The sequence below is a fragment of the Schistocerca piceifrons genome, chromosome 5 (genome assembly GCF_021461385.2).
Source record: "Schistocerca piceifrons isolate TAMUIC-IGC-003096 chromosome 5, iqSchPice1.1, whole genome shotgun sequence".
Taxonomy (NCBI): Eukaryota; Metazoa; Arthropoda; class Insecta; order Orthoptera; family Acrididae; genus Schistocerca; species Schistocerca piceifrons.
Window position 1 is genome coordinate 189,145,731 of NC_060142.1, and position 576,716 is coordinate 189,722,446.

The 576,716-nt window shown below is 40.6% G+C and overlaps 3 protein-coding genes across 5 annotated transcripts; 1 reads left to right on the forward strand and 2 right to left on the reverse strand.

Moving 5' to 3' along the window:
* Positions 1–4,066: 4,066 nt before the first annotated feature.
* On the reverse strand, positions 4,067–54,112 carry LOC124798184 (neuferricin). The gene is made up of 4 exons (XM_047261471.1): positions 53,508–54,112; positions 24,503–24,643; positions 24,238–24,424; positions 4,067–4,309 (listed from the first exon to the last, which is right to left on the reverse strand). The coding sequence occupies exons 1-4, from the start codon at positions 53,854–53,856 to the stop codon at positions 4,132–4,134; spliced, it is 855 nt and encodes a 284-aa protein (XP_047117427.1). The 5' UTR covers positions 53,857–54,112; the 3' UTR covers positions 4,067–4,131.
* A 26,318-nt stretch (positions 54,113–80,430) lies between these two features.
* On the forward strand, positions 80,431–396,445 carry LOC124797831 (focadhesin). Of its 3 annotated transcripts, none has more exons than XM_047260873.1 (19): positions 80,431–80,524; positions 91,385–91,488; positions 135,895–135,960; positions 136,035–136,189; positions 138,750–138,953; positions 139,027–139,204; positions 145,527–145,803; positions 169,592–170,142; positions 209,367–209,584; positions 217,593–217,796; positions 219,806–219,946; positions 238,581–238,726; positions 272,615–273,069; positions 307,978–308,104; positions 308,184–308,335; positions 327,904–328,109; positions 353,826–353,967; positions 361,015–361,191; positions 396,204–396,445. In XM_047260873.1, exons 2-19 carry the CDS (start codon positions 91,435–91,437, stop codon positions 396,366–396,368), a joined length of 3,618 nt encoding a protein of 1,205 aa, XP_047116829.1. In that variant the 5' UTR covers positions 80,431–80,524; positions 91,385–91,434; the 3' UTR covers positions 396,369–396,445. The 3 variants fall into 3 exon arrangements, with proteins under 3 accessions (XP_047116829.1, XP_047116830.1, XP_047116828.1); XM_047260874.1 differs by lacking the exon at positions 80,431–80,524 and adding an exon at positions 80,633–80,764; XM_047260872.1 differs by lacking the exon at positions 80,431–80,524 and adding an exon at positions 80,645–80,797.
* On the reverse strand, positions 396,361–421,611 carry LOC124797832 (protein C1orf43 homolog). Its single transcript, XM_047260875.1, has 4 exons — positions 420,928–421,611; positions 409,993–410,155; positions 397,273–397,492; positions 396,361–397,020 (listed from the first exon to the last, which is right to left on the reverse strand). The coding sequence occupies exons 1-4, from the start codon at positions 421,084–421,086 to the stop codon at positions 396,807–396,809; spliced, it is 756 nt and encodes a 251-aa protein (XP_047116831.1). The 5' UTR covers positions 421,087–421,611; the 3' UTR covers positions 396,361–396,806.
* Between the last annotated feature and the right edge of the window lie 155,105 nt (positions 421,612–576,716).

Consider the following 576,716-nt stretch of genomic DNA (forward strand, 5'->3'; position numbering starts at 1 on the left):
AGAGGCCAAACAAATGTGTAGTTCCTGAAGAGGAGCAGCAGCCTTTTCAGTAGTTGCAGGGGCAACAGTCTCGATGATTGAATGATCTGGCCTTGTAACACTAACCAAAATGGCCTTGCTGTGCTGGTACTACGAACGGCTGAAAGCAAGGGGAAACTACAGCCGTAATTTTTCCCAAGGGCTTGCAGCTTTACTGTATGGTTAAATGATGATGGCGTCCTCTTGGACAAAATATTTTGGAGGTAAAATAGTTCCCCATTTGGATCTCTGGGCAAGGACTACTCAGGAGGACGTCGTTGTCAAGAGATACAGAACAGACTGGTTTGGAGTGTGGACTGTTGGATACCTTAATCGGGCAGGTAGGTTAGAAAATTTAAAAAGAGAAATGGATAGGTTACAATTAGATATTGTGGGAATTAGTGAAGTTCAGTGGCAGGAGGAACAAGACTTCTGGTCAGGTGAATACAGTGTTATAAATAAAAAATCAAATAGGAGTAATGCAGGAGTAGGTTTAATAATGAGTAAAAAAATAGGAGTGCAGGTAAGCTACTATGAATGCATTATTGTAGCCAAGATAGACACGAAGCCCATGCCTACCATAGTAGTACAAGTTTATATGCCAACTAGCTCCTTTTATAGATGATGAAGAAGTTGAAGAAATGTAATACGCAATAAAAGGAATTATTCAGACAGTGAAGGCAGACGAAAATTTAATAGTCACGGGGGACTGGAATTCGACTGTAGGAAAAAGAAGAGAAGGAAAATTAGTAGGTGAATATGGAATGAGTGTAAGTTATGAAAGAGGAAGCTGCCTGGTAGAATTTTGCACAGCGCCATAGTTTATAGGTTATGAATTGTAGATTAAAACTGAAGAAATTGCTAAAAGGTGGATATGGGACCTGGATAAACTGAAAGAACCAGAGGTTGTAGAGAGTTTCAGAGAGAGCATTAGGGAATGACTGACAAGAATGGGTGAAAGAAATGCAGGAGAAGAAGAATGGGTAGCTTTGAGAGAGAAAATAGTGAAGGCAGAAGAGGATCAAGTAGGTAAAAAGATAAAGGCTGGTAGAAATCCTAGGGTAACAGAAGAGATATTGAATTTAATTGATGAAAAGAGAAAATATAAAAATGCAGTAAATGACTCGCACATTAAAGGAATAGGGACATCTCAAAAATGAGATCAACAGGAAGTGCAAAATGGCTCAGCAGGGATGGCGAGAGGACAAATGCATGGATGTAGAAGAATATGTCACTAGAGGTAAGATAGATGCTGCCTACAGGAAAATTAAAGAGACCTTTGGAGAAAAGTGAACCACCTGTATGAATATCAAGAGCTCAGATGGAAAACCAGTTCTATGCAAAGAAGGAAAAGCAGAAAGGTGGAAGGAGTATATAGAGGGTCTATACATGGGCGATGTACTTGAGGGCAATATTATGGAAATGGTAGAGGACGTAGATGAAGATGAAATGGGAGATACGATACTGCGTGAAGAATTTGACAGAGCACTGAAAGACCGAAGTCGAAACAAGGCCCCAGCAGTAGACAACATTCCTTTAGAACTACTGTTAGCTTTGGGAGAGCCAGCCATGACAAAACTCTACCATCTGGTGAGCAGTATGTATGAGACAGGTGAAATACACTCAAACTTCAAGAAGAATATAATAATTCCAATCCCAAAGAAAGTGAGTGTTGACAGGTGTGAAAACTACCAAACCATCAGTTTAATAAGTCACAGCTGCAAAATAATAAAGCAAATTCTTTACAGACGAATGGAAAAACTGGTGGAAACAGACCTCGGGGAAGACCTGTTTGGATTCCGTAGAAATTTTGGAAGGATTCCATAGAAATTTTGGAACATGCGATGCTATACTGACCCTACGACTTATCTTACAAGATACGTTAAGGAAAGGCAAACCTATGTTTCTAGTATTTGTAGATTTACAGAAAGCTTTTGAAAATGTTGACTGGAATACTCTCTTTCAAATTCTGAAGGTTGCAGGGTCAAATACATGGAGTGAAAGGCTATTTACAATTTGTACAGAAATCAGATGGCAGTTATATGAGTCGAGGGGCATGAAACAGAAGCAGTGGTTGGGAAGGGAGTGAGACAGGGTTGCAGCACTTCCCCGATGTTATTCAATCTGTATACTGAAGAAGCAGTAAAGGAAACAAAAGGAGAATTTGGAGTAGGAATTAATATCCATGGTGAAGAAATAAAAACTTTTAGGTTTGCCGATGACATTGTAATTCTGTCAGAGACAGCAAAGGACCTGGAAGAAGTGTTGAACAGAATGGACAGTGTCTTGAAAGTAGGATATAAGATGAATATCAACAAAAGAAAAATGAGGATAATAGAATGTAGTCAAATTAAATCAGGTGATGCTGAGGGAAATAGGTTAGGAAATGAGGCATTAGGTAGTAGATGAATTTTGATATGTGAGAATCAAAATAACTGATGATGGTCAAAGTAGAGAGGATATAAAATGTAGACTGGCTATGGCAAGGAAAGAGTTTCTGAAGAAGAGATATTTGTTATCATCAAGTACAGATTTAGGTGTCAGGAAGTCTTTTCTGAAAGTATTTGTATGGAATATAGCCATGTATGGAAGTGAAACAAGAACGATAAATAATTTAGACACGAAGAGAATAGAACCTTCGAAATGTGGTGCTACAGAAGAATGCTGAAGATTAGATGGGTCGATCTCATGTAACTAATGAGAAGGGCATGAATAGAATTGGGGAGAAGAGGAATTTGTTCCATAACCTGACTAAAAGAAAGGATCTGTTGGTAGGACCAGTTCTGAGGTATCAAGGGATCACCAATTTAGTATTGGAGGGAAGCGTGGGGGGTAAAAATCGTAGAGGGAGACCAAGAGATGAATACAGTAAGCAGATTCAGGAGGATGTAGGTTGCAGTAGTTACTTGGAGGTGAAGAAGCTCGCACAGGATAGAGTAGCATGGAGAGTTGCATCAAACCAGTCTCTGGACTGAGGATCACAACAACAACAACAAGTGCTCCTCATTTGCAAGTCAGTTAAATTAAAAACAGGACAAGACTGGTTAAAATCCACACACACACACACACACACACACACACACACACACACACACACACACCAGTAAAAAAATTTAAAACTTGCCTTTTCTTCCAACTGCAAACTGCAAGATGCATCTGTTGAGCTGAAATGGAAATAAAGAGTGCTGTGCTGGACTTCCTACTGTGGAAATTATACTATGATGGCAATGGCAAAGTGAAAAGCATTCACAGTATTTCATAATGATACATGATTACATTGACATAGTTGTCTTAAAAAGTTGGTTCTTCAAGTAGTGTTGCACATCTTTTCTATAAAAAGACACAGTATTTTACAATACTGTTAATGTATAAAATCCTGTTGTACAGCCACTCAAACAGTGAGCAGTCAAAGAGCTTGCTGGTTTCTAGTAACCAGACCATGTCATAGATGACTATTTTCTTAAAGGTTATTTCTGAGGCCACTCGTTAAGGAAAACTTATGTCACAACAGCGGCATGTCTGGTACTTCTGTTTTTAGTTTACAAACCAAAATAATTTCTCTCCACAAGTTGGGAAATCAACCTGCCTGTCTTTTTGTCATAAAAATTTTTTTAGGAGGTTTTCCTTTGACTTAGTTTGGAAGTCTCATAATGTACTGTACTAAATTCAGTAAAGACGGTGTGTAGTAACACAAGCCTCAGGCTGTACCTGCAGAGCTCATACATTAGTATAATCACCTGCGGATTTAAAATGGAGAGCCAACTGTTCACATAGCAAATAGTTCTTAAGACAATTAATTTTGAACTGATGCTAAGAAAATAATTTAATTTAAAATGTAAAAGTAATTAATTTTCTTATTGTTGTCGTTCCTAAAGGTAATACACCAATTTTGAACACTTTCACCACCATACTTGGAAAATAAATAGCTCTTCGCGGGCAAAAACAATCTATAGCTGCATTGTACTAGGACCCAGCTTTCCAAGTCCACTGACGGGCATAGTTGTAAATATCACAATAAAATATTTGGCCACTGAACTCCGTAAGAAAGTTCATCTAAAGGGATAGTTTATACAAAAACATGCTTGGAATGTTATTCATCACAAGTAACATACATCAACTCTTTATATGACAACTAGTGGCATGTGGATCACAGTCCTCATATTCTCGAATATTGCCTAACATTGGCAATGTTTCTGCCGCCTGCATATTTATGCAAGCACATCTGTAAGCCGAGGATCCAGGTTCATAAAACTGTCTTGGCGAACCAACCCAGTCCCTTTCAATGCCACCACTGGAACAAAAAGGGCAATATCATAACATTTTACAAATTGTCCTAGAACAAACTTAAATGATTACAAATGTGGTGAAACCAGAAGATCTGTAAAATAACCCTTAACTTTTCCAGTATTTGGAATCAAAGGCTTGGTGCTCTGTAGGAAATGGAAATAAAGGTGGAGAAGGCATTCAAGGATAACATGGAATGTGGCAGAACATCAGAAGCATTAAAGAAACGTACATGATGCCATGAACAGATTCCAGCTAAAGTGTATCACTTAATCTGCGGTCAGTTCAGTCATTCCTTTTATCACACTCCTCCAAAATAAAACAGGGTGACAGATCAAAGGAAAAGATACCCAAAAATAACAAACTTGGAGTCCCACAGGAACATATGAAATGTATTGCTTTCAATTAAACCACACAAAGTCTGCTCATTCATTACACAGCACTTCCAGCAAATTAATGGCTACAGTCTTCTTGGGTTCCTCCAGATGTATTGTCATTGTTGGGTTTGGAACTTTCCAAATTTGCCATTCTGTGCAGATATTATTATAGAAAAGAAGTCTCCAGGTATTCTAGTTGGTTGTTGAGACACACTGTCAGAAATGATGTGACTCCTGTTAAACTGTTCTGAGCACTCGCTTCCTCTGTGCCAGACAGTATATGTTGCCATGCAAATAAAAGTTGGTGTGCATCTTTTACCAGTTCACACTGTACCCGGCATTTCATCGGCTACCCTTTTAACTAGACTATGAAGAAAGCAGAGACCTTGATTCAGTTCGACTTGTGTGATGACAATCTCAGACATTTTAAATTGAAGTACCAAAGTAAACCTTTCAGCTTGTGTCTTTCATGTGACCATATAAGAAACATGTCACCAACGTAACAGGTGAAAGTGTCAGTTTCTCAGTATGTTTCCAGGGATGCTTCTTTGATGTGTTTCATACACATATTGGTCTCAACGGGTAGGGTGAACTGCTCATGGACACTCCATCAGTCAGTTCACAGTACATCTTGTCAAAAAGAAAATATGAAGAATTTCTGAGCAATGACAATCGAGGTTTCCTGTAGGGATGCTCTGGCATAAAGAAAAATTAAGCTTAAACTGACAAAGATCTTTCTGAGGCACTGCATAAATTTCATGGAATTATGAAAATGACTTTCACATTTCCCAGGCATTTAAGGTAATTACCTAATTGATATTCAGCCTTTATGCTCATAAATATGAACACAATTTTTTAGTTCAATGGACTTCACTCACACATTAATATTTTTGAGTGGTTCTGTGGAGCTACTGTTGCTATCATTGAGTAGCACTGGGCTTCACAGTTGCCAAGGACACAAAAGACGACTCTTTTAAACTGGTCCGAAACATACTGCACCATCCTCGTGTTTTGCATAATTTGTGTTCTTTCCCCTGGCAACATATTACTTAACACTCTTTTTGACCACATGAAACTGCTACATACAACCAACTGTGTAATGGAGGTCTAAGTAACCTGCATTCTCAGTGCAGTTCAGTAGAGTGCTGAGTTGATATACACCACAGTAACACCATTAAAACATTCAGTTATCCATTCGGGAGACACAAAACATGGAACATCTGCCTCATATTGATAGCCTGCAGTCAACATCAGCTTATGACCACTATCTATAACTAGTGTCTCTTGGGTACACTGGGAAGTGTGCAATACAAATGTCCATTGACTTTTGGAGACAGCTGGGTGGGCTATGTCAACCCAACAGAATGCAATTGTCTTCCCATGATCAATGTGGCCTCTGGGCATTCATTACAAACAACAGTACTAATGCCCCAGAAAAACTGTGCATGAAGAAAATGGAATGGAATCTGTATCAACGGCATTGAGTTCTCTTGACTAACAAGATGCTTGACGACTGTTGTAGAAAAGTGTGGCAGCAGCTAGATACCAATACACATCTCAGATGTATACTCCTACAGGATCATCAGACCGATGGGGTACTCTTGAGGGCAATTTCAGGGCTGTGCAGTATTGAGACACGATCCTACAATCTGCTGTTCAGTCCTACAGTACAGGGTTCATCCATCAAGACAATTATGCAGACGCAGACTTCATCAAACTTGTTGACACCTCCCTCCAGCAGGCAGGACTCAGCCAAGTGGAATTTTTTAAGTGTCTGTTCGTATGACTCAGACTATTCGTCCACGAGACTCAGAGGGCCATGGACATGGGTTCCCAGGTAGATGCCATGTTTCTTGACTTCTGCAGGGCATTTGATACAGTTCCCCACAGTCGTTTAATGAACAAAGTAAGAGCATATGGACTATCAGACCAATTATGTGATTGGATTGAAGAGTTCCTAGATAACAGAATGAAGCATGTCATTCTCAATGGAGAGAAGTCTTCCGAAGTAAGAGTGATTTCAGGTGTGCCACAGGGGACTGTCGTAGGACCGTTGCTATTCACAATATACATAAATGACCTTGTGGATAACATTGGAAGTTCACTGAGGCTTTTTGCGGATGATGCTGTAGTATATTGAGAGGTTGTAACAATGGAAAATTGTACTGAAATGCAGGAGGATCTGCAACGAATTGACACATGGTGCAGGGAATGGCAATTGTATCTCAATGTAGACAAGCGTAATGTACTGCAAATACATAGAAAGAAAGATTCTTTATCATTTAGCTACAATATAGCAGATCATCAACTGGAAGCAGTTAATTCCATAAAATATCTGGGAGTAGGCATTAGGAGTGATTTAAAATGCAATGACCATATAAAATTAATCATCGGTATAGCAGATGCCAGACTGAGATTCATTGGAAGAATCCTAAGGAAATGCAATCCGAAAACAAAGGAAGTAGGTTACAGCACACTTGTTCGCCCACTGCTTGAGTACTGCTCACCGGTGTGGGATCCGTACTAGATAGGGTTGATAGAAGAGATAGAGAAGATCCAACGGAGAGCAGTGCGCTTCATTACAGGATCATTTAGTAATCGCGAAAGCGTTACAGAGATGATAGATAAACTCCAGTGGAAGACTCTGCAAGAGAGACGCTCAGTAGCTCTGTACGGGCTTTTGTTGAAGTTTCAAGAACATACCTTCACCAAGGAGTCAAGCAGTATATTACTCCCTCCTACGTATATCTCGTGAAGAGACCATGAGGATAAAATCAGAGAGATTAGAGCCCACACAGAAGCATACCAACAATCTTTCTTTCCACAAACAATACAAGACTGGAATAGAAGTGAGGACCGATAGAGGTACTCAAGATACCCTCCACCACACACCATCAGGTGGCTTTCAGTGTGTAGATGTAGATGTAGAAGTGTGCTGGTTGTGGTGATAGATAATGTGAATCCTTACAATTACATAACATTCTGTCAGAAGTGGTAATAAATGTGTATTGTGAAGAAAATAGGATGTAGCAGAATAGCCTTGTCAAACTATGATTTGACCTGCGCAAAATTGCTTTACAAACACCTGAATTGGTATTCACCTCAACAATTATTACTTTTTAACACATTCAGAATCAGACAAAATTGGTCCATGAGAAACACCTAAAAATCAAATTCAAAATGGCGGCCTCTATTCAAAATAATTTTGTTAGTATAAAATTAAACGTTTTAATGTGTTATTTTAGTGGCTGTAATATTTGAGTAACATTTTCTCATTTCAGGTAAAGTTTACTAAATATGGCTGCTGCTTGACAGTACAGAGTGCACATAAAGTCTGGGAACACTTTCAATTATTTATTGCACTAGAACCAAACATTGTACAGATATCAAATATGCGTCATTTTGAACAGAAACCATGAAACTTCTTCTATTTTTTTTTTTTTTCCTCATGTATACTGCCAAGCGTAATTTGGTAATTTGCCACTAGTCAGCGCTAGTCGCAAACATGGCAAGTTCAGGTGCAGAGCGAGCTTTCTGTGTGTTGGAGTTCATGAAATGGCCTCCCCGATCACCAGATCTCACTCCGTGTAACTTTTTTCTGTGGGGACGCATTAAAGATCTGGTGTATGTACCGCCTTAACCACGTGAAGTAGCAGAGCTCTGGGAGGGAATATGGGAAGCGACTGCTACAGTCGACAATGCCATGCTGGAAAGGGTATGGCAAGAATTCGATTACCCTATTGACATCTGCCGGGTCACTCATGGTTCGCATATCGAATGTTTGTAACAAAAACTTTCAGAGTTTCTCTTCAAAATGCAATATGTTTGACATCTGCAAAACATTTAGTTCTTGTGCCATAAATAATTGAAAGTGTTCCCGGACTTTATGTACACCCCGTATTGTAGTATTTGCAAAAAAATATTTCAAAGGTGGTCAAGAGGCAGTCACACTAACGTTGCAGGCTGGCGATAGCATAAACGCAGCCAGTAAATACCAGGGAAGTGATGTCTTAATAAGTGCTGGAAACAGTGTGCATGTGTCATCTCGAAAAACTCACACTGGTAAGAAAAGCAGAGACATACTGAATAAACAACAATTGCCCAGTAATACCTACATGTATTTAAAAGACAAGTGTCCATTTAGCTGAAGGACCATTTTTTGCCCCAACTGACTGCTTGTTTTGTCGAACTAATGTGGATTTTTTTTTTCCCTTCAAAATACAAACTGAAATTAGATCAAGTTAAATTATGAATGTTCATATTTGCTGAACACTTCAAAAAATGCTGTGAGGAACTCTGTCATGAACAGTCTTATGTGATAAAATTACACACAGAATATTTTCTTTCAGATCTGCATGCTCCCAACTGCATCTACCACCATACATATTCTGCAAACTTTCATAGTGCGAAATATATTCATCTAGAATATGCATGTATCAAACATTTCTCAAAGAAGCAGAAACAAGGTTGCCCAATCAACAACAACAAGAAGTAAACTTGCTAAAGACATGCACTTACCTTGAACCTAATGACGAGGAGCAATTGTCCAGAGTCAGGCGCATAGTTTTTGCAATATCACTTATTTAATTGTTAAGGGATTTGTTCATATCTGTCTATTATGAAAAAAAATTATTTATACTTATCACTAAAAATTAAAATTATTTTTATGTTCTTTAAAAAAATCTGTTATTTAAATATAACTTCTATACCTACACTGACATTAAAGGCTTGTTTTTATTACCCAAAATATTACAAAATATCTTCAAACTAAGTAATCAATAGTTCAAAAAACAGGAAAGTTTTTAATCTGATTTTATGGTGCTTTCCCACAGTCCAAATTTTGACTTCAATCACATGAGAAGCAATTTTGCCCAGGTTTATGGTTCATATTTTCACAATATGGTTGGACTAGAAGCATTGTGGGCTCCAGTAGGCAAGAATAATACTTTGCTGTATAACACTTATATATTAATTTTAAGTTCTTGATAGGAGTCATTCCAGCTGGGGTAACTCATGGAGTGAATAGACACAGGAGGATAAATAATTTGGTATAAAACAATTTTTACTCGAAAGGGAAGTTTCATTACATCAGAGCAACAGGCATGACATGATAAATCTATGGAACATCAAGGTATTCATGGAGAAGAAATTCTACCAACAGGCTAGTATGATTTAAAATTCTGTTTCAGATGTACTGAGAAAGGTGTGTGAGTGAAAAATGGTAAGACAAAGGAAGGCTGTTTCTGGAATGTTGGTTTGGTATGACTGAAGAATAAGAAGAGGGTTCGGAATTGGTGTGAGAAGTGGTTCTTTTGGTATATAGGGAGGAATAAATTAGAATGTAAGGTGCAAATTATGACTTAGTGGCACTTGGAATCTTCAAACAATGGAGCTCAGGTTAGGAGTGGCAGGAACTACTACACACATCGAAAAAAGTTTTGCATCACCTTGGTTCTGAGAGTTCTGGAACCTGTACAGAAAATTGGAATAGAGATCAACATACACATCATTTCTGCCCTTTCTATTGCTCTTGAAAACCACACATTTCCTGTTGTACCACCATACAGCAAGACCTTCAGAGCTGGTGGTCCAGATTGCTGTACATGCCGGTACGTTTAGTACCCAGTAGCACGTCTTCTTGTATTGATGCATGCCTGTATTCGTCGTGGCATACTATCCACAAGTTCATCAAGGCACTCTTGATCCAGATTGTCCCACTCTTCAACAGTGATTCGGCGTAGATCCCTCAGAGTGGTTAGTGGGTCTCGTTGTCCATAAACAGCCCTTTTCAATCTATCCCAAGCATGTTCAATAGGGTTCATATCTGGAGAACATGCTGGCCACTCTAGTCGAGCGATGTCATTATCCTGAAGGAAGCACATTCACAAGATGTGCATCATGGGGGACGTGAATTGTCATCCATGAAGACGAATGCCTTGCCAATACGCTGGCGATATAGTTGCACTATTGGTCGCAGGATGGCGCTCATGTATCATGCAACCATTATGGCGCCTTCCATGACCACCTGGAGCATATGTCGGCCCCACATAACGCCACCCCAAAACAACAGGGAACCTCCACCTTGCTGCACTCACTTCACAGTGTGTCTAAGGCATCCAACTTGACCGAGTTGCCTCCAAACACGTCTCTGATGATTGTCTGGTTGAAGGCATATGCGACACTCATCGCTGAAGAGAACATGATGCCAATCCTGAGCGGTCCATTCTGCACATTGTTGGGCCCATCTATACTGTGCTGTATGGTGTCGTGGTTGCAAAGATGGACCTCACCATGGACTTCAGAAGGGAAATTGCGCATCATGCAGCCTACTGTGCACAGTTTGAGTCGTAACACGACCACTTGAGGCTGCACGAAAAGCATTATTCAACATGGTTGAATTGCTGTTAGGGTTCTTCTGAGCCATAATCCCTAGATAGCGGTCATTCACTGCAGTTGTAGCCCTTGGGTGGCCTTAGCGAGGCATGTCTCTCTGTATTTCCTCCAGGTCCGAACAATATTGCTTTGGTTCACTCTGAGACACCTGGACACTTCACTTGTTGAGAGCCCTTCCTGGCACAAAGTAACAATGCAGATGAGATCAAACCATGGTATTGACCATCTAGGCATGGTTGAACTAGAGACCATACGTGTCATGTACCTCCTTCCTGGTGGAATGGCTGGAACTGGTCAGCTGTCAGACACCCTCCATCTAAGAGGTGCTGCTCATGCATGGTTGTTTACATCTTTGGGACGGTTTAGTGACATCTATGAACAGTCAAAGGGACTGTGTCTGTTGATACAATACCCACAGTAAACGTCTATCTTCAGGAGTTCTGGGAACTGGGGTGATGCAAAACTTTTTTTTATGTGTGTATGAACCTAATAGTGAGAGATCAATAATAGGTGCACCCCATATCTAAAGAATTAAATATCTTACTTGCCCCAGGAGTGGTTGTGGATAAGTATGTGTGTTCTGTGAAGAGTCATAACAGAAGCTTGTTCCATGAGCGTAGTAATGTACCTGTAAATTACAGTAGATTGTAGGTGAATCCTTGAATAACCTTGTCTGATAGTTGCTGCTGATGTTTTTGTTGGTGTCTGCAGTCCGAAAACTGGTTTGATGCAACTCTCCACACTACTCTATTCTGTGCAGGCATCTTAATCTCCAAAAAATGACTGCAACTTATACCCATTTGAACCTGCTTACTGTATTCATCTCTTGGCCTACCTCTACAATTTTTACTCCCTACACTTCCCTTCATTACCAAGCTGACTATTCCTTCATGACTCTGGATGTGTCCTATAATGGATCCCTTCCTTTAGTCAAATTGTGCCATAAATTCCTTTTTTCTTCAATTCAATACACCACCTCCTCATTAGTTACTCAATATATCCATCCAATCTTCAGCATTCTTCACTAACATCACTCTTCAGACACTTTTATTTTCTTCTTTTATGAATTCTTTACCATCCACCTTTCACTTCAGTGCAAGACTATACTCTGCATAAATAGCTTCAGAAAAGACTTACTTAAATTTTCATTAGATGCTAACAAATCTCTATTTTGCAGAAATGCTTTTCATGCAATAATCAATCTCCATTTTGTATTTCGTCTACTTCGAAAATCGTCAGTTATTGTCCAAACAGCTTAACTCATCTACAACTTTTAATGTCTCGTTTCCTTTTAAAATTCCTTCAGTATCACCTGATCTAACTCTACTACACTCCATTACCCTTGTTTTACTTTTGCTGATATTCATACTATGAGCTCTTTTCAAGACACTTCCCATCAACTGCTCATCCAAGTCCTTTGCTGTCTCTTCAAAGATTTTATTTCTTCTAACTGAACTTTAATTCCTTCTTCAAAGTTCTTCTTGGTTGCCTTTACTACTTGCTCAATGTACAGACTGAATAATTAACAACAGGGATAGGCTACGACCCTGTCTCATTCCCTTCTTGACCATTGATTCCTTTTCATGTTAGGCGGTTGCAAATTTTGTAGAGAAGTTTGTAGGCTATATTTATGTTTATTATTATTACTACCTTCTTCTTCTTCTTCTTCTTCTTCTTCATCTTCTTCTTCTTAAAGGAAAGGTGGTTATAGTTTTGATGGAGAGACATTAAAAATTGGCAATGAATGACCAAAAGCATGGTTAGTACTGAATTACTGAGTTACAACTAGGCATGGATCTAACTGAACCATTCTACCAAACATATTTAAATAACTTAAAAAATATATGTAGTGCAATTAATGTCTGAAATAGGGACTAGTGATACAATGTTCAAGCAAGAGTGGAGGAGAATGCTGTTACAGTAGTGCATCTCCCACAGTGAGGGAATATTTTTGGCACTGTAAAAACAAACATCACATGCTTAAGCTTAGGGATGTTGTTGTTGTTGTGGTCTTAAGTCCAGATGCAGCTCTCCATGCTACTCTATGCTGTGCAAGCTTCTTCATCTCCCAGTACCTACCGCAACCTACATCCTTCTGAATCTGTTTAGTGTATTCATCTCTTGGTCTCCCTCTACGATTTTTACCCTCCATGCTGCCCTCAATACTAAATTGGTGATCCCTTGATGCCTCAGAATATGTCCTACCAACCGATCCCTTCCTCTAGTCAAGTTGTGCCACAAATTTCTCTTCTCCCCAATTCTATTCAATACCTCCTCATTAGTTATGTGATCTACCCATCTAACCTTCAGCATTCTTCTGTAGCATCACATTTCGAAAGCTTCTATTCTCTTTTTGTGTAAACTATTTATCGTCCACATTTCACTTCCACACATGGCTACACTCCATACAAATACTTTCAGCTTAGGGATAAGTGGAACATAATCACAAGTGCCTCCTGAATAGCCAATAATTTTGATAGCTAGCCTCTTATAACCGACAAGATTGGTGGAAGAAAGTGCTAACCTTCAAATTAATTTAATTGGATATCTATCCAATTACATTATATTGTCAAAAATTGATTATTTTCATTGTTATAATCTTCAAATTAATAATAATCAGTCTCATCATACATCTGCCATGGTATAAGCTGCACTGCATCCAGCTGACAAGTGGTTCCATTTGAAAAGTTAGAAAGCATTTGCTGTCTACATACATTGTTTTGCCTTACTATATTAATGTTCTTTTCTTTGGATGAAAACTGTGGCATGCCACAGGGTCACCATAGCAGTGACATCGAAATCTTGTAATTGAGTAAACAGATGGATGTAATCGTGATGCAGATCCTGTTTACACACCATGAAATTCATCTAATGTTGAAAATATTGTAAGTGTGGCTTAGCATTACATTGCCACCAGTCCAACCTCAAAAGGTCGATATACATAGCACTTGTTTACATTTCGGAGAATTCTTTAATGTTAGCAATATATAAATTTAATGTATTGTATACCAATGAATGCATGTACTGTTGTTACAGTCCCTGGTTCATTTTACCTTGTAACAATAAAAATAACCTGTAATGAATTTGTTTAAGGGTTAGCACTGTTCAGGCCCTAATGTTAAACACTGTGTGTTAGCACTATTTTTAATTCTGTTTTATTCTTTTACGAATGTTTGTGCATTTATTTTTAGGAAGGAATACAGTCTTGATTCACTGAAATAGAGGTAGATAGCAAATGAAAATTTCAGAGGGGTGAATGAAAAATGTCAAGTGAATGCAGACTTTTTAAGTATTTCACTCTAAAAAAAGAGACAGAGAGGCAATTCCCAGCAAGAAAATATGATGGACCACATTCTACTAATAGAGAGAGGGGGAAGAGAGAAAGGGGGGGGGGGGGAGAGGGGGAGAGGGAGAGAGGGAGGGGGAGAGAGAGAGAGAGAGAGAGAGAGAGAGAGAGAGAGAGAGAGAGAGAGAGTTATTTGCTACTATGCTGAAAACCTTCAAGTGAATAATGAAGAAAACTAAAACCTAAAATTGCTTTCGTAGTGCTGCAACTGCACTTAACAAAAACTCACATGGTTTCCTCCTGTGTTTTACTTTTGTGTTTTTTGCAACTCTTCACCATAAATTCATACCCATAACATCAATGCTAAAAATTCCCCAATTTTACATTTCTTCTTAGTAAAGTTTACCTCAAGTCTAAGTTCTTACTCAACATCTCACTTGACTTCATCCCATTTTCTTCCTATTGACATATGATTCGCACCACGAGTGGTGGCAGAATTAAGAGAATATTTTAGGCCATTGGGGAGAGGGGAGATGGGAGAGATAAAAAGCTGACATTACCCATGATTGGTGTTGCCAGCGCAACTTGCAACATTTCGCTTCACTGTGCAATTATGATACAACTACTGCTAGGTTGCAGCAGTAATGGAAAAACAAGACAGTTGACGCGATGTGTTCTGGACTGAGCCAATGCATGAAAAAAAATGAAATGAGCGTATGGCATCGTTGGCCGGGAGGCCTCTATTCGGGGAAGTTCGGCCGTCAAGTGCAAGTCTTATTTCATTCGATGCCACATTGGAAGGCTTGGCGCCAGTGATGAGGATGAAATGATGTTGAGGACAACACGATACCCAGCCCACGAGCGGAGAAAATCTCAAACCCAGCAAGGCATCGAACCCAGGCCCGCTTGCATGGGAGACAAGCATGTTACCACCCAGATAAGCAGGCGGACTTTTTGCATGTATTTCTGATTTACTGTATTCAGCAACAGTATCAATCGTCAATCTTTTAAATTCAGACACTGAGTCTTGAAAAATATGCTCGATCATAACTGGGGAAACGTTGCCCATTTCCGGCTAGTGAACTCTTACTGGTTTGTGACCTGTTAAGCCATACAATAGCCAGCGCAGCCACCACACCACACTAACACATATAAAATGAGCTCACCTACTGGATGTGTGGAGAGGGGGAGTGGCCCTTCAGTGATGGGCATGCAGATAGCGTGAAAGCATCTTGTGAAATGTTGAAAATACACTTTTCATGCAGGTGACATGCTATGACAGAGATATCACATGGAAATAGAACAAAGGTTTTGCAATAGCATATTTTAATGACTTTCGTGTTCAAATTTGACATGATACAGTTGCAACAACTACATACACTAACCATGTATGTAGTGTATATGCTTTACACCACACACAACACACACTGTAGAATGTAAACACTGGTAGCAGTGATAGGGGGCATGAATCGAAACTGTAGCACCTGAACTTCCTTTCAAATTTACATTTTACACAATGCACAGACATTCATGGAGCCCACTTCTAATAAGCTTGCAATGTCAATTGGGAAAGTAAACTTGTTTTTTCATTTCTCTGTTTCTCTCATCAAGCCTAAAATAACACTTCAATGGTGGTGAGCATATGAAGTGCAGCTCATGAGAAAAGCAGTAAACAATAACAGCAATGGGGACAAAGTATGTCATTAAGTAGATGTCTGCATTTATGCTTATGGTTTAACCATTTAGTTGCTCTGATGTTTTGGTTTGAACAACATATTCATCAATTTTTACTTTTTTCTGGGCGAGAACAAAGGACGATTGCTGAAAAACGTGTTTTGAAAATACAATTCGTAGCCATAGTATGTCAGAAAACAGCTCGATTACCTTGTACTCCGACCAAATTCAATTTTTTGATGGGTTTTTACTTGCTGTTATACATCTATGATTTTTTAAGAACTGATGAAAGTCATTACCACAAATTATTGTATAAACATTCTACTGCACATTTTATTTCCTTCCTTAGACAGGTTTTATAAAAATTATTGGAGAGGACTACAATTTTTAATTATACATGCCGATTACATGTGTTTTTGCTCGTGTATTGTGGGGTTTTAACATTTTCCTCAATTCTGCATTTTCATCAATTTTAAGTCTGGACCGCAAGAAAATGTAAAATAGGGGTTTCACTGTATTCTATTTTCTTATGTTTAGCTTCTCTAGTGTACTAATCTCTGATGTAAGATAGTAAAAATCACATATCTGCTCTCAAAACTTTTCTAGGTATTGTTTTTTTTTTTAAATTAAATGTCCTTCACCATATTGCTATGACGGATAAAAACTATAATGCAGTTGACACCCACACGTCGTTCACTACAACAGCCAATAACTCAGATGGCAAACATACAGTGGAATGTAAGTGGTTAAAAAGAAAGGGTGTTCAGTCAGGAAAAGGCGAACCATCGTAGGTTGGTGAATGAGCACAAAGTGGTGGAGGATCACCACATAACAAATGGTGACAGCTAAAATAACAGTGCCCAATATGCAGCCTAGCTAAAATTATCTCCTCATGGTGAGAGCACCGAGATGAGGTCGGCCAGGCAGCTGGGGAAGGTTTAATTCCCTGGAGCTTGTTCCCATGAAGGGATGACCAGTTGCGATGAAAAAATGACACCACCTGCTGACAGACAGTATCACAGAGGTCATCAGAAGGAATAGAAGTATAAGCGGGCTGAGGTAGGAGGACTGCAGCCTTGGCAGCAGCGTCGGCGGCCTTGTTTCCTGTCAGACCAATGTGACCAAGAATCAACATAAACATCACAGTGGCTCCATCAACAGTGAGCAACTGGAAGCTTTCTTGGCCCCATTGCATTAAGGGATGGACTGTGTTCATCACACAGAAGCTCTGAAGGGCAGTGAGAGAATCGAAGCCAATGACACAACTGAAATGCTTGTGTTAACGGATGTACTGTGCGGCCTGATACAGGGTAAAGAGCTCTGCTGCAGATACTGAGCAGTGTTCCGGAAGCCAATACCAAAAATGGTCAGTGCTAATGACGAAGGCATACCTGACATCACAGTCAGTCAGAGATCCATCAGTGTACACGAAGGTACTATCGCTAAGTTCTGTGCAAAGGTCAAGAAACTTAGAGTAGTTTCCTTAGGAAGTGACTGAAGTCAAAGGTAAACAGGGCTACTGCACAAAACCAAGGTGGAGATGGGTTCACACTCATTGGGAAAGTAGCCGGTAGTGTGAAGTTAAGCTGCCAGAGCAATAGCGAAGGTGACCCCCAAGAGGTAACAGAGAAGAGGGACATGCCCCATACTGGCGGTCAAAGGAGTCATTGAAGAAGGGAGCATAGGATGGGTGGCCAGGCATGGCAGACAAACATCACCTTGGTATGACAGGGGTAGTTCAGCAGCTTCTGCATACAGACACTTAACCAAGCTAGTGTAATAGGCACCACTGGCCAACAGTTTCCACGATTGTGGATTATAATTTAGATGGCGTAAGATTAACGGACATGCAGAAGCATAAACAAAACACCCACATTCTAGTTTCGAACGGACAAGGGATTGGTACAAACGTAGGAGGGTGCTCCAATTTGTTCCCCAGCAAGTACTGCTGAGGACGCACAGGATGATGAGGAACCGGGTATAGTGGACTGCCAGGTAAAGGAACAAGGTAGTTTCCTATCAAGCATGAGCCCCAGGGATTTTGTAGTTCCAGCTAGCAGAAGGGCGACACGCCCAAGATGTAAAGATGGTATAAGAAAGCCACTGTGCTGCCAGAAACTCATACAAATGGTTTTGTCAGTGGAAAAGCAAAAATCATTGTCAATGCACCACGAGTAAAGACGATCGAGACACTGCTGAGGACACCACTCAAGGAGACAAGTCCATGGGGAACTCCAATAGATTGCAAAATCATCAACGAAAAGGGAGTCAGAGATGCCCAATGGGAGACAGGCTATAATACGGTTGTTGGCAACAGATGCTCAGGACGGAGCCTGCAGGCACTCTGTTTTCCTGGCTGAAGGTGTCCCACGAGGCCAAACTCAAATGTACCTTGAAAACTGTCTTCTAAAAATTCCCAAAGGAAATGGGGCAGAAACCCCACTTGTAGAAAGTACGGAGGATACCAGTCGTCCAGCATGTATAGTAGGCTTTCTCCAAATAAAAAAACACAGCCACAGTCAGGGATTTCCACAGAAAACCATTCATGACATGGGTTGACAAAGTGACGAGATGGTCAGCTGCAGAATGGCATGCTTGAAATCCACACTATGCAGAGGTTGATAAATTGTGAGACTCCAGCCACTGTACCAGCCAGGCATGAATCATATGTTCCATCACCTTGCAAACAAAGCTGGGAGAGAAATGGGGCATTAGCTAGACGGAAGATGTTTATCCTTACCGGACTTAGGTATAGGTACAACAGTTGCTTCATGCCAGCACCTGGGATATGTGCCATCTGCCCAGATATGATTCTAAGTATGGAGGAGAAAGAGCTTGCCCACAAGAGAAAGGTGCTGCAACATCTGAATGTGAACATTTTCCGGCCCTGAGGTAGATTGTTGGTTGTTGGTTGTTTTTGGGGAAGGAGACCAGACAGCGAGGTCATCGGTCTCATCGGATTAGGGAAGGACGGGGAAGGAAGTCGGCCGTGCCCTTTGAAAGGAACCATCCCGGCATTTGCCTGGAGCGATTTAGGGAAATCACGGAAAACCTAAATCAGGATGGCCGGACGTGGGATTGAACCGTCGTCCTTCCGAATGCGAGTCCAGTGTCTAACCACTGCGCCACCTCGCTCGGTCCTGAGGCAGAAGATCAGGATTAAGTGAGAGCACGATCTAGCTCCCACATAGTAAAGGCAGCATTGTAGCATTCCCAATTCTGAAAGGAGCCTCCTCCACTGATTTCTGGTGTAGGCAGGGTGATAGTGGGTGGAGCTCAAAATCTCTGCAAAGTAGCGGCCCAAAGTGTTGGATATAGCAAAGGGGTCCACAATGACACCATCTGCTCCAGTCAGGCCAGAAACTGGGTAATGGACTTGGTCCCAGAGAGCTGTCAGGGGTTGGCCCACATGATAGAAGAAGGGGTGGAACTCTTAAAAGAACTAGTAAATAAAATCCAGCTAGCATTTTTGCTATACTGAATAATGTGACGACATTGCGCACACAACTATTTATAATGAATTAAGTTTGCCATCGTAGGAAGGCCGAAGTGGACCGGAAAGGAATTTCAAGGTGGTCACAAGGTTTCAATTACGTTTCCTGGAGGCAGAAAACATGTGAACACTGCAATTCCAAGAGCAGCTGCAATTCATCCTTGTTGGATCTAATGCCGTGAAATTCCATTGGAGGAGTCATGAGACGGAAATGGAACTAGGGAAAAAATGAAGGGTTGTCAACTCAGCAGCTGCCAAGTGCCAGCCTTTGAAGACTCACTGCTACAGGGTGCAGAGGCTGGAGATTCTTGCTCCATGATATCTACATAGGCTTCAGCATTCTCACTGGGTTGGTGTGTGGATTCCAGCGCAAAAAAAAAATTGTGGTGCGCACTGGTGAAATGGAGGTTGGCCAGGTGAGCGTATCACACGACAAGACCACTGAAGAGGATCTCCAAGTTGGCCAAGGAAAAGACCATTTGCCTTTGTTTGATTTCTTGGAACCTTTGCAGTTAGCAGATAAAGACTCAGATGTTTGTTGGCTGGAGGGACACAAAAAGTCTTTGGGGGAGCATTCCTCACGTGTTTTCTGGCCTCCCGGTTATGTAGCAGGTGATTTCGCTTCCAGAGGTGAAAATTTGGGGGCTTGTTGCACATCTGGAGCAGCAGCAGATGGCGATGCTACTGTGACACTGGGCAATTTTACAATTGTGGTGCTTAATTTGAGGTAGCAAGTCTGCATGGACATGTGCTTTGTGGAGTGAGGTGTAGCAAGAATTGTACTGTAAGTGCCAGATGGTAAAACACAGGGCTTTCAATTAGCCAATAACTTGTGAGACACATGGTAAGGCACTTTTTCCTTCACCCAGATCTCCTGGATGGTCCGTTCATCAAGATACAAGGGACATTCTCGAAATGAGGCAGCATGGTTGCCATTGCAACTGATACAGTGGGGATAAAGAGACGGACAATTGCCCTCATGAGCAACCCTACAGCATTTGGCTGTGGTTTGACATGACATTGGAGTGTGTTTGTAATGTCGACACTGGCACCAGCACATCGAGTTTGGAATGTATGGTCAGACCATGATGACCTCATAGCCTGCTTTGATCTCTGATGGAAACACTATTCTATCAAATGTGATAAAAAAGAATGCATGTAGGCACTAAGAATGCATCAATCTTGTTCATGATCCAATGGGCTGCAGTAACACCCTGATCAGAGAGGTAAGTTTGAATTTCTCCCTTGGTCAGACCATCAAGCAGCCTAGTGTACCTAACACCACATGCAAAATTCAGTGTTCAATGGGCCTCGACATGAACAGGATAGCCATGGAGAAATGAAGCTGCAAGCAATTGTTGTGCTTGAGAATCACAATTAGTCTCCAAAAGCAAAGTGTCGTAGCATAAACGAGAGCAAGATTTCACAGGGTCACCAACTGAATCGACACCTCTCTGAACAACAAACAGATTAACCGTAGCAAAGGACTGATATTCTTCAGTGCATGATACAGCGAGGAACTAAGGTGCAGCAGCTGGATAAGTCTTGGAATCTTTATCCTCATTCCATTTATGTTTAACAGAAGTAAATTTAGATGGTGATTGGCTCATTACGAGAAAATTCCCTGTGATTGCCAGCATCTCTGTTGGCGCATTCCTTCCAACTGCCCCCTCCTCCCTCCAACCCAGAGGGGGCTCACCTGTCACCTGCCTTAGGTGATAGTTCACTCCTCAGGTCACACCTCTTGAACTCCTGACAGAGGGACCAAATGGCAATTTGGGAAGGTAACAGCTCAAGCAATCACCCCTCCCTGGACCTTGCCTGTATCAGGGATACATGCAGAACCTACCTCTCAACCTCGGGCTGGGAATTACGTGTTACCCAGTAACCAGTTACGCATCAGATGCATTGGCTGGCCTTCAGGGTGCACAGGGCGGAAGAAAAAACAAAGAGGAACCTCACATTCTGAAGCGGAGAAAGGTTAGGAGATGGAGAACAAAGAAAAAAAGAAAGAAGAAACAGCAAAGGGATGTTATGATGTCAGGCTACTGAAAATTCAGAACACATTCCTGAAAATATTCCAGATATGTTCCCCAAGGGAGGAGAAAAAGAATAGCAGAAGGATAGACATGCAGCATGGAAGGAAAAAGATGCTGCAAAGGCTGGAGCCTGGTGGTAGCCAAGCACGAACTCACCACATAGTGGTGAGCCCCCTACGGGTTTTTTCTAGGTACTTTTTGATGAAGATAATGACCTACAATAGTGGGGACAATGTTACAAGTAAAGGATTTTGTGGGATTATTAACAATTTTTAGCCTGCATGGCACATCAAATATCTAAAAAATAATGTAATAATTTGCATAAAAAATTACGAAGAACTTGATTTTGATACATGATTCACAACTTTAACCAAACATATAACGCACAATAATGCAAAACTATGTCCTCATGGATTAGTACTTTCTTCAACCCTCCCCTTAAATTGTTCTCAGTTGATCTACTGTGGATATTGGTTATGAATGTTTAGTTCAATCCGGTAATCTGTTAATGTCCAAGGGGAAATTGATGTCACTTTGGATCTAAAGTTCCTTTCTTCTCTACAGATGCATAACACTGTTAGCTATGGCTTATGTTATTAGTAATGCAGTCATGTTTCTTCTGTACATGTATCAACTGTAGTTTTGATTTATATAAAACTGTATTGTAATGGTGAGTCAAGTTACACATTTTGGATGCACAACAACATCTACTGTAAAGTGATAATGAGTTTTATAGCGCCACATGTTTAGGCCGTAATTATAATATTTAAAGAGGCGAAAAACTGTTTCATATTACAATTAGTGTACCACATCATTAGTGTATCACATCTGATAAAAGCAGTCACTTCAGCCACTTCGTGACTGAAAAAGTTTACTTTGTAATGCACCACAAGGTGACAGCCAGATTGGCCTCTTGTGTTGAGTAAGATGTTAAATACTGACAAGATACTGTGTGTCCACAAGGTAAGTAAAAAACTTACCTCTTACCGCAATTACTCTAAGCATTGTTATTTTATAAATGTTTGTTCAATTCATTCTAATGCAAGTTCTTTGTCCCACAGATCTGATGATGCCGTTACAGAGAAATATATTGTATGGAACTATAATGAAAAGTTGCGACTAACAGAAGAGTATTTATTTATTTGATGATATCTTAGTAAGTTCAGAAGGAATCAGAAATTATTTTCTTTTATAAAGAGTAATTTCAGTTTTTTTAAAAAAAAGCATAGATTAAGTTCCTATAGTGATACAAGAGACTGGATATGAAGGAGCTCTGATACTGTCACACAAAAATTAATAAACACTTACTGTAGGAGTAAAATAAAACACTCTTTGTGGTGAAGTGCTATGGGAGAATGGTTAGAAGTTACAATTTTTATGCTATGAGACAGACAAATGATACTAAAGGAATATTCTTCTTAAGATAATGGTACAGTATAATGTTCAGGTACTACTGTGGTAGATGGTTACCTACAATGCAGCTAATTAATTATGATCAACATTATTTCTCCAATCAGTAATAATTTCCAAATTAATTAAAATTTGTGGTTGGCATAACTTATTCATTTACAGAGAACAGCACTTTTGCAGATTAATCTCACTAATTATTTAAAAGTACATATTTACAAAATGATTTGGCTGTTTATAAATAGTATGCCTCATAAATAGATGCCAAGTCCAGAGGCAGGTGATTATATTTCTAATGTTCATACATGAAGACTGCGATTTTTCTTATGTTTCATATTTCCCAGAAAACAGTCTGATGCTCAAGATCTAGTGAAGGCGTCCACCAGAAGAATAAATGCATTACAAACAAAAACTGTGAAAAATTATTGCACATGTTCCCAACCATATTCTTGTCTAGTAATCGACTTGGAATCAATGAGTAAACTTGCTGTGTAGAAAACAGGATTACTGATTTGGTAGCAAAGTAGTTTTTAACAACATGCCCCCCTTTACCATCAGTAGAATTTCTTTCAAAATTCAATTATTTATTTTTACTGGTCCTCTTTCTTGCATTTTTAAATGGCTTTTCCCTACTGTTGTCCCGTTTCCTCTCATATCTCATTTGAATTTTCATTCTACTTGTCTTTTCTCTTCCTCTTTAATCTTAGTCTGCTCCTTCTATCATTTGTGAGATGATAGCTCACATGAAGCTTACCAATGTACAATCTTTGATCTCCAACGCTACTTGGTACCTTATCTTTCACCTTTGTCCCACTCTATCTGGCACCTTCTCCTAAATCTTTGTCTCCCCTTGCCTCTACAACAGGTGTATACCTCTCAACCTGGAGTCTGCATGACCTCCTCACCAACACCACCACATTCCTTTCCAACCTACCTCCACTAATCCCTTGTTCCTCCCTAAAGGAAAAACATCTAAGAAGTTAAGTGCTGGCCATTCATTAAAATTTTAAGTTTTTCTGAATGGAATTTTCTGTTTGAAACATTAACCATGTTTCTGGATTGTCTTTGTTTCGTTCTGGTGTTTCCCATCATCTACTGACTAGACATAATTAAAAATATATTTTTTTCTTTAGAGAAGGTTGCCGCAAGTTGATGTTTTTTGCCATTATTTCATGAAATGAAATTCACTCTAGTTCAAATCACTGGAGAACAGTATGTGTGAATAAAATGTGTGAATCAGTAATCACCTATGTGCTCACAACTAACCTTCTTGTTGAGCACCAAACTCTACTTCCTGTATCATGACTCCATTCAACATTGCATGGAGGAAACATAAGCTTCAGTTTATTTGTATCAGCTTCTCTGGCTTTTGCTTGTTTGATCTTTTTCTGCACTTCACGTAAGTATGGTGTAGCTTTACCATCAGCATCATAATACCGCCCAAGGAGTTTACCTAAAAAAAAAGTGTGTTTAACAACACTAACTCCATGTAACACTGCTTACAAATTAAATATACTTATTCCTATCGCACCTTTGTACTTGTATTGTGTTTGATAAAATTTTGCCCAGTCTGATAAGCTTTTTAATTCTTCTGGTGACAAATCCAGTACTTCATCAATCAAACCACTTTCAGTGAACTCTCCAGTGACAAAGGCTCTAGATGCATCTCGTCCTGAAAGTAATTCAGAATTAAAATTTCATTGAACATTTGTGACACAGAAGTCATGTGACATTCACTCATTTGTTCATCACATTTTACTGACCTAGAGATTATTCTATCACAGCGTTGTTATTATTATTATTATTATTATTATTATTATCATCACATAACTACATTTTTATTTATCAAGAGTAACAATTATCAATGTGCTGTAAGAATAATGTCTGCTTCTGTAGCTAAATGGTCAGTATATCTGACTCACATGTGGAATACCCAGTTTCATTTCCTCGTACTACCAAGGATTCATCCTTGGTGGAAGGAATGGGATGGCCATTTTAATCATCTCGATCCTTTTATCAAATGTATCAGTACCACCAATCTCTCTGTGGAACACCAGATTATGATAACATTGCAACGCTTCCACTGCAACAAACACTGCTGCCAGGATTATGATGGTGGACCACAACAGTGCAGCTGCCCATCACCACCCCTCCGCCAAATTCTTCTGCAACTGGAAGCAGCTGTCATTTTTGCCATCACAGGTGACATCAGGGATGCCATTGTGTAGTATTGCATCAATGGCCAGTAACGCAGTTCCAGTACTAGCAGCTGCCATTGCCACACCACATCTTAGGACCTATGCAGCAGGGCACTTTTACTATCACTACTGTTGCAGCAAAAAAGGGCACTCTATGTCAAGATGCTGCTGGTCTATTAACAACAGTGCAGAATCTCTACTGTGTTGCCCAGGTTAGGTAGTGGGCACTGTATTGTTCACAGAATCTCAGTGCCCAGACCTTCACCAGTATACTCAGGAGGCAAATACACTTTTCTACTACAATCTCAGCTGCCCCTATCTCCAGCAATGTTATCTAACATTGGAGTGCTGTTGTACCATCATATGCAGTGGTGTATCCTGACAGTACCAACCACCACCAATGATACATGCTGGGAGTGTCGCTGCCACAAAGGAACTATAGAGGAGAGGGATCAGTTCAGAAAATTAAACTTGCACATCAAAAGAGAAATCTCTTCGGTTTAATTGTGCAGTCTTGTCACTGGTAGCACTACTACGAGCTGTGGTGGGGAGTATGGATTTCTTATAGTCAACAAACTTTGTTAGTCAGCTATTTCACTTATGTCTCAATAGTACACTACTGGCCATTCAAATTGCTACACCACGAAGATGGCATGCTACAGACGCGAAATTTAACAGACAGGTAGAAGAAGCTGCAATATGCAAATGATTAGCTTTTCAGAGCATTCACACAAGGTTTGCGCTGGTGGCGACACCTACAACGTGCTGACATGAGGAAAGTTTCCAACTGATTTCTCATACACAAACAGCAGTTGACCGGCATTGCCTGGTCAAATGTTGTTGTGATGCCTCGTGTATGGAGGAGAAATGTGTACCATCACATTTCCGACTTTGATAAAGGTCGGATTGTAGCCTATCGCGATTGCTGTTTATCGTATCGTGACGTTGGTGCTGGCGTTGGTCGAGATCCAATGACTGTTAGCAGAATATGGAATTGGTGGGTTCAGGAGTGTAATACGGAATGCCGTGCTGGATCCCAATGGCCTCGTATCACTAGCAGTCAAGATGACAGGCATCTTACCCGCTTGGCTGTGACGGATCGTGCAGCCACGTCTAGATCCCTGAGTCAACAGATGGGGACGTTTGCAAGACAACAACCATCTGCACAAACGGTTCGATGACGTTTGCAGTAGCATGGACTATCAGCTCGAAGACCATGGCTGCGGTTACTCTTGACGCTGCATCACAGACAGGAGCGCCTGCGATGGTGTACTCAACAACGAACCTGGGTGCACGAATAGTGAAACGTCATTTTTTCGGATTAATCCAGTTCCTGTTTACAGCACCATGATGGTCGCATCCATGTTTGGCGACATTGCCGTGAACGCACATTAAAAGCGTGTATTCGACATCGCCATATTGGCTTATCACCCGGCGTGATGGTATGGGGTGCCATTGGTTACACGTCTTAGTCACCTCTTGTTCGCATTGACGGCACTTTGAACAGGGGGAAGGATAGTGTAGTGGGGATGGCGTACAGTGAAGAGTTGCAGGTTAGATGGAGGGCAGGGGAGAGGTTGGGGGGGGGGGGGGGGGGGGGAAGTAGTGGAAAAGGAGAGAAATAAAAAGACTGTGTGTAGTGGTGCAATGACAACTGTGTACTGCTGGAATGGGAACAGGGAAGGAGGTGGATGTGTGAAAACAGTGACTAACGAAGGTTGAGGCCAGGAGGGTTACAGGAACGTAGGATGTATTGCAGGGAAAGTTTCCACCTGCAATTCAGAAGAACTGGTGTAATCAATGACTCTGACCCAGTGCTGTTTTCCTTTGATACTATTTTCTTTTGCATTACTATTCATATTCACTGATGACATCTTTGCTATCTGGATTGAAGGTGAGGATACCCTATCCACATTCCTCCAGAACCTCAACAACTTCTCCCCCATTTGCTCCACCTGGTCCTACTCAACCCAACAAGCCACCTTCCTAGATGTTGACCTCCACCTCAAAGATGACAACATCAGTACCTCCATCCATATCCAACCAACTAACCACCAGCAATACCTCCACTTCGACAGCTGCCACCCATTCCATACCATGAAGTTCCTTCCATACAGCCTAGTCACCCATGGTCATTGCATCTGCAGTGATGAGCAGTTCCTCTCAAAATATACCGAGGGTCTCACTGAAGCTTTCACTGAATGTAATAATCCTCCCAACCTTGTACAAAAACAAATCTCCCGTACCTTATCTTTCCAGTATCCCACCACCTCCCAAAGTCCCAACATCCAGCCACAGAGGAGCATTCCCCTCGTAACTCAGTACCACCTAGGACTGGAGCAACTGAATTACATTTCCGCCTGGGTTTCGATTACCTCTTGTCGTGCTCTGAAATGAGAAATGTCCTGCCCACTATCCTTCCCACCCCTCTTCCCACAGTTGTATTCCACCGTCCACCGAATCTACACAATATACTCGTCCATCCTTCCACAACCCCTGCTCCCAATCCCTTACTTCATGGTTCATACCCCTGTAATAACCTAGATGCAAGACCTGTCCCATACATCCTCCCACCACCACCTACTCCATTCCGGTCACTAACATCACTTATTCCATCACAGGTGGTGCTACCTGTGAAACCAGTCTTGTGATTTACAAGCTAAGCTGCAACCACTGTGCTGTATTCTATGTAGGCATGACAACCAACAAGCTATCTGTCCACATGAATGGCCACCGACAAACTGTGGCCAAGAAACAAGTGGACCACCCTGTTGCTTAACACGCTGCCAAACATGATATCCTTCATTTCAATGACTGCTTCACAGCCTGTGCCATATGGACCCTTCCTACTAACACCAGCTTTTCTGAACTGCACAAGTGGGAAATTTCCCTGCAATACATCCTACGTTCTCATAACCCTCCTGCCCTCAACCTTAGTCAGTCATTGTCCTCACCCATCCACCCCCTTCCCTGTTATCATTCCAGCACTACACATCTGTCATTCAACCACCACACCCAGTCTTTTTATTTCTCTCATTTTCCGCTACTTCTTCCCTCCTCCCTCCCAATCACTCCCCTGCCCTCCGTCCAGCCAGCAGCACTTCACTGTCCGCCACCCCCATCATACTATCCCTCCCCTTCCCCACCCCAACCTTCTCCTTACCCCTCCCCTCCCACCACCACTACTCTCATCATCCACTGGTGTGTGTGTGTGTGTGTGTGTGTATGTGTGCGTATTGTTGACAAAGACCTTAATGGCTGAAAGCTTTAATTGTGAGAGTCTTTTTGTTGTGCCTATCTGCGACTTAGCATCTCCGCTATATGGTGAGTAGCAACTTTCCTTCTCATAATATTGAAAAATTTCTCAGGTACAACATAAAACTGTTGCAATTCTAAGACATGCATTCCTCACCAACAGCTCGCATCATTTGCTTCTAAGTTCCACTTGTTTCAATGTTTTTGACTTTTTCTTTCTAGTTACACATGTTATAACTGTTGCTTTTTTTTCACACAAACTGTGGATGACGATGATGATGTAAACCTACAACTACTTGTATTTTACTTTTCTATCGCTCTCATTATATGGTGTGACATTACTCAAGGAATCGCCTCTTTGGTCACATAAGGTATTGCAGCGAAATCACAGAAAACACAGATCGAGAATATGAGACACTGATTTAATCACAATTCCACACAAACATGAGATCAGTGTCTTAAACACTGCATTAATTCATGTGAAACACAAGAAATGGGGCTGTAAGAGTGCATAGACATGGAAATGCACTATACAGGAGACAGTGGCGCAGAGCAATACCAACTGCATACACAATTATACTGGGACTCTTATTACCTGTGAGATGGGACACAGTTCCTATTTGGTTAATAAACACATCAAAAAAAGTTTTGCATCACCTTGGTTCCCAGAACTCCAGAAGATAGACGTTGACTGTGAATATTGCATCACAGTCCTTTTGACTGTTCAGAGATGTCACTAAATCCATCCAAATATATAAACAAACATGCATGAGCCACACCTATTAGACAGAGGGAGTTCGACAGCCAATCAGTTCCAGTCATTCCACCAGGAAGGAGGTACATGGCTCATGTTGTCTGTAGTAGACGGTCAATACCGCAATTCGATCACGTCCGAATTGTTACTTTGTGCCAGGAAGGGTTCTCAACAAGGGAAGTGTCCAGTCGTCTTGGAGTGAACCAAAGCAATGATGTTCAGATGTGGAGGAGATACAGAGAGACAGAAACTGTCAATGACATTCCTCGCTCAGGCCGCCCATGGGCTACTACTGTAGTGGATGACTGCTACCTACGGATTATGGCTCGGAGGAACCCCGATAGCAACACCACCATGTTGAATAATGCTTTTCATGCAGCCACAAGACATCTTTTTATGGCTCATACTGTGTGCAATAGGCTGCATGATGCGCAACTTCACTCCCGACATCCATGGCGAGGTCCAGCTTTGCAACCACGACAACATGCAGCATGGTCCAGATGGGCCCAACAACACGCCAAGTGGACCGCTCAGGACTGGCATCACATTCTCTTCGCCGATGAGTGTCACACATGCCTTCAACCAGACAATTGACAGATGCTTGTTTGTAGGCAACCCAGTCAGGCTGAATGCCTTAGACACACTGTCCAGCAAGGGCAGCAAGGTCGAGGTTCCCTGTTGTTTTGGGGTGGCATTATGTGGGTCAACGTATGCCGCTGGTGGTCATGGAAGGCACTGTAACGGCTGTATGATACGTGAATGCCATCCTCCGACTGATAGTGTAACCATATCGACAGGATATTGGCGAGGCATTCGTCTTCATGGATGACAATTCGCACCCCCATCGTGCACATATTGTGAATGACTTCCTCCAGGAGAACGACATTGCTCGACTAGAGTAGCCAGCATGTTCTCCAGGCATAAACCCAATCGAACATGCCTGGGATAGATTGAAAAGGGCTGTTTATGGATGACGTGACCCACCAACCACTCTGAGGGATGTATGCTGAATCACCACTGAGGAGTGGGACAATCTGGACCAACAGTGCCTTCTTGGACTCGTGGATAGTATGCCACAACGAATACAGGCATGCATCAGTGCAAGAGGACATGCTACTGGGTATTAGATGTACTGGTGCGTACAGAAATCTGGGCCACCATCTCTGAAGGTCTTGCTGTATGGTGGTACAATATGCAGTGGGTGGTTTTCATGAGGAATAAAAAGGGTGGAAATGATGTTTATATTTATCTCTATTCCAACTTTCTGTATAGGTTCCGGAACTCTCAGAACCGAAGTGATGCAAAACTTTTTTTGATGTGTGTAGTTGGAACACCTACCATGCTCATGCACAGAAAACATACGGTTTATCATCCTTAACTACAAGGTAGTTCTGAAACCATAATTTTTTGTACTGAAGAAAGTGCCCACTAGAATGTGCCTAGCGAGTCCAATGATTCCTGGTAAGTATCTTTTCCTTAAGAGTATTAATGGACAAATGCTGCACTATAGTATGTTTTCAACACTTAGGTGATGTAGGCAGCATTACAGGTATTACCATCCAGTGCCCCGCTTGTCATTTTCAGTGTCACCTTCCCCTACACTAGCATCATCATACTTCAATGACCTTGCTGCCCATCAGCAGACTGTCTCCAAACTTACAACCCATTCCTGGTCAACATGACCAACTATATCCTCACCCACAAGTCCTTCTCGTTTGAAGGTGTCACATACAAACAAGTATGTGGGACAACCATGGGCATCCACATGGCACCATCCTATTCTATCCTACTTGTGAGCTATTTAGAGGTATCCTTTTAGTCATCCAGAATCTCAAATCCCATCACCTGCTTCAGAGTCAATGATGACATCTTCATCCTCTGGAATAAAGGTGACACAGTTCTCCAGTACCTCAATACCTCTCCTCCCTATTGGCCTCATCTGGCCTCCTCAGCCCAACAAGCCACCTACCTTACTGTTGACCTCCACCTCACTGACGGCCACATCAGTACCTCTGTCCACATCAAACCTACCAACAACCAACAATAACTTCATTTCAACAGCTGCCATCCACTCCATATCCCAAGCCCTCCCATACAGCCTACCACTGGTGGCCATCATATCTGCAGTAAGAAGCAGTCATTCTCCAAATATGTCGAAGGTATCATTGAGGACGTCTTCACCTTGTCCACAAACAGATCCTCCACACCTTGTCTCCAGTCACCTACCATTCCCCACAAATGGCCCAAGGAGTGTCCCTCTCATGACTTAGTACCCTCAGGCCTGGAGGAACTGAATCGTGTTCCACACAGGGGTACTCCTACCTCTTGTCATGTCCTGAAATGAGACATGTTCTCCCCACCATTGCCACAATCGTATTCTGCTGCCCACACTACCTATTCAATATACTTGTCCATCACTATTTCATCCCTATTCCCAACTCCATGCCCGATGGCTCAATTCATGTAATAGACCTAGATACATGACCTGTGCCCTACAACCTCACTTCACTACCTAATTCAGTTGAGTCAAGGCATCTCCTACCACATCAAAGGCAGGGTTAACTGTGATAGCAGAGATGGTGTCTGTCAACTCAGCTGCAACCATTGAGCAGTACTATACATGAGCATGATGACTAACAAGCTGTCTATCCATTTGTGAGCAAGAGACAGTGCAACCACACAGCTGCCGAGCATGCCACAAATCACAGTGTGCTTGACTTCAGTGGCCGCTTCAAAGCCTATGCCATCTGGATTCTTCCCTCCAAAACCAGCTTTTCTAAGCTACACATGTGGGAATTCTTTCTACAACATAGCCTTCATTCCCATAACCCCTGGCCTCAGCTTTCACCAGGCCCTGTCCCCAGCTGCCTCCATGCCCTTTCCTGCTTCTACTCCAGCCTAACACACACCTGCTATTCCTCCCACCGCACCTGGATAGTCCTTTCACCTTCTCTGTTTTTTTCCTCTCCACCTTCTCCTCCCTCAACCAGCACAGCCATCCAACAATGCACCTAGCAACTCACGATCCTGTCCCCACCATATCACTGCACACTCCCACAAGCAGCACTACAGCATTTTCCCTCACACCTATTCTACTACCCCTCACCCTCCATATCTGACAATTGTTCTGTATCGCCACTACCCACACCAACTAAAATCACTGCTCACGACAGTCGGGCCTTAGTGCCCAGACACGTGGTGATCACGTGTGTGTGTGTGTGTGTGTGTGTGTGTGTGTGTGTGTGTGTGTGTGTGTGTGTGTGTGTTAATCTATTCTACTTCATACTGCAGAGATAAGCAACAACCGAATCCACTGACATCATGTTTCATAGTGGTTTCCACTATAAAGAATGTGACATGGCATATAAATTGGCATTGTTCACTGATTTGTTGCCACAGAAGTTGTCAGATGGATATGGACCAAGAAATGGAGAAAGAAACCATCAAGAGAGAGGCAGAGCTCAGTGCTGCAAGAGTGTCAATAAATTTCAAGTGGAAACATTGAAGTAACACACACAACTGATTAGAAGGACCTTCACGTGAATAACCATCGTTCCATGCAACAATAAGAAAATCAACTGCAAGCTACCATTGTCTTAGCTCATAAGAAAAATTTCTGTTGTTTGGGTAAATACTTCTCATGTGTGACAGAGTAGCATAAGAAGATAATTTAGACCTAAGATTCACGGATAACTGTTAAATCATTAATACTGATAAAGTCATCTTCTGTGATAATGATAAAGTTATTAAGACACCTGACAGTGGGTTCATTGCAACTGTACTAAAATTTTACACAAAAACTGTAATTTAAAATACCAAACTTTAAAAAAATAATACATTTTTCATTAGTTTCCTCATTCCAGGCCTCCCTTCTTGCACATAACTCTCTGGCTTAACATCGAGATAAGCCTGTGATAATGGCATTAAGTATTATATCGTCTTCTCACAGGAATGCTCAGCTACTTTATTATTAGCTTGTTCATTTCACTGTATTTCAACACAACCATCCACTAAGCAGAATGATTCATAAGGCCACCTCTGTAGTAGCAACAGATTTGTGATATTTCTCTATGCCTTTCCTCTGCTTGATATATCTACTGTAATGGAAGCAGATACACCCAGGAATTTCCATTATTGTTAACAGGCATTTGGGACGCAGGTGAGAAATTTCTTCCCTAAAAGACGGTCACATGTATAAATGCAGAAAGTATCGAAGAAAGCTGACATACAAGTTTTCTGAGTATCATCTCAGATCGTAATGAAAAAAACTTTACTCAAAAAACCTGAAAACCCAGAGAAGGGCCACTGAAATGGTGATTTCTCCAGTAAAGCTTCTTACATTATGACTTGGTATGATATTCACACACATGTGTGTGCTTCTTGGAGGACAAGCATTTGAAACCAGTTTGTTCCAGCCTCTCCCAGTAATCATCTCTTTCCTAGTAGTTGAGAGGCTGGAAGAAGATCTGAAAACAGAAAAGCTATACACAAATAAGGATAACTGAACTGGCCTACTTATGACAGATGCTATAGCCTACTGTTAAATGCAGTAACTTAAATAGTCACACATCTAACACTGCAATGAGAAACATCATTCTCTTTTTGAAAATGATAACACATTATTTAATCATTATTTAGGACACTGTCAGAAATTGGACCTTATAAAAATGGAAGAAAACAAAAACCTTCAAGCCCTATGCATTATGTGTGAGATTCTTATGGTTCCAAGTAGTTTCCCAGTCCTTATCAAGATTGGAAAAGACACCTACTTTTTATGAGACTCCAGTTATTAATGATAGATGAGTTTTTCCAGCCTCATGCTGAAACCAACTACCATAAGTACTCCCCTACATTCTAACACTCAGGCAAAGCAGCAGAAGACTGCTTACATCACGGTCTTTCCTGTGCAACTAGTTACAGAAACAATTTGATTACTACATGAAAATGTGCTGTCTTTCCCAATTTCAAGGAGTGAAACTAAAATGACATCACTCTTTGGAGTGGTAAATTGTTCATCATCCAATAAAAGGAAGAGAATAATTTCTCTTTGTCTTCCCATGATATATCAGCACAAGTGTTGTGTCACAAACCTCAGACTGGGTAAAAGATAGATTCCACTTAGAGGACAGTGTTAAGTTACATTATTGGTAAGAATAAATTCCCTACCTGATCTACTTCTCCCTGCTAAGATCATACTTTCTGCAGATGATAGAACTCACTAGCACAGGTGTATCAGAATGTTTAAGTCTTTTCTATGCCAGGTGTTCAAGTACTCCATATGAATTCTGAATAACATTCTGATCCAATGGCACAGGGAATTTGTATTGCAAGAGAGGATTTCCTCATTCTATTCCATCTTTCCAATGAGGTGAGAGTTTGCGACAGCATGGTAGAAGTGCTTGCAGAAGTGCTTGTTCGTTCCCTCAGACTGATATCAATTGATACAAGGATAATCCCAATGGATAGGTCCCCTGGGATGTACAGCTTGGCAGCCACTTGTATCTGAGTTTCCACTTGCAGTTACGGTCATGTGCAAAGTGTGCATAGCCTTTTTTTTCTTTTCTTTTTTTTTTAAAAAAATTCAAAGGGTGTTTAAAATCAGAATTCACTGTCACTTAAGGAATTGGGTAGACAGCCATTCCAGATCATTGATGTCAAAAATGATGACATGTATAGGGAGTTTATGGACAGCCACATTAAAATTAATGATGTTGAAAGAAGCAGGAGACAACCCATTTCTGGTTAGAGGTCACAAAGGCTGAATGAACCATTCATCAAGATTAGAGGATCACTCTTAGTGATCACTGCATTTTGATTCCTTCGGTTTCCTGGAGCAGAATTCATACGAATTAAGAAGAAAAATTAAAATATTGGTGGTTGTGCTGATGATGGGTTCCACTAATGCTCACACCAGATCACCAACAGTCATATGTTGGCTCTTATCTAGAATTACTTTGATGCTATGTAGATGAAGAGGACAACTTCTTCGATTTGATTGTTACAAGTGATGAAATTATGGCCTTCCATTCCACATCTGAGACTAATCATGTGAGTGGTAACATTTCTCTTCCTTCAAGCTTCAAAAATTCATACAAAGACAGTCTGCTCGCAAAGCCATAGAAACTGTGTTTTGAGACTGAAAGCATGTATTGTTAGTCAACTTCATGGCTCTTTGAAATGCAAAATATGCTGACTGAGACACCTAAAGAGCTCAGACAGACAATTCAGCACCAGAGAAAAAGAATGTTGAATAATTATTTAAGCCTTCTCTGCAAAAACATTCATCCCATCACCAGTCAAACCTGTCATTCTCTAGAAATATTTTGGGTGAAATAATACCCATCAATCCTAAAGTTGAAGTCGGGACTAGACATCCAGTGATTACCTTGTGTTTCCTAGGTTCATGGAATATTTGGCTGGAATGCACTTTAACAACAATGACAAGGTGAAAGATGAGGTCCAATGCTTCTCAACAACATAGTGATAAGCATGTATGATGTAGGCATACAAAAATCTGTCATTGCCTACAAAAATGCATCAACCAGAATGGGAAATACATGGCAAAAAGAAGACTGACCAAGCTTTGAAATAATGAGTCAACAATTGGAAATAATGTTTCTTTCTACTTCCTTGAAAATAGTCCTTATTTTTTGACTCATTCTCTCATGCTCTGTAAAGACTCATTCTTTCATGCTCTGTAAACGGATAATCTACTGACTTGTGATACAATCCATATGGCTTTTACTGACATTTATGCCTTCTGATCTCAATAATCTGTTACTCGTGTGATGGTGAAAAGGATGTTTTTATGCTTGGGACTACATTCTTTGACTTCTTTTTATCTGCCAGTGCTGAGGGATGTTAAAATCCTATTATTTTTTAATCATTTGGAAATGATGGGTTTTACAGTAAGGCCAACACTACAGGTGCACTTACAGGCACATATTTTTGCCACTTTCATCTTAACAAGCGAGTTGAGAAATCTGTTCTACACCACTATCTTAGCCAAAAATGTAAAGAAAGATGAACATGGGAAAATTTTACGTTTATACTATTAACATTCATGATACCTTCCAACTGCAATTCTTCCTTCCATTCCTGGATGTTTAAACTCATTGGTTCTAGATGCTTCAGTCTGGAACCGTGTGACTGCTACAGTCGCAGGTTCGAATCCTGCCTCGGGCATGCATGTGTGTGATGTCCTTAGGTTCGTTAGGTTTAAGGGGACTGATGACCTCAGAAGTTAAGTCGCATAGTGCTAAGAGCCATTTGAAGCATTTAAACTCATCCAATATTTACTTCTTTACTGAAATTAAGGGTGTTGTAAATCTAAGTTTAATATGGTAACCTCCAGAAAAGTTGGCTTGTAACAGCAATGCAATTATCTGGAAGCTAGATGTTTATACTAGAAGCTTCCTATTTTCCACATTATACTTTCCAAATGTGTCTGAATTAAAAATGGTGAAAACTTATCCAAAGCACTGTCTTCCAATTTCACAAAAAAAAACTCATTACCTAATATCTAAAGCATTAAGCATTTTGTTACAATTCACAGACCATTTCTGTGCTGTTGCTTGTGTTGGGTTATCAGAAGCCCTTTGCTTCTAGTAGGCTAGCTCAGGTTTGCAGTGTTCTGACTTAGCCAATATGCATTTCTGCAACTGCTAATGAGAATGTATTGATTGTTCAGTCACAGATATTAAACAGTTGTTGGGATGAGTGTAGCATTTGAAAACATCAGTATCTTCGTTATTGTTCCCAGAAGGCAGCTGGGTGGCAATAAAGTTAAACACATGTTAGTGTGCAACAAATAGAGCACTTGTTAGAATTCAGTTCTTGAATACTTGTTCAGGTTCACAGGATTCTTCATTAGCCAACATGTGCTTTTCCATACTGCTCATGAGAGTACAAAATTTACCCTGAGGTGGATATGCCATCAGGAAACAGTAACAGTATGCAGACATAATTTGAAACAGAAGCTCAGAACAACATCAGCATTTGGTTTATTCATTGAAAGCAGATTACAAACAGCATGAATAACAATTACACTGTCACATAAATTCAAACTCAACATTAAGTTTGAAAATATGATATATGCTGACTTACTTTCAAACAAAACTAATGTCTTTGTTCAGCAACGACAGTAGGTGTGGACGACAGCAACCATATTTCACAATATGCCTTTCACATTAACAATGCGATTTAAAACACATATTGATCAGGGTGATCTGTAGAAATGTATTGAATTAAAATAATGCAGTATCACACACAAAAAATCACATAAGCAGTAATCACAGAATTACATACAAAAACTGTAGGATACTAATCAGAGAAAATGACTGTTCATTGGATAGCATATTATTGCTAATTTATGAAGCACGCAAACAATGTGTCATTTCATTACTGGATATGATGTAACAAATTTATCACCTTTAGCAAAACCATGCATTACAGAATTCATTTCACACATATTGCCAAAGGAGGGCAGTATCAAGAATGTTTCCAGTAATGTCAATGGATTCTTCTACCCACACTTGGTAGCATAATTTCATATTTATCACTGAAAACCCCTGAACACTGAGTGACAGTCACAACAACCTGCCACAGTCCCGTTTCCTCCACTTGACAAAACTAAGGAAGACAGCTAAATCTGTTGGAAGCCCTGGAGACTAACTAATATCTGCAACAAAGATCAAATATAATATTAAATGATCAAACTCTGTTAACATTTCCCCTCTGCTAAACTTCAGCTAAGCCTCTCATTTCTCCATTTTTTCCCCCGCACTAATTGTTTCATTCAATTAATCCTTTTCGTCTCGTATATATTTAATTGTGATTGTCAAGGTATTACAAACTGTTATTTATTTTATTTTATTTTAATCATGTGTTCTTACTTCCATGTAATAAAGCACAAGTTTTCATACTCACTGATATACAGTTTACCTTATATATACCAACCACAGTGCAACTGTCAGAGATACCGTCTATCTCGTTTTTGCATCATTCCCATATGGAATGTATTAGGTGCACCCAGAAAGTAAATTTCCCAATGTTGTTTCCTTTAAAGTAGGCTTAGTCAGCCAGGAAAATTGCACATACACACACATCTACAACATGACAATCAAATGCCAGTCAGACAGGTCCCACCTAGTGCCAGTGCCGCAGCAATAGTGCCCCAAAACAGTGTGTCTTACTCATTCTCCCGCTGCCTATGAGGTTCGGGCATTGATAAGGTTCCCTAATGCACAAAACATGTCGAAAAATAGCTCAAACATTGCCGTACATGTTGTCAACAAAGTTTTTCATGTAACTACATTTTTAAAAAAATGTGGAAACTCACTTTCTGGATGCACCTCACATTTTTCAAAGTTATTCTCTAGTGTTCTGGTACACATGTATTTTTTATTGTTTTATTGTATCTATCATTGTAATTGAAATTTTGAGCATCTCTGCAGTCTTGCGTAATTCTAATTATTTATGAAGTACCGATTTATGACAGGTAAACATTTAAACTTTTGTGTACTAAATGATGAAGTGTTATCTGTTTTTGCACCATACACTCTGTGTGAATGATACATCAGCATACTATCATTTTTGGTGATGACAGCCAGTTATTGTCTGTAGGTAGCCCTTGTAAGCTAAAAACCATTGCATGATATCCATGAATACTGCAGAACACTGCATAAACTGAAAGGACCAGAGGTTGATGAGAGTTTCAAAGGAAGAAGTATTAGGCAGCATTTGACTAAAATAGGGGAAAGGAATACAAGAGATAATGAATGGTTAGCTCCAAGTTCAATTGGCCTTTTATAGGCTAAATTCATTAAAAAAACAGATCTGCAGAAGAAATATAGTCACAGTTCAAACAGACAATCATGCAATAAAATATTGCAGCTAGGATAAAGCCAAGCACATTAACATGTTCATGCCATTGCTGAGAATTGACTCCCCTGTAGGGTAGCAAACATACCCATACTTTTCTTCATCATTAGCACTGCTTTTCCTGTTTCTCACCACGGGGTGGCAGTTGTATTCGAATGCTCTAGGCTACTATTTTAATTACCGACCTTTTTTCTGAAAGTGACGTAAGCCCATTCTTTTAAAATAACCAGAGATCATATAAAATAATCTTACACTAAATTAATCACAAATTATACAAAATCTCATTTGTTGAGAAAGCTGTCTCGTTGAATGGTTGGACAAAATTGTGTTCACAGCTGTTAACTGCACCTACCTGATAGGTAATACATCATATGTTAATGTACTGTTGGTAGCATAATTGGTGGAGCCGAGTGTGAACCACTGGTGGTACATGCCACCTGATGGGAGGGCTAGTGTGAGCCCTGAGTGATACACACTGCCTGATAGGAGGATCTGGCATGAGCTACCGGTGGTACAAACCAGCATCATCATGTTAAAGAAAATGTATTTACTACCTTCCATCAAAACATGAGAAGCCTTACAAATAGAAAAGATGAACAACTCATATCCATTCAGGAATATGGAAAGGTAGATGGAATTTCTATCTGCTTCTTGTGCATATCAAAATATCACATGGAAATCTCTGAAATTGAATGGATTCATCTTGTTGGATCAAGCTTATGTTGCACTACTGCACAACCAATACAAAGGAAGGGGAAGGGAGGCTATATATGCAAAAAGTACAGTTGAGTCTCAGGCCCCTCAGACTAACCATTGTTGTGTTGAATAGCTTTATGAATGCTATGCCACAACAGTGGACCATGAAATACACAAGCTTGTAGTACAGAAGTTTATAGGCCGCTTCATAAAGCTGCTAGAAACAATTTTAATAAGGTTATACACAATTAACTCGAAAAGTATTTCATGGAGAAAACTCCCAGTCAGATGCAGGTTACTGTCACATGTGACCATCTTAATGAAGACCGAAGATTATGAGCAGAAGATCCAAACCCTATCAGATCCAACAACATACCGAAAACTAAGCGCAGGTCTAATGCAGCAGATCACATGGAATATGAATTGTTAAATCAAGGCATCTTCTCTCTCAGCAGACACATAGAGGAACCAGTGCAGTGCAGATACCCTACCACCTTGGCTGTACGGATTACCAAAGATCCATAAGTATAATATTCCATTACGACCAACTGTTAGCTCTCCTAGTTTAATGACACAAACTGGCGAAACTCTTGGCCTCTCTGCTCCAGCTGTTTGTGGGAAAGACTGACATAGACATAAAGCACTCAGAACATTTCATTGAGAAACTGATGAAACTATAAGTTGGACTAAGTGACATCCTGGTCAGCTTTGATGTTATTTCTTTGTTTACCAAAATGCTACTCCATGACTCTCTGGAGTACATTGGTTCCATTGTCTCGCAAGACAATGCCAAGCTCTTTAATGCATGTCTCACCAGGAGCTATATCATGTGGAATGGCTACTTCTACAAACAGTTGGAAGGCATTGCTATGGGTAGACCACTTATTCCAGTGGTGACCAACTTCTCCATGGCACATTTGAAGCACATGTGCTGGACTGGCACCTTGTAAACCTACAGTGTGGTACAGATACGTCAACAATATCTTTGTTGTGTGGAGCCATGGTGAGGAACAGCTTGGTGACTTCCTACAACCCGCGAATAGCTTCCATGCCAATGTAAAATTTACAATGGAGGTAGAAAATGACCAACAACTACTCTTTCTAGTTGTACTGGTCATTAGGTGTGGTGAAAACACAGGACTCTGCCTGTATTGGAAAGCAACACACACTGTCAGCCACCTGCGCAAACTGTCAAATCACCACCCGACCCAGAAAAGAGGCATGACAAATAAGATAAAAATGTAAGCAAGATGAATATGTGAGCCACAACACCTGAGACAAGACATGCAACACCCGGAAAGCATTCTAAGGAGCCATGTGTACACCACCAGTTACATATAAGAAGTGTCACAGAATCAAACACTCGGTAAAGTGACACATCGGAAAAAGAAATGTCAGGTATGGCCTTTCTGCTATACATTCCCAGAGTGATGGGCAGAATTGACCGTATACTGCACAAACAAAGCATAAAGACAACTGACAGAAGATCAAAGAGCGTCTGAGATCGGCAAAGGAAAAAAAGAAACCCACTTGAAATGTCAGGAATACACCACGTCATGTACATGCTGAAAAGTCTATGTTGGAATGACTGGACTATCAATCAACATCAGGATCACTGAACACAAGAGGCACTGCAGGTTGGGGCAGTTGGAGAAATCAAGCATGGTGGAGCACACACTGTGTAAGACCAACCACATAGTAAAACTCGCCAACATGGAAATTTTTGCAGTATAGAGGAGCTATCACTCCACTTGTTCAGATAAGCTATAGAAATACACAAACATGACAATAGCTTCAACAAGAAAGAAGGAAGTCTCAAGGCGAATGGATATTGGATTCCCATGCTGCAGCGAATTACCGTTGTAGGCAGCAAGGGGAGAACCATGGTAGAAATGACCAATAATCTCCGGCTACAAGCTCAACTTCAGTCCACTACCATCAATGGAAGGCGAATCTTTGACAATACCAGTTACTTGTGCTGGTGAAACTTCAGAAAAATCAAACAAACATCAGCCAAAGAATCCAATACAGAAGCCAACAGGCAGTTGTTCAACAAGTGGCTACGAAAGCCTTGACAGTGTTATAAATACCAAAATGACATGAAGACTAAAACTTTAGGCCTTTGAAATAAATCAGACCTCTTCTGTAGTATGAGTACTAACAAAGAAGAAGTGCACAGGAATGTAGGGGCACTGCACTCTATGGGAACAGGTGGTAGTTCTGGCAGAGCATTTTGAGGCACATTCCAATTGGGAAACCCACCAGAAGACAAATATTAGGTGGCCTACACCCCATGTATGAAAGAAGCATTGGATAATTCAGATGATAAGGAAATGTCATATGGCGACTGTGTAAGTGAGCAAGATTCGGTACCATCACAACTGGACAGGGAAGTTCCCAAAAAATGGTTCAAATGGCTCTGAGCACTATGGGACTTAACTTCTGAGGTCATCAGTCCCCTAGAACTTAGAACTACTTAAACCTAACTAACCTAAGGACATCACACACATCCATGCCCGAGGCAGGATTCGAACCTGCGACCGTAGCGGTCGCGCGGTTCCAGACTGTAGCGCCCAGAACCCCCCGGCCACCCTGGCCGGCGGGAAGTTCCCAACTAACTTCAGTGCGGAGACTGTGTACAGAACAAGTCTGGAAGATGCTACTGACCATCCTTACTCCACAGTGACGATGTACTGGTCTCAATGAATTCAAAGCCAAAGGTGCAACTGAGCAGTAACCCTGGTTGGATGTAAATCACCCCTCCTGGAAACTTTACCAATATGTGGACAACCCAACATAATCATTGGACTCCATTCTTTCAATCAGTTTACAGAATACACTTGTGAGGCCAACTGGTCTGTAGCTCTCGATGGGCATTGGGTTTTAGGGTGGTTTTTAGGATTGGGGTGGATCGCACTGTCTCTCTGTCATGACAGGAAAACAGCTTTTAGGGAAATACAATTTGTGACCCTGAGTAGATGGAATCTTAGGCACATTCATATGTGACATCATATGATAACAAACTGAATTAGTGCAGGGGGCAATATCATGATATATGTTAAGAACCAGAAGCAATTCCCAGTCAGTGGAAGGTTCATTACAAGACACAGGACTATGGCAGTGCAGCGGGAGGGGGAAGCAGGACAAGTTTCTAAATAACCTTTTATGCATTTAGAAGATAGCCAGGTAAGAAGAGGACGCTAACATTACCGCAAAGTGGGCAGCAAGGGGTTCAGGAAGAAGCGATGGTTCAGTAGGAGCACTCTCCGAAACGTTGCCAATCTTTGTTAACAAAGCAGACTATGGAACTCAGCCAACACCTGGGAAGAAGAAGTTAATGTTCTCAAGGAGAAGGCAGTGCTTCCAGCATTCCTTCTTACCACTTTTAATTAAGTAGCAAGCCTTTGCACAGAGACACAAAAATGGTGAGGGTGGTCTGCGAAGGATGTCACTTGAGATGTTGCCTGGGCCTTCAACAGTCTGGAATAGCAGTTGCAATGTCTTTGGTCCACTATGGTACCAGCTGCTGGTGAAGAGGCCCATAAAAAGGGCAGGGGGGCGGGGGTGGGGCAGAGTACCGGCATTGTGGGCGACTGCAGCAAAGGCATCTCTGATGACCTTGTTGATACGATTTCATGCAGAGGCAATGAAGGTGACTGCAGAGGTATACAATTGGTCCATTGGATGGTGACAAGGAAAACAGGGTCATCAGAAAGTGATTGCTATTGAAAGGATTACCATTTTTTTTTAAGCCAAGAAATTGTAAGAGCAACTAACAAAATAGTATTGTGGGTGGAACTAGTGGGTAGGGGTGCCACTGATATGAAATGAAACTTGGTCGATCAGAAGGCACTAACAGATGATGTGATACTCTCCCTTAAGGTTGGTATGCACTGAAATCATCAATCAGGAGAAAGATGGAGGGGAGTGATCATTTGCACTCGCATTACTATCACTTCTCATATGACATCATCCATGTGGACCCATGTATAGACCACTCTGCATGCTCTCTCAAGACCAGAACAGTTTTCACAGAAGGCACAGTAACCTCAGGGGGTTGGGGAATATATGGCACAGTTAAACTAAAAAATGGATCAGCTGATAGGGGACATCTTGAGGCATTTGCAACTATTAGATAATTTACTCCTCTCTTTCATGTCTATTTCCTTCATGTTTGTCTTCCTATCTCCACCTGAAGGTGGGGTCCTTTTTCCATCTGAATTCTGAATGATCTATCCCTCACCCCAAACTCCCCCAAATATTTCCTCTTTTCTGCACTGAAAAAGCTAATAGTACTGTATTTATTTGTATGTGTGTTTAATATCTATACTGTAAACCACTCCTCCTGAATTCAAGTTGTGGCCAACCAACCAGTCTCTCTGTTACTTAAAATATGAACAAGTGTCAAAAGTGCTGTGTCTGCAACTATTAGATAATTTACTCCTCTCTTTCATGTCTATTTCCTTCATGTTTGTCTTCCTATCTCCACCTGAAGGTGGGGTCCTTTTTCCATCTGAATTCTGAATGATCTATCCCTCACCCCAAACTCCCCCAAATATTTCCTCTTTTCTGCACTGAAATAGGAACCTGTTGTTCCAAAAGCTAATAGTACTGTATTTATTTGTATGTGTGTTTAATATCTATACTGTAAACCACTCCTCCTGAATTCAAGTTGTGGCCAACCAACCAGTCTCTCTGTTACTTAAAATATGAACAAGTGTCAAAAGTGCTGTGTCTGCCTGAACTCCACTGATGCTGGAGGAGGAAGCTATTTCTCTGGACTGGCAGGGGTAGCAGATCACAAAGGTGATGTCATGTGAACCATGAGAGTAAATGGCAGTGGTAGATCTGGAGTGAAAAAAAAATTGAGGTTGCGAGGTGAAAGCAGTAACTTTTGCATAATTGGCCATCATGTCACGAGAATGCAGGCATTTATAATTTTTCCTTGCCTCACTGTATAACTGACAGTCAATGATTTACAGTGTAGCATTTTCTTTGCTTTTTTACATACTGGACAAATCGGTGAATGTGGAGGATAGAGTTAAGGACACTTACACAAAAGAAGCTGTTCACAAGGATGACCCTCACGGAGTCATCATCCGCAGTTTCTGCACTTTGGCTCTTCTTGCAGTGGGATGACATACAGCCAAAGCATAAATGTCATGGGTGGCAGGGCAAAGTTTCATGTCACACCATAAATTTAACTTTTTCTGGAAGGACATTTCCCACATAGGCTAAGATGACTGCCCCTGTGTGGTCATCCTGGGAGCCTTTTTTGTATGTGCTAGACAAAACATACATTTCAATGTTCAAGATTAGCTCAATTCCTTGCACCATATTCAAAGATTTATATGGTACAGTAGTAACTGGTATGTCACCCACTCATTCACATGCCTGAAGAATGTGGAGCACAGGAAGCCTTGTACAATTTTCCCAATTAGTCAACTTCTCCAAATTTGTCTTCTATGTGCTCCACAAAAAACAATGGTTTAGTCACCACAGAAGTATCACTATCTATTCTAGTAAACACCAGGTATTGAGTAACTAGTTTTACTCCCAGATATCTGGCCTGTTCCTCTTCCCATGGGGTAGAAAGGGTGCAGAAAGCAGTAGATTGTAGCTGTCCATGTTGAAATATCTATATCTGTTTGTTACGAGGGCAGAGTCCGGAAGGCCATTGTGTAGGCTGAATTTGATAAGTTTCATGTGGAAAACTTACTACACTCATGGACTCTTCCCATGAGCACCATCCAGCCACAGCCAAGGTAACCCAGGAAGGTGGGCACCTACTCCTTGGCACATCAGGCATCTGAAGTGCGATCCCTGTGTCATCAAGGAGTTCAACAGAAAGAGTACATAACAGCCCCATCACATTGGATTGGCTACCACATTGGCTTTTGCGTGCATATATGAGTCAAAGCATTTATTGTGCATAGAGGTTTGTCAACATTGTACGCAGGAGGCACGCTATGTAAGGCATTCTTCCCCAGTCGGTCAACACCACAGAAAAAATTTTGAAAATGTAAGTCAAGCCCAAAAAAGAGACCAAAATTACTTCAGCTGAAAAATGGTGTAAGGCAAATAAATGAAGATGTTGATGAAAGAAGGCAGAACCTAGGGAAGCTGCCACGAGAGAAAGAAAGAGAAGTAAGGGTAGTTGAAGATGGAAGACTGCAGCATAAGAAAGAAAGAAAGTGCTTCAATTGCTTGGGGTCTTGTGCTTGTCACACACATACTCACAAAAGCATTGTGAGTCCCCTGAGTGGGGCAGAGGTGGTGTTGATGACACACTAGATTTTTTATCATTTAGATTGCTAGATTTATGCGTCTGCTAACTTTGATTGGTAAGTAGGGTTTTATTGCCTTTTATTGTAGCATGCATAGTATGTCTGTTTATGTGTATAATTCTTTATTTCTTGTATAACAAAATTTATGATTTTTTTAGTTGTGTTGTTCATTGTTGGTAATTATGTTCAACACTGATTGGTAGGTATTGTAGAGTTTGTTTTACCTACATTGATGAGGTTAGGTTTTCAATATTAGTTACATGGACGAGTTTTGGTTTTGTGGTTCTGTAGAATTCATTTTAGCTATACGAGCTCTGTTACAAAAATATTTGACCTTCAGCCAGGAAAAAAACTGGAATGCCTGGAGTGTTGGACACCTAATCACCCTCAAAGTAATTTATTTGGGACTCCACACACTTCTCCCAGTACAACCATTGTTGGAAGCATGCCGAAAAAGCCTCTTTCAGAATAGAGTTTAGCTCGGTTGTCATTGTTGCAATAATGTCCTCGCTTGTCTAAAATTGCATTCCTTTCAATGGCCTCTTGAGCTTGGGGAACATCCAGAAGTCACAGGGGGCTATATCAGCAGTGTAAACAGCCTGCTGAAGCACAGGGAACTGGTTTTTCACCAAAAAAGTCTGAATTATACGTGAGGAATGTGCTGGAGCATTATCGTAATGGAGGCACCAATTTCCTGTTGGCCACAAGTCGTCTCTTGTGTCGCACAGTGTCACATAGGTGACAGAAGACATCCCTGTAGCAATCTTTGGTGACTTTTTGACCCTATGGTGTGCAGTCAGCATCATTTTGACATTGCTGTGCACTTGGCGGGCCTTCTTTGGTCTTGGTAACGACGAATGCTTTCCCTGTGATGCCTGAGATTTGGTTTCCAGGTCATGCTCGTATACCCAGGATTTGTCGTCAGTAATTATGATGTTCACAAAGTCGGGGCCACTTTTTGTGGAGTCCAGCAAGTCCTGCGAGACGTCAATACTAAGTTTCTTTTGCTCTGCCGTCAACAGCTTCGGCACAAATTGTGCTGACACTCTCTTCATGGTTTAAACTTTGGTCACAATGGAATGTGCCGAAAAAGTTGTGATGCCCACCTCTTCCACAATTTCTCTGATAGTTACACGACTGTCCCGCATCACCACAACAATCTCATCGGCAATGACCTGGTCATTTTGGTATGTTGGTGGCAGACCAGAGCATGGTTCGCTCTCCATCAATATGAAGCTGTCTTTAATTCAGCTGTATCACTCCTTAATCTGTGTGGTGTCCATAGCATCGTCACCGAAAGCCGTCTGAATCTTCCGAATGATTTCCACCTGGTTGTTGGCCAGTTTCTGGCAAAATTTGATGCAGTAGTGCTGCACCAGTCATTCCATCATTCCCCTAGCGATGAAGAACCAATGAGCATTACACACTACATCACTCAACTGTTGCTTGCCAGTATTGGTGCTATCAACAGGCAGGAAAAAATTTATGCATTCACATGACTGCTTAAGGTCGACTCATGCAAGCACTATAGATTAAAATCCATCAGGTGTTCGCGAAAGAAAGAGGTCGGATACTTTTCTAACAAATGTCATATAGATAGAGGGAAATTTTAGATGCTGGAATTTTTTAATTGTGTGTGGTTTTGCAATATTGAGGATTCTGTTTGAACTATACAGGTTGAGTGAAATGTCTGATTTTTTCCTCCATTTATCTAATGACCATATGCATGGGATCATAGATGGTGGGCAGCGAGTGCTCCATTGCCTCACAAATCAAATGCTGTGCTGTCTGTGTACTACCAAAGTATGAAATTTAAAATAAATGTAAATAAATTTTTATACTCACCCATGTCATGCAAAGAGATACTGGAACCTGTCATTATTTTTCATGAATTTCTGAACTCTATTCAGGAAATTCATGACATGATGTAATTGTCTTGTAGGAATTGAAATAACTGACTTGCAGATATTATCCTTAAGATCCTGCAACATGTGCGAGTTTGTTGCATGCACTTTACCCTTTTTCAAATGGAAATTGCATCAGGTTAACTCTGTCATAGAACACATCATGAATTGCATGCAAAGAAACATTGGTCACATGAGTCCTTGCCAAATACTGTTGAATAAATGCAAAGGTTAGGTCTCTCTCATTCAATTAATTAACTAAAAAGTGATTGCAAAATGTTTTGCACATATCTTTCACTGTTCAACAGTGTTATCAAAACAAATTGAGCTTCTTATTCTGTAACCACTAACTGTACATCACACTCCTATTTTCTGATCATGAAGGGGTTCCTCTTGAAACAGTATAGGTCAATTGGTGCTCCAACATCAACAGTTTTGGGAATTAACATGCCTGTGTAAATAGAACCAAACATCATCTGAAAACAGAATTAGGAAAGGATCCATTTTATCATGAAGCACTTGTTGCAAAATCTATTTGCAAAACCTAGCCCTGTGTGTGGGATCACCAGCTTTAAGTTCTTGCATTGCTCTTACTTTATAGGTTCTCAGCCCAGGTAACTCAGCAGCTCTTTATACAGAGGTACAAGAAATTTGCAATGCTCCTTCTCATGAACACTTAGCATTTCATGAAATTTTATTCACCAATTTGTGAATTGCATCAAGACTCAGAATTTGTACATCTGGAAACTTCTGTTCAATTTCTGGACAATACATATGGGCTCTGTATGCACGTACAAATCACAAATAAACACTCATTTTCAAATAGAATAATCTGGTTTTACCATTGTTGTACTCACAGACTTAACTGTTACACTCATGATGTCTATTTCACTGTTCGAATAATACTGGCCAAAAAGGTGCATAGTATGCTATTAACAGGGAGACATGGGGCTCTTACGACTGGCCTGCATGGCTCCAGCAGTTGGCAAACACAACTCTGCACGTGCAGTCATCAGATAAATGGAATATCCTGTATTGTGGTTTTGTTGATTACTAAGGATTTTGTGTACTTGATTTTAGTGTTAATATTGTTTTGATATTTCTTCATTATTGAGACTACAGTAGGCCTATATTTATTCTGCCTCTGTCCAAAACCACCTAATTCCACATTGTCCTATTAGTTTCATGTTATTTCTACAATTAAATATTTTTTGTATTATTTATGTCTATACCTGTGTGTGATGAGTGACGTCATGGTCACCAAATTGTAGAAGCTTGCAATTGGGGTGTCCACAATCTTGATGGCTTCAGGGGTCAAGATTGACAGTTGATACCCATTCTTCAAGTTTGCCAAATATCATTAAATCTGGAAGCCGGTGTTTTCTTTATTCTTGTGGGTCTTCAACTCTTCTGCAATGTGGTCTGAAGTTTCTTTTATACTGCGTGCTGTTTATAAATGCAGATGTTGGTTGCTGGAAGCTGCATCTCATGCTTAGTGCACTGCTGTTGTGCTTAGTTCTCATAGAAACTCTCACACTATTTTATTTATTTTTGATTACTCCGTGTTCCTTCCACTGTGATTGCTACAATACAATTTTGAAACTTGTCTTTTTCATTTACCCTCAGTAGTTCACGTGCAGTCAATTATATGTGAAATGTATTCCAGCTGAACACTCAATATTAATAAAAACATCAATTTCTGAGACTCTCATACTGCGCCTTCTTTTTGAATGTTGTCATGCAGAAGTTAACATGCGGTTTCTTTTCAAACACTTCCCTTAATTTTCATGTTGTACTATTTGCTTCATTGTGGTAGACATTTTTGACCCTCCCACCACTGTGTGCAGCAGCAAGATGATGGACGAGAAAAAAGTTCCACGATTCACTAGCTTATTTTCAACATTTAAATCCAGTTAACTAATTGGAGGAAGCTTGGAAATAATGGGACCTTTGAAGGACCAGACAAAAATGCCATCTAACAACAAGGGTCACGCAAATGACAATGACACATAACGCAATATGTTTCATCCTGGCTGGAGCTACCCTTAGCCTGGCGTCTGAAAGAATTTTCTTGTGTGCTGTTTCTTCCAACCTAACCCTCTCTTGCACTGCAAGAAGTGTTACATTCCGAACTAGTGAAAGAGATCTGCTTCCAGCTGGTAAATGGTAATATTCTGTGTTATAATTCAGCCACTTTCATGTTAAGGTAAACTTTTGTGTTCCAAGTTGTAACATACTGGTAAAAAAAATTAATTTCCCTTTACAGACTTTCAGAACACACTCCTTACACCAAAACAAAAAAAGAGGCTAGTAAATGTCGGCTCTAAAATGCATAACTTATGAGCTCTGAGATAGATTAGGTGTGTTTCACAGTAGCAAAGATGAGTAAGAGCTCATTCTTAAAAGTGTGCTACTAGAGCCTATGTTGACGTTTTGGTCCCTACTACCTACTCCCAAAATATGGAAAGCAAGGAGCTTGCAGTAGAAGAGATGTGTTTCACAGTATCAAAGATGTAATAAGTCATGAATGATATCAGCAACAGCATGAAACTATTACCAAAACAAAAACCAGTAAACTAAAAGGACTCCTATGATAAGGTTTTGTGTGAGATTATCAGTAATCCTAATTGTTACGATGAAGAATATTCTGGCTTCACTAATCCACAACAATACTACTTATCTTACCTCCCAACTTAACCCAGACCTTGCACTATGCTACAGATCAGTTTCTCACCATACCTCCCTCCATTGAGAAAAAAATTACCGATGGTGACACAAGTGGTCAAAACTGAACAACAGTATCGTTACTTTCAATATATCTAGTTAGGTCTAGTATACTGCAAACTATTCACCCCTGACCCCCTCCCTCACCCATGGACTGACATCTTCACTTGACCTGTTATCCTTATGACATCTCCACATACAGTCGTCCCTGGTCCGAGACGACGGAACTTTAGTAAGCCTCATTTCTTCATGACACACTGAACACTGCACGACTTCATCCAAAAATCCGAATAGTTGACGAAATTTTATTAAAGACAACGCACTGTCCCCAACCATCGCCGACAACCGAAAACTGTTGACCTTGTCATTCCAAAGACATAAACATCGCAGTTTACCAAAATTCACACACAACGAACAGAAAAAAACTACAATAATGTTGACATAACAAAACCAAAATCGTTAACTCACTGAAAAATATTCCGCTGAAAGCACAGTCACTACTGATACCACACACATGAAATGCTACCATGCAAATGAACCCCATACGCCACATAACACGCTACCCATAACACACCACCAGAGAGAACCACCAACCGCAACAATATGCCACCTATAAGCACACCACACACGCAAAGTAAACCAAAAACATCGCCTAACACACAACAAATAAACATACCACCAGAGAGCACCACCGATCACATCAAAATGACACCTACCAACACGCCACTCTCACAAACTAAATTCTGCGCCATCGTGATGTCACAGACCACAACAGCCTTACGTCACGGGTCAACGCCGACGGGTGGAATTGAACGCTTCCGCTGACCCAGATCTTTTCTTCATGGTCTTAATAAAAAGGGTGTAGAACTGGAGGACCAGGAGCCAAAAAATATATTTTTTTCCCTGAAAGCCAGTTTTTAGAATTTTCTAAGCAACATTCAGGATATAGGGCGCAGAAGGTTTTCTTGTGTTCCTGTAACTTTCTCAAACAACTCAAACAAGCCTCTGATTATTAACATTGCTATCATCTAATCCTATGGTCAATTTCATCTGATAGTTCCTCTTGACATGGACTTCACATCTCACCAGTAATCCAGTAACAACCGTAGGGCCTAATTAAGAGTTTTGTGAGCAATCTCCTTTTACAGACAAACTGCAGTTCTGCGTATGCTACCAATTGGCTGACCCTGCCTTTCACTTTAGTAAACTTGTGCAGATTATCATTTCAGTTCTTATGGGTAGTGGCACATAGGCTAGTTATACAACTGGAATAGTACAGCATGTCTTACAACAGTTGTGAATTACCTGTGCAGTTGGAGGTAGGCCTAGCTACCTTTTTACATTTCGTAAGGTTTCAAAACTTAATATTTGTGCACTTGCCAGTTTTGGCACACATGTGATATTTTGCCAAGTAAAAACTTGCTATTTTTCCTACTATTTGTTATCAGGAAATACTTCCTCATAACTAACCTCATAACTAACCACATAACTGCTAAAGGTCTGAGAATTTTCATACAACACAGACAATAAAGTGATTTTGTGCCGTCTATTACAGCAACTTTAACATAAAGAATTAAAAGTAGTCTCAAATGTTTAGACAGACACTCATTTCTCTTTGTTAATACACAAGAATACAAATATTTAAGAAAATTAGGCCTATGCTGGTTGTTGTTTTTGCTATAAAGTTGTGTTCAAAGATCTTAGAGGAATTTTAAAAAAGAAGAGTGCACATGTATACGTAAAGTATCTTCTCCCAAACCCCTAGATTGGTTTCAAACAAGTTTAGCACAGAAACTGTAGGCCTCAGAGGATCAGCACTGTAGGGTTTAAAACCTCCTAGCTCCAATAGCAGAGATATGGGCAAAACCAAGTTTTTCCAAACCCCTGGCAAAGGCTGCCTTGCCTGACCAGCATGCTGTGTGGGAACATCATCGGCCTGCCAATCAACTTGCTTTGCAGGGCAACCTACAAGTAAGGAGCTTCAACATGTATGCTGCCCAATACGACATGTTGAATTGTAGTATCACAGCCTGCTTTATCAACCAGCTTAAATGGCGGGCTGTACATCAGAGGCAAAATAAATTATTTTCATGTCCCTGATGTGCAGCCTGCCCTGCGACAAGCATATTGTGGGAATAGTATCGGCCTACTTTATTGAAATGTATTGCAGGGACTACATGTGTTGATGAGCATGGCTGGGAACAGGTTGAGAAAGGCAGAGGAGGGGACAGACAGAGCAGAGGGGAGGCTGAAATGAACGAAGAGAGGAGAGAGGGGGGGAGGGGAATGCATGAGGAGATGGAAGGTGTAGAGGGGCAGAGGGCAGGTGGAAAAGGAAACAGAGAGGGTTATCAACAGAGGATACAGGGAGAAGATATGATCAGAGCAAGGGAGTGGAGGAAATGAAGAGACTGAGAGAGGGGGGGTGGAGATACAGAGAAGAGGTGGTTGGACAATGTTGCAGGGCAGATGGAGGGTGAGGCAGAGGCAGAAGGTGGTTTAATGGTAGGAGAAGGTGTACTGAAGATATGTGTCTAACACATATGTGGATGATGCCGCAGGGTAAAGACTAGTGATACAATAATATTAAACAAAAACCAATGCTAGCAAAATTGCTATTTTATAACATTAACATATTACATTTTTGCCATCACAGCCGCACAGGCAATGTAATACAGCTGTTGGTATATTACATTGTTGATAATCACAAAAATACTTAGGGTAAGACTAGTGCTGTAGCGTGTTTGTACATCGATACAAGAAACTGCAATATTGATCTTACTGCTGCCCTTACCTTCTCGTCACCGACTGGAATAATTACACATTGAACATTTACCTGTGAAAAAGTGATAGTCTGCACCGGCCTTATAATGCTTGTTCTCTTTTCCTACATCATAAACTTTGCCCATAATTGATAAATATAAACCACGTTCACCATTAAATTTCTTCAGATCCTCAAGAGTAAATACCGTCGTAGATTTCTGATTGTTTTTGACGCCTAAATCTTCTTGACTCCTAACACTTCCAAACCAAGTTAGTAACACATTATGAACACTTATCATGACGCTATTCAAATAAGGCGAAAACTTGAAAACACTGACTAATGTAGATAAATGGTACTCGTGTAAATAAAATGCAACTGCAGTGATTAAGAAGGAAACTAGAAACACATTTTTCGCGTTCATTATCAGACACTAAGATAGGCACTGTTTTCACTACACACGCAATACTAATTGTGTTCTGGACAATTCTTATTATTAATAACCAATAAAAGTCAAAGGTTTGCTTCTTTCTTGATCAACTCTCTATACGTATGTTACTGGACATCAATTATGTTACCGGCTAACGCAAACACAAACACCACGGCCCACGCACATGCCTCAAGTCAATATGCAACAAAAGTCAAAACACAGGATACAATCGACCGATCGATAATTTCGAATGTTGACAGATTATATCGATCAAAAATACAACACTTTTTTAGTTGTTTGAGACGCCAGCCGTTCGTTCGCGCGAATGAGGTTAAAGAAAATTATGTAATGAAAGCCTATGTTAAACCAACTAGTTCCACATCATTACGAAATGCTGTATTCATGATCTATGGATCAAGTATTAATGTAATGTAATGTGCAGTGAACATGCTTATTCCTACCACTGGAAACCGATACCATTCCCATTCATCTAAAAAGGAATTTATATCTCATGCCAGAGACAACGAAAACTTATATACACATCCTCCAACCACCGTGTTTGGAGGCCAATAACGGTCGATTCATAATTAAAAAGGGAAGAAACGGAACTTCACGACAAAACATTACACATTTTTTTAAAGAAAAGAAAAAAAGAGTAATCACGATTTGACTGGGTATTACCATATCCATCTTCTGTACTATCTACAATTAGGCTTTTATGGCATTATCAAATACAATGCTAAAAGTTGTGAGATCATTATTATGTCATATCTGTTAAGGCAGTCCAAGACAGATAAACAAAATTAGAACATGTCTTGAAGAAGTACCTGCCAAAGGTAGACATTCTTTGACAGTTACATCTTAAAGACATGTATTGGTCTTGTATATCTATTTTGGACTGCCGTAACAGGTATGACAATAATGATTTAATAACGTTTAGCATTGTACTTGACAATGGCATAAAAGAAGAAATATAGATATTACAAAAGAGTAATTAAGTAATACACAAGCAAATGGCAGTTTACTCTTTTAAAGAAGATTGACAGTAGTTCAACACCATCGAAAACTTTTTACATTCCACAATACATTGTGGCGGCATTCACACAGACCATCAACTGACTGTCTCGTCACGTCAAGGTTTCACGGATAAGAAAGTTTTACAGTATCGTTTTCCTCTAACATCGGAAGTTAATCTATTTTCGCAGAGCTCACTGATGTTACAGTACTGCATTATCTGCTTCCAAATCTTCTTAGTCTTCATTTCATTATTGAGTTTCCTATTTGCGTCAACGCCAATTCACAGTAACCATCAATACACTGTCACGTCATGTTATATTCACACTGCCCATCACGACAAGTCAACCAATGTCGCATGATCTCAAATCCCATTGCTGTCCCCAACTGTTTTTTTTTTTTTTTTTTTTGCGGGACTTGTACCAGGCTCAAATGATTTTCAGCTTTCAGGGGCAGCTTTTATATTAGAGAATGGAGACAGAAGTGTGCAACGAAAAATGTCTTTATGTCATACAGAATGGGAATTTCACACGCTCTACAAGGAGCTTGAGGAAAAGGAATTTGCATTTTATAAATATTAGAAACTATATGCACATCTTCTGAAAATTTGGTTTATTTAAAGTTAATTTTAATTGCCAATCCAATAGAAATTTTTGTGTAAAGAGAATATCGCCCCCAGTACCTTTCCCTTAAACATTTATTTTTGCATCTTGTATTCGGCTTTAAAGCTTGTCTTAGTTACATAATGACATAAATAATCTTATTACAGGTTTGAATCACGGTCTCTCAAATTATATTTCTACTGTCGCCGGACAAGAAAACATCAGACTTTGATATTTAATAGATACAGGTTGCTGGTCTGATAGGGCACATATTATGATATGAGACCTATAATAAAATGATAGTTAATGGCCATTATGTTTCATCAATTATCTTCACACTGATTGCTCGAAATATTACTACGCAAATGCAAATTGTTAATGACAGAAGCTATTAGGTTCGGTATACTGCCATTTTGAATAAAACACCAATACTTATGATGACCTATTTTATCAACTAAATAGTTGTACAGCGTCTGGTAGATTACGCTAGGACGTTCCTCTCCAGACTCTAAGGGACAGAACAGAAGAGTAATAAATAAAAGTTTTTGTCTTCTGTTTTAATAAATAAAAACTATCTGAGAAGTTCTCTCCTATGCCTAAATAAATTAATTCTTTGCAGCTATTCGGCGTATTTGTTCCTTACGTAATTTTTCTTTTCCCTTAAAAGATCTATTACACAGTCCATTAAATATTGACACTGAGTGCCAAACTACAGTTGAACTATTTACTTTTAAGGTTTGTTTACAATATTCTTCAAAAACATACATTTACCAGTTCTCTTTTATCTTTATATACAATAATAAAATTTAATTCTCACGCCACACTTGTTGGTGAATTATTGTAGTCTCAGTGCAAGCTGAATACGTCACAGCTGACATCACACAACATTAATATTTCAAAAGTCTCTGATATGTGCAGTAGCTCCTTGTATGCCACTCTTGTGCAACGGCTTAATACTTGTCACAAGTGGTTAACTATTTGGCTTCTTACATCGAAATCAACAGAAAGGGAAATCATGCATCTTTATATATATATATATATCAAATTGACGATTTTTTAAATATATTTGGAGACTGTACATGATATGCAGTGTCCACTCAGTGCCCAGGAAAACTTATAATCGTTCAAATGTTAGTGGTCTGAAGTTACCTGTTTATTCAATGTCATTGTTAAAAGAGTCTTTGCTATAATTCATGTCTATATCATACTTTACATATAACATTTGATTTTTTTGATGCTCTTTTCTTGCCAAATAACACATACACACAGCAATACCCAACTGGTGCTCTTCGTGGGGGCAATTCGTTTGGGAACAAGCGCCATAACACACCCTTTCTTTCCAGAACCATGAGGAAGAGTGACAGAATTTCTGCATCAATCACTGTTTTGGATGCTGTACTTGGCAGGTGGGTTGTTGTCATGTTTCCGAGAACATTTCGCATTTAAAATTCCTCATTACTTCTCACACTCATTTACATTTGTTTTTGCTACTTGCAGTAGCCTCAGTCACATTTCACTGTACACTATGCTGAATTTCAGTCTTTGAATTTACCAAAGTTTATGGTGCCTTAAAACATTCCTGTCATCATTAATACGATTTTGTTCGTTCTTTTAAAAGTTTTCTGTCTAACTACTTTTGATTTAGCGTGGCTTACCCGGTCTGGTTTGTGAATATTTACGAAATTTCCGTCACTAGGCATGTTGATTGTTCATTACCATTGGGGTTAACTCTGGAGTCATTGTCACTGAGTTGTTCAGTGTCCAAGTCAGATTCGGTTTGTGTCTGTTGTCTCAAATTTTTCTTTTTTGCTAATTGTTTACGTGTTACCAACATGCTACACGTAATCTATAGTGGGAGAAAAATCTTTAAGCTCGTTTGAGAATGAATTCATAAAATTAATTCCGTATAGCAACAATGTTGGCTTAACTGAGCAAGAATTGCAATAAATGATGAAATAATTAACATTAATGGCTGCTTGCCATTTTACATTGCACATGACACAATTCGCCTATTTTGTGGAATGGTACGAATGTATTGTTGCAATAAACTGTATGATAAAAATAATTTGGAATCCGTTACCTTATGCCAAAATGACTGCTATGGTCACAGAAAATTTTCACAAAGCTAGGAAGCAAGAAACAATTACTCAAAGTGCCTGTATAAGTGTGCTAATGTAAAAATGCGGTGTCTTACCATGGGCCCAAGTATACAGTGTAGATTCCAGGTTTCACCAACAATTTCAGTGGTTCATCTTTTTGTTTGGTCTTTTTAAATATTCAATGGCAATGGCTCCCCATTATCCATGCAACAAAGAAAAACAATGTAGCAAATACAATAAAAGGTCCAGTCCCGAAGTCTCCAGTTTGATTTATTGTGAGTTGTCTTGTCTCGTTTGTGAATATCAACCAACAGACAAATAATAATAGATACTGATAACAGTGTGTGATCAGAGTATGTTAATACAAACTTTGGGTGCTTGACAATGGCTTTTGGCGTAAGGTCCATTTATTGCAAGTTTGACCGTGAGTGATTTTTCTGAAAATATTTCTTTATCAGACTTCATAGACTGAATAATTCCAAAGTGTTGGTTCGTGCTGGACCATTCATAGAATTTGTAACATGGAACTTTAAGCCATGGAAATTTGAACAATAGCTTACAAGATAAATGAAACACAAGGTTAAATATGTCACTGTATTCACAAAATATTACATTAAATTAAATTACACAGACACTTACATTAATTCTGATGTTGTGTGTAACTATGAATACGCCTAGTGAGATTGTGTCTTGAGAAAATAGAATAATGCCGATGTACCAAATAACTATCTGCAGCGATGGCAAATATACGTCCTATCTGTTCAGCTTCATGAACAAAAAAGGTGGCATCTTCTCAGCAAGACAGCTGAACTGCATAATTATTCTAATGTTTCAGCAGTTGCGTGCCACAATCTATACAACCACTTTACTAATTAATATTTTAAATAATTCTTTATTTATATCTGTACTTATATTTACGTTTTTGCAAAATATCCACCCCCATTCTGCAAATGTGTCTTTAAATACAGCTGTCATTCTAAACATTCTGCTGTGCATTTATTCATTCAGCAGTTATATCTTTCTTTTATGTCACCATAGGAATTCTGAAATTACTGCTGAAACCTGACAGAAAGGATTAGGCCCAGCACAAGCTATGCAACAACCCATGAGCTCAAGTGCATATCTATGAGTTAAAAACTACAGTTAAAGTAGAAATTAAAACTGCTCTGAATCACGCTACAAGGTACAGCACTTGATGTGTTTGTGGACCCTAATCCATTTTCCAATGATGAGTAATGATTTCGTTCATCTACATCATTTGTCTGCTTACTTTGACATTTTCCATTATATTCTGAAAGTATGTGGTTTCATTGTGTGTTTTGAAACGTAGTTCGTTTCTTGGAATGATTTCCATTTGTGTTAGGTTCATATATGCTCAGTCTTCTGTCATTACTGTTGCATGGAAAATTCATTGCCATAATCTTCATTATGCAGCATAATAAATTAAATAAATAATTTATCAAATGGAGATAATTTAAATCATCATAAAGTTTTCCTCGTCATCTGTTCTTTCATCATATCTGCTGATCTGAAATAAAATACCTTAAACGATTTTCTGTATTTGTAAGCTGTAGACACAGTGAAGTGCTTTATATTCCTGGTTTGAGCTTTCTCTTACTGACTTTGTTTATGCTTTAGTAAAAAACTTACCTAAATCTCTTTGATGGTATAATCCAACTGTTTTGTTTTTTCTAGGATTTTGTAACAGGCATGACCCAGCATTTGGATTGTGAACAATGATGTATGGACCTTCATAAAGAGGCACCCACTTAGGTTTATGTCGCTTCAATGCACAAGATTTTGGGTGAGTACTAAAAGCACTTGCATGCCTATTATAAGTTCCTGAGTTCGTTTTATAGTTTTGTAAAATTCGTCTTTTCTAATTCTGGCGTTATTTACTATGGTAATTAATACATCTCATATCCTGTTGTCATAGTATTCCAGTTGACCAGGAATCTTCAGAAGGGGACCACGCCATTCGTTACTTTCCTTTACGTTTAACATAATTTCTATAGGTGTATAATTAGAGTCATATATTGGCAAATTATTGTAAACGCCCCCAAAAAGAGATAAATAGTTCACACACTCGAAATGATTCCCTGAAATGTACATTGTCATAAAACGGCTTAATTACTGGAACACCCTTTCACACGGATTGGATTGAGGGCTAAATCTTGAGATACGAATAATTTTGATGTCATTATATTTCAAAAACTTCCTCCAGTTATAGCCTGTGTAATAAGATGCATTGTCCAAAAGGTTGGCGACAGGTTTGCCAACACTAGGTACATAATGTCCACTTAGCCGTTTAATGATTTGTTGGCTGTCACGCATTATGTGGCATATAGTTTCACATATTTTGAGAAAAGGTCATACAGAGTGAGTTCATACTTGACTCCACCTCTGCTTCTAAGATAAGGCCCACTTATGTTTGTCGCTACAATTGCCTTAGGTTTATTGGGAATAATTGAATGCAATTCCACTGTACAACCTAGACTCTCATGCATTGCCTTTTGACAAATAGTACATGTTGTGATAAGTTTGTGAATTCTCATCCACATGTTCGTGCAATAACAGTAAGTGTTTCCCTTCTGCAGTAGTTTTGTATTTTATGATGTGGTACCATACCCACAAAACTTTTATGTCTACTGACTCTGGCTGCAGAAGCTATGCAATTATAGTAAGTGTTCAGTTTCTGCATACATTTCTTTGTGCCATAGTGTCCCCAAGTAAAAGGTGTATGCCAGATTAGATTTACTTGTGATTCTTGTGGAATACAGATGCATCATTGATTACTGTCTGAATGTCGACACTAAAATAAGATGCCCTGATATAGTTTATAATGTTTTCCAATAGGATGGTCATGGTTGCTTGCTGTGGTCGATTTTACTTTGCTCCATCTATTGTCAACCCTCTGCAGTGTTGACATACTCCTACATAAGTCTAGACAATATTGATGGTAGTGTTTGTCCTGCAGCAACATGAGGCGATAATCGTTCATATGTTCCATATCATCTACATCATGAGATAGTCCCTGAGGTTCACGTGACAATGCGTCTACAATTATGTTATTTTTACCTTTAATGTATACTATTTCGAATGAGTAGTTCTGCAAAGTCATTGCCTATCACAATGATCGTGGATGTACGAGTTTGCGTGTCATTAAAAAGCTTAACACTTGTTGGTTAGTGTATACCTTCACAAGTCTTCCAAAAATACAATAGTTAGATTTCTTAAAAGACCAAGTCATTCCCAATGTTTTCACCTCTGTGGCTGAATAAGTACGTTCTCACTCACTTAGAATTCGATTAGCAAAACCAATAATTTTCGCCTCTTGGTTGTCCTCAGTTTCTATTACCTTAAAAAGACTGATCTAAGACTGTGCGTGATGCATGACTTGCAATACACAAATCTTCATTAAGATCAGAATGACAAAATATTTGAGTTTACCAATGCTTCCTTTATTCTGTTAAAATATCATGTACATTGTTCCATTCAAATCCAAGCATGATTCCTCTTTAAAAGAGCCAGCAAGTGTTTGGCATGAAGCGCCTACAAATGGCACTAAACCCAGGAAAGATTTTAATTGTTTTCTGGTATGTAGTTAAGGAAAATTCTTAATTGCATCTAATTTACTAGGATTTGGTCTACTGCCTTCAGAACTGATTGTGTGTCCCAAGCACTTAATCTCATTTTGCACAAACTTTGACTTCTGTATATTTGCTGCAACAGCTTCTTGTGCGAATTTACATTTGTTTTCTAAAGCATAAACGTTATATTCCCATGTCTGTGTGGCTATAAGGATGTCATCAACGTACAACGTTACCTTTTCCAGTAATTCTGTGCTAGATTTGAGTCTACAGCAGTAATAAAAACACCTGAACTTACAATTAGTCCGAATGGTAATACTCAAGATTGGTAACTGTGGCCACGAAAAATAAAAGCAGTATACTTCCTTGACTCTTTGCTCAGTGTTACTTGCCAAAACGGATTTTCTAAATCCGTGGTTGATAAGTACTGTAACCCTAAAAATTTCTGCAATTGTCCTTCGAGATTTTCCGGTTTTTTGTGAACTGGCATGATGATTTTGTTGATCGCATGTGCAGCCAGAACTAAGCATATATTTATGTTTGATTTGATTAAAGTTAATAATGGACTGCAGTAAAGAGATATTGATGGTACTATGGTATTCCACTTAAGCATTTGCTTTACTTCTTCACACACCACAGGCTGCTTAGACAGACGAATCTTATATGTTTTATAGCCAAAGATTTCGTGAGGATTAACTTCCACTTTATGTATATATATATACAGGGTGAGTCACCTAACATTACCGCTGGATATATTTCGTAAACCACATCAAATACTGACGAACCGATTCCACAGACCGAACGTGCGGAGGGGCTAGTGTAATTGTTTAATACAAACCATACAAAAATGCACGGAAGTATGTTTTTTAACACAAACCTACGTTTTTTTAAATGGAACCACGTTAGCACATCTGAACATATAAACAAATACGTAATCAGTGCCGTTTGTTGCATTGTAAAATTTTAATTACATCCGGAGATATTGTAACCTAAAGTTCACGCTTGAAACCTCCGACGTTCAGTTGCGTGTTGTAACAAACACGGGCCACGGTCGGCGAGCAGCATCTGCAGGGACATGTTTACGATGACGACCGTGTTTACGAGTGTGGCTGTAGTGAACTGTTGTGGTTTGGTCTAGCTGTCGCAGTGTCCGCATGTAGTGCTTGCTGCTATTATTATTCTGCATTCATTTCCGCACGCAGACCAATGTAGTACACCGTGTTACCAGACGTCTGTGATAGTGTAGTGTTGTAGGAACTGTGGCCATGGTGTATTCGAACTCTGAAAAGGCGGAGATGATACTCATCTATGGCGAGTGTCGACGAAATGCAGCTGAAGCCTGCAGGGTGTATGCAGAACGGTACCCGGACAGAGACCGTCCAACGTGCCGCACATTGCAAAACATCTACCGCCAACTGTATGCAACAGGTATGGTTGTGCATGCAAACGGGTCTGTAACAGGCCCGTTACAGGAGAAGCGTGTGCAGTTGGTGTGTTAGCTGCTGTTGCCATGAACTCACACATGAGTACACTGGACATTGCAAGAGACGGTGGACTGAGTCAAAGTAGTGTCATGCGCATACTGCATCGTCACCGCTTTCACCCGTTTCATGTGTCGCTACATCAGCAATTACATGGTGATGGCTTTAATCATCGAGTGCAATTCTGTCAATGGGCATTAACAGAGAATGCGTTGCAGTTCTATCTGTTTACCGATGAAGCGGGTTTCACAAACGACGGGGCAGTGAATCAACGGAACATGCATTACTGGTCCGTGGACAATCCTCACTGGCTCAGACAGGTAGAGCGACAGCGACCGTGGACTGTAAATGTATGGTGCCGAATCATTGGCGACCACCTCATTGGTCCTCACTTCATTGCAGGGGCCCAAACAGCTGCAACATACATCGCGTTTCTACAGAATAATCTGCCAACGTTGCTCGAAAATGTCTCACTGAAAACGCGTCGACATATGTGGTATCAGCATGATGGTGCACCTGCACATTTCACAATTAACACTAGGCTGACCCTTGACAGGATGTTCTACGGGCGTTTCATAGCAGTTATGCTCTGCCTTGTTCAACTGCCTTGAAGCGTAGTCTACCAGAAGTTCTTGACTTTCTGCCAGGTGTCGCTAAACACAGCCGACTGCCTCATTTGAAGCATCGCACAAATGGATGAACTCTTCCTCGAAATTCGAAAAAACCAGTACTGGATCTGAAACTAATATTTCTTTCCATTTTTCAAATGCTTCCTGGCTTTCCTGTGACCATTGGAATTTCGTCCCCTTCTTCATTAGCTTATTTAAGGGTCCAACTATTCTCACAAACTCTTTCACGAAACGTCTATAATAATTACAGACGTAAATGGGCGACTGTACCTGCTTAGTTGTTTGTGGTATCGGATAATTTTGAACTGCGCTTGTAAGATGAGGCTCAGTCTGTACACAACGCCCACTGATCACATGCCCCAGATAGTTTACTTGAGTTTGCACGAGATGACACTTGTCCAAACTTAACGCCAAACGTGCCGATCGTAAACTACTAAAGACATCCTCCAAACATCTCACATGCCCTGGTAGATCCTTTGAATAGACAATTACGCCATCGAGATAGACTAAACAAGTTTTTGGCTTTAATTCTCACAGTACCCAATTAATAACCGCTGCTAAGCTGCCGGTGTGTTCTTAAGTCCAAATGGCAAGCGTTTGCAAATGAAAAAGTCCTGTTGCGATGGTAAAAGCTCTTTTCGGGCTATCTTCAGGTGATGCCTCCAATTGATGGTATCCAGTCCTGAGGTCCATAGTTGTAAAGAACTGACACTGACACAGATTATCCAAAGTTTCTGTGATGTTTGAAATTGGATAAGCATCCGAAATGGTTTGTGCGTTTACACTCGTGGAAATTGAAATAAGAACACCGTGAATTCATTGTCCCAGGAAGGGGAAACTTTATTGACACATTCCTGGGGTCAGATACATCACATGATCACACTGACAGAACCACAGGCACATAGACACAGGCAACAGAGCATGCACAATGTCGGCACTAGTACAGTATATATCCACCTTTCGCAGCAATGCAGGCTGCTATTCTCCCATGGAGACGATCGTAGAGATGCTGGATGTAGTCCTGTGGAACGGCTTGCCATGCCATTTCCACCTGGCGCCTCAGTTGGACCAGCGTTCGTGCTGGACGTGCAGACCGCGTGAGACGACGCTTCATCCAGTCCCAAACATGCTCAATGGGGGACAGATCCGGAGATCTTGCTGGCCAGGGTAGTTGACTTACACCTTCTAGAGCACGTTGGGTGGCACGGGATACATGCGGACGTGCATTGTCCTGTTGGAACAGCCAGTTCCCTTGCCGGTCTAGGAATGGTAGAACGATGGGTTCGATGACGGTTTGGATGTACCGTGCACTATTCAGTGTCCCCTCGACGATCACCAGTGGTGTACGGCCAGTGTAGGAGATCGCTCCCCACACCATGATGCCGGGTGTTGGCCCTGTGTGCCTCGGTCGTATGCAGTCCTGATTGTGGCGCTCACCTGCACGGCGCCAAACACGCATACGACCATCATTGGCACCAAGGCAGAAGCGACTCTCATCGCTGAAGACGACACGTCTCCATTCGTCCCTCCATTCACGCCTGTCGCGACACCACTGGAGGCGGGCTGCACGATGTTGGGGCGTGAGCGGAAGACGGCCTAACGGTGTGCGGGACCGTAGCCCAGCTTCATGGAGACGGTTGCGAATGGTCCTCGCCGATACCCCAGGAGCAACAGTGTCCCTAATTTGCTGGGAAGTGGCGGTGCGGTCCCCTACGGCACTGCGTAGGATCCTACGGTCTTGGCGTGCATCCGTGCGTCGCTGCGGTCCGGTCCCAGGTCGACGGGCACGTGCACCTTCCGCCGACCACTGGCGACAACATCGATGTACTGTGGAGACCTCACGCCCCACGTGTTGAGCAATTCGGCGGTACGTCCACCCGGCCTCCCGCATGCCCACTATACGCCCTCGCTCAAAGTCCGTCAACTGCACATACGGTTCACGTCCACGCTGTCGCGGCATGCTACCAGTGTTAAAGACTGCGATGGAGCTCCGTATGCCACGGCAAACTGGCTGACACTGACGGCGGCGGTGCACAAACGCTGCGCAGCTAGCGCCATTCGACGGCCAACACCGCGGTACCTGGTGTGTCCGCTGTGCCGTGCGTGTGATCATTGCTTGTACAGCCCTCTCGCAGTGTCCGGAGCAAGTAAGGTGGGTCTGACACACCGGTGTCAATGTGTTCTTTTTTCCATTTCCAGGAGTGTAGATATCTGTAGTCATAGCAAAATCTGTATTTCCGAGTCCCGTCTGCTGACTTTTTTGGCATGATGGTAATATTTGCGCTCCAGGGACGATCACTCAGTTCTATAACCCTATCCCATAATTGTTCAAGAAATTCTTTTACCAATGGTTGTAGCTGCTTTGCTATACGGTATGGCTTCCCATAAATTGGTGCGCTATCTCCTGTCAGTATGTGATGTTGCATCAGCCAGGATACCAGTAACCTTCCGTTTGCACAAAATAAATTACTAAACCTCAACAATAAGTTCGCTATAGCAATTCAATCACTGCCCTTCAAATGATCTACTTTTTTTCATAACGCTTCCTTATGGACTATTTGCTTGTGATTTTCCTCTCAGCTCGACCTATCGAAATCCTCATCTTCCAAGATTTACAGAGTGGCTATTATTGCACCCTTTGACAGAGTCACCTCCCCTCCACCAAAGTTATCCACACTAACTGAAATAATCTATTCCTCGTTAATGTCACTCACATGTACTAAACTCCTGCAAATAAAACAATGCGAACTATCCAACTCTTCATTGCTTAAGAGCAATTCAAGCACATATAATGTTTTCCCACGGCAAATCAGTATCCACTGAAAAAAATGTTCAAATGTGTGTGAATTCCTAAGGGACCAAACTGCTTAGGTTATCGGTCCCTAGACCTACACACTACTCAAACTAACTTATGCTAAGAACAGCACTCACACCAATGTCCGAGGGAGGACTCACACCACCGGCAGGAGGGAGTATCCACTGAAACTGAAAATCCTATGCCTGCTGGTATTTCATGCTGCTGATCGATCTTTACTGACAACTTATGCAGTCGATCAGGACTGTGTTATGACAACTGAAGCAATCCCATGTGCTTTTAACGGCTGCTTCCCTTTCCAGTGCTTTCTGCCCATCCTACCGAAAATGCCCGGTGGCCAACTACTCCATATGCATAGCACTCTGGTTGCTTACAGCGCCTCCTCGCATGCCCCTTCTGACCACATCTCTAACACTTGGCTTTAGAAGCGAACATGCGATGGTCCACTCTCTGCTTTGTGGTCATATCCACCTCCTCTTCAAGTGTTGCGATCCTAAGAGCTGACTCTAAGTTCTCCGAGTTCTCCATCTGTACCCCCCATGACATTTCAGAAAGGATACCACGCAAAAAAAAAAAAAAAAAAAAAAAAATCCACCGCTCTGTTTTCTGCCTCTTGCAACAGTACTCTGTTAGCTTCTGTTTTCTGGATCTGTATACATGTCTTTGCGTTTAGTTTACGGATTATACCCAAGAACGCTTCCTCAGACTCGTTGTGCTGGATAGATAACATACTAAATTTCTCCCGAAACAATCGCGCACTGCTCCGCTTTTGGTACTGCCAGCACAATCCCGCGGCCCACTCCTGGAACGTATGTGCTTTGTTCAATGTCTTGTGGTAGATAACATATGCTTTGTGGTCCCACGCTAAACGCATATTAGCAACATACAGGGTTACTTCATCTGACCACCCATGTGCTTCCTCAGCGTCCCTAATATCCTTGACGAAAATTGTCACATCTTCTGTTGCCTTGCCCGACAAGGGATTAATCAGTGCGATCGCTGCTGGATCACATGGCACAGAAGGCACTCTATCGACAAGAGCTAACTTAAAAATAGTACAAATAAAACTGATGACAAGTGCCACTGCCTCACTCACTACTCTCCAAAACCAACACTCTCATCAAAACATAGTGCTGAAAGTGAACTGACACTTTCCGATGCACTGTATTGTGTTGGAAAGCGACTCGACCACTTCTTGACACCAAATTGTTACAACCCACCGAACTCACAGTATGGTGTGGGAGAGAGGGATGACTCACGCCATAGCGTGCAGAGAAACACAGACAAGTGTGTCGTTGACTTTTGTTACATCGAAGATACGCAATAGGCAGTCTGCTGAACTCGGAGATGATGTCATGCACTGTGCTTACATTATCGCCAACACAAATGCTGGTATCTGCAGTATCAGTGCCAGTTGCCCAGGCTTGAGGACGTAGCAATCCTGCTTGTACCACGGCTAAGTGACTACTGCGTGTGTTAACTGTGCCCACGGCCCGAGACATGACTGACTGCTCCCTCAAGTGCGACTCGTGGACCTCAAGAAGAGCGCCGAAGGGAAACAGCCAACCGCCGTTGTTGTAGTGAGCCTTCGCAGCTCTGGCCAACCAAACAGGGCAACTCATTTAGTGCCTCCAGACGGCTCTGCACCCACAAGGTGCACCCCTAACCTTGTGGACGGCAGCTTGGAGTCTGCTGGACGTTGCCACTCAGAGTGCAGAGGCTAGCAGCCCCCTCACTCTCCATGCCGATGTATCCCCAAGGTGCGACAGTGTGAAATGCCATCACAGATGTTGGAGGTAGCTACAGTGGGCTGGTTGCTCACCGATATCCATCACCGAAAGGTCGTCATGGCTGTACTGCAACTTAAACAATCGTCATTTTCTCCTGTTATAGACATGAATCAAATTGCGACACAACTGCCCATGTGAGCCTCCAGGCTCGCTAATTTACATGTCTTTTCTCTACACCTCTGACATAGTTCCTCTGGCAGGGACGAGTTGAGTGCTCTTTGATAATTACAACACCAGCTTTCCTCAGGCTGCTTCCACCCTTACACACTGGCCACTAGGCGCTGTTATAATTGCAATGGATGGGTTCTTCACAGCACGTCAGTGCCGTGTGCTGCCCTGATTTCTTCACATTTGTATACAGTGTCCACCGGGCTGTGCCTTCTAGCCTGTGACCGGTGTCGTAAACCTGTTTCGCATACTCGTTTGCAAAATATCAACTTCGCCTGCACCTGCCATCCAGTGTACCAATCGGTCCCTTACCTACTGCCTTCCAGCCATATCTGCACGAAATTTATAAGAATTCCTCAAACCCATGCCTGTACTTATTCGTGGTGCAGCAGCTTCATAGCTTCGAATACTAAAGACACTGTGATACCATATTTGTCTGCTGACACTGGGAAGGCGACTTTAAAGTAAAATGTCTCCCCTGTACGAGAATATACATAATGGACGTGTAAGTACAGATTCTAGACACGTAGTTTGACGACATTTGGAAGTTTCCATCTGGCCATGAGTCATGTTCAGATAGCCAAATGTTAAGGCAACTGCTGGCAATAAGCAGGAAATCCTGGTTTGAGTGCTGGTCCAGCACAAATTTTCATTGTCGTCATTCCATTATGCAGCTGATAGTTATCCATTTCGCAACTGCGAATGTATTTCAGAATTGTTATTGTCACTGCAGTGTCAGTTCCTGTGGACATGCATGCATGTCTCAACGAACACTGCACTGTATTTCAGAATAATGCAGACACTGAAATATCGTATAATCAGTTATAGTCCTACAGTCTTTATCCACCCATATTGGAAAGTTAATTACTGAGATCAAATCGTAGGAGCCAAATAATGTTTCCTGATCATTTTTCCCATGGGTAACTTTCAGAGAAACCACTTTGAAATCACCAGAGACTATTGACTGGTTGCTGTTGTCTGACATACCATTGTAATGACTCCATATGCCTCATAAACAGTTCAAAATTTCCGATTGGGGATATATATGCAGTTAAACTTAAAAGTAAACTATTTTTCAATATTAATTCACAAGCACACACTTTTATGTGCTGATACTACAAGATCTAAATGTATTCTGTCTTAATACAGGTAACAACTGCTCTCTATCCTACATTAGTTCTACATTAGTAACATGCTAAAGCGTAATTTCTTATATTTATCTTTTCTAGCCCTGTAGTTATGTCGTGCTTAGATAGGCACAGCATGTCATCTTTTCAGAGCTCTCTACTTTTTCCAAACAAACACGAAGCTCTTCTCCCTTATTGCTCAGTCGCCTAATATTCTGATGAAATAAGGTAACTTTACTTTTCTGTGCATTCTTAGGTATTTTGTAATTCTCTGCTATTATTTTAACCTCCTTAATTATAGGATGCTTGAATCCTGATACAAATCTAAAAAAGGTAGCTCACTGAGACTGGTAGCCACAGAGATCTTGCTTTATGTGACTATGTCCCCCCTTCCTCCCCAAATACATTTTCTCCAAGAAGCTCAGTCAACCAATCTTTCCCTCTCTTATTCAGGTGCAGGTCTTGTCTAGTACATCCTCAACTACCAACTTTAGCAAGAGGCACTGCACTCATATGAGATTTCATTTCAGCCAGCAGCCGCCTGCTCAGTTCACAAGGGGAAGGCCTCAGGCATGGCCAACAGATTTGGCTCATATTTGGTAGGTCACTTGTGTACAACCTAAAGTGAAAGAATGTAAGATATTTTAGCTCAACAGCCCTCTGTCTTTAAGAAAAGAATTCCTAAAGTTCATTATGTGTAACTGACTCAAAACTGACAGAATAGATAGATAAGTGAAAACAGTACTTTCCATGATCATGTATGGGGTTCACAAATGCATATTTTCGTAGAAATCCTATTACAACTGTCATTTATGTACCCATAAGATATACACTGTGGAGAACCTGGTTTCGATTCCCAGATGTATTCAGCAATTTTTTTTATTTGTATTTCTTTCACATCAAAATTGGTACTAATAGGAAGGTTGATAAAGTAATTAAATCACTAAAGAATAATAGTGAAGTAGACAAGTAAATTTCTCAAATGACTTGCATTAGTAAAAACATTAAAATTTTAAACCTGTTTGTATGAAAACAGTTCTGAGTAAGACAGTTGTAAAGACAAGAATTCTATGCATGTTATCAGATAAGAGAGAAAAACAAATCCTCGTCACCGTCGTTAGTATGCATAAAATAATGCACTTTGACACAGTGCAATATTCCATCACGGCATCTCGAAAATTGTTGCCAAAAGTTTTTTCTGGACTTATAAGAAACTAATGATTAATTTGTGGTTAAAAAAATGGTTCAAATGGCTCTGAGCACTATGGGACTTAACATCTGTGGTCATCAGTCCCCTAGAACTTAGAACAACTTAAACCTAACTAACCTAAGGACATCACGCACATCCATGCCCGAGGCAGGATTCAAACCTGCGACCGTAGCAGTCGCGCGGTTCTGGACTGCGCGCCTAGAACCGCTAGACCACCGCGGCCGGCGATTAATTTGTGCCTTGACATATAGAAGAGGTCAATCATACAACCTACTCAGTAAAAATTGATTATGTCATTTTCTCCAAATCAGGGAAATTGTCATTCAGGCTATAAAACAGATCTTTAGAATGTTGTAAACCTATGCAATGCTGATAACAGATTCTGTCTACACAGGATTCCTGGAGTGGGAAAACTAATACTGTCACAGATGTTAGCACATTTTTAGATGATGAGTGTTAACTAACTTACATGCTGCAGTAATACTGAAAAACTATGCACCTATGTGCCATACATGTGATTTTTATTTTTATTGCTAAGTTAAAAATATTATTTAGAGGCTTCAAAATTGATATTTGCCTCTGGAAATCCAGTGGAATTGCACAATCACACATATGCAATAACGATTCACAGCATAATTCATAATCAGCTTTCAGCACCGAATTTTCAGTCATCGTCATAGCATGTATCAAAATTAATTCTCGAAAAAGAAATATTTTAAAATGTAAACAAAGTCTGTTTTCTGCCTATTATTTCGAAGGACCAATGTTGTGGGGATAAGTCTGCATTCAGTAGATGTTCATTCTACTGCGAGTTTTTCTACTTCTAATGTGTATATGACAAGTCCACCCACTTAGTTGTTCAGAGGAAACTGAGGACATGTAACACAGTGAGTGAAAGAGCTATTGTAAAGTGACTGAGATTAAATATTTAATTCTTAATACTAATGCAAGTCATTTGAGAAATTTATTTGCCTGACTAATTTACTTGCCACATTAACCCTCCTGTTACTATCAATTTCGAAATGAAAAAAACACAAATTAAAAAATCTGCACAATTCGTATGGGAATCAAACACATACTTTCTGCTCCCCAGTCAGATGCATTGGTCGCCGCACCAGGGTCACTTACATTAACTGACACACACCTTGCAGATATTTAAGTGGCAGCCATAAAAGTTCCTTTCCTTGATTTCTAGGAAAATTTGTATCTATGTACCATACATACAATGACGAAAAACGCTCAGTTTTCAGTTACCTGTCGAGTCTGTCAATTCTGAGTCTACTGTGTATTATGAACTTTAACGTTGGTTTCCTCAGAAATGAGGTGTGTTGAGCCAAAATACCCTAGAATCTTTTACTGCAGGTCATACACAAACGACTGACAAATATCAGTTGGCCACGTATGCAGCCTTCCATTTGTCAGTGTTCATACTACTCACAGGTGTGTTGACTCAAGATTGATCTTGGCATTGTAGGACCTCCAGAAAACATACACTAACGTGTGTGCATTTGCCTACAGTTCCCGTCTTTAGCCAGTCTGTTCCCTGCTCTACATACAGTAATAACCTGACCCTCTTTGTAAAAATCTTAACACAAGTTTCCCATGTACTCTCTCATCTGGCTAAGACTGTCACTTGGATTCACAGTACTTGTGACTTGCTGCCCTATTCCTAATTTGTCCTGTACCATTTGCCTTATGCCCTTGCCATGGTTACTATCTAGCCTAGCTCAGTCTAATCTGGTACAGACATACACTTAGATTCTGTGCTGGACGTCTCCTGCGGCCCACTTCGACCTAGAGCTGGATGAGGCTCTTCCCCACTCACTTCAGGTAAAAATTCAAACTTATTAGATACTGTGAGGTTTACTCAGTTGCCTCAATATATAAAAAATTGTATACAAAGAATTGTAAAAAACGATTCAAGAATAAATAACACACAAAAAAGAAACGTTCTCAGCTACTGCCAGGAGCTGTGATACAGAATAGAAAGACTGTGCCGGAAATCTTTCGACTTGGATTTGAACACTTGGGGTTTATTACTCACTTCTTCAGTTCTGTTGGAGGCCTAACGAAAATGAAATCTACTGAATAGTGCATCCATTTTTGCACATTGCTTAAGGAAGTGTTGCAAAAAGTGCACATGTTTGTTGATGCACTGTTCACTGAATGAATGTTGCAGTTTCTTCTGCACGTGTCAATATTAACACAAAAAAAAAACCTGACCAAAAATGTGTACTGGGATGGTGTAGCTAAATTTGAAGTCACGTAAACAGCGACTACATGCCGCAGATAGGTCTGGCTGACCTTTTTCGGGTAAGAAAATTTTGGTTAGTGTACAGAATTACTCCAAAATGAGACACCACTGTATGGGATAATAGAGTGAAATTAAGAAAAGTAAACAAGCGTCTACGTTTGAATGTCAGAGAGAGTGGAGGTCATTATTATAGCAATAGGAGCACCATTCTGATTCTGCACAAGATTTTGAATGTGATACTTTAAGAAAGCCTTCTATCGAATCTCAGTCCTAAGAATTTAAAATTATCAGCTGTTTGCCCAATTTGTAACAATAAAATATTGGCATTTTCAAGGGCTTCTTGTCAACAGCTGTATACACTGCGTTTTGTTGCAGTCCAGTGTCAAGATCTCTGATATTACTTCAGTGGTATATCAGGGTATCCCTGCTATCTTGTCCACCCAAAATATCTCTGGAACAATAACAGCTATTGGAAAACGACTTTCAACACTATCAATGTAGGGCTGGGGCCCATGAATGTACATATTTGGAAACATTCTAAAACGAAAGCATATGTGCTTTTTAACACAAACTTATGTTTTTTTAAAAGGACCTCCTATGTTTTTTCTTCAGAAATCCATAGCATGACAAAGCACATACACAATGGCGTTGATTGCATCGCAATATTCCCATTACATCCAGAGATATTGAGACGCGAAGTTGACGCTTGAAACACCCGACATGCGCTGCTAGCGCATGTCCTGATGCTCAGGCGTGAACCCCATGCTGCCCGTAGTCACGATGTGATTGACATGCCTAATCACACTTCCATACTTATCAAGAGGTCCGAAACGAATAATACAGTCTGCTGGCATCCTGCATTAACGTCGTACATTCCAGCAGGTATTTATCCCATAGGCTAGGGGTGATGCGGTTCTGTAACATATCTGTGTACCGCAACGTTAGTCACAAAGTTAACTTCGCTTATCGTTAATCCGTTACTAAAAAGGTAATGCCGTTCAACGTTAAAACTTTACTTTACTGTAGATCTAACACAAGTGAGAGTTAATCATTCACTCGTAATACTAAGATTCATGTTAATGGTTTTAGTGAAACGAGCAAGTGGACTAAAAGTTTTACCGTTGTTTAGGTAAAAATATTTTGATTTGGGAAGTTCAGGTAGGACATAGAAGATGAATGTAAACATGTTTAACCAATCAGTTTTATTATCACATAATTATCAATGTTATGTTTATCTAATGCGTTAAATGACAAATTGTTGCAAACAAATGTTTCTTAACATCACTGGGTAAAATGGCCCTTTGTAGAAACTTCCACTGTGATACCAGCACTACATACTAAACATAGCGTTCACATCTCATGCTCAAAGTGATGCCCATTGGCTTGCATACATAGGGTCACTCCGCGGATGAAGGATGCCTTACTTCATACTACTGTTTCCTCTTTGATGGCTGTACAAGCATCAATAATGCATTGCTTCATGTCCTCTGATGTTGTTGGTTCATGTTGGTAAACAGCGTCCTTCACTGCTCCCCAAAGAAAATAATCCAGCGGTGTAAGGTCCGGAGATCGGGCAGGCCACCTAACTGGGCCACCTCGTCCAATCCACCTACCAGGGAACTTACGGTTCAGAAGTCGTCGTGCTCGTAAGGTGTTATGTGCAGGGCATCTGTCATGCTGATACCACATGACCATTCTCCGGTTCAGAGGTATGGTGTCCAATATAACAGGAAGATTGTGTCGTATAAATCTGGAGTATTGTCTGCCATTTTGGATGCCATTTGTAAAGAAAGGTCCGATAATGCTATCTCCAATAATCCCACACCAAACATTAACTTTCCACGAACGTTGATCCTCTACCTGACGGAGCCATTTTGGATTGTCTGCGGACCAATAATGCATATTCCTCATATTGACAATTCCTTTGTTGGAGAATGATGCCTCGTCGGTAAAGAGAACATCTGCAAAAAAATTTGGATTAGTCACAAGTTTTTGCTGAGCCCACCGACAAAATGTTATCCTATTGCGGAAGTCATTTCCATGAAGATACCGGTGTAAATGAACATGGTAAACATGAAAACGTTTAAGAATACGCTGTGCACTTGATTTCGACACACCAACTTCACATTCAATTTGACGTGTGCTGATTTGAGGATTCACAGCTATGGTAGCGAGCACAGCAACTTCAGCACGTTCATCTGTGCGTGTTCTAGGACGATGTCGACGTCTTGGATTTAAGCTTCCCATTTTACGTAGACGAGATGTGAGACGACCAAACATCCGGCGCGAAGGTGATGGCTTGTCAGGGAATCATCTTCTGTACAGTCGTTCTGCCTGAACAGCATTTCGTCCACCTACAACAGGGTACAGTGCAGGTATGTAGAGTAGGGTAGAAAACAGACATATTAACTTAATAATCATAATGTTTGCTAACAGTACTATCAATAAACAAGCAATCTCATAACGTATTTCCCGTCATCGTACATTCTCCATAGATCAGCAGCTTTTCTACCATATCTTCATGTGTGTACATTATACTGTACGGTGTAAGTTCCACAACACAACGTTTATTCACAATGTGTACTACCTCCGTGCCGTCACTAGATTACTCTGATGCACGACTACACTGGCAAGCGGTGTACTGCAGGCCAAAGCAACAACAAATGGGATGCTCGGAGGGTGGTGGAGTACGGGAGTTTGCATGGGTCGCAAATCATAAACAAGGCGAAGTGGTAACTGTGGCAGAGGTGGGAGCTACGTTGGACACTTGACTAGGTAGAGCCAGGCCCTGCGCGACAGGTACAATGGGTCATATAACGCATTAGATAAACCTTATTTTGGGTGTGCAGGATAAATAAGACAACCTGACGGGTGTACACCGATCGGTACTAGTTCATATTGTGTACGTAGATACGTAAAACGTGCGAGAGGGAAACCATTATGTGCTTATGAGAGTTGATGGCAGCAGACTGTATTATTCGTTTCGGACCTCTTGATAAGTATGGAGGTGTGATTAGGCATGTCAATCACATCGCGATTACGGGTAGCATGGGGTTCACGCCTGAGCCTCAGGACGTGCGCTAGCAGCGCATGTCGGGTATTTCAAGCGTCAACTTCGCGTCTCAATATCTCTGGATGTAATGGGAATATTGCGATGCAATCAACGCCATTGTGTATGTGCTTTGTCATGCTATGGATTGCTGAAGAAAAAATATAGGAGGTCCATTTAAAAAACATAAGTTTGTGTTAAAAAACAAATATGCTTTTGTTTTAGAATGTTTCCAAATATGTACATTCATGGGCCCCAGCCCTATATTGATAGCGGTGAAAGTCGTTTTCCAATAGCTGTTATTGTTCCAGAGATATTTTGGGTGGACAAGATAGCTGGGACACCCTGTATATAGCAAGAAAAGCAACAGATCCAGAATAAAGCAATGTGGTACTCCACACTTTACATGACCATAGTCAGAATCAAATCTCTCCACTGTGTGTTGAAACTGGAGGACACCATCTACTTCTTACTTACCAGAATGAAGTGAACCATTGTCCCTAATCTCGCAATGTCCTGATGTATGCAGAGCTACTGATTGGCCCATAAAGCTTATGTTAAATTGTAGAAAGTACAAACTTTCGTCAACTCTTAAGAGAATTTTGTGTCTATAAGGGGAATAACAAATCTGACAGGAAATTATAAAGAGAGACTACAAGGTTTCTGTTAACATAAGCCGAATGTCCACAGGCATCAATTTCTAATTTCTAACACGTGCAACCCCCATAACTACTTCTGTAAGTCAACTTACATGTGGAAACATTCTACTTGCAAACTGTCATATCGATTGACGCGTAAGTTACGAAATTTGAAAGGTGTTCTACTTCCCTACACGATTTCGCTACCCTTGCCATTGCCTATGAGCTTCAGTACCTGCTGATGTTTGGATCTGCTCTCATTCTGCTCTGGTTCATCTGACTGCACAGGTCTAGAATCGTTTGTTTATGTATGTGGAAAGTTAGCATCATATTAAAATAATGGACTTGGCCCCTAACAAAGTAAATAAAGACTTTATGAAGTGGCAAAATGTACTTAATCAGTGAGATAGGAATAACGTTCTAGCATTCAGCAACTCCTTATTATTACTTATTTGTGACAGAGTAAAACATCATTTTTTGAAACAACGAAATAGACTAAAAAATATTGTAACTGAGAGTGTGGACTTGTTCAAGTCCATATTACTGGAGAATAGTGAATACTATAAAGCTATTTTTTATTTTAGTGTAATGATAGTTCTTGAGTGTAAGTATTATCGTGAAATGGAAATTTATTTGAGGCTTTAGAGATTTAAAACTATTCTTGACTCCCATTATTATCCTATATAAGTATAAGAGTGTTTGCATTGGTGTTATCATTGAGTAGTAACTGTTCTGCACATTAGTACAAAGTTTTATTGCAAAATTAGTATGGTACTGGTGAAACAAAAGTACATTTACATCATCTGAAATCTGTCAGAACATTGACTGTGGGGTTCTGACTTTCAGCTTTCTATTATTTTAGAGTCATATCAGCTGGGATGTTGTTATACAAAAAGAAATGCTTACATTTTTAAGTACTGTTTATGAGTAAAGTAACAAGAAATAAAAAGTTTATCCAACTCACACAAGTTACTTTACATGTATTTTAATAATTTTCTAATTCATAATGGTACAGAAAAATATAGATTCTCTTTGATAGTCAATATCTTTAGAACAAAATGACATATGTTGCAATTTTACACGGAAGTGTAGTCCATTGTTTTCTCAACAGATGGTGGCGCCCTTTTTCCAGCAGATGACAGTGCAGCTATGAATGAAATACAATTGCATTTAAGCAATGCAAAGCCATATTGAAATGGTACTGGGAGTACAAAAATATGATGGAAGTTCAATGGCAATGGCGTAATGTGCACAGAACTCAGCCACCAATATCAGCAACAATTTATTATATTCAAGATGAATTTGAAGTTGATGGTACTGTTCAGGATAGTGTGGCAGGTAGAGTGGTATCGTGTTGGGCAATTTCAGCAAGACTGCAACAAAACAAGTTACTTATTATTAATGTAACATGAGATTTCATTTAATCACTGCTTTGACCGGCTAATGATCGTTATTTTGATAAAGAAATCTCCACCTGGGAACGTTTAGCAACGTTGTCTGTCAAGTAGTGTAAATGGCACTAAGTTCGTGCACAGAAGTGATGATATACAACCCGCAAATAAGCTAAATAAATGATAAGTAATCTCAACTATACAAGAGTAATGATTTTAGCAATCTTCAGTGCTGTTGCATAATAATCTCATTATTAGTTGCAGATCGTCTATCGAATTTACCGCTTCTGTTATTCGAGGTGGCAACACTTTTCTTTAAGTAAAATGAACAGTTTTGTCACACAATACCACAAGCACACAACACTTATGTATTGTTACCTGTCAAAATATTTCATAAAAGTTATGAAATATTTAGGCTTGATACATCAGCAACGAACAATTTTTATCATGTAAGTTGCTGTCTGCATAGGCATAAGTTCACTATATTTAAAGATTATTCACAATCTATGTGGAATTTATTACGTCCGAGTGGGTTCTGGCAACCAATACGCAATTGTTATCGCAATAATGACCAGCAAAATTTATGTCTGTATAAAAATTCAATTTTAACCTGCAACTGGAATATTTCACTAAGATGGCGGCTATCATAAGACAATCACTTATCGATTCTCCTTCAGGCATTGCTTTCTACTAACGAGTAATATATATCAAATCTTTTTGTACCTTTACTATATGTATTAACATTTAAAATATTTCTCAGTGTTAATCGCTTATTATTCAGCATTTATCAGTCAACCGCGCTGTAGATCAATAGAGCTAATGACTGCGCTCCATTGCAGCTGATCAGAAAACTTAACAGTTATATAGAACGAGAATCATACTGAAATAAAAGTCCAAACAAAGTGAATTCATTTCAGTGACACAGAAACTCTATTTTTCAAATATTACTTATCAACATAACACACTTTGTTACAGACCTCTCTGCTATGAGACATCAATCACAGCCGAACAGTACAACAGTTCGAACAAGAAGGAGAAGGATTATTCTAGAAGAATCATTGGTAACAAAAGATGGAGATTTTCATTATCTTTTTCCATGGGTATTGTCTGAGATATAATTTCTTACAGAATAGTGAATTATGTTATTGACAATACTTATTTATTATTTTATTTTGGACGAAGTCCTTTTTACTAATATCATGAGAGTGTTCATTCGCACTCCACGCACAACGCTGTTGTGTTGCAACATTTTACTAGGTCACCACAAAAATCTGTGAAGCAGAGTGCACGTAAAAGCAGAGTAAGCCGATCTAGTGTATGACGAATTCTGAAGGCTGCAAAGTGGGAAGTGTACACTCCAAGATCGCTGTATGGTATGAATGAGGACGACCCGGATCGAAGGATGGAGTACTGTGATTGTTTTGAAGGTATGCTTCGCGATGATGAACGGTTTGCATAGATTATTGTCTGGTCTGACTAGGCGCAATTCAAATTAAGCGGTACTGTAAACCGCCACAACTGCGTGTACTGGACTCCTGAAAGTCTTCATGTTCTTATGGACAAACACATTAATCTATCAGGTTTTAGTACGTGGTGTGGTCGGTCATCGCGTGGTTTGATTGGTCCATTCTTCTTTGAATCTACCGTAACTGGTGAGATGTATGTTCATATGCTGCAAACATCGATTTTACTTGCCATCCGAAAGGTTTATGGAAATGAAGGATTTTACCTACAACAATATAGCGCTTCGCATCACTATCCCCGGGGTGTCAGAGTCTACTTGGATGAAAATCTGTCTGGATGATGAACAAGTCGAAGAGGATGTATTGGGTACCCACCATAGTCTCCAGGCCGTACACCTCTTGACTGCTGCCTGCAGCGAACTGTTGACAGCAATGAGCTTGTCGTATTGAGTTTTTTTTAGTGCCTTCATTTTCAGTTTTTGTGGTGTGAGTACTCCATATTTCTATGTTCATCCTGTGTGCGGTGGTGTTCCATGACATTATAAAATTATATCTTTGTTTTTTTGTTATGGTTAAGGTGTAATTTTTGGTTTCAAAATAGCAATAAGTTATTTTTACTCCAATTTACCGTATTTCGTTCTGTGATTTTCTGCCAAACATAATTACAGACATATGGGACCTTGAAGAATGAAGTTTATCAACAAAGGCAGCTACACTGAAAGAACTGGGAGATTCCACAGAAGTGTGGCTATCACACTGGCAACAATGACAGCCGTAGTTCGGTCAACAGTTCAGCGGCATCGACGTTATTTGGCTGCTAATGGGGCTGTCACTCTGAGCTATTTAGCGTGTAATTATACATAAGAAGTGTACTTCAAATTCTGTTCTTAATCTTCCTTCCTGTTTTTGTTATATCACGTTGCAAAACATAATTTTAATTTTAAATTCCGTGCATTAATGCGATCTTAGTAAATGAGTGTTTGTAAAATGATTCTTTTATATAGCGTTCATTAAAAAAAATGACGATCATTCCACTTGGGACGTGTGGAAAGTACATTAGCTTATGTTTCAGTTGTAAATATTTGTCATGCATTATTGTTTTTCTGACATGGTCTATATCCTGGGGAACTTCCTCACTACGGATCAATTGGAATGAAAGTAAATCTAATTTAATGTAAACGAATTGACTTTTCGTGAACTGCTGCTAGGCAACACTCGAATCGAACGGTACTAATCGATACTTGGAGAGCGCTAGCAGCTGGCGCAAGTTAACGTTCGACTCTTGAGTGGGTGTGTTTTCTTGGAAAGACTTTGTGCCGCGTTTGATGTGTGCTGTTACGGGGTAAAAGAATTTTCAAATGTTTGTCCTGCGTTAACACAAACAGAAAATACTGTAAAAAGTCGTCATCTTTTGATTACGATTTCCCTTTCCCCACAATAAAATATAACAACAAATTAACCCTGTAACAATAACATTTGTGCGGCACGTGGAACACACACGTTTTAAAGAAAGCACCGTAATTCCTTTGCCGAAGAAGACAACCGAAACTTCATGTAGTTGAGTAGTGCCTCAGTCGGAGAGGTATTTCATCCTTCAGTATTGACTAACACTCAGGTGGGCTCCAACGATCGCGTTTTATGTGTAATAAAGATCGGTTCACAAATGTCAATTTTGGATACATATGAAGAGCGGTCCAGTTGAATTTTAGGGACTGTACCTGTCAGTATTGTACTACTGCCCTAAAAGATTTAGCGTGTTTTTTTTATTGTAACCGTATTGGCTGTTGACAACACCCCTCGAACGTATTTACACGTTGTACGTGTAAATTTCGCATGAGACATTATTTCAGACAGCTGTCACTATGCCATATACACCTTTTATAACGAATGTTAGCAGAGCGCCAGGGCACGACTAAACGATCTGTACTTTACTTAAAGAAGATAATTGAAACGTACTTATTTAAAATAGATGTTAATCTGCTTCATACAGCCAGTGGCATAAGGAAACCAGTGATTGCTCTGGACACTGTGAAGGGTCACACAACTAAAAGGAAGCGATTAATTACGAGCTGTTAGGAATGCAGATAAAGACTGGCTTTACTGCATGATACAGGACTGTTTTTTTGTGTAGTTTTTTCGTCATGTCATATACTTGTGTACTAACTTTTAAGCATTGTTACTGTATCCTGTGGAAAATAAAATAGCTTCTTTTGTAGAGTAACTTTGATTGCAGAAACCTGTGTTTACGAAATTTTTCGCCAAGGCTTATATCAGTCTTTTTCTTATGAATTTTAAAATTTTCCCGGCGAATTGAATGTTCAAACAAATTTCGGGGTTGTAGCCGGTCGTCATTATGTAATCCGACAATATTTCGACAGGGCACATGCCAGTTATCTTCAGGTGAACCATCGCCAAGCCCAAAATTTGTTTGAACAACCTGACCTAATTACAGATATTTTGCAGTCATAGTTGGAAGTACTCTCCTCCCCTGTCCCTGTAGAGGTTTGGCATTTGTGTCATAATTTTTTGAGAATAATTGCACCCTTCAGTGAATGTTATTTTATTCATCTATTTTTTTCTACATCCAACCATAAGTAACTGTATTGGTTGTGGAATAAGTTGAGTCATATATTAACAGTGTTGTTTTTATAAGAAATTGCTACTGCTAGTTATTAATGCCATCAGTTAATTTACATGGTGAAAAAGGTTTTAAATGTGCACAGTGCAATTGGTGTAAGAGTTGATAAATGTGGGGGAAAAAGTAACTGCTTCTGTGCCGCATTAAGAAACTGCAGATTATCAGCTTCTTGGTCAAATTCTTAAAAAAAAGACACTGATGTTTGTTGATAGGTAACAGTAGTTACTGAAGAATGGTCGTCTATTTACTATAAGTATCAGCATTTTATCATGCTACTAGTGCAGATGTCCAGTTCTTGAATTTAAATATTCGAGGAATTTATAGTAGCAGATTGTATGATACCTACATTTACAGTAATTTATTATTGTAAATAATACCCAACTTTTGCTTTTCTTTTGTATTGTAGTTGATTAAATCTCGTTGGACTTTGAGTTGATATTTTTTACTATCTAAGCATTCCACTAATGGATAAATGTGTAGTACAGGTCATTCTTGGATCCCCTTTGACATGCCAGTGTCATAATCAAACATTAGTTATAAAACAATCTTTTAATCTCGGTGGATTAATATTTGTGTGGTTCAAGGATTAAGAGCATGCCAGGTATGGTAATTCGAAACATTCTGGTGCCGCTGCTATATTCAACTCTCTCACATGGATTATAACAGTGTGGATGACAGATATATAAGTTCAGGTCCACACATACATCTTGGACTTATTATTTCAGTACTGTCAGAAATACCATATCCCATCAGTGGTACGGTCACTTGTGTTAGCAGCCAAAGACAGTATACCATTTTGGCTGCAATTCCTGACCAGCCTTCTATGTGGACTTGTTCACTAAACACCTATTCATGTAGATGAATGCACTGATCTTAACATAGCAATTTTCAGTGACTGTTTGCAACCCATGCCATCTGACACATCAACTCCTACATCCCACTATTGGCAACAACAGCTCCTCTTAATTGTGTAGATGATAAGTTACCTTCCACTATTGAAGATATGGTTTTCTCCCACAGTCCCTGTGGCCTCACTCTCCAGGAGTCCATGTCACACCCACCTCTGCCCCTCGCCGATTCTTACTCCAGCTGCTTCAGTCTGATCCTTTCACTTAAGTTTATTTTGTAGTTCTGTGACTCTGTGAATTATCATTCAGTGATCTTCCGAAACACTACAGTTCTTATCTGTACCACAGAAAAGTTTCGTTGATATACTCCTTTCTTCTTCCCTTGCTGGCATGGTCTTAGTCTTAGTCTGTACCCCAACCTGTTCTTCTCTTTATCCTTTACATTACGTCCACTAGTCCTAGGTCATTTCACCTGCTCCACCTGACACAATCCTCAGTTTGTTTTTATGGGAGGAGAGGGCAGGTGCCCAGAATAAAAATTCCACCTGGGATATTCCAGTATCATATCAGTGTTCTCACTTCTGCTGAATAAATACTTTTAAAAATTTGGCCACATAGCTACAGAAGATAATTTTATAAAGCAACCAGGAGTAATCATATGCAAAATAAGATCCTATCCTTGCCTTTGAGTCAACACAATTACAGATACTGACGAGTTCAAAACATGCTTAACTGAGCTGCTTTATTGGTTCATCTTTGTGTCATCTCCATTTTACACATAGTGAATGACCATTACTGTTTATTTATGCTCAAACATATTATTCACATCTGCTTGAAATTACATAATATATGCTTAGATAAAGACAAACTGTGTGTTGTGAACCAATAGTGGCCTGTTCAGTTATCATCTAGGATCTATCTGCATGGTTGAGTCTGGACCTTGGCTCAGTGTGCTTGTTTTATTAACTAACGTGTAAGGTTTTGAGCAGTCATTTAGGCTTATCATAGATAAAAAGCAGGAGTGGCCCAAGCATGGAACCAAATGATTTTCCATGTTTTTTGACCCTTCCCATTCAGAGTTTAGTTTTGGTGCCATGATCAAATTTGTGAAAGTGACCACCTGCTTTCTGTTATAAAGTTAAGACTCTAGCCATTAGGAAACCATGTCATAAACAATGTTGTATTGATGTAATGAAAGACATTTTTAGCCTTGTTTCACAAACTTTATTATTACTGTATGACCTAGGTGTCAGGTTATAAGCCCATTTTCTAGTACGTAACTGATCCTCAAGCAAAGATAAATATGCCAACTGTTTGTTCTATCAATTCTTGAATTAAACTGTAAAAATCATCTCCATTGACAATTTTAACAAAATTACATATGGATTTACAAAATTCATGAAGATAGCATTTACAATAAAGATAATTAAATGTACATTGGAGTAGAGTTTAGCACAGAAATAGAATTTTTTATTATGTTAATGAAGACATCAAGATTATTCTTCTAAGTAGTATTTGCAATATTATGTAAAAGGGGTGAATATTTGAATTCAGTTTTTTAATGAGTAATAAATTAGGGGACACACACTTCTGTTCCTCAATTTCTAACTGAGTGAGCTTAGTGACCTTCCCCTCTGTGTGTAGGTCTTCTATATCTTTATGTATTTGTGGTTTTTATTCATGTAGTTTTCAGCAAAGGATGAATCTTTCTTCTTTAATCCCCAATTTATATGGTGTTCTTTGAGCCTAGAGGAGATGATCCTCCCAGTCTGTCCAGTGTAGCAACACTGACACTGCTGGCAGATGAGCTCATAAACCCAACTTTTCATGATGTCTGGTTGTTTATTTTTTGAACTGAAAAAATGGTTCAAATGGCTCTGAGCACTATGCAACTTAACTTCTGAGGTCATCAGTCTCCTAGAACTTAGAACTAATTAAACCTAACTAACCTAAGGACATCACACACATCCATGCCCGAGGCAGGATTCGAACCTGCGACTGTAGCGGTAGCTCGGTTCCAGACTGTAGCGCCTAGAACCGCACGGCCATTCCGGCCGATGATGAATTGAAGAGATACCTACCTACTGCCTATGGGACATAGAGAAGCCCAGAGAAACTCTTTGCTTTTAAAATGTTGCATATCCTTATTTAAGTTTACCTATAAAATGTAAACAGCAGTATTTTCTTTTCAGTCTGTCTATGCTGCCCACCGGTTGCATTAGAGATCTAGCTTTGCTTCTTCAGTTTTGTATTGAAAATGTTGGAATCAAATTCATTATTTGTGATTATTGTTCTTATTGTATTGTGTTTCTGGTCATAGTCTTCTTGGAACATGGGGACAGAAAGAAGAGGAATGCTGCGTGTTTGTAAGCTGTAGTATGTTGAGATGAAGCTGGGATGAGTGTGTCAGTAAAGGGGCCTTTTCATGAATTTTAAATTTATGGTTTCTGTTTCCTTTATGTAAGCTGATGTCTTGGAAATGAATGGTGGAATCCCTTAACTTCATACTGACCTTTATGCTAGTATGCAATTGATTCATATTTTCCATAAACTTGTGGAATTGTCTATTGGATCCTTTCCACATACAGAGAATGCCAGTGACATTTTTTACCAGTAATTCACTATTAAGAAAAATCAGTATTCCACTTGTCCATGAACATTTCTGCTGGCAAGGGGGTTAAGGGTAAGCTCATTGTCAGACCATCTGCTTGCTTATAATAGCTCCCTTGAAAGCAGAAACAGTTTAGATTTAAACATCATTCCATCATACTAATTATGTTCAGCTGTTCTTTTGGATTAAATTGTGTAAATACAATGACAGTAACACAACATTTATTCAGTATTTCACATGAATGCTGTGGAACAAGCTATGTACACTAGGAGAGACTAATTTTGTGTTTGTTGACATCTTATCATCTGTTAAATAAATCTAAACTGCTCTTAATGCTATATTTCCTTGTGAAGTTCAGTTTATTCCTCATGATGATGATGATCCTCCTGGTGCTTATATTGCAGATACCACTGGTTGCATTGGAACTTCTTTTTTGTGGAGTTTGGGTTTCTCATACAGCTGTGGAGACCTAGGATTTATTCAAAGAATGCTCTTATGGACATATTCAGAAAAATGTGTTGGAGTACTTGTTTACTACCTGCAGCTGATCATTGTATTTAGCTGTTGCATCTTCTTGTATGTTTTGCGGCTGCACTGCTGGAAAAAAATTCCTTGTATAATCTGTTTTACATAATGGCACTACAGGCTCTCCTTTATCTGCCCTAGTCATGATCATGTTACTGCTTCCAGTCCTAGTTTTAAGTTCCTTCATGACTAAGAACTCATTGTTCTTCTTATATTGAAGTTGTTGTTGGTGTTGCTGTGCCTGGTCCTGCTTATTTTTTTCTGCGCTCTGTACTTTCATAGTCATCTTTCTGTAGGGCTAATTCTAGATCTACTCTTAGATGGTCCAGCACTTGGTATCACGTTTGGAGTGTATGTGTGGCCTTTTGATTATACCTCTTCTTCTGGTTCTGTCAGGGTTAATGTTGATATGAAACCAGATGCCTACTGTACTTAGTGAACAACATAGATAGACCGAAAGGAAATTGTGCAGTTTACCTTTTACAGGTAACACTTCAAACAGGATAAGCAACATTTTAAAAGCAAGGTGTTACTTGTGCTTTTCTATGTCCCATAGGCAGTAAGTAGTTCTCTCTTCAATTCAAAAGATAAACAACCAGATATCATGAAAAGTGTGGTTTATAAGATCTGCCAAGAGTGTCAATGTTGCTATACTGGGCAGACTGGGAGGACAATCTGCTCTGGGCTTAGATGACACCATAGAAGTTGGAAGTTAAAGAAGCTAAATTCACCCTTTGCTGAACTTTACATAAAGAAAAATACCCAGTAGCCATGGAAGTTCTACACTTAGAGGGAAAGGGCACAAATATTTCTCAGTTAGAAATTAAGAAACATATGTGTGTATCTCCACATGACTGAATGAATGAACTCTGTTCAACTATTAAGCCCTTTTAGACATTATGCAATTCCTACTTAGAATCAAGGTGTCTTCATTCGCATAACAAAAGATTCCGCTCCTGTCTGTGTGTTGATCTACTCCAATGTATGATTAGTTATAGTTATTGTAAATTTTGTCCTAATGAATTTTGTAAATCCATATGTAATATTGTCAACGGAGATAACGTTTACAGTTTAAGTCAAGAATCAATAGATTAAAAACTTAACATGTTTATTTTTTCTTGGTTCTCATCTTTGGAACCAGTTTTGTACTAGAAAATGGGCATGTAACCCAAAACTTAGGTCTACATTGTGTGATCATTTTACATTAGACCACTCTAGACAGGCATTCTTAGCTATCCATTGCTCACATTCTTTCACAGCTCAAGAACATCTAGCATGTCACCTCTAATATTTCTGAATGTGTGCAGATCCTCCATATTATCTTCTCCGGAGCTAAATCTTCCTGCTGGCTGCTGAGTAGTTTGTAAACATTTTCTTGTGTTACTTAGTGAAAATGATTGTCTTCCTGACTTTCATAACTTTTTGTTCAGTGCCAGTAGCTGTTGACACTGTAGCAGCCAAATGAGCTCTGATTCTTATTATTTTAGAAAAGTGTTTAATACAAAACCACAGAAATATTTCTCTCTGCCATCTGTTCCAGATGCTTGTATCTCCGATTCTGTACCTGGTAAATTTATATTTATCCCCATTACAACAGCATAGTTGGGGAATTCAGATGTGGTATTTCAAATTCTTTCTCTGAAGAGCTCCACAACTTCAGTACTTAAAATGAGTGAATCATAAAAATGTTAGCTTTTTTACTTACTTTTGACACTTAGAAAGATTATGTTATGATTAAGTTTTAGTTGTTAAACATTTGTGAATTCTTTTTCATGATTCTTAGCCAATAACCTATGGCATCCACCCCTTTTCCAATGTAGACACTGAACAACAAAATTAAATGATAACTTTTTCAAAACCCTATAACTGTCTCTCATTGTGATGTATAAATTTGAAATTTGGCTGAAATGTGCCTACAATCTTCCACTGTAATGGTACAAAATCAAGGCATCCTGCGATGTCACCCCTGGGCTCAGCGATGCTTCAAACAGTGAGGTGTCAACACATGCAAAGTAAGGCCAGAGCTCAGAAATTCATGTGAAATGTAAGATGGATTACTGGTGTCACATTTGCACCCAGTTTCACCACAGTTCTGCCCAATGCCACCGTGTCACACAATTGGAAGGTTGTCCCAGTCCCTCTTACTCACATTTTAACCCTTATTTTGACACCTCTGTGATGGAGGTCAGAACTGCAATGCCCAGTCTTGAAACCGTGCAGATTTCTTATGAGTGGCTGATGGAAGCATTTCAGGCATCTGCCTCTCCAAATTGATACAAAACGGCCTCAAGGGGTGGTGTAAAGAGTGTCAGTGAAATTACCCCTTTCCTTGAGTCATTGGTTCCAACACATTTCACAGCTGAAAATGACGGTTTGCAGTGCAGTGAGCATCAGGAAGCTGTGCTTGAGAGCCTTTGACATTGCTGAGAGTCTTGGAAGTTTCAACCTTGTCTGGTAACATGGAACATGATCACACCCTTTTGCAGTGCAGCGCGACCACAATTTTTGCTGTCCTGTACAGGCTGGAACCTCCAGAGGCCGTTCAAAACCATTCAGTGTAATTTAAATGTGATACGAAGCAGCAAAGGGTACTTATGCTTTTTCAGCCCATCTGTTTTGTGCCTTCCTGTGGAATGTGGCAGGGTCACGGGGCAGTGCAACATTAACATAGTCCATGAATAAAGCAGCAAAGGATCCCTCTAAGACCATTAGTTTTTTTTAGTCATTAGTCTTTTGACAGGTTTGATGTGGCCCGTCACAGATACCTCTCCTGTACCAACCTCTTCATCTGGAAGTAGCACTTGCAACCTATGTCCTTAATTATTTGCTGGACATATTCTAATCTCTGTCTTCTTCTAGTACAGTGGAAGTTATTTTCGGATGCCTTAATTGATGTCTTGCCATCCTGTCCCTTCTTCTTGTCAGTATTTTCCATATATTCCATTCCTCACCAATTCTGCTGAGAACCTCCTCATTCCTTGCCTTATCAGTTCACCTAATTTTCAACATTATTGTGTAGCACCACATCTCAAAAGCTTTGAGTTTTTTGAGTTTCTTGTTTTTTTTTTTTCCTCCCCCCCCCCTCCCCCCACTGTCCATGTTTCACTACCATACAATGCTTGCTCCAGACATACATTACCAAAAATTTCTTCTTCACATTAAGGTCTATGTTTGATACTAGAAGACTTCTCCTGGCCAGGAATGCCCTTTTTTGCTGCCTAGGTAGCAGAGTTCCTTAACTTCATCTACGTCGGGATTACCAATCCTGATGTTTAGTTTCTCACTGTTCCTGTTTCTGCAACTTCACATTACTTTTGTCTTTTTCAATTTACTCTGTGTCTATGTTTTGTAAGCGTTAGACTGATCATTCTGTTCAGCAGATTCTGTAATTCCTCTTAACTTCCACTGAGGATAGCAATGTCATGAGTGAATCTTATCATTGGTATCCTTTCACCGGTGAATTTTAATTCCCCTCTTGAAGTTGTCTTTTATTTCTGTCATTGCTGCTTTGATGTATAGTACTTGCTGGCTCTTGCAATCTTTGCACTTGTGTGGATGATGTTTTTCCGAAAGCCAGATTGTGTATTGCCAGACTCGTACCTCCTACACACCAACGTGAATAGTCATTTTGTTTCCACTGCAGCGGAATGTGCACTGATATGAAACTTCATTGCGGAGACATGACTTGGCCACATCCTGAGGGATGTTTCCAGAATGAAATTTTCACTCTTGGGTGAAGTGTGCACTGATATGAAACTTCAGTGCACACTTCACTCCAGAGTAAAAATTTCATTCTGGAAACATCCCTCAGGATGTGGCCAAGTCATGTCTCCGCAATATCCTTTCTTCCAGGAGTGCTTGTCTTTCAAGGTTTGTAGGAGGGCTTCTGTGAAGTTTGGAAGGTAGGAGACAAGGTACTGGCAGAAGTAAAGCTATGAGGACAGGCCGTGAATTGTGCTGGGGTAGTTCAGTTGGCAGAGCACTTGGTTGCGAAAGGCAGAGGTCCTGAGTTTGAGTTTCAATGTGGCACACAATTTTAATCTGCCAGGAAGTTTCATTTTGATACTGATTGTCATATACAGGCCCTGCTTAGATACTTTTTTAAATTGGCCATAGGGAGTGGGTCTGTTATTTGTAGAAAGTGATCGTTGAAAAGTCTAGCTACAGGTTTGTTGACATGGACCATCTGGTTGCTATCTTTAACTATTAGATCATCTTGTTTGTTGATAAACTTACCAGTTTTCTTTCTAACTATAAGTTTTTTACTTTGATTTTTAGAGTTTTTAATTTCTGATACAACATGCAAACTTTTTTTATTTTAATGACCCTACACAATAAAGAATAATACCTTTTATGGTATTAAAGTGGTTGGTCATTTATGCTTAACCTGTAAATTTTGTAGAGTTCTACATACAGCCTCTATCCCACTCCTGCACTTTCAAGTCCTTTCATCTTCTCTACTTCTCTCTTTTTCTCCTCCCTTCATGCCTCTCCGCCCCCCCCCCCCCCCGCCCTCCCACCCCTCCCCAGTAGCACAGCCTCTCAACAATGCACGTAGGAGTTCTATGCTGTCCCCACCACTTCCCTGCACACTCCCTCAGGAGCACAAACATTTTGCCCCACCCATAACCTGCTGTTCCTCCCCTTTTCTGACCAATGTTGCCTCCTTACCTCCACAACCTACTCCAGCAGGTTGCTGCTCACATCAGACACATTAGCAGTCGGACCTCAGCATTCGTAGACAGTGGCCATTAGTGTGTGAGTTGTGCTTGTGGGAATAAACTGCTAAAATATTTAAACTTCGTGCATGTCAGTGACTCAGTGCCTTGTTAAATAGAAATCGCCATATACATAAATTTTTCCCGTAACTTCTTTTCTTGTGGAAATATGTAAAGTGTAATAATTATAATTGTGCTGGTAGCCAGTAAATTTTACTGTACAGGCTTATGTTTCCAAATGTTCTTCTGTGCAAAAGCTATTCATATGTATAGTTTAGAGTTTATCATTACTTTTGTGTGTATGAGAACTCCTGCTTTCTTTATATTGCTCCTGCAATTGTAAACTGCTATTTTTTAATCCTCAACATTTAACACTTATATTCCTGCATTTAATTAGTGCCCACATAGACACATTACATTAACTAGATTTCCTTTTCCTAATTCATTGAAGAAAAAAAAGTGATATGAATGATATTTTGTAGTTGGTACTCCAAAGTGTGAGAAAAATTAAAAGGGTGTTATGATCGTTAGGATAACCTGCTGCTTGAGTAAAAACTATTTTGTTGACCACCATGCTAGTTTCAATTGCCCAAATCATCACCAAGCTTCTGTGTAACAAAGGATAGTTGTTACACAGGATTTTTTTACGGAAACATTCTTCAGTGGGGACTTGTCTGTGAATGTTTAACTTGTCTCATTTCAAATCCCAGAATGTTCTCCTTCATGACGAGATTTACAAAACACATGTGTGAGTGCATGAGAGTGAGCAAGTGCTTTAGTTTATGCTTTGACCCACAGTTTATTTAATGATTTGTAACTTGGTTTTGTAAGTGTAAAATGAAGTATCTTGTGCTCATTACAGATGCAAGCATCAAGTTCCTGAATGTCACTGACACATCCCCCTTTTTCACAATGGAAGAAATAGAGTACAAACTGAAGCAGAAAAACACTGTCATTATAGTAAATGTGAGTCTTGGTTATTTTAATCTTCTGTCATTATTATTTTAATTTTTATATTTACCTAAGTTGAACAAGCTAAAAGATAATGAATTACTATGATATGCCTACATTTGATTTCATCTATGGATAATTCAAGACGTCTAGTAGGATACAGAGGCACAGCACTGAAAAGCTGACAGGCATGTGGAAATCTTTAAAAACTTTGTAGCTTCTAGGTAAAGTCCTTCAGGTTAACATGCAAACATGCACACACAGAACTACAGTTGTCTCCTAAAGTTGCCACCTGACTTGAACAACCATCGATCTTGGTGGCAACAATGCAGCTGAAAAGATAGCAGGGATTTGCAGGCACTGCTGAGTTTTATATTATTGTGATAAGAACTGCTATAGAAGTGATACCTAAATGAGAAATTCTGTTTTAGTGCATCTGCAGCTGCAGCAGTGTTAGCATATGTTTGCTTTTAGTAATTAAGCCACTTGTCACTTCTTTTACCTCTAGAAATGTTTGTTAATCTGAAAAAAAAAAAAAAAAAAAAAAAACTGTGTTGCTCTTTGTTCGAGTCTTTTTTAGACTAAAGCCCCCTGCCCCCCATTAGTTGGCGAGTAAGTCAGTTCAAATGTGAGTGCTGTTCTCAGCTGCAGGTAGAGCTAGTTGCTGTTTATAAGCAGCTGGAAATCAGTCTGACCTGTGTCAATTGATTGAAAACTGCTTTGAAAGGATGTGGTGGGTGAAATACTGAGAGTCATGTACCAGAAATATGCAGAAATTAGAGGATCCATCACCAATCATCCACTTGACTGTGAGTAATATGTCAGTGGGAAGTCTAGGGTTCCTGCACAGGGGAAGCAGAAACCAGAGAAACTTAGGTTATTACACTATCTCCGTAAGCAACAAGTTTGTGATGCTGTCTTCCACTGAAACTGACCCAATGTGAGACACTTCACCTGTTGGGAAGCATGCTGTGACCATTGCAGGGGAATAGCACAAAGGGAGGGGAAGGGTGAACTTTTGCACTCTGTGTCATTGCCTGGAGGCCTCATTTAACATGTTGAAGCAGTCGGTTAGTAACCACTCAGGGAAAAAGATGCAAAAAAAGGCAGATTCTTGTAAACTTTGAAATGAAAAATATCTTTCTCCTGGGCTTTGAGGTCATATTCTGATCATCCAGTGACTTACAGAGAAGGGTGAGGAGGCACGCATTGCTCACAGAGTTTCAAAAAATCTCACAATCTGAAACATTGTCTGTAGAACTGATAGGGTCCCTCTGATTCTGAGCCATGTAGATGGCTGGAACTAGAGACTCCGAATGTTCTGTGGTGAACTATGTTGTGAACATCTGGACTTACGCTACAGTGCTGAGAACTGTAGGGCCCCCTAAATGGGGCAAGGTTACACTACATGTCATAGGTTACTAGTTAGGTAACTATGTATTGAGTGAACGTTTTTTAGGTAACTCTCCACCCAATTGGGTTAACAATAGCTGTAAGAAATCCCAAAGTATTAGTGTAAGGCCCAAAGGAATGGCACTCATGGATGGAAAGATTAAGTTTCTGCTGATCAGTTGCTGAAAAAATTGCAACAAAGCAAAAAGCTGTGGAGCTCATATCATACAAGGTAGAGAAGTTGGCTAAAACCCTAAATTTACAACAGTGAGATTTGTTTTTTGTTCCAATTGAAGTGTATATTGGAAGAATAGGCTAACTGAAAAGGAATGTGGTGTATTTGCTGCAGTAGACACAAATTCAAATCAACTTATAAAGAAATTGAAGCTGCAAATGAGCTTGTTTGGTGAAGACTCGTGTCAGTACCAAGGATGTGATTAACTAATAATTGGACCCTTCTTTCAACCACTAGACTTGTCATGTAATATAACCAATAACTGTACAGAAAACCTCACTTTGTTAGTACGATTTTTCTCCAATGACACTATCATCATCAGAGGAGACTTGATTCATCCAGTAATCAATCTGCGTCTACACCCTGTAATACACTCTGAAGTTCATGATAGAAGTTGCTTCCCATTGTATCAGTTATTACAGGTTTTTCCCATTCCATTGACATATGGAGCACAGGAAAAATGAGTTACTACATGAATGATACAAAGGATGTTGTAGTATATTCCTAGAGTCATCATGTAAAGATGATTCTTGAAACTTACAAAGTAGGCTTTCAAAGAATAGTTTGTGTCTGTCTTTAAGCATTTGCCAGTTCAGTTCTTTCAGCATCACAGTGATACTTTTTTATGAAGCAAACAACTCTGTGACATTTGTGTTGCCTTTCTTTTTATATGTGCAATGTCTCCTGTTAGACCTTTTTGGCATGGGCCCCATGCTATTCAGCAACATTCTAGGACAGATCACATGAGCATTCTATAAACAATCTCCTTTGTGGATTGATAGCATTTCCCTAATATTTTACCAGTGAACAAAAGGCTGCCACATGCTTTACCTATGACTGGATCTATGTGGTCTTGCCATTTCATATTCCTACAAATTGTCACACCCAGTTATTTGTATGAGTCGACTGATTCGGACTGTATATCATTTATATAATAATTTTAGTGTGCTACATGTTTTCATATTGTGAAGTATGAAGTTTTACATTTCTGAATATGTAAAATAAAGATGCCAATCTTTGCACCACTTGAAAAAATATTATCAAGATCTGCTGAAGATTTGTGCAGCTTTCTTTAGACAGTACTTCATTACAGACAACTGCATCACCTGTGAAAATGCAGGAGGTACTATTGTTTGCCATGTTATTAATATACGACATGAACAGCAAGGGTCCCAAGACTTTGCCCTGGGCACACCTGAAGTTACTTCTACACCAGTCAATGACTCTCCATAATAGATGACAAATTGCATTCTCTCTACCAAGAAATCTTCAACCTCATCACAAAATGCACTTCTAAAGCATATTTGTGGTTCTGAGTCAAGTGCATTTCAAAAGTCAACAAATACTGCATCAACCTGAGTGTCTCAATCCATGGCTCTCAGGATGTAATGTGAGAAAAGCCTTCAGAGACTCAGCATTTGTTTGCTGCATATGGACTTGGTGACTCAGGGGTTCCTGAGCTGGGGACTGTTAAGCTCCACCAGTCCCCTGCCACCGTAAACTCTGAGCGTGCTTCGGCAACCTCTGGGGAACCTGCTGCACCTCAGTTGTATAAGGCTTACTCAGGCAAGTGGGGCTCTGTCTGAGTGGACCTTTATTTCCATAGCTGCTTGTGGGAGTGAGGTGGAACCCATGAAATCATCTTCTTCTCCTCCCAGCAGGAAGGGTGTACCACCTGGGAGTTCTCACACCCATTCATCAAAAAGAATGAGGGAGGCTAGTCTTCCTGATAATCAACTATTTGTCAGTAACGGGGCTCAAGAAGTCATGAATCACAATGTCTTTGTAGTGATCAAGAGGAAGGAGGGGACGTTTGAAAAAGTGTCCCCCTTCTATATCCGTAAAGGCTTAGAAGGGCTGGCTGGTACCTTAAAGTGTATTAAGCGGATGTGAAATGGTTCCTTAATTGTTGAGACTAACCGGACTAAGCAAATGGAACTCCTTAAGAAGTCACAGAAATTGAGTGAGTACATCATCGTTGTTGAGTTGCATAACTCCCTTAACTTTTGCAAAGGTGTGGTAACCTGCCATGGTATTATGGATATAGATGTTGCTGAACTCAAACAAGAATGGACACCACAGGGGATCATAGATGTGGAACAAAGGACATGCAAGAACAATGGAGAGACTGAGAAGGATGCCACTTTTATTGTGACCTTCAGTTCTCCAACACTACCTGAACACATCATGGCAGGTTTCCTCCGACTTAGGGTTTGATCGTGTGTACCTAACCCTATGTGATGCTTCAAATGGCAGCGTTTTAGCCATACAATGCTGAGTTGCAGAGGTGAAGCAACTTGTGGGAAGTGTGGAAAGGCAGTCCATGAATCTGGGACTGACTGTCCATCTACAGCAGTCTGCATTAACTGCTCTGTGAGTCACCCAGTCTGGAGCTGAGCCTGCCATGTTTTTCAGAGGAACATAAAATTCAGCAAATCAAAGTGACCAAGTGGATCTCCTACACAGAAGCCGAAAAGGACTATGAGGTGATGAAACCACCTGTCTTGATCACTTATGCTTCATTGGTGCAGAAACCTTTGACTCAGATGTTCCAGTGTTCCATTATCCACCTCCAGCACTTGTACTTGCACCTGTGTGTGCCAAAGTAAAGTGAAAGACATAGTGATCCAGACAGCTACAACAGAAGAAACCAGTAATACTTCCATGGTGCACAGCCCGAAGGCACCCCAAAAGCAGAGTGCCCCTCAACACCAAGTTTCTTCAAAGAAAAGTGGGAAATGGAGCAGGGAAAGAATCCCAACATTTGGCACGAAAGCTGACCAGGCGCCATCAGACGTCATTCTGGCAGCATGTCTGACTGATGATGATGACATCATGGATTTTGATGCCTAGCCATCAGAACCAGTCAGCTCTAAAATCCACCTTGCTCTACAAGTGCCTCACCACTCCAGCGCAAAGACGGGGATAAGTCAAGACCACATTAATGAAATGGCTCCCGTACTCCAATGGAATACAAATGGATACCGGACTCATCTGTAGGAACTGAGACTCCTTGTACAGAACAGATACATTTGCCTCTGCCTTCAAGAGACTCATTTTAAATAGACTGACACTCCTGTACTTGGGGCTATCACCTTTATAGAAACGACGGCCTTACTGGTAAGAGGGCAAAGGGTGGGGTTGTAGTGTTTTTAAAGGACACTTTTCACTCTTCACCTACTCTCTTAACAACAACATTACAAGCGGTTGCTGTTCGGATAGTGGCATGTGTTGACATCACAGTGTGCTCTTGTACTTACCATCCCATGAGCCTCTTGATAGTGAAGTCCTACTCATCTTCTTGATGAACTAACCCGTCCCTTTCTTCTTTTTGGGGACTTCAGTGCACACAGTGCACTATGGGATTCTAACACCACATGCCCCAAGGGTCGGGTACTTGAGCATATGCTACTCATGACAGATCTTATACTGCTGAACATAGGTCAAGCCATACATTTTACCACAGGTTCATCTACAGCCATAGACCTCTCCTTCTGCTCGTCTGCTCTTGGAGACACTCCTCAGTGGGCAGTGGATGATGACCTTCATGATAGTGACCATTTCCCTATCTGGATCCATCTACCATGGAGCAGTTCCTGAAAGAAAGTCACTGACATGGTTATTCAGGAAGGCTAACTGGATACTTTATAGGCTGTTAGCTGTTTTCAAGCAATGTGATGGCATCCAGGGCTGGGTGGATCACATTACCGCTGTGATTCGCCATGCCGCTGATGCATCTGTCCCAAAGTCTGTGGAAGTTCCTTTGTGGTGACCTGCCCCTTGGTGGAATGATGAGTGTCATTTTGCAATCAGGCACAGGAGGGCAGCTATGCGCAGATTCAATCAATGCTCTACAGATGCGAATCTTGCAAACTTTCAAATGGTGTGTGCGAAGGCAGGAGAATAATTCGGGAGAGCAGGCAGAGGTCTTGCTAAGAGTTCATCTGCAAGTAAAGTATGGGAAGCCATCAGGAGGATCTCAAGGCATTACTATCGACAGCCAATAGCAGCTGTACGAATACAGAGGTCTCTTGTAACATCGATGAGGGACATAGCTCAGACAATGGCTGACCCCACCTTCTGTCTATATCGGGAGGCCCAGGAGAAGGTTGATCTTGATTTCCGTTCCACCAACATGGAAGAGTACAACCAGCTTTACTCTCTGTGGGAGCTGGATTCTGCTTTGTCAGTAGCTTGTGATACGACCCCTGGAAACAACCTGATAACCTACAGCATGTTGCAAGAGTTGGACAGACAGTTGAACGAAGTCCTCCTTCAGCTCTTCAATAAAATCTGGATAACTTGCGACTTTCCCAACTTGTGGAAAGAATCTATTTTAATCCCAGTTTTAAAACCAGGAAAGGATTGGACAGACCCTGGTAGTTATTGTAATATTAGCCTGACAAGCTGCGTAGGAAAGACACTGGAGCGTATGGCCAATTGGAACCTAGTGTGGGTTCTTGAAACAGGTCCCTACTCAGTCACTCCCAGTGTGGGTTCAGGAGGTATCACTCCACTCTTGATAACCTGACCCTGCTTGAACCTGCAATTCACCAAGCTTTCCTTCGTAAGCAACACCTTAACGTTGTTTTCTTTGGTTTGGAAAAGGCCTACGACACCACCTGGAGGCCCCCCTGCGGGTCCGGGGATTAGAATAGGCCCGAGGTATTCCTGCCTGTCGTACGAGGCGACTAAAAGGAGTTTCAACCGTTTCGGCCTTCCATGTGATGGTCCCCCTTGGGGTTTGACCTCCATTTTTCAAAATTCTACAGAAGTACGAGCCTTTTGGGGAAGGACACCTTACATGGTGTACCACTGGTCCTAAGTGCACAAAGACCTTGGCACTCAGCATTGCACTGGCGTTGTAACCATACCCACTATTCCTCAAATTGGGCCTCAACGCGTGATGGGTTGTCCAAGTTACGCCCATAGTGCATCTCCATCTGCACCAGCGATCATGATGGACTTTCCATGACACCAGAAATCCAGCACGGTAGCCAGCCCGTTGTGGTGGGGTCATCATGTACCCTCTAGGTTGTAGCCCCCTGACAACACAGGGATCGTACTGCCGATACCTGAGCTGCAACCTCCCCACGTCGGCCAAGGAGTAGATGCCCGTCTCCTTGGGGCATCAGGACTCCCGGCAATGGTCATCCTGCCAGGTGGCCCTTGCTGCGGCTGGGTGGCGCCCGTGGGGAGAGCCCCTGGTCGGAGTGGGTGGTATTGGGGCGGACGTTTCGCAGATGAAACGTCAACATGTATCAGGTCGCTCTGTGGCCGAGTCTTTCAAAAGAAAAGGTACCGTTTCTAGTTCTGGTTCTCCTGCCCTTTCCCCCTTGGCCACTCCATGGGAGGAGGGACAGGCCCGCCGGCTTGGGGCGAAGTACTTCCCCCGCTATTTGGTCTGTTCTCGAACCGATGGTGGGACGTTCGCCACCTCCAAGCCCATGTTCTTTGTTCAGCACATTGAGGACGTCTTCGGGGAAATCGGGGCTCTCAGCAAGATGCATTCAGGGTCCGTTCTTCTCAAGACCACCTCCGCCACACAGTCGGCGGCGCTCCAGGCGTGCGACCGCCTAGGGGACATCCCAGTATCCATTGTCCCACATCTGGCACTAAATAGGACGCAGGGGGTTATTTTTCATCGTGACCTCCTGCTACAATCTGATGAGGAGCTCAGGGCCAACCTGGAGCGCCGAGGCGTGCATTTCGTCCGGCGAGTCCAGCGCGGCCCCAAAGACCGTCGCATCGACACCGGGGCCTTTATCCTCGCCTTCGAGGGGGACGTTCTCCCAGAGAAGGTAAAGGTGATGTGCTACCGGTGTGACGTGCGACCTTACGTCCCGCCTCCTATGCGCTGTTTTAGGTGTTTGCGCTTTGGGCACATGTCATCACGGTGTGAGGCTGAGCCCCTTTGTGGCGATTGTGGACATCCTCTTCGTGAGGGACATACATGCACCCCACCACCTCGGTGCGTTAATTGTCCTGGCGTCCACTCGCCTAGATCCTCAGACTGCCCCGCATATCAGAAGGAGAAGAAGATACAAGAAATCAAAACTTTGGATCGGCTCTCTTATTCTGAGGCCCGGAAGAAGTACGACCGCCTCCATCCCGTGTCATTGACCACTTCGTTCGCCTCAGTTGTGTCCACTCCTTCCGCGGTATCCTCACCCCTATCCTGTCCCCCCATCCGCCTCCTCCGCCCATCAGGGGGCTCTGCCTCCGCCTCCCACATCCCTCCCTTCCAAATCCTCCTCCCCGTGGCCCCCACCCCCTCTGCCCCAGGGGCCACCCTTCCTCCTCCTCCTCCTCCTCCTCCTCCTCCTCCTCCTCCCCCTCCCCCTCCCCCCACGCCACCTGAGAAGCGATCCTCTTCTCAGGCGTCCATCGGGGCAACGTTCCGGACCCCAGCTTCCGAGGTCCGGCGTTCCAAAACGGACCCCGCGCGTGAGGACCTTCTTCGGGTCCAGCCCACCATCCCTGTGCCTCCTCGGCCTTCCAAGAAGGCCTCCAAGAAGAAGTCCCTATCCCCCTCTCCACCCCAGCGCGTTTCGTCTGACGCTCCATCCGTGAGTCGCTGCTCCCGGCCGTCCTCAGTTTCGCCGGGACGCTCTGCTGCCAGGCGCTCCGCCGGCCTTTCGTCGGCAAATGATGCGGCCCCTCCTACACAACCAGGGACAGCGGCCGCGGCTGGCGACGAGTCGATGGAACCGGATCCGCCTCCCGTCGGTTGTAGCGTTGTTCCCTCGCAACCTGGCCCTCCGCGGCCGTCGAGGTGACCAGCTCTTCCCCCGTCTCGTTCCCCCAACCTTTTGACTAGCGATGGCGTTGTTTCATTGGAACATAAGAGGTATTCGATCTAATCGGTAGGAATTACAACTGCTCCTCCGCCTGCAGTGTCCGCTTGTCCTTGGTCTCCAGGAAACCAAGTTGCGCCCGACTGACCGTATTGCCTTTACCCACTATACCTCGGAGCGGTATGACCTCACCCCTGTGGACGGTATCCCAGCTCATGGTGGGATCATGTTGCTTGTTCGGGACGATGTTTATTACCATCCCATCCCATTGACCACCCCACTCCAAGCAATAGCTGTCCGCATTACTCTTTCTGCTTTTACTTTTTCAGTTTGTACCATCTACACTCCACCGTCATCTGTTGTTAGTCGGGCTGACATGATGCACCTGATCGTTCAGCTTCCCCCGCCGTTCTTATTGTTTGGCGACTTCAATGCCCATCATCCCCTTTGGGGCTCTCCTGCATCCTGTCCAAGAGGCTCACTCTTGGCGGATGTCTTCAACCATCTCAATCTTGTCTGCCTCAATACCGGCGCCCCGACTTTCCTCTCAGACTCTACTCATACCTACTCCCACTTGGATCTCTCGATCTGTTCTACCACTCTTGCCTGTCGGTTCGAGTGGTATGTCCTTTCTGACACCTATTCGAGTGACAACTTCCCCTGTGTCGTTCGTCTCCTGCACCACACCCCATCCCCACGTCGTTCGTGCTGGAACATACTGAAAGCTGACTGGGGACTTTACTCCTCCCTGGCGACCTTTCCGGACCACGATTTTCCCAGTTGTGACAGTCAGGTCGAATACCTCACGGCTGTTATCATCAATGCTGCCGAACGTTCCATTCCTCGTACTACTTCTTCTTCACGTCGCGTTTCCGTCCCCTGGTGGAACGAGGCTTGTAGGGACACTATCCGTGCTCGACGACGTGCTTTACGCACCTTTCGCCGCCATCCTACGTTGGCGAATTGTATTGAATACAAACGACTCCGAGCGCAAAGCCGTAGAGTCATCAAAGACAGCAAAAAAGCTTGTTGGGCCTCTTTCACCAGCTCCTTTAACAGTTTTACTCCCTCTTCCGTCGTTTGGGGTAGCCTGCGCCGGCTGTCGGGCATTAAGGCCCACTCCTCAGTACCTGGCCTGACCTCAGGTAATGAGGTCCTTGTTGATCCTGTGGCTGTCTCCAACGCCTTTGGCCGCTTTTTCGCGGAGGTTTCAAGCTCCGCCCATTACCATCCTGCCTTCCTTCCCAGGAAAGAGGCAGAAGAGATTCGGCGACCTTCCTTCCACTCGCTGAATCTGGAAACTTATAATGCCCCCTTTACTATGCGGGAACTCGAACGTGCGCTTGCACTGTCCCGGTCCTCTGCTCCGGGGCCAGATGCCATTCACGTTCAGATGCTGGCACACCTTTCTCCGGCGGGCAAAAGCTTCCTTCTTCGTACCTACAATCGCGTCTGGACCGAAGGTCAAGTCCCCATGCGTTGGCGTGACGCCGTTGTTGTTCCTATACCCAAACCCGGGAAGGATAGACACCTTCCTTCTAGTTACCGCCCCATTTCTCTTACAAGCTGTGTCTGTAAGGCGATGGAGCGCATGGTTAATGCTCGGTTAGTCTGGATTCTTGAATCTCGACGACTACTTACTAATGTCCAATGCGGCTTTCGTCGCCGCCGCTCCGCTGTTGACCACCTTGTGACCTTGTCGACATTCATCATGAACAACTTTTTGCGAAGGCGCCAAACGGTAGCCATGTTCTTCGACTTGGAGAAGGCTTATGATACCTGTTGGAGAGGAGGTATCCTCCGCATTATGCACAAGTGGGGCCTACGCGGTCGCCTGCCCCTTTTTATTGATTCCTTTTTAACGGAACGAAAGTTTAGGGTACGTGTGGGTTCCGTATTGTCCGACGTCTTCCTCCAGGAGAACGGGGTGCCTCAGGGCTCCGTCTTGAGTGTAGCCCTTTTTGCCATCGCGATCAATCCAATTATGGATTGCATTCCACCTAATGTCTCAGGCTCTCTCTTTGTCGATGACTTCGCGATCTACTGCAGTGCCCAGAGAACATGCCTCCTGGAGCGCTGCCTTCAGCGTTGTCTAGACAGCCTCTACTCTTGGAGCGTGGCAAATGGCTTCCGGTTCTCTGAAGAGAAGACGGTTTGTATCAACTTTTGGCGATATAAAGCGTTCCTTCCGCCATCCTTACATCTCGGTCCCATTGTTCTCCCATTCGTGGACACAACTAAGTTTCTAGGGCTCACGTTGGACAGGAAACTGTGTTGGTCTCCACATGTCTCTTATTTGGCGGCCCGTTGTACACGTTCCTTTAATGTCCTCAGAGTTCTTAGCGGTTCAGCTTGGGGAGCGGATCGCACTGTCCTGCTTCGCTTGTATCGGTCCATAGTCCGATCGAAGCTGGATTATGGGAGCTTCGTCTACTCGTCCGCTCGGCCATCCCTCTTACGCCGGCTCAACTCCATCCACCATCGGGGGATACGTCTTGCGACCAGAGCCTTCTACACTAGTCCTGTCGAGAGTCTTTATGCTGAAGCTGCCGAGTTACCATTGACCTACCGGTGCGACGTACTGCTGTGTCGGTATGCCTGCCGGCTGTGGTCTATGCCCGACCACCCCTCTTACGAGTCCTTCTTCGCCGATTCTCTCGACCGTCAGTACGGGTTGTATGTGTCTGCCCTGCTGCCCCCCGGAGTCCGCTTCCGTCGCCTGCTTCGACAATTGGATTTTGCCCTCCCTACCACCTTCAGAGAGGGTGAGAGCCCGACACCACCTTGGCTCCAGGCTCCGGTTCCTATTTATCTTGACCTCAGCTCACTCCTGAAGGAGGGTACTCCGGCTGCAGTGTATTGCTCACGGTTTGTCGAACTTCGTGCTCGACTTGCCGGTCACACCTTTATTTACACCGATGGCTCCAAAATTGACGACGGTGTCGGCTGTGCCTTTGTCGTCGGGGCCGCCACCTTTAAATACTGGCTCCTCGACCAATGTTCCAGCTTTACGGCCGAGCTTTTTGCTCTCCATCAGGCCGTTCAGTATGCCCGCCGCCACCGCCATTCATCGTATGTACTCTGCTCTAACTCACTCAGTGCTCTTCAGAGCCTTGGAGCTCCCAATCCGGTCCATCCCTTGATTCAACGGATACAGCAGTCCCTCCATTCTTTCGCTGATAATGGTGGTTCTGTCAGCTTTCTGTGGGTTCCCGGACATGTAGGAGTGCCTGGGAATGAGGCTGCGGATGCTGCAGCCAAGGCTGCAGTCCTCCTGCCTCGGCCAGCCTCCCATTGTGTCCCGTCATCTAACGTTCGTGGGGATGTATGTAAGAGGCTTGTGTCGTTGTGGTGGGATGCTTGGTCATCCCTCCAAGGAAACAAGCTCCGGGCAGTAAAACCGCTCCCAACTGCTTGGACAACATCCTCCCGACCATCTCGGCGTGAGGAGGTCCTTCTGACCAGGTTGCAGATTGGGCATTGCCGGTTTAGCCACCGCTACCTGCTCTCCGGTGACCCAGCCCCGCAGTGCCCTTGTGGTCAGGTATTAACAGTGCACCATGTTTTATTGTCGTGTCCCCGTTTTAGTCAATTTCGTGTTATCCTGTCCCTGCCATCTACTTTACCGGATGTTTTAGCTGATGACGCTCGAGCAGCTGCTCGTATTCTGCGTTTTATTACTTTAACTGGCTTGTCCAAAGACATTTAACCTTTTTACTTATTTTATCTGCATCTTTGTCAGGTCCTTCTGATGTCCCCCCATCCCCTTGAGTTTTAGCAGATTCCATGTGCTGTAACACCAGTGACTGGGCGCTAATGACCTCAGCAGTTGAGCGCCCTTAAACCCTACCCAAAAAAAAAAAAAAAAAACCACCTGGAGGCATAATATTTTGTCGCAGCTCCATCAGTGGGGAATCTGTGGACATCTACCGCTCTTCATACAGTCCTTTCTCTTGGACAGATATTTTAGATACAGTGTTGGGAATGCCCTGTCTGACCATTTTAAGCTGGGGAATGGTGTTCCTCAACGGAGTATTTTGTCAAGGCTTTTGCCATTGCAATCAATAGTATTACAACCACAGTGCGATGTCCAATACTATGTTTCTTGTTTGTGGACGACTTCTCCATTGTCTGTGCATCCTCCAGCCCCGTGACGGCTACTTGGCAATTGCAGCTGATGATCAGGCAGTTGGAAGAATGGTCTTGCACCACAGGTTTTAAATTCTCATTAGAGAAAACAGTTTGTGTTGATTTTAATCGTTCCTGCTGTCTGTTTAATTTGCCCGTTTTAAAACTGGGGAACACCATCCTCACTTTTAAGGAAAAGGTGAAGTATCTGGGTCTAACCTTTGATGAGAAGTTAACATGGTTGCCACATCTTAAAGAACTGAAACTCAGATGTCTCAGAGCCTTAAACGTCATGAAATATGTCAGTCATAGGTCTAGGGGAGCTGACAGGGCACATCTGCTCCAACTTTATAAGGCCTTTGTGTGACCCCAGCTTGAATACGGATGCCAGATTTATGGGTCAGCAAGGTGTTTGTACCTTAAAGTGCTGGATGCAGTTCACCACGAGGGTATTAGGCTGTCTACAGGGGCCTATTGCATGAGCCCGGTTGTTAATTTGTGTGCAGAGGCTGGTAAGCCTCTGCTGTCTATTCAACATCTTCTTCTTGTGGTACACCAAGCGTACAGGGCATTGTCCATTCCTACATCGCCAGCATCCAGTTACGTTGTTCAGCCACCATTGGAATGGCTGTTCAATCATTGGCCATGAGCAAGATGGCCATTTGGGATCTGTGCAAGGGAGAGCCTTGGAATTATTGCAGTTTGGTGGCATTAAGGTCCAAAGCCAGGGTTGGAGTAGGGCTCCCCCTGGCTACTACCAAGGCCCAGATTGCTTTTAGAACTGATTGCTTACCAGAAGCATTGTACCCCAGATTATGTTTTTAAACTTAAACATAAGTAGATTTTACATAGCCACCTATACTTTATTACTGTCTACACGGATAGTTCTAAGCAGGGAGATTTATTCAGCTGTCCTGTCATGTTCCCCAACATTGTCCTCAGGATAGGGCTCCCAGAGCAGTTTTCAGTTTGTTACACAAAACTGTTTGCTATTCTGAGTGCAATGGAGCAGATGAGACGACGTAGTGACAAAAAAATTTACGATCTGCTCTGATTCTCAACGTGCCTTTCTCGCTCTTGGACAGATGTACCTAGCAGATCAGATGATGCAACAGGTACAGGACGCTCTCCTCCTCTTGCACAGGCAAAACAAGGAAATCATTTTTTGCTGGGTTCCAGGTCACATAGGTATGCAGGGAAACGAACCCCTTATGCTGCCGCCAAGGAGGCTTGCTCCCTTCCTCCTCCTGCTCGCTATTGAATCCCTCTGTGATCTGTCAATTCTTTTATGACCAAGAAGGCCATATGTTGGTGGGAGTCTCAGAGGCTGAAAGTAACAAATAATAAACTGTGTTCCCTTAAGACTTCAGTGTGACCATCGATTACCTCTTTCCACTCACGACAGCGTAATGAAGTAGCCCTTACTCAGCTCAGGGTGGGACATTGTCCATTGCTGCTTGGCTTCCTCTTATGTTGGAGGGGGGGGGGGGGGGGGCAGTATGTCAGAGATGCGGGGCACAGCTTTCAATACGACATATTTTAACTGAGTGTGTTTTATATGACAACCTGAGGGTTGAACTGGGTCTCCCAGAGGATTTTCCCTGATTTTAACTGATAATGAGGCAAGTGTTGTTCATGTCTTAAGATTTTATGTGGTGTCCGGAATTCTTCCCAAAATCCTGGGGGTGAGATCTTAATGTGTGACAGAGTGGCTGGGCCATGTATTATTTCTAAGTCGTCATCCAGCCACGGTTATTTGTCACTTTTTTAACAGCATCTTTACAGTGGGTCACGTATTATTTCTAAGTCGTCATCCAGTGACGGTTATTTGTCACTTTTTTAACAGAATCTTTGCAGGTATTTTATGCCTAATTTTATTTAGATATCCTGCTGTGTTTTGCTGGGGTTTTACTACGGGCTTTTCTGAAACTGTTTCCGGTGGTGGGATCACACGTAGTTTTCCAGTTGACTGATGTTCTTCCATAGATTGTGAAAATCTTCTTTGGTATAACATTAATGCAAGGGTGCTGATGACCTCACTGTTTAGTGCCCTCCAGCATATTTCATCCATCATCATCCATCCATGTGAGAAAAGCAAGAGTTGGGTTTCATGCGTCTGATATTTTCCAAATCCATGCTGTTTGACATGGAGGATGCCCTTCTGTGCAAGATACCTCATTACATTTGAGCTCAGAATATCTTCTAAGAGTCTACAACAGGTGCATGTCAAGGATATTGGATGGTCTTTTGTCTTGTAAATGGGTGTAACCAGCACTGCCTTCCAACCACTAGGCATTGTTATTTGTGCAAGAGATCTACTATATATTATTTTTAAAAGAGGAGGTGAGTCAGCCATAAATTCAGGATAGAATCTGATGGAGATTCCAATGTCCCTGGAGCTTTGTTTAGTTTTAATTATTTCAGCTGTTTCTCAACCATGCTGACACTGTTCTGTGCTTCATTTGTCTTTGCTGTGGGAAGAGTTTTAAATTGGGCTATGTGGGAAGAGTTTTAAATTGGGCTAATACTCTGAGTTTCCTTTGTGAAGGAACACTTGAAAGAGGTTTGAGCATTTCTGCTTTTTTTGTTGCTACTCTAACAAATATCAGTTTCTGTCTCTTCTATGAATGTCTGGACACTATTTTGGTGCCACTAACCACCTTTATGTATGACAGAATTTCTTCTGGCTTTGTGAGAGATTTTTTGATAATGCGCTGTTGTTCGCCATCTTGACAGCTAAACGTGTTTCATTTAGCATTTCTCCATCTGTAGCCCTTGCTTTGTTTTACCCCTGTTATGCAGTAGCCTCACTTTCTTTAGAAGTTTCTGTATACTATGGAAGGTTTCTGCATACTATGGAGTGTCACTCCCAATCGTGAACTGTTCTACTGGATACAAAAGTGTAAGTGCATGGTCAGATATTCTTTTAATCTTGAGCCACAGTTCTTTTACATGCTCTTCTTCAGAGTTAAATGTTTAGAGTGCCTTATTGAGAGACAATACTAGTGTCTCCTTATTCAGTTTGCAGAACAGGTAAACCTTTATAGTTGCTTTAGTTGCTCTTTGTACTTAGGTAGCCATGTTTTCTACAACTGCCTCATGCTCACTGATACCAGTTTCACTGTGGACATCCTCAAAGAGGTCAGCCCTGTTTGTTACCATTAAATCTAGTATTTTTCTGTGCAGAGTGGGGTTCTTAACTATCTGTTCTAGGTAATTTTCAGAGGAGCCATTTAGTGAAGTTTTGCAGGGTGTCTTGTCACACCCGTCATTAACAAAACTGTAATTATTCCAGTGGACATCTGGATGATTGTAGTTTCCTCCAACGATTACAGTAAGTTTTAGAAATTTACTAGTGAACTGAGGTTGTCTAAAAAGTTTTTGATTATATCTGGACATGAGTTTGGTGACTGGTAGAAGGATCAAATTATAAATTCAGGCCCACACCTGATACTGAATCTTGTGCAAAAGTCACCTGCAGCTTCAATGTATATCTGTGTGAATTTGAGTTTCTTGTCTACTGCAACAAATACACCAACCCTATATCCTATTAGCCCATCTGTTCAATATACACCTAAATTTTTGACAGAACTGTCACTGCTATCAGTTTCGTGTTTTAACCAGCTTTCTGTACTTAGCTTATGCGAGTTCCACTGTTTCTTAGGAGCACTTCAAACTCTTGCAGTTTTTCTGCAAATGCTTTGGAAGTTAACTGCTAAAATTTAAATACTATTGCCTCTGAAGGGAATTTATTTAGATCTTACTTTAGTACCTCTGGCTCTCCTACAGCTATCGTTGTCTGGTCTGTGTGGAGTTTTGCCTAATCTAAAAACTTGTGTGCAATCTACACACCATTAGCTACCTGGATAGTTGACTTTGATTTATAGTGCACACTTGTCCTATTTGGGGGGACACTACAGTTCTCAATCCTATAGTGCAATTCTAGAAAGTCACAGCCTAGTGTCACAAAGCATTTGAAATATGTGGTTCAAGCCTTCCATTCAGATCAAAACTAGGGGCCACAATCAGTTGTGGGGATAATGCTGCAGTTTGTGAACTTCGTTGAAACTCCATGAGCAAGGATGGTCTTCTCGACCTTCTCTGCCTGTTGCTGGAATGATCAAAGTGTGACCTTAGAGCCCAGACAATAGGCATCATTTGTATCAGTGTGCACTGCAAACTGCATTTGGCTTCACACTATTCCCTCAGTGGTTGCCAGAACTGCCTATTTAACAGGTTGAATGAGGCCCCCAGGAATACACATTAGGCGCACAAGGTTATATGTTCCATCCCTTGCTACAGTTTCACAATGGGCTAACATTATTTGCCACATCTCTGAAATGCCAATGATTAATAGAGCCATACACTTTTGTATTTGTCTGTCCTTGATATGGAATGTAGCATGTTTCCAAGAGATAAAATGAGTCTTACTGGCTCAGTTTCAGTGGAAGACAGCACCTCTAACTTATTGGTTAGGGGAATGTGTGTAACACCTTTAGGTCTTCGTGGTTCCTGTCTCCCCTGTACACAGTGCTTATCCCTACCAATGACATGCCGCCCTCAGTCAAATGGAAGATTAGTGATAGAGGCTGTACTTCCTGTAGAGGAGACGGCATCCAGGCATACACAAGAGAGGCTAGTACTTAAGGTATCTTTGGCGTCTCTGGTACAAGACTTTTTGTGGCCATTCCTTGCAATCACCTGACAGCTGTCAGGGCAATTTCCAGCTGCTTATGAACATCAACTTACCCAAACCATGCCTAGGAGCAACATAGAAGGTGGGGCTGCATTATGGGTGATACAGTATTTTACAGAACAGTAAACAAGTAACTTTAAACGAAGCTTGCCGATTCTCTTTTAATTTGTGGATCTATTATACCATAAGTTCTACTGATAACCTTTAAGATTTGAAGCGATTAATAGCCAAAAAGATTATTATGACAACAGAAAAACTTGGGATAAAATTTACTGTTTCCCTTAAATGTTTTTGAGGTTATGGTCACTAGTAACTTCAAAAATAGTGTTAATTCATGATATGTGCAGACAATATACACTCCTGTTAGATGGGATGCTTATGCTTTATACAATTTTAGCATTGTTGTTGTTGTCGTCTTCAGTCCTGAAACTGGTTTGATGCAGCTCTCAATACACCAATAATTCAAAGGAAGAAATGTTTTTAAACTCAATTTTAGCATTAATAACCTCATATGCACCATGAAGTTCTCAAATCACTGTTGTATACAAAATCAAGTATTCTCATAATTCTCAGTATGTTTACATATTCTGAATACACAAAAAATAATCTGAGATGATAATTTTTGTTAGAAATTATCTTTTCCTAGTCAAAAAATTGTAAAATTTTGTACATCAGTGATGAAATACAAAATAATAATTTTATAGACAAAATATTTATAGTTACCAATTATTTTCATTTGCTGAGAATCAAAAACTAATACACTAATAATTCAAAGGAAGAAATGTTTTTAAACTCATATTTAAAGTCTGTATCCTCATTCGGAAATGTTTCATTGCATAAGTATGTCAGATTTTTGAACACTTGCAAGAAAGCTATAAGTACTTAGAATTGTTTACATATTGGATTAGCAGTCACATTGTTTTACATTATTTTCTAGAAAGTTCCATGGTGCAAATTCTAGCCATAAGATTCTATTCATTGATGAGATTAACATTAAAATGAATAAATAGACTGGACTGAAATGTGTTTACTCAAAGTTTTCATTCATGTATTTTTGTGATTTAGTTTATGAAATGATCTTTAGTAGCATATAATACATGTGAATGTAAGAAACATGAACATGAAATGCAGTTGCAGATGAAAAAGAATGATGTAATTGAGTACTCTTCTGTATTTACATCTACATTTACATCTACACTCCACTAGCCACTGTATGGTACATGTCGGAGCATACCCTGTGTCACTACTAGTTGTTTCCTCTCTTGTTCCACTCACAGATAGTCGGGGAAAAATGACTGACTGTCTGTCTGCTTCTGCATGAGCCTAATTTTTCGTATCTTTGTGGTCCTTGCGCGAAATGTATGTTGGCGGCAACAGGATAATTCTATAGTCAGCTTCAGAGGCTGGGTCTCTAAATTTTCTCAATAGCATTCCTCAAAAAGAATGTTGCTTACCCTCCAGGGATTCACATTTGAGTTCCTGAAGCATATCCCATAACACTTGTGTGTTGTTCGAACCTATTGGTAACAAATTTAGTGACCCACCTCTGAATTGCTTTGTCCTGGTGCAGACCTCAAATGCTCAAGCTGTACTCAAGAATAGGTCGCACTAGCATCCTGTATGTGGTCTCCCTTACAGGTGAATCACACTTTCCTAAAATTCTCCCAGTAAACCAAAGTTGAGCACTTGCCTTCCATATACTAGAGTCTTTATATATTTGTTCTAGTTAACATCACTTTGCAACATTACACCCAGATACTGAAATGATGTGTCTATGTCAGGCAGGATATTGCTAATGCTGCATGCAAACATTACAGGTTTGTTTTTCCTATGCATCCACATTGGCTTCCATTTTTATGCATTTAGAGCTAGCTGCTGTTCATCAAACCTACTAGAAATTTTGTCTGAATCATTTTGTATCATCCTAGAGTCACTCATTTGTCACCATCTCATACTCCACAGCATCATCGACAAACAACCACAGATTGCTGCCCGCCTTGTAGTGGTGGGCATTGCCTAGTACAATTGAAAAATGTATCAGCTGTACACTACTTTGAATATTTTATTGTGCAGCTCTCCTAATATAAATGGACCTGAGGGTAGAAAAGCAAAAACAGAAATACTGTAGCCCATTTTCAAATATACCATTACTAAGGAAGATACAAAATTACTGCCCCAGTTTACTTCTTACATCGCTGCATAGATGAAGGTATATGATATATCAAGTGGCTTTGAGAAACAGCTAAATTCACTAAAATTAAACAAAGCTCTTGGACTTGATCAAATCCTTGTCATATTTTATACAGAATTTAACCATAATATACCATAGATATCTCAAACAAAAAACATCACCCAGTGGTTGCAGGAAAACACGTCATTCCCACCTACATGAAAGAAAGCAGAAGTGTTGGTGAGCTCAAGCACAGTGAGGTACATTGAATGGAATGACCTCCTCCATTCCAAACAACATAGATTCTGAAAACATAGATGATGTGGAAGCCAACATGCGTTTTTCATACATCACATTCTGAAAGCCTTTGACCCAGGCAATCAGGTGGATACATTAATTGTAGACTTCCAAAACGCTTTTGACTCAGTACCACACCAACTTATAAACAAAAGTATGATTTTATGGAGTATCATATTAAACAAAATTTATAAATGGAGTGATGATTTTTTTGCTGGAAAGGAGGCAGGATTTTAGCTCGGATGGAGTCCTTGACAGAAATAGTAGTATCTTCAGATATACCCCACGGAATTGTGTTGGGACCCTTGTTCATACTGTATGTTAATGACCTGAAAGACAGTATTAATAGTAAGCTCAGACACGTGGCTGATGATGAAGTTATTTATAATGGGGTACTATCTGAAAAAAACTGCGCAAAGATCCAGCCAGATATTGAAAATATTTCGAAGTGGTGCGAAGATTGTTAACTTGTTGTAATTGTTCAAAATTTAAAATTGTGCACTTCACAGAACACAGAAAAGCAGTCTCTTATGATAACATCATCAGTAAATTACAATTGGAATCAGTTGGCTCATACAAATACCTGGATGGAACAATTTTTAAGCATATGAAATGGAATGATCACATGGGCTCAGTCAGAGGTAAGGCTGGCAGAAGATTTTGGTTCATAGGCAGGATGTCAGAAAAATGCAATCTGTCAACAAAGGAGACTGCTTACAATTCACTTGAGCATCCCGTCTTAGAACATTTTCTCCCAACACTCAATATGCAGTTGGTATGGGAAGAAACCTCAATGTATGGTACCAGTGTGAGTACCCTCTATCTGGCACTTCGGTGTTTACAGAGTATGCAGATGTAGATACAAATCGTGTTCAAACCGGCCTGTAATTATAATCATCATCATTCTGACACCCAAGTTAGGTGTTTCAGTATTGCTATAACTACTAATCAAGGTTTTATACTAGCCTTTTCCCCGAGACTTTGCCCCTCAGATGAGTTCGACACAAATACATTTCACCACACACACACACACACACACACACACACACACACACACACACACACACACACACACTTCTTTCTCCCCCATATCTGGATCCATCTTCTTACTCACTCCCTCTCCTCATCTGCTCCTACCCCCATCTCTCTGTCCATACCCTTTTCCCATATCTGGCCACCTCTACCTCATTTCTCCTCCTCACCCCCATCTCTGCCCATATCCTACTCATCCTCTCCCACTAGGAGCTTGCCGCTCTTTGGCAGGTTCATGCTTGGCTACCATGGGACCCCAGCCTTTGCAGCACCTTTTCCCTTCCGTGCGACATGTCTATCCTCTTGCTATTTGCTTTCCCCTCTCTTGGGGAACATGTCTGTGGTGTTTTTGGGAATGTGTTCTGCATTTCCAGTGGCTAACATCAGAACAGTCTCACCACTATTTTTCATTCCTTTTTTTCTTTCTTCATTCACCTTCTCCTCTCCTTCCTCTGTTTTGGCATTTGAGGTTCCTCTTTTTCTTCTTCCTCCCTATGTGCTGGCCCGTGTGTCTGACACATATTAGGTGACTGGTTAATGTACAATTCCCAGCCCAGGGTCGACAGGTAGGGCTTACACGTACCCCCTGGTACAGGCCAGGCCCAGGGAGTGGTAATTGCCTGAGCTGCTACATTTCCAAATTGCCAATTGGTCCCTTTGTCAGGTGTTCGGGAGGTGTGACTTGAGGTGTGAAAAATCACCTGATGTAGGTGAGCCCATTCTGAAGGGGTGGGGGAGGGGGGGGGGGCACAGTTGGAAGGAGTGCACCATCAGAGATGCTGGCAATCGTGGGGAATTTTCTCTCAATGAACCAATCGTCATCTTTGCAGTCAACATGCACCAAACGTAAATGGAATGAAGCTCCTGATTCAAAGACCCTCCAAGCTGCATCATGGTTCCTCGTGGTTTCACTTACTGAAGACGGTCAGTCCTTCGCTACAGTAAATCCACTTATTATTCAGAAAGGTGTTGATGCAATTGCTGGCCCTGTGAAATTCTGCTCTCGTTTATGCAGTGGCAATTCTGACTCTCAAGCACAACAACTGTTTGCCTCTTCGCTTCTTCATGGCTAGCCTGTTTGTGTCGAGGCCCATAGAACTCTGAATCCTTCCCATGGTGTTATGTACACTAGGCTGCTTGATGGTCTGACTGAGGCAGAAGTCCAAGCATACTTCTCTGATTGGGGTGTCATTGCAGTCCACCACGTGATGAAAAAGGTAGGTGCATCCTTAGTGCCCACACACACTCTTTTTCTCTTTTCATAGGATGTCACTTCCATCCAAGATAAAAGAAGGCTATGAAGTTAACACAATATGACCATATGTTCTGAATCCTTTGCACTGTTACCAGTGTCATCATTTTAGCCATACTCGAATGTCCTGTCGACACCTGGCCAAATGTGTAGTCTGTGGTAGGATGCTCACGAGAGCGATTGTCTGCCTCCTCCTCCCCGCTGTATCAGCTGCAATGGCAGCAATGCTGTCTCGTCTTGCAGTTGTTACATGTGTCTCAACAAGTGGGCTGCCCAGAGATCTGGGTAAAGGAAAAAGTGTCTTACCCAGTTGCTTGCAAGTTATTGGGTAGTCACAAACCCTGCCTTCTACCATCTGGCACTTAACAGTACTGTTCTCGCTACATCTCACTCCATGAAGTGTCATGGTGAAATCACCGTCTCCTTGTCCAGCTGTACAAGTCACCAGACTTTTGCCGCATGGGACAAAGTCACCTGCTACATGACCAGCAGGCTAGAAAGGACAGAAGGAATATTCCTGTGAAGACTTCCTACATACCACCAGCCAACAAACATCTGAGTCTTTCTCTGTCAGCTGGAAAGGCTCCAAGAAGTCAAACAGTGTTGTCATTTGCCAACTTGGAGATCCTCTTTGACGATGTCGCTACGTGATACTCTCGCTCAGCCGACCTGTGTGCCACTGGTGTGCACCGCCAACCATTTTTCTGCCCTGGACTCCACAGATCGACAAAGGGAGAGTGCTGACATCTCTTTAGATATCATGGAGCAGGATCCTCTAGGCTCTGCACCCTGTAGCAGTGAGTCTTTGGAAAGGCTGGCACTTGGCAGCCGCTGAGATGACACCCCTTTTTCCTTTCCCTCCTCCCCTTTCCTTGTTATGACTGTCCTTCAGTGGAACATTCGTGGATTTTGATCAAACAAAGAGCATTTATGGCTGCTCTTAGAATCACAGCATCCACTTGTTCTCTGCCTCCAGGAACAAAATTGCATCCTCATGACTGCTTTGAGCTCTTGCATTTCTTCCCGGTTCACTTTGACCTTCCCCCAAGGACGGCTCATATGGATGATGTTCATAGTCAACCCACCTTCCTGACTACCCACCTTCAAGCTGTTACAATTTGCCTTTTCCTTTCTCACTTGACCTTTCCCCTATGTACCCTTTACATCCCTCCATCATTCAGTGTCACCAGGGCAGAGTTCCTCCAGCTTATTGGTCAGCTACCTCACCCCTTTCTGCTGCTCGGTGACTTTTATTGTGCACCATCCCCTTTGAGGTTCTCCCAGAACCTGTCCAAGAGGTACCCTCTTGGCTGACCTTCTCAATCAAGTTAATCTCCTCTGCCTTAACACAGGAGCACCCACATTTCTCTCAGACTGCACACACACCTATTCCCATTTGGACCTATCCCTCTGCACTGCCCAACTTGCCCATTGTCTCAAATGGCCCATTCCCTCTGGCACATACTCGAGTAACCATTGCTCGTGTGCTATCTTTTTGCTGACTCCTACCCTACCTACTTGCACACCCAAATGACAGCTTACTAAGGCCGACTGTAGGCTTTAATCCTCCCTGGTGACCTTCAGCAAACAACATTTTCCAGTTGTGTTGACCAGGTAGAATATCTTACAAACAAACGCTATCCTTACCGCTGCATAACTTGCCATTCCTCGAACTTCTTCTTTAGCACGCCGTGTCCCACAATGCCAGTCACACTTGGAGACGCGCGCTCTGCATTTTTAACCATCATCTCACCATGGCAAACTGCATTCATTATAAACAGTCACATCCACAGTGTCGTTGAATTCTTCAGGACAGCAAAAAAGCTAGCTGGATTTCATTCACTAGTTGTTTTAACAGTTCCGCTCCTTCTTCCATTGTGTGGGCCAACCTCCAACAGCTCTCTGGGACCAAGATCCATTCCCCAGTTTCCAGCCTAGAGTAGCAGATGATGTCATCGTTGACCCTATTGCTGTCTCCAACACCTCGGGCTTCCATTTTGTGGAGATTGCACTCACCTCCCACTAGCACACTGCCTCCCTCCATTGGAAAAAAGCAGAGGAGGCTTGGGCAATACCTTCTCTTCCCAGAATCATGAGTGCTACAATGCCGTCTTTACTATGAGGGAGCTATATCATGCTCTCACTTAATCCTGATCCTGTGCTGCAGGGCCAGATGATGTTCACATTCAGATGTTGCAGAACCTTTCTCTTGCGAGTAAGCACTTTCTGCGTCATATGTACAACCACATCCAGGTAGAGAGCACGTTTCCCAGATGCTGGCATGAAGCCACTGACATATCCATACCTACACCCAGTAAGGACAAACACCTTCCTTCTAGATACTGCCCCATTTCTCTCCCCAGCTGTGTTTGCAAAGTGATGGAACCTATCATTCCTGCCCAGCTGGTATGGTGGCTCAAGTCTCGCAATTTACTAACCACAGCACAGTGTGGATTTTGAGCATGCCATTCTGCAGTTGACCATCTTGTCACTTTGTCCACCCATGCCATGCATGTTTTTCTCCAGAAATCCCAGACTGTGGCCATGTTTTTCTATTTGGATAAAGCCTATGACACCTGCTGGAGGACTGGTATCCTCCATACTCTCTATACTTGGGGGCTTCCATGGTCGCGTGCCCCATTTCCTTCACGAATTTTTAAAAGACGAAGTTTTTGGGGTACATGTGGGTTCTGCCTTGTCGGACACCTTTATCCAGGAAGTGGTGTGCCTCAGGGATCTGTCCTGAGTGTCGTCCTCTTTGCTATCGCAACTAACCCTATAATGGCCTGTCTCCTGCTAGGCATGTCGCGCTCCCTCTCCATTGACAGTTGTGCCGTCTATTGCAGTTCTCCACGGACTTGTATCATTGAGTGGCACCTTCAGTGATGTCTCAATTGTTTTACTCATGGAGCATTGACAAGGGCTTTCATTTTTCTACTGACAAAACCATTTGTATGAATTTCTGGTAGAGCAGTTGGTTTATTCCACTATATTTACATCTTGGGTGTGTTGCTCTTCTGTTTGTTGAAACTGCGAAATTCCTGGGGCTCATGCTTGATAGGAAACATTCTTGGTCCTCCCACTTGTCTTACCTGGCAGTCCACTGTATGCGGTCCCTCAACGTCCTACGTATCCTCAGCGGTACTTCCTGGGGAGCAGATAAAATGACCCTCCTCCAATTGTACTGATCTCCTGTCTATTTGAAAGCAGACTATGGGTGTTTAGTTTATGCACATGCACATCTGTCGTTCTTATGCAATTTCAGTACTATCCACTACCATTGCATCCATTCAGCCACTGCACCTTTTTCGCTATCCCTGTTGAGAGTCTATGCAGAAGCTGCCAAATCATTGTTGTCCTACTGCTGTGACTTTCTCCTCAGCAGAGGTGCATTTTGTATGGGGCGCATCCCTCTTCTTTGTTACCTCCTGGAGTTAGCTTTCAGCTCTTGCTCACGCTACCTGCCACTTTCCCGATGGGTGTGAACTCTTCACCATCTTGGCTTTGTGTGATGGCCCATGTTCACCTTAGCCTTCATTCACTTCCAGGACACTACTCCAGCCTCGCTCTACCACCTTCAGTTTCACGACCTTTGCATGGAACTTCGCGATAATACCTTTGTGTACACTGATGGCTCTCAGACTGACCATGGTGTTGGTGTGCCTTCGTCATTGGCACCGATGTTTTTCAGTATCGACTTCCAGAACACTACTCAAGTATATATAGCAGAGCTTTTTGCCCTGTATCAGACTACACAGTACATCCGACAACACAGGCTTTTCAATTGCATCATCTGCTCTGACTCTCTCTCATTGCCCTTTAAAGCTTCTGTGTGCTGCACACCATCCACCCCTTAGGGCAATGGGTCCAGGAAAACTGTCACTTGCTCACTCTTGATGTAGTCACTGTGATGTTTATGTGGGTTCCTGGTCATGTCAGTCAGACAGGAAACAAGGCCGCTGATGCTGCTGCCAAAGCTGCAGTCCTTGTACCTCAGCCCACTAGTTCTTACATTCCCTCTGATGATCTCTTTGTTGCCATCTGTCAGTAGGTCACTTTGGCATCACCATTGGTCCTTCCTTCAGGGGAACAAGCTCCAGGTTATTAAGCCTCTCCCAGTGGCTTGGACGACCACCTCTCGGCCCTCTTGCTGTGAGATCATTTTAGCTGGGTTGCATATCAGACGCTGTCTTTTTAGTCATCGCCATTTGTTAAGTGGAGCTTCCCCACCACATTGTGCTCAACCCTTGATGGTCTGCCATTTCCTGACAGAATGCCCTTTTCTTAACCACTTCATCCCCCACTTACTTTCTCGTTTGTGTTTGCCGTCTGAGTTATCGACCTTTTTAGTGAATGACACACAGGCTGTTGACTGCATTTTACTTTTTATCTGTCGAAGCAATATGGCAAAGGACATTTAATTTTTAGTTCAGGATCTCCATTTCTTTATGACATATTTTATAGACCGTTCTCCACGTCCCTATTTTTAGCTGTCTTCTCTTCCGTTGATTGGGATTCACATGCAGTTGTTCTTAGCTCCTCTCTTAGTCTTCATGTTCTGCTGTTCTGACATCGAATCATATGACCGTAGTTGTTTTTGTGCCCTAAAACAAAATGAAACAAACTCATCCCCCTCTCTATCCATCTCCTCCGTGCCCCCTCTTTGCCCATCTCTTCCTTCCTGCTTCTCTGGCCATTTCATTCTACCCCCTTTCTGCCCATCCCATCCTTCTCTCACCCTCTCTGTCCATCTCCTCCTTCCCACTTTCTCTCTGTTTGTCACCCTCTCTATTTATCTCTTCCTTCCCCTCTGTGTCCTTCTCCTCCCCAACTCATCTGCAGATGGTGGTTCCCTCCCAAAAAAAGACCAGTTTTCCATTTTCTTCTTCTTCTTCTTCTTCTTCTTCTTCTTCTTCTCTCTCTCTCTCTCTCTCTCTCTCTCTCTCTCTCTCTCTCTCTCCCTCCCTCCTCCCCCCTCTCCCTCCCCCTCTTCCCCCCCTCCCCCCCCCCCCCCCCCCCACACACACACACACACACACACACACACATTCCGTACTATTCACAGCACCAGAGGTAAAAATAATTTCCATATAGATTTTGCTTCTCTATCTACGATTCTGAATTGAGAGATTTTCATTCTGTTACATAATTTTATGATAGGTGTCTCATAATCTGTAGATAGGAACTTGAAAGTCCCCAGATATTCAAAAAATACTTTCTTAGCCACTCCTACAATTTATCAAAAGTTTTTGATTGAAGAATGTAAACTCTAATGTTTGTGTTAAACTGATCTTTATTTGTCAGTATATAGACTGCTGACTGTGCTCTGAGTAAAATTAAATAAATGTTCTGTTTGGAGTGTTAGGTAAAAACAACAGTTAAGTGGTGTAAGGAGGAGCTTCCCCCCCTCCCTCAAGGCAGCTGCTTGTTCTCTAATATACATACAGAACGATTCAGCTGCCTCTACCAATGTTGTTTTATGCAACCTGCAATGTTATATCTCTCCTTTAAAAGCACACGTGATATTTTTGTATTCTATCACTAACTATGCACAAACTATTAGCTTTATATTCATCAGGCCTTCTGACTATGAAACTACTCTGCTAGTGAGGGTTAAGTTTGGATTGAGTTGTCAATATAATTAGGTTTAGCGTAATATGTACTAAAGTGATTTTTCTTTCACTACTGTTACTGGCACGGGCATAATAGCTCAATCATTTGGGACCAGAAAAGGTCGAATAATGGGAATAATTCGTGTAGCTGGGAATTTTTGTGTAGTGGTAGGAGATAGTACCATGAACAACATACTAGAAATCCTGACTAGTGAGGGATGAGTGTGGTGGTGGAGATGTGTTTGGAGGTTACTTTTGTAATTTTTTTTTTCCTTGATAAAGTTGAAGAACACGGCCTCCAGCGAAAATGTATCCCAATAGAAAATTGAACTACATTAAATTTTCTACAAAATGGCCCTATTCATTTTTTCTGTAAGACTAATAGTTTGTGCGCAGTGAATGAGACAATATAAAAATCTCACGTGGTTTTAAAGGCCATACATAATATTGCAGGTTGCATAAGACATCAGTAGAGGAAGCTGAATCACCCTGAATATATATACCAGGTGATTCAAAAAGAAAAAAAAAAAAACAGATTTCAGTTGTTTATTACAGACAAACTATTACTGGATAGAGGAGGACACAGCATTCTTGAAAGTTGGTTGCATGTGCAAAGAGAAGAGCACTGGTCGGCCATGCACATCTGATGAAAATGTTGAGTCTATCAGAGATATGTTCACATGGAGCCATCGGAAGTCCACAAGACGGGCCTGCCAAGAACTTCAACTTCCTCAAACAACAGTTGCTGTCACATGTGTGAAAAGCATAAATGTTCATGAAGTTTGGATATCTATGGAACTAGATAAGAGTATTTGTGCCTTTGTACTTGGTGTCGTATATGCAGCAGGCCTGAAGATGATGTGATCAGAATGTTGAAACTGGTTGCCTAGTAAAACAATATCAGTATAACAGCTGTTAGTATAGTATTATTTCATTTCCTCAAACAGTGGTGTGATGTGTTCCGAAACAATGCTTGATATGAAGCTTTTCAAGTTGCAGTTACTGCAGCAGTTGCGTCCCGACAACCAAAACAGAAGGTACGAATTTTGCATTTCAGTTCTCCAGGATGTGACAGAGGACCCTTTTCCTGAATGACTCATATTTTTGGACAGATTGATGTTCCATCTGTTGGGTAAAGTAAACTGCCACAATGGAAGAATTTGGAGTCACAAAGTCCTGGCATCGTCATTGAACATGAGAGACTCACCAAAGCTGAATGTATTTCTCTTTTGCGCCATTTCTGCTCACAGAGTTTATGGCCCTCTCTTTTCTGCGGAGAAAACAGTGACAGGAATATCATACTTGGGCATTCTTCAAAATTGGTTGTTTTCTTGATTTCATGAAGAGTCTGGTGATTTAGTTTGAATGCATGGAGGCACCCCATCTCATTTTCACCTTAGGTACATCATTATCTAAACAACACCATCCCATAACATTGGATTGGAAAAGGTGGACAACAGAGATCTTGTTTATTGATTTTGACCTCCCCACACTTTGTGATTTATTTACTTACTTATTTATTTCTGTGGAGGTACATAAAACACAGTGTCTTTGCAACACCTGTGGCAGCTACTCTTCCATAGCTGAGAAATCGAATTGTTGAAACTTTTGATTCAGTACACAGAGACTTGTTGATTCGTGCATCAAATAAAATGGACTACCATTTCAATGTTTCTCGAGCAACAAATGGTGCTCATGCTGAGTGTATAGTATAGTGTCTGTGCAGACATAAAACAGTGGACCTTCCTATGTCCAGTGAGATGAACAATGTGTTTCTATCTTTCACAGTTTGTGGTAAACAACTGAAATCTGTTCTTTCTGTTTGAATCACCCTGTGTATTGTAAAATAAAACTGTATAAAATCCAGGATGGAATAACAACGTTGTGAAATGGGTAGATTGCTACTCATGACATGGAGGAGGCATTGAGCCATGGATAGGTACTCGCCAGCCAGTCCTACAAATTGTTTCTGCATCTCATGGAATCCTCCAAAATGGCCTGACATCAAATTACTCATTTACAGCTGCAAACTGTCCTTCCATAATCACCTCTATAAGTTTAAATTCTGTTAGTCCATAGCCCTTACCAACATAGTCCTGCAAAACCATATAAATAGGCCCAAAATTTGCTGCATTACTTCTTCACCATCATCCTAGGTTGCAATAAAAAAAGTTCCCGCATCCCATCTCCCCGGTAGAAACCCTTGGCCTCCAGCATCCAGAGTGTTATGCACAATACCACCTCAAAAAACTGTCCAATCTCACCACCTCGTACTGCCACCTTGGACTATCACTATCCACCACCACCACCACCACCACCACCACCACTACAAGAGCCTCCAACAAACATTCGCTCACATCCACCAAATCATGCTTTCCAGACATACTACATCTACCACATCCTCAGAGACACCCTCCTGACACACTTAAGAACCCTGAGTGTAACAGACCCACAACTCAGTCATGAACTTGTTGTCCAAAAGCCTCCATCCCACAGAAGTATCAATCCTTTCAAAGGCCTTACTTCTGCTCCACTCCCAAATTCAGTCATACTGAACTTGCTGAAGTACTTTTCTCCTTCTTGTCTCGGTCCCTACAGCGGAGACATAGTTTCGCTACTAACCCTGCCAATCGAACTCAATATAAAAATGATACTGGATGCTGCCATACTCAGTTTTCTCCTCTACCCAACTATGGTCCACCCCCAGTGCCCACAAATCATCCCCTGTTAATTTTTCAGAATTTCCTAACCTTGAACCTTGCATCACCATCATTCTCTATATCGCTTAGAATGGAAACAACCTCAAATCTGCAGAAAGAACCACAGTCCACTACCTAAAAATTGATCCTGTCTATGTAATCTCCTGCAGAAAAAAGGCTTCACCAATCTGGTTATGAACCGCAGGGATTTCATGGCAAACGGACTTTGCTAGCTATCAGATACATCCACATACAAGCCCTGCCACAGTCAACCCATTCCAGAAATCAATAAAACTCTCCAATCTTTCCCCAAATCCTTTGGTTCATCTCAGAACCTCTCCCCTGAGTCTATCTCACTCCATAACTGCACCACTACCTCTACTCCTATCTTCTAAGTATGTCCTGATGTACATAAACTTAACCATCCAGGATGCCCCATTGTGGCTGGTTGCAGTACTTCTACATAAAGAATATTTGTCCATGTGCAACAACACCTTCAAACTGTTAACCTTCTTTCCTAGATAAAACATACTAACCATTGCCTCTACTGACTCTCCTCTGTCCTTTAGCACCTGGCACCCTGCTTGGCTCTGTCGTTGCCAGTACCTCTACACTAACATTGTCAGTGTCTTTGGCTTGCTGCTATTGAACACTATCTTTCCCAATGCCAGGCTAGTTCCAAACCTTCAGCTTCCTTCCTGGTCACCATGACCAACTATATTGTCATCCACAATTACTTCTCCTTTGGCTGTGTCTTGTACAAACAAGTCCATGGACAGCAATGACCACCCACACGCCACCATCCTATGCTAACCTGGGCTGTCTAGAGAAATACTTCCTAACCACACAGAATTCCAGATCTCACACATTCATTGATGACATCTTCAGGATCTAAATTGAGGAAGAAGACACCCTGTCCATAGTTCTCTGGAATCACAATATCTTGTCCCCCATTTGCTTCAGCTGGCCATCCTCAGCTCAACAAGCCACCTTCCTCAATGTTGCCCTCCATCCCAAAGATGGCTACATCAGTATTTCTGTTCTTCTCAAACCAACCAACCACCAGCAGTACCATTATTTTGACAGATGCCACTCATTTTACACCAAGACGTCCCATCCATACAGCCTTGCCACCCATGGTGATTGCATCTGTAGTCCCTCTTCAAATATGCTAAAGATCTCACTGCAGCCTTCACAGACTGAAATTACCTTACCAATCTTGATCAGAAACAGGTGTTCTGTGCCTTGTCCACCAGTAACCTACCCTCCCCCACATACCCACTGTCTGGCCAGAAAACAGTACGGCCACGTGACTTGGTATAACCTAGAACTGGAGCAACTGCACCACATTCTCCACCAGTGTTTCAACTACCTTTTTTCATGCCTTGAAATGAGAAATATCTTCCCCAGTACTCTACCCATCCCTACTATAGTCGTATTCCACTATTCACCCTACATACATAATACTCTTGTCTGTACCTACTCCACCCCTGCCCCTGACTCCTTGCATTGTATCACTGCAATAGACCTAGATCCAAGACCTGTCCCATCCATCTTCCCACTACCACCTACTCCAGTCCTGTTACAGGAATGTCTTACTCCATCAAAAGCAGGGCCACCTTTAGAAGCTGCCATGTGGTTTACCAACTTAGCTACAACCACAACCCTGTATTCTACAGCACGATGCCTATTAAGCTTTCTGTCTGCTTGAATGGGCGGTGCCAAACTGTGGCCAGGAGAAAAACTGGACCACCCAGTTACTACCGTATTTACTCGAATCCAAGCCGCACTTTTTTTCTGGTTTTTGTAATCCAAAAGCCCGCCTGCGGCTTAGAATCGAGTGCAAAGTAAGCGGAAGTTCTGAAAAATGTTGGTAGGTGCCGCCACAACCAACTTCTGCCATCGAATTATGTAGCACTACACAGGCATGCTTTGCAGGCACAAAGATAAATACTGGCGACAAAACCTCTGCGTCAGTAAAAAAAAAAAAAAAAAAAAAAAAAGTGTGGAAGACAAGCTTTGTTTCTTCGCCTCGAGTTTCGGCCACTGCATTTTCATACATTATCCAACGAAGTAAATACAAATTCTGTATTGTTCATCTTCGAATGTAGCAGCATTTCAACGTACTACGAAAATCCGACTGGCAAGACTGTTTGGGATGTTTGTCAATATGGCCAACTCTATGTTCTGAATTTTTTCCTACCTGTGACAAGAGATCGTTGCTAATAAGAACTTTTATGAATTGTGAATCACATGCAGTGTTCTCTTCACCATAAGAATAATACGAATATAAACATTTTGCCATGTATTCTTTCATGTTTGCTGCTATCTCATTTAAATCCCATCTACCTAATAAACTGCGAAACTAGAGTGAGACAACAGCAAACGCGGAATAATATACGTATCATGTCATGTTTATATTCGTATTATTCTTATGCCTAATAGTGATACAGTCAGAAATGAAGCACGGCAATTGACAAGATTTTTAAATCTAAGATGACTAATTTCTGTGCAGAATGTAAATGTACTACAGAGGCGTCTGCAAAGATTTTATATCATACGCAGTCTATTATTTGGTTCTTGTTGATCATTATCAAAGAAAGCAGCAGTGTAAGTAACAACAAATAGCAGTTTCTTGCCATTGTTTTGCTAATGAGACAATTCCTCTCTTTTTTTTATTGTAAGCGGCGGTAGCGCACACAAAAGCAAGTCATGCCGCAAGCGGGGACAGGCCGTAAACGCTCATTATCAGAATGCGACAAACAATGCATGACACAGTACAGTAATGCATTTTCAGCTTAGAGTGACATAAACACCTATAACAAAGAGAATGGAACTTATCAGATCAAAGAAAACTAAGCAATCAATTTAAACCAGACGAAGCACGTGAAAAAGGAATGGTACCCGTATAAATACGGACGGAGCACCTGACACATAGCAATGGCTACATGGTAAAGCTTAACTGCTAAGCTTGAGGCTTGAACCAAACTACTGTAGCTGTATCGTCATTCATTCGACCTAAATTGTGTCTCATATTACAGTGGACCAACTTTGTCTCGATTTGGAGGTGCGGCCTAAAACTTTTCTCTCCCCTTGAATTTTGAGTCTCAAATGTCAGATGCAGCTTAGATTCGGGAAAAAATTTTTTTTCCTTGATTTCGAGTCTCATTTTTCAGGTGCGGCTTAGATTCGAGTGCGGCTTAGATTTGAGTAAATACGCTAAGCATGCATCCCAAAATGATAAGCGTCACATTCCCATAACCTCCCTGTCTCCTTGACTTGCTTCCACTTCAGTATGATACGGGCCTTCTACCCCACCAACACAGCTGCAGTCATTTCCTCTTCTCTACACCCCCCCCCTCCCCCCTCCCTCTCCTGCCCCACCTCAAGCACAACCTCCCTGTTGTGCATTTAACAGCCCTATCCTGTCCTCGTGTCCCTGCACTCTCCAACAGTTAGCACTAGTATCTTTTCCCATCCATTCCTGACACCACTATGCTTCCCCTCCCACCACATGGCTGTTCCATGCCCCCACTACCCCACTCTAGATTGCTGCTCACCGCATACACAGTTTCGGTCGGGTGGTAGTACCTGGAGACGGTAGTGGCTATGTGTGTGCAAATTGTGTGTGTGTTCTGTGGCAATAGTCATTTGTGGATTAACGCTGGTAACAACTGTGAAAGGTGGTAAATGTGTGAGAGAGAAGAGGTGACCACACTATTAATACAAATACAGTACAGTATTACATGGAGGGATGGGAGAGGGGAGAGGAGAAGAGGTGAGAGATAATGGTGAGAGAAAAGAGTGTGGCAAGGAAGCAGAAGGGGAATTATTGATGTTAGAGACTAGTGACTAGTGGCACTGGAATGGAGGATGCACTAAGGCAACAGTTTCCACCTGTATGATTCAGAGTAGATCCTGGGAAAGGATCGTGGTATTGAAAGGTAGTGTCCATTCCAACTCCCAATCTCACACCCCAATTGTCATTCCCAGTTGTGAAAGCTGTTCCGTGTAATTGTGTGCCAACACCTGCTGTCGTTGGGGAGACATAGATTTCCAATTGAGTCAGCATTATGGCTGTGTGTGAAAGCGGCTGTATTATCTACCAGCTGTGCTTAAACTATTGTGTAGCATTCTACATAGTTATGACAACCAACCACAGTTTACCTGTATGTAAGGTCACCATGAAACTAACCAGAAACTCAGTCACCCTCTTGCTGAACATGTTCACATTACAACACTGATGGCTAAAATAGCTTCCTCAATACTCGTGTTTTTTGTAGCAGCATCCCTTCCCCTCCCACTCCTATCCCTATTCTCAGACACCAGTCGTCCCTCCAATTATGCAGCCTCCATACTGCAGCTGAAAGATAAATAAAAGCTGATCTTTATGTTTGTCCATGCACTGCCTCCACACTCCTGTAAGCTGTAATTTAAACAGTTTTGTTCCACACAAATCAAAAAAAGTTTCGCATCACCTCAGTCCCGAGGATTCTGGAACCTGTACAGAAAATTGGAATAGATATCAACATAAACAATATTTCCGCCTGTTTTTATTGCTCATGAAAACCACACATTGCATGTTGTACCACCATAGAGTGAGACCTTCAGAGGTGGTGGTCCAGATTGTTGTACACACCGATACCTCTAACACCCAGTGATGCATGCCTGTATTCGTTGTGGCATACTATTCACGAGCTCATCAAGGTGGTGGTCCAGACTGCTGTACACACCGGTACCTCTAAGACCCAGTGATGCATGCCTGTATTCGTTGTGGAATACTATTCACAAGCTCATCAAGGCACTGTTGGTCCAGATTGTCCCACTCCTCAACGGCGATTCGGCTTAGATCCCTCAGAGTGGTTGATGGGTCACGTCATCCATAAACAGCCCTTTTCAATCCATCCCAGGCATGTTCAACAGGATTTATGCCTGGAGAACATGCTGGCTACTCTAGCTGAGCGATGTCCTTACCTTGAAGGAAGTCATTCACAAGATGTGCACGATGGGCGCGCGAGTTGTTTTCCGTCAAGATGACTGCCTCGCCAATATGCTGCCGATATGGTTGCACTATCAGTCGGATGATGGCATTCACGCATCGTACAGCCGTTACGGCACCTTCCATGACCACCAGCAGCGTACGTCAGCCCCACATAATGCCACCTCAAAAAGGCAACCCCCCCCCAGGGGGTCCACAACTCTTTTGTGGATACGTGCGTGGCAAGCACGGGCCCCGAGCCATTGCAGCCTTCTTTCTCTCCAGGGCTGCATTTCCTTTCCCTTCCACTCCTTTCTCCTCCTTGCTCCTTTCCCCTTGCTCTCTCCTCTCCCTCTCTTGGTGTCCTTGCTTATGTTGGCCCCGCTATCCTCCTGGTTCTGTTGGTTTTCCAATTCAGTTTTGTTGCATAATCATCTCCTCCTTTTGGCATTCCTTGGTCCCCCTCTGGGGTTTGACCTCCATTACAAAATTTCTCCTCCATAGTGTGAGCCATTTGGGTGAAGAGCACCTTACCTAGTGTCTCCGACATGCGCCCTCCTAGTACATTCCACCTTTTCTTTCACGTCGTTGTCTGATGCTAGGGTGCATAGCCAGCACGGTAGCCAGCCCGTGTGGTGGGGTCGCTATGTACCCTTTTGGTTGAGCCCCCTGAACACACAGGGATCACACTTCTGATACCTGAGCTGTGACCTCCTCATGCATGCCTTGGAGTGGTTGCTCGTCATCCTGGAGCATCGGAACTCGCGGCAATGGCCGCCGTGCCAGACGGCCCTTGCTGTGGCTGGGTGGCGCCCGTGAGGAGAGCCCCTGATCGGAGTAGGTGGTATCAGGGCGGATGCTATGCAGATGAAACACATACGGGTCCAAAACTCTGGCCGTCTCTCTGCGTGGAACTGATTCCTCAAGTGCTGCTTCTTGTGCTCCTTCGGCCTTCCCTTCCATGGCTACCCCCTGGGAAGAGGGTCAGGCCCGTCGTCTAGGGGCAAAACCTTTCCCCCGTTATCTAGTTTGCACCAGGATTGATGGAGATACTTTCACCAGTGTCAAACCTTTATTCTTTGTGGAACACATTGAAGACAAGTTTGGCGAAGTGGACTCCCTGAGCAAGATGTGGTCGGGTTCGTTGCTGATAAAAACTACTTCAGCTGCCCAATCTGCGGCCCTTCGTGCCTGTACCCATCTTGGCACAATTCCTGTGTCCATTACCCCCCACCAGTCTCTAAATACGGTACAAGGTGTGATTTTTCACAGGGACCTCATCCTTCAAACTGATGAGGAACTTCGGGACAATCTCGGACGGCAGGGTGTTCACTTTGTTCGGCGTGTTCAGAAGGGTCCTAAAGATAATCGTATTGATACTGGTGCCTTTATCCAGGCCTTTGAAGGGGATACCCTCCCTGAGAAAGTTAAGATTATGGTCTATCGCTGTGATGTGAAGCCGTACATCCCACCTCCTATGAGGTGTTTTAAGTGCTTGCGTTTTGGCCACATGTCTTCTCGCTGTTCCCAGGCCCCTCTCTGTGGTGACTGTGGACGTCCACTCCATGAGGGGAGTCCCTGTGTTCCCCCTCCTGTATGTGTAAATTGTCATGGTAGTCATTCGCCACGTTCACCAGTTTGCCCAGTATATAAGAAAGAAAAAAAGATACAGGAGTATAAGTCCCTCGATCGTTTAACCTACACAGAGGCCCGTAAGAAATATGCACGACTGCACCCTGTGTCCATGACATCTAGTTACGCCTTGGTTACATCTTCACCCCTTCCTCCCCCTTCCTTACCCCCATCCCGGACCCCTCTCCTCCCCCCCTCCCCTGCGGCTCCCACACCTTCTCCTATGGGCGCTGCTCCCCCTCCCCAGCCGGAGAAGTGTCCCACTCCTTCGGCGTCTGCCGGTCAAGGGCGCCTCTCCCGGGATGCCCTTTCCCGGCACCTTCCAGCTCAAAGGTCTGCTGCCGCGCGACGACCGTGAGAGCCGCGGTCTGTCGGCCCCCAGGTCGCCCGGTCTCTTTCTGTTCCTGATCTTGCTGCAGCTGGCTCCTTTATGCCACACAGCCCTCCTCGATCTCAGCCTGAAAAGAAGAAGAAACATAAGTCCCAGGACAAAGAGCCTCTGGTGTCACCGGAGGTCCCTTCCCCGACTTCACAACCGGATTCTGACCTGTCGTTCATGGATGTCGCCCCCTCCTTGTCGGTGACGGGTGGGGACCCGGCGGTGTGACTGGATTTAGCGTGTTCAGCCCTCATTTAAACCATCGTTCTGTGGTTCTCCAATGGAATTGTAATGGATACTTTTGTCACCTTCCGGAATTGAAATCACTTCTTTCATCCTACTCTGCAGCTTGTGTGGTTCTCCAGGAATCTCATTTTACTGGTGCTCACTCACCGACCCTCCGTGGGTTCCGTGTTTTCTGTTGAAATCGGGTCGGACCCTTGCGGGCTTCTGGTGGCATTTGTACGTTGGTCCGTACAGACATTGCTAGCACATGGATTCCTCTCCAAATTACATTGGAATTGGTTGCTGTTAGGGTCCACTTAGACTCTGCAGTCACAGTTTGCAATCTTTATCTCCCTCCTGACAGAACTCTTACACCTGCTGCCTTAACCGCCCTTCTTCAGCAACTTCCTCCTCCCTTCCTCCTCCTTGGGGATTTTAATGCTCATCATCCTTTGTGGGGCAGTGCCTTTCCATCTAGACGAGGTCTTCTTATAGACCAATTTATTGCAGACCACGACCTGTGCCTTCTTAATGATGGCTCCCCTACTAATTTCAGTGCCGGTCATGGTACCTTTTCTGCCATTGATCTTTCTCTTTCTTCTCCCTCTCTCCTCCCTTCATTACACTGGTCGCCACACGATGACCTTTGTGATAGTGACCATTTCCCGTTGATTATCACGCTCCCTTCCCGCTCCCCGATTGACAGGTTACCTCGTTGGTCTTTCCACCGCACCGATTGGCATCTATACACTGCACAGGTCGAGTTTTCTCCCTCTTTGTCGGGTTGTATTGATGACGTCCTACGTGACGTGTCTGACGCGATCATTCGCGCTGCTAGCCTTGCTGTCCTGCGCTCATCTGGACCATTTCGTCGCCGGCAAGTCCCGTGGTGGAGTATGGCCATTGCCATTGCCATCCGTGATCGCCGTCGAGCTTTGCAACACTTTAAGAGGCACCCATCTGTAGCCAGCCTTACTACCTTTAAACGCCTCCGTGCTAAAGCCCATTATTTAATCAAACAGGGTAAGCGGATATGTTGGGAATGATTCATTTCTTCCCTTGGTTCTACTGTCCCTCTGTCACGGGTATGGGCTACACTTCGTTCTCTCCAAGGTTGCCATCGGCAGTCCACCCTCCCAGGCCTTCACCTCCCAGATGGCATTTGTACGGACCCATTAGTTCTTGCAGAACATCTTGCAACCCATTTTGCAGTGGCGTCAGCGTCAGCCTCTTATCCAGCTGCTTTCCTTCATCAAAAACAGCTGGCTGAAGCTTCCACCTTATGTTTCACCCCTTGTGAGTCAGAATCTTACAACGAACCTTTTACTGAATGGGAATTTCTTTCTGCTCTATCTTCTTCTCATGATACGGCCTCTGGCCCAGATTCCATTTATAACCAACTGCTTCAACATCTCAGTGCTCCACAACAGCAACATCATCTTCGGGTGTTTAACCGTATCTGGCTCCGGGGTGACTTCCCTTCTCAGTGGTGGGATAGCATTGTGGTTCCCATCCTTAAGTCTGGTAAGAACCCCCCATCTGTTGACAGCTATCGGCCAATTAGTTTGACCAATGTTGTTTGTAAGTTACTTGAATGGATGGTAGTCCGTCGGCTCAATTGGGTCCTCGAATCTCGGGATCTATTGTCGCCTTACCAGTGTGGCTTTCGAGAGGGACGGTCTTCAATCGATCATTTACTTCGCTTGGAATCCGCAGTTCGGCAGGCTTTTTCCCAGCACCGCCATTTGGTTGCAGTGTTTTTTGACCTCCGCAAGGCCTATGACACGGCCTGGCGCCATCACATCTTACTTACCCTTCATCAGTGGGGTCTTCGGGGCCCACTCTCGATTTTTATCCACCAGTTCCTGATCCATCGGTCATTCAGAGTTCGAGTTGGTACTGCTTTTAGTTCTCCACGGACCCAGGAGACGGGCATCCCACAGGGTTCTGTCTTGAGTGTCCTTCTTTTCCTCATTGCTATCGATGGACTTGTAGCCTCTGTCGGTCCCTTGGTCGCCCCTGCCCTGTATGTGGATGATTTATGCATTTGGGTTAGTTCCTCCTCGATGGCATCTGCAGAGCGGCAGCTCCAGGTAGCTATACGGCGTGCCTCTGCATGGACCCTCTCACACGGGTTTCAATTCTCTCCTTTAAAATCGCGAGTGGTCCACTTCTGTTGCCGTACTACGATCCACCCTGATCCAGAGCTCTATCTCGCTGCACAATGATTGCTTGTGGTCACACAGTTTCGTTTCCTGGGTCTTCTTTTCGACAACAAGCTCACTTGGCTGCCCCATATCAGACTCCTGAAGGTAGGATGTTTCCGTAAACTCAATGTCCTTCGCTTCCTTGCCCAGTCCTCTTGGGGTGCGGACCGTTCCCTCCTCCCCCGTCTTTATCGTGCTCTAGTTCTGTCTCGCTTGGACTATGGTTGTCAAGTTTATGGTTCAGCTGCTCCTTCCACACTGCACGCACTGGATCCAGTCCACCATCTGTTTGGCCACCGATGCCTTCCCTACTAGCCCTGTTGATAGTCTCCTGGTTGAAGCTGGGATCCCCCCCCCCCTTTCTGTTCGGCGGTCCCAGCTTATGGTGTCTTATGCACTCACTATCCGTTCCTCTCCCACTCATCCTTCCTATTCTATCCTGTTCCCAGACCGTGGACGTCGCCCACCCGACTCCCGCCCTCGGGCGGGTTTACCGGTTGGGCTGCGCCTTGCGTCTCTTTGCCGTGATTTTCAGCTTCCTTCTTTGTCCTGTCTTCCTCGCTCCCTCCCCTCCACCCCTCCTTGGTTAGTTTCTCGGCCTCGACTTCGGATGGATCTCCGCCGTGGTCCGAAAGATTCCATCCCCCCGGTGGTGTTCCGTTCCTTTTTCCGCCAAATTTTATGGGAGTTTCGGGATGCTGTTGTTTTTTACACTGATGGCTCTAAATCTGCTGATCGTGTTGGGTATGCCTTCACGTCCTCTGTTGGAACGGAAAGTCATCTGCTGCCACCTACATGTGGGGTGTTTACTGCGGAATTGATGTCAATTTCCCAGGCCCTTACCTTTATTAAACAGTCTCAACACAACCGCGTTTTGTTATGCACGGACTCGATGAGTGGCCTTCTTGCTATTGACCGGTGTTTTTCGCGCCATCCCTTGGTCTCTGCCATCCATGACCATCTCGCTGATATTCACTGTGCTGCTTGTTCTATTGACTTCCTTTGGGTCCCTGGCCATGTGGGTATCCCGGGTAATGAGCTCGCTGATCGTTTGGCTGGGGGAGCAGTTACTTACCCCCCATTTTCTGTAGCCCCTCCTGCAGCGGATTTATGGCTTCACATCAAATCCCACTTCGCACAGTCATGGTCCAATTCTTTGGAGGCTACTCCCCTGTCTAATAAACTTCGTGCAATTAAGGTGACACCAGGCCCGTGGTATTCTTCCTTTCGCATCTCCCGAAAGGACTCGACCACACTGTGTCGTCTCCGCATTGGCCATACTCGGCTGATCCATGGTTTTCTTTTGCGTGATGAGCCACCCCCACTATGTGGTTGTGGAGCCTTCCAGTCAGTAGCCCACATTTTGGTTGAATGCCCCCTTCTTTTGGCTCTGCGTGCTAAGTACAGGCTCCCCCACACTGTACCTTTGATGTTAGCTGACGATTCCCGGATGGTCTCTCTGGTTCTCGGTTTCCTCCGGGAAAGTGGTTTTTATTCTCAGTTTTAAGGTTTTTAATCTCTCTCTGGTGTTGGGGCAGGGCGGTGAGTGTTTGGGTGTCTCCCACTGTAAGCAGTGTTCGGAGATTCCTGATTCACCTCCCTGACCGAATTCCTCTTTTCTTCCCCTTTTACTCTGTTTTTACCCTTTTTTTTTTTTAAGGCTTGGTTAGTCTTTCTATTCCCATACATACTTTCTACATTATAGCAGTTGTACCTTTTAAGTCACAGGTGGTCTTGCCTATGCTGCTTCAGCATAGTGTTGGGTTCGTTCTCTTACCGACTTCCCTCATTTTGTTTTTTACCAATGACAACATGACTGCCTTTTTACGTTTTCCCTTTTTCCGTTTTATTGTTCTGACTTTACTGAGTTGTCCCATTAGTGGAATGGCGCATATTTGAAACAAGGGACTGATGACCTTGCTGTTTGGTCCCTTAAACCTCAACCAACCAACCAATCAAAAAGGCAAGGAACCTCCATTGCTGGGCAGTGAGTCTAAGGTGTTCAGCCTGACCGGGCTGCCTCCAAACGTGCCTCCGACGATTGTCTGGTTGAAGGCGTATGTGACACTCATCAGTGAAGAGAAAGTGATGCCAATCCTGAGAGATCCATTTGCCATGTCATTGGGCCCATCTGTACTATGCTGTATGGTGTCGTGGTTGCAAACATGGACCTCACCATGGATGTCGGGTGTGAAGCCGCGCATCATGCAGTCTATTGCACACAGTTTAAGTTGTAATGCGATGTCCTGTGACTGCATGAAAAGCATTACTCAACATGGTGGCGCCACTGCCAGGGTTCCTCCAAGCCATAATCCATTGGTAGCGTTCATCCACTGCAGTAGTAGCCCTTGGGTGGCCTGAGTGAGGTATGTCATCGACAGTTCTTGTCTCTCTGTATCTCTTCCATGTCTTAACAACATCGCGTTGGTTCACACTGAGACATCTGGACACTTCCCTTGTTGAGAGCCCTTCCTGGCACAAAGTAATGACGAGGATGTGATCGAACCGCCGTGCCGGCCGCTGTAACCGAGTGGTTCTAGGCGCTTCAGTTCGGAACCGCGCCGCTGCTATGGCCGCAGGTTTGAATCCTGCCTCGGGCATGGATGTGTGATGTCCTTAGGTTAGTTAGGTTTAAGTCTAGGGGACTGATGACCTCAGATATTAAGTCCCATAGTGCTTACAGCCATTTGAACCATTCGACCTGCGGTATTGAACATCTAGGCATGGTTGAACTATGGACAACATGAGCTGTGTACCTCCGTCCTGGTGGAATGACTGGAACTGATTGGCTGTCGGACTCCCTCCATCTACTAGGTGCTGCCCATGCATGGTTGTTTACATGTTTGGGCAGGTTTAGTGACATATCTGAACAGTCAAGGGGACTGTGTCTGTGATACAATATCCGCAGTCAACGTCTATCTTCAGGAGTTCTGGGAACCATGGTGATGCAAAACCACTTTTGATGTGAGTATAATAGCATTTTGAGCAAATACGCAGGGAGAAAGAACTTTCCGTACCATACTTACCAAAGACTTCATCTTCATGATCTGACAAGTGAGTTGCTGTTTAACTGATTTATATTTTTATTGGCATAATCACAAAATATCTAATCACTGGAAAACTTATTAGATTGATCAACAACATTTCAAACCATCCAGTTGATGAAAATGACGTACATCTTCTTTCTTCGGTTAAATAAATAACTTTAAGAAATGAAAGAATTACACAGGGGTGGAAATTTCTTAGGTTGTCTTCAGGGGATTATCAACTTGTGGATTTTTTATAGTCAAAGACAATGTAATTCTTGAGAGCCATTCTGTTAAGTGATTCTGTGGGAAAAGCTCTAACAATATATTATATCAGTACTTTAACATGTTACATTGTTCTTGGCGGGTTACATATAAGACTTTAGAGAGAGAAGTTACAACTTATTAAAAGAGGAAATACATCACATTATTTGGTTTGGAACTTTTCTCTATTTTCTTGGTCACTGATAAACAAAATCCATATTTTCCCTCCAGACTGAATCAGAGTCCAAAAGGAGAAACTAGCCAGCCACTCATATCTGTAACATCCAGAAGAGTTGTAGAATCTATGTATGTTCTTACTATACCAATCCAAGTGAGGTGATGAATTGAAGCCAGCACAGTCAGTACAAAAGTGTGGCCAAAGGTCATCTTATATTTTGTTCAACATGAGAAGACATGACACTGCAGAAAACATTGTTGTGGCATAAAATGGACAGTGGTCATTGAAAGCTGGAACTATTATTGTGTTTATGTCCAGTGACTACAGGACGTGTTCCTGTAGCTCACCTGAAGATGGCTGAATGGTTGTCAGTCAAAATATCCTGGCAAGAAGTCAATGTAACCTGGCTGCAGTCCCAAAATTTCATAGAATTAACATTCTTATTTATGCAGCATGTAGGCTTTTTCTTTGTTCTGGAGTAGAAAACTGTAACTAACTTTTTGCTTTCAGATATTTGGTCTCTCTATGGGAGAATACTCATAGGGAATATATAAAGTTCTCATGCAACAGTTGCAGTGTATCATTAAAACAAAGGAAACAATAAAATGAATATTAAGAAGACACAAAAGCATAAAAACCGTTACACTAACATGAATCTGCACTTGCATAGTTCAGAATATTTAGGATTGTAGAACTCTGCTGTCGTCACAGTTGATCATTCACATCACCAGCTCACTCACAATGTGGCTGGCAGCTAATTAACCTACTGGAATCTGACACTGTTTCAGTGTTGCTTTCCTGCATTTTTGGTGACCATTTGCAGCACTAAGCTCAAAGTGGGAATGGTGCTTCCTCTGCCTCAGATGGAACTGGCTTCAAGCCTTAGACACCTCTTGATTATACTGCATTACTGCTACAGATCCTTACATACCCATTCTTGGAAGACTGATCAACATTTTGAATGTGTTTGTAATAACCCCTTCATCCTGTCCCACCTCCCCAGCCCAGTAGCTTCTAAGCAAACACACTTATGTTGCTTTCACTGTTGAACACACCTTCTTTCTTTATTCACCAGTAATTCAGTCAGTCCTTTAACTATTCAAAAATTGATATAGTAAGTTGAAACAATGTCCTTTGAAGTGTTTGCTTTGTTCACGTGGTTTTTAACTGTAATGCTGGAATCTAGATAGTTTATATTACTGTCTTATTATTATTGTTGTAGGCAATTGCAAAATTGGTGGATACTGCCAGAGACAGAAATGAATCGAACCCAGCTCAAATACACCAGGTATGAATTATTCAAAATAGTACATATTCAGAGATGTATGGTTGATTATCTACAATGTCTTAATATATTTTCAGCTTCCTGAGTTGAAATTGCTGTGGCAGAAGTGTGAAGATGGTGATCCAGTCATCAGCATTACTGCGTGTCAGGGAATTATCACCCTGGTGGAATTTGGAGTGCTTTCAGTTGGACCAACATTGTCACATTTCATTTCTGCTTTGACATCTGCCTCGTAAGTTCTCGCTCTTGTTCAGATAATTTTAATGGTATGTACTAATGTGCGGATAGTATGTTTAAATATACAGTGAAACCCCTGTTTTACGTTTTCATGTGATCCTGACTTTAAAAAATGCAAAACTGAGGAAAATTCAGAATCGAGGAAAACCTTCCAAAATATGAGCAAAAACACATGTAATTGGCATACATAATTAAAAATCGCAATCCTCTCCAATACTTTGTATAAAATCTGTCTATGTGAAGGAAATTAAATGTGCAATACAGTGTTGATACATTAATTCGTGGTAATGAATTTCCTCAGGTCTTAAAAAAACACAGATGTGTAACAGCAAGTAAAAGCTCATAAAAAATTGAAATTGATTTCTGGGTACAAGGTAATCAAGCTGTTTTCCAACATGTTATGACCACAATTTATACATTCAAAACATGCATTTTTGAGAGATCGTCCTTTGGGCTTACCCAGAAAAATCAAAAATTGATGAACGTGTTGAATTAAACTAAAAACATCACAGCAGCTAAGTGGTTAAACCATAAGCATAAATGGATACATGTGCATGATGACATACTTTGTTTAAAGCTTTTCTTGTGAGCTGCACTTCACATTCTCACCACCATTAAAGTGTTATTTTAGGCTTGATGAGAGAAGAAGAGATGTGAAAAAATGAGTTTACTTCCCCTGTTGATGTTACAAGCCTATTAGAAGTGAGCTCAGTGAATTTCTGTACATTATGTAAAATGTAAATTTGAAAGAAAGTTTAGGTACTACAGCTTTGCTTCATGCCCTCTATCACTGCTGCTGATCTTTATGATCTACAGTGTGTGGTGTGTGCAGTGCAAAGTATATAAATGAGTAGTGTATGTAGTTGTTGCAACTGTGTCATGTCAGTTTTGAACACAAAAATCTTTAAAATGTGCTATCGCAATACCCTTGTTCTATTTCCATGTGACATCTTTGTCAAAGCACATTGTCTGCATGAAAAGTATATTTTCAGCATGGCTGTACTGGTTATTGGGTGACTTAAGAAATCGCCAGCCGATAAGAGTTCAGTAGCTGGAAATGGGCGATGTTTCCTTGATTATGACCAAGTATATTCTTCGAGACCCAGTGCTTGAATTTAAAAGGTTGACAATTGATATTGTTGCTGAATACAGTACATCAGAAATACATACAAAAAATGAGACTTGAGTTATAAATGGCACAAGAAAAGGTGATGGCTGGATCCATTCGTCACGCACTGGCTCGATCCAGAGCACTTCAAGTTGACTGTCTTGTTTTTCCATTACCACTGCAACCTAGCAGTAGTTGTATCGTGATTGTGGTGCAGTGAAGCTAAATGTTGCAAGTCGTGTTGGCAACACCGATCGTGGATTACATCAGCATTTCCTCCTCACATCTCCTCTCTTCACAGTGGCCTAAAATATTCCCTTAATTCCACCACCCGTGGTGTGAACCATCTGCCTTTTATGCCATTTATAACTCATTCAGCCACACAAATATAAATAGGAAGAAAACAGGACAAAGTCAACTGAGAGATTGAGTAAGCATCTAGAATTAAGGTAAACCTTACTAGGAAGAAATGTAAAATCAGGAAAAAACTTAAAATTGGAGAACACAAAATTGAAGTTCCAGTGTATTTGCAAAAGCATGTGGTTAGTATTAGTTATAAGCCCAGTGTTCGAAAAACAAGTGCTCTAGCAATTGGGCACATACTTTTCAAATACAGCTTAAATCAATGGTGAACTAGTACAGCTAAGGAGTAACATTGAAAGTTGTAGTTGAGGTTTTGGTTTGTTGGTCAGTGGTGTTCTGTGCCTTCCGTCCTTAATAATCTATCTAGAGTTAGCAGTTATCAAAGAAGATACTCCAGTTTAGATCTCCTTTAGTATTACCATCATCTACACAGTTTGCTAATGAAATCTCATACTCTGCACTGAAGCCTGTGTCTGATCCTAACCAAACTGAATGCATATCTTTTTTTATGCTGACAGTTCTTTGTTCACTGAGCTACCTAGTGTACACAGTTTGTCCCAATTTTTCTTTTTCACTGCCTTCTTCTCAACTATTTCTAATTTTGAGTGGGCCTTTTCTGTAAAACTCTGATGTGGTACTATGTTTATGTGTCATCATACATATTTTCTTATAAAAAGTGGGTGGAACTGATTTCTCATGTTTATTTCCATTCATTAGGTGTATATGTATATGAGAGAGCAGTTTATATTGCCATATCAAAATTTTGTATTTGTATGGCTTTCAGTTTATTAGTAGTGTTCCTAATGCAACTAGACACCATTATCAGGTTGTAAGTAAATGTGAGTAGCATTATGAACAATTTTATAAAACTTGCAATGGTCCAGGATAAGTATACTTATAACACCAAAGCAGCAGCAAATTATTCTTATCGCTTTATTATGTTTAGAGTAGACTCTCATGGCTGGTATCAGACTTAAGAAAATAGGAAAATTGCTGCTGTGATTATAGTTGTATGATGGATACATAGTTTCTTTAATTTTGAAGAGAAATGGCCTATCTGATTTTCATAATTTGTCTTTTTTAGGAATTACATTGGAATAATTAATGCTATTGGCAGTTTGCTGATACTGGACATGAAAACTCAGATTTCTGAAAAACGTCATTACCAGTGTCCATTTGCATTGCAAGTGCCTCAACATCCTTTATTGATTCTTTTGAGGCACAAAAATGATGTGTGGCCTGACATACTGAGTCAGATACAGTTCCTGTGTAAAAACAATGAAGAAATGTAAGTTTATGAACTAAAGACAAACAAAAATGTTATTTTAAATAGTTCTTCAGATATTCGTATTCTCTTTCAGAGTTTCAAAGAACAGTATTGAATTGCTTCGTCCACTGCTCTTATATGTATTGTGTGATCCAGCTCATCCACGAAATTTGCCTTCTGTTTGTCACCGGGAAGTGTGGGAGCTACTTGTATTAAACTTTCATCACAAAGAGGTGAAATCATTTTTGATGGAAACTTTATTGTGGTTACAGGTTAGTTTCCTGGAATTTCACAGGTAAAACATGAACTGCTTTTCTGTATAAATTAAATGTTTTACTATTCTTTCAAATACATACATGAGCACTTGAATTATAGACATTTAGCTAAAAATGCTTTGCATCCCCTTTTGCTCTATTGAAGAAAGTGGCATATGAACTCGAGAAGATGTTGAAAGAATTGTGAAGTTATTCTGATCCATGACCTTTCAGCCATTGTCCATAACTTATGGAGATTGGTTGGAGCTGGATCCAAGACACTCACTCCTACCTCAGTGTTTTTCCAGGTGTACATGATAGTACTAAGGAAGCTGTGGTCACACAAGCGCCCTAATGTCTGTGGAATGTTCTTCAGATCATTCTGACACAAGTGACTGACTGACGGGGTGGACTGTGGCTTGCTGAAGGTAGAGGCTGCTGGTTGCTGTAAGCAGACAGCTACACATGATTGGACACTAAATTCCTGTGTTGTTTGTCACTGAGAAATAATGACAGACATATTAGGGGCCAAATTTCATCCTGTGTAAATATATATTGAAAAAGAATAACTCTACCACAAGCCTGAAGGGTGCCCTCTTGGCAAGTGGGATGCATCTAGGTATTCATACACTTCTATGAATATGTGGCCAAGAATAACATACCTTATCCAACCATTGACCTTTTTCCATGCTTCAGGCATCCACTGGCAATATTCTTGTGTCCATCCTAATCTGTGTGCCCAATGACATGGGATGAGCTGAGGTACTTATCTGGGGCCATGGCTTCTTTATCCTAAGGTGAGAGGATGATGCGGAGTGTGTGGCTGTTTCATAATTTTCATTGTCTGGCATAGAACTGGAAAATGATTTGCTTCAGTGTAGCATGTCTGTCTACTGTTACAATCCATTACAGTCAACAGTGCTCCCTTGAACATTACATTATTGCTCATGGCAGTTGCCTCTGGGGTCATAGTTCTCCCTGATTCGAGGCAGTTACTGTACATTCTCTCATGATGTCACTGAAAAAGCCCAGTGCCTGACATTGTGTGTCTTGCCCATACTGTGCTAAAGTATTTCAACAACAGCCTGTAACAGGTGTGATGACATCCCAGTCATGTGGTACAGTAAATTACACTCCTGGAAATGGAAAAAAGAACACATTGACACCGGGGTGTCAGACCCACCATACTTGCTCCGGACACTGCGAGAGGGCTGTACAAGCAATGATCACACGCACGGCACAGCGGACACACCAGGAACCGCGGTGTTGGCCGTCGAATGGCTCTAGCTGCGCAGCATTTGTGCACCGCCGCCGTCAGTGTCAGCCAGTTTGCCGTGGCATATGGAGCTCCATCGCAGTCTTTAACACTGGTAGCATGCCGTGACAGCGTGGACGTGAACCGTATGTGCAGTTGACGGACTTTGAGCGAGGGCGTATTGTGGGCATGCGGGAGGCCGGGTGGACGTACCGCCGAATTGCTCAACACGTGGGGCGTGAGGTCTCCACAGTACATCGATGTTGTCGCCAGTGGTCGGCGGAAGGTGCACGTGCCCGTCGACCTGGGACCGGACCGCAGCGACGCACGGATGCACGCCAAGACCGTAGCATCCTACGCAGTGCCGTAGGGTACCGCACCGCCACTTCCCAGCAAATTAGGGACACTGTTGCTCCTGGGGTATTGGCGAGGACCATTCGCAACTGCCTCCATGAAGCTGGGCTATGGTCCTGCACACCGTTAGACCGTCTTCCGCTCACGCCCCAACATCGTGCAGCCCGCCTCCAGTGGTGTCGCGACAGGCGTGAATGGAGGGACAAATGGAGACGTGTCGTCTTCAGCGATGAGAGTCGCTTCTGCCTTGGTGCCAATGATGGTCGTATGCGTGTTTGGCGCCGTGCAGGTGAGCGCCACAATCAGGACTGCATACGACCGAGGCACACAGGGCCAACACCCGGCATCATGGTGTGGGGAGCGATCTCCTACACTGGCCGTACACCACTGGTGATCGTCGAGGGGACACTGAATAGTGCACGGTACATCCAAACCGTCATTGAACCCATCGTTCTACCATTCCTAGACCGGCAAGGGAACTTGCTGTTCCAACAGGACAATGCACGTCCGCATGTATCCCGTGCCACCCAACGTGCTCTAGAAGGTGTAAGTCAACTACCCTGGCCAGCAAGATCTCCGGATCTGTCCCCCATTGAGCATGTTTGGGACTGGATGAAGCATCGTCTCACGCGGTCTGCACGTCCAGCACGAACGCTGGTCCAACTGAGGCACCAGGTGGAAATGGCATGGCAAGCCGTTCCACAGGACTACATCCAGCATCTCTACGATCGTCTCCATGGGAGAATAGCAGCCTGCATTGCTGCGAAAGGTGGATATACACTGTACTAGTGCCGACATTGTGCATGCTCTGTTGCCTGTGACTATGTGCCTGTGGTTCTGTCAGTGTGATCATGTGATGTATCTGACCCCAGGAATGTGTCAATAAAGTTTCCCCTTCCTGGGACAATGAATTCACGGTGTTCTTATTTCAATTTCCAGGAGTGTATTTACAGTGGGAACAGGGATACTCTCTCTCTCTCCAATACAGCATCTATCTCTGATTCACTTGCTCATAAGCATGTATTCACTGCCAACCAATATAATTTTACAGGTTGATCCATGGGTGTGGAACTACCATTCTAAAACAAAAACAGGTGGGTGAATGGAACGTTAAAGGAAAGTAATATAAGATGGGAAAGGGGCAGCAAACCTGAGAGGTTATCTTACCAATATGGCTACTGTTTTGGAAGCAGCAAAATTGGATGACACATAAGACACATATAGAATTACACACAGAAAACAGTGGTGTCTTTGTTTGAGCATAATTTTATCCCTTCTTGAGTTATACTAAATTTTGTATGGAACAAGGCAAATACTGGTGATAACATTCAAAGGCTATGGTTTGTGCTTGACATACTGTTCAGCATGTTGTAAGATCATTGTTATCACCACTTCACCTATTTCTTGTGGACTTTAACCAACACACATACCAGAATACGAGTACAAGCATCGAAGTCCAGTCCCTGATGTTGCGAGGTTTCCGATCATTACATATACAATTGCCTCCACATGTCCCCACAGAGAGAAATCTTATGGATTTTAGTTCAGGGAATGTAGTGGTCACTCATTTGACTTCTACAACATGTCCCCGTTGGGAAACGAGATATACAGGGATGTCCAAACAGCTTGCTCTTGAAGAGGTGAGGCACCATCATGCTGAAAGAAAGTTATAAATGTTCCATCTCCCTCCATTTGATGGATCCAACCAGGGAGGGCTGTCATATGGCCTGTATCTTTGATTCTCTTTCTGTGTCTGTTTACTTCACATAGAAATTAGCTTCACTTGTGGACAGTACATCATACGGGTATGATTGTTTTTGTCCGGCTTACGTATCACCCTTGTACAATCTGAACTCAATAATCTGTATTGTACCTGGTGAGATATTGTAACATTGTCATTTTGTAAGGGTGCCATTTACTTATGACCGATATTCTCATTATCGGTGTACAATTGACCCCAGTCCTGTGAGACTAAATTAGATTCTTGCACTCTGGACTGTTACCAAACACTGTCAGAACAATGGTTCCTCCTTTATCCTGATATGAGGGCAATATCACTGTGTTTGGTTTGTGTTAATGGTATCAGCTTTCCTGTTAAGAAGAGACATCAGTCATCTTGAAAATGAATAAATCTATACACAAATGAAAGGCACCATTGTTTTTCTTCTGAAATTATGTACGCATTTGATATGCCACAAGACCTGTTTTCCACATGAAAATTTTGAGTTTTATCCAAGGTGTTGTTGTTGTTGTGGTCTTCAGTCCTGAGACTGGTTTGATGCAGCTCTCCATGCTACTCTATCCTGTGCAAGCTTTTTCATCTCCCAGTACCTACTGCAACCTACATCCTTCTGAATCTGCTTAGTGTATTCATCTCTTGGTCTCCCTCTACGATTTTTACCCTCAACGCTGCCCTCCAATACTAAATTGGTGATCCCTTGATGCCTCAGAACATGTCCTACCAACCGATCCCTTCTTCTGGTCAAGTTGTGCCACAAACGTCTCTTCTCCCCAATCCTATTCAATACTTCCTCATTAGTTATGTGATCTACCCATCTAATCTTCTGCATTCTTCTGTAGCACCACATTTCGAAAGCTTCTATTCTCTTCTTGTCCAAACTATTTATCGTCCATGTTTCACTTCCATACATGGCTACACTCCATACGAATACTTTCAGAAATGACTTCCTGACACTTAAATCAATACTGGATGTTAACAAATTTCTCTTCTTCAGAAACGCTTTCCTTGCCATTGCCAGCCTACATTTTATATCCTCTCTACTTCGACCATCATCAGTTATTTTGCTCCCCAAATAGCAAAACTCCTTTACTACTTTAAGTGCCTCATTTCCTAATCTAATTCCCTCAGCATCACCCGACTTAATTAGACTACATTCCATTATCCTTGTTTTGCTTTTGTTGATGTTCATCTTATATCCTCCTTTCAAGACACTGTCCATTCCATTCAACTGCTCTTCCAAGTCCTTTGCTGTCTCTGACAGAATTACAATGTCATCGGCGAACCTCAAAGTTTTTATTTCTTCTCCGTGAATTTTAATACCTACTCCGAATTTTTCTTTTGTTTCCTTTACTGCTTGCTCAATATACAGATTGAACAACATCGGGGAGAGGCTACAACCCTGTCTTACTCCCTTCCCAACCACTGCTTCCCTTTCATGTCCCTCGACTCTTATAACTGCTATCTGGTTTCTGTACAAATTGTAAATAGCCTTTCGCTCCCTGTATTTTACCCCTGCCACCTTTAGAATTTGAAAGAGAGTATTCCAGTCAACATTGTCAAAAGCTTTCTCTAAGTCTACAAATGCTAGAAACGTAGGTTTGCCTTTTCTTAATCTTTCTTCTAAGATAAGTCGTAAGGTCAGTATTGCCTCACGTGTTCCAGTGTTTCTACGGAATCCAAACTGATCTTCCCCGAGGTTGGCTTCTACTAGTTTTTCCATTCGTCTGTAAAGAATTCGTGTTAGTATTTTGCAGCTGTGACTTATTAAGCTGATAGTTCGGTAATTTTCACATCTGTCAACACCTGCTTTCTTTGGGATTGGAATTATTATATTCTTCTTGAAGTCTGAGGGTATTTCGCCTGTTTCATACATCTTGCTCACCAGATGGTAGAGTTTTGTCAGGACTGGCTCTCCCACGGCCGTCAGTAGTTCCAATGGAATATTGTCTACTCCGGGGGCCTTGTTTCGACTCAGGTCTTTCAGTGCTCTGTCAAACTCTTCACGCAGTATCGTATCTCCCATTTCATCTTCATCTACATCCTCTTCCATTTCCATAATATTGTCCTCAAGTACATCGCCCTTGTATAGACCCTCTATATACTCCTTCCACCTTTCTGCTTTCCTTTCTTTGCTTAGAACTGGGTTTCCATCTGAGCTCCTGATATTCATACAAGTCGTTCTCTTATCTCCAAAGGTCTCTTTAATTTTCCTGTAGGCGGTATCTATCTTACCCCTAGTGAGATAGGCCTCAACATCCTTACATTTGTCCTCTAGCCATCGCTGCTTAGCCATTTTGCACTTCCTGTCGATCTCATTTTTGAGACGTTTGTATTCCTTTTTGCCTGTTTCACTTACTGCATTTTTATATTTTCTCCTTTCATCAATTAAATTCAATATTTCTTCTGTTACCCAAGGATTTCTACTAGCCCTCGTCTTTTTACCTACTTGATCCTCTGCTGCCTTCACTACTTCATCCCTCAAAGCTACCCATTCTTCTTCTACTGTATTTATTTCCCCCATTCCAGTCAATTGCTCCCTTATGCTCTGCCTGAATCTGTGTACAACCTCTGGTTCTTTTAGTTTATCCAGGTCCCATCTCATTAAATTCCCACCTTTTTGCAGTCTCTTCAGTTTTAATCTACAGGTCATAACCAATAGATTGTGGTCAGAGTCCACATCTGCCCCTGGAAATGTCTTACAATTTAAAACCTGGTTCCTAAATCTCTGTCTTACCATTATATAATCTATCTGAAACCTTCTATTATATCCAAGGTAATGTCTTCAATAATGGCTACCATGTTGGCAATGTCACATCACAGGTTTTTTGAATTTAAATCTATGTTTATCCACTTTTTTTTTTTTTTTTTTTGCCAGAAGGTTAATTCCACATCTGTGGACCAACCTGTGCTTTCATTTGTTAGATGCAAAATCAGCTGTACAAACTATTCCTGATAATATTATTATAGAACTAAACACTTACATCTGTTAGGTGGAAAATGAACAGCAGTGTGTGAGCACAAGCCAACTGCTCCTGGCATTCTTCATGGCTTCACAGCAAAGTGGTGACCTGCTTCTCTGTGCAGCACTTGCTCCGAGCATAGCTTCTGTGACTGTTGGCTTGATAAAAGGTGGTCATGATCCTCGGAATTGTCTGGCTGCATTGGCCATGTCAACACCACCTGAGGCTGTCTCTACAACACTGACAGTACTGGTTGAAGGTGTTGTAATTTGTCCTGCAGCATATCTTCATGATTATTTGATTACGTGTAAGTACTTTAACATTATTTCTGGACTCGAAGCTGTACACAATGTACAGGTACATGTATTTTTCTGATAAAAAATTAATAAATTTATTTTATCTGCTTGTTTACATTCATTAATGAGTTACAGAATTATTGTTTTGGAGAAAATGCAACTTGCAGAGATAACATTTTCAGAAAATGGGAATGTGTTTTGAGAATTATATATTGTTGTAGTTTTAGAATATCTTTCAGGAACTTATTAGAAAACTTAGTATTTTGACAATTTCTCCATTTTGCACACAATAGTACAAAGCATGATTATAATATTGAGACCAAAAACTACTACTACACCAATTCCATCGACAAAGAATTCAGTGACCTCCCACAGAATGTTAAATATCTTGAGGGTAATATTGTGGAGTTTTAGTAAATTGGAGAGCTTTCTGTTTGGACCTCCTCCTGCTCTATTGAAGAGTATTTTCTTAACATTAGCTTGTAATATAATTAATCCTGGCACTGTGATAATGTTTCGCAATTTATCTCCTTATATTATTTTTTACTTAAATATGATATACACATTAGACTTCTTCCAACATCCCAGACACCTATCTCTTTAATAGCCATGGATTAAATTAAAATGGTTCAAATGGCTCTGAGCACTATGGGACTTAACATCTGAGGTCATCAGTCCCCTAGAACTTAGAACTACTTAAACCTAACTAACCTAAGGACATCATGCACATCCATGCCCGAGGCAGGATTCAAACCTGCGACCGTAGTGGTCACGCGGTTCCAGACTGAAGCGCCTAGAACCGCTTGGCCGCACCGGCCGGCGGATTAAATAAAATATAATGTAATAAACTCAAGTGTATGTGTGAGCAGCAGTGATTGTGAATCAGGATTAGGGACTGGAAATTGAGACTTAAAGGGAAAATATGTACATTCCAAGTTAAATAACATGGAAGGTGTGATATACTCCACAAGCAACTAACCTTTCTGAATTTTAATCATTTACATCATATTAATGTCACAGTACATCACGTTTTCTTCTATATGTGTATCATTAGCAGTACATATTGCCAAGATTGTTGATAGAAACTCTTTCGTTTAGTATGAAGCTGCAGAATAGATTTTTAAGGTTTTATGCTTGAGATATTCCCATAGAAAAAAATTCAGCTTAGACCATAGAAGTTATGTTGGAACCACAAGAGATATGACCATTAGAGAGAATGGAAGAAAAATGTTGCTGAAGAGACAAAATCTTCCTTGTTGCATAATATAGATATTATGAAATTATGGTGTAATGATGAAGGCATGTACTGGGGTTAAATTTTTAGAGGTAAAATAGCCTTCTCCCCTCCCTCTTTCGCCATTTACATCTCTGGCAGAGTTACTCAGGAGGACACTGTCATCAGAAAAAAACAAATCTGTTGTTCTGTGGGTCAGTGTATGGGTGGTTGGATCACTGTAAGTATTTCTCCTGGTTTTGTCAGTTGGTAAGTTTGTATGCAACGTATTGAAGTGCATATATTCATGTATAGAAGATAGCTCAATTTGTAATTTATTTTTCTAATATTTTATGGTCTCCATTTCTTTCTTTTAAACAAAAAAAAAAAAAAAAAAAAAAAAAAAAAAAAAAAAAAAAAAAAAAATCGTCTGGTGATGAAACCAGTCATGTTAGTATTTTTGTGACTTGAGGCTGAGAAGTACAATAAAAACAATTTGTTAAAAGAAGATCACTGCCTTAGGCAGTATGACTAGCCCATGAAATCTCAACAATCAGTAAATCATCATTTGGCCTTGCTGAATAAGTTCCATTTTTAGCCACTGCTTCTACACTGGTGTACAAAACTTAAGTTTGAAAGTAACTTTCACACTATATATTATGTCACTGCCGAGTAGTATAGCTTGATGAACTTGGACTACAGAAAGAGGTGCCACAGTATGGTACAGAAGATAGCTGAAAGAAATACCCTAAAATGGTAAGGTGTGGGGACACACAGTGCACCCAGGAACATTGTCGAAGTTGATTGTTCTGATGGTCCAGTGTTGTGGTATGGGGAGGTACAATGTTGCATGGGCATACTGACTTCCAGATCTCTGAACAAAATACACTCTACATTATTGTGATACTATACTCCTTCCCCATGTGCATATTTTCAGAGGTGCATTTGGATCTGATTTCATTTTCACGGATGACAAAGCATGACCCCACCGCAATGTGTAGGTGGAAGAGCTCTTCGTATGAGATTTTTGGTGAATGGACTAGCCCGCCCATTCCCCTGACTCAAATCCCTTTCAGCACCCGTGGACATGTTGGGAGAAATATTGCAGTACATCCTTGTGCACCAATGACCATCCCGCAGTTGTCAGCTATGCTGATGGAGTTTTGGAACGGCCTACCACAGAAACTTCTTATCAATCTTGTAGCCAGCATGGGAGCACATTGCAAAAGCATGCATTGCTATCCCTCGTGATCAGGATCCTATTAAGAACCATGCCATACCTTTCGTAATTTTCATGGAACCATCGTGAATTGCAGTGACTTCAGTGTAATTATCATATTTTAATAAAAGTGTCATTTCTGTCATCTCCTGTGCACAGTCTGGTTAAAGTCCAGGCAGCAAGCATGCATAACAGTAAAACTCAAAGCACCTAAAGAAGTTGACTGGGTTAACCATCAAAATGTTGTGCATGAAATGGGGACAACAACTTGACAGAACACGTGGAAGCACACCATTGAGGGATCTCTTCTGTAATACTTGAGTATAAAATTGTGTAAATGGTGTTCAGCAGTTGCTTCAGGCCACTCTTTTCCATTGTAAAATATTTTGTTCGTGTTAAAGGCATCAGTAGTTGGGATTCACAAAGTCTTACGACAACATTTGAAAGTTTGGGCTCCCACTGTTGACATGCTAGAATATCTCAGCCCTTTCGATACAGCGGCTGAGCAAATTTTACCACAGTAGTTTTCTGAGACAATTTTGTCAGTTTTTCAGTGCATACTTTGCTGACAGTGTCATGGCTACTGGGATAAACATTTGTGAATGGCTTGCAAACTTCGAAGGTTGTTTCAAAAGGAGGATTATGGAGGACTTCCTCCATGAATCTTTTCCATCTTGAAATATCTAATAGGTATTTGCTTTTACTGTAAAGTCACAAGAAGTGAGATATGGTTGGTATAAGAGCTTCTGAAGATGGATAAATATTAGGAAGACCTTGTACCTTAATCATTGTCTGCCTTCGTAGCTGAGAGATCAATGTATGTGACTGCCATGAGGACCCAGGTTCATTTTCCAGTATTGCCAGGAAGTTTTCTTCAGTTGGATGACTGGAAGAGAATGCACTTAACCTCATGAGATCAATTGAAGAGCTGTATCAATGGGAAATAACTGCCCCAAGGTCCGGAAAGCTGACACTAGCGAGAAGAGAACTATGTTGGCCCCATGCCCCTACATGCTGCATCCAAATGATGCTGACTGGTTGAGGATGATACAGTGGCTAGTTGGTGTCAAGAAGTCCTCTGGGCCTGGTAGTGGACGTAAATATTTTTCATGTACCGTAATTCTGCATAATAATTCTGCTCAAAAAATTCTAGCTAAACAGCACTGAAAATTCCATGATCCTTGCTCAATGAATATTTTGATCTAGAAGAATTACACTTTTTGAATTAAAAACTGTGATCACCATCCATAAAACACAAATGACCAAATTTTCAGAACTCTGGTAAAACTCCCCTCAAAGATCTCTTTTTCGTGTCTGTATGATTGGACTATTGGTATACTAAATGGTTACTGTTTATTTATGATTAAACACAAAGGAACATGAACAGGAGATGAATACTGTACTGTTTGTGCTTTAAGAGTGCTACATTAATAATTTAGACATTGCGGTTTACAATTTCATATTACAAAAGTTTAATTTTAGTGCATTTACAGTTACATCTATATTAGCACATATGTATTGTGGAGGAATACATGACAATATGAGAAGGAAAATTTGCTATGTACCATATAACTGAGATGTTGAATTGCAGGCACGCACAACAAAAAGCTACTAAACATATAAGCTTTTGGCCAGGAGGCCTTTTTTCCAAAATAGACACCATACCCACACATATTCACACAAATGCAGCTTGCACACATGACCACTGTTTCTGGCCCCTAACAGCCAGAGACAGTGGTCATGTGTGTGTGAGCTGCATTTGCGTGAATGTGCATGTGCATGTGTATATATCTATTTTGGGAAAAGGCCTTCCGGCTGCAAGCTTATATATTTAGTAGTTTTTCTGCTGTGCCTGTTTGTGACTCAACATCTCAGTCATATGGTGAGTAGCAATCTTTCCTTTTCATAATATTGTCATTATTCCATCCTGGATTTTCCCTTAATTGGAGGAGTTCATGTCACACTGTCAGAATAAGTAACAACATTTTTACTGTAGTTAGGTTTATGAAAATATTAGTAAATAAGTGTAATTACTAGATTTGTGTGATTTTCACAAATTAGTGTAAATTGCTGGTCGCCACAGAGAGAATGCATTGACTGGCAGACAGACACTGTTAAAAAGAAGACTGTTGGATATTATTAAGCTTTCACACAAGCACAACTCACACACACATGGCACTGTCTCTAGCCACTGTGGCCGGATTGAGTCATAACTGCGCCTAACGGGAGTAGTATCCTGTTTGAGTGGTGGGGGTTAAAGAGAAGACATGTGGCAGGGACTACTGAGTGGGATGGGGAAAGGTGTACTGCTGCTTTTGGGAGTTTTTAGAGACATGGTAAGTACAAGATAGGGTTTCTAGATTTAGTCAGGAGGTTGGAGGGAGGGTGGGGGGGGGCAGAGAAGAGAAGGGGAAAAGGATGGAGTGGGAGCAGGGAAGAGGAAAGGTTAGTGGAGAACAGGGACTAGCAAAGGCTGAGGCTGGGGACTACAGAATGTAGGATATGTTGCAGGGAGAGTTCCCACCTGCGCAGTTCAGAAAAGCTGGTGTTGGTAGGAATGATCCAGATGGCACAGGCTCTGAAACACTCATTTATTTGAAACACATTGTGTTGGGCAGTATGTTCAGCATCTGGGTGGTCTAGCTGTCTCCTGACCATGATTTGTTGGCCATTAATGCACACAGACAGATTATTGGATGTCATGCACACATAGAAAATAGTACAGTGATTGCAGCTTAGTTTGCATACCACATGATTGCTTTGATGAGATAGGAGATGCCTGTGACTGAACTGGTGTAGCTGGTGGTCGGATGATATGTGGGGCAGGTCTTGCATCTAGGTCTATTGCAGCGTTATGAGCCATGAGGCAAGGGTTAGGGGCAGGGTGGAGTAAGGATGCACAAGAATATTGTGTAGGTTTGTTGGATGGCAAATACCACTGTGGGAGTGGTAGGAGGGATAGTGGGTAGGATATTCTTCATTTCAGTGCATGATGAGAGGGTATCAAAACCTTGGCGCAGAACATGATTCAGCTGTTCCAGTTCTGGATGCTACTGAGTCGGGAGGGGAGTACAGGAGTGCTCCTTTGTGGCTGGATGATGGGTATGTGGGAGGTGGTAGGTGGCTGGAGAAACAAGGCACAAAAGAAGTCTATTTCTGTAAAATGTGGGGAGGGTAATTTCAGTCTGTGAAGACCTCACTGAAACCTTTCATACAGGGACAGCTCATCATTGCAGATGAGATGACCATGGGTGGCTAGGCTGTATGGGAGGGACTTCTCGATATGAAGTGGGTTGCAGCTGTCGAAGAGGAGGTATTGCTGGCACTTGGTAGGTTTGATGTGGATGGAGGTACTGATACAGCCATTTGTGAGGTAGAGGTCAACATCGGAGGTGGCTTGTTGGGTTGAGGATGACCAGGTGAAGCAAATGGGGAGGGGGCATTGAGGTTCTGGAGGCATGTGGGTAGGGTGTCCTGGCCCCACTGAGAGAATCTGTTCTCTTGTGGTCCAGCACCTTCAGCCTATCACCCCTAACCTACCCTCCTATAATAAAAGACACCATTCATTTCCTCCACCGACTTTCCACAATTCCTTTTCCTTTACTACACAATGCCCTGTCATCACTGTTGATGCCGCCTCCCTCTATACTAACACTCCCACCCAATGCCTATGACATTGGTGCTGTTGAACCTTACCTTTCCCAACACGCAACTGTCTCCAAACCTACAGTCTCCTTTGTGCTCAGCATGGCCAACATTATCCTCACCCACAGTTATTTCTTCTTTGAAGGCAACACATACTTGCAGATCTGTGGTACAACAATGGGCCCTGCATGGCACTATCCTGCACCAACCTGTTCGTGGCCCATCTGTAGGAACCCTTCCTAACCGCCCAAAATCCCAAATCCCTCACCTGGTTCAGATTCATTTTTTCCTCTCTCTAGCCAGAACCCAGTCCCACATACTGTTCCTGTGTTGTTGCAAAGTTCATTTTATCTCCCCCAATGCCTGGCCCTTAAATTATTCACCTCTGTGTGCAACCCCTCCTTCCACAACAACCTCTATTTGTTCAAATTGCATCAGTCCATAGCCCTCACCAACCTATTTCTGCAACACTATGTATATCAGGCTCAAACCTTCTTACAAAACCTCCTCTCCATACCTCCTGCCCTGTAATACCAAATTCCTGCATTCCATCTCTCACACTGAAACTCTTGCCCTACAGGAACTAGAGCAGCAAGCACACCACCACCTCAAAAAGCTCTCCAACCTGATCACCTCCTGTTTCTACCTTGGCGTACCACTCTCCACTACCTCTACAAGAACCTCGAAACCTCCCCCACATCCCCTCTTAGCTGACAAACTCTGCGTCACAGACCTACTCCTTTTACCACACCCTGAGAAATTTCCTTCCACTGCTTTACAGAACCAGAACCAGAACCTAAATAGATGTGCAATATTCTCATGAAACTTTTCTCCAAAAGCCTTAGTCCCACAGAAGTACTAGTACTTTCCAAAGGCCTTACCTTTTGCCCCAATCCCAAATTCAGTCATGCTGGACATGTTAAAGGCCTTTTCTCCCTCTTCTGGTCCCTACTGTAGAAAGACTTTTTTGCCACCAATGCTACCAGTCAGACTCAATTCAAAACCAATATTGAACCCTGCCTGTCTCAGTTCACTCATCTATCCAGTCGTGATCCACCCCCACTGCCCCAAATCATCCCCTTTTAACATTCCAGAATTTCTTGACATCAGATCTTGCCTCACCAACATTCCCCAAGTCCCACAAAATGGGAACCAACATTACATTGCAGAAAGAACCACATGGGGTATAAGATGCAAAGTAAATGTAGGAGGAAAAGTCTTAGGAAGGTCTAGATGATTTCATTGCTGGGTAGCAACGAGAGAGGAATGTCGGAACTGGTTCAGAACTCTTTGGAAAACGATTACAGGTAACAACAATGTCTCCTATGAGCTAGACATTTTAGGGAAGGATCTTGGTTGATATATCACTTGTCACTTGATCTCGTCATACATAGACGATTTGCACCTGAATGTTTGTAGTAAGAGGCTACTGCATGGCTAATTGACTGAATCATGCAGTCTTATCAAAATGTTATCCATTCTAGCCCAATGTTTTCCATAGTTCTTTTTAGGGTAAATACATCTGACAGACAGAGATACAGAATAAATACTGATGGAAAATGTAACTCTTTCTTTAACATATTCCTACAGAAAAAAGCATAAAATCAAACAAAAACAAATATAAGTAATGGATTACTTATGGTATTAAAGAACCTTGTGCTAAGAAGGAAGAGCTCTACCTAATTTGAACACCCTGAATATAAGAGAAAAACTATTTGGAACATTATGTTTAAAAAAAGGGAAAAAAAGAAGTAAGGACCCTAATGAAAAGCTGGCCCCAGAAATAACTCTGGCAGAAATGATGACACTTTTAGATGATTAGGCACCAAATCAGTGATTCCTTCCTCACAGTGGCAGCAGACACTGCACCCATTAATAACAAATGAAATACAGATGCAGTAGATGTACTTTCACAGACACACATATATACACATTTTTTTTCCAGTGGTGAATGACTTGGCTGAGATCTCAGTTACATTTTGGTTGTCCATATAATGAGCCACCTTGAAATTCACCTCTTCGTCATTCTGGAAATGCTTGGCATGCATTGGTCTATACCCTGCCCAGATTAAGCTGCTGTGTTTTCTTGGAGTGAAAACACTCTCTTGGGATAGCTTCCCACAGTACTTACTCTTCATAGCCTCCTGTGTTGTCATCAGGAGATTTCATTAGTATTTTCCAATGATGGTTTGCTCCTTACATGCCTAATCCATTAGCACCTTAGTGTCTCAGTTCTAAAAATTTCTCAGCAACACCGTGCTTGATTGTGGTTGCATCTTCGTTTTATTCATCATTGATTACTCCACATATTTCCAGTGCTTTCTTTGGTCCTTTCTTTCAGGTCTGTAGTGATACATGCAGTACTTGTCCATGGTGATTAGATGGCAAAAAAGTCATCTTAAATGGCTTGACACAGTTGCAGCATTTCCACTGCTGCCTCTGATCGACAGTATTTTTAAATGGACACAACCAGTTGTGAACCCAGCGAGCAGTGGCCATTGTCAAGTTCGAATAGTAGTGCAAGATGCTGAAAACTGATCCAAGACTGATTTTCACTATTGATCATGATATGTCGAGCTTCGAACACTAGGATCTCCTTTTCTCGTGATTCTTCTCAGTGAGATCATTTGCCACTTCACTCTGCATCATTCAGACTTTACACTGGAAGCATCTGTACCATGTAACCTCTTTGTCATTTGATGATGCAGTGATGCTGTTGTGGCACACAAAATAAACAAAGACTGGTTTTTGTAATCTGTTTATTGGTAGACTGCAACACATGGCAGCACAAGATACAGTGATATGAAACTTCCCAGAGTAATACAGTGCCAGTAATGTAACAACATCCAAATCTGGAAGGCTGCATGGTAAGTCACTTTTGACAGCACAGCTTAGACTGAAGCTGGGAAGCTTATAAACACTTAGGGACTTCAAAAAGTTAGTTAGACATGTCATCCCATGTTAAGACCACTGTGCATCGAGAGCGATACAGTATCAGAAGAGAGTACATGTTCTGGGTTTCCTGCAAACACAGTTCTGGTATGGTACAGATAACAGGTGCATCACTATGTGGGAGTCAAATGGCATGGTAACTGGAAATGTCCTCTAAGTATGTGGGACAGTACATTTCTTGCGAACATAACTTTTAAATTGCCAGTGATTCACCTCAAAATTCTGGTAATATGTGGACCAAATGCAGTGTTACATCCAGCCCACAGTGGAGGGGTGCCAATAGATCAAGACTGCATAGATGTGGGTGGTGCTCATTGTTAAGGAAGGCCATTGACATCAACCAGTGATGACAGTATCCAGGGAATCGAGGGACAGATTCATAACCGTTGCAGATTTTATGATGATGGGGATGTTCACATGGCTGCTCTCGAATGGCTCCATGACCAAGGGGCATATTTGTGTTGTCAAGGAACTGAACAACTGGTAAACTGTTCTGAGTTATTTACTGAGACTTGGTAACTATTTCAAAAATAGTGTCCTGTATGTGTCACTTTGTAGTGCAGCAGTAAATAAGTTATTTGACTGTCAAAAATACTGTGTAATTCACTTTCCGAGCTATCATCATATCTATAAAAAAATTCTGTATACAACACATCAAAATTACCAGCACAGTATATTAATATAAATCTTCATCAGATATTATTACAAGATGCATGAATTATTTAATTAAAAAAATCTTTTTTCTATTAAGATGATTTGGCTGATTTTATTTGCTAAATGATCTTTGGATGAATAAAAAACTAAACTAAAACAATAGCAGATAAACAGCAGCTATGTAATGTAGCTGAGGAGACAGTAACTTTTTTCAGAGTAACAGTTTCTTTCTAATTTGCTTGATTAAATTGGGTGGCACAAGCATAGCATCAAGTAGTATAGGATAGTTTATTGTTAATATGTATTTATTTGTTACTCATACAGATTACACTTCTGTGATTTCATTCATACATTCACACACAGTGTTCATTCAATCTGATCTTGAAGGTGATCCTTCGGGGATGAGAAACAAGTCAAGTTATATATTAACTGTCAGAAGCAACCATTACTGCCTAATTCTGCGAAGAATGCTAGCCACAGGCACCATTTACTCAAACTGGTAATTATGGTGATAACTTTTAGGTTACTTTGAAACAAAACCTCTGCTCCTCTTTCTACACTACCGTGACTATTTGATACTCCAAACAAATCATATTAACTTTATGCAGACCACTGTTAACGTCTTTATACTGGCAAAACCAGAATTTAATTGACAAAAATATTAGAGTTAAGTGACTTTACATTCCTGGGCACAACTATTCTGATATACAGGGTGTTACAAAAAGGTATGGCCAAACTTTCAGGAAACATTCCTCACACACAAAGAAAGAAAATATGTTATGTGGACATGTGTCCGCAAATGCTTACTTTCCATGTTAGAGCTCATTTTATTACTTCTCTTCAAATCACATTAATCATGGAATGGAAACACACAGCAACAGAACGTACCAGTGTGACTTCAAACACTTTGTTACAGGAAATGTTCAAAATGTCCTCCGTTAGCAAAGATATGTGCATCCACCCTCCGTCGCATGGAATCCAAGATGCGCTGATGCAGCCCTGGAGAATGGCGTATTGTATCACAGCCGTCCACAATACGAGCACGGAGAGTCTCTATGTTTGGTACCGGGGTTGCATAGACAAGGGCTTTCAAATGCCCCCATAAATGAAAGTCAAGAGGGTTGAGGTCAGGAGAGTGTGGAGGCCATGGAATTGGTCCGCCTCTACCAATCCATTGATCACCGAATCTGTTGTTGAGAAGCGTACGAAGACTTCGACTGAAATGTGCAGGAGCTCCATCGTGCGTGAACCACAAGTTGTGTCGTACTTGTAAAGGCACATGTTCTAGCAGCACAGGTAGAGTATCCCGTATGAAATCATGACAACATGCTCCATTGAGCGTAGGTGGACGACGAAACTAAAATGAGCTCTAACATGGAAATTAAGCGTTTCCAGACACATGTCCACATAACATCTCTTCTTTATTTGTGTGTGAGGAATGTTTCCTGAAAGTTTGGGCGTACCTTTTTGTAACACCCTGTATAGTAGAAGGAGATGCTAATGAGATTTTTTTTTTAACTTTGTGTTTAAATATTTGAGAATTCTCAGCTTCCTGCGTGATGTCCACTGGAAACTTCATACAGACTTTTCACCAGCATATAAAACTCCATTCCAAACCCTAAATAGAGATGCATAGTCTGTATGGAAATTAAGTTTTACTTCTAGTATTGTGCTGAGTTCATCCTAAAATCACTCATGCTTTTACCTACAAATCTATTAGAGGATGCATGTTTTGGCATGTAAGTGTAAGAATCTCTAGGTCTCTGAAGAGGCATCTGCTAGATGTTCAGTTATCAACTTTACTCAGTATTCTTATTGCATACCTCTGTAGAATTAACACTTTTTTCACCTTAGCTGCAATGCCCGAGAAGATTATGTCATAGGACAGAATTGAGTGAAAGTATGCAAAGTATTCTATCAATCTTGTATGAGGTAAAACAGTGAGATAGATTTATGAGTATGAAGCAGAAAGAACTGAGCCTTTTGGTTAACCCCATATGCTGATGCCACCTCAGTTCATAAGCCATCTGGATGCCCATGAACGTCACGCGTGGAGCTTCGTCCAGTGTATGCTCATTGTTATGTGTTTCTGGTACACACCTTCTGTTAATGCACACACGTGACTCTTCTGCATGCCTGAAGGCCCTCCTCCTTAATGGATCTTACAGAACATAATGAAAGAAAGAAAGACTGAATGAATGAATGAACAGCAGAATCTTATGATGTACTATGTCAATAACTTTATCAGTATTTCTGGTGCTTCTTGTTTGTGTCTGTCACGCTTAGTATATATTTAATGCACTTATAACTGACAGCTGTAATTGACTCCTCATTTCTGAATACATTATGCTGGATTTTTTAAAATTATTTAAGTGTTCATAAAATGTTCAGATATTTTTCAAGTGCAATAGTAAATTGTAATGGGCCCGAAGTTCTTTACAGCATCTCTCCAAACTGTTTTGATAGGCTTATATAACCGTAGAAATCTTCAGTACATCAGTGTAAGGGTAAAAGCCTAGACCAGGACCAGTGGCATACTTGCATGTTTTGTACAGCAGCATTGTCAGCACTTGCAGTGACATATGACAGGAATGAGACAGGGTGTGTCAGCTGCTGTTCCTATGCAGCAAATAAGAGGTGAATATTGTCATGTTCTCATGTCAGTATACCACAACTGGATAGAGCAGTCTCTCACTGGTGTCAATGGCCTTCTTAACAATTGCTTCAGAGTTAAGTACTCCTTAGTATTTATATTGCTTTTTCTACTTCATCTGGTGTGTCTGTTGAACACACACACACACACACACACACACACACACACACACACACACACATATTTGAAAATTTTTAGTAATGAATTGTATATACTTTTCTTGACTAGAATTTGGTATAGGACTGTTTCACAAGCGGCTGTCACTGAGGTAGCAACATACACATCCAGATTTAATATATTAGCTGTTGCAGGATTTAAAAGTGCCTTTTTGTTCCTGCTTTTAGTAAGAAAGACAATGAAAACTCTCCACACATTATATTTCATTGGATTTACTTGTTTTCAGAATGATTCCAATTTAGCCAATGAAAAGTTCCAGATTTTCAGATGGTGGTCTATAATCAGTTGCATTATTCAAAATAAACTTTCTAATTGTTATGGCTACAATTTCAGAATCCTTTCTGACATTCATTGGAGTTAGATAAAGTAGATTGGTAAAGTCCATATGGATATGATAACGGAAAGAAAATTTGATTGAGAAAATTACAGAGAGACAGAATAGCCAGTACTTATTCTACAGGAGGTGAATTGTCAGTACTGCTGATGAACAAGTTTGTTGTTGTTGTTGTGGTCTTCAGTCCTGAGACTGGTTTGATGCAGCTCTCCATGCTACTCTATCCTGTGCAAGCTTTTTCATCTCCCAGTACCTACTGCAACCTACATCCTTCTGAATCTGCTTAGTGTATTCATCTCTTGGTCTCCCTCTACGATTTTTACCCTCCACGCTGCCCTCCAATACTAAATTGGTGATCCCTTGATGCCTCAGAACATGTTCTACCAACCGATCCCTTCTTCTGGTCAAGTTGTGCCACAAACTTCTCTCCTCCCCAATCCTATTCAATACCTCCTCATTAGTTATGTGATCTACCCATCTAATCTTCAGCATTCTTCTGTAGCACCACATTTCGAAAGCTTCTATTCTCTTCTTGTCCAAACTATTTATCATCCATGTTTCACTTCCATACATGGCTACACTCCATACGAATACTTTCAGAAATGACTTCCTGACACTTAAATCAATACTGGATGTTAACAAATTTCTCTTCTTCAGAAACGCTTTCCTTCCCATTGCCAGTTTACATTTTATATCCTCCCTACTTTGACCATCATCAGTTATTTTGCTCCCCAAATAGCAAAACTCCTTTACTACTTTAAATGTTTCATTTCCTAATCTAATACCCTCCGCATCACCCAACTTAATTCGACTACATTCCATTATCCTCGGTTTGCTTTTGTTGATGTTCATCTTATATCCTCCTTTCAAGACACTATCCATTCCGTTCAACTGCTCTTCTAAGTCCTTTGCCGTCTCTGACAGAATTACAATGTCATCGGTGAACCTCAAAGTTCTTATTACTTCTCCATGGATTTTTCTTTTGTTTCCTTCACTGCTTGCCCAATATACAGATTGAATAACATCGGGGAGAGGCTACAACCCTGTCTCACTCCCTTCCCAACCACTGCTTCCCTTTCATGCCCCTCAACTCTTAGTTTGAAGATGGGAAAACTTTACCTAGCTTTTGGAACTTTTAGTTCCCTCTTCAGAGAAGAGAGGAAAGATAGATTGGGGAAGGTTAGGAAGGAGGTGGTTAATGTCACTCAGATTAATGTCACAGGTTCAGAAGGACCTGTGCAAAAATTTGTAGGAATGATTGTGATTAAAATGGCTAAAAAGTCATCAGCCAATGAGGGGTGACCTACCAGCTACACTCACTCACTCCCAGACTCTGTCACAGTCACTCACAAAGTCATACTATATCACATCCCTTAAGATAACTTGTAAGATCCACCTGTTACAAGCACAAAGGGAATGAAACAGCAGGCAAGTCTGTGTATGACCTGAACCTCCTTTCTAACCTTTCACAACATATCGATCTTTTCCTTTAAATGCATTGCTAACCCACTCTGCTTGATAAATTTTAGCAATAGATGGTACACAAAATAAAATTTATAATTTTCGTAATCCGAATTAATTCAGGATTAAGCTGGTGTTCTGAAATGCATATTGCTGAGATATTTTATCTCAACAGTTACAGAAAAATCAATTTTGTCAGTCTTATTACATTTGTGGTACTTTCACTTTTGTACTTCTTTTCCTTCAAATTAAATTATTGCTTTCTTTCTTGTTCCTGCACACACATTATCCTGTAATTATATGTCTAGCCTTTCTCAGCGTAGGTGCTTTCATCTTTGGACAGTTTGTTTTTGCTCATTTATAAATGGTGGTTGTTGTTTTTTACATTTTTGTCAGACAAAATTTCTTTCCAGTTGCAAGATTTCAGAATTCAAGACATAACCATATTACTCATATTCGTTGCTATATCGATTTTTTTCTTCATTAAGTTAAGGTGATTTACTGCACAGATTTTTTTCATGAAAGTCTTGGTTATTGCATCCAAGGGGCATTGGGTGACTATTTAGGTCCATTTTGTGAGTTAGTTCCAAAAACATTTTAGTTTTACAAAAGATAACTGAGATGAAATATGGTGGAAAAGAAGTAATGTAATTATGTTTATTAATTCCTTCTTTAATCCTGTCTGTATATTATTGCTGAAATGCAATAAAATTGTTGAGAAATACAGGGCGAGCACAAAGTCTTGCCCTGATTATAACAATTTATTACAGAATAACCGTGGGACATAATAATTTAATTTTTTTTAATACCTCTTACATTAGTAAACCTCAATGTGTGCTCACTTGGTAGCTTGGAGAATGTTGAGGCTGTATTCCAGTTCCCACCAGGTGTTTCCTAACATGTGTTCTGTTACAGTACCCACAGCAGCTTGAATCCTAGCCTTAAGTACGCCCATTGTTTTTTATTCTGGGGTTGTATAAAGGACAGAGTCTTCATCACACCAGTTGCTGACATCGATGAACTGAAGGCTAGGATGCAAGCTGCTGTGGGTACTGTGACAGAACACATGTTACAAAACACCTGGCGGGGACTGGAATACTGCCTCGACATTCTCCAAGCTACCAAGGGAGCACACATTGAGGTTTATGAACATAAGTGGTCTTAAAACTAGTAACACTCACCTATGTAATGGCATCAAATGTAACTTATTATGTCAAATGGTTATTCTGTTATAAATTTTTGTAATCAAGGCAAGACTTTGTGCTCGCCCTGTACTGTACTCAAGAAATATGATATCATTATAAGCTTCACAGCAACACTCAATAATGAATCCAGCATCTTCCATTTGTTAATTTTTATCTTTTTTTTATTTTCTTACAATGTGCTTAGACATACTACTGTTAAAAGCAATATTAGAACATTGTTGTTGTTGTTGTTGTTGTTGTTGTTGTTGTTGCTGTGGCTTCAGTCTGAAGACTTGTCTGAAGCAGCTCTCCACACTGCTCTGCCTGTGCGAGTCTCTTCATCCCTTAATAACTACTGCAACCTACATCCTTCTGAATCTGCTTACAGTATTCATCTTTTGGTATCCCTGTACAGTTTTTAATCCCCTCCTCCCCCATTTCAGTTCAATTCGATTTTTATCATCACATAACATGCCTTATACAATCAAAGATTGTGACATAGGTGACGTGTCAGTTTTACACTATATATAATAATACTAAAAATAGACAATAAACTAATAATATATATGGTGTAACATCTTCAAAGAGGTATTTTAATTACAATTATAATGCATTGTTGCCATTCATGAAATCTTCTACACTATAGTAACATTTACCTTTCAGAAATTTTTCCAGGTCTCTTTTGGTACCTTTTAAATTTGGGTCGTCCATATCTTTCCGTGTTTTATTTACAAATTTCATGCCCATATAGTATGGGGTTTTTTCATATGATTTTAAACGGTGGGTAGGTAACATGTAGCTCGTTCTATGTCTTGTATCATATTGATGCAAGAAGAAGTTGCCCTCAAAAAGTTGTGGGTTTCTTTTCGTGAAAGTGAGAGTTTAATAGATGTATATGCTTGGAATGCTCATTAGATCTAGTTTTACAAATAAAGGTTTAGAATGTTGCTTTGGTTTTGCTCCCACCATTGCTCGGATGATTCTTTTTTGTAGTCTAAAAGCTCTAAGTAAATTTGTTTTTTCAGACCCCCAGAAAATTATACTATACTTAATGACTGAAACAAAATATGCATTATATACAGTTTTTCTTACAGCTAAATCAGTAATACTATACAAGATATTCATAATATATACAAGGCTATTCAGTCAACCCAGTATGTTGTCCACATGGTGACTCCATAACAGGTTTTTATTGACTAACACGCCAAGGAATTTGACACAGTCTGCAGTCTCTAATTTTTTGTCCATATACCTTATTTCACTTATAGACTGCGCAGATTGTTTTGTGGTGAAATGAACAATTTCTGTTTTTGTAAAATTTAATGTCAAGTTATTGTTTTTGACCCATGCCTCCACTTCCGCAAGTGTTTGTTCAGTATGATGAATTAGGCCTACCTCATTTTTACAACAGACTACAACTGTTGAGTCATCTGCATAGAGGATAGTATCAGACTGGACCTGACATGGCGTATCATTAATATAATACAGAAAAAGTAGTGGCCCTAATATTGAACCTTGTGGAACACCTAATTGAGTGTGTTTCCAGCCAGAGAGAAATTTCTTGCCGTTGATGTTAATAAGTACTATATGTTTTCTGTTTGCCAAGTATGATGACATCCAGCTACGAGATTTGCCTTGAAAACCATAGCGAGCCAATTTTTGGAAAAGCAGGTCATGATTTATTGTGTCGAAGGCTTTGGACAGGTCACAAAAGATGCCTGACACACACATTCTATCATCAAGACATCTGCAGACTTTTGTGACTAATTCATTTATTGCATGGATTGTGCTGCGACCTTTTCTGAAACCATATTGATTGCCTAAGATAATGCTGTTAGACGAATTGTGATTTTTGATCTGATCACATGCAGCTCTTTTAAATATTTTTGAGAAAATTGGTAACAGTGAGATTGGCCTATAGTTGCCCAATTCATCTTGTTTGCCTTTTTTATGTATGGGCTGAACTTCTGCATATTTTAATCGATCTGGGAAACATCCCTCATCAAAAAATTGGTTGATTATGAAAGAGAGCGGATATGCAATACTGTGACGGACTATTTTTATTATTTCAGTGGGGACCTCATCCCACCCTGCAGATTTTGAATTTTTTAGGTACATTATGATTTTGATGGCATCTGAGATGGAAACATGAGAAAACTTAAAACATGGGCAATTGCTGTCTATCATATTGGGCTTTGTTTTTGGTGGTGAACAGTCACCAAATTTGTTATAGTTTATGAAAAAGTCATTGAATGATTCACAAATGGCATTGGGTTCTGTAACAGCTCTACCATTTATCACTATTTTAGAAGCGCATTTTCTCTCTGCCTCACTGCCAACTTTGCTTCTTATAACAGACCAAACAGCTTTTGATTTGTTTTTTTGCATTTGAAATGAAGTTGTTATTCACAGTACATTTTGCTAGTTTAACTATTTTGTCGAATGTTTTTTTGTATTTGCTTACATACTTAAGAAATTGAGGGCTTCAATTTACTTTTGCCTCCATATGCAGTTTCCCCTTAGTAGCGCTAGACACACTAATTCCTTTTGTTACCCAGGATCTACTTTTTTGGGACCTGGTCCTCACTGTTACAAAAGGGAAGCATTCATGGAATATACCCAAGAATTCAGTTAAAAAGTTATTGTAATTGTCACTTGTGGAAGTGTGTTTGCTGACTGTCCACTTGATTTGGCTTAGTTTTTTGCAAAATACTTCCACATTTTCTTGACTGAAATTCATACATCTTTTTGTTGTGCAGACTGAATTTTGCTTCGGTAGTGATACAAATAGTGCTTTATGGTCTGATACTCGTAAATCTAGAAGAAACTTTTCTTTTACATAATAATTATAACTACTTACAATATTGTCAATAAATGTTGCAGAGGTTGCTGTAATTCTTGCATACTGGCCGAAATTGAGATTTAGCCCATTTGTGGCTACCAGGTTCTTTAAGTGTGAAGAAAATTTGTCATCAGTCCTTACATCTATGTTGAAGTCAGCACATGTAACCACTTTCTTGTACAGTTTCTCACTTTTTAATTTATGCAGCAATGTATCAAACTTAGCTAAAAATACAGAGCTTATATGGTACCCAGGGGTGCGATATATGCTGGTAATTAGTATGTTATACTCTTTAAGTTCTATACAACAACTTTCAAATTTACCTTCTTCATTCAGATGGCCAAAATTCTGTCTGATATTATAGTCTACTGTGGAATGAACTAGTATGCAAGAGCCTCCATACCCATTAGTCCTACAAAGCTGGTAGCCAGTTTATAACCTGTAAGTTTATTCAGGAGACTGATATTTTCAGATTTTAGCCAATGTTCATTAAGGCATATTACTTTCACAGATTGTTTCACACTTTCTAGCAAAATTTCTATATCATAAAGTTTCTTGATCATTCCTTCAGACAGACCTGTGATGTTTAAGTGCATAATGAAATTACTACTGTATACATTATTAGGTAGAGGGTCTTTAAAACTAATTTGACTATAAAGTAATGGAACGTCCACTTGAGTGTTGACTGCTTGTTCTGGATTCGTTGCATTGGGCCGAATTCGGAATGAATTGGTTCCTTTCATCAGTTTCCCTGTGTGCGAGCATCTGGATGATGAGTAGGTACAGTTTTCTTGACGATAATTTCAATCTCTGCTGTATCTTCTGAGGCTGGTTTTGGCACTGTCTCACCTTCTGGACATGATGTTCCTGTTTGAGCTGGCACTTTGACTGCAACTATGTGTGTGATTTTGAAATTGTTTTCCCGTTTTTCCATTTCCTTGGTCAAAACTGGTTGCATGGCAATTGGTTTTCTTGCAACGTCGTCATCTTTTTGTATTAAGTTCGCTAGCATTTTGCCAACGTATGACTTGCCAGCGTTATTATAATGTAGTCCATGTTTTGTAAACAAATCTCTTGCATCAGGAAGATCAAAAAATGTTACATTTTGTTGGGACTTGCATATTTTGTAGAACTGTCTGTTTACGTTTGCAAGCTCCAGCTTTACAATGGAACTTTCAGATCAAGTAATGTAGTTTTTAAACACTGGGTTGCATGTTTACCCTCATTTCTGTATACATCATTACTTTCACCCACGATTATGACGGCATCATTCTTAGATAGCTCATTAAGTGAGTTACTGCTCTTAATTATCTCAGTCAAAGGTGCACTGGATTTCGTCATACCTGTTGCCGCGAATAGCATACTGTATTAATTTATTTTTTCGGCAATTTTCTTGGCGTGGCTATCACCAAGTACAACTCGTCGTTTGATGTTCACTGGTTTATTTTTCGTATTAGATGTTTTCTTGACTGTGCGCTCGATTGGAGGTTTTGTCACTGATTTTTGTTCGTCATTGTTCGTTGTCTTATCACACTCTTCGTCTAGTGCTGTGAATTTATTTGATAGTGGTATCGCCGGAACTGTATTCACTGTCTGTTTATTTGATTTTTTTCGGCACACACACGTTTTTTGCCCAGAACGACGGTTAACAACACTGTCTTGTGCTAGACGATGATCTCGCTCTATCTCTTTGTATTTCATTTCCAGTTCTTTATATTTCTGCTGAAGTTTTTCATATTTCATATTTATAGTCATTAAATCATCTGTATTATTATTTTTTCTTTTGATTTTATCATGTCCATTGCCTCGTTTTTCGTGACACTCACAATGCACTGACGGCTGTCCCTCCAATACTAAACTGGTGATCCCTTGATGTCTCAGAATGTGTCCTATCAACCGATCCCTTCTTTTGGTCAAGTTGTGCCACAAATTTCTTGTCTCCCCAATTCTACTCAGTACTTCCTCATTTGTTACATGACCAACCCATTTCAGCATTCTTCTGTATCACCACATTTCGAAAGCTTCTATTCTCTTTTCATCTAAACTGTTTATTGTCCATGTTTTTCTTCTGTACATAACTACACCTACACAAATATCTTCAGAAAAGACTTTCTAACACTTAAATCTGTACTTGATGTTAACAAATTTCTCTTCTTCAGAAATGCTTTTCTTGCCATTGCCAGTCTACGTTTTATATCCTCTCTACTTCTGCCATCATCAGTTATTTTGCTGCCCAAGTAGCAAAACTCCTTTACTACTTTAAGTATATCATTCCCTAATTTGATTCCATTAGCATCACCTGACTTAATTAGGCTACATTCCATTATTCTTGTTTTGCATTTGTTGATGTTTATCCTGTATCCTTCTTTCAAGACACTGCCCATTCCGTTCATCTGCTCTTCCAAGCCCTTTGCTGTCTCTGATAGAATTACAATGTCATCAGCAAACCTCAATGTTTTTATTTCTTCTCCCTGAACTTTAATTAGTATTCCAAATTTTTCTTTGGTTGCATTTACTTCTTGTTCAATGTACATAGGCTACAACCTTCCTCACTCCCTTTTTCAACCACTGCCTACCTTTCAGGCCCCTTGGCTCTTATAACTGCCATCTGGTTACTGTACAAGTTGTAAATAGCCATTTGCTCTCTGTATTTTATCCCTGCTGCCTTCAGAATTTCGAAGAGATTGTTTTGGTCAACATTGTCAAAAGCTTTCACTAAGTCTACAAATGCTATAAGCGTAGGTTGGCCTTTCCTCAACCTATCTCCTAAAATAAATTGTAGGGTCAGAATTGCCTTGCGTATTCCTACATTTCTGTGGAATCCAAACTGACCTTCCCTGAGGTCAGCTTGCATCAGTTTTCCATTTTTCTGTAAAAAATTCGTGTTAGTATTTTGCAGCCATGACATAGTAAACTGATAGTTCAGTAATTTTCACAGCAACTGCTTTCTTTGGATTTGGAATTATGACATTCTTCTTTAAGTCTGAGGTTATTTCACCTGTCTCATACATCTTGCACACCAGATGGAAGAGTTTTGTCATGGCCGCCTCTCCCAAGGCTATTTGTCGTTCTGATGGAATATCGTCTACGCTCAGTGCCTTGTCCTGACCTAGATCTTTCAGAGCTTTGTCAAATTCTTCTCATCTTCTTCTGCATCCCTTCCCCTTTCTACAACATTGCTTTCAAATTCATATCCCTCGTATAGGCACTCTGTAGACTCCTTCCATCTGCCAGCTTTCCCTTCTGTACTTAGGACTGGTTTACCATCTGAATTCTTGATATTCGTACAGCTGCTTATCCTTTCCCCAGAGTTCTCTTAATGTTCCTGTAGGTGGGATCTATATTTCTACTAGTGAAATATGCTTCTAAATTATTACATTTGTCCCCTAACCAGAAATGCTTAGCAATTTTTCATTTCCTGTCTGTCTCATTTTTTAAAAGTTTGTGTTCCCTTTTAGCCTGCTTCATTTTCTGCATTTTTACATTTCCTCCTTTCACCAGTTGAATGGAATCACTCCTGTGTTATCCAAGGATTTCAACTAGACCTTGTCATTTTTACCTATTTAATCATTTGCTGCCTTCATTATTTCATATCTTAATGCTATCCATTCGTCTTTTACTGAATTCCTTTCCCTTGCTCTAGTCAACCATTGCCTAAAGCTCCCTCTGAAACTCTCGACAACCTCTGCTTCTTTCAACTTATCCAGGTCTTATCTCCTTCATTTCCTACTGTTTTCCAATTTTTCAGTTTTAATCCACAGTTCATAACCAATAAATTGTGGAAATGTCTTACAATTTGAAATCTGGTTCCCAAATCTCTGTGTAACCATTATATAATCAGAGACCTTCCGGTGTTTCCAAATCTCTTACACATATACTACCTTCTTTTATGATTCTTAAACCAGCTTTAGTGATGATTAAATTTTTCTCTGTGCAAACTTCTACCAGCTGGCTTCCTCTTTCATTACTGTTGCCAGTCCATATCCACCTACTATTTTTCCTTCTCTTCCTTTTCCTACTATAGATTTCCAGTCCCCCATTAAATTAATTTTTCCTCTCCTTTAACTATATGAATAATTTCTTTTACCTCATCACACATTCATTTAGTCTATTCATCATCTGCGGAGCTAGTTGGCATAAACTTGTACTACTGTGTTAGGCACGGACTTCATGTCTGTCTTGGCTATGATAATATGTTCACTACACTGTTCATAGTAGCTTACCTGATTCCTATTTTCTTATTCATTATTAAACCTACTCCTGCATTACCCATGTTTGAGCTTGTATTTATGACCCTGTATTCACCTGACCCGAAGTTCTGTTCCTGCTGCCACCTAACTTTTTTAATATTATTCTTTTAATGTTATTTTATGTTTAAAGCAACTTTGTTATGGACCAGAGTTTCATGTGGTGCATGTATTCAGAGTCAGTGGGGGAATGTGGTAGAGGGGCCAATGTAAAAAACTGCAAAATGATTAATGTATTCTTTTAATTTTGCATGTCTTGTGCAGAGTTATTTATTTATATTAAATTATTTAGGTACATATTTTATAGATCCATTTGTGTACATTGGTGCAAGGAGTGTGTAATTTACTATTATGTCCTTCACGATCATACACAGAGATAAAAAGAAACCTTATTTTGAGCAATAAAATATGATTCAGAGGTTACATTGTGTTTGATTTATCAACTAAAAAGGAATCCTATTGTCAATTATACAATAAAACAATGTCTGTAATTATCAAACAAAAGTTAATAAACAAGAGACATTTAAACTGAAAAATGTCAAAAATTGTCTATCTCTGTCCGTTAAAAACTTTATCCGTAAAATAAAAGGTTTTGTCAAGGAAATCTCCTTTTCCATACTTTCAAATTATTTGTTATTATCTTGCAGGTACATGAAAGCACTTCAGAGTGGGTTAAAATTTTTTTGTAGTACTGTGTTTTACATCTGTTTTTACTGCAATCATATTTTCCAGCTTACAGTGTAAACTTTCAGTCTGGAACTGCGCGACCGCTACGGTTGCAGGTTCGAATCATGCCTCGGGCATGGATGTGTGTGATGTCCTTATGTTAGTTAGGTTTAAGTAGTTCTAAGTTCTAGGGGACTGATGACCTCAGATGTTAAGTCCCATAGTGCTCAGAGCCATTTGAACAGTGTAAACCATATTTCCTTCTTGTTGTATATTTAATTGGTGCTGTAGTGAGAAGAGTTATTTGGTATTATAGATTGAAAAATTATATGTTTTGTGGAGGACTCAGAAGATGTAGTATGTATGAGATAAAATCTCTGCAGTGATTTTTATTTGAAAAACTAGTTTTGTAAAATATATTTGTGTAATATGATTAAGCAAAGAATGGATAATGAAAGTATCATTTTTATAGTTACAGTCTATTTTATTCTACTTTCATTTACATAAATATTTTACTGATAGCTAACTTCAATCATTTGCCTTATTTTTCAGGTAAATCACTTGTTACTCAAAAATCAACTAATGTAATGGCTGCAAAGATGTTGACATGTGCTTTACTCCAGTGGTTGATATACCCTACATACTTGGCTGGTGAAGCATTGCAATTGGCAAATGACATACATTCATATATAAATGCAAACCATGTGTGGGGAAGCCATACTGGTCGCCTTTCCACAAACAAGTGGTTTTCTGGTGTGCGTGTATCAGATAATCGTGTGAACATTGCAGTTCAATTGTGTCGTTTGTCTGAGCAGTGGCAGAGTAATCCTAATACTATTTCTCAATGGTTAAAAAAAATGGCATCAGCACCGAGTTGCATTACTGATAAACTACGTTGGTTCATATCTGCTCTTTTCATTCATATTTTTGACCAAGATGCAGAGAGACAAGAATGCCTTTCAGTTTTGCTGAAAATGGTGGATAAAAATAATGAACTCTCTTCAAGTATTATGACACTTATACTCTACAAACTGGCTGAAGAGAGAGATCCAACAATGCAGCTGGAATTACTTCAGAAATTACCTCAAATGGCAGTACAGAAGGTAACAATTTTGAGACACTATTAACGTAAATTTCAAAAATTTGTTTATGAATACATAGTATTATAGACAAAAAGTGCATACTCATGTGATGGAATGTTGTTTAAACAGTCTGAAGTACAAGTCCATAGCTGAGGTCTAGAGCAAGCATCTGTATTTGCTGGGATAAGTAGCGATAAATGGGAGGGACATGGATTAGGCAGAGGGGAAAACAAGATTTTTTTTTGGGGGGGGGGGGGGGGGGGGGGCTAGGAAAGACTGTGCTGTGGCGTATGCAGAGACAAATAGACAAATTAGAAGACTATTAAGAGGAATGTTGTGGCAGAAGGTAGAGTACTTGGGCAACATGAAGGATCTAGACTAAAGAGAAACTTAAAAAGGTTAGAGATAAGGAAAGTTAAAGTGTAGTAGTGAAGTACCAGAGGGAAGTGGGGAAGGAGGGAGAAAGGCACCTGGTTGATGTGTTTATGATGGTATCTCTGGTGTCGGAAGGTGTGGAAGTTGAATGCGCACCAGAGGGTATTGACCTCGATACCCACTAGGGGTCTCTGTGCTCCAGCGTGCGCCTGCTTGCAAGCCTTGCTGTTTGAGTGCACCACTCTCCGTACCATGTGAAGTCCGCGTCCAATTGAGTTTCCCACAGTCATATATTTAGGCAGCCGCACGGCGATACCCTGGCAGTCTGCTGCTTGCCGTAGTTCGCATGTGCATCTCGACCTTACTGTGTTCCAGTTCCATGTGTTGAAATAAATACTTTCTTTGTTTGGAATATTCCTACGTTGTTGTTGTCTTGCTGTGTTTATCACCTCAGGTCTTGCTTGCTTGACTCATGTTGTGTTCTGGTTGGTTGTAGTGTGTGTTGTCCCCTACTTATTAATCTGTCCTGTCTGTTCGTTGTTTGAGATACCTCCAGTGGCTCCCCCCCCCCCCCCCTCTCCCCTGCCCCCCCCCCTCCCGTGGCGGCTTTGCTTTGCTTTGCTTATCCATTCTCTGCTGTGCACCTCTTGCCAGTTGCTCGGGGCTTGGCAATGAGGTGGATAGGTTGTGTGCGTGCTGTGTGCGGGTGCAGGAGGAACTGGCCGCGGATCGCGAGCAGCTAAGCATGCTGTTGGCCATGGTCAGCCGCCTTCAGGCTGCTGCTTCGAGGTGCGTCACTTGAGACACCCCAGGTGTCGCTTGCTGCGGCCGCTGACTCAGCCGCTGAGGCACCTTCTAGTGTCCCCGGCGCGTTGGGGCCGCTCTCACCTCAGGGTGAGTGGCGGACTGCAATGCGTTCGCGATGCTCGAGGTAGAGGGTCAATGTGGAGGCTGTCCGGCTGGCCTCGCCCGTTCGTCCTGGCAGTGGGCAGGTGGCCGCTCCTTCAGCAGGGTCCGAGCAGGCACAAGGGGGCAAAGGCTTGCTGGTTATTGGGAGCTCCAACGCTAGGCAGGTGATGGAGCCCCTTAGGGAAATAGCATACAGGGCTGGAAAGAAATCCAACGTGCATTTGGTTTGTCTGCCGGGGGACCTCATCCAAGATGTGGAGGTGGCCTTGCCTGCGGCTATCGAGCGTACGGGGTGCAGTTGTCTGCAACTAGTTGCTCACGTCGGCACCAATGATGCTTGTCACTTGGGTTCTGAGGCGATTCTCAGTTCGTACAGGCAGCTGGCAGATTAGATAAAGATTGCAGGCCTCGCAAGCGGGGTGCAAGCAGAGCTCTCTATTTGCAGCAGCGTTCCTAGAGTGGATCGGGGTCCTATAGTTTGGATCCGAGTGGAGGGTCTCAACCAGAGGCTTCGTCGACTCTGTGACGGTCTTGGCTGCAGATTTCTAGACTTTCGCTATTGAGTGGGGAATTGTAGGACGCCCCTAGATAGGTCAGGGGTGCACTACACAAAGGAAGCGGCTACTCGGATAGCAGGGTACTTGTGGCGTGCACATGGGGGGTTTTTTAGGCTAGGCAGTAGTGCAGGGTCTCCTGATGAACACTCACCCGTCGACGTGCAGGCAGGGAAATCAGGACGCGCTGAGTGTAAAGACACTTCAGCTATCAAAATATTAGCAGCAAATTTTCATAGTGTTCAGAATAAAGTTCCTGAATTTATTGTCCTCCAGGAAGTGTGTGGTGCGCAAATTATTCTCGGTACTGAGACCTGGCTGAACCCTGAGATAGGAAGTTCTGAAATATTTAGTTAGGGTTGGGACGTGTATCGGAAAGACTGATTAGACACTGTAGGAGGTGGTGTCTTCATTGCAGTTGACAAAAATATTGTGTCTACTGAGGTGATTGTGAAGTTATCTGGACACGTTTAACAGGGCTAGGAGAAATAAATTTAATTGATGGGTGTTATTACCAGCCACCAGGTTCCACCGCAACAGTTCTAGAATCATTCAAAGGGAGTCTACACTCTGTATCGCAGAAGTACCCGTATCATGCTATATTAGTCGGAGGCGACTTCAACCTACCTAGTATAGACTGAGATGTCTGTGGATTCATTACAGGTGGTACAGACAAGCCGTCGTGTGAATTACTTGTGAACACATTATCCGAAAACTGTCTTGAGCAGCTAAATCGACAGCCAACGCGTAATGGAAATATTTTAGATCTGGTAGCCACGAACAGACCAGACCTCGTCAACGGTGTCAAGTATTGAGACAGGGATTAGTGATTATGATGATGTCATTACGACTATGGGTATGAAAGTTAAAAAGTCTGTCAAGAAGGCTAGGAGAGTATTCTTACTAGAAAGAGCAGATAAGCAGTTGTTAGCATCCCACTTAGTAAATGAATTGACTTCATTTACTTCCAGTATGATGGACGTGGAAGAATTATGGCCAAATTTTAAACACATTGTAAATCACGCATTGGACAAGTATGTGTCAAAAAAGTGGGCTACGGACGGAAAAGACCCACCGTGGTTTAACAGCGCAATTCGGAGAATGCTCAGGAAGCAAAGGCAGTTGCACTCGCGGTACAAGAACGATCGGGAGAATGAGGACAGGCAAAAGTTAGTAGAGATTCGTGCTATTGTAAAACGAGCGATGTGCAAAGCATTCAACCACTACCACTGTCATACCTTAGCAAAAGATCTTGCTGAAAACCCAAGGAAATTCTGGTCTTACATAAAATCCGTAAGTGGGTCGAAGGCTTCCATTCAGTCACTCACTGATCAGTCTGGCCTGGCAATGGAAGACAGCAAAACGAAAGCTGAAATTTTAAATTTAGGATTTGAGAAATCTTTCACGCAGGAGGATTGTACAAACATACCACGGTTTGAGTCCCGTACAGATTCCCGTGTGGAGGACATAGTGATAGACATCCCTGGGGTTGTGAAGCAGCTGAATGGATTGAAAATAAATAGATCGCCAGGTCCTGATGGGATTACAATTCGGTTTTACAGAGAGTACTCTACTGAATTGGCTCCTTACTTAGCTTGCATTTGTCACGAATCTCTTGCTCAACCTAAAGTCCTGAATGCAGGAAAAAAGCGCAGGTGACGCCTGTATATAAGAAGGGTAGAAGGGCGGATCTTCAAAATTACAGACCAATATCCTTAACATCGGTTTGTTGCAGGATTCTTGAACATATTCTCAGTTCGAATATACTGAATTTCCTTGAGACAGAGAAGTTGCTGTCCACGCATCAGCACGGCTTTAGAAAGCATCGCTCCTGCGAAACGCAACTCGCCCTTTTTTCACATGATGTCTTGCTAACTATGGATGAAGGGTATCAAACGGATGCCAAATTCCTTGACTTCCGGAAAGTGTTAGACTCGATGCCCCCCTGCAGACTCCTAACTAAGGTACAAGCATATGGGATTGGTTCCGAAGTATGTGAGTGGTTCAAAGACTTGTTAAGTAATAGAACCCAGTACGTTGTCCTCAATGGTGAGTGTTCATCGGAGGTGAGGGTATCATCTGGAGTGCCCCAGGGAAGTGTGGTAGCTCCGCTGTTGTTTTCTATCTACATAAATGATCTTTTGGATAGGGTGGATAGCAATGTGCGGCTGTTTGCTGAAGATGCTGTGGTGTACGGGAAGGTGTCATCGTTGAGTGACTGTAGGAGGATACAAGATGACTTGGACAGGACTTGTGGTTAGTGTAAAGGATGACAGCTAACTCTAAATATAGATAAATGTAAATTAATGCAGATGAATAGGAAAAAGAATCCTGTAATGTTTGAATACTCCATTAGTAGTGTAGCGCTTGACACAGTCACGTCGATTAAATATTTGGGTGTAACATTGCATAGCGATATGAAGTGGGACAAGCATGTAATGGCAGTTGTGGGGAAGGCGGATAGTAGTCTTCATTTCATTGGTAGAATTTTGGAAAGATGTGGTTCGTCTGTAAAGGAGACCGCTTATAAAACACTAATACGACCTATTATTGAGTACTGCTCGAGCATTTGGGATCCCTATCAGGTCAGATTGAGGGAGGACATATAAGCAATTCAGAGGCGGGCTGCTAGATTTGTTACTGGTAGGTTTGATCATCATGCGAGTATTATGGAAATGCTTCAGGAACTCGGGTAGGAGTCTTTAGAGGAAAGGAGGCATTCGTTTCGTGAATCGCTACTGAGGAAATATAGAGAACCAGCATTTGAGGCTGACTGCGGTATGATTTTACTGCCGCCAACTTACATTTCGTGGTAAGACCACAAAGATAAAATAAGAGAGATTAGGGCTCGTACAGAGGCATATAGGCAGTCATTTTTCCCTCGATCTGTTTGGGAGTGGAACAGGGAGAGAAGATGCTAATTGTGGTACGAGGTACCCTCCGCCATGCACCGTACGGTGGATTGCAGAGTATGTATGTAGATGTAGATGTAGATGTAGATAAAAGGTTCGGTAGCATGGAGGCTAAGTTGATCTGTCTCCTGGACCAACAGCAGCAGCTCATGCAGCAGCAGCAGCAGTGCCAATTAGAAGTCTTACAGCAATCCTTGCAGTTGCTGAAGGACAAAGTCACAGCACAGGACACCCTACCACAACAGCTTCCGTGTGTTCCAGTTTCTGATGCTTCTCTGCATCTGCTGTCATTTCTGCCCTTTGATGACACTAAGGAGGACTGTGAAACATACTTGCATTGTTTGAAACACCATTTCACAATACGGGTGTCTCCTTACAGCAGTCATTATTCTTGTCCTGGGCATCACCAGACACCTTCCTTCTGCTCCGCAAGTTGGCGCCATTGTCAGACCACATGGCTATCTCCTTGAATGAGATATGTGCGCTGCCGACAAACTACTATTCCCAGCGATACCATATTGTGGCAGCTAAGCTTGAGTTCCACCAGTACCATAAACAGCCTGGTCAGTCATACTGTTCTTGGGTCACACACTTGCAGGGTCTCAGCTGCAAATATTACTTCACTTGCACCGATCAGCATTTCAAGGTGTCGTATGCAGACTCCTTGATTTGTGATGATGTCGTTCACCTGGCTCCCAATCCATAGGTCTGCACAGCTGCATTGAAACTCGATAACACCTTTCTGAAAGACATTCTGTGTATAGCCCGCTCCTTTGAAATTGATCATGTGGCAAACGAGTGTCTGAGGGCAAGGCTACAGGTTTCTGCAGTAGAGTCCTCCCCATGGGCACCTCCCTTGCACTCGGTACAGCCCACAGAGAGCAATGTCATCGAGACTCCTCCTTGTCCGACATCTCTATGGCTTCGGAGCCTCCGATCGCCCTCGGCAGTGGTCACATGGGCCACTTCCATCTTGCCCGGAGTGCTTTTCTGCCCACTCTCGCACAGACTGCCCCTATTGCTGGAAGACGTGCATGCTTTTGTCAGAAAGATGGCACTCTCCAATCTATCTGTTGCAGCCGCTCACTCGTCCCACAGGACCCCCCATTGATGCGGAAGTTGTTCCTCATACTCCACATTTTTAACGTGGACGTTCGTTTCCAGATCGATACAGGGGCCACCTTCTCCTTGATCAATTGGCAATGTATACATGCCTAGGTTTGCCAGAACTGTCGCCCCACCTCTTGGTGATTGGTTGTGTACTGTTATGGTTCTATCCCCCTCTGTGGGCCGTTCTCAATCTCAGCCACCTATAAAAATGTTCCCCGCTCCTGTCCCTACTGGTGGTTGACCATCCCTCGGCTTTCAACATTTCTGGACTTGATCCTTTTACACTGTTTACTTTTTGATTTGTGACCAAGTAAAGGTCGTTTCTACAGCCGTCCTGTTCCAGGGCCTCGACCATCTGTGCACGACTATCCCTCTCTGTTTCAGTCTGACTTAGGGTGTGCTTCGGACTTCCAGGTGCACATTGCCCTCTGTCCAGATGCTTAGTCACAGTTCTTCCAGGCTCATCCCCTTCTGGTGGCCTTACGTGCAGCAGTGGAGCAAGAGCTCAATTGACTGCAAGCTCCTGGTGTCATCGAGCCTGTGAAGCCGACTGCTTGGGTGATCCTGTTAGTGGTGATCAGGAAACCCAATGGCTGCCTTTGCCTATGTGGGGATTTTGGGGTTACCATCAGTGCACAGTCCCTGGTTGAAACTTATCCCATTCCCCGGAAGGAAGACCTTCTTGCCGACTTGCGCATGGCGAGTACTTCTCTCAGATCAACCTGGCGGAGGCTTACCCCCAACTGCCCTTAGATGAGGAACCCCAGAACATCATTGTCATCAACATACCTTTTGGATTATGTAAACACAGGTGCCTTCCATTTGGTATTTTCTCGGTGTCGGCCATTTTCAAGAGGTACCTGGATCAGCTTACACAGCCGTTCCCAGCTTGTGTCAACTGTCTAAATGACATCTAGGTCACCTGCCATACACGCTGCGAGCATTTGCAAAACCTTGGTACCTTATTTCACGCACTGTAGGCCAGAGGCTTACGCTGTCGGCTGGAAAAGACTAGTTTCTTTAAACCATAAGTGGAATACCTGGGACAGCTCCTGATACGCAACATCTGACCAGTCCGCCCTCACTCCAGAGTGGGTGGCAGACAGTCGTGGGTTCGCGTGTCTTTGGGTGGAAGGCGAAAGAGGAAGCAGGCCATGTGGTTGGCTCCCTACATCTTAGCAACAGATACAAAGTGCTACCCAGTGTTGACGATAACTCTGAACCAGCACGGGATGCCTCTCCTGTTGGGCCAGTGGTCAATTTTCCTGCCCATTCATGGTAAGTACAGAGGATGGGCATGCTAGTCATTGAGAGCTCCAGTGTTTGGCGGGCTATGGAGCACCTCGGGGAGATAGCAGGTAAGGCAGGAAATAATTCCAGTGTGCATTCGGTATGTTTGCTGGGAGGTCTCATCTGTGATATGGAGGAGGCCCTGCCAGCGGCTGTTGAGCACACTGCGTGCAGTTGGCTGCATGTAGTGGCACATTTTGGTACAAATGATGCCTGCTGATTGGGTTCTGAGGCCATCCTTGGGTCCTTTTGGTGGCTGGCTGATTTGGTGAAGGCAACTAGCAACACGCGTGGGGTGCAGGCTAAGCTGTCTATTTGTAGCATTGTACCCAGGGTTGATCGTGGTCCTCTGGTTAGGAGCAGAGTGGAAGGTCTAAACCAGAGGCTCAGATGACTCTGAAGGTGCAGAATTATAGGATTTTCCTTAACAGGTCAGGTGTGCACTACACCCAGGAAGTGGCTGATAGGGTAGCGGAGCACATGTGGCATGCACATGGGGCTTTTTTAGGTTATAGAACCCCTCCTTGTTAAATCAGCCACAGCGACTTAGAGAATCATGGTCCTTGCATATCAGAGATAGAAAATTTAGTAAACTGCAGGAGCATCCAAGGAAAGGTTCCAGAATTAGTATCACGTACTGGAGGTTATAATGCACAGATAGTACTAGAAACAGAAAGCTGGTTGAAACCAGATGTCAATGACAACGAAATCCTGAGTTCAGATTGGAATGTTTATCGTAAGGATAGGTTAGTCGCCAGTGGTGGCAACGTGTTTATCTCAGTAAAAAATTCAATAAAATCTAGTGAGGTTATCATGGATTCTGAATGTGAATTAATATGGGTGAAAGTGAGTATCAAAGAATGATCAAAAATCGTGATCAGATGCTTTTATAGACCACCTGAGTTAGGAACTGTAGTTGTTGTAGTGCACATCAGACAGAACTTGCAGAATTTCCCGATCATGCCGTTGTAATAGGGGGGTGACTTCAACTTTCCAGGTACAGATTGGGCAACAAACAGACCTGAACTCAGTTAACATAGAGGAAGGTACCAGTGATCATAAGGCTGTGACGGCATCTATGATGACGGGTCCTACAAGGATTGTTAAGAAAGGCAGGAAGATTTATTTGCTCAGCAAGGGTGAAAGGATACAAATTTCAGAAGCAGTTGGCATCAAATATTCAGCAATAACGACAAAGATGTGGAGAACATATGGAAAAAATTCAAAGGCTTTGTTCAATATACCCTAGACAAGTATGTCTGAATAAGGTTTTAAGGGATGGGAAAGATCCACCATGGTTTAATAGCTGTGTTAGAAAAGCGCTACATATACAAAGAGCACTTCATCTTGGATTCAAGAGAAGTAAAAACCTAGCTGACAAACAAAAGCTGTACGAAGCAAAAATGAGCATAAGGAGAGCACTGAGAGAAACTTTCAATGATTGTAAGATGTTGTCAACTGACCTGAGTAAAAACCCTGAGAGATTTTGGTTGTATGTGAAATCAGTAAGTGGGTCAAAATCGTTTATTCATTTTCTCAATGACCATACTGGCACCAAAATGGAAGATAACTGCGAGAAGGCCGAAATACTGAATTCGGTCTTCCAAAGTTGTTTCAGCGCAGAAGATCATAACACTGTCCCTCCTTTCAATCGTTGTACGAACATCGAAATGGCAGATATTGAGATAACTGGTCACTGAATTGAAAAGCAGCTACAATCGCTTAGTAGCAGAAAGGCTTCAGGGCCAGATGACATACCTGTAAGATTCTATAAAGATTATTCGAAAGCACTTGCTTCCATTCTAGCAGTAATTTATCGTAGATCGCTTGAGCAATGAAAGGTACCTAACGAATGGAAAAAAGTGCAGGTCATTCCCATTATTAAGAAAGGCCATAACACAGATCCACGCAATTATAGACCTACATCGTTGACGTCAATCTGTTGTAGAATTGTGGATCATGTTTTATGTTCAAGAATTATGACATTTTTAGAAAATGAACATCTCCTGTATAAAAATCACCATGGATTCCGCAAACAGAGATCTTGTGAAACTCTGCTCGCTCTGTTCCTCCATGAGATCCATAGCACAGTGGACAACGGTGCTTAGGTTGATGCTGTGTTCCGTGATTTCAGTAAGGCATTTGACACTGTCCGGCATTGCCATTTAATGAAAGAAATACAAGTATCTGAGCAGACCTGCGATTGGATTCAAGACTTTCTTGCAGATAGAACTCAACATGTCGCTCCTAACGGAACTAAATCGACAGTTGTAAAGGTAATATCTGGAGTACCACAGGGAAGTGTGATAGGACCGTTGCTGTTTACAATATATATAAATGATCTAGTAGAAAGTGCCAGATGCTCTTTAAGGCTATTCGCAGATGATTCAGTTGTCTGTACCAAAGTAGCAACGCGAGAAGATAATAAGAATTTGCAGAACAACCAGCAGGGAACTGATGAATGGTGCAGGCTCTGTCAGTTGACCTGAACATAAATAAGTGTAACATATTGCGCATACATAGGAAAAGAAATCCACTACTGTACAGCTACACTATTGACGACAAACATTGGGAGACAGCGTCTGCCGTAAAATATCTAGACGTGACTATCCAGAGCAGCCTTAAGTGGAATGACCATATAAAACAGATAGTGGGAAAAGCAGACACCAGACTCAGATTCAGCAGAAGGATCTTCAGAAAATGTAACTCATCCACGAAAGAAGTGGCTTATAAGGCGCTTGTTTGCCCGATTCTTGAGTATTGTTCATATACCTGGGATCCCTGTCAAAGACTGATAGAGGATATAGAGAAGATCCAATGAAGAGCAGCACATTTCATCATGGGATCGTTTAGCTGAGGAGAGAGTGTTACGGAGATGTTAAACAATCTCCACTGGCAGAAGTTACAAGACGGGTGTTGTGCATCATGAAGAGATTTACTATTGACGTTTCGGGACAGCACGTTTCAGGAGGAGTCGGACAACATATTACTTCCCCCCACATACATCTTGCATGTTGACCATGAGGAGAAAATTCAAGAAATTAGAGCCAATACAGAGGCTTACTGACAAATCATTCTTCCCATGCACTATTCGCAAGTGGAACAGGGTTGAAGGGATCAGATAGTTGTACCAAAAGTATCCTCCACCACACACTGTTAGGTTGCTTGTGGAGTATGTCGTAGATGTAGATGTAAAGATGGCATTCGCCCGTCGAATTGCAACGTCGTGGTCATCAATTCCCTTCCCCACCCCAAGGGTTTATTTGATCTCCAGGTTTATTGGGCAAGGTTAACTACTACTTAAAGTTTTTACCCCAGGCCGCTGACGTTGCACAGCCCCTCAATCCCTTGCATCACAAAGGGGTGCCTTTCAACTGGACTCCTGCCTGTGATCAAGCTTTTCTCCGCTTGAAAACTATGGTCAACTCTGCCCCTTGCCTGACTCTCTTCCCTTCAGACTGCCCCTTAGTAGTGGTGGCCGATGCTTCAGCCTATGTTATTGGGGCAGTCCTGGCCCACAGGAAGAGGATGACTAAGAACAGTTCATTGTGTATATGTCCAAGATGCTTTCGCCAGCACAGGAGGAACTATTCTCAGATTGAGAAAGAGGCTCAGGCAATTGTGTTTGCCATTCAAAAGTTTCACATCTACCTCTTTGCGATGACGTTCACTCTCCTCACTGATCACAAACCTTTGGTTACTGTATTTGGCCCACACACACACACCTCCCAAAGTGAACTGCTCAACATCTCCAGCACTGGGTGCTGTTCTTACGCAATTACATAAGCCCACCTTTCAACACTGCCAATGCAGATGCCTTGTCAGTTCTCCCTTCAGGCCCTGATCCCGAGTTCGACCAGCAGGAAGTCCTCTGCTTCCACATTGATATGGTCCACGAAGATAACTGGGACGGGTTTCCCGTCACGACTGCACAGGTCATCTCTGCCACACGCCGGGATCCCATTCTATGTGACCCATGGTTGGTCCACTTATCTGACTCACTGGTTGAAAACTAAATTTAGCCCCTGGCAGCACCTCTCACACAGGGTATTGGTTGTGGTGGGTGTCCTTCTTTTGGCCACAGGCTGACACCCATCAGGTGATCATCCCACCCAATTTGCGCCGCCATATACTACACTTCTTACACTGTGGACACTGGGGATGTCCCATATGAAGGCACTGGCTCGCCGGCATGTCTATTGGCCGGGCATTGAAGGTGACATCGAACACTTGGTCCATGGATGCACGGTATGTGTGGGTCACCAGGCCAGCCCTTTGCCATCATTTGCACTCTAGCTCACACCTTGCTGGCCCTGGGATCACATCCATCATGATTTTGCTGGTCCGTTCTTGAGATCATTGTGGTTATTCACCATGGATGCACATTCCAGGTACTCGTATGTGGTGCACATGCTGTCCACCATGACTGATGCCACACTCACGGCCTTGGCTCAGGTGCTCGCCATCGAAGTCGTGCCTCATACCTTGGTCTGCGATAATGGCCCCCAATTCATGGCAGCCTCCTCTCGCGCATTCTTTGAGGCCAACAGTATCAAACACATCTGCACACCTCCGTTCTGTCCGTCCTCCAATGGCACAGTGGAACAACTGGTCAGGATGTTTAAACAACAGCTGACAAAAGTGATCAAATCCTCTGCCATCACATTGACCCTCACCTTATTCCTGAGCGCTTATCACAACACGCCAATTGATGGTCATAGTGTCGCCGAACTCTTCCATGGGTGGCAACCATGGGCCCTGCTCCATCTGCTGACGCTGTCACCTTCTGAACTCTGCTTCTGACCCTCTCACCACTACACCCCAGGCATGGCCATGTAGGCCCGCTCGTATGGACTCCCGCGACAGTAGTTATGACCCATGGGCAGCGTGTGACGTCAGTACAGACACAGAAGGGGCTCAAGTGCTGCCACCATTATCAACTCCGGCCGAATACCCCTTTGTGGCACGTCACACCCCCAACCCCCCACCTCCTTCTGTTGTGCACGAGGCCCCACTGCCAATGGCTGCTGGCTCCCCACAGATACACTGGTGCTCCTTCTCACGTCCACGAGGATCGGAGGCAGCGTTTGATGCCCTGCCCCCCGGTGACATTTTGATGGATTCCACAGACTGCCCTCCCGACCCACCGCAGATGGTTGATGACATGGGGTCTCCCTCCGTTCCTTCCTTCCACCCACCACAGCACCATCTGGGGCATTTCCGCCCCTATGCACAGGTTCTGGTGTTGGGAGGTGCGAAAGTTGAATACGACACAGAGGGTATGGACCTGGATTCCCACCAGACGTCTGTGTGTTCTGGCGTGCACTTGTGCGACTATCCTTGCCATGTGAGTGTGCCACTCTCTGTACCATGTGAAGTCCGCAGCTAATTACGTTTCCCGCAGTCATGTATTTAGGCAGCTGCGTGGTGCTACCCTAGTGGTCTGGTACTCACTGTAGTTCATGTGTGCACCTCGGCCATACTGCATTCTGGTTCCATGTGTTTAGATACATACTGTTGTTGTTTGGAGTGTTCCTGCATCATTGTCTCATTGTGTTTATCACCTCAGTTATTGCTTGCTTGCCTCGTGTTTTGCCTGGTCGCTCGTAGTGTCTGTCATCCTCTACTTGATCGTCTGTCCTGTTGGTTCGTTCTTAGCAATAATTCCGGCAGCTCCCATGACTTGCAGCTTCATGTCTCCATTCTCTGCCATTCACTGCTTGCCTGTCACTCGCGGCTATAACAGTATCCATGTAAAATGCAGTGTAGTGGTTGCAATGGGATCTGCTGCGCTTGCTTCATTAGGTGATACGTCCTATGATGGGGCAAGAAATGATAGAGGCACAGCTTGAATAAGAGGTAGTGACTGAATGCCCCATAAGTTCCACTGTTGCCTGTTTCATCTTGAACTAGTGACTACTTAATAACAGTACCAGCTATCAAGTATCAGGCACTAGTTACCGGAAGTGTAATTTACAGCATTTGCAGTTCTCATTTTGTAACCTGTGCTTAGCTATGAAGATCACTGCAATATATTAAGAAAAGTGCAACATATGTAGAAAGTACAGTAACATAATTAGAGGAAGATTTCAATTATATGCCATCATTTTTCCACATAGTCACCATTATTTGCTACACATATTTGCCAATGGTAAACCAGAGCTTGTGTGCTGTGCTTATAAAAACATGAGCCGGCTGTGGCTAGCCACTGTCTCACAGTTTTACAACACAATCTGAATCTAGAAAATGTTGACCAAGTAGTTCGTCTTTAATTGGCCCAAAGAGATAGAAGACTGAAGACACTAAATTGGGACTTTATGGTGAATGTGGCAGGATAATGTAGCTAAATTTGGCAGTGGGTTCCATGGTAAGTGAACTGTTGTGAGGCCATATGTGTCCATCACCTTTACCAAGCAACGATGGACTTTCTGTTTGCGTGGAACCTAGTGACACATCTCGGTTTAATATGCACTAGTGCCAGACCGACACCCCCGGGATAACAAGGCCGTCCAGCAGTGTTAGCGACGTCACACTAAGCGGCCCATAGCCGACGCAGCAGTCCACGGACACCTCCGTACAGACGCGCCTGATGCTAACGATCTTCTGTCCGTCATACAGAAAGGAGCGAACTATAATTGAAACCAAAGACCAAATTATATATATTCTTGTAAACAGCATAAAGGTTCATAACGAAATACCGATTACATATAAGGGCAGGAATAAGTTTAATCGATTGAGGAACTTTGCCACTATTTTATAATTGTCAGAACACTATTTAGCTTTAAAACTCGCATACAGGTGGTGACAAATGCCAACTGACAGCAGGACTTAACATTTTCAAGCTATTACACTGAAAGTAAATTATCTTAAACACTGTCATACATAGCAAAACCCTCCCATCTTTCGTTTACAATAAGGTAACAGGAGTTCGCTTTATCTCATAAAACACATGACTATTGTGAATTTACTCATATGTTCATGGTGACAGCTCTTTTCAAGAATTTTTACAAGTGTATCCCCAGTAATAAAGAATGGAAACAAAAGATAGATATCAAATATTCTCCTTTTAACATAGACATCACTGAACACAAGATTCTGTCTTGCACTGTGATACTAAGGGACTGCTCTTTCCTTTAAGAAAAGCCCGACAATTTGAAGTTCTCTGCTATTGAAGATACACTTCTTGAAACAATATTAAAAATGTTATGAAAGGTAAGGAAATGAAAAACAACCAAGTGCATTACATGTAAGAATGTGAGCAAAAGGCTGAGGCTCTCTTTACTTACCATTTTCAATCTCTCTACAGCTTTTCCACGTAGAAATCACCAACTGCAAGTCTCATTATTGCTGTCTGTTACTAACAAAGTGCTTTTCTATTTAGAAAACCTGACAATTTGATGTTCATTCTGGTACTGAAGATAAACACTTTTCAGAGGAGTTCTAGAACCTATTCCTGCCCGTATATGTAATCGGTATTTCGTTATGAACCTTTATGCTGTTTACAAGAATATATATATAATTTGGTCTTTGGTTCGAATTATAGTTCGCTCCTTTCTGTATGAAGGACAGAAGATCGTTAGCATCAGGCGCGTCTGTACGGAGGTGTCCGTAGACTGCTGCGTCGGCTATGGGCCGCTTAGTGTGACGTCACTAACACTGCTGGACGGCCTTGTTATCCCGGGGGTGTCAGCCAGACTCCATTTTGGAGCACTCGTCTGCTGCCATTATCTCTTGCAGGGCAGTGAATCTAACATGACATTGATGGGAAGATTCAAAATTTGATACTGCATTAGCATAATTTGACCTGGTCATTCAAAGTGAACACAAAAAAATCTGATATATTAGTTTTGGCACAACCTTTATAATTTTTAATATGCTTCCACATGTAAGTAGTTGCAAATGATTTGATTAATGTTGTTGATTTTAATTTCTTAACTTGTACTTGTAACTGTACAAATTAGGCCGATATGAACTTTTCACCAGCAGATACGGCTAAGAATTTTGGCCATCACACAATCTTGACGGAAGAAGTAATTACCCAGAAACACCATTGGCCACCATCAACCAGTTTCATACAGCTGCTGTGCATTGTAAACTGTGGGGTGGTAGTATAACATTCTGCTCGCATCATTACATTTAACTTAACTTTCTATTGCCTGGAGTTCATTTGATGAAAGAATATAATAGTTCCCAACTTCACAAAATTTATTGACAACTGAACTGCATACTCATCACGTTAACAAAACACTGACTTACATACGTCACAGATCTCTTTGACTGACAAAACAACACAACACCTGACACTCTTGCAGCATCACTGCTTTGCTTTGTATATAATTTTAACAATAAATTTCAAAATAACCCATTATTAAATTTTTACAATTTGAATGTTTCAATTAAAATTTACAAAACATAAAGAAACTGATGTTATAGTCGAATAAGGTATAAAATACAATATTAATTGACATAATTTTTATAGTATCATCACTAGTTTTAAATATGAAAATTGATCTGAACTTTAATTACAATAATGTCTCTTGTATTATTTTAGTTATGTAATTAATTACAGTTTGGATTAGGTTACTAACATTCAATGACAGTACAAATCTTGTGCTTTATCTGACTGTTGTTGTTGTTGTTGTTGTTGTTGTTGTTGTGGTCTTCAGTCCTGAGACTGGTTTGATGCAGCTCTCCATGCTGCTCTATCCTGTGCAAGCTTCTTCATCTCCCAGTACCTACTGCAACCTACATCCTTCTGAATCTGCTTGGTGTATTCATCTCTTGGTCTCCCTCTACGATTTTTACCCTCCACGCTGTCCTCCAATACTAAATTGGTGATCCCTCGATGCCTCAGAACATGTCCTATCCACCGATCCCTTCTTCTAGTCAAGTTGTGCCACAAACTTCTCTTCTCCCCAATCCTATTCAATACCTCCTCATTAGTTATATGATCTACCCATCTAATCTTCAGCAATCTTCTGTAGCACCACATTTCGAAAGCTTCTATTCTCTTCCTCCAAACTATTTATCGTCCATGTTTCACTTCCGTACATGGCTACGCTCCATACAAATACTTTCAGTAACGACTTCCTGACACTTAAATCAATATTCGATGTTAACAAATTTCTCTTCTTCAGAAACGCTTTCCTTGCCATTGCCAGTCTACATTTTATATCCTCTCTACTTCGACCATCATCAGTTATTTTGCTCCCCAAACAGCAAAACACCTTTACTACTTTAAGTGTCTCATTTCCTAATCTAATTCCCTCAGCATCACCCGACTTAATTCAACTACATTCCATTATCCTTGTTTTGTTTTTGTTGATGTTCATCTTATACCCTCCTTTCATGACACTGTCCATTCTGTTCAACTGCCCTTCCAAGTCGTTTGCTGTCTCTGACAGAATTACAATGTCATCGGCGAACCTCAAAGTTTTTATTTCTTCTCCATGGATTTTAATACCTGCTCCAAATTTTTCTTTTGTTTCCTTCACTGCCTGCTCAATATACAGAGTGAATAACATCGGGGAGAGGCTACAACCCTGTCTTACTCCCTTCCCAACCACTGCTTCCCTTTCGTGCCCCTCAACTCTTATACCTGCCATCTGGTTTCTGTACAAATTGTAAATAGCCTTTCTCTCCCTGTATTTTACCCCTGCCACCTTCAGAATTTGAAAGAGAGTATTCCAGTCAACATTGTCAAAAGTTTTCTCTAAGTCTACAAATGCTAGAAACGTAGGTTTGCCTTTCCTTAATCTAGCTTCTAAGATAAGTCGTAGGGTCAGTATTGCCTCACGTGTTCCAATATTTCTACGGAATCCAAACTGATCTTCCCCGAGGTCAGCTTCTACCAGTTTTTCCATTCGTCTGTAGAGAATATAAGGCTTCAAATTCTGAAAGTCAGAAATTTGTGTGATGTAAACAATTGGAGAGTTAATTAGAAATGTAATTACAAATGATATTAATTACAGGGCATGACATAAAAATAGATAACAAATGAAAATACATTACTTGATTATAACCTTTTAAGCTGTTTCTCAAGATAATGAGGTTCTCTCTGTCAACCCATCAATCAACGGCAATTAAGGTAATTAGAGGTGCCAGCCACTTATGCCAACATTTCCATAGCCTCTTAGTATTTGCCACCAAATATTTAACACTTCAATTTCTTGGTTAAACATCTAACTCTGCATCCTTACATGATTTTGTTAATGACAACAATCTCCTGACAATCATGGTAATATACATCCTTCCAGAACATTCTGTATGCTTTCACAATGAATATCAAGCATTTTAGGAAACTGGACAGAATGATATATATAAAGACACACATACAAGTCCCTAGGAAGCACTGACTCATTCGACAGCCACCTGGATGCATGTAACAAAGGCGGTATTAGTCTCTTCTTTAGAGTCTTGGGGAAGGCTGTAACCTTATAGTTGGACTGACTCTTGTTGTTGAAAATGCATTATGGAGATTGCCAGTCTCTCTTCTTACTGATAGGATCAGCAGAGAACTGCAATCTGTCACCTGCTAGTCACGTGATGACAGTTACTGAATTTTATCCTCATATCAGGAGCTGTGTTGTATGGCAGATGAAAATGCTATGATATCACCCGTTTCCTAAGTCGTATTACCATGTGCATTGTGTCATCCAATGTGGTGCACCATTTATAGGGCTGGCTACCTGGCTGTGAGTAGGTTACCATACTGATTCCTGCCTCTTGCAGTTAGCCCTGGTCTGTTCTAGTTTATAAAAAGGGTAAAAGGACTGAAGCACATAATTACAGATGAGGATCTGGAACACCCATCTGTCACAGTATCCTAGAGCAATTATGAATTAGAATCCATGGCTCTACTAGAAAATCATCTTCACTGACATTGCCATGGCTATTGCTGATGTTCTGTGCTTTTACATTTTGTAAAAGTTTGTATTAAATTCTTTCTGTGAGAAAATAAACCCTTTTTTTTCTTCAGCTTCAAATAGTAACTGCTTTTTGTTTAAGGATTAAAAAACTGACATGAGCATACAGACTACGGTAACAGGGTGTATACGACCCGGGAGATCTGGGAAAAAACCCAGGAATTTTTTTCATCTGAGAGAAAACCAGGAAAAACCGGGGAATTTTTTAGAACTCCAGGAGTTTTTCATTGTTTTAATTTTCAGTTAGATTTTTGTAATTTTGACTAGTAAGAACCAGTATTCTAACAAAGAATATTACAGTACCCCAGTTCTGCAGAATAATACTGCAGCAATAAAACATGAATGAGATAAGAAAAACGAAAATAAAACTTAAGTTGTAAATGAAATGCGTCATATACAACAACAAAACACAGTGTTCCTACAAGCATCTGCCAACAACAAAAAGTGTCAAAGGCTTTAGGAAGACTATGCAATGCTTCAGAACAACAAATTGAACTTAACATAACAACTGTTTACATTAGATTCATTTGAGCAGTTGCGAGCGGGCTCATGCGCATGCACGTTTGAGTCGCGTATTAGTAGTAAGTACCTTCTCCCGCTTCTGGCTAAGGAAGTGTCTCAATTAGCTGTATAAACAGTAGTAGCAAGCAGTCAGATGCTGCCCAGAAAAATTTTATTGGCGTGCCCAAGCTGGCAGATTCACGCATGTGCAACAGGCCCGGATCTAGGGGGCTGGGGCAAACCAGGGTGTCTGCCCCCAGCAGCAATTTCAGGATGGGGGGTTGCCAAATTCATATTCTTGAGGGGAAAAAACCTTGTTTCAAAAAGCATCTAGCATCCAGCGCACATTGGTCTATCGAATATTCATATGATTTTCAAATGCATTCTAAGTTGATGTAGTTGATTTCTGAATGAATCATAAGCTGACTTTTGATTGCGTGCATAGTGTACGTGACGTCTCTGCCAGGGGAATCCCCGTCACATCTAGAAATAAAATTTCCTGCAGACAAAAGGAGACAGGGCTATAGGAGCTGAGCAGAATAAAGCCGAATGGATGAAGGCCAATCGCTGTTTATGTGGTTGACTGGGTTTGCAAATGATCAACGTTGGTATAATTACTAGCGAAAGCTATAGATTCAGACTACCTCAACAGGAATAACAGGTAAGATAGATTACGTATTATCTTTGCTTCGTATCCAAGAAAATGAAATTTTGACAGAAAATTTTTGGCCAGACCGTTACACTAATAAGGGCCTGTTGTACAGTCCCATTCTAACAGGCACTTAAATTCTATTCTTGGAGTGCGGAAAATGTGTTGTACGAACACGTAATGACGCATAACCAGTGAATAAACGCGTACAGCTAAACCGGTGATTGTGGCAGGGTTAGTGAAATTAACCGGAGACTAAGTTTTGACAGTGGCAGGAATAGTTACAGAATTAGTGATGACAAGATTGTTTGTTAGAACGAGGAAGGGGAAGAATTGAGGACATCACACAAATTATAGAAGAATATGATGATTCCACATTTATATAAAAATTTCGTACTACTACTTTTCGATCTCGTGCATGAAAAGCTGGAGTGTATGAATGAAATGTGAAACTATTTCCTAACATAAAACTTCTTGTTTGTAGTAGGCCTAACAGGCATTTGATATTGGCACTTTGTGAATTATATTCTGTTGTGGCACAAAAATGACCATTTGTTCTAAAACAGTCCGTTTATTTGATGTGTATTACAACTGCTGCAATATTAGACAGGCCTGTTTCGCTTTATCAGGCACACAGTAACAAAATACACATAATCAGCTCGAGTAACCACACTAGTCTTGGGTATTATTTGTATTAACAGCTTTTTCAGTATTAGACAACGACATTTTGTTTTTTCCATGTAGCAAAACGCTTGACGAACTTTGATGAGGTAATAGATTCTTTCGCAGAAAGGAAAGCTCGCCATGTAAAGCTGTAGCAAGATTAGAGAGAAAAATATGCTAGGACTTAAGGGTTGAAGAAACGTGTACTGTCTTTCTTGTCATTTGTCTTTACTGGTTTTAAGTATCTTATATTTAATTTGTCACACTAAACAGCAAGTTATTAGCTAATAGGCAATAAAGCGTGCAAATTTTCTGAAGAGTTCTTGTTCTCCCGGTTACACATAATCCCATCCAGTATTAAGTGTGAATGTTTTTAAAAAAAAAAAAAAAAAAAAAAAAAGAGGGCAGGATGTCAAACTGGCCGACTGGGAGCAGGAGATGCACCACAGGACATTTTAATTTCCACTGGCCTAAATAAAGTTCGATAGCATCCATTACAAAATATACACATTTGAATTCGACACACCGAAACACAGTAACGTGCGATAGAAGAATGCTTTGTGAAGAGGCATGCCACTGCACTTTCGCACACTTAAGATCAAATGACATGTCTTACGTTTCCTCTAAGACACATCTTTTATGTATCAGACTCTTCAGAAAGATGTGTGCTACAAAATGAACGTTTTTTGAAAAGTCAATTTAAATTTTGGAGTCGTACCTCAAACACTGGAGGGAGAGGGGGAGGGGGAGGGGGAGGGGGTGGGGGTGGGGGTGGGGGTGGGGGTGGGCGGACGCCACTGTCTAGTATTGCCCCGGTTTGGAAATATCATAGATCACAGAAAGTCTGAGTTGTGTAGTGAGGAGGTGGGTGTCCCTATGTGACCCGTGTTTACGCTTAGTGATTTTGCTGTTTCCTCTTCGTTTACTGCTCTCATACCAAATGATTACAAAACGGATTTCTGTGGCTGGGAGCTATCAAGTGAATTAAAATACATTCACCTAATTACGGAAGGCTAAAATAAGTTATTAGTTTCAGATTTTATTTTATTTCCACCTTTCTAACAGTCAAGCATTAATCGTTTTGCAGGACAGTGAAGTTATTTTTGTCGGCTTTTATTAATCTTTTCCCCTGATGCAGTCAATTTATTTGAAACGAAGTGTTTAATTCCACACTATTGGCTAGTTTCATTTGTTTGCTGCATTTCAAGCCCATGTTTTCATCTTCTAGCACATATGGTATTATGCCATATTAAGAACCAAACATGAGAGAACACAGTACTGGTACTCCAAGAAAATTTACATCTGAACCTGGACATACGAATGTGCACTTTAAGCCAAATTATGCGTTTTAGTATGGTTCACGTAATTTTGATGCTCTTGGAGTATCCTCTGGTGTCTCTTTTCTTTTGTGACATATTTTAATGGTTTACAAGCACGAACATACGAACTTCCTGCATCATTGTAGCTGCGCAAGGCCGATGACGCCTGTTACCTGGCGCTCTCTGGCAACTGCTAAAATGAACCTATTTCTAAAAGGTCATGGGAAAATATTGCAAATGGTGGTTTGAAAAGCGTTACTTTCAAAGTAAGTTTCCTTTTACGCAAGATGAACCATGTACAAGAATTTATGATGAATTTCTTAAATCACAGAGTGTTTGATTCTCATTTAAAAAATCAACTCTTTGAGGATGCCCATTAGAAGAATTTCGAACCCAGATGTTATTAAAATTTTACTGGCACATTTATGTGATGTACCTTCAAGTGTAACACGCGCAAAAAAGATCAACATTATATGTGAAAGCTCAGATATTCTTGCAGCTTATTAATCTTAGAGACCAATATTATAATTGAAAACTTTGCTTTTCGTGTAGCTATGTATATTAATTTAAACCATTAACTTTTCCTATTTCTGTGGTCGCACTACTGAACAGTGATGTTGCTACTGGCTGGCTACACCACATGTCCTGTGCTCTGAATATCTGTTGTCATCGGCTGGCGACATCACGTGTCATGAGCTATGACTGCCTTACAAAAGTGCATCGCAATATGGATTTCAATGCTTTGGAAAGTAACATGTGGTGTTTCATGGAACTTGAATGTATACTTTTGTAAAACGAAAATATGGAGCGTACATGTTGTTGTATATAACAGGTCTTTCCAAAACGTGTTTTTTTTCCCCTGCAAGTTTTGTTTTGTGAAGCGCCGGGAAATTCTACGCCGGTGTATAAAACCATAACGATTCAATGGATTAATGAGTTTTACCATCCTGAGAGAGTATGCTGTCACTTAACGTGGAAAAAGTGTATTTTCACCCAGGAGAAAGTGTATTTTTAACCGGGGGAAAGTGTGTTTGTAACCAAGAGATCCGGGAAAGTCCGGGATTTGTTTTTTCCTTGTCTGCATATACACCCTGGGTAAGAAACATGTGTTCACTAAAAAAAAATGTGTTAATGTTAAAACCCAGTATTTTAAAGAGAATGGCAAATGTTCAATTGAAATGAAAACATCAGCAGCCCCAAAAACATTTTATTAATTGAACCTGGGTGGCAAATCTCTGAAACTGAAGTAACATCAGTTGAGCTCCAAGGAAGTGTAAAGGTATTACTTATGTTTGCATTATATGTAACTGATATGTTACTCCAGAATTGAAGTACACTGATTTTTGTGCATGAAATGTCTAAATTGCACACAAATTCTTGTACTATATAGATCAAATTCAATGTCGCTTTCAGTTTTATTGAAATGATACCAATAATTGGCCAGGGTCGCAGAGATGTGGGTGATGTCGATTGGTAAGGAGGTCTATTGCCATAGACCACAGACAACAATGTCCAGACAATCGAGGAACTGATTCACAGCTGTTGCAGAGTGACTATCATAGACGTTGCTCAGTAGGTGAGCATCTCAGTAGGCAGCACTCATTCCATCATTCGAAATCTTCTGCAGTGTCAGAAATTGTGCTGAAGCTGGGTTCTATAATCACTATTACCAGTTCACAAAAGGTTCAAGGTTTATGGCATCTCTAGACTTCCTTGATCATTACTACATGGATTTCTTAAGCCATGTCATTATGAGAAATCAGACATGGGCCCGTAATTTCACACCTGCAATGAAGAGAGCATATATGGAATACACACACTTTTGCATCTCCACAGAAGAAATGCAGAGTTATGCCATCAACAAGGAAGGTCATGGCCTCTGTTTTCTTTGACTGTGTAGAAGTTGATACAGAGTTTCTGGCAAAGGGAACAGCTGTTAATGCCAATTCATACTGTGCAACTCTGAAATCGCTGTGCAACACCATGAAGAACAAAGAGGCATGGAAAACTGAAGAAAAGGCAATATTCTCATGAACAACAATGCAACATCCTGCATGGTGTGTCAAAGCACTCTGTGCCTTAGTGTTTTTGATGGGAGATTTGTAAGCTTGTGATATAAAGTCCAGATTTCCATCTTTTCAGCAAGCTGAAACTACATCTGAAGTGAAAGAATTTTCCAACAATGAGAATGTTGCACACAGCAGTTTTCAAATGGCTCCATGCCCAAAGAGGGGATTTCTATTATCAAGAAAATGAATGCTTGGCAGAATTTTACAAGTGTTGTTTATAGAGGCGTGGTGACTATGTTGAAAAATAGTATAATGTACCTGTGTTACTTCCACGTGTAAGGGCACATTCAATAATAATGTGTAACCTACTTTTTGAAGCTGCCCCCTCCCTCCCACCCCCTCGTGCTTGATTACACTGGTTACTACATCTGCAAATGCAGAGTCGTGCTTACAGTACATTACTTCTCGTGCAACTTTACAGTGAAGGTTGCTACTTGTGATGTAGCAAAAATAACTTTCCATCCTTCAATCCAAATATTCAGGTAATTTGTAGAAGTGTCTGATTATGCATATTATTTTTCTTTTCTTTTGAATTTGTAGGGATTCTCAATTTACTTGTATTATGTTAGATGAGAATTTGGAAAATTTCTTTGCAGCTGAGTATGAAACTCCACGTTGACCCCTAGATCAGAAGGCAAAGTTTACATGAAAATTGTTTTTGTGTTCTGTACAGTCATTATGTACAGCACATTTTAGCTGAAACTCGTGTTTTTTTATCAGCAACGAAAACCAACAAGGAGTAAATTTATTAGGAAGTGAGTGTATGAATTCCAAGGTCTTCTTTAAAAAAAGCTTTTACAAGATGTACATTATCTACCTCACACAATATTCTTATTATTCACTACTGCTGAGTAGACACTATTTTAGTGTACTGCCACAGACGCTAATTTCATAAGATAACAAGGAGTGAAAGTATACAGAATAAGCCAACATTCTTAATTCTAAGGTCTAGACATGCTGAATGGAACTTCTTGGCTAGTTTATGTATGTGTTGACTTGATTTTAATTTGTTATTTGTTATCCAACTGTACCACAAGGAATTTTGCACAATGTGTTTCATTTAGTATGTAACGATTAATTCTATTTCTGTTGCTAACAGTTTGTGTTTGCTTAGGTGCATTCGTTTTTACTATGTTGGATGGTAGGACAGCAGCCAATATGTGTGTAATATATAAAACTGTCAACTGTATGGGTGGCAACCATGGGCCCTGCTCCATCTGCTGACGCTGTCACCTTCTGAACTCTGCTTCTGACCCTCTCACCACTACACCCCAGGCATGGCCATGTAGGCCCGCTCGTATGGACTCCCGCGACAGTAGTTATGACCCATGGGCAGCGTGAGACGTCAGTACAGACACAGAAGGGGCTCAAGTGCTGCCACCATTATCAACTCCGGCCGAATACCCCTTTGTGGCACGTCACACCCCCAACCCCCCACCTCCTTCTGTTGTGCACGAGGCCCCACTGCCAATGGCTGCTGGCTCCCCACAGATACACTGGTGCTCCTTCTCACGTCCACGAGGATCGGAGGCAGCGTTTGATGCCCTGCCCCCCGGTGACATTTTGATGGATTCCACAGACTGCCCTCCCGACCCACCGCAGATGGTCGATGACATAGGGTCTCCCTCCGTTCCTTCCTTCCACCCACCACAGCACCATCTGGGGCATTTCCGCCCCTATGCACAGGTTCTGGTGTTGGGAGGTGCGAAAGTTGAATACGACACAGAGGGTATGGACCTGGATTCCCACCAGACGTCTGTGTGTTCTGGCGTGCACTTGTGCGACTATCCTTGCCATGTGAGTGTGCCACTCTCTGTACCATGTGAAGTCCGCAGCTAATTACGTTTCCCGCAGTCATGTATTTAGGCAGCTGCGTGGTGCTACCCTAGTGGTCTGGTACTCACTGTAGTTCATGTGTGCACCTCGGCCATACTGCATTCTGGTTCCATGTGTTTAGATACATACTGTTGTTGTTTGGAGTGTTCCTGCATCATTGTCTCATTGTGTTTATCACCTCAGTTATTGCTTGCTTGCCTCGTGTTTTGCCTGGTCGCTCGTAGTGTCTGTCATCCTCTACTTGATCGTCTGTCCTGTTGGTTCGTTCTTAGCAATAATTCCGGCAGCTCCCATGACTTGCAGCTTCATGTCTCCATTCTCTGCCATTCACTGCTTGCCTGTCACTCGCGGCTATAACAGTATCCATGTAAAATGCAGTGTAGTGGTTGCAATGGGATCTGCTGCGCTTGCTTCATTAGGTGATACGTCCTATGATGGGGCAAGAAATGATAGAGGCACAGCTTGAATAAGAGGTAGTGACTGAATGCCCCATAAGTTCCACTGTTGCCTGTTTCATCTTGAACTAGTGACTACTTAATAACAGTACCAGCTATCAAGTATCAGGCACTAGTTACCGGAAGTGTAATTTACAGCATTTGCAGTTCTCATTTTGTAACCTGTGCTTAGCTATGAAGATCACTGCAATATATTAAGAAAAGTGCAACATATGTAGAAAGTACAGTAACATAATTAGAGGAAGATTTCAATTATATGCCATCATTTTTCCACATAGTCACCATTATTTGCTACACATATTTGCCAATGGTAAACCAGAGCTTGTGTGCTGTGCTTATAAAAACATGAGCCGGCTGTGGCTAGCCACTGTCTCACAGTTTTACAACACAATCTGAATCTAGAAAATGTTGACCAAGTAGTTCGTCTTTAATTGGCCCAAAGAGATAGAAGACTGAAGACACTAAATTGGGACTTTATGGTGAATGTGGCAGGATAATGTAGCTAAATTTGGCAGTGGGTTCCATGGTAAGTGAACTGTTGTGAGGCCATATGTGTCCATCACCTTTACCAAGCAACGATGGACTTTCTGTTTGCGTGGAACCTAGTGACACATCTCGGTTTAATATGCACTAGTGCCAGACCGACACCCCCGGGATAACAAGGCCGTCCAGCAGTGTTAGCGACGTCACACTAAGCGGCCCATAGCCGACGCAGCAGTCCACGGACACCTCCGTACAGACGCGCCTGATGCTAACGATCTTCTGTCCGTCATACAGAAAGGAGCGAACTATAATTCAAACCAAAGACCAAATTATATATATTCTTGTAAACAGCATAAAGGTTCATAACGAAATACCGATTACATATACGGGCAGGAATAAGTTTAATCGATTGAGGAACTTTGCCACTATTTTATAATTGTCAGAACACTATTTAGCTTTAAAACTCGCATACAGGTGGTGACAAATGCCAACTGACAGCAGGACTTAACATTTTCAAGCTATTACACTGAAAGTAAATTATCTTAAACACTGTCATACATAGCAAAACCCTCCCATCTTTCGTTTACAATAAGGTAACAGGAGTTCGCTTTATCTCATAAAACACATGACTATTGTGAATTTACTCATATGTTCATGGTGACAGCTCTTTTCAAGAATTTTTACAAGTGTATCCCCAGTAATAAAGAATGGAAACAAAAGATAGATATCAAATATTCTCCTTTTAACATAGACATCACTGAACACAAGATTCTGTCTTGCACTGTGATACTAAGGGACTGCTCTTTCCTTTAAGAAAAGCCTGACAATTTGAAGTTCTCTGCTATTGAAGATACACTTCTTGAAACAATATTAAAAATGTTATGAAAGGTAAGGAAATGAAAAACAACCAAGTGCATTACATGTAAGAATGTGAGCAAAAGGCTGAGGCTCTCTTTACTTACCATTTTCAATCTCTCTACAGCTTTTCCACGTAGAAATCACCAACTGCAAGTCTCATTATTGCTGTCTGTTACTAACAAAGTGCTTTTCTATTTAGAAAACCTGACAATTTGATGTTCATTCTGGTACTGAAGATAAACACTTTTCAGAGGAGTTCTAGAACCTATTCCTGCCCGTATATGTAATCGGTATTTCGTTATGAACCTTTATGCTGTTTACAAGAATATATATATAATTTGGTCTTTGGTTCGAATTATAGTTCGCTCCTTTCTGTATGAAGGACAGAAGATCGTTAGCATCAGGCGCGTCTGTACGGAGGTGTCCGTAGACTGCTGCGTCGGCTATGGGCCGCTTAGTGTGACGTCACTAACACTGCTGGACGGCCTTGTTATCCCGGGGGTGTCAGCCAGACTCCATTTTGGAGCACTCGTCTGCTGCCATTATCTCTTGCAGGGCAGTGAATCTAACATGACATTGATGGGAAGATTCAAAATTTGATACTGCATTAGCATAATTTGACCTGGTCATTCAAAGTGAACACAAAAAAATCTGATATATTAGTTTTGGCACAACCTTTATAATTTTTAATATGCTTCCACATGTAAGTAGTTGCAAATGATTTGATTAATGTTGTTGATTTTAATTTCTTAACTTGTACTTGTAACTGTACAAATTAGGCCGATATGAACTTTTCACCAGCAGATACGGCTAAGAATTTTGGCCATCACACAATCTTGACGGAAGAAGTAATTACCCAGAAACACCATTGGCCACCATCAACCAGTTTCATACAGCTGCTGTGCATTGTAAACTGTGGGATGGTAGTATAACATTCTGCTCGCATCATTACATTTAACTTAACTTTCTATTGCCTGGAGTTCATTTGATGAAAGAATATAATAGTTCCCAACTTCACAAAATTTATTGACAACTGAACTGCATACTCATCACGTTAACAAAACACTGACTTACATACGTCACAGATCTCTTTGACTGACAAAACAACACAACACCTGACACTCCTGCAGCATCACTGCTTTGCTTTGTATATAATTTTAACAATAAATTTCAAAATAACCCATTATTAAATTTTTACAATTTGAATGTTTCAATTAAAATTTACAAAACATAAAGAAACTGATGTTATAGTCGAATAAGGTATAAAATACAATATTAATTGACATAATTTTTATAGTATCATTACTAGTTTTAAATATGAAAATTGATCTGAACTTTAATTACAATAATGTCTCTTGTATTATTTTAGTTATGTAATTAATTACAGTTTGGATTAGGTTACTAACATTCAATGACAGTACAAATCTTGTGCTTTATCTGACTGTTGTTGTTGTTGTTGTTGTTGTGGTCTTCAGTCCTGAGACTGGTTTGATGCAGCTCTCCATGCTGCTCTATCCTGTGCAAGCTTCTTCATCTCCCAGTACCTACTGCAACCTACATCCTTCTGAATCTGCTTGGTGTATTCATCTCTTGGTCTCCCTCTACGATTTTTACCCTCCACGCTGTCCTCCAATACTAAATTGGTGATCCCTCGATGCCTCAGAACATGTCCTATCCACCGATCCCTTCTTCTAGTCAAGTTGTGCCACAAACTTCTCTTCTCCCCAATCCTATTCAATACCTCCTCATTAGTTATATGATCTACCCATCTAATCTTCAGCAATCTTCTGTAGCACCACATTTCGAAAGCTTCTATTCTCTTCCTCCAAACTATTTATCGTCCATGTTTCACTTCCGTACATGGCTACGCTCCATACAAATACTTTCAGTAACGACTTCCTGACACTTAAATCAATATTCGATGTTAACAAATTTCTCTTCTTCAGAAACGCTTTCCTTGCCATTGCCAGTCTACATTTTATATCCTCTCTACTTCGACCATCATCAGTTATTTTGCTCCCCAAACAGCAAAACACCTTTACTACTTTAAGTGTCTCATTTCCTAATCTAATTCCCTCAGCATCACCCGACTTAATTCAACTACATTCCATTATCCTTGTTTTGTTTTTGTTGATGTTCATCTTATACCCTCCTTTCATGACACTGTCCATTCTGTTCAACTGCCCTTCCAAGTCGTTTGCTGTCTCTGACAGAATTACAATGTCATCGGCGAACCTCAAAGTTTTTATTTCTTCTCCATGGATTTTAATACCTGCTCCAAATTTTTCTTTTGTTTCCTTCACTGCCTGCTCAATATACAGAGTGAATAACATCGGGGAGAGGCTACAACCCTGTCTTACTCCCTTCCCAACCACTGCTTCCCTTTCGTGCCCCTCAACTCTTATACCTGCCATCTGGTTTCTGTACAAATTGTAAATAGCCTTTCTCTCCCTGTATTTTACCCCTGCCACCTTCAGAATTTGAAAGAGAGTATTCCAGTCAACATTGTCAAAAGTTTTCTCTAAGTCTACAAATGCTAGAAACGTAGGTTTGCCTTTCCTTAATCTAGCTTCTAAGATAAGTCGTAGGGTCAGTATTGCCTCACGTGTTCCAATATTTCTACGGAATCCAAACTGATCTTCCCCGAGGTCAGCTTCTACCAGTTTTTCCATTCGTCTGTAGAGAATATAAGGCTTCAAATTCTGAAAGTCAGAAATTTGTGTGATGTAAACAATTGGAGAGTTAATTAGAAATGTAATTACAAATGATATTAATTACAGGGCATGACATAAAAATAGATAACAAATGAAAATACATTACTTGATTATAACCTTTTAAGCTGTTTCTCAAGATAATGAGGTTCTCTCTGTCAACCCATCAATCAACGGCAATTAAGGTAATTAGAGGTGCCAGCCACTTATGCCAACATTTCCATAGCCTCTTAGTATTTGCCACCAAATATTTAACACTTCAATTTCTTGGTTAAACATCTAACTCTGCATCCTTACATGATTTTGTTAATGACAACAATCTCCTGACAATCATGGTAATATACATCCTTCCAGAACATTCTGTATGCTTTCACAATGAATATCAAGCATTTTAGGAAACTGGACAGAATGATATATATAAAGACACACATACAAGTCCCTAGGAAGCACTGACTCATTCGACAGCCACCTGGATGCATGTAACAAAGGCGGTATTAGTCTCTTCTTTAGAGTCTTGGGGAAGGCTGTAACCTTATAGTTGGACTGACTCTTGTTGTTGAAAATGCATTATGGAGATTGCCAGTCTCTCTTCTTACTGATAGGATCAGCAGAGAACTGCAATCTGTCACCTGCTAGTCACGTGATGACAGTTACTGAATTTTATCCTCATATCAGGAGCTGTGTTGTATGGCAGATGAAAATGCTATGATATCACCCGTTTCCTAAGTCGTATTACCATGTGCATTGTGTCATCCAATGTGGTGCACCATTTATAGGGCTGGCTACCTGGCTGTGAGTAGGTTACCATACTGATTCCTGCCTCTTGCAGTTAGCCCTGGTCTGTTCTAGTTTATAAAAAGGGTAAAAGGACTGAAGCACATAATTACAGATGAGGATCTGGAACACCCATCTGTCACAGTATCCTAGAGCAATTATGAATTAGAATCCATGGCTCTACTAGAAAATCATCTTCACTGACATTGCCATGGCTATTGCTGATGTTCTGTGCTTTTACATTTTGTAAAAGTTTGTATTAAATTCTTTCTGTGAGAAAATAAACCCTTTTTTTTCTTCAGCTTCAAATAGTAACTGCTTTTTGTTTAAGGATTAAAAAACTGACATGAGCATACAGACTACGGTAACAGGGTGTATACGACCCGGGAGATCTGGGAAAAAACCCAGGAATTTTTTTCATCTGAGAGAAAACCAGGAAAAACCGGGGAATTTTTTAGAACTCCAGGAGTTTTTCATTGTTTTAATTTTCAGTTAGATTTTTGTAATTTTGACTAGTAAGAACCAGTATTCTAACAAAGAATATTACAGTACCCCAGTTCTGCAGAATAATACTGCAGCAATAAAACATGAATGAGATAAGAAAAACGAAAATAAAACTTAAGTTGTAAATGAAATGCGTCATATACAACAACAAAACACAGTGTTCCTACAAGCATCTGCCAACAACAAAAAGTGTCAAAGGCTTTAGGAAGACTATGCAATGCTTCAGAACAACAAATTGAACTTAACATAACAACTGTTTACATTAGATTCATTTGAGCAGTTGCGAGCGGGCTCATGCGCATGCACGTTTGAGTCGCGTATTAGTAGTAAGTACCTTCTCCCGCTTCTGGCTAAGGAAGTGTCTCAATTAGCTGTATAAACAGTAGTAGCAAGCAGTCAGATGCTGCCCAGAAAAATTTTATTGGCGTGCCCAAGCTGGCAGATTCACGCATGTGCAACAGGCCCGGATCTAGGGGGCTGGGGCAAACCAGGGTGTCTGCCCCCAGCAGCAATTTCAGGATGGGGGGTTGCCAAATTCATATTCTTGAGGGGAAAAAACCTTGTTTCAAAAAGCATCTAGCATCCAGCGCACATTGGTCTATCGAATATTCATATGATTTTCAAATGCATTCTAAGTTGATGTAGTTGATTTCTGAATGAATCATAAGCTGACTTTTGATTGCGTGCATAGTGTACGTGACGTCTCTGCCAGGGGAATCCCCGTCACATCTAGAAATAAAATTTCCTGCAGACAAAAGGAGACAGGGCTATAGGAGCTGAGCAGAATAAAGCCGAATGGATGAAGGCCAATCGCTGTTTATGTGGTTGACTGGGTTTGCAAATGATCAACGTTGGTATAATTACTAGCGAAAGCTATAGATTCAGACTACCTCAACAGGAATAACAGGTAAGATAGATTACGTATTATCTTTGCTTCGTATCCAAGAAAATGAAATTTTGACAGAAAATTTTTGGCCAGACCGTTACACTAATAAGGGCCTGTTGTACAGTCCCATTCTAACAGGCACTTAAATTCTATTCTTGGAGTGCGGAAAATGTGTTGTACGAACACGTAATGACGCATAACCAGTGAATAAACGCGTACAGCTAAACCGGTGATTGTGGCAGGGTTAGTGAAATTAACCGGAGACTAAGTTTTGACAGTGGCAGGAATAGTTACAGAATTAGTGATGACAAGATTGTTTGTTAGAACGAGGAAGGGGAAGAATTGAGGACATCACACAAATTATAGAAGAATATGATGATTCCACATTTATATAAAAATTTCGTACTACTACTTTTCGATCTCGTGCATGAAAAGCTGGAGTGTATGAATGAAATGTGAAACTATTTCCTAACATAAAACTTCTTGTTTGTAGTAGGCCTAACAGGCATTTGATATTGGCACTTTGTGAATTATATTCTGTTGTGGCACAAAAATGACCATTTGTTCTAAAACAGTCCGTTTATTTGATGTGTATTACAACTGCTGCAATATTAGACAGGCCTGTTTCGCTTTATCAGGCACACAGTAACAAAATACACATAATCAGCTCGAGTAACCACACTAGTCTTGGGTATTATTTGTATTAACAGCTTTTTCAGTATTAGACAACGACATTTTGTTTTTTCCATGTAGCAAAACGCTTGACGAACTTTGATGAGGTAATAGATTCTTTCGCAGAAAGGAAAGCTCGCCATGTAAAGCTGTAGCAAGATTAGAGAGAAAAATATGCTAGGACTTAAGGGTTGAAGAAACGTGTACTGTCTTTCTTGTCATTTGTCTTTACTGGTTTTAAGTATCTTATATTTAATTTGTCACACTAAACAGCAAGTTATTAGCTAATAGGCAATAAAGCGTGCAAATTTTCTGAAGAGTTCTTGTTCTCCCGGTTACACATAATCCCATCCAGTATTAAGTGTGAATGTTTTTAAAAAAAAAAAAAAAAAAAAAAAAAGAGGGCAGGATGTCAAACTGGCCGACTGGGAGCAGGAGATGCACCACAGGACATTTTAATTTCCACTGGCCTAAATAAAGTTCGATAGCATCCATTACAAAATATACACATTTGAATTCGACACACCGAAACACAGTAACGTGCGATAGAAGAATGCTTTGTGAAGAGGCATGCCACTGCACTTTCGCACACTTAAGATCAAATGACATGTCTTACGTTTCCTCTAAGACACATCTTTTATGTATCAGACTCTTCAGAAAGATGTGTGCTACAAAATGAACGTTTTTTGAAAAGTCAATTTAAATTTTGGAGTCGTACCTCAAACACTGGAGGGAGAGGGGGAGGGGGAGGGGGTGGGGGTGGGGGTGGGGGTGGGGGTGGGCGGACGCCACTGTCTAGTATTGCCCCGGTTTGGAAATATCATAGATCACAGAAAGTCTGAGTTGTGTAGTGAGGAGGTGGGTGTCCCTATGTGACCCGTGTTTACGCTTAGTGATTTTGCTGTTTCCTCTTCGTTTACTGCTCTCATACCAAATGATTACAAAACGGATTTCTGTGGCTGGGAGCTATCAAGTGAATTAAAATACATTCACCTAATTACGGAAGGCTAAAATAAGTTATTAGTTTCAGATTTTATTTTATTTCCACCTTTCTAACAGTCAAGCATTAATCGTTTTGCAGGACAGTGAAGTTATTTTTGTCGGCTTTTATTAATCTTTTCCCCTGATGCAGTCAATTTATTTGAAACGAAGTGTTTAATTCCACACTATTGGCTAGTTTCATTTGTTTGCTGCATTTCAAGCCCATGTTTTCATCTTCTAGCACATATGGTATTATGCCATATTAAGAACCAAACATGAGAGAACACAGTACTGGTACTCCAAGAAAATTTACATCTGAACCTGGACATACGAATGTGCACTTTAAGCCAAATTATGCGTTTTAGTATGGTTCACGTAATTTTGATGCTCTTGGAGTATCCTCTGGTGTCTCTTTTCTTTTGTGACATATTTTAATGGTTTACAAGCACGAACATACGAACTTCCTGCATCATTGTAGCTGCGCAAGGCCGATGACGCCTGTTACCTGGCGCTCTCTGGCAACTGCTAAAATGAACCTATTTCTAAAAGGTCATGGGAAAATATTGCAAATGGTGGTTTGAAAAGCGTTACTTTCAAAGTAAGTTTCCTTTTACGCAAGATGAACCATGTACAAGAATTTATGATGAATTTCTTAAATCACAGAGTGTTTGATTCTCATTTAAAAAATCAACTCTTTGAGGATGCCCATTAGAAGAATTTCGAACCCAGATGTTATTAAAATTTTACTGGCACATTTATGTGATGTACCTTCAAGTGTAACACGCGCAAAAAAGATCAACATTATATGTGAAAGCTCAGATATTCTTGCAGCTTATTAATCTTAGAGACCAATATTATAATTGAAAACTTTGCTTTTCGTGTAGCTATGTATATTAATTTAAACCATTAACTTTTCCTATTTCTGTGGTCGCACTACTGAACAGTGATGTTGCTACTGGCTGGCTACACCACATGTCCTGTGCTCTGAATATCTGTTGTCATCGGCTGGCGACATCACGTGTCATGAGCTATGACTGCCTTACAAAAGTGCATCGCAATATGGATTTCAATGCTTTGGAAAGTAACATGTGGTGTTTCATGGAACTTGAATGTATACTTTTGTAAAACGAAAATATGGAGCGTACATGTTGTTGTATATAACAGGTCTTTCCAAAACGTGTTTTTTTTCCCCTGCAAGTTTTGTTTTGTGAAGCGCCGGGAAATTCTACGCCGGTGTATAAAACCATAACGATTCAATGGATTAATGAGTTTTACCATCCTGAGAGAGTATGCTGTCACTTAACGTGGAAAAAGTGTATTTTCACCCAGGAGAAAGTGTATTTTTAACCGGGGGAAAGTGTGTTTGTAACCAAGAGATCCGGGAAAGTCCGGGATTTGTTTTTTCCTTGTCTGCATATACACCCTGGGTAAGAAACATGTGTTCACTAAAAAAAAATGTGTTAATGTTAAAACCCAGTATTTTAAAGAGAATGGCAAATGTTCAATTGAAATGAAAACATCAGCAGCCCCAAAAACATTTTATTAATTGAACCTGGGTGGCAAATCTCTGAAACTGAAGTAACATCAGTTGAGCTCCAAGGAAGTGTAAAGGTATTACTTATGTTTGCATTATATGTAACTGATATGTTACTCCAGAATTGAAGTACACTGATTTTTGTGCATGAAATGTCTAAATTGCACACAAATTCTTGTACTATATAGATCAAATTCAATGTCGCTTTCAGTTTTATTGAAATGATACCAATAATTGGCCAGGGTCGCAGAGATGTGGGTGATGTCGATTGGTAAGGAGGTCTATTGCCATAGACCACAGACAACAATGTCCAGACAATCGAGGAACTGATTCACAGCTGTTGCAGAGTGACTATCATAGACGTTGCTCAGTAGGTGAGCATCTCAGTAGGCAGCACTCATTCCATCATTCGAAATCTTCTGCAGTGTCAGAAATTGTGCTGAAGCTGGGTTCTATAATCACTATTACCAGTTCACAAAAGGTTCAAGGTTTATGGCATCTCTAGACTTCCTTGATCATTACTACATGGATTTCTTAAGCCATGTCATTATGAGAAATCAGACATGGGCCTGTAATTTCACACCTGCAATGAAGAGAGCATATATGGAATACACACACTTTTGCATCTCCACAGAAGAAATGCAGAGTTATGCCATCAACAAGGAAGGTCATGGCCTCTGTTTTCTTTGACTGTGTAGAAGTTGATACAGAGTTTCTGGCAAAGGGAACAGCTGTTAATGCCAATTCATACTGTGCAACTCTGAAATCGCTGTGCAACACCATGAAGAACAAAGAGGCATGGAAAACTGAAGAAAAGGCAATATTCTCATGAACAACAATGCAACATCCTGCATGGTGTGTCAAAGCACTCTGTGCCTTAGTGTTTTTGATGGGAGATTTGTAAGCTTGTGCTATAAAGTCCAGATTTCCATCTTTTCAGCAAGCTGAAACTACATCTGAAGTGAAAGAATTTTCCAACAATGAGAATGTTGCACACAGCAGTTTTCAAATGGCTCCATGCCCAAAGAGGGGATTTCTATTATCAAGAAAATGAATGCTTGGCAGAATTTTACAAGTGTTGTTTATAGAGGCGTGGTGACTATGTTGAAAAATAGTATAATGTACCTGTGTTACTTCCACGTGTAAGGGCACATTCAATAATAATGTGTAACCTACTTTTTGAAGCTGCCCCCTCCCTCCCACCCCCTCGTGCTTGATTACACTGGTTACTACATCTGCAAATGCAGAGTCGTGCTTACAGTACATTACTTCTCGTGCAACTTTACAGTGAAGGTTGCTACTTGTGATGTAGCAAAAATAACTTTCCATCCTTCAATCCAAATATTCAGGTAATTTGTAGAAGTGTCTGATTATGCATATTATTTTTCTTTTCTTTTGAATTTGTAGGGATTCTCAATTTACTTGTATTATGTTAGATGAGAATTTGGAAAATTTCTTTGCAGCTGAGTATGAAACTCCACGTTGACCCCTAGATCAGAAGGCAAAGTTTACATGAAAATTGTTTTTGTGTTCTGTACAGTCATTATGTACAGCACATTTTAGCTGAAACTCGTGTTTTTTTATCAGCAACGAAAACCAACAAGGAGTAAATTTATTAGGAAGTGAGTGTATGAATTCCAAGGTCTTCTTTAAAAAAAGCTTTTACAAGATGTACATTATCTACCTCACACAATATTCTTATTATTCACTACTGCTGAGTAGACACTATTTTAGTGTACTGCCACAGACGCTAATTTCATAAGATAACAAGGAGTGAAAGTATACGGAATAAGCCAACATTCTTAATTCTAAGGTCTAGACATGCTGAATGGAACTTTTTGGCTAGTTTATGTATGTGTTGACTTGATTTTAATTTGTTATTTGTTATCCAACTGTACCACAAGGAATTTTGCACAATGTGTTTCATTTAGTATGTAACGATTAATTCTATTTCTGTTGCTAACAGTTTGTGTTTGCTTAGGTGCATTCGTTTTTACTATGTTGGATGGTAGGACAGCAGCCAATATGTGTGTAATATATAAAACTGTCAACTGTATGATCATCTCCAATTTATTTTCTAAGCTATTGGTTTCGACAGTATAACATGCCATCATCAGGCCCTGAACAACAAATTTGCAACAGTTATTAACAACAAGAATCACATAGAATAAGGATACCATCTTTAGATACGTGAAATCATATTTGTCGCTAATCAATAATATATGAGTAGGTTAGCAACATGAAGCCACCATGTACATAGGTTCCACAAGCTGTGTTTACTGTGTAGATATAAAAAATGAAAAGTCTCTTAAAGTGGCTAAACCATTAATAAAGTGTATACTTAATTATGCCACCAAAAGGAGTAAATGTCTAAACTAAAAGATGGAACACAATGCTCACTACTAGTAAACCCTAAACATAGGTAGGAATAGTTTCTATCTGGAAACATCAGATGACAACAAGCATGCAATTTAAGCTGCTTATTTGTTATCAAAAACATAATAAAAACAATCTCTGAAACTGTTTCTACTCTGGTTTATATATAATGAATAAGCAGCTTCAATTGCATACTTGTAGTCATATGATGTGTTTCCTGTTTGAAATTATATCTACCTATGTTTAGGATGTGCTAGTAATGAGCCTAGTATTCCATCTTTTAGTTTACACATTTTATTGTCATTTTTACCTTTTGGTGGCGTAATTATACACTTTATCAACAGTTTAAACACTTTTGGAGGCTTCTCATTTTTTTATCTACACAGTAAAAATAGCTTGTGGAACCTCTGTATGTGGTGGCTTCACATTGCAAATCCACTCATATATTATTGATCAGTGACAAATATATTTTCACATATCTACAGATAGTATCCATATTCTGTGCTATTCTTGTTGTTAACACTGCTGCAAATTTATTCTTTAGGGCTTGGCGATGACATATCTCCAAAACAGGTTTCCTATAAAATAAATTGGAGCTGAACTTACAGCTGACAGATTTTTTGATATTTATTACACTTATATTTTCTTGTTTTGAAATTACAAAATATGAATCTTTGTGTTATCTACGAACCATTTGTAGGTCTGTTCAACTATCACCTGAGCTATATTGAATAAGATTACCCATGATTACTGTGCTTTGTCATCTGCAAACATAACAGCTTTTCAACCACACTATAAAATAATAGGAAAATCATTATGTAGGTTAAGAACAAGAGTGGGATTTGTACTGATTCTGGTGGTACCCCTCATGTTGTGCTCCAGCTTGTGGCACAATCTGTGAATGAAATAGTGTTCCAGCCATGTCTGAGAGATGTCATTAGTGCCATAACACTTAAGTTTGCTTAATACTTTTAGTTTGCATACTGCAATTTGGTGTAACTTCTGTACTGGTGGAAGTAAAACTGTGAGGCTGGGCCATGAGCTTTGCTTGGATAACTCAGCTGGTAGAGTGCTGGCTGCCAATAGGCGAAATATCCAGGTTTGACTCCTGCTCCTACACATAGCTTTAATATGCAAGGAAGATTCGGTAATCGGTTTGTGCCTCACAAGAGTCAGAAGATTTTATCTCGTATTGGCCAGATGTTATGCTACACGGTTTTATTGGTACAACATGTGAACTGTATCTAAGAAGATTCATCAATATTCTTTCTCAGTGATTACTTTTAGGAATGTAAATACAACTATGGGAGTTTTTGTTGTTGTTGGTATAAGTAATCTGTGATGTTGCCTACTTTAGCAGTCTTTGTTACTATGATTTTATATGGTGAACATCTGAGTGTCCAGCAAGGTTATTGATTCATTTTTTAAGTCACTATTTGGTGAATGCCCTAGTCATATTTTGCAGATGTTGTGACAGATGATCATCAACATCCTTCTTTTCTTGTTTGAGTCCAGAAAATACAGTCTAACAGTCTGTCTCACCCTAGTTCAGAGACAGATGACAAAAAACTTAACTACAGCCACTCAGCAATATGATACATTCACAACTGGTTCTTCTCTCTGTTGATTGTGTGGTAAGATGTGAATTTGGTTGCTTCCAGGTTGTGTTTTGGGTTTTGGTTACTGGACTTTCCAAGTGAAATTAATCCCACTTGCACCTGCAGCAGTTGTAAATATGTGAAGATTAATAGGCTACATGATTTTCCAGGTTTTGATCTAGTGAAAGTAGACCACATACTATATCTTAAAATCTTACTTAATAAGATTACTTACAAGTGTTACTTTTCGCAATGAAGGTTAAAAGTCTAGAGTTTGTAACTATATGTGTTACCTTTGCAGGAAAACATACCATTGATTGTACACACACTTGAAACATTGAAAAACAAGCAGCCTCTGAAGAGTCTGATTGTAGATTTGTACACAAGACTGTGGAAAATAGAATGCCGGTGCTACCCATATCTTCAGAAATTGCTTCAAGAACCAATAAAAGATGGTGAAGAATACTGGGAATTAAATGTTGCAAAGGCACTGGCAATGAAACAGATCTGTGAAACAAGGTATAGTGACCATAATAAATTCAATTAATTCATCTAAATGGGATAGACTGCTACCCACCATATAAAGAAGATGATGAGTGACACTATATTAACATTACATTTAAAATTTCTAATCACCAAGTGGCTGCAGAACACACACATAAAAGAAGGTTATTATCAGGCAAGCTTTCGGAGCCAGTGGCTCCTCCTTCAGGCAGGAAGTTTGAAGGGGAAGGAAGAGAGGTGAAGGGAAAGGACTACAGAGGTCTAGGAGAAGGGGTAGATTTCAGGAAAGCCTCCCCTGCCGGTCAAGGCAGGATGAGAAGGAAAATTTTAAATTATTTTGTCAAAAATTGTTTTTGTTGTTACATTACATTTAAAGGTAGACTGGCCACTGTCATCTCCAAGTGCTGATGACCGAGTGACATGAGTAATGATCTGGTCTGGCGTGAATAGTGGGGGTGTAGAAGAGATTAGGGTAGGCCAGGGGGAAGATACTGTAGTGCTGCTTGTGGGAGTAGGTAGGAACTTGGAGGGAACAGGTTGGTGGGCTGTAAGGTGCAACATTAGGAGGCTGTGTTTATGGGGAAAAAGGGACAGTAGAGAAATGGTGAGGAGAAAGGACCATGCAGGCATGCTGGTGTGATAGCAGATGTGTGCAAGGCTGTAGTAGAAGTAGGAAATGGGACAAGAGGTGGGTGGGGAAAGGAACAGGGGGGGGGGGGGCTATGGAAGCAAAGAGTATGTGGTAGGGAGAGTTCGTGCATGTGTAGTTCAGACAAGGAGAACCCCTCTGAAGAATTACAACACCTACATACTGTGTTCCAAAGGACTAGGTACTCACATCGTCAAATTGGCTAAGTGTTGCAGTCAAAATCAAAAAAGCCTGAGGAACAGGTTGAGGCTGAATCAGAGAAAGAGAAGCAGAGAGTTGCTCATGTACATTATGCTGGCCCACTATCTGGAATTTTGCTAGACCCCTATGTAAACCTGCTATGGTGTGTATATCAGTGCCACAACAAAGATAAAAAGTCTTCTTTGTAATGTTAAGATGATTTAGAGCTCTAAAAGGTAGGTGTATACTGCATTCCATTTGGCATATTTAATTGTGGAAGACTATTAAAACAGTTGAGGAGAGATGTGAGCAAAATTGGCAACACACTTGACTAAAACAATCAAGCACATCAGCTGTTGCTAAGCACTGCCTGGAATATATTCTTGAAGTGAAATACAGTGAGACCAGTATCATGATGCAGAAGCCAAACATCTCGAACAGCATAATTAAGGAGTCAATTGAAATAAGTAAGTCAGAAAACCTAATCAACAGGGACAGAAGTTTCAGTTTAAACAAACTTGTGGTCTGGTATTCAATTTATTAAGATCTCGCAAGCCACCACACCCACCAGACCTGAGAAATGCTGAGAGAATGTGCATTTCACAGAATTCAAATGTGGGCATCAAGGGTGTAGTGTCCATCGGGACTCAATTTCAGCTATAAATAGCAGTGCAAGACCAACACTAGTTCACAGTCTGGTTGGAGTCCAGCAAGCAAGTACACAATACAGCACAACTCGCAGCACCAGAAGAAGACTACTGCTTTGTTCATTGAAATATTGTACAGTACATAAAATGGAAACAACAAATCAGATGAACACCCAGCAGCACACAATTAGGGAGGAGAGGTGATGGGTTACAGTCTTGATCCTCAGACATTGCGCCAGTGCACTGCATTAAATTCGAAACCTCTCTACTGTATTTCATGGAGTGAGTGCATGTGATACTTTGATACTTTTAATGGTTATCCATTTATCAGAAGGGGACATTGGTCTTGGTGGCGTCTGTGGTGTGTTCGAGAGGAACTGGCTCTGTCCCAGCACTGCTCTGTCCCAGCACTGCTCTGTCCCAGCACTGCTCTCTCTCTCTCTCTCTCTCTCTCTCTCTCTCTCTCTCTCTCTCTCTCTCCCTCTCCCTCTCCCTCTCCCTCTCCCTCTCCCTCTCCCTCCCCCTCCCCCTCTCCCCCTGCCCTCCCTCCCATATCTTTATCAGCAATGGGTATATGACACTAGAACTCTGCATTCACTCATCACAGTTATCACACTGGACATATGTTTAAGGCACACTACCACTCACTCTTTGTGAAGGAATGGTGTCAGTCTTCCAAAGGGAGGAAAACCTTTCCAATTAGGCAACTGAACAACTCCTTGGGTGTCTCCCAGTCGACAGGGCTTGTAAACTTGACTTCCCCTTTGGATTAAAAAATTGTAGCTGGTGACTTTAGGTAAGTAAAGGCATGTATTACTAGATTCAGTTATTATTAGGGATTACCAAATTAGTCTGATGCATATCAAAAGATTATGGAAGGAATGTTGTAGTGTGTTCATACAACTAGAAGAGGCACATGGTTCAGTATTTCGTAACTTGTTAGAGACTGATAACAACAATGTCTTGTCACTCAAAATGCAGCACTTATCATTATCACATCATCAAAATGTGTTGATGTCCTTAAAGCTCATTGCAGTTCCAAGGCATTCCACAATATTTTGCCCTCTACATGCACCCAAATTAAGACTTGGGCTCATTGCTGTGTGATTACCTTAAAGATGTAAAGATTTCTTCAATAAAACGGTTAACTCTGTTGTACCCAGTTGTGATAAATGTCTGATAAGTTATTTCTATAATGTTTGAGCTAACAAAATGCAATAAAACTGCAGCATTACTCCTTGGTGGTTAGTATTTTTAATACTTAAAAAGTTAATATATAAAAATTAAAACAGTTGTGTTGGAAAGTTCTAAAGGAGACCACTCAGCAGAATGCAGAAGCATTGAGTCATCGAAAGGCATACACAAAAGAGAAAGATAACTTGCACATGCACCTGTGCCCCTACAATGATGCTAGTGCTGCATTTTGGCAGAACGGCTAGATTTTAGTGGGGGTTTTGTCAGGTGGGGTGATTAGAGGGAAGGAGAGGTGGGAAACAGATAGAGGGATCAGGTTGGAAGCTAGTGGCTCAAAGGAAGGAAGCTGGTTTGCCAGCTAGGAATGCAAGGAGGAAGAGGTGACAAGTGCACAGGCTGATCGTGTGATGCACAGTTGCCAGAGACAGTGGAGCACAGTGCACACTGAACGTGATGTCGGGATGTGAGTTGCTAGGGGGTGACAGGACAGAGGAAGAGGAAACTATTGAGTAGAGGGTGTGGGGGACAGTGGGTTACTGGAGATTGAGCCAAGGACAATTACAGGTATAAAGGATGTGTTGCAAGGGTAACTCCCTTCTGCATAGGTCAGAGAAACTGGTCGTGGAGAGGAGCATCCATATGGCCTGGGTTGTGAGGAAGCCGTTGAAATTGAGAACAGTATGCTCAGCTGCATGGTGTGCACTGGGTGGTCAACATTGTTGTTTGCAGCAGTTTGGTGGTGGCCGTTGATCCTGATGAACAGATGGTTGGTAGTCATACTGACAGAAAAAGCTGTGCAGTGTTTGCAGCAGAGTTGGCATATGACATGACTGCTTTCACAGGTGACTGGCCCTCTGATGGGGCAGGATAAGCCTGTGGCAAGACTCAGGTAGCCAGTGTTGGGTGGGTGGATTGGGCAAATCTTGCACCTTGGTTTTTTTCGTGTGGCAAAAGGCTGGTAGTGGGATAGGGGTGACTAGAGTGTTGTGTATATTGTGTGGGTGACGGAACAACGCTTCAGGGGACTGGAAAGAATCTTTAGTAGAGTGTCCCTCATTTCAGGGTATGATGAGAGATAATCAAAACCCTGATGAAGGATGGTTCAGCTGTTCCAGTACAGGATGATATTGGGTGATGAAGGGAGTGTTCCTACACAGCTGTTTCTTGAGGGTGTTAGGAGAATTGGGGGTGAGTGAGGATATGGAACAGGAAATCTGTTTGCGGACTAGGTTTTGGAGGGTAGAGCCTGTCTGTGAAGGCCTTTGTGACGCCTTCAGCACACTGGGCAAGGGAGTTCTAGTCACTGCAGATACATCATACATGGGTGATAAATTGTATGGGTTAAGTTTGTGAAGGAATGAGGGTAGGGTGACTTGGCTGTGAGTCCAAATCATGAAGATATTGTCAATGAACCTTAACCAGAGTAACTATTGGGAATTTTGGGAGGATGGGAAAGTTCCCTTTAGATGGCACATAAACAGGTTGGCATGAGAGAATACCATGCGGGTGCTCCTGGCGTGCTGTAGATTTGTTTGTGTTCTTCCTTTCAAAAGAAGTTATGATCGGGATATAGTTGGTTATGTGTATAAGGAATGAGGTTGTGGGTTTAGAGTCTGAAGGATGTTAGGAGAGCTAATGTTAGATAGCAATAAGGCCATGGGCAAGAGGGTTGTTGGTGTATAGGGAGGTGGCATCAGTGGTGAATGGTACAGATCCAGGAGGCAAAGGGAAAAGTTAATGAAGAAAGTGGTTAGTATCTTTGATGTGGGAGGCCAAGTTTTGGGCAATAGCTTGGAGGTGTTGGTCAACATGGGTGGAAATTCTTTCAGTGGGAGCTGAATAGTCAGCTACAGTGAGGCATTCAGGATTGTAGGATTTATGGGTTTTGGCAAGCATATAGAAGTTGGGTTTGTGGGGTGGTGTTGCGGTGAAGAGGGAGATGGACTCATTGGAGAGGTTCTGAGAAGGGCCTATGGATTTTGGTAGGGAATGAAAGTTGTGTTGGGCTTCTGGGATGAAATCACTATGGTAGAGCTTGTAGACAGAGGCCTTATGCCAGGTAGTCAGTATCACTCATTACGACAGTGGTGGAGCCTTTGTCTGCAGGGAGGATGATTAGGTCAGGATAGGAGTTGTCCTTGCAACACATACTTAGCTCCTGCAATCGTCCTGGCCTCAATCTCTGATAACCCGCTGTCCCCACACCCTCCACCCAACAGTTCCTCCTCCTCCGTTCTGTCACCCCATCCTAGTCACCTCCCTAACATTACCTTGAGTGTGCACTGCTTACCACCAACTGTGACAACTGCACATCATGTGCCTAGCCCATGCATTTGCCACCCTTCCCTCCCGCATTCCAAGGCAGCAAACCGGCTCCCTCCCGTCGAGCTACTGGCCTTCCACCCCCAACCTCTCTACCTGCTTCTTGCCCCTCTCCCTCTCCCTCTCCCTCTCCCTCCCTAACTGACACAACTCCCAGCCCAGGCTGGTCCACTTGCTAAAATGCAGCACTAACATTCTTCGTCCAGCTAATGCAATGTAGTGTTAGAAGTGTGTGTGTGTGTGTGTGTGTGTGTGTGTGTGTGTGTGTAAGTGCATGCATGCCAGCAAGTTTTCTTTCTTTTTTTTGTGTGTGCCTGCTGACGACTCAGTGCTTCTGGTTTTCATTGAGTGGTCTACTTTACTCCAAATTATAACAACTGCCAATATGAGTAATGTTAGTACTGCAGTTGTGTATTGAACCATTCATAGCAAAATTATTTATTGTAAAATGTGTTCAGGGTGGCTGCCATGATTGTTGACTCAAATACTCAAAGACTCTTAGGTATAATTTGTTTTTAAAGGTAAGTAATGACTGTCTAGATTGTGCTGTAATCTCCAGTGAAATGTGAATTCACCACTATGTACCATCACACACACGCTTGAATAAGAAACATTCACATTCTTCCATTAAGAAAAGAATATGTATATCAGCTATCTTGGTTATTTTTACTAGAACCCCAACTGAGTGTATAGCAATGTTACAGTGGAAACTGCAAACAAAACAGTACCCTTCTAATCTAGCATGCTTCAGTATGAAATGAAATTTGTAAGAAGAATAAAACAGGATGCTCTCTCAAAAAGTGTAATTCTGCTCTACAATAGCACCTCCTCCCACAGTATAAAAAAATGTGACAGATCATCAAAAATGTATTTGGGGAGTGATGCCACATACACTGTACAGTTCTGACTTCATATCATTTAACATTTATTTGTTCACTAGGCTCAAAGAATTGCAGCTTTAAGTTCAAATATAACAAAGCAATCGTGCAAACCACACATGAGTTGCTAAAATTATAAAACTCACATTGCAATGGGATAAATGTCTAAATGTTTGTGGAGACTAGATTAAAAAATACACTTCTGTACAAAACTTAAGGATGAGATAGGTAAAGTTACATAACATATTAACAACCCATGGGAAATGAATGAAAGTCCGCAAGCATGTTGTCAGATGTCTCCCAGTCATGCACAGATAGCTGGACATTACATGATGTGAAGTCAGTACAACTAAAGTGTCAGATGGTACTGGCCCCACTGCATGAGGCAGTTGAAGAAACAGGAAAAGACTGTGTGTCCTTCAGTGAGTATTTACAGTGCACTGTGATGGTGCTCTTCATTACAGCATATGCTGAAGGCAACATTTCAGTGACTTCACATGGTGAAGAATCACCGGGACACTGGAAGAAACATCGAGTGTGGTGAATGTAGTACAGGAGTTTTGTATGTCACCTGCATGGAGAACATTCTGAACTGCTGCCCAGAGCTGGGGAGAAGGTTGACCATGATCAGCTACAGCAGCTGATGAACCCTGCATTACATAACAAGTAAGAAGGGATCCATGTTAAACAGTGGGTGCAATTGCAGCTACATTTAACAGGACTGTAAGGCACACAATCTCATGCTTCATATTGTTGTGGCGACTACTTCGTGGTGGTCTCTTTGCCTGATGACCAACATGTCATGTTCTGTTGACACCTGCACACCGCTGGCTGCGATGATGTCAAGAGCGTGCGGACTGAACCAACAAGGAGTGAGGTCACATGCTCTTCTCAAATGAGAGATACAGTCTGAGTAGTGATTCTGGACATACCTTAAATGATGAGAGGTGGTAACATGTAATGCACCCAGGAACATTATTGAATGTGATTGTTTTCATGGTCCAAGTGTTACGGTGTAGGGTGATGTAATTTTGCACAGGCATACTGCCCTCCAAATTGTTGAACTGGTACATTAGCCAACATTATTGTGACACTGTACTCCCCATGTGCATCTTTACAGGGGTACGTTCAGCTCTGACATAATTTTTATGGATGAAATGAAATGTAGTGTGGCTAGGGCCTCCTATTGGGTAGACCAGTCATCTGGCGCAAGTTATTTTAGTTGACACCACTTCAGTGACTTGCGCATTGATGGGGATGATATTATGATGATAAAGACAAAACAACGCCCAGTCCCTAAGCGGAGAAAATCTCCGACCTAGCCAGGAATCGAACTCGGGCCAAATGACAATGGGTGACTGCCTAGAACAGCACAGGTGAGGGAGCTATTGCAGAAGAGGGATATTTGGTGAACAGATGGACCTGCCTGTTCTCCTAACTTAAATCCCATTGAACTCATGTCTATTGTGGTGTAAAGATGTATTGCAGCTTGACTAAGTGCACTGAAGACCACCCAGCTGTTGTAAACTGCACTGGTGGAGGTATGGCATGCTCTCCCACAAGAACTCCCTACCAACATTGTGGCCAGCATAGGAGCATGTTGCAGAGCATGCACTGCCATTTGTGGTGATCAGACACCCTTTTAAGAACCAGGTCCTGCCTTTTGTGATGTGCAGGAGAACATCATAAATCACGGTGACTTCAATGTAGTTATTGGATTTGAATAAAAATAACATTTCTGTTCATCTCATTGTGTATTTCTGTCAGTTACCTTCTGTATTAGACTGTTGTAGTTCTTTTTGTGTATTGTCCAAGTTCCATGTAGCTATGTTACTTGGCAGTGACATATTGTGCAAAAGTTTTTCTTCCTCAAGTTCTGCGCACCATTGTGTCACATGTTTGTTTGTTATTGATTTTCATTTACACAGCCATTTGTCTCATTAACTATTGAATGCCTCTTGCACTAATAGCCTAAGAGAAATTAACAATTGCATAACATTGTGCTATTATAACTAACATGAAAATTACGTGGTAGTTTGTTGCTTCTGTAATGAAGATGTAAATAAAGTGTATTGACATTCCATATTGTACACTAATTTATTTGAAATTAATGTGTATTAAAGATATGTTTTAATGTCAGGTCATTATTTCAGGCCTGCTCAACATGGAGAAGAACTTGTTTCTCTACTCTCAGACATTTTGAACAAGTGTAGTGGTGTTCAAGGTAGTCTTCCATCATCCATAGCCATTGAAGCCATTGCTGCCTTGTGTTCAGCTGATATTGTGGACATCACGACAACGTGGAAAAGTCTAGCACCAAGGCTAAGTCGAGATAAAAGGCCTGCTGTCATCAGAAGGTTAACAAATTTGTGACAAATTTTTAATTGTTTCACTTATTCCATTGAATTATAAAATATCACAGCCATTACCAAAACAAAACACAGTTCCTTCATAACTCCAGTGGTCAACATATTCTGCTCCTCCTTGATCTATTTTACTTCATCCTCTTCTTTTCCATACTCTGTATTTGTAGAGGTTGGCCACCATTGTTCTGATGCTGTCTCCCTCCTCCCCATGCATATCAAAAGGCCATACCTGCCAGTGAACTGAAAGGTGTCTTGTGGTTTTGATTATGTTTTTCCACCCTACAAATGCTTTGGGGAATTAGTGTACTGAACCTGAATCCTCCACATACCAGTCAGATAAATATGGCAAAATGCAGACCATTTACATAATTATCTTAAAGAGGATGAACAATGGCTAATGTAACAATTTCCCCTTATAGATTTGTTGTAGACAACATACTTCACAAGGGTGTAAATATATTGTGAAGCTGTTGCAGGATGCCAAACTGTTTGAAGTGTTATCTGAAAAAGATTCTAGAGTGGACACCACTCATACTTATTACCCACTTCTGTGCAACCAACACTTTTTCCTCAATTATGAGTTACCCCAGAACATGACACCATAAGACATTATTCAATTAAAACAGAAAAGTAAGTCAATTTTTTGACATTTCTTTGTTAAAAATCTGATATCATCTGTAATGCAAAAATAACAAAGCTTAGACATTTAAGATCTGTGGCATGTGACTTCCAATTCAGTATCTTATCATTATATACAATTAAGAATTTAGAATACTCTGTTTCATTTTTGACTTGCCTTCATACATTATTTCTAATGATGTGGTCAGACCTTGTTCAATACAGAGCTGCATGTATTTTGTTTTATTCGGTTTCAGTGACAGTCCATTTGCAGAGAACAAGTTATTATTTGTCAAGCAAATTTTATTTACTTATTCAAGTGCTGAAGTTAGGTGTGATTATAATATTTGCAACAACAGCAAAGAGAACTATTTCTACTTATTGGATGTATAAGAACATAGACATCAGTGGACCAAATATTGACCATTGTGGTACATCTGCAGTAATGTTCCCCATCCTGAAGATACTTTTTCATAATGCACATTTTGGAATAAAGCTGTAACTCTAGTTACTGTGTGGAAAATGTGTTTAAAGTTAAAGGAAAATAATTAGGGTTTGTAATATGGAGTATATGAAGTTGGGTGGAGGGACAGATAAAATGGTACTCCAAAGGGAAATGAGATTGGAAAAGTGTGATCAGAAATGTTATAGCAGGAAAGGAAGAATACAGCTTGAAAGTCAGGTACTCATCCTTCCCTCCAATACAGCACCCACTATGTGGAGGGTCATGTCCCCAACTTTTTGGAGATGAATGATGTTTATTTGTTCTACAGAATGTAAATTGTGTGTATTCCCCTCCACAGTCTCACCTACAAAAATTTGTTACAGAATGCAAATTGTGGGTATTCTCTTCCACAGTCCCACCTACAAAATTGTATCTTTGCAAACTGGACTCACATCCTGCCCCACCATATACAACAAATGTATCACTGCTGTAACCATTTCTCATGGAATCTCAAAACTAGTTTTTGTTTGCTGCAAAACTAACATAAGTTGCCATCCCATATATGAAATTCTGGGTGTCCTGGTGCCTCTTCCTCCCACTTTTCCCTTTCATCACCTGTTTAAGGTTCACTATAGTCCAGATGCATTGTACTGTACTGTGTGTGTGTGTGTGTGTGTGTGTGTGTGTGTGTGTGTGTGTGTGTGTGTGTGTGTGTGAGAGAGAGAGAGAGAGAGAGAGAGAGAGAGAGAGAGAGAGAGAGATTATGCATGCCCAGCAGAAGCAGTTTACTTTTTTTTTTTTTTTTAAATATAAAGTAAATCATCTGTTACTGACTAGGTACAAGGTAAGCTGCTCCTGTCTGGGTATCTGAGTAGTATTCAGTCTTCCTGTGAAGTGAGATAGTTGCTTTAATAATAAACAATTGCATTTGTTTCAGTCTCTGTAAGCTGTTTTCCTTGGTACCAACTCTGAGATCATCAGGAACAGCTTATGAGAATCTTGTAAAGGAAGTTGTAGCCAAACTTTGGTCATACATTTCAACAAACGAAAACATTGATGTCATCAAAGCTGCATTTGAGTGAGTTAATTTGTATTTAATTTTTGATTCATTATGATTAAATCTGATAAATTTTAAGATGACTGTTAATTATTGCCTCTATGGGCAGTACAGAGCCTGACCAAAGAAGAGAGAGACTGTTCACATTATTAAGGAACTATTTATGTACTTACTAAGTATTTTCAGTTAATAAAGGTCACCTGTGAGCCCCATAAATCTGAATTCCTTCCTCAGTTCAAGACATTTCTACATGTCTTCATGTTTTTTCCAGTGAGATTGGCCAGGATCTGCACCATTTTCACTATATGGTCCAGCACAAGCTCTTATTAGTGGCCGGCCGGAGTGGCCGAGCGGTTAAGGGCGCTACAGTCTGGAACCGCACGACCGCTACGGTCGCAGATTCGAATCCTGCCTCGGGCATGGATGTGTGTGATGTCCTTAGGTTAGTTAGGTTTAAGTAGTTCTAAGTTCTAGGGGACTTATGACCTCTGCAGTTGAGTCCCATAGTGCTCAGAGCCATTCTTATTAGTGTACTGCCCATCCATTGTTAACATGTCAGTTAATCTGGAATAAAAATAAGTATGTATCATTATTATTTTTGATTTGTAAACAGGTCCCTATGCATCCAATTCAGTGAAGTGTGAGGATACACATTTTTTGCGTATTTAAGTCTTGGATTTTTTCCTGTAGAGTTGGATTTGCCATCACATATAAATGAATAATCATGTTTTTTATTTATGTTGTGTGAAAGGGAACATTTCAAATGAAACCAGATCTGCATCTTTACATATGATATTATAAATTATTATAAATATGTGTTTTGTAGCAGGTTGGAGTTTAGTGACACTAGATATTGAACATCATGACAGAAGAGAGCAAAGGTCATTGTTTTGTTATGGATGGCAGGTGGGAAAGTGGCACATTGTGGGTGGTGGAATGGGTTCTTTATTTGGCTCAGTGGGTGATGTGTGAAAGAAACATTGGTGGTTCCACTAACAGTCATTTATTGAGACATAAGAACCTTTAAACAGAGTAATCAATTCCTCGTGGCTGCAGAGCAACGGATTCATAGTGTGTAGATTCCAGTGACCACTGATGCGATTACGGCTCATGTTGCAGCAGTGCGCCAGTGGCATATTCTTCCATTCAGTACAGTGCTCATAACTCAGTGGAACAGTGGTATGGTCTTCTCTGTGTGAATTCTCTTGTCGCATTACTAACAAGCGGCTATGGCATGGCACAGAGTGCTCAGTCCTGCAATCGAATCAGCGACTCTCAGGTTCGGCATCTACTGGTGGAGTTCCTCAACCTCAATGTTTACAGGTGACTCATTTGGTGAGGCCGCAGTCCCTTCATCCTCACCAGCCACCTGGGTACGTACCACATAAACTCCCCTCAGAGATCCTCCTCATGCCTGTTTGACGGAGATATTTATTTGGTGTTTTTGCCAATGTCGCGAAGTTTCTAGGGCAGTGACTGACTCTTCTGTTGTTGATCTATGCTTCTCACGTTGGGCAAAAATGTGACCAATGTCGGCATATTTGCCAGCTTTCCATTGTTTTACGTCTGTGGTTGGGCAGTGCCCTTTTCTCCTCCTCCGCATTGCCAGATGCATAACACTAGTGACTTCAGTATGCTGACAGTTCCTGATGTGCGAACTGTACTGGTCATTGTTCTCCTTGGAAGCATTGCCTGGATCATCAGCCTTCTCATGTTGGGCAGATACGTGACCAATGATGTCGCACGTGCCGGCTTTCCTTGTTCGACTGCTGCCAATTCCGAATATTGTGGCTTAACATGTCAAAGTCTCTAAAATTTTCACTTAACTTACAATAAGTCTTTACTTATTTTTATGCTTTGATCAACCATAAATAACACGTAATTATTATACAGAACCATAAATAACACATAATTATTATACACCCTATGGCTCCTGTGGTATTGGTATTTGTTTGAGGTACTTCTTGGGCAGTGTGTGGTGATTGAGTTCATCAGCAGATGGCTTTACATCACAACAAGTATATCACAGAGGTTCTAACTGCTGGAGGGAGCCTTTGGAGTAGACAACAATGGGAACTGCTGAGGAAGAATGTATATTAAAATGCAAAAATCAAATGAGAAGCTTTAAGTGTATGTCAGTCGTATTCCACACTAAAAATATGCTTGCAAATGTTCATACAATAATTGTAAATGGAGATATAATCCAGTGGAACATATTTGCAAATGTGAAAGAATAAGTAATACTTCAAGAGCAGAACTGAATTAAGTATAATTTTTTTGATTTTTCCACCCAGAACCCTTTCATGTGGCAACCCTGTAGTATCTTACAAATCTGGAATGCAAGAAGTCTGAGTTGAGAATAAAAATACAAGACAAAAAGACTGAAGAAGAATTTTGTTACAAGAAAATGCTATGTTTTGCATCAAGAATCTACTGTGTTTTCATTGTCACATATCTTTTCATGTGGCAACAAGGGCAAGAAATATGAATCTGTTGTCAAGAAGTTGGATTTAAAAACTAACGAATAATATGCTATTTTCATCTGGGCTTCGATCCTGCTGCAAGATTTCTTGAAAAGTTTTTTATTTAATGCGTGTATCACTCAAGATTCAAGAAATTTCACTATCCACAGCTTCCAGATCTTTAATAAACGTCAAAAGGGTCTGTAGTAGGCTGTAATGTGGTTTTTATTTAATCACACAGTTGGCTAATTTCGACTATTTGTCATTGTCAGCACCTGTAAAACCAATGTGGAAAAGCACTACATTGTCTGCATACATCGCCATATATAAATAACACTTTACACACCTCACATTAAGACAAAACATTTCTGCACACATTTCTTACAACCACATGGTAACTGACAGCAGCTGGTAATTTGTTCTCACAGATTCGTATACATCCAAAGACTTTAAAGCTCTCGATAGTACATATGATAGGCACGTTACAAATATTACTGGTGTTCCAGGCTTAGTTGATATCACGTATAAAAACAGTCAGTGACCAAAGACTACATCAAGGGCATACAAATGCACATAAAATATTAGATACATTACATGGGATATCACTGGGCAAATGCCATTATTTTAAACAATATATTGACATAAATATACATAAGGTATGTTCAAAATTCCAGAAATAATAGAAACAGAATACTCCATCAACTGCTGGTGTGCCAGGTATAACGACTGCCTGATAGTGTAAGTCATAAGTGCCTGAATTTTTTTATAAGTGACAACCAAATATGCACCGTGTGAAATGGTGGCAACCAAATGTCACCTGCATTATAAGATGTGTTAACCAGTATTGAGAACATGAAGTATTTCTTGACTTACAGTGTGTGATAGTGTCACTATATAAAATACATTTAATAGCCATTGGACTGGTTCGATATAAAGAGAAATAATGTGGTAAATAACTATAAATGAGGAGAAGAGAAGCCTCAAAACAGTAAGGGTTATAAGTCCACATGACATAAGCATAACGCCAAAATATAAAATGTGTAAACATCAGTATCACACTCCACTCCTAAAGGAAGAACAGTTTGTTCTGCTTAGTGTTTCATCTCTTGGTCTCCCTCTACGATTTTTATGCTCCACACTGCCCTCAAATATTAAATTGGTGATCCATTGATGCCTCAGAACATGTCCTACCAACCAGTCCCTTCTTCTAGTCAAGTTGTGCCACAAATTCCTCTTCTCCTCAATTCTATTCAGTACCTCCTCATTAGTTGCATTGTCTACCCATCTAATCTTCATCGTTCTTCTGTAGCACCACATTTCGAATGCTTCTATTTTCTTCTTGTCTAAACTATTTATCGTCCATGTTTCACATCCATACATGGCTGCATTCCATACAAATACTTTCAAAAAAGACTTGCTGACTCAATGTTAACAAATTTTTCTTCTTCAGAAGTGCTTTTCTTGCCATTTTATATCCTCTCTACTTCGGCCATCATCAGTTATTTTGCTCCCCAAATAGCAAAACTCATCTACTACTTGTGCCTCATTTCCTAATCTAATTCCCTCATTATCACCTGATTTAATTTGACTACATTCGATTATCCTCATTTGCTTATATTTTTTATGTAGTGTTGGCAGAAGAGCCAACACCGTGTTGCTAGAGGAGGCCGAAATGCACGCTTTTAAGCTCACGCAGATTGACGTGAGGTCTGGAACAGTTAAAGGATTTGAGTCTAGCAAATAAAGTACTTAGCTGTTGGAATACTTAACTTTAATCCACAATTGGTTTACATCTCTCGTTACTGTACAAGCTTCACAATATTATCAAATGCTATGGCGCCTTGCTAGGTCGTAGCAAATGACGTAGCTGAAGGCTATGCTAACTATCGTCTCGGCAAATGAGAGCGTAATTGTCAGTGATCCATCTCTGGCTAAGTCGGCTGTACAACTGGGGCGAGTGCTAGTAAGTCTCTCTAGACCTGCCGTGTGGTGGCGCTCGGTCTGCAATCACTGACAGTGGCGACACGCGGGTCCAGCGTATACTAATGGACCGCGGCCGATTTAAAGGCTACCACCTAGCAAGTGTGGTGTCTGGCGGTGACACCACAGTTTATTGACTGATATCATTTGTTGACTGAGCTAGAAAGACAGTCAAACCTTTTTCAGCATAATTTACAAGAGTAATGAATGCTGGAATGAGTGCTGTGAGACCGTGTGAAACAGACTAGGGACTATTTACTTGTTTCAGTGGGTGATAAGCTATGTTTCAATTGAATAACTCTTTTCATCATTTTTCTGCAAAGAAAAATGGTCCATAAACCTTTGTATGGGATACGGCACAGAACACGTTGATCTTCAGTGAGTCTCTTCCTGGATTTTGATTTAAAGGCCATACCTGTATACCAATGTTTCTTCACCTTCTTTAGCAGTGCGTATCATTGTCAATTTCATTCAGCAATTCCTGAGCAATGTCTATGCAATGTTGTTTCTGGTCCAAATTCAACAACTTTGGAACAAACTATGCTGCTACATATTTCATGCCCAAAACCTCCAAAAAAAATGCTTGGCATGAGCCAAATGATATCCCAGCATCATCGACAATGTTTCTGACGATGATTCAGTGATTTTACAGAACCATTTTCTTTACTTCTTTCACATTGTCATCAGTAACTGATGTGTTAGAGTGCCCAGACCGGTTGTCTTCTTGACCCACTTTGAAACATTTATACAATTAGTAAAAATTTCAAATGGGTGCTGCACTTTGCTCCATTTTTCAAGTAACATTTCATGTAAATTCTTTGATCCATCTTTTTTCAAAAGTAAAAATTGGCCAAGCACTTGAAAACACATTTAACCATTTTGATTGTCAACAACAAACTAAATATTCAAAATAGCTGAAAATGCAAACATACATCAGGAAAAAGTGTACCAGCGAGATAAAAAATTTGAAAATATGATCTGCAATTCCCGCGAAATTAAAAAATTCACGTTACTTTCTGATCACCCCTGTATGCCTATAAGGAATGGTGAACCACTCGCAGCCATGTAACGTGATATAAGAACAAGGTCGTAAGAAGATCCGAATTGACAAGCATCAGAAATGACTGTCATGCTTTGTCAGTGACAGTAGGTTGTAAACATGACAGGAATTGCTGCTGTTAGTGAATGCAGGTCCATGTCAACCAGTTTCTGAGCAAACATTTTGGAAGAAACTGCATACCGTATTTACTTGAATCTAAGCCGCACTTTTTTTCTGGTTTTTGTAATCCAAAAAACCGCCTGTGGCTTAGAATTGAGTGCAAAGTAAGCGGGAGTTCTGAAAAATGTTGGTAGGTGCCACCACAACTAACTTCTGTCGTCGAATAAATGTAGTGCTACACAGGCATGCTTTGCAGGCACAAAGATAAATACTAGCACCAAAACCTCTGCGTCAGTAAATAAATTTAAAAAAAGGTTGAAGACGAGCATTTTTCTCCGCCCCGAGTTTCGACCACTGCATTTTCATACATTATCCAACGAAGTAAATACGAATTAAGTAGTGTTCATCTTCGAATTTAGCATCATTTCAATGTGCTATGAAAATCCAACTGGCAAGACTGCTTGGGATGTTTGTCAATATGGCCAACTCTATGTTCTGAATTTTTTCTTACCTGTGAGAAGAGATGGTTGCTAATAGGAACTTTTATGAATTGTGAATCACATGCAATATTCTCTTCACCATAAGAATAATACGAATATAAACATTTTGCCATGTATTCTTTCGTGTTTGCTGCTATCTCATTAAAAACCTGTCTGCCTAATAAACTACAAAACTAGAGTGAGACAACTGCAAATGCGGAAGAATATACATATCATGTCATGTTTATATTCGTATTATTCTTGTGCCTAATGGTGATACAGTCAGAAATGAAGCACGGCAATTGACTAGATTTTTAAATCTAAGATGACTCTAATTTCTGTGCAGAATGTAATGTACTAAAGAGGCGTCTGCAAAGATTTTCGAACGGAGAAAAAGTTTCGCTAAACTCTCGTTCAGAACATAGTCATCATACGAATTCTATTATTTGGTTCCTGTTGATCATTATCAAAGCAAGCAGCAGTGTAAGTAACAACAAATAGCAGTCTCTTGCCATTGTTTCGCTAATGAGACGATTCCTCTCTTTTTTTTCTTAATTGTAAGCGGCGGTAGCGTGCACAAAAGCAAGCCATGCCACGAGGGCGAGAGGCCGTAAACACAGAATGCAACAAACAATGCATGACACAGTATAGTAATACATTTTTAGCTTAGAGTGATGTAAACACCTGTAACAAAGAGAACGGCATTTATCATATCAAAGAAAAATAAGCAATCAATTCAAACCAGATGAAGCATGTGAAAGAGGAAGGGTACCCGTATAAATACGGACGGAGTGCCTGACGCATAGCAATGGCTACCTGGTATAGCTTAACTGCTAAGCTTACGACTTGAACCAAACTACTGTAGCTGTATCGTCATTCATTCGACCTAAATTGTGTCTCATATTACAATGGACCAACATCCAACATTGTTTCGATTTGGAGGTGCAGCCTAAAACTTCTCTCTCCCCTTGAATTTCGAGTCTCAAATTTCAGGTGGGGCTTAGATTCAGGAATTTTTTTTTCCCCCTTGATTTCGAGTCTCATTTTTCAGGTGCGGCTTAGATTCGAGTGTGGCTTAGATTCGAGTAAATACGGTACCTTAAAAAAGTCCCCTGCTCACAGTTGCACATAAAGCTGTTTGTCTTCTACAGGAAACTGGATGGTAGCTGACTGCAAGGGTGTAGTGTTGTATGATGAGTCGTGATACTGGATCTTTTCAAATGATGCAAGGCACTGAGAGTACTGATGCCACAATGAGGCATTTAACCCACAGAGTGTGCAGAGCATAGTTCAGACTAGAAATGGTTTTGCAATTGTTTTGAGATGTTTTTTGTGTCATTAGCTTGGGCCCACTCATTCAGGTTACCATGAGCATGTGCCTAAATATTTATTTCAAAATTCTTGGTGACAAAATGTTGCCCTTTCTTCTACACCTTCATGACAAACGAGCCTTGGACACTGCTATCTTCCAAGTAACAACAACCATGTTTACAGAGCTGCAAGCTTATGTTTCTGGTTTGCTGTGCTCTTGAGTACGCTACCACACATCAGTTGGATCATTAAATCAAATGATTTTAATGCCAAATAGAATGTCTTGGACTATTTGGAACAGCAGGAGAAACAAAGCAATCAGTACCCCACAATTTGGTAATGCTGCTGGATCTAATCTTAACAAGTGGCTTCATCTGGATATGGCATACCAGCAGATTCATGTGGACTCGCATTCTCATTGATTTAAGGTCATAATTAAGGCTAAAGCCAGTGTATCATATGGAACATGCCTGGAACACTCGGTTCTTAATATTTGAATAAATGTGAAGTTTAACATAATGATTTATCTCCAAGTAGTATTTACAGTGGAACTAGGTAACTGCTTGTCAACATAATTACAGTTCAGATTCACTTTGCCCAAAAATGGAACAGCAGAAAAGATTTTTGTTTAATATTGACTAATACAGCCATTAGCAGTCCCACTAGCCCTCAGAATTACATGAATGGCTCATGACTGCAGTGACAGATGTTCAGGGTGTCAGATTCGATGTTAAATTAAAACCAGATTCCCAAACCATATCTTCTGAGACTCCATAATAAGTTCACAGCAAATTTTTTTGTAAATCTAGCTTGCCTCAAAAATATTCTAAATATGCACTCTGTACAATACTTCATATGAATACTTGCAACATATTACATTTAAGTTGAACTGACTGTTGAGCACTGTTTCTCTGTGATTAAATTTCTTTCTTGATACTGCAATTGAAGTAAAATCAGCTTCCACTAATGATGCTAGTCATCAGTCAGTGCCTCCAAATCATGTTCAAGCGAATTTCGTTTTGCAGCAATGACCATACCTCATCAACACCAAATAAAACTACAGCTTGCTATGAAATTAGGATCTTGAAAATTTAAAATAAATGTATTTTCAAACATTGATTATTTTCGTTAATTCGGATCTTTTTACTATGTTAATTGTCTTCTTCCAATCAAGTTGGTCAATCTCATCTTTTGACTTTATTTTGGTTCCTGAAATATTTTCAAAGTTGTGTAGTGGGTACCTTGAGAAAAAAATCAGTGTGACAGGAATTTTGACTTTGCACAGCCTCATTACACAAGCTGCTTTATAATCTATTACAAAATTGGAGTCTGTGCCATTAGTACTGCTGGTACTTAATTCACTAAGATTTTAGTTGAACACGCAGAAAATATGAAGTACAGAACTAACAGTACACATTCAAAAATAACATTCAGGGAATCCATTTCTGTTAAAAGACATTTAGTAACCAAATTTTAGTGTTATAGTTATTATTTGCAATGCTCTCAAAAACAGTGAAAATTATTAATTACAGATGAAAATATTTAACTCCAAAATGATGAATTTTTGGATTTATGATATTTGAAAAATTCTCTGTGGTATGACAGAAAATATACATGTTATTGTACAAAAAATCATGTGGCATTAAATGGTTACTGCTCTACGCTGAAACATAGCTGGATGCAGCACAAGAAACAACTTAGTGGAGCATGGGGAAGTCACACTTGCTTTCCATCACCGTAACCAAAAGTTCCTTAATAATGTGAACACTCTCATTTCTTTTTGTCAGTTTGTGTATGTGTAACTTAATGGGAAGCTTAAAATGAAAGGTCAGGACAGTCAGGCCCCATGATGACACACCCCACCTGTAATGAGGATAAGGGCTGAAAAAGTTGAAAGGAAAGCCATCATAAATCAGAGATGGTACATTGGTAAGTACTGTGTCAGTTTCAGTCCAGAGATGATAAGGGCGTAGTGAGAAGTAATGATAGAAGAAAAAAGTGTTGTAATAAATTATATATCTTAGGGTATGAGTGGCCTACCTTTTTTAATCTTCACCAAACTGTCTTTCCCTCCCTCCCCAAGGAACTAACACTTAGCTCAGAAAACTATACAGGGTGGTCCATTGATCATGACCGGGCCAAATATCTCACGAAATAAGTGTCAAACAAAAAAACTATAAAGAACAAAACTTGTCTAGCTTGAAGGGGGAAACCAGATGGTGCTATGGTTGGCCCGCTAGATGGTGCTGCCATAGATCAAACGGATATCAACTGTTTTTTTAAATAAGAATTCCCATTTTTTATTACATATTCGTGTAGTACATAAAAAATATGAATGTTTTAGTTGGACCACTTTTTTCGCTTTGTGATAGATGGCGCTGTAATAGTCACAAACATATGGCTCACAATTTTAGACAAACAGTTGGTGACAGGTAGGTTTTTTAAATTAAAATACAGAACATAGGTACGTTTGAACATTTTATTTTGGTTGTTCCAATGTGATACACGTACCTTTGTGAACTTATCACTTCTGAGAATGCATGCTGTTACAGTGTGGTTACCTGTAAATACCACATTAATGAAATAAATGCTCAAAATCCATAATGTTCGCACATGCATTGACAATGTGCTGACACATGTGGCCAGGTGCTGTCAGTGAATCACGATAGCAAATATCTTTCAACTTTCCCTCAGAAAGAAATCCGGGGACGTCACATCCGGTGAACGTGTGGGCCATGGTATGGTGCTTCGACGACCAATCTACCTGTCATGAAATATGCTATTCAATACCGCTTCAACCGCACACGAGCTATGTGCCGGACGTCCGTCATGTTGGAAGTACATCGCCATTCTGTCATGCAGTGAAACATCTTGTAGTAACATTGGTAGAACATTACATAGGAAATCAGCATACATTGCACCATTTAGATTGCCACCGATAAAATGGGGGCCAATTATCCTTCCTCCCATAATGCCACACCATACATTAACCCGACAAGGTTGCTGATGTTCAACTTGTTGCAGCCACCGTGGATTTTCTGTTGCCCAGTAGTGCATATTATGCCGGTTTACGTTACCGCTGTTTGAGAAATGACGCTTCGACACTAAAAATCTGTCATCATCCCGTAATTTCTCTTGTGCCCATTGGCAGAACTGTACACGGTGTTCAAAGTCATCACCATGCAATTCCTGGTGCATAGAAATATGGTACAGGTGCAATCGATGTTGATATATAGCATTCTCAACTCCGACGTTCCTGTGATTCCTGATTTTTCCACAATTTGTCTGCTACTGATGTGTGGACTAGCTGCGACAGCAGCTAAAACACCTACTCGGGCATCATAATTTGTTGCAGGTCGTGGTAATGTAGCATGAAGCAAATACCGTCCACACTGGTGGAATGTTACGCGATACCATGTACTTATACGTTTGTGACTATTACAGCGCCATCTATCACAAAGTGAAAAAAGTGATCCAAATAAAACATTCATATTTCTTTACGTACTGCATGAATATGTAATAAAAAATGTGAGTTCCTATTTTTAAAAAACGCAGTTGATATCCGTTTGACCTATGGCAGTGCCATCTAGTGGGCCAAACATAGCGCCATATGGTTTCCCCCTACAAGCTAGACGAGTTTCGTTCTTTGTAGTTTTTTTGTTTGATGCTTATTTCGTGAGATATTTGGCGCAGTCACTATCAATGGACCATCCTGTATATTGAACTATAGAGGATACTCAGATTAAGTAATCGATTAATTAAGTTATATTGTATTGAAGGCATCAGACACATGTGCCCTGTAAGTATCCGGCGAATGGTCCGGACACTTGGATGATGTAATCCAGGATACCGAGCAGCATACATAGCACACGCTCATTGGGCATTTTGATCACAATAGACATACATCAACACGTTATTGACCTTTTCCACAATTGGTAAACGGTCCATTTTAACACGGGTAATGTAGCACGAAGCAAATACCGTCCGCACTGGCGGAATGTTACACGATACCACGTACTAATACGTTTGTGACTATTACAGTGCCATCTATCGCAAAGCCACAAAGCGAAAAAAGTGGTCCAAATAAAACATTCATATTTCTTTACGTACTACACGAATAGGTAATAAAAAATGGGGGTTTATATTTAAAGTAATGCGGTTGATATCCATTTGACCTATGGCAGTGCCATCTAGTGGGCCAGCCATAGCGCCATCTGATTTCCTCTTACAAGCTAGACAAGTTTTGTTCTTTGTAGTCTTTTTGTTTGGTGCTTATTTCATGAGATATTTGGTCCGGTCACTATCAATGGACCACCCTGTATATTGAACTATAGAGGATACTCAGATTAAGTAATCGATTAACTAAATTATATTGTATTGTAGGCATCAGACACATGTGCCAGTCTTTGATATTTCTTATTACTTTTCTTCCTTCACATCTTTGAATAGCTTTTTATAATTTTCAGCAATAAATCTTTTGTATTATTAATATGGCCAATTCCTCAATATAATCTTTACCATTGTAATAGTTTGTAGTATGATGAAAACAGTAAAATTACATATTGTCATTTTAAACTTCTTTCAAGTATGTACACATGCCAAATAAGCTTGTGCAAACAAAAAAGTTATAATTATTTCTCCAATAAATCAGTTATTGTTATTGTATGCACTGTTTCGAATCATGGTTATGGAGTGTTACTGTTTTACTTCAAGTTATGACATAATAACAGACAACCTCTCAGTGTGAGATACAAAATAGGAACTCCTTATTACAAAAGTTATATTCAGAAAATTTTCATGTCACTTTTTATTACAATTACAATACAATAATCACATTCTTAGGAAACAAAACAATCATATCTTCTCATGGTTGATAGCCATCAGCTAAATATGATGTTGCAATTGCCATGGCAATGCTGACTCCCAAAGAGCCAGCCGGAGTGGCCGAGCGGCTCTAGGCGCTTCAGTCTGGAACCGAGCGACCGCTACGGTCACAGGTTCAAATCCTGCCTTGGACATGGATGTGTGTGATGTCCTTATGTTTGTTAGGTTTAAGTAGCCCTAAGTTCTTGGGGACTGATGACCTCAGATGTTAAGTCCCATAGTGCTCAGAGCCACTCCCAAAGAAGTATACAAAGCTGCGGTGCTCTGTTTTCTACTCACTCAGCATGAAACATAAAAAACAAACATTTTGAATTTATTTTCAAATCATTGTGGGTAAAAAATTATTAAAATGTTTCATTAGAAAATATTTACCTTGTGTCACTCAGGCAGGAAGATAGAAGTGTGATCAAAGATTCTGTTACAGGCATGGAGCTATAATAAGGGGAATCATGATAATGTCACAAACTTGAAGCAGACATCTGCAATTTTAGCTGCCCCAAAAATTAACTTCTGGTGGAAATGTTTTGGAGAGAGAGAGATAGATAGATAGATAGAGAGAGAGAGAGAGAGAGAGAGAGAGAGAGAGAGAGAAGCCAACTTTTGACATTTACAGATGTATTCCCTTTCATTTTTCTACATCTTTATTTTCTTACCTGTATGTTTTGCACCACCCCCGCCTTTACGACATATAACGCCCTTAGCTTTCTGCCCTTATTAACTCTTGCCAAGTGTTTTGTCAGTAATCTCTGCCTTGCCTATTACCATATCACCATTTTTAAGCTTCCTGATTTTCTAATCTCATCTGATGCAGCCCCCAACAATCAGTCTTTCTTTCTCATGCCATCTGGTAAGTCCCTCCTTCTCCAGTATTGTGTGCAACTTTTCCAGACTCTCCCCATTTCCTAAACCTTTTTGTCCCTCTTTGTTCACCTTAACACTTCTTTCAGAAGGAGCCGCAGGCTCCAAAATCTTGCACATTTCTTTAACCTTTATATGGGTTTTCATCCGCAGCTGCTTGGTGAGTAGATATTTTTATCTCTTCAGTTACATTCTTTTAAATTTTTGGATTCATATAACACAACCTGTTTTCATGGACTTGAACCATTTCCACCATGTATAGTCAGGGGTTTGATTAGTCTTGCGACACAATTGTAATAACTTGTTTACACTATGTTTTTTTAATTTTGTAGAATTTTACTGTGAGACTCTCCTTGTCTTTCTAATCAATCTGTCTGTCTGCTTCCTAGTTGAATCTTGTTTTTTGTGTCTACAAAATGTTCATCATGTTTTTTGTGCATATCGAACTTTACTTCATTGATTGTTTTTATAAATTTATTTCTGTTATATCAATAATACAACACATTTCTTTCTTTAAATCCCCAGTTATTTTACTGATAGCTTTACCTGCATGAACATTTAAGCCACTTAAATTGGTAGCAATCTTATTTATACTTTGTTTCAATAAGTCCTTTTACTCTCAAGGTTCTCAATGTCAAAGGAAGGAAGGAAGATAGATTGGAGTTAACATTCTGTCGAAAGTGCAGTCATTAGAGATGGTGCACAAGCTTGGGTTACAAAAGGATGGGGAAGGAAATTGGCTGTACCCATTTCAAAGCAACAGTCCCACCTTTTGCCTGGAGCAATTTAGGGAAATCGTGCAAACCCTAAATCTGGATTTGCATTTCAAAATTGGGATAGCTCAACAGGAATTTGAACTGTGAACTCCCATAAAGCGAGTACAGTGTGCTAACCTCGTGGATCTCAAGCTTTGCATGTAGTACCTCCACACATTGAGCCTTAGTATTTACTTTGTTAAGTCTTCAATATATCCTGCAACATTTCGTTCTAACTTTTCAATATTTCCCTTTACTTCCCTGATATTAGTCTTTAGTTTCTTTGGTTTCCTATCAGTGCTTGGTTATCAGACTTTAATTTTTTTAGATTTCATATCAATATTTGGTTGTTATCTTTTATAGCTTTGTTATTTGTGTGTATAGCCTCCTGCAACATTTCTTTAATCAAGTGTATGTCTTCCATCCTTCTCTTTCAGATTTAGATGTTCAAATTTAAACAATTTAATTTCACCTCTTTCCTCATAAATTACATGGTAATAATTATTAGCTGTTGTCATTTTTGTGGTCTTCAGAAGTCTGGTTTGCTGCAGCTCTCCATGCATCTCTATCCTGTGCAATCTCTTTATCTCTGAATAACTCTTGCACCTACATATTTCTGACTCTGCTTACTGTATTCACCTCTTGGCCTCCCTGTACAATTTTTACCCTCTGCAGTTTCCTCCATTGCTAAATTTGTGATCTGTTGATGACTCACAATTTGTCCTCTCAACTGATCCCTTCATCTAGACAGGTTGTGCCACAAATATCTTTTCTTCCCAGTTTTATTCAGTACCTTCTAATCGGCTGCATGATCTACTCAGTTAATCTTCATCATTCTTCCACCACATCTCAAAATCTTCTATTCTCTTTGTGTCTGAACTGTTTACTGTCCATTTACTGTCCACATTTCGCTTTCATACAAGGATAAACTCCACATTTTATCTCCCTTCTGCCTTGGCCATAGTTAATTTACTGAACAAATAGCAAAACTCATCTACTACTTCTAGTGTCTAGTTTCCTAATCCAATTCCCTCAGAATGGCCTGATTACTCTGACTACAGTCCATTACCCTTATTTTACTTTTTTTATGTTCGTTTTATATCTTCCTTTCAAGATACTGTCCATTCCATTCAACTGCTCTTCCAAGTTCTTTTCTGTCTGTGACAAAATTACAATGTCATTGGCAAACCTCAAAGTTTTTATTTCTGAACTTTAATTCTTTCTCAAAAATGTTCGTTGGTTTCTTTCACTGTGTCTTCGATGTACAGATTGAATAAGATTAGGGATAGGCTACAACCCTGTCTCGTTCCCTGCTCAACCACTGTTTCCCTTTCATGTCCATTGACTCTTATAACTGCTGTCTAGTTTCTGTACAAGCTGTAAACTTCACCCCCGCTACCTTCAGTATTTCAAAGAGTGTATTTCAGTCAGTTCTGACAAAAACTATAAAATGTAGTTTTCCTTTCCTTAACCTATCTTCTAAGATAAGTCATAGGCTCAGTATTGTTTCACTCGTTTCTACATTTCTCCGAAATCCAAACTGATCTTCCACAAGATTGGTTTCAACCATTTTTTCCATTCTTCTGTAAATAATTCATGTTGTTGTTTTCGTGCAACCATGACTTATTAAACTGATAGAACAATAAGAGTCACACCTGTAAGCACCTGCTTTCCTTGGAATTGGAATTATTAATTCTTAAAAGGAGGTGGCACTTTCCATTTTTGCTGTATTAATTTTATTTATTTAAAGGTACTTTCAGCCTTCTAGACTGTTTTAAGTGATTTTGTGACTCTGCAATAGAAAACTATGCCTTACTTATTGAAATGGAAGTGTCTTTAATTTTTTGTTTGTTTTCTATTCATTTTGGTTCACAAATGCTGGCTTGTTGGTTTGACTGCTTGGTATTTGCAAAGATATTATAATGCCTTTGTAAATATCAAGCTTCCAAGCTAACAAGGCAGCATTATAACCTTATAATATCTTTGTAAATGTCAAGCATCAAACCACAAGACAGCGTTTGTGAACCAAAATGAAAAAAACACAAAAAAAAAATTTAGACACTGTCATTTCAATATATAAGGCATAGCTTTTTTATTGCAGAACCTGAACTGAATCTGGTAGTGAATAAATAAAATTAATACAGCAAAAGTTTAGATTGCTGCCTTCCTTTAATAAACTCTTTTCCGTGGTAACTGCTACGGAGAAAATGTATTACATTCTCTTTGAACCCTGAGAGTATTTTGCTTGTGTCATACATCTTGTATACTAGATGGAATAATTTTGTCAGGAATCTGGCTCTCCCAAGAGTATCGGTAGTTCTGATGGAATGTTGTCTACTCCAGGGGCCTTGTTTCAAAATTAGGTTAGGTTAGGGTCATCTTTCAGTGCTCTGTCAAGTACTTCTTGCAGTAATGTATCTCCTATCTCATCTTCAAGACATCCTCTTCTCTTTCTACAATATTGCCTTCAAGTACATTTCCCTCGTACATGTTCCTTCCATCTTTCAAGTTTCCCTTCTTTGCTTAGTATCCGTACTCTTGATATTCATACAGCTTCTTCCCTTTTCCCCAAAGGCCTCTTTAATTTTCCTGTTGGTGGTATCTATCTTTCCACTAGTGAAATATAATTTCAGGTTTTTACATTTGTCCTCTAGCCATACCTGCTTAGCCATTTTGCACCTCCTGTCAATCTGGTGTTTCAGATGTTTGTATTCCCTGTCTCCTGCTTCATTTGCTCTATTTTCATATTTTCTCCTTCCATCATTCAAATTCTACATCTCCTGTGCGATCAAAGGACTGGACCTTGTCTTTTTACCTATTTGATCCTCAGTTGCCTTCACTATTTCATCTCTCAAAGCTACCCAATTGTCTGCTACTGTATTCCCTTTCCCCTGTTCTAGTCAATCATTGCCTAATGCTCCCTCTGAAATTCTCAACAGCTCTGGTTCTTTCAATTTATCCACATCCCATTACTTTATTTCCTACTTTTTTTGCAATTTCTTTGGTTTTAATCTAGGGGTCATAACCAATAAATTGTGGTGAGGGTCCACATCTGCCCCTGGAAATGTCTTACTGTCTAAAATCAGATTCTGAAGTATCTGTCTTACCATTATACAGTCAGTCTGAAATCTTGTGGTGTCTCCAGGTCTCTTACACATACACAACCTTATTTCATGATTCTTAAACCAAGGGTTGGGAAAAGTCTACCAGGCTCTTTCCTTTTTATTTCTTTCCCCTGGTTCATATTCAACTGGTATTTTTCTTTTGCTTCCTTTTCCTACTATCAAATTCCAGTCCCCAATCACAATTAAATTTTCCTCTGACAACGCTATCTGAATAATTTCTTTTATTGAATTTTTTCAGAGCTTAGCTGGCATATAAACCTGTACTACAGTGGTGAGTGTTGGCTTAATGTCTGTCTTGGCTGTGCTAATATGTTCACTGTGCTGTTCATAGTAGCCTACTCACATTCCTATTTTCTTATTCATTGTTAGACTTACGCCTGCATTACATCTATTTGATTTTATCTATGACCCTCTGCTTACCTGACAAGAAGTCCTGCTCATTCTGCCACCAAACTTTTTTAATCCCCATTATATCTGACTTTAGCCTATCAGTTAGCCTTTTTAAATTTTCTAACCTGCCTGCCCCACTAAGGTTTCTAACATTCCACGCTCTGACCTGTAGATTGCCAGTTTTGTTTTTCCTGATGACAGTATCCTCCTGAGTAGTCCCCATGCAGATTTCTGATTAGGAGACTATTTTACCATCATATTATTTTACCAAAGAGGATGCCATCACCATTTAACCATACAGAAGAGCTGCACGCCCTTGGGAAAAATAACAGCTTTAGTTTCCCCTTGCTTCCAGCTGTTCACAGTGCTAGCACAGCAAGGCCATGTTGATTTATGTTAAAAGGCCATATCAGTCAAACATCCAAACTGTTGCCCATGCAGTGACTGAAAAGGCTGCTGCTCCTCTTCAAGAACCATGCGTTTGTCTGGCTTCTTAACAGATACCATTTCATTGTGGTTGCATCTACAGTATGGCTATCTGTATCATTGAGGTGTGCAATCCCCCCCCCCCCCCCCCCCCCCCCCCCATCATGGCAAGGTCTGTGTTTCATGGAGGCCTACTATTTACTTAATCCTTTGTCTACAGCTCTCACATTTTATAATTTTACATAACCAGTTCTGTTAAAGGTTCACTATTCACAATATAATATTATTTGCACAGTCTCAGCAGCTATCTATAGGATGACCCAGCTGCACTCTTAACTCTGCAGCTATGAAGTCATTCCACCATCACCAATGCCATAATATGCTTCACTGTTTTGCAGCCATATGTTTGTATGCCACAAACATTTTATGCTTTTTCAGTGTTTTAGTGTTTTGGATAAAAGATTGATTTTCTACAGAAAAGAAACTGCTAACAAATGTAGAATCGTTGACCTATCAATTCAGGCATGAGTATATGGGGACCCAAGTAGAACAATAATCGAGTGAAAAAAAAAGAGTGTTATCCACTTTCTCTTGTGAAATTTCTAGGAGGCTCCAATGAAGTATTACAGCTCATTTCAGTGTTCTTGATACATAATGCTCACAGAGAAACTATTTTTAAATAGCCTCATAAGTTTTTGTTAGTTCAAGTGTAGCAAATTAAATAATGTCAGAATTTTGGGATTGTTTATCATAAAACAATGCCTTTATTACAAAGTCTGTTAGTATGGTAGTTGCTCTAACTAAACTGTTGTAATATTTATTTCAGGGCACTCTCAAAGTTTGATCTCTCGCAGCTTAGCCTTCAAACTCTTCCGGAATCTTATCGACAGAATCTCAAACTACCAAGAGAGTATGCAAAGACGCCAGTGGATGCTGCAAGGCGACCAGAGGATGTTCTGCCATACATTCCCAGTAAGTACTATCTCACCTAAGCACATTTCTGGAAATTTATGTGCAGGGGACATGAAAAACTGTCACAGATTTGATAAACTATACTCGGAATGTGCTGAGAAGTATTATGGTTAATTTCTGTATCAACTTTTTTGTATAGAGAAGGAAATGTATCATCTATTAGCTGAGATTTGATGGCTACTGTTCTAATAACAACAAAGTATTTAATAGTTGGCAAAACAAATTCTTTGTATATACATTATGATTCAGTTAAGTAAGAGATTAAGCTGGTATCACAGACTTATATGAATACCCGACTCTGCTGAGAGTAATTACTAGAGCTGTGCTTTACTTGGTGATATGAAATGCTTGGGAGACAGAAAATTAAGTGTTAAAATAAGCTATAGTTGTTCCTTACGGAAAGCTCCTTTCTTTAAAATTTGTTTGTCCTACTAAGGACCACATGGAATAACTTATATATTATTTCTTTTTCTCCTTTCTTTCTTTCTCTCTTTCCTGTAATTTTTTATCTGTTTCCAGTGTTCTTCTCTTCTTTCTTCTGTCCATGTTGTCCCTGTCTTTATCTTTGTTTTCTCCTGGAACCTATTGAAACCTTCCACTTTTGTTTCTTCTTTTGTTCTTTTTTCTTTCTTTTTTTCTTCTTTCTTCTTTTTGTTTCTTCTATTTCTTTCTCAATTTCTCCATTTCCCTCGGGCCTGCTTTAATTTTTTTACCCACATCGTTGATGTTTTAGGGTTTCTGTCGAATAACTTAAAAATTTTTTTGTTAGGCTGTTTTCATCTAGCCTTTTTAGGTGTCAATAGACTGCAACTCTTCTCTTCGTCATTGTGTCTGATATTCACTCTTTTTTTTTCATAAACTTCTTTACTTCTTAATTTCCATTTCCCATTGTCATATTTTGGTCCAAAGATTTCCCTATTTATTTTCCTTTCCTTCTTTTCTATTTCACTTGATTGTTTGGCTTTATTTAACGAAAGGCATTCTGGTTTAATGACAGTATTGTACTGCCAAAGTTTTGCATTTATGGAAATAGATTTCTTGTTATACAGGCTTTTTGTTAGTTAAAAATCCACCTACATTTTCCTTGCCCTTGCTAGGTTAGCTTCTTTGTCTAATGTGAATTGCCACCCATTGATTCTACAACAAGAAATCAAGTAGCTTATGCTTGATTTAAATCTCTCCTTTTATTGTACTAATTTTTTTTTTTTAATTTATGAACTAGCAATCTATATAGTGCAAAAGAATTATGTACAGGGTGATAATTATTGAACTATTTGAAGAAAATTTAAATAGTTGTTGTTGTGGTCTTCAGTCCTGAGACTGGTTTGATGCAGCTCTCCATGCTACTCTATCCTGTGCAAGCTTCTTCATCTCCCAGTACCTACTGCAACCTACATCCTTCTGAATCTGCTTAGTGTATTCATCTCTTGGTCTCCCTCTATGATTTTTACCCTCCACGCTGCCCTCCAATACTAAATTGGTGATCCCTCAATGTCTCAGAACATGTCCTACCAATCGATCCCTTCTTCTAGTCAAGTTGTGCAACAAGCTCCTCTTCTCCCCAATTCTATTCAATACATCCTCATTAATTATGTCGTCTACCATCTAATCTTCAGCATTCTTCTGTAGCACCACATTTCGAAAGCTTCTATTCTCTTTTTGTCTAAACTATTTATCGTCCACGTTTCACTTCCATACATGGCTACAGTCCATACAAATACTTTCAGAAACAACTTGCTGACATTTAAATCTATACTCAATGTTAACAAATTTTTCTTCTTCAGAAACGCTTTCCGAGGCCATTGCCAGTCTACATTTTATATCCTCTCTACTTCGACCATCATCAGTTATTTTGCTCCCCAAATAGCAAAACACCTTTACTACTTTAAGTGTCTCAGTTCCTAATCTAATTCCCTCAGCATCACCCGACTTAATACGACTACATTCCATTATCCTCTTTTTGCTTTTGTTGACGTTCATCATATACCCTCCTTTCAAGACACAGTCCATTCCGTTCAGCTGCTCTTCCAAGTCCTTTGCTGTCTCTGACAGAATTACAATGTCATCAGCGAACCTCAAAGTTTTTATTTCTTCTCCATGCATTTTAATACCTACTCCGAACTTCTCTTTTGTTTCCTTTATTGCTTGCTCAATATACAGATTGAATAACATCGGGGATAGGCTACAGCCCTGTCTCACTCCCTTCCCAACCACTGCTTCCCTTTCATACCCCTCGACTCTTATAACTGCCATCTGCTTTCTGTACAAATTGTAAATAGCCTTTCGCTCCCTGTATTTTACCCCTGCCACCTTCAGAATTTGAAAGAGAGTATTCCAGTCAACATTGTCAAAAGCTTTCTCTAAGTCTACAAATGCTAGAAACGTAGGTTTGCCTTTCCTTAATCTTTCTTCTAAGATAACTCATAAGGTCAGTATTGCCTCACATGTTCCAACATTTCTACGGAATTCAAATTGATCTTCCCTGAGGTCGGCTTCTACCAGTTTTTCCATTCGTCTGTAAAGAATTCACGTTATTATTTTGCAGCTGTGACTTATTAAACTGATAGTTCGGTAATTTTCACATCTTTCAACACCTGCTTTCTTTGGGATTGGAATTATTATATTCTTCTTGAAGTCTGAGGGTATTTCGCCTGTCTCATACATCTTTCTCACCATATGGTAGAGTTTTGTCAGGACTGGCTCTCCCAAGACTGTCAGTAGTTCTAATGGAATGTTGTCTACTCCGGGGGCCTTGTTTCGACTCAGGTCTTTCAGTGCTCTGTCAATCTCTTCACGCTGTATCATATCTCCCATTTCATCTTCATCTACATCTTCTTCCGTTTACATAATATTGTCCTCAAGTACATCGCCCTTGTATAGACCCTCTATATACTCCTTCCACCTTTCTACTTTCCCTTCTTTGGTTAGAACTGGGTTTCCATCAAAGTTCTTGATATTCGTGCAAGTGGTTCTCTTTTCTCCAAAGGCCTCTTTAATTTTCCAGCAGGCTGTATCTATCTTACCCCTAGTGAGATAAGCCTCTACAGCCTTACATTTGTCCTCTAGCCATCCCTGCTTAGCCATTTTGCACTTCCTGTCGATATCATTTTTGAGATGTTTGTATTCCTTTTTGCCTGCTTCATTTACTGCATTTTTGTATTTTCTCCTTTCATCAATTAAATTCAATATTTCTTCTGTTACCCAAGGGTTTCTACTAGCCCTCGTCTTTTTACCTATTTGATCCTCTGCAGCCTTCACTATTTCATCCCTCAAAGCTACCCATTCTTCTTCTACTGTATTTCTTTCCCCCATTCTTGTCAATTGTTCCCTTATGCTCTCCCTGAAACTCTGTACAACCTCTGGTTCTTTCAGTTTATCCAGGTCCTATCTCCTTAAATGCCCACCTTTAGCAACAAATTACTGCGAGCGCACACTTTATTCACGGTGTAAACATCACGACAAGTATTCAGATTTGGGTTTTGACATGTTTGATATGTTTACCATCATTGGCGATGATGTGGTGCCGACAAGTAGCGAAATTCTGCATGATCTGCTGAGGTGTAAGAACATTGATGGTGTCAGTAACCTTCTGAGTGGCTGTTTTCAGCTCAGCAATGATTTTGGATTTACTGCTGTACACCTTGTCTTTGAGTTGAGATAAAATGATCACTTGGCATTGTTGGCCAGGAGGCACTGTCTGGGAAAGTTTGGTCACTGCATGTATTATTTCAGGTGATGCCACATTGGGCAACTTGCATGTCAGTGATGATTAGATGGTGGTGAGGACTCACAACACCCAGTCCACTAGTGGAGTGAAACCTCCAACCCTGTCGGGCATTGAACCCAGGCCCGCTACATGGTAGGCAAACACTTTACCACTCAGCTAAGCAAGTTGACACCTTGTCTTTAATATAACTCCACAACAAGGAGTTGCATGTGTTCAGATCCGGAGAATATGGCAGCCAATTTAGTCCCATGACAGTAGCCTCTGGGCACCCCAGAGCCAGATTGCCGTCCCCATAGTGCTTCTCCAGGACACGAAACACTCTCTTGCTTCAATGGGGTCGAGCTCCATCTTGCATGAACCATATCTTATTGAAATCGGGATCACTTTGAATAATGGGGATGAAAACATCTTGCAAAACCTTCATGTACTGTCTGGTAGTCACCGTGCCATCAATGAGTATCATACTGATTATTCCGTGACTGGACATTGCACACCACACAGTCACCCGTTGAGGGTGAAGAGACTTCTCAATCATGAAATGAGGGTTCTCAGTCCCCCAAATGCGCCAATTTTGCTTATTGATGAACCCATCCAAATGAAAGTGAGCTTCATCACTAAACCAAACTATTCATGTGCATACTAATTCCCATCATGCCCCACAACTAACCGTGCAGTTTGAATGTTCTAACTCAAATCATTCAGAAGTTATGATGATTTTATTTCTTATAGTTCAATCATTGTCACCCTGTACCTACTGATAGCATTAAACTTAAGATTTTATTCTGCTGTGTGAATAAATCTTTAAATTGTTAGCATGCAGCTATATTTGAAGACAAATTAATATAACAACCTGTAAACGGACACGTTTCGTGTCATTATATGTGTATTGACTCCATTTCCACTTGTTATCCACCTGGCCCCCTAGGGATTTTACACACAGTTTTTCATTTGTTCAAACAACTTAGGTGAATGCAATTGGATGACATCTTTGACAACTACCAATATTTTGACGTTGGACACTGTAATGGAACCATTATTGGTAGACTTGCTAGTAACTGATCACAACCACTTATTTCCAGTAAATACTATGTTGTTGGCCTTCTGGAGAATTCCAGAAGGAACAGTTTTGTGCAATATGGTGTGGAGCCCCATGTTAGATCACACATATTTGTGTAGATAGGGAGAATCAGTTTAGTACGGCGGAATGGCTTTTGGTGATGGTAGGTGCGGCACCAGTGCCAGAGAACGTTTATATCATTGAAGAAATATTTGCATGATTAAGAGCCTGAGAAGTATAGTGAATAGGGGAAGTATTTGTACAAATGTGGAAGTAGTTTTGTGAATTTGTATGTGAGGTATTGAAAGTTCTAAATGGAAAAGAGGATCATAGAATATTATGTGAATGGCAGCCATTGGTACCACATGGCAGTTTGCATATTGTTAAGGTGACTTTCAACATGATAGGAAATCAGCAGAACTTACATTGTTTATTGACTGATATCATTTATTGACTGAGCTTGAAAGACAGTCAAACCTTTCTCAGCATAATTTACAAGAGGAATCTTTTAATTGTGCTGGTTGGAATGAGTTCTGTGAGACTGTGTGAAACAGACTAGGGACTATTTACTTGTTTTAGTGGGTAATAAGCTATGTTTCAATTGAATACCTCTTTTTATCATTCTAGGGATACCACAACCTTAAGGCAGTGACATTAACTGATAGACTACAAGATGTTGACTGAACAACATATGACTTGTCACAACTGCAAGGGGTATGGTAGACACCTGCCATACACAAACCCAGATAACCCTTTACAGTTGCTAAAAGGGCTGTAACCTTAGATGGTGGTCGAAAAACACATGTCACACAGTGTTTCCCATAAAATGCTAGAAGTCTTATTTGAAATGCTACCCGTGTAAGGCCAAAAGGCCATAGACTTAGGGGCTACCTTAGTAACCTCATCAATGACCTACATCACAGGTAGTCGGTAGTGTAATATTTGCCTGATCTGTCCTTCAGTTTTAACATTCTAGTGAAAAGTGACTTCGAGGTGTGCTAATTCAGCTGAGAAACTTCCAGGGTCTGAGGTGATGTGGACCATATGAACCAGGTATGAAGTACCTCTTCCACTGAGGCAGATGCTGATAATCATCAGCCTGAAAAATTTCATGTTGCAAGTGACTGTCACAAGTCTTAACTGTCATTGTGCTGTTCCCCCCTAGATTATATGGCTATCTGATGATCGAGAAGGAAGGGGTTCCTCTTACACCTGTAGTGACATACATTGCATATCTTGTAGCAAAACATGTTGCTACTCTGTTGAGCCCACTGGTAGATCAGAGTGGACGTTACATTAAGTACCTGGCAGATTTATTACAGCAGTTTGGGGATTGGGCTTGAATGACGCTGACGCTTTAGTAAGTTTTGATGTGTTCTCCCTCTTCACTCATGCTCCTCTGTCTCTTTCATTACTGTTAATTGGGGTTAGGTTTGGTGTTGAATTAACTAACTTATTTGAAGATGTGTCAACTTCTATTTGCTTTTTATTCAGTGAACAGCTCTATAAACAAATAGATGGAGTAATGGTGGTGAGCCTTTGCCACCTCTTATTGCCAATCTATTTATGGAAGATTTTGTGCTGTACAGGCAGCATATAAGGGTACTAACATGCTGATATTGCTGTGAATCCTTGGTGTCGCACAATACAATGTAGTCTTCTTCTCAAAATTGTCTTTAATTGGTGGTCTAACAATTCAATAACAGTCAGAATACTACTAATTTGTGTTGGAAATCCTTCCACTTTTATTTATATAGAAAGTATTGATGACTGGTTCACAGTAGTTCCTCTTCATATTATTAATTGTTCAATGGGCAGAATACGATTACTAACCGTGTTGTGATCAATCCAACTTCCTTCATGTAAAAACTACCACCCACAATAAGGCTGACGCAGTGGCAATATGTCTAATACAGATTCCCATATTGAAGTAGGATGAAAGCTGAATGCAACCCCATTTTTTACTTGTGACTATATATTATTCATTCTTCACATTGAAGTATCACTCAGATTGTAATCAGAGTGCTGTTCTTTTTACACATAAATGTTGCCAGAAGAATTCCCAGTCATATACTTCTACCACATACATGACCTTGACATGATTACTGTATTCAAACTTTGTCACTGATACACTGGCAAAATGGTTACTGCTTGGTAATTATATAAACTGACGAAGAGATGTTAACTGGGTGATTGCTAGCTGCAGATTGTTGACGTACTGTCTGGTGGGGGTATATAAAGACACATGTAAGGCTGATTGGTGAAACTGATAATTATATTTTGCTTTATAATAGTATAAGTGTTGAATTTAGTAATGACATCATCATATTTTATATTGTAATAATTCAGATTAACTGTATGTTGGATGACTGCAAAATCATAAAAACAAAAGTTGCTACTCACTATATAGCGGAGATGCTGAGTTGCAGATAGGCACAACAAAAAGACTGTCACAAATAAGCTTCAGCTGCCAGAGTCATTTGTGTGCGAGTTGCATTTGAATGCGGGTGTGTGCGCGCGCATTGTGTGTGTGTGTGTGTGTGTGTGTGTGTGTGTGTGTGTGTGTGTGTGTGTGTGTGTGAGAGAGAGAGAGAGAGAGAGAGAGAGAGAGAGAGAGAGATATCTATTTATCTATTTTTGACAATGGCCTTGTTGGCTGGAAGCTAATTTGTTGTGCCTGTGTGCGACTCAGCATCTCCACTATATGGTGAGTAGCAACTTTCGTTTTCATAATATTGTTACATTCCATCCTAGATTTTCCATTGTTTGATTTTTGCAAAATCATAAAGGTAGATGAACTTGAAGTGCAGTGTAATGTTGTGTGCGAGTGATTGCCATTTGTAATTATTATCTCTGGCGCAATCTCTGACTTATGTTTCCTCATTTGTTTTTATGCTGTTCTGTTGTTTAATTTTCTAGTAACGGAGTCTTATGAGTTATGGTGTGCTTTTATGTTGTAATGAAGTAAATACAACTAGTCGCGCAACATTGGTGACCCCATCATGATATCCGATGGTCACTAATGTGAAATTTGACGATCACTAACGCTCCGTATCGTGCCGCGTTGTGTTAAATACGAACATCTGTGTCAGCCGCGTCACGCATCTTCCGTGTTCCATTTCACCATAATTCATGATGGCAGACCCACCACCTACTGCAGAAGGGTCTACTGGCACAGTAATTAATCGCATGACAGTAAAACTGCCACCATTTTGGCAACAGAATCGTGTGCTGTGGTTTGCTCAAGTAGAAAGTCAATTTGTGCTAGTGCACACAACCGCAGACGAAACGAAGTACAGTTATGTAGTTGCTGCACTCAATGAAGATATGGCCACAGAAGTACAAGAAATTCTGGCGTCACCACTGAGTACTGATCATTACACAACCATCAAGAACGCTCTGATTACCTGGCTCTCACAGTCAGAGACAAAGAGATTGGAGAAGCTTCTCTGCACAGAGGAGCTAGGTGATCGCAAGCCATCACAGCTACTATGCCAACTGCGTACATTAGTGAGCAATGCGGTCACTGATGACATTTTGCGGAATATTTGGCTATCGCGTCTGCCACCCGACTTGCAGAAAATATTGACAGTATGTGCTGGCGATCTGGATGCATTCGCACAAACCGCGGATCGCATAGCGAAATGTATCTATCCGTATGCAATGCAACAGTTTGCTCACAACCTCGGGCAGATAACACTCTCACCACGCTACAAGCACAGGTTGCCGAGCTCACCATGCAAGTAGCTGCATTATGGACCCAGACTACCAGCCGCCGATCTCGTGGCCACCGCTCACCAGATAAGCGCAGCCGCTCACTTTAGTCAACAAGAATCTGTTGGTATCACCGATGATATGGTTCCGAGGTGCGCAAGTGTAAACTGCCGTGTGAACAGGGAAACTCAGCTGGAAGTCAATGATGACAGCCATTGGCTCTCCAGACAGCAGCTTTCAACTCTTTTGTAACGGAACATAGCACAAAGTTACAGTATTTGGTAGACACGTGATGACTGCCACCTTTTCACAGCCAGTGGTTCCACAATAACAACGTATGGTCATGTCACATTAGTTTGGAACTTGGGCCTGCAGCGCAAATTTGAATGACAATTTGTCATAGCAGATGTGACGCGCCCCATAATTGGAGCAGATTTTTTATTATTTTATGGACTCCTGCCTGACTTCCATCACCGACGCCTTCTTGACCCTCCTACCAACCCAGCAAGCCAAGGTCGAGTGCGTTGTGTGGAAGACACAGCAGTACAAGTGGTTACTGGTGATTCTCCAGTTATAGAGCTCCTCAGACAGTTCCCTGAGCTCACATGCCAGACTCCCACACTAGCACCTGTGCAGCACTCGACAGTGCACTATATTTTGACTACACCTGGGCCACCACTACATGCCTGACCCCACCGCTGGAATTCTCATACATGGTAGCACAAGGAATATGCCGCCCATTGAGCAGTAGTTGTTCATCTCCTCAACATGTGGTACCAAAGAAGAATAACGGATGGCGTCCATGTGGCAACTACAAACAGCTCAATGCCAGAACCATTCCAGTCCCGCATATCAAAGATTTTACTTTCAGTGTCCACGGTAAGCAAATCTTTTCTACATTGGACTTAGTTCATGCATTTTACCAGATACCTGTGGTACCTGACAACATTGCTAAGACAGCTGTTTTCATGCCGTTCAGATTCTTTGAATTTATCTGAATGCCTTTTGGACTTCGTAATGCTGCCCAAACGTTTCAACGGTTCATGAATGAAGTGGCACGTGACTTAGACTTCTGTTATGTGTATATTGACAACGTTTAGGTCATGTCAAATTTAGAGGCAGAACACCTATCACACTTATGACAGCTCTTCACTCGTTTACGTGCATGTGGCCTGCTCATTTTGAAGTGCATTTTTGGAGCGGCTGAAGTACAGTTCCTAGGCTACACTATCAATGCTCAAGGCATACGGCCACCACGGGAGAAAGTAGACGCTATACTGAATTTTCCCCAGCCTATGACGCTTAAAGAATTACGTAGATTTCTTGGCATAACCAATTTTTACTGTCTATTCATTCACAATCGTGCCTTCCTAGCCTCACCACTAAATAAGTTCTTGCAAGGTTCACCAAAGCCGAAAGACAAACTCCAGTGGAACAGTGAGACGAGTTGGCATTTAACAAGCTAAGACTGCCATTGCAGAAGCTACATTGTTAGCACTCCCAGTTCTGCAGGTGCCTCTCACCCTGATGGTCAACGCATCTGCAACTGCAGTCGGTTCTGTATTGCAATAGCATATAGACAGGCACTGGCAGCCCTTAGCCTTTTCAGTAAAAAGCTATTGCCATCTCAACAGAATTGGTCCACCTATGTTTGCGAACTGTATGCTGCATACACTGCTATTTTGAAATTTCGTCACATGTTGGAAGGACAGCAGTTCACTCTCATCAAAGACCATAAGCCACTAACATATGCTTTCCGCCAGCATCCTGAGAAGGCATCGCCACATCAGCTGCGACACCTTGACTATATCGGACAGTTCACCACCAATATTGTCAACTTTGAAGGAGAACTAAATGTGCCAGCTGATGCACTCTCCAGGACTGAAGCAATCACTGAAGCAGTTGATTTTGAAGCTCTCGCCATAGCGCAACAATCTGATAGTGATCTCTGAGATTTGTTGGCGCAACCATCAGGCCTACAACTCCACCATATTACACTGCCACTGTCAACTGTGCTGCTGTATTGTGATGTCGCCACCAACAAACCGAGACCTTTTGTGACTATTGACTTTCACCAACAGGCAATTGCCTCTTTACATAACTTGTTGCACCCTGGAATATGAGTCACTACCAACGTGGTGAAGCGAGCTTTGGTCTGGCCACACATGGAGAAACATTACAAGCAATATGTGCGATAATGTGTGGCCTGTCAATGGAATAAATTTAGCTGGCACGTTAGGTTGCCTCTTGGCACATTTCTTCCTCCAAATCAGAGATTAGATCATGTCCACCTAGTCCTAGTAGGACCTCTCCCACCATCAGAAGGATATGCCTACTGCCTTACAGCCATCGATCATTTTACACGCTGGCCCGAAGTGTTCCCGATCGCCGACATCACTGCCGAAACTGCCGCGACTGCATTCTTCAGGGGATGGACCGCCCATTTTGGAGTGCAGTTATGAATCACAACAGACCAAGGAAGATAGTTTGAGTCGTATTTGTTCAAAGAGCTCTCTATCCTACTGGGTGCAAAGCGCATTAGAACTACAGCTTACCACCCATCAGCAAATGGGTTAATTGAATGCATGCACCGCCAACTGAAAGTGTTGCTTCATTGTCACGACTCACAGCGTGTGCGTCACTGAAAGAAGACCTGAATGCCATAACTGCAGAACTTGTTTATGGCCAGCCGATACAACTTTCCGGTGAGTTCTTTGCTGATGTGCCAGACAACGGCATTGACACTTCAGATTTTGTACAAAATCTGTGTACACAAATCCGGCAACTACACCCCGTTGCTCCAAGGGATCAGCAGACCCGTCGCCCGTTTGTGTTTGATGAGCTACGGGAATGCCAACATGTCTTCTTACGGCATGACACAGTATGCAAGCCGCTGCAGCCACCCTACGACGGACCTTATCGTGTCATCAGTAGGGAGGACAAGACAGTCAATGTCGATGTGACGGATACACCAACCACCATCTCCGTCGACAGGCTCAAACCAGCTTTCCGCACTCCCTACACTGGTACGGATGCATCTACACACACTACGGACATGACCAAAGCCCCAACCACTCCACTGCACATCACAGGTCAGCCTCAATGGATGTCTGAGGCTACCTCTAATGCTCCATCAGCAGCCTGTGCACGACCCATTGTAACCTGGTCCGGATGACTTGTCTGTTTCAACAGACAGTACCATTGACACTAAAGGGGGATTGGTGAAGTGCAGTGTTACGTGCAGTATAAAGCGGCGTGCGAGTGATTGCCATTTGTAATTATTATCTCTGGGGTAGTCTCTGACTTATGTTTCCTCATTTGTTTTTATGCTGTTCTGCTGTTTAATTTTCTAATAAAGGAGTTGTATGAGTTACAGTGTGTTTTTATGTTGCAATTAAGTAAATACAACTAGTCCCGCAACAAACTCTTTGGTAGCTTCAGTATATATCTCCATAGTGGATTACAAGGTTTTATGTAAAATTCTGAGGTTCACAAGCCCTGTAATTTATTCAATTTCTTAATTAGTGGCTTATTTGGATTATTACTGTTTGGTTCAGAAAAATAAGAGCAATAAAAGTATAACATTATGTCTGGGGTGAAACAAGCTTAATAGTTCAAAAATTGAAAATAATTCTGGGTGATTGGGAGTTTTAATTAATATTAAATTCTTGGTTAATTACTTTTCAGAGTATATAAACTGCTAATTGGAGAGGGCAAAATTAGAGCTATCCAATGAACTAAGTCTTTTTGTAAGTAAACAGTCATTGGTTTGTGGAATTTTTTTGATCACATTATATTGGAATGACTTCAATTACAAATTTTTCTCAAAGGAAAATGTTTTGTGGAAAACTAACTAATGCCAGCTGCACTCAAATAATCTGGTGTACTGTGAATTTTAATAAAGTACTGGCTAGCTAGGAATTTTGACTTTTTAAGTAAATGATCTATGTCTGCTACCAGCCTCATAATTTAAAAAAAAAACCTTTATTTTAAGGAGATGCTGAGTCGTGCCATAACATCTCCACTATATGGTGAGCAGCAACTATCCTTTTCATAACAGTGTTACATTCCATCCTGGATTTTCCATTGCTTGAGTTGTTAAGGTGTAGAATGGTAGCAAATGGAGTAAATCCACCTTGCAGTGTTTCAAGTGATATTGAAACCTGCTCGTTTTTTTAGATATGCAGATGATACTTTTGTTATTTGGTCTCATAGAATTTAGAATTCAAAGCGCTTTTTAGAACACCTGTATTCAATCCACCCAAACATTCGTTTCACTATGGATGTGCCCCCCAGGGGGCTTGCCACTCTTTGGCAGGTTCATGCTTGGCTACCATGGGGCCTCAGCCTTTGCAGAATTTTTTCCCTTCTACATCTACATGGATACTCTACAAATCACATTTAAGTGCCTGGCAGAGGGTTCATCAAACCACCTTCACAATTCTCTATTATTCCAATCTCGTATAGCGCGCGGAAAAAATGAACACCTATATCTTTCCGCACGAGCTCTGATTTCCCTTATTTTATCATGGTGGTTGTTCCTCCCTATGTAGGTCGGTGTCAACAAAATATTTTCGCATTCGGAGGAGAAAGTTGGTGATTGGAATTTCGTGAGAAGATTCCCTCGCAATGAAAAACGCCTTTCTTTTAACGATTTCCAGCCCAAATCCTGTATCATTTCTGTGACACTCTCTCCCATATTTCACGCTAATACAAAACTTGAACTTTTTCGATGTACTCCGTCAGTCCTATCTGTTAAGGATCCCACACCACGCAGCAGTATTCTAAAAGGGGACGGACAAAGGTAGTGTAGGCAGTCTCCTTAGTAGGTCTCTTACATTTTCTAAGTGTCCTGCCAATAAAGTGCAGTCTTTGGTTAGCGTTCCCCACAACATTTTCTATGGGTTCCTTCCAATTTAAGTTGTTCGTAATTGTAATACCTAGGTATTTAGTTGAATTTATGGCTTTTAGATGAGACTGATTTATTCTGTAACCGAAATATAATGAGTTCCTTTTAGCACTCATGTGGATGACCTCACACTTTTCGTTATTCAGGCCCAACTGCCACTTTTCGCACCATTCAGATATTTTTTCTAAATCATTTTGCTGTTTGTTTTGATCTTCTGATGACTTTATTAGTCGATAAATGACAGTGTCATCTGCAAACAACCGAAGATGGCTGCTCAGATTGTCTCCCAAATCGTTTATATAGATAAGGAACAGCAAAGGGCCTATAACACTACTTTGGGGAATGCCAGAAATCACTTGTTTTGCTGTTTACACCTTCCCTGGTGCATGTCTATCCTCTTGCTATTCTTTTTCCCCTCCCTTGGGGAACATGTCTTGGGTATTATCGGGAATGTTCTGCGTTCCATTGCTGACGTGCAAACAGTCTCACCTATGTTTTTCGCCCCCTTTTCCTTTCTTTGTTTCCCTTCTCCTCTTGTTCCTCCGCTTTGGCATTTGAGGATCCTCTTTTTTCTTCTTCTTTCTCCCTGTGTCCTACTGAAGGCTGACCCATGCGTTGGATGTGTAACAGGTGACTAGGTAACGCATAATTCCCAGCCCCAGTTCGATAGGTAGGGTTTGCATGACCACCTGATACAGGCCAGGCCCAGGGAGGGGTGATTACCTGAGCTGCAACCTTCACAAATTGCCACTTAGCCCTCTGTCAGGTGTTTGGGAGGTGTGATCTGAGGTGTGAACAATCGCCTAAGGTGGGTGCGCCCCCTTCTGAAGGTGCTCCCCTGTTGGAAGGAGCGTGCCGTCGGAGATGCTGGCAATTATGGGGTATTTTCTCGTGATAAGTCAATCATCTTTCCAATCGACATCTACAAAATGTAAACGGAATGAGGCTAATGATTCAAAGATCCTTCCCGCTGCACCACGGTTCCTCATGGTCTCACATACTGAAGACGGTCAGTCCTTCGTCACGGTAAAGCCGTTTATTATTCAGAAAGGTGTTGATTCAGTTGCTGGCCCTGTGAAATCCTGCTCTTATTATGGAATGGCCCTTTGCTTTTGGAGACTGCTACTGATTCTCAAGCACAACAATTGCTTGCTGCCTCCCTTCTCCACGGCTACCCTGTTTGTGTTGAGGCCCATAGAACTTTGAATTCTTCCCATGGTGTAATTTACACCAGGCACCAGTCTTACCTCTCTGATCAAGGTGTCATTGCCATGCATCGTGTAATGAAAAAGGTAGATTCCTCCTTAGTGCCTACCTGCACTCTTTTCCTCACCTTTGATAGAGTGGTGCTGCCATCCAAGATCAAAGCAGTCTATGAAATTATCACAGTCTGGCCGTACATTCCGAACCCAATGTTCTGCTACCAGTGTCAATCTCATGAAGACTTCCTGCGGCTCTCCAGGTGGACTATTTCACCAATGCTATCCTTACTGCTGCAGAACATTCTATTCCTTGCCCTTCCTCTTTACCATGTCGTGTCCCAGTCCCTTGGTGGACTGAAGCATGCCAGAAAGGTTTGAATAAGTCCACCAAAGACAAACGGTCTTCTCCTTCGCCAACTTGAAGATCCTGTTCGACAGTTTCGCCACGTTGTACCTTAGCCTGGCCAGCCTCTGTCTCGCTGGAGCGCACAACTAACCATTTATCGGCATTGGACTCCATGGACTGAGCGCACAAGCAAGCTGATGCTTCTGTGGACTCCATGGAGCAGGTTCCTCCTGCTTCTGTGTGTTGTAGTAGCGACTCTACACCAGCTGTCACTCGGCGGCTGCCAGGTTGACACACCTACATCTCTTCCTCCTCATGACTGTCCTCCAATGGAACGTTGCGGACTTTGGTCCCACAAAGAGGATTTATGGCTGCTGTTAGCATCACAGCATCCCCTTGTACTCTAGCTTCAGGAAATAAAATTGCGCCCTATGACTGCTTCGAGCTTTTACATTACTTACCAATTCGTTTTGACCTTCCCCCTGCAGTCGGCATTCCAACTCGTGGAGGTGTCCTGCTGCTCCTATGGGATGGCATTCTTATTCATCTCATGTCCCTGACTACCCGTCTTCAAGCTATTGCAGTTCACCTTTTTCTTCCTCGCCTGACTTTTTATGTTCCTCTGTCATTCGATGTCACCAGGGCAGACTTCCTTCAGCTTATTGGGCAGCTACCTCCCACATTTTTGCTACTCGGTGACTTTAATGCGCATCATCCCCTCTGGGGTTCTCCCAGGACCTGTCAGAGAGGTGCCCTCTTGGCTGACCTTAACCACCTTGACCAACTTAACCTCTTCTGCTTTAACACTGGAGCACCCACTTCCCTTTCCAACTTCTCGCACATCTGTTCCCATTTGGACCTACCTTTTTGCACTGCCCAGCTTCCCCATCTTCTTGAATGGTCCGTTCTTTCTGACACCTACTCGAGCGACCATTTCCCATGTGCTCTCCATTTGCTGACTCCTACCCCATCCACGTGCTCGCCCAAATGGCTTTGAAGAACGAGATTTCCCCGGTTGCGATGACCAGGTGGACTATTTCACCAATGCTATCCTTACTGCTGCAGAACATTCTATTCCTTGCCCTTCCTCTTTACCATGTCGTGTCCCAGTCCCTTGGTGGACTGAGGCATGCCATGATGCAATTTGTGCACAGAGACGTGCTCTCTGCATTTTTAACCGTCATTGTACAATGGAAAACTGCATTCATTATAAACAGATACGAGGGTTATTCCAAAAGTAAGGTCCGATTGATTGCCAAATTGAAACCACAGTGAACATCAGAAATGTTTTACTTGTAACAATTAGCTACACCTTTCAGCTACTTCTCTACGTAGTTGCCGTTCTGACTTAGACTTTTGTCATAGCGTTGTACCAACTTTTCAATAGCCTCATCATAGAAGGCAGCCGCCAGTGCTTTCCGCCAATTCTCCACGCTGGCCTACACCTCGTTGTCTGTGTCAAAATGTTGTCTTCAAAGACAGCAGTTCATGTGACCAGAGATGAAACTCAGGGGGAGACAATTGCGGACTGTATTGTGGGTAATCTAACATTTCCATTTGAAAACGATGCAGGAGCATCTTCATTGCCCCTGCAGAATGCGGCTGAGAATTGTCGTGAAGACGAAACAGCACGACAGTTATGTAATGTTGGGTGCATAGCTTCAGGCGAAATTTCTCACCAGGCCCTCGTACTTGGCGGCAGACACTATTTTCTAGACATCTTTACGCACTCACTGCGAGCTCAGAAATGAGAAGAGCGACGTGATGCTAACTGGGGTTATACTAGAGACACTACCCAACACATCTGTGCAAAGCTTTATCGGATTTTCATAGTCGTTTCCATTTCGCGACCGATCGGACCTTACTTTTGGAATAACCCTCGTACATGCAAAGTGTTGTCGCATTCTTTGGGATAGCTAATGAGCTAGCTGGATTTCATTCTCTAGTTATTTTAACAGCTCCACCCCTTCCTTTGTCGTGTGGACCAACCTCCGACGGCTCTCTGGGACCAAGATCCACTCCCCCATTTCCAGCCTCACAGTGGCAGACGATGTTATCGTGGACCCTGTTGCTATCTCCAAAACCTTGAGCCACCATTTTGCAGAAATTTCAAGCTCTTCCCACTATCACCCTGCCTTCCTCCATCGGAAACGAGTGGAGGAGTCTCAGTCGATACCCTTCTCTTCTCCAAATCGTGAGTGCTACAATGCCACTTTTACTATGAGGGAGCTCAGTCATGCTCTCAGTTCATCCCAATCCTCTGCCCCAGGGTCGGACGTGATCAACATTCAGATGTTGCAGCATCTTTCTCTTGTGGACAAGCACTTTCTGCTTAACATGTACCACTGCATCTGGGCAGAGGGCACATTGCCCGGACACTGGCATGAAGCCACCATCATACCCATACCTGAGCCCAGTAAGGACAAAAACCTTCCTTCTAGCTACCACCCCATCTCTCTTACCAGCTGCATAAGCAAGGTGATGGGATGTATGATTCATGCCCATCTGGTATGGTGGCTTAAGTGTCGTATTTACTGACGAATGCGCAGTATGGATTTTGAGCACATCGTTCTGCAGTTGACCATCTAATTACTTTGTCCACTCATGTCATGAATGGTTTTCTGCGGAAAGCCCAGGCTGTGGCCGTGTTTTTCTATTTGGAGAAGGCCTACGACACCTGCTGGAGAACTGGTATTTTCTGTGTTCTTTACTTGTGGGGCTTCTGTGGTCACCTGCCCTGTTTCCTTCAGGCATTTTTACCAGATCAAGTTCTCAAGGTGCATGTGGGTTCTGCCTTGTCGGACACCTTTATCCAGGAAAATGGTGTGCCTCACGGTTCTGTCCTGAGTGTCATCCTCTTTGCTATCACTGTTAACCCTATAATGGCCTGTCTCCCACCAGCATCTCCAGCCCCCTTTTGTTGATGATTTTGTCATCTATTGCAGTTCTCCATGGACCTGTCTGTCTTAAGTGGTGTCTTGATCGTCTTTACTCCTGGAGCATCGACAATGGCTTTCACTTTTCCAGTGATAAAACTGTCCGGAGAGCGGGGTGGCCAGGGTGCTGGACCATTCCTTCCAGTCCACTGATCCGGACATTACTCCCCTCTCCAGGCATTACACCCCTTGACTTTTTTTTCTGGGGCTATATTAAGGACAGAGTCTTCATCACACCAGTTGCTGACGTCAGTGAACTGAAGGCTAGGATACAGGCTGCTGTGAGTACTATGACAGAACACATGTTACGAAACACCTGGCAGGAACTGGAATACTGCCTCGACATTCTCCGAGCTACCAAGGGAGCACACGTTAAGGTTTACTAATGTAAGTGGTCTTAAAAAAACTAGTAACACTAACCTATGTAACGGCATCAAATGTAAATAATTATGTCAAACGGTTATTCTGTAATAAATTGTTTTAATCAGGGCAAGACGTTGTGCTCACCATGTATTTTAACATGTCATTTTCAGCTAAAAATCAGAAAATCAAATGTAGTAGGCTTAACAGAAAAAATCGCTCATTGACAACAGGTATAAAGAAGTCATGCTCAAAAACGAAGATTATATGAGATCTCCAAGTCGTCCATAGTATCCAATGAATTCCTTGCATACTTCAAGAATTATAAAATGATACTTAAAAAATTGATCAAAGAAGCTAAAGTAATGGCAAATGACTGCTATATGAATAACTCCAATAACAAAATGAAAGCAGTATGGAGTATAGTGAAACAGCAAACTGACGATGTTTCTCCTCAAAATTCCAATAATAAATTGAATTGTAACAGAAAAGAAATTAATGATGCTAAAGAAATAGCAAATGTGTTCAATAATAATATGAGAAAGGAAAGTTGCTACTCACCATATAGCGGAGATGCTGAGTTGCGATAGGCACAACAAAAAGATTCACACAATTGTAGCTTTCAGCCATAATTGTGTGAATCTTTTTTGTTGTGCGTATCGTGACTCAGCATGTCCGCTATATGGTGAGTAGCAACTTTCCTTCTCTGGTATTTTTACATTCCATCCTGGATTTTCCATTGTTTGAAATGTGTTCAATACTTATTTTAGCAATATAAGTGAGCAATTAATAGCTGAAATCAAACCTTGCAATACAAACTGCCCAGTATCATCTGTAAACACACTATGTGATCAAAAGTATCCGAACACCTGGCTGAAAATGACTTAAAAGTTCGTGGCATCCTCTACTGGTAATGCTGGAATTCAATATGGTGTTGGCCCACCCTTAGTCTTGATGACAGCTTCCACTCTTGTAGGCATATGGTTCAATCAGGTGCTGAAAGGATTCTTGGGGAATGGTAGCCCATTCTTCATAATGGCAGCCCATTCTTCATAGAGTGCGGCACTGAGGAGAGGTATCAATGTCGGTTGGTGAGCCCTGGCACAAAGTTAGCATTCCTAAACATCCCAAAGGTGTTTTATAGGATTCAGGTCAGGACTCTATGCAAGCCAGTCCATTACAGGGATGTTACTGTCGTGTAACCACTCCGCCACAGGCTGTGCATTATGAACAGGTGCTTGATTGTGTTGAAAGGTGCAATCACCATCCCTGAATTGCTCTTCAGCAGAGGGAAGCAAGAACTATCTTAAAACATCAATGTAGGCCTGTGCTGTGGTAGTGCCACGCAAAACAACAAGGGGTGCAAGCCCCATCCATGAGAAACACGACCACACCATAACACCATTGCCTCCAAATTTTACTGCTGGCACTATGCACGCTGGCAGATGACATTCACCAGGCATTCACCATACCCACATCCTGCCGTCAGATTGCCACATTGTGTACTGTGATTCATCACCCCCACAATGTTTTTTCCAGTTCAATTTTCCAATGTTTACACTCCTTACACCAAGTGAGCCATCATTTGGCATTTACCGGCGTGATGTGTGGCTTATGAGCAGCTGCTTGATGATGAAACTCAAGTCTTCTCCCCACCTGCCTAACTGTCATAGTGCATGCAGTGGATCCTGATGCAGTTTGGGATTCCTGTGTGATGGTCTGCCTATTGCACATAGAACCCTCTTCAACTTTTGGCGGTCTCTGTCAGTCAACAGATGAGGTCAGCCTGTACGGTTTTGCGCTCTGTGTGTCCCTTCATGTTTCCACTTCACTATCACGTTGGAAACAGTGGACCTAGGGATGTTTAGGAGTGTGGAAATCTCACATATAGACATACGACACAAGTGATATCCAATCACCAGACCACTTTTGAAGTCCGTGAGTTCCGTGGAGTGCCCCATTCTGCTCTCTCATGATGTCTAATAACTACTGAGGTTGCTGATATGAGTGCCTGGCAGTAGGTGGCAGCACAATACACCTAATAAGAAAAACATATGCTTTTTGGTGTGTCTGGATACTTTTGATCACATAGTGTACCAACATAAATCCTACTTCACTGTTTCTCTTTCCAACGACCCAGAAAGAAGTCCCGTTACTTATCAGAACTTTAAAAGTGAATCATTCCACTGGAATAGATGGCATCCCACACAGCATTATTAAAAAATGTGGAGACCTCATTATTGAACCATTAGCTCACCATTATTATTATTATTATTATTATTATTTGCTTTTATGGCCTCATTGGACCACTTTAGTCAATCAATTCCTGATCCTCTTTTCGAGTAATTTCGTTCTTTCTTATTTGCCCCAGTATTTATTCATTTGTTCCGATCTTTCCTCATCTCTAAATACCCTTTTCATTGAGCGTTGTTTGTCTACTTTTGGTTTAAAGCTTATTTTCTTGTCTTTCAGTTTCTTGAGATTTCCTGTCTTGTTTTGCAGATCGTCCAAAGTTATACCTAGTTCTCCCATATGCTCTTTAATTTCCTTGATCCATCCTACTTGTTGCCTCAGATTCCACAGTTTCTGCATAATTTTTCTTGCTAAAATGGTTTCTGGTGTTCTCATTATGTGGCTAAAGAGAGAAATCATCTTTTTATGTATATTATCTGTGATGGGCTCCTGTTCCCTGTAGACTGCTGGATTCGCCACTATCTGCCATTGTCCTTCCTTCTGGTATTTTTTATTTATGCGTGTTCTAGCTCTTCTTCTCTCTACTTTTAGTATTTTTTGACTCTGTTTCTCTGAGTGACTTTAAAAAGAGTCTCGCTTGTGTATGTTACCTCTGGCTGAACCACCGTCTTGTAGTGTTTTAATTTCGTTTGAATTGATAGACATTTCTTATTGTATGTAGACCATGTTAGTTTTTGAGCTGATATCATTGTATTGGGCTTTCTTGCCATGCAAGTTTCTCATCCAAGTTGTGTGTTATAATCCCTCCAAGACATTTAAATTGCTTCACTGTTTTAATTTTTCTGTTGTCAACTGTTACATGGTATATTACTAGCAGGTCTGCTACCATCTTCTTGGTCTTTTCAAAAGCTATTTGGAGTCCTACTTTTTGCACTATATTTTGCAGACTCATTACTTGATTTCTAGCTTCTTGTACATTATTAGCTAGTAATGCCAAGTCATCTGTGAATCCCAAACAATTTAGGTTTATATCATCATTCTTGGTTCCAATTGTTATGTTTTTAGGATTCTCTTTGTACTATTCTCTCGTCAAGTATTCAAGCACACAGTGGCAGAGCAGTGGTGATAGACCATCTCCTTGTCTTAATCCTGTTTTAATTGTAAATGGCTCACATAGTTCTCCTCTGAATTTTATGTTGGACTTGGTGTTTGTAAGGGTTAACTTTATCATTTTTATTAATTTGGGATGAAGTCCAAAATTTCTTAATATGTCCAACATAGAAGATCTGTGGATGCAATCATAAACTTTTTTGAAGTCTACAAAGGTTATGACTAGTTGCTTCTGTCTCCTTTTAGGCATCCATTATTAATTTTAATGTGATGGTCTGTTGTGGGCAGCTTATCCAGGGTCTAAATCCTCCTTGATATTCTCCTTGTTCCTTTTCCAGTTGATCTGTACAGCGATTGTAGAGAATTCTTGGCAATATTTTATTTGCACAATCCAATAGGGAAATCCCTCTATAGTTCTCCAGATTTGACTTTTCTCCTTTTTTGAGTAATGGGGTGTATGAGAGCTGTAGTCCAATGACCTGGTAGCTCTTCTCCCATCCAGATTTTAACTTTACATTGATGTAATGATATCTTCATGGGTTCTGATGCATATTTCCAGAGTTCTGCAAATGTTTGATCTTCTCCACTTGCTTAGGTGCTGTAACTTACCAAACGAGAAAGCACTCGTAGGTAGACACAATAAAAAACACACAAACAGACACACAAATTTCAAGCTTTCGCAACCCAAGGTTGCTTCATCAGGAAAGAGGGAAGGAGAGGGAAAGACGAAAGAATGTGGAGTTTTAAGGGAGACGGTAAGGATTCATTCCAATCCCAGGAGCAGAAAGACTTACCTTAGGAGGAAAAAAGGACAGGTATACACTCGCGCATGCGCACACACACATATCCATCCGCACATATACAGACACAGGCAGACATATGTAAATGCAAAGAGGTTGGGCAGAGATGTCAGTCAAGGCGGAAGTACAGAGGCAAAGATGTTGTTGAATGACTGGTGATGTACGAGGGGCGGCAACTTGAAATTAGCGGAGGTTGAGGCCTGGTGGGTAACGGGAAGAGAGAATATATTGAAGGGCAAGTTCCCATCTCCGGAGTTCTGATAGGTTGGTGTCAGTGGGAAGTATCCGGATGGTGTAACACTGTGCCAAGATGTGCTGGCCGTGCACCAAGGCATGTTTAGCCACAGGGTGATCCTCATTACCAACAAACACTGTCTGCCTGTGTCCATTCATGTGAATGGACAGTTTATTGCTGGTCATTCCCACATAGAAGGCTTCACAGTGTAGGCATGTCAGTTGGTAAATCACGTGGGTGCTTTCACAAGTGGCTCTGCCTTTGATCGTGTACACCTTCCGGGTTACAGGACTAGAGTAGGTGGTGGTGGGAGGGTGCATGGGACAGGTTTTACACCGGGGATGGTTACAAGGGTAGGAGCCAGAGGGTAGGGAAGGTGGTTAGGGGATTTCATAGGGATGAGGCAAGAGGTTACGAAGGTTAGGTGGATGGTGGAAAGACACTCTTAGTGGGGTGGGGAGGATTTCATGAAGGATGGATCTCATTTCAGGGCAGGATTTGAGGAAGCTGTATCCCTGCTGGAGAGCCACTTTCAGAGTCTGATCCCGTCCCGGAAAGTATCCTGTCACAAGTGGGGTGCTTTTGGGGTTCTTCTGTGGGAGTTTCTGGGTTTGAGGGGATGAGGAAGGGTGGCAGCTGGCTCATTGCGTTTTTGCCATTGTCAGCAATAATGGAAACTAATTTTTGTGCCATTTTGACTGAATCCATCTTGGCTCATTGCATTTTTGCCATTGTCAACAATAATGGATACTAATTTTTGTGCCATTTTGACTGAATATTAAAATTAAAATTTTGAAAAATAGGAAACTGAAATATATTATTATTTTTGGAAATTTGAACATATGATTTACGTGTCGTCAAGCGTTAATTGTCTACTTTTATGACGCACGAGATATTGTGACACAATAACTTCAAACTTTTCTCTTGCTAATCATTATGTAAAATTTCTGAAAAATTCACTACAATACATATAAGAAGGGAAGGAAAGGGAAGTGTAATTACTAGCAGGAGATCCTACCAAGCATAACTAAGCAAGCGGTTACGTAGCAGTCCTACCTTTGCTGCGATGAAACAAACAGCGTATTTCCAAAATTTTCTGTAAATTCTGGTTTCCATTTTAAATTGGTTACTTTATCCACAAAAATGTTTGGTTCTTGTTATTTTGCTCCCAGTTGTGATGTTGCACATGAACATTTAAAAAGAATTAGTACATGCAAAAAATTTCAACAGTGTCATATGTAATTTTGAATAACTTACTTTATAGACAACTGGTTTGATGGCTTTCTCAATGTCATGTTGCCAGTTGTGCAAAAATATAAATTATTATTATTATTATTATTATTATTGGAATGAATCACAGTAACATCAAATTTGATTTTAGAAAATTTCAAAGCGAATTAATTTTCTGTCAGTCTTAAGTTACAAATCTTGTAAATTGTAAGTCAGTAGTAGTGTGAACTTATGTCGATTTTGCTTTCTTTACATCGTTGAGGTTTATGGAATTTAGTTATATGCTTCTTCTTCCGCCATAAGTGCTTCTCATTTTTTACTGTGAATACAATACAGATTTTTATCAGACTTCCTCTTCAGATGCAGGCAGCTACAGTGACATTACGTTAGCATAATGCGTGGAAGAAAAAACTTTCGTGATTTTGCACCAAAAAGAACTCTCACACTTCATATTTCCATAAAAATTATTATTCAGACAACACAAAGTACACTACACACTTCTCACAAAAATTACATCTTCTCCCTACAAGAACTAAAGACAGTCTATGTAATAATTGACAAAGAAACATGAACAAAGTTTTTATCATTTGTCATTCGCCTTAGCAAAATACATCTTTTCCAACGCTTACAGAGGTCACGCTAGTGTTTGTTGTCATTGCTTTTTAGCTTTGTCGTAGCTTGTTGGGGCTTCTCCTTATGTACCTATACAGTAGTTCCTGAGCTCACTCAAAGCTTTGCAGACTTCCTGAATTGTCAATTGGTTTATATTTTCTGGTGGTGTTTTTATTGGAGTTACTGTGTTTATTTCAAGAAGCTCAGGATGATCCTTGCAATTTAGCAATTTGTTAAATGTTTCTGCTAAAATTTCTGAATTTCTTTTATCATTATGGGCCATCTTATTGTTTTTATCTTTTAGCATTAGTGTTGGGGGATCATATCTTTGGAGTTGTCTGCTAAATGTTTTGTAGTAATCTTGTGAGTTTGTTTTCTTACTATTTGTTTCTATCATAGAAAGTATATCTTTTTGATATTGATGTTCAACCCTCAATAATGTTTTTTGAATTGTCTTTCTTTGTTTTGTGTGTTCTAAGTAAGATTCTTCTGGGTTGTCTGCCCCCCCCCCCCCCCCCCCCCTCCCTCCCTCAGATCCCTTAACCAGGCGTGGTGTGTATCTTCCCCTGTTTTATCACGAATATTCATTCTTCCACCACTGGTGTTTTTTCCTAGGATTTATTGGGGCTGCTTGTTCAGCTATTTGTTTCAATAGGGGAATTATTTCATCCAGATCATTTGTTATTTTTATATTCCTATTTTGTTCATCATATTTATCTTTAGTTATCAATTTATGAAGGTCATAGGTTCGTTTCTTTTTTGGGTAGGATTTTTTTCTTTCTCAATAGGGTGAATTTAATTTTTATTTTTATCAAGTAATGATCTGATCCGGTGTCAGTGCCTCTCAGGACTTTCACATTTGTAGATTTCCTTGTGGTAGTTCTTATCCATGCAGAGATGATCCTACTGCCATTCTCCTTTTGCACAGCCTGGGTGTTTCTAGGTTTTGAGTTTATTTGGTCTTCAGAATGAGATCAGTTTTAATCTGCCAGGAAGTTTATTTGGTCTTCTCATGAAATATGTTGATTTTGAGATCATGTCATGGTTTCTACAGAATTCTACCAATCTCATGCCAATCTGGTTTGTTCTTCGTTGTGCTGCCCATTTCCCTATTACATCTCTGTATCTCATTTTCCCTGCTTAATTTGGCATTAAAGTCTCTAGTTAAATTAATAACTCCAATTAAATTAATAGCTCACCTTTATAATATTTCCTTTCAAACCAGAATTTTCCCATCATGCCTAAAAAGAGCTAAGCTCAAACCACTATTCAAAAAAGTTAAAAGGATGAAGTGGCTAACTACAGGCCCATTGCTCTACTATCTGTATTCTCAAAAATCATAGAAAAAATTGTTCAAAGAAGAGTAGTAGATTTTCTGGAAGACCAAAAAATTATATCCACGTCACAACCTGGTTTCAGGAAAGGCCAATCAATTAATACAGCAATTTTTGAACTATTAAGTGAAGTACTTCAGGAACTAGATAATGGCAAAAATGTCATTGGAATATGTGTAGATGTAATGCTTTTGATATCATAGATGACACACAACTATTATGTAAGCTTGACAACATGGGGATTAGGAACATCTGACAACTGGATAAAGTCATACCTAAGCGACTGAAAACAAGTGGTTGAAGTGCAACATCAAAATTTCTCAAACTCACTCAACATTATTCAAACTATGAAACCATTAAATATGGAGTGCCACAAGGTTCAGTTCCGGGACCTCTCATATTTCTGTTATATGTGAATGACCTAAACAGATTCTGCAAGATCATCAGCCAGTTTGCTGACAATACAAGTGTGCTAGGTAGTGGGAAAGAAATAGAAATGCTTCAGAAGTCTACAACAGACACATTGCACAATATTGAAAACTGGTTCACTCACAACAAATTGGTGTTAAATGTAAGAAAGACAGTGGCACTAAATTTCTATAATGTGAAAAAGGTGAGCAAACTGTTCAGATTCAGATATCTGACAAATACTGTCAGAATGTAGACAACATTAAGTTCTTGGGTGTATGGCTCCAAGATAAATGGGGGATGCATATTGAAAAAGTCTATAAGAAATTAAGTACTACATGCTACTTAATGAGAATATTAGTGGGATGCTGCAACAAGATTCTCTGAAAACTGTGTGTGATGCCTATCAATAGCCCTACTCACAAGTGAAATATGGAATATTTTCTGGGGTAACTCTTTTCTTAGCCAAAAGCTCTTTAGGCTATAAAAAAGAATTATAAAAACTATGGAAGGTGTAAAATGGAACAAAACCTGTAGATCACTCTTTAAAAAGCTATGTATGTATATGAGATAACCGTGTTTGTGAAAAAATATTCAATGGAAAATTCCACTCTCTTCCAGAAAAATGAAAATATCCACTCCTATAACACCAGGCAAAAAGGAAACTTTCATTTAGAGTCCACCAACCCCACCATGAATAAAATAGGAACCCTGTATTATGGGAAAGTTATTTATAATAAACTTCCCCCACAAATTAAATCAGTAAATGACTTGGCAAATTTCAAGTCAATTGCTAAGGCATATTTGACTCATCACTACTTCTATGGCCTCCATGAGTTCCTTCAGGCAGTTCACTAACGATCTCTGTTTTTGCCTTAGTGTTGTATCACATAAATGTTACTAGAACTGTAATGATTTAACGTGTAAATGTTGCTGTAATACAAATTTAATGTGCCAATACAGTTCATGCTTTTTTTTTGCTTTAAAATATCTATTCTTTATTTTTGTACAATATTTGCGCTCTATGTTGTAACTCAGTGCTCATTTAATGTAGAAATAATGAAAATAATGCAAATTTAAGATTATATTTTGGTATAAATTGACTTGTCCTACATCAGAATGTACTATTTTTCTACTATATGATTACCAGGTCCAATAAAACTCTATTCCACTCTACTCTACTAAAATAACAAAAAGCAAAAAAATGAGGAAAGGCAACCAGCCATCTATAGGTGCTTGATGGGAGTCACAGAGATACATGAACAAATCAAAAATTTCACTAGCTTTCAAGCCTTCACTTTTTAGGAATCTGTCTGTCTGCTGTCCACCAGTCCTGCAGGCAAGTAGTTGCCTTTCCTCATTAGTGTTTCAGTTCTGCTCTCTATGTTATGATAATATAACATCATGTTCGCAACTTATAATACAACACACTGTAGTTAATAACATATATAAAAGTTACATTCGAACTGCGTTAGAATTCCAAGATATGAAACTGCAGCATATTTCAAATTTACATCTTTGTGCGTCTGATCTAAGGTGTAAAAATAATTTTTTCCAATTCTTGAAACATCATCAATCTTTTGTGAGTGTTTACAAAGAGATAGAGGGGCTGGCCAGTACTTACCTCAGCTCAGTACAGCCGATAGTTACACAAAACAGTACAGAAAATTTACATTCCTAGCTTTCGGAACTTTGTTCCTTCATCAGGGAGGAGAGATGGGAAAAAAGGGAAGAAGGGAAAGTGGGTTCAGTTACTCTCAGCCCAGGTTATGAAGCAACAGGGAAAGGTAAACAGGGAGGGTAGCAAGGATGGAGGCATGGTTGTCAGAGGGAAATCAAAGATATTCTACTGTTAAGTACTGTGCCAGCTTCAAACCAAAGAGGATGCATACAGAATTAAAGAGGTATATATTATTAAGATAAACACAACTATGTAGGATGAAAAGATGCATGAATGGCTAAAGAGGAGAGGGAAAAAGGAGAAGACTGAAGAGTAAGGTTGGTTAATGTAGGTTCAATCCAGGGGGATAGCGGGATGAAAGGGTGTAAAGGGGGGCTACGGATATGTTTGATACCGTTGGCCTGACAGAAGTCGTGGAAGGATCACGCCATGGATTGGGGACCATTATTGGAGGCCAACGTGTGTGGCAGGCACTCAATGCCGAGAACCTGGGCCAGGGCTGTGAGTGTAGCCTCCGTGGTGGTGGATGCCATGTGGATAACATATGTGTATTTGGAGTAGGCATCAACGATGAGTAACCACATGGACCCCAAAAACGGACCCACAAAATTGATATGGATGCGATCCCAGGGCCGGCGAGGCACAGGCCAGGGTGCAAACGACTGAGGGGGCCTTGCCTGGTGATGCGCACAGGCAGTCCACCCACAGACCAAGTGCTCAATATTGCCATCGATGCCGGGCCAATACACGTGCCAGCGAGCCAAAACTTTCATACATGACATACCCCAGTGCGCACGGTGTAACAAACTGAGCACCCGAAGCCGCAATTCTGGAGGGATGACCACCCGATGGGCATCCGGCTCCGTGGCCAACACAAAGACATCATCGACCACGGAGAGCCTGTGGGACAGGTGGCGCCAGGTGCTGAAATTGGACTGCATCTGACGAGTAACATAGGAGGGCCATCCATGGACCACTTAGTGGAGAATCTACCGCAAGACAGGGTCGCAGTGGATAGCCACAGCAATGTGAGCAACCATAAGAGGCAGTCCGTCCAGTGCATCATGGCGGGCAGAATCAATGTGAAAGCAGAAGACCTCCTGTTGGTCAAAGGCAGGATCGGGGCCTGCTGGGAGATGTGACAAGGTGTCTGCGTTAGCTTTGTGGGCGGTGGACTTATACCGGATGGTGTTAGCGTAATTATGTAAAAACAATGCCCAGTGCTGGAGACGTTGAGCCATTCGCTCTGGAACGTGAGAATGGGGTCCGAAAAGTGTAACCAAGGGTTTATGGTCCGTCAGGAGGGTGAACTTTGCCCCAAAGAGATAGGTGTGATATTTTTGGATGGCAATCACAATCGCCAGGGCTTCCTTTTCAATCTGGGAGTAGTTCCGTTATGCTGGGGTCAACGTCTTAGAAGCATAAGCGATGGGCTGTTTGGAGCCATCGGCATCCTGGTGTGCAAGGACGGCCCCAATGCCATATGCCGACGAATCAGCCGCCACAACCAAAGGACGGTCCGGAGAGAAGGGAGTAAGGGAAGGGGCGGACTTCACCGTCGCCTTTAAATGGAGAAAAGTCTGGTCACAGGCAGGAGTCCAATCAAAAGGTACCCCTTTGCGACACAAGTGATTGAGGGATTGAGCAACAGTGGCAGCCTGGTGCAAGAACTTTAAGTTATTACTTAAAGTAACCTTGCCCAAAAACACCTGGAGTTCAGATAAGTCCTTGGGATGAGGAAGGGCCTCAATGGCCGCGACATTATGACCTGGAGGACGAATGCCATCTTTGCTAATCCAGTGGCCTAAGTTTTCCACTTCCAGTTGAAAAAAAACAAGACTTGTCCAGCCGACAACGTAAACCAGCAGATTGCAGAGCGTGAAATAAGGCACTGAGGTTTTGCAAATGTTCCTGGTGGGAATGCCCAGTGACCAAGATGACATCCGGATAATTAACACAGGCGAGGATAGGCTGTGCAAGCTGCTCCAGGATTCGCTGGAAAATGAGCGGCGCCGAAGAGACACCAAAGGGAAGGCGCTTGTACTTATACAATCCAAAAGGGGTGTTGATAACCATGATGTTCTGAGATTCGGCATCCAAGGGCAACTGGTGGTATGCCTCAGCCAGGTTGATCTTTGAAAAATACTCTCCCCCGGCAAGCTTGGCGAGAAGGTCTTCCTGTCGGGGAATGGGGTAAGTGTCAATGAGGGACTGAGCATTGACTGTAGCGCTGAAGTCTCCACACAGCCGAAGGGACCCATTGGGTTTCCTTATGACCACCAGTGGTGTCGCCAAGGGCTGTAAGTTACAGACTCCAGAACACCAGCGGCCTGGAACCGATCAAGTTCCTGCTTGACAGCCAGCCGTAAGGCCACCGGAAGGGGCCGGACCCGGAAAAAGCGAGGTTGTGCATCTGGCCGTAGGGTGATGTGCACCTGAAAGCCAGAAGCACATCCGAGATCCGTTGCAAACAATGATGCAAAAGTGGAGCACAGATCGTCCAAGTCCTGAAAAGGAACAGCCATGGAAATGACCTGAAACGCATCCAGGCCAAAAATATACAAAGCCGGGTGGTGGTCGACGACAAAGAGGGTAAGGAGCTGTGGAACACGCTTGTCTGTCACCTGGATGATGAACTGTCCATGAATGGGAATGGAACCATCTCCGTAGGCGACCAAACGGGCAAGAGGGAGGTGACAACTCAGGAGAGCCCAGCCGGGTATAAATCGCCATATTAATCAGGCAGATGAAGGCCCCAGTGTCGACCTGAAAACTGACATCCTCAGTGAAAAGGCGGAGCGTGAGGAAAAGCTTCCGCGCTGACAGGTCATCCTGTGGGACAACCGATTGCGAAGCATGGACTGTATCTTGAGGCCAAAGAGGGGCAGAACTGGAGTGAATCGAGCGACTACGGCAAACCGATCGGATGTGGTCCTCCTTGTTACACAGCGTGCACGTTTCCCAGCGGTGGGGACAATCAGCCCGCGAATGTGCAGCAAAGCACTGTGGGCAAGATGGAAGTGGGCAGTGCGACCGGCGATGAGGGGCGACCGAAGGCACCGATGCCATAGAGACGTCGGACATTGAGGAGTCTGTCGGCTGGGCCACGTCGACGTTGCGAGGGCAGAAAGCACCGTGACGCCATGATCACTGCCACGTGCGGTCGCACCATAAGACACTCGTTAGCCGCTTGAGCAATTTCAAAGGAGTGGGCAATGCAGAGAATCTCTTCCAAGGAGGGGTTGTCGAGTTTCAATGCCGCAGTATGAGCCTCAGGATTGGGAGCCAGCTGAACCACTACATCCCGGATCAGGGAGTCCGCATACAAAACCTTACACTGCTGATTGGTGTACGTAAAATCACATCGACGGCTGACGCCCTGCAAGTCCGTGACCGAGGAACAATACGATTGACCAGGCTGTTTATGGTACTGGTGGAACTCCAGCCAAGAGGCAACCACATGGTAGTGTTGGGAATAATAGTTTGTCAGCAAATGGCATATCTCCTGGAAAGAGAGAGCCACAGGATCGGACAATGGTGCCAACTTGTGGAGAAGAAAGAACGTGTCTGGGTAGGCCCAAGACAAAAACAATGACCACTGCAAGGAGTCGTCTGTGACTTGAAAACCTGTGAAATGAAATGTTGTTTCAGCCGATGTAAGTAGGTTTCCCAGTCCTCTTCAGTGTCATTAAATGGTGGAAACGACAGCGGACGTGGGAAAGCATTGGACACCCGAGGACTCGGAAGCTGTTGAAGTAACACGTCCCGGGCATCGACTTTGTGCATTAGCAACTGCAGCGACTTTTGTAAGATGTCTGACTGGAGCTGCTGCTGCTGCATGAGCTGCAGCTGTTGCTCCAGAAGACAGACCAACTTTGCCTCCATGCTAGCAAGTACCACCATTTACCTCATCGCCAATGATGCTGTAATCTGTTGTGACCGTGACCGTAATGGTTGCGGGGTGGCCGAGAAAGTGCGGTGGGACCAAACGGGGAGTGGCCCACGAACAAACAAACTAATGGAAAGGACAGACACGAAACAATGACAGACAATGGAGAGAGACCTTACAATGACAACACGCAAGAAGCAACGGAGTGACAGAGACAACCATACGAATCCAAGATGTCCACTAGTAATGAAAACAAAGAATGATAAACACGCTGTCTGTTGTTTAGGCGATTTGTGAAGACTCACACAATGATTAGACTCGCTGGCTAAGCGAGAGGCAGGTGCTTAAATACTCTGTCAGGGGCGCCGTTATTGGCCGCTGGAACCACGTGTTCCATGGTGGCGCCCTCACACTAAATGCGGGCCAGGACGCTTGCGCCACCACAGCTTATGGCGCGATGGCGCCGAGACCTCTAGGGGCCTTAGACGTCCATGATGTGTGGCGGGGATTCAAATTCCATGGCGCGCAGTGCCAGATACTTCACAAAACCAAAAATTTATTCTGCAAGGAGAAAAGATAAATTATTTGAGGATGGTCACACAGAAGTGGGTTTTACTTGGAACACAGGATAAGAAGAATCCACCTTATATGAGGAAGAGAAGAGACGAGATCAAAAAAAAGTTTTTAGGGAGAAAATAGAAAGTCAAAGATTGTACATTATTAAGCACTTCACCAGCTAGGAAGGGGAAAGGAATAGCAACTGTGGGGGAATTGATAAAAATCAAGATAAAAAAAATTCTGACACCAGTGCAGAAAGGAGAAAAGTGGGTTGATGTTAGACTGACATAGGTTAAATCTCTTAGTGTGGTGAAATTATATTTTATGTTGGAGAGTAAGTTCTTATCTTTGAAGTTGAGGCAGACTGCTTCTGGATGGGAGAAAGCAATTGGCCTTTGTGGTATAGCAAGCACTTAGATCTGAAACTTCCTGGCAGATTAAAACCGTGTGCCGGACCGAGACTCGAACTCGGGACCTTTGCCTTTCGCGGGCAAGCACTCTACCGACTGAGCTACCCAAGCACGACTCACGCCACGTCCTCACAGCTTTAATTCCGCCAGTACCTCGTCTCCTACCTTCCAAAATTCACAGAAGCTCTCCTGCAAACCTTGCAGAACAAGCACTCCTGGAAGAAAGTATATTGTGGATACATGGCTTTGCCACAGCCTAGAGGATGTTTCTAGAATGAAATTTTCACTCTACAGTGGATTGTGCGCTGATATGAAACTTCCTGGCAGATTAAAACTGTGTGCCGGACCGAGACTCGAACTCGGGACATTAAATGCTTAACTCTTTACAGGCTAGATAAACATTTCTGTTCCAACACTCAGTACCTCAACACCAATACAGACTTTGATAAAAAAAACTCTGTAGCAAAGTGTCACCTTCCAACCCTTCCCTCTTCATCTCTTACCATCAAAAATCCTATTTACAAAAAAATTAGAAGCACTCACCTTGTTACACAGTATCACTTTGGTATTGTACCCCTCAGTAGACTAATTTGCCAGAGCTAAATTTTCTCTAGTTGAGGCCCAAAATGTGGTAATCTCTCCCTGTTACCCTTGCCTCAAGATCCACTGTTATCCCCAATTGCCTTCTAACCTCTGCAGTATTCTTGTCAGACATTACATTCCCATACCACCATTCCTACCTCAGGGTTCATTCACAACAGTAGTTCCCGATGTAAAACTTGCCACATCCACACACCAACTACCACTTCCTACCATAAACATCCTGCCTTTTCTCAATCTATTTTCATACTTTATTTGTATTATATTACTCTTTCTTCATCCTATTTTCTTTTCTTCTTTGTCCATGCAGAGTTCTGCTCCCCAATCTATACCCCTATTCCATGTCTTCTTTCCTGCTTGTAGAAGGAACTTGCATTACCAAAAGCTAGGAGCATTGTATCTCTTTTCATTTTTATTACTTGCTATTGTGGAAGTTGTGCCTCCATAGTGTAAGTGTTGCCCTCACCACCCGTCTCTGTAAACTTACTGATTTTCTGGATGTACTTTTTCTTTTTACAATCAAAATTTTTCAATTTTTAAAGGCTATAGTTAATTTTTACTTCTTTTACTTCACCAGGTGAATGTTGGGGACAAATGCTTTTAGGTGTGAAGAGTGAGGCACTAGAATCAGCAGGACAAGCATTGCGTCAGTGGCTTAATACTGAGTTCCTCTGTTTTCGTGGAGGTGTGTATCACTTACCACCAGGCAGAAGTGAACCTGACACATATTCAAGTCTGCCACACCACTGTGTCTGCAGAGGAGTAGTTGGTCTTGCTGTCTCTCTCTCAAAGCAGTCAGATCTTCCAGAGAAAGAAAGACTGGTTGCAAAGGAGTGTCTTAGGGTGTTGGGTTACAGTTATCCAAAACCCTTGCCTCCCCTCAACTGGAACTTTCTTGATGACTTCATTAATTGTGGAAAAGATATAAGGGAGTGTGCACTAACTGTGGCAGCTAAACAGTCAGCCACTTCTCCATCTGCAAGAAAGTTTCTAGAAGATTTTGTTTGTAAACTAAACATTTCATTGGACTTGGTAAGTATGAATTGACACTGTTTGCAAGAAGTTTTGAATTCATTCCATGTGTCATAGACTTTTAACTAATCAAGAATAGGTACATGTAATTTTTTTTCATTTCCAGCAGTTATCTTGCTACAACTCTTCTGCATATTGCTGAAATTTATGAATCTCTGTTGTAAGATGTAGTAAGAGGCACAAAATGGACATTTATAATGTTTAGTTGAGGATTGTCAAAACCAAAGACTTGTTTTTAACTCCAAAATTGGATCTTGTTTCATATGAGGCAGGGTAACTGCAAGTTTTCTATTAGCAGATTAGTCTGAACACTTTTATGCAGACTTTGATTATACTTTCTGGGAACATTGACAATTTAGAGAAGAGATTCTTGAGTTTTTGTTTGTTCTATTTCCACCTCATAACATGTTCCAGGGTTTTAAACTGCAGTTTGTGAAGTGTCACATCCCACTGTTTACTACACTCATAGTGAACTGCAGTCATCAATCCACTAATAATGCAGAACATTTTGAGAAGAGTCCTGAGCTTTAAAAGAAGGAAAGAGAGTAAGAAAGAAGGAAGAGATGTCAAGGGTTGTGCGGTTGACATCAAGATTATTAGTTATAGAGTACTGCCCTGCATGGACACAAATGGGAAAAGGAAATGTGTTACACTTGTTGAGCAACAATCCACATATTTAACTGTAGTGAGTTTCAGGACACCAGAGAAAATCTGCATCATATTGGTCTACTTTCCAACCCTTTAGTACACCATTCTGTCCCTTTTTCCTACTACTATTACTGAAAAATTTTGACACTGACCCTTTGTAGGTAAGTTGGAGAAACCACTTGGAGGATCAGTAATAGTGTGCAGTTGTTTACTATTGGACTGGAATAAGAATGTGGTTATTTTCTTAAACACATTATGTTTTGAAAAAGGAGAGACATAAGCAACACACATTCTGATGTGATGTGATAATATTCATTCAGTACTGTTTCCTATGAAAGACTGAGATTATTTGAGGAAAATATAGTTATCCATAAAGGGAATGTTGTAAGAAAATAAATTTGGTAATAACATAACTCAAAGCTTACAATACAGCAGTTATTCATCAGGTCAGGAAGCTACTTTGGAGGACTGCCTGTGGTTCACCTTCTTGACATAAGGTTTAATGTCTTTACTAGAGACAGGAATATTTCAAATATCATGTTTTTCAAATCAGAGACCCATGTCAATAATTCCTGAGATGCTTTCTCAGTCTAGGACAGGAAAGGAGAGTCTACTTACCAATTTGTGAGCATTTTAGCCTCTGCTACTCGTACTTGAAAGTAGATAGAGACAGACTTTGTAACCACTCACACAGACGGTGACACAGAGATGTGTGGAACAATGGTTTTGTGGCATCTGTAACAACAAACTTCTCCCAGTGAATGGCTGGCCAGAAGCAACACCCATAATATAGCATTACTGGTAAAAAATATGGGAAACACATCAGGAGTTATTTGATTCAAGAGATGAAAACAGCAGGATCAAACTCTGAATATCTGAGTGACACAATAACTGAAGCTTTGTGGAATGCACGAGACCGCCTGAACCATATCCAGTTGGGATATTGATTAGTGGTATCATGCAAGCAGCCAGACCCTCTGCAAACATTGTGCTCTCCATGGTGCCATTGAAAAGACTGCACATTGAGGTCAACAACCAGGCTAGGCAGGTAATCTGGAATGCTGTCAGGTACTAACACCCTCCTTCGTTTACTTTATTATCAAAATAGTCAAGTGTACAGAGGAAGGGGGAAAGAGGTGCTAATATCCTTGCCAAAGGATCCCACAGCATGTCTACACCTTGCTCATCCAGCTCTGATGTTGGCAGTGGTATGATGGGTGTCCCATCATAAGCCTCAGGACTGTTTCTTGGGCCTGCCTATGTGGAAGTGAGAGTCATTAGTGTTTCAAAGGACAGCAGTGAATCTGCTTTCATGCACACTTCATTTTCTTGACACTTGACCTCATTTTTTGATTTGTGTTGCAGTTCATTGGTAGTGGGAGTTAGAAATGAATTAGGGGTCACAGTCGTTCAACCTTAATTAGCTCTCACCATTGTTCAATGTTCCCCTTGTCTTGTTACCGAATTTGGATACAGTGATAGTAATGATGTTGGCAGGCAGGCTTGTGGGTAGGCTTGTGGTTGTGTTTTTGTGTACAAGACAGCTGTGAGGAAGGGAATGAGGGTAGTTTGTTGTAGCTTGCCACAGTTAAACTGCTTATGATGTCAGACCAGCCACACATGATCAGCCACGACTTCAAACATTTGTTTCCCTTTATTACTGATATGGTACTGTGTGTTACTTCACTTGGAGGCTTCTGACTCCTGTATTCATAAACTTGTGTCCTGAGTGTGCAGGGTGAGAGGACTCACTGCCCTCCATTATTTCCACTCAAATTGATTACACAGAAAACAAGTTATTTGATACGTAAGTCATCTTTATTTCCTTCTCCTAAATACCTCCAAGACACTCAGTGTGTCCAACCATTGTGGTGCTTGCCAGGCTGAGCCATGCATCCACTTGCTGAGGCATCTCAGTACACCTGTATGCCATGACCAGAGGGACAGGTTGGCACACACAAATTTGATTACAAAGTTTCCAACAGGGAATAGGTTATACTAGATGTACTGACATGACAGGTTACAAGATACAACACTAGTTGCCACTAGGAGTGGAAAAAGTGAGTGCATGAGGGGTAATATCAGCAGCTGCTGTGGGTCTACCTGGGGTTCCAGCCAAAACAGCAAGTCCATACATGGAAAAAACCCAGTTGATAGTGTGGCTGCATGTGTCGGCAGGCACCACAGGCAAATAAATTATGTAGACTCTGACCATGCAGTTCCTTGGATGGACTGTGTCCATTTCCTATCTTTTGTGAGGAATCTAATGAGTGCTTCAACAGAACTGATTATTGTAATATTTTTTCATATCTGCATTGTAAATGTGCTGGTGAATTGCTTCATTTCAGAACTCAGTGTTGGTAAAGAAAAGAGATGGGCAGGTACTCTACCTTGTTATGGTTCTAGAATTCTTGAACCACATTTGCCACAAATTGAGGGTTGTCATTGGAAGCTACAATAATAGGTGCCCCTGTGTTGCAGATATGATGACCAGAGCATGGATGACGTGTGACCATTATCCTTTTTCATTCAATATGTACCTCAGGTATTTCACAGTTGATTTGAAAAAATTTACACTTAACGAGCCAGCAACACTAGCCATTGGGTTGAAGTTGCTCAACCAGTGTCAATAGTTTTTAAAAATGCTGCTTCTAAGTGACACCTGTTACAGTTATATCATCTAAATAATTTGTACAATTTGGAATACTATGAAACAGTTTTTAGAGCACTTGCATGCCTAAATGATCATCTATTATACAGATACATGCTGAATGGCTTATTACTAGGGCCCTGATTTTAATGACAAGTCATGTTTTTTTCTGAACTATAGGGTGAATTTTAGAACAATTTATACCCAAATCTAGGCATTTTAGTGTCAAAAAACGTATTTTGATTGTGTATATAAAGTCATATTTCAGCAAATTTTAGTAATAGGTCATATTGCAGCTAACTTTTAGTATAATAGGTCATATAACCGTCAACTTTTGCCAAAAATGCATATACTGTTTTTCTCGTATCTTACGGGACACACGAATAAGAAAATGAATATGTTGCTCAGAAGGTAATATTTAACGTCCTATTATGAAAGATAAACAGATAAATTAGTACACAGCTTTATTTCTCAGGACTATAGCAGAAAATCGGTGTACCACAACAGTCGTTTCGCGAACATAAAACATTACAACACGCTCTCATAGCCAACAAAGGCAGCTTCTGCCGTAATAATCATTGGAGTCGCACAGGTGTTCCCAGTAACCAGTTTGAATACAGCCTTTGCCTTGTTCAACATGCCTAAAGCAAAGTGCTCCGACAGCGTGAAGTTGCGAGGATATGTTCGAGAATTTGGAGAGAAGTTCTTTAGTACTGATGGGAAAATATTATTTGGTAAACTGTGTGAAGTTAAAGTTAGTGCAGAAAAGCGCTTTAATGTGCAACAACACTGTAATACTGATAAACACAGCAGCTGTGTGAAATGAAGTGCTCAAAATAACAGCAGGCAAACGCTGTTATTTGAACAGACAGGTCAGTCATCAACCGTGCAATCATTCTGCAAGGATTTGTGTGAGATCCCATTGGAAAAGCTGAAGAATCCACGCTTCAGACGGTTCTTGGAGAAGTACATAAAACATCCAGTTCCAGATGAATCTATGCTGAGAAAGAACTATTTATCTGTATTCTACAATGATGTGCTCAACAAAAATATGAATTACTATTGCTGAGCAAAAGATCTGGCTGCCGACATGAAACTAAGGATATTAGTGGGTGAAATATTGCAAATGTTGTTGTTGGCATTCTAAAAGTTGATGGCCCTGGAGATATGTTCCTACTAACATGTGAAGCTCTCTATAGAGTAAACAATTCGACGATTGCTATTTTGTTCGACAACTCTCTGAAGCTACTGTGGCCGGATGGTGTGAAAAGAGACAATGTTTTGCTGCTTGTATTAGATGGTGCTTCATATATGGCTAAAGCAGTCAAAGGGCTTCAGATTCTCTACCCCAGTATGGTGTATGCCACTTGCCTTGCACATGCATTGCACAGAGTTGCCGAAGAGGTGCGATCAAATTACCCTGACGTGGTCAAATTAATTTCCTGTGGCAAGAAAATCTATCTGAAGGCTCCGCTATGGGTGCAGAAATTCAAGGAACAAGCACCTTCAATGCCCCTCCCACCTGAATCTGTTCTTACACGATGGGGTTCTTGGCTTAATGCTGCTGAGTATTACTGCACCAACTACACCCAAATAAAGACAATCTTCTGTGAGCTTGATAGCGATCAATCAAGTGCTATCAAAATTGTGAAAGAAGTTTTTACAGATACATTGTCTCGAAACTCGGCATACATCAACGCCAATTTTGTGGTGATATCAAAAGCCGTCAAACGACTGGAAGCTGTTGGTGCTCAGCTATGTGAGGTCCTGAGTATCGTGCAACATGTGCAGAGTGAGTTGGGTTGAGCTCGTGGTCATGTGGCTGACAAAGTGAAAACCAAATTGCAAAGTGTTCACCAGCGGAATCCTGGATATTCTACACTGTGCAAAATTAGTGACAAGTCTTTCAGGGAATGTCACAACATTTGAAGATACTGATACAAAGCTGAACTCCAGTGACCTGGCTGCCTTCAAATACACTCCAGTGACGTCTTGTGAAGTGGAGAGAAGCTTTTCCAGATACAAAACTATCCTCAGCGACAACAGTAGATCTTTGACAATAGAAAACCTGAAAATGCACCTTGTGATCCAGTGCAACTTTGCAGATACTGAAGATTGACATACGGTATTAAATAACGTGAAATGCTTTAAATACTATGTAGAAATAAAAACATTGTTTTACTTATTTCGGTAGATGATCTTTTCACTGTACTTTGTGTTTAGAAAATAAAACTTTGAGGCATTCAAAAAATAGTAGCAAATTAACCACAAACCCTACAGAAAGAAAGAACTATACTTACAATATTTTGAGAAGTGAATTTTGTATTACTTTATGATGAATAAAAAATTAAATAAACAAACAAGAATACCTTAAATAAACTTATATTAAGTCATATTTTATTTTTTAAGATCATATTTATGTCAGTTTTAGGTCATAAATGCTTGCATATTTCACTGTTTTTAGGTAATTAAAATCCGGGCCCTACTTATTACTAGGGACCTCAAAAATTTGCATTTGCATTAAATGCGAACAAAGATGAGAGTCTTCCTCAGAATACAAATTTACCTAATAAATGCTATTTCGTACTGATTTGTATCCAGATGAACAATTTTACTGGAGACTATTTGAAATAGCTTTATTTCTGCATATAAATATTGAGGAAAAGAATTTACAGTTACTAGTGTAGCGTAATGTGTGTCAAAGCCCAATTTGAAAAGATACTGTGCCTAAGAACAAATTTGTGCATGAACACAATGACATAGAAGTGTGCTTGTAAATTATGCTCTGATGGCACATCAACTATGAATTGTGGGTGGTCTCTGTATCACACCATGTATGAGAGTATTGGTCCTAGCTTCTTACAACAATGAAACACGTATGTTTGTAGGCTAGCTAAAGTTGGAATAATGCAAACATTATAAACTGGCAGTTCTGAGTAGCAGGGTCTGCCCCGATAGCTGAGTGGTCAGCGCGACGGACTGTCATGCCAAGGGGCCCAGGTTCGATTCCCAGCTGGGTCAGAGATTTTCTCTGCTCAGGGACTGGGTGTTGTGTTGTCTTCATCATCATCATCATCTTCATCCTCATCATTGTCTTCATCCTCGTCATCTCCTCCCTTAAATTAACCCTGCCAAATCCAACCATAACCACGCCGACCCTGCGCCCGTGCAGGACAAAGGCACAAGGAAAATAAGAAGAGAAGGAGTAGTTTTGAGTAGCAGGATTTTTGAGCTGTGGTTGCATACCAGTGGAGGTCTGGGATGAACTACTTTGTTACGACACTACCAACCCGGGTAAGAAATTGTGTGGTAGCCTTTACCAAATGCTCTGTACAATCTGCTTTGCTTTGGATTGTGTGTCGCTTGTTTTCTTTTCTTATTTTATGGTGAGTGAAGAGACTAAACCTATTCCATCACAGGGTTTTAGTATGATTCTCACAGTACCAGTAGGGACTGATGAGCTCTACGACCACGTGTCCGTTCTGCTTTCGCAGAAACACTGAACATGGGTGTAGGCTGCCAAACCTGTGAAAGGCAGGCAAGGCTTTTTCCCTTGCAATGCCCCTCCTTGTTGGGCAATCAAAGTACTTGTTTGTGCCCAAGACTAGCTGCTATGTTATACAGTTGCACACTGCAGCAACTGGAAAACAAAACTGGTCAAAACATTTAGACTGCCGAGAGCCTTCCTGTAAAGTGTGAATAGAGTTATTTTCAGTTTTACTTCTACTCTTAAGTACCTCTACCTGTAGCATGATCACTTATGGGTCATACAGCAATGAATGTCCAGAAAAGGACCCTGCAACGGACTGAATACAGTCATTATTTTATCTCTGAAAACCTTGTTTTTAATAATGAATTTTTCTTCAACATTCAACTTAAAACCATCACATACCGTAATTGAGCTATTACACTTTTTTTATAACTACCATTGTCGTTAACCCACTGGCTTGGACATAGTGGAAAAATGCTTCTATTGGAGTGCAAAAAAAGGCTAATATCATTCTGTTGTAAAAGAATGACTGAAGAGTGGGATACCAGCTGTCTCATTCTAACTCTCTCAGCACCTATAAAAATTTTCCCAAAAATTTTGACATGCGAACTTATTCACACTCCTTTTAAAATGCAAATCGTATCTCTCTCCCTCAAGCTCCCCTAACTGTAACTCACTCACAACCACTAGTCCATCATTGTAAGTTGCTTATTCTCTTCCACTTCCATTTGCCCATTTTCACCCAGTCATTCATCCCAACACATTGTCATGATCTCTTTGTGTCTCTAACTGTCACTATCTCCTGTCTCATGGCCCTATTTCCTATCTCAAAGCCACATTCTCCTGCTCACAGCCACTGTTACCTGTGTTCTGTCCTGCTACTACTGTCTCCTCCCAATGTCACTGTCTCCTTCTTGCTTCTCTCTCTCTTACTGCTCGTTCATTTCTTCCTACTGCTGCTGTATTTTCTCAGTGCGACTGTCTCTCTCTCTCTCTTCCTTATCATCATTGTTACAGACATTGTTTCTCACTATCACTGGCTCTTGTCCTCTTCCAGTTTCTCCTTCTCTTGATTCATCTACATCTACATCTACATACATACTCCGCAAGCCACCTGACAATGTGTGCCACAGTTTTCTTCAATATTTTCCCAGCACTGTCTGTCAGCTCTGTTCTGCTGCCACTTTGTCCCTCTCCTTCTTTCACAGTGCCGTTGTATTCGCCACTCTTTCTATACTACAACCATTGTCTAATCTTCCTGTATTTATTACTTTTTTGTCTCCCTCTTCCACTGTTTCCTTCTCTCTCAGCACAAAAAAGCATGAATGTGTTCATATGCCAAAATTTTTGGGAAATTTTTTAAAGGTGCTAAGGAAGGTAGAATGAGGCAGCTGGTACCCCACTTTTCAGTCAGTCTCTTTTAAGACAGGAGCATACTACCATTTTTTGTACTCCAATAGGAGCATTTATTTTTCTGCTTGTTCCCTTTCCTCTGCTACAGCAGGACATGTTATTCATGTGAGAAGAATTTTATTGGGGTCTTTACATTTTGATAGTTTACCTTTCTGAAATTAAAATAATACAGAACTAATTTTACATCTTGGGCCAGATTTTACTTACACAAAAATTTTGCATGTGCTTCAGTACTGCAACATAGGGTTCCCAGAATCCTTCTGATGATATAAGAGATACTTTACAGTATGTTTATTTTTGCTGCATCACTTTATAAACTACATTTTTGTCTCAGATGGGATATTATGAGAATATTTTAAGTGTACAAGTAGGATACTTTGAACCTCTTTATCTCAGTATTGGATAAAGATAAGAAGAAGATTTTCAAGTTTGTTCAATATCAGGATCCTGGGAATATGTCATAAAAATTGCAGCCATTTGCTGTACGTAGTCGTCTCAGAATCCACAGCTCGGTTTTTGCACCCAAAAACCTATTTGTCAGTCTTTTCCAAGAACTGCACGTGAACTAAACTGTACCTCCATAAGCCCCGTAAGGTGCACCATAGAGCACATATAATGCAACCAATTTGCTCCATTTGCCTAATCTGGAGGAGGTGTGTAATATTCAAACTTTGACCCTGTACTATAGGATAGTTAACAGTAAGAAGATCATTCTGTTGTGTGTACAAATGGTTCGTAGCCCAACGGCTGTCTGGAACACCTGACCTTACCTTCCTATCACCAATAGAACCTGAGGGGTGAGTCCCAGAAAAATCCCATTTTTATGCATGACGTTTTGGAACACATTAAGAAGCGCATACTGTTGCATGCCTACCTATATTACTCCCATACTTTGTTACCTCTCTAGTTCCACCTTAACTTGATCATGTGTGATGAATGGCACTGGATGTGTCCTGTAAAATTTAGATTCTGCAGGTTGCTTTAATGATATGTATAGTTCAAACCCTATTGCACATCCTAATGAACAAACTTGGCGACAGGAGCATATAAAATGAGTCCAGTTCGAAGCCTCAGTGTTGAGGCTGGTGAACCACCGCTTGTCATCTGGTGGTGGGTCCTCATGGTACATCATGTGTGCAACCTACTACTACGCCACAGCCACCAGCATTCCATACTGTTGTTCACACTCTACTGGACTGACTGTTTCGGAATAGGCCCTAAGCAGTAAAGCCACTCAGCATTTGCTTGTGGCAGGACGTAGTGTCTCTTGGTGCAGACAATATTTTTGTGCTACATCAAGCAAATTTTTACTCCAGACTCTGTTTTTAAATCAATGTTTTACAGAATTTTAGCTGTGCACTTTGACTGTATGGTCATTTAAAATGATGGCTCGAAGCAGGATAAATCCATCAGCTGTGCCTTAGTGCCCTTCAGGCTATCGATCACATGTAAGGATGTGTCATTCTGCTGGTTACCAGGCCACATGAGCATTCAGGGTAAAAGCAGCAGATGCAGTGGCTAAGGATGCCTGTTTGTTAGCTACAATTTCTGAATGTGCTGCCCTTGTCGATGCCATACTTACTTTCCGTGTCCGGAACTAGACTTCGGACTTCCAGAAATCAGCAGCCAATATGGCCTTGTCATTTGCCTCCCATAAGTCATTCATTGTGCAGGGCTGGTCTAAATATGGACAGATAAACAGGTGTTGAGGATCCTGGACAGGACTACACAGACAGAGAGTGTTCTCATTCTCTTTTAGGAAACCCCATTGCTGCAGGTTTGTCTTGCAATTTGGCGCTTCTACCCTCATACGGTTTAGGGTTCTCCAGACTGTGTATGGTAGGTCTCCACCAGGCGCCAGTTCTTCTTTTACATCTTTATGGGGGTTTCTCAGGTTGATTTCCCACCTTTTCAAATGATTCTCTGCAGCCGACCCTTCCAGGGCTCGGGTACGTGACAGGAAACTCTTCCATTATGTTGCTATTGAGAGACAACATCGTGCACCTGTGGGAGGAGGAGTGGTTAGGATTGGAGAACAACAAGCTGAGGCTCATGAAACCAACAATATGACTCTGGCCTTCCTCCTTCCAGCCACTGCAATGGGAGCAAGTACTTTTAACACGCCTCCAAATAGGACACTGTCCTCTGACGCATGGATTCCTCCTTCAGCAGGAAGACCCACCGGTATGAAGTGCTTGTGTAGTGATTTCTGTATGCCATATTTTAGATAAATGCATTTTATATCAAGCCATGAGGATTGCAACCCACTTCCCACTTGATCTGACCTCTGTTTAAGGTGACGATGAATCAAATGTGGTTCGTATTTTAAGATTCTGTATGATGTCTGTTGTTCTCAGTAGTTTCTTAGGTAGAAGGTTTTAATGTGTTTCTAGGCTGGTTGCTCCATCATTTATTTTCCAATTGATCGTGTAGGTGCAGCTCCTTTTTCCACTGTTTTAGATGTTGTGTGGTTGCAGTCTATGTATTTTACTCACACATTGCGCTGAGACAGCTGTCTTTTGCTGTTTCATGTGACAGTGTGAGTGAGGGAGTCTAAGGATGGCTGCAGATTCAGTTTTTTAAATTACATTTTGTTGCATGCATCTAACAGCTCATAATCACACTTCAACTATTTTGGTTGAGTACGGGCACTAATGACCTTGCTGTTGAACGTCCTGTATGTAAAGCCCCCACCCTCTTCACCCAAAGGGGCTCACCGCTCTTTGGCAGGTTTGTGCTTTCCAACCCCAGCCTTTGCTGCATCTTTACTCTTCCATGTTGCATATCTGTCCTCTTGCTGTTCATTTTCCCCTTCCTTGGGGAATGTGTCTGGGCTGTTTTTGGAAATGTATTCTGCATTTTCAGTAGTCAATATCAGAATACTCTCCACTGTTTTTCATTCCTTTTTTTCGTTTTTCATTCACCTCCTATTGATCCTTTGCTTCAGCATCTGAGGTTTATCTTTTTCTTCTTCCCCCCTGTCCACTCCTGAAGGCATCCTCATGCATCTGACAGATGACTGGGTAACATGTAATTCCCAGCCCTGTGTCGACAGGTAGGATTCACACTTACCCCTGGTACAGGCCAGGCCCAGGAATGGGTGGTTGCCTGAGCTGCTACCTTCCCAACTTGCTGATTTTTTTCCCCCGGTCAGGTGTATGGGAGATGTGATCTGTGATCTGAGGTGTGAACAAACAACAAACACCTAAGGCGGGTGCACCCCCTTCTAAAGGGGCTCCCCCATTGGAAGGAGCATGCCATCGGAGATGCTGGCAATCATCAGGGATTTTCTTACAATGAGCCAATCATCTTCACAGTCAATGGCTACAAAACGTAAACAGAATGAGGCTAACGATTCAAAGACCCTCCCAGCTGCACCACGGTTCCTCGTACTGAGATGGTCACTCCTTCGCTGTGATAAATTCATTTATAATTCAGAAAGGTGTTAATGAAATTGCTGTCCCTGTGAAATCCTGCTCTCATTTATGCTTTGGTAGTTTGCTTTTGAAGACTACTTATGATTCTCAAGCACAACTGCTTGCAGCTTTGCTCCTCCATGTCTATCCTGTGCCCATCAAGCCCATCGAACACTGATTTCTTCCTGTAGTATTATTCACGCTAGGCTGCTCGATGGTCTGACTGACACAGAAATGCAATCGTACCTCTGTGATCAGGGTATCGTAGCTGTCCATCGGATGATGAAAAAAGTAGAAGCCAGCCTTCTTAGTGCTCTCATGCACGCTCTTTCTCACTTTTGACAGAATGATTGTCCCATCAAAGATCAAAGCAGGTTATGAAGTTACTGCAGTCAGACTGTATATTCCGAACCCAGTGCACTGCTGTCAGTGTCATTGTTATAATCACACTCAAGAGTCCTGTCAATGCCCAGCCAAAACTGTAACATGTGGTAGGGACGTTCAAGAGAGCAATTTTCCACCTCCTTCTCCCTGCTGCATCAACTGCAATGGCGAGCATGCTGCCTCCTCCCATGACTGCCTTGTGTATCTCATTGAGTGAGCTGTCCAGGATGTTTGGGTGAAAGAAAAGGCATCTTACCCAGTCACTCACGAGGTGTTGGCTAGTCGGACACCCTGCATTCTACCATCTGGCACATACAGTACTGTTCTTGCTACATCTTGCTCCACAAAGGACATTGCCACACAGACATGTGACCTCAAATTTAGCACCGCAGTTGTGAAATCTCCCAGCATCATGGTAGTGTCCTCACCTCCTCCTTCAGCTGTGCAACATGCCACTAAACTTTTGCCACATGGGATGAAATCACCAGCTACACAACTGGCAGGCCAGAAAGGACGGAAGGAATACTCCCATGAAGACTTCCTATGTCCCTCTAGCCAACCAACATCTGAGTCTTCCTCTGCCAACCAAGATTGCTCCAAGAAGCCAAGCAAAGGCAAACGGTCTTCTCCTTCGCCAACATGGAGATGCTCTTCGACAGTGTCACCACGTGATACCCTTGCCTGGCTGACCTCTGTGCCGCTGGTGCGCACTGCCAACCATTTTCTGCCATGGACTCCACAGGCCAACAGAAAGACCTCATGGAGCAGGTTCCTCCTGCCTCTGTGCCCTGTAGCAGCGAGTCTTCGAAGATGTGCACTCGGCAGCTGCAGAGTTGATGCCCCTTCATTATTTCCTCCTCATGGCTCTTCTTCAGTGGAATGTTTGCAGTCTTGATCCAACAAAGAGGATTTATGGCTGCTCTTAGAATTGCAGAGTCCACTTGTTCTCTGCCTTCAGGAAACAAAATTGTGTCCTCACAATTGCTTTGAGGTGTCGCCCTTCTTCCCAGTCTGTTTTGAACCCCTCCTCCCCGGGGACGGCATTCCATCTCATGGGGGAGCCATGTTGCTCATAAGGGATGACATTCATATTCAACCCATCTCCCTGACTACATGCCTTTAAGCTGTTGCAGTTCACCTTTTCCTTCCTCACTTGACCTTTTCCCTTTGTACTGTTTACATCTGTCCATCATTCGATGTCACCAGTGCAGACTTTCTACAGCTTATTGGGCAGCTACTTCAACCCTCTCTGCTGCTCAGTGACCTTAATGTGCATCATCTGGGTTCTCCCAGAACCTGTCTGAGAGGTGCCCTCTTGGCTGACCTTCTCAGTCAACTTAACCTCTACTGCCTTAACACAGGAGCACCCATATTCCTTTCAGATTTGACACATACCTATTCCCATTTGGATATATTCTTCTGCACTGCCCAGGTAGCCCATCATCTTGAGTGGTCTGTCCTCCCTGGCACATACTCAAGCGACCATTTCCCGTGTGCTGTCTGTTTGCTGGCACCTATCCCCTACTTGCGCACCCAAATGGCAGCTTACTAAGGCTGAATGACAAGCAACATTTCCCCGGTTGTGATGACCAGGTAGAATATCTTACTAACATTATCCTTACTGCCGCAGAACACTCCATTCCTTGCACTTCCTCTTTTCTATTCCATCTCCCGGTCCCTTGGTGAAATAAGCCATGTCACGATGCAATTTGCATGGTGATGTACTCTCTGCATTTTTAACCATCATCCTATGATGGCAAACTGCATTAATAATAAACAGTTGCATGCACAGTGTCGACGCGTTCTTTGGGATAGCAAAACAGCTAGCTGGATTTCATTCACTAGTTCCTTTAACAGTACCACTCCCTATTCTGGCCTGCAGGCCAACCTCCAACGGCTCTCTGAGACCAATATCAATTCTGCAATTTCTGGCATGACAGTAGCAGGCGACATCATTGTGGACCCTATTGCTGTCCCGAACACCTTTGGCAGAGATTTCGAACTCCTCCCACTTTCATCCTGCCTTCCTCTGTTGAAAACGAGCAGATGAGGCTCAGGCAATAACTTTCTCTGCTCAGTATCATGAGTCTACAATGGCCTCTTTATTATGAGGGAGCTAGATCATGCTCCCACGTCATCCCAATCGTCCACCCCAAGGCTAGACGATGTTCACATTCAGATGTCGCAGCACCTTTCTCTTGTGGGCAAGCAATTTCTGCTTCATATGTACAACTGCACCCAGATAGAGGACATGTTTCCCAGATGCTGGCATGAAGCCACTGTCATACTCGTACCTAAGCCCAGTAAGGACAAACACCTTCCTTCTAGCTACCACCCCATTTCTCTCACCAGCTGTGTTGGCAAGGTGATTCATACCCAGCTGGTATGGTGGCTTGAATCTCGCAATTTACTAAGCACTGCACAGTGTGGTGTTTGAGCATGCCTTTCTGCAGTTGACCATCTTGTCACTTAGTCCACCCATGTCACAAATGGTTTTCTGCAGATATCCCAGACTGTAGCCATGTTTTTTTATTTGGAGAAAGCCTATGACACATGCTGGAGGTCTGGTATCCTCCTTACTCTCTACACATGGGGCTTCCGTTGCCGCCCGCCCCGTTTCTTTCAGGAATTTTTAAAAGACCAAGTTTTCAAGGTACGTGTGGGTTCTGTCTTGTTGGACACCTTTATCTAGGAAAACCTGTGCCTCGGGGTTCCATCGTGAGCATCGTCCTTTTTTGCTATTGCAAATAACCCTATAATGGCCTGTTTCGCGCCGGGCAACTCCGGCTCCCTTTTCATTGATGATTTTGCCATCTATTGCAGTTCTCCACAGACCTGTCTCATTGAGCGGCATCTTCAGCAGTGTCTCGATTATCTTTACTCAAGGAGCATCGACAATGGCTTTCATTTTTCCACTGACAAAACTGTTTGTATGAGTTTCTGGAGGCACAATTGGTTTCTTTCACCTCCTTTGCATCTTGGCATGTTGCTCTGCTGTTCATTGAAACCACAAAATTCTTGGGGCTCATGTTTGATAGGCAACTTTCTTGGTCCTCCCATGTGTCCTACCTTGCACCCACTGTATGTGGTGCCTCAATGTCCTACGTGTCCTCAGTGGTACTTCCTGTGGAGCAGATCGAACAACCTCCATTTGTACAGGTCCCTTGTCTGTTCGAAACTAGACTATGGGTGTTTAGTTTATGCATCTACAGATCCAACCCTCTTATGCAGTCTCAATACTATCCACCAGCATGGCATCCATTTGGCGACTGGTGCCTTTTACAGTAGCCTGGTTAAGAGTCTGTGTGCAGAAGCTCCCCAACTACCACTGTCCTACCGCTGTGACTTTCTACTCGGCAGACATGGATGCCGTTTGTCTGCCATGCATGGCCACCCATCCTATGCCTCCTCCTTTGATGACTCCTTTGATTGCCAGTATGCGGCGTGTCCCTCTTCTCTATTACCTCCTGGAGTTCGCTTTCGGCTCTTGCTCCAGAAACTTAACTTCACGCTACCTGCAACTTTACCAGTGGGTGTCATCCCTTTACCTCCTTGGCTTCGTGCAGTGCTCATGTTCACCTTGGCCTTTATTTGCATCCGAAGGACACTACTCCAGCCTTGCTCTATTGCCTTCAGTTTCACGACCTTTGCATGGAACTTCGCGATAGTACTTTTGTGTACACTAATGGTTCTCAGATTGGGCGTGGTGTCAGGTGTCTTTGTCATTGGCGCTGACGTTTTTCGGTATTGGCTTCTGGAACACTGCTCAGTATTTACAGCAAAGCTCTTCGCCCTGTATTAGGCCATGCAGTACATCCAGCGACACTGGCTTTTAATTGCGTCCTTTGCTCAGACTCTTTCATTGCCCTTCAAAGTTTCTGTGTGCTGTACACCATTCATCCCTTAGTGCCACGGGTCCAGGAAAGCTGCAATTTGCTCACTTTAAAGGAAGGCAGTATATTTACCTGATTCAGGAGCTAAAGGCACCTGATAAAATCCAGAAGCTAGACCCAAACTAGACATAATCTGAATATTTTTAAATTTGTGTAAAAGTTCATCAGTGTCTTCAGGGTGATCTGTTTCTCTGTACAAATACTTGTTTAAATGCCTAGAATCCAGAACCAAACTCACTCCTTTATCTCTTTTTTAAACAATGACTAATGGGTTGTTACATGGGCTAACACTTCTCTCAATGATATCACACACTTTCATCGTATGCAACTCTTTCTCAACTGCAGCTTTCTTAGCAATAGGTACACAATATGGTTTTATGAAAAATGGGTGGTGATGTTTTAGCTATAAAGTACACTAATATCCTCTCACTCTACCTAGAATATTACTAAATACATCACTATACTCCCATGACAAAGATTCCATACCCATTTCTGATCATTGGTTAACCCTTTTGCTTCTGAAATCTTGTGTCTCCAAGTTCTTTAAATCCTGCTTCACCTGTTGATAGAGCTACTGTGATTTTCATGTGGGTTCCTGGTCACATCAGCCTGATAGGAAACAAGGCCGCTGACCCTGCTGCCAAGGTTGCAGTTTTCGTACCTCAGCCTGCTAGTTCTTACATTCCCTCTGATGGTCTCAGTATTGCCATTTGTCAGCAGGTGGCATCACTTTGGCATCACTTCTAGTCCTCCCTTCATGGGAACAAGCTTCGGGCTATTAAGCCCCTTCCAGGGGCTTGCACGACCTCCTCTCAGCTCTCTCCCTGTGAGGAGATCATTTTAACTAGGTTGCGTATTGTGCACTGTCTTTTTAGGTGGTTAGATGAACCCTCTGCCAGGCAGTTAAATGTGATTTGCGGAGTATCCATGTAGATTTAGATGTAGCCATCACCATTCGTTAAGTGGTACTTCCCCACCACTTTGTGCACATTGCGCGAAACTTTGGTGGTGTGCAATTTCCTGATGGAATGCCCTTTTTTTAACCGCTTACATTCTCATTTGTGTTTGCCGTCTGAGTTGTTGACCATTTTAGCAAACGAGACTTGGGCTGTCAGACGTATTTTATTTTTTTATCCATCGTAGGAATATGGCGAAGACCTTTTATTTTTTAATTCTGGAGCTCCATTTCTCTACGGCATATTTTATAGACCTTTCTCCAAGTGCCTGTTTTTAGCTGTCTTCTCTTCCATCTCGTTTGGGGTTGACATGTAGGTGTTTTTAACTCCTCTTTGTCTTCATGTTCTACAGTTTTGACTTGGACCTGTATGATCCTAGTCATTGTTGCACCCTAAAACAAAACAAAACCCCCACCTCCACCACCACCAACTAATGAGCAAACAGTTGCTTGTGCTGTGCACATATATATAACATTCTTGGAATGGAAAATCGTCTAACCTAGGTTTTTTTGACATGAATGTGGAAACTAGAAATCACAAAAGTGTCTAGTTACTTTTTGGTACAGAGCTTGGACTGAAATTTAACATCACAACAGAACTGACTGTGCACTTCATGTCAGCACTCTGTGCTGAGCTTGCTGCAGCATTGGTGAACCAAGGTGCAAGTATGTTGTTCAAATTGATCGGAATCACAGCAGTGCCTGCGCCCAGCTGGAAATGTGTTACTATGCCATTGATTTCCAGTATTTGTGTAAGCTTCTGCTGCTCCCCATTGGTGGCCACAGGCTATAGGTGCTAACTGGATAACATGCAGCATGCTGTATGTTGGCAGTTGGTGTTGCTGACTGTAGTCACAGCAGACACCTGCCAGGTGCCCTGATTTGTGTCATTTCAGAGTGGACAGTGCCTTCATTCATGCCTTGTATCATAATTACAAAATAATTTGTGTGTGCTTGTTTATCTGGAGAGAAAAGGGGTGGGAGGGAGCTAGGGAGGATGGTTAACCATTTTGTGATCTTCTGTTTGCTTTGTGACAAAATAATGGCACTTTTTCAGTGTGCACCTACAATTATGGGAAGGATGAATTGTTAATTATGATCTAACTGTGGTGTCACCGCCAGACACCACACTTGCTAGGTGGTAGCTTTTAAATCGGCCGTGGTCCATTAGTATACGCCGGACCCGCGTGTCGCCACTGTCAGTAATTGCAGACCGAGCGCCACCACACGGCAGGTCTAGAGAGACGTCCTGGCACTCGCCCCAGTTGTACAGCTGACTTTGCAAGGAACGGTTCACTGATAAATACGCTCTCATTTGCCGAGACGATAGTTAGCATAGCCTTCAGCTACAATTGCTACAACCTAGCAAGGCGCCATAATCCTTTGCTATTGATATTGAGATTCTATTAATGTATCATCAAGAGCGATGTTCTACAAATGTGGATTAAAGTTAAGTATTCCAGAAGCTAAGTACTTTTCTTTATAGCATTCATTACGTATCCTGTTTCAGACCTCACGCCAGCCTGCGTGAGTTTAAGCGCGTGCCTTTCGGCTTCCTCTCATTGTGTCTAGGCTGTCTTGCCTAGACACAACACTAACAATGGAAAATCCAGGATGGAATAATGACAATATTATCAAAAGAGTATATTCTACTCACCATATAGTGGAGACGTTGAGTTACCAACAGGTACAACAAAAAGACTGCTAAACAAGTAAGCTTTTGTCCAAGAGGCCATCTTCTGTATTAGGCAACATACACACACATATTCACACAAATGCGACAAACACTCACTAGACCATTGTCTCAGGCTGCTGAATCTGCAGCAAGCTTTCTTGTTTAGCATTCTTTTTATTTGCTTGTCTATGACTCAACATCTCCACTATATGGTGAGTAGCACTCTATCCTTTTCATAATATTGACGTTATTACATCTTGGAGTTTTCATTGTCTGATTTTGCCTGATGACTTTTGTTTCCCATAACCCAGTGCTGTTTTCCTTTGTTACTATTTTCTAATTCATTACTTTATTCATTGTCCATCCTTTTGTTTCTCTTCTTTTCTGTGTTTTCCATGCCGCCTTCCAAACCCCACTCAATATTCTGACTTAAGAGATACACTGTATCAACCATCTCATCCACAAACACCACATGGCTACAAGACCGTGCTGACTGATGGTGCAGCATCTCATGTCACACATTACTCCTGCCGATATAATTAATCCCAGACCTTCAAATTGATCACTCTTCCTGCGCCAGTATTATGTATTTTTTCATGTTATTTTCCATACATTTCTGTGCTATATGGACTTGTACCTCAGCCTATCAACCCCTCTCCACCTACACTCTTTCTGCTCTCTTACTCCCTTTCCACATGCTAACCTCGTCTAATCTAGTCACATTTGTTGTCCTCCTCCTTCATAGATGTCTGCCCACTGACCTGCCCCCATTATAATCTTTTTATTTATTTTTATCTTTGATTTCATTATGTTTTCAAGCCAGTTGCAGTTGATTTTCACATTTTCACAACCAGCCTACTTCTGTAGATTTCATCTTTTCCTCTGTACTTCATCCATCCTGCCTTGTTTGTTATTTTTTCCCATGTGTTTTGACATACTTTTGCAAATTTGTTTCACACATGCATCTGCATTATGTACACATTTTTAAGTGTCTTTATCCTCCACAATGGATCCTTGCTCCTTCCATCTGTGCCAGTACAGAAAATTTCCTTATTGCTAGCCAGAACCCTGTTCCACATGCTGTTCCTGTGTTGTCGCTTGGCTCATGAAATCTTCCCAAATGGCCTTACTATCAAATTAACCATCTCCAGCTGCAACCCCTCCTTTCACAGTGACCTCCATCTGTTCAGATTCCACCAGCCCATAACCCCCACCAACATATCCTGCAAAAACCATGCCAATCAGGCTAAACCTCCTTGCGATATCTCCTCTCCATCCATAAAAGTCTCTTGTGATGCAATCCCAATTCATGGATCTCATCTCACACATTGCATCTCTTTTCCTCCAGCAACTAGAGCAGCATGCACAGTGCCACCTCAAAAAACTCTCCAATCTGTCCACTTCCTGCTACTGCCTTGGACTACCACCATCCATCACCTCTACAACAGCCTCCAAACCTCCCCCACATAGCTGACAAACCCTTACTTGCAGATCTACAACATTTGCCCCACCACTGTACAGAATCCAGAACCTAAGTGGCCTCGAATCACAGTCATGACCCTTCCCTCCAAAATTCTTAGTTCCACAGAAGTATCAGTCCTTTCCAAAGGCCTTACTTTTTGCCCCATTCCCAAATATGATTATGCTGGACTTATTAAACACCTTCTCTCCTTCTACCAATCCCTACAGTGGAAATACTTTTTTGCCACCAACCCTACCAATCAGACTCAACCCAAGACCATTGTTGAACCTAATCTGACTCAGTTCACTCCTCCATCCAACCCACTGCCCCCAATTCACTCCCTGTTACATCCCCTGTTATCCTCCTAGAATTTCTTAATCTCAAACCCTGCCTCACCATCATTCCCCAAATCCCCCAACATGTAAGCTAGCCATATGCCTGCAGAAAGGACCACAATCTACCACCTAAAAATGGATCCTGGCCTTATAATCGTACCTGCTGACAAAGGCTTGGCCATTGTTGTTTTGAACCTCAAGGATTACCAGGGAGACGGACTCCACCAACTGTCAGATTCATCCACCTACAAACTCTGTCACAGTGACCCCATTCCAGAAATCCAGCAAGATCTCCAGTATCTCCTCAAATCCTTAGGCCCATTCCAGAACCTCCCCCTGGAGTCTATGTCTCTCTACACCCCTACCACTCCCTGCACTCCTACCTTGTACATGCTTCCTAAGGTACAGGCAGCCAGGGTGGCCGAGCGGTTTTAGGCGCTACAGTCTGGAACCGCGCAACTGCTACGGTCGCAGGTTCGAATCCTGCCTTGGGCATGGATGTGTGTGATGTCCTTAGGTTAGTTGGGTTTAAGTTGTTCTAAGTTCTAGGGGACCGATGACCTCAAAAGTTAAGTCCCAAGTGCTCAGAGCCATTTTTGAACCTAAAGTACATAAACCCAATCACCAAAGATGCCCCTTTGTGGCCAGTTACTGTGCCCCCACTGAAAGATTCTCTGCTCTTGTAGACCAACACCTTCAGCCTATTACCCGCAACGTACCTATATAAAAGAGTCCAACAATTTCCTCAACCAACTCTTCGCAGTTCCTGTTCCTTTACCACATGCTGCGCTGCTCATCACTATTCCCTTTACACTAACATCCCTAATTCCCAAGCCCTTGGCACTATTGAACACTACTTTTCCCAACATCCGATGGATTCCAAACCTACAACCTCCTCCCTGGTCACCATGACCAACTATATCCTCACCAACAACTACTCCTTTGAAGCATTACCTACAAACAAATATGGGGTATAGCAGTGGGCACCCAAATCTCATGCACCATCTTATACCAGGCTATTCATGGGCCATCTAGAGGAATCCTTCCCAACTACCCAGAATTCCAAACCCCTCAGATTCGTTGATGACATCTGGATTGAGGGTGAGGATACCCTATCCATGTTCATAAATACCTTTTCTCCCATTCACTTCACCTGGTCCTCCTCAAACCAACAAGCCACATTCCTCAATGCTGACCTCCACCTCAGAGATGGCTACATAAGTACCTCTGTCCATATCAACCTATCAGTCACTAGCAATACCTCCACTTCAACAACTGCCATCCATCCCATACCAAGAAGTCACTTCCATGTAGCCTAGTCACCCATGGCCACGATGATGAGTCTGTCATGAAATATACCAAGGGTCTCACTGAGGCCTACACAGACCATAATTACTCTCTCAACCTTGTTCAGAAACAGATTTCCCTTGCCTTATCTCTCCAGCCACCCACCACCTCCCAAAGTCCCACCATCCATCCATAGAGGGGCATTTCCCTTGTGACTCAGTGCCACCCAGAACTGGAGCAACTGAATCACATTCACATCATGCCTTGAAATGGGGAATGTCCTACCTACTATCCTTCCCTCCCTACCCACAGTGGTATTCCACTGCTCACCAAACTTACACACACAATATCCTGACACCTACTCCCAATCTCTGTAATAGATCTATTTGCAAGACCTGTCCCGTATGTCCTCCCACCACCTTCACCTACTCCAATCTGGTCACAAGCATTTCCTATACCATCAAAGGCATGGCTGCCTGTGAAACCAGTCATGTAATCTACAAGCTAAGCTGCAACCACTATGCTGCATTCTACGTGGTCTTGACAACCAACAAGCTTTCTGTCTGCATGAATAGCCACTGACAAACTGTGGCCAAGAAACAGCTGTACCACCCCATTGCTGATCATGCACAACATGCATTCCTGATGATGATGATGATGACGATGATGATGATGTGTCTATCATAAACAGCACTATGAGCAGTTCAGAGGCGACCTCTATGGTAAGTTCCCATGAAATGGTCTTTCGCCCTATCTTCTGGTAATCAAAGTTAACTGCTCGCCACAAAAGTGGAAAATAATGCCACCACTTGCCATGTGATTTTGTTAACATTACGGGTGGCACACAAACAGTTACTTCCATGAAATCTAAGCGATCCAGGACCATGTACACTCCTCTTGAATTCACTTCCTATTTGTACTGAAACCATGCCTCACTGTGACTTCACCTGAGGCAGCACGTAAGCCGGCGTTTGACTGACGTGGACCATATGGTAACTGGATGCAAAGTGAAGTCATTTCAAAAATATAAATGATCGAGGATGGTGTACAGTCCTTGCAAGTTCACTTTCTATTATTACTGAAAACCTGCATTTAGTAGCAGCCTGTCTGTGATGTCTGACACAGTGCAGAAGCTGGCATTTGACTGATGAGGACCATATGTTAGGTGGCAGCGAAGTGAAGTCTTCATTGCCTCTCAGGTCATATTTATATATGAGTGCAGTGGATGGCCGAAGGGAACACCTGCCGTCATCCACTCTATCCCCAAGTAGCAGCATCTAAATGGCCAATTTTTCAGACACACATCATTTTATAACACTGTTGTATAGCAATTAGAATCTTTGTAATTTTTGTATGAATGGAATTAAGTTGGCTTTAATCATAGAAAAAGTTTCAGCTCGCCTGTATTTAAACTTTGCCACCTAGAATTCTTAGAATGGAACTGACAGTAGAATCTTTAAGAGACCTTGTAATGATTGGTATTTGCATCAGAGTCTTGAAACTTGTTGTAGCTTAATTATTCATCAGGTGCTGTAATAAAAACTGTGTATCATTACTATAAATGATACTTAATCTATTACAAATAAGGACATTGTTGTTCCAATTTTAGTTTTCAATAAATTACTCAAAAACTATTAGATGTAGCTTAATGGGGCCACAAAGTTAATGTTTTTACACCAAACTGAAGCTTCATACAAATTTTCAGCTTTCTAGGTCTAATATTTAGTGCTCTCAATTTTTTGTAAAAATGTGGATTCTGACCAAAATATTGTTCTAATCAAGTTGAAACTTGTAACAGTTGATTTTGACATACATTTGCACATTCTGAGCAAATTTTGGCTTTCTAGATTTATTTTTTATATAAAACGATGTACTTTGGAAAACATATTCATCTAATCACTCTGAGATTTAACAATTTAAACATTAATATACTGAAGCATATGTTGACAAATTTTGGAAAAGTTTCTTTAATTTTTAATTTCATCCTTATATTATGGTGCAATAGTTGTATGCTACACACAGGTGCATTATGACGACGTGGCACTTGTAGCAGTGAACTGGGTAATTCCCAGCACACTTGCTCGCCTCTATATCTCTCAAATGATACAGCATTTGCTTCGCCACACTGTGTGTAAACAAAATGGTAGGCTGGAATCTGGTGTGTGTCACAAATTTTGATTATTCAATTCTTTCTTAATATTTTTAAATGCTTCCTGAGATTCTTGGGTCCAAAACCAGTTAGTGCTCTTTTTAAGTAAATTGCTTCAATAAGGTTCATTCAAATTTTGTCCACTCACAAATTTTCGATAAAATCCACATAAATCATAAAATAATTTAAATAGTTTTCTACTATGTGGTGCTGGAAAATCTGAAATTGTTTTAATTTTATCAAGATCTGCCCAGATTCCTTTCCTAGTAATTACATGACGTAAGAATTTTAGTTTCGGGACAGCAAATTTACATTTTTCAAGTTTCAGAGTCGTACCTCCTTGTCTAAGTTTTTCACATACCTGCTTCAACAATTCAAAATGCTCTTCCCTGCTTTGTCCAGTTACCAAAATGTCATCAACATAAACAGTAAGTTTTTCCTAACAGATCTTGGCCAAGTGCATAATCTAATGCTCTTATAAATTCAGCTACAGACAAGCTCAAACCAAAAGGTACTAAGCAGTATTGGTAACATCTACCACTTTAAAGGAAGGCAGTATATTTACCTGATTCAGGAGCTAAAGGCACCTGATAAAATCCAGAAGCTAGACCCAAACTAGACATAATCTGAATATTTTTAAATTTGTGTAAAAGTTCATCAGTGTCTTCAGGGTGATCTGTTTCTCTGTACAAATACTTGTTTAAATGCCTAGAATCCAGAACCAAACTCACTCCTTTATCTCTTTTTTAAACAATGACTGGGTTGTTACATGGGCTAACACTTCTCTCAATGATATCACACACTTTCATCGTATGCAACTCTTTCTCAACTGCAGCTTTCTTAGCAATAGGTACACAATATGGTTTTATGAAAAATGGGTGGTGTTGTTTTAGCTATAAAGTACACTGATATCCTCTCACTCTACCTAGAATATTACTAAATACATCACTATACTCCCATGACAAAGATTCCATACCCATTTCTGATTATTGGTTAACCCTTTTGCTTCTGAAATCTTGTGTCTCCAAGCTCTTTAAATCCTGCTTCACCTGTATCTAATGTTGGCGTATCTTTGACTACAAATTCACTGTCTTTTATAAAGTGTATACTATTTATTTTACCGTCCTCATAAGACATAGTTGACTGTATAAAATTAGTACAAATACACTCTTCATTAAGTACATTGATAATCAACTTCTGCACTTGCCAATCAGAACCTGCATTCACACTAACTATCCATGCCATGCCAAAGATAAGATCCTCACTGAGATCTTGAATTATTAAACATCCATGTATAAAAGTTACTACCTCAATTGTAAAAGTTAATAAAGCCTGACTTTTAACCACTTTGTTATGTTTCCCAGTTGCACCTTTAATCCATGCTCCAATTACAGGTAATTATACATAGTACTCATTATGTTTTAATTTTTTACTTAAGGATTCAGGCAATCCTGAAATTTGACTGCCTGTGTCAAAGAGACATCTGTCTACCCATGATCCTGTTCTGACTTTAATAAACGGACAAAAAATATCAGCACATTTATCAGTTTTAACATCTTCATATGACAGGTCATTTTCTATCTCTTCAAAAATAAAGCCTCCAAAATCACTGTTGTTCTTACCGTTCCCATTGCCTAGGCACACTTCTATTAAATTAACATAGACACCATTGTCACTGTCACTGAGAATTTCATCAATCTATGTACACTTACTTGTCTCACGTAGATCAGCACTATGGTACTTATCTTTAAGTTGTTTTACAATTATGTGTTTAATTTTATGCCACCAGTCTAGATATAAAGTTAAACACAGATTTTTTAATATAAAGTTAAACACAGAATTTTTTAACATAATTCTAAAGCATTCATCTTTCTCAATAGCATCACTGTTTAATCAAATATTATATAAAAAAAGATTTGTTCTCATTCATAACATTAAGCAGTGCACTGTCACTGTCATAACTAGTCACTGAATTTGTATGATCATTTATACATGCCTCCTTACTAATAATTAAATTAAAAGTTTTGTTTGCTGTGATACTGTTATTAACGTCCCTTAATCCTTTAACAGTGTCCTTGGGTACCTCTACAACATCATAGTCACTACTACACATTTCCTTACTAATACCTAATGTCTCCAGTTCTTCTTTAAAACAAACAAAATACTTTTCTTCTTCATTACTGTACTCATCATCACTTGCCTTCAATTTATTATATTCAGTAATACCACAAGCATCATCAATATCGCCACACAAATGACCAACGTCATCATTCCCTACTTCATTACTGTTTAAATATGCAGTTTCACTTAAGTTGCTGTTCATTAGTACAATATTCACTTTTTCTCACCTGGTTCTTCTATTAGTTTCTGAATTCCAAAATCATCACAAAATTCAGTTACTTCAGCATTTCCCAGTGACAAGTCTCTATCCAGTTATAGAATTCTGATAAATTAATTTCTTCTATATCCTTTCTCCAATATTTGTGTGCTCATGTACCTTATTAACATATTTTGTCGTACCTGGTGAACATACTTCTTTCTCAACAGATATGATACTAACAGGATAGGACACATTTTTAAGATAGCTACTGATAGCTTCTATAGAGTGTTTTTCTTGTGTCAGTATTTGTGTAATTTCTGGTCCATTTGTTATTTGTCTCATGAGCCCCTAATTTTGCGGACCGACAGTGGGACCCAAGCTAGTTTTTTGTTTCCCGAATTCATGCCCTGCCGTGTTTCCTTGTGTTTCAGTTATCATCTCTATTCCAACTCCTGTTCCAGCTATTGCCATGTTGCTCTCCAGGATGAAAATTGTTACCATTTGCTCTGTTACATTCCTTCTAACTTATTATCGTTGCAGTTACTATGTTCCCTCATTTTGTAATTATTACTGTGTCAATTTTGATTACTATTATTTGTGCCTGTTGTGGTTACATTGCCCTTTTATTTCCCCCTCTCCAAAACTCCATCTAATTTATCTACATATTTCAAAAACTGGTCTATTGTGTCATCTGGCCCATAGACTAATTCCCACTGTACCCTAACTGGTAACCTCCCCTAAAGCATCAATCTGGGTGAGTTCATCAAAAGGTTTGCTCAAATGAGCTAATTTTTTTATGTGATTTTTGCAAAACTGTTTTGTGCTAATACGCTCTTCCCTGTAACTTGGTGCATTGAGAAATTCGCTTTTGTCTCTAGCTTGTTCAGTCTCTGACTAAAATCTGTCTAAAAATCCTTTCTCAAAATAGTGTAGATAGTGTCATCATTAGTATACTAACTAGCCCAACTTAATGCTTCACTTTCTAGAAACTTCTTTAAAAATTTGATTTTCATAACATCAATCATATTAGACACAAAATTATCTCTGCAATGCTGCAGAAAATCTACCGGATGTAAACTGCCTTCAGCTGAAAAGTTTTTCACTGGAATGTTGCAAAATGTGGTACCAATATTGTCAACAAGATTTCTATTAACTACATTACTGGGCAATTCTTCAACTTTTTTGCACAGAATAGAAACACTTCTTTCTAGGGCAATGGTTTCATTGTTACTTAATAATACATTTTCTGCAAATTTGCTGCCTGCTGTCTTCACCTGTTTGACAAAACTGCTTTCACCAAGTGTCAGTTTGGTATCAACATTAGTTTCCAAAGTCAAAATTTGGCTATTTACATTTGTGTCAACTTTACTTTTTCAAAAGCAATTTTGTTTTTTCCCCTGTCTTCAGTGATCTCATCTTTGACATTTTCAGTGATCTGATCTTTGACATTTTGGGCTTTACTGTTAAATTTAAGTTCAATTTCTTTGATTTTGGACTCAACAGGCTCTACTTGACCATCTAACCTCACAATTTTTGATTGATATCATTTAGCTGAGCTGTATTTTTACTGATATAATCAAATAACACTCTTATTGAATGGCCAAATTCTGTGAACTGTTTCTTGCTTTCATGTTTATGATTTCCAAGTTGCTCATTAATTTTTACAAACTGGTCCTCATTATATTTATGCTGTTGACTACTAATTTTTATTGACAAAGCAAACATGGTACTTATGTCATTACTATCATCTCATTTCAATAATTTACATGATTCATCAGTTTGTTTTTCCTGTTCTACTGTTTCATCAATAAAGCTTTCCTGTTCTTGTTTCACAACACTGCTTAAGTCTGCCATGTCTGTATTACCCCCTGTTATTCCATATTCTCATTCAGCGACTGTCATTGTTAATCATTATTCTACAAAACACTTTACCAAAAAAGAAAAAAAAATAAAGAAAATATTTCCAGCACTTAACTTTGTTTAGTATCAACATTGTTAATTGTACACTTCAAACTTTATTTTTCATTCTTTTCTTATTGATGACTGTGAACTCTGTTGTTGTTATTGTTGCTGTTTTGTAGCTATGGCTTGTACTTGGCTGATCATTCATATAAATTTTTTGCAATATACACATATTTAAACTGGAACAAGAAAAATAGCCCAACACAGTATTCACATTTCACTTTCAGAAAATCCTGGTTGATGCCACTGTATTCTGACCATTACCACACTCTTGTAGCCCAAATTTGATTTATTAATTCTGAGATAAGTTAATAACTTGGGTGGCTGGTCACATTTTCACAGCACTTGTTGTGCTGAGATAGTAGCAAACTGCAGAGAGAGGTAGAAACGGGAGAATGTGAATAAACAGTTTTCATAATTCTCATCTTTTATTCTTCGTCTTTTTTAGAAGTTGCCGGCTCATAGTCCATTCTAGTGCGTAACTTTTTTACACTGGTCTAGAGGATGCTTGGTCTCATTCAGTTACATAATGTGAACATTGGTGGACTTTCTGCTATTGAACACATATATTTTCAGTCATTTCACTTCACAATGCAAATCAACATCAGTCACAGTGCTGATACAACGCACATGATGTGTACTCCATCCTCACACTTCAAACTTGATTTACTAAGTACCCAAAGACAAATATTTGCCTCTAACAACATGTGCCAAAGAAAATACCATCATATATCAATCTGTTTGTGCAAAATCATCTTTGTAACATACATGTCATAAGTAAAATCAAATAATTGTTTACCATTGCTTATCTTTTTTTAAGAGGTCCATAATCATCATCATAATTGCATTAAGTGCTTATATTTGTAAACATTTAAACATTTTCAAAAAACAAAGATGATGTAACCTACCAAACAAAAGCATTGGTATGTTGATAGACAAACAAACAAACACAAACACACACACAAAATTCAAGCTTTCGCAACCCATGGTTGCTTCATCAGGAAAGAGGGAAGGAGCGGGAAAGACGAAAGGATGGGTTTTGAGGGAGAGGGTAAGGAGTCATTTCAATCCCGGAAGTGGAAAGACTTACCTTAGGGGGGAAAAAAGGACAGGTATACACTTGCGCGCACACACACACATATCCATCCACACATATACAGACACAAGCAGACAATGTAGTTATATGTATACACTTGCGCACACACACACATATCCATCCACACATATACAGACACAAGCAGACAATGTAGTTATATGTCTGCTTGTGTCTGTATATGTGCGGATGGATGTGTGTGTGTGTGTGTGTGTGTGTGTGTGTGTGTGTGTGTGTGTGTGTGTGTGTGCGCGCAAGTGTATACCTGTCCTTTTTTCCCCCCTACGATAAGTCTTTCCACTCCCGGGATTGAAATGACTCCTTACCCTCTCCCTTAAAACCCATCCTTTTGTCTTTCCCTCTCCTTCCCTCTTTCCTGATGAAGCAACCGTGGGTTGCGAAAGCTTGAATTTTGTGTGTGTGTTTGTGTTTTAGTTGTGTGTCTATCAACATACCAACACTTTTGTTTGGTAAGTTGCATCATCTTTGTTTTTAGATATATTTTTCCCACGTGTAATGTTTCCCTCTATTATATTTATACATTTTCATATAGCTATATGGTAGTGGATATCTGGGTTTTGAGTCTTCAACTTGGGAATTGATCTTTCATATGATCCAAGTTTGGGTAGTACATTTATCCCCCATAACCAGTTTTATTATGCTACCAACACCAGCTTTTCTGAATTAAGGTGGGAACTCTCTTTCTGCGATATATCCTACATCCTACATCCTTACCCCATCACCTAGATTGCTTCTTCCATCAACAAACACTGTTGCTCATAGTCTGGCCGCAGCAGCCAGTGACCATGGTGTGTGTGTGTGTGTGTGTGTGTGTGTGTGGGTGGGTGGGTGGGTGGGGAGGGGGGGGGGGTGCATGCGTGCTTGTTGCCTAATTCATACCTTTTAGCCAAAAGCTTCCTTGTTTAGCAGTCTTTTTGTTGTGCATATCTGTGACTCAACATTTCCACTACATGGTGGGCAGCAATCTATCCTTTTTGTAATATTGTAATTATAGTCTAACTATTGTATTCCATATCACTGGACTACAGGATGACTGGATGGCCGGTGCTCAGTAATTCAAGTAATGACATTGCCTATAATCAGTGGATTGTTGAACACAAAGTTGACTACTAGGAAGAAATTCTAGATTACACTCATTCATTGGTCTATGAACACAATATTAACCATTACTAAGATAATCAAGACTAATGTTGTCATCAAACATATCCTACAATGGAGCTATTATTTCATGATCTTTAATGGTTTTTAGAGCCTCATTCACTGTTATAGCAGCTGACTCTAATGCCTTTGCACTGACTTCCTTATGTGGTGCTAGACATCCATTAAATTCACCATAACGTACACCGCATTGTTTACTTGAAGAATAACACTTGCATGCTAGACCTTACAGATTTTTAGCTCACGCTGCACTGAATAAATTTGAGCCTAGTTGCTTCCACATGGGCTTGGTGACCATAGTATTCAGTCAACAAACTACAGACATCTGAAAAACTCAAGCTACTTGAGTTAGAAGGTGGTTGATATTCTGAGCTACTTTCTACAATTGATTAGTAGAAGACAATAAGAGGAAACACTGACAACCAGGGTCAGTTATTTCAGTTGCCTTGCAACAAAGAACAAAACAACAGGAGGAGACCAACCGCTCCCATTTGTTTTGTCAACAAGTGAATTACTTAGGGGGAAGTGATGCCAGTTGCTGCTGCAACAAATGTAAAATTTGCTTCTGTTGTTGCAACAAATGTAAAATTTGCTTCTGTTGTTGCTTTTGGTTGACTAACTACCACTGTCACACCTTATCAAAAGATCTGGTAGAGAAACTGAGAAAATTCTGGTCGTATGTAAAATTGATGAGTGGGTCCAAGGCTTCCTTTCAGTCCCTTGATGACAAGCCTGGTGCAGCAGTTGAAGATAGCAAAACAAAAGCTGAAGTTTTTAATTTCATGTTCAATAAATCTTTCACAGAGAAGAATTGTACAAACATACTTTCATTTGACCATCCGGTATACTCCCATATGGACAACATAGTAATAAGAATACCTGGCATTGAGAAACGACTGAAAGATTTGAAAGCAAATAAATGACCAGGTCCGGATGGAATCCCAGTTCGATTTTGCAGAGAGTACTCTATGGCATTGGCCCTGTACCTAGCTAGCATTTATTATAAATGTCTTGCCCAGCACAAAGTCCCAAGTGACTGAAAAAAAGCACAGGTGACTCCAGTATATAAGAAAGGTAAAAGAACGGACCCACAAAATTAGAGACCAATATCCCCAACTTCTGTTTGCTGCAGAATCCTTGAACATAGTCACTTTCCCTCATTTTTAAACCAAGCAACCCACCTTGAACATATTGTCCTGGAAGAAAATAAAGTTTATTGTTATTGAGAAGCTTATATACACAAATCAGCACATTTTAGAAAGCACTGCTTGTGCAAAACTCAGCTTGCCATTTTCTTATATGATATACTGAGAACAATGGATAAAGGGCAACAGGCAGATTCCATATGTCTAGATTTCTGGAAAGCATTTGACACGGTGTTCCATTGCAGGCTGTTAACAAGGCTACAAGCACATGGAATAATTTCACAGATAATGAGGGGCTCAAAGTAATTGAATCCAGTATGTTGTCTTTGATAGCGAGTGGCCATCAGAGACAAGGTTATCATCAAGAGTTCACCAGGGAAGTGTGATGGGACCACCTCTCTTCTCTATATACATAAATAGTTTGGTTGACAGGGTCGACAGCAATCTTAGGTTGTTTGCTGATGATGCTGGGTGTAAAGTAAGGTGTCTAATGTTATTGGTCGTAGGAAGATACAAGATGACTTAGACGAAATTTCCAGTTGGTGTGATGAATGGGACCTAGCCTTAAATGTGGAAAAATTTAAGTTAATGCAGATGAGTAGGAATGTCAAACCTGTAATGTTTCGATACAGTGTTACTAGAATCCTGCTTGACACAGTCAAGCCATTTAGATATCTGGGCGTAACATTGCAAAGTGATATGAGGTGGAATGAGTGTCTGAGAACTGTGATGGGGAAAGCACATAGTTGACTTCACTTTATTGGGAGAGTTTTAGGAAAGAGTATTTCACCTGTAAAGGAGGCTGCATATAGGATGCTGGTGCAACTTATCCTTGAGTATAGCTTGAGTGTTTGGGATCTGTACCAGGTCGGATTGAAGGAAGACATAGAAGCAATTCAGCGGCAGGCTACTAGATTTGTTACCGGTAGGTTCAAACAACACATAAGTGTTATGGAGTTGCTTCAGAAACTCAAATGGGAATCCCTGGAGGGAAGGCGATGTTCTTTTTGAGAAACGCTATTGAGAAAATTTAGAGAACTGTCATTTGAAGCTGATTGCTGAACAATTCTACTGCCACCAACATACATTGTGCATAAGGACCATGAAGATAAGATTTGAGGAATTAGGGCTTACACGGAGGCATACAGACAGTTGTTTTTCTCTGACTATTTGCGAGTGGACAAGGAAAGGAAATGACAAATAGTAGTAAGGGGTTTCCTCTGCCATGCACTGTACAGTGGCTTGCAGAGTAGCTATGTAGATGTAGATGTTGCTGCAGCATTTGCTGCTGTTGTAGTTCTAACTGCTGCTGATGTCGTGTTTCTTATTTTTCTTGCTATTGTTATTGAAGTTCCAGCTACTGCTGCCACATCTTAAGCACTACAGGACCCATGTGAAGTTTTAGTCAGTTGCTTGATGAGAAACATCATCATTGCCGCTTTTCTTCATTACTTTGAAGAAGGTAGAAACAATATTCATGATCAGACAGTCTTCAGAGACCAGTTGAAACAAATAGGCAATTCAGTGTGATATAGGAGGGTTTGAACTTAAATAGCGGCAACTATTTATTCACAACCAATACAAAAGAGTTACATGTTTGCACCTGTTACTGTCCTTCAAAGTAGTCACCAGTGTTGTGTAGAACCCATTGCCAGTGATGTGGAAGGTGTAATATACCATTAGCAGAGCCTGTTCTGTTGATGGTGTGAATGGAGCGGTCTACTGCCTGCCGAATCTCTGGAACAGTTCTGAAGCGAATGCCACAAAGTGGTTCCTTCATCTTTGGAATCAAATCAAAATCACAAGGACTTGGTGGATGGTACAGTACTTCCCAGTCCCATCAATTGAACAGAGCAGCCACAGCTTGCACTTTATGTGCCCGCACATGTGTCATGCAAAATGATGGATGGATTGAGCAGAAAGTGTCACTGCTTCTTTCACAAAGCTGGTCACAGATGATGGTGACTTTGATCTGATTCCAAAGTGAAGGAACCACTTCGTGGCGTTTGCTTCAGAACTGTTCCAGAGATTCGACAGGCAGTAGACCACACCATTCGCACTGTCAACAGAACAGGCTCTGCTAACAGTATACTACACCTTCCACATCACTGGCAATGAGTTCTACACAATGCTGATGACTACTTTGCTGGACAGTAACAGGTGCAAAGATGTAACTCTGTTTTATTGGTTGTGAATAAATAATTTCCGCTATTTAAGTTCCAACCCTTGTATAACAACAGAGTTAATTTTATGAACGTCTGACCAGCAGAGTTTGCCATAATGAGTGATAAATGCAACCAGAGAGTTATCAAAATCAAGATATGTAATCGGGCTAGGTCAGACTCCAAATATTTTTAGATTAAAGTGTGTGAAATCTTATGGAACTTAACTGCCAAGGTCATCAGTTCCTAAGCTTACACACTACTTGACCTAAATTATCCTAAGGACAAACACACACACACCCATGCCCGAGGGAGGACTCGAACCTCCGCCAGGACCAGCCGCACAGTTCATGACTGCAGTGCGTTAGACCGCTCGGCTAATCCCTCGCGGTTTCAAATATTCATATAATGTGTAACTGAGGTTCTGTATAATGCATGAGTGTGTCTGAGCTACCAGTATTTATTAGCAGTATTTACAAACTGATACTGATAATACCCGAATGGCTATCAGGTACTATACTTTAAGGAATTAATTTGTTGTCATGCAATTAACAACTCCTTCCTACAAAATCATTACAGGAGCGCAAATCACACTGAGGAATGAGAAGCACCTGTATTGTAACACAAGAATATGCCATGCACTGAACGAGATATCACAATTATTAATAGAACTGCACTCACTGTTACAAAGGGTGGGGCTCAAGTCTCCTCCTGGCCTCTAGCATTTCCATGGTTTCTTTAAACCTAGCAAATGAGACAGACACAAGGGTTGCTCCTTTGAAAACAACACAACCAATTTCCTTCCCCATCCTTGTCCAATTCAAGCATGTTGTCTATCTGTAATGACATCATTATTGGTGACAAATTAAACTTTTATATTCCTTCTTTCTTTCTCACAACCTGTGAAAGAAGCAGTGAAATATTTAGTAAAACATGACATAACTTGCACACCACAGCAGTGATATGCCACTTGCCCCACTTGTAGTGACTTGTTTCTCACTCCCATTATTAAAAGTCGACTTTGGGGCATTTTATAACAAGTGCGTAATAGTGCCAAAGTGTGATTCTAAAGCAAAGAGTGACCTGCATTATGTATTAAGGAACTGGTGGTTCTGCTAAGAAATGCGTTCAAATAGCAAACATGTCATCACTGATGTAATGTTAATATCATCTGTTAAAAAAAATTTCATGTAATCTAAATTGGTTTGTTCAATCTGTATACAAAAAGATGAATTCGTATTGCCTTGCACTGTAAGTAAAGATTTATTAATCTAAATATTTTTGTTTCAGAAGGATGACATCTCCACCTTATTCAACAACTTTTCAGACTTATGTAGAGGACTTCCTCCTAATGTTCTGAAACCATTTGTTGAAAAGTCGTTGCTTTTAGCTTTGGAGCACTCAAAAATAGATGAAGGTACGTTTCTTGATGTTTTTATTTTCGTTGTTATTTTGTTATTATTAATGATTTTGTCATATTTTTTCTTATTTTTCAGGTGAAGATAATTCTGAAATGCAGCTGTTTTTTAACAAAATGCTTTCTCAAATCAAAGCAGCTATGCAGAAAGAAAACATTCATGATGCAAATAGAACAATGGTGGCAATTGTTGTGGAAAGTTTGTTGGAAAAGCTTGATGCTGATCACCCAGTGAGTAGCATGAAGCGCTTGTTAGTGTTGTCAGTAGTTCCTGTAATGCATAAACTGAAAGAATTCTGCTTCTTCACTTTTATAAAGGGTTTTTTGTGACCTGGCTTGCTGAGTGTCATGCTCTGGGAAGAAACGGCTCATTCATATCTCTGTAGTGCAAAATATTTATCACCATCAGTATTTGTTATGAAATTTATTGTGTGCAATTCCCCTGAATATCACTGTGTTTCATTCTGGCTTACAAGTTGACTCCGTGATAAATATTAGCAGAATAAGGTCTCGTAAAATTTAATCTTGATTTTATGTTATGGAAATTCCTGGGTAGAATAAGGGAAAGGCAACCACTCACCTATACTGGACTGATGTGTGAAGCATAGAAACATATAACAGGAAACAGTGTTCATGTAGTTTTCAAGTTCTTGCTCTTCTAGTAAAAGGCCACACATTCACACATATAATGACACACACACACACACACACACACACACACCAGTGGCCTTGATCAGACTGGGTATTGAAAGCAGTTACATTGGTGTAAGGTGGTGGGGAGGCGAAGGGAGGGATGCAACGAGTGGATGGATAGTGGAAAAGAGGCAGGTCTTTCAACAGATGGCTCAGCAGTACAACAAGACAACAGGAGCAGAGAGGGTAGAGCATAAAAGAGATGTAGAAAGAGGGAAAAGGGGGGGGGGGGGGTTGTAGGTGGAAGGAAAAGAAGACTGTGATTAAGAGGGAAAAGGATAGGGGAGATAAATGGAGTGGGGTTGATAGGGGGGGGGGGGGGACAGGGAATAGCAACAGAAAGAGAAGGGAAAAGTAGGGTTGCAATGGGAAACAGGTTAGTGGAGGTTTAGGCCAGGGAGATTGCGAGATTGCAGGATATGCTGGAGAGACAATTCCCAGATGTGTAGTTAAGAGAAACGTATGCTGGAAGAGAGTATGCAAATGGCTCACATAGTGAAGCAGCTGTTGAAGTGATTTGTGTTGTGGTGTGCAGTGTTTTCAGCAACTAGATGGTCCAGTATGCAGGCAGTTTGACAGTGGCCATTTGTGCAAGTTGGTTATTTGTCATGCCCACATAGAGTGCTGCACAGTAAGCCAGAGTGTAGATGTAGATGTAGATGTAGACATAGACTGAGACGGGTGAAAGAGCTGAACCACATCCTTCACCAATGTTTCGAGTGCCTCTTGTCATACACTGAGATCAGGGCCACATGTGAAAGCAGCTATGTTACATATCAGCTATGCTGTAATTAATGTACAGCATTTCATGTAGGCATGCCAAGTAATCAACTGTACCTAGATGAATGGCCATCGCCAAACTATTGCAGACTGCACTTGATCATCCAGCTGCTGAACACGCTGCACACCACAACACAAATGACCACAACATCTGCTTCAATATGTAGGCCATTTGGATACTCCCTTCCAGCATACGTTTCTCTGAACTATGCAGGTGGGAATTCTCTCTCCAGCCTATTCTGCACCCTTGCAATCCCCATGGCCTAACCCTCCACTAACCTATTTTCCACTGCCAGTTCTACCTTTTCCCTTCTCTCTTTCGTCCACATCACTCCTATCCCATCCAGATTGTGTACTGCCTTCTCCCACCACTCTTCCTCCTCTCCCCCCTCCCTCACCCCTTGAGCTATCTATTTCTATTTCCACTTCCCCCTTTTCCAACTCTCTCCCTTTCTCTCTTGTTTCCCTGTTTTCCTCTTCATCACAATCTTCCTTTCTTTCCCCTCACTCTTACTCCCTTCTCCCTCTTTCTACGTCTCTTTTATGCTCAACCCTCTGTACTCCTTTCTTCTTGTTGTGCAGCTACTGAGTGATATGTTGAAAGACCTGCCACTTTTCCACTACCCCCCCCCCCCCCCCCTTCTTGCATCCTTCCCTACCCCCTCCCCACCTCCTTCAGCCTAAGCAAATGCTTTCAATTATCAATAATCAGTCTCACCATAATCACAGGAGCATGTGTTTGGTGGTCTGTGTGGTTGTTGTGTGTAAATGTGTGTACTTTTACTACCTTGTGTGAATAGTGTTTCCTGTTGTGTGTTTCTATGCTCCACACATCAATCTGCTACAGGTGAGTGATTGCCTTTCCCTTATTTTAAGTAATGTTCATTTTCTGCCAGATGGAACTGGTTAAGAGCAACTAGCATTGTTGCACAGCTTTGGATTATTTGTCACTTTTAAATTCTCTACAAGGACTGGTAGACATCATGCAGCAGCTATTTCTAATATCCTTTTAGACTCAACAACCTGCACTGTTTTGCCTGTAAAACCAACAGTCAAAGGTTTACTGTATCATTAAGGTCAAATGATAACAATAAAATATATTAACCAGTCAGGTGCAGATCATGTAAGGGGCAATCAAATGAAAACAAGACAGATGAGGAAAAAGTACATAAACTGTTTATTATTTCAAAAGTAATTACCATAACTGTTAACACAGTTATCCCACTGTGAGATGAATCAAGACCTTTTTGGAAAAACTTTTGCAATTGCCTAAAAGAGCAGTGATTGTACCCAGGCGTGCACCTCTTCATCTGAACTGATTGCAACGGCCTGCTTTCTGACTTTATGGAATATGGTGTCACAGTTAACGCACATGGACACTTTGTAGAAACTGAGGCATGCCATCAAATCCAAACACCCACAAATGTTGATAGATGGTATCGTTCTGTTGCAGGATAATGCCACCCACATTTTGCTGACATTGTTTCAAGTATGCTCAAAAGTTTCGCTGAGAAGCCCTTACACATTGTCCGTAAAGTCCCAATCTCTCTGCAAGCAATTTCCATACTTTCGGAGCCTTGAAGAAAGACATTCATGGCTATCAGTTTTCTTCAGATGAAGATGTGAAAGCCTGGGTAAAATCATGATTACATAGAGAATTGTAAACGTTTTTCCATAAGGGCATTGACTATCTTGTGACACAGTGGGATAAATGTATTAACAGTTATGGCAATTACTTTTGAAATGATAAACAATTTACCTACTTTCCCATCTGTCTCATTTTCATTTGACTACCCCTTATGGAAGCAAAATGTTGTATCACAAAATCATAAACAATGAGTCAATCACAGAGATAGAGAAAATTCAGAAGGAGAATGCTGAGGAGAAATTGATAAACTTAGACAGTGTAGATAGAGAATTTAACTCTTTCTTAAACACATTCATACAATGCTTGAGTCTTGTTTTCCCCTTTAAAAGAAAAAACAGGATAATTTTGAGCAGGAGCAAGGATAAGACATTAAGCAATCTTGTGCTAGGAAGAGAACACTCTACCAAATTCAGAAGAGAAACTGTAGCCAAGGCTTGAAAATCTATTACCAACACTAATGTAAAAACCTGCAATCTGGTATTGTGCTCAAATAAAATAAAAAAACTCCAAGAATAATGTGGAATCCATTTGGATCATTGTCAAGCAATTAAAAAAAGAAAACAAAAACAACAACAATTGTGACCCAAATAAAATTGAGCCCCAGAAAATAACTCTGGCAAAAAATGGCAACACTTTCAAATCAGTGGGTACCAAATGCGGTGATTACTTCCACATAGTGGCTGCAAATGTTGGACCCACTGTTAAACAACAAAATACATATATAGTACATTTGCTTGTGCAGTCACTGCACGCACCGTCAGCAGAAAGTAGCTTTAAAAATGCAACTGCTAAGGAATAACAAAATTTGTAAGGTTACTAAAAATTATAATTCACCTGGCTAGGAAGGTGTTTCTGTGAGACTATTAAAATCTTTCATAGGGGTACTGCTGATTCTGCTTGCAACATGCACAATATTTTGATGAGCAACCCTATTACCATCATCAGGTGCACTGACAAACTGACTATGATGAGTTACATTTCTTCTCCATGCAACTCCAGAGTGCAGTTTCAAAAGCAATCCATGCCCAAATGTGTGAAATAGCCAAGTCAGTGGTGGTGTTTGCAGCAATGGCTGCAGAGATGGTATTAGCAGCCCAACTATTTGCAATCCATTTGCCTTGGAGGCAGTCCTGTCATTTTACTGAATACCCCATTTTCTCCCTAATCATATTAGGTTGCATCTTCTGTTGAGGGATGACAGTGCCATGGCATCTTGTTTCTGCAGTATTGGATTAGCGAGGAATAGGGACTGGGGAAATACGAAAATTGGAATGTTATTCTGTAGAGGGGGAGGTTGGATCCAGAAAGGGGAATTTCAATTGTAAGGCTTTTGGCTGGTGGAGGCTGGGTATTCCATGGCTTAGGTAGCATTTAAGGAACAAGATGTGGGATTCCTGCTCCATCTGTCTGTTTCAGTTCAGGAAAGTATCTCTGTCCATAGCTGTTCCTTAAATGCTGCCAAAGCCATGGAATCCCCGTCAACAGCATAGTCATAAAAATTCCTGTCCCTAGATGCCATCCTCTTTCATAATGACCTTCAAATTTTCAGATTCCCCAATCCTTATACCTCCTAACCTGATACACCAGAAACAAGTCTCCATGGTGCAGCCATTCCAGAACCACTTTGCCCCCTCCAGAGGAAACTGTTAATGTGCAGCACCAACTACTTACAGTATACCTCTCAAATTGAAACCCTCACCTCAAACACCTGGAAGAGCACTCCAGACATTGCCTCCAAAAGTTATCAAAATCCTCTTCCCACCGCAAAACACCACTATCCATCAACAGCTATCTTAATACCAGTGAACACTCTCATCGACTCCTCATAGCGCCCGGACCCTGGCTTACTGATCTTTTGCATCTGTCGTGTCCAAAACTCCCTCCCAGCATCCCTCAAAACTTACAACCTAAACAAATCTAAAATACTGTTGTCAGCCTATACACCAGAAACCTCAGTCCCTTAGAAGTCCTATCCAAAAGCCCCACCTTCAGCCTCACACCCAAGTTCCATTATGCTGGATTCATCAAAGACCCTCTTTCCCTCTTTTGATCCCTATTGTGGAAACATTTGATTCCTATTAATCTCTCCAGCCAAAGCCCATTCCAATGCTGAACTTTGTCTCTGGCAATTCGCACCACTATCCAGCTGTGACCCTCTCTCTCTTCCACATAACCACTCCCTGGTTACCTGCCAGGGATTCCTCACCATCCTTTGCCAAGTACCTTTCCAAGAACGCAGATCTCTCAATGGAAGAAAGAACAGCCATACACAACCTCAAGACAGACTGATTTAATCATCCTTCATCCTCCCTACTGACTAAGACTCCCCCACTGCCATAAAGGATCACAGCAGTTACTTGACTGAAGGCATCTGCCAACTGTCTGGTTCTTTTGCATGCTAGCTCTGCCATAGTGATCCCACTCCAGAAGTCCAACATAACCTCCCATCCCTACTCAATTCCTCAGGCCATCATCTCTCAAATCCATCTCCTTCATCACCACAACTACCCCTTACACACTCACCTTCTGCATGCTTTACAGTATTCTCCCCCCCCCCCCCCCTCCTCCCAGAGGGCTCATGATTCTTCTGTGAGATCATGCGTGGCACTCGTGGGACCCTGAGCTATAGCAGCCCATTCTTCCTTCCCAGGCTGCATTTCTGTCCCCCTGCCCCTCCTCTCTTTCCCCGCTCCTTCCCCACAGCCCCTTCCTTCCCCTCTCTCTGTGTTCTTACTTATGTCGACCTGCCTGTTCACCTCATTTCCTGTATTGTTCCCCCTTCCTTGTCTTTTCCATTCTTCCGTTTTGGTATTTTTGGTCTCCCTTTGGGGTTTTACCTCCACTTTGAAATTTTCTCTGCATAATGTGAGCCATGTGGTGCAGAATTCTCTCCCTAGCATCTGTGTACCTGGATTCCTCTCCCCCTTTCCTTTCCCTCTTCCTTCCCTGCTGTAGCCCTCCACCCCGTTAGGTCACCAGCATGTGTAGCCAGTCCACATGGTGGGGCTGTTACGTACCCATCTGGCTGAGCCCTCTGACAACACAGGGATCACACTTCTGATACCTGAGCTGTTGCTTCCCCATGTACACCTAGAAGTGGTTGCTTGTCATTTTGGAGCATCAGAATGCCCAGCAATGGTGCATGTGCCAGATGGCCTGTGCTGTGGCTTGATGGCACCCATTGGGAGAGCCTCTGTTCAGAGTGGGTGGTATCAGGGTGGATGCTTTGCATATGAAACATATCAAGCTCCAAAAATCTGGTTGTTCTTATATTGCCATCTTCTCAGTTTGGTAACGGATCACTGAATGCTGCTTCTTATGACTCTGTGGCCTTCCTTTCCCTGGCTACACACTGGGAGGAGGGCCAGGATCGCCAGCTTGGGGGTCAACACTTTCTCCACTACCTGGTCTGTATTAGGATCAACAGGGACACATTCACTGCCACAAAGCCATTATTTTTGTGTGAAATATTGAAGACAAATTTGGTGAAGTGGAGTTTCTCAGTAAGATGCCATCAGGCTCCCTGTGGTCAAAACTTCTTCTGCCACTCAGTTTGCAGCCCTTTGTGCTAGTGATGTGCTTGGCGATGTCCCAGTGTTCATTACACTTCACTAGTCTTTGATTATGGTTCAGGCAGTCATTTTTTGTAGGAACTTCATTCTTCAAACTGATGAAGAACTCCAGGCCAATCTGGAATGACAGGGTGTTCATTTTGTTCAATGTGTGCAGAAAGGTCGTGAGGACAATTGCTCTAACACCAGCACCTTTATTCTGGCTTTTAAGGAGATAACCACTTGGAGAAGATTGAGGTTATGCGTTATTGGTGTGACATGAAGCCATACATCCTGCCACCTATGAGGCACTTTCAGTGCTTGTGTTTTCGGCACATGTCTTCCCAATGTACAGCAGACCCTCAATATGGTGCATGTGGATACCCACACCATGAAGGGAGCCCCTGTGTACTGCTCCCCATGTGTGTTAATTGTTATTACCGCCACTCTCCATTCTCACTTGACTGCCCAGCTTATAAGAAGCAGAAGATGATACAGGATTATAAATCACTCGATTGTTTATCTTACACTGAGGCTTGTCAGAAGCATGACAGGCTTCACCCTGTGTCTGTGAATTCTACTTGTGCCTCTATTATGTCCTTTCCTCCTCCTCCCTCTTCATTACCCTAGTCCTGTCCCTCTCTCCTCTCCTCCTCCTCCTCCTCCTCTGTGATTACCATGCCCTCCCCTATAGGTGCTGATCCCCCTCCCCAGCTGAAGAACTGTCCCCCATCTTGCCAGTGATGGGGCTCACCCCCATAATACCTCCACCTGGTGCCTCTCAGGCCAGTGGCCTGCTACCACAAGTTGGCCGCAGGAACACAGTCTGTGTGCCCCAGGTTGCCTCCTCTCCTTCTGTTCTGGATCTTGCAGAATCCTGCTCTCCCTCCGTGCCCTGCCCTCCTCACCCTATGAAAGAGTCCACTGGGCTTTGCATCATGCTGATTGGCTCCTCTATCCCCAGGTATGTTTACACCCTCTTTGTCATGTGTGATCTATCCGATAAGATAATCCATGCTGCCAGCATTGCTGTTCCCCTCTTTACAGTCCATGTTCACTATCGGCCAGTTCTATGATGGAGCATGGCCATTGCTTCCACTATACATGATCCAGGTCAAGGCCCCCCTGCTGCCTCCGGAGGTGCCATCTTCTCCCCCGCAACCTAAGTCTGACTGCTTATTTGTGGGTGCCATCCCATCGTCGTTGGTGAGGAGTGGTGACCCAGTGGTGTAACTGGTTCCAGCTCATTCCCCTTCCATTTGGATACCTGCTCCATGCTTATTCTATGGAACTGTAATGGATACTACCATCACCTCCCAGAGTTGCAATGCCTTATTGCCTTTTACTCGGGAGCTTCTGTCATCCTCCAGGAGACTCATTCTACTGATGCTCACTCACAGACCCTTTGTGGATTCCATGCTTTCTGTTGGAACTGTGTCAGCTCTTTGATGGCATCTGGTGGCATTTGTGCATTAGTCTCTATGAATATTGTTAGTACACAGATCCCACTTTGTACCACATTAGAAGCAATTGCCATCCGGGTCCACCTGAACTCTGCAGTCATGGTTTGCAGTCTCTACCTCCCTCCTGACAGACCACCTGTATCTGCTTCCCTAACTGCCCTCTTTCAGCAACTCCTCCGTCCTTCCTTCTCCATGGGAATTTTAATTCCCCCCACACTTTGTGGGGGAGTGCTTTCTTATCTAGTTGGGGGCTCCTCATTGACCAATTTCTTGCAGATCATGACTTGTGCATTCTTAATGGTGGTTCCCCTACTCATTTTAGTACCACATATTGCACTTTCTCTGCCATTGATGTTTTTACTCTCTTCCCCTTCCCTCTCTCTCTCTCTCTCTCTCTCTCTCTCTCTCACTCTCTCACTCTCTCTCTCTCTCTCTCTCCCCCCCCCCCCCCCCCCTTCTTCCTTCCTTACTTTGCTCACCACACCATGACCTCAGTGAATTGACCACTTCCCTTTCCGTTCCCACCTCCAAATGAAAAGCTTACCCCACTGGGCTTTGCATCATGCTGATTGGCTCCTCTATTCCCAGGTCATGTTTACACCCTCTTTGTCATCTGTGATCTATCCGATAAGATAATCCATGCTGCCGACATTGCTGTTCCCCTCTTGACAGTCCATGTTCACTATCGGGCCAGTTCTGTGATGGAGCATGGCCATTGCCTCCACTATACATGATTGTTGTTGTTCCTTGCAACATCTTAAGTGGCATCCAACCTCTGCCAATATTATTACCATTAAACATCTAAATGCCAAAGCCCTTTACTTAATCAAACAGAGCAAGTGGGTGTGTTGGGAACTCTTGTCTCCTCTCTAAGGTCTTCTGTCTCTTTGTCACGGGTGTGGGCTACATGTCCCACCCTCCAAGGTCGTTAGTGGCCATCTTCCATTCCAGGCCCTACCCTTCCAAGTGGCCCTTCTGCAGGTTCATCAGTTTATCGCAGAACACTTTGTGACCTATTTTACAATGGCATTGGTGTCAGGCTCCTACCAAGCCACCTTCCTCCTCCAGATACAGCGGGCTGAAGCTCCCTGTTTATGTTTTAGTCCTTGTCAGTCAGAGTTCTTCAGTGAACCTTTAAATGAATGGGAGCTTTTTCTGGCCAATCTTTCAAAACGACAGCATCTCCTGCATAGATATTTAACCAAATTTGGGTCCAACGCATCTTCCCCTCTCAGTGGAGTAACAGTATTGTGATTCCTGTTCTTGAGCTTGGCAAGAATCCGTCATCCCTTGATGGTTACCCAGGCAATCAGCCTGACCACTCTCCCCTGCAAGTTACTAGAACAGATGGTGGCTTGTCAGTTCAGTCAAGTCTTTGAATCTTGGGACCATGTATCTCCTTACCAGTGTGGCTCAGGAGAGATGGTCTTCAATCGATGATCCGCTTCAATTGGAAACAGCAGTTTGGCAGGCCTTTTCTCACCACTGCCATCTTTATACAGTTTTCTTCAAGCTTCGTAAGGCCTATGACATAACTTGGTGCCATCACATCCTCCTTATGCTCCATGAGTGGAGTCCTTGGGACCTTCTCCCAATTTTTACTTGCCAGTCCCTCCCCCACCAGTTGTTCAGAGTCTAGGTTGACACTGTTCTCAACTCTCAACAGACCCAGGAGAATCACATTCCACAGGGATCTCCATATTAAGTGTCCTCCTTTTTGTCACTACTGTTAATGGACTAGTGGCCTCTTCCAGACCATTGGTCACCCCTGTTGGGCTAGCTCCCACTCGGTGGCCTCTGCGGAATGATTGCTCCACCATGCTCCACATGCTTCCATGTTGCCACTCTGACATGGTTTTCAATTCTCTCCCTTTAAGTTGAGGGCAGTGCACATGTCATTGTACTAAGTCCCTCCTGATCCAGAGCTCTACCTAGAGGCCCAACACCTGACTGTGGCCCCCAGTTCCATTCCTTGGGTCTTCTTTTTGCAACATGCTTACTTGATTGCCCCATCTCCATCATCTGAAGGTTGGGTGTTTTCGTAATTTCAGATCCTTCGCTTCCTTGCCCACACCTCTTAGTATGTAGATTGTTCAACACTTCTCCGTCTTTACCAGGCATAAGTTCTGTACTGTTTGTACTATGGTTGTCAAGTTAATGGATCAGTTGCTGCTACCACTCTTCTTCTCTTTCGATTTGGTGGTCCCAGTTCATGGTTTCCTATGCCATGAATATCTGCTCTTCTCCTGCTCACCTCTCCTATCCTATTATTTTTGCGGCTTTGGGCCATTGCCTGCCCGCTGCCTGTCCTCAGGTAGTTTTACTGCTTGGGATCCACCTCGCTTGTCTGCTCTGTGACTTCCATCTCCTCTCTGTGCTCTCCTTGTCCTCTTCCCCATGTTCTCTCCCAACCACAACCCCCCCCCCCCCCCCCTTTGTTAGTCCCTTGCCCAAGGTTTGGATAGTGCTCATCTGGGGTCTGGATGCCTCCATGGCTCCAGTCATGTTCCATTGTTTGTTCCGAATACCCTTTCAGGAGGCCATTGGTTTTTTTACCGATGGCTCTAAATCTGCCTGTCATGTGGGATATGCCTTCACGTCTTCTCTTGGAACACCATCTCTTACCTGCCACATTCGGTTGGTTACTGCAGAAATGATGGCCATCTATCAGTTCGTCTGTTTCATAAAGTGGTCCTCACTAACACAAGTTTTGTTATATATGGACTCAATGAGTGGTCTTCAAGCTATCACTTGTAGTTTTTCCAGTCATCACTTGGTCTCTGCCATCCATGACTCTCACAGATCTTGGTGATATTACTTGTTCGGTTGATTTCCTTTTGGTTCCTGGCCACACAGGTATTCTGGGTAAAGAACTTGGTAATCATCCAGTGTATTATTCTGATTACACGCTTTTGTGCAATAAATACTTTATTCCTCAGTGATGAATTCCCCCAAAATATGATGCCATATGAAAGCAATGAGTGAAAATAGGCGTAGTAAGCTAATTTACTAAGATGTTTATCACCAAAATTTGCAATGACCCTTATTGCATAAGTAGCTGAACTCAAACGTTTCAGCAGATCATCAATGTGTTTCTTCCAATTTAATCTCTCATCAATGGACACACCTAAAAATTTGGAATATTCTACCTTAGCTATATGCTTCTGATTAAGGTCTATATTTATTAATGGTGTCATACCATTCCCTGTATGGAACTGTATGTACTGTGTCTTATCAAAATTCAGTGAGAGTCCGTTTACAAGGAACCACTTAGTAATTTTCTGAAAGACAGTATTGACAATTTCATCAGTTAATTCTTGTTTGTCAGGTGTGATTACTATACTTGTATCATCAGCAAAGAGAACTAACTTTGCCTCTTCATGAATATAGAATGGCAAGTCATTAATATATAATAACAACAAAGGACCCAAGACTGACCCTTGTGGAACCCCATTCTTGATAGTTCCCCAGTTTGAGGAATGTGCTGATCTTTGCATGTTACGAGAACTACTTATTTCAACTTTCTGCACTCTTCCAGTTAGGTACGAATTAAACCATTTGTGCACTGTCCCACTCATGCCACAATACTTGAGCTTGTCTAGCAGAATTTCATGATTTACACAATCAAAAGCCTTTGAGAGATCACAAAAAATCCCAATGGGTGGTGTTCGGTTATTCAGATCATTCAAAATTTGACTGGTGAAAGCATATATGGCATTTTCTGTTGAAAAACCTTTCTGGAAACCAAACTGACATTTTGTTAGTACTTCATTTTCACAGATATGTGAAGCTACTCTTGAATACATTACTTTCTCAAAAATTTTGGACAAAGCTGTTAGAAGGGAGATTGGACGGTAATTGTTGACATCAGATCTATCCCCCTTTTTATGCAAAGGTATAACAATAGCATATTTCAGTCTATCAGGGAAAATGCCCTGTTCCAGAGAGCTATTACACAGGTGACTGAGAATCTTACTTATCTGTTGAGAACAAGCTTTTAGTATTTTGCTGGAAATGCCATCAATTCCATGTGAGTTTTTGCTTTTAAGCAAGTTTATTATTTTCCTAATTTCAGAGGGAGAAGTGGATGAGATTTCAGTTGTATCAAATTGCATAGGTATGGCCTCTTCCATTAACAGCCTAGCATCTTCTAATGAACACCTGGATCCTACTGTGTCCACAACATTTAGAAAATGATTATTAAAAATATTTTCAACTTCTGACTTTTTGTTCGTAAAGTTTTCATTCAATTTGATGGTAATACTGTCTTCCTCTGCTCTTGGTTGACCTGTTTCTCTTTTAATAATATTCCAAATTGTTTTAATTTTATTATCAGAGTTGCTGATTTCAGACATGATACACATACTCCTGGATTTTTTAATAACTTTTCTTAATATAACACAGTAGTTTTTATAATTTTTGATAGTTTCTGGGTCACTACTCTTTCTTGCTGTCAGATACATTTCCCTTTTCTGGTTACAAGATATTTTTATACCCTTAGTAAGCCATGGTTTGTTACAAGGTTTCTTACGAGTATATTTAACTATTTTCTTGGGGAAGCAGTTTTCAAATGCATTTACAAAAATGTCATGAAATAAATTATATTTTAAATTGGCATCAGGTTCACAGTACACCTCATCCCAATCTAACTGCTGTAGGCTTTCCCTGAAATTTGCAATTGTTAAATCGTTGGCTGAACGTACTATTTTGGAGGACTGTTTAGTATTGCTGAATGGAGCTATGTCATATATTGTAACTAGCTGTGCACCATGATCAGAAAGACCATTCTCAACAGGCTGAGCATTTATCTGGTTAAACTTATCTTGGTCTATAAAGAAGTTATCTATCAGTGAGCCGCTATCCTTTACCACCCAAGTAGGAAAATCAATAACGGGTGTCAAATTGAAAGAACCGAGTAATACTTCAATGTCATTTTTCCTATTACCTTCTTTCAGAGAATCTACATTGAAGTCCCCACAAATAATAATTTGCTTCCCCCTGTCTGACAGATAGCACAACAAGGAGTCCAAATTTTTCAGAAATAGATGAAAATTTCCTGATGGGGACCTATATACAGTTACAATTATAAATGTGCCTTTATTTAATTTAAGCTCACATGCACATGCTTCTATATGTTTCTCTACACAAAACTTTTTTGTTTCTATACTTTTTGCACAATGATAACTTTTGACATATATGGCAACTCCTCCTTTCTCCATATTTTCTCTCATTACATGTGCAGAGAGCTTATATCCACTTACATTTACCTTATCCATATCAGTAACAATGTGATGCTCAGACAGGCATAGTACATCTATTTCATTCTCAGCTTCTAAATCTTCTAAACAAACCAGAAGCTCATCTACTTTATTCTTTAAACTCCCAATATTTTGATGAAATATACTTACATTATTTTTAATTATACTTTTATGAGAACCTTTCCTTATTCTAACATTTGCAGTACTCTCCTGTCTGAGTTTCTCATTGTGCTTAGGCCTAGTTCCTATACCAGTGGTCACATGGTGTTCAGAGAGGCAGATTATGTCAACTGGGTTGGGTGACTCTAATTCATCAATGCAATTACCTAGGACTGAGAGACAACTTGGTGTAGATAAAATTTCTGGTGATTGGTGAAAATTTATAATTGATAGCTGTGATTGGTGATCAAATGTGCTAGAATTGTGCTGTTTAATTTCTTTCCTAAACTGAAGATTTGTTTCAATTGGACTGTGCTGTTTGTATTGTTCTTTCCTTGATTTCTGCCATCTGAGATGATGGGACCGATGTCCTCACTGTTTGCCCCCCCCCCCCCCCCACCCTAAATCAACCAAGCATGCAACCAACCAACCATGCTTTACAAAAACAACAAACCCCAAACCCAACAATCCTGGATGCACCATTGCAGCCATTTAATGTGCTCCCACTGAAAAGACTTTCTGCTCTTGCCAACCAACAACTCCAATCAATTGCTTATAGCCCAGCATCTCATGTTAAAGATGAGAAGATGTGAACCACTTTCTTCACTGACACTGTTCAACCCACACAATTACCACCTGGATTCCTACTCATCACTGTCGGTGCCATCTCTATATAAATCATCGTCATCATGCCTTGCTGCTGTCAAATTCTCTCTCTCTCTCTCTCTCTCTCTCTCTCTCTCTCTCTCTCTCTCTCTCAGCATACCTCAGACTCTAAACCCATCACATCGTTCCTTATGCATCTAACTAATTACATCCTCCTCGCACATATGTAAATACTTCTCCTTTGAGGGAAGATGTACATAAATCATCAGCACAGCCATTGGACATCTGTGTGGCACCCTTGTATGTCCATTTAGAGGCAACTTTCCCAGCCTCCTAAAACCCCAAACCTCTGATCTAGGTCAGGTTCATGTGGGCTGTTCAAAAAGTATCGAAACTTTTTTATTTTTGCAACCAGCAGTTGTTTCGGGCAGTGCACACTGTCTCTCTTTGTAGGAATATGTAGTGTGCATGCCTGATTTATTTACATGACTGCAGCATCAACCAGTTACTGGCTAGCCATTGACAAGTGAAAATGTGTAAGTGATAGTCATTTGGATTTTGTGTTATGGGCAAAATGACAGAAAAATTGGAAGAATGTTATTACATCAAATTTTGTTTTAAATTTGCTGTTTCTGAAGTTGAAACAGTCTGAAAGAGTCAACATGTGTTTGGGGACAAAGTGATGGGTATTATACAGATAAAGGAGTGGTACAACCACTTCAAAGATGGCTACTCATCAGTGAAGAATGAAGCATATTCAGGTAGACCTTAAACACCTGCAAATGAGGTTGTTATTGATCACATAAGAACTCTTGTGATGCAAGATAGACAAATCATTATCAGAAAAGACAGACATCAAAAGGACCTCATCAAAATTTGTGCCATAGTTGCTAGTAACTTATCAGAAGCAACTGTGTTCAGAGATTGCACAGGACATGCTGGATGCTGTCAACAGTAAACACAACTTTCTCAACACAGTGATGACTGGTGATGAGACCTGGGTCTATGGATACAATCCAGAAACAAAGTTCCAGTCATTGCAGTGGAGGCATCCTTCACCCTTTGAACCCAAAAAAGGCGAGGCAGGTCCGCAGCAATGTGAAAGTCATCCTGATCACCATTCTTGACTCTAGAGGCATGGTCCATTATGAAGACACCCCAGAAGGTACTGATCTTGATAAAGAGTACTGCCACAAGGTTCTGCATCACCTTCATGAAGCAGTGAGATGCATATGGCCGGACTTGTCGGCAGCAAGACACTTACCACAATAATGCACACACTCATTGTTCTTAATTAACCCTCAGCCTACAACTGTGTACATTAAATTTTGCTGTGTATTACTTGCAACAGAAGTATTTTTTCTCAGTGGAAACCTGAGGCACACATTTGTGAATGTTAAACCCTTTCATCACATGCAAGTGCTGTCAACTGTTGGGCAACATTGAAAATATCAACAGTGTAGCAGTGTGCTGCGGCTCTTGACAGTGCACAGCAGATTGTGACCAGCAGAATACCGAATGTGATTGGTTCACTATATTCCATTGTATATTTTTGTATAAAAGTTGCATCAAAAGTCATTAAAAAAGTCACCTAAGCGCATTACCACATCAATAAAAATTTTCCTTCCTCCAGAAAAAAATCAGGTTTGAACGAGTTAATCCAGAGGTTTTTGGCCAAACACAACACAACTGTGGTCTGTCAGCCTCTCTACCCCACTGACCTAGCACTAGGCGACTTCTGGCTTTTCCCTTAAGGGGTCAGATTCTAGAATAAGGAAGATATTTTGCAGAATTTGATGAAGTAACTGCACACCATACCAAAACAAGTTGGGAAAGGTGTGTAGAAGCCAAAGGGGACTACTTTGCAGGTGACTAGTGTTAAACAATTATCTTGATAATGTGGAGGCAGAGCCAAGATACCCTATCCTCATTCCTCTACAGTCTTGACAGCTTCTCTCCCTTTTGTTCCATCTGGTCCTCTTCAGCCCAACTTGCCACCTTTCTGGTTGTTGACACCCCTCCCCCTCCCCCACCTTGCTCCCTCCCTCCCTCCCCTCATCGCTCAGTATCATCTTGGTCTGGAACAAATGAACATACCCTTCATGAGGGCTTTGACTTTCTATCATCATGTCTGGAAACGAGGAATAATGTACCCACAATCTTTCCCACCCACCCTATAATGGTATTCCACCATCCATGCAAGGTACACAATATCCTGGACCATCCCTATGCCACACCCATTCCACACCTCTAGCCAAATGGGTTATACTGCTCCGGAAGACCCAAGTGCAAGACGTGTCCACTTCATCCACCAAGCACATTCTACTCTACTCCAGCCACAGGTTTATCCTACACCATCATATGTCAAACAGCCTGTGAAAGCAATCATGTCATGTACCAACTTTGCAGTAATTTCTGCATGGAGTCTTATGTGGGCATGACCACCAACCAACTGTCTACTCAAATAAGGTATGGCCAAGAGCAGAGTTAACCAGCCAGTTGTGGTACACTCTGTTAAGCACAATATGATCAGTATGCTCTTAAGTCTCTGCTAACTCCCACCCCCCACCACCACCAAACACACCCACACCCACACACCTACACTCTGCCCCAGGTCCACAACTTCACTCATCCATCACCTACACCCTCCTCTTGACAGTCCTTCCCATCATGTGTTCTGTCATCCTCTGCCAAACCAATCCAAGTCATTTATCATTGTGTGCTACATTTACTCATCAGTGCTGGTGTCTTGTCGCATTCCTATCCCATGCACCTATGCACCTGCTGACTCTCCCTCCAACATTCCCATCCTATGCAAGTGCTGTCTCCCTCTGAACCATCAGCTACCCTTCCCCAGCCCTCCCTACCTCACTCTTTCGCCTTTCTCCCACACCCACGCCACCCACCACAACCCCCCTCACACAAGTCTACCAGTATAACTGTTGTCCATGCATTGTTTGTTCAGCTGATGGCAAAATGTGTGTGTGTGTGTGTGTGTGTGTGTGTGTGTGTGCGTGCGTGCGTGCGTGCGTGCGTGTGTGCGTGTGTGCGTGTGTGCGTGTGTGCGTGTGTGCGTGTGTGCGTGTGTGCGTGTGTGCGTGTGTGCGTGTGCGCGTGTGCGCGTGTGTGCGTGTGCGCGTGTGCGCGTGTGCGCGTGTGCGCGTGTGCGCGTGTGCGCGTGTGCGCGTGTGCGCGTGTGCGCGTGTGCGCGTGTGCGCGTGTGCGCGCGTGCGCGCGTGCGCGCGTGCGCGCGTGCGCGCGTGCGCGCGTGCGCGCGTGCGCGTGCGCGTGCGCGTGTGCGTGGGTGTGTGGGTGTGCGTGTGCGTGTGTGTGTGCGTGCGTGCGTGGATGTGCATGTGTGCGTGCGCGCGCGCACAAGCACACATGCGCACACGCGCACACACGCACACACACAGTGAGTAAATGAGTAAATGTTACTGCGTGTTTCCGCGCGCGTGCGTGCGTGCCTGCCTGCTAATCACTCCACATATGCGCTCGTGTGTTTGTGTGTGTGTGTGTGTGTGTGTGTGTGTGTGTGTATATTAGTAATTATGATTGGTTAGTGTAAAATATGAAAAGTTTTAGAAACTTACTAACCGGTAAGATGTGAAAATAATCAAGACAGTTGTGTAGGCCACAAATAAACATATAGCAGATATTAAAATGATTTATTGCCATTTTAAATATTTTAAAAAGAAACAAGAAAAACCATTGGTGGTGTCATAGCAATTGCATAATATGTCTGGTTTGCTGCACAAGGTGTCAAATGCTTGCTATGTCTCTAGTCATGTAAGCTAGTATCTCTATGCCAGGAGAAGTCACAGCACCTTGTTGGCAAGTCATCTGGTACTGACACTACAGTCTGAACTGCCAATGCTAAGTGTGGTGTCACCGCCAGACACCACACTTGCTAGGTGGTAGCCTTTAAATCGGCCGCGGTCCGTTAGTATACATCAGACCCTCGTGTCGCCACTATCAGTGATTGCAGACCGAGCGCCGCCACACGGCAGGTCTAGAGACACTTCCTAGCACTCGTCCCAGTTGTACAACCGACTTTGGTAGCGATGGTTCACTGACAAAATACGCTCTCATTTTGCCGAGATGATAGTTAGCATAGCCTTCAGCTACGTCATTTGCTACGACCTAGCAAGGCGCCATTACCATTTACTATTGATATTATGAATAATGTACCGTCAAGAGCGATGTTCACCAGTTATGGATTAAAGTTAAGTATTCCACCAGCTACGTCCGTTTTTCTAAATTCTAATTTCCTTGTCCTGTTCCAGACTCACACCAGCCTGCGTGACTAAAACGCGTGGCTTTCGGTTTCCTCTAAAAACACGGTGTTGGCTCTCCTGCCAAGCCACAACACTAAGAATGCCATGCCAACAATGACATGGCTGACGTTTACCACAAGGACTTCATTACTCATGTTGTGCATGCACACATGGCATTTTCCCCATTACTGTGCCCTTCACCCTTCTGGCAGCAGACGTCTTGTGGCACAACCACAATATTTATATGCCAGGATGGTGCTAAACAATACGCAACAAATACTTTCTTTCTTTTGCTGATGCCTTGTCCTGTGGTTTCCCAGGGTCGGCTTGGTTAGGATTGGATTTGCAAGGTTAATTTTAAGGGGTGGCCAGATGCCCTTCCTGCCACCCCCCCCCCCCCCCCCCCCCGGGACGGAATTAGTGTACCACAGCTGTGTGTGTCTAGTGTAATCCATGGAATAGTGCGAATGTGTTCAGATGGCTGCAAGTCATGTAACTGAGGCGGAACATGAGGACCAGCCCAGTATTCACCTAGCGGGATGTGAAAAACCACCTAAAAACAACATCCAGGCTGGCTGGCATGCTGACCGATGTCAGTAATCCACTGGGCAGATTTGATCTGGGGCCGGTGCGCCTACCCGAGTCCAAGAAGCAGCGCATTAATGCTCTCGGCTAGCCTGGCAGGTAAAGCCAACAAATACTATCAGGATTTAAATGTTGACAACCAACTGTTCTCAGGCTAGAATCTAGTCAGCGTCACCACATTACTATTACTGTAAGCTTTATGTTGTGCATTCATCTAAACTGTTTGAGATAATGTAATATGTTTGATGCAGTATAATTTTGGCATTACTATTTGGAACACAGGATCCAGAAAACAATACTTGTTGCTAGACATTCCCTGAAATACCGGACTCCACTTTGTGAACATGTATTTCCCGAGCTGTTGATGGAAATGAAATAGCTCTTATCTCTCAAAATCTTAACACTTTTCAGCGGAATTTGTATATTCATTAAGCACCAGTATCCATCCAAAGAAGACCCAGATTGGTAGTCAACTGATGACGATAGTATTTTGTAAGAAGTGTTGATAGTAGTACCAGAGAACAAGTTTTTCGTATTCCATTTATTTTTGTCAGAAAGAAGGCAGTTTGACAAAAGTTGTTGCATATCTACAAGATAATATTTCTTGCTTATTTGGAGTAAGGTGTCAACATCAACAATATTTTCTTCAAAGGACAGATACATATCTACAGCGTACTTCTTAAGATAAAAACCGTGGTATTTAGGCTTTTTTGTACACCATCTTTCGAATAGTGTCTTTACAGTAACACTTTTTAAAAAAGTTTCATTCTTAATTCCAGATGTTTGCTGCCTATGTGGACTGTGTAACTGAGCTACCTACAAAAAACATTGAGCGAATGAGTTCCCCTTCTAATTGGTGGGAAGTCACAGCAGAAAAGTTACGTCTTGCCCTTCATATCCGTAGCGCCATGGCTCGCAGGACTGACACAGACGTTCCACTTACCTGGCTGAATGAGTGCATTGATGCAACTGCTTCCTTAACAGGGTTAGTACTGCAGTTTGTATTTGTTAGTGTGTTATTCTTATGACCACAAAGGAAAGTATGAACTGTGTTAAACTATGTTATAATTTGTTGTATATGTTTATACTTTGAAGTACTTATTTTTTTCCTTAATATTGCTGTACTTTCCCTAAATTTTATTACTCTCTCTTTAATTATTACTACATCAGGGGGCCTCGTGTGAAACTTTTGCAGTTTTATAATTTTAAATAATGACAGAAATAATGATCATGAATTTAAGAGACATCCTTGTATATCTCGACAAATGTTTTCAATTACAGTAAGCACTTTAGGCCATAGCAGCAATAGGTAAAGAACAACTGAAGGCGACAATGACAAATGTGTTTGTGATTTTGGAAAGTATGTTTGTTTAGTAGGGTCAACTTGCATGACGGATGGAGATAATCAACTACTGCAGTGGTCACGGTATTATCTGTGACAATTTTGTGTACAAATTATCCAGTTAATAAGTACTTTAAAACAAATAAAAGGTATTTGTAATAAGATAATATTAAAAGGGAGTAAGTGAATCTCTTATTTGTGATTAATAAGTTGCTTAATAAAATATAGGTGTGAAGTTGAGCATCCATGATGCCCTTTTGTCTGTGATAGTTAAGTCCCTTTTACATTAAAATTTTCTACATGTATTAAGTTTTATCACAAAGTCAATATGCAATGTCAGAAGCCACATAAAATATCTTTCTGACAAAACTGCATTCATCCCTGTACAATTAATATAAGTTGAGAAAAAGTGATGTTGACTTGAGAAATAATATAATGATAGAAATCACAGATAGATCTAGAACTCATTTAATTAATCGTGGGAGGGAATAATGTCTTAAACAGGAAACAACCTCCCAGAGCAATCTTTGTTTTGTGTACTTGGTGGAATCCCCTTGTTAATCTGAAGCTCCGATCTTCCACAGTCCATGACTGCTTATGATGCCTGCAAGAAGTCTCACCCAAGAATAACATGTGACTATGTTTTGTTAAAACAAAAGATTCAAAGGGCAGTGTTTTTCTGCCATTGGTAGTTATTCATGCAATACAATTCCTGTCAGCTGGATGTATTACCCATTTGCAACTTTTGGCACAATTGTTTTCGTGTCACAGAACATAATCTTCCTTAGCTGATAAGCGTCCTATGTTACAAAAAAAAGAAAGCCCCCAGGTTGACTAGTGCCCAGATAGGTTGGCTGTTACTGGTGATGTCAATGAGATTTCATGACATCTTCATGACTATCATCCATGGAGGAACCGCATCTATGGTGGCCTCACCTCCGTAGGCCTTACTTTTCCTGAAGTCATCAGATAGCCTAGCGGCTGTTACCTCTGTACGACATTGGGGAATGGCTAAAGTACATTGTGGGAACAAACTCGTTCAGGATTCAGATGGGGGCTTCTTCCCGCAGGTTGACTACCATCATTCGAAATCGACTGATGGGAATAGAACTTTGTGGCAGTATAGTAGTCATCAAGAACCTGCCCTCTTTCTCTGCAGTAGCATATAATGTGTCCAGAATGTCCACAATGGAGACACAGTGGTGTGTTGTCCTCTGTTCTCCAAACATCTGTTCCTCTGTGGGAGTTACACTTGATGTAAGTGTTGGCCATGCCTGTGTTAGTTGTGTGTTGGCCTGTGATTTGATGGCTACGGCATAAGTCTAAGTTGGCTGAGACCATTCTTCCTACACATTTGATGCTACAGATTAATACACCTCTTCAACATTCTTCATTATCTACTGGTGTATCTGGTTGACAATCATGACTCCTATCTCTTGCTTACTCAGTCAGACAGCCCTGGTTGCCATAAAGTACTGTATTTCTTCTCTCACTACCTGGAATATGAGAGAGATGATGTCTTAGTAGTCTTACAAAACTGTCATAGGGACCACGTTGATATGTCAGTCATAACTCTTTCGCCTGATTTTTTTTCTCTTGGATTTCATCAATGTGCTGGCACCACTCGATGAATTCCTCTATTGTTGCAACATCCTATACCAGAAGAGTTAGGTACATGTCTCATGCAGTTCTTTTCATCAAGTGTGATATTTTGTCAGCTTCTGCACTATTGGTATTCACAATGTGTCACAGGGCCAAAACATTTCTCTGTAGGATCTTGTCATTTCCCCATGATGTTGGGCCCTCGAATTCAGTTGTTCCTCCACTAAGAGGAGTTGCCACTTATTGTTGCTAAACATTTTCTTCAGTTTGGTTGGGAACTAATTCCAGCTATTGAGCTTTTGTTCATTGTTCTTGAACCACTCCCGGGGTGTCACATCCAAATAAAAGTACACATTTTCCAAACACAGCATGTTGTATTTGGCAATTTAGCCAAATGCTTTTAGCCATTTCATTGGATCCTCACCAGTGTCATAGGAAAATGCTAGTGGGTGCCTAATGTACAGTTGATTTGTTGCCATTGTACAATCCATCAGTCTCCTGAATATGTGGACTGTGTTAATGATGTACTGCTTGTATTCCAGTTCCAGTCCATGTAGGTGATGGCTTTTACATAGCATAATTGAGCCACAGTGAGGTAGATGTCTTGAAATAACCAATGTTTCACCAAACATTGTGACATTGTAACCACAAATGAATCCAATTGTAGAAGCAGGGCTGTCAGTGAAGTATAAACTTAGCACTGAAAGCACCTTTGTTATGAACTCCAACATACAGCCACAACAGAACCAACTCATGGATTATAAAAATATAGAAAATTCCAGAAATCTGCTGTTTATACAAATGTAGATTATTCCAAAATGCTGCTGTTAATATGAACATAGAATATTCCAGAGTATACAAACATAACAGATATAAAATATTTCGAGAATCTTGCATAATTGATAAATACTAAACACAAATAATTTCTTGAACTTATTTGGGCCATCAATAAGTTTCAGCTGTATTTATTTGGCAAACCATTCACCATGCCTAGGGACCACCATTCTAACAGACAACCATTCTCTACACTGGCTGCCTAGCTTGAAGGCTCCATCAGGTCTATTGGCGAAATGGGCACTGAGGCTTCAGATCTACATTGTCATTGTGGTATACAAAAGCAGATGTAAACACAAGTATGCCAACTGCCTTTCATGGAATCATTTGGCAGAACACAGAAGCATGGATGCAATCTCAGTCAACGCTGCGTTAAATGGCATTGCTACTGAACAGAGGAAAAATCTAACACTGCTTAAAACCATAGAACCCCTGAAGGAGGAGGAATGGACCAAAGGACAATTCCAGTTAATAAACAAGACCTTGTATAAGAGGAACTTTAATTCAGTGGGTGGAAATAATGACTTGTCTGCCCAGCTCACCTTCATCCAGCTATCCTGAAGTTTTCCACAATTCTAAAACATCTGGTCATCAAACATTCATGAAAACTGTAGACAGAATCAGGCACAGGTATCACTGGGCATGTCTCCGCTGATCTGTTAGACACTATGTATGTGAGCCACTGTAAAGAATGCCAATGACATCTACATCTACATCCATACTCCGCAATCCACCTGACGGTGTGTGGCGGAGGGTACCTTGAGTACCTCTATCGGTTCTCCCTTCTATTCCAGTCTCGTATTGTTCGTGGAAAGAAGGATTGTTGCTATGCCTCTGTGTGGGCTCTAATCTCTCTGATTTTATCCTCATGGTCTCTTCGCGAGATATACGTAGGAGGGAGCAATATGCTGCTTGACTCCTTGGTGAAGGTACATTCTTGAAACTTCAACAAAAGCCTGTACTGAGCTACTGAGAGTCTCTTCTGCAGAGTCTTCCACTGGAGTTTACCTATCATCTCCATAACGCTTTCGCGATTACTAAATGATCCTGTAACGAAGTGCGCTGCTCTCCGTTGGATCTTCTCTATCTCTTCTATCAACCCTATCTGGTACGGATCCCACACTGCTGAGCAGTATTCAAGCAGTGAGTGAACAAGCGTACTGTAACCTACTTCCTTTGTTTTCGGATTGCATTTCCTTAGGATTCTTCCAATGAATCTCAGTCTGGCCTCTGTTTTACCGACGGTCAACTTTATTTGATCATTCCATTTTAAATCATTTCTAATGCGTACTCCCAGATAATTTATGGAATTAACTGCTTCCAGTTGATGACCTGCTATATTGTAGCTAAATGACATGGGATCTTTCTTTCTATGTATTCGCAGCACATTACACTTGTCTACATTGAGATTCAATTGCCATTCCCTGCACCATGCATCAATTCGCTGCAGATCCTCCTGCATTTCAGTACAATTTTCCATTGTTACAACCTCTCGATATACCAGAGCATCATCCGCAAAAAGCCTCAGTGAACTTCCAATGTCATCCACAAGATCATTTATGTATATTGTGAATAGCAACGGTCCTACGACCCGCCCCTGGGGCACACCTGAAATCACTCTTACTTTGGAAGACTTCTCTGCATTGAGAATGACATGCTGCATTCTTTTATCTAGGAACTCTTCAATCCAGTCACACAATTGGTCTGATAGTCCATATGCTCTTACTTTGTTCATTAAATGACTGTGGGGAACTGTATCGAACGCCTTGCGGAAGTCAAGAAACACGGCATCTATCTGGGAACCTGTGTCTATGGCCCTCTGAGTCTTGTGGCGGAATAGTGCGAGCTGGGTTTCACACGATCGTCTTTTTTGAAACCCATGCTGATTCCTACAGAGTAGATTTCTAGTTTCCAGAAAAGTCATTATACTCGAACATAATACGTGTTCCAAAATTCTACAGCTGATCGATGTCAGAGATATAGGTCTATAGTTCTGCACATCTGTTTGACGTCGACAGATGAATGACAGAAGCACTTGCTGCAATTACATCAGGGCATCTGGTACCAATCCCACCTGCAGCAGTGCAATTTCACCAAATTCACATTGATCTGTTGAGGAGGTTACTCAAATCAACAAATCGGGAACCAATGAATAGTAACCTGTGCTGACCATCTCACCTGCTGTGCTGTCACCAAAGTCGTACCGATAGTAGAAGCTCTGGAAATTGCAAGATTTCTTGTAGAAGACATCATTATGAAGCATGGAGCATCTGATATGATGATCTCTGATAGTGGAAAAGTTTTCAGTTGAGATTAGTATCAGAGGTAATTTCATGTTGTGATATCAGCCACAAGATAACTGTCTACCACCCACAGATGAATGGTGTCACAGAACAATTTATGCCAAGATGATGGCAGATATGATCTCGATGTACCTTGATATTGAACAGAGAAACTGAGATACAATACAGCCCGCATGACATTTGCACACAGCACAGTGAAGCAAGATGCTATAGGCTTCACACTGTTCTTTATTCTCTATGGTTAAGGGGCCAAAATGACAATGTATACACTGTTCCTTTACAGCCATACAATACTGTGGATGACTACGTGAAACACCTCATCACCAGGACCAAAGCAGCAAGGCAGCTAACTCACATCTGGATGGCTAGAAAAAAGACTGAGAGTGCTATATTGCCAATTACTGGCCAGTGAGATACAGCCTGGGAGGCTTGGTATAGATTTTTCTGTGCAGAAAGTGGGACTACTCAAAAAGATAGATCACTAGTTGGATGTCACAAATGAAGTTGAGGGCTATGACCCTTCATCAAGAAGACAAAAATGCATAGATGGCATCCATGTCCTCCGCATGAAGCCCTACTACAATCCTGAGACACAGTTTAACAATAACAGGTTCAAGAAAATTGAAGACCAGCTCGATGGTTGCAAAGCTTCAGTGAGAGTGGCTACCTTTGATATTCATCATAGTGAAGAGCATGTGATAATAATACCAGAAAGCAAGGATCTGCCAGCACTGCTATACAGAGGACCATTGACAAAATCTAGATCCAGGGTGCTGCAGTTGGCTCCAACAAGAACTTCTGAAACAGCATCTCACTGTTTGTACAGGACAAAGAGCAACACCATGAGCTGTGGGGAAGAACTTAGTGTTGCTGGCTGGCATGCTGCAGGACACTAGTTGAAACAAAACCACACCAATTATTGTTATTTAGTATTTATCATTTCTGGAATGTTCTTGAAATATCTTATATTTGTAATGTTTGTATATTCGAGAATATCCAGTGTTTGTATAAACAGCACCACCCTCCATCCATGAATTGAGTTCTGTTCTGGCTATACATTGGTGTTCATAGTAACCATTCTATTAGTATTGTTTGTTCTGTTTTGCTGATGACCCTGATTTCGGTTTTGGGCTTGTGTGCTTATGACATGTCAATATATGTATAACTTTGTATATAAAAACAATGATGAGGTGACTTACCGAACGAAAGCGCTGGCAGGTCGATAGACACACAAACAAACACAAACCTACACACAAAATTCAAGCTTTCGCAACAAACTGTTGCCTCATCAGGAAAGAGGGAAGGAGAGGGAAAGACGAAAGGGAGTGGGTTTTAAGGGTGAGGGTAAGGAGTCATTCCAATCCCGGGAGTGGAAAGACTTACCTTAGGGGGAAAAAAGGACAGGTATACACTCGCGCGCGCGCGCACACACACACACACACACACACACACACACACACATCCATCCACACATACAGACACAAGCAGACATATTTAAAGACCAATGTATAACTTTGTGTGTGTGTGAGCTCCGAAGAACAACACAGATTCATAAATAGACCTACTGTCTTCCATTTTTTGCCTTTCTTGAACCTGGTCAGGACACTCAAGTTGTGGGCATTCTTTAGAAGGCTTTGAGCTAGGGCAAGAAGTTTGTCATGGATCCTTATACAGGGTACAGCCGAGCATGCTCAGGCTGGTTTGCAGTGCCACCAGTCAGTCTCAGTATGCCCGAGACATGTGACCATGTGAGAAATGTAACTTTGTCATTACAAACATGTTCCATACTGGCCATATATGGTGACTACAGAAGGGAAAAATTCATCATCAGCAGTTTAGGTAAACAGACAATCTTTGCAAAGATGACAGTCTTGCTTGATTAGTAGTCCACACTGAATTATAATTGCATCATCATCATCATCATCATCATCGCCATCATCTACAGTTTATGGTCCCTGGCTGTCTGTGTCTGTTTGGAGCATAAGCCTCTCTATCTTCCCTAAATTATAATTTAATAATAGATGAAAATATGGCAGTGAAAAGTTTGAGGTAATAATTAGACTGTCAGGAGGACCTGTACCCCTGTCTACCTCTCAGTGGCTCTACTCTGTACCCATTCTGTTGTTTTTTAACTCACATTTTTCCAGTGTAACAAAAAGTCATTAATTTTGTTAATATTGCTTTGTCACCATCATTAAACTGTCCCTTTCTCTCTTTGACACTCTTGAATTCTCAGGGCTACATTGTAGCTACTAGTTCTAGTAACATGCAAAATGAAATTTATTATGTTTTCTTTAATTTTATTTCTTAAACACCATGTGCCTTATTTTCAGGTGTCAGTGTTTTTGAGCCTACATTATCAGGTGCAGCCTTTCAGTGCTCAAATAAATCCTATTTCTGACGTTTTATTGTGGCTTGTACCATTTCTTTGTAACCTATATTTGTAACATTCATGTCAATATTAAAAGTCATCAGCAAGAGAGTCCTAACAATAGACATTTATATGATTGAAAATAATGGCAACATTAGGCAATTAGTTCTGAAACTATGATGTCAGAAGGCTGCAATAAAAGCATATGTGAGGTATGGTCAAATAGTAATGGGAATTTTTTAATTGCTCAGGCTTCACACATCTGAGGGTTGTTTTTATTTCATTTTATTTAAGTTATCTTGTTGGTACATATGTTCCTGATGTATGGTAGCATTTTCAACTGTTCTGAATATGTAGTTTATTGTTGACAGTTGAGAAGGTTACAAGTGTTTTTAAGCACTCAGCAAATTTTTACTTTCGTAAAAGATGGATCAAAGAATTTGCTTGAAAAATGGAGAAAGTACAGCACTGTATTTGAAATATTGACTGTGGCTTTTGTGAATATACTGTGAGTCAGACAAGAGTTTAGGAATGGTTAAAAATGTTTCAAAGAGGGCCCAGAAGACATTGAAAATGACAACCACCCTGGATGCCCTAGCACTTCAATTACCGATGACAGTGTGGAAGAAGGAAAGAAAATGGTTCCAGAAAATCAGCAAATTTTCATCAGAGAGGTTGCTGCTGATGTTTGCATATCCATTGGATCATGCTACACAATTTTTTGGATGTTTTGGGCGTAACTTGTGTAGCAGGACAGTTCTTTCTGAAAGTGTTAATTAAGACAAAAAACTTTGTCACCTAGTGATCACTCAGGAATTGCTGAATGAATTCAACAACAATCCAGAGCTTCTAAAGAATGTTATAACAGGTGACAAAATATAGATATACAATTATGACATTGAGACCAAGGCGCAATCAGCCCAGAAGAAACTGCCTCAAGAGCCAAAACCAAAAAAAAATTCCACACGTTCCATCATATGTAAAGGCTCTTCTCACTGTTTTCTTTTAATATAATGGGATAATGCATTGTGAGTTCCTTCCGTATGGACCTACAGTTAATAAAGGATACTATCTGGAAGTTATGCACCATTTTTGTGAAGCAATACAAAGAAAATGACCAGAATTGTGGCAAAACCACTCATGAGAATTGCATCATGATAATGCTTACGTGTGAGTGCGTGTTAATGATTTTTTGGCCTCAGCCACCATATTCGCCATACATGCCCCCTGCTTGTTCTTCATACTCCCAAGGCTGAAGAGAACTGTGAAAGGATGTCATTTCACCACCTTTGATGAGGAAAAAACAGAGTTGCTGAAGAAACTGAACACCATAATGCAAAGTGAGCTCCAGAAGTGCTCCCAAGATTGGAAAAAGTGCTGTCACAAGTGTATCATATCTGAGGAGGATTACTTTGACGGGGACAAAGTTGATGAGTAAATAACGATTCTTTAAGAAAAACAAAAATTCCAATTACTTTTTGATCACAGCTGGTATACTGCCCAGCAAAAAATGTGAAACTATCTGAAGACATGGCCAGACGTCTGTGTAACTTTGTACACATACACCCCATGAGTGGGTATGCAAATGATTGGAATTGCAATTGCAATTGTCTGTGACAGATGGAATGATCACCAGAGTAAATTAGTGTTGTTCGTGATTAGTTGCATTACCAGAGCTGGTAGGGTTTATAAGGGGTGTGAACAGCATCAGATGTTGAGTGATCGCTTTCAAGGGCATGGAGATGCTGTGTACTAGTGCAAGACAGCATGATCAGCAACTGACAGAGTTTGAAAGGTGCCTTAGTGTGCATCTTCATTTGGCCAACTGGTCACATCACGCAATATCTAGATTGATGGGGTATTCAGATATGACAGTGATGTGATTTTGAGCATGAGGGCACACATACTCATCACTAAGGTTCCAGTTTACAATGTCTGACCACCACTAGGTAGGAATGCTGTATCATGCACCAAACACATTGTAAACCATTCACACAGGCACCTGCCATCCAAGAACAAATAATGGACTCCCTGCAACATTTTGTGTCATCCTGAACCATTGGTCAAAGACTGATAGCAGCTGTATTAAAGAATTACCATCCCATGCATAGTCTAAGGTTAACACCAAATACAAATGGCTGCATTCAGAGTGGACCAAAACGCGTATGCTCAGACAGCTGATGAGTAGCATCACAAGATGTTCAGCAATGAATAATAGTCCTGCACTGTTGTAGATAATCACTGTTGACAAGTATGGTGGGGATCTGTGTAGACTCCCCTCTTCCAGCATTTTGGGGAGGCGCAGCAGTATTACTCCCAATGTCACGGTAGGAGGATTCATCAGCTATGACTTCAGATCATGGCTGGTAGTGACTGAGGGAACACTTACAGCATAATGGGACATCACGGATAGCCTTTGTCGTAATGTTTACCTCTCATGTAACATAATTGTGTTGCTGTTTTCCAGCAGGCCAATGCTTATCCCACGTGGCACATATCTCTATCAATTGTCTGCATTATGTTGAGTAACTCTATAGCTAGCAAGGTCCCCAGTTCTGTCTTGTATAGAACATGTGTGGAATCAGTTTGGATCTCAGATCCATCTCCCAATGCCAGTATCCAAGATATCAAGGATCTGTTACAATAGTTGTAGACCAGCTTGCGTCAGGAGAGAATACATCTTCGTGACACCCATCTCAACTGAGTCAGTGCAGACATATAGTGCAGAGGGGGCATTACATCACTCTGATAAGTGGGATCATACTGCCAATTTTTTTGTAAATTTGGATTGAATTTGTAATAACTGAAATAACTTCTTATACCCTCTTAATCTGTGGCATTTAATTTCGTTCTCTCTCCCCCTCTCTTTCTGGATGCTTCACTTTTTTGTCAGACAGTGTTAAGTATCTAATAATAGAGTAACTGACATAAAAATAGCTCGGAGAGGGACAAGAAGGCACTGGAGAAAAAAAATAATCTGTTGGAGCAAAACAACAGCAATCGTCAGTTTATATGTTTCTTAATGTTTAAAAATATATTGGAAAATTATGTTAATATATTTGAATGGAGCAAAGGAGTGCACTGTCCTCATTACTTTTGTCACTGTTATGGATGAGGTAATGGCAAGTTTGGCAATGCAAATAGGAGATGAAAATATGAAAGCAGGAGTGTTCACAAATGACATAATGGCGTGGAGAAATGGAGGAGGACAGGTGTAAGAAAGGCTAAATGTATTGGAGAAAGTGGTAGGACAATATGGACTGAAATTTAATGCAAAGGAGTGTGAGTGGTGGTGACAAGGGATAAGATTAGAGTAGCAATGAATGTAGGTATTAGAAGACACATTCTAAAGACACTGCAAAGTTTCAAGTATCTGAAGAGTATACTAAAAAATAGTGAGAGGAATGAAAAGGAGATACATGAAAGGGAGTGGTAAGCGCATGGATTCCTATAGAGTTTAAGAAGCCTGCTATGGAGCAAGGATGTACCACCAAAAAGAAAGTAAATGTTATACCAAGCATATTATGCTCCAAGTGCTAACTAATGAACCAGAAATGTGGATAATGAAGAAGAGGAAAGGTGCACAGGATACAGACTAAGAAGAAGAAGAAGAAAAATAATTTGGTGGTGGTGGTGGTGGTGGTGGTGGTGGTGGTGGTGGTGGTGACGACGACGACGACTATGATGAAGGGATTGTCTTTCTCATACAGATTGAATGTGATCAATACCTACAAATCATTTGACATGTTGACCTCATTGTCAGTCAGTATTTTCAGATATCTGCAAAAAATGCATAAAAATTTATAGAAGGTGCCAATTAGTCTAGTTCTGTATTTTCAATGGAGAAACTGTAGGATTCATAAGCCATGCTCTTATAAAAAGAGTTAAAGAAAGAGAAAATATGTTATGTGAAAAACTTTTTTAATTGATACTTTTGGCTGGCCGTGGTGGTCTCACGGTTCTAGGCGCGCAGTCCGGAACCGTGCGGCTGCTACGGTCGCAGGTTCGAATCCTGCCTCGGGCATGGATGTGTGTGATGTCCTTAGGTTAGTTAGGTTTAAGTAGTTCTAAGTTCTAGGGGACTGATGACCACAGCTGTTAAGTCCCATAGTGCTCAGAGCCATTTGAACCATTTGAATTGATACTTTTTTTATCTTATTCACTTGCCAGTCATCATTGGTTTTCTGTTTGCCTGATATGTATGTTGCATTGTAAGATACCTACATCTTCCATCAGCAGGTGCCTCATGTAGTTTATTTGGAAGAGGATACTAATTCTTGAAATGTGGTTTGTACTTTTTGTTTGTGGAGAAACAATGAAACGTTGTCAGAAAGATCACCTGGCAGTAAAAATTGGTTATATATAAATAAAGCCATTGGTAGTATTGCAGGTTTATGTGACACATTGTGGTAGCACTTGAATGTACTGACATAGTGAATGTTTGATACATTTTCATAGTAAATTATGTAATGTATAAAGTGACTGTGTTCTGATGAAGCCATCACAGTTGTGCTGTAAATTTGTTTCATTGCATCAGTCCTTGTGGTATGTCTTATTTTTGCCAGTCTTCCATTGATACCTTTATTAGTAGTAATCTATAAACATAGATTTTGAAACGTGTTTTATTCATTTTTTTATTTTTTATTCATTGGTATCAGGCCCATATTTGTCCTGCTCACAGGGGAAAATTAATTGACACACATTAACAGTGCTAATTAGCTTCCAATCTGTGCACATTCCTAAAATTTAAATCTCCCGCTCACTGGGAAATATCAGATGATGCACACACAGAAGTGTGTAATATAGTGTCCTTTATTCTTGCTACTATCAGCAAAGAAATAATGATGTTAATTAGTTCTTTTTATAACTTGTGAGAGAGCATTCTTACATGTTTCACTCTTGATTGATAATTATGTTACGATGTGACTAAAATGATGTTAAGTTACAGCACATAGACATCACTATGGTCTCATTAACTTTGTTAACAAACTCTGAAAACATCTGATGGTCTGCTAGAGAAGCAGCTTGAAGAAAGATGGCAAGGCAGTTGTCAGGGCGCTGTTGTCAGTCATTGGGAATAGAAGTTAAAAATCTGTGTTGAAATCTGAAGCTCGAGGCATAATGAGGAAATTGTGTAGTTTTGATATATCTTTTACAACTATAATTAGGGATTCAATTCATGAAAGATTCAGTTTTATAAGCAAGCAATTACAAGCAGTAGACATGGACAAAGCCACTGTTCTGATGTACAGTTCCTTAGTTGGTTTCTTGAAAGAAATGAAAATGCGATATGTAGTTTTCAAGAATCTAAGTCAGAAAAAAATTGAATCTCTTTGTAATGTTGCTAAATTGCAAAAAAGGAAAATTCAGAGTAAAAAATGCAACAAAAATACAAAATTTATTTGATGAATCTGATTCAGATACTGAAGAAAAAGGAAAAAAGAAAGACTCAGATGTGATGCAGAACTCCATGCTTTTGATTTTGGATAAACTGATTGAAATACTGAATAAGAGAGTTCCTTCTTATCAAGGAATTCAGTGAACCATCTATGTTTTTGCCAAATCTGAAGAAGCTAAGTCTCTTATGACTGAAAGAACATGGACTTAATCACGGACACATCTTTGTTACACACATCATGAAAATACAAGTACAATTCACAAGCCAAAATCTGTTCCAATAAACAGTGTCAAGTTAGTCTGGGTAAGCGTAGACAGTGAATGATAGAATATACTAAAATGCTAGTCCAGAATTCAGAGTGTGGTTGTAACTCTCAGTTGTTGGTGTGGGTAACAGCATAGCACAGCGAAACAAGATGAACCAGCTGTAGTGGCCTACATGCTAATTTAAATAAGGCCGTGTGTAATGTTTGTGCCTGTGCAGGACGGTGGTCGTCGAAAGTCAGACTCACTTCCAGGTATAATGGTTCACCTTCCAGATATAATAGTCCCTCTCTATCACAAATATTGAAGTTGGCTTGTCTGGCCAGTCTGTGAGTCTTTTTGGTATGCTGTGGCTAGTGTTGTTGTTGTTGTTGTTGTTGGGGGTGATTGTTGTTAATCTCTTTGGCGGATTGGCTGAGGCAGCCATAACAGAACACAGGGCTGCTGCTGCTTGGGCTGTCTTGCATCTCATATCTGGCTGCAGTGTGAAATGGATGTAACCACGAAGTCCACTTTAAATCCAGAAAGCGTCATCCAGCATTCAGTAAGTCTACACTCCAAATCTTGAAAATTCAGTATTTGTACTCAAATGATTCACTTCATAAGCTACATCTCTGATGTAAAGAATGAAAATGAGTCATACTCTCTTCCAGAACTCTGCAAGATGCTAAAAGGTAGCCACTTAGATAACGTTTAGCCAAATTTGAACATAGCTCTTCAAATATACATGAGTAATTATGCTTCCAATTGCTCAACAGAAAGGTCATTTATTGCTGTAAGACGCATAAATAGTTACTTAAGGACATCACAAAAACAGGATCATCTTAGTTATCTATATGTCCTTCCTGTTGAATCATACTTGATGGTGAAACTGGACCCTGAGGAAATTATAAACTGCTTTGCAAATAACAGGGCAAGGAAAAAAATCTCTTGTTATTTAAATAATCAATGTTTTGCCTCCTGACACCTTTCTAAATGTAATGTGAGTTGTTTTTATTGTTACTATTTAATTTTAATGAGAGCACAATTATAGTATTTGTGTTTATATTTATTGTATGACACTTTAAGCCAAGGGGTGGCTGAAGTGCTAAATATGGGCTTGATTGTCATTGTGTATCTTGTTGGTAGTCTTTGGATCTTGTGAAAACTGATTATTGTTGGGCATTCTGGAACTTAGTCTATCATTTTTTGGAAAGATCGAGTAACGGTGTTACATATAGTGAGATGTTTGATTTAGAACATTCTCCTTTATCATGAAGCTTGTTATCCTGTAGATGTGTCCATTTGTGCCTGGTTATTGTTTTGACTACAGGAACACACAGATAGTAATGAACACAACACTTAATTACTTCAAATATTTTATACAGAAAAGACACTTGCCACCGAGCGGTTGCCCTATTAGTCCTAGTCACATTGGCTGAAGTAAACATCAAACTCCTCATGAGGCTGGCGGGGCCCAACTATGTAAGCTGTCAGCTGGCCTGTAGAGTTCACTAAAGAGAGGCTGCATGCACATCTGAGAGCGGGGGTCCTCTGCCGATGCTGGCATCTTGCGACTTCAGTGGTGCACCGTACAGCTGTGCATGTGGCCCGCGGTTTTGGAATCTTACATGGGTTGCAACATCCCTTCCCCTGTAGGGGCAGGGCATCGCTGATTCCCCAGGCCGGGAGTGGATGCTGAGACATAAAGATTGTGCCCACATCCGTGGAAGCTTTGGAGGTGTGAGGGGAGAGCAACTCCCTGTTGGAGGAGACCTTGGAATATGGACAAAAGTGGTCTGCACGAAGGGCATCCTGATGCACCCCTTGAGAGCATGAGACAACAGGACCAGTGATGAGCAATTTCAGAGGTGACTCCGCAGCAGGCTGAGGCCATGTAGGAAACATCAAACCGTAATGTGTGTGTCCACTGGCTGGAGGAGCACCAGAGCAGCCACCGGAGGCTGTGACACCAAAGGCTTATCGGACAGCGCTAAAGTAGTTGGAAAGTGAGGCATGAACTCCAGCATATAGGACGCACTGAGTGACTTCAGCAACGGTGAAGGCAGTGGTGTGGCTGGGAGGGTTGGATTGGTGTCCACCTGGACTCGGAGCTTGTTTTTATGATGCTGGACCTCAAGGTCTTCTGTCGGGAGAGTGTAGACATGGTGACCATTCTGACACGTGGTGGTTGCCAGTAACCAGTGGGGGCACTGACCAAAACCATGTACCCTCACTGCTGTCCATGACAGAAAGCACGTTACAGTGGAACATGATGGCGAGCAAGGACGCAGATGAAGGAGATGGAGCAGTGTCAACAGCTGTCACTTATGGAGAAGTGCAGCAGGGCTATGGAAGGCAATAGGAGTTTGGTAGGCCATCAGAAAAAACAGTAATACTTCCTCAGCTGGAAAGTCCTGCAGATATTTTTTCATCCAAGCCTTAAAGGGGTGAAACATGTTCTCAGCCTTCCCATTAGGTTGTGGGTGAAAGGGAAGGGAGTGAACATGGTGAATCCCAGAATGCACACAGTTGTCACTAAATGCCTGGGACAGGAACTGGGGTCTCTTGTCAGATATGGGAATAACCGGGAGACCTTCTACAGAAAAAAGTTCTGAAAGAGCCTGAATAGTAGTCAAGGTAGGAGCCAAGGAGCTCTGGACCACATATGCCACATATGAAAAACGCGAAAACGTGTCAGTGACAATCAGCAAAAACACATTCAGAAATGAACTTGGTAAATCCACATGGATGTGTGTTCCCAGAGCTGAGTCACTTGAAGCCGTGGGGAAAATAAAGCCTTGGAAACCACCTACTGACTAGTGCACTGGGGGCACACAGCCACCAAATGCTCCAGCTCCTGGTCAATGCCAGACCAGCACACATGGCTGTGAGCCAAGGCTTTGGTGCAGGAACACTCCAGTGACCCTCATGCAGCAACTGTAAGACCTCCTATCGCAACCTCTTGGAATGACCACCCTTGGAGATGTGTTGTCCATGGAGAGGAAGAGGACCCCACCTAAGACCAAGAGATGACAGTGGAAGATAAAATAGTTATGTAATGGATCAGAAGCGTGGCCTGAAGAATGAGACAACCAACCCTGCTGGACAAGGTGGATGACCAGCTTGAATACAGGATCAGACACTGTGGCCCTTGCGATCTGCGTACTAGTGATCAGAAAGCTGTCTACCGCCTGGCAGCAAGCAACATCTAAATCGAAACACACAAGCTCCTCTCTATCAAACTTGGGCTCTGGACTGATGAGCCGCCTGACTAAGGTGTCTACATTGGCATGGCACCCAGTGGAGTGAAAATAGATGTCACAGTGGTATTTGGAGAGGAACAATGGCCACTGCTGCAACCTGTGGGCTGCCTTATTGGCGACCCAAGTGGACAGACTGAATAACAAAACTTTTGAGTTGTGGTCTTTAGTGAATTGGAATTTGGTGCCATACAAGAATACATGAAATGTGGTGACTGCATACACAATGACTAGAGCTTCTAGCTTGACCCGAGAGTAATGGGCCTGTGCTGGACTGAGAATATTGGATGCAAAAGCCAGTGGTTGCTCCAAGAGGTATGTGTTCCCTGATGGGCAAGGACAGCCCCCACACCATACTGTGAGGCATCCATAGCTGAAATCAATGGTTTGCTAGGATCAAAAGCAGCTAGACATGGCACAACCTGCGGCACGCCTTCAGACTCGAAAAGGCTTGTTCGCATGCCAGAAACTGTAAAAAGGAAGCAATCTTGCAGTGAAGAAGATAGACAGGGTGTGCAGTGGTGGATGCCACAGGAATCAACCAGTGGTAACATTATGTTTTACCCAAGAAAGCCTACAATTTGTGCAGGGACAAGGGACATTGCAGGTCCAACATGACCGCAACCAGACTCACCAGGATTTGGATGCCCTGCCGTGATATGGTGTGGCGCAAATACTCAAGAGAGGGTTGGAAAAATTTAGAATTCTGTAGATTGCAATGTAGATCCAAAAGCCAAAGTTTTCCAAAAAGTGTCCAGAGATTATGCGGGTGGTTGTGTTTAACATGTCCAGTAATGACAGTGTCACTCAAGTAGTTGAGACGTTGCAGAATAGTGGACGTGACCTGTTCCAGATGGCGTTAAAAATTCAGTGGCACTTGCAATGCTAAACATTAACTGCTGGTATTGATACAGGCTGAAAGGCTATTGAGAACCGTGATATGCTTGGAACACTCATCCAAGGATACCTGTTGATATGCTTCGGAAAGATCAAGTTCGGAGAAGAATTGATCCCCTGCTAAGCGTGTGAACAGCTCTTCTGAACATGACAATGGGTTTGTGAATTCACAGTGATCGAAAAATCACCATAAATCACAGTTATTCAGAGGGTTTCATCATGATGACAAGGGGTGTGGCCCATTCACTAGAGGAAATGAGAATCATAACCCTGAGAGATGAGCACTGGTCCAGCTCTGCCTTGACTTGAGAGCAGAGGGCTATCGGATCTGTCGAGCACAAAAAAAATCTAGAATCGACTGACTGCTTCAAGGTTATGTGGGCTCTGATGTATGTGGTGCACCCTAGACTTCTGCAAAAATATCCTGACATTCACAGCATGATTGGTAGGCGACTTCAGATGGTACCAGTTGTATGGAGTCCTGACAGAAAAGCCAAACCTGAAAAGATTTACTGAACTAGCATTGTGAACAACAACAAAGGTAATAAGCTGAGGTACCATCAACTGTGAACTGAACAAGCAAGGGGATTTTCTGTTTACCATATCCTTGTAGACACCTGTTTACTGGTGACAGTGCGGGTTACTACAGTTGTTACTAGAGGGTGGATTATATGCGTCATAAAAGCATTAAAATATACGTGTGAATATGCATGAAGAGTGTCAAAATATACTAAGTCAAATAATAATTTTAAAAAACACATGCTAGTTACTGCATGCATTATATTTCAAAGTCAAACCTGTGCATATCAGTAATGAGGAAGAGCGTCAGGCACGCGAAAAATCGGTACATTTAGAATGCTGATATTTTCTGAATGCTTTCTGGTAGAGGTTAGGAAGGGGGCCTTTCTGGGATTGTTTTCTAAAAATTTGCAAAATGGGGATGCGAACTGTGTTTCAAGAATTGTTCCTTCTTTGTTACTGTTGTTGGTAACAAGCAGATGAGATGCAAGTGAGTCACAGTGAAACAGTTGATATGTACAGGACCAACTTTGAGATATATCGCATGCAGAGGGGCCCATTCAAAGACTCCATAATATTTTATTTAAAAAACAAAATACAATCACGAATTTTTTTGAACAGCGTTAATTATTAATTAATACTATTGGACCAAAGCATCATTTACAATTTATTTTACATTTTTTTACTATTGTAAACATAAATGACCAAGTACTGTTCCAAATGTTTGGTAGTAAGGTTGTGTCTTTGATCACTCAAAATATTTTTATAAGCAGAAAGGGGCCATTCTAAAACTGAGCAGTACTTGAATTTGGGTGCCATGTTGACACTTATAATTTCTGGTAAATGTTCACCTGTTCCATTAATAAAACTATCAATTTGGCACAAGAGTTCAAAGACTGGGTTATTGTTTAAAATGTTTTCAAACTTTTCTTTAAGTTTTCTTGGGAATACCTCCAGCAATGGGGAGTTCAGTAGAATAATTCTATTCATTAACTGAATAGATTCATTCAATGCCAAACCTTGAGTTTCAAGCTATTTAACACCTGCAGGTATTTGGGAAAAATGAGTGCTAATCACAGCAATCTCTTTTTTAATACTGGGATCATTAAAAGCTTTCTTGCACTGGCAAACTGCCATAGCCTCTGCACTATCAAAGTAATTTACTAACCCTCGAAATGATCATCATAAAACAACACAGATTCGACCCACATATGCAATGATTTACCACTGGTTCGGAAGGTAAAGGCACATTTGGTAGCTTTTCTTTGTAGGCCTTGATGCGAGCAGGAGCATTTAGAAACACTTTCTTTCTGGATGAAATCAATCTATTTACATTCACAAACGTGGAATGTTCTTCTTCAGCAAGGTGATGTACTCCATGAACAAAGTATGTCACATGAATCAAATTAGGGATAAAATACTTGGAGGGCTTTTCCTGCTTTGATCATATAGGGAGCAGCATCTGAAATAATTACAAACACCCATTCATCTGCAGAAGATTCTGGAAATATTTTTCTAATACCCTCATTCTTAAATCTGGCGATCGCAGAATGATTTACTTTTTCAAGTTCTTTGCAGGCCACTAAATAGGAAGAAGAAGGTTCTTCTTTTAAAGCACCTACAATATATAACAGCCACAAGTGTCTGTAGATTCGTCAACTGAAATCCAGATTATGCTGTCCTTGAGTTCATTGTGTGTTTCTTCCAGTACATTTATGTAAATTGTCAGTATGTAACTTTTATGCAGTGTTGATTCATCTGGTATATTTTGATTGAAGCTATATTTGCACATGAACCCTTTGATGTTAGGGTGTAAAGGAATATTCTTTGCAATGAATTCTTCACATAGATCCATGTTAAAGTGACTTTTTTGGTTACCTTTGGACTATTCCCTGCTGCTCCAACTTGCTGTTGTTAGAAGTTGTTGTTCTGGTCCTTTCTTCTGCATTCCTGCGATATGAAGACTTGTCTTGACATGCTGGTCTATTTAAAACTTTTTTTTTGTACGAACTGTTTTTCTTGCAAACTAAACAATACAAAACAATTCCGTCTTATCTAAATGTTCCAGGATGGTCAGCTATCCACAAAATGATGTTTCTTTTATCGGGCAGCATGGCGCACAGCGCATTACCGTACACACTACATGTTGTAAACACGTTCAGCTGTGTACAAGTAAATAGAAAGCTAAACTGAAACAATGGACGTGTGACTATAAGCTTGCGTAGTTTAGTTTAATTGTTGCCGCCGCGTACGGTACAACAGCAGAGGGGATTAACTGATGGTGCGGGGCCAGGGCCAAGAGCATTGACTGTTCCCGTTCCTCTTCTGTAATGATTTTGCCAGGCAGTTGCCTCTCAGTTAGTGATTGCACACAGTTGTAGGCCGCGGTCAATCTGTGAGACATCAATACAAGATCGAGCTAGAGACTACCTGTCTAAATTTTTAAAATATTGTAAACGTAGAACAAAAATATAGATCACCACTAGTTTTTCATTAAAATATGCAAGAACTGATGAAAAGGAGCCAAATATGCAAATGCATATGCAACATGTAAATGCATATAATCCAGTCTCTTGTTACCGTAAGTAAAGATAAGATGTTGCAGTGAGTAGTGATTCTAATTATTTGGATTACAGGGGGGACAAATAATTCTTGAATATACATCTTATATTCTCATGAGGTATTGAATAATGCTGAGAATTAGTGTTTCATATAAAAATTCAAAATTGGAAAAACTGTATGAAAATCCAGAATGAGATTTTCACTCTGCAGCGGAGTGTGCGCTGATATGAAACTTCCTGGCAGATTAAAACTGTGTGCCCGACCGAGACTTGAACTCGGGACCTTTGCCTTTCGTGGGCAGACACAGTTTTAATCTGCCAGGAAGTTTCATATCGGCGCACACTCCGCTGCAGAGTGAAAATCTCATTCTGGAAACATCCCCCAGGCTGTGGCTAAGCCATGTCTCCGCAATATCCTTTCTTTCAGGAGTGCTAGTTCTGCAAGGTTCGCAGGAGAGCTTCTGTAAAGTTTAGAAGGTAGGAGACGAGATACTGACAAAAGTAAAGCTGTGAGACCGGGCGTGAGTTTTGTATGAAAATCATTTATGCCTGAGGGTTATTCAGAAAATAAGGTCAAATTTCTTGTAAAACATAAAAAACAACAGATTTTTTTCAAATAATTGTTTTTATTTACTTCTTTACATGTTTCTCTGTTTTTCTATATAGTTCATTTGTTTAAACTTTGTTATAACATTCTACAAGCCTCTGAATCCCTAATTTGGAATTTCGTTGTTGCAATATAATGCCAGACCCCATTCTTGGCAGAAAGTGCTTCATAACAGATAACAAGGTGAAAAAAGCAGTTGCAGGTCAGTTTTTCTCATAGGTGTCAGATGTCTATCTGCTACCTATGAGAATAACTGACCTGCAACTGCTTTTTTCACCTTGTTATTTGTTTAGGAAGCACTTTCTGCCAAGAATGGGGTCTGGCATTGTAATGCAGCAACAAAACTCCAAATGTCAGAAGACCACATCGCTAATTCCCCTATTGTGCATTGAAGTTTAGTCAAGATAGTGAACTAAACAGCTGCATTTATTGATGTCCCTGACTGCATAAGCTTGAATAACAAGTTTCCATGTCTATCCCAAAACAGAGTTACCATAACCTTCTATGTTGAGATTGTCTGCTTGACCTTGACTTTGTCTGGTGATGTCATGTGACATCATTCCACTGGCTGACATTTAGACTCTGGGGTCATGCCAGAATCCCATATCTCATCCCCTGCAGTAATGCTCCCAAAAATTGATCACCTTTCTTTGAACCTGGCCCAAAAAAACCAAGAGCACAAGTCATGCTTTTCATTTTGTGTTTCTCAGTAAGCAGTCTGGGAACCCAATGAGGGCACAGTTTGTGAAATTGCAACTTAAGAGTTACTTTTGTGCAAAGTTGTTCCATCTACATTTGGAAATGCCAGTACTAAAGTTGAAATTGTAAATTGCCAGTCTTCATAAATATTTGTGTCCAACCTTTTGACCAAATCTTCTGAGAGCATGGTTCATTATGCATCCTCTCACCCACTTACACATTTTCTGTGACTCCCATTGCATTGGTACCATACATCTCACTTATCTATCAGTGAATTTTCACCACTGCAACATTCCTTGCTGTCAAAAACAGAATCACTGATCACATTTCACAGTCTTGCAGGGGGGGGGGGGGGGGGGGGGACAAGGGCAGGGAGAGGGGGAGGTGTGTGCTCTAGCTTGAGAAAGGATTGATTCCAAAATAGCAAGTTTTTTTTCTCTTTTGTATGTGCTGTCAACAACTCAACACTTCTGCTATTCAGGGATTAGGTGATGAGATTTAAACTAAATGAGTTTTAAACAATTACTTGAAAGAAATCATGTTCCAATGACCATCATAGCTTCTAAAATTAAAATCTAAACACTACATATTTCTGGTGAGTTTTTCCGACATCTGAATCTATTGACCAACTGGTTTTATTTTAAAGTGAATTTTTGTTACTTATTGTGTTGTGTGTTGTAGTCTTCAGTCCAGAGACTGGTTTGATGCAGCTCTCCATGCTACTCTATCCTGTGCAAGCTTCTTCATCTCCGAGTAACTACTGCAACCTACATCCTTCTGAATCTGCTTAGTGTATTCATCTCTTGGTCTCCCTCTACGATTTTTACCCTCCACACTTTCTTCCATCATTAAATTGGTGATCCCTTGATGCTGCAGAACATGTCCTACTAACCAATCCCTTCTTCTAGTCAAATTGTGCCACAAATTCCTCTTCTCCCCAATTCTATTCAGTACCTCCTCATTAGTTACATGATCTATCCATCTAATCTTCAGCATTCTTCTGTAGCACCACATTTCAAAGGCTTCTATTCTCTTCTTGTCTAAACTATTTATCATCCATGTTTCACATTCATACATGGCTACACTCCATACAAATACTTTTAGAAAAGACTTCCTGACACTTAAATCTATACTCGATGTTAACAAATTTCTCTTCTTCAGAAATGCTTTTCTGTCCATTGCTAGTCTACATATTGTATCCTCTCTACTTTGACAATCATCAGTTATTTTGCTCCCCAAATAGCAGAACTCATCTACGACTCATCTTCTACTTTAAGTGCCTCATTTCCTAATCTAATTCCCTTAGCATCACCTGATTTAATAAGACTACATTCCATTATCCTCATTTTGCTTTTGTTGATGTTCATCTTATATCCGCCTTTCAAGACACTGTCCATTCCATTCAACTGCTCTTCCTGGTCCTTTGCTGTCTATGACAGAATTACAATGTCATTGGCAAACCTCAAAGTTTTTATTTCTTCTCCATGAATTTTAATATCTACTCCGAATTTTTCTTTTGTTTCCTTTACTGCTTGCTCAATATACAGATTGAATAACATCGGAGATAGGCTACAACCCTGCCTCACTCCCTTCCCAACCGCTGCTTCCCTTTCATGCCCCTTGATTCTTATAACTGCCATCTGGTTCTTGTACAAATTGTAAATAGCCTTTTGATCCCTGTATTTGACCCCTGCCCCCCTCAGAATTTGAAAGAGAGTATTCCAGTTAACATTGTCAAAAGCTTTCTCTAAGTCTACACATGCTATAAATGTAGGTTTTCCTTTCCTTAACCTATCTTGTGAGGTAAGCCGTAGGGTCAGTATTGCCTCATGTGTTCCAACATTTCTACGGAATCTGAACTGATCTTCCCCAAGGTCGGCTTCTACCAGTTTTTCCATTCATCTGTAAAGAATTTGTGTAAGTATTTTGCAGCCGTGACTTATTAAACTGATAGTTTGGTAATTTTCACACCTGTCAACACCTGCTTTCTTTGAGATTGAAATTATTATATTCTTCTTGAAGTCTGAGGTTATTTCCCCCATGTCATACATCTTGCTCACCAGGTGGTAGAGTTTTGTCATAGCTGGCTCTCCCAAGGCTATCAGTAGTTCTAATGGAATGTTGTCTACTCCCAGGGCCTTGTTTTGACTTAGGTCTTTCAGTGCTCTGTCAAATTTTTCACACAGTATCACATCTCCCATTTCATCTTCATTTACGTCCTCTTCCATTTCCATAACGTTACACTCAAGTACATCACTGTTGTATAGACCCTCTACATACTCCTTCCACCTTTCTGCCTTCCCTTCTCTGCTTAGAACTGGTTTTGCATCTGAGCTCTTGATATTCATACAAGTGGTTCTCTTTTCTCCAAAGGTCTCTTTAATTTTCCTGTAGGTCTTATCTATCTTACCCCTATGATATATGCCTCTACATCCTTATATTTGTCCTCTAGCCATCCTTGCTTAGCCATTTTGCACTTCCTGTCGATCTCATTTTTGAGATGTTTCTATTCCTTTTTCTGTGCTTCATATACTGCATTTTTATATTTTCTCCTTTCGTCAATTAAATTCAATATCTCTTCTGTTACCCAAGGATTTCTACGAGCCCTCGGCTTTTTACCTACTTGATTCTCTGCTGCCTGCACTATTTCATCTCTCAAAGCTACCCATTCTACCACTACCATATTTCTTTCCCCTGTTCCTGTCAATCATTCCCTAATGCTCTCTCTGAAACTCTCTACAACTTCTGGTTCTTTCAGTTTATCCAGGTCCCATCTCCTTAAATTCCCACTTCTTTTCAGTTTCTTCATTTTTACTCTATAGTTCATAACCAGTAGATTGTGGTCAGAGTCCTCATCTGCCCCTGGAAATGCCTTACAATTTAAAACCTGGTTCTTAAATCTCTGTCTTACTATTATATAATCTATCTGAAACCTTCCAGTGTCTCCAGGCCTCTTCCACGTATACAACCTTCTTTCATGATTCTTAAACCAAGTGTTAGCTATAATCAAGTTATGCTGTGTGCAAAATTCTACCAGGTGGCTTCCTCTTCCATTCCTTATTCACATTCCATGTTCACCTATACTTTTCCTTCTTTTTTTTCCCCCTACTATCGAATTCCAGTCCCCTATGAGTATTAAATTTTCGTCTCCCTTCACTACCTGCATAATTTTTTTTTTTATCTCATCATACATTTCTTCAATTTCTTCATCATCTGTGGAGCTAGTTGGCAGATAAGCTTGCACTACTGTGGTAGGTATGGGCTTCATGTCTGTCTTGGCTTCAATAATGTGTTCACTATGCTGTTTATAGTAGCTGACCCGTGCTCCTATTTTTTTATTCATTATTAAACCTACTCCTGTATTACCCCTATTGATTTTCTATTTATAACCCTGTATTCACCTGACCAGAAGTCTTTTTCCTCTTGCCTCCAAACTTCACTAATTCCCACTACATCTAACTTTAACCAATCCATTTCCCTTTTTAAATTTTCTAATATACCTGCCCGATTAAGGGATCTGACATTCCACGCTCTGATCCGTAGAATGCCAGTTTCCTTTCTCATAATAACGACATCCTCCTGAGTAGTACTGCGTCCGGAGATCCGAATAGGGGACTATTTTACCTCTGAAATATTTTACCCAAGAGAACGCCATAATCATTTAACCATACAGTAATGCTGCATACCCTCGAGAAAAATTATGGCTGTAGTTTCCCCTTGCTTTCAGCCATTCATAATACCAGCACAGTAAGGCCATTTTGGTTAATGTTACGAGGCCAGGTCAGTCAATCATCCAGACTGTTGCCCCTGCAACAACTGAAAAGGCTGCTGCCCCTCTTCAGGAACCACATCTGTATCACTGAGGCACGCAAGCCTCCCCACCAATGGCAAGGTCCATTCCATGGTTCATGGAGGGAGGGGGGGGGGATGTTACTTGTTAAGTAAATGGAAACAGATATTGTCATTTGAACTATGTTTCACTTAGAATATACGTTTGCTTCTTACTGCATGTGCACTTAATGTAACCAATAGTTGTTATTACTTTGGATTTGTTCTTTTGTAGTGAGCACACAACTGTTCTGAAAGTAGCAGCCACCTTAATGGCCGACATTTGGGACCGTGACTCCAACTGCTTATGGACTTTGGAACTAATGGGTCAGATTCAAAAAATTGTTAGCAGTCAGGAAGACACATCAAACCAACAAGTAAGAATCTCACATTCAAATAGTTCTGAATTTGCTTTTAATTGTTGAGTTATCATTTTCAACGATTTCTTATGTTAGTATTTCTTAGCAATTTCTGGTAACTGTTGAACTGTGTATTCATTTCTGCTGCTTGCATCAAACAACAGTGTGGACAGATTCTTTGTTTTCCCAACACCAAATGAAGGCACAATATCAATACAGGGTGAGTCAAAAAGGGCTTTATGGCTTTTGAATGATGTAGAAATTTATTGAGGTTACTTACGGAATTGATAGAGTTGTCATTTTGTGGCAAACAACCTCAAGTTTCACATAAAAGTGCCAAAAGTCATTTTAGTTCAATGTGACTACCACTTATGATGTGGCGAACATCTGACTGTTATTCAGTTTCCTCCCACACTGATTGCAGCAAATTGGATGTAGATTTGATTTTTCAGATTGGCTAAATTGTTCTGTGGGGGTGGAACGTACGCACAGTCATTAATGAAACTCTAGAGAAAGAAAAATTAAAACGCACAGCAAGCATGCTTCGCACCATTGAAAATAGCCATTTTTAACTGTGCACTTCGCTGGTGTTCCTGGTGGTGGAATGTGGTACTTATACATAATGTGAGGCTGTTGGCTACAAAATGTCACATCTACAGATTCTGTAAGTTATCTCAATAAATTTCTATATCATTCCAAAGTTGTAAAACCATTTTTCATTCACTATGTATAAACATGTGGTGACTTGCCTGTGACATTGGGAATTATCTGTGAAATTTAATTTCCTGGAAAAGTTAAGAAATCTCAAATGTTCTGAAAAGGTCAGGGAATTCTGAGAGACTCTAGGAAGAGGTGGACTCTTCATTGACAGAAAGAAGTTTACTGAGTCATTTTGTTAAATCACTCTCAGATTCTACTTTGAAAACAGTTAATTTTTGGGTTGCCTAAGGAAAAGTGAGAAAGGGCATTGAAATCTTGCAATTGTTGTGAGCTGACTCTAGCTTTCTCTGGCATGCCGCCAACCTTGGGAGTCTTCATTATTATCTATTATTCTCGAGCTCTGTGTCTGTTTCCCGTTGCATTCTTGTTAGGGTGACAGAGTGTAATGAGTATGTGAAAAATTTGTCTCCTAGCTGTGAATTCTCATTTACACAAAAGGTACGATTTTTTAATTTTATAAACAATATACATATGTGTCCATATTTGAATATAGAATTTGTAGATCAGCAATAAACAATCAGGCTCCAGTTGATTTTTTACTAAATTCAGTACAAGGTAGTATTTTGCTGAAGACTTGCAGTATCATGCTTCAGGTTAATAAGGACAATAGTGTGAAGAGCATCCAGTTTGAAACATGGAACGTCTTTACTATCAGCCTGTTGATATTACATTTCAGTATCGGTAGTTCAAAGCACATCTGTGCAAGGGGCTTTTTATACTTGAAGTTACTGCACAATGATATGGCCTAGCACAGAATAGTGATGGACGATGCTAATGAAGAAATTTTCAGGAATGGCGAGAGATTACAAAGTAGTTGACAAAACTGTAAATCCCAGCTAGATTAGAATAATCACTAAGTGACTTGATAATCCAAAAAATTTTATTTGTGACCATAAAAACTAGTAAAGTAAAAGTTGCTCTTACATCCAGTAAAAACTGGTCCAGGTAAATTTAGAATTCCAACCTGGAAATCTTGTAAAAAAATCTTTTGACTAAACAAAGTCACCATCCTGCACAGTAAAAGTGTTGCAGGGATGAATGGTGCCTGACACAATACATCCTCAAGCATGTTCGTCCTAAAACAAAGAAACAGCTCCCAACAGCTGAGGTCATCGGCTGATGATAAAAGCATCAATGTCGATTTGAAAACCTGCTAAGAAGGCTCAGAACATCAACCTCCCTGATGATTAGATTCAAGTGCCCAGTAATTATATATTTTTGTAATCAAATGAGAAGAAGAAAGTGGTGTTTATAGTGTCCCAAACTTTATGTCAAGCTGTAGAATAAGAATAGCAATCATCTTTGGGCTAGAATTGCATGAAAATCAATTAATGATAGCTGTCACCATCCAGCTCAGCATGAAGACATGCTTAGTACCCTCGTTCATAGGGCCCATGTCAATTCATATCCTAATAGTTTGCCAGCTAAGCTCACCATGAGGTTCCCTTTCAGCAGAATGGATATAATAAGAGAAAGATCAGCTACATGTTGCACTATTGACCAACTGTGAATTGGGTGACTGACGAAAAGAATAAGGTGGTGATAGGGTGTACAATTTTTTTTACCATATGCAGGTAGTACTTCTAACAGCATCAATCTTATTCTGAGGAAATGTACTGTGAAGTGTTTTTTGTCCACCAACTGAGAATAGAACATTTTAGAGTCTGTAAAGGACGATATTGATTTGCATAAGTCATGTATCTAACATACCCCCTTGCAGCTGTGGCATGTCATACATTGATCAGATCATCAAGACTGCGGAGGAACAGTGTATAGACCATAAGTGTCACAGACACTTACAGGAGTTTGGCAAATCTGTGACTGCAGAACATTGCCTAATACAGCAGCACGGAGATTCTTACGTAAACTACCAACTACTTGGTAGTGTTATGAAGGATGCTGTTGAGATTAAACTAGCAATGGGCTTTATAAGTAGAGAGGAGAGTTTTGTTTAAATTCTGTTTGGAAACTTGCTCACTCTGTATTTAAACAACAGAAGAACAGAGTTAGTGCTGCCTGCTCACCTGTTTTTGGTTTCTATTTCTCTGTCAATAATATCTGTTTTTGTCATCTTCAGTTCTTTGCTGTCACTAGTTTGTTTATGTGTGTGTGTTATCTTTTGGTTTCCTGGTTGGTGTAACCCCACCCATGGAGAGTTTAAGTTTCCATGCAGTCTCTCATTTCATTTGTGCCTTGAAAATGATGTGATGTTTGGCTGTTGAAACATTGGTGACTGTCCAGAACATTGGCCGGCTGCATTTTTGAAAATTATTTGATACATTGTAGAAGCTCTAGTTTCAAAAGTTCCATAATTTAGGTTATATCTACAATCTGTCTGTGACCTCATCATTTTTGGTACAGGAGGAGGGAAATGTGCAAAAGTATAACTTAAATTAAAAGTAACTGATACTAAAGGGAATAAAAAGCACAATTAGAGCAACAAAATATTGATACCTCATTTTTTAGGACACAACAAGGAGATAGATAGTAAAATAAGGAACACATAACCAACTAATGACTACAATTACCTTGTGAAGGTGCAAGGCCCATAACAGAAATGACCTTATGCTTGTACTTACAAGTTTTTTTTTTTTACTTTGAAGCACTTCTTCAGCAAGGGGACGACCCTGCAGAAGAAGAATGATTTATGGAAGAGTGCTAATAAAAGGGGGATGGTGGTTATTAATAACAACTACTCTGTCACCTTTCACCACTGTCTTCCTCATCACTGAGTTTGGGCAGTACTAACTGCTAGGTACATATAGGTTAAAAAGAGTGTGTTTCATTCATCTACATCTACATTCTGTAAACCATTGTGAAGGAGTCACCTGCACTCTTTTCCAGTCACTTGGGACTTTGCACTGGGCGAGAGATTCACAATAAATGCAAGCTAGGTAAGAGGCCAATTTTATAGAGTACTTTTTGAAAAACCGAACTGGGATTCCATCAAGACCTGGTGACTCTTTTGTTTTCAACTGCTTCAGTTATTCCTGTGTGCCAGGTATCCTTATTACTATGTCATCCATATGGGAGTCTGTCTGATGGTCAATTGATGCTATGAATTGATGCTATGTTTGTACATTTCTCCTTCATGAACGATTTCTTGAACATGAAATTTAAAACTTCAGCTTTCGGTTTGTTTATTTTCAAATGCCACACCAGATTGGTCAACAAGTGACTGGAAGGAAGCCTTAGACTCATTTAGTGATTTCACATAGGACCAGAATTCTCTCAGGTTCTCTGCCAGATCTTCTGCTAAGCTATAATGGTGATAATGGCTGTATACTTACCACGTAGATCTTTTCACAGATGCATGAATCTCTACTAACCCTTGCTTGTCATCATCTGCAAATTCTCTCTTGAACTGAGAGTGCAACAGTCTCCGCTTCTTCGGCATTTTCCGAATCTTGTTATTAAGTCATGGTGGGTCTTTACCATCCTTAATCCACTTAATAGCCACATAGTGATTTAGAATCTGCTTAAACTTTACCCATAATTTCTCTACATCTATTGTACTGGAACTAAGTGATGCCCATTCACTGTCTCAGTGAGATGCTAACAACTGCTTAGCTTCTGCTTCTAGCAGAAACTCTCTCCTAGTCTTCTTACCTGATTTATTAGTTCTTTCCTACTCAACAACATGCATAAGCTAAGGATGAGATTGGCAGTGGCAGATTGCTCTGTTACATCAGCAAAATATACCATTGCAAGTATGAAACACAAATTTCAAAGTTAAGAGGTTTCCCACAACCTTATACTTTCTACACCGTCCAGTCATCTTAATGTAACCAACAACCAAAAGCCTGAATAGCCACCTTATGCTGTCAGGACTACTGCAACACAGAGAGAAAGTCTAGGTGGTTTGGGAAGGCATTGACAGGGCTGTGGAGCCAGATTGCCTTTAGTGCCGCGGCCAGCTGCACCTAGGTTTCTCAGTTGAGGATCCATGGTGCAAACAGCCCAATCAGAGTGATCCCACAGATTCTTGATTGTGTTCAAATCCAGGGAGTTTGGTGTCCACGGAAGTACTTTAAACTCATCCTCTTGCTCTTCAAACCGCATAAGTATACTGCAAGATGTGTGACAAGTTGCATTGTCCTGCTGATATTGCCAAGGAGAAACAAACTGGTGTTATGGTTGGACATGGTCCCCAAGGATACATATATATGCTTGTGTTGATCCACTGTGCTTTTCAGAATGGTGAGACCATCCAGGAAATGCCCTCCAGCCTGGATCTTTCTGATGACTGCTGCAGAGTGTTTGCTTTTCAGATGTTTCACACCGTAAATGCCGACTGCCATCTATGCAGTGTAGCATAAACTGTGATTCATCTAAAAAGACCACCTGTAGCCATTCATTGAACATCCAGATGTGGTACTGGCAAGCAAATTTCAGCCTTAATAGCCAATGAACAGCAGTCAGCATGGGTGCATGAACCAGGTGCCTGCTGTGGAGGCCCTTAAGCAGCCATTTTTTGTGAACGGTCATGGAGGCGACACTGTTGACAGTCCTTTGGTTCACCTGGATAGTCAGATGCTGAACAGTTGCATGTCTATTCGTCCCTAGATATCTCTGCAGCTGTCGCTCAGCCCTGTCTTCTATGGTTCATGGTGCACCACAACTGGCTGGTGCCGGACTTGGATAGTGCCATTTTGCCATGCATGGTATATGACAACACACAAACAGTTTACAAACTTCAGAAATGCTTCCATCCTTGGCCCAAAAGCCAATGATCATGCCTTTTTGGAAGACAGATAAATTGCTCTGTTTCTGCATTATGACAATGACTGCACTGATTTCTGTATCCCCCTGACGTGCTTTATATGCCTTCCACTGCTATTGCTAACACCTGCCATCTGTGAATGGTTGTAGCACATTGATGTCGAATATAGGCAATGGTCACATTAATGAGACTGGATGACATATGCACACTTAGATATACTCAAAAAATCTCCCAGAAATAAGTAGCAAAAGAACAGACTTGCGAAATTACAGACTAGTATCACTAACAGAGGTTTGCTACAGAACCCTTGAATATATTCTCAGTTTGAATCCAATAAATTTTCTCAAGACCAAGAAGCTTATATCCATGAATCGGTATGGTTTTTGAAAGCTTGTGTACTGTGATTCGTCACCCCACACAACGTTTTTCCACTGTTCAGTCATCCATTGTTTACGCTCCTTACATCAAGCGAGGTATCGTTTGGCATTTACCGGCATGATGTGTGGCTTATGAGCAGCTGCTCAACCATGAAATCCAAGTTTTCTCACCTCCCGCCTAACTGTCATAGTGCTTGAAGTGGAGCCTCATGCAGTTTGGAATTCCTGTGTGATGGTCTGGATAGATGTCTGTCTATTACACATTACGACCCTCTTCAACTGTAGGTGGTGTCTGTCAGTCAACAGACGAGATTGACCTGTATGCTTTTGTGCTGTATGTGTGCCTGCCCATTTTCACTTCATGATCACATTGAAAACAGTGGACCTAGGGATGTTTAGGAGCGTGGAAATCTCGCATACAGATCTATGACACAAGTGACATCCACTCACCTGACCACGTTCGAAGTCCATGACTTCCACGGATCACCCCATTCTGCTCTCTCACGATGTCTAATGACTACTGAGGTCGCTGATAAAGTACCTGGCAGTAGGTGGGAGCACAATGCACATAATATGAAAAATGTATGTTTTGGTGGGTGTCTGGATACTTTTGATCACATAGTGTAAGTGAAACATGTGACTGGTAACTGAGAGGTCATGGTAACAAATCCTAGCTGGACTACAGAAATCTTCGGTCTCCATTTAATATAATCTTCACCTCTTATTGATGTGAAGAGGTGCCAGAAATGGCACAGGGTTTGAATCCCACCTTAAACTGTAGGTTCCTCTTTCCCCAGTAGAGTTACCAGGGTACATTGGAGACACACAAGTCACTGAAGTGGCATCCAATTGAAAGACACAAATCCAGCCATTGAGCCACATACTGTTATTATTGTTCTGAAAGGGTTATGTTTCCAGTTTCCAATTTTGTTTTCTTGACTGTCAACAACTGGGTGAAACCAAGTGAGATTGAAAGGGAATATGTACATCAGTAGATTTTATTTTATCAGTGATTGAATTTTGGGTACTGCAGCTACATCCATCCAAGAATATTTGAGCAACAGCACTAGTAATTATGGTGATCATCAAATAGCAAAAACCATGAACTCTTGACATTAAGAACAAGGTACTTTTTTTAGGGCTTGTTTGTGTAGGGATATCTTTTTACCATATTGTTGTTTCGTATGTTTACAGGTCTTTGATATCCTTTGTGATGTAACCTAGTAAAATCTAATTTCTTTTCAGGCTGTGATACTGTGGTGGGATGTTTTGATTCTCACTGTGATTGTAATGTGTGGTAATTATTGCTTTTTGCCCTCACTGGAACTTATTGCCAGCAACAGAGAACATAGACTGCAATTATTCCCAACAGCGCTTCCATGTCTCTTATCAATGGAGAGATGGAAAGATATTTTGCCACAGGTAAAGTAACAACAGTACATATATAAGTCTCCTTAGAAATGAAACAATATTTTTGTCAGTTATTCAAAATGACCTTTCTGCTTGTAATGGATATCTGGGGATCCTGGTTGATGCAGGAATAATTTTGGTAGATAATGTTTTGCATATTGTTGCAGCTAATGTATTTTTGAACTTCTTTATCTTCTTTCATCTCACTTTATGCGCCAAGAAATCTTCAGAAATGTGGATTGACTGAAATAAGGTAAAGAATACTGCTCCTCACAACAAATCTGACACTAGCTTCACGTCATTTCATTGCCCTCACTATCTGCACAGGAAAGACCCAAAACACATGGTCAGTTGGGAAAATATATTATTGAATAGAAGATTTAGTGAGCTGATTTGGCTAAATTTTCTCCAACTATTATTAATTTTAGTCTGTCTGTGATATTAAACAAGGTAATTTGATTCACTCGGGCCAAATATTCTATGTATGTTCATACTGTCCTGTAGTCAAGAGCCCAGCTACTTATTACTTTTTACAATATATATTGGAGAGAAAGAAAAACAAAAGGCAAGCAGTTGAGTTCTTCTTACCAATGGGCTGTGTGTTTACATTTTGTGGAAATTTCTCCAGTGTTTGGAGAAGACTGTTTCCAATGCCATGCCATGTTCAACTGCTTAAGAGAGGTAACTTTAGTCTTGAAGGTGCACTATTCTTAGATCATCGATCAGTGGTCACTGAAAGAATGGTGCTGTGCTACAAAAATTGTTTGAGGAAGACTGGTATGTGTCATACTACTAAATAGAAAAATACTTGTGTCTTTCTGGCCCTACAATTTATGCCATTCTGCTAAACTACATTAAAGTGAGAAAATTTGTTGTGAGTACCATACCTTATGATACAGGAACATTAAGAAAAACAAAAAATCCCTCATTTTGCTACAGAACTAAAACACTGTTATATGCAATAATTCCTAGATTTATTAATTCAGTATTTCCATCAAGTCACCAAGTAAGAAGTAGATATTTGGAAACTGACATTCTATAACTCCAGTATGTTGATGTCAAAGAAGCACCCAAAACCATCCATGTGAGATAGAGATGAGATAGATAGTTCCTACAAAATGAGAAAACTTCTGCATATTGGTCAAATATCTCTAATGACTGTTTAGCTGCAGTGATCTTCAAAATTCTGTAGCACATCCTGTAGCCCTGATCTTGCTCCATGTGGTGTTTTGTTCCCATAAGAGAAGTCTTGTTGAAAGAATAGTGATTTTCTAAATATTAGAGCTGCTAGCAAGAACTGACAAATGTTACTAGCTAACAAAAGATGAACATACAATTGGTGCTGAAGAATAATGAAATACATAGTGTAATGGATTTTATTTTTATTTTTTCTTTGAAAAGTAATATGAACGGCTTTATATTGTAAATATCTGCAGTTGTCCTTTGCATATGTACATGTGTCAAAAGAAGACAGCAATCTTTGTGTTGTAAGAACAAATTAATTTTATGAGGACTGTTATTCCCACATAGTAAATGGGATTTGACAGACTAGAATCCACATAGAAAGATGATTAACAAAAACATAGATACTTGAATATAATTTTAGTTTATTTCTTTTGTTTTACATTTTCTCTGTTTTCAGATGTAGGTTTCTGTTGCATGTGTACAGGTTATTGAAGACTTCTGTACTGGAATAAAAAGTTCTGACTTTGACTGAAACCAATGTGTAAAGTTTATTTGCAACTCATGTCGTGGGTGTTAGTCACAGTCATTTTGTCTGTGGCAGTTTCTTTCAAATGCAGTGGAAAAGAATACTTCATTTGTCACTTCTTCTACAATTTATCAGAACATTTGGGTTCATAGATGTAACTGTTACACAATGTTTGTGTTGAACGGATCTTGACATTGTTTCTATACAGATAGCTGAAAGTTGTCTTGTAAAGTTAATGCTTTAAATATCTAAAAACAAAGATGATGTACTTACCAAATGAAAGCGCTGGCACGTCGATAGACACACAAACATACACACAAAATTCTAGCTTTCGCAACCAGCGGTTGCTTCGTCAGGAAAGAGGGAAGGAGAGGGAAAGACGAAAGGATTTGGGTTTTAAGGGAGAGGGTAAGGAGTCATTCCAATCCCGGGAGCGGAGAGACTTACCTTGGGGGGGAAAAAAGGACGGATATACATTCGCGCGCGCACACACACACACACACACACACACACACACACACACACACACACACACACACACACATATCCATCCACACACATACAGACACAAGCAGACATATACAGAGGCAAAGAGTTTGGGCAGATGGACATCTCTGCCCAAACTGTTTGCCTCTGTATATGTCTGCTTGTGTCTGTATATATATATGTGTGTGTGTGTGTGTGTGTGTGTGTGTGTGTGTGTGTGTGTGTGTGTGTGTGTGTGTGTGACGGATATACACTCGCGCGCACACACACACATATCCATCCACACACATACAGACACAAGCAGACATATACAGAGGCAAAGGCCAAGGTAAGTCTTTCCGCTCCCGGGATTGGAATGACTCCTTACCCTCTCCCTTAAAACCCAAATCCTTTCGTCTTTCCCTCTCCTTCCCTCTTTCCTGACGAAGAAACCGTTGGTTGCGAAAGCTAGAATTTTGTGTGTATGTTTGTGTGTCTATCGATGTGCCAGCGCTTTCGTTTGGTAAGTCACATCATCTTTATTTTTAGATATATTTTTCCCACGTGGAATGTTTCCCTCTATTATATTCATAAAGTTAATGCTTTGTTTCAAACAGAAATGGAAAACAATAACAGCATACTATAATAAAAGGAATGGTGGCTTTTTTCACTGTAGCTGCCTCCCTTCGTTAGTCAATTTGTTGTCATTAAAGTTTACTGAAGTAACCAGCAGTGGCTTCTTTCTTCCTGTTAATTAACTGCTGTGCAAAACTTAAGGATGAACGTAATTTTGATATGATGTGTTACTGCCAAGTAATAAAGCATGAGGAAACATATACCACACATAGAAAGAACTGCTACAGTATAGAACAGAAGGTAACTGAAAGAAATAAACAGTGAGATGAAAAGAAATGACACTTTTCTTCAAGGATAGTAATTACACTGTAGTCATTGGACCATCATTAATCATAGTGATTTCAGTGTAATTATTGTCTTTGAATAAAAGTGTCATTTCCATTCGCACATTGCGCATTTCATTCAGTTACCTTCTGTACACTACTGTAGCAGTTCTTCCTCTGCAAGGTCGAAGTTTCATCAGGCTATATTATTTGATGGTAAACATCATGCAACAATTATTTTTGTCTTTATGTTTTTCATGGCATCGTATATAACTTGACTCATTCCACAAATCCATGAAAGCTGCGCCTCCAACAGCAGATCCTGTTATAGTATAGCACTATTGTGGGCTCAGTCTGTGATGCATCAGTAGCACATTACAAGTTAAGTATTAACCATGTGTTAACTTGTTAATTTTGGCTGCAAGAATTTTTATCACTTGCACACAGCTAAAGAAAAACTTTAAATTATTGAAGAAGCAGAGAACATTGGAAATCATGCCACAGGAAGAAAGTAAAATATGAGGGAGAGTTGTATTCATGACTAGCAAAAAAAACTAAAATGCAGCTTCAAGAAATGAATAATCACTGGGCTTTTCATGGCCAAAAATTGAAGCAGCTGAACCTCGATAAAATGCTATGTGATTATTTAGATGAAAAGTGACAATATGGATGCGTGATGACTAGTGAAATGTGCCAACTCAAAGCATTGGTTTTAACCAAAGAACTGGGCATTGCTGGTTTCAAAGCTAGCCAGTGTTGGCTATCAAGATTTTTCAGTCAAAATGGATCGAGCTTCCAGAGGAACATTACTATCTCTCAGTGGCTTCCAGGTGATTAAAAGGAAAAAGTAGTGAATTTTCATTGGTGCATCATAAATTTGTGCTGCGAACATTCCTGTATATTATTGCAAATTGGTAACATGGATCAGAAGTCAGTCTGTTTTGAGATGCCGCTCAACACCTCGAAACAGGAAAGGAGAATCCAGCATCATGATACAAACTGGCAAAAAGGAGAAGCAAAAGTGTACAGTAATATTGTTTGTAACCGGTGATGGACAAATGCTGCTACCTTACGTGATATTTAAAAGGGAAACTATTCTGAAAATATCAGTGAAAGACATATTGGTGAGAGTGAATCGGAAAGGATGTATGGCCAGTGATCTTGTGGTTGACTAGGTAATGCACGTTGGGCAACATCAACCCACTGGGTTACTGAATTTATATAACTTGTTGGTCCTGGACAGCTTCTATGGACATATAATGGAGAAAATGTAAGACACTTTACATACAGAAAAACTGACTTGATCATTATCCCTGTAGGTCTAAGATTAATCCTGCAACCACTAGATGTTTGTTTAAATTGGTCATTTAAAGCTGCACTTAAACAGTAATATACACAATGGGTGACAGATGAAAACTACAAGTTCATGCTGAGTGGAGAAACCAAGTGGCCAGTTATATGCCAGATTTGTGAGTGGGTGAAATGTGCCAGGGTCTCCATTCTGCTACCACTAGTGAAAAAGAGTTAAAATAATGTGGTATTACAAATACACTGGACAGAACTGAAGATAATGTGCTATGAGAAAATGGAGATGACAACAATGATTCTTCCTCTAGTGATGATGATAAAAGTGATGGCAAATAGAATCATTACATTATAATATCTTTTGTAAATAAAATACAAATTAAACCAGTATTTCTTTTTTTCTTCCCTTAAAATTAGGGTTGTTGTTGTGGTCTTCAGCCCTGAGACTGGTTTGATGCAGCTCTCCATGCTACTCTATCCTGTGCAAGCTTTTTCATCTCCCAGTACCTACTGCAACCTACATCCTTCTGAATCTGCTTAGTGTATTCATCTCTTGGTCTCCCTCTACGATTTTTACCCTCCACGCTGCCCTCCAATACTAAATTGGTGATCCCTTGATGCCTCAGAACATGTCCTACCAACCAATCCCTTCTTCTGGTCAAGTTGTGCCACAAACTTCTCTTCTCCCCAATCCTATTCAATACTTCCTCATTAGTTATGTGATCTACCCATCTAATCTTCAGCATTCTTCTGTAGCACCACATTTCGAAAGCTTCTATTCTCTTCTTGTCCAAACTATTTATCGTCCATGTTTCACTTCCATACATGGCTACACTCCATACGAATACTTTCAGAAATGACTTCCTGACACTTAAATCAATACTGGATGTTAACAAATTTCTCTTCTTCAGAAACTCTTTCCTTGCCATTGCCAGCCTACATTTTATATCCTCTCTACTTCGACCATCATTAGTTATTTTGCTCCCCAAATAGCAAAACTCCTTTACTACTTTAAGTGTCTCATTTCCTAATCTAATTCCCTCAGCATCACCCGACTTAATTCGACTACATTCCATTATCCTTGTTTTGCTTTTGTTGATGTTCATCTTATATCCTCCTTTCAAGACACTGTCCATTCCATTCAACTGCTCTTCCAAGTCCTTTGCTGTCTCTGACAGAATTACAATGTCATCGGCGAACCTCAAAGTTTTTATTTCTTCTCCATGAATTTTAATACCTACTCCGAATTTTTCTTTTGTTTCCTTTACTGCTTGCTCAATATACAGATTGAACAACATCGGGGAGAGGCTACAACCCTGTCTTACTCCCTTCCCAACCACTGCTTCCCGTTCATGTCCCTCGACTCTTATAACTGCCATCTGGTTTCTGTACAAATTGTAAATAGCCTTTCGCTCCCTGTATTTTACCCCTGCCACCTTTAGAATTTGAAAGAGAGTATTCCAGTCAACATTGTCAAAAGCTTTCTCTAAGTCTACAAATGCTAGAAACGTAGGTTTGCCTTTCCTTAATCTTTCTTCTAAGATAAGTCGTAGGGTCAATATTGCCTCATGTGTTCCAGTGTTTCTACGGAATCCAAACTGATCTTCCCCGAGGTTGGCTTCTACTAGTTTTTCCATTCGTCTGTAAAGAATTCGTGTTAGTATTTTGCAGCTGTGACTTATTAAGCTGATAGTTCGGTAATTTTCACATCTGTCAACATCTGCTTTCTTTGGGATTGGAATTATTATATTCTTCTTGAAGTCTGAGGGTATTTCGCCTGTTTCATACATCTTGCTCACCAGATGGTAGAGTTTTGTCAGCACTGGCTCTCCCACGGCCGTCAGTAGTTCCAATGGAATATTGTCTACTCCGGGGGCCTTGTTTCGACTCAGGTCTTTCAGTGCTCTGTCAAACTCTTCACGCAGTATCATATCTCCCATTTCATTTTCATCTACATCCTCTTCCATTTCCATAATATTGTCCTCAAGTACATCGCCCTTGTATAGACCCTCTATATACTCCTTCCACCTTTCTGCCTTCCCTTCTTTGCTTAGAACTGGGTTGCCATCTGAGCTCCTGATATTCATACAAGTGGTTCTCTTCTCTCCAAAGGTCTCTTTAATTTTCCTGTAGGCAGTATCTACCTTACCCCTAGTGAGACAAGCCTGTACATCCTTACATTTGTCCTCCAGCCATCCCTGCTTAGCCATTTTGCACTTCCTGTCGATCTCATTTTTGAGACGTTTGTATTCCTTTTTGCCTGCTTCATTTACTACATTTTTATATTTTCTCCTTTCATCAATTAAATTCAATATTTCTTCTGTTACCCAAGGACTTCTACTAGCCCTCGTCTTTTTACCTACTTGATCCTCTGCTGCCTTCACTACTTCATCCCTCAAAGCTACCCATTCTTCTTCTACTGTATTTATTTCCCCCATTCCTGTCAGTTGCTCCCTTATGCTCTCCCTGAATCTCTGTACAACCTCTGGTTCTTTTAGTTTATCCAGGTCCCATCTCCTTAAATTCCCACCTTTTTGCAGTTTCTTCAGTTTTAATCTACAGGTCATAACCAATAGATTGTGGTCAGAGGCCACATCTGCCCCTGGAAATGTCTTACAATTTAAAACCTGGTTCCTAAATCTCTGTCTTACCATTATATAATCTATCTGATACCTTTTAGTATCTCCAGGGTTCTTCCATGTATACAACCTTCTTTCATGATTCTTAAACCAAGTGTTAGTTATGATTATGTTGTGCTCTGTGCAAAATTCGACCATGCGGCTTCCTCTTTCATTTCTGTCCCCCAATCCATATTCACCTACTATGTTTCCTTCTCTCCCATTTCCTACACTCGAATTCCAGTCACCCATGACTATTAAATTTTCGTCTCCCTTCACAATCTGAATAATTTCTTTTATTTCATCATACATTTCTTCAATTTCTTCGTCATCTGCAGAGCTAGTTGGCATATAAACTTGTACTACTGTAGTAGGTGTGGGCTTCGTATCTATCTTGGCCACAATAATGCGTTCACTATGCTGTTTGTAGTAACTTACCCGCATTCCTATTTTCCTATTCATTATTAAACCTACTCCTGCATTACCCCTATTTGATTTTGTGTTTATAACCCTGTAGTCACCTGACCAGAAGTCTTGTTCCTCCTGCCACCGAACTTCACTAATTCCCACTATATCTAACTTCAACCTATCCATTTCCCTTTTTAAATTTTCTAACCTACCTGCCCGATTAAGGGATCTGACATTCCACGCTCCGATCCGTAGAACGCCAATTTTCTTTCTCCTGATAACGACATCCTCTTGAGTAGTCCCCGCCCGGAGATCCGAATGGGGGACTATTTTACCTCCGGAGTATTTTACCCAAGAGGACGCCATCATCATGTAATCATACAGTAAATCTGCATGCTCTCGGGAAAAATTACGGCTGTAGTTTCCCCTTGCTTTCAGCCGTTTGCAATACCAGCACAGCAAGGCCGTTTTGGTTATTGTTATAAGGCCAGATCAGTCAATCATCCAGACTGTTGCCCTTGCAACTACTGAAAAGGCTGCTGCCCCTCTTCAGGAACCACACGTTTGTCTGGCCTCTCAACAGATACCCCTCCGTTGTGGTTGCACCTACGGTACGGCTATCTGTATCGCTGAGGCACGCAAGCCTCCCCACCAACGGCAAGGTCCATGGTTCATGGGGGGGGGGGGGGGTAAAATTAGGGTGTGGAGATTATTTGATAGCAAGTATTGTTCACATATATATGGGTCATTTTGTATGTTTAGCATGCTCTTTTTGTTTGACGAGCACATGTCTAGAAGCAAAATCTTTGAGTGCTATAACCATATTCAGTTTATGAAATAATTTCATGACCATTCAGTGAAAGAAATAATATTCTTTAAGATATATAAATGTGACATAAAGTTTAATATTAAAAATATTTGAAATATAAAATAGAATAGTTTATTACTTATATATTATGTAAGCAGTTGCTATTTATGCAAATTATTTCTATTTCATCTCTTAAGAAATTGCTGCTTTCATAAAATGTGATTAATGCAATCTAGATCAGTGCAGCAGCAGTGTCTTGCCTAGCTTGCTAAAATTTCTTTCACTTACAGTCTACCGGCAGGAGTACTTTGGGCTTATTTCACAAATGTGAAGAGTTTGGGGAAGGCACGGGGATTGGCCTTCCACCAAGATAACACATTCACAGTGTCATCACTTCAACCATGCATGTTCAGATAGCTCTGGAGTTCATCTTTATATTTATAAGTTGATGACCGAGCGAAGTGGTGCAGTGGTTAGCACACTGGACTCGCAGTCGGGAGGATGACGGTTCAAACCTGTGTCCGGCCATCCTGATTTAGGTTTTCTGTGATGCCCCTAATCACTTCAGGCAAATGCCGGGATGGTTCCTTTGAAAGGGCACAGAGGATTTCCTTCCCTAATCTCATGGGACTGATGACCTCGCTGTTTGGTCCCCTCCTCCAAATCAACCCATCAACCTTAGAAGTTGATGAACACCAGCTCTGGAATTTCTTTAAAGGAGAGGGCATGTAATATTGTTTCTGTTTTTCCACAACTATGCTATCTAGCTTCTGATAATAAGTATGTTATCCACCTCCCGCCCCCTCCACCCCCCACCCCACCCCTTCCATCTCTTAACTCAGTTACAGCAGTTTGTTGAAACATGGATGAAAAATTTAGCCGTATAATGAAAGTCTTGTAGTTCATTAATGACGTACTATTTTAGGAAGGTTTCTGCACATCCTTTCAGCAATTTTGTTACTGCATTGTTATCTTCACTTTAGCGTGAGTCTGGTAACCCACAGCACTACAAAAGGTAGGGTCAGTTTTGTTTCACCATCCAGGTCATTTATGGCTTCTTTAAAACATTCCAGAAAATTAATTATGCAATACATTACATCAAACTGATATGAAGATATCATCCCCAGTTTGTTTTTCTCCAGTAGCAAATCCTAATTGTCACATTTTTGTTAATGAAATGATTTCAACATCATGCAGATGCTGTTCCATATAGTTTTAGCATGTTGATGTAATTTTCTTTTTAATCCTACCACCAATACAGATATTTTCGTATTTTGTACAGTTTTACATATTTTACGGATGAAGTTACGAATTTTAGGCAACTCTCCACTAAGGAACTTTTCATTCAACATGTACATTAATGCAGTTGAATTGAATTGAATTTTATTTGATCCTGTAAGATTACATCATGTACAGTAAATGTACGTGTAATATAGGACATGTCAAAGTATTAAAATTCTTTATCAATTATTTTTCTACACCTTTAGCTTACATTTTTACATCACTGATAATGAGTAACAATATATACAAATTTAATGGCATAAGTATTCTGCAACACTGTAAAACTCTTTTTCAATGAGATAGTCTTTAAGTTTCTTTGTAAATTCATTGTGAAGTACACTATCTTGCAAGGTTTTGGGCAGACTTCTTAGTAGTCTGATACCAGAGTACTGGGGTCCTTTTTCTAGCATTGCCAGTCGGTGGGGTATGCTCCGTACTTCATTCTTCTTTCTTGTATTGTGGGTGTGTACACTAGCATTTGTAATCCAGTCCTCACTACCTTTTGTGATGTACATTATTGTTTTGTATATATATAATGATGAAAAAGTTAAGATACCTAAATTCTTGAAACAGTTTCTGCATGTTTCAGAGGTCTTTCTTCTTAAAATGGTCCTAATTGCTTTTTTTTGTAATGTGAACACTCGTTTTGTCTCTTGTTTGTTTGAGTTTCCCCACACCGTCACTCCATACTGTAAGTATGGTTCGAAAAGTCCATGATACACTGTACACGGAAGGTTCTTGTCTGAATACTGTGATAGCTGCATCATTAAGAATATGACAGAGCTCAGTTTCTTACAGACATTATTAATATGTTTTTTCCATTTCAGTTCATTATCCACAAGAATACCTAAGAATCTAGCAGATTCTACTTCTTCCAGCCTTGTTCCGTCAACCTCTAAATCCATGTCTACAGCCTTTTCCTTGTTTTTAAACACTGCATACATAGTCTTTTTTAGATTTATAACCAGTTCATTTTCCAACAGCCATTGAGCTGTGACATTTGCAGATATGTATGCTCTTCTCTCAAGCTGTTCCATATTTTGGTCACTATTTAGTATTGTCATGTCATCAGCATACAATATTTTCTTTTCTTCCTCCTCAACACCTATATCATTAACAAATACATTAAATAACAATGGCCCCATTACCGAACCCTGCGGCACTCCATATTTGATGGATTGGGTTTCTGATTGGTATGAGTTTCCTAATGATACATACTGCTTGCGGTTGCACAAGTATGATTTTATCCATTCACCTGGTTGCCCCCAAATGCCATAGTTGCTTAATTTTTGTATCAGCATTTCATGGTCAATGGTGTCAAATGCCTTTGAAAGATCCAGAAACATTGCAGAGACAACCTTTTTCTCATCTAAGGACTGTAAAATGTATTCTGTTAGACTGACAATTGCTGATTCTGTAGATTTACCCTTTCTGAAACCATGTTGTGAGGTCATGAGAATGTTATGTTTGTCCAAATAGTTAACTAATCTGGTATACATAAGCATTTCTAGGATTTTTGAGAAACCTGATATCAGTGAAACTGGTCTGTAGTTGTTGGGATCATCCTTACACCCTTTCTTGTACACTGGCACTACCTTCGTTATCTTCAGTTTTTCTGGAAAAATTGCATCTCTGAAAGAACAGTTTGCTATGTTCAGATGTTCAGCAGTGGTGTTATTATCTCCTCACATACCAGCTTTATTACATGATTTGATATTTCATCATCACCAGCTGATTTCTTGGACTTCAGTTTCTGTATAGTTTTCCGCAATTCATCTTCCGTGACTGGTCTTAAGAACATAGTACTGCATGATCTTCTTGGTACCTTAATACCCTTCTGTTTTTGACTATTTCTTTCCAATTTTAGGTTTTCTACTACACTGATATAGTTATTATTCAGTATGTTTGCTATTTCCATACCATCTGTGACCACTGTGTTGTCTACTTTAATTGACCTAATACCTTCTTCTTTGTTTGACCCATCTTTTTCCTATCTTTCAGCATTGATTGCCTTCCAAGCTGCCTTTGCCTTGTTTTTTGAGTTCGCTATAGTGGTGTCAATTGCTCTTGCTTTCGCTTCTCTTATTGTTTTTCTATACTTCTTTTTTAACATTTTATAGTTTTCAGCTTCGCCCATCCGTCTCACATCCTGAAGCTTCCTTCGCTGTTCTAGTATTTCACTCGTAATCCACTGTGTTTGATCTTGATGCCTTTCTTGTCTCTTTACTTTGGGAAATGCTACATTAAAATGGTACTTAATTGTTGAAATAAATGCATCATATTTTTCATTTACACTCTGGGCCTGTAGGATTTCATTCCAGGTTTCCTTACTTAACATTGTTCTAAAGATGTTGATATTTTGTTCACTGATGATCCTAATTTCTTTGGTTGTTTGTTTTGGTTCTGATACTGTGTCATTACTTCTGCAAAAGCTGATTAGTTGTCCATGATGATCAGATATTTCTGTCTGAACTACATGTGACTCATAGTTACACATATTAGTAATTATGTTGTCAATAATTGTCTCACTTTGTGAAGTCACTCTTGTTGGTGCAGTTATTGTCACTTTCATGTTATGCTGTATTAACAATTCTTCAAAATCCTGTCTTATTTTTGTGTCTTTTCCCATGTCAATGTTGAAGTCTCCACATATAATAAGATTTCTCTTCATATTCATTCTCAATAAGCTAGCAACTTTTTTTAGAAAGATGCTAATATTGCCACATGGTGACCTGTACACACAAAACACTCTAAAATCTTCTGCCACTATACCAGTAACTTCAAAGTCTTTTTGTCTAGCTATGGGAAATGTAGCAGCTTCACTGTTTACATTCTTTGAAAGAGTACCTGTTTTAATATATATACAAACGCCACCACCCTTATATTTAGATCTGCAGAAGTAACTAGCTAGTTTGTAGTCCTTTACTGCCACATTATGTATTTTACTTTCAGTTAGTCCATGTTCACTTATGCATAATATGTCTGGTCTTACTTCACTCAGGAGTACTTCTGCTTCTAATTTTTTGTTACCAAAGTATTGTATATTTTGATGAAGTACTTTTATGTAATTTTTATTTTGTTGGTTTACATGTTGTGAGCTGTATTCTGGGGCAAATTCTTTAGTATCGTCTTTTTTTGTATGGTGCTTATAATTTTCTTTTCCAGCTGGAGTGTATGATTTTTCATCCCCTTCAGGCCATATTAGTTTCCCTTGCATCTAATGATTTTGCAGACATCTGCAAACATTCTGCTGAACGTTACAGACCCCAGTCTATTTAAATGCAAGCCATCCTTCGCTAGTGAGTTTTTACATAGGAATTTGTTTGGGTCTATAAAAATTGCCCCAAGACGATCACATTGTTCTTTAAGAGCACAGTTTATTTTGGCGATATATTTTTCACTCACCGACCTTCTGTTTATGATTCCGCTAAGTATCAGACGAGATCCTGCATACATATTTCTTGCAGTACGAATCATGTTTCTTGTTTCGCTTGCCATTTCTTCCTCACTGCTGCTCCTTAACGAATTCGTCCCAACATGTATAAACACCCCATTATAGTTATGTCTGGTTTCAGAATCTGGTTCTGTAGTATCTTGTCTTGCATTTACCATATTTTTAAAATGTTTACCGAGTTGATGCGTTCTAATGCCAGGTCGTACGTCGATCTTGCAATTGGGGACAGCGATATTCTTCAGCAGCGAATCGCCAATTATTAAAAAGTCATTTTCCTTTTGTTGCGTATCTGTCGCCTTGTTTTTCCTTTTGCTGTATGTCACCACCTTCCATTTATATTTATCTTCCGGTTTTTGGCTTACTGAGTTTACCGAGACATCAACGGGAACACTTGAAATGTTGTTTTTAAAGTACGATCGGTCATTCGTATTTTCGCGATCTTCTTGCTTTTCCGTTTGATGGCTTTTACACACACAGGACTTCTTTTCTTGTATTAATGTATCGTTTTCTTTCTTGATGGTTGAAAGTTCGGTTTTTAATGCCTCAATGTCACTTCGTAGTAACTTTATAATTTCGTTTTTTGTATCAACTGCACTTACAAGATCGGCCGTTTCGTCACGTAAACAACCGTGACATGTCCACGGAAAATCATCGCTGACGAACTTTAGATTTACTTTCGCGCACTTTTCGTGTAACCAGAAGTTGCATTTGATACACAGAATACCCTTCATCACACGCTTTTTACATTCTCTACACGAAGAACTGTTCATTTTTTGCCTTTTTAACGAGAGAGAAGCGTCACTACACTTTCCTATCGGCGCCATCTTAAATGTGTTTATGCACATCTGTGATGTCGAAAAGTTTTCTTTTTGTTCAGCCCTTGATCCATTGCAGATGTGACTTTCTTAATTCCAGAAGAGTTACTGTGTATCTATCTCTGATAGTGTGACATATAACTCCATAAGAATATGTGTATTTCATTTCATAAAATCTTTAAACTTTGTTGTGAGCAGTACATTGTTTCTCAATTCCCATATGTCTTCAAGATCTTTAGTAATACTATATTTGACTGTAAGATAGTAAGATAACAATTCTGATCAATATCTTACTTTACCGTAGGCACAATGTGACAGCTCACGTCATTACCTATATTCTGAATATTTTGAGATATTATTCTTGTAGAAAGCAAAATATCTTTTTTATTCACTTTGCTGTCATTGTCATCAGTGCCAGTTAGTTCTTAGGTAATATTAATAAACTCATTGACACTGACAATGTTAAAGTGATGTGTATACAACACACACACACATTAGCCTGCACGTGCCCCTGATTGTCTATTTATTACTCTTACAAGGAGTCCAGCTGATGAATTCCTGATTTCAGAATTAAACATCTTTAAAACTAAGATCAATAGGTGAGTGCAACAAACATATGTTTATTGTGAAAGCTGTAAGAATTTTATGCATATGTTTCTTATTAGTTCAAAAAGCAATTCATAGTGCCTATAAATTATGTGCTGCTGCTCAGAGTGATAAGTTCCACTGTTGAAACATGAAAGGAGATTAGCATACCAAAGGAAGAGGTTGAAATTATATATCCCGTTGAACAACATGTTTTTCTGGTACTGGAATACCAAATTAAAATGGACAAGTAGCAGGGCTGATGACCTAGTGGGAAATGTTGACCCCAGACAAACTGTAGTTACTCATGAAAATGTCACCACAATTTCTGAAATTATTCAGTAAAATTTGAGCAAATCGGTATGAAGAATTGCAACAGAGACTAATTTGATGCATTCTAGCAGGCAGCAAATACTGAGTCAGAGCCTACGCATGTTTTACATCAAAAATCCAAAGCCACAAGACTATACCAGTATGAGCTGTGTGACAGAGGGCTGACTTTGCAAACTAGATTATCACAGTGACTGATAATGAAGGATTTGTGTTTGCTGCATCTAGTTCACAGATAAAGCACTCTGAAAGGAGACATGAATAAACAAAATTGGGCATTTTGGAGTTCCAAAAATCCCCATTTGTTAGATTCAAAATCACTGTATTCTCCCAAAGTTACTGCTTGGGCTGCAATATGCAGCAGAGACGTTTTTGGTCCTTTTTTCGTGAAAGAAACAATCAGTAGTGAATGTTACATTACAATTTTGGAACAGTTTGTTGTTACATAGCTGTCATTGGAAGATCAACCAGGTGCCGAGTAGTTCATGCAAAATGGGGCCAGACCACCTCACACCAAGCAAGGTGGCATAGTGGTGAGCACGCTGGACTCACATTCAGGAGGATGACAGTTCAAACCCACATCCGGCCATCCTGATTTAGGTTTTCTGTGATTTTCCTAAATCGCTCCAGGCAAATGTCAGGATGATTCCTTTGAAAGGGCATGTCTGACTTCCTTTCCCATCCTTCCCTAATCCGATGGGACCGATGACCTCGCAGTTTGATTCCCTCCCCCAAATCTACCAACCAACCATATCACACACAACAGGTGTCTCACTTTCTTGATGAATACTTCAGGAATGGAGTTGTTGCGTTGGAATATTGAAAATTTACTGGCAGAGTGATGGGTTGACCTCCATATCCGCTCAATCTGACTTCTTGTGATTACTTTTTGAGGGGCATATCAAAAGACACTGCATACCAGAACCATCTCACTAACACACTGGATGAGCTTGGATCAGCGATCTGTATTGCATCTGGATCCATTTCCATAGAGACGCTAAATGACGTGACAGATTCTATTGTTCATTTGTGCCGCTGTGAGTGGTGGACATTCAAAAAGACTGTAATATGATTGCGAAGACTGGATGCAGAAAATGAGTTGTCGAATCTCGGAAGTACAGACTCCACAAAATATTCACAGAATCCAGGTATTTGTGGCTCCAGTTATGAATACATCAATGTATCTGATTCATATATGAAAAAACAAAGATGAGGTGACTTACCGAACAAAAGCGCTGGCAGGTCGATAGACACACAAACAAACACAAACATACACACAAAATTCAAGCTTTCGCAACAAACTGTTGCCTCATCAGGAAAGAGGGAAGGAGAGGGGAAGACGAAAGGAAGTGGGTTTTAAAGGAGAGGGTAAGGAGTCATTCCAATCCCGGGAGCGGAAAGACTTACCTTAGGGGGAAAAAAGGACAGATATACACTCGCACACACGCACATATCCATCCACACATACAGACACAAGCAGACATATTTGCTTGTGTCTGTATGTGTGGATGGATATGTGCGTGTGTGCGAGTGTATACCTGTCCTTTTTTCCCCCTAAGGTAAGTCTTTCCGCTCCCGGGATTGGAATGACTCCTTACCCTCTCCTTTAAAACCCACTTCCTTTCGTCTTCCCCTCTCCTTCCCTCTTTCCTGATGAGGCAACAGTTTGTTGCGAAAGCTTGAATTTTGTGTGTATGTTTGTGTTTGTTTGTGTGTCTATCGACCTGCCAGCGCTTTTGTTCGGTAAGTCACCTCATCTTTGTTTTTTTATATATAATTTTTCCCACGTGGAATGTTTCCTTCCATTATAATGTATCTGATTCTCTATACATGGAGTGCATAGGGGCCTGAAGATGAAATTAATGAGATACCAAAACTGGTAATTTAAATAAAATAACTTCTGAAAATATACGGTTGTTTGGTGATTTTTCTTTGGTAAATATCTGACCTACCACTGTCCGGTATCCATGATGGATCTACAGAGACACAAGGATTAGTGACTACAAGGTCATTGTCAGGAGACTCACTTCAACCAAAAATAAGTGCAAAATATATCTATTAAAAAAAAAAAAAAGCTGGTAGAAATTCACTTTTACACCTTTCTAAGAGACAGTCCCCACCCCTACCAAACAGACTATTTGATCTTAGACCAAATGTGGCTTAAATTCAGAGAATTTGTGTCAGTGGTATTTCAGAGGTTTATACCAAATGAATAAATAAGATACAGAACATGGTACCCAAAACAGGTCAGAACATTGTTGCAGAAGCAATGAAAAAAGCCTGCCAAATTTAAAAGAATGCAAAATCTCCAAGATTGGTGATGTTTTAAGGGAGCTCAGAATTTAGCACAGATTTCAATGGAAGATGCCTTAAATAGTTTCCACAATGAAAGTCTTTCTCCAAATCTAGCAAATCCAGGGAGATTCTGGTTGTATGTGAAGTACACCAGCGGCAAGACACAATCAGTACCCTCGGTGTATCATAGCAATGCTAATGTTACCATAGACAGTGCCAGTAAAGCATGGTTTTTAAAATTTCTCCACCAAAGAAGACAAAGTAAGTATTCCAGGATTTGAATCAAGAACAGCTGCCAACATGAGTAACTTGGAACCAGATATACTCAGTGTAGTGAAGCAATTGTATACCAATTAAGTTCCTTTCAGAGTATGCTTACGTATTAGCTCAATGAAAGATCTGTACCTGAAGACTGAATAGTTGAACAGGTCACACCAACACTCAAAAAAGAAACAGGAATAACTCACTGAATTACAGATCCATGTCACTGACGCCAATTTGCAATAGGACTTTGGATCATGTACTATGTTCCATAATTATAAGTTATCTCACAGAAACAGTCTATTGGCAACATGAATTTAGGAAATATTGTTTCATGAAAACACAGCTAACTCTTTATTAATATGAAGAAATGAGTTCCACTGTCAGGGATTTCAAGATTTCCAGAAGGGTTTTAATGTCATTCCACTCGAGCAACATCTAATCAAATTGTGTGCCTGTGATGAATTGTTTCAATTGTGCAGCTGGATTCAGGATTTTCTGTCAGAAAAGTCAGTTTTGTGCAGTAACTTGTGTTCATCATGGACTTCATTCACTTTCCAATAACACTACTCTGGATTTGATCTATTGCTGTAAATTTCTGTACCTTCACATGCAATTTAGTGATAGCACCTTTGTGTACACTGATGGCTCTAAGACCGACTGTGGTGTTTGGTGTGCCTTCACCATTGTCACCGACCATTTTTAGTATCGGCTTCCAGAACTGTGCTCGATCTTTAAAGCAGAACTCTCTGCTCTATGTCAAGCCACCCAATATGTGCAGTGACACAGGCTTTTTAATTGTGTCATATGCTCCGATTCTCTCACTGCCCTTCAGAACCTCTGTGTGCTGTACACAGTCCATTCCTCAGTGCAGCGGGTCCACAAAAGCTTCCACTTGTTCGCTGTTGAGGAAGCCACCATGTTGTTTATGTGGGTTCCAGGTCACACTGATCTGACAGGAAATGAGGCTGCTGTTGCTGCTGTCAAGGCTGCAGTCCTTCTGCCTCGGCCTGCTAGCTCTTCCATTCCTTTGGATGATTTCCGTGTTGCCGCCTGTCGGCAGATGGTGTCTCTTTGGCATCACCACTGGTCTCCTCTTCATGGGAGCAAGATCTGGAGAATTAAACCTCTCCAAACAGCTTGGCCAACCTCCTCTCGGCCCTCTCATCATGAGGAGATCATTTTAGCTAAGTTGGGTGTTGGGCACTGTCTTTTTAGCCATTGCCCTTTGTTAAGTGGTGATCTCCAACCACCTTGTATTCATTGTCATCAACCTTTGACAGTTCGCCATTTCCTGACCCAATGCTCTTTTAAAATGCTTACATTTCTGTGTATGTTTGCCATATAGGTTATCAGCTTTTAACAAACAAGGCGTGGACTATCAGTTGCGTTTTTCTTTTGATCTGTCATAGCAACATGGCGAAGGACATTTAATCATTGGTTAGGGATCTCTGTGGTGTATTTTGCGGACATTTCTCCAAGAGGCCAACCTTGTATTTAGCTCTAAGCTCTCTTTCTTTCTGTCCATTGGGCTTAGCATATAGTTGCTTTTACTTCTTGGCGTTCTAAGGTTATGACATAGGTGCTTATGACCTCAGTTGTTTTTGGGCAAAAAGAAAAAAAAGTGGAGTCATTCGTTGCTGGTCAATGGTTTTGCTTTCTTGTTAGCTTATTGCTATATAGTAAAAATAATAGTTTATTGTGTTTGGATGTTTTTACCAATACAAAGCACAGCTTCATAGACATAACAGCTGTCAATAAATTCTACATTGTTATGTAGCCTGGTAAAACAGAAAACACTACATTGTATTCAACCAACAAACAGCAGTAAAAATAAAAACTAAACTGCTGCTGACATTTTTTCATGTGACCGCTGATGAAAAAAGTGAAAATTATGCAAAAAATGCTTCTGGGAACTATTCAAAATCTCTGATGGTAGTCTGCTTCGAGCCATACTAAAGGTAAGACTTATAGAGCTTCTAGATGACAATCCCCCTTTTATCAAACATGCTATACTATACCCCACAACACAAACACGAGATACCAGAATATTTGAATATTTGACTTCTGTATCATTTGTATAAGAACATGTTGAAAATTAAGGAAAAGAACCAGTTGCAGAAAGCATCTATTGTAGAACTTTTAACGAGTTCCACTTGCATTTCCACACTCCTCACCAGGACACTTGTGTACAATATGACACTTTTGCTGATAAACTGAGGCAGTCAACAGATGAACAAGAAAAGGCTCAGCTTCAGCAGCACCACAAACTGCTTCTACGTAAGGATAAGGCTTCATGGGCATTTGTAACATAATAATTTTATAAAAGATAACACTATGTTTTCTTAACACAGACACCTGGCTATCCCCTATGTTAAATACCACAATGTTTTAACCAACACAAGTTTGGAAACACACTGGGTACACAATGTGTTGTTAATATAGTTTCATTTGTAGCACGTATGGAAGGTACCACTAGCTTCTTTTGGTAGCAAGAAATGATTCAAGGCCATGTCATGACCCTGTGGATGCACCTGTCCAACATTGTGTGTTAATTTCAGTACTGTGTAGCCACATCATATACCACAACACTGTTCAATTTTTATTACATTATTTATTGCACAAAAGTTTTGTTAAAAAATGCCTGTGCAATCTGAGCCTAAGGCTGAAAAAACTCGGGAGCCCATTAAAGTAGACACTGAAAAATCACTTTATAGTAGCTCTCACTATGCCCTGGTTTTTATTTCAAAAAGTTTCTATCCTTGCCTAGAGTCGCAGGCCAAGTAAATATTATGAATGTAGTTTATATATTTACAGTTTGTGTTGTATGAGGTGTTACCAAAAGCAGGATTCATGTACTGCTGAGATGAAATGACTGGATCTTAAGGTTCCCAAAAAATTGGTGCCTCTTTGGTCAGACACATCAAAACAACAGCTCCATCTGCAAAACATGAATATGAAGAGAACAGGAACTGGGAAATAGCCATGACATTAATGTAATTAGTTTTAAGTGAAAGAATAAGACTGAAATAATGGACCAAAATTTAATGAAAAGTGATCATTCCTATCCTCCCAATGATAGTGATTTTGCTTAACTAGAAAATTGCAGCAATACCCAATAGATGTTTTGTCCCAGTGATTGGTACAATGTTATTGACAAGCCAACGAAAAAAAATCCCTTTCATGTAATGACAAACAGTGACTTCCCGTCTGTGAGAAAATTGTAATCAAGTATCAAAAGCAAAACTGATACCATAAAACATGCAGTGTCGTGGCTAAAAATGCATTGGATTTGCTACCAAAAGAGTGAGTCATTCACATGTTCATATATTTGTTTATTAGCTGTTCAGCATGTTTACCACACAGTTGGCTTCGTCAAAATACATTTTACATATTTCATAAAATTATAGTTGTTACTATTTTTTTACATTATACACACATATACATACATCTTTTTAATAGTTAGTAATTTGAACATTTTACTCACATCATCATTTTACATATACATAAATACATATAAATACATAAACTTCTTAATAATCAGACAATTTCGGCAATAATCATTATATAGTTTACATTCAAGAAGTAATTATAGTTTTACACATTTAGTTAATGATAGTTACATTATTTCATTGTTTATACATTCCTTTCAAATTACTTCCAAGATATTCTTCAATTGAGTAATATGCTTTATTTTTGAGCCATGTGTCTAATACCTCCTTAAATTTAAAGTGGGTGAGGGTTTTGACGGATTGTGGCAATTTGTTACATAACTTTAGACTTAGGTGTTTGTAACTGTTGTGTGTCAGTAACAGTCTAGAATACGGTATATCAAGCAAGCAGTTGTTTCGAGTGCTGTGCAGATGTAAATTCATTCTCTGTGTAAATTGTTGTATATTTTCTTTTACGTATACGCAGTGATACATATAGAGACTTGGGAGTGTCATTATGTTTAATATACTGAAGTGCTCCTTACAGCTTTCTCTAGGACCCCATCCTTGTAAACATCTAATTGCTTTTTTTGCCATTTGAATACACAGTTTGTGCCTGGTGAATTACCCCATAACAGAATCCCATATTGTAGCTGTGACTGAAAGAATGCATTGTAGCAAAGCACCTATAACCTTTTACTGACAGAATATCTTAGTTTATACAGCAGGAATATTACGCATGCAAGTTTGCCTGTCAGATAGCTTATATGGTCATCCCATGAGAGTCTTTAGTCAATTTTTAGTCCCAGTAGTTTGACACTGTGACTCTCTGCTTTCCGTACCTTCAGATTAAAATAAATTTCCTCTATTTTTGTGTTGTTTGTACATAACTCTTTAGCATTACACCACACCCTACATTTTTCAAAAATTTCATTATTTTTGTTTACCACTTCTTGCATACTCTCACCTGTGGAGATCAGCATATAAAACATTTTTGCAGGCTACATAGTTTGAAAAGTCATTAACATAGATAATAAAGAGGAAGGGTCCAAGAACAGAGCCCTGTGGAATTCCTCTCTTACTTTTAATTAGATCTGACCTTTCATTGTTCACATGCACTGACTGTTGCCTTTTATTACTTCTGTGGTTAATGGCCCTGTAGTGTAATTTTTGTAATTTGATACTTTATTGTCAACTTTGGCAGAGTGACAGTTGTGATAACAAAGGATTATTAACAACAGAAGCAAACAGCAAAACAGATTATAGTATAAAACTCCTAAACCTACACTGCATTATACTACAATGCAGGGTGACAGCAAGTGTCTGTAATTACATATCTGCATGCAGCCTCTGCAAACCACTGTATGGTGCATGGCAGAAAGTACCTTGTACCACCAATAGTCGTTTCCTTTCCTGTTCCACTCATAAAAAATAGAGCGAGGTATAAACAACTGTCTATATGCCTCCATACAAACCCTAATTTCTCTTTTCTTATTTTCCTGGTCCTTACACAGAATTTATGGTGGCAGCAGTAGAATTGCTTTGCAGTCAGCTTCAAATGCCAGTTTGATGAATTTTATCAACAGTGTTTCATAAAAAGAATATCATCTTCCCAACAAGGATTTCTGCATGTTGCTCAGACCTAATGGTAACAAATCCAGCAGCTCATCTATTCATCGCTTTGATGTATTCCTTTAATCTGACCTGGTGGGGGTTCAAAATACTCGAGCAATACTCAAGAACAGATTGCATTAGCATTCTATATGTGGCCTCTGTTATAGATGAGCTACATTTTCCTAAAATTCACCCAAAAACCTGAAGTTACCATTTGCTTTCTCAACTACCACTCTTACATGCTCGTTCCATTTCACATCAGTTTGCACCATTATGCCTAGATATTTAATTGCTGTGGCTGGGCCAAGCAGCACACTACCAATGCTGTTTTCGAACATTGCATGATTGTTTTTCCTACTCACTTGCATTAACTTACATTTTTCTGTGTTTAGAGCAAGCTGCCATTCATCACACCAGGTAGAAATCTTGTGTCACTCATCCTGTATCCTCTTACAGTCATCCAATGACAACATCTTCTGGTACACCACAGCATCATCAGCAAACAGTCGCACATTGATACTGTGTCAAATCATTTATAATACAGAGAAAAGAAGTAGTCCTATCACACTTTGGGGCCACTCTTGACAACTCCATATTCATAGATTTTCCAAAAGTTTATGATGAGATGATCCACTGCAGACTGCTGCTGAAGGCCTGAGCATATGGATTAAGTTCCCATATATGCAAGTGGCTCGAAGACCTTTTAAGTGATAGAACCCAGTTCTGTGTCCTCAATGGCAAGTGTTCATCAGGTACAAGGGCTGAACAACACTTTGCAACTGTTTGCTAATGACACTGTGGTGGACAGGAAGGCGTTGTCATTGAGTGACTGTAGAAGGACTTGGACAAAATTTCTAGTTGGTATGGTGAATGGCAGCTTGCTCTAAGTGTAGAAAAATTTAAGTAAATGCAGATGAATGGGGAAAAAATCCTGTAATGTTTGAATACAGCATTAGTGGTGTGCTGCTTGACACAGATACATGGATTAAAGATTTAGCTGTACTACTGCAAACTGAAATGAAACAGAACGAGCACATCAGGTTGGTAGTAGGGAAGGTGAATGGCCGACTTTGTTTTATAGGGAGGATTTTGGGAAAGTGTTTCATCTATAAATGAATCGAACCTTGACTCATCATTATCCATTACAGCCAGGTAATTCCTATCCATTTCAGTGTGATCTTGTGTTCACAATGAAGGAGAAATAGTCCGACTACCGTATTTACTCGAATCTAAGCCGCACTCGAATCTAAGCCGCACCTGAAAAATGAGACTCGAAATCAAGGGAAAAAAATTTCCCGAATCTAAGCCGCACCTGAAATTTGAGACTCGAAATTCAAGGGGAGAGAAAAGTTTTAGGTCGCACCTCCAAATCGAAACAAAGTTCGTCTAATTGTAATATGAGACACAATTTAGGTCGAATGAATGACGATACAGCTGCAGTAGTTTGGTTCGAGTCGTAAGCTTAGCAGTTACGGTTTACCAGGTAGCCATTGCTACGCGTCACGCGCTCCGTCCGTATTTATACGGATATCCTTCCTTTTTCACGTGCTTCGTCTGGTTTGAATTGATTGCTTATTTTTCTTTGATCTGATAAGTGCCGTTCTCTTTGTTATAGGTGTTTACGTCACTCTAAGCTGAAAATGCGTTACTGTACTGTGTCATGCATTGTTTGTTGCATTCTGATAGGTGCGTGTTTACGGCCTGTCGCCGCCCACGGCGTGGCTTGCTTTTGTGCGCGCTACCGCCGCTTACAAATAAAAAATGGAGCGGAATCGTTTCATTAGCGAAACATTTGTTGTTACTTACACTACTGCTTTCTTTGATAATGGTCAACAAGAACCAAATAATAGAATGCGTATGATACACTCCTGGAAATGGAAAAAAGAACACATTGACACCGGTGTGTCAGACCCACCATACTTCCTCCGGACACTGCGAGAGGGCTGTACAAGCAATGATCACACGCACGGCACAGCGGACACACCAGGAACCGCGGTGTTGGCCGTCGAATGGCGCTAGCTGCGCAGCATTTGTGCACCGCCGCCGTCAGTGTCAGCCAGTTTGCCGTGGCATACGGAGCTCCATCGCAGTCTTTAACACTGGTAGCATGCCGCGACAGCGTGGACGTGAACCGTATGTGCAGTTGACGGACTTTGAGCGAGGGCGTATAGTGGGAATGCGGGAGGCCCGGTGGACGTACCGCCGAATTGCTCAACACGTGGGGCGTGAGGTCTCCACAGTACATCGATGTTGTCGCCAGTGGTCGGCGGAAGGTGCACGTGCCCGTCGACCTGGGACCGGACCGCAGCGACGCACGAATGCACGCCAGGACCGTACGATCCTACGCAGTGCCGTAGGGGACCGCACCGCCACTTCCCAGCAAATTAGGGACACTGTTGCTCCTGGGGTATCGGCGAGGACCATTCGCAACCGTCTCCATGAAGCTGGGCTACGGTCCCGCACACCGTTAGGCCGTCTTCCGCTCACGCCCCAACATCGTGCAGCCCGCCTCCAGTGGTGTCGCGACAGGCGTGAATGGAGGGACGAATGGAGACGTGTCGTCTTCAGCGATGAGAGTCGCTTCTGCCTTGGTGCCAATGATTGTCGTGTGCGTGTTTGGCGCCGTGCAGGTGAGCGCCACAATCAGGACTGCATACGACCGAGGCACACAGGGCCAACACCCGGCATCATGGTGTGGGGAGCGATCTCCTACACTGGCCGTACACCACTGGTGATCGTCGAGGGGACACTGAATAGTGCACGGTACATCCAAACCGTCATCGAACCCATCGTTCTACCATTCCTAGACCGGCAAGGGAACTTTCTGTTCCAACAGGACAATGCACGTCCGCATGTATCCCGTGCCACCCAACGTGCTCTAGAAGGTGTAAGTCAACTACCCTGGCCAGCAAGATCTCCGGATCTGTCCCCCATTGAGCATGTTTGGGACTGGATGAAGCGTCGTCTCACGCGGTCTGCACGTCCAGCACGAACGCTGGTCCAACTGAGGCGCCAGGTGGAAATGGCATGGCAAGCCGTTCCACAGGACTACATCCAGCATCTCTACGATCGTCTCCATGGGAGAATAGCAGCCTGCATTGCTGCGAAAGGTGGATATACACTGTACTAGTGCCGACATTGTGCATGCTCTGTTGCCTGTGTCTATGTGCCTGTGGTTCTGTCAGTGTGATCATGTGATGTATCTGACCCCAGGAATGTGTCAATAAAGTTTCCCCTTCCTGGGACAATGAATTCACGGTGTTCTTATTTCAATTTCCAGGAGTGTAGATGATGTTCTGAACGAAATTTTAGCGAAAAGTTTTCTCCGTTTGAAAATCTTTGCAGGTGCCTCTTTAGTTCATTACATTCTGCACAGAAATTAGAGTCATCTTAGATTTAAAAATCTAGTCAGTTGCCGCGCTTCATTTCTGACTATCACTATCAGGCATAAGAATAATACAAATATAAACATGACATGATATGGATATTCTTCCGCGTTTGCTGCTGTCTCACTCTAGTTTTGTAGTTTATCAGGCAGACAGGATTTAAATGAGATAGTAGCAAACACGAAACAATACATGGCAAAATGTTTATATTTGTATTAATCTTATGGCGAAGAGAATACTGCGTGTGATTCACAATTCATAAAAGCTCCTATTAGCAACCATCTCTTCTCACAGGTAGGAAAAAAATTCAGAACGTCGAGTTGGCCATATTGACAAACATCCCAAACAGTCTTGCCTGTTGGATTTTCGTAGTACATTGAAATGCTGCTACATTCGAAGATCAACAATACAGAATTTGTATTTACTTCGTTGGATAATGTACCAAAATGCAGTGGTCGAAACTCTGGGCGGAGGAGAAAGGCTCGTCTTCCACTTTTTTTAAAAAATTTATTTATTGACGCAGAGATTTTGGTGCCAGTATTTATCTTTGTGCCTACAAAGCATGCCTGTGTGGCGCTACATATATTCGACGGCAGAAGTTAGTTGTGGCGGCACCCACCAACATTTTTCACTCGATTCTAAGCCGCAGGCGGTTTTTTGGATTACAAAAACCGGAAAAAAAGTGCGGCTTAGATTCGAGTAAATACGGTAACCAGCGAGATTATTTTCCCAGTCCACCAAAATTTCACACTTGCATTGCTTGCATTCCAAATCCTGGAATTGTTCCTAATATAATACATTTGTTCACTAATAAAGTACGTTCATTTGGGAACTCATTTGGGGTGATAAGTCAAGGGAAATATAGCAAGGTTGCACAAGGCAGAAATCAACAAAGAAATGTCAACAACAGACAAAATTTGAAAATCTGATGTGGTAGAGAGGGATGCTGACAAAAGAAAAGCAGACCGATAATAAAATGAAAAGTACATAAAGAAAAAAATAAGGCAAGGAAATGAAGTATGAAAGTGGCCTTCAGAACAAGAAATAAATAAATATAAAATGACAGCTGATGGAAATGGGACAAAAATGAAGTAAACAATGGTGAGTGATTATTGTTAAAGCCACGTGACTAATTGAAATCAAGCACATGCTAAATACATTAAGAGAAGAATGTCTGGATTTGGCATTAGGAAGAAGCCCTGTTGTACTAGTTTTTGGGGATGGTGGCAGTCAAAGTGATATGAACCATATGGCAAGAAATGGTTTGAGGAGGAATATTGCGTCAACATAGATGTGTTTGTTATAAGGGTGTCAAAAACCTATACTTGATGATATGAGCTTCATTTCAGGTCATGCCTTTTCACATATGCAGCCATTTCCTTTTCTCTCCATTGTTTTCTGTTTCTTTATGTTTGTTTTCATTTTATTTTTGTTATGTTACAGAACCTTTCGTGTTTTCATTTCCTTTTTTGTAACTAGCCATTTTGTGTTGTGTAAGCTTTTATTTTTGATTTGTGTTTTCTTTTTTGTGCTTTTCAGATTGCCTTTTTTATGTCTTCAGATTTTGAATTTTTAGTGTTGCTAGAATTTTGTTGTTAATTGTTGTTTCATGATGTCCTGAAATCTAGTGTTTACAATAGTTTTTTCTGTTCATACCTGTGTTTGTTGTCCCCCAGTATGTAGGAGTGTTTTGGATCTCCATGTGATTGTAGACTCATTTACGAGATACTTTTTTCTTACTGTCGATTTTTGAATGAATTAGGTATTTCAGAAGGTTAAAACCATGCAGTTCTTGTTAACTTGGGTTTCAAAATGTGTTTTTGTTACTGTGGTTAAAGACTCCAATATATTCTTTCCTGTGCAAGCCTCTTAAACTCTGCAACCTACATACATTTGAATCTCCTCACTCTAGTCAAGCCCTGAGCTCTCTACAGTTTTCAACAACCCAAACTTTCCCCCATTACCAAATTTATGATTTTTTGATGCCTCAGCACGTGTCCTGTCAACTGATGCCATCTTTTTGTTAATTTGTGGCATAAATTTCTTCTTTGCTAATTTGATTCAGTACATTAGTTATCCAATCTACCCAACAAATCTTCGACATTCTCCTGTAGCATCACATTTCAAAAGCTTAGATATTCATCTTAACTTTTCATAATCCATGTTTTACTTTAGTACAGAGCTACACATAAAACTTAAATATTTCATGTTAAAAATTCCTCTTTTCTGAGAAATGCTTTTCTTGCTATTTCCAATCTGCAGTTCACATTGTATCTACTTCAGACATCATCCATTATTTTGCTGGACGGTTAACTTAACTAATCTAATACTTTTAGGCCTATCTCCTGATCTAATTCCCTAACCTCACCTGATATAATTTGGGTACATTTCATTACATTGAACTGGACTGCCAACCTTTGCTGTCTCTGACAGACTTACTATACCATCAGCAAACCTCAAAGTTTTAACTTGTTCTCCTTGAACTTTAATCTCCTATCCACAATTTTCCGTAGCTTCCTTCATACCTTACTCAATGTACAGATTGAATTTTGTAATGTCGAGTCAGCTCTTCTTGGCGGCGACCTCAGGTAAGTTCTGATGCTATGTTGATGCACACTGACTAAATGGAGCCGTGTGTCTGCTTATATTCACATTTGGCAGATGGATGTCCAATTGTGAACTACTTGTGTGACATTAGACTGAAACATAACATAATCCATATTGTGTTCACCCTTTGTGACATCTGATCATAACTATGTGGCTTCTCTCTGGAGGCTGGCATTTCCATGCATGCCATGTCTTGTATCTCTGGAGGACACAGAAATCTACAAATGCTATAGATGTAGGTTATCCTTTCTTCAGCATGTCTTCTAAGACAGGTCTTATTGGTAGAGTCAGTATTGCCTTGCATAATCTTACATTTCTCCAGCACCCATACTGATTTTCCCCATGTTTATCCTATACCAATTTTTCCATTTTTCTGTAAATAATTTATCATTGTTTTGCAACCATAACTTATTAAACCTATGGCTCCGTCACATTCACAGCTGTCAGCACCTGCCTTATTTGGAAATGGTATTATTAAATTATTTCAGAAGTATGGAGACATTTGTCTGTTACATGTATCTTATATTAGATGGAATGGTTTTGTCAAACTCTTCTTGCAGTATCATATTTTCTGTCTTATCATCATCGTCGTCTTCTTCCCTTGCTCTTAATATTTATACAGGTGTTTCTATTTTCCCCTAAGGGCACTTCAGTTTCCCTGTAGGCATCATCTATTTTTCCCACAGTCTTCCATGATTCTACGTCTTTACATTTCTCCTCTAACCCTTCCTGCTTTTCTAATTTGCAATTTCATTCACCTCTTTTTACATCTGTGTTTTCTTTTGTCTGTTTCATATTTGTATTTTCTCCTTTTGTCAATTAAATTTCTTATCAACAGTACAGAGGAAGCATTGAGCAGCAGACAGAAACATTTAAAATAGATTTAAATGCAGACTAAACTATCAGACACAGTCCTCCTTCAGATTTAGGAAAACACACACACATAGGGTGGGGGAAGATGGCGTATCACTGCCTTTGTTAATGATGTGTTGGGGCAGAATAGTGGGCTGCTAGCCACAGCATTGGTGGCTGTAAGACTATGCAGTTGTGCCGGGGGATATGAAGGCATGTGTGAGGCATGAGTGGAAGCAGAGAAGGCCACAGAGGCAAAGGCTGCAGGGAGAGTTTCCATCTGCACAGTTCAGAAAAGCTGGTGTTGATGGGAAGAATCCAGATATTACAGGCTGTGGAGCAGTCTCTGAAGTCAAGCCCACCAAGTTGTGCAGCATGCTCAGCAATTGGGTGGTCCATTTGCCTCTATGGCCACAGTATGGCAGTGGCCAGTCAAGCTAACAGACAGCAGTGTCTGTTGTATTCCCACTTAGAATGTCACACATTGGTTGCAGCTAAGATGGTAGACCACATGGCTACTTTCACAGGTTGTCCTGCCTTTGATGGTGCTGGAAATGCCTGTAACATGACTGGAGTAGCTGGCAGTAGGAGGATGTATGGAACACATCTCACATATAGGTCTTTTACTGGGATGTGAGCCATGGGGCAAGTGGTTAGGAGCAGCAGTGGACAACAATATTGTGTAGGATGGGTGGTGGGTGGAATACCATTGGCGGTTGGGTGGGGAAACTATTGGGGACACTATTTCTCATTCCACGTAGTTGAAACCTGGTGGAGAAATTGATTCATTGCTCCAGTCAGTGGGTTTGTGAGGAACAGTAAGTGACTGGCGGGACAGGTCATGAATATGTGTTTCTGAACAAGGTGCAGAGGGTAATTATGGTCTGTGAAGGCCTCAGTGGGATCTTCAGCATATTTGGAGAGGGACTGCTCATCACTGTGAAGGCAAGGATCACACATGGCTTGGTGGTGTGGAACAAACTTAGTGGTATAGAATGTGTGACAATTGTTTAAAAGGAGTCATCATTGGCAGCTCTGATGTGAATGGGGGTACTTAATGTGGAGATTGACATTGAGGAAGGTGGCTTATTGGGCTGAGGAGGACCAGGTGAAGCAAATGGGGGAGAAAGTGTTGAGGTTCCAGAGGAATATGGATAGGGTATCTTCACACTCGGTCCAGATCATGAAGGCGTCATCAGTGAATCTGAAGTGATGGGTCTGGTGTTCAGGGAGGCTAGGAAGGATTCCTCTAGGTAACTCTAAATTGGCATAGGATAATGCCATGTGGGCACCCATGGTTGTACCACAGATTTGTTATTTGTTTGTAGATGATGCCTTCAAAGGAGTAGTTGTGGATGAGGATACAATGGGTCATGGTGACCAGAAAAGAGAGTGTAGATCTGGAGTCTGTTGGTCATTGAAAAAGGTAGCATTCAGTCGCAGCAATGTCATGGGCATTGGGGACAATAGTGTAAAGGGAATGGCATCAAGTGATGAGGAGGGTGCCATGTGGTATAGGGAGTCTTGGCAGAGGAAATGGTTAATGTCTCTTATGTAGGAGGGTTGACTGTGTAGTAGACTGAAGGTGTCTGTCTTCAATGGCACAGATTCTACCCCTGGGGGCACAGTATCCAAGTGCAATGTCCCAATTTTCCATTGTTTAAATTCAATATCTCGTGTGTTATCCAAGGATTGCTAATGGGCCTTATTTTTTCCTATGTGATCCACTGCTGTTTCATCCATTTCATAGGTCAAAGCTACCCATTCAGTTTCTGTTGTAATTCTTTTCCCATTTCAGTCAGTTGTTGCTGTTGTGTACGTAGTTCCGCGTAGTCAGTGCGTACACAACTTTCCCACTAGAGCACGCCCCGCTAAGCACAACAGCGCATGCGCAGCGCTCGTCCGCCTCCACACTATGAGATGGAGCTGCCTTAGAGACGGACCAAATTCTGCTTCCGCCAATCCGCGTATTAATATGTAACGCAGCCAATGAGATTGCTGCTAAAGTAGAACCTTTTCTCCTCGCGGATCACACTCGCGCAGTGATACATGAATGCGCGAGGTATTAAAACGAGTGTACAGACCTCTGATTAGTCAGTCTGCATTTATCTGCACCAGTCTGTACAAGTCTGCATTAGTCTGTACCAGTCTATAGTCAAGTTTCAGTCTGCGCCTAATAAGATTACCATATTCCTGTACATAGCCATGAAGATAAATGAATAGACACTTTGTCAAGTATCAGATATATGTGAGAATAAGATTAACGTACCAAGACCAAAGGAACTTTAGATTGTCAATTGTAAACAGCATCCAGAATCAAGTAACGTAATGTCTATGCTTTTTATTATTTTAATAAATGTGTGTGAAAATTAATCAAGTTCTGTTTAAAGTTGGTCACCGTCAATCTGCTACTCTAAGCGTGCAAGTGGCATTTCTATCATCTGACCTAACGGCAGAAGATAAACACGCCACGATAAGACCGCGAGACATATTGCTGACACTCGCCTACTTCGTTAGAGCGATAAGTCAAATAACATGATGGTGTGTGTACCGAAGGTCTTACAGTACGCACACCACAGTTGCCTAACACTCCCTTTGAATCTTTCAATAACTTCTGGTTCTTTCAGTTTATTTAGATCTCTTCTCCTTAATTTTATACTTTTATGCAGTTTCTAAGCAATAAACTAAGGTCACATTAGTCTTTGGAAATATTGGGCATTTTAAAATGCGGTTTCTGAATCTCTGTGTTACCATTACTTGCTAGACAATCGTTTTGTTGCACCTATCTTGACTCAACATTTCTGCTTGTGGCGAGAAGTAATCCATCCTTTCAATAATTGTCCTTATTCCATTATTTGATTTTACCATTGTGTAATCTACCTGAAACTTTGCAGGGTCTCCAGATCTGTCCCTGATGCACAACATTTTTTGATTATTTTTAAGTCAAGTGTTAGTTGTGATTACATTCTACCAGGCAACTTCCTATCATTCCTCTACCCAGTCCACATTCTTCTTCTACCAGGTAGTTTTTAGTCCTTTCCTCCAGTCCATATTCTCACTCTCTTTCTGTTCCTACTATCAAATACTAGTCCCCCATCTCAATAAATATGATATCTGAATAATAATCCTATCTCAGTAAATATGATATCTGAATAATAATTTATTTTATGTCGTAAGACATTCTTTCAATCTCTTTATCACCTGTATAGCTGGTGGAGTATAAATTTTTACTACTGTGGTGGGTGTTAGTATTTTGTCTTACCTTTGCTATGATAATCCAGTCACTATGCTGTTCATAGCAGCTCCCCTGCATTCCTGTTTTCTTATTCATTATTAGACCTAATGTTGTGTTACCAAGGTTTGATATTTTCTGTTTATCTTTTACTTATTCAGTCAGAAGTACTGTTCTTCACATTACTGCATTTCACTAATTTCTACTACATCTAATTTCAACCTTTACATTCTCTGCCTTACTAAAGTAGAGATCTAACATTCCAGTCTTGAACCCATAGAATGCCAGTTTTGTTTTTCTTGATGACAACTTCTCCTTGGGTAGTCTCCAAGCAAAGATCCAAATGGGGAACTGTTGTACTGATGAAGATGCCGTCATCATTAAACCATACACTAGTGCTGCATGTCCTCAGGAAGTGTAATGACTGTATTTCCCCCTTGCTTTTAGCCATTTGCAAGGCTGTGTTGGTTAATGTTATAACACCAGATCAGCTGATAATTGAGACTGTTGCTCCTGTAAATATTGAAAAAGTTAGTGCCCATCCACAGATACTATGTGTTAGTCTGGGCTCTTCACGCAGTGCTGGTCCAAGGCTCAAGCTGTACAAGTGGCCACTTGGGGCACTAGTGGCACCCAGGTGCAAAATTTGAATTCAAGGTTTATGGCAATTAGTAGCAAGAACTGAAACGGTTGATAGTATACTAACATAAACATGGGTCCAGAAACAAGCATTTAGGAATATAAATGTAAATGTGTGGTTAAGAGCTGCCACTGACTTCAGTATCAAATCAATAAAGTAAACATTCCAATTAAGTCCCCATCTAATTAGGCTCAAATTTCAAGGGCAGTCTTAAGAGGAAATTTAAGCATGTCACAATTTACTGTACTCTTAGGCCTGTTAAAGGAGATGTTGCATGTGTCTTCCTCACATTTGAAGGCAATACTGGCCCAGTGTCCAGAGCGAGTTACATATTCTTTCAAACACACTCACATTATCTCATTTATCTTCACTAGATTGACAATTCACTGTGCAAGATCTTCAGAAGCATCATTGGGAGTTCTACACGCTTAATTTTAGAGGTTATCCGAGATGGAACAAATCCAGAGGATTGAGGTCAGCAGACCTTGAAGGCCAAGATGCAGACTGTGTTCAACCTATCCATCTTGGACTATATTGCCATGTTAGATATATATATCAGCGGCAAAATTTACCTGTGTGCTATTTTGTTTGTACCACACTCCCCAATGTTGTGCAAGGTAAGGTAGTCCATGGGTGAAGTTTGAACCCAATTTGACGGAAACTGAGTAAAAGTGTAGATTTCAAATGTTTGTACATTTGTACTAGCTGGAATAATTCATACTTAAGTCAGCAGCACCTCATAACCACACATTCCTAATTACCTTGCAAACAGCTCATTTGTGGACCCATGTTTACAATAATGTTTTTGCTTCTGTTGTCATACTTTCACACAGGTCAGTTTTCACTATTAATTGTGACTCTCAGCTTGATGGAAATATTTTTGTTTGACACCATTTCATTGATGGTCATGTAAATTTAAATCGTTCTGTCATCAGTAATTGAACCCAGATCTGCTATGTGGATAGGGGGATTGTTATGATATGAGTAAAGAGCCTCTGTCTGCTGTGGTGCATCCCCCCCCCCCTCTCTCTCTCTCTCTCTCTCTCTCTCTCTCTCTCTCTCTCTCTCTCTCTCTCTTTTCCCACTATGTTGCTGACAGCGCCATCCAAACAATGTGATAGCAACACTTGGTTCATAGTGTTCACTTGGCCTCCTAGTGTACTCTTGTTCCATGTTAGTAGTGTTGTGTGTCCACATGTACAGCACTTTTGTGAAGTTTTTATAAATACGAACCAACTGACAAAAATGTCTGGAGGAAAGAAAGCTACCTGGTGCATATTATTGAAAAAGGTACGTACAAGAAACAAAGTTAAATTAAAAGCAAGCCAAAGCTATGATATTTTATTTTTTCTGTCACTGTCACCAGTGGAAAATTTTGTTAAGATGTTACTTTCCCAAATACAGGTATTGTGACCTTAGGCGATTACCTCCCTATTACAACCACAACACATGCTTGAGTTCAGCCATATATTTTATTTCCCATTTCTGAAATATTGCTTATTTTGCTTGAAAACTTATATTTTATTAGTGAAATTATTATTATTAAAATCAATGATAGCTTTGTAGTCAAAGACGTAAATGTTAAATATTTGAATAATGTACTTTTCTATTTGTGGTGGGTTATCCTAATATATCCTGCTTTTCACTCAACCCACATACCTCCTGAAACTTGTGAGCAGTGCACTATCCCCACTTGGAGGCAGACATTTAATGCTATTGATGGTCCAATGTTGTGAATGCTGTCTTGTGGGGGAGTGAAAGATCTCATCTTGTTTACTTCATAGCTTGTCTAACATGTTAGACACTGCAAAATTCCTGACATGAATTGCTTTTGGTCATACATTTTTATGGAAAGCTTTATGTTAGAATTATCACTGCATCAAAATGATTTGACAGTATACATATGTAATGACTGGTATTCTGCTACAGAACCTTACATCCACCTCCTTAATTGGCCCCGCTATTGATACTTCCTGCACCCATAACATATCCTCAGAATATAATATTTCATCATTTCTTTGTTTCAGATGACAGAATGGTTATTTCATATGTGCAAGTCCAGTGTAGCATCACCATTATATGCAGCAGTATTTTATGATGGCTTAGTAAGTTTGCACCATACAAAATATTTCAAAGAAAACACAGTTTGGATGAAAATTGTTAATCTTCGATCACCAAGAAATTTTATTTAGTGAACATACAAGTTGTGTAGCTCATAACATTATTGTAACAAAGCTTGTTTGGCAATTAAAAACAATTATGCTAACAATGCATCATTCTTATTATATGATTTTGAAACAAATCATTATTTGGCTTATCTTATGAAGATATATGACTAGAAACTATTAACAGCCACGGATACCCTTCTAATTCAACCTGCAGTAGTATTTGCAGATATGTTATCTTAGCACCACAATTGGAACTAAGTCTGTAATTCAGTACTGCTAAAGAACAAAGAAACACTTTCAGGACAGTCATATACATCAACACTTCAACTGTGATATGGGCTCATTAGGACGTTGACAGAAAATGCACAAGTAGACTGTTCAGGTATTTGCCCTTTCATGTACATTAGTAGTTCTTTGTCCAACTGTGAGTCAAAGCCACAGTGAAGCACAACTCAACTTATGTCAGACTGATGTCTCATTGTTTTCATCAGGTGAAACAGGGAGAGAAGACGGCCGGATCTCTTTCTCATTAACACAAAGAACTTCATCTGTTAGCTTCCTGTCAGACCTTAGTTTTGTGTCCAGCAAGTTCCTGTATTTATCTTGATTTCTCTTCAAAGGAGTCCTGCTGGGGCTAGATTTACGACTATTAGGATATGATTTCAGCATCTTAGCCCTGCAAGAGAGAAGTGAAAATTTAAAATTTGCAAATCCACACAGTTCATTTTCAAAGAAATAAAACTTTCTTGCTCTGTCTTGGTTCCACAGACACTTGCCACCAATCAGTTAAAAATCTGGGGCAAGTAAAATAAAATGTCACTATGTTAATTAAATGACCCAAATTATGTCCGCTATATCATCATTACATAAACATAGAACTCTAACAGCAGTTAGAATATTTATTAACACATCTCAAATGAATACTTACGCGTCTATTAGTTTCAAGAGTAACTTTGAATACATTTGATATTCTTCATCTCCAAATTCACTTGGATCATGTCTTGCATGTTCATACAGGTCACAGAATTGATGAACGAGTTTTGGTCCCAGTCCATTCAAAGGCACTGCCAGTGCCGAAAGTAGAAAAGCACGGAGGTTCTCGGGTGGATGCCTCACCAAACAGTTATCTTGCCTAGTTATTTCTTGTTCTGGCAGAGATTTTGAAGAAGGATTTTTAAAAATCAGTATTTAATGTAACAAATAAGAAAAGATTTTTAATATTTTATTTGCTGTTGGATGGTGATAATTTAAAAAATGGGTAAGAGAAGTCTTCACTACAGAAGACTGCAATTCAATTATCCTTTTTTTTTTAATGTGGACAAAGAAAGTGGTTGCAGACTTGCAACCCGCTAATTAAATTCTTTAATATTGTTTGCAATAAATTTCTATATAACAATGTGAATACTGCTCATATTGTATACCTCATTATTGGGAATGAATGAGGTAAGATGAAAATTTATGAGTCTTCCACTGAAAACCCATTTTTGGATACATAACTTACATGTTTACAATGTAGTTCTCTTTTAGGTTTACGCACTCTGTTCAATATTTTACTAGAGTAAATTTCATTGCAGGAGTGCAATCTGGTAGGTCTGCAAGAAACCTATACACACTGATGAACAAAAACATTATGACCACCTGTTTAATAGCTTGTTTGTCTTTGGAATGACATATATAACATATTCTGCATATAAGGTATCCGACAGTTTGTTGGTAGCTTTTTGGAGGTATGTGGCATTAGAGGTCTATGCACAGATCACGTAATTCACAAAAATAATGGGCCTCTGATTTGCATACACGGTGATTGCATCCAATAGCAAGCCAGATGGTTTCCATAGGATTCACATCAGGCAAATTTGGTCACTCAGACATCAATGCGAGTTCACTGTAATGCTCCTTAAACTACTGTAGCACAGTTCTGGTTCCAAGACACAGGGAAGACGTCACACATGAAGGGATGCAGGTGTTTCACAGCTGTCAGTGGGTCTGGACAACCACAGGTCCCATGCAAGTGCAGGAGGATCTCTCTCTTAGCATAATACTTGTCCCTGCAGCCTGCATCCATGGTGCTCTGCATGTTTCTAGCCGCCCTTCACCTAAATAATGGCATATGTGGAGATCACCATAAACCATATGATTCACCTGAAGAGTCGATATGTTTCCATTGATTGATGGCCGAATCCAAATAGTCCCGTGCCCCCTGAAATCATAACTGACGATGTCATTCAGTCAACAAGTGAACACACAAGAGTGGTCTGCTGCAGAGCTCCATATTCAACAATGTACAATGAATGGGGTGCTTCGAAACACTTGTGCTTGCACCAGCATTGTGCTCTTTTGGCAGAGATGCCACACATCACAATTTAACGTACTTTACAGAGCAGACAAGCCTCCAAATTACAAGTCCTGTGAAGAGCCGTGACTGTTCCATTTAGCACATGAACATTCGACCAGCTTCGCCATTTTCGAGATACTCGTCCACAGGCTCTGCATAATAATAATCTGCCCTTTGCCGAAGTCACTTATCTCAATGGGTTTCCCCATTTGCAGCCCACATCTTCACTCGGGTGATCCCCCATTCATGTCTGTTCCACTTACAAACTTTTGTTACCGAGTCACATGCCTGCAATGCTGCCAGGCGGCATCCAATGTTGCAGAGGACAGTGGTCATGTTTTGGCTTATCAGTGTATAGTTCCCATTAAACTCAAAATGTTTAACAGCATTTCTCTCTAAGTGTGGGAATAGGTCAAAGTCAGAGCTGCCTATATGAATACTGTGACTGTTACAACAGTTCATACTTCAAATCAATAAGCTTTCCCTGTACCAAAACACTTGTGGCCAAGTGCATTGTACAAATTTTGTTCTTTCTCAATCTGTGTCTCTTTTTTCATCCTTTGATCCACAATACTTGTGTACTATTTTCATTTAACTGTTTTAACCTTTGCAAGGTAATCAAGTAAGGAGGAGGATGACAACAATATGCAAAAAATAGGACCGTAATCCAAAACCAAACTCTAAAAAAAAAAAAGCTACAACTTAAAATACAGCTATTCAGTCAGTCCATGGAAATTTCTCTTTTGGGGGGGGGGGGGGGGGGTATATACTGTTTGAATTCAATGTTACAACACCACAAAAATTATGTTCACCATTGTTGACTGCTGGCAGTTGTTGATCCCACTTTCACACTGATGACACTAACAGTTTACCAAGACATTGCCTCCTCTGGATACCAACAGTGCTAAGGACCTAACCTCACCCACAATTTTTCAATCTGTTACATAATTTTTACAAAATCTGCCATGGTGGCACAGAGCAACAGCAAGTAGTCAGTATGTAGTAGAAGTCTACAGTCTCACTCGCATGTTACAATTAATTGACAACTGGTTTTGGATTAAAAGCATCCATTATCAAGTTTCAAATAGTGATCAAGCTACCAGTATGTATCAGATTTTGCAAAACTATTTGACAAAGTGGTAGCGTAATCATTTTTTGAAATTTGGTTATGGCTGTTTGTCATCTGAAACTGATCCTCAATAAAATTTAATGTGCAAATGAGACTAATCTATAATGCCCAAAAGCTATTCTCAACTCAATGAGTTTGATCTAAGTAGCACATATCTCACTCAGTTGCTTCCCAGATGTGCTCCAATTGCACTGAAATCAGATGACACAGAAGCCCACATATGCACTTATGTCCTTAGGAGTGTTCCTCAATTCTAACAGCTTGACAGCAATGGGGTGGAGCATTGTCTTGGTGTTAAGCACAGTCATATGTAGGAGGCTACAAGTGAACAGTTGGATGAACTTGGTCATACAGCATGTTGTTTAACAGTTTGCCGTAGAGAAGTAATGGCAGATTTATTGGAAACTCTATTAACATCACCCAAATAAGAATTTCTGCATAGTCTCCCTGAATAGTACTCTGGTATGCAGTCATACCCTGTCTTTCGCATGTAGCAATGTGTTCTGACTCACCAGTCCAGGTGACCCATATCATGACTCTCCAAACCTAGTGCAAGTCTGGGTCAGGTGATAGAGGATGTAGGTTCACTTTGTAGAGACTTCACAAAGGAAGACACCATGGTAATAGTGGGTGGAGCAGGCAACAGCACAGATAGGAACCGAAATTATTCAATTGAGAGTGACCTGGTAAAGATAGCTTCAGCAACGAGACGTACTGGTGTTGGGCTTGTGTGTGTTCTGAGTCACTATGACCGGCCTCGTTTAAACTCTTCTGTTAGGAGAGTTAATTTAGAGGTGGAACAGCTGCTTGGATCGGGCATGGGGCTCATATCGATGTGGTTCCTGTTGAATATCAGCAGGTGGGACTATACTAAGCATGGCCTTCACCTCAACAGGGAAGGGAAGGGAAGGGAAAACTGTCTGGGTTAATAGCAAATAACTTAAGGGGAGGGGGGTGGGTACTGTCACAAGTGGTAAAGCACCAGTGGTTGCAAGTGACAGATCCGCAGTTTTTTTTAGGGTAGGAAGGGCAGAAACAAAAGTTGTTCAGAGACAGGCTGAAAATGACATTCACATTGATAAAACAGGCAGACAGAAAGCAAATTTTAATATACACAATTCACGCTGACAGTCTCCGATTGACTCTCAAGATACTCAAACACTGGCAGGAAAAGTAGGTTCATTCAGTTGTAATTCAGCCAGTGCACAAAATCAGCTATCACTATTGCATCAGAATATCCGAGGACTATGGGGTAAGCGTAACGAGTTGCTTATTTGTGTTGAAGAATTAGAGTTGAGCAAACCAGTTGATATAATCTACCTCTCTGAACATCATGTGACCACTGGTATAGATATATTAAATGTTACAGGATTCAAGTTAGTTTCTTATTTCTGTAGAGGAAATATGGTGAAAGGAGTTGCCATACTGGTCAGAAACTGTTTTGATTTCAAGAATATTTATATTAATAAATTTTGCTCAGAGCAGCACTTAGAAGCTTGTACAACAGACATAGTATTTCATAATAAGTCCTTTATAATAGTAGGTATATACAGATCTCCTTCGGGAAATTTTAACCTCTTCATAAAAAATCTGTAAGCTTTCCTGTCCCACCTCATAATAAAAAACAAGGAAATAGTGGTTGCTGGAGATTTTTATGTGGATTTATTGAAAAGCTCTGTCAGTGAACAATTATTGCAGTCGGTAACACTATCATTCGATTTAGTTCCTAGTGTTAACTTTGCTATTAGGATATGTAAATGCTCTGAGACTGCTATTCATAATATCTTTGTAGACAAATCTAGGGTAAAAAGTCCTATCACAAAACCAATAGTAAATGGGCTATCTGATCCTGACATGCAGCATCTTGTGTTAAATGTTGAAACTTGTCAGGATAAAAAAATCTATTAAATCTCAGTACAGGAGCTCAGAGCAGCACTTAGAAGCTTGTACAACAGACATAGTATTTCATAATAAGTCCTTTATAATAGTAGGTATATACAGATCTCCTTCGGGAAATTTTAACCTCTTCATAAAAAATCTGTAAGCTTTCCTGTCCCACCTCATAATAAAAAACAAGGAAATAGTGGTTGCTGGAGATTTTTATGTGGATTTATTGAAAAGCTCTGTCAGTGAACAATTATTGCAGTCGGTAACACTATCATTCGATTTAGTTCCTAGTGTTAACTTTGCTATTAGGATATGTAAATAAGTCAAAAATTGAGAAATTCGGTAAATTGCTCAAAAACATGTACTGGATAGTTGTTTACAATACATCTGACTCAAATGGAAAATACAAAGCATTCATTAATAAAGTTGCCTCCACTTTTGAGAATTGTTTTCCCCTAAAGGTAACTCAACTCACACACAAATCAAAAAATAAACCTCATGTGGGACAAAAAGGAGACACTATCTACTATCTAGGAACAGCTCTGAGATTAGAATTGTAATGCATTACAAAGAATACCGCAAAATACTGAAGCAAGTAATCCAGAAATCGAAGCAGCTTTATTATGAGAAAAAGATAATTACATCAGGTAACAAAATAAAAACTGTATTAGATATTGCGAAGACAGAGACAGATGGGGCCAAAAAGGAAAAGGAACAGATAGCTCTAAAAATGATGAAAATTTGGTAACAAGTACAGTTAGTGTTGCAAACCTCTTAAACAACTACTTTATTTCTGTTACTGACAGCTTGGGGTTATCAGGTTTGGTGAACAGTGCAATGGAGTATTTGAGACCAGTCTTTAAAAATAACTTCACTAAAATGGAAATGACACTCACATCTCCCAAAGAAGTAGCATCCATCATTAAATCCTTAAAATCTAAGTATTCCAGTGGGTATGTAACATATCAACAAAGTTAATCAAAGAGAAGTTCGATCTTAAGTTATTTGTGGTATCAATCTCTAGTCAGCGGAACATTTCCAGACTGGCTAAAACATGCTGAAGTTAAGCCTCTTTACAAGGAGGAGGATAAAGAGATACCATCAAACTATTGACCAATTTCACTTTTGCCGGCTTTCTCAAAAATATTTAAAAAGGTTGTGTTCAAGTGTCTCCTTAAGCATCTGACTGCAAATGATATATTGTCCAAGTCACAGTTTGGATTTCTGAAGGGTTACGATATAGAGAAAGCTATTTACACTTACAGTGTGAATGTACGTAATTTATTAGATAATATATTACAGGCTGCTGGCATTTTCTGTGACCTGTCAAAAGCCTTTGACTGTGTGAACCACTGCATTCTCTTAAGTAAGTTTCTAACTTTATGGTGTCACCAGCAATGGTGTGAAATGGTTTATGTCTTAACTAACAGGAAACAAACGGTGTCGTTGCGAAATACCTGTGCAGTCAGTCTTCATCTGACTGGGAATTAACTACATGTGCTGTTCCTCAAGGTTCCATTTTGGGTCCATTGCTTTTTCTTGTGTATATTAATGACCTCTCATCTGTCACATTGCCAGACGCTAAGTTTGTTTTGTTTGCAGATGGTACAAACATTGTAATAAGTAGCAAGTGAAGTAGGGATTTAGAAATAGCTGCTAATCAAATTTTCACTGACATTAATAAGTGGTTTAAAGCTAATTCTTTGTCATTAAACTTTGAGAAGACCCACTATATGCAGTTCAGAACCTGTAAGAGATTTCCTTCCAGCATGAGTATAATGTATGAAGACATGCAGATTGAAGAGGTTGACAGTGTTAAATTTCTGGGATTACAACTCGATAATGAATTCAGTTGGGAAGGGCATAACGCAGAATTGCTAAAGCGCCTAAACAAGTCTGTATTTGCCGTGAGAATGATGTCAGATGTAGGAGATATAAATATTTAAAAAAACTTTGCTTACTTTCATTCTATTATGTCGTATGGGATCATTTTCTGGGGCAACTCATCAAACCGAACAAAAGTTTTTAGGGTGCAAAAGCATGTGATAAGAATCATTTGTGGTGTAAATTCAAGAACATCTTGTAGAAACCTGTTCAGGGAACTCTGTATTCTAACCACTGCTTCTCAGTATATTTATTCCTTAATGAAATTTGGAAATACGGAAACATCCGATCCCGCCCGTCTGCTTTGACCCATGACGTCACAAATATGGCGGAAACGGCCATAAACCACGATTCCAATATGGCGCATATAAAGTCGTTACGTACACATTACGAGGATGAAAATACACCAAAAAATAAACACACACGTTCCACAGAAAGCCTAATGACACTAACGGGACAAGCGCGGGAAATGGGGGGTTTTGGGGTGGGGGAAAAATATATCTAAAAACAAAGATGACGTAACTTACCAAACGAAAGTGTTGGTATGTTGATAGAGACACTGACAAACACAAACACACACACAAAATTCAAGCTTTCGCAACCTACGGTTGCTTCATCAGGAAAGAGGGAAGGAGAGGGAAAGACGAAAGGATGTGTGTTTTAAGGGAGAGGGTAAGAAGTCATTCCAATCCCGGGAGCGGAAATACTTACCTTAGGGGGAAAAAGGGACAGGTATACACTCGCGCATACACACATATCAATCCGCACATATACAGACACAAGCATATGTCTGCTTTGTGTTTGTCAGAGTATCTATCACCATACCTATGCTTTCGTTTGGTAAGTTACATCATCTTTGTTTTTAGATATATAAACATAAACAAATTTAGACATCTACCCCCATACAAAACCACGCAAAACGACGAAAAAAAACCGACATCACAAAACTCCCCAAATACCACTAAACACAATATCATCTTGAATCGGACACTTCCCTTGACCTATATAGATCAACAGCAGCTCCCGATCCCATAAATTAGGATCGAACACTTCCCTTGACTTATATAGCTCAAAAACATCTTCCGATACCAATACCAACATTCACAGCCACACATTTCAATAAAACACTTCCCTAGACCCCAACACTCAACACATACACTAAAAACAAAAAAAAAAAAAAAAAAAACTTACCACAAAAACGTTCCGGCACCACAAACTAAGTTGGCCACCCACACACACACACACACACACACACACACCAAAGAAAAAATACTCAACCAAAAGAAAGACCCGACCCATCCACACCTCAACCCCCACCCCATAAACAAAAACAATAGCCCTCAGGGACACTCTTCTGCCAACAGTACTCATCTAAATGAGACTGAAGGTTGGAAGAGCGCCTCTTCCCCCTCCCAAGAACTGACTTAACAGCCCCCCACATCCCCTCTATTGTATTTGTGCAAGCCCCTGTCTCATAATTTTTGAACTCTAAGCTATGGTTAACGACTAAATGATTGAAACTCCTCTCACCCAATCCCCTATATGAAGAAATGCATCTTAAACTACTGTGGACCCCGGTTCTATGTACTTGATTAACCCCTCTAATTCCGCCTTAGACCTCCCTTCCACAACCCTAAAAACACATTCAGAACACCCACCCCCCTGGAACAACAACCCCCCACACCCAGAGACCAACCACAGACTTACCCCTCCCATACTTCCTTTTCCCAAACTGGGACTCGTCCACCTCCACAACAACCCCATGCCCCTCCCCCCCTCCCCCCTGTACTTAATGAACTCTGAACACACTTCATGGCAAAAAGAAAACCAATCAAGCACACTCCTCTCACTCACACAACAGCCTCATGCACGCAAAAACTGTGTGGGGATCTGTAATAAAAATAATAAGTCACCGGTACAATCTCACGCATGCCCAACCTAGACTTCTCGAACCAGGAACCACGCCGTATGGAACGCCAAATGTCATCTTTTCGACAGCACCACATATAACCGTTCCTGGTCTGAGACGCCGGAAACTTTAGCCAACTCGATTTCTTCGCCACAAATAGAGCACTTGACGACCTCGGCAATTAAACTGAACAGCTGCAAAAACTTTATCAGTTCCAAAGCAGTGTTCCCCATCATGTCCCTCAGACGCGAACTATTGATTTTATCCGTCATATCCATCCTGAACAAAAACAACTGACTAATTTTACTAAAATTACCACACGACGTACAGCGAACAACACTAAATTAACCTTCACACAAAACCACAAAATCGTTAACTCACTGAAACGAATTCCACTACCAACACAGCCAACACTCGAACAATTCTGGATAATGAGCAAGAGCAAACTGAGCCCATTACACCACACAAACGAAAGCCCTGAACATACCACCAGAGGGCACAACAAACCACAACACGACGACATCTACAAACACGCCACACTCACAAACCAAACTCCGCGCCGTCATGACGTCACACACCACAACACCCTTACGTCACGGGCCAAAGCCGACACGTGGGATCAGACGCTTCTGTCGACCCTGAAATTTGTTGCAAGTAATACATCTCTATTTCCAACCAATAGCTCAGTACTCCGTATCAATACTAGGAATAAGAAGAATCTACATAAAGGCCTAAAATCACTTGCCTTGGTCCAAAAAGGGGTCCAATATTCAGGAACACACATTTTTAATAAATTACCAGCAACCATTAAAAACTAGGTTTAAACAGAGTTTGAAAGACTTTTCGATAGGCGACTCCTTCTACTCCAATAAATATCTTAACAGAGACTGTTAAGTCAGCTTAAGTAAAAATATCTGTTAGATTTCAGTTTTGACAACACTTGGTCACAACAGTCTAGATTAGGTATTTTGTGTATGATAAATTTATTAATAGTGGATAACAGTGTTTCATTCTGACAGTGTGTTAATTCTGTAAATATTAGCTGTCCCAGTTTACTGCACTGTATTAACTTATTTTCAACTATCTCCTGACAAAGGATCAGGGTAGTAAGTATTATATTCAAATGTTTTTTGTTTTTTTTGTCATACTTTCTGACATATTCCGCACCCACAAGAATCATCTCATTTTTTGGGTCTATGGAATGAAAACTGAATCTAATCTAATCAGTGTTGGTTTTCCTGGGCTAGTACTGATCCCTGGGCTAGTACTGATCCGCACACCCTATGGTGTTGGAGAGCAGACATAGACACAGAGAACAAGTGGCTTCTGTAACTCAAAGTAGAGATGTAGGTGGTGAATGGCAGTTCTAATCACCAGTTGTTAGATGTTGAAATGAGGAGTGATGTGCTGTACTGCACTGTGACCCATCTACAATGTATCTGCCATTATCATCCATAATACACTCCTGGAAATGGAAAAAAGAACACATTGACACCGGTGTGTCAGACCCACCATACTTGCTCCGGACACTGCGAGAGGGCTGTACAAGCAATGATCACACGCACGGCACAGCGGACACACCAGGAACCGCGGTGTTGGCCGTCGAATGGCGCTAGCTGCGCAGCATTTGTGCACCGCCGCCGTCAGTGTCAGCCAGTTTGCCGTGCCATACGGAGCTCCATCGCAGTCTTTAACACTGGTAGCATGCCGCGACAGCGTGGACGTGAACCGTATGTGCAGTTGACGGACTTTGAGCGAGAGCGTATAGTGGGCATGCGGGAGGCCGGGTGGACGTACCGCCGAATTGCTCAACACGTGGGGCGTGAGGTCTCCACAGTACATCGATGTTGTCGCCAGTGGTCGGCGGAAGGTGCACGTGCCCGTCGACCTGGGACCGGACCGCAGCGACGCACGGATGCACGCCAAGACCTTAGGATCCTACGCAGTGCCGTAGGGGATCGCACCGCCACTTTCCAGCAAATTAGGGACACTGTTGCTCCTGGGGTATCGGCGAGGACCATTCGCAACCGTCTCCATGAAGCTGGGCTACAGTCCCGCACACCGTTAGGCCGTCTTCCGCTCACGCCCCAACATCGTGCAGCCCGCCTCCAGTGGTGTCGCGACAGGCGTGAATGGAGGGACGAATGGAGACGTGTTGTCATCAGCGATGAGAGTCGCTTCTGCCTTGGTGCCAATGATGGTCGTGTGCGTGTTTGGCGCCGTGCAGGTGAGCGCCACAATCAGGACTGCATACGACCGAGGCACACAGGGCCAACACCCGGCATCATGGTGTGGGGAGCGATCTCCTACACTGGCCGTACACCACTGGTGATCGTCGAGGGGACACTGAATAGTGCACGGTACACCCAAACCGTTATCGAACCCATCGTTCTACCATTCCTAGACCGGCAAGGGAACTTGCTGTTCCAACAGGACAATGCACGTCCGCATGTATCCCGTGCCACCCAACGTGCTCTAGAAGGTGTAAGTCAACTACCCTGGCCAGCAAGATCTCCGGATCTGTCCCCCATTGAGCATGTTTGAGACTGGATGAAGCGTCGTCTCACGCGGTCTGCACGTCCAGCACGAACGCTGGTCCAACTGAGGCGCCAGGTGGAAATGGCATGGCAAGCCGTTCCACAGGACTACATCCAGCATCTCTACGATCGTCTCCATGGGAGAATAGCAGCCTGCATTGCTGCGAAAGATGGATATACACTGTACTAGTGCCGACATTGTGCATGCTCTGTTGCCTGTGTCTATGTGCCTGTGGTTCTGTCAGTGTGATCATGTGATGTATCTGACCCCAGGAATGTGTCAATAAAGTTTCCCCTTCCTGGGACAATGAATTCACGGTGTTCTTATTTCAATTTCCAGGAGTGTAGATTATGGCAACACTTATCGTTACTTTACTGTATGTGGCAGATTTTCTCACATAAAGATACTCACATTACAGCCTTGTCACTATGGAACATAAAAAGGGTAGTGCCTGCATTAGTTTGGTGAGGGACAGTTCCACATGTCAGGCAGACAACCATGACCAAACATGCTAAAACTGCTGCAACTTCCCTTTCCTGAACCCAACTGCCACGTTGATTGCAAGGAAAAGTCTAGTGACATCCCAGTCAATGACACATTCCAGTCAATCAGTCTCTCTCTCTCTCTCTCTCTCTCTCTCTCTCTCTCTCTCTCAGCAGGGCTAAAAGTGCACTCTGATTCCACTGAGCTTCAAAATTTGATATAAGAATGGAATCAAAGAAAGTAAGGGTCACTAAAAGTTTTGAGATAATAGTGCAAATTCTTCCTTGCACACAAAAAGTACCTCCATATTGTCTCAAAAGTACTTTCATTCAAGTTGTATGCTCTGGTGCATCCTCTCAAACCATTTAGGTGACAGTTCCACATGTTTCCTTGGGAAAGCTGTTCATGGAAACTTAATAGTCATCTACATCCACTTCTGTAGATTCAAAGTTACATCTGCCAATTATATCTTTCACTTTTGGGGAAAGAGGAGGGATAAATCACTTTAGCAAGTTCTGCCTATGTTGGAACTACTGCATTAACATTGTGGGGAAAAACATCATGCAAAGCTCTGCTTTTGGCTGCTTCTGCAGATACTGCCAAAATTGAAAGGAAGATGTACATGATCATAATTAGCTTTCATTACAGCCTTTGCTTCATGTGAAACAGTGCTGACTTGCATAAATGGAACTGCACATCAGTCTTGTCCACATTCCTTGCTCCCTTCATTTTTATTTGGCAAGTGTCATCTCCAAAGACCCACAAAGCTACTTCTTTTCAAACTGATCAAGTCACGTTTCATCACCAGTTATAATTTTTAAAGATCTTTCAATATTGAGCCATCTGCTTTTGAGGTGGTAGTGTGGTATTCACCAACTGCAAACATCTCTTACATCAAGAACCTGGACTCTCTCTACAAATGACCCATTACATTCTGTCTCAAACACAAACTTCCTGTTTTGGTATGAGCAGGGGTTATATCTTCAACATACTAAAAAAAAAAAAAAAGTTTTCCCTTACAGCTGCTGTTGTTGTTGTTCACCAGAATAAAACTTTATCTTAAAATTAGTTGCTTAAGCCAATCAAAGGAGTGACACAGCTTATTGTTGAAACTTGTGGAAATAGATTACACCAAATGCTTCTATTTTGTCTCTTCCTTGAAAATGTAATGAACGATGTGATTCTTAAATCTATAGTGACACACTTATCTGCATTGTACAAAACAAATACTTATTAAAATATACCATATTTGCCACTCTTTTTTGCTGAACAAGTTTAAGATATTTTTGGTTAGTGAAAAAACTATATGACTCATACTTACAGAGCAGAAATTCTCAGAATCAATGAGGATTTATGTACACAAACATACTTGCATAATTTGGCATTGTGTCATTTAAAAGAGAAATATTTCATCAAGATCTAACTGTGAAATTGGGCTTAATTTCATGGTCTCTTATTTTACACATTCTTTTTTGGTACCTACCTAGTAATCTCACATCATCTACTGCCTTCAGTCTAAAATAGTGTGGTGGGAGCTCAGTTCCGGGCTGAAGGATATATTGTGGATCATCATCTGTCATAAGTTTTGGCTCGTATACGATACGAGGAATAACATCAATCATTCTTTCAAGTTCTCTTCTTAAGGACTGAAAGAAAATTCAAATGATCATGTTTATTCACAATGGAGCATATTTCTGCAGTTACTTTAAGAAAAATAAACAAGAAACTTTAAACTTTATGACAAGATGCTAAAATCTACTGAAGAGAATAGAGTTATAGATGATATTGTAAAGACGAATTGAGTCACACACAAAATGGTAAATGCAATGTTCTGCCAAACAGCACACTAGAAATGTCACTGTCAAGATACAATATGTATATTCCCAAGCAGCTTGAACAAAAAAATCATACATATGTTTGTCCCTCACTAAGTTCCCAAGTTTGCTTCTACATACATACTGCAGGGAATTGGAAGAAATGAAAACAATAGTAATTGGTGCAGCATTTAAGTTTTGGGTGTTATCATTTTTAAAATGTGAGAAAAATGATAATGATCACAGCAGTGGGTGAAATATGGTCTACAGGTGAGTGTGATTTTTTAATTTTAGTGATTTAAGATTTCACGAACAAGGTTACTGTCAAAATGCATAGATTCTAAGAAAGCTTAAAATTGACTTGGTTTGGTGAAATCTGTACTAACAACCTGTAAGAAACAAGGCACTGAGACAACTTATGTTAGTATACTGAAGAACATATACATCAGTGCTACAGTTTCCATTAGATTTCAATGACTGAACACGAGTCATTGAGGCAGACTCAAGACAATCTCAAGAGGATGCAGGACAGAATATATATTTGGTTTTACAATAGAAAACAAGGCTCCATGCAAAAGGTATTGTGATTTCTTTGATAAAAATCCCCTCGTCAAAGAAACAACTGAGCCTGAGAGAGATTTACTAGCAGCACTAAGTGACCAAAGGCACCAGACCTGGATGGAGACTGTTGAGGGCATGGGCATGACGCACACTACTAGGACAGTGTGGGGACTTGTTAAAAAAAAAACTATGAAATAACCCCACTACCTCACACAAATGAAACAACTAACCAAACAGCTGACCAGATTTCATTAAACTATAAAGCAGACCAAAAAAAAAAAAAAATAAATAAATAAATAAAGCAGCTATCTAGCCTGAAAGTAAACAAAACAAAGAAAAGTAACATATCGGTTGTAGATTTTCCAATGAAAGAACTTAAAGATGCCATAAGCAATTTGAAAATGCTGCTGGACTTAATGACATCAGGAATGGAATAATTTAAAATCGGTCAAAAAACCAAAAAGTGGTTACTCAGCCTTTTACCAATTGCTACTGGTGGATCATGAAAATTCCAAAATTGATTGACTGATTAATTGAGAGGGTTTATGGGACCAAACAGTGAGGTCATCAGTCCCATGATTCTGAAGTTACGCACAGAAGAAAGAGGGTCTGCTAAAAGTGGATGGATCCAGAGAGGGGCGTCAAATTATAAAATAATGAAGTTAAAACACACATACTAAAAAGCATAAAAGGTGAGACCAAATCTAAAAACTGGAAAAGAAGGGCAGTCTTTCTATGGGGGACTGGTCATGAGGTCCCAGACCAAGAAGACATGCAGAGAGGTGCCAACCATAACCACCCTACCCCTGCTCAAAGAGTAAAGCAAAACCATATATCTGGAAATAAAAACCACTTTCATGTAGGAAACTGAGGACCAGTTCAACCATTTGTGAATTGTCTGCTAATATTAAAATTAAGAAATCGGGAAGACTATACTTACAAGGGAACCTCCCCATCGCACCCCCATCAAATTTTTTATTTTCAAACAGTTATCAAAGTTCAGGCACTCACACAAAATCAACTTTGCACTCCAAAATTCCAGTAGATGTTCAGATTTGCTTGGACGTATGCAGGATTTGGCGGTCTACACACGGAAAAATTTGAAAACGTTAAAAACATGTTTTGACAGAATACAGGGAAAACTGTGCGACTGTGAAACTGTAGCATTCATTTGTTGCAGTTTATATGACAAACTCTTATGTTTTCATCACTTTTCTGGGAGTGATTACCACATCCACAAGAAAACCTAAATCGGGCAAGGTAGAAAACTCTTTTGACCCATTCGCCAAGTGTACAAGTTAGGTGGGTCAACAACATATTCCTGTCACGTGACGCACATGCCGTCACCCGTGTCGTATAGAAAATATCAGACGTGTTTTCCTGGGGAGGAATCGGTTGACCTATGACGTTGCGATCAAATGTTTTCGGTTCCCATTGGATAGGCACGTCCTTTCGTCTAGTAATCGCGCAGTTTTGCAATGCGATCGCAAAACACAGACACTAAACTTATTACAGTGAACAGAGAGCTCAATGAACGAACGGACAGATCATTACTTTGCGAAAATAAAAAAAGTAAAATTTTCACTCTAGGAAAGATTTGAACCAAGGACCTCTCGTTCCGCAGCTGGTCACGCTAACCACAAGACCACGGTGCTCCTGATCTCACACTCTCCTTGATGTGGCTTATCTTGCAGATGGACTATTCAGTTTGTATATTTTCCTTATTTTTTTCATAGTTCCACACAACTTCTTCCTGTTTTCTGGATTGATCTGTGTTCAGTTTTTCAAGACCTATCCACTGCACCAACTTATAACTAAATCTGAGAGGGGTGCGATGGGGAGGTTCCCTTGTTAGCACGAAGGGCCAAAAGAAGAGGGCATTCCACCAATATGTGGGATACTGTCAGTCTGGCTCCAAACCACACTGTAGGGGTGGTTCGTTACACAGGAGGAAACAATGGGTGAGCCTGGTATCACCAATGCATAGACAGCATAAAACAGTGGACTCCTTGTGAGAGGAGCGGAAGGAAGAGTGCCAAACTGCAGTAGACTCCTTGATTGTGCGGAGTTTATTACTATTAGCAGTAGCCCACCAGATTTCATTCCACTTTTGGGCAAAGAAAGGTTTGATGTAGATCCGCTTATCCGCAGTTGCAATCATGAAACGGAATGGGAGGTAAGTATCTGCTTCTCTAGCCAGATGGCCAGCCATTTCATTCCCTGGGATGCCCACATGACTTTGGAGCCAGGGAAAGACAACTGAGCATACAGCATGGCCAAGGGCAGAGAGAGTCATCGATAGCAGAGACCAAAGGGTGACGAGAGTAGCATCGGTCAATAGACTGCAGGCTGCTCATTGTCTGAACAAATTAAAACACTGAACACACTACTTGATCCCGGCAATAAATGGCATTCTAAGCCAGTAGGAGATGTGAAAGCGTTCCCACCGTATCGATTGTCTTAGAACCACCAGTGTAGAAGATGGTGGCACCCTGGAACTCTGCAAGGTTGACATGTACAAGATGCCGGAAAACCATAGGGACGACAGAGACCTTAGGACCGTGGAATAGGTCGATCCTAATCCTTGGTCTAGGCACCATACAAGGGAGGGGGGGTTATGGGAGGAAATACACGTGGTGCATTCCAGTGAGTGGAAATGGAGATCCTGAGAGACGAAGTGAGACACATTTCAACCGGCAATCCCACCCATGGACGGTTTGTCAGGAGGGAGACATACCTCTTTTGCAAAAAGGACAGCGTACACAGGATGCTCAGGGAATTGACGAATGACAAGAAACCAGGAGTTGGCTCCGTCGTATTTGTAGAGGGGAATCCATGTTTCTGTTAGGCGACTGTCAACAAGACTAATGTAAAAGGCACCAACAGCCAGACGTACCCCGCAATGGTGAACAGGGTCAAGTAGTTGCAAAGTGGAAGGAGTCGCTGAGCCATAAACTTGATTACCATAATATAGTCTGGACAAGACCAGAGCACAGTAAAGATGGAGAATAGTGGTAAGGTCCGCACCCCAAAATATGTGAGCTAGGAGGTGGAGAGCATTAAGCTTCTGCATGCATGTAGTCTCCACATGGTGAAAATTGGGTAGCCATGTCAGCTTTTTATCAAAAATAAGGCCCAAGAAAGGGGATTGTACTACAACATCGAGGAGCTGGTTGCCTAAATAAAGATCTGGATCTGCGTGTATGGTGGGTTGATGACAAAAATGCATGGCCTGCATTTTGGAGGGAGAAAACTGGAAGCCACGGAACATGGACCATGCAGAGGCCCATTGGATGGCACCTTGGAGCCAGCGCTCAACAGATGCTACTGAGTGGGAGCTGCACCAGATGCAAAAATCATCGGTGTAAAATTAGGGCAAACAGAGGTTACAACCCCACTGATGGCTATGAGGAAGAATGTGACAGCACAGAACCCCGTGGGATACCGTTCTCCTGAATCTGAAGGGCACTAAGTGCCATCTCAAACCCGGGGAGATAAAAATTCGCAGACAAAAATCTGAAGGAGACCGTGGAAGCCCCAGTCATGGAGGGTAATTGAAATGTGATGGTGCCAAGCCATGTATTATGCCTTATGTAGGTCAAAGAAGACTGCGACAAGATGCTGGTGGTTAGTAAAAGTCTGTCAGATGGCTGTTTCCAACCTGAGTAAATGGTCAGTCGGAGATAATCCTGTCCAGAAGCCACAGTGATACAGGGAGATTCGAGTACCCAACATAATCTGAACTAACCACCCTCTCGAGCAGTTTACAAAGTACATTCATCAGGCTTATGAGGCGGTAGCTGTCGAGAGACATTGTGTTCTTTCCAGGCTTCACAATGGGGACAACTATACTGTCTTGCCATTGTGACAAAAGTACCTGTGAGCCAAAAGCGGTCAAAGACCCTGAGGAGATGTTGCCTCTGGAGAATGTCCAAGTGTTGGATCATCTGGTCACGGATAGAATCCAGGCCTGGGGCCGTGTTTCGTAAAGATTTAAGAGCCTGGAAGAATTCCCATTCAGTGATGGGTTCACTATAGAGCTCAGTGTGGTGTGGGTTGAAACAAGAGAGGGAGTCTGTTCAACTTGGCATTTCTGCAAGAGAAAAGTAGCAGGGTAGGAAGAGGATGCCGATGTCGTCACAAAGTATTCTGCAAGGACCAATGGATCAGTGCACAGAGCACCTTGGAGGTTAAGACATTGGACAGTTGATTGTCACTGGCAGCCAAGAAGACTACAAAGCTTGGACCAAACCTGTGATGAAGAGTCATACGTCCCCAGGGAGGAAACATAGTGTTCCCAGCATTCCTTTTTACTCTGCTTAAAAAGGTAACAAGCCTTAGCATGGAGACGATTAAAAGAGAGGAGGTTGGTCCATGAAGGATGTCATTTAAATCGGTGCAGAGCCCATCAGCAGTCCTGGACATTGACTGCTACATCCTTGGTTCACTACTGTACCGGTCAACGATGAGGGAGCCTGTGGATAGGGGGACAGCAGTGCCAGAAGCTTGAAGAATATTGGCAAGGACACCTTGCACAACCAAATCAATGGAATTCGAGAGAGAAGTGTCAAAGTGCAGAGTAGACATATATAACGGCCAACTGGCCCTGCAGAATGCACAATGTGAGGGCCTATCTGCCTGGCGGCAACAGGGGAATGATAGAATTACTGGAAAGTGGTCACTGTCACAAAGGTCATCATGGGATGAACAATGTAGGGAAACCACGAGAGCAGGGAAGAAGATTGTGAGATCAATAGTAGTATAGGTGCCATTAGTGGCACTGAAGTGGGTAGGGGAACACAAGTTGAGGCCCATAATAAGTTTGTCAATTAGGAGACCCCTACCTGTTGAAGTGGCACTCCCCCACAGTGAGTGGTGGGCACTGAAGTCCCCAAGGATGAGAAACCAGGGTGGGAGTTGCTGGATTAAGGTAAAGAGCTCCATGTAAGGAAGTAGCCTACGTGGTGGGAGGTAGACATTGCAAACACTGACTGCCAGAGTCATTTGCATTCTAACCACTGTTGCTTCCAGATTTGTATGTAGGGGGATCCAATCACTAATGACATCGCAACCAATCAAAGTGTAGACTCCGCAAGATGCTACCCTGGGGCCGGCATGGTTCTGACAGAACACCCGATAACCATGAAACATTGGAGAGTGGTCATCATGGAAGTGTATTTCTTGAAGAGCAAGACAGAAAGCAGTATAGGAGGAGACACGACATTTTATTTCTGGTAGGTGACGATAGTATCCGTTGCAATACCACTGGATAACTGTGTGGCAAGAGTCCAGGTTAGACATAAAGAAACCGAGAGGAGGTCATTAGTCAGTGGTCGTCACCGACAAGGATGCGTTGACATCCATAAATAAGATGTCAGGCTCACATTGTGAGAGGGGAGATGGCACCTCCAGGGCGTCACAGGGGCCTTGTCTTGGGACTTATGCTGTTTCCTCTTCTTCTCCTCCTTCCCTTTTGAGATCTGCAACCACAAGAGAGCAGGTGATCTTGGGGCGCACAAATAGTGCATCATGTGGTCACAAGAGCCTGAGAGACACCAGGGACAGGGTCCCAAGGCGAGACCGATCACTGCAGGTGCCAAAGAATGGTGTATGTGGGGTGGGGGTGGGGGACATTTCTTCAGCCATGGAGGAGAGCGACTCCCAGACTGGGAGATTGTGAGAACTGCAGGAGAGGGGGAGGGGAGAGGGGGATGGGGCTGGTGTAAGAAATTGCTAGCAGGAGGAAAGGCTGTAACAGAGGCAAAATTTGAAGATAGTGACACTGGATGGAGTGTCTCATACTTTTCGCAAGCCTCAGCATAAGATAGGCAATCCAGGGACTTGTAGGCTTGGAACTTCTTCTCTCTCCTGTGAGTCAGGCAATCCGGCAAGCGAGGGGAGCGGTCGTCATGACAATTGACACACACAAGTGGTGGAACAGGCTTCCTCCATGGAGTGGGTGTCCACAGTCACCACACAGAGAGGCCGCCGTATAGCAGGAAGACATATGCCCAAAGCACAAGCACTGAAAGCACCTCATGGGTGGTGGGATGTAGGCTTCACATCAGATCTCTAGCACATAACCTTGACCTTGTCTGGGAGGGTACTTCCCTGGAAATCCAGAATGAAGGCATCGGTATCAGTGCGATTGTCTTTGTGACCCTTCTGCATACATCAAACTAAATGAACACCACATCACTCCAGATTAGCCCGGAGTTCCTCATCAGTTTGCAAGATAAGGTCCCTATGAAAAATCACTCCTGGACCATATTCAGAATTTGGTGAGGAGTAATAGACACTGGGGCATTGTCAAGATGATCGCAAGCACAAAGAGCTGCAGACTGGGTGGCAGAAGAAGCTTTGATCAACAAGGAGCATACTAGCAGACTCCACCAAACTTGTCCTCGATATTCTCCACAAAAAAGACAATGGCTTTCTGATGGTGAATGGGTCCCCATCCCTCCTAGTACAGATGGTGAGCCTGGCCCTCCTCCCACAGTGTAGCCAGGGAAGGGATGGCTGCCGGGTCATATGAAGCGGCTTTCAATGCTCCTTCACCATTCGAAGAAACGGCTGTTTGAGAATGGCCCCATTTCTGCAGCTTGATATGCTTCATGCGCCAAGCATCCCCCCTGATACCACTCGCTCTGGTCAGGGGCTCTCCCCATGGGCGCCACCCAGCCACAGCGAGGGCCACCTAGCATGGTGGCCGTTGCTGGCATTTCCGATGCTCCATGAAGACAAGCAACCACTCCTTGGGATACATGAGGAGGGAACAGTTCTGGTATCAGTAGTGTGATCCCTGTGTAATCAGGAACTTTTCAGCCGGGTGGGTACATAACAGCCCCACCGCACGGACTGGCTACAGGTGTTCATGGCCTAGCAGGGTGGAATGGGGCTACAGCGAGGAAGAGAGGGGGGAAGAAATGGGGGGGGGGGGGGGGGGGAGAGGAATCCACATTGTAGATGCTAGGGAGGGAGTTCTTCTACCGAATGGCTCTCACTAAAAACAGAAAATTGAGAAGTGGAGGTCAAATCTCCAGTGGGGACCTACACACCAAAAAGGATGAAAGAATAGGCAGAAGGAACAAAATTGCAAGCAATACAGGGAAAGGAGGGGGCAGCGGGGAAGGAGCGAGGATAGGGAGGGAGGGCAGGTGAAGGAAATGCAACCAGGGAAGGAAGAATTGGCTACAATAGCTCAGGGTCCTGTGTGCGCCATACATGAATTCCCAAAAGAACTGTGAACCCCCTTGGGGGCGGGGGGTGGGGGGTGGGGGGGGGAATGCCAACAATATGGTGGCACATAAAAGTCATCGCAGATCTTAAGCCTGGGGAGAACCCAAATAACCCCAAGACCTATTGACTAATATCACTGCTGTGTTCGCTGAAACTTTTTGAAAGGTCAATAATGAACAGAATAGGTTTCCATCTGGAAAAATCCTACACAGGTCAGACGGTCACCTAATTCAATTTGTCAAAAACAGTTTACAGCATGGGGATTTGACGTAACTGCAGCATATGACACTGTAAACCTGAAAACTCTCATTTCTAAAATCGGATGACGATGACAGACTGGTAGAAATTCTTAAGTCACTACTGTTTAATAGAAGATTCTCCGTTGAAGCCCAGCAAAATAGAATCAGATGGAGAAATAAGAACAACAGGATGATACAAGGTTGTGTGCTGTCCCCACTGCTGTTTAACATATATAGTAATGACCATCTGTTGCCAAAAAGCTCAAATCTTTTATTTATGCAGGTGATAGAACAGCTGTAAATTTTAAAATTTTAACAACAGAACAATTGCATACCAAGCAAAATCTTTTAATGAAACTGAAACAGCCTGAGTGAAGACCTCACAACACTCATCAACTGCTACAGATGTAATAATGTAAAACCAAACCCCAGTTAAATACAAGTGTGTCTTCTTCATCATAACAATTGGGAGTCATCCATACTATCTGGGCAACACTCTTGAAGGAACCTTAACATACAAGAAATGTACTGAGAAAACAAAAGTTAAAATACAAACACATAAAAACTTAATGGCATACAGAACAAACTGACATCTGCAGAGTGGGGCACCAACACAAACGTACTTTGCACTCACCACCTGGTTTTCGGTTGCCAAATAGGGGTGCCCAGACTGGGAAAGATCTCATCACAAAAAAAACAATGCAATCATAAACACGCGCTAGAAGATAACTACTAGAGTGGACCATTTATATTCATTATCAGGTATTGTTCCATCAAATGTCAGAAGATCATTAGGCCTGCTGAGGTTGAAAGAAAGAAACAAACAGATGAATGACAAGTGTCAACTGCTACACAGCCATCAACTCATGTCCAAAAGGCTTAAATCTACAGGAAGTTTCATATACTGTACTCAGTACAACCAACTGAAACTTCCAGAAGAATATCCAGGAGTCCCTGTCACAGACGATGTTTACCTCAGGGCTCCCACCTAGACTGGTGACTCTGGAAAACCTTGACCAACTTCGTACAGGCATGGGGCAATCAAAATAACTTATGAAAAGGTGCGGCTACATAGAATACGACAAGTGTGAGTGTTGTTAAATGCCTGTTAATGGATGCACCCCAAGAGTGGACTCAAGAGGAATTCATTAATTATACTGAGACAGCTGCAGCTTACACCAAATTCTGAATGAGCAAAGTAATTTAGGCCTATATATTATATTTCTGATTATGTATTTCGGATTTTCCATTGTATTTGACTAATATTTTTTTATATAAACATGCCTATTTCACATTTTAAATTATATATTTGGCCTTTTTTAGTTGCTATATATTTTGTGATGTAGTTTGTACATGAATAAATAAAAAATTATATTTCAAAAGGACAGTGGAATTCAAAACAGGGAAGTGTCACACAACATTTCATATTACCAAACCCCTAAAGGAAGTTTCAGATATCTAAATTGAGAAAAGGAAGAATACCATTAACAACACCTTTACTAACAGCATTGTACTGTTTGCTTCTAGAGCAGGTAAACTTCAATAACCAATAGAAGCAACAAATTTAAAAGAAAGCAAGAAAATCCTAACATTAATAACAAAGTAATGCACAACCACCTTCTGGAAAAGAAAATGGTACAAACTAATTATGAATTCATACAACTAGCTGATATGGGCAGCTGGAGAAAATGATTGGCTGGGCATGATAACACAAACAAAAACACCTAAATTGTTTTGGAATTATTTTGCAAGGCTAAACTTGTGGTGCATGTGTGACAGGAAGTTTCTAATCTGTGAGTATAACCAGCTCTGAATTTTGGCAGGCAGATGTGGACACTTAATGAGAAAAACCATAAAAGCTATTTTGAAAGGAATTAATGGGATGAGGGGAGGGGGAGAAAAAAAGAAGGATCAGAGCATATAGTGGATTTGGAGAGACAGTTAAGACCGATCCTAATGAAAAGGTATGGGTAGGCGAAGTTGCCAGGCTAATCAATCAAGGAAATTCTTTTCTGGATTCCTAATAGACAGTGGGTATGTGACATCAGAAAATGCAAAGAAGCAATGTGTATCACATAAATGAAAGACTAATACATGGAAATGCAACGAGACCTCTATCCAGCAATGGGTATCACATAGACAACATCACAGCAGCCAGTCACATTATATCACTGGTTAAAGACAATTCAACTAGTATCCAATATTCCCTTTGACCTGATCTATGTACAACTTCACTACAGGGTATAGCTTAAGGAAGACATGCATCTGACATTGTAGCTAATGAAGTCTTGCCCAAAAATTCATTTCTAAATAGCTATAATAGAAATTAATAAATTCATAATGATTGATTTTTCCTCAATCATTGATTGGAAATATGTTTGATAACATATTAATTATAACTGAATGAATGTCTTTACACTCTTCCATGTAAAAAAACACTGTAAATAAAGACCTTGTATGAAAATATTGTGTGTGATAGGTATAACATGTTATCCAGTTGTCCACATATTTCTTGCTTTCCAGTACCACACAAGAGGAGTAAAAAAGGCGTCAATGACAACTAACCTTTTTCGCTCCATGGCCTATGGGTACGTGTGGGCCCCTTCTTGAACGCAAGGCAAATCTCATGATTTGTCTTTTGGCAAATATGAACAGTAATACAAATGCCAGAACTCCACATCCTATAATGATTACGACGGTGACAGCAGATAATTCTTGTGTCATATTGACTACTTACACGCCGATATCCCAATAGCTGTCAATGGTAAATACTATCTAGAATTATATACTCTGTGTTGGCTACACATTCTCACGAAACAGCAACCATCGCACACTTTATTACTGCGAACTACCCCGAAGAAATTGTGGACTGTGGTCTCAAAAACATCACGCAATGCTGTTTCGACATTTTCGGCAGTGCATCACTGATTAAGACAACTGAACGCTAGCTGCCACTAAATATGCTATTATTTTGGTCGTGTTCAGAGCTTGTACTTTGCATGTCTTCTGCTTTCAAAATAACGTTCCCATCAACATGATAACACTTCGAAGATACAGCACCGCACCACACTTCGACCTATGGTCGAAGCAAGGCGGTTAGAATTTAAAATCCTTGGTTAAAAGATAACTGACACCACATCACAAGAATGACGTGACATTTAAGGGGCCTGCAGCTTTCAATATGTACTGTCAGTACTAGTTTTTCAGGCCATCAATATACTGAAGCGACCTCACACCATCAATAATACCATCAAAAACTGTTAGTTGGCAACACTATTTCACGAGGGTAAGATGGTGAATGCCCAGAAGAAAGCGTGTGCTGCAATTATATTAGCTATGGCTTGCAAGCACCAGAAAACAATGAAAAAGAGGAAATGGGTCCGAGATTGGTTGAAAGAGGAGCCACTAGTCACATGTTAATTTAGTGACTGAAATCAGAATCACGGATCCAAAAGAATTTATATATTACTTTCCGATGAGTTCTACATCGTATGACAAGTTATTAGTGTTGATACAAGACAAAATAAAAAAGCAAAATGCTTTAATGAGAGACGTAATCGCATTCGACAGGAGATTAGGAGTAACTTAGAGATATCTGGCGACAGATAGATCATTCTAATGCTCGAAGGTTAGTTCTTAATATCAGCGAGTACAATTAGTAAAATTCTATGGAAACCTATAGAGCAAATATATCTGCCTGGTAAGGGCCTGTTACGGAAATTAACGTCAAGCTTTTTGCGTTTCCTGAAAATTAACGTCAAGCTTTTTGCGGTTTCTGAAAATTAACGTCAAGCTTTTTGCAGTTTCTGATAATTTGGTGAAACTGACACGCATTCCCCAGTCATCTTATTACTCACTGAAGATATTTGGCGTAGTTTCGAAATGGGAGCGTTTCTCAAAACTGCTATGTAACACAACAACCTGTACTATATTTTTCATATTAACGAAGTAAGCAATGTTATAGAAAATCCTCCGTTAACCATCCTAATGTATCACGTACAATGATTACCTTTGCATACTCCTATTAAAATTCTTTTGAATTAAAAAATACCTTAAAAACTGAATCTATGGTATGAGATACACCACGGCGAATTGAAAAAATAAACAGTGCACACATCACCACACGGCTGGTTCGTGCAGCTCTGGCAACATCCGAATGGAAGAATATTGTCAAACAGTCAATATTTGACCTTACACGTTCGTTGTGTATTGACAATATTGAGAATATTTTGAGGTCCGTCAGTGCTGCTCATTAATATTTCTAGTATTGACAATACGTCAATACGCTCCCTCAGACGGTCAATATATTGATAGTTTGACGGTATTAATGAACGTGTGAGGGTCCCTTTAGATTGATGACTAAGACAATTTCGCTCTCTTTTCTCGAATTCGAGTTAATTCAATATTAACCGTTGTTAGATAAAGTTACAGTCTGAAAAACATTTGAGTTTGTGATAAATTCGTAAGGATCTCCATAGCCAACAGCGAACTTTATTACTCTCAGCGCATTGGCAATTAACTAATTGTATCGCTGATAGTTCCTTACAGGCCAGTTCACACTGGTCGTCACGTCCACAGAACACCAAATTATAGTAAGTGCAAAGATCATGTTAACGAGAGGTAAACAGAGAACGCCAGAAGTGCTCCTTGTGGCCTGCCGCTGAACTTCGAATACGCGAAAATACAGCGCGAAAATCCGTATTCTTGCTTTACGAGTAGGCTATTAGATGATAATATTTTTGATTTACACTTTATGCATCGACTTGAAAGTCGAGTAGAGTGTGTACCTGGAAATATTTTTGTTAGCTTGCAAAGTAATATATTCGAGAAATATCAGTCAAAAACTAAGGTTAACTTCTCATACATGGGGTTCACATACATGTAAAATTTTGTAAATAGTATCGAGGTTGCTTTTTCCCAGTAAAATTAAACATTTGTAAAACCCAATATTTCAGTTTAGATCGTGTGGCCACAATCAGAAGGAAATAACTGGACTTCAGCATATGTCGAAACCTGAAAATCATTTGACATGATATGACACAGAAGCTGGTTTTATCACATTGTGTTCCTTATTACAACCGTTTTGTTGAATTGAACTCTTAGAATTGTACTGTAAATATGGTGTTCGTATTCTGATTAATTTCTGTCTCATCCTTAATATTGGATGGGGTAAATGAAACCATATTTTTTTTGTTTTGCCTAAAACAGAAGCTGGATTCGTCACATGGTTTTCTATGGACTCATGTCTATTTTTACTAATTATAAATCTGTGTGTGAACTGCTCAGTTTAAATGCATTGTAACTGTATAGCTCATATTTGACGTTATTTTTATTTACATCAGTTTTCAGACACTCTCGCATTAATGGAGGCTTTAGAATTTTCATTGGTGAGTATGGTTCTAGTATATTGATTAGCGCTAAAATTTATTGTTTAGAGTAGTCATCTGTTAGTAAAATGTGGACACATTTGTGTAACTACTGTTGAATTTTTAGATTTTGCAAGGAAGAATCTTCTAGCCAATAAGACTACAAAACATACTCATCTACATCATCATCCATACTATAATTTATTTATTTATTTATTTATTTATTTCGTATTCCATTAATCCGTATTGTGATAAATCACAAGGATGTGGAATGAGTCATGATTACATACAACAGATATAATACACATATATAAAATGACAAAAATGTACCATAAGATTATGAATAAGTTTGTAGGTTAAAATCAAATCAAAGGTATAGCTCAAGTAATATAAAACAATACCTAAAAAGGAAATATAGTACATTTTCCAAATTAAACAAATAATACACATATATAAAATGACAAAGATGTACCATAAGATTATGAATAAGTTTGTAGGTTAAAATCAAATCAAAGGTATAGCTCAAGTAATATAAAACAATACCTAAAAAGGAAATATAGTACATTTTCCAAATTAAACAGTTAATGTGATCTATAGCAAACAAATTTTTATCAGTATAAAAAATCATTGCTTTATCTGTAGATACTCATCAAGAGAATAGAAGGAATTTACCATTAGGTATTCTCTCAATTTACATTTAAAAGTAGGTAAGACATTAATGTGATCTTTAATACCTGATGGAAGGGAGTTGAAAATTGTAAAACGCATGGCACTCAGTGGGAAGAAGCAACACCATTCAAAGCAGAATTACATACTATTTCATTGACAATAGATAATAGAGTTCAAAACCAATCGAGTCAAAAGCTCTGAACATGCAAGAAACTACAGAAAACAAATTGAGACAAAACAAAGCAAAAAAAAAAAAAAATACACTTACAATGCATTTAAACGTAGCAGGTCACACATGGACTCACAAGCAGCAACAAATATACATGAGTTCACAGAACACCATGCAATGAAACCAGCTTCTGTTTTATGTGAAACAAAAAAATATATAATCATTTACTCTGCCCAATATTACAGATGTGAGCAAATATCAAGCAGAATACGAGCAACATATTCACAATGCAGTTAAAAGCATATACATACCGCAAAGTTGTTTTTTTTAATCTTATGGGACTTAACTGCTAAGGTAATCAGTCCCTAAGCTTACACACTACTTAACCTAAATTATCCTAAGGACAAACATACACACCCATGCCCGAGGGAGGACTCGAACCTCCGCCAGGACTAGCCGCACAGTCCATAACTGCAGCACGTTAGACCAATCGGCTAATCCCCACAAAGTTGTAATCGGGAACACGATGTTATGAAACCAGCGCCTTTTTTAAGTGAAATCAAAATAAATATTGGAGACTTTAAATCACCCAATAAGAAAATGGGATGATGGATTGTTGGATTTGCAGTGTTACAAGTAGCTTGGCAGCTAACCAAGGTCATGGTATAAGAAGTCACTATATGAGTTTCACTACCAAGTTCACAGCGCTGTCACATCAAGGCATTGTCATATCAGGGTGTACCTATACTGTCTGCCATGTCACTTCACATCAAGCCAGTTCAAATCATGTGACCACAACTTACTTGCCCTCAGTTGTTTCAATCTATAACGAGTAGCAAAGAATAAATGACAAAGACATAGAATAGCAACCAATATCGATCACTAAAACTACGTCCTAACAAAAGCGCGACAAAACACATTATGGTGGATGAGAGCATGGTTGTCTGTTGGAAGGAACTGAGCTTGCGGGTCTTGTGTTCAATAACAGACACTGATGACAGGAGTAAAACTTTGTTCTGGAGCATATAGCTTGAGTTGTGCAAGACTTCCAACATCTTGTTCTGAAGCCAAGATGGCCGCCGAGTAAGTGACGCCAGAAACCATTTCCAGAAAGTTAAGTGATTTAGACACGAATATAATTTAGTTTAACGCCGACAACAAATTAAATACGTGCATTAGTGTATCGTTTAGTCTTGCCATTAAAGGTTTGACTTTTCTTTGCGTATTTTTTCAGAAAATACGAAAAGATCGTAACTTCGCGAAGTCGCGCTTAGGCTTAAATTTTGTAAACGTGTTTGTTTCTTGTTTCACGGTAATTTATCTAGTTTCTCGGTAACAAATAAGTAAACTACCGTAAATAGCGTATAACTTCATTATTTTAAAACAGATTTCAGAAAAACAGCGTAACTTTATATCAGAAACTTGCCTATATACATTTGTTTATAGGCCTAATTCTCGTAACGTTTTTGGAGAATCAAAGTTAATGTATCTCGTTTAATTGTACTTTTTTTTCATTCCATCGAGTGAAATATATAATAAATAGCGTATACCTTCACTGTTTTAATACAGATCTCAGAAAAACAGCGGAATTTTAAATCAGAAACTTGCTTATATACATTTGTGAATAGGCTTAATTCTTGTAACGTCTTTTTTGATTTTCGGTAATTTAATTGATTTATTCTAGCTAAAGTATTATTTTTGCCATGAGTGAGAAGTGCCTGACTTACCGTAGAATTGTTAGTTCCGGGGTTTGGTGTGATGGATGTAGTAGTTTTTTTCACTGGGGGGACTGCAGTGGCGTGGGTGTTGGGAAAGTGGATCAGGCTCATCAGTGGTTATGTAGGATTTGCAGCAGCGATAGGAAGATAGTGGAACAGGAGGGGAAAATTACTGCCCTTCAGGTTGAGCTAGATCAGGCTAGGGAAGATCTGGACAGGTTAAGGAGGGAGAAGGGCAAAGAGAGGTGGGAAGTGGCAACAGGTAGCAGAAGGAGCAGGCCTAGAACTAAGTCTGACAGTTTTGTGGTGAATGTCAAAAATAAGTTTGACCTGTTGCTTCAGTTAGAAACTGATGAGCCTCAAGCAGAGGTAGGTGTAGACAGGACACAACAAACTTTCGATAGGAAATTGAAAAAGAATATAGGAAAGTCATCGAAAAGGAAGAAAGTTTTGTTGTTAGGCAGTTCTCATGCCAGAGGTGTAGGCCAACTTCTGCAGGAGGAATTAGGACCAGAATACCAGGTCACAAATTTTTTCAAACCAAGTGCTAGTCTGGATCAGGTGACAGAGGATTTAGGTTCACTCTGTAAAGGATTTACCAGGGAAGACACCGTGGTTATTGTGGGAGGGCCAGGGAACAGCATCGACAGAGATCCTGGGTACAGTATAGAGTGTGACCTGGTAAAGATTGCGTCGGCATCGAGACACACCAATGTTGAATTTGTATCTGTCCTGAGACGCCATGACCGGCCTCATTTGAACTCTTCTGTTGGGAGAGTTAATTTGGAGTTGGAACAGCTGCTTGGGTCAGGTGCGGGGGCTCATATTGGTGTGGTTCCTGTTGATTATCTCAGTAGGTGGGACTATACCAGGCACGGCCTACATCTCAACAGGAAAGGGAAGGGGAAACTGGCTGGGGTAATAGCAGGAAATTTAAGGGGGGGAGGCACTGCCATGAATGGTAAAATACCAGTGGTTACAGGTGTTGGAGCAGCACCTTTTTTAGGATAGGTAAGACAGAAAGATGTCAAGTTCTATGAGAGGTCAGTATTGAAACAAATCTTCAGTTTAGGAAAGAAATTAAACAGCACAATTCTAGCACATTTGATCACCAATCACAGCTATCAATTATAAATTTTCACCAATCACCAGAAATTTTATCTCCACCAAGTTGTATCTCAGTCCTAGGTAATTGCATTGATGAATTAAAGTCACCCAACCCAGTTGACATAATCTGCCTCTCTGAACACCATGTGACCACTGGTATAGGAACAAGGCCTAAGCACAATGAGAAACTCAGACAGGAGAGTACTGCAAATGTTAGAATAAGGAAAGGTTCTCATAAAAGTATAATTAAAAATAATGTAAGTATATTTCATCAAAATATTGGGAGTTTAAAGAATAAAGTAGATGAGCTTCTGGTTTGTTTAGAAGATTTAGAAGCTGAGAATGAAATAGATATACTATGCCTGTCTGAGCATCACATTGTTACTGATATGGATAAGGTAAATGTAAGTGGATATAAGCTCTCTGCACATGTAATGAGAGAAAATATGGAGAAAGGAGGAGTTGCCATATATGTCAAAAGTTATCATTGTGCAAAAAGTATAGAAACAAAAAAGTTTTGTGTAGAGAAACATATAGAAGCATGTGCCTGTGAGCTTAAATGTTGTGGATATAGTAGGATCCAGGTGTTCATTAGAAGATGCTAGGCTGTTAATGGAAGAGGCCATACCTATGCAATTTGATACAGTTGAAATCTCACCCACTTCTTCCTCTGAAATTAGGAAAATAATAAACTTGCTTAAAAGCAAAAACTCACATGGAAGTTATGGCATTTCCAGCAAAATACTAAAAGCTTGTTCTCAACAGATAAGTAAGATTCTCAGCCACCTGTGTAATAGCTCTCTGGAACAGGGCATTTTCCCTGATAGACTGAAATATGCTATTGTTATACCTTTGCATAAAAAGGGGGATAGATCTGATGTCAACAATTACCGTCCAATCTCCCTTCTAACAGCTTTATCCAAAATTTTTGAGAAAGTAATGTATTCAAGAGTAGCTTCACATATCTGTAAAAATGAAGTACTAACAAAATGTCAGTTTGGTTTCCAGAAAGGTTTTTCAACAGAAAATGCCATATATGCTTTCACCAGTCAAATTTTGAATGATCTGAATAACCGAACACCACCCATTGGGATTTTTTGTGATCTCTCAAAGGCTTTTGATTGTGTAAATCATGAAATTCTGCTAGACAAGCTCAAGTATTGTGGCATGAGTGGGACAGTGCACAAATGGTTTAATTCTTACCTAACTGGAAGAGTGCAGAAAGTTGAAATAAGTAGTTCTCGTAACATGCAAAGATCAGCACGTTCCTCAAACTGGGGAACTATCAAGAATGGGGTTCCACAAGGGTCAGTCTTGGGTCCTTTGCTGTTCTTATTATATATTAATTACTTGCCATTCTATATTCATGAAGAGGCAAAGTTAGTTCTCTTTGCTGATGATACAAGTATAGTAATCACACCTGACAAACAAGAATTAACTGATGAAATTGTCAATACTGTCTTTCAGAAAATTACTAAGTGGTTCCTTGTAAACGGACTCTCACTGAATTTTGATAAGACACAGTACATACAGTTCCGTACAGGGAATGGTATGATGCCATTAATAAATATAGACCTTAATCAGAAGCATATAGCTAAGGTAGAATATTCCAAATTTTTAGGTGTGTCCATTGATGAGAGATTAAATTGGAAGAAACACATTGATGATCTGCTGAAACGTTTGAGTTCAGCTACTTATGCAATAAGGGTCATTCCAAATTTTGGTGATAAACATCTTAGTAAGTTAGCTTACTACGCCTATTTTCACTCATTGCTTTCATATGGCATCATATTTTGGGGGAATTCATCACTGAGGAATAAAGTATTTATTGCACAAAAGCGTGTAATCAGAATAATAGCTGGAATCCAACCAAGATCATCCTGCAGACATTTATTTAAGGATCTAGGGATATTCACACTAGCTTCTCAGTATATATACTCTCTTATGAAATTTGTTATTAACAACCAAACCCAATTCAAAAGTAATAGCAGTGTGCATAACTACAATACTAGGAGAAAGGATGATCTTCACTATTCAAGATTAAATCTAACTTCGGCACAGAAAGGGGTGAATTATACTGGCATTAAAGTCTTTGGTCACTTACCAAATAGTATCAAAAGTCTGACAGATAACCAACAAGTATTTAAGAAGAAATTAAAAGAATTTCTGAATGACAACTCCTTCTACTCCATAGAGGAATTTTTAGATATAAATTAAGAAAGAAAAGAAAAAAAATATTTAAAAAATAAAAAAAATTAAAATAAAAAATAAAGAAAAACAAAAAACACAAAAAATAAAGTTGTTATATTAACTTAAGTATGATGTTAAATTAACCTAATTATGTCATGCATTAGAAAATTCGACTCGTTCCACATCATTACGAAATATCGTATTCATGATCCATGGAACTAGTATTAATCTAATCTAATCTAATCTAATCTTCCATGGCTAGCCCATTCCCTTTACCTGTCCCCTAAAAATCATGTGTGGGACCAGCTAAATCACCAGATGCCATCACGTCACATGATCTGGAGATGGTTGTTGAAGGTTCGTGGGCCAATCAGACATCAAATCATCTCAATGCCTCAATGTGTTGCGCCATGCATTGCAGTAAAAGCTGGTCCGGAATTTTGTTGATGTTGCATTGTATTTGTCTACTTGTACTCACAGTACTTGTTTACTTGTCTTGATTTTGGGAGTAAGTGAAATTCTCATGTGTATCATTATGTCTAATAAATCTCATTTTAATCCGAAGTGCTATTTTCAGTGTTCCAGAGTATACTGCACAGATTTGAAAAATGTGTGCCTTATGTCTGTCTGAACATTTGTTTGAGTATTATGTAAAAATTTGAAGTAAAATGATCAATAACTTATATATATATATATATACACCATATCTGTCTCATTATTCATTAGAGTATCATAAAAAACTGGATTTAATCAGTCAAGAACTGATCTTTGCTAACAACTTTTATCCTTTACATATTGTATATGTGTATTTACGTACTACCTATTTTAAAAATATGTGGCCAATGTCCACGCAAATTTTTATTAGAGTGATGTGTAAAAGTTTGAACTAAATCAATCAAGAACTTTTCAAGTTTTATGCCAAAATTTCCTCTTCAACCATTGGTAATTTCACTCATTTAACATTAACCTATTCATCACTGGATTTGGAATTACATAACTTACAATAAATCAATGATGACGAGATGTAATCTGAGAAGGTAAATCTCAAGTACTACATACAGAATTAATCTCAATTGGATTATCATGAGGGATAGTTTTATTTATTTCATCGGAAGTTCTAGTCTTTGTATCATTGTTCTGACCCCTTTTTTTTTTAGCAGAATATTAGCACCCAATATAGAATCAGGATGATTATGGCTATCAGTAGGAATTAAACCTTTTAGCCCCACACAAATTCCACTTCTTAATATAGCAATGCTTCTTGTATCAGGAGTAAGTGGAGCATTACGACATCATAGACTTATAGAATCGAACCACACTTATTTTTTACAACATTACTAGAATTATACTTCAGTATTCGTCAGGCACATTAATATTGAGAAACATCTTTACCATTGCTGATGCAGTTTATGGATCAACATTTTTCATTGCCACAGGATTCCAGATACTTCATGTAGTCATTGGAACAATTTTACCAACAACACACTTACTTTAACATTCAATAAATATATTCTCACCAAGACGCCACTTTGTATGGTACTCACTCCTCTGTTGGTCCATCACAGCCAGGGAACATCGGTTGGTAAGCGCTTTTCAATGTCAATAAACTACACCAACAGCTGTATATTTTAAGATATTTTATTTTTATTCTGAAATCAACCAGTTTCAGCAATTCATTTTGCCATCTTCAGGCTCCAACTACCTTTATCCAAATAATCGAAATTATCGAATAGTGCCATAAAACACTGGATATCGTGAATTTCAATCGTCTACATATGAAGCATTTGTATGACGATTGTAATTCACGATATTTTGTGTTTTATGACACTATACAATAAGTTTGTTTATTTGGATTAAAACGTATGGGGCCTAAATATGGCAAAATGAATTGCCAAAATTGGTTGATTTCAAGAATAAAATAAAATATCTTAAAATATATGACTGTTGGTGAATTTTATTGACATTGAAAACTTCATAGATGTAGCATGCTTATTCCTATATATCTCAGTTTAATGATGAGTAAGATAATTGTTTGGCTAATATAAATAGTACATTTGGAATTAATCGATCAAGAACTTTTCGAAATCTTTGGTGAAAATTTTTACCCTTTGTATATTTGGTATGTATATTAATATATTATATACATTAAAATATGTAGCCTATGTCCATCCAAATGCTCTTGAATTCTGTTATTCAAGGAAAACAATCGTAGTATTATCTATAAGAATTTTTATTAGTTTTACTGTCTCAACAATAGTTATGGTTCTTGCAACAATCCTTTAAAAAATTAATCACTGACTGGAAAAAATGGTCACCATTTAATTGTAGATTTGATTTAAAAAGATCAATGTGAATATCTTTTTCTCTTCGATTTCTTTCAATTAATGAAGGTATTCATAGTAGTCCTAGGAGTGTTGTAGTTCAATTTAATGATAAATTAAAGATGTCAGTTGATGGATCAAATGTTGAGAATAAATTTGTTATTATTTTCAGATTGAGTTCTTTATTTCAATTGCTCCTTTTTCTGCACTTTTAATAAGGCTTGGTTTAAATGAAAGACTTTATGTGATAAAATAAAATTAAAGTAGCTCAAAGTATAATAAATAGGGAGAAGCATAGAATGGCAATTTTTTGAGGGATTTGTATTAATAATTCCCCATAAGGAGTAAGTGTTAATTTACTATTCTTTGATTAAGAGACCATTACTTACTTTCAGCCATCTTAAGTTTCAAGATGTACTAAGTATTTAGTTATTGTAGACTGACACTCTAATAATCAAAATATCCACGGGTGTACTGCCAGTCTACAGTGTCCAATGGGCACAATATTTTGGCGATCATACATGTCGCCATCATCAGATGAACTGACAGACTGAGCTCCTGTGAACATGCCAGCAGGTAGTATACCTCCGCCCGCGGCGCGCTCCCTCCGCTGACCGCGCCCCGTGCCACGCTCACGCGGTGGAACAGATTGCGATGGCGTCTGAGATGACGTCAGTGTGATCGCTCTGTCCACCGTGGTCATCACAACTACACGTTTGCTCAATTTACTCTTGATTAACCCAATCGCTGGTTCCGAAGCCTTGTTAAGCTTACAGTCACAGTCACGGCTTATGAGGTCGTCATTGGTGCGAATTTCGATGGCCTCTCTAACAACGCTGTCCCAGTATCTCGACGTCTGTACCTCTGCCTCTGGTGTTCACGGCATCGATCCTTGACGGTACGCATTGTCTGACCCATGGATATTTTGATTATCAATACGCCGGGAGAAACTCAAGAATCACATGACACTCTAATGTTTTATTTTGACTAGATCCTTAGTTTGTTTTAGATAATTATTTGATAAATAAATTTGCTGAAGTTCTTTCAATTACAATTAGTATAATTGGTATAACTCCACAAATTCCTGATTATTGACCAAAGAATAATCCATGTCGATTTATTGTGAATGTTTCTTTTTTAGTCATCTGGGCGTGCTGTCAGTTTAACTCCCAATGAAGCTCTTGTTGAACTCATTCTTCTGCATTTATAGGTAGAATTGTTCAGTTAGTTATGTCTAGTAATCGAAAGCCATCATTTTCTAAATCTTTATGTTCTGTTATGTAACTATCAAATTCTATGTATATAAAATCTGAATGAATATTCATAGCTTCAATAACATTGTTGTCCAATTGTTTTGATTGTAATCATTGCATCTATTGAGTCAAGAAGTATAATAGTCACAATAAAGGTAATACAATAAAAATTAAGGTAACAACTGGTAATGTTGTTCAAATGGTTTCCATTAGGTGTCTGTGGATAATATTTCGGTTTGTATGAGCAGTAACTAATGTATAACTACGCTTCTAATGTACCATTACTGTAATTCATAGTAATACAACTATAGTATGGTCATGGAAGAATGATATTGCTCCATTATTGATGAAGCTTTGTCTTAAAGTGGTGAGATTGATCATTAACATTTTCTAATGAAAGGCCAAACCTTTATTTGTAGATCGAAATCTGTTGCACCAATATGCCATATTAGAATCTAGAAACGTCATAAATCTGAGTAACTGTGTTTCGCAGGTCATCATTCAATTGATCTACTTGTGCTAGCTCTAAACCATTCTTTCACATACAATGATGAGTGCAATAAGTGCAATTGTTGACCCAGCACTGATACTACAGTTCTTGATGTAAATGCATATGGACAGTAAGAATATCGTAGTGGTATTCCTGCTAATCCTAAGAAGTGTTGAGGGAAGAAAATTAGATTTACTCCAATAAATGTAATTGTGAATTGGATTTGTGATCATTTATTATTCGTAGTTAGTCCTGTAAATAGTGGGTATCATTGAATAACACCTCCTACAATTGCAAATAGTGCTTCTATGGATAATATATAATGAAAGTGAGCTACTGCACAATACGTGTCATGCAGTAGAATATCAAGGGACGAGTTTACTGGCACTAATCCTGCTAGTCTTTCAAACATAAATAAGAAAATGAATCCGACATCATAACAATAGTCATCTAAACTTCAACTTTGTTCCATATAGTGTTGTTCCATATAGTGTTGCTAATACCTTACTTCCCCTTGCTACAGTAATGTCATTGATGTAAAATGTACTCATATATCAACATCCATACCTACTGTGAATATGTGGAGTGCTCATACAAAAAATCCTGTTAATCTAATTATTAAATCTGATGTTCTGAGTGATTCGATTTTTCCACTTTCTTGACAACAATGTGTGAAATAATATCAAATACTGGTAAAATTTGAATGTAGATTTCTGGGCAACGAAAGAGGCAGAATAAATGTTGACAAGGAATGGGATCACCCCCACCTGCAGTATCAAATTTCAGTCATATTATAATATAGTAATAGCATCTGCTAGAACTGGAAGTGACAGAAGAAGAAGAAGATGAAGAAGAAGGGTTGTAATAGAAACAGATCAATGTTTGGAAGTAAGGCATATGCTCACATTCCAAGAGCCAACAGACGAAAATGGGACCAAAAAGTGTTGAGTGTATTTTGGTAGGATACTGCGAAGATTCAAAAGAATACGGACTTTTTGAACCTAACTGTCAGAGAATCATAAAATCGAGAGATATGATTTTTGATGAAGATACTTCGAAACAGTGTAAATAGGGAACCGAGTCAAAGGAACCAAGTCGACTGTTTCTCCCACTGACAGAGAAGAAGCAAGATGAAGTAACTACTTCTGAATTGGAAGAAATTGAATCTGAACTTAACATCAAGTAGTAGCCCAATGAATACTACCAACAATGACGAAACAAGTCCAGATGATCCAATTAATGATAATGAGCAACTGCAGCAAATATGCAGGTCATTGAGAATTCCAAAGCCAAAGAAACTGCATGACATTCTAACTTATCAGTCTAAACAGTCAACTGACTCTGATCCCTCGACATTAGAAGTAGTGATGATGTCAGACAACCTTTAAAACTGACTGAAGGCAATACAAGAGGAGTTACAATCTCACAAAGAGAACCACATGTGGGAGTCTGCTAATTTATCTTCAGATAAAAAGCCATTAAAAGCAAAATGGGCATTTAAAAAAAAGAAAGATATGAAAGGTCTCATTGTACACTATAAAGCACACTAGTGATAAAAGGTTGTGCTCAGAAGTAAGGCCTGACTATGATGAAACATATACACCAATCATAATATACAACCCATTAAGGTATTTATTTGATATCACTGCTAAATATGATCTTGACATTGATCACTTAGATGTTGTCACAGCTTTCTTACAAGGTGACTTACATGAAGAAATTTATGTAAAAGTTCCACAAGTAGATCCAGTTACAAAGACAGTGAAAGATACTGGTGTACAAAAGACTGAAAAAGGCAGTATATCGATTGAAGCAAGGTGGTCGCTGCTGGAACATGAAATTAGATGGTACACTATTGAATCTAAACTTCAAAAGGTCAACAGCTGATCCTTGTGTCTATTATAAAAATCAAGGTTCAGACATTTTAATAGTTGCTGTTTTTGTGGACGATGTGCTCATTTTAGTAACAGTTCACAAGACAGATACACTTTTAAAAACAAACTCAGAAAATAATTTAAGCTGAAAGATTTTGGTGAAGCTACAAACTGTTTAGGCATCCGAATTACTAGGAACTGAAAAGAAGGTTACTTGTGGATGGATCAGTTGCACTATGTGGAACAAATTCTCAACAGATTTAATATGAAAGAGTGTAACCCAATATGTACACCACTGGACAGTAATCAGATACTCACTCATGACATGTGTCCAAAAAGAGAACAAGAGCAAGAAGCTATGAAGAACATAACCTGTCGTGAAGCAGTAGGTAGTTTAATATATGTTCACTTAGGAACAAGACCGGACCTAGACTTTCTGACAGGAATTGTTGGCCGTTTTTGTAATAATCCAGGCATACCACACTGGCAGGCAGTCAAAAGAATCTTCAGATATCTAATAGGTACTAAGGATATGAAACTTTTATTTTCTGAATCAGAGGACTGCCACATAGTAGGTCACTTTGAAGGAGTTTGGGCCAGAGATTATGAAGACAGAAAGTCGACAATTGGATACCTCTTTAAATCTCAAGGAGCAGTGATATCTTGGCAGTGTTAGAAACAGCCAACAGTGGCCTTATCTACAACTGAGGCAGAATATATGGCTCTGACCTCAGCATGTTAGGAGGCTCTATGGCTTCAAAGGCTCCACATGGAAATATCACCAAAAACAAAAAAAGACCCTGTTAAACTATTATGTGACAACAAGGCAACAAATGACCTGTCTGAGACTAGTGGCTATAAGAGTCAAACCAAATATATAGATACAATACACCACTTCATAAGGGAAAAAATAGAGTCAGCACAAATTACTGTGGAGCACATACCTTCAGACCAAATGCTGGCAGATATGATGACAAAATCTACGACAAAGGCATGCCATCATCTGCTGCTGCAAGATTTTGGACTGAGAAAGTAGTTTTTGTTATGTGTGCGTATCTTCTTTGCAGGCATAATTTTAGTGGGGGTATGGTATTTTAGAATCTTGCCTCCTATGTGTGAGCATATCTTTTGTGTTGCTATGGGCAACTAAAGACGCTATGATTTATTTTATTCTGTCTATTGAACTTTATGTGTGTAATTCATGTAGCTTGCTTAATGTATTAATAAATTGTTCCAATCAGAAACCCCCTGTAAATTACTCTGCTAACATGACAGAAACAGTTAAACTCAAATTGTTAAAAGTGACCTGCAAACCAAGAAAGCTGATATTGAGATGAAGTACACATAATGATAAACTCAACATATGTTGAACCTACAAATAAATATAGATACATTATAGTAAAGTGCAAAAAACAAAGAAAGAAACGATCAACAAAGTGAGAAACAAAGTATTGGAAATGATGTACCACTTTCACCAAATAGTTTGTAGCAATTAATTTGTTCAGGAAAAAAACGAGCAATGTAGGTCAGGGGTCTCAAAACATTTTAGCATGAGGGTCTCATTGGCTCTTCCACTAAGTCCCAAAGGCCAAGGCTTAGTTATAGTCAGTCTAACTTTTCTTGAGGCCTGATACCCTAGTACCTTTCAGAACTCCCCAACAGAATTCAGGTTTCATAGTGCTTACCAGTGCTGTCAGTCTTTAGAAGCTGCCACTTAGTGGCACTGCACTAATCATTATGCAGTGAACTGCTTATTGTTTGACCTTGTCTGTGGGCTTCATTTCTTTTCATGTACACTGCTAAAGATAAATACCACTTGTGAAAGTCGCAATGTGCTTTCATGAAACCATGAGACCTTTTGAGCTCTGTGTGTCATTAACATCACAGCAAGTGATCAGATTGTAGTGTGAGCTGAATATGCTATCAGCATTACAGTATACCTTCTCACCGCAACATTCTTCGCCACCCAGCGGAAATAGTGGTCATCTCTTTGTTCTTTGTGGTCACTGCTGTTACGGCTCAAGTAAACTTGGACAGACTATAGTTCATTACGATCAAATATCAATTTCAGCACAAGGTGACAAGTGTCCAGATCATTACATTGCTGTAATGATAACCATTGCATGTGCTGCACATTTCGTATTGTTATGACTACTTCTGACATTGCTAAATGTATACCAGTGCCGTCTTTTGGGGAGTTGAGAAGTTAAGTGCAGTAGCACTGCAACATCTTATGTGTGGCAACAACCTGTGCGATCTGAAAAGCAAAAGATAATGGGTCTAATATTTTGTGAATACATTTTTTTAGTGAAGATACAGTATCTTTAATAGTATGTATTTAATTAAATTAAAATTGCCTTAAGGATAAAACCAACACCGTTATTTATTCAAAATCCTTGCTCTTAATATTATTAATTGGTATCATTTTGATTTGCAGTTACATACCTTCTGTATAGATTTGTGTAAATGTGTAAAAGAAACAGAAGGTAGATAGTGAGTACAGAAATTTTGAAGATCAATATTTCGTGATTGAGTCAAGTAATAAGGCTATGTGTATGATTTTCAATGAAACAATGCGGTTCTCTAAGAATACAATATAAAATGTCATTATGAGACTAAACATTTTCAGAGTTATTCCAAATTTACCGGAAGACAACAGTTAGCAAAACATTAAAGACCATTACGGATGGCAAATTAATAAAGGATTAATCCACAAAATTAAATTTATTTCAAAACATCAGTTTGTCAGCAAACACTGACGCTCAAAGAGTAAATGATATTGCTGAAAATGTATTAACGTAATTATCTGAGAAAATTTGACACTGAAAGTGATTCTTTTTGGAAAAGTTGTGATGCTATTTTTTGAGCTCCAAACAACAATCGAAATTTTCTTGAATGGAAGGGTTTTCTGGCTGTGGCTAAATTAAACAACTATGATTGGTTATGAAAGTTATCATATTATACACTTGTGACGAAGCATATGAACAACATTAATTTAAAATTACGAGGAAAAACCAGCTACTGCCTGATCTGTATGCTCATATTAGATCCTCTAGACAAGAAATTGTTTTGTTTCAGTCTCAATTGAACAAAAAATATTTCATGCTATTTGATATTGCCAAACACTCATTTGTCAGTCAGAGACACAGTTTCCAACTGAAACATTGAGTAATCTAAAAATATTTTCAGATTTTGTTGCAACTGCAGACGATAGGTAAGGTTATTCAAAATCCATTTAAAGCTGATGTAGAAACTCTTGCCCCAGAATTTCAAATGGAAGTGGTTAATTTACAGTGCAGCGGTTTTTATAAAGATAAATAATTAAATTCATCGTTGCTGGAATTTTGTAAAAGTCTTGCATTTGCGCAAGTTGTGTAAGTTTATTCATGACTCTTTTCCCACTTTTAGCACTAATTTACAGATCTAAATTAACTGATGAGCATTTGAAATCAGTGCTGATAATTTCCACTAGTAAGCTTCATCCACAACTACAAAAAATTGTACGTGGGAAGTTACAGCTACATAAACCTCATTAATCGTAATTACATAACTTCAATTCATTAAGTGATGTGCCTTGGTATGTCACTTAGCTGCCATAAATATTCAGGTCATCTTTTACAACTAATTATAGTAAAACCAACTGATTATTGTTTGTATTTATATGCAGTAAATTTTATACTTTACAATGTTACTTCACTTAATGAGCATAATTCGTCCCTGTATGTTACATGTAATTAACACACTTCAATTGTAACATTATCCTCTGTTGTAATCCACATAGAATAGGCCAATGTGTTTCTTTCTGAAAAAATAGGCACTTAAACAGATTTATAACACCGCACTGTAATTTTTTACTTAAAGTGTAGAACACCCTATTTTAGGAGAAAGTTGTCTAAGGATATTCCTTTACTCCTGTGCTTCAAAATTTGTCGAAAAAAATATGTAGCATTGTCGTTAATTAAACTCATAGGATGTGTAGCTACTGCCTTAGGGCCAGCTTTAATGAATTAGTGTTAGTTAACGACGACATATCAGAACTGGAATTTATAAACACACACTGTTAGTGAAAGGGTTATCATGTTCTGGCGAAGAAAAGATCTTGCAACATTGTTGCAGGGAGTTTACAGCAGTGTCACAGAAGCCAAGACAGTGGTATAGGTGATGACAATTGTGGAACAAGGCGCATTATGATCATTACAACTGTCTATGAGTACTACATTGCCAGAGATTCTACTTTACAGAGTGATAGTGTATAAAAGAACGCACGATGGAGTTCGTTTACAGTGACCAAAGAGACTGACCCAGGTCAGAAGGTGGTTTTTGAAATCGTTGTTAAAGACTGAAAAAATAACGTTAAACAGGCTTTTTATATGGAACATAATTCGTTAATCAGTCAGTTTCTTACATTTTCTTCTACTCATTGCGGTAATCATTCTTTATGGGAGGTGCTTGATAAGCAGGATCCGCCTGTAGTAAAAAAGAAAAGGAAGAAGCCAGGCTGAATACCAAAAATTACTGACTCTTTACTGTTTGTCGGATTGATGGCGTTTGCAGGCTGGTGGTGACCTGCGGGCCATTGTTTGGAGATCTATGGTGTACGTGAAAATAATGGCAATAAATCTTTCAATAAAAGTCGAAACAAAAGTCTCTTAAATCCGGAGCACACTGAACTCTCGCATTTGGAAGGATGACAGTTTAAATCCTCATCCAGCATCTAGATTTAAGTTCGCCATGATTTCTCTAAATCGTTTCAGGCAAATATTGGGATGGGTCTTTTGAAAAGGGTACCACCAGTTTTACTTATTATCCTTTCTAGATGACTGAGTCATACGCTGCAAACTTATTTGGTGATAGTTGTGCATCATTTCCAATGCTTCATTTGTCAACTTGGTAGATTCTTGCTTTGTTTTTATAATTTACTGCAACCATACATATATATTTGTAGTTTCAACATATGTTGAGTTTCTCTATACAGCTACTTCGTCCTCAGTATCTGCTTTCCTCGTTTGCAAATCACTTTTGACAATATTAGTTTGCTGGTTTTGTAGCCATTTTCCATCACTGTTTTCGAAAATCCGTAACCTGTTTTCATTTAAAAGTTTTGTGTTTTATTATTTCAAGAACACTACCAGTATTTCTTTTTGAGAGTTTCGATATTTCCATTTATTATCTTGATAATTCCATTTTTTGTATTTGCCGTGTTCAGAAAAGCTTCACTGTCCTCATGAACACAGTTACGAGATGACCAAATAATAATTTCATTTACAATCTTCAGATCCCTTTATTGCATTCTTTATGTGAAGAGTTATCATGAAATTGCTTTTTAGCTGAGACAGGTGCACTGACCTACTGGTGTAATCTTTGAATGTCAGAAGTCAACCCATTTTTGCACACACTTTCTTAATGTATAGTAGGTTTTTTTGCATCTTTTTCAGCTGTCCTCACAGGAGACATGTCAGCTGACATATTTTTGGATCGACAAAAGTTTTTTGAAGTCACGTTCTGCTATTTCAGGTTGAAGAGGAATACCTGTATGTGGAACACAAAATAAGTTTGCGATATTTAGGCAACTTGCTACAAAACAGAAACTGAGAAACTTTGCATTGAAATAGGACATTTTCAGCTGAATCACATATTTTGTCGGTTTTAAATTATAACTTATGTCTTATGAATGTATATTGTTTCAATACATCAGCACATGCAGATCACTTTAAAATACGCCATTATTGGTACAGTTTGTTATAATAAGATAACACGATATTGGTGGATAAAGAATTTTTGTAGAATTGAAACGTCTCCATGTTAGCCATTACACTGATTTTGCAAAGCAAACTTGGGTTTTATAACATCTCTTCACTACTCCGATGTTGAGTGCACCAGTGCTTGAAACTGGAGGGAAAGATGAAAAGGAAAGCATGTGATTTAAATTCTCAGAGGAGTTTCATCACTAAAGGTGAATGATTTCTCAACTTATAATTAATGTTACATGTTCTATATGTGTCCATATAACCTGTTTATCGTTTATGCATGACATATCTTTCCTGGTCCTACATCTGTCACCTAGAGTGAGTTGTTTGTGTGTGGCACTTCAGAAATGTTTGGTTGCAAGAAGGTTCCTGTGGATCTTACAAGCAGTTTAGGCAACTTGTATGTAGAGTTTGAATAGAGCTACATTGGGTGAAAGAGAAATATGTGGCCACTAGTCAACAGCTATTGTAATGTTGGCACAGGTAGCCACCCCGTAGTCTCTGAGCGCTTCCATATTTGTGAGGACTCTGGTTATGGTAGTGTGTGAGATTTACTTTTACATGGGTTGCCAGTGAGGAAGGATGGTCTGAGGGTCATCTCTAGCAGCATAAGACTTAGTTTCAGTATAGGTATCAGTAATCATGCTATATAACTTATTTCAGTTAGGAAAAGACATTATTTTTATTAATATTCGGTTTAGTTAATGTGATCCTTTGTTCAAGTGCAACTTGGATGTGGCGAGCAGTGATGGCATGTCATATACAAACTCAGTTGTACCATGCGCGAATGTGTTGTGTGCATTATCGTCTGTTTCCATGGGTTTAGTAATCTTCATTCTGCTGCACCATGTGCATCCCTTGTATGTTAAGAGGTTGCAATCCAACTTAATCACTTCTTGTGATTGAGTTGAATCCGCAATTCCACTATGGAATAGACACGATTTTTTTATAATTATACTGTGAAATTAGTGAATTTGTGCACCGAATTCCTGGAATGGGCCTTTGTCCTCAGACACTGACCATCAAAACTCTCTGACCCAGTGTACTTAAATGCACAATATGGAAGCATTCTTCTACATTCTATCACTTTTGCTGTAAAGACGATCAGTGTGAATGTTCATGAGTGTGCTTCAAGTAAATCGTACCCATTATTTAGCATAATTGGTTCCACACATGGAGACTGTGTTCTTGCGATTGATAGGGTACAAGGTCTCGAAGTTTAAGCACCAGCATACCAAGTATTTGTGTTTTATTTAATATTCTCATGTGCTTTTAATTCAGAAATAAATGTTCAGCGATTTATTAACTTGAAATTGTTACGTGTCACAGCACAACCTTGTTTTCTAGTCAGGTCCTTAAAATCATTCAGTTTTTATCTTCCCTTTATAATGATCAATACAATTTTAATATGTTATCATGTGTATCTGTACAAGGATATTTAATTCTTTCGATCTTATAACGATCTGAGAGATAGTATTTTCTTGGAAATCTATTTAACCAGTATTTAAAAATGGATTTGAACCATCAACCAACATTTTTGTGTTGGGTACTTGATGAAAGCCAATGAAAGTAAACTCCTTTTTCCATAGTGGTTGTTGGCATTTTAAGTCAGATATAGGTTTCATTCAGAGCACCAACTTGGCCATTAGCTCTGAGTTTTGAGAAGAACAGGTATCATTCATCGTAAGTTGTGTGATATGAAAATATACCATTTAAAATGTTGTGTCCATCTGTATTATGAAGTGTATAAACACTCTAGAACACATCAAATGCCATTGAGGGATTAAAACATAAATGTATTTATTTACAATATATTTGCCAGGATATACAGGTAGATTTCAGTTAAATTACATCATGGTCAGGCAGAAATTCCAGAATCAGATATTGGATTGTAAGGCATTCTGAGGAGCAGATATAGACTCAGATCACAATTTAGTAACGATGAAGAGCAGGCTAGTCAAGAAGAATGAATGTACAAAGAATTGGTATATACATGTACTAAGGAATGAAGACATATGCTTCAAGTTCTCTTATATCACAGATGCTGCGATATTGAATAGCTCAATAGTCAGTTCAGTTAAAAAGAATAGACATCTCTAAAAAGTGCAATCACAGAAGTTGGAGAACAAAACGTAGGTACAAAGAAGGTGTGGTAACAGAAGAAACACTTCAGTTGACAGATGAAAGAAGGAATTACAGAAATGTTCAGGGAAATTCAGGAATACACAAATACAAGACACTCAGGAATGAAGTAAACAGGAAATGCAGGGAAGTTAAAGCGTAATGGCTGCATGAAAATGTGAAGAAATCGAAAACGAAATGATTGTCGGAAGGACTGACTCAGCATGCAGAACAGTCAAGACAATCTTCGATGAAAGTAAAAGCTTGGGCAGTAACATTAAGAGTGCAATGAGAATAGCACTGTTAAAAACAGAGAAGACAGTGGATAGCTGTAAAGAATACACTGAAGTCCTCTATGAGGGGGAGGACTTATCTGATGACTTAATAGAAGAAGAAATAGGAGTCGATAGGGAAGAGGTAGGGGATCCAGTATTAGAATCAGAATTTAGAAGAGCTTTGGAAGACTTAAAATCAAATAAGATATATAGGATAGATAACAATCCATTGGAAGCTCTAAAATCATTGGGGAAGGGGCAACAAAACAACTATTCAAATCTGTGTGCAGAATGTGTGTGACTGGCGACATACCACCATGCTTTCGGAATAACATCATCGACACAATTTTTAAGACTGCAAGAAACATCAAGTGCGAGAACTATCGCACAATCAGCTCATGCACGTAAGTTGCTGAAAAGAAGAGGTAGAGAAAATTGAAGATCTGTTAGATGACGATCAATTTGGCATTAAAAAAGGTAAAGGCACAAGAGAGGCATTTCTGATTTTGCAGCTGATAATGGAGGCAAGACTGAAGAAAAATCAAGACACTTTCAGAGGACTTGTTGACCTGGAAAAAGTGTTCGGCAATGTAAAATTGTGCAAGGTGTTCGAAATCCCGAGTAAAATAGCGATAAGTTGTAGGGAAAGGCGAGTAATATGCAAAATGTACAAGAACCAAGAAGGAATAACAGTGGAAGACCAAGAATAAAGTGATGTAGTCTTTCGCCCCGACTACTCAATCTATACATCGAAGAAGAAATGTCGGGAATGTGAGAAAGGTTAAAGAGTGGGATTGAAACTCGAGGTGAAAGGATATCCGTGTTGAGATTTGCTGATGACATTGCTGTTCACAGTGAAAGTGAAAAAGAATTACAGTATCTGTTGAATGGAATGAACAGTGTAGAATGAGTGTAGAACATGGACTGAGAGTAAATTGAATAAAGTCGAAAGTAATGGGAAGTAGTAAAAATGGAAACAGTGGGAAACTTAACATCATCATTGGTGGTCACAAAGTTGATGAAGTTAAGGAATTCTGCTACCTAGGTAGCAAAATAACTCAAGAGAGATGGAGGAAGGAGGACATAAAAAGCAGACTAGCACTGGCGATAAGGGCATTTCTGACCAGGAGGAGCCTATTGGAATGAAACATAGGTTTTAATTTGAGGAAGCAGTTTCTCGAGAATGTATATTTGGAGCACAGTATTATATGGTAGCGACACGTGGATTGTGAGAAAGCCAAAACAGAAGAGAATAGAAGCATTGAGATGTGGTCCTACAGAAGAATGTTGAAAATTGGGTGGGTTGATAAAGTAAGTAATGAGGAAGTTCTTTCTAGAATCGGCGAGGAAAGGAATATATGGAAAACATTAGCAAGAAGAGAAAAGAAAATCGATATGCACTGAAATGACAAAAGTCATGAGATAGTGATATGAGTAATATGCACATATACAGATGGCGGTAATATCGCGTACACAAAGTATAAAATGGCAATGCACTAGCAGAGCTGTCATTTGTATTCAGGTGATTTATAAGAAAAAGTTTCCGACATGATTACGGACGCATGACTGGAATTAACAGATTTCTGATGTGGAATGATAGTTGGAGCTAGGGGCATGGGACATTCCATTTCGAAAATCGTTAGGGAATTCAATATTCTGAAATCCATAGTGTCAAGAGTGTGCCGAGAATATCAAATTTCAGGCATTACCTCTCACCACGGACAATGCAGTGGCCAATAGCCTTCACTTAACGACTGCAAGCTGTGGCGTTTGCGTAGGGTTGTCAGTGCTATCAGACAAATAACACAACGTGAAATAATCGCAGAAATCAACATGGGACGTACGACGAACATATCCATTAGGACAGTGCAACGAAATTTGGCGTTCATGGGCTATGGCGGCAGACGACTGACATGAGTACCTTTGCTGACATCATGACAACACCTGCATTGTCTCTCCTGGGCTCGTGACCATTTCGGTTGGACTCTAGACGACTGGAAAGCTATGGCCTGATCAGATGAGCCCCGATTTGAATTGGCAGGAGCTGATGTTATGCTTAGAGTGTGTCACAGACCCCATAAAGCCATGAACCCAAGTTGTCAACAAGGCACTGTGCTAGCTGGTGGTGCTACATGATGGTGTGGGCTGTGCGTACATGGCATAGACTGGGTCCTTTGATCCAACTGAATCGATCATTGTCTGGAAAAGGTTACATTCGACTAGTTGTAGAACATTTTTTCAGCTATATATGGATTTCATGTACTGAAACACCAACGGAATTTTTATGGATGACAAAACACCATGTAATCAGGCCACAATTGTTCGCAATTGGTTTGAAGAATATTCTAGACAATTCGAGAGAACGATCTGGGCACCTGGATCGCCCAATGTACGTCCTATCGAAAATCTATGGCACACAATCGAGAGGTCAGCGCGTGCACAAAATCCTGCAGTGGCAATGCTGTTGCAATTATGGACAAGTGTAGAGGTAGTTTGGCTGAATGTTTCTGCAGGGAACTTCCAACGACTTGTTGACTCCATGCCACGTCGAACTGCTGCACTACGCTAAATATAAGAAGGACCGACACAATATTAGAAAGTAACTGATGACTTTTTCTACCACAATGTAAGCACATGTAACTTTGTATGCTGCAGTCTCTCTCTCTCTCTCTCTCTCTCTGTTTCACTATTACTGGTTCAGAATAGTCATTAGAAGTTAAAATAGCATTAGCATTGAGCTAGATTTGTGAAGTCTCACTAGCGCCGCATTAGTTTGTAAGATGTTACTGCACTCTCATCTGTACACTCGATGTGGTTGGAAAGTAGTCTGATGTTAATCTGTAGATAATATGTGGTCAGTCTGAGGTGGAGCTGTGAAAGACTCACAGACTAATCATCATTATCAGTGAGGTCATATAAATTCGGCGTCCTCTGGTGGCACGTATAGCGCCAACTAGCAAGCCCTCTCTAACGCCTTTCGCTGCTCCTCCGTCAGGAGGGAGCTTATTTAATTTTGGGAACTCTTAGAGCTGGATGTCCTTACTGACTGGAAATGCAACTTTTCGTATCTATAACATATTCATCGATATTGACGTTTGTATCTATGTGCACTACAGGTAGAACTACATGACTAGCAAATAGACAATGTAGGAAACGTGCATTTAAATAGAGCTAACACAGGAATTTTCGTAAACAAATTGTGGGGCTTGCAAGTCAGATAGAGCAGACAGCTGCCACTCACTAGGGTTGATCAGCACATTTCATGTGACTCTGACATTGTGTCTCATGCTGTTTGGTTTCCCGTCCACGCCCAGATCAACATCAAGTGCTACAACCCATGTGAGGGCGACTTCAGTTTTTATTTTTCTACCTTGTTTTACTTTCACAACACACTGAAAATCTTCCATGACGACTGCAGTGTTTTTATATTGAGTGTTGTTCCATAAGAGGGGCCAAATAATAGAAAGTGGAAAATGATGTAGGTTTTACCATGTCATTTCTGAACAGAACTGACATCTACACTGTCTATAAAGAGAACATAAGCTGATGAAGCAGTTTTCATTATATAACCACTTTTAAATAAAAAAGTCAGCTCAATCGAAGGAGGAAAATTCATTTGTGTCTGATGTTATTTGCTGTGAAAGAAGAAAAACAATAGATGAGGTAAAAATGCTTTATGTACACTCCTGGAAATTGAAATAAGAACACCGTGAATTCATTGTCCCAGGAAGGGGAAACTTTATTGACACATTCCTGGGCTCAGATACATCACATGATCACTCTGACAGAACCACAGGCACATAGACACAGGCAACAGAGCATGCACAATGTCGGCACTAGTACAGTGTATATCCACCTTTCGCAGCAATGCAGGCTGCTATTCTCCCATGGAGACGATCGTAGAGATGCTGGATGTAGTCCTGTGGAACGGCTTGCCATGCCATTTCCACCTGGCGCCTCAGTTGGACCAGCGTTCGTGCTGGACGTGCAGACCGCGTGAGACGACGCTTCATCCAGTCCCAAACATGCTCAATGGGGGACAGATCCGGAGATCTTGCTGGCCAGGGTAGTTGACTTACACCTTCTAGAGCACGTTGGGTGGCACGGGATACATGCGGACGTGCATTGTCCTGTTGGAACAGCAAGTTCCCTTGCCGGTCTAGGAATGGTAGAACGATGGGTTCGATGACGGTTTGGATGTACCGTGCACTATTCAGTGTCCCCTCGACGATCACCAGTGGTGTACGGCCAGTGTAGGAGATCGCTCCCCACACCATGATGCCGGGTGTTGGCCCTGTGTGCCTCGGTCGTATGCAGTCCTGATTGTGGCGCTCACCTGCACGGCGCCAAACACGCACACGACCATCATTGGCACCAAGGCAGAAGCGACTCTCATCGCTGAAGACGACACGTCTCCATTCGTCCCTCCATTCACGCTTGTCGCGACACCACTGGAGGCGGCCTGCACGATGTTGGGGCGTGAGCGGAAGACGGCCTAACGGTGTGCGGGACCGTAGCCCAGCTTCATGGAGACGGTTGCGAATGGTCCTCGCCGATACCCCAGGAGCAACAGTGTCCCTAATTTGCTGGGAAGTGGCGGTGCGGTCCCCTACGGCACTGCGTAGGATCCTACGGTCTTGGCGTGCATCCGTGCGTCGCTGCGGTCCGGTCCCAGGTCGACGGGCACGTGCACCTTCCGCCGACCACTGGCGACAACATCGATGTACTGTGGAGACCTCACGCCCCACGTGTTGAGCAATTCGGCGGTACGTCCACCCGGCCTCCCGCATGCCCACTATACGCCCTCGCTCAAAGTCCGTCAACTGCACATACGGTTCACGTCCACGCTGTCGCGGCATGCTACCAGTGTTAAAGACTGCGATGGAGCTCCGTATGCCACGGCAAACTGGCTGACACTGACGGCGGCGGTGCACAAATGCTGCGCAGCTAGCGCCATTCGACGGCCAACACCGCGGTTCCTGGTGTGTCCGCTGTGCCGTGCGTGTGATCATTGCTTGTACAGCCCTCTCGCAGTGTCCAGAGCAAGTATGGTGGGTCTGACACACTGGTGTCAATGTGTTTTTTTTTTCCATTTCCAGGAGTGTATTTCCTTGTAAGTAGTCTTATTTGTTTTTATGTGCTGGAGAGTATTGTAACTTGAACATAGTGTACCCAGGAACATATCATGTTACCTGGTCTGTGTTTCAATCTAGAGATTAATTTTCGAACTACACGAAGAATCATGCACTAGGGAAAGCCATTAGCCGTTTTGGGAATTTGCTGCTATTTTTGTTGTTGGGAGACAATTCTATGTATTTAAGTGCTGCATAATATATTAAAACTATTTGGGAGATATTGTTACATCATCAGGTACAGAATCATTTTGTGATTAAAATTCTATAAATTTTTAAAACTAGTTATATAATGTGTGGAAGTTAAACCATAAATCGTAGGTCATGCACAGTCTCATACCGTGAAACAGAAGGTCTTCTGCAATGGTATATGTGATATTAGCAAATGAACCTGAGTTCCATTAAAAACTTAACAATTTAAACTGTGTTGAAACTGGAAATTTGTGTTATTTTCCAAAAACTTGTATTTCAAAATTTATTTAACTTTTACTGGTTTTTGATAATACTATTTCTTAATCAGTTTTCACTTATGGTTACTGGTGTGTAACAGAGTAATAATGTGACATATAGCACAATAAGTAACCAATAAAAACTTATCAAAAGTTAGAAGCATTAAGAATGGCGTACATCAAGTATTAGGAATGGTACTTATCCTCTTCAAGTTATTTGTAGATAATGCACAAAAATATGAAAATCAAACTAAGATTCCATATGTAGATGATATGGCTGTGCTAAATGTTACCAGCAATTCTGAAGTGCATGAGTAAAATAGTTTATATCAGGTAATAGTACAGTGCAATGGCTTATGGAAAACGAGTTAATCATTAATCAGAAAAAAGTATGTTTTTAGAGGAAAAAGGACTGAAGAAGTAACTTCAATTAAATCGTTAGGTATAAGAACAGACAGTGGCCTAAACTGGAAGTAGTAGATAAATACTGTTTCGAATAAACTAAGTTCAGTATATTTGTAATGAAAGAACTCTCTCAGTTTGGCACATCTAGACTCTTGTGCACTGTCTCTCATGGACTTTTTGAACCATACATGCAGTGTGGAAACAATATGGAAGAACTCAATCATCACTGGAATGAAAAGAATATTCATGCTACAAAGAAAGCGATACGAATTATATTTAAAAAGAAGCAAAAAGAATCTTGTAAAAATTGTTACAAAGGTCTCAATATTTTGACGTTTCCGTCATTGTGTACACTCAAGACCAATGTGACTGCATTGCGAAATCCCACAAAACTGGAGATCAATGAGTGTTGGCAAGAGTTTTACAAAATCACAAAACTGAGAAGATGTTCCCCACAACCCTACAAAATTTCCAAAGGAAGAAGGTTTGTACAATGTAGCTGAGTACTTGAGCAGACAGTGAGCACAAGTTCATCCTGTGCGCGATAAATTTTATGTACCACAATAAGACAAACTAGAGACAGAAATTAATGTTAGAAAGTAAACTTGAATTAGAATATACAATATAACATAGTACTATGTAACAATGGTTTTTTTAACTCTTGTACTATTGAGATTCAGATTCTTTATTCATAATTCAGCATTATTACATGCAACAGACTTTCTCAGTTCACTTAACCTATTAATTTTATAAAATACATCTTTACATCTTTAAGTTGATATTGGGATTTTTATACAGTCTTCTAATGAATAGACTGGGCTAGTTAAGAAGAAGTTGTGTAACTTTTTCTGAAATACTTTCATTAGCATGTTTGAAGCATGTTTAGACAATTTGTTAAATATTTTAATTGCTGTCTATTGTTAGTTTTTGCTAATCTATTTTGTGTCAAGAACAGAGAAGTACAGATTCCCGTATTGTTGTCTTGCCTTTGATTCATTGCACCTAAATTTGGTAGTTCTCGAGTATATAGTTCACATTATGAAGAATATATAGATTAACAATTGTTAATATTCTATATTTAATGAACTATACTTTACAAAGTGTCCTGTTATATAGTTTTGCCATTACTCTAATCGCTTTCTTCTGGATCACAAGAATTTCACTTATTTTTTTGCTTTTTCCACAGGGTATTACCCATACCTAAAAAAAAGAAAAAAAGCAAAGTACACCAGCCTTACATTTTCAGATGTCACACAGCACATCAGTCTCTTCAGCAGATATATAACTCTTGGCAGCCTAATCACTATGTGGTCAACACGAGAATTCCATGTTAGTTTATTGTTAAGTATTATACCTAAAAATTTTGCATTTTTTTCTATTTTTACAGTCTTTGAAGGACTGAACCACATATTCAGGGTCTTTTTCTTATTTAACAGTAGACCATTCGCATTAGACCACGATTATGCATTTTTTACTCTCTAAACTTGAGTACTATGGAATATTCGATGAATGTTTAAAATTCTTCAGATCATACTTTAATAAAAGGAAGCAAGTGGTGAGTTCAGGAAGTCAGCTGTCAAGATGCATTTTCGTTTGCCAAATTCATACTACTAACAAGGTTATCAAATTCATGGTTCACAGACAGAAAATTTGTATCATCTTCATACATATACGTCTTCAAATCTATGTTTCCTGGTAAGTCATTTATATATACAAGGAATAGAAGTGGTCCTAATTTAGATAACAGTGCAGGAAATCCCATCCCCAAATACATGAGACCGTCAATTTATTTAATACTAACAAGGTACTTTGTATTACTTTCTTCTGGATCATAACATCAACCAGTATTTCAAATTTTACGTTCAGAAGTGTAATGGTACTGAAGTTTTAGGGGGGCAGACATGCAACGTTAAACGCTAAAAAATGGTCGCAGTTCATAACATTTGTCAGTAATCAGATGGACCGTATTAGTAAAGTGTGAAAACGTCATTCATCAAAGGCCACTGGTCTTCTCTTCTCTTATGCCGCGCGGGATTAGCCGAGCGGTCTTAGGCGCTGCAGTCATGGACTGTGCAGCTGGTCCCGGTGGAGGTTCGAGCCCTCCCTCGGGCATGGGTGTGTGTGTTTGTCCTTAGGATAATTTAGGTTAAGTAGTGTGTAAGCTTAGGGACTGATCACCGTAGCAGTTAATTTCTTCTCCTATGTGGCGAATAATTCACGACATAACGATCTCACCTGAAACCACAAAGCTATTTTCTGACTTGATTTCTTCAACGCTATTGCCTAATAAGTGCACATATGTTCTCAGATGACGACACCCTGCAACCCTCTATTAAATCCAAAGAAAACAAAATGTCACAACTTGTGTTGCAACACCCAACTTTTTTCAGGCAAGTTTTACCGTGGTAGATTGAATACATCGATATTCTTCGCATGATATACTGTAAGAGGAAAGATCTCTATGGCCTTGTCAAGGTAGTTATATGAGACTAAACGCAGGTTAAGATAATAAAAAGAAAGGTATGTTCGCTGTTTGGCTCTTGCGTTTTTATGCACCAGCCATTACACCACAAGTGTATACAAAACCACAGCAGCTCGCTTGGAAAGCACCACACTATCCGTCCGATGCCTCTTCTTTTAGGCGCCTTCTTGTTTGACCCGGTCTCTTGAGATCTCTTGATGAAGAGACACGATATAATAAGTTCCGCAGTGATACAATGAAGTTACGCAACAGTTGGTGATTTAACTTTGGAAACTGCCGGTTTATTGGCATTTATGGAAAGAAAAACACTCTCATACCCTCACGCGGTCACGTGTAACATTTTGTGTGTGTAATGGGACTTAACTGCATCGCAAATCGTTCTGATAAATTAATTAAGCTGCATTAAAGTGTTGCTAGGCAACGTAATCAACACGGTGATACGGGTCTCAAAACTGAACCTCGATACTTTTTAATAAACTTTCGGTGCATTTTTTTGTCAAAATCAGTTGTTGTTGTTGTTGTGGTCTTCAGTCCTGAAACTGGTTTGATGCAGCTCTCCATGCTACTCTTCTATCCTGTGCAAGCTTTTTCATCTCCCAGTACCTACTGCAACCTACATCCTTCTGAATCTGCTTAGTGTATTCATCTCTTGGTCTCCCTCTACGATTTTTACCCTCCACGCTGCCCTCCAATACTAAATTGGTGATCCCTTGATGCCTCAGAACATGTCCTACCAACCGATCCCTTCTTCTGGTCAAGTTGTGCCACAAACTTCTCTTCTCCCCAATCCTATTCAATACTTCCTCATTAGTTATGTGATCTACCCATCTAATCTTCAGCATTCTTCTGTAGCACCACATTTCGAAAGCTTCTATTCTCTTCTTGTCCAAACTATTTATCGTCCATGTTTCACTTCCATACGTGGCTACACTCCATACGAATACTTTCAGAAATGACTTCCTGACACTTAAATCTATACTGGATGTTAACAAATTTCTCTTCTTCAGAAACGCTTTCCTTGCCATTGCCAGCCTACATTTTATATCCTCTCTACTTCGACCATCATCAGTTATTTTGCTCCCCAAATAGCAAAACTCCTTTACTACTTTAAGTGCCTCATTTCCTAATCTAATTCCCTCAGCATCACCCAAGTTAACTCGACTACATTCCATTATCCTTGTTTTGCTTTTGTTGATGTTCATCTTATATCCTCCTTTCAAGACACTGTCCATTCCATTCAACTGCTCTTCCAAGTCCTTTGCTGTCTCTGACAGAATTACAATGTCATCGGCGAACCTCAAAGTTTTTATTTCTTCTCCATGAATTTTAATACCTACTCCGAATTTTTCTTTTGTTTCCTTTACTGCTTGCTCAATACACAGATTGAACAACATCGGGGGGAGGCTACAACCCTGTCTTACTCCCTTCCCAACCACTGCTTCCCTTTCATGTCCCTCGACTCTTATAACTGCCATCTGGTTTCTGTACAAATTGTAAATAGCCTTTCGCTCCCTGTATTTTACCCCTGCCACCTTTAGAATTTGAAAGAGAGTATTCCAGTCAACATTGTCAAAAGCTTTCTCTAAGTCTACAAATGCTAGAAACGTAGGTTTGCCTTTCCTTAATCTTTCTTCTAAGATAAGTCGTAAGGTCAGTATTGCCTCACGTGTTCCAGTGTTTCTACGGAATCCAAACTGATCTTCCCCGAGGTTGGCTTCTACTAGTTTTTCCATTCGTCTGTAAAGAATTCGTGTTAGTATTTTGCAGCTGTGACTTATTAAGCTGATAGTTCGGTAATTTTCACATCTGTCAACACCTGCTTTCTTTGGGATTGGAATTATTATATTCTTCTTGAAGTCTGAGGGTATTTCGCCTGTTTCATACATCTTGCTCACCAGATGGTAGAGTTTTGTCAGGACTGGCTCTCCCACGGCCGTCAGTAGTTCCAATGGAATATTGTCTACTCCGGGGGCCTTGTTCCGACTCAGGGCTTTCAGTGCTCTGTCAAACTCTTCACGCAGTATCATATCTCCCTTTTCATCTTCATCTACATCCTCTTCAATTTCCATAATATTGTCCTCAAGTACATCGCCCTTGTATAGACCCTCTATATACTCCTTCCACCTTTCTGCTTTCCCTTCTTTGCTTAGAACTGGGTTTCCATCTGAGGTCTTGATATTCATACAAGTCGTTCTCTTATCTCCAAAGGTCTCTTTAATTTTCCTGTAGGAGGTATCTATCTTACCCCTAGTGAGATAGGCCTCTACATCCTTACATTTGTCCTCTAGCCATCCCTGCTTAGCCATTTTGCACTTCCTGTCGATCTCATTTTTGAGACGTTTGTATTCCTTTTTGCCTGTTTCACTTACTGCATTTTTATATTTTCTCCTTTCATCAATTAAATTCAATATTTCTTCTGTTACCCAAGGATTTCTACTAGCCCTCGTCTTTTTACCTACTTGATCCTCTGCTGCCTTCACTACTTCATCCCTCAAAGCTACCCATTCTTCTTCTACTGTATTTATTTCCCCCATTCCTGTCAATTGCTCCCTTATGCTCTCCCTGAATCTCTGTACAACCTCTGGTTCTTTTAGTTTATCCAGGTCCCATCTCCTTAAATTCCCACCTTTTTGCAGTTTCTTCAGTTTTAATCTACAGGTCATAACCATTAGATTGTGGTCAGAGTCCACATCTGCCCCTGGAAATGTCTTACAATTTAAAACCTGGTTCCTAAATCTCTGTCTTACCATTATATAATCTATCTGATACCTTTTAGTATCGCCAGGGTTCTTCCATGTATACAACCTTCTTTCATGATTCTTAAACCAAGTGTTAGTTATGATTATGTTGTGCTCTGTGCAAAATTCGACCAGGCGGCTTCCTCTTTCATTTCTGTCCCCCAATCCATATTCACCTACTATGTTTCCTTCTCTCCCTTTTCCTACACTCGAATTCCAGTCACCCATGACTATTAAATTTTCGTCTCCCTTCACAATCTGAATAATTTCTTTTATTTCATCATACATTTCTTCAATTTCTTCATCATCTGCAGAGCTAGTTGGCATATAAACTTGTACTACTGTATAAGGCGTGGGCTTCGTATCTATCTTGGCCACAATAATGCGTTCACTATGCTGTTTGTAGTAACTTACCCGCATTCCTATTTTCCTATTCATTATTAAACCTACTCCTGCATTACTCCTATTTGATTTTGTGTTTATAACCCTGTAGTCACCTGACCAGAAGTCTTGTTCCTCCTGCCACCGAACTTCACTAATTCCCACTATATCTAACTTCAACCTATCCATTTCCCTTTTTAAATTTTCTAACCTACCTGCCCGATTAAGGGATCTGACATTCCACGCTCCGATCCGTAGAACGCCAGTTTTCTTTCTCCTGATAACGACATCCTCTTGAATAGTCCCCGCCCGGAGATCCGAATGGGGGACTATTTTACCTCCGGAATATTTTACCCAAGAGGACGCCATCATCATGTAATCATACAGTAAAGCTGCATGCCCTCGGGAAAAATTACGGCTGTAGTTTCCCCTTGCTTTCAGCCGTTCGCAGTACCAGCACAGCAAGGCCGTTTTGGTTATTGTTACAAGGCCAGATCAGTCAATCATCCAGACTGTTGCCCTTGCAACTACTGAAAAGGCTGCTGCCCCTCTTCAGGAACCACACGTTTGTCTGGCCTCTCAACAGATACCCCTCCGTTGTGGTTGCACCTACGGTACGGCTCTCTGTATCGCTGAGGCACGCAAGCCTCCCCACCAACGGCAAGGTCCATGGTTCATGGGGGGGTTAAAATCAGTACCTGTCTCAATATTGACTTCCAACTTAGTGCATTAGGTCCAAGCTAATCTGTAAATAGTTACTGGGATTTACAGGACAGGTCGATTACGCACTGGCATGTAACGTATTTTAAATTGGGCGCGCAAGTTTCAGTTTTCCCCAATGGGCTAAACGACTCTTTTGTAATAATGTGACCTCATGTAAAGTCTAACGGGTACTGGATTTGTCTCCATCTGAGTCAAAATCATGAAAAAAAATTCACCGCACAGGGCAACTATCTGTACACGCGCACTTTTGCTCTCTTTAAGTGATAACTCGTCTCAGAATAAAAAGCCGCACATAAATTCACACTTTTTTATGCATACAAAAATCAAAGCACTTTTATATTATACAGATAAATTATGGCATGCAATTACTAAGTAAACATTTCTGACCATGAATAAGCTTCAAGAACTTGTATTTCATAATCAATAAAATTTATCGCCTGAGAGGAACTATTAGTTTACTAAGGCGGATTCAGATTACAGTAAACTCGTGTCTGGACGATGACACCACGAATCGGCACTTGCTTGAAATGAACGAAATATCTGTACTGAAAAATATTGTCCTTTGAGTGATTTACTGACTTATACGACAAATTCGGTACCCCTTGCATCGCTACAACTCCACGTAGCAACTTCCGCATCCTGCCGTGTTATAAGTTCGTTCAGTTGGGCGTTATGTGTTTTTATTTAAGTGTTACAAAATTAAGTAGAAAATAGGCATTAACTGACTGAGGCAGCTAGTGGCTATCGATGCAGAATAACAAATAAATGAATGTTTTGAACGGGCTGCAGCCAACGTCCAGGGAATCAGCATTCTCATCCAGTGTGGAGCATCCTTCGTTAAGACAAAATCATGAAATTCGTGTCGTTCAGTGGTGTTGTGGAATGATTAAAGCGTTATGTACTTGAAGTCTGCATTCGATACACACATGAGACAAAAATTTTTAACAAGTACGAAAAGATCATCTCCACCTACGATAAAGCCAGTTAGGGTTGCACCATCGTTCCAAATCCACATTAAAAATCATGCAACATCGTTACCTACTGAAGGAGAGTAGGTGTAGGTTGGGCCTTAGAGGTGGTAGTCGCAGTAAGTTGAATCTTTGTCACCGATTAGCTTTCTTACAACAGAAATATTACTTTATAAATGAACCAATCATCACGTAAGGTTACCGTGCACTCATTTCTTAATTGTATTTGAGCTGGAGATGCAAATATAAGTACTGGACTGGGATTCGAACTCAGATCTCTCTTTCGTGTGATTCGACCCCTTTGGGACGATATAATTCCATCGCTTCGTTGTTTCTCGAAGATTTCAAACTACTCAACGGCTCGAAGAAAGAAGCGTTTCTGGGTTCGAATCCTAGTCTGGCACAAAAATTCTCAACGTTTCATTTCAAGTTTTAACATAAGCACACCAAACTGCAAGTGAAAAATAATTTTGAATGTTAACCTCTCTCCATGCGTTGTCAACAATAACTATTGCCGCCAGTTTCGACTCCCACTCAGGCAGAGAAGTTTTCGTCATATCATCTCAGGTTCAAACATGCCGCTCCTAGTTAGTGGTGAAACAGAATTCGCTAGCGAATGTGTCTTTGCGTGTAGTCGAAATGGTGACGTGTGGAAGATTCGCCTCCCAGTCTTCACAGAACTTTTTGTCACGTTATTTCCAGTTCAAACATGTGTACATTTCACCACTGGTAATATAAATCTATATTTAACGTCTCTTCGTGGCCAGGAAACGACAGGTGCCTGATTCGAATTCTGGCAAGGCAAAAGTTTTTCGTCTTGTTATTCCAGTTTCGTAATATCGCTACTGGTGGAAAATTCGACATCTAACGTTTGATTGTGCTTAGTAGTTAATTCGATTAGGTGGTGGGTTCGAATCCCCATTCAACACAAAATTTTACACCTTGTCACTTCAATTTTAAACATGCGCACACTTTGGTACTTGTGACTGAAACCGTATTTAAGATCTTTCGTCGTTAGTTAACAGGAACAATAGTTGCTGGATAGAAGTTCTGGGTCCTGGCCTGGTACAAAAAGTTTCGTGATGTAATTCCAAGTTTCCAAACTTATTGAAATGTTATTTATTGTAACAGATTTTTATTCACCTCTAATAACGTGTTACCTGGCATTTGCATTATCGTGGTATTAATTAGCATCTACATTTATTGCCATACAATGTAGTTTTCTGAAGCGGCCACTTCTAGGAAACCATTTTGTATAGTCAAACGACTAGTACCGACAAGAGAGAAAGAGAGCAAAGAACCTGCCACACAGTAACGACCTGAGTTGGATACAAATGAGGCAGAACGCAATTCAGGTAATTCGGATACTTTTGAGCAAGGTAGTACGAGATATGGTATTAGACTAATTAGACTGACTGCTGAAAGATACACTCCTGGAAATGGAAAAAAGAACACATTGACACCGGTGTGTCAGACCCACCATACTTGCTCCGGACACTGCGAGAGGGCTATACAAGCAATGATCACACGCACGACACAGCGGACACACCAGGAACCGCGGTGTTGGCCGTCGAATGGCGCTAGCTGCGCAGCATTTGTGCGCCGCCGCCGTCAGTGTCAGCCAGTTTGCCGTGGCATACGGAGCTCCATCGCAGTCTTTAACACTGGTAGCATGCCGCGATAGCGTGGACGTGAACCGTATGTGCAGTTGACGGACTTTGAGCGAGGGCGTATAGTGGGCATGCGGGAGGCCGGGTGGACGTACCGCCGAATTGCTCAACACGTGGGGCGTGAGGTCTCCACAGTACATTGATGTTGTCGCCAGTGGTCGGCGGAAGGTGCACGTGCCCGTCGACCTGGGACCGGACCGCAGCGACGCACGGATGCACGCCAAGACCGTAGGATCCTACGCAGTGCCGTAGGGGACCGCACCGCCACTTCCCAGCAAATTAGGGACACTGTTGCTCCTGGGGTATCGGCGAGGACCATTCGCAACCGTCTCCATGAAGCTGGGCTACGGTCCCGCACACCGTTAGGCCGTCTTCCGCTCACGCCCCAACATCGTGCAGGCCGCCTCCAGTGGTGTCGCGACAGGCGTGAATGGAGGGACGAATGGAGACGTGTCGTCTTCAGCGATGAGAGTCGCTTCTGCCTTGGTGCCAATGATGGTCGTATGCGTGTTTGGCGCCGTGCAGGTGAGCGCCACAATCAGGACTGCATACGACCGAGGCACACAGGGCCAACACCCGGCATCATGGTGTGGGGAGCGATCTCCTACACTGGCCGTACACCACTGGTGATCGTCGAGGGGACACTGAATAGTGCACGGTACATCCAAACCGTCATCGAACCCATCGTTCTACCATTCCTACACCGGCAAGGGAACTTGCTGTTCCAACAGGACAATGCACGTCCGCATGTATCCCGTGCCACCCAACGTGCTCTAGAAGGTGTAAGTCAACTACCCTGGCCAGCAAGATCTCCGGATCTGTCCCCCATTGAGCATGTTTGGGACTGGATGAAGCGTCGTCTCACGCGGTCTGCACGTCCAGCACGAACGCTGGTCCAGCTGAGGCGCCAGGTGGAAATGGCATGGCAAGCCGTTCCACAGGACTACATCCAGCATCTCTACGATCGTCTCCATGGGAGAACAGCAGCCTGCATTGCTGCGAAAGGTGGATATACACTGTACTAGTGCCGACATTGTGCATGCTCTGTTGCCTGTGTCTATGTGCCTGTGGTTCTGTCAGTGTGATCATGTGATGTATCTGACCCCAGGAATGTGTCAATAAAGTTTCCCCTTCCTGGGACAATGAATTCACGGTGTTCTTATTTCAATTTCCAGGAGTGTATATAATAGTGAAAAGGAATGAGTTTGTGATTCATACATCTAGAAATGCTATTTGGCTGAGTAAAATAGAACATGATGATAATTCTAAAATTCAAAAATGTGAACTGGAAGGACAGGAGACGAACTATGAAGTTATACACAAAACAGAAAGCATCCACAAAGCTAAGAAATGGCGTGACAGACTGATTTGAAACAGGAAGAGGCATAAGACAAGGTAGTCGTCTCTTATCAACTCTGTTCACAATATACACTCTGAGAAAATAACCATGCCTGAAACGTCCCCTTTGAAAAATTGTACAAGACTGTGCTTAACCTGACATACAATATTTTTAGCGTAACGCAATCTGACTTTCAGAAATCCCTACAAAAGAATGGCCCTGACTAACATTAACCTATACGTTTCACAAATCACTTACCTCACAAAAATCTTCGCTACTCAAGCTACTGCAATACAGCGAGCGCGACTACTGCCAGCTAAATAAAAGATTCAAACTACTGAAGGCACTAACTACTAATAGGCATAGTTAGCAAATGAAAGATTTTAATAGACAACAAACACTGTATTTACCTTAATAGTCATAATATATATAGCAGTTCATGACAAATTACAAAACTCCGCCATCTCTCTCCCCACATCCACCACTGCTGGCGGCTCACCTCCAACTGCGCAACGCTACGCGCTGTTCACATCCAGCTGCCGCTGCCCAACACTACAATGGCAGACAACAATGCAAACTAGACACAGACTGGACACAGCACAGCCAGTGATTTTTATACAGAGGTGGCGTTACCAATAAAAAAACCTAAACAGCCTACTTACATAGCCCCCATGTTCCCCACAAAAAATTTTACAAATTGTTTTGGGCAGTGGCCAATAATGATATGATAAAATTTTTCATAATTACAATAACAAAGATATCAAATGCACACACTTATTGATACAATGTTGGTCAAAAGCTAAAATTTTCTCACAGTCTATAAAGACAGTCCTGATTCATCACAGTAAAATTACAGTGTTTTCCTTTTTTTTTCAAAGTCTGAATAGTAAAAGAGAATGCACACAGATGTAGTGGATTTCCATGCAATCTTGAAGAAGGAGTGCTGTCGTTCCAACAGAAAGACAGTGCTGACTCTTGACATGCAGGTAATGGGCCACAACAGAGCAAACCCACAGCAGAGTCATTCGACGGTTTGAAGAATATTGGTAGGTAGGTCATCACAGAGTAGACCCACTGTAGTCCTTGTAGAAATAATGGTGTTGGTGGGCCACCAGAGGTGCAGACCCACTGTAGTCCTGGTAGAGATTGTGGTATTGGTGGATCACCAAAGGTGTAGACCCACTGTAGTCCTTGTAGAGATGGCTAGCAGCCATCTGTTGTGACTGTGCAGGTACACAATCACCATTGAAGAGTCTTGCAGATAATATAGCAAGTCCATAACCACCACTTGTGCACTCACAAAGTGTTTGGAATTGTCCTTAGAACCAGCAATGCTGTTATCCAGTCTTTTGCTGAATTATTAACACACGTGCAAACACTAACAGTCCCTACTTCTCACATATTGTCCATATAGTATGACCAACAGAATTGTGTGCTGTGAAATGGAACTTACAAGTGAATAATATGATAAACTGGTGTCAATTACAATTTTATAACATAAGAATACAATTACAAAGGTACAAAATACATCATTAAAGAACATAACAATACAGATAACATTTTTAGTACAGGCATTACAAAAGAATAGAAATAAACATAGACATCAGTTTTACAAAAATAATGACATAAGTACATACATAAAGATCAGAATAACTTTTGAAACATCACCTTCACATATGAGCAACAAAACAGAATAAATAATGTCTCAACATCTTTACAAAGTAAATAACATAGTATTAGAAAAATTCTACAACATAGCTCTCATCAGCTAAACACATAAAGACAGGAAAAACACAAATACACAAGGGTACACAGACATATAGAGGGATGACACAAAATGAAAGGACAGGGTTTGTTTTACTGCAGTATTTAGCATGGAGATCTCCCTTTGGTTATCATTATTCCCAAAAGTACTATCTAAGCCTGCTTTCTGTATTCTGTTCACATCCTCTTTCAAAATAGTTTTTCTCCACTGTACACTACTTTTTTTTTTTGGCCAAACCATTTTCTTATATCTTCTCAATGCATTTCTTCCAATTCATCATAGTTAGTTTCTTATATAGTCTACCCCCTCTTAAGCTAACTTAAAACTACTGAGCTCAGATGCTAAACTAAGGGACGAGGCAATGCAGCAGCACAAAACAATTAACACAAACAGCTATGATAAAAAATACAAAAGGCAAAGCAAGCAGCATAAATTACAACTAATATAAGGCACTGTGCAGCAAACAAGAAAAATAAATCAGTAGTAAAACTGGCTTAACAGAGTAATACAAAGTCAAATTCAGTAACACTATGCCTGGCAAACAGCAGCAGGAAATGCTATAACGTATACCTAAGCATGACAAAGCTCAAGCAGAAAAAATAGTACACTAAAGACAACAATGCAGATAAAGGAAATGTATAATCGCATCTTAATGTCTATGTAATTAAAGTGGTGCACCACAACTATTACTACAAAAGAAATTACCAAGTACTTGAAAAGAAAATGATATATGCAGTTACTGTTATTAGTCCCTTCTTATTGTTTTTTCCATTCCAAGAGCTCCTTTTTCGAAGAATGCGGGTCATAAAATAATTATTTAATAGATCTGTTGAAGAAAGTGTTCACATTAGCAAATGCATTTAATTTTATTTTATGAAACCAATGCTGCAAGACAGCTGGAAACCAGATATCAAATGAAATAAGCAACTATGTACAAAGTAAAGCATAAGAACATCATTCAGTAGTCATGAGGCATTTCATAAGTTAGTAGAAAAATCTCTCAACTAGAGAGACAGTAGTCATAATCAGGTGTATAGACATAAAAATATTTCTCGTCATTTCATTAGGCATTTCAGTAAATAACATAAATTAAGAGCTCCACAGTGTAATCATGTTTTCAAGTTCGACCATGTCGTTTTTGCGATGTTTTCTACAAAGGAACGTCAATAGCGAGGATAATGGCCTCCCTTTTTTTTTCACCTGTGCCTCTGGAAGGCACACGCTAATGGCTTTTTTTTTTAAGGCGACTGTCGCCCAGCTGGGTGCCCACGACACATTAGGTGCAGGTGGTCACTGAACTTTCTTACCAAAATATTTACGACACCAGTTTCCACTACAGTGACAGTCTCATATAAAAATATTTCACAGGTCAAGAATTTGGGTTACAAATCTGTAGAAACAAAATCCTATAAATATAACAGCGTCCAAAAAATTTTCGCCAGCATTGTGATACATTCACGCATATACACACATTTCATAATTCTTAAAGTACGATTCTTGGTTTCCAACAACCTTTTTCACAAACCAGAGTCCCTAACCACTACTCATTATTCCTTACCTTATTCGTCGACACTTCTTCAATATTTCATCATTACAGATAAGTAGCATAATCAAATAACTCATATAGCATCAGCTTACTCATCATAAACATACCGCAACAGCATAATACTCATAGTCATCGTAATAATATCATAACACCTCAGTCAACTCTCAAAATCGTCGTAGCTTCCTCCAATAATTTCAAAACCTAAAAACATTCTCTGCTCATGTCAAAAGTGTCATCTGCCTCAAACGTACTTTAAAAATCATGATCCCATAAGAAATACGACATTCAAAGCTCTCATAGTATCACAATGGTTCTGAAAAATATGAGCATTTCACAAAGTACAGACAAAATACAATTTCGTAAGTGTGAAGTTATCCAACTGTGTAATTACGTAAACATCTGTCACTGACGTAGTAAAAAAAGTTTCTTTCTCTGTTAAATGATCAGATAGCTGTGTAATTTCTATGTTAGAGAAATATGGTACCGATGTGTAAAGTTGTATAAGCAAATACCATATTAGCTAGGGCTCCTTGTGCTTGCCAAACACATGGTACACAAAGTGAGCGTGTACCCCCCTGAGGATTAATGTAATTATACCCTCAGGTGTTACAGATTATTGCAATGGTATAAAATGTATCACAGAAAACTTTCTTTATAATTCAAAAACCTTTAAAAATAAATGTTTTAAGTATAAAATTAATCACTCAAATACATGTACTGTAGCGCTAAACTGTGCGTCTTGTTGTAAGATAATCTCTGTGGAAGTGTCGTAGTTGTCGTCCTCCGCAAGCTAAGTTCTGCAGAAGTCAATGTACTTACCTCATGATAAACAAAAGTGAAATGCTTTGCGTATAGATATCTTAGTTATTATGCTTATTGCCATGATGAAGAAAGTACTGTGCTGTAACGTATTGTTGTGCTACGGAAAAGGCAGTCTCATTGTAGCTATACCACAAAAGTTACTACTAAAACATGTTTTACTTTCCAGAATAATGCAGAAAAACTGTGCAGATATAAAACAGAAACACTGCAAAAGCAACACTGTAAATTGTCACTCATTAGTAGCGTCATGATAAAATCGTGTAGCTGTCACATAAACTAACCACTGTGTCATCTGGTATCTCACTGAAAGTACTTTAAATCCAGAATGTATTTTCAAGTAAACCAAAATGTTGCATTAAAATCTCATTAGCAGTACTGGTAAATGTTCTAAGTATGTAAGCCTTATAGTCGTTACATAATCATGCAACTAACAAGCAAGAATGCACATACACAATAACACTGGGTCGTCTCTTCACAATAACAATGCATTCGTAATTTCTGTTTAAAAATGTTCCCTAGGTTCTTGATTGGATATTTAACTTCAAACATTGTTGCATGGTGACAGATTCTAAGTCTGACAATGCATACTAGAAATGTGAAGTTAAGAGTTTTATGGCAAAGACCAAGTTAAAAAGCAGATTATCTTTCAATAAACGGTTTTACACGTGAAATGTGGTGTAAACCTTTACTCTTTCGAGTACGCAGAGTTTCAACTTCAACGCAATTATCATGTGGTATACGTCGGATTCTGTAAGGTCCATTGTAAACCAGAAAGAATTTGTGACTCAAGCGTTTCTTCTTATGTGACAATGAATGAGCTTTAATGAGAACTTTCTGACCAATATACAATTTCTTTGCATTTGCTTTACCGTATAGTTTTCTCCTTTTGTCTGCTGCAGATTTTATATTTTTAAGAGCCAAATCAATTATGTCTTTGTATCGAAGTTTACGTGTATTCGGGAAGGGTACAAGCTCTCTGATTCTGTTCGGTTGTTCTTCATTCTTCAGTACAAGAATAGGTAGTAAAGCAGTGGAATCATGAGGCATTTCATTCAGCGCATTTTGAAATAATTGTAAATATCTGTCCCAATGCTGATGCTTTCTGTGACAATAAAGTCTGCAAAGCTTATTGATTTCTTTCATAATCCTTTCAGACGGGTTGCAATGTGGTGAGTACAATGAAATAAAAACAGGTTTGATTTTATGATTCCGAAGCATGCGTGACCAAACAGCAGATCTAAATTGCGGTCCGTTATCTGAAATGACTTTAGCAACGTGGCCAACTTCACGTAAGAAATTTTTAACAAAGGCGTTGGATACAGATCGTCCAGTGGCTTTACGTAACGGAGTGAAAGAAACAAATTTTGAAGTAAGTTCAACAGCAACTAGAACGTACGAAAATCCATTCGATGTTCTGACAAGGGGTCCCAATAGATCAACTGCAGCAAATTCTTTTAATTTAGAAGGAATGATAGGGAACAACGGAGCACGATGTGAAATAGTAGATGGTTTAGCCTTTTGACAAAGTTTACAAATAGACAGGACTCTTCGAATTCTCTTTTCCATATTGTTAAAATAACAAGTCATTCGAAGAATATGATAACATTTTCGTGGACCAAAATGTGCGTAGCTGAAATGAATGTACCAAATGAGCTTATTAACAAAATCGTCTGGAATGCAAAGTACCCATAGCTTGTCATCAACAGTGCAGTGTTTGAAGAGTATGTTGTTTCGAACCAGGTAATAATGCCGAATCTGTGTGTGTGTCTTTTCATGCCATTTGCTTTTGATGTCTTTCCAAATCGGATCTTTATCTGGTTCATGAGCAATGTCCTTTAAAGATGTGGTGATGAAGTTTTCAAAGGCGACTTTCTGAATGTAAAGAATACTGAAATTTTTCTCGAGGTTGCCTTCTGTGTTACTTTTCTCAAGCCGAGCCGGTGCGCGTGACAGTGCGTCCGCAACAATGTTCTCCTTCCCGGGAATGTAGACTATTGTGAAGCGGAATTCTTGGAGAAACAATGCCCAACGTTTTAACCTGTCATGATTTAGTTTTGAAGACATAAGAAATTGTAATGCACGATGATCACTGTATACTTTTACGTGCTTACCAGAAAGAAAGAAACGGAATTTGTTAAATGCCCAAACGATAGCTAAAGCTTCTAATTCAGTAACGGAATAATTTTTTTCAGATTTTGTTAGCACTCGGCTAGCAAAAGCAATGGTTTTCTGAACAGTAGTGTCATTTTCTGTGGCTTCTTGAAATAAATGGGCACCAAGACCGACTTTAGAAGAATCCGTGCTAAGGCAGAAATCTCGTGACAGATCTGGATGAGCTAGTATTGGCGCGTTAAGTAACGCTTCTTTCAAAGAATTGAATTCCAACTGTGCTTGTTTGTCCCAGTTCCAAATAGTATTTTTTCCAGTGAGAGAACAAAGTTTTGGTGTAACAAGAATTTGCATATTCAGAAAACGACGGTAAAAATTTACGAGACCTAGAAAACTGCGGACTTGTTTTTTTGTGGATGGAACTGGAATGGCTCTGATTGCTTCTAACTTTTCAGGATCCGGCCGAATGCTTCAGAAGAAATAATATGTCCCAAAAACCTCACCTTTGACCTACCGAATTCAGACTTTTCCAAGTTAACTGTAATTCCAGATTCTGCAAAAATACGTAACAAACTGTTGAGGATGCGATTATGTTGTTCCCATGAAGCTTCTGCTATTAGAATATCGTCCACATATAAGGTGATGTGACGTTTTAAGAACTCAGGTAATATGGAATTTAGCCCGCGAATGAATGCTGCCGAAGAAATTCTCAAACCAAAAGGAAGTTTCCGAAACTGATAACAAACGCCGAAACAAAGGAAAGCTGTGCATTTTCTACATTCTGGATGAAGTTCGATCTGATAAAAGCTTTATCTGAGATCAATGGAAGACAACACTTTTACACCATTAAAATTTTGAAGAAGTTCTTCCAACGTTTGCGTCCTGTCTGTTTCAGGAATAATGATAGTATTGATTTGTCTCGAATCTAAGACAAGCCTGATCGATCCATTTTCCTTCTCAACAACATGTAATGGATTGTTGTATGAGCTTACTGCAGGCTCAATAATGCCCTCGTCAAGCATAGATTGTATTTCTGTTCTAACACGGTCCCATAATGTGCTGGAATTACATATGGTCTAACACAAAATTTAGTATGCTCACGAACACGAAATTGGTATTGAAATCCCTTGATTGTTCCTGTTTTGTGAGTAAAAACTGTGGAATGTGCTTGTAAAATCTCAAAAAGGTCCTGCCTATCAGTGTCATTACAATTCTCAATTGTTTGAATTTTATTTTGAATTAACTCATTAATTTCAAATATGCCGTCGATATCATCCCTGTCAGTACTTGCAGAGTGATTGTTAGTGTCTAGTTCCGTAGAAAATTCCGAACTGTTATCTAACAGAAGGTAAAGCCGATTAATTTCCTCGTCATGGTCTGAGAGCCAATCTTCAAATTTCAAAGCTATTGACTTACATTCCTTCTCTAAACTTATTTCCGCATCGTGAAAGTTTAAGATTGCTTTGTATTCATTCAAAAAGCCTACTCCCAATATAATTTCCGTCGACAATAATGGAACAATAAGAAAGTTCATAGAGAAGCTGTGGCTTTGGCAAAGGAATTCTAAATTGGTTTGTTGGCGTACATCTACACTTTTTCCAAAGATTGCACCTTGTAATTTAATCTTACGTAACGGAAGTGTGGGGCAATCGTTCGATTTGTTGCATTTGCTAAAAGCTGTTTCACTAATTACTGAAATGGGACTGCCAGAGTCAAGTACTGCCGTAAATTTTACGTCATTTACAGGAATGTGAATCACAGGATATGCAATGTTGTTATGTTTTATGTCGTGTTCCTGGAGTAAGATGTCCCTAATGTCTTCCATTTTTACGTAATTACTAGCTATGGCAGCTGCGCCGTTAGTTTCATACGTACGTTTTGTGGCTGCCAGCGGTATGAGTCATTGCCTATTGTCTCTTTGTTGGCGCGCGTCGTTATTGGGGTTTGGAGACCTAACTTCTACAAATTCACTTTGTCGAGAGGGCCTTGCTCTGTTTGAATCACGCCAGTTCTGATGCAATTCAGGTCTGTCGTTACGATCATATCGTCTGTCGTCATGTCGGTAGTTCCTGTAGTTTCTTTCTTCTCGGTTAAGTGGTGGAGAATTTCTCCCTGAATTATCACTGCACGGTGGACCGTTGCGTCTAAAGTTATTCTGTCTCCCGTAATAATAATTGTTTTGGTTCCCATATTGTCTGTTTCTCTGATTGTCTCTGTGATAGTCATTACCGCGGAGAGGTGATCTTTCCCTGTAATTATTACTACTCTGCCAACGATTGTCATACGGGTGGTGTCTGTTTTGGTCACGATTTGTGTGATGAGAATAGCCTTGTCGCGTCCAGTTATCGTTTCTGTCGTCACAGAATTGTGACGGATGTGACCTGTAGTGATTGTTTTCCTGTTTTCGGATCCCGCGACTGTCTGTGTCAATTTCTAATTCTTGTAAGAGTCCCTGAAAAGCTTCAATGTCGTCTTCGCAACGTCCTGCCAAAATAATATGTCGTAAATGTTCAGGCAATTTGATTAAGCAAATGCGGATGAGTTCTGAGGGGCTGTATGGGTTTGACAGGTACTGTGTCTTGTGCAACATGTCTTCAAAATATTTCACAAGACTGGAAAATTCAGATTGTTCGAAATGTTTCATCATTATGATGCCATGTTTTACTCGGTCTTGTGTGGCCTGAGACCAATATGCTGAGAGGAAGGCATGATAAAATTCTCCTTCACTGTGACAATCGTGAATGACCGATCGCATTCTTACAGCTGGTTCATTCTCTAAGTAGCCACACATAAATTCTAATCTGTGTTCTAACCACCAGTTGGGAGGAAAACAATTAGAGAATTGATGGAGCCATGCTTGTGGATGAATGTCGTTGCCAGTATTCTTAAATGTTTTGAATTTACGTGTAGTAATGAACAGCTTATAGTCAAAGTCATCATGTCGGCGAGTCGCATATCGGTCATTGTTACGTCGTTTCGGCGGTTCCATTTCAAAATTCGGTGCACCTTGCCAATTTCTTTCATAGTTTCCGAAATGCCCTGTGTTATTATTTTGTGGCTTTTCCGTATTTCTATGTCCCTCTTCCCGTATTGGGGTGCGAGTGTCCTCTGAAATACGTAATTCTTGTATTACCTGTGTCAGCTGATCTTGTACTTCCCGGATTTCTCTTTGGTGTTGCGTATTTATTTGATTCTGATTTTGTTTGAATTTCCTAATTTGTTCGCACCCTTCTGTGTCATTAAAGACTACCGGTCTTGTGTCATTCATATCATCATCTACCTTTGTAGATAAGTTAGTGAACTGATCCGAAAGTTCGGCTACTTTCTCCGATAGTGTACTCATTTCCTCAGTGTGTTTTTCTGAACCAAGTTTCAGAGTATTTACTGTATCCTTTAAATTTTCCTGAGTTTTTGCAAGTTGCGTAACTGAATCGGTAGATGCAACTGAGTCAATTTTAGCTTGCAAGGTGTCGTGATTTTCATGAACAATGGTTTGCAGTTCTTTTATGGCTGCTTCGTGATTCTGTAATGCATTTTCATGTCGCGAAAAAATACGTTGGAAATGCTCACAAATTTGTGTTTTTACGTCATTACAGACTTTTTGACATTTCGATTCGATGTTATGTAACTCAGTAGTTAAGTCTTCACGTGTTTGTTCAAGTGTATGTTCCACTGAGTCTAACTTTTGAAGCTTTTGTTCCATTGCGTCTAACTGTTGCTGCGTTTGTCTCTGGTGTTGTTCCATTGTGTCTAACTTTTGAAGATATTGTTCCATTGTGTCTACCTTTTGAAGATTTTGTCCCATTTGTTTCTGATTTTGTTCAAGTGTTGTGTCTAACTTTTGTAGCTTTTGTCCCATTTGTTGCATTAACTGTAATAACAATGCACTGGTGTCTGAAACATGTTCCTCAGTGCTTTTCGGCAGTGAATTTGCACCGGCAACATTGACATTTTGACAAGCAGAAAATGTGTCTTGACTTATTTGAGAAAACGGTGAGGACCCAAAACCTGAATCTGCAGTATTTGCAAGATTGTGTCCTGTCATTCCCGATTCCTGAGGCGAGCTGTTGCCGACCGATCGATCGATAATGCTTCCCTGTTCACTATTTGATTCACTGTCTACGCCATTGTTTGCCGCCCGCTCCATTTCCCTATGCACTATTACCAAATTACTACTTTGAATGTCTGTTACTTCATTACACAGTGGTGCTGATAAGCTATGCTCGTCGTCACTATTATTTCACAGTTTACTTTGGAGCCTAGTGTTACGTTTTTCACACGCCATTATTGTCACAATATTTCACACGATACCACAGAAAAGCACAATTTGAAGAGCAAAAATAAGAGAACACATTAACATAGCACTGAAAATAATATCTAGTTAATTGCAAGTGCAGCTGCGAAATACTTACTGCAAATCTACATGCATGCCACAACTGTTTTACTGTACAACAATGAAAAACTACAACTACAAAGGAAATTCTCTCTATAATTACGCGCTAGCAATAGACAAAGGCTGCACTAATTGCACAAACTACAAGAAAATATCAGAAGATTCTAGTGAGGTATCCTGGCAGGGTCGCCATATGAAACGTCCCCTTTGAAAAATTGTACAAGACTGTGCTTAACCTGACATACAATATTTTTAGCGTAACGCAATCTGACTTTCAGAAATCCCTACAAAAGAATGGCCCTGACTAACATTAACCTATACGTTTCACAAATCACTTACCTCACAAAAATCTTCGCTACTCAAGCTACTGCAATACAGCGAGCGCGACTACTGCCAACTAAATAAAAGATTCAAACTACTGAAGGCACTAACTACTAATAGGCATAGTTAGCAAATGAAAGATTTTAATAGACAACAAACACTGTATTTACCTTAATAGTCATAATATATATAGCAGTTCATGACAAATTACAAAACTCCGCCATCTCTCTCCCCACATCCACCACTGCTGGCGGCTCACCTCCAACTGTGCAACGCTACGCGCTGTTCACATCCAGCTGCCGCTGCCCAACACTACAATGGCAGACAACAATGCAAACTAGACACAGACTGCACACAGCACAGCCAGTGATTTTTATACAGAGGTGGCGTTACCAATAAAAAAAACCTAAACAGCCTACTTACACGCCCCACGAAGGAATTATTCGAAAGTGAAGGAAATCGGTAGACGTGACGTGCATGTACAGACAAAAAGAGTATTATAATTTCAGAAAAATTTGACGATTTATTCAAGAGAAAGAGCTTCACAAATTGAGCAAGTCAATAACGCGTTTTGGTCCACCTCTGGCCCTTATGCAAGTAGTTATTCGACTTGGCATTGATTGACAGTGTTGTTGGATGTCCTCCTGAGGGATATCGTGCCAAATTCTATCCAACTAACGCGCTAGATCCTCAAAATCGCTAGCTGGTTGGAGGGCCCTACCCATAATGCTCCAAACGCTCTCAAATGGTTCAAATGGCTCTGAGCACTATGGGACTTAACATCTGAGGTCATCAGTCCCCTAAAACTTAGAACTACTTAAACCTAACTAACCTGAGGACAGCACACACATCCATGCCCGAGGCAGGATTCGAACCTGCGACCGTAGCGGTGGCGCGGTTCCCGACTGAAGCGCCTAGAACCGCTCGGCCACACCGGCCGGCAAACGCTCTCAATTGGGAAGAGATCCAACTAACTTTCTGCCCAAGGCAGTGTTTGGCAAGCACGAGAAGAAGCAGTAGAAACGCTTGTCGTGTGCGGGAGAGCATTGTTGTTGTTGTTGTTGTGGTCTTCAGTCCTGAGACTGGTTTGATGCAGCGCTCCATGCCACTCTATCCTGTGCAAGCTTCTTCATCTCCCAGTACCTACTGCAACCTACATCCTTCTGAATCTGCTTGTGTATTCATCTCTTGGTCTCCCTCTACGATTTTTACCCTCCATGGTGCCCTCCAATGCTAAATTTGTGATCCCTTGATGCCTCAAAACATGTCCTACCAACCGATCCCTTCTTCTAGTGAAGTTGGAGAGCATTATCTCGCTGAAATGTAAGCCCAAGATGGCTTGCCATGAAAGGCAACAAAGCGGGGCATAGAATATCGTCGACGTACCACTGTTCTGTAAGGACGAAGCGGATGACAAACAAAGGGATCCTGCTATGAAAAGCAATGACAGTCCAGACAATCATTCCTGGTTGTCGTGCGACAGTCAGGTTGGTATCCCATCGCTATCTGCAGCGTCTCCAGACACGTCTTCGCTTATCATCGAGGCTCAGTTCTAGACGGGACTCATCACTGAAGACAATTATTCTCCAGTGAATGAGACTACAGGCCGAAGACGTGTCGGGAGAGGCCCAGTGCAGCAGTGGGATACCAACCTGAGTGTCGCCTGCCACGGGGCCCGACAACCAGATGTTTCGTAGCAGGACCCTTTTTGTTGTCATTCTACGTATCATTTTGTTGATCTTCGTGGCAAGCCGTCTTGGGCTTATGTTTCAGCAAGATAATGACCGCCCGTGCGCGGAGAGAGATTTCTTTGTAAACTCTGCCTTGGCCAGAAAGGTTATCGGGTCTCTCCCCAATTGAGAACATCTGGAACATTACGAGCAAGGTCCTCCGACCAGCTCGGGATTTTGACGAATTAATGCCACAGCTGGACAAAATTTGCCTAGCTATCCGTCAGGAAATGTTAAAGCAAACTTTCCGGAAAAATAGCTGCTCATTATGCAGCAGTTTTGGGTGGAGATAGGAAAAGGTTGGTTAAATGCTTCGTGTTGTAACGCCCCAATTAACAAACTTTGTGGAAACTTAAAGTAGGGAAGTGAGTCATCTTGACAGTGACGGCAACTATTGAGGATAAAATCTACACTGGTAATATTTTGATTAACACCTATATTATTCAAATACTGAAAATAGCATACAAAAAGGGGAGATAAAATGAAAGGGTTATCATAGATTCTTTATCAAACATCTATAGAATAAATTCATAATCATATGAACTGAGGTTAAATCTAAGAAAGTAATTCAGTCAAAGATAACATTTACTATGGAAGAGAGTTGTAGCCGCATCGAAAAGGAAATTCAATGCGGCTACAATGCAACTCGGATATGGAAATGTTCAGTTAGTTAGTTGCTCTTGAATCGCTCTAGAGTACTTTTACGATAGCTGTCTGGACGCAAATGCTATTAGATTGTTTCAGTTTTGGAAGTTTGATAATTCGTGAGGTAGAGACTGAAGTAGTGCTCAGTCATTCGACTGATGAAAGTTAATCTTTACCATTCTCAACGCGACGGTATAGTAAGACGAGTGTTAGAATTCGATTGAGTGATACTGGTTTATCGGACTTAGCCTTCGTACTGATGAACAGTTACAAACCTTGAGAGCAATGGATCAATGACAGAAAAACAATTCGTAGTCTTGAGTAGGACACAATAAAACGAAGGCACGAAGAAAGACAAGTACGCCGATTAGTCAAAAGTTGTCGTCAGCGTCGCGATTACTGAACTGAACAGAAGTTAATCATGAATGACATATCGGTGTGCGTGTGGCGTAGGGACAAACAATTAATTACAGAAAGAACAATAAAATCTGAGTAAAAAGGTAAATCTTACGTGTCGCCTAACTCTTTAAACATTATAAGTGACTAAGTGAGTGCATGAATAATGGACAGTGAAGAGTGATTAGTTTAGACCAGTATTACGGCGTGTTAAAAAAAAAATACTCCAACTTAAGTTATCTTTGGAGTTACGTCGGACCGTTGTTAATAACTGGACGCAGCAACGGAATAGCAGACAGCAAATTTCATCCTCGCTATGTGTGATGTGAAAAACGACCGTAATGATGAGATCAAGAATCAAGATTTTATTTCATCACGGACTAACCGGGCATAAAAATAAACGATTGCAGTTACCAGTTCACACAAACTGAGGAGACTGTTACGGACAGATAATAGAATATTTCTAAACCACGCGAGGAGTTGTGTTCTTACAAGAGTTACAGGTGCTGTTCCACGTCACACCGACGGGAACGAACATGGTTACGAGTCACGTCTCTTCCCGGCGAGTGAAGAAGGAGGAAAGGGACGTCGCAGTGTGGAGTGTTTCTCTGTACATTTTCTGGATATTGAAGAAGAGAGGAAGAGACAAAATTGAAGTGTTCGAGATGTGGATTTGGAAGAGAGTGGAGAAAATAAAGTGGGTGAATTAAGAGGAGGATCGTCAAGTACGTACTGGAAAGGGTAAAGATGCAAAGATCTTTCCTAAATCTGGTTAAGAAAATGAAAGCCGACTGGGTGCGTCATACACCACGATGAAATCGAATTCTGACAGCAGCTATCGAAAGCACAGTGGAAGGTCAGAAGAAAATCTCAAGAGGAGGACAGAAATACTGAATGAAGTGAGATGAGAAAGATACCAGATTACGAAGCAGTTGGCCTGGAGCAGGATCAGATGGAGACAGCAATGGTGCCAGGAACCAGCCAGCAGGCAGAACACCTAATGTTGATGATAATTCATATCTACCACAAAGGGGTGTGAGAAGTCACAAAATACGGGGTGACGTTTAAATATTCTCTTGTCTAAAGAATGGCATTCATCATTATGAGACTGGAGCTAATGAAAGTCAACTATAATTATTAATTTTAGTGTCTTGACCGATGTTGGTCAGAAAACGGTTCAAAAATCTAAGAGCGTGGAATCTGTTCATATTTAAATTAGTTAAAGTTTTTTACATCATTAGGCCCAGCTATGGAGCGCGACTGAACTTTTTTAGCGCATGTGCTTCCTTTCTTCTCTCAAAATCTCTTCATCTTCACACTGCGGCTTTTCTTTTCTTCTAACCAAGTTCTCTTACATGTAACGCTTGCTTTAGCTTTCAGCTGATGCTTGTCAGTTACACTTTTGAATGCAGTTCTGTCCTGTAGAATTTTATTTGCAATACCTATTTTCCAGTTCAAGTACCCAATTAAATAAAATTTTATTCCATATTATTTTTACAAACTACGTGAAAGCGTGTAGTAAAACAGTTAAAAATTGAAACTTACTAGCAGATTAAAACTGTGTGCTCGACCGAGACTCGAACTCAGGCACACAGTTTTAATCTGCCAGGAAGTTTCATATCAGCGCACACTCCGCTGCAGAGTGAAAATCTCATTCTGGAAAGTTAAAAAATTGTAAGCACATATTGCTGAATAGGAATCCCTCAAACTCAACAGTTCTAACGGTTCCGCGTGACCTCGATGCGGCTCTGGTTTGTATACTAGGCATTTTAAATACGTTCTCGCGAAGCTGTAAATATTTTTTGGGAATGTTTCTACGCTCTAATTTTTCAGTATTGTTGTGAAACACACACAAATCAAACAAACTGAATCATTTGCAATGCACTTCCCAATAAAAATGTACGCTCATGATTATAGTAACTAGTTATGAGAACCGTTAATTTGTTCCATCTTCAAAAGAAATGAATAACAACATCGTCGTTGCATCTTACTCATCATTCGTCGAAAATTCTTTTCTGGACAGATCAGTATCATTGTCTCTCTGGCCTATATACTCTGCCTTTTCTGCTTGTCAAGTAATATTTACTTTGATTCCATGCCTTAACCCCTGGCGCGACACAAGCGAAACAGAAGACGCGTCGCTACCCCGTGGGAATACTGTTCGAAAGCTGCGCTACTTCTACTCGTCATACCTAACGGGCGCGTGGACTGCACGAGGGAAGCAGATCATGTTCCAGTTACAGTTTGTCACGTCCACCGCACAGGTACTGGACGACAGGTAAGTCCACTAAGATAAATTTTCCAAGTTTCTCAAATTTTGTCCTCGGCGCACTTACCACTGCATGAAGATTATCAGACCATTTGATAGTCTCCTTAAAGGAAACTGTACTGCTTGTGGAAGGAGAAACTATTTCCAGTGCCTAGACATTAGTTCGCATACACTCTTGCGCTTACCGAAGTCATTCGTGACCAAATACACCGCATCTTCTGAGTCTTCTGTTAATCTTCCTCGGTGAGGGTCACAGATTGACGAGCTATATGTCTTAATAATTGAGGAAGAGATGTAAGAGGCAGGCCTATGAAAGCGAGGCAGATGGGAAAGAAGTAAGTAAGCTGTTTATTATTTCAAAAATAATCGCCATAACTGCTAATACATTCATCCCATTGTGAGACAAGAAGGTCAATGACTTCGCGGGAAAATATTTGCGGTTGCTTACAGAACCATGATTGTGTCCAGGCGTGCATCTCTTCGTCTGAAGTAAATCGACGGCCACGAATGTCTTTCCTTAGTGCTCCCAAAAAATTAAAATCGCGTGGACAGAGTTTGGTACTGTACGGAGGATGTGTAAGATCTTCCCAGCGAAATTTCTGCAGCATGTGCAGATGTAGGTTGCAGTAGCTATGCAAAGATGAAGACGCGATCATAAGAAGACAAGCATGAGGAGCTGCACCAAATCTGTTTTCCGAATGAAGATTCTGCCCTATCTACCACCCTCTTTTATGTGGTCATTCTACTTAAAATCGCCTCAGATGCATGTCATTCTGCTAAGTTTTGTATGTGCTTTACAACATAATATGTGCTTTATAATACACTACTGGCCATTAAAATTGCTACTCCAAGAAGAAATGCAGATGATAAACGGGTATTCATTGGACAAATATATTATACTAGAACTGACATGTGATTACATTTTCACGCAATTTGGGTGCATAGATCCTGAGAAGTCAGTACCCTGAACAACCACCTCTGGCCGTAATAACGGCCTTGATACGCCTGGGCATTGCGTCAAACAGAGCTTGGATGTCATGTACAGGTACAGCTGCCCATGCAGCTTCAACACGATACCATAGTTCATCAAGAGTAGTGACTGGCGTATTGTGACGAGCTAGTTGCTCGGCCACCATTGACCAGACGTTCTCAATTAGTGAGAGATCTGGAGAATGTGCTGGCCAGGGCAGTAGTCGAACATTTTCTGTATCCAGAAAGACCCGTACAGGACCTGCAAAATGCGGTCGTGCATTATCCTGCTGAAATGTAGGGTTTCGCAGGGATCGAATGAAGGGTAGAGCCACAGGTCGTAACACACCTGAAATGTAACGTCCACTGTTCAAAGTACCGCCAATGCTAACAAGAGGTGACCGAGACGTGTAACCAATTGCACCCCATACCATCAGGCCGGGTGATACGCCAGTATGGCGATGACGAATGCTCGCTTCCAATGTGCATTCACCGCGATGTTGCCAAACACGGATGCGACCATCACAATGCTGTAAACAAAACCTGGATTCATCCGAAAAAATGGTGTTTTGCCGTTCGTCACCCATGTTCGTCGTTGAGTACACCATCACAGGCGCTCCTGTCTGTGATGCAGCGTCAAGGGTAACCGCAGCCATGGTCTCCGAGCTGATAATCCATGTTGCTGCAAACGTCGTCGAACTGTTCGTGCAGATGGTTGTTGTCTTGCAAACGTCCCCATCTGTTGACTCAGGGATCGAGACGTGGCTGCACGATCTGTTACAGTCATGCGGATAAGATGCCTGTCATCTCGACTGCTAATGATACGAGGCCGTTGGGATCCAGCACGGCGTTCCGTTATTACCCTCCTGAACCCACCGATTCTATATTCTGCTAACAGTCATTGGATCTCGACCAACGCGAGCAGCAATGTCGCGATACGATAAAACGCAATCGCGATAGGCTACAATCCGACCTTTATCAAAGTCGGAAACGTGACGTATGAGAAATCGGTTGGAAACTTTCCTCATGTCAGCACGTTGTAGGTGTCGACACCGACGCCAGTCTTGTGTGAATGCTCTGAAAAGCTAATCATTTGCATACCACAGCATCTTCTTCCTGTCGGTTAAATTTCGCATCTGTAGCACTTCATCTTCGTGGTGTAGCAATTTTAATGGCCAGTAGTGTATATATGCTGATATAGGTGGTTGTGGTACTGAAAGGGAGGATGAGTTTTTAAACCAGAGCTGGCTCATACCATGGAAGTCAGTGTCTCCTTCCAACGGACATAGATAGTGTCTCAAGCTTTTACTCCATTTCAACGTACACAACTTTTGAGATTTAACCAGAATGCTACCTCACAGGTTGATGATGATGAACAGTAAAGGTAAAGATAAAATTCGGCCTGAAGTGCTCAATCGGACCCGACAGACCCCCGTGGCTTCCTCTGTCAATGGAGTCATCGGATGCAGTATGGAGGGGCATGTGGTCAGTACGCAGCTCTATCATCGCCTGCCGAGTTTCTTTATCTTAGAGCCAATATTAATCGGACGAGTGGCTCCTCAGTTGGCTTCAATAGGCCGAGTGCACCTCACACCAGTCCTCCTACAAAGCAAAAATCACTGGCGTTACCGGGAATCGAATCCAGGTACTCCGAATGGCAGTCAGCCGTGCTACCACTCAGCTGTCTCCAGAATTCAACGTGTCTACCTACCTCCGATCTATGTTCTGCCGCATCATAGTGCTACAGCGACCTCCGCCATGAGCACATTCAACTATTTTTTTGGCTATTATAACTGTTATTGTTTACTTAGGTCTACTATCAGTTTTTTTTAAAAAAAAAGTCTTTTGCGTTCGAGCTCCGTAATAAAACACATCTCTCAGTTTTCAGTAGTTCTTTCTACGAAGAGATGATTTTGTTGATATCCTGTGAACTTTCAACTTTCAGGTGAAACTGAATGCTGTAATTCACTTTCATCAACGTTCGCGATTCATACTAAAATACTGACGCAGGGACCCTTTTCTAATGGGGACCTTGATCTAATTTTCCTTTTCTCTTTCCTCTTTCCTCGGCATAACGTGTCAAATACACTGACGGAAACAAATCGCCACACCAAGAAGTGCGACATAAACTAAAGTTTGGTAGGCGTGTTTCTAACATCTGAGAGCTGATGTCTATTCAGATTTTGCGCCAATCGCACAAAAGTGGTGCTAGTAGTGCTTTAAATACATGCTGTAACGGTCCTGAGCGTTAGTTACCTTTGAGTTTTGACGTCGTGTGTTGATGTTAGCCAGGAATGCCTTTAAGGCGACAAATGCGTCATTATTAACACCTCCCTGAGTTTGAACGATGTCTTGTAATAGGACTATGAGAAGCTGAATGTTCCTTCTGCAATACTGCGGAAAGATTTGGTAGGAATGTAGCCACTGTACATGATTGCTAGCAGCGGTTGTCACGAGGATGTACTTTGGCAAGAATACCGGGTTCCGGACAGCCACGTGGCGCTACCGAGAGGGAAGACCATAGTTTCGGCGAATGGCTCTGGCGCATCGTAATTGCATCTGCAGCAGCAATATGAGCAGCAGTTGGCACCACAGAGGTCCAACGAACTGTTGCAAATTACTTCATGGATAGCTCCGAATCAGACGCCCTGCAACGTACCTTCCATTGATCCAAAACCACCGCCATTTGCGATTTCAGTGGTGTCGAGCGAGAGCTCAATGGATTCTGAGATTTCACTCATGAATTTTATTTTACAGGCTGTGCTTGAAAAGTTTGTTGGATTTTATTTTTCGTACCAGATGCATTTAAGTACTGAGGATAATCGACTCATAGGATTTTATAACAAAGAATGTACAGACATTACTACTGTGCGAATTGACTGGCGTTCTGTAGCATCATCCTGAGTTTCTACATCCGTTCTGCACATGATCGGCTTTTTCGAAAGCCCGCTAAGCTCACCTAGCTTCTATTTCAGCTGTCGCAGACAGAATACTTTGTACATAGCCGACTAGCAGAAGAGAAGTCCCTCGGCAGTTGTTTGGCTCCACCAATCTTCCCTCTTTTGTGTTATGGGTGAATCATTCAGTTTTCTAGTCTGCAGGTATAACTTCGTTCACAGTGATGGCTTGCAGAAAGTTCATCATGCGTTTGCTTCCACTCTTTAGTATCTAAGCAATTATGTCGTCTTCAAGTGCGAAAAATTTAAGTTACGCTTACACGTAACTGTTGTTGATACCGAATGAAACAACAAGTTTACTGTCAACAGTCACTGTTTATTTATGTCCACTACGTGTTTCGAAGGTTTAAGCCACCTTCACCAGGAGGATTTACATGTTCTAGTATGACGTAGGTTTGTGTTGTGTTACGAGTTGGGGATAACTTGTGGCACTGTCTCCAGTGGTCATAGGTTGCCTTGTCTGTCGTAACACGCCAGATGTAAATTGTAATATTTTGCAAAGAAAGATGGTATCTCGACACCATCTTTGCTTAAAAAATATAACGGTTTACATGAGATGTGTTATGACAGAGCAAGGAACCTGTAACCACTGGAGAGAGCACCACAATTTACCTCAAAATAGTAACAAAACGCACAAATATGTCATAATAACAAATATAAATCCTCCTGACGATGGAGGTCTTCGAAACAAGTCGTGGACAGTGGGCAGTGGACGGCGACTGGTAACAGTATACTTGTTGTTTCATTTGATATGTCGTCTTTACTCGATGTTTTATTGTTTTTGAGATGTATTGCAATTATTATTATTATTAATGAAAATCCACGCAAATTGCAGATACAAAACAAATACAAATGCCAATACAAGTACAATACCGACTTAACGTTACTTTAGCTCTAGTTTTATTACTGACGTATTTCTATCTCTGCACTATTTTGCATGGTATCTTTCACAGTGTTCATTCCACAGTTCACACACACAGTCTTCAATCGACTGGTGAAATCTCTTGTTTTGGAAGAAATTGTAGTGAAAACCGTGTGTTGCCTACCGCGTTACTGCATGTCAGACTTCGTAGTTTGCCTGTTTCCATTCTTCTGTCATATTATCGGTTGAGTAGAAGAATAGCCAAATACACAAGGACACAGCCAGAATTTTGTCAAAGGAAGTGCCTTGTTTGTTAAAGAGGACCTTAAGAAGACTCATATTTTTTTCATTTATTCTCAAAATTTCCGTAAAGAAAAATAAACCATAGTTTAGCCACGTACTACTTATTATAATCTTCAGAAAGACTCACGAAGTAGCTAGGCTATAATATTTTATTTTTTTATTGCAACGAAAAGCTCGTATTAACATTGAATCAATAACAACAGAACTATTATATATAATCAAAGAATAAACCATCTGTCCCCGCCACAGAATAATGCTATCCTTCACTGTGCGTCTAGGATGTTCTGCTGGCGACTCCCACACCAAGCAGAGATATAATCTCGTTACTTAGGTGTGCTGCATTTTTGGCAAAAAACTAAGCAGCACTCATGCTCCAGTCTTACTTCGCCCTATAAGAACATTTTACACTCTTCTTCTTTCAGTCCGGATCTGAGCTGAGGAAGTGATCAGGAACGGACGAGCGTCAATTTTTCGGGACACCATGATTATTACCTACAGGGCTTTTGGAATAAAGAGATCTCTGTCCAACAGAAAGCCTAGGATGCTTTTTGGTGTAGAAAGTTAAAAGGATCTGGAATGTCCCGGCAGACAAAAGCATAAGCCTAAATGAGGAGAATGTGGATTATTATTTGTTTATCTTATGACTTTTAGTACCAGGACTCTCCGAATACATGTTCGGCTCGCCTTCGATGCAGCTCTTTTCATTTAAACAGAAGGCTCCGTCTTTAAGGGAACGAATCTGTCGCGAACGAAAGGAATCCAAAAAGAACTGGCAGTGACCTATAGTAAGCGACCACCCCCGACAATGGTTTAAATCGAATATGGGGAACCACAAAAACCATTTTCGAGGTTGCTAGCGAAGTTTACATGTCGGTGGAGAATCTGGAAAAAACTGGTTGTTGTACATTGTTTTAAAATAAAATAAAATGCATCACAACAAAAGATTGAATTCTATAATTGTATGTTTGTCCCGTACCTGTGCCTGTTTGGCGCGTGAATGCACGCGTATTTTCATTTTAATTGTGTATGGTATTTCTGACTTCAGTTATAATGGTATTACAGGAGCGTAAATAGATTTTGGTGGAACCAGGCGAAGGGGGCGGTGGTGGGGGGGGGGGGGGCGGTAGGGTGGAGGTGGACGGGGATGCACGGCGCAATTGGCTAGAACGAATTCAAGCAGCCCGCTGGAAACATCTTCTAGAAATGAACGAACTGTAAAATGTACTGTCTTTACATATCACTTCCGCTCTCCCCAACCCCTCTCCATCGTTCCGTTACAGAAATGGCTTTCATAAACCCATACTGCCCGGGTTACCAGACTGGCGATATTTTGCCATTGGACAACTAATGACAGAGTATTTCGTAATTTTTTTAAAAGAAATGCAACCAAATTTTTCTTGATTTACGAAATTTTTGGGCGGCACAGGCAAGTCCGAGTGTAATTTTATGGACTGATTTTAATTTAATGTTATTTGTAACGACACACTGATCAGCCGGAGCATTATGACCATCGACCTAAACCGGTATAGGCGATAGCAACGTCACCCGGCGAGGAAAGAAATTGATCGTGTGGCATTGTTGGCCGGGAGGCACCATCCGGGAAGTTCGGCCTCCGAGTTGCAAGTCTTTTCAGGTGACGCCACGTTAGGCGACTTGAGTGTCGGTGGTGATGAGGATAACACAATGCTCTACCGACATTTAATTTTTTTACTTCGGCTATCTGGTTTTTTTTTTCTTTCGAACCCGGGATCTCTTGCTTATTGGGCAGGTGCGGTAACCACTGCACCATGCTTCTTTTTATTTTTTTAACACAAACTAAATAAATCTTCTTTTCGTAACAAACTGTCCAGTAGCCGTAAAAAAGAATAAAACAAAATCAAACAAAAATCCTTGAAAATATATATGTTCGGTCTTCTGCTAAAATTAGTTTTCCTGGGGCACCTTGACTTGGCTTAATCAAAAGAAAAAAAAATATGTGCCAACTTAATGAAAAGATACAAACTTCGTAGCGCCGCGCTTCACTGTTGTGCGGCAACAAAAATTTACCTCTTCTATATGGTAAAGTGTGAAGTAAGAAATTTTGAAACAAAGTTTTGTACTTCGTACTCTTTGTAATATTATAGTGCTCTTCCATTATATGCTGTATGTACTCGTCTATACTCGCAATTGTAAAATACGCGAACTGACCGATAATCCAAGCGTAGCCACTGTTCTTTGTTTCAGGAAAGAAATGCCAGTCTGACTTAAGTACTGCTTTAAGTGTTATAGTAGGTTCTATAACCCTGGTAATTATTGCGAGTTTTTTTCTAGTCCAGCTCCACATGTGGAATTGGTCTCGGCAGATTAGGATGTAAGCCAATGTGTCTACAGTACGGCAGTGATCGCAGTATAGGCTCTGCTTCAATTTAATCTTGTGAAGGCTTTGGCCTGTGGGGACCTTCTCGTTTACAATATCATACAATGTGGTCACTATTTTGGAGTGGAGGATAGGGTTGTTAATATTTTTCCAGATATTTTTCCAGTTGACTTCGCTTCCACGGGTTTTGGCTTATAGTGTCTCGTGAGGTGGCAATAGGTCCTTCTGGTGTTAAGATGTTGTGGAGTATCTTGAATATAGCTCATTTCCAAGTACGAGGACTGTTCAATAAAGAATGATCATAATTTTTTTTGACATCGTACCTTTATCCATCCTCATAATTTTGATGGTCCTTCTCAATGTAGTCTCCCATGAATATCACATTTACTTGTCCCAGCGTTGCTGCCAGTCTTCAAATACATGTTGGAAACCACTTTTTTCAGAGGTCATTCAAAATCGCCTCCGCAGCCTTCACCACAGATTCTGATGATTGATAGTGCCTCCCATGAAGGCGTTTATTCATGTTAGGGTATAGAAAAAAGTTACATGGGGCTAAATTCGGACTATAGGGAGGCTAAGGGATGCACTTCACGTTGATTTTTGCAAGATATTCAGCAACAACATTGGAAATATGCGGCCGCGCATTATCGTGGTGCAACATGCAGCCTGCTTCACGGAAATGTGGTCTTTTGCCCCTGATATGGACTTGCAAAGTTTTCAGGACATCCCTGTAGTATTGTCCAGTTACTGATGCGTGTGCAGGTACAACATGCTCATAAACCATGCCATGAATCTCAAAGAATGAGATGACCATAACTTTCCCAGCAGAAGAAACCACTTTTGCTTTTTGGGGGGTTGGTGATGAAGGAGATTTACAAACTGAGCTTTGCTGTTTGCTCTCAGGATCAAAATGATGTAGCCAAATTTCATCAGCAGTGATTACATTTGAAAGAAACTCCGGATCTTCCTCTAACATCAATTTTAACTTCATGCAGACCTGTACGCAAATGTCCTTTTGATCGGGAATCAACAGTCTTGGATCCTATAGCGCACAACCACGTGTCATGTGTAATTTTTCTGTTACTAATGTGTGGTGTGGGAGGCACCCAATGAAATGTTCAGTATTTCAGAAAGTGATCTTAAGGTAATTCGTCGATCCTCTCTTACAATGACAGCAGCAGTGTTGATGTTTCCATCTGTAAGAGCAGTAACTGGAGCACAGGATCCACCTTCCTTTGAAATTGATTTTCTCCCCTCTTTAAACATTTTAAACCACCTTCGAGCTGTGCTGTAGGGAAGAACAGACTCTCTGTAGGCCTCCTGTAACATTGTATAGGCCTCAGCTGAAGATTTGTTGGGCCGAAAGCAGAATTTCAAAGCCGCATATAGCTCCTCGCGTGTTACCTTCATTGCAGAGGTAGGCGAGACTGAATATGTCTGACCCTGCCTGCCTCTCACAGGCGGGAACCAGGAGTCCCAACAATGAAACTACTGCGGCGTGTTTGTTGCACATGAAGCTAACAGGATAAGATTAAATTTTAGCGCGAGAAATTATGACCATAAAAAATTATGATCATTCTTTATTGCCCTCGTTGTTAAGTCCGGACGTAATCGAGTTGAGCGCTGATGCGGCTAACATTGACTGGAGCCTTTCTGCTCGTTGGGGCTAGCCTGGAGAAGAACGTTTTTGAATTTTCAGATGGGGTGTGTGCAGTATTTTGCGGATACGGTCCATATACCAGGTGATCAAAAAGCCAGTATAAATTTGAAAACTGAATAAATCACGGAATAATGTAGATAGAGAGGTAAAAATTGACACACATGCTTGGAATGACATGTGGTTTTATTAGAACCAAAAAAAATACAAAAGTTCAAAAAATGTCCGACAGATGGCGCTTCATCTGAACAGAATAGCAATAACTAGCATAACAAAGTAAGACAAAGCAAAGATAATGTTCTTTACAGGAAATGCTCAATATATCCACCATCATTCCTCAACAATAGCCGTAGTCGAGGAATAATGTTGTGAACAGCACTGTAAAGCATGTCCGGAGCTATGGTGAAGCACTGGCGTCGGATGTTGCCTTTCAGCATGCCTAGAGATGTCGGTCGATCACGATACACTTGCGACTACAGGTAACCCCAAAGCCAATAATCGCATGCACTGAGGTCTGGGTACCTGGGAGGCCAAGCATGACGAAAGTGGCGACTGAGCGCACGATCATCACTAAACGACGCGAGCAAGAGATCTGTCGGACATTTTGTGAAATTTGTTTTTTTTTTTTTGTTCTAATAAAACACCATGTCATTCCAAGCATGTGCATCAATTTTTACCTCTCTATCTACATTATTCTGTGGTTTATTAAGTTTTCAAATTTATACTGACTTTTTGATCACCCGGTATATTGCAGTGCATTGTTTCTGGATGTCTTTGACGCCCAAACCTACAGCGGGGCGGGTCAGTACTGTCGTTGGCATAGTGTCTTCATAGATGTTTCCGCTTTAGATAAACCAAGACGCAGCAGCTAAGTAATCCATGGTGTAAATACCTTCATGAGTCCCTACGATAAATCAGGAATATACAAACTCAAATGCCATACATGCCCAAAATTCTACGTTGGACAGACAGGCAGAAGTTTTGAAGTTAGATACAAAGAACACGTTGATGCTTTAAGGCTTGGCAACATGAACAAATCTGCATTTGCAGTCCGTATTGCTGAAGAAAACCATTCACTCAGAAACATTGAGAACAACTTAAAAATTTTACATCTAGCAGGAAAGGGAGCCACTATGAAAATATTAGAAGAAATAGAAATACACACACACAAAAACAGCACCCCAGACTATATCGTTAATGAACAAACCGAGTTAGCTAACACTCCTTTCCTGAAAAATTTCCAAAAATTATTTTCCACCCTCCAAAGCAAATAATATTCCTACACCCATCTGCAGATCAAGTAGAAAATTTATATGTTACTACAATTCTCATAATGCTAAATGTAAATAACTAATGTACTGTCTTACCTATACAGTATTAAAAAAATGGAACAACTTTATAATTAATGTAACAGTATTCGCTCTAAAACTCACAAAATCGATATCTCTCTGTACAAGTGTAAAAGGCGATTCAGTTGCATAAGTGAATATATGATCTTTTTCCAAACATGGGACATCTTTATAATGTTACGATATACCATAGCATCTTTGACACTCATACGTTTGTAAGCACTTTTTATGTATGTTAGAAATCTATTCTGTGACAGATCTAAAGAGTCCAGTGAGGAAAATTTACTTGCGCAACCACAAGAATGCAGTGGGAATGTATTCACATCTGTTGGACGAAAGCAAACACTCCAAACTGACATTTCACGTAAATCACATCCAATGCAAATCTGTAACGCAACCATCTGTGTGGCGTGCTTATACTTATGTATTATTTATATTTTAGGACAATTAATGTGTAAGAAACGCACCACATGTTGTAATGATAGCATGAAAACCGTCTGAAGATGAATCGTAATGATTCGAAACCGGTAACGGTACCTTTTGAATAAAGGAACCGGTAGCTAACCCTCTGCCCGAACACGCTGAGCTACCGTGCCGGCCTCCCACACATGCACGGTGCATTGCACTATAAGTGAGGGTGCTGGCCGTGTGTAGAATGGAGAAGGCGTGCGATCTATCTGAGTTTGACTGAGCGCAGAATGTGATGGCCTGTAGGCTCATTTCGGAAATTGCAGGACTTGCCATGTGTTCGAGGAGTGCTGTGGTGAGTGTCTTCAACACTAACATCAGACTTTAATATTGGGCACAGTAAAAGTGTGTCTGAACACACAGTGCACCGAACACCTCTAACGATGGGCCTCCGCAGCCGACGACTCATGCCTGTGGCAATGTGCATCGGCAAATGCGACTGAAATGGCACGTGACTATCGGGACTGGACGTTGGCGCAGTGGCAGAGCGTTGTATGGTCAGATGAATACCGATACCTTCTTCATCATGTCGATGGGACGGCGCGAATTCGTCGTCTTGCAGGGGAACAGCTCCTTGACACCTGTACTGTGGGACGTCTCTGGGGAACATTCACGTGGGCATTCGTGGGTTCAGTGAAGCTCGTGCGAGGCACCATACGGCCAAGGTATATCGTACACTGGTTGCAGACCACTCCTTCATGACGACCATGTTTCCCGACAGCAGTGACACTTTTCAAGAAGATAATGCGCCATATCACAAGGCCAGGAGTATGATGGAGTGGTTCGAGGAACACTGTGGTGAGTTCCAGTTGATGTAATAGGCCCTCAACTCGTCAGATCTGAACCCGATCGAACACCTCTGGGACGTGATTGAACGTGGCGTCAGTTTTCATCGCCCCCTCCCCGGAGTTTACGGAAATTAGGTGACGTGTGTGTGCAGATGAGTTGCCAACTCGCTCGAGCGACCTACCAAGGCCTTACTGCTTCCATTCCATGATGAGTCGCCGCTGTTATTCTTGCCAAATGTGGGCCGGCTACTGGGTAGGTGGTCATAATTTTGTGGCTGATCAGTGTATATATACCACTGCACTGCCTTATGATATAGCGAAATACTGCAACTCTGAATTTCTATCAATCTCCAAATAACGACTTCATTGCTAACAAATAGCTATAGACCGATAATTAGGCTATCATAGTAGTGCGTATCCGTTTTTAACTTACCATAACGCTAGTGGACGCATCAAAATTGGTTTTCCTCTTCTTTCTTGTCACAAACTTATCCATCATTATAAACTGTGTTATAACGGCACACACCACAAAAACAATAAACGGCAGCACTTAAATTGAATTCAACTGCAAGTAAGAGCTGAACTGATTAACAAAACAACAACTGAGCTCAGGCAAGGCAAAAAAACGTACAGTAGTTGGTCTTGATTAAAAGAGGGATGGGTGACAGCCGATAGTGCTATGGATGTATAGACACTTTAAATGTATCGTTGGCTTTGTTGAACATCGACAACGCATATCCATGTTTCATCGTACGATTGAATATCAAAGTAACTTTCAGTTTCACGACACGGGAGTAGGTCGTATGAAATTTCATTTAGGTGACAGGAGGGATCCGGAGCGCCTGCACCCACTCTTTGACTACGTTCTTGACATGCAGTTGTATTTTTCTACGAGATTTGTCGTAGGTTTTTCTGGGCCTTGGTGTCGCAAGAGCATCTGCCTTTTCGCTGTGGCCGAGCGGTTATAGGCGCTTCAGTCCGGAACCGCGCTGCTGCTACGGTCGCAGGTTCGAATCCTGCCTCGGGCATGGATGCGTGTGATGTCCTTAGGTTAGTTAGGTTGAAGTAGTTCTATGTCTAGGGCACTGATGACCACAGATCAGTCCCGTAGTGCTAAGAACCACTTGAACCATTTTGAACCATCTGCCTTTTGATGTCTTCTATGAGGACAGTTTCTTTCATTAAGACGTAAGCCAGTCTTTGAAGGCGCTGTTAGTGCCTGTGTTGTCAAGAAGTACGATGCAACCTTCCTTCGGACATGCAAGCATGATCACAGGAACAGGCACTAGGTGACTACAGCCATCATGAATTGCATGAAATGTATTCGCAGTTGCGAATACGGATAACCATCGACTGTATAAAGGAATACGGCAATGAAAATTTGTGCCTGATCGGGACTCGAACCCGGATTTTCCGCTTTACGCGGGTGGTCGCCTTAACCGATTTGGTTACTCGTGTACGACCAGACCCACACTTCCATTGGTCGTCGTTGATGCGTCACAATCTGCAGTCGTACACATTATGTAATTCACGTACACTGGGAGGGGGGGAGGGAAATTTTAAGGGAGGGGGGGGGGGAATTTTAATTGGTCGCTACCAGGTATCGACGGATGATTTCTATATTGCAGTCTTCAGCCCTTTTTCCTTTCAATAACAGTCGTATTGCCGAGGCTCTCCGAAATGGGAATAGCTATGTACGTAATGGAGAAATTGTGCCTGTACCTCAGGCATAGGTGATCTATTCACCTGATGTGCTAGGGAGGGCATTGAGCTAGGGTAGTCCGTGCAGATGTGGTAGTCACAGTACTATGGTGATGTAATGGTTCCACAACGAAACTTTATCTCTAACCTGGTAGAAAATCCAAAGAGATTTTGGTCGTGTGTGAGGTACGTTAGCGGCAACACACAATAATGCATTCCCTGCGCGATAGCAATGGAAAACGAAAAAATGGCAGACATCGAAATAAGTGTCCAAGGAATAGAAAAGCAACTGAAATCACTCAACAGAGGAAAGTCTACTGGACCTGACGTGATACCTATTCGATTCTTCACATAGTACGCGAAAGAACTTGCCCCCCGCCCCCCTTCTAACAGCCGTGTACCGCAAGTCTCTAGAAGAACGGAAGGTTCCAAATGATTGGAAAAGAGCACAGGTAGTCTCAGTTTTCAAGAAGGGTCGTCGAACAGATGCGCAAAACTATAGGCCTATATCTCTGACATCGATCTGTTGTAGAATTTTAGAACACGTTTTTTGCTCGCGTATCATGTCATTTCTGGAAACCCAGACTCTACTCCTTAGGAATCAACATGGATTCCGGAAACAGCGATCGTGTGAGACCCAACTCGCTTTATTTGTTCATGAGACCCAGAAAATATTAGATACAGGCTCCCAGGTAGATGCCATTTTCCTTGACTTCCGGAAGGCGTTCGATACAGTTCCGCACTGTCGCCTGATAAACAAAGTAAGAGCCACGGAATATCAGACCAGCTGTGTGGCTGGATTGGAGAGTTTTTAGCAAACAGAACACAGCATGTTGTTCTCAATGGAGAGACGTCTACAGACGTTAAAGTAACCTCTGGCTTACCATAGCGGAGTGTTATGGGATCATTGCTTTTCACAATATATATAAATGACCTAGTAGATAGTATCGCGGATGATGCTGTAGTATACAGAGAAGTTGCAGCATTAGAAAATTGCAGCGAAATGCAGGAAGATCTGCAGCGGATAGGCACTTGGTGCAGGGAGTGGCAACTGACCCTTAACATAGACAAATGTAATGTATTGCGAATACATAGAAAGAAGGATCCTTTATTGTATGATTATATGATAGCGGAACAAACACTGGTAGCAGTTACTTCTGTAAAATATCTGGGAGTATGCGTACGGAACGATTTGAAGTGGAATGATCATATAAAATTAATTGTTGGTAAGGCAGGTGCCAGGTTGAGATTCATTGGGAGAGTCCTTAGAAAATGTAGTCCATCAACAAAGGAGGTGGCTTACAAAACACTCGTTCGGCCTATACTTGAGTATTGCGGCATCAATGTGGGATCCGTACCAGGTCGAGTTGACAGAGGAGATAGAGAAGATCGAAAGAAGAGCGGCGCGTTTCGTTACAGGGTTATTTGGTAAGCGTGATAGCGTTACGGAGATGTATAGCAAACTCAAGTGGCAGACTGTTCAAGAGAGGCGCTCTGCATCGCGGTGTAGCTTGCTGTCCAGGTTTCGAGAGGGTGCGTTTCTGCATGAGGCATCGAATATATTGCTTCCCCCTACTTATACCTCCCGAGGAGATCACGAATGTAAAATTAGAGATTCGAGCACGCACGGAGGCTTTCTGGCAGTCGTTCTTCCCCCGAACCATACGCGAGTGGAACAGGAAAGGGAGGTAATGAGAGTGGCACGTAAAGTGCCCTCCGCCACACACCGCTGGGTGGCTTGCGGAGTGCAAATGCAGATGTAGATGTAGAAATAATATCGAAGACAGTGCTGCTAAACCAGAGTTACTAAACACAACATTCCGAAATTCCTTCACCAAAGAAGACGATGTAAATATTACAGAATTCGAATCAAGAACAGCTGCCAACGTGAGTAAATTAGAAGTACATATCCTCGGAGCAGTGAACCAACTTATATCATTTAATAAAAGCAAGTCTTCCGGTCCAGACTGTATACCAGTTAGGTTCTTTTCAGACCATACTGCTGCAATAGTTCCACATTTAACAATCATATACAGCGAGCTCACTCGACAACAGATCCGTACTCAAAGATTAGAATGTTGCACAGGTCAAACTAACATTCAAGAAAGGCAGTAGGAGTAATCCACTAAATTACAGGCCCGTATTATTAACGTCGACATGCAGCAGGATACTGGAACATATATTGTATTCGATCATTATGAATTACCTCGAAGAGAACGGTCTATAGACACATAGTCAGCACGGATTTAGAAAACATCGTCCTTGCGAAACACAACTAGCTCTTTACTCACACGAAATGTTGAGTGCTAGACAAAGGATTTCAAATTCCAAAGGCTTTCGACACAGTACTTCACAAGCGGCTTGTAGTCAAGTTGTGTGCTTATGGAATATCGTCTGATTTATGCGGCTGGATTCGTGAATTCCTGTCAGACAGGTCACAGTTCGTAGTAATTGACGGAAGGTCATCGAGTAAGACAGAAGTGATTTCTGGCGTTCGCCAAGGTAGTGTTATAGGCCCTGTGTTGTTCCTTACCAATATAAACGATTTAGGAGACAACCTGAGCAGCCGTCTTAGGTTGTTTGGAGATGATGCTGTCGTCTATCGTCTATTAAAGTCATCAGAAGATCAAAACAAACTGCAGAACGATTTAGATAAGAAATGTATATCGTGCGAAAATTGGCAATCGGACCCTAAACAATGAGAAGCGTGAAGTCACCCACATGAGTGCTAAAAGGAATCCGTTAAACTTCCATTACACAATAAATCAAGCAAATCTAATGACCGTAAATTCAACTAAATACCTAGGAATTACATTTAAGAATAATTCACATTAGAAAGAACACATAGAAACTGTTGTGGGGAAGGCGAATCACAGACTTCATGTTATTGGCAGAACACTTCGAAGATGCAATAGATCTACTAAAGAGACTGCCTACACCATGCTTGTCCGTCCTCTTTTGGAGTACTGCTACGCGGTCTAGGATCCTTACCATATAGGCTTAGCGGAGTACATCGAGAAAGTTCAAACAAGGGCAACACGTTTTGTATTATCGAGAAATAGGGGAGACAGTGTTCGGACATGACACAGGATTTGGGGTGACATCGCTAAAACAAAGGCATTTCTCGTTACCGCGGAATCTTGTCCAGAAATTTCGAACACCAGCTTTCCCTTCGGATGCGACGATATTTTGTTGAGGAGGAACGATCATCATGATAAAATAAGCGAAATCAGAACTTGCACGGATAAATATAGGTGTTCGTTTTTGCCGCGAGCTCTTAGAGAGTGGCATAATAGGTAATCAATGTGAAGGTGGTTTGATAATCCCTCCGCCAGGCACTTAAGTGTTATTTTCAGAGGATCCATGTAGATGTAGATGCACATATAGATGTCTAGTAAACACGAGACCTAGATTCAAGTCCCAGCCGTGACACAGATTTTAATCCATTGGCTCAGTTTTCGTCTGTATCGAAGATAAAGTTGAGACTGATATGTTTCCGTGAAAATGTAATTCCATTTTAACTGACGCTGGTGAATTCGGCAATAAACTGAATAACACTGACCGCTTACATCAGGGATATAATACACCGATGCCAGATTCGTTTTTATTGGAGACCCAAAATGATCAAATTACGAGGGTTGCCTAGAAAGCAATGCACCACTTTTTTTTCGCGGCCGCAAACAGTGCTACGAATGCGAAACATTGCGTATGTATTATTTGAAGTCTCCTGAGTGGGCGAGCCAAGTTTCTGTCTCTTCCGTCAGATAGCATAGCTACAGGACAGTTTCAAAGTGGCGTCTGTCATTAAATTTCTCACTGAAGAGAAAGAAACTATGAGGAATATTCACAAACGCTTGTGCGAAGTCTATGGAGCATCTGCTATCGACAGCAGTTAGTCGCTGGGCGCCGAGGATGAGGTCATCAGAAGGCGGTTCGATTTGCAGCGGTCGTTGAGACCATCCATGGTTGTCACACCCGACACACTTGACCTAGCCCCCTCGGACTTACACTTGTTTGGGCCATTAAAGGATGCCATTCGTGGAAAACATTTTGAGGACGATGAGGTGGTGATTCACACAGTGAAGCACTGGCTCCGCCACCAGGACAAGGATTAGTACCTTAGTATGTTCTGCAGAAATGATACACATTTCAGTTATCTCGGTTCAGCATGTGTCCTGCTACCTAGCAGGCACAGGGTGGGCCATGGGCCCTTATAACTTGTTCCATGCGTGATGGCGCCGGCGCTGTAGCCATCCATGCTGCATTCACCTGGTTCCAAGGTTCATCTATGGTGGTTGACATTAAGTCACACCACTGCACCCCTTGTTTCACCAAATCCCACACATTTTCGATTGGCGACGGGTCTGGTGGGCCAGGGCAAAAGGCTGATCTCCTGTGATACCAAGAGGGCACGTGTTCGTGCAGCAAATTGTGGTCGTGCACTGTCTTGCTGAAAAATGGCATCTGAAGTGTTGTGCAGAAAGGGTATGGCTGTGGGTCGCATGTTGTCATCCACGTAGGTTACACTGGCCATAGTGCCCTGGACACACATCAGCTGTGATTTGTGGTTATACCCAATCGCTCCCTCGTTCATAAGACCTTGAATCGGCACTGTAGGTCTTGCGCGAATGCAGTCAGTGTGATGCCACCCCCCTGCCTGCAGTGAACCAGAATGTGGCCATCGCTTTCGAATAAACAGAACCTGTACTTATCCAAAAACACTGTCTGATGCCATTCCTGTCTCCATTAACGTCGTCCCGTACACCATTGTCGTCTAGCATGTCTCTGTACATTCATCAAAGGTAGGCGAAGAAGTAGACTACGTGCACTAACCCATGCTGTGATAAACGGCTATGGACTGTCACCCCTCATAGTGTATTACGTGTTACACTATTCCAGCTTCGCGCCAATGCCAAGGAGGGAGAAGACCTGTCCTACAATGTCATTTGGATGAGGTGTCCATCTTCTGAGGGGGTGGTCTGGGTGGTGCGACCTGCCCACCTCGTTCATCCTTTGCGCTGCCGAAATACTTCGTCCCAAACGACCAGCAGTTTCCCAGGTGACTGCATCACATTCTCTCAGGCCAATTTTAGGACCTCTGAGCTCACTGATTTGATGGTCCGATTCGCGCATTAGGCCCCCTTCAAGCCCCCTTCAAGCCCGCATACGACTGCGTGACGTCCTGCACTTCTGCCCAAGTCACAATGATCCATTACCTTCGGTTAATAGCGATAGCGAGAGTCGCGGGCACATTTTGCCGGTAGGTGATTTTGCACCACGATATCGATGTTGATATTAAACCTGCAGTTCGACATGGTTCAAATGCTAATCATTTCTGCAGAACATACTAATGTACATGTCCTATGAATATGAATCCTATCTACAGTCGTTCAAGGTGTTCTGTTTTTTCTGAACATGAGTGCATACTGAGAGTAACAGCGGTACTCACATACTTCCCTGGGGCACTTCTGACGATACCCTTGTCTGTAATGAACACTCGCCGTCGAGGACAACGTACTGGATTCTATGACTTAAGAAGTCTTCGTGCCACTCACATATCTGTGAACTTATTCCATATGCTCTTACCTTCTGTAGCAGTATGCAATGGGGCACCGTGGCAAATGCTTTCCGAAAATCTAGAAATGTGGAATCTGACTGTTCCCTTCATCCATAGTTCGCAGTATATCATGCGAGGAAAGGACAAGTTTTCGCACGAGCGATGCTTTCTAAAACCCTACTGATTCATGGCCGTAAGCTTCTAGATCTCACGAAAATTTATTATATTCGAATTGTGAATATGTTCAAGGATTCTGCAGCGAAGCGACGATAGGGATATTGGTCTGTAATTTTGCGGGTCCTTTCTTTTGCCCTTCTTATACACAGAACTGACCGGCGCTTTTTTCCAGTCGCTCGGGACTTTGCGCTGGGTGAGAGATTCGATATAAAAAATCGCAATTGGGATTCTATCCGGACCTGGTGACTTATTTGTTTTCCACACCTTCAGTTGTATCTCTACGCCAGGGATTCTTATTCCTATGTATCTCGTACGGTAGTCTGCTCGATGTTCAGACGGTAGTATATTTGTACGATTCTCGTGCGTGAACGATTTCTTGAATTTGAAATTTAAAACTTCGGCTTTCGTTTTGCTATCTTCAACTGCCACAGCAGACTGGTCATCAAGCCACTGGATGGAAGCCTTAGACCCACTTTGTGATTTTAAATGGGACAAGAATTTTCTCGGGCTCTCTGCTAGATCTTTCGCTGAGGTATGGCGGTTGTAATAGTTGTACGCTTCGTGCATAGATCTTTTCACAGACGCACGAGTCTCTACTAACCTATGCTTGTCGTCATTTGCGCGTTCTCTTTTGAACGAGAGTGTAACAGCCGTTGCTTCCTCAGCGTTCTCCGAATCTCGTTATTAAACAATGATGGGTCTTTTTCGTCCTTAAACCACATACTAGGCACGTAATTCTCCAGAGCACGAGTTACAATCTGCTTAAATTTTGCACATAATATCTCTACGTCTGTCTTACTCGAACTAACTGTAAGTGATGTCAATTCACTGTCTAAGTGAGATGTTGATAACTGCTAATCTGTTCTTTCTAGGTATTAGTTATGAGTCTTGACAAATACAATATCGTCATGTATAGAACAATATGAGACTTTTCCTGCTGAATTCGTTTATTGTATGACTGTGGCGCATTCGATGATCTGACAGGTTTTATTAATCTCAGTGCTGTGATTACGTTGGTACGTTTGTATTTGTTCTATGACGAACCATTGAATTATTACAGAATTAAGAATGTTTGAATGTCGCTGTGTTCCAATAAGTGGCTAACACTGCCATTACACATTTTTCCTACATTGGCTCTTTCACTTTACAGGCCGGAAAGGTCACCCTGGTCGCCAGTTCCCGTGTGAAAAACTGTTGTTTACCTGCCGCTGGTCGCCCCTTAGTTGGCGGGTGCGTGGCCGTCCTCGAAGGCCCCTCTTTCGTGACTGTCCGCACCAGTCAAGCTAAGCCCAGCTAATCTCAATATCTTAACCTTTAACGTGGCCGAATTCTCGTAAGCATATCGCTTATCTTATGCAACTCCGCGGAATGTGGCATTAAGCTAGCTAAACAGGCACGTTTATTAGCACCAGTTTTGACTTATTCCAAACATATCCTACAATTATGTCCGATCAAAAATTGCGAAATAACTTTATGGCGTTGTATGAATCAGCATGAGCATCATAGGAAATCACGTGAACTTAAAGTAACATACATACATACATACGTACACACACACATAAGACTTACTAAATGTAAAGTAAATTACACAAGCTTGACATATTAATTAAATGTCAGTTTATACAAGAACATACCAATGATTAGTATTGACAATTATTAGTATTTTCTTTCGAGACTTCAGCACCAAGCCGCTCATTTTACATGTAAGCTTTTGCTTCTGTTATATTTTCTCTCATTCGACTTTATTTTGGCTGCATATTTTAACATTTTACCATGTTGTCGCACTGCACTTCCACTCTTTTACACTTCACTTCAACAACGTTCAGCCGTCAGTGTTCGTCCTACAGAAGGTGCCGCCAATCTCCTTCGCTCCCTGATCAAGTACTGAGCCCACAAATGCGTTGTTTCGCAGTCACCGTCAGGACTGAAGATTAAAAGCTATCGTAATACGACTCTGGTATAATTTCCACGCTAAAAATCCAATAGATCAAGCTCCGAACGCCGTCCCACTAGAATCGATATACCGGGTGGTCAAAAAGACAGTATAAATTTGAAAACTGAATAAATCACGGAATAATGTAGATAGAGAGGTAAAAATTGACACACATGCTTGGAATGACATGGGGTTTTATTAAAACCAAAAAAATACAAAAGTTCAAAAAATGTCCGACAGATGGCGCTTCATCTGATCAGAATAGCAATAATTAGCATAACAAAGTAAGACAAAGCAAAGATAATGTTCTTTACAGGAAATGCTCAATATATCCACCATCATTCCTCAACAATAGCTGTAGCCGAGGAATAATGTTGTGAACAGCACTGTAAAGCATGTCCGGAGTTATGGTGAGGCACTGGCGTCGGATGTTGCCTTTCAGCATGCCTAGAGATGTCGGTCGATCACGATACACTTGCGACTACAGGTAACCTCAAAGCCAATAATCGCATGCACTGAGGTCTGGGTACCTGGGAGGCCAAGCATGACGAAAGTGGCGACTGAGCGCACGATCATCACTAAACGACGCGAGCAACAGATCTGTCGGACATTTTGTGAAATTTGTTTTTTTTTTTGGTTCTAATAAAACACCATGTCATTCCAAGCATGTGCGTCAATTTTTACCTCTCTATCTACATTATTCTGTGGTTTATTAAGTTTTCAAATTTATACTGACTTTTTGATCACTCGGTACACACAAGCTAAATACCAATTCAAACTGACTTAAGACATTGGCAAAATACCCTCGATTTATATTGTAAATTCATCCAACATTCCTTCCATGCTTCCACTAGAAAACATGGTTTTTAAGTTAGAAGAGTCGGACAGACAAACAAGCAAAAGTTATTATCATGAATCACGTAACTATGTTATATACACACATCAAAAAAAGTTTTGCACCACCCCAGTTCCCTGAGCTCCTGAAGATAGACGATGACTGTGGATAGATTAGATTAGTACTTGTTCCATAGATCATGAATACGACACTTAGTAATGATATGGAATGTGTGAGGTTAATAAAAGGTGTCTATACAAGACATTACATTACACAAAATATTACATGACACTTAATATTTTTAATTTTCTTCTTGTGGGTTTTGGGGAAATTACCCCCTTACTATATCCAAAAATTGATCTAATGAGTAGAAGGAGTTGCCATTAAGAAATTCTTTTAATTTCCTTTTAAATGCTATATGGCTATCTGTCAGACTTTTGATGCTATTAGGTAAGTGACCAAAGACTTTTGTGGCAGCATAATTTACCCCCTTCTGAGCCAAAGTTAGATTTTACCCTGAGTAGTGAAGATCATCCTTTCTCCTAGCATTGTAGCCATGTACACTTCTATTACTTTTGAATTCGTTCAGATTGCCAATAACAAATTTCGTAAGTGAATATATGAGGGTCAGTCAAAAAGTAATGCCTCCTATTTTTTTTTCTACATTTAACTGTCAGGAAATTTAAATGCAATTACATAGGTTGAAAACCACAACATTGAGGATCATTTTGTCATTTTTCAATGTAATCTCCACCCATCTCTACAGTTTTGGTCCATCTTTGAACAGGGGCATGTATCCCAGCACGTTAAAAATCACAGCTCTGCTTCCTAAGCCATTGACGCACGGATGTTTTGACGGCCTCCTCATCTTCAAAATGAATCCCACGATGAGCTTCTTTTAGTGGCCCGAACAGATGGAAGTCTGATGGTGCCAGGTCAGGGCTGTATGGGGGATGAGGCAAAACTTCCCATCCAATTTTGACAATCTCGTCAGAGGTGTGACGACTGGTGTGTGGTCTTGCATTGTCATGCAAAAGAAGAACATCTGCCATTGATTTTGTTGGGCGAACTCGCTGAAGACGTGCTTTAAGTTTGTTGAGGTTTGTGACGTATTGAACAGAATTTATTGTGCATCCCTGCTCCAAAAAATCAACCAGAATCACACCCTCTGTATCCCAGAAAACTGTTGCCATAAATTTCCCTGCCGATCGCACAGTTTTGAATTTTTTCTTCCTCGGCGAGCTTATGTGACGCCACTCCATTGACTGCCTCTTTGATTCGGGTTCAAAAAAATGCACCCATGTTTCGTCCCCGGTCACAATTTTTTTCAGAAACTCATCTCCCTCCAAACGGAAGCGCTGCAAGTGTTGGGAGGCTATTGTTTTCCTTGCCTCTTTATTCTGATCGGTTAACATTCTTGGAACCCACCGTGCACAAACTTTTGAGTACCCCAATTGTTTAATAATCATGATCACACTGCCTTTACTAAGAGAAATAATGCGACACACTTCATCTGCAGTCACCCGACGGTCACCACGAATGATGTCATCAACTTGCTGAATGTTGTGTGGAGTCACTGCACTCACCGGCCTGCCGCTCCGCTTTTCGTCAGTCAACGGTGTTTGCCCTTCAGCTTCCTTACAACGACGAACCCATCGTCTAACAGTGCTGACATCCACTGTCACCACACCATACACCTTCTTCAGTCTTTCATGAATGCGTATGGGCGTTTCACCTTCTGCATTCAAGAATTCAATCACACAACACTGTCTCAAACGAACATCGATGTCGGCCATCTTACAAACTTCTGCTGTGCTGCCACCTGTTGACACAGAAAGTTACTACTGCAGTGGATTGCAGAAGAAGGTTTGAGGAATGGCGCCAAATTCAAATTTTTCACTTAACTTAATTTCTTTAAGTAGAAAAAAAATGGGAGGCATTACTTTTTGACCGACCCTCGTATATATTGTGAGGCTACAGTGAAGACCTCTAGCTCTTAAAGAAGTGCCTGCAGGATGCTCTTGGATGAGCTCCAGCAATTATTCTGATTACACGCTTTTGTGCAATGAACACTCTTTTACTCAGTGATGAGTTACCCCAGAATATGAAGCCATACGAAAGTAGAGAATGAAAATAGATGTGGTAAGCTAATTTACTGAGACATATATCGCCAAAATTTGCAATGACCCTAATAGCATAAGTAGCTGAACTCAAACGTTTCAGCAGATCTTCAGTGTGTTTTTTCCAGTTCAACCCCTCATCAATGCATACATCTAGAAATTTTGAATATTCTACCTTGGCTACCGATTTCTGATCGAAGTCTATATTTAGTAATGGTGTCATTCCATTTACTGTGTGGAACTGTATGTACTGTGTTTCGTCAAAGTTTAATGAGAGCCCATTTGCAGCGAACCACTTAATGATTTTCTGAAAAACATCGTTTACAATTTCACCAGTTAATTCTTGTCTGCTGACTGTGATAGCTACACTTGTATCATTGGCAAAAAGTACCAGCTTTGCATCTTCACAAATACATAATGACAAGTCATTAATATATATTAAGAACAGCAGAGGACCGAAGACCAAACCTTGTGGCACCCCATTCTTGATTGTTCCCCAGTTTGAGAAATCATCAGTTTTTTTTTACATATTATGTGAACTGTTTATTTCAACTTTCTGCAGTCTTCCAGTTAGGTATGATTTAAACCATTTGAGTGCTGTTCCATTCATACCACAGTACTTTAGCTTATCTAGAAGTATTCCATGATTTACACAATCAAAAGCCTTTGAGAGATCACAAAAAATCCCAATGGGTGACTTCTGGTTACTCAGAGCATTTAATATTTCACTAGTGAAAGTATATATAGCATTTTCCGTTGAACAACCTTTCTGGAAACCACACTGACATTTTGTTAAAACTTTATTTTTACAAAGGTGTGAAGCTACTCTACAATACATTACTTTTTCAAGAATTTAGGATAAGGCAGTCAGAAGAGAGATTGGGCAGTAGTTGTTGACATCAGACATATTCCCTTTTTTATGCAACGGTTTAGCAATGGAATACTTCATTCTATCTGGGAAAACACCCTGCTTCAGAGAGCTATTACATATGTGGCTAAGAATGCCACTTATCTCTTGGGAACAAGCTTTTATTATCCTGCTGGAAATGCCATCAATTCTATGTGAGCTTTTATTCTTGAGAGAATTTATTATCTTTCTAATTTCAGAAGGAGAGGTGAGTGGAATTTCAAATCTATCAAATGGTGTGGGTAAGACCTCTTCCATTAACTGCCTTGCTTCTTCTGATGAACATTTAGAGCCTATTTTCTCTACAACATTTAAAAAATGATTATTCAAAATGTTTTCGACGTCTGGCTTGTTGTTTGTGATTTTTCCATTCGCATTGATGGTAATACCATCATCCTCTACTCTTGGCTGCCCTGTCTCGCTTGTAATAATATTCCAAATTGTTTTGATTTTGTTATCAGAGGTATTAATCTCAGACATGATGCACATGCTTCTGGACTTTTTAATAACCTTTCTTAATGAAGCACAGTAGTTTTTATAATATTTGGCTGTTTCTGGGTGATTACTCTTTCTTGTTGTTAGATACAGTTCCCTTTTGTGGTTACACAATATTTTTATTCCTTTAGTGAGCCAAGGTTTTTGGCATGGTTTCTTATAATTAGATTTAACTACTTTCTTGGGGAAACAGTTTTCAAAATCTCTTACAGGTGTATCATGAAATAAGCTATATTTTAAATTAGCATTGGGTTCCTTGTACACCTCATCCCAGTCTAACTGCTGAAGATTTTCTCTGATATTTCTAATTGTTGAGTCATTAATTGAATGCACAACTCTGGAGGGTAGTTTTGAATTACTGAATGGAGCTATGTCATATACTGTAACTATCTGAGCACCATGACCAGAAAGGCCATTCTGAATGGGACAAGAATTTATGTTTTAAAACTTATCTTGGTCTATAAAATTGTTATCTATCAATGTGCTGCTGTCTTTTACTACCTGAGTAGGAAAATTAATGACAGATGTCAAACTGAAAGACCCGAGAAAGCCTTTCAGGTCATTCTTCCTATTACACCCTTTCAGCGAATCAACATTGAAGTCTCCTCAAATAATAATTTGCTTTCCCCTATCTGACAGAAAGCACAACAAGGCATCCAAGTTTTCCAGGAGCCGGCCGGTGTGGCCGAGCGGTTCTAGGCGCTTCAGTCTGGAACCGCGTGACCGCTACGGTTGCAGGTTCGAATCCTGCCTAGAGCATGGCTGTGTGTGATGTCCTTAGGTTAGTTAGGTTTAAGTAGTTCTAAGTTCTAGGGGACTGATGACCGCAGATGTTAAGTCCCATAGCGCTCAGAGCCCTTTGAACCATTTTTGAGCCATTTTTTTCCAGAAATAAATGAAAGTTTTCTGAAGGGGACCTATATACTGTTACAATTATAAAAGAACCCTCCTACAGTTTAAGTTGACAGGCACATGCTTCTATATGTTACTCTAGACAAAACGTTTTTGTATCTAAGCTTTTTACACAGTGATAACTTTTGACATATATGGCAACTCCTCCTCTCACCTTATTCTCTTTACTCATATCACAGACACAGTCGCTTTGACTGTTCAGAGAAGTCAATGAGCAGCGCCCATTACACAGAGGGGCTCTGATAGCAGATCAGTTCCAGTCATTCAACCAGGAAGGAGGTACATGGCTCGTGTTGCCTGTAGTTCAACCATGCCTAGACGGTCAATACCGCGGTTCGATGGTGTCAGCATTATTACTTTGTGCCAGGAAGGGCTCTCAACAAGGGAAGTGTCCAAGCATCTCGGAGTGAACCAAAGCGATGTTGTTCGGACATGGAGGAAATACAGAGAGACAGGAACTGTCGATCACATGCCTCGCTCAGCCTGCCCAAGGGCCACTACTGCAGTGGATGACCGCTACCTACGGATTATGGCACGGAGGAACCCTGACAGCAACGCCACCACGTTGAATAATGCTTTTCGTGCAGCCACAGGATGTCGTGTTTCGACTCAAACTGTACGCAATAGGCTGCTTGATGCACAACTTCAATCCCGACATCCATGCTGAGGTCCATGTTTGCAACCATGACACCATGCAGTGTGGTACAGATGGGCCTTACAACATGAAGAATGGACCGCTCAGGATTGGCACCACGGTCTCTTCACCGGTGAGTGTCGCATATGCCTTCAACCAAACAATCGTCGGAGACGTGTTTGGAGGCAACCTAGTCAGGCTAAACGCCTTAGACACACTGTCCAGCGAGTGCAGCAAGTTGGAGGTTCCCTGCTGATCTGGGGCGGCATTATGTGGGGCCGATGTACGCCGCTGGTGGTCATGGAAGGCGTTGTAACGGCTGTACGATACGTCAATGCCATTCTCTGACCAATAGTGCAACCACATCGGCAGCATATTGGCGAGGCATTCGTCTTCATGGACGACAGTTCGTGCCCCCATCGTGCAGCTCCTGTGAATCACTTCCTTCAGGATAACGACATCGCTCGACTAGAGTGGCCAGCATGTTCCTCAGGTATGAAACCTATCGAACGTGTCTGGGATAGATTGAAAAGGGCTGTTTATGGATGACGTGACCCACCAACCACTCTGAGGGATCTACGCCCAATCGCCGTTGAGAAGTGCGACAGTCTGGACCAACAGTACCTTGATGAACTTGTGGATAGTATGCCACGACCAATACAGGCATGCGTAAATGCAGGAGGATGTGCTACTGCTTATTAGAGGTACCAGTGTGTGCAGCAATCTGGACCACCACCTCTGAACGTCTCGCTATATAGCGGTACAACATGCAATATGTGGTTTGGTTTCATGAGCAATGAAAAGGGTGGAAATAATGTTTATGTTGATCTCTATTCCAATTTTCTGTACAGGTTCCGGAACTCTCGGAACCAAGGTGATGCAAAAATTTTTTTGATGTGTGTAAAAGTTCTGTGATGGTTGCTTCCAACTGGACAGTCCTTCAGCGATTTAGAGGCTGCTCTACACACGTCCAATACGAGAAAACATAAAATTTTCTACCCTCAAATAATTTTCACCTTTTGAACATAACATTTACAGTTAATTCAGAATCAATTTACAAACATTTTTGTAGGCTATATACAACCTTTCTAAAATATACATTATAAATCGAAACTATTCCAATAAATTTGCCCTTAAAATTACGTAACCATGCACAGAAATTCGAAAATAACTTATGTATCTTACCAACAGATATCACGAAATGTCAATCTCTATGAATCAGTTCCCTGTTGATATGCCCGCTAAACCCGCTGGGCAAAACAGGCAATAGGATTGTGGAAAGGGCCAAAGGTTGAGGTCAGTTTCTCCTTCTAATTGTCATGTATTTAATTTAATAACCTTTACAGCCAGAATGGCACACAGCTTTACCTTTACTGAATACAACTCTTTCATGGCTGAAGGCCTCCAAACAAGAAATCTTAACAAATCAACGAGATAAAATTCCACTTAAGATAGCAATAAAATAATTTAAAAGAAACTAGCAAACATATGCAAAGTGCAATGCAAATGGCTGAGGGCCACAATTCCAAAATTTTAGAATATATTACTATAGACTTTTAAAGGCAGAAGGCCAGAATATTTAACAACAAGAAATCTTAAAAATCAAGATTAAAAAGCAGTTAAAGAGGCAACTCAAATAAATAAAAAAACGTATCACAGCTACATGGAAAGCCTTAAGGCTAAGCAGATAGAACATACATATGCAAGGTGCAATATCAATGGGTGAAGGCCACAATTAAGTGTCAAAATTTTAAAATATATTACAATAATCCTTTAAAGGCAGAAAGCCACATTCTTTAAGCTTGAGAGATAAATTTAAATATTAATTTTGCAAAATTTTAAGAAAAAAATAGCCATATGCCTTGAATTTAAAGTAGCTGACAACAGATAATTAAACACCGGTGGCACTCAGAAGCCTCCAGGGAGGTTGGTCTGCCCTCGTTCACTTAGGCGTGACAGGTGGTGAGCCCAGCTATACTTGATCCATTGGCACCTAACCAGGGGACAGCCATGGACCGACCAACACAACAACTTGTTTCCCGTCAATCAGTACATGTGAACTCAAATGGGAAAAGTTACAAATGTAATAATCCACAATGGAGTATGTATTATCTGTCAAAGTTACACACCATTATGGACAGTGACAACAGATGAGGAAAGGACGCTGCCTGAAATTACGTTAGTGGGTAGGGCAGGTAACCGGAACACTAATGGCCACTAGGCAGAAAATATCGTCGTACACTTGAATTTGAGACACGGAAATTTAGTTAACTTCGCTCAGAAGAACACTGCCTGAATTTACGTTCAGTGCCCAGGGCAATTAATCAGACCACCTACAGCCACAAGAAAGAAAATTCCACTGGTGCACTCAAATTGTAGTCGAGCAAAATAGTTAATTGCACCGCATGGCGGCTAAATTTCAGCAGTAGAAACACTTGGTACTGCTCACAGGAAAACCTTCCCAACAGCAAACCACCGAAACGAACAACCACAGCGTGAATGAACGTGGCTTGGGTAGTTGAAACCACTACTCAACTTTGACGTCCTGCGTCGGTGAACCACGAAGCTCGTAACGGTGGGACAGCTCCACACACGCTCCGACACTGTGCAGGGGCTGCCAGCAGCCCCAGCCGACTGCACCGCGCGGAGATAACTTCCCTCGTCCGCAACAACCGACCGACTGCCTCCATACACCCTAGCCGGAAACTATATGCACCAAACCAAAGATGGTACACGGCGCAAATATCGATACACATCACTGCTGCCACACGTAGAAAGAACCGCGATGTAGCCACAACAAGGGCGTGAAACCAAACACAGACAGACAGCGAAGTTAACGAAAACGCATAATTGGGGAGTGAGCACGGCTCACCTGTATTATTTTAATGTCTTTCAACATACACACAGAACTTACATCGTAGTTAAAAGCAGTCAGTTCACATTCCTCTCTCGAAATAAATATACTGAAGCCTTTCTCTAAGTTAACGATTTTAGTAACTGCAGCACCCTCACACTTAATTAAATTTTTGTTGCCCTTTAATAATACGTCCCCTCACCAAGCAGGGTAGCGCAATGTTTAGCACAGTGGACTCGGAAGGCCGCTGCTTCAAACTTGCTTCCGGCCATCTAGATTTAGGTTTTCCGTGATTTCCCTGAATCGTTTAAGGTAAATCCTGGATAGTTCCTTCGAAAGGAAACGGTCACTTTCTTTCCCCTTCTTTTCCTAATCCGAGCTTGTGCTCCGACTCAAATGACCTCGTGTCAATGTGACGTTAAACACTAATTTCCTCCTCCTCCAATAATACATCACTTATTTTCATTGATGCAACATGACCTTCTTCTGAAACACTTTCAGCAACAGCTGGTGACACGCTATAAAATTCGCTATAGACATCTTCTCCTACATTCGCCAACACATTATAATGGTTCAAATGGCTTTGAGCACAATGGGACTTAACTTCTGAGGTCATCAGTCCCCTAGAACTTAGAACTTTCCTAAACCGAACTAACCTAAGGACATCACACTCATCCATGCCCGAAGCAGGATTCGAACCTGCGTCCATAGCGGTCGCGCGGTTCCAGACTGTAGCGCCGAGAACCGCTCGGTCACACCGGCCGGCAATGCATTATAAAAGATATCTCCAAATAAACTATTGTCCACAACAAGAAATGTGCCCCACTGCATCGTTCCTCATCGATTTGACAATACATTCACCCCGCCTCCGTGGCCGAGAGCGCTAATGCACGCTTGCGCGGTGGCTTTCTACCTGGGGGTAAGCCGATTGGAATCCTGGTGATGGAAAAAATTTTCACTGCCAATATTTGACGGCAAGGGGAGGAGAGATGTTGGCGTAAAGTTACTGATCACCAGTCTTTAAGCCAAAGTCATGATTTAAATACCAGACCTCTCTGAAGTGTCTCATGAAGTGAGGGCATGTGACACTGTTGATGGTCATCCGCCTGTCGGATGAGGATGTTATGCTTGACGGCGCCCTTGGTGGTATTCGTGGGGAGTAGGCTATGTGCAAGCACTGGGTTTCACCCTCTCCCTTCTCTCCTCACCATACAACACACACATACACACACACAGATGTAGTATTACAAATAGTGCGTAATGGAGCATGTTGTTAATAAACAAATAAACAATACATTCAAATTCACCTAAGATCGGATCTACCTACCTCCGCTTTACCTTTTCCACAATCAATTCCCCTACTATTTTATACCTATTATTTTCCCACCAAACACAAATATATCCCTGCATAAGAAAGACTGACCTCCCATCTACGACATGGTCCTCACAGTCATTAATCAACACCCATTCATAATACACATTCCCATCGAGAGCCATTGAGCCATTGCATCAATAGAGATAAAAACACAAATTCCTTCTTTGGAAATATCTATGTCAGCAACAGCAACCTCCTCATAGAAGTCTTCTTCATCTAAAACATCATTTTCTTCTTCCTTTATCAACAAATCACCCGCTTTTGCCACTAGTTCATAAAATTCATCTCAAGTTGACAAGATCACTGTTACACTGCCATCAAAGAGGTCTTCTCCCACTTCTGCTGATGCAAAATAAAGTTCATCTCGAGCTGACAAGAGCAACGCCAGGCCTCCTACACCGACATCTTCAATTATTGCTACTAAATAGTAGTTCACCAGAATTCTCCGTAGAGTCGGCCTCCACCAAGTTCAGATTCACCTCTGCCTCTCTTCTGGATACAGAATTTTCCGCAAGACTTACATTCCTTCTCACTTCTTCTTCCCAGATGAAATAAAACATCACTATCTAAATCAAAAGTGTTTTCTCCTAAATTCTGTGCATTCTGTTTTTTGCTATGCCACTTCAGACCATTCCAGAAATTATCTACCTTCCTAATGATATTCATCTGTGACATTTGACCCTCAGGTATCATATCATTATAACTAACCAAACTCCTTCCATTGCATGTATCTTTCTGCGTAAATTTATCTTGCCACTCACAGACCTGAGATGTGGCGAAAATCAGTTTTCCGTCATCCTCTCTCAGTTTTGTGGTCTGTAAATCGGCGGTCCCTCAAAAACATATACCTCAGTCCTTATTTCTAACTTTATAACCCTTAAGATCTTGAAAATTCTTATTGTTATAACCAGCCTGATCCCAAGTGTAATACTTAATTTCTATTTCCTATTCTCACTGCATTGCTTCATCACTGACCTCACCCTCAACAATAATTTTACATTTTATATTTTTTAACCTGAAATTCCACTACTTTCTCCATCTTATACCCATCTTTTTGATCCACTGTAAAATACACGAATTATGTGTTCTGTCCCTGCATCACTATTTCGCCACCGTTTTTTCCCTTAGTATCATTTTCACCTTTTACAATTTCCAGCAGGAAATCCATTACCTTATCCGACATATTATCACAGTTTCGGTTCGCAGTGCAATTCATAATCGCTTCATGCTGTTCCTGTTGTGCTGCTTCGCCACTGTCTTCATTCTCAACATCAGTTTTACTTTCTAGTACTCTAACCCGGCAATTAACTACTGTGAATGTTAATTTACTCCTTGCCTGCTTAGTTACCTCATCCTGCAACACATCGATTCCACTTCCTACTGATTTCTCAGCTGAATCGACTCTTCTTTTAACAACACCAACATTATCTGAAATTTTGCCCATTCCTATTCTTATATACTCTAACTTTTCCTCCGCCATACCACTGTTTCAGTTTTAATTTTCTTTACATATAGTTTTACTCATTCAATACCTGTATTTAATTCAGAACTTCTTTGTTCTATTTTAGACCTTTTTTGTTCTATTTTAGAGCTTATTTCCCCATACTAGATTGTAAAGCCCCCAAATTAGTTGTATTGCTCCCATCATTTGCAATAATTTTGCAACCGAATATTACGTTACTACACTTTCAACCTCTGATCTCAGCGTCTCGCACACTAGTATTTTCTGATCCACTAAACTTGGTCACTGTTTTATCATACCACCTTCTACTCAGGATTGTAATCCTAGAAAATATCACACATATTTACACTTTCGGCGTGCTGACTGTATTTGCTCTGCTGTCATCACCGAAGTGAAAATGCTGCCACGATGTAGACCTCAGATTCACTGCCATAGTCCTCAATGCTGTAGCTGCTGCTGAGACCACCACCACCTGTGTTTTCACTGATGGCTACTGAAGTCTCATCCTCAGCATACCTATGCGCTGCTGTCTTCTCTCTCGAAATTCTGCTTTCTGTCTAACTTTCACCGCCCAATAATTGATACACACTCTTACGCACATAACTGCTGCAAAACTTATAGCTTCGAGTCCCCATGGCATACTACCAATTATAGGTTGGATTTGGGATCTGGGTCACTAATATTAGCAATGCTAATCCATTTCATTTGCAATTGCTAAATGAACTGAATTCATATCCCGTACGAGAAAACCCCTTTTGCGACATACCTGTGGTTGTTTTATTAATCAATTTTCGGACTAGACAGCCTGTTTGTGACTTACCTGTGGATTGGTATTTGTGTGATGTATGGCTATGTTGAAAAATGTGGCTAAATACACACATAGGGTCGAGTGGTACATGTCTGCTTTCATGCCTAACAACAGATTTCACTACAGTATTGCTGTTTAACTGTGTGGCTGCAGTCGAATTACCCAGTAACTGCCATATAGCGTGAATTATTAAGAACAAATGTTTGAAGCATATTGAAAATAACATTAACAAACGAAAAAGGCTTGAATTCCTGTAAATAATTGATGCAGGTGACAACAAAAGATTCATGTGATATTAGTGCATATGTTATTCAGAACTATGATGGAATTTAGACAGATGGTTGACGATGTATGGAAATTTGAATATGGCCATGAGTCATGTTCGGATGGAGGAGTGATAAGACGACTGCTCACAATATCCAGATTAGAGTCCCACTCCAGCACAAATTCTCAGTGTCGTCATTCCATTATGCAGCTGATGGTTGTTCATATATAACTGCAAATAAATTTCATGTGTTAAAAAAAATTTAGTTCTATGTACCAATTTATTCGATCATATAAAACATCAAAATGCAAAAGACTATGTTGGAGAAATCAACGTTTTGACCACTTTAACTGTAGCCGAAACCGTGATTTCTTCAGCAAAGGATTTTACTTTATGACTTGGTAGGAAACTCAGAAAACTCTTATGTTAACTGACTGGCTGCAGAAGTCTACAAAATTAAAATCAATAACGGTTTTCGAGCACAGTAAAACTTACGTAACCTGAGTAGTTGCAGAATCCCCAGGTATGCCTAAGAATCTCAGGTCTGTAAAACATATCTCTAAGACTAAATGCCACATTACTCCCAAAATTTATGAGTCTCACCAAAAGTTAAAGTATTTGTGGCCACTTTCTGCCCAGAACAAAGACAACTTACCTCATCTGAATTGTCACCCTGACCTCAGTGTCCACACCTCTCCGAGTCTCGTCATGCAAATCTATCACCATGTCTCCTCTCCAGAATCCCCACTCAGAACGTCCTTCAAAACTGTTTCACAACCCCTTCCTAGTGCCCCAGAACGAATCAGAATGCTGGAGCACGAAACCGCTTGCACCAATGAAAACGTGCACTCTCCCAACATTGCTGCACAGTTTTATTTAAAATTTAATTAATGGGTCACCACTTGATTTTTAACAAACATACAAATTAGACATTTGCTTTAAATGACAACTCATCATCTTATGAGTCTATTGATTCCAAACATACTTACTGTTTATAAAAGTTTACACATAAATACGTTATCAAGTAACTAGTGCACTCGCACTTCCAACAACCGAACATGATAAAAAATTTAGAATATGTAAACAAATAATCTTGGCCCACTCTATTGAAATGTCAGTCTATTGAAGTTATCACATCTTCTTGATACTTTGCCAGTTTTAAATTACAATTGTTTTTAATGCTGGCCAGACTGACTATTCGTTACACAAATGATCTGACAGATTTCATTAATAAAGATATAAAGATATGTAATATCCCTACAAACTAAAAAAATACAAGTAGGAGACATTGGGGAAATGACAGCTGTAATGCTAGGCTATCATCTCATATTTTGTTTACTAGGAAACCATGCGGTGTTCAGCAGTTACTATCCTCATTGATAAGTCTGATAATATTCCTTTATTGTAGACATTTAGCTCCTATAGTGTTTTAAATGTATGCAATATTAATATTCCAACAGATTTCAATGGTGTGATTATGCTGGTGTCTTTGTATTTGTGCTATGGGAACTGTCGAATTATTACTGAATTAAGAATGTTTGAATGTCATCATATTCCAGCAAGTGGCTAACACTGCCATTGCACGTTTCCTGCATAATCTCTTTCACACTAATGGTCAGAAGGTCATCCTACCTGCTGGCTTCTGTGCGAAAAACTGTTGTTTACCTGGCACTGGACATACTTTCGTTGGCGAGCAAGAGTCCGTCCTTGAAGGCATCCTTCCATTGTTGTCCACAAGATTGGCTAAATCTTATCATCAACATCTTAAAATTTAATGTTGCTGACTTCTCGCCAGTATACTGTTTATCTCACATCATGCCATGTCATATTTACTTTCTTTGGGATTCTATGGACTGGACTCAGACTGGCATACTGTATTCTTTCTTTTAATTTATTGAAAATTGATCAGCAGCATTTTTTGTTATTTTGTACACTTGTAAACATGGTGACAGTCAATTTGTGAAATTCTGTCAGTGGTGAATCCTGTCATTGGACCATACTACCACAATGATTATTCCACTCAGTGGTGATGCCCGATTCCTGTGAATGAATGATTAAAAATCAAACTGTTGCAAAGTGGTACACAAGAATCTAAAATTCCTATTCACTATATCTGAGGATTTTAGTGTCACAAACTTGGCTGATCATTTTACAATCATTTTTTTTTCAATCATATAGTAAGGTATAGCCAACAGTTGTGAATGGTAAGTGTTTAGTTATTACCAGTTTTGAATATATATTTCTATTTGTAACAGGTATTAATGTATAATAGCTTCTGAAGAAGGATAGCTTACATACATCTACAATACATAAAGAATAAATACTTATCTTCAGCAACTGTTGGGTGCTACCTGACTCTGTCTATGAATCAAATATATACTGGAGAAATTATGTATAGTAGGCATGTGAAAAGTTTGCTGAGGGGGACCATTTTCTTGTTTGCCTTCCATTGCTGACAACACTATGATATAAATTTTGACATGGAAGTAACATGGATTTATGAATGTGCATTATAGAGATGGCAATCTTCTATTGTGGTGCTTATGTATAGCACATAATATGAAACTAAAATAAGGCTGTTGTAATACAATCCAATAAGTAGAAGAAAAATTACATCTATATATATATATATATATATATATATATATATATATATATATATATATATACAGTATATATATATATATTACATAAGAAATTTAAATATAAATACAATTACTGTTGTTAATCAATTGACATGCACCCTCTCAGACAACACAACACTTTTTCAAGCAATTACAGTATCACCACTGTGGGGTCACTGAACTTTATGGTCAACTTCACCCCATTTGAAGGTCACTTCTCTATCAGGTATACATAAGATTCACGATTTTATTGAATTGTAGTTGATGTTTAATGTTTGTATTTATATACATATACATTAATTTAGCAGATGGGTAGTATAAATCAAATCTATAATGGCTACAAGGGCATATTGTAAGTAAGTGATGCAGTTTTTGTACGAGGATTCTATCGAAAAGGAAACTCTTAGTGTGATACTGGCCACAGCCTAAAAATATTTGCAGAGATTCAAGTATTATTCTAATTTAACAACTCTTACCATAGTATTCATCGACTAGAAACTTTAAACACAGAATTGCAAAAGACTAATCAAAACAAAGATAAAAGCAGTTACTGGTGTTTTAAGTTCGTAACTTGATTTTAAATTTGATGAAATGTGGCATAAAGTGGTCAAGTTGTTACCGATATTGTTCTCAATGAATTTAAATGTCAAATGCAAAACACATCAAGAATTTTTCGGAAAATCATATCTGGAAATTTCTGACTAATTGATTGTACTACCCAAGAGTCCATTTGACAATCATTCAGCAAATTTTTTTAAATAGTTGGAAAAATTTACTTTATGGCATCGTACAGACGCTAAAGAAATTATAAAATTTTACAAAAATGATTTTGGCACAGAGAAATTGATAAGCGATGGAGCATGTATTTGCAACTATTGAAGATACAAAATGCGCAGACAAAAACATGGGGAGAAGTTGCTGAGTTTTAAAAATTTATGAGTAGACAAGAGGACTAATTCCAGAGTTTGTACACTTTCTTTACTCGCTTGTAATGGTTACTGGATCATCCTCTTCTAAGGAATGACGTTTTTCTTTTCTGTTACATCGATTCAAAACTTATTTGAGATCAGTAGTGTTACAATATGGACTTAATCATATAGCTATTACTGATAAATTAAATCTAAATGATTTTTAACTACATTTATTTTGTGACACGCAAAGTGAAACACTGTTTTTCCATTGTGTAAGTGATTGTTTGTATTGAATAACAGTTAATTAAGTAAACTATATTTTTAAAAATCATTTTTAATTTTACCCCTAAAAATCTCCATTGCATGAATTTTTCTTCTATTCTAATTTCTATGGGGAGACCACTTTTTAACACGTTTTTGTTAGGTCGCTCTCAATGTCTGTTCGGTTTGGATTTTGCAATTGACTTTAAACTAACTTCCTGATGAACTAGACACTTGAAACTTCCAAATTGCTTATAACTGAATGATAATGTAATATTAACTGCCTTGGTGTATGCTGTGTGGTGGAAAGTACTTTGTTTTCTTATGTATTTGGTTCAAATTTTGTAGCCAATTTAAAACTAATTTCCTAATGAGCTAGAGACTTGGAACTTTCAACAAAGCTCAGAACTTGATGACAATGCAATATTAACTCGCTTTCTTTTGTCTGGTGTGTGGGACAAGGTACTTTGTTTTTCTGTATGTGTGTCTGTTCGGTACAAATTTTGCCATTGAATTCAAACTAAGTTCCTGATGAGCCAGAGCATTAGTTGTCAAACCTTTTTGCTCAAGAGCCAATATTGACATTATGGGGTGGCACCTTGGGCTGCATATGAACCGTTCGTATTATGGTATTAATTGGTAACCTGCACAAATTAGTATATCGTGAGCCATAATTTAGCTACAATAATAGTGTGATAAGGTCGTCACTGGCCCCAAAGTACTGACCGTTGAAACTCTGCTCAATTTGGAACACTTCATATTGTCTGTTCTCTGTTTCGGATTTATTTTAGTTATTATGTTTACTGCTCAAAAGGTCTTAATTTTTGGCAGTGGCTAAGTGTATAGTATTACGAACATCTACCTGAATAGTGATCGTTTCCAAAATGACTGCTTTTTTTTACTATTGTGAACTACAACTTTTATTCATGTGACTGACAAAACACGAATGATGTGTCTAAGTCTTATGTATGTTGAACATTGTCTGTTCAAAACGACAATTAGACCAATGACAAAAGTTACTCTAGTTATACTTATCTGTTTATACATGCATAAATAAAACTTCGCAAGTTCTTGATGGAATTGATGTGAAGCTGACCACATGAGATACATGGAGTGAAGCTGACCATCTTTTCTCAAGCGGTTCCTGTATGAACAGATATTCGTAAAGGCTGCAAGAATCAAAGCTAATGAACACACCAATAATTTGACATAGTGGACGCAGCAACAACTGCCTAGAACAGTTTTGTGATGAAGTGATGAAGTCATTGTTGCAAGTGCCTGTACATTAACTCATGAATTTGTAACGTATGCCACAGTTTTGTTGTCAGTATGAAAATGCTGCATGGTAAATTGGATAAATGTAGCCTGGGTGTTCTAGAATTGTATCTCATAGAAATTTTAAATGGAAATATAGGCATTAACAAGGCTTGCTGAGCTCATAAAATTCCATGATATACAGGATTAATGGTCATCATGGTTAAACGCAAGGTGATCAGACAGCTTTTAGTGCTAAAGAAGAAGAGGTTCGCCTAATGGGACTTCTGGAGTGTGCAAGCCGGGGATTTCAGGTTATTTTCATGGATCTTCGACATATAGCAAAAGCATTCCTGCCCAAGGAAACAGTGAAAAACTATGTGGGAAAAGTTCTTATGGAAGGCCAAGGAATGTTACATTCCTTCACAGAAAGGATTTTATACAGCCTGTAACTGATGATACCGTATATACAATGTACATCTACATCTAGACACACACTCCGCAAGTTACGCGAAGGGCACCCTGTCCCACAACGAGTGCTTTCCTTTTTTGTTCCACTCGCAGATAGAGTGAGGGAAAAACAACTATCTCTACGCCTCCTTCGTGGTCCCTAAGTGAAATTTATGTTAGTGGCGTTATGAACTTTCTGCACTCAGCTTCAAATGATGGTTCTCTAAACTTTCTCAGTAGTGTTCTTCGAAATGAAGGTCTTCTTCCCTCCAGGTATTCCCACTTGAGGTCCCAAAGCATATACTGAATGCTTGCATGCTGATCAAACCCACCAATAACAAATCTAGCAGTCCACCTCTTAATTGTTTCAGAGTCTTCTTTCAATTCGAGCTTGTGTGGATCCTAAACATTTGAGCGCTACTGAAGAATAGCTCACGCTAGCGTCTTATATGCCGTTTCCTTTGTAGATGAACCACTATTTTCCTAAAATTCTTCCAATAAACCGAAACCGACCATTCGCCTTCCCTGCCACAATCATCACATGCTCGTTCCGTTTCAAATCGCTTCGTAACGCGACGCCCAGATACTTAAACGATGTGACTGTGTCAAACAGGACCCTACTAATGCTGTATCTGAACATTTCAGGTCTGTTTTTCCTACTCATCCGCGTTAACTTACATTTTTCTACATTCTATTCGTAACACCAACTAGAAATATTGTCTAGGTCATCTTGTATCAACCCACGGTCACTTATCTTCGACACCTTTCTGTACAACACAGCATCGTCAGTGAACAACGACAGATTGCTGCCCACACTGTCTGCCAGGTCATTTATGCGTATAGAAAATAGCAACGGTCCTATCACACTGCCCTGGGGCACTCTTGGTATTACCCCATTTCGCTGTCAAGGACAACATCTCTGGGTTCTATTACTCAAGAGAGTCTTTGAGTCAGGCATATATCTAGGAGCCTGTTCTGTACACTCATACCTTCGTTAACAGTCTGCATTGGGATACAGTGTCGAATGCTTTTCGGGAATCTAGAAATATGGAATCTGCCTGTTGCCCTTCACTCATAGTTCCGCAGCTTATCATGTGAGAAAAGGGCAAGCTGTATTCTGTACAAGCGATGCTTTCTAAAGCTGTGGTGATTCGTGGACTTGAGGTTTTTGGTCTCTAGGATATTTATTATATTCGAAAGCAGAATGTGGTCCAGAATTCTGCAGCAGACCGATGTTAAGGAACTGGTTGGCAATTTCGCAGGTCCGTTCTTTTACCCTTCTTATTTACGTGAGTCACCTGCGATTTTTTTCAGTCGCTTGGCACTTTGCGCTGGTCGAGAGATTCGCGATAAATGCAAAGTAAATAAGGGACCAATGACGTAGAGCACTCTTTGTACTCTTTGTAAAACCGAACTGGGATTCCATACGGTCCTGGCGACTTATTTGTTTTCACCTCTTTCAGTTTTTTTTCTACGCCAGGGATTCTTATTATTATGTCGTCCATAAGGGAGTCTGTACGATGGTCAAATGATGGCGCGTTTGTACGAATGTCCTGCGTGAACAGTTTCTTAAATGTGGAATTTTAAATTTCGGCCTTTCTTTTGCTGTCTTCTGCTGCCAAACCAGACCGGTCAACGAGTGGCTGAATGGAATCCTTAGAACCGCTTTGTAATTTTACAAAGGACCAGAATTTCTTCGGGTTCTCCGCCAGATCTTTAGCCAAGGTATGACGGTAGTAGTTGTTATATGCTTCGTGCATATATCTTTACACAGACGCACGAATCTCTACTAATTTTTGCCTGTCGTCAATTGCGCGTCCGTTCTTTTACCCTTCTTATTTACGTGAGTCACCTGCGCTTTTTTCCAGTCGCTTGGCACTGAGAGTGCAACAGCATTTGCTTCTTCAGCGATTTCCGAATTTCGTTATTAAACCACGGTGGGTCTTTTCCACCCTTAATCCACTTACTAGGCACACACTCGTCCAGAGCACGATTTACAATCTGTTTAAACCTTGCCCATAATTCCTCTATGGCCATAATTCTGGAATTAAATGATTGCTGTTCACTGTCTAAGTGAGATGCTAACAACTGCTTATCTGGTCTTTCTTGCAGAAACACTCTCCTAACCCTCTTGACTGATTTATTAACTCTCGTAACCACAGTCACTGTGATGACCTCATGATCACTAATTCCCATCTCTGTACTGACGCCATCGATAACGTCCGGCCTGTTTTGAGCTACGATGTCCAAGACACTTCCAATACTTGTTGGCTGCCGAACTAGCTGCTCAAGACAGTTTCTGGAAAACGTGTTCAAAGGGGCTTCAAAAAATTGTTTGTCTGTACCCCCTGCAGTGAATCCATACACGTCCCAGTCTGTACTCGGTAGGTTAAAGTCGCCACCAACTAGTATTGTATGATCTGGCTGTTTATACACAACTGACCATAGACTTTCTTTGAATGGCTCTAGAACTGTCACAGCGAAGTTGAGTGGTCTGTAAATACATCCTACAATTAACTTGATTTCACCTACACCTGTTATGTGCGACCAGATAACTTCACTATCACACTCAGCTTCAACCTCAGTTGACAAAATATTTTTGTCGACTTCAATGTACACTCCCCCTTCTACGGCATCTAACCTGTCTTTCCGATAAACATTCCAAGACTCGCTAAATACCTCAAACATTATACCTCGGATTTTAGCCAGCTCTCAGTCCCCAGAATAAATTGAGGTCGAGAACTTTCCTGGAGGGCAATAAATTCGGGAACTTCGTTACGAATACTTTGGCAAATTACGGATAAAATTTTTATAGCCAAACTGTTGTTACTATGAACGCGGTCTGATTTCCCTGTATGCATATCGACTGGCGAATGTTCAGGAGAGCACCTCAGACTACCACACAGCCTAAAAAAAGTCCATATCCTCTCCACAAGTACTCTGCTACCTGGGTAGCTGCTTCCTTCGTGTAGTGCACAACTGCCCTATCAAGGGGAATCATACAAATCCCCAGCTGATAATGCAGGTCCAGATATCTGCAGTCAAGTTCGTCACAGAGACGAAGAAACTTTTGGTTGAGATCCTCCATTCGGCTCCAGACCAAAGGACCCTGATCAGCTCTGGGAACAATGCTGCAAATTGCGGTCGCTGCTTGCACACCGCGTGCGAGCCAGCAGTCTTCACAACCTCCGCCAGTCAACTGTAAGAACTGAGTATGACCTCAGAACCCATGCAACAGGCGTCACTGGTGCCGATGTGAGTCACAACTTGCAGACGAACTGCACCCTGTATGCTCGACAGCTGTAGGCAAGGCCGCCTCCACATCACCGGTGAGGCCCAACGCGGCAGACATATCGAGTGCACATCGGCTTTGCCCTAAATACTATCTTCCTATGGGGCTCCATAAAGAGCCTGACATTAGAGCTCCCAACAACTAGCAAACCCCTGACCATATGTCCATGCTCGTACCCTGCTGAAGAAACAGCCACCTGTTCACTGAAGGGGCGAAAAGGTGAGGCCATAAGGCCAACCTCCACTTTGGCCCTCCACCTCAAGCGAAGCAAACGCGTTACCACCCGCCACTCAAAATGCGTACACCACATCGGGTACACTAGAAGGTGCCTCGGCAGTAGAGCCCCTGGGTGACCTGAGGTGTCCCATGTGAAGCTCCAGAATCTGCGCCACCGCTACACACCAAGGCGGTAGAAAAAAAGTATCCTCTTATATTTGTGACTGAAATCCTGAGAAAGACATTTGGTGAACCATTGTACCACAAGCCACTGTGCTTTGAGAGAGTTAAATTCTGCAGGATTAAAATGTCTTTGATGTGATCAATCCTTAGAATAAACTCCAACAAACTACTCATTTACCATTAAATCTTCAAAAATGACTCTTTGGCAAAAAAAGGCTTTCTTAGCTTGAGACAAGGCACAACTTCCATAAAAAAATTGAAAAATATTCAGCTGTTTTCATATCGCCAATAATTCCTTAGAAGAGTGCAGTGGTCCTCAGCTAGAAAATTTCATTTTGGTTAATGTGGTGAAGCCACTAGTAACCAACTCTTCGTAATCAAGATTTTAATTCTGTCACATCTTCTGCTCGAGCCTTTAAAAATGTCATAATATTGGAACTTTTATCATCATTGGAGTCTTGTATTGAGAGACCCTGTCTCACCAGTGCCTTTAACGCGCTGAACCTTTTTCTGTAACGAATTCTGATTTGCCGTGATTTGTTTCAGCTGAAATGATGAAATCTATTGAACGAAATTAGGAGTTTCAGTGTTTTTGATGCCTTGGTCCAATAAATAATATGAAAAGAACTTACTGTGTGAGAGCGTATTACCCCCCCTCCCCCCCCCCCCCCCCCACCTTGCACCACATTTCCAGTTGGAAACTCCATAGTCAACCCAAGTTAATTCGATTTTCGATTTTATGGGCTGTCTATCGAAAGTTGCTATTACTTTTCATTCATGCACACCAGGACAAATGTGACAAATTTGCTTTTTGTCTTTCTTGGATTATGCTTCGTCCAATTTTTAAAAACTGTAGGCACTGAAAAGCTCCTTCTGACTGAAGTTAAAAATCAGTATATACATTTATACTGTACAAAACATGCAAAAAATCAACAAAAAAAATAATAAAACAATAAGAATGACGCAGATGTTCTGTATCAATACGCATTTTTCACTTATATTTCAGGTACATTATATATAATGAGCGTTCAAATGAGAAGGTCCAAACTGTCATAACAACGAAATTAGCTGAAATTTGCATATGCCATTTTGGGATAACATTGTCAGACATCTAGAGAAGCGAATGCAGTATCGTCATATCCCCTTAAGAAATTTAAACCTGTGCTCTCAGCAGGTCCAAATGGTCCAAATGGGTCTGAGCACTATGGGACTTAACATCTGTGGTCATCAGTCCCCTAGAACTTAGAACTACTTAAACCTAACTAACCTAAGGACATCACACTCATCCATGCCCGAGGCAGGATTCGAACCTGCGACCGTAGCGGTCGCGCGGTTCCAGACTGTAGCGCCAAGAACCGCTCGACCACCACGGCCGGCGCTCTCAGCAGGCAACGTGATGCTCACCACTATTTTTGAGGTTCGAGGCCCTACATCTACATCTGTATCTACATAGATACTTCGCAAGCCACCGTATGGTGCGTGGCGGAGGTTCCCTGTATCATTACTTATCAGTTCCTTTCCTGTTCCACTCGCAAACAGAGAGAGGGAAAACGACTATCTATATGCCTCCGTATGATCCCTAATTACTCGTATCTTATCGTGGTCCTCACGCAGCCTGTTTGTCGAAGGCAACAGGTCGTCCTGCAGTCAGCTTCAAATGGCGGTTTTCAAAACTCTCTCAGTACTGTTCTTCGAAAAAAATGTCTTCTCCCTCGAGGAATTTCCACTTGAGGTCCCAAAGCATCTCAGTAATACTTTCGTGTTGTTTGAACCTACCGTAACAAATCTAGCAGCCCGCCACTGAAAGTTTATTATATTTGATTACTATTGTTATTAAATATTTATTATATTTCAATTGGGAATATTTTCAAGGATTCTACAGCAAACAGAAGTTAGGGATACTGGTCTGTTTGTTTTACCCCACTTATATACTGGACTCACCTGCGCCTTTTTCCAGTCGCTTGGGACTTTGTGCTGTGCGAAAGATTCGCGATAAATGCGAACTAGGAAAGGGGCCAATGCTGTAGAGTACATCTGGATCTGGTGATTTATTTGCTGCCAAGTCTTTCAGCTGTTTCTCTACGCCAGGTATGCTTATTTCTACGTCGTCGATACGTGAATCTGTTCGATTGTCAAACGACAGTATGTTTGTACGATTCTCCTATGTGAATGATTTCTTGAACGTGAAATTTAATACTTCGGCTTTCGTTTTGCTGTCCTCAACTGCCACATCAGACTGGTCAACAAGGGATTGAATGGAAGCCTTAGACCCGCTTAGTGATTTTAGATGCGACAGAATTTTCTCGGGTTCTCTGCCACATCTTTTGCTAAGGTGTGTCGGTGATTGTTGTTGTATGGTTGGCGCATAGATCTTTTGACAGACGCACGAATCTCTACTAACCTTCGCTTGTAGTCATTTGTATGTTCGCTTTTGAACCGAGAGAGCAATAGCCTCTGCTTCCTCAGCATCCATCGATTTTCTTTATTAAACCATGATGGGTCTTTTCCATACTTTATCCACTTACTGGGCACAAACGTCCAGATCACGAGATACAATCTGCTTAAACTTTACCCACAATTCCTCCACATCTATCTTACTGGAAATAAGTGTCATCAATTTACCGTCTAACTGAGATGCTAATAACTGCTTATCTGCTCTATCTCGCAGAAACACTCTCCTACCCTTCTTGACTGATTTATTAACCTTCGTAACCATAGTTGCTGTAATGATATCATCAGCGCTGATCTCCGTTTCTATCCTGACATTGGCGATAAGGTTCGGTCTATTCGTAGCTATAAGGTCTAAGGTATTTCTATTGCGTGTGGGCTGCCGAGCTAGCTGCTCAAGACAATTTTCAGAAAACGCGTTCAAAAGTATTTTGCACGACTGTCTGTCTGTAACTCTCGCAATGAACGCATAGACATCCCAGTCTATACTCGGTCGTTAATATCGCCTTTATCTACCGTAGTATTGCATGATCTGCATATTTACGGGATATTGACCGTAGAATTTTCATTGAATGACTCTAGAACTGTCACATCAGAATCGGGTGGTCGATAAAAACATCCAACAACTAGCTTGGTTTTACCTGCACCTGTTATACGCGACCAGACAGCTTCACTGTCACACTTAACTTCGACCTCAATAGAGACAATGTTTTTGTCAATAGCCGTGAACATTACCCCTCCCATGGCCTCTAATCTGTCTTTCCGATATACGTTCCATGACTCGCTAAACTAAATATTTTAGGGTTTTCAACTTCGGATTTCAGCCAGCTCTCAGCCCAGGAATAATTTGAGCGCAACAAATTTGCTGGAGAGCAGTAAATTCGGGAACTTTATTACGAATACTTCGACAGTTTACTGATAAAATTGTGACAGTCGCTTTATTCTGAATGCCATTTGACTTCCCTTACTGCATGGTCAACTGGCGAGTGTTCATCACAGCACCTCAAACTACTGCCTAGCCTAAAACACCCTCATGTGCAAACCCAAGTACTCTGCCACCCGAGTAGCTGCTACCTTTGTGTAGTGCAATCGAATTCCTCGACCACAGGAAAACCATTAACAGTGACGTTGGCACTCCATAGTCTAAGCAAGTATATGAAGAGCAAACGGCCTTGGCTGGTCCACGATAACGCATGTCCACACACCTGCAAGGTCATACAAGAGTTTAATGGACAAGTTCATGTGGGTGCAACTTGAGCATCCGTCTTACAGCCCAGACATGTCGCCTTACGACTTCCATATGTTTGCTCCACTATAAAAACATCTCAAAGGGAAGCGCTTCACTTGGACAACGAACTGAAGGACACAGTAGAGGACTGACTTCTGTCACAGACACAGGGCTTCTGGGTACAGAGAATCCTTCGGCTCGTGAAACAGCGGGATTATATTGTATTGTGCGTTAACCGGGGACCTAGAAACGACGGAGAGGCTCCGTCCCCGCCGCAGCCGCAGTGGTCCACAACCCCACGACGACTACCGCAGTCCACTTCAACCCTCCACCACCCCACATCGAACCCTGGGTTATTGTGCGGTTAGGCCCCCATTGGACCCCCCAGGGAACGTCTCACACCAGACGAGTGTAGCCCCTATGTTTGCATAGTAGAGTAATGGTGGAGTACACATACGTGGAGAACTTGTTTGTGCAGCAATTGCCGACATAGTGTAACTCAGGCGGAATAAGGGGAACCAGCCCGCATTCCCGGAGGCAGATGGAAAACCGCCTAAAAACCATCCACAGATTGCCCGCATCACCGGACCTCGAGACCTCGACACAAATCCGCCGGGCGGATTCGTGCTGCGGACCAGGCACTCCTTCCCACTCGGAAATCCGTGCGTTAGACCGCACAGCCAACCGCGCGGGCTAACTGCGGGATTGTTGTGTTCAGGCCCATGCTGACTATTTCCGAATAAAGACTTTAATTATACTCACCTTACATTTCAGAAGGTCAAAGTCATGTGTGTAGAAGGTAACAAAGTGATGATTAAAATCACTATAATGCATTTCATAAACTGAAGAAATTTATACCACATGCTCTGGAGTTTAAAACTGTAACACTTGGATTTAAGGTTGATTCACACTAGGCATAAGGGACCATCACCTCACGTCACTGTCACATTATAGTGTTTCCACACTGGACAAAACGTCAATTCACTTAAGCCACATACCAAACAAAGTAAATGAGGTTGTGAGATACTGTCCTTGATACAAAAATTAGGAGTATACTATAGGAATTGAGGAACTAACAACGATAAAGTTTATTAATGACCAAAGCGAACTTCGTAACATATGTTCTTTATCAAGTTTGTGTGGTAAAGGACTGTAAAGTGAAACAACATTTCAAAACATCGATATTTATTTGATAGCGAAAATATACACAGACGAACCCATCAAACAAAATTTGTAAGACAATAAATAAAGACTGTTTACCTCTTTCCCTATGTAACAAATAATGTTGTAAACAACTATATTTTTCTCCTTATTAGAGCTGACCTTTTTACTTAAAATGCTTTTTATTAAGAGCTACTTCCTGAACTTGTGTTCTTATTTATGCACTGTGTGTGCATCAGCTCTTTTCTTTTGCTCTGATACTAAATAATTTTTCGGTTTCAGATATCTGACCTAGCTCATGAAAGAACACTCAGTGGAATATTTGTAACTTTCCACGACAGCAAATCATACTGAAAGGTAAAGATTAAGGAGAGACAAAAGCACAAAATTCACTACTGTAGCCTGACTAAATGCGTCGAAAAATTGTTAACTTCCCATGTTAGTAGACGATGACATCATCAAAACTTTCTTTCCGAGACAATTTGTTGTTGACATTACGTGACGCGACGCGACTGTCTGTTGAGGGTCTGTATGAATGCCACCAGAAAGTTTTGATGCGACATGTCATGACAGAAAGTGTGACTTAACCTTTACAATGTAGTTTTCAAACTGTGTAAATAAGAATAATGTTTACGCTGTTTAGTATTATTGGATGAAAGGAAAACTCAGTCATTTTTATGGCACACTTACGATTTTCATTGTCAGGTGACTCGGTGTTCTCACTAAATGCTTCAAGGCACACTGCTTTTTAAAAATGTTGTGGGAGCTTCTCCTGCCTAACTGCCTCGTCTATGTCCTCTTTGAGTTTCTTCTTGCTTCTAACGGTGAATTTATTCATGTTCCACCTATTGTAAATACTCGCTTACTGTCTTATGATATTCTTGTGTCACTGGAATAAATTTCACTTGCTAGTACAACACGATTATTGGAAAAAATACGAATGTTTGCTGATATTCTTATGCTATAAGCGCACCAGAAAATAGGCTTCTGGGGCTAAAGACGAACAGTCTGACGAAAAATAATTGTAAAACTGGCACACAATGTCAGTTAATAAACATGTACTAGCCTGAAAAACCGGCATTCACTACTCGTGTACAGTAAGTGTTCAAATAATCATCTGTTTACAGCCAAATGAAAATGTACAAAAACAAAGTACTGTATCTCCCCGTTCTCTCCCCCTTTTTTTAGGTTATTTACCTTCATCACACACAATATATATAAGTTACAATATATATAAGATACCTGCTCACCTCTGTCTGTATAGGTGGGCTAACCTCAGGAACAAATGTAGGACTTTTGTTCGTATTTTCATTAACAGATAGACTGATTCGTGAGGAAGGCTTGTGTATTGTTTGGTCACAATAAGTTGATGACTGCGCTCGTGCTGCAAGAAGCGGAGAAAATCAGCATTAGTTGAAAGACATTCATTTGCCTCCAAGCACTGCCAACGTCAATCGGCCCATAGACGCAAAGTATTATTGAATGCCTCGAAGACTTGTGTCCAGTGGCAAGTAACTTCTGCAAGCTCTTGCTACGGTGTATTGATTAGAACAAAACGTACACAAGTTTACTTCTTCAAATCGCTGGGCAAGTTAATTTCAGAAACTTGCTTCTGATACTTGTTGCAGAAATGTTATCATGCCCGCATCTCGTGGTCGTGCGGTAGCGTTCTCGCTTCCCACGCCCGGGTTCGATTCCTGGCGGGGTCAGGGATTTTCTCTGCCTCGTGATGGCTGGGTGTTGTGTGCTGTCCTTAGGTTAGTTAGGTTTAAGTAGTTCTAAGTTCTAGGGGACTGATGACCATAGATGTTAAGTCCCATAGTGCTCAGAGCCATTTGAACCATTTTTTTGTTATCATGTTTGAAAATGAGAACATTCGCCACTGTTGTTGCATTATTATTATTATTAATGAATAAGAGCTACAAAGGATAAAGAAAGAAATGTTACTGGGATGTTACCAAGAAACACTAAAATCAGAGGACTTCACTTAGATGAAAAACTTTCTGAGGATATAATATACGAATTTCAAACATTTCTTGTCTGTTGTATAATCAAATATTCAATAACAAGAAACAAAAATGCGGCGAGCTATCCCTCCCAAAGACTGCCTTTAATTACCGTTCGATTTTTGCAAGCAGTATTTATTACTTTTATTACAAATGTAATGCATTTATGTGGGAGTGACATTAAAAACCAGCAAAAATTTTAATACGTCTGCACTGCCACTCTACTTTTCCTTCTGGTGAACCAAATTTATTAATAAACTCATTTCATACTTCCTTCACTGGTCGTGCCAATTATTCACATTTAGGGGTTCCAAAATCACATTTTTTCGGTCCTTCTAGCTTTCTGCCCTACTCCTTTTCGAAACTAGTATTTTCTTGCTGGTGCTGAGCACATACAACTTTTGCAAGGTTACTGCAGGAGAGTGCAGCAGGTGGAGCAGGAGTATTGGACAAGAGATGGAGTAATGGGAATGGCCATTGATGAAGTTGTCATCAATACCATGCGCTCAAGAGACGATGATGATGACCTTGAATCAATTGCACTTGATTTTGACAATTCTTTCGGAATAGTTAATTATACATTAACATTACTGCTGGGATGCATTTCATAAATGCCATGTGCAGACAGATTCCAAAAATCACTCTTTGACAGACGATTCAAAGTGTCATAAGGTCTACATTCACCTACTTTCATTTTTCATTATTTTCGATAAATAAATAATACATAAGTTGTGGGTTAGACTCTCAAACATGAATAAGTCAACATATTGAGTGATTTACGATCCATTTCAGGTGCCATTTAAGGGGGAATTATTTCCACGAGTGCCGCCACCGATTTTGTGTTAAGAGATGGAGTGTAAGAGATGAAGTAATGGTGCCAGCACTACTGCAAACAACTGACGCTGCCTTTCCTCACCATTCATCACCCCTCAGCAGCCATAATGGAGGGCAAGGCCGTTCCCGACAGCCACTGCCAAATCGTCAACTTGTCGTGGCTAAACAGTATATCATATATAAATCTTTCATGGAAACTGGCTAACTATGATGATACAGCCCACTGCTGCTGTAGAAATGATGCAATTGCCATCTAGCGGTGAATGACAGAACGTAGAATCATGGCTCTGCAAGTAGTGACGCAGCCAGGATCACACTGATTAGATTAGATTCAGTTCTCATTCCATAGACCCAAAAAAACTAGATGATTCTCGTAGGTCTGGAACATTTCAGAAAGTATAACATAAAACATTTGAATATAATAATTACCAACCTGATCATTTGTCAGGAAATTGTCAAAACAGGTGGATACATTATAGTAAACTGGAACTGCTAATATTTACAGATTGAATACACTGTCAGAATGAAAAACTGTCATGCACTTTTAATACACTTATCATGCACAAAATACCTATATTGACTGTCGTGACCAAGTACTATCAAAACTGAAATCTAACAGACATTTTTACTTAAGCTTGTCTAACAATCCCTGTTACAATATTCATCTATAGAGAAGAAGAAGCTGCCTATCAAAAAGTCTTTCAGGCTCGGTTTTAACTGTGCTTTATCTGAAACCAAGTTTTTAATGGTTACTGGCAGTTTATCCAAGTATGTGTTCCTGAATATTGGACAACTTTTTGGACCAAGGTAATTGATTTTAGGTGTTTCTGGAGATTGTTCTTGTTCCTAGTACTGATACTATGTATTGAGGTATTGGTTGGAAATAGATATATTACTTGCAATAGATTTCATTAAGGAATAAATATACTGAGAAGCAGTGGTTAGAATACTAATTTCTTTGAACATGTTTCTTCATGATGTTCTTGAATTTACAGCACAAATGATTCTTATCACATACTTTTGCATGCTAAAAATTTATGCTCGGTTTGATGTGTTACCCCACAATATGATCTCATACGACATAATAGAATGGAAGTAAGCAAAGTATGCAAATTTTTTTTAATATTTAGATGTGCTACATCTGAAATCGTTCTCGCTGCAGATACAGACTTGTTTAAGCACTTCAGCAATTATGTGGTATATCCTTCCTAACTGAATTTATTATCGAGTGTAACAATGTCAACCTCTTCGATCTGCATGTCTTCATATGTTATACACATACTGGGACGAAATTTCTTACAGGTTCTCAGCTGCATAAAGTGGGTCTTTTCAAAGTTTAAAGACAGTGAATTAGCTTTAAACCATATATTAATGTCAGCGAAAATTAGATTAGTAGCTATTTCTAACATCTTTTGTTTCCTGTTAGTGAGATAAGACTCAAACTATTTTGCAGCATTGCAAGTGACACCGTAATATTCTAATTTACTTAAGATAATGAATGATGTGGTTCACACAGTCAAAGGCTTTTGACCGGTCACAGAAAATTCCAGTAGCCTCTAATTTATTATCTAATGAATTAAGTACATTCCCACTGTAAATGTAAATAGCTTTCACTGTATCAGAACCCTTAAAAAACTGAAACTTTGACTTGGAAAATATATTATTTGCACTCAGATGCTTGAAAATGCTTGAACACAATTTTTCCAAATATTTTAAAAAAACCAGGCAAAAGTGAAATTGGCCAATAGTTTGATGGTATCTCTATATCCCCTTTCTTGTAAAGAGGCTTAACTTCAGCAAATTTTAGCCAATCTGAAAATGTTCTGCTGATAAGAGATTGATTAAACAAATAACTTAAGATAGAACTCAACTCGCATGAGTGCTCTTTCATATGTTTTATACCCACTAGAATACTTAGGTTTTAAGAATTTTATGATGGAAAAAGGGACATTTGTTTCTGCCCATCTGGCTCTGCCATCATCCTTTTCGAAGCAAATATTTTCTCACTGGCGCTGAACACACACAACATCTGCAAGGTTGGAAACGAGAGTGTAATTTCCATTTCACTAAAGTTATTTTTAAAGACTGGTCTCAGATACTCCATTGCACTGTTTACTGAACCTGATACCCCCAAGCTGTCACTAACAGAAATATAGTACTTGTTTAAGAGGTTTGCAAAACTACAAGCACTTGTTACCAATATCTCATTTATTTTTAGAACTACCTGTTCATCTTTCTTTTTGGCCACATCTGTCTCTGTCTTCACTATATCCCATACAGTTTTTAATTTGTTGCCTGATGTGATTATCTTTTTTCTCATAATGAAGCTGCTCTCATTTCTGGATTACTTGCTTCAATATTTTTCAGTATTTTTTGTAATCCGTTGCAATGCTAACATCAGAGCTGTTCCTAGATGGTAGATATAGTCTCCTTTTTGTCCCATATATTATCTTTATTCCTTGTGTAATTCATGGTTTATGTTTTGACTTCTGTGTAATTTGAGTTACCTTTAGCGGAAAACAATTTTCAGAAGTGGAAGTTACTTTGTTAATGAATGCTTTGTATTTTCCATTTGAGTCAGAAGTATTGTAAACATCTATCCAGCTCATGTCTTTGAGCAGTTTCCTGAATTTCTCAATTTTTGACTGATTTATTACCTTCCTGTAGTCAGATTTAATAGAGTTTTTTATCGTGACAAGTTTTAACGTTTAACACAAGATGCTGCATGTCATGATCAGATAGCCCATTTACTATTGGTTTTGTGATGTAACTTTCTTCTACAGATTTGTCCACAAGGATTTATCAGTAACAGTCTCAGAACGTTTACGTATCCCATTTGCAAAGTTCTCAGTAGAAATTGAGCGTGTGCGAAAGTCCACTTACTTTGGTGGACTGACAACAAGCTGCACATGTGCGCCAATGCGCGCTCAGTGTGGATGCGACTTAATGTGTTCATAAATAATTTCTTAGGAAACTTCGAAATATACGGAAGACTGGTAAACGAATCTTAACGTCTTCGTCGTCATAAACGTTGGTGGATTCGCGAGCATCATCACTAAGGAAACGGACTTGCACACGATCTTCGACGCCTTAAATATGGAATGGAATTTAGAAATTCCTTACGGATAGCTACAGAAAATTTCGAAGGACCTTTACAGGTGGTTGGGGAACGCATTACGAAAAGAGACGACTATTTCAGAAAGCCGAAGTACAGCCGAAAAACTGCTTCATAAAGGAATGTTACTTTCAGTCGTTTAGATACAGCTGGATTTTATTCCAACACTGTAACAGACGACTCAGCTTTCTGTTTCCTTCATTCAAAGCTAGAAGAGGACATGATTTTTTTGCGTAGCAGGGCTAACTAGTCTGCCAGGAAGAAAGAATTGCGGCAATGAGTCTGGACAATGAATCACTGTGTACTAAACTTTGCAAGAGGAATGCTGTGAACGGGCTACACATGTAGATCAGGCTCTCTTTTTTTCTTTTCAATTTTCTTTTCTTTGTGGCAGGTGGACATGATCATTCAGCTAGCCTCCAATACATGATATGCTGCAGATTAAAAGACATCTAAAAACACACACATACACCCATGATTTGCATAGACTATTTACATTGGTTGCAAACATATTACTTGCATCGTATAACATGCAAATTTGCTGAACTACGACGAATTACAGTGCCTCACCGGTTTTTCTGTCTATATGTGAAACCTGATCCTAAGAACTACTGTAGAGATTTTGATGCCGTTTCCAATCATATTTAGACTGATTCACGAAGAAGGCTTCTGTATACAGTTTATTACCACTGAACCAGACATGTCATCCAGTCGCCCTAGATACTTAGTACTACGTACACATCGCAGGGGTGGATCAGTATTTTTATAAATACAAATAAGTAACTTAGAAGTAGATATTCTAGGAGAAGTGAAGCAACTTAAATCACTTAACAAAAGCACGTTTTCTGGTCCATATCTATACCAATCAGGCTCCTTTCAGAGTACACTGATACAAGAGCTCCATACTTAACAATCATATACAACCGGTCGCTCGATGAAAGATCCTTACCCAATGACTGGAAAGTTGCACAGGTCACACCAATATTCAAGAAAGGTAGTAGGAGTAATCCACTAAATTGCAGGCCCATACCATTAACTCGATATGCAGCAGGATTCTGGAACATATATTGTGTTTGAACATTACGAATTACCTCGAAGGGAACGGCCTTTTGACATTCAGTCAACACGGACTTAGAAAACATCGTTCTTGTGAAACACAACTAGCTCTTCACACATGCGAATTGTTGAGTATTATTGACAAGGGATTTTTGATTCCATATTTCTAGTTTTCCAGAAGGCTTTTGACACAGTACCACACAAGTGGCTTGTAATGAAGTTGCGTGCGAGTGGAATAACGTCTCAGTTATGCGACTGGATTCGTGATTTCCTTTCAGAGAAGCCACAGTTTGTGATAATTGAAGGAAAGTATCGTATCGTTTATCGTCGAGTAAACTCATCAGAAAATCAAAAAAATTGCAAAACGATCTAGATGAGATATCTGTATGGCGCGAAGATTGCCAACTGACCCTGAATAATGAAAATTGTGAGGTCATTCACATGAATGCTAAAAGGAATTCGTCATCAGAAGATCAAAACAAATTGCAAAACGATCTAGATAAGATATCTGTATGCTGCAAAGATTGGCAATTGACCCTAAATAATGAAAAGTGTGAGGTCATTCCATGAATTCTAAAAGGAATCCGTTAAACTTCGGTTACACGATAAATCAGTCAAATCAAAAGGCTAAATTCAACTAAATAACCAGGAATTAAAATTACGGACAATTTAAATTGGAAAGAACACATACATAATGTTGTGGGGAAGGGAAAGAAGACGCAACAAATCTACTAGGGAGACTGCCCAGACTACTCTTGCCCGATCCCTTTTGGAGTAGTACCGTGCGGTCTGGGATCATTACCGGGTAGGATTAATGGGGTACATCGAGAAAGTTCGAAGAATAGCAGCACGTTTTGAATTATCGCTATATAGGAAAGAGAGTGTTGCACATTATACAGGATTTGGAGTGAACATCTTTAAAAAACAAAGGCGCTTTTCGTTGCGGCGGAAACTACTCACGATATTTCAGTCACCAACTTTTTTCTCCGAATGAGAAAATATTTTATTGAAGTCAACGTACATAGGTAGAGGCAATCATAGTAATAAAATAAGGAACATCAGAGCTCGATACGGAAGGTTATACGTGTTTGCTTTTTCCGCGCGCTGTTCGAGATTGGAATAGTGAGAACTATTGTGAAGGTGGTTCGATGAATCCTATGCCAGGCACGTAGGTGTGATTTGCAGAGTCTCCATGTAGATGTACATGTAAGTGTAGATGTTTTTGGACTGAGAGAATGTTGGCGGAGCTGCTGTCCCAATAACAACGGTTGCTATACCTGAGAATGATTAATAGCGATGACATCGGTTGAAGAAATTGCACTCCTGTTTGGGCCTGCAGCTACACTGGTATGTAAGGTCAGTAATGTCGCTGAACGTTCGCTTATTTTTTATGTATATACACTGACGGAAAAAAAATCGCAACACCAGGAAGGAGTAGTGCGACGTAAATGAAAGTTGGTACGCTTGTTTCTACATATGAAATATTATGTGTAATCGCGCCAGTCGCAAAAGAGGCGCTAGTAGCGCCACTATGAACACGAAAATCAGGCTTGCTTTAAATACACACGGTAAAGGTCGTCAACTTCAGTTACGTTTGAGATTAGACGAGGCGAGTTGTGTTAGTCAATAATGCCTTTAAGGTGACAAAGGCCCCATTATCAGCACCTCGCTAAGTCGTGTAATGGGACTACGAGAAGATGGGTATTGCTTCCGCGGTACTGGTGAAAGACTTGACAGGAGTGTAGCCACTGTACACGATTGCTGGCAGTCGTGGTCTCGGGAAGGCAGGGTCGCAAGAAGACTGAACTCCTGACGGCTACGTGGCACTATCGAGAACGAAGACCATCAAGCTCGGCTATGACTCTGGCAGGTCATACTGCATCTGCAGCAGCAATTGAAGACCAGAAATTCAAGAGGTGCTGAGTGCCAAAGTGATTGTTTCTAGATATTAAAGAATGCCATTTCATTCCGTGTAGAATGCCTTGATACAAATAATACGTTAGTAAGTCACTCTATAGGCCGCTGCGACCTGGTGCGTAACTCAGAGACATCACTGAACAACTGGTATACCCAAAGTATCACAAAGAAAATGACAGTTTGGGAAAGCACAAAGTCAACATACTTTAGTTTAATATTTCGTAACTCAGAGACTGATCTGCCGTTTTTTCAGAACATTGAACCTCCTCCACTCTTCCAGATAGCTAAGGGTTCTTCCTCTTTTTACATCTCCAGGGGCAGTTATTCGAATCTACGATACAGTTGATATTAAGAGTTTATTGGTGTTGACCAAGTTTTCTGCTGCTATGTTAAAGTCAAGAAAGTTCGAGTAATGCATTTCCAGAACTTCAAATGGCTTTGCATGACGGGATGAACTCACTAACTTCATTAGATCACCTGGAACAAAACATTTCACTGCCTTCTTTCTCTTTTCAGTGGCTGTAAAATCTCGATAGCATACCAGAAATGTGACAATTATGGTCAAGATATTTAAACATACCACAAAACACTAGAAACATGTACATGAATAGAATAATTTTATTTTTATTTTGTGCACAGGAGTTGTCATTCCATACACTCAGTTTTTTCTTCATTGTGGTGCTATGTACTTGATTGAGAAATGCGAACAAACAGGATGCTATTTCATTGGCTCTTATGGCACCTTCTGTCTCTCTCCACGTACACATTGTTGCATCACCAGTGTCATCCATACGTACAACGAAACAGAACCATGAGAGTTGCCTCATGTAGAATGTATCTGAACGTGTAAGGAAAGGTAGAAACATAACCTGTTGGAGATCTATACATAACATGCAAGCATCGCTATCTGGTAACGTTGCAACAAATCCACCAGTTCTTAATTGCGATGTGGCCCTTTCAGGCAGCTTTGTCAGCATTCTGGTGGTTTGTCTTACCTCCAAGAACTAAGGAGTCACATGTTCAGCATGTATCTGATCGTGGCTTTCTGAAGGATATGTGTGTAAAATCTCAAGGAAATCTATTCTGTAAAATTTATACATCACAGCACTATTGGGATATTTTACTTTAAACACATTGAAGAGCCTGTTCATATTGACATTGGGGCTTCAGTATTCCTTCATTGCGTGCATTCTACTGTAGTGACTCACATCTCTAGGCAACATGTGTATGTGGGCCCGAACAATCTGTCGATCTTCGTCTGAGTATTTTCTATTACATGCTCCACCTCTTTTGTCCTTGAAAACATTATCACCGGTCTTTTTCTTCTGTGCCATGATCTCTATTTTATTTCTTTGAAATAATGGAAAAATCCAGAAAAGTCTTCTTACATAACCTTCACCATCAGGAACCATGAAAATCAGCGTACAGTGATGGCGACTTTCCATTGGATCGTTGTACTTTCCATTTAGCCGATGTTCTAATGGAATAACATCCATGTGCCTCACTAAGGACATACATTGTGTCTGCTCATCTTGCTAGTAGAGCGTAGTAAACAACTTCGTCTTACTTTCCATAGACAAGGAGTGACAATAATAGCCATGTCTGCAGCCAACCTAAAACCAAATGTTGTGACACATTATAATATTACAATATTACGTTATTCGTTCTCCATCATAAGAATCTAACGTAGACACTCTTATTGTGGAGCACTAATGCTTTATGTACTGATCCCATATCTGTGTGTTTGGCTGTTCCTTGGGAGGTCTTTCTTTTCTTTTTATTGGCTTGTATAATAAAATCAGACACATTTCTTTTCTTCTCCACCACTCTCTTATTTACACTTCCACACTGTCTCTTCAGTGCTTTTGGACCACCAAAGTTCTCAGACTCACAATGCATCATAACCTCAGCCATCTTCATAAAAAAAATGTCAATTGATGAACAGCAGAGCACCTGGGGTAGACTGTGGACTTAGTGCATATTGACATTCCTCGGGTTGAATGCCATCTACGAGCGGCCATAGAAAACTAACAGGAGCATGTATAGACATGGCTCCTCCTGTTAGGTAATGGCCTTGACACACTCACCTCATATCGACCGCAAAATCTTGTTTTTCACAAAAATGTTACTTAGCGCCTTTTGAATTTCTAGTCTTCAATTTGAGCAGCAGTTGGCGCCACAGTGACACAGTGAACTGTTTACAAATCGGTTACTTCAAAGACGGCTCTGAACTAGATGCCCTGTTGCGTGTATTCTAGTGACCTCAAACTACTGTCATTTGTAACTTCAGTAACGTCAGGCGAGAGCTCGATGGAGGGCAGTATGGAGGTCTGTTGTGTTTTCTGATGAAAGCTGGTGGTCACATGTTTGTTAGAACGTGGCTGTTGAGGGCCTGCACCCAACTTGTCAGCATGCTAAATACCTACACTTGGTGTTATGGTCTGGAGTGCTGTTTTGTATAACAGCAGGAGTGCTCTCGTGATTATCCCACGCATCCTGACTGCAAAACTGTATGTCAGTCTGGTGATTTGACCTGTTGTGGTGCAATTCATGAACATCATTCCAGGAGGTGTCTTCCAATAGGATAATGCTCACCCACATACCGCTGTTGTAACCCAACTGGCTCTATAAAGTGTCAACATATTGCCTTGACGTGTCCAATCACCAGATCTATCTCCTATAGAGCACATATGGGACATCATTGGACGACAACTCCAGCATCATCTACAAACAGCATTAACCATCTCTGTATTGACTGACCAGGCAGGAACTCCATCCCACAAACTGACATCCAGCACCTGTACAACACTTTTGCAAGGTTGCATTCAACATTCTGGTAGTTACTCTGGTTATTAATGCATTTCTCATTTGCAATGGCTTATCTCGCACTTACATTAAACCATGATCCTACAATGTTAATCTCTTAAATAGTTACTTAGACAACTGCATTCTCAAAATTTCATTACTCTACATTAGCTACTTTTTGGTGTTGCTATTTTTTTCCTTTAGTGTATATTCCATCAGATCCAGAGTGGGTATCGCTATCTACTCTCAAAATACCAGTTGCCAGCCGCGTCAAAACCTGGTGACATCACATGGCCTACTCCTCTCGAATAGTACTCAGGTGATTGCCAAGCTTAATGTCCCCATCCATTGGATGGATCGCCAGAAACAGTGTTACATGCCCTCACTTCAGGGGACTGTGAAGAGCTCTGAAATTTAGTCCAAGACATTGATGCCAAGACTAATGTCCAGGACCTCTACGCCATGACCACTCCTCCCTATGCTGGCCAAATACTGGAGTGTGTTAGTAACCTGCACTACAGAGGTGGGTTACTACTTAGTTTTTATTTAGCAATAAAATATTTCAAATAACTACTCAAAGGAAGAACATTACCTGTATAACTTTGCGTTCAATCTGAGAAATGATAAGCCATTCACCAGTGAAACTCCGTTATTTCCAGTTGAAACTGATTTCCGTCACGTATCTGGCACAGAAAATGTAGTAGCTGATCCCCTATCTATGCTGTAACAATTAAAATAAAGGATTATGATTATATAGCTATCTCTCTCAAAAAAGAAAAAGATGATGAACTTCAAGGTTTCAACATATGTTGCAGTACTTCACTGAAATCCAAGCAGTTTACTGCATGTGGCGGATTAAAACTGCGACGTCTCATCTGAAACCATTCGTTCAAACACACACAAAATAGGGGTGAGGGGGTACATCCCCCTACCTGCCCCACTCTCAGGGAATGGAAAAAAATACTGTTCAGTCAGTTGTATGTTTTTCTTTCAACGGAATGATTAAAAGTTGGTATTACGTAGATATGTTTCAACAAACAAATATTTTTACAGCATTTTCTACTAAATTTTTTTATTTGAGTTCAAGTGGTCTCAAGGCACAGCATACGGCAGAAAGAACACATAAGGGCAATATACTTGATAACTCACCCCCTCTCCAACCCTACCCAAACTCACACGAGAACCCAACACAACAATGTGTATGTCAAAAGCGAGTTTTTTCAATTTCGGTCTATAGTTTACTATATCTGGTCTGTACTTAGTTCTATATATTGAGCCAGTGTAAATAACTATTCTGTTTCTTTCTTTGGGCCTTAGTCCTGTTTCAACGTGGGGTCGGCCGGTTTATTACGGATGTTAATTGCAGAGGGTGGCCAGATGCCCATCTTGCCGCCACCGTGATTGCCCCGGGACATAAGCAGGGTACCCTAGCTGTCTGTCTAGTCTAAGCCATGAAACAGTGTGAATGTCTGCAAATGTCTGTGAGTCGTGTAGCTGAGGCAGAACGTGGGGTTCAGCCAGGTATTCACCTATTGGGATGTAGAAAACCGCCTAAAAACTATATCCTGGCTGGCCGGCACACCGACCCTCGTCGTCAATCCACCAGGCAGATTCGATCCGAGTCCAGGAAGCAGTACATTAGCAATCTCGGCTACCCTGGTGGGTCTGTAAATAACTTTTAAATTAATTTAAATAAATCAGTGAAATTGTCTAAATATCAAAACCAAAACTGACAAAGAGATATTCTGACATCAGCTATAATCAGGCATTAAAATAAATCCAAGTGAACATTTATGCTGCACTAGGATCTGAAGCCAAATTTCCTGCTTATTGTGAGGAGCTGCCTTAACAACTTCAGCTGTACAAGCATGCTTCCCATTCAGCCCATTTGCCTATATGTCACATATTACATACATAGTGTCCCCTGTCTACGATCCTCATTGCTCCCATCCTCACCTGATTCCCAGAAGAGGTCGAACAATGAGTGCATCCGCACTGAAGTATCATCATTTGCTGCCAACATGTATAAATTTTTATACACGTTGAATCTGTCCTTTCAGACATATCACTTGTGATAAGCGGGAAATCTGGGTTCGAGTCCCAATCAAGCACTTGTCGCCACAGGATTTATTTCAGTGCCTGATTGCAGCTGATACCAGAATTTCTCTTTCATCATATATACATGCGGCTGCAGGATCATTAATGATGTCTGTTCTGTCAGATCAGAAAATAACAATACCTTCAACACTGATGCACTCTTGGTTCGACCTCTTGCAGGAATCAGATGAGGCTGCGAGCAATGGGGATAACAGATAAGAGACTATGTATGTTGTGTGTGACATATGGGTTGGTTGGGAAGCATGTTTGAATAGCAGAAGTGGTTAAGGCGACCACTTGTCATAAGTGCGAAATCTGGGTTCGAGCTTTGGTCCAGCACAAACTTACACTTGTTGCCATCAGATTTTTATCAATGTCCAACGTGTCCCTTGAAAAGAATAGTTCTTGTGAAAGAAATTGGTTGAAATTCGATCCTCCAAAAGCTAATTATTCGCAACTGGGATACATCACAGTGACCACACTTTGAGTACAATAAAGAATACCGTACATTACAATATCAAGGCTCATTAATATCAAACCTTCCACTTGGCCAAAATATCTTTGTAGCCTGCTATTATATATTTTTCTTGGAATCAGCTGTGGAATTAACACTGGGGAGCGGAAAAGCTTGGTGTTGGCGGATTGTTATAATATGATGTATAATTCATCAGAATATTTTTCATTATACAAAAGCAGAAAGAAGACTTTGTGACAAATTTAGATTGTAAGGTTGGACTTATGAAGAAGAAAAAGGTGCATACAATGTCTCGCAGATGGTGCATAATCGACATATCACCAAACCAATTGCTTCCCAAAGTTACTGAAATGCTGAAAAGTCGACAAAGGACTTATGCATTATTAGTAAAGGATTTTGGTACCTTTTCTAAGAAATAAAATGTACCTCAGCTTAATTAATATTATTATTTTATCAAAATTACAGAGAGCAAGGAAGATAGCGTCCTTACAAGCTGCAAGATGTAAAAAGAAGGGTAAAGAACAGAAGATGTTTCATGTCTCAATTATTTCAAAAATTTAAAAACAAAATTACTTAAACAATAATGTACATTCGTAGTAGCATAGAGTACAATTTTGTCTCTGATTTTGAGAGAGAGGTTAATTTGTTACAAACTGCTTCTGATGTAAATGTATAATATTAGCTCACGAATGATGTCTGTTCTTTCAGACATATCCAAAAGAACAGATACCACACATATAAAAATATATGTGCCTTGACAGCAAATAATGATACCTTCAGTGTGAATGCATTCCTCATTCAACCTCATGCAGGAATCCGTTGAGGCTGCAAGTAAACAAGATAATGGACAGGACACACTACATGTGTAATGTTGTATTGAATGATATTATTTTTTTATTCTTCTCTTTCCATATGTATATAAGCTATTTGTAAACTGAATGAGTTATAGACACAGCCAAAGATAAGTGAACGAGTTGTTTTGTGACAAGGATAATGTTTTGATACATCGTTAAATATCTGTATGAAACAAATATGCTTGAATCCGCATACCAGCATTGTTAAAAATGTATATTTTAGCCATTCATTAAAATTATTATAAAAAGTTATTAGAAAATGAATATATATTCGCTTGGTTATAAGATCAACTCCTATGTGTTCATCATTTCACTCGCCACCAAGATCCTGCATAGAGAAGTTCGAGGCAGAGAAGAAAAATTTACGCGGTATTCAGAGGAGCATTCCTGCATCAGCATTGTCACAATCAAGACTAAACATAATGGAATTAATGTGGAGGTTATAACTCAGACTTGATAGGCATATGCACCTATTGAAGTTGGTGTAATTATACTAAAAATATTGTGCTTCGTGTGACAGATGGACAGTTTCAATGGCTGCGGTGATTATTGGGTACCACACACTACTAGAAGCAGCAGTATGTGATGCAAATTACGTTCATTGACCTTGACTGTAATGATATTAAAGGTTTGTTGATACTGGTATCAGTTAAAGTTCACTCAAGCTTGTGCACAGATTCATAAATTACCTTCAAAATTTTTCCAGTTATTCAAGCGATTATTAATTCATTTCCACATCCCTTTTCAATGGCGACGGTTTAAAGGACGGCGCCGAGCGAAACACGAGCAGACCTTCAATTGTTAAGATAAAAATTATTGAGATAAATGAGTCATAATATTGTTGCAAGGAACTAATGAAACTTTCATTGTATTTGTTACATGTCCACAAGATTGGGAATCATAACACCATTGAAGGAGAAAGTTAAAATTACATTCTGCCTACAAATGAGTCAAGCCGGGAATGCTGCTTTCAGCATTAAAGGTAGGACGCTGCTATGCTATATGCTTATAGGCCCCACTTGGTGCTGCCTCTCTGGCAGTACATAATCTCTTTTCCTACCAATTAATATCCTTTAAGGGAAGTGCATTTCAACAGAAAAGACGAAAATTTGTACAAAGTCATCATTAAAGTGCAAGATAAGTCACTCAAATTCTACATGACTGTGTCAGATAATAATCAGGTTCATTAGTGAATATGCAGTTAAGCCTACTTTAGTTGAAAAGTACCAATACAGACAAAATTTCATTTTTGAAAAATTTATTCATAAATCCATTAAAAATCATTCACAATGGAGTTAAAGTAAATGGCCATTGTTGAAAATTCATTACAAAATGCAATATGCCAAGATGTCGGAAATCCGACCAAAACAACGAAACAATGAGGTTGGCGTCCCACTATCAAAAAGTGATGACACTCGTCATATAACTAAGCATGATGGCACTTTTATGACGCCCAATGAGACAATTCCTCTGTTCTCACCAGCAAACATTTCTTCGAATAGTGAAACTGAAGGGCGTGAAAGCGAAAATTCCTTTGATTACTTGCTCATGACATCGTGAACGCAAGAACAGGAAACAGTTCGTAAAAGCAGTGTAAATACTAGTGAGACACACAATTTGACAAAACTCATGCAACAAATAACACAATAAATTAAGGGTGTGACACAGCAGTTCACAAAACATCAGGAAAATACAGGACAACAGCTTACACAGCAAATTAATGCATTTAACGATTTCATGAATAGTAATAGTCAGCAGTTTGGTGAGGTGAGCAAAACTATACGCACTGAATTATCTGATGAACTATCTGGGAAGTTGACAGAGCTAGGTAAACAACTAAAACAGGAAATAATTACCGGCATATCCCATAATATAAATACGTTAACGGAAAGAGTATCATTTGTAGACGGTAAGCAGGAACAACTTACAGGTAAGTTACAAAACCTTAGTGAACCATATTCTCAAATTTAGGAGACGCAATCCCAAGTGGATGCGGCAGTAAAAAATGTGACAAACGCAGTCAGCGAGCTGCAAAACGAGTGCAACAAGTTACCTACGGAAGTACAGAAGTTAAGTTCTAAGAGAGGACCAGTTAAGTTTAGAGTAAAAATTTGCCAAAAAACAGAGAGATAAGATATGTGCAGATGTAAAGGAAATAACAGAAAAAGGTGAAGCCGGGATGATAAAGAGAATGAAAGTCAGTGTTGCATGGGGGCTTAATTAAATATAATGCAAATATTTTTAGTAGCTGTATGTCCGATTACGCTGTGTCTCGTAAACGGTTGGCCCCGACTAGTTTTTGTCCGCAATCTGACTGCATGGAACAACAACAAAGAATGAAATGAAAATTTTCGTTAACACAATTAATTAATTAAGTCCCCAGCAACTATAAAACCTACGAAACCAAAGCACAAGTGTAATTGTTCTGTGTGTGGGAGTGTGATTCAACGTACACATCTGGCACGGTTCTTCTTCAACAAGACAAGAAATTTTAAATATCATTTATACTGAAGTAATTTAAAAAAATAAAAATATTATAATTGCGCAAGAAAACCAGAATTACACTCTAATACAAGAACACAAGCCAGATGCTTTGTTGACTGAACCTGTAATGACGCATTATTTAAGACACTGAAATAATGAGAGAGAAAAGAAATTTTTTTTTACCTTCGTTTATATTGATGAAAAGCACTCTAAACATTACAATCTCTCCACACCGACTCGCTACTACCACATCTCAACAAGAACTTTTCAGTATCACATCTCAGCAAGCACTGCCTCCCACGAGTTCTCAACAAGCACTTTTCACTAGCACATCTCAACAAGCACTGACTACTACAATTTCTCCCCAAGCACTGCCAGTGGAGGCGGCTGAATAATACTCTTTGGCGCAATCTCTGGCGCTGTGGCTCACTGTAGCCACCTTTCATATGCCCCTCCTCCACGGGCCAGAATTTGATGGTATTTTTGCCAGCATTGGTGGTGAAAATACCACCAAATTCGTCCACAAAAATACAGACAAAAATTAAAGATAATATTAATACGTAATGCCCCTCCTCCACAGGCCAGAATTTGATGGTATTTGTCAGCATTGGTGGTGAAAATACCACCAAATTCGTCCACAAAAATACAGACAAAAATAAAAGATAATATTAATACGTAAATATCACATAATTAGATAAAATTTTGGCTTTGCACTGACCTTTCAATAACCTAATATATAAAATACAGTAAGCGGTACAAATTCTTTCATACATGTGACTTTACATAATAGTTTACACAATACACAAAAAATCAGTTTATACAAATGTTCACATAAAATGCTTTCAATGATGAAAAAAATAGTTGATATGTCCAGCAGTAGCACCCAACAATGGTCAACAGGTGCAAACACCAAGTGACATCATTTCAGTAGAAGCAGTCCATCAGTGGCACCCAGTAATGTTGAACAGGTGCAGACACCAACAAGTGACATTATTTCAGTACAAGCAGTCCATCAGTGGCACCCAGTAATGTTGAACAGGTGCAGACACCAACAAGTGACATTATTTCAGTACAAGCAGTCCATCAGTGGCACCCAGTAATGTTGAGCAGGTGCAGACAGCAACAAGTGACATTATCTCAGTAGAAGCAGTTCATCAGTGGCACCCAGTAATGTTGACAGGTGCAGACACCAACAAGTGACATCATTTCAGTAGAAGCAGTTCATTAGTGGCACCCAGTAATGTTGAGCAGGTGCATACAGCAACAAGTGACATTATCTCAGTAGAAGCAGTTCATCAGTGGCACCCAGTAATGTTGAACAGGTGCAGACCCCAACAACTGACTTCATTTCAGTAGAAGCAGTTCATCAGTGGCACCCAGCATTGTTGAACAGGTGCAGACACCCACAAGTGACATCATTTCAGTACAAGCAGTCCATCAGTGGCACCCAGCAATGTTGAACAGGTGCAGACAGCAACAAGTGACATTATTTCAGTAGAAGCAGTTCCATCTGTGGCACCCAGCAATGTTGAAGAGGTACACACAGCAACAAGTCACATTTCTCAGCAGAAGCAGTCCATCAGGGGCACCCAGCAATGTTGAAGAGGTGCAGACACCAACAAGTGACTTCATTTCAGTAGAAGCAGTCCATCAGTGGCACCCAGTAATGTTGAGCAAGTGCAGACACCAACGAGTGACATTATCTCAGTAGAAGCAGTCCATCAGTGGCACCCAGCAATGTTGAGCAGGTGCTGACAGCAACAAGTGACATTATATCAGTAGAAGCAGTTCATCAGTGGCACCCAGCAATGCTGAACAGGTGCAGATACCAACAAGTGACATTATGCCAGTAGAAACAGTTCCATCAGTGACACCCAGCAATGTTGAGCAGGTGTAGACAGCAACAAGTGACATCATTTCAGTAGAAGCAGTTCATTAGTGGCACCCAGCAATGTTGAACAGGTGCAGAGAGCAGTCCATAATATTCACTATCACTGATCGCACTGTTCATCAGAGTTTATTAGCAGAAATTAAACGTGTCCTAGTGGCACCAATGATGTAGAAAAGGTACAAGTAACAGTCCATAATATTCACTATCACTGATCACTCTGCTCATCAGAGTTTATAAGCAGAAATTAAACATGTCCTAGTGGCACCAATCATGTAGAAAAAGTACAAGTAACAGTCCATAATATTTACTATCACTGATCACACAGTTCATCAGCAGAAATTAAACATTTCTAAGTGGCACCCATTATGTTGAAAAAGTGCAGATAACAGTCCATAATATTCACCATCACTAATCACACAGTTCATCAGCAGAAATTAAACATTTCTAAGTGTCACACATCAATGTTGAACAAGTGCAGGTAACAGTTCATAATATTCACCATCGCTAATCACACAGTTCATCAGCAGAAATTAAACATTTCTAAGTGTCACACATCAATGTTGAACAAGTGCAGGTAACAGTTCATAATATTCACCATCACTAATCAGACAGTTCAGGCATGAACAATAGTTTGAATCCACATACAAATGCTTTTACACTAAACATACAAATTCTAATAAACACACAAATGATATCAGATAATTGTCATATTAACTATTACAAATACACAAATATCAGTAAACCTATAATATTTATGGGTGTCAGTGCAAGCCACTACAAACAAATAAAATAATATTTAGGAGATAGGTGGGTGGGATTAGGAAAGGAAAACACACAAAACACACTCACTCATCTTTCATCCACATTAAGTACTACTGTGTAATTGAATAGTGTTAACTGTGTAAATGCAATTCTGTCAAAATTTGATGTTCATCATGTGTAGCAAATAGTAGTGGCAGCAATGTATAACAGTCAATAATAGTTAGTCAACGTCATAGTCATCATGTCAAGACCAATGTTTGCCAAGCCAGATCAGAATGTACGGTTGCTGAACAACTGTCAGTGAGCCAAGATATGCAATTACTACCTCTCTCCAAAAAAAATATATATATATATACTGCTTATTGATTTAACAAGTGTGTGTAGACAATCTTCCTTCTACTTGAGTGTTCTAGTCTGCTATCTTCATCCTCCTTGTTCCATACAGACCAACAAAAAAAATATGCACTTCACTCACTTTACCTCTTATCCACCAAAACTCCAATAATCATCAGCATCACATAATCTCAATACTTCAATAATACCTCTTACATCGATACATATAAATCTTATCATCAATATCATTTACCTTACCTCTTGTCCACAAAAACTCCAATAATCATCAACTTCATATAATCTCAATACCTCAATAATACCTCTTCAATACGTCGATACATATAAACCTTATTACCAATATCATTTCACTTCCATAACAACTCTTTCCTCTAGTCAGTCTCCTCGAACAACTTCATCATCCTATACAATCCGAAGACACACTGTCAACACACAACCTCTGTGTAATTCATCTGACCCAAATCTTCTACTCATTATGAATTATAAACAAAAGAAATGCATACATGACCTCTAACAGACTTAGTTCGAATAACTCTCAGTAATTAAGTACGATTACAGAGTGTGAATGATCATAATATTTCACAGTGTGTACACCACTTCAAGAATTATGGCAGAAGCAAACATGTGGAGTATTTTTTGTGTCAAGTGTCACTTACTATTTCAATTGCCCACGAAAAATGCAGTGTAATGACTGTCAATGGTCTAAACCTAGTGTTGGTACGTCATGTCGTTAGCTTCCTTCCTATTAGCATACATTTATACAGCTTTCATAAAACCTCCAGCTCATGTGACTTCTATGAAGTTTCTTGTACTAATGTCGTTTATGTCGAATTATAGGAGTTCATTTTCCTATCTTAAAAATATAAGGCACTGAGCGTAAGCAAAACATGCAATAGCGAGTAAATATACCAGTAGAGAACAGAATGTCAACAAGTGGATGCAGCACAATTCTTACAACGAGGCTCTGCCAAGCGAACAATCTATAATTAATACAATAGTGTGACCTAAACTCTATGTTTGTACACCTTATATCAACATTTCTATATACCAAATTAAAGAGTAGTTATGACAACAAACAGAAATGTATAAATATGCAATCCATATGCATAGCAGTGAACATTTATCTTATGTAATAAACAAGTCATTAGCATCATATCAGCATAAGCAAATAAATGTTCATATGTCATCTAAATAAGTAAACATGAAGGCGCAAGCAGATAAATCACAAAGTATAACTTACATACATATCAGCACAACTAATCAGGTGACAATAAATAAATAAGCACAGCAGACACATAATAAAAAAATATGACATCAGTGAAAAAGCAGTGCAGCCAAGCGATGCATAATATATACAAATAACAACCCTGTTCATTAATAAAACATTGACAAAAATCAGCAAATGTACGCAAGCACGTCGCTTCACAAGTAATTTCATAGAACATGAAATTTAGCACAAAGTATGAATCACGTAATCGCGAGCAGCAAATTACGTCTAAAGTACGTACCTAAGTGGAAATATGTTACCTGAAAAATGAACCAATTAATAGTTACCTTTTTTAGTTTCTTAGTTTCTTCTTCGAAATTACATTCTTCCTGAAAATTTCTCGATAGCAAGTCGTCTTAACGTCGGACACGCACAGAATTTACCTGAAGTTCTTAAATATTTTATAGAACCTTATCCTGAAATATACTGAACGTTAATAACATAATTCATCAAGTCACTATAGCTTTATACTGAATTTAATCGGAGAAATTAAACTGTGTATTTGTTTACGGCTGTCAGTGCATTCGCACTGAGCGCTCGATCAGCTGTAGGCGCGTGACGTAGGAAGCAATTGTTTGCGGTCAACGACTGCCTTGTGCGGCGCACAGACTTGACTGTTGCTTTGAGTATATGTCGCCGCCAAAACACAGCGCGGTATCCTTGTATTCTCTGCATGTTTACGTAAACTGTTGGTTTCTCGAAAGTATGTCATTCCACAAAAATTTTAACGTTAGATATACGATGTATTCCCTTAGAACGTCGTGATTTAAGAGTTTCTACTTCAACAGTGTTATCATGAATAATTTTGCGAATTCTATATGGACCATTATAAAACAGAAAAAATTTGCGACACAAGCCTTTTCCTTTGTGAGACAAACAGACTTAATTAATACCTTTTGGCCAACTGAAAAAGTTTTTAAACGACCAGGACGTTTCTGCTGATTTCTCTCTTCTAGCAGCCGCAGATGCAATATTTTGCAGAGCCATGTTCACAACTTCAGAATCCCGCAGTTTCCGTGAAGGCGGAAAAGGAACGATTGCAGATATGCGATTTGTCAGTGCTTTGTTTTTTAATATCAGTATAGGCGGTAAAGAAGTTGAATCATTAGGGAGTTCATTCAGAATGTTTTGAAAAATGTGAAGATACTGATCCCAAGTTCTGTGATTCTGATGACAATAAAGACGACACAATTTATTGATTTCCTTCATCCATCTTCCTGAAGCGTTAGATTGAGGGTGAAAAAGTGAAATGAAAATTGGTTTAATTTTACGACGCCGTAGAGTATGAAGCCAAATTTTAGAGCGAAACTGTGATCCATTATCTGATATAACCTTATCAACATGACCAACTTCTTTAAGAAAATGTTTGATGAAAGCATTAGATACTGAACGAGCTGTCGCTTTGCATAACGGTGTAAAACACACATATTTTGATGTCAACTCCACTGCTACGAAAATGTACGCAAAACCATTAGTAGAACGAACCACTGAACCGAACAAATAGACTGCAGCCATGTCCTTTAATTTCGCTGGAATGATAGGAAACAACGGTGCTCTGTGAGAAATTGTTGGCGGCTTAGCATTTTGACATAATTTGCATTTGGCCAGAACAGATCGAATACGTTTTTCCATATTACTGAAGTAGCAATTTTCCCGTAATTTATGAAAGCATTTTCTGGGACCAAAGTGTGCATAACTGAAATGCGTATACCAAATCAGCTTATTAACCCACTCATCAGGAATACAAACTAACCAAACAGAGTTGTCGAGCGATTTTCGTTTAAAAAGAACTTTCCAGATAGATCGCAAAAACGAGGTGTGGCCAAATCGTCCAATCTAACAAAGCGTCTAAGAAAATTACAGACACCAAGGAAACTACGAACATCACGTTTTGTGGTAGGAACAGCATAATTACGAATAGCGTCTAATTTTTCTGGATCAGGAAGAATACCTTCTGTAGAAATAATGTGACCGAGAAATTTCACCTGAGAACGACCAAATTCAGATTTTTCCAAGTTCTCTGTAATGCCAACTCTTGCAAAAATACGTAATAATGAATCCAAAATTTTGTTGTGCTCACTCCAAGAATGTTTAGCAATAAGAATGTCGTCAACATATGAAGTAATATTGTCACGAAGATAAACAGGTAAAATTTCATTTAAACTAGGAATGAATGCTGCTGAAGGTACAGTAAGTCCAAACGGTAATTTCCGAAATCTCTTTTGGGTAAAATAGTCATATCAGGTTATTGTTTACTTACTCACTAGATAGACTGATAGTCGAAGAGTTGTTTTGACAGTGCAAAGAATAGTAAAAGAGTAGGCAGCGGTGCAGAAAACTAAAAGGGAAATAGCACCACTACAGCTCGGGGCCCTATGCATGCTACGGCACATATTCACTTAGTGTAGTGAATCCCCTGAGGACATTAATAGCCGCACATAATTTCCAGTTTGTGACTTAATGGCAACTTTGGTGGAAGTGCGTACATAAATTGATCTAGCCATGAACATGGATGTATGTCATTCTTAGAGTTGCGGAAGATCTTAAATTTCTGAACAGTCAAAAAGTGTTTATAGTCAAAGTTTTCGCCTCGTGGCGACAAAGACCTACCGCGTCTGTCCCAGTCACTATGACGATTATTGTTAAATTCACAGGCCTGGCGCTCTCTTGTTGCATCCCGTACACAAAACAAATTACTTTCTTTAAACCCCTCTGCTACCTGTGATTCAAAATTTCTTCTGCTATCTTTTCCTACGATTTCGCCTTCAATTTGATGACTTGCTTTCATAACGCCTCAACTTCCCTTTTAATGCGTTCATTAAATTTTCCCTGATTTTCAACATGCTTATTTATGTTCTGGTACTCTTCGGTTTCTGCAAATGGTAATGGAGCTGTATCATCCGAATCTCTGTCCCCATGTAAACTAAGATTTGTCAATTTATCTGAAATCTCCTCAACTCTTTCCGATAAGTCACCTATTTGTTCTTTCTGCTTATTTACGTCTTCCGTAAGTGTCGTGACTCGGGTTGCAGTATTGACACATTTGGTAGTTAACTGTTCATATTGTTGTGTTAGGTCATTTAATCTGTCATTTGGTATGGATTCCTCGATTCTCTCAAATATTTCTTCCTTAGCCTTTGCACGTTGTAAATTTAACTCTGAAAATTTCTGTACTATCATGCGATCTCTTTCTTCCTGTTCTCTATCCTGTTCCCTTTGTCTAATCTCTACTGCTATTAATCTATTATTGTGAGGATTCAAAATCGGTTGTACTTCTTCTCTGATTTTGAAACATGTCCCTGTTCGTGAGTCTAACCGTGTTTCCATTGTTTCCATCTCTGTTTCTAAACGTGTTGCCACTGTTTTTAATTCAGATCCTAACCGTGTTTCCATTGTCCCCATCTGTGTTTTTAATTCAGATCTAAACTGTGTTTCCATTGTTCCCATATCATTTTTTAATTCAAATCCCAAAGTTCCCATCTCTGTTTTAATTGTTCCTATCTCTGTTTTAATTGTTCCTATCTCTGTTTTAATTTCAGATCATAACTGTGATCCCATTGCTCCCATCTCAGTTTTAAATTCAGATCGAAAATTTAATATTGCACTCATCAACTGCTCCATATTAACTTGTTCGAAATTCCTTTCGCCCCTAACATTTCCCACAAAACCAGCTTCCTTCGCCATAGCTGTAAAGCTATCTGTGTTCGATACTATTCCAGAATCTTCTATCGTTAATCTCGTATTCTGTGAATTTTCTGACTGAGAAAAATTTTGAAATGGTTCCGGACTGTCTTCCCGACTTATTAAATTGTTTTCAACTCCATTATTCATCATAGTGTTGTCCTGTGTTGGCAAGTTCGCCATGTCAACAATTTCGTCATTCTCACTATTCATGATTTTCGCCTTTTTCATCGATCGCGTAATCATTTACAAAACATACAAAACTCGTCACTGTACGAAAATTACACACAACGACTCCTCATCTCCAACAATACCATTCACACGAGATGTTTCCCTCAAACACGATTAACGAACAATTGAAATAATTGCACTAAATTGTCAAACCCATAGACAAGACAACAAATTTAAATTTTGGAAAATACCATTAGAAGAATCTACACATGCAAAATAGACTACAATTACTAACTACAAATTACTACAACAATACTACTGTCTACTATTTTTACAATCAGAAGAATTCCAAGGGACGATCCGAAGCAGCGGTCGCCACGTGCATGGGGGCTTAATTAAATATAATGCAAATATTTTTAGTAGCTGTATGTCTGATTACGCTGTGTCTCGTAAACGGTTGGCCCTGACTAGTTTTTGTCCGCAATCTGACTGCATGGAACAACAACAAAGAATGAAATGAAAATTTTCGTTAACACAATTAATTAATTAAGTCTCCAGCAACTATAAAACCTACGAAACCAAAGCACAAGTGTAATTGTTCTGTGTGTGGGAGTGTGATTCAACGTACACATCTGGCACGGTTCTTCTTCAACAAGACAAGAAATTTTAAATATCATTTATACTGAAGTAATTTAAAAAAATAAAAATATTATAATTGCGCAAGAAAACCAGAATTACACTCTAATACAAGAACACAAGCCAGATGCTTTGTTGACTGAACCTGTAATGACGCATTATTTAAGACACTGAAATAATGAGAGAGAAAAGAAATTTTTTTTTACCTTCGTTTATATTGATGAAAAGCACTCTAAACATTACAATCTCTCCACACCGACTCGCTACTACCACATCTCAACAAGAACTTTTCAGTATCACATCTCAGCAAGCACTGCCTCCCACGAGTTCTCAACAAGCACTTTTCACTAGCACATCTCAACAAGCACTGACTACTACAAGTTCTCCCCAAGCACTGCCAGTGGAGGCAGCTGAATAATACTCTTTGGCGCAATCTCTGGCGCTGTGGCTCAGTGTAGCCACCTTTCAGTGTCTAAACTAAAATAGGTTCTGGTTTAAAGGTAAAGAGGCAGTATTGCTAAAACTACTGACATACCAAAACAGCATTTGAGAGAAAACAAACCCATGCCTTTAGAGAAGTTAGATACTTTCACTGGTTACCCACAATATGTGGCTAACCTGTCGAAGGAAAATAGCGAAGGTTGCAGAGTGCAACATTTGCTGGCACCTGTATCTGTCGAGCAAGCATCGTTGCCATGCACTACGCCACAAGCGAACGTAAACACGCCTGTCACAAACAGCACGGCATTTTTGTCAACATCACTTCCATGTAAAGGATTACTTAGGCATCGATAATTTCCGATATTTACCTCTGAAGGGAAAAGAACAAACCCCGTGGTCTTTATCAGAACATTTCGAAATGTTTTACCTCGTACCTAGACCGAAGCCTATAAAATTACATTTGTTGCTGGATACACACAGGTTGACGTTCTGTTAGGGCTATGGACACGGCGGAACGTTGCCGCTACTATGAATAGTTTGAGAGAGCCTTTCTGGATAAATATTGGTCTGAGGCCATACAAGAGAGGCTCAGGCGTGAAGTATGCAACCCAGCTCCATTGGTCAGCAGCTCATGGTCTACTGGAGTCGTGCGGAGTAGCCGCTCGGTTAGAGGCGCCATATCACGAATCGCGCTGCCCCTCCCATCGGAGGTTCGAGTCCTCGTTCGGGCTTGTGTGTGTGTGTGTGTGTGTGTGTGTGTGTGTTAGCGTAAGCTAGTTAAAGATGTGTGTGTGTGTGTGTGTGTGTGTTAGCGTAAGCTAGTTAAAGATAATTTAAAGCCGACACGCTACCTCAGCATGCCCGGTCATAGAGCTGACTGGCCTCTGTAATAAAAAGAAACTGAGTGAAATGATGAATAACGAACTTCAAAGGATGTCATGTGACGTCCTTTACGACCAAATACAACGAACAATAACGAGCAAAATGCAAAAAACAAAAAGAACAAAAAATGGCTAGTGTTGCTGCCTCTGGATCACAGGGTCCCGGGTTCGATTCCGGGCGGGGTTGGGGATTTCCTATGCCCGGGGACTGGGTATTTGTGTTGTCCTTATCATTTCATCATCATCATTCGTGACAGTGGCTAGTTTCGACTGTGAAAAATATTGGACTGCATAAAAATTGGGACTTTTTACGGGTGCTGATGACTGTGCAGTTGACCGCTTCTCAATCCAAACGTTATCATCACCAGCTCCATTCAGTAGCAAAGATGGAAGCTTAAGGGGCTATTTTGAAAAATATTTGAATCAAACCAGATACTGGCCGAACCCGGTATCTCGAGTAGATGTGCTGAAAATTTTAAAGGGCCCTCTACCTGTCCACATTAGGGAAAAACTCATTACCATTTCACAACACCAAATATTTTCTATATGTACTGGACTTAATAGATCTGATGTATGAAGAGAGACCAGTACAACAGAAGTGTGTCAATACGCAAATAGTGCCACAGAGATTTATGGACCATCAAGTGAAGCAACGGATTCATCATACAACACGTATGGCAATCTCACCCCACACAGACCGATGGTAATGGTAACGATAATCACAATGCAATGGCAAAACCCGTAAATTCAAGGTCGGATATAAAGGAAATGGGCAAAATTTTAACGAAAACAACTACAACGGGCAAATAACATATAGCCAGCCTGTACAATGTGCACAGAGACAAGCTACCGGCAATAATCAGCCGATCGCTTGGCAAACACAAAACAATACTAGACAGTTGAATAATCCAAACACAGTGGAATTGGACCAGCAAAGTAAGGCACATATGCCGAATAACACGCAAAGGCAATGAGAAGCCTCTCAGGATATTAACTGGCATAATCAAACACCAATAGTCCACATAGTAGAAGTTACGCCTAACACAGTGACTGATGCCACCGCGACGCCAGAAAACTTGAACTGGTTCTGTGACCTGTGAGGAGGGTGGGGGCACAATCTTAATCGACACTTGCTTGATCAGATACAATGAAGGTAGTGATGTGAAAGATGATCTGTATCAAAGTAATGAGTATACACAGGAAAAATTGGCAGAGGGCAAGGTCAAGCTACTGTAAAAGCGAAAATAGTTTGTTGTTAAGGAAAATTTTTGTTTGTATTTTTTATTATATGTCAATTGTGTAAGCCATAAGGTAATTTGATGTAATAATGGAGAATTTTACTAATACTTTTACTTTACTTGCGCTACACTAAATACAATGCTTCGCCTTGGGCTACGCCCCCCCCCCCAAAAAAAAGAAAGAAATGAACTTATCAAATGCACGGTAGCAAGCAACGCAATACACAACTCGCCGTGACACAAGTGGTATCAGAGTGAGGCAGCACATATGTGTTGGGAAGCAAGCTAGTCAACAAACCACAAGAGTGTGCGCCATACAGGCACAGCTGGAAGTGATGGAGCGCACAAAACAAACAAATCTGATGAGCTACAGCCCGCATTCGCATTTGTAAAGCCTACTGAATAAACTGAGACATAGAAAATTCAGAGAGAATGTGTGCTACAACTAAGACATTCTACACAATACAGACACGCAAAGATAAGCTAAGGGATTATATATACAGGAAAGGGACGCTAAACTACGAGATATTTACTTAAGCTATCCTATTATACACATTATATCTGTGTATGTACAATATTTACAAATTTAAGTATTGAAAGTGCACGCACTAATCATACTTGATAGATGATAAAAGTCTTGCTGAAGGTAAAAAAGGGAGTACAGTATAAGTGGAAACTGAACAATAGGTCGCACTACGCCTCTAATACACTTTATCTTTAATATTTATAAGGTAAGGAGAGATGCACACATGACATGAAATAAGTTTTGTGATAACATGACTCCACACAGAAGTGAAGGAATACATGGTTGAATATATGAAGAAAGTATTACTAGCCATTAAGCCACTATATAGTTATCTATGAAGATTTAGTTTTAAGTCACTATTAAGGTTTTTTCTTCCAGGGAACGATCATCGACACGTCCTAAAGTGAGGAAAGATAAATGCTTATAGTGTGTTAGGTACCATGTAAACATAAGAAAGGACCGCACCACAAGTAAATATTGTTGTAAGTTTATGATACGTATGAATGCGATAGTTTGAAAGCATGTAAAGAAGAAAACAGCTGTAGCACGTCACATATCACGATGCTGAACTAAGGTTGAGTACTACCAAATAATCAAGGGGTCGAAACCTAACTAATGTGAGCGTCGACTACCCATGAAAGCGTCAAACACCTCAATCACGTTGACATTTTTATGCACATTTATTACTTATGTAAACATTGCGTTACGCTCATTATACGTAACATATCGTATTGATGATCTAACTCTGTAAAAATCAGCACATGAAATGGTTATCCTTTATACAACGAACATAAATAGTAAATACTGAGCTGCACTTTTATACACTGAATAAGTATTTGGTATCGGCAGATTTGAGTTGTGCTTAGAAACAACAGACTATTTTGCTCTTGTGATCACAGTTAAATCTATAAACGTGACATAACTGAGCACATAAATGCTTCCCATGGAATTTCCATAACCCTATAGAGTGTACTGTGTAGATCCTTCCAGGAGAATGCTAGAGAGGCGAGGCCATGTGTAGTCATCTGAGCGGCGCGTAGTATCTATTGTAGCGACTATTGTTTACCTCTTTCATTCTTTCTGGGTTGATAAATATCAGTGGCGTAGCGTGGTTATAAAGGTTGGGGAGACCCTACAGTTATTATAGGGAGACAAAATAGTAGAATAAACAATCATTTAAGCAAATGAAACAAAATGCATCAAATAAAACAACAACGATGACAACAAAAACAACAACAACTACTACTACTACTACTACTACTACCACTACCACCGCCAATAACAATAATAATAATAATAACTTGTTCAAGAAACGATGACAAATTTGTAGAACTTCAGCAGCAAGAGAAGAAGCACTTATATTTTCTTGTACACAAGTGCAATGCGCCTGTCTTTTCTTTCCACGAATAAGTCTATAACTCGGTCTACAAAGATCTGATCACTGGATAGCTCTCCAAGTAGTGTCTTTTCTATTGCTAACGTGCTCAAACACGACAACCGGGTGTTGGACATTGCATTCTTTAAATAATTCTTCACTCGTTTAAGAGTACTCATGCTTTGTTCACTGCTTGCTGTAGTTGCGGGCAGGGTCAAAACCAAACGCAGGAATTTCGTTGTTTTTTCATAAACAGAGTCTAAATCATTGTTGACAATGTACTTTAAGAGGATTCTTGGAGATGAGTGTTTTCTCTCATCAGAGAGTATGTTACACAGTTCATTTTCAAGTTGTTCTAATAACTGAAGCAGTTTCAACTTTGGAAATTCTTTTTGATAGTTCGGGAAACACTTTTCGTTCAAACGTTCAACAAACTGAATATGGGGAAAGTCTTGAAATCTTCTTTCCATCTCAACAATTTGCAAATCCAGTATCTCGTAAGTTAGTGCCCTGAGAGATGTCTTTTGACTGTCACAGAACGATAAGTTGCCATTCAAACACAAGCTGCATTTAATGCATTCATCAACGAATGTTTCCGTTCTTAATCGTCTAAGTTTCTAAAACAGTCGTGGCAAGCAGTTATACTGACAGATTTTGACTGAAGAACATTAAAGAGATGATGAACATAAACAAAGCACCCTCGGTATAAGCAAAGCAAGTAGACAAATGTAGGATCATCTATCTGTCGTTTCATTTCCACAGTACAACTCAAAGATTCTGGGTCCCACTGAGAGTCTGTATCATCAATTATATAATTAAAAACACTATGCAGCTCTGAGAAATGACTGGGTATTGTTGAAACTGCTCTGGAACGAAAGTTCCAGCGAGTGTTGCTTCCTTGTGGCAGTTTAAATCCTGTCTCGATTAACAATACAGTTCGTTTTGATGATTTGCTGAAAAACGAATGGAATGCAGTAAGATCACTTATAAACATGCGTAGCTGTCGGTATGATTTTGGAGGCATGTAACAATACCACATTCAGTTGGTGTGTGTAACAATATAAACAGTGCACAGGGACAGAACTACTTTACCAATTGTTGTAGTCCTCTTTCTCTGCCCGCCATTACTGAAGCGCCATCATATGTTTGACTAACCACTTTTCCTTCTACATTCCATTCTTTCAATACTGCATGAATAATGTTTGACAACCTTCAGCAGTTTTATTTCCAGAAACATCGTAAAATCCAACGAATCTTTCCTCAATTTTGTCCGCAATACAGTACCTGAGTATTATACTCATTTGACTCTTGCATGACACGTCTAATGTTTCATCAGCCTGAATCGAAATGAAATTGCAGTTCTGAATTTCAGATTTTATTTTCTCATTAACTGGCTGAATTATCATTTCTGTTACATCGTTCTGTATATCTGGAGAAGTTCCTTTAAAGGTCGAAGATGATGATAGATGGTCTCAGATTAACTGCTCTCCTTGCAAGTAAATCCAACAATTCCAGAAAGTTACCTTTGTTGCTGCAGGATTCGTCTTCTCGATAGCTGCGAAAAGCTAGTTCTTGTTCGCAAAGAAATCCAATTGCCTGAATAAGACGAGCCAATAGTCTCCTGTTACATGCAACTTGTTCGTTGTATTTTATTGATGTCAGACGAGTGGCTTCAGAAAGGGTGTGCTCAGTTCCACTTTTGTCCAGTAACTGATATGAATCTTTGTTCTGCAGGTGACGTTTTGATATCTGATGCTTTTGTGCTTTCCTGTCAAAGTTCTTTATTGTAAAAATGCCCTCATTGCACCATTCCTTTTCACCACCAAACAGAAGACGTATATAACAATATAATCTGTTATTAACTGCATTCGCAGTCAGCCAAGTATACTTTTCGTACCAGGCTGTCAGAAAAGTGCGTTTTTGCTTGGCTTCACTTAAAGCAACACAGAGTATAGGAGTAGGTCGTTTGTCCTTCAATTCCCAGTTTTTTTCGTACGTTAGTATAGAAAAAGACATTTTAATCAAAATTCTATAAGGTGTTCAGTTGCTGGCTCACTCTTGTTGGCGACACAACGAAAATATGGACTCAAATCACACAGAAATGACTGTGAACACAAACTGCGCGACTGTGCGACTGTTCACTTCCTTGTTAAAAGCCAGCATAGACGCGGCAGAGACTAGTCTCGATACCTGCTAGCAAGTGCAGCGCACCGGCCTTCGTGGAAAAGGGAAAGTGGAGGGGAGCCGGGAACGCCACTAACGCGCAGGCGCACACAGCCAGGTAAGGTAAGGGAAGGGAAGGGAAGGGAAGGGAAGGGAGGCAGAGACTGAGAGCAGTCGAGTCTCAAGCAGGCAGGTACACCAATACTCGGGGTGCGGCGCGGGCTGCAAAACTGATGTCTTCCCACATTTAGAGCTCTTAGTAGAAAGTTGTTTATATTTTTTTATGAATAGCTATTGCATCTTTTTTAACCACGAATACAGGGGAGACTAAGTCTCAAAGTCCCCCCTCGCGCTACGCCACTGATAAATATTCTCCGACAAAAAGTCATTGTAAATTGAAATGAAATGTATTTCATGTTATGCTTAAATTAAAACAGAATCTATTATTGTGTGACTGTTATATGAAGCATGTATATCCAAACAAGTGTAAAATATGTTCTCACATAATTGGAATCGAATAATGTAACGAAAATGAAATCTGACAAAATGTACTAAAAGCAAATGACAAATAATGACCGTATATATATATATATATATATATATATATATATATATATATATATATATATATATATATATATATAACAAAGATGATGTGACTTACCAAACGAAAGCGCTGGCACGTCGATAGACACACAAACATACACACAAAATTCAAGCTTTCGCAACAAACTGTTGCCTCATCAGGAAAGAGGGAAGGAGAGGGAAAGACGAAAGGATGTGGGTTTTAAGGGAGAGGGTAAGGAGTCATTCCAATCCCGGGAGCGGAAAGACTTACCTTAGGGGGAAAAAAGGACGGGTATACACTCGCACACACACACATATCCATCCACACATATATATACACACATATACATACACACAAAATTCAAGCTTTCGCAACAAACTGTTGCCTCATCAGGAAAGAGGGAAGGAGAGGGAAAGACGAAAGGATGTGGGTTTTAAGGGAGAGGGTAAGGAGTCATTCCAATCCCGGGAGCGGAAAGACTTACCTTAGGAGGAAAAAAGGATAGGTATACACTCGCACACACACACATATCCATCCACACATATATATACACACATATACATACACACAAAATTCAAGCTTTCGCAACAAACTGTTGCCTCATGAGGAAAGAGGGAAGGAGAGGGAAAGACGAAAGGATGTGGGTTTTAAGGGAGAGGGTAAGGAGTCATTCCAATCCCGGGAGCGGAAAGACTTACCTTAGGAGGAAAAAAGGACGGGTATACACTCGCACACACACACATATCCATCCACACATATATATACACACATATACATACACACAAAATTCAAGCTTTCGCAACAAACTGTAGCCTCATCAGGAAAGAGGGAAGGAGAGGGAAAGACGAAAGGATGTGGGTTTTAAGGGAGAGGGTAAGGAGTCATTCCAATCCCGGGAGCGGAAAGACTTACCTTAGGGGGAAAAAAGGACGGGTATACACTCGCACACACACACATATCCATCCACACATATATATGTGTGGATGGATATGTGTGTGTGTGCGAGTGTATACCTATCCTTTTTTCCTCCTAAGGTAAGTCTTTCCGCTCCCGGGATTGGAATGACTCCTTACCCTCTCCCTTAAAACCCACATCCTTTCGTCTTTCCCTCTCCTTCCCTCTTTCCTGATGAGGCAACAGTTTGTTGCGAAAGCTTGAATTTTGTGTGTATGTATATGTGTGTATATATATGTGTGGATGGATATGTGTGTGTGTGCGAGTGTATACCCGTCCTTTTTTCCTCCTAAGGTAAGTCTTTCCGCTCCCGGGATTGGAATGACTCCTTACCCTCTCCCTTAAAACCCACATCCTTTCGATGTGTGGATGGATATGTGTGTGTGTGCGAGTGTATACCCGTCCTTTTTTCCCCCTAAGGTAAGTCTTTCCGCTCCCGGGATTGGAATGACTCCTTACCCTCTCCCTTAAAACCCACATCCTTTCGTCTTTCCCTCTCCTTCCCTCTTTCCTGATGAGGCAACAGTTTGTTGCGAAAGCTTGAATTTTGTGTGTATGTTTGTGTTTGTTTGTGTGTCTATCGACGTGCCAGCGCTTTCGTTTGGTAAGTCACATCATCTTTGTTTTTAGATATATTTTTCCCACGTGGAATGTTTCCCTATTAATTTATATATATATATACATATATATATATATATATATATATATATATAAATGTTTAGACTATAATGTACGTGAGGGACGATAATGGCATGTCAGCAAATGAATAGGATAACGATATTTTGTAATTTTATTTGTATTTTATTATGTTATGTACATGGTGTGTGGAAAGAACACTACAGAAACTTTATGTAACGCAATTATATGAAAGACGCTCAAAAACAAAGCGCAAAAATAACGAAACCTGGTTGCAAAGTGTTAAAGTGTGTGCTAAAACAATACGTGGGTGTGCGTGTAGTAAACTAAAAATGGCAATACTTCATTTAACATGAATTTTCTGTGCTCGGCAATATCGTACAAGCAGCAAGGAACTTACCCTGTCGACGGATGTCAGATGTACGGCTGGTCTCACCCACTGAATAAATGAGTGCGACAAGGTGAAATAAATTTCTCGGGCTGCTGATATGGAAACCAGTCGTTACAGCATCGAAGATTTCACAAAGGATCACGCCGCTGAACATGAGCTTCATGAATTTGCGCAGTGAAGGCCACTGTAAACACACAACATGGACACTCTGGCCTCATACTGAACATGTGAGCCTGAAGTGTGACGATATTGGACGTTGGGCTGCACGCACATACTTTGCAAGCTAAACATGGTGCACTTGATGACTAACAAGAATGGGGCTGTCGGTTACAGCATGCACTTGGTTAGGAGAGAAAACTTATACATGTATATGTTAAAAGAAATTAACATGCTCATATAAATTGATAACCATTCAGGATAACTCCAGTGGTTGAAAATAAAGGCTATGCACAAACCAGCCAGGATTCCCAAACCCCAAAAGGGGAAGTAAACTCAGACACTGTGAACCTCTGTATGATGTCAGTGCACAGCCAGGGCTGATTGTATTGAATCATACTATTTTTTTGTTCTTTTCTTTTCTTATATATAAGCTATATGTAAACTGAATGAGTTATTGACACTGCCAAAGGTAAACTGCGGCAAGGATAATGTTTTGATACATCATTAAATATCTATATGAAACAAAGTAAGAGATACGCTCTTCACCCTTTTGTTTCGGTAAGTGGTAGCATATGGACATATGCTTGGATCCGTCGTACCACAATTGTTAAAATTGTGTATTTTAAACATTCATTAAAAGTATAATAAAAAGTTATTTGAAAAGGAATATTTATGCGCAAGGTTATAAGTTCAACTCCTATCTGTTCATAATTTCACTCACTGCTGAGATCCTGAATCAAGAGGTTTGGTGCAGACATGAATAATTTACGCAGTAGCTGGAGAAGCATTCTTGCATCAAAATTGTCACAATCAAGACCAAATACAGTGGAATTATTGTGACGGTAATGGCTCAGACTTGATAGACAACTATTGAACTTGATTTAATTGTACTAAACATATTGTGCTTCGTGTGACAGATCAACAGTTTCAGTGGTTGTGGTGATTGTTCGGTACTTAAGAACCTTCAACATTGCAGCACGTCAGCAATTGTTGGTTAATATATTAAAAAACTAACGTCCCCACAGCCCCCCCACCCTCAGGCTAAGTACTGGCTTTAGGTATAGTTTTTAAGAGTTACTCCTGTTGCCATAGGTAGCTTCATATATGTCTCTTTCCTAGCATAAGCAACCGTGTGCGGTTATTTTTAGGTTTCATCTCCTATTTAGCTTGTCACTTATTCTATCCATTCCATTTTTTGATATACGTTGCTCCACGGTTGGGAATATATGGGATATTTAGCCCCAACCCATGTATAAACTTTCTCGTATTCATATGCGCATGCGCATTCAAGTAACTTCCCTTATCTTGCGCATGTGCATAGCTAGCGGGTCGGGCTTGTAAGTGAGTGACCATTTGTAGCTGCTGTTTATGGCGGGTCATGGCCCATCGAACATAGGCCGATGTGAGGTGGAGCGTACACTATTAAGTTAAGTAGTGGTTTTGACTTTGTACATATGTACTGTTTGTGTTTTCCTTTTCTTTTTCGTTTATAAATGTATAGCTATGGTGGTCTTTTAAACATTGACAACGGTCTTCTTAGGCACTTGTGGGTTTTATTGTTGTTCTGAAGAAGGTGTAGTTATCTACACTGAAACCTGGGTTAACACCAGGTGCTTTTTTCGCAATCGCGGTTTTTTTTTTAGTTTTTTAATATATTATGGCTGTGGTGATTGTTGGGTACCACACACTACTGGAAGCAGCAGTACATAATGCAAATTATTTTATTGACTTTGAATGTAATGATATTAAAAATCTGTTGATATTGGTACCAGTTAAAGTTCACTCAAGATTGTGCACATATTCATAAATTACCTTCAAAATTTTTCCAGTTATTCAAGCAATTATTAATCCATTTCCACGTCCCTATTAAATATGCAACATATGGGAATTTAGGTTGAATGGGGTGCATGCTCAGACTGCTTGTAATGAGTGGGAAATCCAGGTTTGAGTCTCGATCCAAATTTTCATTTGACACCATTAGATTTTTTCATTGCCCAATCGCAGTTGATGTCAGAATTCTTTGTCATGTATATGTATGGCTGTGGGTTCAAAACATAATTGTTATTATGTAAGTCATCTTGTATTTATTTTAGAGGTGGATATCAGGAAAATCTTTGCACAAAAACATGTTTTTGCTACACAGAAATGGAACATCCCCGACTCATTCAAAGTGACAGGTCCAATAACTTTGACCATGAGTCCCACATTGACTTCCAGATTATTCTCAACACTAGCTCCTAACTTCATGTTATCTGTTGAGCAGAATTTCTACTACTGTCAGTCATCAGAAATATGTTTCCCACAATGTTCTTCTACCCTTAGTACTGAGTCTGCTGTTATCATTTCTCTTGGCACTTCTGAGTGGTATGATATCATCCCATCAACTTTAGCTTCTACTGTCAACAAGTTGGAGGAACTACTTTTAGTAGCAGTTAATCACAGCTTTGATTTAGGTGAATGCATAAACCATTCAGTGTCACATGAAATCACTTATCAGTTACTAACAAACTTACAAAAAAGGACACTGATGATAAAAAAACTATAAAAATGCCTTTTCAAAATACTTGGCCAGAAAAGTACTCATACCTAGTATATGTTCTCAAGTTGAAGGGATGATTATGCAAGTTTTGCACTCCTTTTCAAATCAGTTTTAAGAAGAGGAATATTTGCTGCTTTTGTGATAAATGCTCACCAAGATTACAAACAGTTGCATTAAGATGTTTGCGGCCATAAAAGAACAATTGGCATCTCAAAAGTACAATTAAGGCCAAAATTTGTTGAGTCCTTAGAAATGTGAAAGAAACATGACTCATCAGTCTGACAATGGGATCACAGAGATTGTAAATACCGATAGAAAAAACTGAAATCAGTCTTTGCTACTTTAATATTTTGTGTTACTCATGACATGTCGATTAGAGGAAAGAATTGAAGTGAAGGAAATTTTCAAGATTTATTTGCATTTAGAGAAAGTGCAGGTAAAATGTTGGAGGATCATCTACAAAACCATAGTGGAAATGCAAAATATACATCACACAGGGTTTAAGCCAATTTAATAAGTGCTGACGTTTGTAGGAAAGAACAACTGTCAGTGGGGGTATAATTAGTAGACAAGAAATTGAACTTTAGAGTAAAATAAGAATTTTTAGGGTTTACAGAACTAACTACATTGTATTCTGAGGAAGTTTCTTCACCTATTTTAAAATTTGATCTTTGGTAAGAATAAGTTTATTGGCTTAGGAATTTATGGCTCTTCAATAATGGCAGGGCATGGAAGTGGAGTGTAGGCTAGGATTTGAGAAAAGATTTCTTCAGCTGTTTATTTCTACTGTACATTGCATAGACTAAACTTAGCTGATACTGACCATAACAGTGTCCAGGAAATTCATGACATTGTCAGAACAGTGAAACTGGGTGGTCACATAAATATGCAGTAATCAGGATATTAATCAAAAACTTCTTGGCAATAAAGGACATTCTCATTTCCCCTAACAAATAAGAGTGAAAACAATATTCGACACTACATCATCTGACATTATCGACTGAATTTATTATTTGTCTATACATTATATCAAGGTATTCTTCCTACATAGAACCGATAGTGAACAAACTCCAGTATACCAATAAAGACCTCCACTCAGTATAGAGATACCAGAATCTCAGCACTGACGTGCTAGACAATTTTCAAAAGCAGAGGAAAAACAATGACAAATTCACAAACATTTTTGAGGCAGTAAAAGAAGATTATGGGGAACTTGATATAAATATTAAAATCACAAGATTAGCTGAAAGGTAGTCCCACAGATGCAATGTGACTGTCCAGTGCTCATAGTCTGTAGACTATTTGAAAGTGACAATGTACAATCCACACAGGGATTCTGTAATCATGTCACTTACCACAACATTTGAAAATGATAAAGACATACCTTTCAGAGATGGAATTCATCACTCTTGTTTAATGAAAAGGGAGAAGAAAGATGATTTCATGATAGAAATAAAAATTTGCAAAAGTTTTATCAAATTGATAACTTGGAAGTAAAGCCAGAGTATGGCATGACATATGCATGAGTTCGCAGATGTCACTGAGTTATACCTACACTGAAGGGGCATGTGTGGAAGCATATGTTAACTGACAGAAAATATCTGGACACCTGTCCTTTAGCACAGATTTAATTCTGCTGGGAACCATTTCGGTGGGGTCTCTGAATGTCTATGGAGAAATGGCAGACCATTCTTTCTCAAGAACTCAAAAGCAGAGAAGGTAGTGATGTTGGACACTGTGATCTGGAATGAAGTCAACATTCTAACTCATTCAAAAGATGTTTAGGTTGGAACTCTGGAAATGCCAGTCCATTTCAGGGATGTTATTGTTGATGACCCATTGCCTCACAGATGCTGCTTTATGATGGGTGCATTGCTTTGCTGATACATACAATCGTTGTCTCTGAACTGTTCCTCTACTGTACTCAGTATGCAATGCTGCAAAATGTGTTCAGAGCCTTCCAATTTAGGATTTTCTTAAGTGTAATAGTGAGACCACACCCTAATGATGAAAGACACCCCCATGATTGTAACACAACCTCCCCCATATTTCAGTAACATCCTCCAGGCATTTCCCAAACTCAAAAGAATGAACATTGTGAAGCGATTTGGAGAAAATTTCATATAATGAACTTGCTCACATTACACAGTTTTATCATGAATTTATACATATCCATTTCTTTTTTTATGCATTTAAATCATGATCTTTTATATTCAGAAGTTAACCACTTCACTATATTTTCTTACATAATATTACTAAAATGGTTATTATATGTAACTGGCAACTGTATGAATCTCTCTTTTGAGTACAATCTCTGACATTTAATTACTCTAAGCAAACAACGTTTGCTTACTAAAGATCAGTTACTGATTCTTCTACTATTGTCAACATTTATAACTTTTATCTCTTATTTAAGTATCATTTGTCTCATTAGTCAGTTCCAATAATGACAATGCATCTTCTGTGTCGCTGTCTTTATATGGTAATGTCTTTGCCCAATATGTGATTGGTACAATACTGTCTGCACCTCCTCCCCCTCTCTGTTTCCACCTCTCTCTCCATCACTCTGTCCGTCTCATCAAACCACCTCTGACTGTTTCCTCCTCCCCCTCCCCCTCTCTCTGTTTATCTCCACCTACCTCTATCTCTGTCCATCCCCTCCTCACCCCTTTCTGTCTCCTCCTCCCCTCTTTGTCACCATCTCCTCAATCTCTCTCTGTACATCTCCTCCTCCCCCTCTGATGGTGTCCACCTTCTCTTTCTCCAGACTTTCTATCTGTCTCCTCTTCCCCCCTTTCTGTCCTTCTCCTCCCTGTCCCAACCCTCCTTCCCCTTCTCTTTATACTAACTCTCTTGCCTCCCTCTCTCCCTATTCTTCCCCTCCATTCAAGCTGATACTACTCCAACACAACATGCCTATCATGCCGTGCAGCCTACACGTTGAGGTCTGAAAAACCTTTCTTGCTCCTGACATACAGGCTTCCATCAAAGCAGGTCAGTAACGCAGGCTGATAATATTCCAGGTCTGCATGACTGCTGTGCAGGGCAGCCTACATGTTAGGGCCAAGAAAACCACTTCTTGCCCCGAACTGTCCTGCAAAGCAGGTTAATCAGATAGACAATATTCTTCATACACAATAAGCACATCATGCAGGACAGCCTACGTGCTAGCAGCTGAAAGAAAACACGTTTTCACCCATATCTCTGCTCGTACTGACACTTGTGAGACCTGCTGATTCTGTGCCAAATTTGGCTGAAATTGATCCATAGGTTTGGGAGGAGATCCCAGATTTACACACACTCATACATTCTGCTTTCTCTATACAACAGATCAGCTAGTAATTTTCTGTGTAGATGTATTAGATTCATGTTCATGTTTCATAAATTCTGTAACAGATTTACTTTCTTCTTAGAGATCTGAAGTTGGCCGTGAGGCCAGAATACATTATCTTTTTATATAAATTAAAATGTGACCAAGATTATTTTTCTTACTGTTCATGAATATGTGGTCAGTTACAGCAATTTAGTTTCCATACTTGTCCAAAACAATCCATGGGACTTCTTCCTATCCCCAATGTCAAAGGAGCTGTAAGAGCTAAACTCCATGCAACATATTGTGTTCCAGAAATGCTTTTAAGACTGGATAAAGAACTGTATTATATCTCATGGGAAGTACTTTCAACATAAATGTTGATGAATGAATAAAAGCCAGCCGGTGTGGCCCTGCGGTTAAAGGCGCTTCAGTCTGGAACCGTGTGACCACTACGGTCGCAGGTTCGAATCCTGCCTCGGGGATGGATGTGTGTGATGTCCTTAGGTTAGTTAGTTAGTTCTAGGGGACTGATGACCACAGCAGTTAAGTCCCATAGTGCTCAGAGCCATTTGAACCATTTTTTGAATGAATAAAAATCGCAGAATTCTGTGTTTTTTTTAATTAAAAAAAATGGTTCAAATGGCTCTGAGCTTTATGGGACTTAACATCTGTGGTCATCAGTCCCCTAGAACTCAGAACTACTTAAACCTAACTAACCTAAGGACATCACACACATCCATGCCCGAGGCAGGATTCGAACCTGTGACCGTAGTGGTCACGCGGTTCCAGACTTAAGCGCCTAGACCTACACGGCCACACCAGCCGGCTTTGAATTAAACTTCATGTAATAGCTTTCATTCTGATCCATGTAATGGGGATGCTATAAGCAGAGGCTACCTTCTGGCTTTCCTAGAGGGTTAGGTTGTCTGGAGTACTTAGTTGTACACCTAACGCATTACCCATGGGCCTTAGAAATGAATTTCTACTTCATTCTTCACAGACGACTCATCATGTGGACAGCTGCCTGATTTGCTCAGTATACAGCAGAAAATTAATTTTATGACTTTGCCTTCTTTTACCTCTGCTAGTGCTGCAAGGAACCATTCTAATTTACAAAAGGTTGTCCATTTTTCGATTATCATATAGGTACACTTCTTCTGAATGACCTGACTGTATAGAAGTCCTGGATACAAACTGATGATTAATCAAATTGGATCAACTGTCAATAACAGCTCAGAAATAAAATGACGAGCTCAGTGAAAGAATGCAAAATGAGAGCCTTCATTTCATGTATGCCTGGGACACAATATGGAGTGACTGTAAGGTACGTGTAGATGTTTTTTGCATCTAAATTATTATTACGATTTATTATTTAATCTTAATTTATTTAGTCTTTGTGGGAAATGTTGTAGGTCTTGAAAATTTTATCAGTCTGTGGCAGGGAAAGTACAAAATTTCATCTTTTAACTGTTGGTATATGTGCAGCTGCAGCTATGAACAAGATGAACAGTAAGTTATTTTATCACAAATTATAGACTACCTTGTTGTTAATCATGCCAAGATTTTCTCTAGCTATACAAACTGCTTTACTAATTCAACATCTACTGCTCCCCCCCCCCCCCCAAATGATGCTTTTAAAAAGCAAACACAAAAAAGTCGCCAGCCCCCTGGATAAGCCCACGCAGATATACATCTTGCAAGAATAAGAAGTTTAATATACATTCAGAATAAAACAACAACAGACAAATTATGAGGCACATTCAGAAAGTAAATGTACTAGGTTTTTATATTTATTTTTCTTTTAGAAGAAATGTATTTGAAAAATAATATTACAGGATATTGTTGGTATACTTGTTGACTGTTTTTTCACATAACTGCCACCCATTCAACGCATATGGTAAGTTGTGGCAGAAGCTTCTTTATCCCCTCCTCGAAGAACTCTCCTGCCAGCTCCTTTCCCCAATACAGAAACTCTTTCTGCACCTACTCGTCAGTTAAAAATTTAATTCCACTTACAGTGTGCTCCCAAATCTTAATTTTCCAAGTCAAGATTTTTTTGCCGGTTAAAATATTGATTTTCCAGGTTGTCATGTGACATGTTTATGTAAATGAGGTTAACAAACATACTGTGTAGGAAATAACAAGTAACATATTTTAAAAATATATGTCATACAAGCTGAACCATGTCACGTTATGATGTAAAACACGTACCTTACAGTTTGGTCAACTAAGTCAAGTTTGAACAGTTGTGGGAGGCTGCACATTATAATGTGAAATGATTGTATTAGAAATGCATTCATTTATACAACAGTGTTGGTTCATTTAAGCTAGACTTTTTGTGATCATCTGATGATTTAAACAGTCAGTGCGTGACAGAATCAATAAAGGACAGACACACTAAAATGCAAAATCACTCCTCAGGAACTAATGGTAGTAAAATTTTGCATTTCATACTGAAAGAATACTTTAATTTTCACTTAGAACTTCCTCGTTGAAGTTTTTTGAGTCAACAATAACCTAATATTGGTCTATTTAACAAAAGCAGTTATTATATTATTCTGTAACCAATACTTCGCAACAAATCGTATGTTACTCATACTGTTTTTCTCAATTTGCTTACATGCCTACACTATGCAATGTGAACTGACAGATCAGTGCAAGGAAACATTTTGGCGAAAGGATAACTTGACACACACACACACACACACACACACACACACAGAGAGAGAGAGAGAGAGAGAGAGAGAGAGAGAGACTTGACACATCATTTCTGAAATAGTATTTGAAAACCTACTGCATTTCGTATGACATATTAAACTTTCAAGAAACGAACAGTTATTTTTTTGTTTCAGTTTTTCATTTATATATTTCTCAACTATTGTATTAAAACATCCATCTAGTCAAACCAGTTTTGTCCTGCAAAACTCTGCCACCACATCAACGAATTTTAATGCCTCAGTGTGCGTAATAACATGTAGGCCTAATGAAGAACGTTGGAAGTTTAGAGTTCTGGAATTCAGAGGAGATGGAATGGGAAAAAATTTCGTAAACAACAGACGTGTAGGATTCAGCGTGGCAGACTGCCCGCCAGTAACACATGCATTGCCAGTACATGCTCATTAGTGCATTTTTAACAGAAACGTCATTTTGTTCTAATTAAGATGCTTGATTTTTTTCTTATGGTTCTAAAAGACATTGAAATATACACAAATGATCTGCAAACCACATAATTGAGAGGTTGCTATACTTGTGTAACTTTATACATTGTTTCCCTTTTATCAATTTTAATAATATGTTATGAAATTACTTAACATATATAAACATGTACCTATATTTCACAAACATAAGGAAATTGTGCTTTTGGCTCCATAAATAACAAATTTTACAATCAAATAACTTGGAACATTTATAAAGTATAATAATTTACATTTTATTATGAAAACTATGTCTTAAACCAACAAAAATAGTTAGATGAAAACTACTTTCTCAAATGTTCAATTTCTGCTGTAGTTTCAGCTGCTTCAGACAACATTTTCCTTTTCTTAGATTGTAATATCTTAGTTTCAGGTTGCATTCTTTTTCTGTCAAAATCTTGTTCTTGTTGTTTACACAAAGACGGAATTAAACTTTTGTCGACTTCAAAATTGTCAACACCTCTAACATCATGGACCGCAGCATAAATATGTCTTTGAGTAACAACACTGTTTTCATACTGTTTCTCAACAATATAATCAGGATTTACTAAAAAACCTCGTTTGAAAACAGCTTCTTCATGCAAAAGTATTAAAATGATTTTTAGAAACTCTACAAAATTATAACATTCTTTTTGTGACAATTTAACTACGTTCGTCCAATATTCATCCAAACGAGTTTCACTTCCTTTGTACCATCTATTTCTTCTTTAATATGAGCATTGTTACAAATATTGACAAATTCTTGTTTAACACAATTTGCTTTTACACCAGATAACATTTCACCAGACACGAGAATTTCAAGGCACAATATCAATCATTTTACAGCCATCTCTTGATTTAATGCTACGGAAGGGTCCCAGCATGAAATGCAGGTGTAAGTTTATATTTCAGTGGTGATCTTTCGAGTAGATTTTGTATCATGGCAATAACACAAGAACTCATTTCTTCTGTAAACCTCAAGATGACAGTCAGGTCCTTACACTTTCCTCAGCGCATCTTGTATAGTAAAATCCTATACAAAACATTGCACAGTGATCAGATTCTTCTTATCCTTTATGTCGAGTTTTATGTGGCATTTTTCGTTTGCCAAAATGGCTGATCTGACAATTTGCTGCATTAAAGGGGTGGTAAGAGGAGCCATAGATACATCACTTTGGAAATCACATTCAAAGTCTCTAAATGGACGTACAGTTGCAGAAAAAGAAGCCAATTTCGGGCCTAACATTTTTCTTTAACTGCTACAGATACAGTTTTAAAATTCACAGAATTCGATGTGGAATAATTTTTAAAATTCGCTTGGCCACATTTGCATTTTCGATCTGTCTTGTGCAAGAGAATCGCAAATGAAAATCTAAGGAGGCTCAATATTCCTTATATCGATTTAATCGTGTAGGCGAATTGATGGAACAAACAAAATAACACTCTTAAAAATTGTGCAATTTCCCAATTTGTTTGTGATGTGCCAGTTTTAAATTTGATGTGATGTGCCAGTTTTAAAAGCTCCGTGAACTATATGCACGCTGCAACTATCTAACTGTAAGAGTAACAGGTAGTGATGGGCTAAACTGCGATTTTCCGATATCAGTGATTTCTGTGAATGCTACTTTTCAGTATCTGTTATTCTTAACCGTGATTTGTCGCAGTTAAGAGTCGCAGTTAAGGAACCTAGGTCGTGTATCCCTCCGTCACTGCTACTTCTGCTACTTCCGCGATTTCTGCGACTTCTGTGATTTCTGCTACTTCTGCGATTTCTGCGACTTCTGCTATTTCTGTGACTCCTGCGATTTCTGCAACTTACCACCGTATGAAAAAGTTACTTCTGTCCACACAGAAAATTGCATCTCAAAAAACCTGTCATTGGTAAGTATGTTTTACGTTTGTTCTTCCGTTGGCTTTAATTTTGTATTAAAGAAACAACTGTGAAAATATTAATAGTGTAATTAGTATGTAAGTAGCCATACAGTAGCGTAATAGTTCGTGTTTATAAAATGAATTCTAACATATTGTTATGTTCACAGGTACGCGAACTACATTTCAGTCACTCAGTAAAGAGATAACTCAAAATATCATTGTCGACAGATCTGGAGAAATTGCCACTGCGTCTTTAGACCGTTTTCGTCAGACGAGAGGTTAGTTTCTAAATGTTTCGATGGACTTAATTACTTCAGTGAGATTGTTCTTGCAAATGTGAAATATACCCTATTGAGTGGCTTTCGTTAGAGCAAATTTTAGCAATCTACTCTGTCAATTATATTGCTTGTAATTGGTAACAGCAAAAGTTGTTTAATAATCCTTGTGATTTTGCAGACACAGTTCTGACTCTGATTACTGGTTGTTGTACGTATCTATCCACATCAAGGCTGTTGAGAGAGACTCGTGAAGATTCAAGACAGCTCTTAGAAGATTTTGCAGTTTAAAAGTGACATAATTGTGAAATAAGTGTGCAGATGAGTGATTAAACTGTGTTTTATTGAAGTTGTGCGATTTTAGAGGAATAATAAATGTTAAATACAGTGAGTGAGTAATGAAAATATCATTTTCCACATGTTTAAGCCGTCCTATACCCGTAATTTTCCGCCACTTATTTACTGGTAAACACTAGTTGGAGAGTGACATGCCCCCCCCCCCCCTCCCTTTCTCCACAATCTTGGTGTGACACTGACCTGCAACATATCCCAAAGTCTACAATATGCATTTTGAGGCTGTTGATATGAAAGTGGGAAGTACAGATCTTCCATTTAAATCAGGAATAGCTTAAGTGCATTACTTGAAAGTAACACAGGAAAAGCTTACTTATGTAGGTGGTGGTAGTGTCGGCAAAAAGTTCTTGTGTGTGAAGTTGCCATGTAGAACACCAGGTGTAAAACTTTTATCCCGAGTCTTGAACTGTGTCGGAACAAATGTGAGGCATTCATATGACCCAATAATACTGTTTTCATTTCACTACACTTATACAGATGTCTGAGTTCCTCTGTGTTAACATTGCAAAGTCCTGTAGGCATGTGGAGTATTAAGCAAAACTGTCATATTGGAAGCAGAATCAAACACATTTGTTACTTTACTTGATATTTTCAGGAGAAAAAGGCAATGTTGCTTCTTATTAATATAATACTTTCAGACTCACAGCTGTGTTTGACCAACCATAACTGATGCTGAATGTGCACGTCGTCATATAATGTGAAGGGCTTATTTCAATAGTGGTACTAGTCCATTACCTCCACTTTTCTGTCTATAATGCTTCTGAAATTAATCATCCAAACAAACATAAATAAAGGTTCATCTCTAGCAAGAAGCCATATGCTTGAATATTTCTGGTATCTCAACTGCAGATTTTTCAGCGCTCATTTAACTTTACGACTCTGTATCTCAAAATGAACAAAAATGGACTTGTACCACTAATGAAATAAGTCCCTCATATGCACACACAGCACACCAGTCTCGTGAGGCACAAGGCTCTCATAACGAAGTACATACGTCGGTCAACAGATGGCACTGGGAAAAGAATGTGAACTGCGCTTTTTAGTTGCTACTTGCGACTCTTAGTTGCGATTTGTCACAGAAGTCGCAGTTTCTCGGTAGCGAATAGCGTAGTACGAACTTTCGCCAACAGATGGCACTGTTAACTGCGCTTTTTAGTTGCTACTTGCGACTCTTAGTTGCGACTTGTCACTGAAATCGCAGAAAGCAGTGCTAAATTCGACCAATAGATGACTCACGTCTTTGAATGTGAAATACTACTTGCGACTGCTAACTGTGACTGAAATCGCAGTTAGATTCTGTAAAGTTGTTATTGTGATATCTGCGACTGCTCAGTCACTGTGATTTCTAACAGATACGCGATTTCCTGCCCACCACTAGTAACAGGTTTTCAGAAATTTATTTTAGCTCGTTATTCAAGTCCTTCCAAATTTTAAAATTTGTGTTTCGTCTACCCATCGACAACTGCAAAATTTTTGAAACATACAGTAAACTGAAAAATCCTTTCAAGACATCTAGTATCTAAGTCAATGGCGCTTGTGCGTTGTATAAATGCAGAGTCAAAATATCAGAATGAAACCCATGACTTATTTCGATGCTATAATCTAACATTTATTTATTTATTTACCTATTTATTTATTTAGCCATTGGTAGACATTTTAAAATGTATGGATGTTGTCAGTTTGTGTACATTCACATATTTATACAATTTTATGTTGCATGTCGTTAAACATTGTGAGAAGTAAGTTATTTACAATCGTTTTTGCTCCTTATCAAAACATTACATACAGTTAAACATTGTGAGACAAAAGTTATTTACCATCATTTTTACTAAAGAATTCACTTATAGTGTAAAAACAGCGTTTCTGCAAATATAATTTAAGATTTTCCTAAAACATTACATGCTACCTGTTTCTTTTATTTTCTGTGGCAGTTTATTAAACTCACATATAATGGGTATATTTTAGACCTTGTAGATACAAACATGCCTGATCTTCTTGATGGTGTCAGTATAGATACAGGGATTAGTGATCATGATGTCATCATACCAACAATGGTTACTTAAGTTATAGGACCCAGTACACTGTCCTCAACAGCAAGCTTTCATCAGAGCAAGGGTATCATCAGGAGTGCCCCTGGGAAGTGTGATAGTTCTGCTATTATTCTCAGGATACATATATGATCTGACAGACAGGGTGAGCAGCAATCTGCAGCTGTTTGTTGATGATGCTGTGGTGTACAGGAAGGTGCTGTCATTGAATGACTTTAGGAGGGTACAAGATGACTTGGACAAAATTTCTAGTTGGAGTGATAAATGGTACCTAGATATAAATGTAGAAAAATGTAAGTTAATGCAGATGAATAGGAAAAACAAACCAATGATGTTTAAATACAACATTAGTAGTGTCCCACTTGATGCAGTCACATCATTTAAATATCTGGGCAGAAAATTGGTAAGGGATATGGAATAAAATGAGAGTTTGAGGATTGTGATAAGGAAGGCGAATGGTTGAATTTGGTTTATTGAATGAGTTTTAGGAAACTATGACTCATCTGCGAAAGAAACCAAATATAAGATACCAGTGTGATCCATTCTTGAGTACTGCTGAAGTGTTTGGGACCCCCCCACCAGGTCAGATTAAAGGAAGACATTGAAGGAGTTCAGACGCAAGCTGCTAGATTTTTTATCAATAGGTTCAATCAACGTGCAAGTATTACGGTGATGCTGCAGGGGCTTCAATGGGAATCCCTGGAAGGAAGGTGTCATTCTTTTAGTGGCATGCTATTCAAAAAATTTTGAGAACCAGCATTTGATGCTGACTGCAGTTGATTCTCTTACCATCAATGTACGTTTTGGACCATGGAAATAAGATAAGAGAACTTAGCACTCATATGGAGGCATATAGACAGTTGCTTTTCTCTCGATTTCTTTGTGAGTGGAACATTGATGGAAATGACTAACAATTGTAAAATGTACCCTCCACGACGCACCATACGGTGGCTTGCAAAGTTTGTAGACAGATGTACGAGGGTGAGTCAAATGAAAACCTTAAATATTTTTTTTAAATATTATTTACTGTGCAGAAGTGGTACAAAGCTGTATCACTTTTCAACGTAATCTCCCTCCAGAACTTACAAAATGCACAAATTCCTTTAGAAAAAAAAATTCTTTTGGTAGTCTGCGCAACCACTCATGCACCGCGTGGCGTACCTCTTCATCAGAACAGAACTTCTTTCCTCCCATTGCTTCTTTGAGTGGTCCAAATGTATGGAAATCACTTGGGGGCAAGGTCTGGTGAGTATGGTGGATGAGGAAGACACTCAAAATGCAGGTCTGTGATCGTTGCAACTGTTGTACAGGCAGTGTGGGGCCTCGCATTGTCATGTTGCAAAAGGACAACTGCTGACAGCAATCCATGTCGCTTTGATTTGATTGCAAGCCGCAGATGATTTTTTAGGAGATCTGTGTATGATGCACTGGTGACAGTGGTTCCTCTAGGCATGTAATGCTCCAAAATGACACCTTTTTCGTCCCAAAAGAGAGTCAGCATAACCTTCCCTGCTGATGGTTCTGTTCGAAACTTCTTTGGTTTTGGTAATGAGGAATGGCGCCATTCCTTGCTCGCTCTCTTTGTTTCCAGTTGGTGGAGGTGAACCCAGGTTTCATCCCCAGTAACGATTGTTGCAAGGAAGCCATCACCTTCTCGTTCAAAGTGCCGAAGAAGTTCTTCACAAGCATCAACACTTCGTTCTTTCATTTCATGAGTCAGCCGCCATGGCACCCATCTTGCAGACACTTTGTGAAACTGGAGCACATCATGCACAATATGGTGTGCTGTCCCATGACTAATCTGTAAACAAGCTGCAACGCCATTCAGTGTCACTTAGCAGTTTTCCTTCACTATGGCTTTAACTGCTGCAATGTTCTGTGGAGTCACAACTCATTGTGCCTGACCTGGACGAGGAGCATCTTCCACTGAAGTCACACCATTTGCGAACTTCCTACTCCATTCGTAGACTTACTGCTGTGACAAACATGCATCACCGTACTGAACCTTCGTTCATCAATGAATTTCAATAGGTTTCACACCTTCACTACACAAAAACCTAATAACAGAATGTTGTTCTTCCCTAGTGCAAGTCGCAAGTGGGGCAGCCATCTTTATACTGATACATACTGCAATGGTATGTGTGCATCTGCACTATGCTGCCACCTACAGGCCATTCTGCACGCTGTTTGTAGTACGCTTACCAACTTACAGGATAATGGCACGAAATTCCGATTTATTATCACAAATTTAAGGCTTTCATTTGACTCACCCTCGTAGATCTCCTCCTCTCCATGCTCCCAATCCATCTCCTCCTTCCATCTCTCTGTTTCCACCTCTTCCTCCTGCCGTTTTTGTGTCCACATCATCCTCCCACCTCTATCTGTCCACCTCCTCATCCCCACTCCCTCTGTCTCTTTATCACCTTATCCCCTCTCTATGTGCTCGTACTCCATCTCTCTATGCCCATCTCCCTCTCCCCCTTCTCCTCCTCCCCTCCTGTCCATCTGCTCCTGCTCCCTCTCACTATTCACCTCCTCCTCCTCACATCTGCCTATTTATCTCTTTCTGCCCAAGTCTGCCCATCCCTCTCCTCCTGCCCACCTCTCCCTATCCATCTCTTCCTCTTTCTTTCTCTGTCACTCCCCCTCCTTCTCCCATATCTAGACCCATCCCCTCCTGCACCCTCTGCCACCAATCTATCCTATGCCCTCCTCTATCCATCCGAATATTCCCCTAGACATGCCCACGTCTACGTGTTGCCCCTGCAAAACAGATTGATAAAATAAACAATACTGCTTCCACAACACACCTGTCACACAGGGCAGCCTACATGCTGGGGACTCCTCACCCTCCCTTCTGTCCATTCCCTCCTCTACCCATCTCAACCTTCCTCCAGCTGTGTCCACCTGCTCGTGCAGCCATTGCAAAACAGGTTGCTAGAGCAAGTCAACACTACTCCCACAACACACATTTCATGCAGGGCAGCCTATGCCTCTGGATTTAAAAACGTTTCTTGCCTGATACAAAGGCTGCCACACCAAGCAGGCCAATACTACTCTGACACAACACGCCTGTCGTACATAGCAGCCTACACTCAGGGGTTGAAAAGACAGATCTTTGCCTGTATTTCTGTCCCTATCGGTGCTAGGATGTTCTACCCACCACTGTGTTGATATTCATGAAGTTTACTGTGTACCAAATTTGGTTAAAACCAGTCCAGGATTTTAGGAGGAGATCCTGGGCATACATACATTCATACATAAATGCATAAATAAATACATGCTGTTTTATATGCAGGGTGATTCAAAATACTTGCTGCAGGCTTCTAGGGATTGTAGAGAGGACTTGTATATAAAGTTTCGATAAGGAATCCGCGTCCACAAATGTACCGCTTGGGTGTAAAATCAGTTTGAGGATTAGATCACTTTCAAATCTCCCACTTCACAGTACGAGATGGGGGGGCGGGGAGGATATGGACAAAGAGAGGGAAGAGGAGGAGGAGGAGATTAAGGCATATATCCAGTTTCAATACATATTTAGCAGTTACAAAGCATTGTCAGGTTTGCTAGTAAATAAATAAAAATAGATATAATTTTTTCCATTGTTGTCAGTGTTGTTTCTGCTTTTGTAAAAAAGACATCAAGGAGGAGTTTCATCCACATTTGTTACTTGGCTTTGTTACACTGGTTT

Excerpts from the sequence above, each read along its gene's own strand:
- LOC124798184 (XM_047261471.1), bottom strand. The coding sequence starts at position 53,856 with ATGAACGCGAAAAATGTGTTTCTAGTTTCCTTCTTAATCACTGCAGTT. Across the intron at positions 24,644-53,507 it reads AGACTATCACTTTTTCACAG|GACGAGATGCATCTAGAGCC; the intron begins GTAAATGTTCAA and ends AATTACTTTCAG. Across the intron at positions 4,310-24,237 it reads GTTTGGTGCTCAACAAGAAG|TGGTGGCATTGAAAGGGACT; the intron begins GTTAGTTGTGAG and ends TTTTTGTTCCAG.
- LOC124797831 (XM_047260873.1), top strand. The coding sequence starts at position 91,435 with ATGGAAGAAATAGAGTACAAACTGAAGCAGAAAAACACTGTCATTATA. Across the intron at positions 91,489-135,894 it reads ACACTGTCATTATAGTAAAT|GCAATTGCAAAATTGGTGGA; the intron begins GTGAGTCTTGGT and ends TTATTGTTGTAG. Across the intron at positions 273,070-307,977 it reads TAAACATTTCATTGGACTTG|AAGGATGACATCTCCACCTT; the intron begins GTAAGTATGAAT and ends TTTTTGTTTCAG.
- LOC124797832 (XM_047260875.1), bottom strand. The coding sequence starts at position 421,086 with ATGACACAAGAATTATCTGCTGTCACCGTCGTAATCATTATAGGATGT. Across the intron at positions 410,156-420,927 it reads TAGGCCATGGAGCGAAAAAG|TCCTTAAGAAGAGAACTTGA; the intron begins GTTAGTTGTCAT and ends ATTTTCTTTCAG. Across the intron at positions 397,493-409,992 it reads AGATGATGTGAGATTACTAG|AACAAGAAATAACTAGGCAA; the intron begins GTAGGTACCAAA and ends AATCTCTGCCAG.